The sequence below is a fragment of the Triturus cristatus genome, chromosome 6 (genome assembly GCF_964204655.1).
Source record: "Triturus cristatus chromosome 6, aTriCri1.1, whole genome shotgun sequence".
NCBI classification, from domain to species: Eukaryota; Metazoa; Chordata; class Amphibia; order Caudata; family Salamandridae; genus Triturus; species Triturus cristatus.
In genome coordinates, this window is record NC_140589.1 from 1,922,068,079 (window position 1) to 1,922,630,897 (window position 562,819).

Sequence of the window (562,819 nt, forward strand, 5' to 3'; positions counted from 1 at the left end):
ATACAGTAAAACAGTCAACACTGTATGAGGCCCAAGTGGGAGCCTTGCAAATCATTTTCAAACTGTAAAAAATGTTGCTTAGACTATTGTATTAAAATCCAGAAGATACATTGAAAAATAGATTATATTTAATTGATAATCAAAACACATCATTACAATGAATAGATTAATTAAATCATCAAAAAGAACCCCACAATCAATAACACCCAAATAGTCCATTCATTAAAACCAGGCCTAGTAGCAGCATGAGGGTCTTCAACAAACCGGAGAAAGTGTCTTTAGCATCCTTCTGCCAAGCCACTGTGGACAATAAAAATGTTTCGGTGGACATCCTCCAATTATCCGCCAATCTTCATCAGGACCAAAAGCAAATAAACATCTTAGATAATGTTTCTCATAATTAGGAATCACTAGGGTCATGTGAAGTTCGAGACATCTAACGCAACAAGACCCAATGAAGGAAGGCTCTACGAGCTTTATGAGCAGCAAGGGGGCAATTCTAGAGGCAGGAGTCTGAGCAACCTAAAGAAGAAAATGCATGATGCTTAGATGCAGGCTACACATAGAATCAGGGCTTGTAAATCCTATCTAATAAACAACCACCCAGTCTGAACTGTAGTTCAGTAAATAGCAGCCTACGGGAATGCGGTGGAAGAAGTGTGGCTGAGCAATGTACTTCGGACTCAGCAGGCAGGACATTGGGACTCCAAGCCTTGGATATATAGGCACCATCTGGTGTCTGTGTCCATCCTGCCTCTATTTACCTTCCTTGATATAAAACGAACAGCAGAGGTCAGTAAAATACTAGAATCACTTTAGCATTCTCTAGATTCCAGTCCATAGAACTTGTCTTCTACGAGCACCCGTAGACAATAATAATTTTTTCAAATCTTGTATTTTCAGTGATATGACCACCGAAGGCCCTGATTTTATATTAAAAACTGAGCTTTTGGACTATGCCATTTCCCGCTGAAAGGCAATATTTCTCTCCATGTGTTCCCATACCTGGCGTGCCACGCAGTTTGGTGCTTACTTTCCCTCTATGTTAAAGATCAGTAGATGTTTCAGCACCCAGGCTAATGTGCTGCATAGCTAAATACATATAAGGTCCCAATGGCGAGACCGATTGCATTGCAAATGCTTGTTTTTAACCCTGCTATCCAGGACCTTGTTTCTAATCCGGTGCTAGCAGCGCGCCTAGCTCTGAGTACAGTCCAAGTGTATTATTAAACAGTAACATTCCCAATCTTACATAGATGGCTATGAACAATTTAAGAAAAAAAATATCACTGTTCAGGTTGTCACTCCTTGGGAACTTGGGCTGAAATGGAAAAGTGGCCCTCAGAGCCCCCTAAGAGTGTGGGCCCGGGTATACCACGTGTTGAAGTTAGGGGCAGTGCCCCTGGATTATAATACATTGGTGTGTTTACATAGACCTTAGCTTAGAAATGCACAGCACCTATAGAAATACTGTGCAGTGAAAGTACAGTAAAAATAAAGAGCAAGGTACATTGGATTGTTTGATGTTAATCGTAAATGAAATGTTGAACAACATGGCTGTAATGTTGGGGTTGGTTTTTTTCATTAAGCATCAGAGCAGCGTTCATTTGATAATCAAGCAACTCGCGTGACTGTCAGAGTGTTTAGCACTGTAGGCTATGTGAGGCCTGAGGGTGATGGGCGACCCTACTCCCGGTCAGCGTACCTTACTCCCACTCGGAGCACATATTGGATGTACCCTACTCCCACTCGGAGCACATATTGGATGTACCCTACTCCCACTCGGAGCACATATTGGATGTACCCTACTCCCACTCGGAGCACACATTGGGTTTACCCTTCTCCCACTCGGATCACACATTGGGTGTACCCTACTCCCACTCGGATTCTTCCCCCTTCTCAGTTGCTTGACCCTCTGTTACCCGATAACTACCGCCCTATCTTTCTTTTGCCAAGCTTGGCTAAGGTCTGCGAGAAGGTGGTCATGTCTCAACTTACCATCTATGTAGAGGCTTCAGGCCTGCTTCATCCGGCGCAATCCGGTTTTCGTGCCTCGGATAGTACGGAGTCAGCATTGTTAGAGGTGACAGAGGTGATCCGGGAGTGTCTCGATGCCGGCGGGAGAGCAGCCGTGGTTATGCTAGACCTCTCGGCGGCATTCGACACTGTGCCCCACTCCCTGCTCCTTGATCGTCTATCAGAAATAGGTATTTCTGGATCGGCTCTGCAGTGGATCAGGTCCTTCTTGGAAGGCCGGTCGCAGCAGGTCTGGCTCCCCCCCTGTGCCTCCGTGCCTATGCAGGTGACAACCGGCGTTCCGCAGGGGTCATCACTTAGCCCCCTTCTTTTTAACATCTATGTGACTCCGCTGGTCTATCTCGCGGAGTCATTAGTGGCCAAAGTGATGGCATACGCTGATGATACTCTTTTGTTTTCCTGGAGTAAGGAGGATGACTCTGTCGTGGCTGCGCAACACTGTCTGTCTTCTGTCTTTCACTGGATTGCGAATGCATAGCTGCAGTGTAACGAAGGAAAATCTGAGGTGCTCTTGTATGGCTCTTTATCTGCTGATTTCAGAGAGAGGCTTTGGCCTCTCGGTTTTCCCCGGCCCATTGCGGGAAAAAGTGCCGTAAAAAATCTCGGCGTCTGTTTCGATGACAAATTTGAACTTTTCGTCACAAGTGAAGAAGTTGGCAGGGACCTGCTTTGGCACTTTGAAAATCCTGAGGAAGTTTCTTCCCCTTCTGCCTAGAAGTGCCAAAGAAACTGCGGTCCGTGCCCTGATCTTGTCCCGCTTGGACTATGCCAATGCCCTTCTGGTTGGTAGTCGGGGTTTTCTTGCCAAGAAATTGCAAGTACTCCAAAACTCGGCAGCCAGACTGCTATTGGGTCTGTCCTCTAGGCATAGTGTACGCGCGCACCTTGCATTGGCTCCCAGTTGAATCTAGTCTAAAATTCAAAATGCTGTCCATCGCTCATCAGGCCCTCTACGGCTTAGGCCCTATTTATCTTCAGAAGAGATTTGTGTTCTATAAACCAGGGAAACAGTTGCGCTCGTTCGCTCAGATGCAGATTCAGACCCCCAGGTTCAATCTCCAAAGGCTCGGTGGGAGCTCCTTTGTTCAGAAAGCTGGTCTGGCCTGGAACATGTTGCCCCTGGCCCTCCAGGGCACCCAGGATCCATTGCTTTTTAAGACAAAACTAAAAACGCTGCTCTTTAGCTTTTTATCTGTGTGCCGGGACACTCTTTGAGTAGTCGTGCGCTGTATAAATTAAATATAACATAACAAAATAAGATTTACAGTCCCTCTTTCACATAAAATAGATGTCTGCTACAGCTTCATTTTCTTTTTCTTGTGTGCGTTTGCTTGAAGGGAGGGTGGGTGTAGTTTCTCTTGCCTGTCAGTTGCATGAATTCAGAGGAGGTCGCATGCAGTCACTGCTGGCTCGGCCTTGCATGTAAAGATGGAATTCATCTCCGCGGTGCTTCCTTTTTTGGTTTATAGCTATAATGGAGGATAATTAACTAAGTATCTCTGGTCTCCAGGGTTCATCTCTGCAGTTTATTTTTCTGCTTTTATTTTCTGCGCTATTACTTGGCCCGAGGCAACAATTGTCTCATTTTTTTGTATTAACCTAATTGTAGCAGGGAGACTTATAGTGTGCACTCTGTCAACATGTGGACAGGCTACTCTCTGTGTTGCTTCTCGTTTAAATGTTATGTTTGGCTTGATGTACGTGTGGGAAACATGGCACGCATCTGACGCTTAGGGCAGTATTTTATTAAAAATCAAGTATTAAAAGAACTGGGGTGGGGATATCTTATTGGAGGTTGAGCGTCTGCTGTGGCGCATTCCTGCAGCGTCACTCAGATCTGTGTTTACGCGGAGCTTCCAGTAATGGGTTGTCTGTCTGTCTCATGTTGCGCTGCCGGTACCCTCACCTCACATTCATATGTGGGTCAGAGGGGCATCTGTTCGTTGTCATGAGACTCGTCTGTCCATGGCAGGAATTCCAAGGCACGTCACTCATTCTTCCAGACTGAGATGCTGCTTGTTGACATCATTCTCCAGCATTTCACTCCCTCGAGGGCCTTCACTGACCTTCCACATGACACATTCCAACCATGCGCAGAAATGCAAACCTGCCCTGGGTCATTTTCGGATTCCTTTTCTTTGCATAAACCAGTATATTTCAAAATCTAAGTATTTTTAGTGTGTGTGTGTTTTTATTTTTCACTTACACTGGTAGCTCCTCCCAGTGGTAGTAAACACTGACAAAACAAGACACACACCACTGTGAGGGCTGACTTTTTAGGTCGAGCTTGGGCAGTGCATGTGCTGGTCTGTGAGGCATGCTGTATTCGAGAATAGACGCGAAACCCTGCCCACTGTCTACCCATAGTTGTCATTGGCTTGTGTCAATGTTCTTCGTACATGCTGACTTATGATTTGTTAACAGGCTTGTTTGTCTCTCCTTAGTACCGCCTTGTCTTCGTTTGTAACCTCCCATGTGGACTTACTTTTACTTCTGTTGTTACATTGTATGTCTTATTTAGTCTGTAAACACTACTTTAATGAGTTGCTCATACTACAGGCACGACATGCTTTCCTGCAACATTCGCTGCACCATGCGCTCTTTCACTTTCCAAGCAGCCCGGGATAATGGTGGCCTCTTCTTTGAAATGAAATAGGTCTCACATTTACAAGAATTTGAGCTATTGGCATTTTAAATGACAGTGCCTTTTATTTATGTGTTAATTATCAAAACAGATAAATAAAAGGCACTGTCATTTACAATGCTAATAGCTTAAACTCTCGCAAATGTGTTACCTATTGCATAGGGTTGTACAACGGTACAATGCTGATAAATAGATTGCCTGCATTTTTTTTACCGCGATTATGCATTTTCATCGCATTCCAATACCCCGCATTGTTTTTATATTTAGACCGCCCACTCCCCTAACTTACCTTAAATTTGTGGTATTGGTATGCGATGTAAATGTATAATTGTGGTAAAAAATGTGCGCTAAAAAAGTGCGAGGCAAATGCATGAGATTTATTTACCTCATTGTAAAGGCGTTTTCCCATTGCATTGTAAATGCCTATTTAATTTGAGCAGCACCGCCGCTTCAGCTGGGATAACGACAGAGTTGTGCAAACCCAGTGAGAGCTACGTGTGCAGCTTCAAGGAGGAGCGTGAGTAAACATTGAATGAGTCTCGGCCAGAGAGCTACAGCAGGGCAGGAATCTTGTGAGTAAACATTGAATGAGTCTCGCCAGAGAGCTACGGCAGGGATAAACCTTGCTCCAACTCACCAGTGAGCCGGCGGCAGGTTGAAGAGATGTCTAGACATCAGCTGCTCCTGCAGGTCCGATGGACAGCAGATGAGTATACTGTGTGCGCTCGGTCTGCCTGCACTGACTTCCCACTGGGCTCGTCTGGCTGCAGTTTGGGGGCCAGGGCTCCAGGCACATGGTCCCCTCTCCATTCCAAGCCCATCAAAGGGTGGGATGTGCTCGCACCCCCCTCCCCTGATCCGTGCAGTTATCTGGAGGCTGTGAACGGCTATTAAAAGCCTGACTGGCTTGGGCAGTCAAGTGTGAAAATACCAAGCGCTGTTCCCAAAAAATGTCATTTCCCTCGTCATAAAATGCACGGGAGAAATGGCGAGATTGAACCGCAAATAAATGCAGGGTGGCATCGAAACACGATCCATGTTTTTTTGTGCTTAATTTGAAAAACCTTGGGGACTTTGTAAAAATGGTCCCCTTTTGGATGCACGTGCAGATGTGGTTTTTCTATTGCAGAAAAAAAAACTCAGCACAACATATGTTTGAATTTACAGACTGTTTTCCGCATGTTCTTACACTTTAAAAAATGTTCCATTACCTCTCGTTGTGTGATTACGCCCTTACTCATTCCTTAATCTGTCCCTCCGAGAATAAAAAACAGCCATGACGTCTTTAATTCTCAGTCATGTGATGAAAGTACATTCTCCCACAAGCATAAAAAGTCTCATAATCTTTATTTTACGGCACGGGCATCTGTAGATTTGGCTAATGTGAATTTTGGTTAGCTAAAAGAAAACAGATGCTGAGTTTAATCACATATCTATTTTGTATAATGTGCATAGAATGTAATTATCTTTTGTAAAATAAGTGTTATTCTCAAACAGTTGAATTCCTATTTTAGACTTTGAATTGACACGTTGCCCGTGCTCCAAGACTGAGGAATTCAGAATTGTGGTAAACGTGTGCTATTTATAATTTATCCCGTTCATACATCCAAATATCACTCTAGTGTTGTAATACTACATCCAATAAATATTGCACCCTGCGGTATCACATTTTTTGGGGTACGAAGGAAGCATTTCTCCTCTGCTTTTAAGATTTTTAGGAGTTCCCCATAGGGTTGTTGGAGAGAGGCATTGGCTGCACTCTTGTGACGCAGACGCTAGCTTCCTGTGCGGTTTCCCCATTACTGAATGTTGATACAGGAATGAATAGAACCAGTGGTATCACCAAGCCCAGGGGATAGTACTCCACTTGATGTGACTAAGACATTTAAAGGGGGATTAGTTTTTTTCCCCAATAAGGTCCTGACGAAAGCCATCGAACCGGCAAGGGTGCATGCAGGCTGAAACATGTTGAGAAAGTGATGTGAAGGACACCTTGCACGTCCCATATTTCACATCCACCTTTTTTAATCTTACCCTATAATTTCTGTGAATAAATTGCTCCACATGATAAAGAGGTAAATTAACATTTTCTGTTCTGCACAAACTAGATCCTAACCAGTTTTAGAGGGTCTCCTCCTGGTGGAGGCCAACAAAAGACCCGATGATGCTAACAGCCAAGATTACGCCAATGGCAACAAAAATACCAATGGCGGATAATTGCTGTTGAGGGTCTTCTACATATTGGTGCCAGATCCTTCGAAGCCTCTTGGCTCCACTCCTTTTTGATTTAGTGATATATATCCGGAAGCTGAGTGGGGCCCCCAGAACGCTTCTACTCCCTCCCCTTTTGATATATAAGCACTACTATCACAGCCAAATTTGCACGACCTTTGAAACAATGGTCTTAGTCAGCCCCACTGGTGTTCAAACCTTTTGACCTCTGAAGTATGCTCCATTCTCTGAAGTGGGCTCTTAAACCTACCTGGTTTGTTAAAAACTCAACTTTGTAAAATGAACCCTCTGTAGAGTTGTCATACGCTAAATCCCTTCCAGTTCCAGTAGTCGGGTACTTTTCTATTTGTGGCAATAATCTAGTCATTCAATACATCAATAACACATGCCTTCCTAGCTAGAGCATTTTTTTTTTTTTTATAAAAGTGAGTTTAATTTTGGATATGATTATTAGCATCAAAAAGATGCCTACTCTTCTTGTGGAAGCATAGTGTTAGAATTGGGGATCTCTGGTTGGAACAGGTAGGTACTTGTGTCAAGCAGGGACCCTCTCCTCTAGTCCGGGTAAGGGGGTACACTCCTACAATAACCCCTGCTCACCCTCTCTGTAGCTTGGCGTGAGCAGACAAGGCCTATCTCCGAGCGTTATAGGTTAAGCATTTGTGACCACATACAGTAACTCAGTGACAACCCCACAAATGGACTCCACACTGGGATTATCAAAAAATAAGTATTTTTATATCCGGTTTAGCACAAGACCAAATAATGATAAAAAGGCCCACAATACTATTAGCAATAAGCAGTTCTTGGATACAGCGTACTTTAAAAGGTCTATGCGCTTCGTTCTTCTTAGTTCGGCCCGTACGGGGATGAATTGGCCTACAGAATGAGTCTATAAGAGTTACGGATGCTTCGGTGCGGAGCGTACACCCTACAGTGAGAACATACACAGTACCTTAACTTTGAAGAGTTCGTCACGGACGCTGCGGTGAAAGCAAGCGTTACAAGAAACAAATGATGGACGGAATGCTGACGATGCAGACATTCTCCCCCAGTCAAGAGATCTGGGTTAAATCCATCGTTCTTTTGCCCACTACACCACCCCAGTTTAGACATGGCCATATGCAAATCAGTCTTGACCCTGTGCCTCATGGGAACAGTCCAGCCCGAACTGCCAAGCCATGTCTTCACTGGACCGGAATCAAGCATCCTAGGACCGGTTTCTGGCTATCAGCCGTCATCAGCCAGGATAGCTTGACTCCAGTGGCGTAGTGAGCACGGGTCCCACGTCTGGGAATACCCATCCCACTTAGGGCGAAAAGCGTTACAAGAAACAAATGATGGACGGAATGCTGACAATGCAGACATTCTCCCCCAGTCAAGAGAACTGGGTTAAATCCATCGTTCTTTTGCCCACTACACCACCCCAGTTTAGACATGGCCATATGCAAATCAGTCTTGACCCTGTGCCTCATGGGAACAGTCCAGCCCGAACTGCCAAGCCATGTCTTCACTGGACCGGAATCAAGCATCCTAGGACCGGTTTCTGGCTATCAGCCGTCATCAGCCAGGATACCTTGACTCCAGTGGCGTAGTGAGCACGGGTCCCACGTCTGGGAATACCCAACCCACTTAGGGCGAAAAGCGGTGAAAGCAAAGCGTGGTACGCTGAGATGTCCTCCTTTCACGGTGCGAGTTTACGGCTCGATGGGGGCCTGAGTTGCGTTGCTTGAGGGGACGGGACGTTGTACGGTGCTTCTGTTCATTGTGGCGTACGAGCCGTACTGCGGGAGCGGCTCTCAGTCTTTGGCTGCAATGCGGAGCGTGCGTACGGTGCGTACTCCCTCCTTCGATACGAACGGCAGCCTTGACTTCAGCGCAGGGTGCGGGTCGTACCCACCAAGATGGTTCGATGAAGCGCAGCGTTGTACGCGGCGAAGTCAGCTAGTCACTGTGCGATCTACGGATCGTAGTACACGTTGTTCGAAGCGGACCGGCGGGGTACGGTGCGTTGCTAGATGCGATTTGGCGGTACGAAGCGTACCCAGCTCCCGGCCTCGGCAAATGTTGAAAACAACGTTTCCAGCAGCGGATTGCGAGGCGGATGAAGTCCACTGGTCCTGGGACTTCGTTCAGGGGGCAAGCTCACTCACAAGCCCTTGGAGATCTTTCAGCACAAGTTGAAGCAAAGTTTCTTTGTAGTCTTTCTCCTCTCCAGCAGCAAGGTAATCACTGCAGGCCAGTCCCCCAGGTCAGGGACAGTACTCCTCCTACAGCTTTCCCAGTTCCTTCTCCTCAGGCATAGGTTCTTCTTGTCAAGCAGGATCTAATTTCTTGGGAGCAGGGTCCCAATACTTATACCCCTAATTCCTTTGTTCTTCTGGGGTAGAGGGGCCTTTGCCCAGCCAGGACCAGTTCATGAGCACTTTGTTGACATGTCTCTGACTTTCCATTCAAGGTGCAGGGCAGAGACATCAGCCGCTCCACAGGAGGTGGAGCCAGCATTGTGGTGGCAGAGCACAGTCCTATTCAGAGTCCAGGTGCACTCCTCCCACCCATCTGGATGTCAATCTCTCTATTCACCACCAGGCTACCTAGCCCTGCCCCTCTGGAATTCCCCAGTCCTGTCACTCACAGAAACCAGACAGGCAGTGTGAGAAAGTGCCATCTTTCTTGCATGGTATGCCCCCACTTTTTGCTGAATGTACTTTGACTGAGTGTGCCCTGGACTCCTGCCAATCATGTGCCCAGGGCCTATGTTCCTTCCCTAAAAACACAAAACCCAAATTGGCAAACCCTGGTCACATGTCAGCCCCTGGTAAATGGTACCCTAGGTACCCAGGGCCTTGTGACCAGGGAAGGCCTCTAAGGGTTGCAGCACTCATTGTGCCACCCTTATTGGCCCTGTACCCTTACACACACACACTGCCCTTGCAGGCTGGGTGTCTGGGTGCAGGACAAAACAAAGAGTCGACATGGCACACATCCCTGTGTGCCCTGCCCATCACCTACACTGCCATGGCATACACCAGCCACCCCTCTAGCTGGGTGCCCTATGCCAATGGTGTGGGCACAGGAGCAGGAGCCCTGTGCCCCTACAGTACCCAGGTCCATTCCTGGGCACTGTGTGCAGTGCTGCCCTTTAAGAGTACATGGTGCTGAGAGCTCGTCAAACACGAACTCCACAGCACCATAAAGGCAGCACTGAAGACTGAGAAGTTTGGTATCCAACTTCTCAGCACATTAAACCCACACTGATGCCAGTGTGGGATTTAATGTACCAAGCACCCCAGAGATGCCCCCTAAAACCTAACCTACAATCCACGTCTGTTCTGAGGCTGCCTAGGCTGCCACACAGCAGACATGTTGCTGGACCCCTGGGTAGGAGAGCCCCTGCTCTCCTGGGCCTGCAACAATGCACATCCTGGGCGAGGTGCTAAATCTCCTCCCCCAGGATGGGCAGGGGGAAGCTTCAAAGGCATGCCGCCTCTGTGAGCTTCCCCAGGCCACTGCAACCCCCCACTCTGGCGGGAAGCTTGGCCGCAAACCCCAAATAAGGACAGGGGATGTGCCAGCCTGCCAACCCCACCCCTCTCGCCATCTTGAAGATGCACAGCCCTACCCAATCAGGATTAGGCTACTGCCCCCCTCCCACAGGAGAGGGGCGGGATAGGGGGTGTACCCACCCCAGGACAGAGACCCATTCATAGCAGGCACCCAACGGAGTGTTAAAAAACAGGTAAAATTAGCACCATCATACTGCTTAACGTTATCAAATACCCACAAATAAAATAATCAGGTGACTCTTATTCTCTTGGGTTAAATATGTCCATACCCGGCATTTGCCTTTATGTAATAAAGCATTCTCGTTGTGTCCTTAATAACTGCATAGTATTCATTTTCTAAAACAAATCCAGGATTGCTTTAAACTGTATCCCTGTAAGCCCCATACACCAGAAACACAATCAATACGCTTGCTTATAAATTCATTGTAAAACACACAATTGCCTTCACATCCATTAACCACTAAATGCATAAGTAAAAAATATTTATATTTACACTAATAGCTCCAACTCTAAAAAATGCGAGACCTAGTGCATTGCAAATGCTTGTTCTTTCTTGGTGTTGTGCAGCATTGGGAAAGCCTATATGTCTAAAAGGTGAGACTTCTTGATTTTGCCAATGTGTGTTTATTGTGGTTGTAAACCTCCTGTACCTTGTGTAGATCTGGTCAGAGCCTCTGATCTCTGGAGTTACACTATGTGAAAGATGCTCAGATTATTGTCCGGGTCCTATCACGTGCTCTCTGATAGTATAAAGGACTCCCTTGCAACAATTGATTATATTTCCCGCCGTTATTGTGATGCTCTTTGTTGTGTTATATAGGAAAAACAGTGGTTCCTTTGGAATGATATAGAATGAGGTTATGATACATAGGCACAATCGTAATCTAGAGGGTTAGATAATGGCAGAGCGCGAAGGCACCACTAACACACCGATTCCAGTGTTGTATATTTTATGGACTTTTTAAACAATACAGTTAGGAGTAAACATTAAACATCAAAACAAAATTTGTGCATAGTGTCCCAAGTGACAAAGGGAACCTAAACCTAAGTGACAATGTGAATATTATATACAAGGTTTACACAGTTTGTACAAGTCGACCATTAGCAAAATAATTCCATGTGAACAGCTGCTATGTACAGTGATATGTGCTGGGAAAATGGTTCTCTTCTGTTTGTCGACGACGTTTCGACCCTCAAAACAATGTGGGGTCTCTACAGGACTACTGATGAAGGGAGATCTAAATGGGAATGAAATAAAAAGAGCATAAGGCTCATAGACCGACACAAATGCGAAAAAAGGAAAATAAAGGCGGTTGGATAAAAGGTACCTGAATTTATGATTGTGCAGCCTTGTGAAAATGATGTGCCACACGTGAAGAATAGAGGAAAAGGGTTTACTCACTTGAGGACCCATCTGGGTACTATGATTGTGAGAAAAGAAGCAAAGAAGAATGTTGCAATTACTGATAATTGGACAATGCGCTGTGTATAATCAAATACGAGTTTCACCAAGGTTCTTACCTCAATGTGAGGACAGGCTGTCAATCCAATAGGGTATGTAGATAGGCCAGAGGGGCTCAATTAATTTTACGCCACAGCCGTAGCGTTGTAGAATCCCTTTGTGGATTAACAGTGACAATGCACTGGGAGTTTCTCTGGAAATTCAAATAATAATGATCTAGGGGTCAGTATGCTAAAAAAAGAGCTGAGCGCAAGGGCTAAGTGGCCTGGATGTGCCATTTCTTACCTCAGTAGAAGATTAGAAAAGTGGGACAGCGCTCTGCGTGTAGATTCAGAACAAGCATTGAAAATGCAATAGGTCTCGCCTTTGATGAAGATAAAGCCATTTGCTTTGCTAATGGTATTGTATAGCGAAGCAAGTGGCTTTAACTTAAAAGGCAAGACCTAATGCATTTTCAATGCTTGTTTTTTGTTAGCCTTGTGTGGGAGAAGAGGGCAGGCAGAAAATTGCTTCCGGCCCTTCCGCTGTATACATAAAAGTGCTTTTGCGCTACTTCGTTTTCCCTTAAAACATCCCTCACCGTCAGCAAACTTTCCACATACACCACACACACACACCCTAATTATTAATTCAGAACAACCCTCAGACCCAGATTTTCACCGCACTGTCATTTGTAAACACCAAATGCTCTGGCTATACAAATGCGAGACTTGCTGCATTGCAAATGCTTGTTAGATTATAAGATTTTGTCGAGTTGACCACATCATAGGATTATTCATAAAATAACACCATGTATTTTGCTTTTTTTTGTAGATTTATATAGCGCGAAGACGACCCGAAGGTATTGGACCGCTTTACACAAGCACCATATTTACATTAAACTGATTTACTTACACTGCCGACTTTGGTGCAGAAAACTAGAGTTCGAGCCTCGAGGTCGCGCCCACATCCTGGGATTCTGGGCAAATCACTTAATCTCCCCGTGCCTGAATGTGTAATGTAAATACGGTGCTCATGTAAAGCACTCCAATACCTTCGGGTCGGGTTTGCGCTATATAAATATGCAAATCAACATTACACATTCAGGCATGGGGAGATTAAGTGATTTTCCCAGAATCACAGGGTGTGGACGTGACCCTGAGGCTCGAACCCTGGTTTCCAGCACCAAAGTCGGCAGTCTAGCCGACGGACCATATCCCCTCCCCAATTGAAATTGCTTTAAGTACGTTTGTCTTGGTGTGAAAAACGTAAACAACTACGATGTATTTAAAACAATAAAATGAATGGAAATGGGACATTTGGAATTTCTGGTCACCGGTAAAAGAGGCAGTTCGCCCCAGTCAAATTACTCCCACATTCTTACTGGACCATGAGACCCTAGTAATAACAACTTCCTTACCACGTGTTCGGCCTCGAGCTCTCGCTGCAGTTTTTCTCTCAATTTCTCCGCACAAAGGATCCCGGTAACCGCCACCTTTCTGCGGCAAAACCAAATGACTTTACTCACAGTCCTAACACTGTGTTAGCTCATGCGAGTCAAGCCTCGACCTTACATATGTGATGTCCTTCCATTACGACTGGTTCGCACAAGCAAAGTGATAGTGGGGGACATTTTACATTGGGAGGATTCAACAATTTAAAGGCCGAGACCATGGGCTCTCGCTAGGGAGAAGTTATTTACCCCTATAGAGTGGAGAAGAGATGGGCAGGGGCATTCCGGTAATTGTAGAATGGGTTGTTCACATACTTTCACTGAATTGAAACACCCGTATCAATAATCTTTTATGCAAATTTGTAGGATAAAATTCAGTACCTCTTTTAAAAGTCCCGTACTTGCAAGCGGCGGCCATTTATTTACAGTTTCATTTGTGGTTTTACTTTTACGAAGAGCAACAAGGGCGGCCATCGTAGAGCGTGAGTATGGTTACATTTGGCTAACATGTTCGATTTAGACAGGAGACTATATTTTTAAAGCCAGATATGGCTTTTTTGTAACTGTCTCCTGCCTAATAGTGCCCTTATTCCAATGTTAGGTAATGGGTAAAGAAAATGCATTCCCCCGATTATTATTTTTTTCCCCATTACCTCCTTTTTTGTGAACTCGACCCGGACCAGACCGTTACATTACACAAAAGGGGAGGGACAGAAGATGTGCACGCGGCGGCGGAAAAAAACAGGCCTCGCCTGTAAAAAGGTTTCTTATCTTTATGGGGCCATGTGTTTGGCCCCATAAAGATAAGAAACCTTTTACCACAAACGTAAGGAAAGCGAGCCAGTCCAACTGGGACGGCTCTAAAAGAGAAAAGTGTACGTCAGTGGAAGCTCTTTTCTAATGGCTGGCCACCATTTAGCATAAACGGTGACGCCAGCCAATGGAAAAGAGGGGCGGGGCTGCAACCCCGCTAGTGAAATCTACCCTAAATCATTAAATCTCGCCAGCGAGACTGCGCATGTCTGCGCAGCCTACGCCAGGCGAGACCTAAAAAGCAGCGTCAGTCAGCTTGATCGGGTACAATGACAGATATCCTAATCCAGAGAAGATTGTTATATACAAGGTTTCCTGCTCTTTTTGCCAAGGGAAACAGGCAGACCTAGTTAAGGAAAACCGCAGCACTGAGCAACCCGGTGCTACGGTTCCGTGATCGGTAAAGAGTGAAAAAAGACCTCAGTGGGAGGTAAAGAACTAGAAGGTGTGGCACAATGGTGGTGTTGCTGCACTAATGACAGTGGTGAATTCTCTGTTAATAGGTGGAAAATAAGGCACAATATCGGTGATGGTTACTAAATAGGGAAGAACAGGTACAATCACATATATACTTTATATATTTACAAAAATCCAAATTTCACCGGTATTTGACATATGCAATCACGCATGCTGAGCACTTCATGGAGTTTGAACATTGTATGCGTGCAGACATTTCACAGTTGTAATTCTTAGTGAACACGTATTTCATGAAAATAGATCTAATATATACAGTTCAAATGTCACAGCAAAAATGAATTAAATAAAGCTGTTGGAGCAAGCATAGTCGGGTGTCAGATGACATACAGGTGTATTCAGGCCACAATTGTTATATCACAGACAATTGATGACATCTTTCTGATGTGGACAGGAAGTGAGACAGACTTTGGCACTTTTCTCACGTACCTCAACACCATCCAGACCCATCTCACATTTACATCCTCAGTACATAAATCCACCATCGCATTCCTTGATTTAAACATCAATCATGACAAAGGGAGACTATACACTTCCCTCCATAGGAAACCCACTGAAAAGAACACCCTCCTTTCATACCAAAGTCAACATCCACCTGCACTAAGGGATGGACTGCCCTTCGGCCAATTCCTTAGGATACGCCGCAATTGTACCCTTAAAACAGACTACATGCGAGAGGCGGAGATACTAAGGACCAAACTAGTCACAAGAGGGTACCCCAATAGACTTGTTTAAAAGTCTCTCAAACGCGCCTGGCACTGCCCCAGGGAAGATCTTCTTAAGACAAATGAGAAACCCAACCTTAACAAGATTGTATGTGTCACCACCTTTGGCACACACACCAATCAAGTCTGCAACCTGATAACCAAAAATTGGAATATTAACCAGAGTATTGATCTTACAATAGACACACCTCTGTTTGCCTACAAACAAGGAAAAAATCTAAAAGATCATCTGGTCAGGTCATCAACAGAATTAATCACCAAGAGGATAAACACACTGACTACTGCATGGGGCCTACCCAAAAGGAAAGGACACCACAAATGTGGCAACTGTGTATCCTGCAATTTCATGTTCAAAACCAACACATTTGAACATGGTAGTGTAAAACACGATTTACAATCATTCTCTAACTGCAATACAAAGAATGTTGTTTATTGCATATGGTGTCCATGTGGCCTCCCCCATATTGGACAAACACAGCAACCGGTCAAGGCTCGCATTGGCCAACATCGCAGCCGTATACGCAGATCAGTGGAAAAGGCACCACTTGTGTCTCATTACAATGTAAAAGGTTGTACTGCTGATGAAATAAAGTGGCAAGTAATTGAGATCGCCACTCTTCCAGAAAGAGGAGGTGACATCCTTCAGATACTCCCAACGGAATTAATGCCGCTGGATAGACAAGGTGAATTCAATAAATGAAGGGCTTAATTCTGCTGAGGAATGAGGAGGATATGTCACTACCCTTTGCTAAACAACTGTCTGTGATATAACAATTGTGGCCTGAATACACCTGTATGTCATCTGACACCCGACTATGCTTGCTCCAACAGCTTTATTTAATTCATTTTTGCTGTGACATTTGAACTGTATATATTAGAGCTACTCTCATGAAATATGTGTTCACTAACTAAGAATTACAACTGTGAAATGTGGGCACGCATACAATGTTCAGACTCCATGAAGTGCTCAGCATGCGTGATTGCATATTACAAATACCGTCGAAATTTGGATTTCTGTAAATATATAAAGTATATATGTGATTTTACCTGTTCTTCCCTATTTAGTACCCATCACCGATATTGTGCCTTAATTTCCACCTATTAACAGAGAATTCTCCACTGTCATTAGCGCAGCAACACCACCATTGTGCCAAACCTTCTCGTTCTTCACCTCCCACTGAGGTCTTTTTTCACTCTTTACCGATCACAGAACCGGAGCACCGGATTGCTCGGTGCAGCGGTTTTTCCTAGCTAGGTCTGCCGGTTTCCCTTGGCAAAAAGAACGGGAAACCTTGAATATAACAATTCTTTCTGGATGAGGATCTCTGTGATTGTACCTGATCAAGCTGACTGACGCTGCTTTTTCTGAATCGTTTTTGCTGGCTTTAGGACTCTGCACCTGTTACCACTGCTAGTCAGTGCTAACATGTTTGTGCTCTCTCCCCTAAACATGGTAACATGGGCTCCTACTCAGTTGGTATATTTAATTTGCTTATGTCCCTAGTAAAGTGCACTACATGTGCCCAGGGCCTGCTAATTATTTGCTACTAGTGGGATGTAGCACTGACCGTGCCACCCACATATGCAGCCTGAAATCATGCCTCAGGCCTGCCACTGCAGTGCCTGTGTGTGAAGTTTACTGCCGCATCGACTTGGCATTTAAAGCTAATTGCCAAGCCTAAAACTCCCCTTTTATTACATATAAGTCGCCCCTTGGTAATCCAAAGGGCAGAACGCTATACTTCTATGTTTTACATGTCCTGGTAGTGACAAACAGCTAAAGTACTTTTTTACTGCTGTAAGGCCTACTCCTGTCATTGGCTAGAACTGGGCATTCCTTAGAATACCTTTAAGCTGTAATTCCTGATTGGAAAGGAGTATGTGTTATGTTATTTGTATTTGTAGAGCGCACGGCTACTCAAGAGTGTCCCGGCGCTGTGTGCTGCTTGGGAACCCATCCTGGCTTTCCCTGTGAGATGGTCCCTACTGGGCATCTCCAAGGTGAAGACAAGCATCCCCGGCGCGGTGGGGCCGTTTGTGGAGATTAAGCAAGCTATTGCCCAGAGTTGCTGAGCGGGATCCCTGGTTAGAGTAGGCACCGAGGCGAGAATTATCGAGTCCGCTGACCTTGGCCCAAGACCCTGCCGCGACGGGAATCGAACCCTGGTCCCGGGCCGACCTCTGCTTCCGTGTCTGCCGCCTCTAACCAGTGAGCCACACCACTCCACTTAGGAGTAGCCTTTTCATGTTTTATATCTTTGCAATGGTAATGAGAAATCCTCTTTACTGGTAAAGTCGGATTTAACATTACTATTTTAGAAAGGCTACTTTCAGAAAGTGGACTTTTTTCTGCTTGTACTGCTCTTTGTGTCTCTAGTACACGTCTGGGCTAGGTGACCGACCCCTTTTTGTATTCCTTCTGGAGAGTCACAGACACTGCAAGGGTTGGGTGTGATTTAGCACTTATCTGCATCCATCTGCATCCCGATGGGTCTTTCTGGGCAAATGGGAGGAAGGGGGCCCACTCTTACCCTTCACAGGGTAGTAGACTGACCACATACAAAGGAATGATAACTCTCTTTGGTAGTCTGGAGTGAGTGCTGGGATTGAAAGAGATACTGGTGCACTTCAAAACCACTCTTTGAAGTTTCCCTCATATCAATGGCCAATTTGGAAGTAAGTGCTGAGTCTCTAGCCCCATCAAATCCGACTCTTATGGATCTACACAGAACCGCTGTCAGAAGAACTGTGGTGCTACACAAAAGACTCAACTGGAGTCTTGGTTAATCCTTGAGTCCACACTCCGCGATAGGAGGGCGTAAAGGAAGGATCGTATGCCCTTGCTCTGCCCATTGCATCTTTACATTGAAAGTGTAATCTAGAATTTCTTCAGCACACTTGTCTATGTGGTCAATTAAATGTCTCATTAAATGCCAATAGATTTTCGTGATGGACCCACCATTTAAACTTATCCAGTGTTTTTTTATTTTTTATTTTCCAACAGGTGAAATAAATACAGTAATGAACAAAAAAGGAGAAGGCATTAAACATCTCTTGTGTAGGAAGTGATGTAAAAACAGTACACCTCGCAATTTCTTCCCTTGAAGGCTAATGCCTCGCCAAAGTCTTTTTCTACAGCAGAAAATCCAAACTTCCCGGTGTGGTCTGTACTTGGCTCTTAGGGATCACCTGATATACATTGACAAAATAACACACTGACATACTGAAACAAGTCTGATAAGGTTCTCACTACGAAGAAAGAGCTAACCTGGATCAGAAAGAACACACAGAAGAGAAACCGTATGAATATATAGAAAATGACAACACATTTATTAGGGAGAGAAATCAAGTGCAACATCAGAATATCATACTGGAGAAGAACCATATTGATGGACTGACTGTGGAAAAGTTTCTTTGCAATGAAAGACCTAATGCAGCATCAGAGTGTCCACGTAGAGGAGAAACCATATACATGCACAGAATGTGGCAAAGCATTTATAACAAATCGACAGTTGAAGCGACATCAAATGGTCCAAACTGGGGAGAAACCATATAAATGTACAGAATGTGACAAAGCATTTGTAACAAATGGAAACCTAAAGCAACATCAGAAATTCCACACTGGGGAGAAACCATACCAATGTACAGAATGTGACAAAGCATTTATAACTAATGGAGACCTAAAACGACATCAGAAAATCCACACTGGGGAGAAACCATATAAATGTACAGAATGTGACAAAGCATTTCTAACTAATGGAGACCTGCAACAACATCAGAAAATCCACACTGGGGAGAAACCATATATATGTACAGAATGTGACAAATCATTCAAAACAAGTAACGGTCTTAAACGACACTACAATATCCACACGGGGGAGAAACCATATGAATGTACAGAATGTGACAAAGCATTTGTAACAAATGGAGCGCTAAAGGGACATCAGAAAATCTACACTGGGGAGAAACCATATCAATGTACAGAATGTGACAAATCATTTAAAATAAATGGAGAGCTAAAGCGACATGAGAAAATCCACACTGGGGAGAAACTATATAAATGTACAGAATGTGACAAATCATTTAAAACAAATGGAGAGCTAAAGCGACATGAGAAAATCCACACTGGGGAGAAAGCATATCAATGTACAGAATGTGAAAAAGCATTTAAAACAAATGGAGAGCTACAACAACATCAGAAAATCCACGCTGGGGAGAAACCATATATATGTACAGAATGTGACAAAGCATTTATAACAATTCGATACCTAAAACAACATCTGAAATTCCACACTGGGGAGAAACCATATAAATGTACAGAATGTGACAAAGCATTTGTAACAAATGGAGCGCTAAAGCGACATCAGAAAATCCACACTGGGGAGAAACCATATAAATGTACAGATTGTGACAAAGCATTTATAACAATTGGAGAACTACAACAACATCAGAAAATCCACACTGGGGAGAAACCATATATATGTACAGAATGTGACAAAGCATTTATAACAATTGGACACCTAAAACAACATCTGAAATTCCACACTGGGGAGAAACCATACCAATGCACAGAATGTGGCAAAGCATTTATAACAAATCAACAGTTGAAGCGACATCAAAAGGTCCAAACTGGGGAGAAACCATATCAATGTACAGAATGTGACTGATCCTTTTTAATCAATGGAGAGCTGAAGCAACAATAGAAGATCTCCACCGGAGAGAGACCATTCAACTGGACTGAATGTGAGAAGGCATTTATTAGAAAGTAGCATCTTATGCAACATCAGATAGTCCACGTAGGAGAGAAACCCTATGAATGTACATAATGCAAAAAGACATTTATTACTAGGCAAAGATAAATACTACATCAGAAATTCCACGCTGGTGAGAAACGATATGGCTGGACTGAATGTGACTTAGCAGTTATTACAAAGCAAAGTTTAAAAATGCATCAATATTCACACATGAAAGAAACCATATAATTGTACAAAATGTGACATAGCATTTTTATTCCAAATGGAGGGTGACCATTCAACTGCACCGCACATGACAAGGTACTTATTATAAAGGGAGAGTGTTAGAAATGGGATTTCTGGTTGGCTAAGGCTTGCGCCAAAGTCAGGCAGAAACCACCACTCTAGTCAGGGCAAGGAAGTTACACGCCAAAGATAACCCCTGCTCACCCCCTTGGTAGCTTGGCACGAGCAGACAGGCTTATCCCTGAGGCGATGTGTAAAGCGTTTGCGTGCGCACCCAGCAACAACACCCAAGGCCCACCACAAAGGAAACTCCACACAAGGTATTCTATAAAAATAACCTTTGTATTATACACAACACATTAGATAAAAACACACACTCTACAATGTGCCAACAGGCACGGGCAGAATTTACAAGGGATTATATATACAGGGGACAGGGCCACCTGGACCACTGTCAGGAAGTAGCACTTTTTAGAACATAGGAATAATACTGTAGTACAAAATAACATATGTAGCACACAACCAGTAATTACTGGTATCAGGTAAGTACCACCTACGCAACCCTAACCACCTTAGGAAAATATTGCGCAGGGAATCAGGACCTCACTAGCACCACCTGTACTAGGGAGAAAACAACACCTAAGTATCACAATACCTGTAGGGGTCTAAGCACATAAACACATGATGCATAACATTCAGAGGTGTAAAGCAAAGCACATGACGCATAAACACATTCAGAGGTGCAGGAAAGGAACAATGGCGCAACAACTCACATTAGCCACTATCTGTGGCAGTCCCTAGGCCAACTGGCCGTGAAGGGGCAAAGGCGCCCTGTGTCCAGCCAAGTCAGGGTGCGCCTGTGCAGGCTGCGCAAACCAAGGTGCACAAAGCACAACCTACACGTAGCAGTTGCCCACTAAGTGCTGGGCAACTGGAGAGATGCTGGGGCACCACTGTGCCTTCCTAAATAAATATGGCAGGGGTTGGAGCCTCTCCTGGGCTCTAAGAAAACACTTGTGGCCCCCTGAGCCTCGCAGGCTCTGATCAATATTGTGGGGCAAGGTGGGAGTGGCCCGCTGCCATCTGGGGCCACTCAATCGCCAAGGAAATGCCCCCATATGCGTTTGGAGCGTGCACTGCGCTCTCCACAACCAATGCGCTGCCGTTGGAGTCCCTCTGGACTCTGAACATAAATATGCCCTCTGCGTTGGAGCCTCGTGGGCTCGACAAAACACAATCCCCACGTTGGAGCGCCTCGCGCTCAAAGACAATCGCTGCCACAGTCGGTGGAGCCTCGGGGCTCTAGTGACCCCAGAAATAATGCACCCGTTGTGGGAGGGGCCGAGCAACAGGACCAGCGCTGGGCGCTGCCGGGGAGGACCGAACCCAGGGCCCCGTCACACCCCCAGTAGCAGACACTCACCGGGTGAACGCGCAGGTCCCGGCCGGCGGCAGCGCTTCGTGGAGTCCCGCTCAGGGACTCGGGAATCCTTCGATTCCCGAGCGAATCCTCCGGCGACGCGGGACTCTCCTTTGCAGGCGGAGGCGGGGTAGGCTCCCGCCCTCGTCTTCTGGGTCTCCGTCACAGGAGCGCAGGGTAGGCTCCCGTCTGCTTCCTGTTTGAGGCGAGGCCCCGCCTACGTCCCTCACAGTTTTGCCTGACTTCCTGTGCGTCCCGAACCGGGCTGCAGCGGTGATTTTTCCCGTCACAAGAGGGGTAGGCTCCCTCGTTACAGTGGATGTACGGCGGGGTGGGCACCCGCCGTAAAATAAACAAATAAGCGGGGTGGGCACCCGCCAACGAGCACGGCAAGGTCCCTGGCAGGGTGGGCACCTGCCAGGGGATTTCAGGATTGGCACCGCACGGGGGAAATGCCGGGTGGGCACCGGCTTGCAGCAATAAAGCGCTCCTGGCGCTAGGACAAATAAAAGCGCTTCCAAGCGCTAAAGGAGAATAAAAGCGCTTCCAAGCGCTTAGGCCTAACAAGCACCACAAAGTCCAGCAAAGTTCTTCCCTGCAGGCAGCAGGGCCGGGGTGGGGGGCAAGGCTGGACCCAGAGCCAGCTCACTGGGCCTCCAGGCAGGGAGGTAGTCCAAGTGGCGGTCCTCTGGTCCAGCAGCAGCAGCAGCCCCCCTCAGGTAAGATCCTGGCAGAGAACAGATTCTGTGGGGACACAGCCCCATTTTTATACAGGCAAACCCTTTGTTCTGGGTTCAGGGTGAGGGGGAAAACCAGTCGCAGCTGGTTGGGGAGCACCCTTGATGTGCTCAGCCCCTCACTCTATTCACTGGCAGGGCTAGGGTCGTCAGTCGCACCACAGGGGGCGGGGCCAGCATTGTGTGTGGAAAACCCTGTCCTATTCAGGACCCAGGTGTACTCCTCCCACCCATCTAGCTGCTGATCTCCCCATTCACCACTGGGTGACTCATCCTGACTCTGGGGAATCCCTAGCCCGTCACATGACACGACCAGCCAATCACGCGACAGACACACTGCACACAGAAGTGCCCACTTCTAGAAGTGGCACTTCCACACTAGGTACATGCACGCCGCACACATCATCGCGCAGCATTCACTCCCACGAGTCCGCACATACCTTGGCCTTGGGCCTGCACACCCCACGCATCAGGAACTACTAGGGACACATACACTCCCCATGCATTCCTATGGGAGGGCAGGCCTATCTCACCACATGCACTCAGAGCACGCACGCACTTTACCCTGGGACACAGGGAAAGTGCGCAGAAACCAAAAAATTACCACACCAAGTCACCAGTAAAAGCAAAAAAGTTCAGGGGTGAACCTGCCAGAAGGGCCAAGTCCAACACAACCCCCTTCCAGCCAAAACGCAGGGCAGACCAATCACCACCGTGATGGACTTCCCTGCTTGGGGCGATAGAACACAGACGCGGGCCCGCAACTGCAGGGACACCCTCCGGTTCTACGCCACGGTGAACCCATGGAATTATTTCTAACACCACTGTCTGGACCAACTGGGCTACCCCACTGGTACTCCCAAGCTGTCCGCGGCCAAGACCAGACCCTAGGCCACCCAGGTGCCACTGGTCTTTGCCTAACCATAGAGTGGGGGGTAGTAACCCCTGGCACATAGCGGCCATTCTCCACTCTACCTCTCTGGAAGACAGGACTAGACTGCCACTGGTTCTCCAGCCTAGGGTCTACACCCTCAGGCGGACCAGGAGTCTCAGGGAAAGCTCTCCTCCCCCTACCTCTTCTCCTAGGGTTCCTCCTCCTCTGGCGAGGGGTACACCTAGAACGCCATTCCAACCCAGGGTTTAACCCCTCAGGTTGTACCGGGGGCAGAGGTGGGCTCTCCCACCCTCTGCACCCCCTTCCAGAGCCCTGCTCCCTACCAACTGGGGCGGTACCTCTGGAAGAAGAACTGGTCGGGACGCTGGTTACAGACGTCCCACCCTTCAGGTCAGGCTGATCCCAAACCTGGCCTTCCAACCTCCGGCCTAGAACCTTTGGTGGAATAATTGCCTGGCACTCCAGGACTTCTGGGGATTTCCACTCCATCCCCCTGAGGCTATCAAAGGACACATATGTCAAGCGACTGTCTGTCTGGCGCTGATCTCCCGTCCCCTGTCCACCTGACAGTGCGCGGAGATCCCCCAGAACAGAAGTGGTGCCACCCTGGTCACTACACGGGATCCTAGCCCAACTGGGTAGTCCCTGACCCACAGGCTCTTCCACTGGGAAACTCATCCCCCAATCACTCCTCACACTGGACTCCTGTACCCTCCCTACCGGAGCGGTACTGCCAGACTCTAGAACCACAGGAGCCCTGGTTACAGGTGCTCCAGGTCCTCTACTCACCAGGAGATCTTCCTCAAATGGGCTAACAGGACAGCCTAGGTCCCCAACTTGGTGTTCCCTCATGGAACCATCCAAGTCCTGAGGCAGGGTTTCGTACGTCCGGGGACCCTCGGGCGACGCGGGACGCCGCACACATCATCGCGCAGCATTCACTCCCACGAGTCCGCACATACCAAACTTGGGCCTGCACACCCCACGCATCAGGAACTACTAGGGACACATACACTCCCCATGCATTCCTATGGGAGGGCAGGCCTATCTCACCACATGCACTCAGAGCACGCACGCACTTTACCCTGGGACACATGGAAAGTGCGCAGAAACCAAAAAATTACCACACCAAGTCACCAGTAAAAGCAAAAAAGTTCAGGGGTGAACCTGCCAGAAGGGCCAAGTCCAACAGAGAGTTAAAGCAATATCAGCATCCACACTGGGGAGAAACCACATGTATTTATAGAATGTAACAAGGGATCTATTACAAAACAAAATGTAATACAAGATCCGGAAGTTCACACAGGGGAGAAAACATATGTATGTTCTGAATACCACAAAGCATTCATAATAAAGGGAAAACTGAAGCAACATCTGAAAATCTACATGCAGGAAATCCAATGTCTGTACAGAGTTTATTCTTCCTGTGGAAGACTTTATTAAGTTAATGCAGCATAAACAAATCCACACTAGGGAGAAACCTTATCAATGAATGGAATGTGACAAGGGATTGATCACAAAATGTAGTATATCGGAATGTTCACACAGGAGAGAAACTCTATAAATGTGTTGAATGTGACCATGAATTCATAAATGGAGAGCTAACTCGGCATCAAAAGTCAACCCTGAAGACCGCACTGAATTTAGCAAGGCATTTATTGACAAGGGAGAGTTAAACCGCATCACAAAGTCCCCACTGAGAAAAATCTATATGAATCTACAGACTCAATCAATCAATGGGTATTACGCGCGGCAAATCATCAGTGAGGTTCTCAAGGCGCTGGGTGAGGAGTTGTTGTCTGGAGGGGCCGATCAGTTGAACAGCCAGGTCTTGAGTCCTTTCCAGATTCGGTGATGAGGCAGATCTCTGGTGCAGGAGGAGTTCATTCCAGGTCTTTGCAGCCAGGTGAGAGTAAGAGCGACCTCCGTTCTTTGTGCCTTAGACTCTAGGAGTTAAAGCTAGGAAGAGGGAGGCGGAATGCATGTATCTGGCGGGGAGCCATCTAAAGATCTTGTGGCGCATGCGCATTGTGAGGAAACAGATGGCAGAGATCATGTTGATTTGCTTCTTCATCGAGAGCTTGTTGTCCAGGACAATGCTGGAGTCACGGGCATGGTCGGTTGGGAAGGGGAAGAAGCCAGGTTCTGCTGACCACCATGCGTTGCTTCAAGGAGATGCGTGGTTACTGAAGATGAGGACTTCTGTCTTGTCCATGTTCAGTTTTAGGCAGTTGTGCTTCATCCAGTCGGTGATGTTGGCCGTGCACCTATGAAAGTTGTCTCTGGGTTTAGTGAGGTGGGTCCAGTCGGTGTAGATGACCTTCAGCCCGTGTGAACTGACAATGTTGGCTCGGGGTGTCATGTAAGTGTAGGAGAAGGGGGGCTAACGAAGGATCCTTGTGAGGTGCTGCAGATGATGTCCTTGGGTTCAGGAGTAGGGCGGGAGTTTGATTGAGTAACAAGGATAACAAACATAATACTACTGAACTGTATGGGCCCATTTGGTGACCGAAGAGCCACAGTGGGAAGCATACAAAAATAAATCCTCAGTCCTTGAATGGACAGAAGGGACAATTGATAGGTCAGTGTTTCACCATCCTGAAGACATCGATACTTGGATAGAGGCTATAAAAAAACTGGTTGCTTCGCTTTACTTGTTTATGAAAGGCTAACTGTTAATTCCACAGTGATCAAGGCTTCAGTCGAGCAGGATTTATAAAGCACGGCTAATCGCCCAATAGGTTATCCAGGCGCTTGCAGGTCCTGTAGGTAGGCTTATTCGAACAGCCAGGTCTTGAGGGCTGTTGGTCGTGGTCCTTTTTGCAGGGTTATCCCCAAACATTTTGAATCTTCCTCCTATTTTTTCCTGACCTGTTGTTGTTTTTAGGACTCTGGGCACTTTACCACTGCTTATCAGTGCAAAAGTGTATATGCTCTCTTTGTAAATTATTATATCCGGCACATCGATGGGCAGCACTTTTGCGCCTTCGGTAGCAGGGCTGTATGTATTTGATTTTGAGAGTAAATTCATCCTAACGCCACAAAACCCTTTTTCGCCCAATATTTTCTTTTGGAAAAGATATATTGATGACGTCTTGATCATCTGGCAGGGATCTGAGGATTCCCTCCTTGATTTCTACAACTGGGTGAATGAATGCGATCCTCACCTCAATTTTACACATTCTCACAATAAAGACGAAATGATCTTCTTGGATGTGATAATTACCAGGGTAGGCGATATCCTTCAAACTAAAACCCACCACAAACCAACGGCAAAAAACAATTTACTGCATTTTACCAGCTACCACCCTCGTCCATTGAGGGAAAACCTGCCGTTTGGACAATACCTACGGCTCCGTCGTAACTGTAGCGAGGTCTCAATGTACAAAAAACAAGCCAATGATCTTACTGCCAAATTGAAAGATCGGGGATACCCTACCAAAATACTGGCAAAAAGTAACAAACGAGCTCGCAACCAGAACAGAGAAGCTCTTCTGGAAGTTTATGAGAAAGGTGATCAGGACACCACACCTCTCACCTGCGTCACAACTTACAACGCAGCCTCCAACGCAGTGAGCAAGTCCATAAAGAAAAATTGGCATATACTGACAAGCAATAAACATGATTGGGAGAAGCCATTATTCTCTTATAAGAGAGCAAGAAGTATTAAGGACTCCCTCGTACATACCCGTCCGAAAGTTCAAGAAAGAAACCAAGATCAGTCCATTACCAGTACGTGGGGCCTTTCGCCCATTGTGGGCCACTACCCCTGCGGGTCATGCAGTGTTTGCCATTTGACTTCCCCTTCTGAGTACCTACTACTGGAACAAGGCAAACAATGGATACAGAGAATGCACACCAATTGCAATTCCACCGATGTGGTTTACATGATCACTTGCCCATGTGGACTGAGATACGTCGGAATGACGAGTAGAAAGATAAAACAGCGAATTTGCGAACATCGCAGCACCATCCGATGTCGCAAACTGAGCACTAAATTGGCTGAACATTATCTACAGTTGAACCATACCACAAATGACATGAGATGGACGATCATCGAAAAACTCAGGCCTGGAGCAAATAACCAACAACTGCTATTTGAAAAAGAACAACGTTGGGTTTACCGTTTATCTACTCATATCCAAGGACTGAATGATAATATTCCATGGGGTTCCATATTGAAAAACTGATTCCATCATACATGACATCAACTCCTTAGTAGCCTCCGTGTAGTTCTTCTTTTAACCACACACTGCATCCTGTGTGTTGTGCCAGCATGAATTACTATATTGACACCAACTCCTCCGTTTATGCTGCCCATAGTTTTTGCTCACGATGCGATAGTTTTTCCTCACGATGCGATATATACCAACCCGGGTATATTAAAAGCAAATAAAGTGTTTAACTGCATTATACGCATATACACATAAGAATTCACAACCGGGGATCAGACATCGATATTATATACTTCCAATGGTAGCATGTGACAGACAAAACGCACCACCCCTAAAAAACCTCCTATTCTTGGGGAGAGCCAATAGGATTCCAACGCATACCCGCCCCTCCATCTGTACTAATCACGAGGACACAACCAATGGGAAGGCATTTTCCACATTCGGATTCACCCGCCCCATTGGGTTACACGTACGTAGAACCCATCACGTGATCAGAACCAGGAAGTATTTACTTCCGTGTTCCCCGCACACTTACCAAGATCCGGGCCGAGGAGGACAGATCGAGGTTGATCGCGGGAGTGTGCGAGCATGGAAGTAAGTTGACGAACCGCTAAGACACCGCATCAGGTTCCTTCCAAATTCCATTCCAAAAGCAGATGATAACAGTTACGATCTGCTTTTTTATCTCGCCAGATACTATAGCTCACTACCCCCCTCCCGGACCCATGATGTTAGTAACAACAACAGCATAAGTAAGAGGGCTATTTGGTTTTTCCATGCAGCTATTTTTAATGTTAGACATGCTTTGGAGCAACGGCGCCTGGCAAACACCACAGACGCTTGTTTTTAGCATGCCTGCCACTTCACGAGTTCGCTATATGTTTGACATTCACTCCGGCCAATCAGCCACTACGATTGCACCTTGTCAATAGTGCTGACATCACTTGAAGTAATCGTAATTAGACACAAATAGTGTTTTTTGTCTTGTGAATATCAGTCCACATTTTCACAAGTTAGAGACAACGAATAATCACTCGTACTACGGTCTTGTTAGCTAATATTGCTACCAAGACACCCACTCTCGCTTTACAGCACGGTTCCATAAAATGTTTGTTCACTCAAGCACTTTTTAACAAAACTGCAATCAAACAATGTTTTGTCTTTGTATGTTTCTTTATATGTGGTTTGTCTGTCTTATTTCTATTTCAGACATTCTGAGCCCCGGATAATTAGGAGGCTCCTGGGTAAAACCGTGAGTTTTACCATTTGATCTCCACAGGTTAGGGTGCGCCTTAGAGTGTGCATACCGCCGTGGAGACACCCTTGGTCCTGATGAAAGCTTAGCCGATTAGGCACCATAAGCAGAAACATGTCGACCTAAAAATTGGTCAAGCCCTGGTCAACATCACTGGCCAGACCTTGCCCAATTCACGTTTTTATTGGTTTTTGATTTGCCAAGAATAAACTTGTCATTGGTTAAAATCATTTACCTTTTAATCTCACTTCCCTTCACAATCAGAAACCCGCTCCGCTGTAACACAGGCGTCGCAGCACACCAGAGAGGCATTCGGCCTCTCTGGTGGGAACCCGATGATGAAGCATGTCACCAACTAGGTTGGTGAGTGAGGGTTCTTTTAACAAATATTTTTGGTTCTTGCCCGTGCCTCTCTTTTTTTGCTCCCTATCCCCTTGTCACTCTTTTGTTGTTTAATTGGCTTATTCGAACAGCCAGGTCTTGAGGGCTGTTGGACGGGGTCCTTTTTGCAGGGTTATCCCCAAACATTTTGCTTCTTCCTCCTATTTTTTCCTGACCTGTTGTTGTTTTTAGGACTCTGGGCACTTTACCACTGCAAAAGTGTATATGCTCTCTTTGTAAATTATTATGATTGGTTCTCCTTGATTGGCATATTTTGATTTACTGGTCAGTCCCTAGTAAAGTGCTCTGGGTGTGCCGGGGCTGGTGAATCAAATACTAGTGGGCATGCAGCACTGATTGTAGCACCCACATGAGTTGCCCTAAAAAGATGTCTCAGGCCTGCCACTGCATGGCTTGTGTGCAGTTTGCTAACTGCCATGTCGACTTGGCAAGTGCACCCACTTGCCAGGCCCTAACCTTCCCATTTCTTACATATAGGACACTCTTATGGTAGGCCCAAGGTACCCCCCTGCGCAGGATGCAGTGTATGTGAAAGGTAGAACATGTACTGATGTGTACAACATGTCCTGATAGTGAAATACTGCCAATTTCGTTTTTCACTATTGATAGGCTATCTTGCCCCATAGGACAGAATGGGGAATGCTCTGTAACATTTTACAAGCATATCTTCCCATAGTATAAGATGGAAAAATAAAGTTTAGGCTCTCTGAATTTAGAATTTAATAACCCATCTTTTACTAAAGATGGTATTTAGGTCGAGCCTGTAACAGCGCGCATGCGCTGTTCTGGTGAAGACTTCATGTAGGGTCTTTCGAAAACTAACCTAAGAATCGCATACACTCATGCGTGTTGTTGGAAGTGCGTTCTCCGAGAGGCTTCGGAATACGTTCCTGACCACCCTTTGACCCACCTCTTCCAGAGTTAGGCCGAGCACTGGCGGGGAGGCCCTTCTTGGAAGGGGCTCGTTCCTAGGATCGTACACGCTGCTTACATTATTCGATAGAGGGACACCACACAGTAGTTCTTAGTAAGACAGTATACTTTATCTATAAGTTCTGGAGATCTTTATGATCCGTGATACAGCTGTTGGATCACTATCACAACGTCGGTGGGGTTCGTTTGGGGGTAGCGGGACAGTCTTAAGTTTAGTGTCTCTGCAGAGTATCCTTCGCACAGCTCTTAGTCCTTGAGCTGGAGGATATGGGGTTTGCTCGGCAACTCCGTCGGTGTTCCAGGATAGGAGCGCCGCGAGTCTCTCAGCAGGCGCCGGTGGTTTCAGGTTCTCGGGAGCCGCGACGGCGTCAGCAGGGCTCAGATGGTTCAGAGTTCGGGGAGCCGCGACAGCGTCAGCAGGGTTCAGATGGTTCAGAGTTCGGGGAGCTGCGACAGCGTCAGCAGGGCTCAGATGGTTCAGAGTTCGGGGAGCCGCGTCACCGTCAGCAGGGCTCAGATGGTTCAGAGTTCGGGGAGCCGCGACAGCGCCAGCAGGGCTCAGATGGTTCCGTGGGACAGGTAGCGTTCTTGGTTTCAGGGGTCGGTCGAGCCGCGACCAGGTCAGCAGGGCTCGTCGGTCCAGGTCTTCTCTCCCACCTGTCCCTTCAGCACCCCTTGTTATACTCCCCCTCCTCTTTGAAGTCCGGAGTCCTCGCAGAGAGGGGTCTTGGTGCCTGGGGGCGGTGTGTTGGGATTTCCTGCCGCTCGGCCCTTTGATCTGTTCAGGTTGGTCTGGGAGGGACTCCAGACACCCAGCATGCGAGGCGCCCGCTCACCGGGGGCTTGGTGGCCGATCGAAACCCTCCTCGGGGAGGAGATCAGAGGTGTGAGAGAGACTGCGCCTCCCGGTCTTGCTTGGGGGGTTCCTCTCTCTCTTGGCTGGGCATGCGTGGTAGTGTCTAGGTTGTGCTGGGGCCCCGGCTGGCCATCGGGTTTATTGGGCCAGGGTGGTCGGAGTCTGTGATACCGGGGGATCAGATGTGATGGCAGGGGTTGCTTATTGGTCGGGAGGGTCCACGCCACGAGGCCGGTCTCACACGTGCACCCCCCAGCTGAAAGGCGGGGAGAACTACCCATCCACTTGGGGGTTCTCCTCGCTGAAGCGGAAGAATCGGGACAGGCCGTCAGCGTTGGCGTGTTCAGTCCCGGGGCGATGTTCCACAGTGAAGTCCATCCCCTGGAGGGAGATTGACCATCGTAGCAGCTTGGGGTTTTCTCCCCTCATTTGCATCAGCCACCGTAAGGGTTGATGGTCCGTTTGAACCCGGAAGTGGGTTCCGAACAAGTAGGGCCATAGCTTCTTGAGGGCCCAGACTACGGCGAAGGTTTCTCTTTCAATGGTGCTCCACTGTTGCTCCCGAGGTAGTAACCTTCGGCTGATGAAGGCTATGGGGTGATCTATGCCTTTGTCATTGAACTGTGAGAGGACTGCCCCGATGCCGTGCTCCGAAGCGTCCGTCTGGACCACAAATTCCTGCGAGTAGTCGGGGGCTTTGAGTACTGGAGCAGTACATATAGCGGTTTTCAAGGCGTCGAACGCTTCTTGGCACGGGGGAGTCCACTGTACTTTCTTCGGGTGCTTTTTGGAGGTCAATTCTGTGAGGGGGGCCTGCGATGCTGCCATAGTTTTTAATAAACCTCCGGTAGTAGCCGGTGAGGCCTAGGAAGGCCCGGACTTCTGTTTGGGTCGTAGGGGGTTCCCAGGATAAGATGGCGCCGATTTTCGGCTGGAGGGGGGTGACCTGCCCGCTTCCCACCTGGTGTCCCAGATAGATCACTGAGCCCTGTCCAATTTGACACTTGCTGGCTTTGATGGTTAGGCCGGCCTGGCGCAGGGCCACCAGTACTTGCCGGAGGTGCCGGAGGTGTTCGGTCCATTGGGAGCTGAATACTGCGATGTCGTCTAGGTACGCTGCGCTGAACCCCTCTAGCCCGGCCAGGACCCGGTTCACCAGCCGCTGGAAGGTGGCCGGGGCGTTTTTCATTCCAAAAGGCATGACTCTGAAGCGGTAGTGCCCATCCGGGGTGGAGAAGGCGGACCGTTCCATGGCTCCCTCGGTGAGCGCAATTTGCCAGTACCCGCAGGTCAGGTCGAAGGTGCTGAGGTAGCGAGCAGCCCCGAGGCGGTCGATGAGCTCGTCTGTGCGGGGGATAGGGTGAGCGTCAGCTCGGGTGACCGCATTGAGTCCCCGGTAGTCTACACAGAATCTTAGCTCGGGGGCGACACCAGGGGCGGCTGCTTTCGGGACCAGTACTACAGGGCTGGCCCATGGGTTGTCGGAGGGTTCAATCACCCCTAGGGCTAACATCGTGGCTACTTCAGTCTGGATGCAGGTCTGGACCCGGTCAGGGACTCGGTAGGCTCGGTGTCTTACCGGCGGGCTGTCTCCGGTGTCGACGTCGTGGACACACCAGTCGGTGACCCTCGGGGTGAGGGAGAAGAGGTCTGTGAATTGTCTCAATAGCTGGCGGCAGTCGTCGGACTGTTGGGGGGTGAGGGTGGACGACAGGCTCACTCCCTCTACGGAGCCATCCTTCCCCTTAGCACATAGGGAGTCCGGAAGGGGCTCTGTGTCTTCTTCTGACCCATCGTCGGTGGCCAGGAGCAAACTCAATTCCGTCCTCACTGTTGTAAGGAGACCTCAGCTAGGCCTACCAGTGCAAGGGGTTCGCCCTTCTCTGCACAGAGTCCTCAGACAAGTAGAAGAAGTTGGCACAGAAACTGGAATAGAAAATACAAAGTTTAATAAACCTTCATGAAGTGGAACCACATTCAAACAGCACCCTGTGGTGCTGAATGAATGTAGCACACAGAGTAGAAGAACCATGGGTCTTTTATACCCACACAGGGGCTCAAAAAGAGGGCGGTACAAGTATACATGAGAAGAGTTACATACATAGATGGTCATACAGAAATGCACAGTCAACAGTAAAGGAGGAGCTAGCAGTCGCTGACTCTGGTAGAAACAACCTGATAGTTACAGACTAAAAACAGATGTATGGACAGTTAGATTCTTCTGCGCAGGCGCAGAGTAGCAGAGTCTAAGTATAACCAGTCCTTTAAACAGAGCACAAGGGTAAACAACAGTGAAGAAGGAAACAGCTCTTGGTAAGCACATGGCAGACAAAATGGCTGCCGGAAATACAAAATGGATTCCACAAAATGTACAGGATAGCCTCTAAATACCAGATGGATTCCGCTAACGCTAATTTAATCGCAGCTAATTTACGACAGACGACCCTTTTAGCGTTAGCTGAAGACATCTCCCATAATCCAGTAGGAAAACAAAAAAAATGCACATTAATTTGTAAAAAAAAAAAAAATTCTTTCTTTTTTTTATAAATTTATCAATATCCTAATTCATTCCTAGGTGGGCATTTCTCATTCTAAATATTGTTAAGCGGGTATGTATAAGGTATAAGCAGGAGTACAAAGGGAACAGAGAATTGGGTCATACAGATAGCAGGAGAGAGTAATTACTATTATCAGAAACAGAACTATTAGCTTTCTAGTCCTAAGCAAATCCTAGAACCATCCAGTAAAAACATTTTCAAGGCTCCTATGCATTTCAGTTATCATCAATCTCAACTTCAAATTGGCCAACAGTACATATCTAATAAAAACATTTTCGCTAGACTTTTCCAGTGTTTTCTTTATGAGGGCTAGAGTATCTATTATTATTATTAAGGAAATGCACCATCTCTCTACTGCTCAGATGAACTTTTCTCTCATAGAATAAACATTATTCCTAATACAATTATGGAAGCAGTCAGACATATTATTACAAAAATGATCCTGGATCCGGAGGACTACACAGGACCATGAGAATTAAGATGAAGAGCTGCAAAGGGCTGCTCCTCCTCAAAAATGGGACGATCAATGGGGTACATTTCTAACAAAAAAGAAAAAAGTCCTTGGGAAATTAAAGCCGCTGTACAACCAACCAGAGGGGAGTCTTCTCCCTGTGTCCGTTTGAGCCTCACAGGCAGACTCTTGTTGTTCCCACGGTGGAGCTGCACAACTCGCAAATCAGGAATCATGGCCTAGTTTCAAGGGAAAAGTTTCTTCTTTCAGGATAGGGCAATCACCTACCAGGGGAAATGCGCTCAGCGATCCTGTCCAGTGTCTCAGGCAGTGCACCAGTTTTCTTCATTTCAATCTAACAGGCACTAGAGACACAGCACCTGTACCCTGAACTCAAGTCCTTCCCTAACTCCTGTATTGCTCTGCTGGCACACTGCTCTTTCGTTGGGGCCATAGATTGCATTCAGCGTGCTCAGGCATCTCTTGACCAACAAAGCTGAAAACTTTACAGCCACTTTAGGGACAGGATTCAGAGGCCTGATGCTAGGATCTCTGAAGCAACCCTTGTTTCAAAGGGGGTTACCTCAAGCAAAAACTTTCTCGCCCTCCTGGTCGGTCTGTGACTCTCGGCTGGGCATCAAAAGCTTGATCCACGATTTCTCCTTTCTGATTTGTGACCCCGTCTTTCGCCCAAGACAGTGGCAGGGGTACACACTTCACATCCCAGTGCTTCCGGCCTTCTACCTTCACTGAGGTCCTGGTTGCCAGCAATGCCTGTGCTGGTTACCTTCACTTTGACTTCAAGCTGGACTGGTGCTGACTCCTCAAGCTGGATCTGATGTCCGCGCCCCTCTGGCAATGGTTGTAAAGCAGCAAATATCTATTGGTGGAAAGAACAAAAGGTCTTTAGACAAGGCACAGAAATAATCTATCAACAGAGAGGATAGTCTCAGAATACTTCCTAGTCTAGGGACGCCCCATATATTAACAAGGCACCCTGGAACCCCTTTCATCTATGTGAGAGTAAATAAAACAACAGCCTGGACCTATTGGCAAGTATAAAAGGAACTCTTTGGTGAACTGACAAGAGTAATACGTCACCCAATCCCAAGCAGTCAAGGAAGTTTGTGTTCATTTATTAAATTCTGAGGAAAAGAGAAAAACAATACAGACATACTCCAAATCCTTACATCTGTATTTTCCTATCTTAATCATCTAAAGACCCTCAAGAAAAAGGAAATGTTATACACTTTTACTCATAGACTTTGCATTACTTGTACAGGACTGCAGACACTTCTAAAATGATTTTTCTTAATAAAAGTACCTACATTGTATACTTAGGACCATGCTCTCATGTTATAGGAGCAACAGGAAAATCTAACACTGCTAATTTATCAAGGATTCCTATTACATAAAGAACTAAAAACTTCAACATAATGGGTACATGTTCTCCAGCGGAACATCTTGTGACTAACAGACTCCTATAAAACAATATTTTCCTCAAAAATGTTTGCTAAGGATCACATGGGCATCTTCCCTGCATTCTACTTTTTCACAATCCAAACTATGCAACATCAGTTCTAGTAAGGACTGTCAGTTTATTTACACAGACTAGCTTATAAAAACTAGCAATGCCCTTGCAAAAACTGTATGTAGCATGAGAATAACAAACAATAGTGGTGTTATAACCTGAGAATTTTAGAATAAAAACCACCCACAGCTAGTTCCCCTTAAAGATCAAATAAGGAAACAGCAATCTAGACTACTCATCCTCTCATAATTCCATCAGAGAGGATGGGTAGTGTCGGGTCAGGAACTTAGATCCGGAGAAGAACCAGGTCCACAGGAGCGAGGATAAGGTCCCAACTCTCCCGTAAGGTAGGTCTCCTGGTCGGTACTAGTAAAGCCCACGACCAGAGAAGAATACCTCTAGGGAGGGAGGAGACGACCACAGGACCACGTGACCAGAACGACAGCAGTTGGCTGGTGGGACAATGCTGTAGCACACAAAATAATAAACAGGAGAGACAAACAAGAGGGGCTGGTTAGTGCAGGAGAGAGAATTGGCTTGGTGGAGATACCCCAAATAGGCTAGGACAGTTGTGCACGTTCTCATACTCACATAGCGCGCCAATGGTTAAACAAAGTCTTGGAAATCAGCATATATTCACTGAGGGGACTCCGACATAGAATGAGATAAGGTGACTATGGGCTTTGACAGAATCTCCCCCTGAGTAATGGAGTCTAGAGTTTTGGAGCCAGGTTATAATTCGTTCTTGCTCCAAAGTACTTTTCTCAAGTTCACCTGTTCTCCTCGCGAAGTCTAAAAAGAAAACAGTGTTCCTCTGACCCAGAGTTAGCAATCACTCGAGGTCTCCGGTGTGAGCTTTACAATAAACAGTCTCTTTTCATCGTGGGGAACACGGAAGGACTCGTGGCACTAATAGAACACAAAAGGGCACGTCTCCCAGGATTACGATTGTCCCAGCCACATTCAGTGCTCACGAAGAAACAGAAAAACAAAACAGCACAAAAATAATGATATCGGATTCTTCCTACCGGCAGGTGCGAAGGGTCCGTCGCATAAAAAACGGGCAAGGTTGATGTCGGGGAGTTTGTGAGAGTTAGTGAAGGGGAAGAGCGCGTTAACTCTCTGATTCGGCAACAGCTTGAGAAATCCAAGACGACGTCCCTTGGAAGTTAAACGCTGTGCTCCCCTAAGGTTTCTTTAAAGGCAGCGAGACATCTGGAAGGCAGAAGGGAGTCCGAGGGTCCAGGCGAAGACAAACGTTGGTGTCTCACAAACAGTCCCTTTCAGGCAGGATCTCAGAGGAGGAGGCGAAAGGAATACGCGCATTCCCCAGGGTCAGAAATGCGAGTAACAGGTTGCAGGGTAACAAACACAGGGCGTGGTCCAGCACAGCTGAAGGAAGCCAAGCACCATACAGAGGGAAAACGTCCAGTTTAAACAGGCAGCGCAAGGCAGCATGGGAAGGCACACAACTCCACCCCCAAACACAGGGCATTATGGGAGATGTAGTGTAGGGTGTGGGACAACCGAACAAAGACAGGAAGCTTGACGGGTAACAGGTAGTAACATAGCAAAATATATTTATTCATTTTATTAATGCTAATAATGTTTAAAACAGTATTACTGAATAGCCAATTAAATATCTCATGGCTATTTCACAGACAGTTTTGGGAAAAAGAGAGAGAACACATACATTTGCCTACCCTTAATTTGTAGAGGAGCTAGCCTCCTCCCCCACTTTTGACAGTAGGAAACCTATAATAGGTTTCATTCTGTCAACACTATCAACCCCAATGTATAGCAACTGGGCATAAACAAACTCTGAGGAGCTAAATAGCACATTGAGCTAGCTAAAGAACATATTCCCTTAGCAAATGTAGTAGTGTGACATGAGGCCGTATGAATTCAAATGAAATCCCATTGCTTCCTGAATTCAGCCCTAAAAGCATTAGTGCTATATATATGGCTGAGACATTGTCTTTTAAAGAGAGGTCACATATACCATTATACTATAGTCATTGAGTCCACAAAAACTTGCTTTTGCCAAAAAAAAAAAAGGTAAGCAAAACCTCTTTCTTTCCCTGCCCTGCCATTTCGTCTTTCAAAGGTCGAAATGTCAAAACACATATTGTGCTGAGCCCTGCCAGGCTTCTAAATGTAGGAGTTCGGCCTTTAACCTATGCAGCTGTTCCATCTTGTATACAAGGTTGTCATGCAGTCGTACAAATTCAAATTGACCATGAAGACTGAAAGCACGACAGCAAACCCACTGCAATCCTGCCTACCAGCAATTCATAGGTAAGCTTAATAACTTCTGCCAGTTTGTGTACATATGTATATTTGTAAGCAGTGTGCCGAGTGCTTGTCTAGCAGTATAGATGTCAGCTATTAAGTCTATGCTTAAATATGTGCATTTACTGGAGCCTAAGGCAGTTTAAAAGCTGCTCTGACTGGAGAAACCTCATTTAAATAATTTTACTCAATTTCGACTTTGATGTTTAGGGCACTTAAAAATGAATATCCTACAATGTTTTTGCATAATAGTCATCCCCAGAATGTCCTCTACATATCCCAGAGATGTGGCATCAGAAATATATAATGTATACCCGTATAAAAATAAGTTTTGTACGCCTGGGTAAAGTGACATTTCACATGTAAGTGACCCCCTATTGCTGTATAGCACGACTTAAATTCAGTTTGGATGCTAGGAGGTCACAGCATCATGATTAGGCATTATGAATAGAAAAAAATGAATTTAATGCACCTATGTTAAATAACATTTTTAATATAATCAAAAATATATATATATTTTTTTTAATAAATCTAATCATTTTGATGAGTCCACATATGAAAAGCAAGCTGCATCCCTTTGCCTATCATATTTAAATGCATTCATTCACAGCCCTAAGAACAGAAGCTTAATTTGAAAACATGACAACTTTTTGCGCCACCATTCACAAGAATGAGATTATAAAAAGAAAACTTCAAAAAAGATATTTTCTCATTACCCAAAATACTGAACCTCATTTGTGGAAACCCTTTACAGCATTCTAAAATGCAGAGTTTTCACTCTGAGGAAGTCTTAGCTAAGTAAACATTCCTGTTCCATTTGTGGCCTAAAAAAACAACAGCAACAACTGTTTTGCTCATCAGCAGTAAAGGCGCTTCTCAGGGTTGCAACATGATCATGGTGGCAGTCTTATTTAAAACAGACATTTCAAGTGTTAAGATGTGGGTGTAATACAGCAAAATCCAATGTATTCAGATGATGTGTTTACCCATTAATATCTATACAATGTATCTAAAGAAAAGTCTTTATAATTATCTATTTTATTATAGAACACGCAATTTCGTTTTTTAAGGCCTGTTATCCCCATATAAAGAATATGAAAAAGGAAACCTGATTTCCTTTAAGGAATCAAAGGCATACTTATACACTTCCAAGGAAACAGAACAGGATTTAGCTAGTGCGATATTTAGAAAAATTCAGGTCACCTTTTTGCAGGGGCTACAAATCATAATGGTTCCATAATATCCAATCTGGAAACATATGACCGACGGCTGCCTGTCTATAAGAGAAGGGCACTCATGGCTAACCACAGGTGACATATTTTAGTCTTGCATAACTTTTTTTTATTCATCTCCAATACCAATTAGACATACACTGATAACGTGTTGTCTGCCATTTTGACAGCATGATAATGATAATATCATATCTGTGGAATTTAGTAATTTTGAACAAGTTCCAGCCAACTGCTACGCAAAGATAGACGTCGTCACGACCATCTCCTTACCTCATAGCAGAACTTGTACTAGTATTAAAATAGAATTGTCAATTCGACACAAAAACTAAACATATATAAAATAAAAATACATATGCCAAGCCATCAGTACACCAAACACAGAAAGCATAGACAAAATACAATAGCATATATAAATGAGCAGTGATGCGCAATTACTGAACCTACAGCTCAGAGTCGAACATTCTGGCCTGCTTAATTTGTCAGGCTTAAAATCAATAACTGATTTCCTTGCTTTACTCACCCCCATCTGACAGTAGGTCATCTTTATGATGACCAGCTGTCAGCTGAACCGACTGTGTCGCTGCTGACACATAGGTCATCTTAATTTTAACTTTCTAAAAGCAAAATTACTTCACTGATATTCCATGTTAGCTTTGGGCCACAATTTCCACTGTGAAAATTAATTCTTAATTGGAAAATCGTTTTTATATAGGCATATAGCCCTTCAAATTTCAAGCAAGAGCATCATTTTACTTTTTGTCTAGGATTAATGCAACATTTAAAAAAATAAAAACAGTCTTCCATGGAAATTATTTTCCAAGGGCACTGCACCTTTTCTTATTTCGTTTTCTAACTGGTCTTGCACAAAATAGAACCAAGGAAGGCTTCTTGTGTTTCGTTTCTCAGCTGCCCTGTCTTATCAGAGAAGCTAAAAATAGCCCCTCAGTGCAGAACCAGCCACTGCGAGCACTCCTGGCCCCCACCTCTTTCCAAGGCTCTCCTGCTGCAAGCATTACACATTTTCATGTCAGAGAAGCTTTCTAAGCAGTGATTTCACCTCCTGGTTTACTCGCTCCTATTTCTAGCCCCCACCTTACAGGCTTCAAGGTCAAAATCTGCCTCGCACAGCCCTGAAGCTGTCAAAGACAAAAAGCCTTCCTAATTCTATCTAAACTGCAATAATTTGCCCTATGGAAAAATTAATTTTGATATACAATTTCTTTTCAGGGGGTCATAATTTTTATTGTCTATTCTCAGATTAGCAGGTTCAGCTTAAATTAGAACCTACAACCATCTGGACCCAGCACATTGGCTCACTGAACCACCAAGAACACAAAGCTGCATAGGAACAATTTGCAAATTCGAAATACCCACAATTTTCTCAAGCTAAACTTTTAACCGGTCCCTAATTACTTTTCATTAATACTTTTGTACATTAAGGGTGTCATCAAATCACAGGGGTTGCTCTTTCTCTAGCTACACCCCTCTCAATTTCCTTTCGCGACGCATTGATGGTGATGAGACCAAATTAAACTTACTCCTTAACAATTTCACTTCTCAGAATTCTTTCACATATTCACAGTCATTCAATCACACGCTTTTTCCAGTGCTAGCAACATCTAAAACACAATTTACCACACCACGACATTTAAACACACATTTAACCCACAGATCAACACTTAAGACAGAAACAAAAGACAGCCCACAGACTGTACTTAAACCAAACCATTTGTAAATACTAGTTGCAAGTCATATTCACTAGATTTGGCTGGCAGAACACCAGGAAAAACGCTCTGCATCTCACCACTTATGAATGTTACTAAGTGCACAGACCAGGATCCTTTCTATGTACATATTTAGTTCCTCGGGGTACTAGTCCCCAAAGAAGAAATACTTTTATATACCTAAACCTAGTTAAGTATCCCCTCTAGGGGAGCCGGCTAATTATATACAAAAGAAATGGTACATCCAAGAAAGCAACACATTCATTCATTCACGCACTTTTTCTCCCACATTCGTACACAATCAAACATCTCTTGCCTAGTCTTTCGCTTAAACATACATTGTTCCACATACTCAATCTTTCGTAAATCAAATGACCCATACATAAGCCAACGCAACTCGGGATCCTCACGAGTGTATTTATTCCATAATGCGCTGTACATTATAGAAGAAAGACCATACTTAATATACATATCCCTATTAGGCGTCCCCTCCGGGGGGGGGGGGGGGCGGTTGTGCTTCATCTTTCTCTCAAATTGGTACCACTACAAAAGCAACATGTGCTAAAAACAGGCATGCCAAAAATAGTGCAGAATATGCAGTATTATAATCAAAGTAGCACTTAAGGTACCTGTAGTACGATGTGCTGTTCAAATCAATTCAGATAGAGAAAATTCTCCTCATTACCTGCCTATATAGGTTGCAACTTATATAAATCTGATAACAAACCAAGTTGGCCAACACCAATTCTCCAAATCAAAAAGCCACAGTAAGCGTTACTAAACTACCTTACCAATCCCAGTCATCAAAACCAACAGCAAGCGCTGCAGACACTTACCAATCACTTGGTGTCCAGGTTCCAACTGCCAAGTTCTAAAATCGACCAAATGGTCACTGCACGGCGAATCAACAGAAGAGATCTCAGTCGAGGACCGGCGCCACCTGGATGGTCAGATCAGAAGGAAAGGAAAAACGCCGTGGTTGCCAAGACTCGGGTCTTATCGGGCAGCGATCGCGTCCAGAGCGAGATTAGAATCCTTTGTCGCGACCAATCCTTTGGGCATCCGAGTCACCGATGAGCCCCACGTTGGGCCGCCAATTTGTTGTAAGGAGACCTCAGCTAGGCCTACCAGTGCAAGGGGTTCGCCCTTCTCTGCACAGAGTCCTCAGACAAGTAGAAGAAGTTGGCACAGAAACTGGAATAGAAAATACAAAGTTTAATAAACCTTCATGAAGTGGAACCACATTCAAACAGCACCCTGTGGTGCTGAATGAATGTAGCACACAGAGTAGAAGAACCATGGGTCTTTTATACCCACACAGGGGCTCAAAAAGAGGGAGGTACAAGTATACATGAGAAGAGTTACATACATAGATGGTCATACAGAAATGCACATTCAACAGTAAAGGAGGAGCTAGCAGTTGCTGACTCTGGTAGAAACAACCTGATAGTTACAGACTAAAAACAGATGTATGGACAGCTAGATTCTTCTGCGCAGGCGCAGAGTAGCAGAATCTAAGTATAACTAGTCCTTTAAAGAGAGCACAAGGGTAAACAACAGTGAAGAAGGAAACAGCTCTTGATAAGCACATGGCAGACAAAATGGCTGCCGGAAATACAAAATGGATTCCACAAAATGTACAGGATAGCCTCTAAATACCAGATGGATTCCGCTAACGCTAATTTAATCGCAGCCAATTTACGACATCACGAAGTGGGGTTTGAGGCGGTTCATGTGGAGGACCCGGAGGGGGTTCCGAGGAGACTGAACGTCAACTAGATACGTGACTTGACTCTTCCGCTCGACCACTTTGAAGGGTCCAGTCCAATTATCTTGGAGGGCGCAGGGTTTCACCGGGGCCATTACCCAGACCTGTTGGCCCGGCTGAAACTCGACCAGCATGGCATTCTGGTCATACCAGCGCTTCATCTCTTCTTGGCTAGCCTCGAGGTTCGCCTCGGCGAGCTCCCGGCACTTCCGGGTCTGGTTGCGGAGCGCCAGGATATAGCGGAATACATCGGAAGGGGCTCCTCGGGGAACCGTATCCCAGCCCTCTTTGACTAGGCTCAGGGGTCCCCGGACGGGGTGTCCGTAGAGTAATTCGAATGGGCTGAACCCCAGGGTTTTTGGGGGACTTCCTGGTAGGCGAACAGGAGGCAAGGGAGGAGGACGTCCCATTTCCGGCGAAGGGGTTCTTCGAGGCCCATGATCATTCCCTTTAGAGTCCGGTTAAATCGTTCGACTAGTCCATTGCCTTGGGGGTGGTATGGGGTGGTGAATTTGTAGGACACCCCACATTGTTGCCATAAGGACCTCATGTATCTTGAGATAAAGTTCGTGCCACGATCACTCACGACTTCGCGAGGGAACCCTACGCGGGAGAAGATTCCCATCAAGGCCCGGCCCACGACGGGGGCCGTCACGGTGCGGAGAGGAATGGCCTCTGGGTAGCGGGTGGCATGGTCCACCAGGACGAGGATGAACCCGTGGCCCTGGGCGGTCCTGGGGTCCCACGATGTCGATCCCCACCCGCTCAAAGGGGGTACTAACAACGGGGAAGGGTTGTAGTGGAGCCTTGCACTTCCCACCACTTTTTCCGCTGGCCTGGCACATGAGACAGGACTTGCAGTGGGCCTCGACATTAGCCCGCATTTTGGGCCAATAGAAGTGGGTAACCAGGCGATGATAGGTTTTGTCTTGGCCTAAGTGTCCTGCCAGGGGTACATCATGGGCTAGGCCTAGGAGGAAACCTCGGAAGTGCAGGGGTACCACTAGTACCCGGGCCGATCCCAGCTCGGCCGACTTCTGTTCGCTGTACAGGAGGCCGTTTTCCCAATATACCCAGTGGGTTCCGGACTGGTCACCTGCGGCCTGGGCTTCGGCCTGCTGTCGGGGTCCAATGAGGGAAGGGCAGGTGGCTTGTTCCTTGCAGAATTCTTCTCGGGAGGGACCCCCTTCGCAGTGCCAATGGGCCATCTCGGGTAGGTCCCCTAGCTCGGTCAGTTGTTCTGGGTCTGGATGCACTGATCTGTCATTGGTAACGGGTTCTCCTTCCGGGAGAGGGTCGTCTGGCTCGGGAAGCGCGTCCCGGTCCTCGGGGACGGCGACTGGGTTCAGGGATAAGGCCTCAACTCCCTCGAGGGAAGGCGATCGGGCAGACATGGAGCGCGTGGTGGCGCATACCCATTCGGGTAGGCCCATCATCTCCAGATGGGCTCTTCGTTCCACTTGTCCCCACAGGGAGCTCTCAAGGTCGTTGCCCAGGAGGCAGTCTACTGGTTGGGAGGTTCGGATGGCCACTCTCAATTTACCGGTGACTCCCCCCCATTCGAAGGGTACCAGGGCCATCCGGCAGAGGCTCTCGGAGTTGTCCGAGGATATGACTGGACAGAAGGCGTCGGGCAGGATCTGGTCGTCGGAGACCAGGTGGCAGTGGACCGCCGTGACACTCGCCCCGGTGTCGCGGAGAGCCTCGACTCGGTGACCGTTGACCGTCACCTGTTGTCGGTATTTTTTTGTGTTGGCGGGTAGGGGGGTTCCGGGAACCATCTCTCGGTCCCCCAGGGAAACCAGGGCCATGGCTGCTAGTTCCCACTCCTTGGAGTCTTCCATCTCCTCTCCTAGGGCCACGGAAGCCATTTGACGGGCTGGAGGGGCTGTCGCTGCGGGTCGTTGGTACATGGGACACTGGGGGTCACTGGCATAGTGTCCGGTCTGTTGGCAGCGGAAACAGGTGATCTTGACTCGGGGTCCCGGCCTGGCTGGAGGTGGGGCTGGAAAGTGCGGGGGTTGGTTCCTGGGGGGACTAGGCTGGGGGCCCACCTGGGATTCTCTTTGTCTGCCTTGGTTCCCTCCGCCCCTCTGGCTGGGAGATCCCTGACTGGGGCGGCCGTAGTCTCCCACGGGGACCCGGGAGGCCCGGGTGTTCACACATCGGTCAGCCTCAACAGCCAGTTTCCGAGGATCAGTGAGCTTGCTGTCCAGGAGGTGCTGGCGTAGCTCCACAAAGCAATTTGCGGACAAGTGTTCCCATGCTATCAGGTCAAACAGTTTCTCAAAGGTGGAGACCTTGCTGCCCTTGATCCACCCGTCCAAGGCCCTGCTGTAAAAGTTCACGTATTCCACCCACGTGGTACTGGGTATCTTTTTACAGTCTCGAAACCGTTGCCGGTACATCTCGGGGGTGAGTCCATATCGGGCTAATAGGACCTCTTTCATGTGGCTGTAGGAATTCAGCACTGTGGAGGGCATGTCCAGCAGGGTATCTCTCCCCTCGCTCAGGAACCGGCCCCACAAGCCAGCCCCCCAATCCTTCTGTGGAACTCGGTGGAAGGTCATGGCGACTTCGTAGGCCTTGAACCATTGCTGGATGTTGTCGTTCTTGTAGTATTCCTTCACCACATCCTTGGGGATGTGGACCTTTGGTTCTACTGCGGGGGAGGTCGGTTGGTTTCCTGTGGTTCTGGACTCCTCACTCTTGGCCTTTAGTTCGATCTCTTTTAGGCTGCGTTCGTGTTCTAGTTGAAGTCTTCTTTCTTTGTGTTCTCGCTGGTGTTTCTTTTCCTCGAGTTCCCCTTGTAGGCGTAATTGTTCTACGGCTAACTTTTTTTCAGCTCTCCCTCTATTTTTAGTTTGGCTAGTTCTAGTTCGTGGTTGCGGCCCCTCTCTCGGTCCGCTAGCTCTTCCGGGGATAGGCCCCCCTCTGGCGCATTGCTCCTTACCGGGATGCTTCGTGGTTCGTTTGGCGGCTCTCTTTCCCGGGCGCCTCCTTCGGTTTGGGGCAGGTAAGCTCCCGCCTCGACCCAGGTCTTCAACGCTTCCTGGAAATCTTCTTTGGTGCTTAATCCGGTGGTAGCGATTCCAAGGTCTTTGCAGAGCTGTTTTAGTTCTCGATGCGTATAATCTTCCAACCGATCCTCTCGGAATGTCGGGCTTGTGTTGGTTCCTGCGGCACTCATGGCGGTTTCTCCTTCCATCTCCGTTTGGTAGTGCGTCAGCCGTTTACTGTACGATCCCTAGGTGTCGGCTCGGATCCGTCGTCTGCCACCAAATGTTGGAAGGGCGTTCTCCGGGAGGCTTCGGAATACGTTCCTGACCACCCTTTGACCCACCTCTTCCAGAGTTAGGCCGAGCACTGGCGGGGAGGCCCTTCTTGGAAGGGGCTCGTTCCTAGGATCATACACGCTGCTTACACTATTCGATAGAGGGACACCACACAGTAGTTCTTAGTAAGACAGTATACTTTATCTATAAGTTCTGGAGATCTTTATGATCCGTGATACAGCTGTTGGATCACTATCACAACGTCGGCGGGTTCGTTTGGGGGTATGGGGGTAGCGGGACAGTCTTAAGTTCAGTGTCTCTGCGGAGTATCCTTCGCACTGCTCTTAGTCCTTGAGTTGGAGGATATGGGGTTTGCTCGGCAACTCCGTCGGTCTTCCAGGATAGGAGCGCCGCAAGTCTCTCAGCAGGCGCAGGTGGTTTCAGGTTCTCGGGAGCCGCGACGGTGTCAGCAGGGCTCAGATGGATCAGAGTTCGGGGAGCCGCGACAGAGTCAGCAGGGCTCAGATGGTTCAGAGTTGGGGGAGCCGCGACAGCATCAGCAGGGCTCAGATGGTTCAGAGTTCGGGGAGCCGCGACAGCGTCAGCAGGGCTCAGATGGTTCCGTGGGACAGGTAGCGTTCTTGGTTTCAGGGGTCGGTCGAGCCGTGACCAGGTCAGCAGGGCTCTCGTCGGTCCAGGTCTTTTCTCCCGCCTGTCCCTTCAGCACCCCTTGTTATACTCCCCCTCCTCTTTGAAGTCTGGAGTCCTCGCAGAGAGGGGTCTTGGTGCCTGGGGGCGGTGTGTTGGGATTTCCTGCCGCTCGGCCCTTTGATCTGTTCAGGTTGGTCTGGGAGGGACTCCAGACACCCAGCATGCGAGGCGCCCGCTCACCGGGGGCCTGGTGGCCGATCGAAACCCTCCTCGGGGAGGAGATCAGAGGTGGGACAGAGCCGGTGCCTCCCAGTCTTGCCTGGGTTTCCTCTCTCTCTTGGCTGGGCATGCGCGGTAGTGTCTAGGTTGTGCTGGGGCCCCGGCCGGCCATCGGGTTTATTGGGCCAGGGTGGTTAGAGCCTGTGATACCTGGGGATCAGGTGTGATGGCAGGGGTTGCTTACTGGTCGGGAGAGTCCACGCCACGAGGCCGGTCTCACACGTGTGCTTTTTGTTTTGGCCCACGCTATTGGCCTTTGTGTGCGTCTATTTAACAAAGACAGCACGCAATTTGCCGAAGGCGGGCGCATTGCTCCGCCCACGGCCTATTGGTGTTGGTTACCCGCAGGCCCGACATCTGTTTGCAATTATCCTGCACAGAGGCGTGCGCGATAATAAGAAAAATATGTCTCGGTGTGGCGCACGCACCACTCGTTTCACATCCGCTGCCTTTACACGTTAACTCCTAGGCACACATGGAGGAAACACCTTGGCATAAATAGGCTACATGTACATGCAGTGAGTGAGAGGTGTAAATATACACATTTATTGCGTTTATAGGGGACCATGCTCATACTGCACTATAAAGTGACTTTTTAAACTCAGTTACGAGTGACAGCTGTCTAGTGTGCCAACTGTGTAACATGTCGTAGCAGGTGAGGCGAGATCTAAAAAGAAGGAAAATGACAAAAAAGGCTTGTAAGAGCTCTGAGGGCAAAAGGTTGGTGGTGGCAGAGAAGGGTGGATTTGCAGCATGCCATCTGCGTCCCCACTGTGCAAGCCTTACTACTGCAGTTCTCATGTACGATACCAACCTTGTTTATTTATATAATGATTGCCCTACCACTGATACAAGCTCGCCTCCCCCTTGCCACACATAAAGATGCCACCCCTATATAAACAACCACAGCCGATGACTGATAGAGACACCTAGACACACAGAGCGCGTGGCGAGAGCTGCTGATGCGTCTCAGTGATGTGTGTCTGATAGGATGTCTGCTGTGGGAGGTGGGCACTGAGCAGCACGGTCTAAACATCAGATCGAGGAATTTATGGACACCTGGCTGTGGGTGATATAAATACTACACCGCGGGGACCTCTGGGAAGAGGGCTGCTGCCAGGAATGGGTGTAACATGGTGAATTTGCACTTGTGATGGAAGCACATTGAACACACACATGCACACACATACTTGTGCAAGTAAACACACAAGCCAACATTGACACATGCAGAAGGAAACCAACACATGTATCTATGCACACACAGACAGGCGCACACACACACACTCATGCAAGAAAAGACACACACTTGTGCAAGCAAGCTAACGTGTGCGCACACACACACTCGTGCAAGCACACACACAAGAAAACACTGACGCATGTGGCAGGAAACATGCACTTATACTTCCATGCACACACTCATTCATATATATACTCACATGTGATTAGGGCCTTTAAAGCGCACACACGTGCGCACCTACCCACACAAACACACGCACCCCCACCCCCCTACACACACACACAGACCCCCTACCCACAGAAGCACACACACAGACGAGGGCAGGGTGGACGTTCACATAGAGCCCAAGAGCCAGACGAATCTGCTGAACGTGTGCGTCGGTGGGAGGGGGGCTCTCAGCAGCGTGGTGGTGCGGGGGGGATAAGCTAGGTGCACCCCTCCCCGAGTCTGCCGCCGGAGGTGCAGCAGAGGTACTGAGAGTGCAGTGAAGGGCCTCTCAGAGGAGCCATAGCAACAAGATCCGGCTGGAGAAAGGGCACGGATGAGAGGGTGGGGGTGGGGGCCCTCCTCTGCCACCACACTCTCCATCTTGAGGTGCCCCCCCTCTCAAGACTTCACCAGTGCGGCCCCAGTATGTGCGTGGAGTGTGTGGCTCCTGTGCCCGCTCCCCTGTCTGCATCTGTTTACATTTGAGGCTGTGCGTGTGTGCATGCACGTATACTCCCCTTCCTCTGTGTGTACATTTCAGACTGTTCATACGAGTATGTGCAAACTGCACAAGAGTATACACCTCCGTGTGTTTACCTTTGAGTGAGTGCACAGTGCACACGAGTATACATCTCAGTGTGTACAGGAGTGTACTTACATATCCATTTGTTTACCTGAGTGCGTGCACAGTGCACACGAGTGTACATCTCCGTGTGTGTTTACCTGAGTGTGTGCACAGTGCACATGAGTATACATCTCAGTGTGTACTTACCTTTGAGTGCGTGCACAGTGCACACAAGTATACTTACATCACCGTGTGTGTTTACCTTTGAGTGCGTGCACAGTGTAAACGAGTATACATCTCTGTGTGTGTTTACCTGAGTGCGTGCACAGTGCACACGAGTATACATCTCCGTGTGTGTTTGCCTCTGATTGCGTGCATAGTGCACACGAGTATACATCTCCGTGTGTGTTCACCTTTGAAACTAAGCTAATTATCTTTGAGACGGAGCGTGAGTGCGTGTAAGCACGTGTACTTCTCTGTCTATTTATCTTTGAGTCTAGCGTGCGAGGGCGTGCACGTGCCAGTACGTCTCGGTCTTTGATTAACTTGAGACTGTGCTGAGTGAGTGCAAGCATATGCACGTGTCGGCCGCTGTGCGTGAGTGCGTGCACCCACATGTACTTCTCTGCAGCTGCTCTGTTCAGGTCCAATTGTCTGGTTTAGTGACAACATCTTGGGGAAGTTCAAAGCTTCCCTGGGAACGCGTTCCGCCCATTGCTGACCATTGGCTTAGTGGCTTGTTTTAGAGTGCACAGGCCTTGAATACGATGTGTTCATTTCCAGGTCAGCGGTGGATACCGTACTATGATGGATTTAACTGATCATTTTATAGGCTGTAAGGTGGGACCATGAGGTTAAGCATGCCGTGAGGGGTCTTTATAGATGTGTTTAATATTTAAGCACACCAGCCCTGGTTGCTCCACTTCTCAAGGCATACAAACATGAATAACACATTAGAATGTTTATCCGCTAGGAATGTTAATTCCACTCCACCGAGAGTGCAGAACGCAGCATGCGCCACCAAATGCTAAGTAACTGGATGCCACCACAGTATCACGACAACTATGCATTTATATCTACTCAGACTGTAACACAGCCTTGTAAATATAGGTAACAACTGTGCATGCAAGGTATAACAACACAACAGGAAAAGAAAAACATTGTCAAAGCCAACAGGTCTGGGTTTGACCTGCTAAAGCATGCAACACAGGGGCGGAGCTTAGTCAGTGAAATTCTTGGGATGTGTGAATTGCAAAAGCAGTGTGCTGCAGAGTTGAGTGGTAGGATGAACTGTTTCCAAGAGGAACAGGGTCAGTACTGATTTGCAGTAGTTGGGCCTCTGTCTAGAGGGGCACAGTAAGCAAAAAAAAGCATTGGCATAGCCAATAGGTCTCGCCTTTGGGACCTTATAAGTGTTTAGCCATGCAACAGTTAATGTTGTTGCAGTGAGGATATTGTGCTACATAATTAAATACTAATAAGGTCCCAAAGGCGAGACCTATTGGCTATGCCAATGTTTGTTAAATTGTGTATTGACTGTCTGGTTTTGGAGTGACAGAGGCTGGGGAGGTGCATTCTCTGAGCCATCCACCGGGGGGGGGGGGGGGGGGTTGATGTGTGTCCTGCCTTTCCTGAATGAGTCAGGGCTGGGCTGAATAGACCTGGGCTGCATTCAGAGTAGGGGGAGGAGTTCTCACTAGCACCTAAGTAGGCCCGGTCTGCATTTAGAGTGGTGGGAGAGGATTTCCCTTGCACCTGAATAGGGCCTGTCTGCCTTACACAATGCTGTCTCCACCTCCTGCCGGGCAGCTGCACCAGCGAGGACAGAACTGGTTTGGACTGGGCTCAGAGACCTTTGCACAAAGAGGATAAAGACATTTTGGGTATAAGTATTAGACCTAAAACCCCTGAAGTTTAGACTAGTTCTAGAATCAAGAGGAACCTTTGCTAAGGAGAAGAGCTGGAGAAACTGAGGGGGAAGTACTGCCCTTGCTGTGTCTGGGGTTGGCCTGCAGCTACTGTTTTCTGCCAAGGAAAGGAGAAGGACTTTGCTGTGTGCTGTATCCCCTGCTTGAAGAAAGTCTCCAAGGGCTTGAGTAGAGCGTGCCTCCTGTTTTGAAGTCTCAGGAACACAAAGACTTCACCCCCAGCTCCCCTGAACTTCCTTGCTGGGAGTTCTGACCTGCCAAGAGGTGCCTGTGAGTCTTGGGCCTCTGGAGGTTGTTTCTGCTGTTGGGAGCTGGAAACGACAAGGAAATCGATGCATCGCTCTTTTTGCGACAGTTTTTCCAACACAACGCCGGGGTGCGAGAAGAATCTTCCCGCATCGCCGCGCCGCTCCCGAAACCAACGCAGCGCTTGTCAACGCGGCAAGAATCGATGCATCGAGGCTGAAAAGGTCAATGCAGTGCCTTGCTGCATCGTTCGCCGACGCATCCCGGATTTCCAAGCATTGCCCCTGTGTGGCAAGTTTTCCCCCACGCATCACCCGTGGATCGGAGTAGTCTCCGAATCGATGCATCGCTTCCCCCTACAGACTGGACCCGACGCATTGCTCCCCTGTGTACAGCGGAACTGTCGCATCGCATCCACGAAGGTCTCAGGAACAACGCATCTCTTTGTTTTTCGACGCTTCTCATCACTGCGGCTGTTTGGCATGGTGAATTTTGTCGCAACAACAGGTACTTTGCAAGAAATCACACATCCATAGTTTTCTATGGACTCAGTTGCTAAAACCTTTTGAAATTTATTTTTCTTAATACTTGTATGTCGGATTTTTGTCATTTTGGTCTTGTAAAGTTTAGATAAAGAAGCTTTTTTTTTTTTCTAAACCAGTCTGGTGACCATTTGTGGTGTTATCACTGTGTTACTGTGAGTGTTGGTACAAATACTTTACATATTGCCTTTGGGATAAGCTTGTCTGCTCGTGCCAAGCTACCAAGGGGGTGAGCAAGGGTTATCTGAAGTGTATATCCCCTTACCCTGACTAGAAGCAAGGGTCCCTATTTGGACAAAGGTACATACCTCTGCCAGCTAGAGACCCCCATTTCTAACAAGGGCCATTCGGAATTCCGGAGTAATAATAATAAATGTCGTTTGTAGAGCACACGGCTAATTCAACAGAGGTGCCCCACCACTAGATTGCAGATTTGCAGTGAGGGTAACAAGTGGGTCAATCTAAGGCAGGTTAAAGAGTCAAGATTTTAGTGCCTTCCTTAAGTCCTGTTCTGACTCCATCTTGCGGAGGTGAAGGGGCATAGCATTCCAGAGTTTAGCAGTTTTCACCGTGAACAGTCTGCCACCTATCCTGGCCTTAAGGAAGAGAGGAACTCTAAGCAGTTGCAGGTGGTTTGATCTCAGGGCCTGGTCATGCTGATATATTTGCAATCTCTGCCTCAGATAACCAGGGCCCTGATATCTGGTGGCTCTGTAGGCCAAAGTGAGCACCTTGAACTCAATCCTCCTAATAACAGGAAGACAAAGGAGGTGCTGCAATTGTAGGGGAAATGTGATGGCGAAGCAGCACATTCCTAATTAGTCTGGCAACGGCGTTTTGAATTATCTGCAGCCTCAGGACCAGATAAGCTGGCAGCCCTAGATAAAGACAGTTAGAATATTTCAGCTGGGAGGTCATCAGTGCATGGACTGTAGTCTTCCTGCAGTCCTCTGGCAGGAAGTGTAAGAATTTTCTCAAAGCTCTTAACTTCCAGAAGCATATAGAGTAGACACGGCACACCTGGGTCTTGAAAGAGACAACGTTGTCAAATTTAAACCCCAGAATTCTGGCCAAATCCACCGGGTTAGGTGGTGGGTTCAGCTCCAAGGGCCACCACAAATTAGAAGGTGGTGGTGCCGCCTGAGTGAAGAATAAGACCTCTGTTTTCTCAGCATTAAGCTTTAAGCAATTCTAAATCATCCAGGCCAAGATGTTTTTCAGGCATTGCTTAAAGTGGAAAAAGGCAGCCTCCAAGTGTTCTTTGAAAGAGAACACCAGCTGAGTGTCATCAGCTTAGGAGACTACTCTCACACCCCAGGTCGCTAAGGGGCCATGTATACATTAAAAAGTAGTGGGCTCAGCGCTGAACACCAGGGTATCCCACAAACAAGGGGTTTCTGGGAGGGGACATAAGGGCGTAGGAATACTTGTTGTTAGAGATTCTCCATGAACGACTGGAGCCAGGACAGAGCAGTACCCCTCACTCCCACCTGTCTCAGTCTCTCCAGTAGAATAGGCTGAGCCACTGTGTCGAAAGCCGTGGACAGGCCCAGCAACACCAGCAAAGCTAGGTGCCCTGGTCCACAGATTCACGCACAGTTTGAGAGACTTCAAGAAGTGCGGACTCCGGTCTGTACCCCGTTCTAAAACACGGTTGCAAATCATGAAAGCAGTTGTCCAATTCAAGCATTTCAGCAACTTGCTTCTGGACTTCCTTCTCCAGAATTTTCGCTGGAGCTGGCAGTAGGGAGATGGGCCTAAAATTCTTGTGTTCTGCTGGATCCACATCTGGTTTCTTAAGTAGAGGCTGCAAGAATGCTTTTTTCCAGGCATCTGGGTAAATGCCAGTTGTCAGGGAGGAGTTCCAGGCAAGAACAAAGTAAACTCTACCCTTACAGTTTAGTGATGTACAGTGTATCATATATAGAATAAACAGAGACTGACACCCACATCAGATTAGGGTAATATGGCATACAAAAACTTGAAGATACCAAACTAAATAGTACAACTCTTTGGTTTATTTCATTTGTTAGTGTCACTTTTTATAATACATAAATAAAATTTGTTGATTATACAGAAATGGTCACAATAAACAAAACACAAAGTACATTATAACAAAATATATAAGTGAATAAAGGTGTTAGACACACACAATAAATATCTAAATTTTATACAAAAAGGAATATACCACAACGATGAACACAACAAAAAACAGGTTCCCAAAAACAGGGGAAAAGGTGAAACAATATTTTTTGATCAGGACTACATACACTCAAATTCAAACAGCTCACATTCATACAAAATTGCATAATTCATCCAACATAAGACCAAAAAGATTCTTGTGGACCCAACTCAAAGCAGTAACATCGGTAATCCCACGATATTCTGATGGTTATTCAGGATAAATGTCAAAAAACACTTATCTAACGTACATAATCAATGGGAATGGAGAGGGCCCAACTAAACAACAAAAGGGAGGAGTTCCAGATCTGGTTCCGAAGAAGATTGAGCCAAGGGACCAGTAGTTTGAAGAACTGAGCCGGGAAAGGATCTCCCGGAGAGCCAGATTTACACTTGTGCAACTCCCTGCGTGACACCTCGGGCGGCAACTGGCGGAATTCAGACCAGGTGCCAGGAGGGTCTGGGGTTAGACTTGGCACATGGGAGGACGTTGACAGAGGAAAGGTGAAGTAGATCATTTGAATCTTTTCCTCAAAGTACTTTGACAGGTCAGCACAGAGGGTAGAAGATGGCGTTACTGTACTGTACAGAGCAGTGGAATTAATAAAACTTTGGACAATTTTAAATAATTCTTTGTCGGATTGTTTGATTTGGTTAGAGAAATATTCTCTCATATTACTGAGCTGAAGCCTATGGAATTTTTTCAATGCCTTTGTGTAGAGGCATTTAGCCACTGGATCATAGGATTTTCTCCAGGAACGTTCTAATTTTTTTGCAGAAACTTTTCTTTGTTCGTAATTCTGTGGAGAACCAGGTGGCTGAGGGTTTCCTTCTTGAAGACGTCAGCGACTTAAGTGGGGTGACACTGTCTAAGGTGGAGGTGACCCAGCGATTGAAGCTGGATACATCACTGTCGGATAACCCGTTCACTGGGGGAGAGCATCTTGGAGTGCCGGTCCCATAGCTTCTGGGTGACCCTCCTCCAGTTTCTCCTCCTGTCAGAAATCAACCAGGAGTTAGACCAATTGGATTCAAGCCAGAAACTGAATGATACCAGAAAATGGTTCGTCCAGGTCCGGCGTACTGGTGCCTCCACTTTAAGGTTAGAATTGTTGGAAAAAATAAGGTCAAGCATATGGCCCGCCGTATGCGTAGGGGCGGTCACCCATTGCGTGAGATTTAAACCCTCTAGAGTTTCTACCAGCAATAATGCCTAGGAAAACTTTTCATCATCCACATGGATGTTGAAGTTTCCAGCACAGTTAGATTGATGTACTTCAGAGAGAGTTGAGCGACAATGTCGTGGAGCTGTAACAGGTGGCAGGATGGGCTGTCAGGAGGTCTATATACCAACTTCCTGGCCAGCGAGGAGGAGGAGGGTGAGATTCTGACACAGGTCAGAGCCTCAATGTTCCCAATGTGCTCCATTCTCCTACTGGAGATCTCCCAAACATCCCTCAGGATAACAGCCATTCCCCCTCCTATCTTGTTGCCACCCCAATTGGCACAAGTAATCTAAAAGCCGCCGGGTATTGCCAGCATCAGGTCAGGGTTAGTACCCTCCCTCAGCCATGTTTCTGTTAGAAACATAAGATCCCAGGAGTTTGACTCCAGGGAGAGCCAACAGCCCTCTGCGTGTTTGGGTAAAGATGTACAACTGATCAAACAGGCCTTGATATTAATGCTATTGGCCAAGGGCGGCATCAGAAGGGGCTTCGATGTGGTCATACTGCCACTCGCCCTACCTCCGCTAACCACCGGCTTAAAGAGGCATGTGTTGCAGCAATACTCAAAGGCGCCTGTCCCCAGGTCTATCTTGGCCTTACCCGGAGAGGCCGCTTCGTCCATGCTTAGAAGCTGATCTCCAGACCAGGCAATATGGGTCAAGGTAGAAAATCGGGCAGCATGGCTGGTGCTGGCCACGGACGGGCGCAGACAGGCTTGCCTTTGGGGCAGCTGCATCGCGTCGCAACTCCCATTAAATAGGGGGTTGGGTCAGGTCGGCCAGTTGACAACTAGACCCTGCCCCTCAAAATGCTGCCCAACAATGTCCCCAAAGGGACATGGGAAGTGAGGTGATGGTCCGGAGGAGTGTGGGAGGCTGTTTCAGGTCTTTGCTGCAATGTGGAACGAGGGTCCTCCACTTCTGCTTGGGTGGATGCAGGGAGTATGGGTAAGTAAAAGGGAGGCAGAGCGTAGTCTTCTCGATGGTTGGTGGAAGTTCAGGCAGTGGTTAATGTATATTGGTCCTTGGTTTTGTAGAGCCTTGTGTGCGTGGATCAGCAGCTTGAATTGTCATCTCTTCCGTACAGGGAACCAGTAGAGTTGCCTGAGGTGGTTTGTGATGTGGGTTTGTCGGGAAAGGCAGAGGACGCGTCTGGCTGTGGCATTCGGTTTGGTTTGAAGTCTCTGTAGGAGGTGTGCGACAATGTAGAGGGTGTTGCCATAGTCAGTCGGCTGGTGATGAGGGCCTGTGTCACGGTGCATCTTGCGTGTAGGAGTAGCCACTTGAACATCTTCTGTATATGCATAGAGTGTGGAAGCAGGCAGAGGAGGTGGCGTTGATCTGTGATTTCATGGTGAGATTGTTGATGATTCCAAGGTTTCTGGCGTGGTCAGAAGCAGTATCCTATGTCTGATGGCCACTAGGGGTGGGTGGAATTTACGTAATCGCGTTACGCAAATCTCTGCGAAAGCGCCAAAAATCTCTGCAAACACGTGAAAATATCGCAAAGACGTGGAAGTGCTTGCCCCGCCTGTTCGCGATGTTTTTTGCGTGATCGCTTTGGAAATGTGTCGCCAACTTGCCCATGCGATCGCTAATGGGCGTGGCCATCTTGTTTTCACTTGTCCCGCCTGCTCGCAATGCTTATTTCCTGTTCCGTGTCGTGCATTGCAAGCTCCCGCCCGTTTGCGATAATTATTTCCTGTTCGGGAACGCGTATTACGTGTTTGTAACACTTTTTGTGTGCTCGGGGTGGGAAATATTGCGCGAACTTGCCCATGCGGGCGCAATGGGCGCAGCCATTTTGTTTTTCACTCTATTGCTATGGTTCTGGGGCCTGCTTTTTAATCCTCCCTCTATCTTTTCAATCCGTTGTTTCAGGAAACTTTTTTTTAATCTTTTTTATTTATTATCTATCTCTCTATTTTCCTGATTCTCTATTTTTTGTTTTTGTCTACTTTTTGTGTGTTTTTAACTACTTTTTCACTCTCTTCCTATTACCTGCTTTTTTAATTTCTTTTACTTACTTTTTTAATTTTTACCTTTTCTTTTCCGCCCCGCCTACCCAGAATCATGGCAAAGGGCCACAGGACTCGTCGTTGCCAGAGCCGCGACCGCCTTCCTTGCGGAAGGCGGCGCCCACAAGGGGTGCAGGCACGGGCCTTATTTGGGAAGGCGGAGGTTGCCGCACTGGTTTTTTTTGTGCAGCTCCACCTCCCCTTAACCCTGGCAGCAGGTGGCAGACCTGGGTCCGGGTACGGGCTCCGGGAGCATCAGCGTTGGAGAAAGGTGCGCCGGGTAGTGTTTCGCTGCTCTGGTGTCCGGCGCACCCATAACCAGTTGACGTACCGGTGGTCCGATATCCTGGACCAGGAGCAGGACCTGCTGGACCTGCTAGGAGTGGAGGTCCCGGGGCTTGGTGAGTAGCTATTTAATTATTACTACTTTGTGTCTGTTCTTCTGTTCTGTGTTATATATTGCGAATATATTTTTTTTCTGACCAGCTAGAATGCTGCTGCTTACTTTGCAGGTAAATTACGTTTAAAAGTCTTCTGTGATTGTTATGACACAGGTGCTCTGCGCTACTAATCTTACTTGTTTGCAAGTTTGCGCTCGCTTAGCGTGATTATGTAAGAGTTCCTTTTAGAGAACTTAAGTTAGGTAATGCTAGAGAGACTCTAGTCCTTCCTTTGTCCTGTCACTAAGAGATAGTGGTGGATTGATACTTAGGTTTAGTTACTTATTAGTATGAGTTGGTAAAATACTACTACTGTTGTAGGGATTCAGCACATACAGAACTTTGCACAAGAAAATAGGACGTTGGTGATGGGAGGTTGGACCTTCCTCATACCTCAATCAGAACCCACCACAAACCCCTACCCTACTAGTTATAGTAGTGTCTCATTACTATTAGCTCTCCAACCCCCCCCAAGATACCCAATGAGTAGACAACTCAGAACATAACACTCCCGACCTCTCAGTTGCGGAAGCATTGCACATGCTCACCCTTCCTTTCGCTCACTCGCTCGTGTAAGTCCACACCAAATACCACTGAGTCTATGTAAATTCTAAAGGTTTATTTTCAAGTGACACGCTCTGTACGTTGTTCTATAATGCAGCACCAACAGCAAAATGCATAAGATTAAAATAATGAACATTGTTGCACTTAGTTACACTTACAACAACTACAAGTCCATAGAACGAAGACAAAATGCTAAATCATGATAATTGAACAGTGGTGGAAGCACCACCATCCCCTTGGTAGGAACATAGTTTATATAAAATTATAAATGAAGATCTCTGAGTGAATTCTGGGGACCCCTCACCTTAGAAGAACCTAGTACTGGTTACATCATAAGCTCTGCAAAGCTCTGGTTCGTAGAATGGAATCCTCCGTCTGTGTGAGAAAAATGGTGCGCTTTAGTATATTGAAAGCATTTCTCAGTCGTGCCAAAAAGTGTAGCATTTTTATGGATAATCAATATGGACTAACACCAGAACTCCATAACAAAGTGGCTTGTTTTGTTCGACCTTGTATGCAGCGCTTAGTAGCAGAATGAGCTCATGTGGGCTCAAAGTTATAAAAACAATGGGGTGACCCTGTGTCCCTCAGAACCTGGGTATAAACGATAAGAAAGACAATGGTTCTGTCGGATATAACCAAACAATCACTTTGTTTTCAATAATTAATGAATCAAAAAGATTTTTTTAAGAATAATTGCATTCAAAGGACCACATAAAGCAAACAACAAAAATACGGCACAAATCACAAAGACCTTCGATTGGCAGGGTGGTAAAATGTTCTTTTATATATAAATTGCTTCATTTATATAAACACCCATAACAGTCTTCTTGCAAATTATGGCTGCCAAAGTTATAAACATTGAGGTGAATTGGTGAATAAGTGACAAAGTGATCAAAGTGACAGAATTGATGTGCAATATATACAAAGTGAATACAAAAAAAAAATTTTTTATGTACAAGATAAAAGTCGGCCAGTATTTGAAAGAATACAATGACGCCGTTTCCCGGGGATTTCTGATTCTATGGGAAAGCGAGTCTTGGACTGGTCGTAGGTACTGTCGACGTTTCGACCCTGTATGTGCGATCTTATATCGTCACCTGGGTCTTCATCAGGACTTAAATATTAGCAATGGAAACCTAGCCAAAAGGTCTAGGATGACCCAATATTCAAATTGTGTAGATCCGGTATATTCATCCAGCGGGGTATCTGAGAACTCACTTATGAGCGAGAATGTTTGACGGTACGTAAACCGATGATTCGGTTGGGAGCAGGAGCAGTTGAAAGACTCTGACTGCGTTTTGGAGGAGAGTCGCAGACTTCTGTCTCCAGGGCGGTGCTAGTTCCCGCGTCTCTGTCCACCTTTCGTTGCTGGTTCTATTTTCAAATAAATTTGCAGTCTGCATCAGTCAAATCTTAAAAGAAAGCCCTGAAGAAGTCTCCTTGTAAGAGACGAAACGCGTCGGCTAAGATCCTTCATGTCAAATGTGAATATGACTCTTCATTTCCTTGTGACTGCACAATAAAAAAAGAGCATCTTCTCAAGAAAATGACTGACGTCTTGAACATTTCTTTGAACACTTATTGACTATCTTTGAACGGTGCTGAACCTTTTTGAATTATATATATATATATATATATATATATATATATATATATATATATATATATATATATATATATATATATATATATATATATATAGATGTATGTATTCCGGGTCTGGTGGCTCAGTAGACGAAGGCGTCCGCTGCAGGGGCCTGTGTTCAACCTCATGGTCACAGTTTATTTTTTTTGCTGTAGCCCTGCCCCCCTCCCCCACTGCCCCTGCCCCCACCAGTGCCCGCCCTCTGCCACAAACCACACTGTAAATTTGGCCTCCGAGAGAAAGTTTGTGAGTACCCATGATATAACACTACTAGTGTCTACTCTACTACCTGATTTATAGTAGTGATGTATGTTGTATATGTATGTATTAGAACTATTTTTTCATTCTTGCTAGTGAAGAATAGGGGGAGTTGTATATGACATCTAAAAAATGTGTACTGTTTTTTCTAGGCGTACTACCGACCACCAGTGCCGGGGCCAGCGGCGAAGGCGACATGGCTGCTGAGGGAGAAAATGCAGTTGTAGGAGGAGCTGCAAGCGGTGAGCCAGCATCAGTGGCAGGCGGTGGTAAGTTATATTACTAATCCTTACTTATTGACATTACACTCACTGCAAGGGTGTACTGTATACTGTACTGTTGAGACTTACCAAGTAAGAAGTTGTTGTGAACGGTTGAAGACACCCTTTACTTAGCATTAGTAAAAGCATTAGCTGTGGGAGTGTTGAGTAACCAATGGCCTCTTCTATATGACTTCAACTCAGCTGTGAAAGTTTTATGGAGAAGACTAAAACTCAGATCAGATGTCCTTGATGGATGTGTTGAATGAAAAGGGAAAGAAGGGTGGAAGGTAGAAGGAAGAGATTTAATATTTATGACTGGCAGAGAAGGATACGTGGGTTGCATGCATGCATAGGTGGCTGATAGGAATCAGATGCATGGCTGGTTGAATGCTTGGAGCTTCCACAAATATTAAAGGCCAAGGAAGTGGGAGGATATATACATACCACAAATGTTATGTACTGTGCTTGCTAGTGCTACTATGTGTAAAATTAATTTGACTTACTGCTTTGCTAAGAGTATATTTTACAATAGTCTTGTTTTTTTCTTCTTGATATAGCTACTCCTTCCAAAAGGAAACCGGACAGGAAGGAGTTGGCAGCCAAGGCCCGGTGCCGGAAGCTGGAGGCCATACAAAGGGAATACCGTCGGCTGGTGGTTCTGGCAGAGGAGGAGTAGGCGGCAGCAGCAGCTGCAGCCTCTTCCAATGCCCCGGGCCCAAGCCACCCCCCTCCAGTGTTATGGCACCACCGTCTGGCAGCCGCCCGCCACCCCTCTTTTAATATCACTGCTGCCCCCCCGGTGGATGCAATTGCCACGCGTTGAAGCGCCGCATTGCCCGGCTATAGGAGCAAGTTCGTGTTCTCCAGGAGAGGAGAGCCCGCTGATAAGACCCTGTTAATTGCCCCTTTTTTATTTCTTCTTTTGGTGGGTGGGAATCGGGCGTTGGGGTTGACTTTCTTTGGACAATTGGACATTCATATAGGTTGGACTTTTTCGTTACGGACATTGGTTGGAGTTAGGGGGAGGGGTGGGTCAGGTGTTGTTATGGGATTTTTTACATAGTTTATTTTTGTTAGGGGATTAAATTATATATTTATACTTTACATACAATGTTGTTAATGTTTTGTGGGTGGAGTTTCTGTTTTACGTCACACTGTTTCCTTGCTGGTGCAGGGCCACAGCCAGTGTTTGATTTAAATAATTGGCGGACTTTGTAAGACACGAACAGATAGATGCGACACCCCCCATTGAGTGACTTGTCCTACTAGTACTGTCAGTCTCTCTTCCTAGTCTATGCATTCTGCAACTGGACTCAAAGGGGTGTGTGAAATTGAATTAATGAAAAAATGTCCATTATTAATTATGCCTCCCCCAAATTTCTCTTACCTTTGCTTGATGATTAACTTAGGCACAGCGATGGCTGCATGGTGATGATGGTTTTCTTTCCTAACATGCCATGGTTGTGGTGGTGGTGGTAGTAGTAGTAGTAGACACTGGCAGTAGCATTTGCAAAAAAGAAAATGAGACCGTCAGTCGCCTGAGAGAGACTGTTGGAGGAGTAGTAGAATGAAGTACAGTACAGAACTTACTGCCAAACAATAATATGTAAAAATACAACAAAACATAATGGTGCTGGGGATAGCCTAGTACATAGAGTTACAAACTCTAGTTCTGTCAAGTCACTTGACTAGGCCTACAGTACACTGGACACAAGCATAACCGTTAGTGTTGTGTAGGAGGATGACAACAAATCCAATCGATGCCGGCAATTAATGCTGATGTATTAGGTTCCTTTGGTAAAAAAATGACCTCACAAATATACTGCTCTTGGGTGGGCAAGCAGAAGAAGGTCCTCGCCCTGCCTTGAAATTGTATTACTGTTGCTTTTGCCACATCCGCCCCAGCAAGCGTGTGATAAATTATTGGTGTACATTTAATTTAGTCACACCTCAATAAGTCACACAGCCCGGGGAAAGAGGGTTAGGGTTTGTTGAATGGTTGGGAAGGGGGATTTGGGGAAAGGTTTGACAGAGAAAAATAGTACGCATGGACAAACAACAAAACACAATCTTTGTAGACTACCATATCCATATCAATCTGTTAAGGGAGAAAAAGGAAATGCATGCATGATGATAAGGAGATCCGGATTACATACAGTTTGTGTTCTGTTGTACCGGGAATACATTTAAAGATAGCAAAGAAAATTAAAAAATATCTGTAGGGATGAATTATATAATAACAACAACATACTGTAGTAATGATTGAAGACAAAAAAATGAATCAAATTATTTAAAAGATGATGAAAGTTGATACTTTTACTGTGTTATCCTGATGAAAATAGGGAGTTGCATCTCGGCATTCCTCTTGGTCCTCCCTTCCATGGATGCTCCGTCCCTCAATCTTGGGTGACGCCACTGCCTGCCTGGCAGATGTAGATTCATTGGTAAGATAAGTGTGCATTGTTTGCCCAAGTATAGCACATGGTAAGGGCCGGCCTGTAATTTTAGATGGAAAAACAAAAGGGATATTGAAAAGCCAAGTCGAAAAAAAATGCACAAGTTATGGTGTAGTGCAACAAGAACACTTTCAGAGGCGGCATGAATGCAGCATGTCTACTCTAGTCTGTTTCCAGCATTAACCTACAACAACCGGACAGAGCAGGCCCACGTTGACGGCATCCTTTGCACATCCTCCATTTAGCGTACATTTTTTGAAAGAGTTGGACAAAGCACATATCCAGCACCATAGCATTTTACAATTTAAGTGACTAAATCAATGCACCGCAGTCATACCACACTACACGCGACTCCACCGCTACACAGACATTTAGGTCTGCTGTGGTTCTTGTTGACTTGTTTACCTTTTATGCCACTCATGAAACGCCCTGACTTATTCCATCAATTATCTCTGATCCTAGTGAGTGACTGCGAAGATACTATGTCACTGTGGTCATCATGATGGTGTTGTTCAACTCAGACTGCAGTGTACCGAGTGAGTCCAGATTCCATATTAAAAAATGCAATGGATTGGCCTGCAGTAGAAGTACAATTTTGTTATTAAACGACAACAGTGGAAATATTGACTTGAGTCACTGTTAGTGTATAGATTAAATACTAGTACAATTTGACTTCACTTCATGCACAACAACAACACAAACACCAATCATTCAGAGTCGGGTGTCCAATGCATGCCATTCATTACCTGTTCCTTCTCATCTTAAGTGAAGGGGCAGTCTCTCTCTCCATTATCATCATGGTGTTGTCCAACTCAGTGTACAGTGTACAGATTGAGTCCTCTTTCTATATTCAAAATTCAATGTATCGGCCTGCAGTAGAAGTACAAATTTGTTATTAAAAATACAAGAAGGGAAAAATTGCCTTGAATTACTTTTAGTGTGTAGATTACATGTAGTACACAATGAATTAACTTCATGCACAACAAACCACAACAACACAAATCACTCGGTCAACGTCCAATGCATGGCATCATTCTTTACCGGTTCCATCTCATCTTCAGTTAAAGGGCAATCTCTCTCGGCTCAGAAAGGAGGATAGCTATAGTTGTCATCATCATGTTCCGCTTCTTTTGGAGGGACTCAACGAGGAAAGATTTTATTTTTTCTTCTATTTTGCATCATCCAATCATCATCTGGCTTGAGGGCAATGGATTTAGGGAGATTCAGGAGGATGGAGGAGCATGATTCGGAGGAGTGGACTGTGAAATGCAGACAGCTGAAACTCGTATATGGCAATAAAAAGACTAGAAGACGGTGGTGATGGATTTGTTGTGATTTGAAGTGTCTAACACACAAATGAAACAAAACAAGGGAGGAAGACAGTAAGAAGTGCAAGCCTAATTGTCAGGGAAGTATAGCTCGTCCTCAAACTCTGGGGGTTCAAACCAAAGTAGGTAATCCTCATCTAACACACTACTTCTGTCACCTGAGCCGCTGTCCTCATCTTCCTCCCTTGATTCATGTATTGTGTAATTCGGTGGTGTAAAGTGCTGATTCATTTTGATCATGGTTAACCTCTCCACGTTTTTGGGCGAGAGACTGGTCCTTCTCACTGTTACAATGGAATCAGCAGCACTGAAAACAAGTTCAGAAGAGACACTTGCGAAAGGGCAAGCCAGATAGTTTATCGCCAGCCTGCTGAGCAGTGGCCATTGGCCCCTTTTCCCATACCAATAACCAATACTGCAATGGGTTTTGATCAATGTACACCTCTGTTGGGTTGTCCAGATAGGCCCAGACCATCCGCTCAATGTTCAGGGGTGCTACACTTTGTTCGGGCTCTTTTGTCTGCATCAGCACTGGACCTACCAAGTCCTTGCTGTAAATACCAATCCCTTAATGATTTTACTGGGGCTAATGATCCGGTTCTTGCTGTTGTCGATAGTGTTGGTGAGTGTTCTGAGCCAAACGCACTGCCCTCAGGCTCCGAAGTTGAACTTTACGCCGGATGCCCTGCTGCAGTACTTGTTGTGGGTTTATCTAGCTGGCTTTTAATTAGCAGCCGTTCATTTTCCAACTTACTAGCTGACTCAGCTATCCAAGTTTTGTACCGGGTAACATCCATTTCTGAAAAAGGAATTAATGTCTTACTTTTCAGTGCCGATTTTGACCGTGGATCCAGAATTGTGGCACAAATGTAATGATCTTGTGACAAAATCTTATTTTGCACCCTTGTATTGTTCGCTCACAATTCTCACAATTCTCACAGACTGAAACACTGCACTAGCACTAGCACTGAGAAACATTAGGTTTGCCAGGCACACTGCAAGGATTGCTCCGCATGTTTTAATTTAACAAAACTTCCTTCCTTTTAACCAGGTGAGATGCTGCCATTTCCATGTAATGCTTTATATGCTAGACATAGGAACTTAAAGTCTATTCTTTTCTTCATGGGGAGCCAGTGGAGTTTTTTTCAGGCCTTCTGATATGGACTGGAGTTTGGGGATGTTCAATATTGTTCTGGCAGCGGCATTTTGTGTGCGCTGAAGCTTGGCCATGTGCTGTTTTAGGAGGCCTAAGTATAGGGCATTTCCGTAGTCTAGTTTGGCCAAGGCTAGAACTGTAACTAGAGTTTTTACTGCTTCCGGGGGGATGAAAGTGCGTATTTTGCGGATAGATTTTAAAATCAGAAATATCATCGATAGGACTTTCTTGACCTGGTGTTGAAAGGACAGTTTGTCATCAAAGATGATGCCCAAGTTCCTCACTTTTTGAACTGGGGTGGGGTACACACCCATACTAGGGGGCCACCAGTTCTGTGACCAGAAAGAGGTATCTGATCCCAGTAGGAGGACCTCTGTTTTGGTACCGTTAAGCTTCAAACAGTTCGACCCCATCCATTGATTGATGTGGTACATACATTTTTTAAAGCTATCAGCTGTATCTTCAGGGCTGCTTGAAATAGACACCATGATTTGGGTGTCATCCGCGTAAGATATTATTGTGAAGCCATATTGCCTGATGATGTTGGCTGGAGGAGTCACATTAAGGTTGAACAGGGTGGGGCTCAACGAGGAGCCCTGTGGCACCCCACATGGTAGCGTGAACTGCTCTGAACGGGAGTCACCGACCTGAACATATTGATGTCTGTTGTTCAGATAGGATTTTACCAGTTTTAGAGCAGTATTCTTGACTACTGCCTCTTGGATCCGTTTGATTAGTATATCATGGTTCACGGTGTCGAAAGCCGCCGACAGATCCAACAGGATCAAGGCAGCCTTGACTCCCGTGTCTAGTATGTATTGCCCAGATCTCCCCTGCCGCTATTATCAGGGCAGTTTCTGTGCCGTGCCCTTGTCGAGAACCATACTGGGAGGGATCCAGTAGGTCTGCCGGGGAGATGTAAGTCGTTAGGTTGGGCGTTGAGGATTTTTTCCAATATTTTGGCAGGAAAAGGAATCCTTGCTATAGGTCTGTAATTACTGTGATCGCTGGGATCTAAATTAGTTTTTTTTTTGTAAAGGCAAAATTGACACCGATTTCAAGCGTCTGGAAAGATGCCAGATGTTACAACTTCTTTGTAGAGTGTGCTAAGTTGTTTGCTGATTGTCTGGTGCCATGTGGAATATCATGGGTGGACAAGGGTCCGAGGATGTTCCAGATTTTATGGATTTGATTGCCTGTGTTATTTGTTCAATACTGGGTGGTGCAAAGGAATCTAGGACACTGGTGGGACATGGGATGTTTGTAGCAGGAGTGACTGTCATGCCATCGTCCCAATCTGTAAGGGATTCAAAAATGGTAAGCACTTTGTCCTTAAAATAACCTGCGAGTTGGTTGCAGAATGCTGCACTAGTGTCCTTTCTATGTGGTTCTGGAAGTTTGACAAGTTTCTTCAGTTTGAAAATAGTTCTTTGCTGGAGTTGCCTGCTTGTTGGATTTTATCTGAGAAGTATTTACTTTTTTTGTCCATTATCATCTTTTTATAAGTGCTCAATGATTGGGAATATATTTATTTTTCGGCTGTTGTGTAGTTACTTCTCCAGCGCCGCTCGGCTTTTCTGCAGATCTGCTTCTGTTTGTGCAGGGCATCACAGAACCAGGGTTCAGATTTCTTCGTGCGCTTGCTGGTAACGCTTTTTTCTGGTGCCAACAAGTCTACTGCGGATTTGACCCAGTTGGAGAAACTGTCTGCAGCTAGGTTTGCCTCAGGTTTTAGGTCAGGTTTGGAGGATGCTAGAGTGCATTGCAACTGTTGGGGGCTTATGTGCCTCCAGTTGCGTCTTTTGAGTGTCTTATGGGGAATGTGTGGGTTGGGAATGTGATGTGTGGTGGTTACGGTGAACAGTATGGCTCTGTGATCTGACCAGGGCACTGGCATAACCTCTATTATTTTAAGGTGGGGGTTAGATGTAAATAACCCATCCAAGGTGTGACCGGTGTCATGTGTGGGATGCATGACTTTCCTCTCCAACGAGGCATTGGCCATCATCTATATTAGCGACAAATTGTTGTGGTCTTCTGAGTTTTCGAGGTGATAGTTTAAATCACCTAGTATGCAGTAGTCCTCTGAATCAGCACTGGCTTCTAGTATTGGGCTGATGATTTCTTCAAATTTCCTTTTGCTTTTCCTCTATGGTGGTCTGTAAGATTACTCACACAATGTGGGTAGGGTTTAGTTGGGAGGGTCGTGTGGGTGACTATCATTAGAACACAGGTGACACAGGGTTTTGATGGTAGAAATACTTCTGATAAAATAATTCTGATTTGACAGAAAAGCTTAGCAGGAAGAAAGGAGGGTCGAAATTGCAGACACAACACATATGACTGGGGTAAGCTCTGGATGTAAGGCTAGGCTGCTCACCTATAATGAGAGGGGTGAATGACCACCACAAGGCCCGACTTGTGACTGCATACCTTATTAGGCCTAAGGTGTGTGTTTTCCATTAGTTCCGGAGATGCATGCTTGTTATGTGGGGGTTAATAATTTCTCCAAAATCTGTAGCTCGTACCTCCATTTCTTTTCCTCAGTCGCCACGAAAGTGTCTATATTGGTTAAACAAGGCTTATGGTTTAGGCCTGTTGACACGTTTTGTGATGAAGAGGGCCGGTGTGTGGTTGTACAGGGATTGTTGGGTTGGTACACATTACCTTGATCAGTACATATGGTCCGGACTTCGATGATCCTACTTTTTTTTTTTTTTTACTTAAGTTAGAAACTGGCTTGTGGATGCTCCCTCCGCCCCTCGCTTTGTAATATGTGGAAAATACTTTAATGCTGCAAGCTAATTTGGATAGCACCGGCAGCAGGTCCAGTTGAAGCGCAGGAAGATCTATGCCATAGGATATTATGCACCAGTGCAAACTGCTAGACTTGTACCGTGTTGAATGCCCTAATTCCAGAGTGTAAACATTCCATAGTGCATGGGATATCTTCCAGGATAGTTTTCTGGTTAGAATCTAAAGATGAGATGGGCTGGGTTGAAATTATAACACATTTACCTAGGACCCTGTCCGATCATTGTCCATTTCTGATGGTTTTGACCATTGTCAGCTATCTGGGGATGCATAGAATGTAGCAGCTGCCACCATCTGAGCTGTCAGACCCAGTCTTTGAACAGAAGGTCGCCAAGTGATTTTATTCTACACGTTGAACCAGGGCTCTGTTACCTCTGTGGCTACGCTGTGGGAAGCATTTTAAGAGTGATTAGGGGTGAATACATATCTAAAAGTCACAGGATATTTTAATTGCTGAGAGATACAATGTCACACCTAGAGCAAGTGATATCATTGGTAGAGTGAGAATATGGGAGCTCATGAACCCACTGTGTTGCTTTTAATCCTCTGTGCCCTTGACAGTTACACATTAGGTCTTGTCATTGAGTCAGCTTTCCGCTTTCCTGGGGAGGCATGTTAACGACTCCCAGGAAAGGATACAATAGGGGCCTTTACTGGAAGGAGGTGTTCTCCCTCCTGTAGGAAGTCGATGGATGTTGGCCCAAAAGGCGAGCTTCAAACCAGAAACCACCTTTGAAGGGCAAATGGGAACCACTTGGGAGAGGGGCTGCTGTATTGCCGGGATAGACAGGCTTGCACTAGGGACAGGAAAGGGGGAACCAGTTGCCCAGCCAGTTTTTCAGGGGAATTGTGAGAAGTTGGCCTGGCATATGCTGGTCACTAGTTATAGTGGCCACCTTGCACCAGTCAAATGTGACTCTTATGGTAGATAGGTTTAAGACAACCTTTTAAAGAAAACTATCCTAGTGGTAGCTGTGGAGAGCAGCCTTCAGGTTAAGTCTCTGAGGAATGTAAAGCAGCTTGTTTTACCTTATAATCTCTTGAATTACTACATGAAAGGACACCACACAGGTATATAGATGTATTTATTTCTAGACACACTCTACTAATCTCTTGATGAGATTAGTAGTCAGGAACACATTCAATTATCAATGTTTCACAATAATTTAAGCACAAATATGGCTGGGGCCCTAGGGGCGTACCAGACCATATACTAAAAAAGAGGTTTAGGAAAGTCGACTTGGAGAGGGACAAGGCCTAGGGCCTGTAGAGTCGCTGGGGCTTCACTAATGCAGCAAAAGCAGGCATGTAAAAGACCCACGGGAGACGGGTGCAGTGTGAGAACACCGCCGCGGGTTTCCTATTGATTTCAATGGAGCAAGTCGCGGTTTGATTTTTAAAGTTTAAGGGTACTTCGAGGAAGTCTACAAGCAAGCCACTTACAAGGTAAATAATTCGAGGGCCCACACACACTAGGGCACCGGAGTGCACGAGTTACCTCACCCAGGGAAGCCGGGTGCATAGGTGTCTTTTGGTGTCGGGTCGCGTCGCTGTTTTCTATGGACACCAAAGAAGATTTGCTGCTTGCGAAGACTGAAGAAGTGTCCGGTGGAATCCAAGGGTGGATTCAGGATGAAGATGACCTGAAAGCAGAAGGGACAGTGTTCAGTCACTTGCCAGTGACTCGAGGCCATGAAGATGGATGTCCACGGAAGTTGGGTGATTTCAGGTGATCAAGGGTGTTTTGACTCTTCGCTCATGAGGACCAGGAGGCATCGACGATGACCAGCAGCTGGATTCGGAGTCTCCCACGACATCTGCAGCTTACTGAGGTGTCGGCAGCCGGATTGGAGCCAACAAACCTTGGCAACAGCAAGTCTCATGAAAAGTGAATAAAGTCAGCAGTGCAGACCAGCAAGGTCTGAGGGACTCACCCAGCAAGGGTGAGTGAGGGCAGGCCTGGAGCAACCAGGGGAACCTTTTGGTTTGATAAGAAAGTCTTCGGGGGACCCACAAGCCAACAGGAAAGGGATCGCAAAGACTCCTCATGAGGAAATGCTTCACAGGAGCCCACGGTCACTCAGGACGGGGTAGGCCTCTGATTTTCGCTGCAAATCCTGCTGGAGGCTTGGGCCACAAATGGTCCAATGCACAAGTTTGTAGAACATCATGAACGGGTTGCACTCGACAATAGTGCACGGTACCCGTGTATTGCTGTTCCTCATCACTCGTGGGGTCCACTCGTCTCAGCTTTGCTGGGGACTCACAATGGCAGTCGAGAAGTCAGGAAATCTACTTCTGGGGCTGCAGGGACTTCGAACTCTGGCGGTAGCGGGAAGGTTTGCAACCGTTGATTAGAGTTTCTGGTGCCTGCCAAGCAGGGGAGTCACTCCTTGACTCCAAGGGAGATTCTTCTGCCTTTCAAAGGTAGTGGAGCGTCAAAGGGCCAGGATTCTTCTTGTAGAGCGTCGTCCAGGGATATCTGATTTGCAATGGCAAGGTTTCCCTATCTTATACTGAAGGTAGGGGAGGGACTAGCTCTATGACCACTCCGCTGGGAGGGTCAGGGTACGGGGTGGTTTACACCCACTTCCCTTTGTCCAGTTTCGCGCCAGAGCAGGGACATGTAGCCCCTGAACAGGTTTGAGCTGGCATATGCACAGAGGAGCCTACTGCTCCCCCAGTGCAGGACTTCAAAGCACTCTAGAAGTGCACCCACCCAGTCCCAATGCACTAAATCCTGTCTGGAAGGTGGTGACACCTCCCTGTGACAGGATACCTATTGTTGGGCCTCCTCCACTGCGAGTTTCAGTCAGCAGCAGGGGGGCAGCCCAGTGTCTGTGCTGGTGGCATCCATTTTGTGATGCCAGGGCTATTTCAGATTTCTACCGTATTACCACAGTAGGTACATGTCGTCCTCTCTAGAAGGGTGGGATCATACTCCCACACCAGTTACTGGTGTGGGGGTATGATTCCAAGTTGTTTGACACCAAACACAACATGTTTTGATGCAGTCATTCCAAAGTTAGCATTTACCGGTAGGTTATAATGCACTTAAGAGTATATGGTTTAACCGCATTCACAAACCGCCACAGAGAATAGACTCTGCCAGCTGCAGAGGGGTCCTGCTCATGCAGAGGCACCCCCTCACATTGTAAACCAAGCACCCTGCCCTCAGGATTGATAGGGCCTGCCTTAGGGGTGGCTGGTAGGTTTATATGTGTGTGTATGGTGAGTTATAGGGAACCTATACCTCAATGAGGAGTGCTAACACTACCTCACCCAGGCTGCAGTAGCAGGCCTGTGGTGTCAGATTTAGTCTGCTTCCCAGGGGTGGCATAATACATGCTTCAGCCCCTGGTAGGCCGGTGAAGTACCTATGCCCTAGGTATCTAGGGTACCATAAACGAGGGGCTCATAAGGTACCACAGTATCCAATCACTAGTGCATCTAGTATGCACTCCAAGTTGTTTAGAGAGAACAGAGAGACTGGGGCCCTGATTAGCAGGGACCCAGCCAGACTATAGCCAGAAACCAGTGTATACATCAGAAAAAAGTGGGGGCAACCTAAGTGCAGATCCTACTCTCCTACACAACCCCCCCAAACGCAGGGACACTAAACTAACCTTGACCAGCTGAGTCTTCGTGTTCTAAGTGGAAATACGTTGAGAGTCCATCTGCATTGGCATGCTGGGTCCCAGGTCTATGTTCCACTGTATAGTCCATCCCCTGTAGGGAAATGGACCACCTGAGCAGTTTAGGATTTTCACCTTTCATCTGTTTGAGCCATAGGAGGGGCTTGTGGTCAGTCTGAACTAGAAAGCACAGCAAAGGCCTCCCTCTCTATAGCTGACCAACGTTTTTCTCTAGGGGTCAGCCTTCTGCTTATAAAATCTACTGGCTGGTCTTGACCTTCATCATTCAGTTGAGACAGTACAGCTCCCACACCCAGCTCTGAAGCATCTGTTTGGACAATAAACTTCCTGGAGTAGTCTGGACTCTGTAAGATGGGGGCAGTGCACATGGCCTGCTTAAGGTCTTCAAATGCCTTCTGACAGCTAGCTGTCCACGGAACCTTTTTTGGCATTTTCTTAGAGGTCAGATCATTTAAGGGGGCCACTATAGATCCATATCCCTTAACAAACCTCCTATAGTACCCAGTCATGCCTAAAAAGGCTCTAACCTGTGTCTGGGTTGTTGGAGCTACCCATTCCATTATGGTTTGGATTTTGCTCTGCAACGGTTGAACCTGGCCTCCACCTACAAGGTGGCCCAGGTACACAACCTGACTCTGCCCTATCTGGCACTTAGTGGCCTTGATAGTGAGGCCTGATTTTTGCAGGGCCTCCAAAACATTTCTGAGGTGGACCAGGTGATCCTGCCAGTTGGAACTAAAGACAGCAATATCATCTAGATAAGCTGAGCAATAAATTTCCATACCAGTCAGAACTTTATTCACCAACCTCTGAAAAGTGGCAGGTGCATTTTTCAAACCAAAGGGCATCACCACAAAGTGATAGTGCCCACCAGGGGTTGAAAATGCTGTTTTGGCCTTGGCATCATCAGCTAACTTGATTTTCCAGTAGCCAGCTGTTAGGTAAAATGTACTCAGATACTTGGCTGAGGCCAAAGTATCTATCCGTTCAGCTACCCTGGGAATTGGATAGGCATCAGTCCTGGTGACTGCATTGAGGCCTCTGTAGTCAACACGAAACCTCATTACTTTCTTACCGCCCTGGGTATGAGGTTTAGGCACAAGGACTACTGGACTAGCCCAAGGGCTATCTGAAGGCTCAATTGCACCTAGTTCCAACAATTTCTGGACTTCAGTCCTGATACAGTCCCTGACATGGTCAGGTTGCCTGTAGATTTTACTCTTTTACTCTTGACAGGCAGACTGTCTCCAGTGTCCACCTCATGGGTGCACCAGGAAGTCTGACTTGGGGTCAGGCTAAACATATGTCTGAACTGTTGCAGAACTTGTCTGCATTCAGTTTGCTGATGATCAGTAAGGCTGCTTGCCAAAGCAACACCATCAACTGACCCATCATCAGGGTTCTGTGAGAGCAGGTCAGGGAGAGGGTCGCTCTCCTCCTCCTGTTCCTCATCAGTTGCCATGAGCAAGCCCATGCCAGCCCTGTGAACATATAGCTTCAATCTGTTGACATGGAGCACCCTAAGGGGGCTCCTGGGAGTTCCAAGATTCACCAAGTAGGTGTCTTCTCCCTTTTGCTGAACAATGGTATGGGGGCCACTCCACTTGTCTTGGAGAGCTGCTGGGGCCACAGGCTCCAACACCCATTCTTTATGGCCCGGCTGATAAACAGTCAGGACAGCCTTTTGGTCATGCCAAGCTTTTTGTAGTAGTTCTTGGTTAGCCTCAAGGTTTTGGTTGCCTTCTTCATGTATTGGGCCATCCGGGAGCAGAGACCAAGTACATAGTCCATCACATCCTGTTTGGGAGGTTTGAGAGGTAACTCCCATCCCTCCTTCACCAGACATAATGGTCCTCTGACCGGGTGCCCTTACAGAAGTTCAAAAGGGCTGTAGCCAACCCCCTTCTGTAGAACCTCCCTGTATGCAAACAGAAGGCAGGGAAGTAAAAGGTCCCATTTTCGCCTAAGCTTTTCTGGGAGGCATTTAATCATTCCCTTTAGGGTTTTGTTGAACCTTTCAACTAACCCATTGTATTGTGGGTGATAGGGAGTAGTGAACTTGTAGTTTACACCACACTCCTTCCACATTGCTTTTAGATACCCTGACATGAAGTTTGTCTCTCTGTCAGATATAACCTCCTTAGGGAAAAACACTCTGGAGAAAACTCCAATGAGGGCTCTTGCTACCACAGGGGCTGTGGTGGTCCTGAGGGGAATTGCTTCTGGGTACCTGGTGGCATTATCCACTACCACCAGGATAAACCTGTGCCCAGATGCTGTTGGAGGGTCAAGGGGACCAACAATGTCAATCCCTACCCTTTCAAAGGGAACCTCCACCACAGGTAGTGGTATCAGGGTGGCCTTTGTTGTGCCACCTGATTGGCACTGGCTTGGCAAGTGACACAGGAGCGACAAAACTCCTTGGTGTCCTCTGACATGTAAGGCCAATGAAAATGAGGTACAAGCCTGTCCCAGGTCTTGTTTTGGCCCAAGTGTCCTGCCAATGGGATGTCATGTGTTAGGGTCAAAAGGAACCCCCTAAATGTCTGAGGTATTACCAACCTCCTGGTGGCTCCAGGGGTATGATCTCTAGCCTCAGAATATAGGAGCCCCTCATCCCAATAAACGTTATGGGACCCACTAGCACTCCCAGCAGCCTCAGCAGCTGCTTGCTGCCTGAGGGGTTCAAGAGAGGGACATCACTGTTGCTCCTTACTCAGATCTTCCCTGGAAGGTCCTCCTGCCCCCAAGAACTCCACCTGATCAGGCTCAAGTCCCTCTGGGGCAGTTCCTTCTTCAGGATATGCTTCTCCTCCCTCAGGAGGGGAATCTGAGATATGAGACAGAGGGGAAGGCACTGCCTTAACCCTACTGCTCCTCCTCTTGGGAAGCTGCTGGTCCATAGTTTCAGGCTCCAGAGCTGGTTCAGCTTTATGCATTTTGGCCTGTGACCTGGTCACAGCAAATACCTCTGCAGGTATGCCCAACATCTCAGCATGAGTCCATAACTCTACTTCAGACCAGGCTGAAGTTTCCAGATCATTGCTCAATAGACATTCGGCAGGGAGGTCTGCACTGACTACTACCTTTTTGAGGCCAGTTATCCCGCCCCAGGAGAAATTCACAACTGCCAGACTATGGTTGGTCCTGACATTGCTTGCATTGGCAACCTGGTACATTTCACCCAGGAGGATCTGTGCAGGGTCCACTAGATCCTCTGCCACCGTGGTGACACTAGCACCTGTGTCCCTGAATGCCAAAGCCTGTTTGCCATTAATTATAGGCTGCTGTTTGTATTTGCCCAGATTACTGGGGCTCACTAGGAAGGACATATCAAGGTCTCCCTCACAAACCATCAATGCCTGTGTAGGTACTCTGACTAGGCCAGAGTCCCCATCAGAACCCAGGGTCAACCCTACTACACCCTTATTCTGATTACCACCTCCACCAGTAGCTGCACTAGGGGGAACAGTGGCCTTAGGGGCCTGAGTGGTGGTGGTTTGGTCTTTGGACTTGGTACAATCAGAAGTCCAGTGCCCTTTCTGTTTACAGAATTTGCACCAGAGCTTCCTTTGGCCTTTTCCCTTTGTAGACTGTGAATCCCCACCAGATGCAGATTTTTGGGGCCCTTGTGAAGACTTCTGGTCTTTTGACTTATCCCCACCTTTCTCTGAGCCTTTAGGATCCTGCTTCTTAGTGTCACCCCCTTGGTTCTGGGTTTTCTGCCTCACCCTGGTTCTGACCCATTTGTCTGCCTTCTTTCCCAATTCTTGGGGAGAGGTCAGATCAGAGTCCCCCAGGTACTGATGCAACAACTGGTTTTGGCAATTATTAAGGATCTGTTCTCTCATGATAAGATTATACAATCCCTTAAAAACAGTAACTCTACTACCAACCAGCCAACCCTCCAGAGCCTTTGTTGCACAATCAACACAGTCAGTCCAATCCTGAGTCTGTGCTTTCTGGGTGTCTCTGAACTTCAACCTGTACTGTTCAGTGTGTTAAGCCAAACCCATCTATTAATGCACTCTTCAGGGCTTCATAGTCATTGGCATCCTCTTCTCTAACAGTGAAGAGCTTGTCTCTACCTTTATCAGAAAAGGAGAGCCACACGATTGCTGCCCACTGCTTCTGGGGGACCTGTTGAACTTTACAGGCCCTCCCCATAGCAGTTATCCATCTGTGGCTATCTTCCCCACTCTGGAAGGGAGGAACAACCTTGGACAGGTTCCTATGGTCTGGAGTATATTCTCTACCTCTAGGGACACTGTTGCTGCCACCAGGTGGTTCTAACCCCTCTTTTCTAGAAGCTCTCTGGAGCTCAAAGGCTTCTATATCTAATGCCAATTGCTTGGTTCTGAGGGCAAGCCTAGCTTTTTCATACTGGAGCATCTTGTACCTTCTTTCAGAGGAGGTCTCTCTATTAAAGTATGAGTTCTTCTGCTGGACAGATTCTCTGCCAGACTGATATGAGTGGTCAGATTCCCTTGAAGGGGACCAAGGCCTCTCTTCCACTCTGTCAGTTCTCTTAGGGAGAATTCTTCTGTGCTGTTCAGACCCATGTGGGTCTGGCCCTTCAATCACAGAGTCCAGGTCATCTTGATTTTCATCATCTGACCCAGAGACTATGGCTGACCCACCCCTTGATTCAGACCCCTTAGCTCCTAGAGCTACCCTAAGGTCAGGTGGTCAACAGATCTATCAAGTGAAGTGTGGAGGGACTCTGTCCTAGCTTCTGGTGTCTTGCAACACACATGGCCTTCAAGTCAAAGAAGGTCATGTCATTATACTGAGGCTGGGTGGACCCACTGGCTCCATCCCTTGAGGACATTCTAGTGTTGTGCAGTGTTGTACTACCTACACTAGTTTGTGGCCTACTGATCCTAGCTTGAGCTGTAGCAAGGGTATGCTATCCCTTCACAAACAGCTCTAAATTCAGTAGAACTTATTGATACTAAGCTTGACTTTTATATGTACCTTGAGTACCTTTAGCGGTTTTCAGTTAGTAATTCAAATTGAGATTTTCTGGTAAAACAATGGCAAGCTGGAATCCCACACGCTGCCCATCAATGTGAGAAGTTGGCCTGGCATATGCTGGTCACTAGTTATAGTGGCCACCTTGCACCAGTCCAATTCGACTCTTATGGTAGATAGGTTTAAGACAACCTTTTAAAGAAAGCTATCCTAGTGGTAGCTGTGGAGAGCAGCCTTCAGGCTACGTCTCTGAGGAATGGAAAGCAGCTTGTTTTACCTTATAATCTCTTGAATTACTAAATGAAAGGACACCACACAGGTATATATATCAAATATATACGTATTTATTTCTAGACACACTCTACTAATCTCTTTATGAGATGAGAAGTCAGGAACACATTCAATTATCAACGTTTCACAATAAGTTAAGCACAAATATGGCTGGGGCCCTAGGGGCATACCAGACCATATACTAAAAAAGAGGTTTAGGAAAGTCGACTTGCAGAATGACTAGGCCTAGGGCCTGTGGAATCGCTGGGGCGTCACTAATGCAGCAAAAGCAGGTAAGTAAAAGACCCACGGGAGACGCGTGCAGTGTGAAAACACAGCCGCGGGTTCCCTATTGATTTCAATGGAGCAAGTCGCGGTTTGATTTTTAAAGTTTAAGGGTACTTCGAGGAAGTCTACAAGCAAGCCACTTACAAGGTAAGTAATTCGAGGGCCAACACACACTAGGGCACCGGATTGCATGAGTTACCTCACCCAGGGAAGCCGGGTGCATAGGTGTCTTTTGGTGTCGGGTCGCGTCGCTGTTTTCTATGGAGACCAAAGAAGATTTGCTACTTGCGAAGACTCAATATGTGGCCGGTGTAATCCAAGGGTAGATTCAGGATGAAGATGACCTGAAAGCAGGAGGGACAGTGTTCATAGTCACTTGCCAGTGACCCCGGGCCAGGAAGATGGATGCCCACGGAAGTCGGGTGATTTCAGGTGATCAAGGGTGTTTTGACTCTTTGCTCACGAGGACCAGGAAGCATCGACGATGACCAGCAGCTGGATTCGGAGTGCCCCACAAAGTCTGCAGCTTATTGAGGTGTCGGCATCCGGATTGGAGCCAACAAGCCTTGGCAACAGCAAGTCTCGTGGATAGTGAATAAAGTCAGCGGTGCAGACCAGCAATTTCTGAGGGACTCACCCAGTGAGGATGAGTGAGGACAGGCCTGGAGCAACAAGAGGAGCCCTTTGGTTTGATAAGAAAGTCTTCGGGGGACCCACAAGCCAACGGGCAAGTGATCGCAAAGATGCCTCATGAGGAAATGCTTCACAGGAGCCCACGGTCACTCGGGATGGGGTAGGCCTCTGATTTTCGCTGTCAAACCTGCTGGAGGTTTGGGCCACAAATGGTCCAATGCACAAGTTCGTAGAACGTCATGAAGGGGCTGCACTTGGAAATAGTGCACGGTACACGGGTATTGCTGTTCCTCGTCACTCGTGGGGTCCACTCGCCTCAGCTCTGCTGGGGACTCACAATGGCCGTCGAGAAGTCAGGAAATCCACTTCTGGGGCTGCAGGGACTTCGAACTCTGGCGGGAGCGGGAACGTTTGCGACCGTTGATTAGAGTTTCTGGTGCCTGCCAAGCAAGGGAGTCACTCCTTGACTCCAAGGGAGATTCTTCTGTCTTCCAAAGGTAGTGGAACATCGAAGGGCCAGGATTCTTCTTGTAGAGCGTCGTTCAGGGATATCTAGTTTGCAATGGCAAGGTTTCCCTATCTTATACTGAAGGTAGGGGAGGGACTAGCTCTATGACCACTCCTCTGGGAGGGTCAAGGTAGGGGGTGGTTACACCCACTTCCCTTTGTCCAGTTTCGGGCCAGAGCAGGGACAGGTAGCCCCTGAACCGGTTTGAGCTGGCATATACACAGAGGAGCCCACTGCTCCCCCAGTGCAGGACTTCAAAGCACTCTAGAAGTGCACCCACCCAGCCCCAATACACTAAATCCTGTCTGGAAGGTGGTGACACCTCCCTGTGACAGGATGCCTATTGTTGGGCCTCCTCCACTGCAAGTTTCAGTCAGCAGCAGGTGGGCAGCCCAGTGTCTGTGCTGGTGGCATCCATTTTGTGATGCCAGGGCTCTTTCAGATTTCTACTGTGTTACCACAGTAGGTACATGTCGTCCCCTCTAGAAGGGTGGGATCCTACTCCCATACCAGTTACTGGTGTGGGGGTATGATTCCAAGTTGTTTGACACCAAACACGAAATGCAGTCATTCCAAAGTTAACATTTACCGGTAGGTTATAATGCGCTTAAGAGTATATAGTTTAACCGCAGTCACAAACAGCCACAGAGAATAGACTCTGCCAGCTGCAGAGGGGTCCTGCTCATGCAGAGGCACCCCCTCACATTGTAAACCAAGCACCCTGCCCTCAGGATTGATAGAGCCTGCCTTAGGGGTGGCTGATAGGTTTATATGTGTGTGTATGGTGAGATATAGGGAACCTATACCTCAGTGAGGAGTGCTAACACTACCTCACCCAGGCTGCAGTAGCAGGCCTGTGGTGTCAGATTTAGTCTGCTTCCCAGGGGTGGCATAATACATGCTTCAGCCCCTGGTAGGCCTGTGAAGTACCTATGCCCTAGGTACCTAGGGTACCATATACTAGGGGCTCATAAGGTACCACAGTATCCAATCACTAGTGCATCTAGTATGCACTCCAAGTTGTTTAGAGAGAACAGAGAGACTGGGGCCCTGATTAGCGGGGACCCAGCCAGACTATAGCCAGAAACCAGTGTATACATCAGAAAAAAAGTGGGGGCAACATAAGTGCAGATCCTGCTCTCCTACAGGAATGTAGCTCCCTTGGTAGCCACACCTCTGAGTTGGGCTAAGGAGTTTTCTGCCGTATTGGGAGTGGATAGAATGGTGCAGCCTAAGGCAGCCTGCTGTCTCCTGCTTGTGGAGAGGTTGTTTTCCGGGCCCAGCCGAGACAAGAGACTTGAAGGAGCAGCTGGCACACCTCCTGTTCGCAGCATAGTGACACAACAGTTAAAGAAGTCTGCTAAGGGCGAGGGATAGCCCAGATCCCCTGATCGCTGTTCTTCATCGCTGTGCAGGACCAAGGACCAGGACCTGGCTGTCAGAAGTTGCATCTGAGTCTGCTGGACCTGGGAAGGTTGGTGGAGAAGCTACAGCCCAGGGAAGGATTTGGCTGTGACAGTGACACAGGACAGTAGGCAGTTCAGTGGAAACTGGACTTCTGCCAGGGCCGAGAAGACCTCAAGGGACATTGACCCGTGCAGCCAGGATCACCTCACCAAACCTGCAGACCAGGGAGCAGCTGCAGGAAGACCTCCTTCAACCACATTGTATCCACACCACCCTTGAGCATTTTCAGCATGCTGTATCCTTCGCATCAGAACCACTGCCTTAGGAATCCATCGCAACGAGGTTAAAGTGCCTGGGACTGTCGGAAGACTGCTTCTCCTGTGGAGGGAACGGTTTCTGAGTGCCTTGCGGGCCCCCTATCTGGCTCCCTGCTGAAATTGGTTGCACAAAGTAACTCTAACTGACCGCATTACAACTAGTTCAACTTTTTGGTGAAAATAATTCTAAGTGCCAAATTCGTTAAATTTGCCCTTGCTTATTTGCGGTTAAGTTAAATGTTCTGATTTACTATACCTTGTAAATTCCAGATCCCTCCAGTGGATCATTTTCATTGTGGTTTCTAGAAATATATAAAATCTGCTTTATTTTTATAAATTGGTATCTGATTTATTGTGTCTAAGTTATTTCTTCATCAATTGTTTTAGTGGTTTCTTAAATGCTTCACACTTGTACCTTTGTGTAAGCCTTGCTGTTAAAAGTCACAGCCACCCAGGGTTGAGCTAACGTTTAACAAACTAAACCTACTGATCCTAAAAGGGTTGGTAGGTGTATTACATGGTGAGGTCACAGTCGCACAACCATACCATAGAATATACCCCATTTCCTCACAACCACACACCAATATTCTTTTACAACCTTCGCTCACAGAATTCCAAACACCTGCTCAGACATACAGGGAAAGGGAGCACAGGATACAAGACATTTCACACACCGGTTCAGACATACTTGGTATGGGCACATAGGTTGCGCCACACATTCCAAACACTGGCTCAGACATACAGTGAATGCGAGCACAGGATACGTCACAAATTCTATATACCAGCGGAGACGTACAGGGAATGTAAGCACAGGATGCAACACACATTCCAGACACCAGCTCAGACATACAGGGAATGGGAGCACAGGATACGACACACATTCCAGACACCGGCTCAGACATACAGGGAATGCGAGCATAGGATACGACACACATTCCAGACACCAGCTCAGGCATACAGGGAATGGGAGCACACATGATGCAACACACATTCCAGACACCAGCTCAGACATACAGGGAATGGGAGCACACAGGATGCAACACACATTCCAAACACCACTTCGGACATGTAGGAAATGGGAGCACAGGATTCGACCCACATTCCAGACCACAGCTCAGACACACAGGATATGATACACATTCCAGACACCAGCTGAGACATACATAGAATGGGACAACAGGATACGACACACATTCTAGAAAACAGCTTAGACCTACACGGAATGTGAGCACAGGATACAACACACATTCCAGACACCAGCTCAGACATACAGGGAATAGTGCACAGGATACGACACACATTCATGACCCCGGATAAGACATACAGAGAATAGGAGCATACAGGATACGACACACATTCCAGACACTGGCTCAGCCATACAGGAAATGGGAGCACAGGATACAACAGGCCTCTCTTCATTACTAACCAAACAAAAACAGCTATTCCATTGCATGTAAGCAACTGGAATGATCATTTACAACCACTCCATCTCCAACTTGTCTCATTTACACATTCACCCAACACCAATCTCTAAAACTCTGCAGTACCGATGAAGACACACAATAACAATGTAGAAGCTGGAATAAAAATAGGCCAAGACTTTATCAAGAACTTTTATATACGTGTACACAGGGACCATAGGCTATGCAACCCAGTTTCCAGTTTGCAGAAGTCCAGTGCGGTCTTTTATTGTTGTAAACCACAAAGGGCATTTTAATATACATCCAATGAACATACAGTCATAAGGAGCATTTCTACATATCATGCACAATTGCATCTTATGCTGTTGATCAGGAGAATAGTTCAGCATGATTATCAAGAACATAACCAATCAGAGAAAGGCAATGGGTTGTGCCACCAGCATGCTACAAGATGGTGGCCTTCGTTATTTCCACATGCTCAATGATTCAGACATGTACTTTCCAAAGTATTTTAAAAATAGCATATTGTGCCACATTCTTTTATCCAATCAGGGAGGAATGTTAAACATAGTCTATCTATGGTGCGACACTGATAGCTGGTGCTAGGCTGTCTAAATGCTGTGTGTCATAAGTTTCATTTTCCGAACTAGCCTTGCGTAAAAGCTGTTAATAACAAAAGGGTACATGGGTTCCCTGAAGGTCACTTGCCTTTTGCACACATTCTGCATGCCCTGCCATCATTGAGTATCACGGATCAAGTCATTAGCAAAATGGACTCCTAACCAAATCAAAATGGATTCCAGAGCAACAAATGACATTTGTATAAAATGTGTGTCAGACTAAGACATGGTGCTCAACACACCTCATACCAAACAAGACAACTAGGTTGTTACTACCTGGCAGGTCCAGTTAGGGCTCCAACCCTCACCAACTGTGCCTATCCCCCCATCTGCCACTGCAGACCACACACCAACATTCCACTACGTCACTCAGTCTCAGTATTCCACTCTTAGCTTTCCAGACACCAGTTCAGACACACAGGGAAAGGCATCACACCGGATACTACAGTCTCCTAACCCAAGATACAGGGGTGGAAGCAATACACTTCTACTGTCTGGGAACAGAGACGTCACAATTCCATCTTGTGCAAGACCAGGAGCATTCAAGACGGGTACCACTGCCCTCCATTTCTCTGGCTCACTCACGCACAGCATTCATGTGCTACACTGTCCACATATACAGCACATTTAATACACTCACAATGTTAGCATGAAGGACTGGGTAACCACAAAGAAGAGGAACTTTACATGGGTGAGCTAATAGGCCTTGGAAGGCAATTTGCCTTTATTGCATGATCACTCCGGATTTGTTTTTACCTTTTGCCGAACTCTATATATTTGTTTGATTTAGAACTCTGTGCACAATACCCTTGTAACCAGTATGCTCCCCTTTAACCCTGGTTAAATTGGCTTATTCCCAATTGGCACATTTAACTTGCCTGTAAGTCACTAGTGTATGATGTAGAAAATTGCACTTGGGCCTGGAAAGTAAGTGGCATATGTGGACTGGAGCACCCATTGTGCCATCTACTAACATGGCAGTGAACATCGCTACAGGCCTACGCCATGTAACCTGACTGCCGCAGTGTAAACCTGCAGTGCCACCTGGACCTATTGACTTGACAGCTTAGTGTCAAATCCTGCTTGGCAGGTCTGTTGTACCATGAGTAACACTCGGAGTGCACTTCAAAGTGAGAGAAGTGAATGCCAAGACAATTTTTGTGGAGCCTCTGCTTTGGTTGCCAAAACCCCCTGATTTTTGTACTACCAGGCTTCTGTCTCTAGGTTTGTTGTGGGTACAGTGCCTGCTTTAAACTGGATTTTAGTGTTTACATGTGGGAAGACACTAGAATTACTACAGTAAAGTCCTTAGTCACACCCCAGCCTCACGACACTGGTGTGGCTGAAGACTTTTGGCGTCTTGAAAATACTTTGACACATGGCAATTTGTGCCGGTCTTCAGTGCGCTAACATGAAAACCTTAAAAAGTGGGTACAGTTGGCCCGGGAATGATTTCAAAGGAAATAAAAATAACATTTTAGTTTTCTTTTTCTTCGTTTATTCTAAATCTCAATTACACCCCAACAGATTGTGGACGCTGCAATTATCTTTAAGGTTGTGCCCCTGTGGAAAGTGGACTATTGTTTTACTACAGCACAGCAAAATCCAGATTCAGCAGCAACCACAGCACCGAGATCGCCCTCCTAGCTTCCACGGACGACATCCGCACCCTCTTTGACCAGGGCCACACACTGCCCTCATCCTACTAGATCTCTCAGCAGTCTCCGACACCATCTCCCACCGCACACTAACCGCCAGACTCCACGATGTCAACATCCTGGGAACAGCCCTTGACTGAATCCGCTCCTTTCTCACCAGCCGAACCCAAAGAATCAGACTCTCGCCCTTCCTCTCCGAACCCACAGTGATCCTCTGCGGAGTACGACAAGGATCCTCACTCACCCCATGCTCTTCAACATCTACATAGCCCCTCTCACCACCATCGCCAGAAGACATAGACTCCGCATAGTATCTTACACCGACGACACCCAGCTCATCCTCTCCCTCACCAACGAACACGAAAGCACAAGACACAGCTTCTCGGAAGGTATGAAAGTTGTTGCATCCTGGATGAGCAACAGCTGCCTAAAGCTCAACTCAGAGAAAACTGAAGTCCTCGTCCTCAGATCCACCCCCTCCTCATGGGACAACACCTGCTGGCCCACCGCACTTGGCAACCCCCCACACCCACAGACCACGCTTGCAACCTCGGCATTATACTCAACTCCACCCTCCCCATGAACCGACAGATCAACACCATATCTTCCGCATGCTTCAACACCCTCTGCATCCTCCGCAAGACCTTCAAATGGATCCCCCCTGAATTCAGAAAGATAGTCACCCACACACTCACAACCAGCAGACTGGACTATGGGAATAACCTCTACACCAGAATAAACAAATCTCTACTCCTCAAACTCCAGACAATCTAGAACACCGCAGCTAGACTGGTTCTCTGCATCCCACGACAACACCACATCACCCGGCACCTATGAGCACTCCACTGGCTCCCCGCCAAAAAGAGAGTAACCTTCAGGCTCCTCACTCATGCCTACAAATCCCCCCACAACATCAGACCCCATTACCTCAACAAAAGAATCTCCTTCTACACACCCAAGAGGAGCCTCTGCTCCGCCGAGCTTGCCCTGGTTGAAATCCCACACATCCGCAGAGCCAGAGCGGGGGGTGGGGGGGTTCTTCTACATCGCAGCCAAGACCTGGAACGAAGTCCCACTCAGCATCAGATGAACCCCCACACTGCAAGCCTTCAGAAAAGACCTCAAGACCTGGCTCTTCGGATGAGATGAAACTGCTTGACCCCCCCTTACTCCCCCAGTGCCTTGAGACCCTCACTGGTGATTAGTGCGCTTCAAAAACCCCATATTTATTGATTGACTGACTTCCTGGGCCCCTCTCGTCGCCATTGTGAAGTATTTCACCTCACTGACAGTCGCCTCCAACTCGATTACTCTCTTGCAAGACCTCTGCAACTATCCCTCTCATTTCTTCAAGTACAAAATGACTGCCATTTAAAGCAACTTCAACATACAACTGGACCCAAAAGAACTCACTAGATACCTCCTGATGTTAATCAAAGAACCAATGCTAACCACATTTCCCATCATCACCCAGGAAGAAACCGTTGCTACAATTAATTCAACTCAGGGATCCCATAGGCCCCCTGCCCCACAACTCCTCCTCTATAGGACTGCAACCCATCAGCACCATGCTCACTCCCGTTCTGTATGCCTCCTTGTCTTCCGTGACCTTCCCGGAGACTTGGAAACATGCAACTGTCCTCCCATTGCTCAAGTAACCCTCTGCATAGCCTTGAACTCTCCCCTTCTGTAGACCGAGCTACCTACTACCATTCCCAGTCAAGGTCTTAGAGAAAATCATCAACAGAAGTCTCAGCAAATACCTCAAAGACCAGCAACTCCTTGACACCACTCAGTCTGGCTCCAATGCTCCCAGTAAACCATTTCATGCATTTACTCCAGTTTCTTTGTGGTAGATCAAATTAAAAGGAGGTAGATGTGATCATTAAACCTGCTCCTCAACACCACTCAGTCTGGTTCCAACGTCTACACAACTTTGGAATCCAAAGACACACACTCCAATGGATGTTCTCCTTTCTGACTGGAATGAGCCAGAGTGTCAGCCTGGCACTATACATCTTGGACGCCCGCGACCTCATCTGCAGGGTTCCGCACGGATCCTCCATGAGCCAGACTCTCTTCAACGCATACATGATCGCTCTAGCCAGCATCATCTCACGACATCAACATCCTCTCCTACTTCCAACTTATTCTCTCCCTTATGGACGAGACGCCCAGTCCCTCGCTCAAGTTCAATGCCTGCATGATTGAAATTGCCCACTGGATGGAGACCATCTGTCTAAAGACGAACACTGACAAGACCGAAATTGTGATCTTCAGGGAGAGCACTTCACTGAGGGATTCCACCTAGAAGCCAACAGAGTTAGGATCGACAACGCCAAGCACCTCAGGATCGTCATCGACACCAGACTCGACATCGACACCAGACTCGACATGACTGACCAAGTCAATGCCGTCAACGCCTCATGCTTGTATACACCGAAGATGCTGGGGAAGATTTTCAAATGGCTCCTAATCAGCACATGGAAAAATATCATGCACGCCCTCGTCACAAGCAAGCTGGACTACAGAAATACCCTCTATGCCGGGGTCAACAAAAACCTCACTAGAAGACAACAGACCATTCAAAACTTTGTGGCCAAAATCATTCTCAACCTCCCACGTTGAACTCGCATCACACAGCACCTGAAGGAGTTTTACTGGGTCTCCATACACAAAACAATCACAGTTTAACCTCCTCACCCACACTTTCCAGGCACTGCATAACACTGGTCCAGCATACCTCACAAACTTTCCAGCCACCTCCGCTTGTATGGACTCCTACTCGTCCTCATCCCATGCATACAGAAAACCAGATCCGGTGGTAGAGCCTTCTCCTACATCCGTCCTGAAGAGTGGAACGACCTCCCACTGCACGTATGAGCCTCCTCGCCACTTGTATTCTGCAAGAAGCTGAGGACTCTGCCTTTTGAGTAATCCCATTACGCCATAGATTTGTCTCTCTCACACCTGCTCAGCGCCAGGATATCCTCCCGGGTGATAGTGTGCTCCACAATTCTGCATAACATAACAGGATAAGTTACCAGGTGACACAGTCACCAAGTATACAATCCCTCAGTTCTTGGCTTTTCATTTACAAATCATTTTATTTACGAGTGTGTTTAAAATAAACAGGACTAGAACTCGCAGAATGCATCCCGTTGTAAAAATAAACCCCAGAATACAGCACCTTGCAGTTGAGAAATTAAGTCCCTAGAAATCCATGCCCAATTAGCAAACATTCTTCGGGATTGGCCCACATGTTGTTATCAGATGTAAGAGCTGCAGTGCGGTTATTATTGTACTTGTGAGCTGCGGCACGCATGAGCGGGGGCACTTGTGACCATTAACATAAGTGAGCTGTTCTGCCTGTTAATGCAGGCTGCAGTTGTTTTACACTTTGTTAGTTGAATGTTAAATGTTCTATTGTATTGTATTGCAACATTTTTATTGCGGTTATTATCCAGATGTGGGGGGGTGAAACGCTTTCCTAACTGGGTACCACACTATACCAGGTAGGGTGTGTTCTCTCAAGTGTTTTGTGCTTGTTTTGATCTATGTGGGTAGAGTTTCGATGACATACATGATGACCACAAGGTGCAGTTATCATTTTATAGGACGCAGCACTTAGCAGTGTGATGGATGAAGAAGTGTGAGAGAAAGGCGCACAGTTTGTGGTTTTCATTGAGCTGGAAGCCTTGAGGAGCTCTGCAAGTCTCTTTATAGTGTTTCTTCTGATCGTTGTTTACTTAGATCGTTACTTCTGGGTTGTACATTGTGAACTATTGTCTTTAAATGTTATGGGCCTGAGCAGCTTAAGTGGGAGGGAGAAATGGTGAGAGATCTGCTGGAATAATCTTTGTTAATATCATCCCATATCTGATTGTCATTGTGAGATGTCGTGAAGTGGTCACATTATGTAGCTGGTCGGGACCTGCAGAGTTGAACGACATTAAAGACCTCCCTTGGCCAGTGGCAGATCTCTTTCGGTTATACCATGCCTGTTCGGATGGAGATGGGTGGTTTGATTGCACAGGCCAATAAGATCACAGCAACTTGCTTCGGACTTCTCAGAAGTCTATGGAAAATCATAAGCAGAATACCCACCCAGCTAAGGAAGACGGTGACCTCGCGACTGGATTATGGAAATTCACTATTCCTGGGGGCACCCAAATATGTTATTCAGAAGCTGCCGATAGCCCAGAATGCTACCGCAAGAATACTGTGCAACCCCCGGCGCGGGAATCAGTAAAAATGCACCTGCGGAAACTTCACTGGCTCCCAGTGGAGGCCAGAATAAAGTTCAAAATTTTGGTCATAACTCACAGAGCACGACACAAGAAAGGCCCCAAAAAATAAGAAATCTAATCTCCCCCTATATTCCAAAGAGACAGTTGCGCTCCAGCGCAGAAGAGAGGCTAGTACAGACCAAGGTCATTAGGGAAAAATGGGGAGGAAGATCTTTCTCCCACCTGGCTCCCAAATTATGGAACTCCCTACAACTGGAACTCAGGCGGATAGAGGGGGAGCCACAATTCTGCAAGAAAATCAAAACATGGCTGTTCATGCAATATCTGTAAGGTTTAACTTGCCCAAACTCAGTACCTGACTGCACATCGCTGGGAAGCCTGAGGGCATTCATGCGCTTTACAAATCCATCATTCATTCATTCATTCATGCTACTGACTGGTAACCTACTTCACAATGGACAACACCTGTAGCAGTTTTGTCTTATGTTGATGTGAGAGCACACAATAAAAAAGTTAAGACCAGGGTATGGCCTCACTAAGGGATAATAAATGGTGAAAAAGGGAAGGGATGGACAAGACCCTTTAGAAACTAGTGTACAATAGGACACTTAAACAATTAGGATTGGTCAGGCAGTCGCAGAAAGAGCAGACCGGGCAAGGGAAACAATGAAGAGTAGGACTTTAGATGGGGATGGGGGTTAATGTGTTTTTCTGTACACCATTACACAATGTGTCTCCAGAGGCAGGCGTATGATGGAGGGGCACCTAGCTGCCAAGATGACATTACAGACTTTGAAAGGAAAGTCAAAAGCTGTCAAGTGTCGTCGCTCAATCTACATGCAAGAAGGGGGAGCGTGGAAAGGTTCGGGTGAAGAACCGTCCCCTGCTGCAGCAACAGAAGATCCTTCCCGAAGGGGCAGCCTGATCGGAGGATTAAGGGCCATGCTCAGTAGCTCAGGATATCAAACTCTCTGTGCTCAGTTTGGAGGTACAGGGATGACTTGGGCCCGGTCATATCTGAACTTCTTGAGAACTCTGGGCAGGAGTGGTATGGGCGGAAAAGTGTACAGGAGGCCTTGCAAACTCTAGTGTGCAAAACTGCTGACATTGCACGTTCTCCGTGGAGGCAAACTGATCTAACCAAGGCTTTCCTCATTGCTGAAAGAGATCTTATTCCACCTACGGGTGGAGACGCCATTCGCGATCCGCTAGGCATAAGCGGCTGAGTTTGTCTGCCCTGGCGTTCCGATAGCCTACCAGGTGTTGAACCACCAGGGTAATGTCCAGCTGTTCCAGCCATGTCCAGGATCGACAACCCTACACCACCCAGTTTGTTGTAGTTCCACATGGTGGCATGTGTTGTCCGTGAACATCTACACCAGTAGTCCCTTGATGGAGGACCGATGGAGGTATTTCAGTGCCAGTCGGATTGCACGGAGCTCCAGCATATTGATGTGGAGTCTGGATGCCGATGGAGACCAGAGTCTTCTGATCTCCACCTCCCGAGCTGGCTTCTACATCCCAGGAGTGACGCATCTGTCACTATCACCAGATCTGGTTGGGGAAGGGAGAGTGGTCTGCCTCTAACCCAATCACGGTTCATCATTAGCCACCCCTGCAGATCTTAAGCAGTTCCGTCCCAAGATCCCATGTCAGAGAGATTCCCCTGATGCTGCGCCAACTGGAACTTCTGGTCCCACTGTAAAGCCTGCATATGCCAACGGGCACATCACAAGAAGGATGCAGGAAGCCATGAGGCACAGCAGCCTCAGAGTCAGTCTCAGCAAAACCCAGGATAGAGGCTATAACATTAGTATCATAGCCTGAATATCCTAGCCAGAACCAGCTCCACTCAGTCAATAGACTATGATGTTTCTGTAACCCATCTTCCATCGGTTTGTATACCTGATAGAGTTTCTCCTATTGATCTGGTACAATTCACAATAATATCGTAAACTCTGTCCCTGCTCTTACTGAAAACCTTTTCATAGAAGGGGCCGTCCATCTTGCTCACCTCCTTCTCATCTCTAACTATCGATCAAACTTTAGGGATGTTAAAGTCTATCAAATCTGGTGCTCCCAATGATCCTTGTCCTCCCACAATCGTGCAGTTCGTGCCTGAAACTGCTGCCATAGCTCTAACTGACATCTTTAGTAAGATGTTCAGTGCGGTCACTTTCCAATAGAGTGGAAGAAAGCATCCATTCCATCTTTGATTAAAAAAAACAATCTGGATCAAAACAGATTCAAACAACTATCGGCTGATATCACGGCTCCCATTCCCTGCAAAGACAGTTGAAAAGCCATCAAGCTAGAACTTACCTCTTTTATCAATCAAAATAACCTTATGGAAGCTACCCAGTTTGGCTTTAGAAGCCACCATAGTACAGCACTAGCCCTCATTTCTGCCTCTGAGGAAATCAGGCAGATCCTGGATGCGAGAGGAAACGAAGCCCTGATTTTATTAGACCTCTCGGCAGCCTTTGACATGGTCAACCATACTCTGCTTCTGGACCGTCCGGCTTTGTTAGAGATCAGGGACAAAGCACTCTCCCTTCTTAAATCTTTTTTACCTGCACTAGTGCAGTTTGTGGCATTAGATGGGTTTAGCTCACCCCCTTTCTCTCTGCCACGTGGTGTCCCACAGGGCTCAGCTCTAAGACCCACCTTATTTAATCGCTATGTGACTCCACTGATTGAATTGTTTGGTTTTGAGCTGGTGACCTATACAGATGACACCAAAATTGCGGTGTCGGTCACCGGCCACCCAGAGGGGGCTGCTGCCAGATTCCATGACTGTATTCTACATACAGGGACATGGATAAGCAAGAACTGTCCAGTTTTGTTTTTAAACAAACTTTATTGATTACCATAAAGCATTGTCCAATAGTTACAAAGCATTTCACTGAGGCATTTTTCGTCATTATGCAGCTAGCTTATGCTAGTAGGAGTATTACCATATGTGCACAGGTACACCAGGATAATATTATTAATACAAAGGCAGTTTGTATGATGAAAGTTTAATATAGATGCATTTGTTTGAGTTGGCTATCAACATAACTACTAATGGTTACCCAAGAGCCCTCCCTCCTCCGTCAGGTCTATACGTCTGGCATGGTAATTGCGCAGGTGAGTATTGCTTTACATTCCATTTTGCATTGTGCGGGTATATGTATCTTATCACCGACTAGTCGCGCTGCCTAGTGTAGTACAGTGTCAACTGTCCAAAGTTAAACTCATCCCACACTGAGGTCTTACTGTTCGGAAGGAACTTGTCTTTCTGGTCTCCGTGTTGGTGGCATCAGGAGCTTGGCACCCTCCCTATTTTAGGCACTAAAGTGAAACAAGCATTGGCATAGCCAATAGGTCTCGCTTTTGGGACCTTATAAGTATTTAGTTATGCAGCACAATATCCTTGGTGCAACAACATCAACTGTTGCATGGCTAAACACTTATAAGGTACAAGTTTAATCTCAAAGTATTCAAGGATGGAGCTTTGCAGTTCACTATGGAACACCTGGTCCAAGAGCGCATCGCCATGGAATCACCAGCTGTATTCAAGGATGGAGCTTTGCAGTTCACTATGGAACACCTGGTCCCAGAGCGCATCGCCATGGAATCGCCAGCTGTATTCAAGGATGGAGCTTTGCAGTTCGCTATGGAACACCTGGTCCCAGAGCGCATCGCCATGGAATCGCCAGCTGTATTCAAGGATGGAGCTTTGCAGTTCGCTATGGAACACCTGGTCCCAGAGCGCATCGCCATGGAATCACCAGCTGTATTCAAGGATGGAGCTTTGCAGTTCTCTAAGGAACACCTGGCCCCAGAGCGCATCACCATGGAATCCCCAGCTGTATTCAAGGATGGAGCTTTGCAGTTCACAAGTGAACACCTGGTCCCAGAGCGCATCGCCATGGAATCACCAGCTGTATTCAAGGATGGAGCTTTGCAGTTCGCTATGGAACACCTGGTCCCAGAGCGCATCGCCATGGAATCGCCAGCTGTATTCAAGGATGGAGCTTTGCAGTTCGCTGTGGAACACCTGGTCCCAGAGCGCATCGCCATGGAATCGCCAGCTGTATTCAAGGATGGAGCTTTGCAGTTCTCTATGGAACACCTGGCCCCAGAGCGCATCGCCATGGAATCACCAGATGTATTCAAGGATGGAGCTTTGCAGCTCTCTATGGAACACCGGGTCCCAGAGCGCATCGCCACGGCATCGCCACGGCATCGCCAGCTGTATTCAAGGATGGAGCTTTGCAGTTCACTATGGAACACCTGGTCCCAGAGCGCATCGCCATGGAATCGCCAGCTGTATTCAAGGATGGAGCTTTGCCGTTCACTATGGAACACCTGGTCCCAGAGCGCATCGCCACGGAATCACCAGCTGTATTCAAGGATGGAGCTTTGCAGTTCGCTATGGAACACCTGGCCCCAGAGCGCATCGCCACGGAATCACCAGATGTATTCAAGGATGGAGCTTTGCAGTTCTCTATGGAACACCTGGCCCCAGAGCGCATCGCCATGGAATCACCAGATGTATTCAAGGATGGAGCTTTGCAGCTTTCTATGGAACACCTGGTCCCAGAGCGCATCGCCACGGCATCGCCAGCTGTATTCAAGGATGGAGCTTTGCAGTTCACTATGGAACACCTGGTTCCAGAGGGCATCGCCATGGACTCACCAGCTGTATTCAAGGATGGAGCTTTGCAGTTCACTATGGAACACCTGGTCCCAGAGCGCATCGCCACGGAATCACCAGCTGTATTCAAGGATGGAGCTTTGCAGTTCGCTATGGAACACCTTGTCCCAGAGCGCATCGCCATGGAATCGCCAGCTGTATTCAAGGACGGAGCTTTGCAGTTCGCTATGGAACACCTGGTCCCAGAGCGCATCGCCATGGAATCACCAGCTGTATTCAAGGATGGAGCTTTGCAGTTCGCTATGGAACACCAGGTCCCAGAGCGCATCACCATGGAATCACCAGCTGTATTCAAGGATGGAGCTTTGCAGTTCACTATGGAACACCTGGTCCAAGAGCGCATCGCCATGGAATCACCAGCTGTATTCAAGGATGAAGCTTTGCAGTTCGCTATGGAACACCTTGTCCCAGAGCGCATCGCCATGGAATCGCCAGCTGTATTCAAGGATGGAGCTTTGTAGTTCACTATGGAACACCTGGTCCCAGAGCGCATCGCCATGGAATCACCAGCTGTATTCAAGGATGGAGCTTTGCAGTTCGCTATGGAACACCTGGCCCCAGAGCGCATCGCCATGGAATCGCCAGCTGTATTCAAGGATGGAGCTTTGCAGTTCCCTATTGAACACCTGGCCCCAGAGCGCATCGCCATGGAATCACCAGCTGTATTCAAGGATGGAGCTTTGCAGTTCACTATGGAACACCTGGTCCCAGAGCGCATCGCCATGGAATCGCCAGCTGTATTCAAGGATGGAGCTTTGCAGTTCTCTATGGAACACCTGGTCCCAGAGTGCATCGCCATGGAATCACCAGCTGTATTCAAGGATGGAGCTTTGCAGTTCACTATGGAACACCTGGTCCCAGAGCGCATCGCCATGGAATCGCCAGCTGTATTCAAGGATGGAGCTTTGCAGTTCGCTATGGAACACCTGGTCCCAGAGCGCATCGCCATGGAATCGCCAGCTGTATTCAAGGATGGAGCTTTGCAGTTCGCTATGGAACACCTGGTCCCAGAGCGCATCGCCATGGAATCACCAGCTGTATTCAAGGATGGAGCTTTGCAGTTCTCTAAGGAACACCTGGCCCCAGAGCGCATCACCATGGAATCCCCAGCTGTATTCAAGGATGGAGCTTTGCAGTTCACAATGGAACACCTGGTCCCAGAGCGCATCGCCATGGAATCACCAGCTGTATTCAAGGATGGAGCTTTGCAGTTCGCTATGGAACACCTGGTCCCAGAGCGCATCGCCATGGAATCGCCAGCTGTATTCAAGGATGGAGCTTTGCAGTTCGCTGTGGAACACCTGGTCCCAGAGCGCATCGCCATGGAATCGCCAGCTGTATTCAAGGATGGAGCTTTGCAGTTCTCTATGGAACACCTGGCCCCAGAGCGCATCGCCATGGAATCACCAGATGTATTCAAGGATGGAGCTTTGCAGCTCTCTATGGAACACCGGGTCCCAGAGCGCATCGCCACGGCATCGCCACGGCATCGCCAGCTGTATTCAAGGATGGAGCTTTGCAGTTCACTATGGAACACCTGGTCCCAGAGCGCATCGCCATGGAATCACCAGCTGTATTCAAGGATGGAGCTTTGCAGTTCGCTATGGAACACCTGGTCCCAGAGGGCATCACCATGGATTTACCAGCTGTATTCAAGGATGGAGCTTTGCAGTTCACTATGGAACACCTGGTCCCAGAGCGCATCGCCACGGAATCACCAGCTGTATTCAAGGATGGAGCTTTGCAGTTCGCTATGGAACACCTGGCCCCAGAGCGCATCGCCACGGAATCACCAGATGTATTCAAGGATGGAGCTTTGCAGTTCTCTATGGAACACCTGGCCCCAGAGCGCATCGCCATGGAATCACCAGATGTATTCAAGGATGGAGCTTTGCAGCTTTCTATGGAACACCTGGTCCCAGAGCGCATCGCCACGGCATCGCCAGCTGTATTCAAGGATGGAGCTTTGCAGTTCACTATGGAACACCTGGTTCCAGAGGGCATCGCCATGGACTCACCAGCTGTATTCAAGGATGGAGCTTTGCAGTTCACTATGGAACACCTGGTCCCAGAGCGCATCGCCACGGAATCACCAGCTGTATTCAAGGATGGAGCTTTGCAGTTCGCTATGGAACACCTTGTCCCAGAGCGCATCGCCATGGAATCGCCAGCTGTATTCAAGGACGGAGCTTTGCAGTTCGCTATGGAACACCTGGTCCCAGAGCGCATCGCCATGGAATCACCAGCTGTATTCAAGGATGGAGCTTTGCAGTTCGCTATGGAACACCAGGTCCCAGAGCGCATCACCATGGAATCACCAGCTGTATTCAAGGATGGAGCTTTGCAGTTCACTATGGAACACCTGGTCCAAGAGCGCATCGCCATGGAATCACCAGCTGTATTCAAGGATGGAGCTTTGCAGTTCGCTATGGAACACCTTGTCCCAGAGCGCATCGCCATGGAATCGCCAGCTGTATTCAAGGATGGAGCTTTGTAGTTCACTATGGAACACCTGGTCCCAGAGCGCATCGCCATGGAATCACCAGCTGTATTCAAGGATGGAGCTTTGCAGTTCGCTATGGAACACCTGGCCCCAGAGCGCATCGCCATGGAATCGCCAGCTGTATTCAAGGATGGAGCTTTGCAGTTCCCTATTGAACACCTGGCCCCAGAGCGCATCGCCATGGAATCACCAGCTGTATTCAAGGATGGAGCTTTGCAGTTCACTATGGAACACCTGGTCCCAGAGCGCATCGCCATGGAATCGCCAGCTGTATTCAAGGATGGAGCTTTGCAGTTCTCTATGGAACACCTGGTCCCAGAGTGCATCGCCATGGAATCACCAAGGTATTCAAGGCAACAGCCATGTGGGATCTGAAGTTTCAAAAGGGCAGGGTTGTGGTCCAAAAGTGTCCGTGGGAGCATGGTGATCTCAGACACCCACATGTGGGCAGTGGCCGACAGGAACCACTAATCTAACCGTGACCAAACCGAGCGGGCCCTGAGTAAAATGTGAAGCTGGGGGTAGTGGGGCGATGGGTTCTCCATATGTCATATAGTGCATAAGTATCAAAGACATGCCTAAATACCTCCCTAGCCTGAGGTATATCTGTTGGTTGTGTGCTAATAGTCAGTTCACAGGCGGTGTGGCATATTAAGGTCCCCGTTGTAGGAAAGTAGGATCTGCTTCTTATGATTACCCCCACTTTTTGCTGATGTTTCACTGTTTTATGGCTTAGTCTGACTGGAATCCTGCTATTCACGACTACAGTCTCTCAGCTTTCTCCCTAAATTGGCAATGTCTGTACTTTAGGTACACTCCAGATTGGATTCTGGGGTACCCTTATCAGTCCCTAGTATATGGTACAGAGGTACCAAGGGCTGGAATACCTCAGAGGCCTCTCAGGGGCTGCAGTATGTCTTGTGCCACCCCTGAGAGTCCATTCAAACTGACACCAACAGTTGGCTACTGCAAACTGTGTAAGCTAGTGCGTGCACCACTTTCTTCAATATAGTATTCCTATATTGATACATATATCACTACACCTAAAACCTATTGTCACCCCTATAGCAGGCCTTATCAATCCTGAAGGCAGGGTGCTGGGTTTTACGTGAGAGGGTGCCCCTGCATAAGTAGAGCCCCTCTGCAGCGCTCGGAGTCCATTCTCCGGTGCTGTCTGTGTTGCAGCCATACATATATGTTTAGTGCATTATAATCTCGCTGTAAAATGTAACTTTACAACGGCTGCACCGAAACATGTCGTATTTGGTGTCAAACACCTTGGAATCCTACCCAGGACTGGGGTGGGAGGTATGATTCCTCCCTGCCATGAAGACATGCGTGGGTCACCGGTCTACTCAGTACCAGCTTTCCTAAACCCGTGCGGCACAAAATGGATGCTGCCAGCCACAGACACGCGTCTGCCCTCCTGCTGCTGAGCCAAGCTCGAACAGGGGAAGGCATGACAATAGGTTTCCTGTCACAAGGAGGTGTAACCACCTCCCAGACAGGCTTTAGTGTATTGTAGCTGGATGGGGGCACTCTTAGAGTGCCAGAAAGTCTGCACTGGGGGCACATTTGGTGTCCCTGTGCATAGTCTAGCTCAAACCGGTTCAGGAGCCATTTGGCTCCTGTTCTGGTTCGAAACTGGACAAAGGACATGGGTGTAGCCACCCCTCTGTCCTTCCCCTCCCATAGGAGGGACCCCAGAATCTGTCCACTGCTTCCCATGGGTATAAAGTGGGTTACCTGGCTACAGGACTTTAGATTTTTACCTGGACAGGATTCTGCAAAGAAGAAACCAAGTACTTCGATAGTCTGCACGATGCTGGACAACTGTCTGCACCACTGGACAACTGAAGAATCTCCCTTGGAGTAAAGGAGTTACTCCCCTGCAAAAGCAGGCACCTTAACCACAACTGACTGGCTTACATCTCCTGAGCTCCTGAATACTCTGAAGATTTCTGCAACACAGGAGGTGGGTCCCTGAAGGTCTTCGCGGTCGATCTGCCCTTCCAGCTAAGCTGATGCCAGTATCCCTCTTGGGGACCATGTGACCCGTACCCCTGTGCACGGTGTTCTTTTGCTACTGCACGTACTTACCAGCATTTCCTGAAGTCGTGCTTTGGACTCTGAGTATTCCTGACACTGAGCAATATTTCCTTCAAAGATCTCCGGCCTCCTCGCACCGTGTGCTCCGTGGGCCTGTACTTTGTAATCCTGCTTGAGGTCTCCTCGCGATCCCTGGTCCGTTGGTCTGTGGATCCTGGATAGGGTCATATTTTGATTTCCTGGGCTTACCTGGTTGCTCCAGATGTGCCCAGACTCTCCTTTGCTTGGGGAGTTCCTGGACCTTGCTGCTCCACACCGGAACCTGTTTCCTCTTTCCGCGTGGGTTGCATTTGCCAAGGCTTGTTGGTGCTCCACCCGACATCCTTCATGGGACAGCTCACCTCCAGACTTTGGCTATCTTTGACGTCTCTTGGTCCCTGTGGCTGAAGAGTCAAGCAGCACCTTCTTCTGACCTGAAGCACCCGACATTGGTGGGCATTCGCCTACTGAGCCCCTGGTCACGTGAAGTGACCCAGACTCTGTCCCCTCTGCTTTCAGGTTCTTCTCACCTTGAATCCAGGCTTGGGTTCCACTGGACACTTTCCACGTCCATGGCAGCAGTACTTCTTCTCAGCACGCCATTGAAAATGACTGAGGTTTCCCGCACCAATTGACTCCTATGCACCCGGCTCCTCTGGGATAGGTAACTCGGGTACCTTGGTATCCACGGGTGGGTTGGCCTTAGAACCTCCTAGTTCTCGATTATCTTGCTTGAAGTCCTCTCTGAAGTGTCCTTAAATTGTAAAACATTGACTGCGACTTTCCCATAGAGTTGTACGGAGCCCGCGTCCGTGTTTTAACACTGCACCAGTCCTCCGTGGGGTCCCAATCTCCTCCCTGTGGATTGGTCCTTGGGGTCCCAGTGATTCTACGTGCTCTAGGCACTTTGTCTATTGAAGTCGTTTATGTTATACCCTTTTCTTAGCATATGGCTCGGTCTCCCCCTGGAGCCCGCTGTGTATTGTGCTACTTGCATTGTTCTATTGCAACGTATTGAGTGCTTTTTGTGTCTATTCTCACATTGGGAACAGTAGAGAGTGTTTTAGAAATAAATACATATTTTTATACAGACACTGTGTGGTTCTCCTTTCATTTGGTCATTCAGGAGGTGATAATCTGGTAAAACAAGCTGCTTTGCATTCCTTCAAGACTAAGCCTGAAGGCTGCTCTCCACAGATACCACTAGGATAGCTTTCAATAAAGGTTATCTTTGACCTCTACATCATAAGGGTCATTTGGACTGGTGCAAGGTGCCCACTTTAATTAGTGGACAGTATATACCAGGTCAACTTCTCACACTGGTGTGCAGCGGTGGGATTCAAGCTTGCTATTGTTTTACCTGATAAATCTCATTGATTGATTAACTGAAAACCACTAACGTATTAGGCACATATAATACTTCAAGTTTAGAATAAGTAAGTTTTTTTTTTCAAAAACCTTTATTGAGCATGAAGAAATAGTACACAGCTGTACGCCTACATCCTGAATGATCAGGCCGGCAGCGACAACATGCAGTGGAGGCATCGGTAAGCATAGTTTGAAAAGCAGCCACTGGGTTACACAGCATGTCGCCTACAACCCAGACGGGCCGGCCGAGTAGTATTGGAATTTGAGCTGTGTAAGCATGTAGTAGTGAGCAATCCTAGCTGCATGAGGTGATCAAGCATGAGGAACATGAGGTTTCTTTCAACTTTAGTAACGTAACCAAACAAGTGCTACATAAACTGTGCCCTCCCAGAAGATATCCTCCATACCCAGTATGTGGCATATATGGTAGTGCGGCGCCTGGCTGTGCGGGCCGTGCATCCCGCTATGGAGTGCAGGCAGCAAACGGGACGGTGACGTCCCACGCCCCAAGGCACCGTCAAGTGATCTGGGAGGGTATGGCAATGGCCCTAGTAGAGAACATGACATGATGCTACTTCCTGTAGTGTCGTGCATGCTATGCCGTGGTGGGGTAGACTCCGCCCACCACCGGTCCTGGGGGGAAGGGGACGAAAGGCTCGCAGCTCCCTCCACCCGTGTAGCCTGTGGATGCTGGGCGATCCCACGGGACGTGTGTAGCTCTGCCGGGTGTAGCAAGAGTGCATGCGTAGTATGTATGGGGAACTAAAGGAGTGCGAGAGGGGAGGGGGCTAAATCAGTGTCAGCTGCCAGTGGCTTAGGTGCTGGAGCCGGCGAGGTGGACCGGCCCTCCTCCGCCACATCTCCACTCGCGCCGGTCGCGGGCGTGTCTGGGAACTGCGCCCGTAGAAGATACGCAGTGAGAGGACCCCAAAGGTCCCTGGGGCGCGATTTGTGAGGTAAAAGGTCTGAATAGTTGTGCAGTTGTTCCTGCCAAGTTGTCATCGTATCCAGCCAAGTTTTGAATTTAGGCACTCGCCCTCGCCCCCACCTGCATGCGACGTGGCGTTTTGCCAACAGAAGGCCCAGTGCGAAAAAATTCCGGTGCGCCTTAACAGCGGGGTTGGAGTGGCCCAGCAGGGCAATCTTAGGACAAGGAGCAATGCTTACCCCAATCATTTCAGTGAGAGCTGCAAACACCTCCACCCAATAGGCGGCTACGGCCTGGCAAGACCACGCCAGGTGCATGAAGTCCGCCCCTGGCCTCCTGCAACGTAGGCAGCAATCATTGTCCCGGAGTCCGAAGCGGTGTAATTTGGCAGGTGTAAAGTAGAGGCGATGCAGAAATTTAAAGTGAACCAGTCGAAGGCGGGCATTACCTGTCACCGCGCTGGTATGGGAGCAACTCTCCTCCCACTGAGCATCCGACAGTGGTTCCCCCAGATCACCGTCCCAGTCAGTGCGCACTCGGAGAGGGGGGGGGATGGGGCCGCCTGCGCGTGGTTATATAACATGGAGACCACATGTGTCGGAGTCCCCTTCTGCAACAGGGCATGGAGGGGCGCCACGGTATCAGGCTCGCCCGGAAAGTCGGGCGTGACCGCCTTGATATTTTGCCGGAGCCAAATGTAGAGAAAGGTATCCATAACGGAAGGAGTAGTATCCCCGAAGAAGTGTGTCGCCGTGCGGAAACTCCCCTGGTGGTATAGATCCCCCCAGGTGTGAATCGCGAGCTTTGTGAGCATTTTACGGCCAATTTCCTCACGGGCCACACTCACCCTAGGATCATGTGCCAATGCCATGCGAGGGGAGTATAGGAATTTCACTTCCATATGTTCCGCCAATCGTTTCCAGGCACTGACAGTGCAGTCGACCGTGGTGGGGTCTCTATGTTCTATTCGGGCTGCCGTGTATAAATATCCGGAAGGTTGTTCCGGCCTCATATATCCATCTTCGACTGCCAGGTGCGCCATAAAGGGGGGGGATGGAGCCAATAGGCGGCGAAGTGACCCTGTGCGCAGTCATAGTATCGTTGGAAGTTGGGGACATCAAACCCCCCTTGGTGGTAAGGTAGCATAAGGGTCCGCAGCCCGAGTCGGGCTTGCTTTCCTCCCCAGATAAGTCGTGACAACTGGGAGTTGAGGGCACGGAAGAAATATGCGCCAGGGCTGTATGGTATGTTTGTAAAAAGATACAGCAGCTTGGGAAGGACCACCATTTTAATCAGTGAGATCCGACCCGCCATTGACAGCGGGAGGCGAATCCATTGGGTGACTTTGTCCGTGATTTTATCCACAACAGTCCCGTAGTTGGCTCTGATCAGGGCTTCCCGATTTCTGGTCACTTGAATGCCCAGGTATTTGATCTCATCTTGCTCCCATACCAGGGGGTAATCCAGGGGGAACTGCGTAGTTTTGTCAGTCAAGGGGAACAGGGCCGACTTCGTCCAGTTTATTTGAATCCCCGAGATGGCACCGAATTTAGTGACTTCCCGCAGCAGGGGGTTCAAGTTTTCACGCGGTTTATGCACATAAAGAGTCATGTCATCTGCATATAGTGCAATGAGTAGTTGGCGCTCTGGATAGATGAGAGATCGGTGTTTGTGATGCTGCCGAAGTTTGGCCGCCAAGGGCTCTATGGCGAGTGCGAACAAAACCGGGGAGAGGGGACACCCCTGTCGGGTACCCCTGTGAATCGCAAAGGGGGGGGAGCGGGCACCATTGAGCAGCACCATTGCTCGGGGCCGGCAGTACAACAGTTGGATCCAATCCAAGAAATTGAAGGGCATGCCCATCCGTTCCAGCAAGGCCAGAAGGTAATCCCACTCAAGGGAGTCGAACGCCTTAGTGGCGTCGAGAAAGACCGCAGCAGCCTCGCTCGACGGGTTAATATCCTGTATCACCGCCTGAAGTGTGCGCAAGTTATGGGAAGTTGCACGATTGGGAACAAACCCGGCCTGTTCTGGGAGTACGAGGCGCTCCATCAAGAGGTTAAGGCGTGTGGCTAGGACCTTCGCTAATATTTTAACGTCTGTATTTAACAGCGAAAGGGGCCTGTAGGAGTCGCAACATTCTGGCGGTTTACCAGGTTTTAACAAAGACGTTATGAGGGCTTCTCGCATCGTGTCTGGCAGGGAACCCTCCTCTAATGCAGAGTAGTACACCTGCTGTAGAATGGGGGCAAGCACATGCTTGAAGGCTTTGTAGAAGTCGATCGGTAACCCGTCCGACCCTGGCGCCTTTCCCGACTTCATGGACATAATTGCATCCGTTATCTCATCTAGTTCTAGTGTATGATGGAGGAACTGCTGCTGTGAGGGGCCCAACCATGCAAGCGCAGTGTCATCGAGGTATTCATTCAATACAATCGGTGCGGTCCTGTGGGAGGTGTAAAGCCTAGTGTAGTGATTTGTGAGGACTTTGAGTTGGTCAGCAAGATCCCGATGCGGTGTGCTGTGCTCATCCAGCAAGGAAGTAACGTAGTTACTATACCTAGGGGGGCGAGTTGCGGTGGCCAATGCCCTGCCAGGTCTGTCACCCTCGCCGTACACTCGAGAGACAAAGGGTCTCCCCAGAAACTTGCACTCTTTGGCTGCGGCTTCCGTGTATTCATTTAGCTTCTCTCGCATCTGCGCCGCAGTGCCAGGCTCCCCCCCATTCCGCTCCATTTCGCTCTCTAACTTACGGAGTTCAGCCTCGAGCCTGCGTAAATCTCCGCGTAGAAACTTAAGGACACCTCCTCCCTTAGCTATGCACCAACCTCTCACGGTAACTTTGAACGCCTCCCAGACTGTAGTAAGGCTGGATACGGAATCTATATTACGCTCAAAAAAGTCCTTTATGTCCTGCTCAAGTTCCGCTTGAAACACTGAATCTGTGAGGTGTGCAGGATTCAGTCCCCAACTCAGGTACGGGGAGATTGCAAGGGGAATACGCAGGGACAGCAGGACCGGAGAGTGGTCAGAGAATGTGCGAGCAAGATGAAGCGCTCCACCCAGCCATGGAGAGAGGCCCGACGACAGGAATACGTAATCAATACGTGCCCAGGTGGAATGCACTGCGGAGTAGTGGGTGCCCTGCCGGAGCGTGGGGTGGTAGTGCCTCCAAGCATCGATTAGGTGGTGCTCGTCCACTATGTTCAACAACGCGCGCTGTGTGTGCGTGTAATGCGACGCCTGCGGGTGCGATCTGTCTATCCCAGGCTTGAGTGCAGTGTTGAAATCCCCCCCCAGTATAATGTGGGAGATACCTAGGGACTGAATCTTACCCCACATAGTGAGGAGCGCGGAAGGGTCATCCGTATTGGGGCCATAGTAACATGCAAACAGTACTGTATGTGAGTGCAATGTCCCCCAAGCCATACAGTACCACCCTCCAGAGTCCACTTCAGTTCCCGCCAGTGTAAACCCCATCCCGCGTCTCACTAGAATGGTCACTCCTCTTGCGTAACTCGAGTAAGACGAGAATACCCTACTAGCAGCCCATCGTGACGCAAATGGGGGGGCCATCCCCGGTTGTAAGTGCGTCTCCTGGAGCATGGCCACGGACACTCCCTTTCGAGTCAGGTAGCTCAGGACTTGCCTCTTCTTCCTTGGGTTGTTTAACCCGCGCACGTTCCATGAGAGCAACTGAAAGTTCTGCGCAGGGCGCGTGTCAGCTAAGTCCCCCATTCCCCCGTGTAAAGGCATAAGTGGCATGTTCTCACAGCTTGTAATTGTACGTAGCACTCAGTAACGAATTCCATATCAAAACCCCAGTGAACTACCCCACCCACCCATCCTCCCGCATCTTGTACTGAGAAGACATAACACCCAGATGCAGGTCGGAGTATTCGCCCACCCACGCCGGCATCCCCAACTGGCCGGGTACACCTTGCCCACCCATCCCCTCTCCCCCTATCAAACCCAACCCAACAAACAGGAAAAATACAGTAACTACCCCTGCCTTGATGAGGAAAGGGGTGCATTGGGGTGCGCCCATTGGGGGATCGTACTCTAGGGGCGCCAGACCTGCCATCCACCTCCCTACTTACACCCACAGGAACCCAGATTTACACTAGGCCCTCAGTGTGGGACGGAGGTGGGCGACCGGGCACAAAATATAACAGCTACCAAGTCTAGTGACATTGACATGAAAAAAAGAGAGGTACCTCACCAGGAGTGACGGTGATCCATTCGGGCAAGTGCAGTCCTAACAGCAGAGTGAGTCGGGGGGGGCAGCCCCCGATATGTTCAGTCCTGTTGCTCCATCGGCGAGGGCGACCGAGAGGGCCGCGGCCCAGCAGCCCCCCCGTCCGAGTCCCCCCGATGAAGCTTGAGGAAGTCCTCCACCTGCTGCGGCTGTTGAAAAAACAATTGTTTGCCCTGGTGTGAGACCTTCAGTTTCGCAGGGTATAGCATTGCATACGGGATCTCCCGGGCCTGCAGTTTCTTTTTAACCCCAGCAAATTTCCGACGGGCTTCCTGCACAGATGCAGTGAAATCGGGGAAGAAGGACAGCGTAGTGTTGCAGTATAGCACTGTTCCCATCTCTCGCGAACGTCTGAGCACCACATCCCGGTCCCGATAGTTAAGGAAGCGCGCAATTACGGGCCGAGGCTGGGCGCCAGCGGGGGGGCGGGCAGCGAGGGACCTGTGGGCTCTCTCCACGATGAAGTGTGGGGAGAAGGATTCCCGCCCGAACAGGTCGGCCACCAGGTTCTCAATGAAGACCTCCATTTTCCCGGTGTTGGTGGTCTCCGCAAGGCCCAGGATGCGGACGTTGTTGCGACGGGACCTCGCTTCTAGGTCCTCATTCTTATCTGCAATTATCTTGAGGAGGCGGTCCATTTGGGTTACATGTCGGTCTGTAGATGTGGCGCCGTCTTCCAATGTGGAGATCCTGTCCTCAGTCTCTTTTATGCGGGTATCGTGACGCTCCAGTTTGGCCACCACGCCATCCAGCCTGGTAGTGATGGTGTCAATTTTAGAATCTATGGTCGTTAGGCTGTGTTTCAATCCCAGCAGTAGAGATTTCCAGTCCTCGTCAGGAGGGCCGGCGGCGGAAGGGCCAGGCTCGGATGCCGGCGCGGGGGCCTTCTTGGTGTCAAACGGTAACTTGGACTGTCGTGTGTCGTTGCGCCCCATGGTGTCAGAAAGTCAAACCCGCCAAGCTCACCCCGCCGGCAGCTCGGGTGGGGGGGGCCCCGTCCAGGTCCAGCCGCAGCCCGCGAGTGGATAGGGGTGGTGCGGCTCCTCAAGCACACCTCGAGGACCGTGGAACCGAGGGAGGCGGCCGGTCCAGGGGCAACCCCCACGCGGCCGGACGACCAGGGAGGGCGGGGGGGGGCGACTCTGTCATCAGCAGGCAGGCTCGGGCATGCCCCCAGAGACCCAGAGGGGGGGCGATCCGGACGAGGCAGCAGTCCCAGGGCCCCGCAGCTCACAACCAGCACTCGCAGGATAGCGGGGGGGGGCGTCCGGACCCAATCCGCCCAGCACCAGGTAGCCCCCCACAGAGGCCCACAGCAGCAGGTTGAGGCGCGGTCGGTAGTCTGCAGGTCCGGGTCAGCCACCGGTAGTACAGGGCCGGGCGAGGGGGCCCCGCGCAGACCCCGTCCCCGGAGTCGTAAACCTTCCCCACCCGCAGCTCCGGTCGCCGAGGCGGGGGGCAGCAGTCGTCCCGGCCTCCCAGTCTGTCCCGTCGGTCAATGTGGGACAGCGTGCGTTGCTGAGGCCGCACTTCCCAGTCTCTCCTGGCGAGACCCCGCAACCAGGCGCTGTGCCGCAGGCAAGTGTCTCTCCGCCCGGGGAAGCCAGAGGGGGGGAGGGGGGAGGGGGATAGGATGGCCCCCAAGCCCGTGCCCGATATCAAGGCTAGTCCAGCGGCAGCCCGTGAGCACGAGTCCCGGGTGCAGGCCTCGACCAGCGGAGGGCGAGCGGGCGAAAGGCCCCCCAGGTCGTCCCAGCCCCGGAGGTGTCTCCGCCTACCTCCCGCAGAGCTCTCAGCCCAGGCAGGGACAGCCGCTGGTCGTCCGGCGTCGAGTGCAGCCTCGCCAGTCGGAGCCGTCTAGCGTCGTGAAGGCCTCTGAGCACCGGGCTCCCGTGGAGCGCGTCTCCCACAGCGCGCCGGCAGCAGACGAGCCCTCCCCCCCGTCCGGGGGAACAACAGCGGATATCTCGGCACTCCGGCGGGCTCTAAAGACATGGCGGGCATCGGGGCGCTGCGCAGGACACAGCGGAAACAGCCATGAAGGTGAGGCGGAGGATAGCTTGGTCAGGATAGCAGAAAGGTTCTTGAAAGCGCCCGGTCTGGCGGGAGCCTCACTCATGTGCGGCCATCTTGGTTTGGCGCCCTCTAGCGCCCCTTAGAATAAGTAAGTTCTACTGAACTTGGGGTTGGGTAAGTTAAGGGTCTAGCACACCCTTTCTCCAACCTAAGAGAGTTTAATTCCCACTAGGATAGGTAGGTGCATACACCAAACCTCACAAGTATGTCTTCCAAAGGTGAGCCCATTGGCTCGCTACCAACTAGATACAATGGCTTGGGATTCAATGAATTAAAAGCCATGTGTGTGTCCAGGAAGCTGAGGACAGGGAGAAACCCCAGTACCCAACGACTCTTTGAGATACTTATCTTAGATGACCTTAGGAAGGGTCCAGGGCCAGATGAAGTAGGGAGAGGGGGTGGGACAGGGATTGAGGATGGGCTGGAAGGTATCATCTTCTTTGACCTAAACTCAAACCCTGACTCTGATGACTCTAACTTAGGTAAAGGTGCACATGAGGATGGGGCAGAAGGTCCACAGGCTCTCTCTTTTTTTCCTCCTGGTAGAGTGCAGGGTGTACCTTGGAGCAGTGGCAGCTGGTGACATTTAAAAGTGGTGAGCCGTAAAAGTTTGAAACAAGTGACCTGTGGCCAGTGTGCAAAGGGTGGGCAAATGGTGTATTTTTAAGCAAATTTGAGAAAGCAAGAAGGTTAATAAGGTAATTGTGAAAGTATAGTTATGACCTCAATAAAGGGATTTCATATGATAATGATGTAGGTAGCTGCTTAGCCAAGACATAAGGTGGAATGTGTGAAATTTGCTGTTTTTGCCACTTTGTCAGATGTGGCTAGCCTTTTTCCTGTTTATGTCGGTGCCATTGTGTGATGAGTGTTTGTGACACTATCTCTTTTCAGCCTGGGTTGTGCGTTTGCGGCCTGCTGCCGACCTTTAAAGTGGAAACTCAGTATGTGTCCTGACTCCTGGGCAAACAGTGCTAGGCACACGCCTAAGCACACCCAATCAGGGGGCAAGGATGAGAAGAGGACATGCTTGTGAGACTGTGTGTGGCTCTATCCGCTTATGTCATTTACACTCTGGGTGTGAATGCACATTGCTTGCAGACTACAGAGGCCAGCTGCCAGCCTACCGTTGGCACAGATAGTGCCAGACTCATGCCTGACCAGTGATGGCTCCACAGTGCTGTTGGTATTGATTAGGGCTCCCCCAGTGCTGCTTCATACTGACTAGGTGCCACAGTGGTGATTCGTATAGGTCACGGCCACGAAGTGCTGCTCTGTTAAACCAGAGACCTCAAACCAGTGAGAATAAAGCAAATTCCACTGTCATATCGAGACAGCCGATTTCTAGTCATAGTGGCCATTTTTTTTTAAACAGAGCCAGGATAGATGTCAGACATAGCCACGGGGCTGCGCTGCAATGCTCATGCTCTGATACTCCCCCACGTCACCCTAATCGATGTGTGCGCAAATGTATGTTGGTCTTAGCAACCAAGCCGCCAGGATCTGTGTGTTGAGCTGTGACACCCAGGGTAACATGTAGGTGGCTTCAGCAGCCCATGTGTGACTTAGATGCACCAGTGCGGACAGGCACCATGTGAGGGAGGTGACATGGTCGCAATGTGATCACCCAGTGTGCAGAGGGAGGGCAGGATTGAATGTGGCACTGCCAGGCGAATCTATTTGCGCACTTTAATCTGCCACCTGCCTTGGGTAGAGGGTGTTGGGGAGAGGATTTGGTCTAACGGGTAGGAGGTCGACCTCAAAACTAGGGAACTGGGTTCGAGTCTCAGCAACGATGCTCAACATCCTGTGATTCTGGGCAAATCACTTCATCTCCCTTCGCCGGGCGTAACTGGTGCTTGTGTAAAGCGCTCTGATGCCGGATACCTTCGGGTCAAGTTTGCGCTATATAACACTTGGAGAAAAAAAAACTATAGGCCTCTCATGATGAAAGTATGTAAAACGCAGTTTTACTCTTCTGAATTCACAGGCCAGCACATACATACCAACATTTTAAAAATGTCGGTGTGGCTCAGAGAAGCCACCCCTCGGACCTCCTTGAGGGCAGTGAATGTTCAAGAATATTTAACACACACACCATAATTTTTTATTTATTTATTTAACAGATTTATAGAGCGCATGGCTGCCCATGGGCGTCCCAGCGCTGATAGACAGGAACCTGGTGGGAGATGTTTTTATGGGAACAGCCATGTTTTAAGTGCTCTACGGAATGAAAGAAGGTTAGGCTGGGCTCTGAGATAAGGGGGGAGCGAGTTCCACAGTTTGGCAGCGTTGAGTGAGAACAGTCGGCCGCCTGAGCGGGCTTTTCTGATCCTTGGAACTGAGGCTAAATTGCAGTTAGAAGAACGGAGAGTTCTAGAAGTGGTGTAGGGTGAGATAAGGTTTTGGAGTATTGGAGGGGCCTTGCCATGCATAATCTTGTGGGTCGTGCAGAGAGCCTTGAATTGGATTCTCTCTTGTATAGGGAGCCAGTGAAGGGTCTTCAAGGACAGTTTGGCTGAGCAGCGACGATGGGTACCTGTGAGGATGCGGGCTGCCGCGTTTTGGGCCGTTTGGAGTTTTGCTAAAACTTTTTTGGGAGCCCCTAGATATAGGGCGTTGCCATAGTCTAAATGAGATAGTACAAGGCCGTGGATGAGGAGTTTGCGGGATTGAGTCGGAAGTAAGGGTAGAATTTTTCTTGCCGATCTTAGCAGACCGTGACAGGTTCCAGCAGTTTTCCGTGCTTGGGCTGAGAAGTTGAGTTTTTCATCTAACCAGATGCCCAGGCTCTTAATTTCTGGTTTGGGTACAGGGGGGGGGGGGGGGCATGGATGACGGCCATATGGAGATGGAACTGTATAAGGATTTGTTGCCTAGAAACATGATCTCAGTTTTTTCGTTGTTCAGCTTGAGATGGGAGCTACTCATCCATTTTGTTATCTCGATCAAGCAGGTATGCAGGTTGGGAATGGAGTGGTCTTGCTGGTTAAGGGAGACCACAAGTTGGGTGTCGTCGGCGTAAGTCAGGAGTTTGATGCCATAGGGGGCGACAACCTTCTCAAGGGGGGACATATAGACATTAAAAAGGGTTGGGCTCAGGGATGAGCCCTGTGGTACCCCGCAGTTGATGGCTGTGGGTCTGGAGGTGAAGGTGCCGTCTCTCACCTGGAAGAGTCGGTTGTTGAGAAAGGATTCTAACGGCCACCAGCAGTGACCGACAGAAACAGACAGACAATATCTAACACACAAACCACAATGGCCAACAGCAGTGACAGCCAGAAACAGACAGACAATATTTAACACACAAACCATAATGGCCACCAGCAGTGACAGACAGAAACAGACAGACAATATCTAACACACAAACCACAATGGCCAACAGCAGTGACAGCCAGAAACAGACAGACAATATCTAACACACAAACCATAATGGCCACCAGCAGTGACAGCTAGAAACAGACAGACGATATTTAACACACAAACCATAATGGCCACCAGCAGTGACAGCCAGAAACATACAGACAATATTTAACACACAAACCATAATGGCCACCAGCAGTGACCGCCAGAAACAGACAGACAATATTTAACACACAAACCATAATGGTCACCAGCAGTGACAGCCAGAAACAGACAGACGAGTGCGTTTCGGCGCAGGGAGTCTTCTCAGTGCGTTGCCCTCGATCAGATCCAGACACTGACCTGAATTTCATTAGCTTTAAAAGGGGGCACATTCTCTTTGTTTGCAGCATACGTGTTCACGTTCACTCACATCTTCTATTTAGGGCACATCATGATTCACATTTAATATATAAGTGCACTCATGCAATGTTGTTATAAAACTGTGCACACTGATCATAGCTATACGAGTGCATTTTAATGAGTTGAGGTTTAGTACAGTGCAAGGAACACACCGTGGTTTAACGAGGTGCTGGTATAAACTAGAACTATGAGTTCTCCCTCCACTGGGATGAGTAGCAGAGTTAAGGGCAGACTACCCGCATACCATATTGAGGTTCCGTGCGAGACGGAACAACACTTTTTGGGTGTGGTCGAATATGGATGAGTTTGGTATCTACGAACCGCAAATGACGAGTTTAGTGGGTGTACGCGGTTTCGCTACGCAACCACGCATGGTTCGTCTCATTTTTGGATTTGTCCATCCGAACCCTCGGATTCCATTTTAGATGCGGCATCCATTTTGTTTCTTGCCCTCAAGCAGCCAGCGAACGGACCTTGTCCGCTCTGTGACCCTGGGATTCCCAAGCTTACACTAAGGACACGTGTTTCTTTGAGGGTGACTTTTATGATAGGGGAAATGACACGGCAAAGGCAGATGGCGCCGCTCAAGGCTCATCTTGCCGTGCTAGTGTATTGTTTCAGTCGTGCATGCATTGGGCACGAGGTCTTTGATCCTGCAATCAAGTTCCCGGTATCACCCTCTACACTGTTTTCTAAACTGTTATGCATTCTTGTCTTTTCCTTTGCATCTGTTTCTGTCCCCTCCTCTAATTCGTTACGGTCAGAATGGAATGTGCTTAATGTGCTTTTACAGTTGGGAACCGGCAATGCTGCTGTAATTATGTTCCGGGTTTCTGAAAACATGAATGCGACCTTTTTGAACTTTACTGTGGGAACTGAGTTGTAACCTTTTGTCTGCCATGTTGTGCAATGACCAAAATGTGTATAAAAGGAGCGATCCACTTTTGCAATACGAAGCAGTCTCCTAGAACCTACACGTTGTGTACTTCTTGCGATTTCTGTATCCCTGCAGTAAATAAATGCCAATCTTTGACGTCGCCGGAAGTGTCCCGTGTCTCTGTGTTTTGTACGCCAGAACAGGTAACCCACGAAGGTTTCAGGTGTTGTCCCCTGGCACCGCTGGGTCTTAGAATAACCCAGTCCTTCAGTTGGCGCCCAACGTGGGGCGACATCAGCGGTACCGGTCCAAAGCCCAACGATCGTGAGGAACTTCGTGTGAAATCTCCGAGAGAAGGTGCACCCCGCTTCATCGATCCAGTTGTCGAAATAAGTGGCCCGAAGTCTTTTCCCGCGAAGATTCCCGCCTCCAGACGGCTGCGACGGACTGATGCCCTGACTGTCGACCTGTTTTGGGGCCTGGCGTAGTCCTTTGTACAGCGAGACGATAGACGGGCCTTCCTGGTGACGCCATTGCTCTTTCAGTTAAGTATTTGTGGGTCGCTCCCAGAGTTACCTTGTTGTTTGCATGGTTCCATTGCATTTGTGGTTTTTAGTTGTTGGTTCTTAGTTGTTGGGTTTTATTTGCAATTGCCAAAAACCGAGGGTCTTGCATTTTTGTGCAAGGACATCATAATTCGATAGCCCTTGAAGTTTGTAAACTCGGTTAGTGTGCACGATGCCTGGCCGTAGTACTTTGTTTGGTTTCCTTAAATGTTGTAGCACGGATTCCCGACTGGAGGATTCATGTCCGATACCTCCGGTTGGAACTCCAATTTATGAGCTCTATAGTCGCCATGGCGTAGGTCCTATCGTATATAATGAATATTGGGTTTGTTATACTAAAAATTATGGTGTTCTCAGTTGGCCATCACATGGTAGTTTCGAAACTGCCGTCTTAGATAATCTTGAAGCTAAACTGTTTAAAAGGAAGGCTAGGCCGGCCATGTTTGATTCCTTCCGGTTATGGCGCAAAGAGGCCAAGCAGAAAGAAATCAAACAGATTAAGAAAAATAAGAGAGAAGGTGTTATTACGGTGATGCGAAATGCAGAACAGTATCAGCGAGACAAAGATGAGAAGGAGCAGGAAGTCAGTGCTCGACTTCATCATATGGCGGTGGATAAATGTTATCCGGTGTTACCGTCTAATTCTGATAAGACGGGAGAGGAAGTGATAGAAGATTCGCTATTGTCTTATCTATTGAAATCACCGCCTCCCTATGCTCCGGATACCGTGGGTCCTGTGATTCCTCCTGTTCTTCCACCTGTTGTTCTGGCGGCTGCTGGTCAGCCCGTCGTTCCTCCTGCTCTCCCGAATCCTCTTGTGCCGCAAATTGTTCATCCTCCTTTACCAGCTCTTCTTCCTACTGCTCCTTTGCCAGTACCTTATCAGCCTATTGTTACCACTACTCTTGTTACCCCGTCCACTACTACTGTCTCTACTCCTACTGTTGTTGCTCCTGTACCTCCTTCTTCTTCTCCTTCTGTTCGTAGCCGTATCTTTAATGCTGTTGCTACTCTCTATTCTCCGCTTTTTGGGCCAATACTCGGGTCGACTCTTTCCGATGTTGCTCAGAGGCGCAGTCAGATTCCTGATGCTAGGGAACGTGAGTCGTTGGTAAAGATGGCGCGTAAATGGATTCGCCATCCTGTGAAGTACACTTCGCGTATAGTGTTTGAGACATTTTCTCAGTTTAATGCGCCCACACAGAGATTCGTGTTCGAGGAAATGTGTAAATCTTTGAGAGAAGAGTGGGATAATGATGCGGTTGATAATGTACCGCCCGAGGTCTCTGAGCTCCAGAATCAATTTACGACTGGTGTGATTGTAGGTGATAATGTTCGATGTGCTCTAGAGCGTCTGTTATCTTTTCGATGTACAGTGCAACCTCGAGCATTCTTTAAGGACGAGACTGAGGAGTGGATGGCAAAACCTGGTCAGTATCCTATGCGGGAAGTTCCCCCAGTATGGATGCCAGGTGATCCTAATGCTAATCCTGCTATTCCAGCACGTTTTCAGAGAGTTTGGATACACCTCCCTTGGAAGCGATTGGAAGTTTTGCAGGTAAAGCAAACCTTGCCCGACCCCCCGTAAAAATCCTGCAGGTTATTATAAGGAGTTGTCCCAACTAGTGGACGCTACCGTTATGAACCTTGCCGATATTGACATGTTGTTTGGTAATGTAGTGCCTCAGCCGATTTGGGCGAAAATCCGTCACGAGAATCACGCGGCTGAGTTAGGCGGTGACTGGGCTGCTCTTGCGGTGGCAGACGCCCAGCAAGTTGGTGGGGCTAAACCTGAACAGCTTATCGCGAATTTGCATCAGAGGATAATTACCCTTATGAAGACACTTATGCCAGCAATACGCGTTAATTGGGACAAGTTGTCTGCGTGCAAACAAAAGAGGGATGAGAGTGTCTCCGATTTCTTTACGAGATTTGAGGAGGCATTTATTGATCATAGTGGTCAGGACATGAGCTCTGAAGGAGGTCAGCGGTTGTTCGTTGATAAATTCGTATCGAATTTGTTGCCTGAACTCAGCAACAAGCTGAAGAATTCTGAAAGTTCGTGGGCTGTTTCTACCACTGCTCAGATATTAGCTACGGCCCAGTACTACGAAAACAGAGAGAAGGAAGAAAGCGAATGCGCAGATAAGAAAACGAAGGATCTTAAAACTAAGGTCTTATTGCAGCAAGCGTATCCTCCGCGCTCGAATCAAAATGACTCACAACAGCCAAATCGATCACAATCGCAGTTTTCTAGATCACAGTTGCGTAATGACTCTTCTGCGCCTCGCTTTGTGTTGGGGTATAATCAATGCGCATATTGTCGGGGTGAGGGCCATTTAAAGTTTAATTGTCCAGTCTTACGTGACAGGAACAATGGTGTTTCGGCTCGAGGAGGTCGTAGTGGCCCTCAACAAGCTTCACGTGGTAGAGGTCGCGGTGTTACTCAGAATCAGACAGAGCGTCTTGCCACTTCCTCAGACTCGCAGAATTGTTTTGATCGACGTGATCTCTCGTCTGGTAGATCTGCACAGTATCATGTGGATGACTATTATGTCGAGCATGATGTTGATGCGGACGGTATCTACTAGGACAGCCGTAGACAGAGCAAGGGAGAAGTATCAGTTCCGGTTGATCAGAGAGGGCCTTATGTCGCAGTTGCCACATTGGGCGTAGTTGAGCCTTTTCTGTTGGACACTGGTGCAGCGAAAAGTTCCATCATGCATTCGAAACTCCCTGGCGCGCCTTTGTCTGGCTTAACGAATGTTTCCGTTGGATTCTCTGGCGCCCCCGTTAGCAATCCAGTTTCTAGCCCTTTGCCCCTTACAATTGGGTCTCACGAGTTAGAGGCTCCGTTGATTTTGACTACTGGTTATGGTGAGAATCTTTTGGGCTTGGATTTGTTGAAACGGTTACATGCGACTTTGTATTGCTCTCCTGCGGGAGTGGAGCTTACATTGGGTCAGAGAGTGATCTCTCCTATGTATTTGTCGATTTGATAAGCTCCCACCGGAATTGAGTTCTCTTCCGGCTTCTTTGTGGGCAACGGGTCCCAATGATGTGGGCCTGCTGGATATACCACCTTATGTCGTTCAATTGAAATTCAACGCGCGACTGCCGCGCATTCCCCAGTATCGTATCTCCCTTGATGGTGAACGAGCACTATTAGCGATCATTTACGATTTGATTGATAAAGATGTCATTGAGGAAACACGAGGTAACGTGTGTAATAGTCCTGTGTTGCCTATTTTGAAGCGAACTGATCCCTCCAAGCCTCCTGTGTACCGTCTAGTTATTGATTTAAGGGAGGTATATAAAATTGTTGTTCCACAGTTTCCCGTGGTACCCGACATTACAGCTTTGCTGACTCTGATTCCAGCCTCTGCATCATGGTTCTCGGTAATCGATCTGAAGAATGCGTTCTTTAGCATTCCGATTGCTGAGGAAAGCAGAGATTTATTCGGTTTCTCATTAGGTGGTCGTAGCTTCAGGTTCAAACGTGCACCTCAGGGCTACTGTGAGAGTCCATCGATCTACAGCCAAGCTCTTAAGAGTCAACTTGATGCGTTCGTGCTGCCAACTGGTGCGGCCTTGATTCAGTACGTTGACGATCTGTTGGTAGCTGCAGACACTGAACAGATTTGCAAGACTGCTACAGTATCACTGTTACAGCATCTTTGTGACTTACATCACAAAGTGTCACCTTCTAAACTGCAATATTGTTGTCAAGAAGTAACCTATCTAGGTCACTTATTGTCAAAGGCGGGAAGAAGGTTGACCCCTGAAAGAATTGCAGCAATTGCTCGAATGACTGTGCCAACAACTCAGAGAGATGTGCGTGCCTTTCTAGGTATCACGTCATACTGCAGACAGTGGATTCCAAATTTTTCACTGTTGGCGAAGCCATTGATAGCTCTCACGTGCAAGGATGTTTCGACTCCTTTGCCATGGACGGAAGAATGTCGGAAAAGTTTTGCTGAACTGCGTGATGCGTTGTGTTCGGCTCCTGTGTTAGGTACTCCTTATTACAGTAAGCCATTTACACTATACGTCCACGAGAGGGAAGGTTGTGCGTTGAGTGTTTTGACGCAACAATTTGGTGGGAAGCAGCGTCCGTGTGCATATTTTTCTTCGACCTTAGACCCGTTAGCTAGAGCGTTGCCGAGTTGCTTGAGGGCGACGGCGGCAGCTGCGGTGTCTATTCGACAATCCGCAGGTCTGGTCATGGATAATATGCTCATAGTGATGGTTCCGCATGCAGTTGACACTCTCTTGAATCGGACAAAAACTCAACATCTGACGAGTGCAAGGTTGTCTGGGTATGATCTGACACTTTTGGCAAGTCATATACAGATCAAGCGTTGTAATGTACTGAATCCCGCGACATTGTTGCCGACTAATATGGAATCAGATGATGCACCACCACATGATTGTTATTTACGAACTGAGGAAGAAACAAAGGGTCGTGTGGACCTGAAAAACACTCCATTGACAGATCCCGATGGTATTTTGTATGTTGATGGTTCCTGTTTTAAATTGCCGAATGGCGATGTGACGACTGCGTATGCTGTAGTGACGTTGAGCACGGTTGTGGAACCTGCGAGATTGAATCAGAATTCAGCGCAAGCGGCAGGGTTGATTGCATTGACAAGAGCATGTGTTTTGTCTAAAGGAAAGCGAGTGAATGTGTTTACCGACAGTCAGTATGCATTCGGTGTTGCGCACAGTTTTGGTTGATTGTGGAGAGAAAGAGGATTTATGACATCGCATGGTACGAAGATCCAACACGGGCAGCTCGTGAATGATCTTTTGGATGCACTTACATTGCCTAAACAGGTGGCGATCGTTAAATGTAGTGCACATCGGAAAGTGACGGATGATGTTGGTCGTGGTAATGCATTTGCGGACGAGATTGCTAAGGAAACGGCTAAGAATCTTGCAACCCGAATGTATGTGACAAGTTCAGCGAGATGGTCGACGGAAACTGGTATGTGTGAAGACACTGTTGAGAGTGTGAAATCAATTCAGAATGAGGCCACTGAAGCTGAAAAGACCAAGTGGAAAGAAAGCACGGGAAAGTTGGATATGCATGGATGTTGGGTTGACTTGTCGGAACGTCAGAGGTGGATGTTACCGGATGCGTATGTATTAGCTGTTGTGACGATGGCTCATGGGTTGTCACATATTAGTGCGAAAGGCATATGCAAGTTCTTGTCCCCTGTATGGAAGAATGGTGGTATTGCTAAATGTGCTGAGAGAGTGGTTAAAAATTGTATGGTGTGTTTGATGCATAATCCTGGCAAGGGCACCCCCACTCCACCTGGTCATTTTGCTCCCCCTGTTTGTCCCTTTGAAGTTATCCAACTGGATTTCATCCATATGGAGAGATGCAATAATCTGAAGTATGTTTTAGTTGTGGTTTGTGCGTTCTCCAGATGGATTGAGGCCTATCCTCTTAAGGATAACACTGCCCTGTCCACAGCGAAAGTCCTACTGAAGGAATACTTTCCTCGGTATGGAATGCCACGGATTGTGTGGTCAGATAATGGAAGTGAGTTCGTGGGAAGTGTGATGCAGAGTGTATGTAAGGGCCTTGCAATTCGGCAGAAATTCCATAGCGCTAATCATCCTCAGGCAGCGGGTTTAGTTGAAGGGTACAATGGTACCCTGAAGCTGAAACTTGCCAAGATACAAGCTACGACTGGCCTATCATGGCCTGATGCCTTGCCTCTGGCTCTCCTATCAACCAGAGCGACTGTACACTCTCGAGTAGGGCTCAGCCCATATGAGATTGTGTTCGGCCGCCCTGCGAACATTTGGGGAGTCCCGAGACCTAAGGCCTTTGATAGTCTTGAGTATCCAATGCTAATTGATTATCTTCATGATCCGACTACTAAATTAAGGTTAATTCACCAACAGGTCTTTGAAGCTCTACCGGCACAGACAGAGGGTCCTGGACATCGGCTCCGGCCAGGTGATTGGGTCGTTACCCGAAATTTTGGCCGAAAACGTAACTTGGAGCCGAGATTTGTAGGACCCTTCCAAATGTTATTGACGACGAGGACTGCAGTTCGGTTGGAAGGCAGAAAGAATTGGGTACACGCTGGCCACACGAAAAAAGTACCAATCCCCTCACCAATAGATGGTTGGGTGAGAACTGGGATTGCGGCAACGGAAACTGAGACCCCTTTATGCTTTGTGCCGTTTAGCGATGCTCAACCTGTAGGAGACAATTCATCGCTGCCAGACACACCTGTGGAGTCATCAGTCGTAGAGAACTCAAGGTCTGAATCGTCATCCACTCCACCGAACACTGTTTCACCAGCTGAACAATTGTTTGTAGAGCAGACTCGACCTGGAAGAAATCGATACTTTCTTCGTCCACGTAGCAAGGACTAATAAAATTTTGTGTTTTATTTTCCTTTACTGGTGCTACGAACATTATGAACAATTACATCCTTTCTTTTTGAGTTTCTTTATATGTGCTTTTTGCAGCTAAGGGATTTGTATTAAAGCTGAGCGTTCAAGAAAACCTATCATCCGGGTTAACCGTAGGGCCGTGCGGGTACTCCTTTCTGTTTAGCAGGTTTCTGACACTAGGTCGGTTACTTTTGTTGACTCCTGGGAACTCCTGGGAATTGATAATCGCTACTCAGAACGAAGTGCGTCAAGTACGTCACAGACGGTTTTTAGAGGATGGCATTCTCTAAGCTGTTGGAAGTAGAAAGGATGTCGGCGCAAAGATCAAAATTGCATAAGATTGTATGAACAAAATGTTTTCTGTTTCAGGTATTCCTACTGTTTCTGACTATGTCTATGCTATTGGTGGGCGGAGTGTATTTTGGAATACAGTCGTTATTGCCTTCTGTTTCACCTACTCTCTCTCCTAAACTAAGCTCCATTACCACTGTTTCTCCCCATTCTTTTCATCCCCTGCCTCAACATGAACAGGTTAGACGTGCGGAATTCATGAATAACTCCTTCGTTCAACTCCTACATCAGCATCAGTTGGTGATGAATACTACCAACTGTTGGGTGTGTGGGTTAATGCCACATACCATGGATAGGGGTATTCCGTATCTGGTCCTTCCTTATAGCTCCCAAGGGTCAGCTCGAGCATTCCAAACTATGTTCCGTAGTGCACTAGATTCCTACCCCAGTCGAGAGCCACGCTCTGCAAGCTTTGGTCCTGGTCCGTACCACAAGCCTTTGGCGATAGCGATTGCTGATTTAGATAGAGATGTTTTTGATGCATCGCTTATTCCAGATGAAGAGGTGCGAGCCTATAAGGATCTGGGTGATGCTGAGTATAGTACGTCAGTGGGTGATAGACAGCTTAAGAGCTCGTCTCCAATATGGATCGTACCCCACCTTGGTAATTTCTGCTTGAAAGGTTTGGGTCAAAATCCGAGAGCACAACTTGGGAACAGTGCTTGTACTGATACGTATGTCCTACAGATGCTCTCTTCCCCTGTTTTTCTGACTGCCAAGGGTACTTATTTCATATGTTATGAGCGTGCATATACATGGTTGCCCCGTGACTTCTCGGGTACCTGTTATATTGCAAATCTTTTGCCACCGACGTTTACGGTTGCCTCAGACTATCACAGAACTAGAGTTGTGAGAGGCGTCGTCAGCAAAGAGGATACTGCGGGTCAAGAAGCAGGAGACTTCTTCAAGGGTTTCTTGCCGTTTTGGGGACCTATGGTTAATAGTAGGAACCTGAGACAGTTGACCCGTGTGGTAGAATTGACTGCTAACATAACTGCGAGTGCTCTTGGTAATTTGACAGCGGAACTTCAGGCGGATAGACTCATGACGTTGCAGAACCGTATGGTTCTAGACGTTGTTCTTGCAGATAGAGGTGGTGTGTGTAAAGTTATCCATTCGAGCTGTTGCATCTTCATTCCTGACAATGCTCCAACTGTTTACCAAGCCATCTCGAAGTTGCACAAGATCTCCGAGTCCATACACGTGGACGAAGGTAATTGGACACTTCTAGGATGGTTATGGGGCCTGATATCCACTTGGGGTTGGAAGATTCTGATGATCGTAGGGGTTGTTGTAACGTTTCTATTCATGTGTTGTCTTTGCGTACAGTGTGGTCCGGCCTTATGTGGCCCTTGTGCTGCAACGTGTATAAGACGGCCATCTGTTACCAAGGAGACGTTGATGGATAGAATGATGTTTCAGCAACAACTGAACGATTTGATGAATATCGAAATTGATTCCGATCTCGACTAGTGCTTGCCTACATGAGGGCAAAAGGAGCGTCTGAGGTTCCGTGCGAGATGGAACGACACTTTTTGGGTGTGGTCGAATATGGATGAGTTTGGTATCTACGAACCGCAAATGACGAGTTTAGTGGGTGTACGCGGTTTCGCTACGCAACCACGCATGGTTCGTCTCATTTTTGGATTTGTCCATCCGAACCCTCGGATTCCATTTTAGATGCGGCATCCATTTTGTTTCTTGCCCTCAAGCAGCCAGTGAACGGACCTTGTCCGCTCTGTGACCCTGGGATTCCCAAGCTTACACTAAGGACACGTGTTTCTTTGAGGGTGACTTTTATGATAGGGGAAATGACACGGCAAAGGCAGATGGCGCCGCTCAAGGCTCATCTTGCCGTGCTAGTGTATTGTTTCAGTCATGCATGCATTGGGCACGAGGTCTTTGATCCTGCAATCAAGTTCCCGGTATCACCCTCTACACTGTTTTCTAAACTGTTATGCATTCTTGTCTTTTCCTTTGCATCTGTTTCTGTCCCCTCCTCTAATTCGTTACGGTCAGAATGGAATGTGCTTAATGTGCTTTTACAGTTGGGAACCGGCAATGCTGCTGTAATTATGTTCCGGGTTTCTGAAAACATGAATGCGACCTTTTTGAACTTTACTGTGGGAACTGAGTTGTAACCTTTTGTCTGCCATGTTGTGCAATGACCAAAATGTGTATAAAAGGAGCGATCCACTTTTGCAATACGAAGCAGTCTCCTAGAACCTACACGTTGTGTACTTCTTGCGATTTCTGTATCCCTGCAGTAAATAAATGCCGATCTTTGACGTCGCCGGAAGTGTCCCTTGTCTCTGTGTTTTGTACACCAGAACAGGTAACCCACGAAGGTTTCAGGTGTTGTCCCCTGGCACCGCTGGGTCTTAGAATAACCCAGTCCTTCAATATCTAACACACAAACCATAATGGCCAACAGCAGTGACAGCCAGAAACAGACAGACAGACAATATTTAACACACAAACCACAATGGCCAACAGCAGTGACAGCCAGAAACAGACAGACAATATTTAACACACAAACCATAATAGCCACCAGCAGTGACAGCCATAAACAGACAGACAATAGTTAACACACAAACCATAATGGCCACCAGCAGTGACAGCCAGAAACAGACAGACGATATTTAACACACAAACCATAATGGCCACCAGCAGTGACAGCCAGAAACAGACAGACGATATTTAACACACAAACCATAATGGTCACCAGCAGTGACAGCCAGAAACAGACAGATGATATTTAACACACAAACCATAATGGCCAACAGCAGTGACAGCCAGAAACAGACAGACAATATTTAACACACAAACCATAATGGCCAACAGCAGTGACAGCCAGAAACAGACAGACAATATTTAACACACAAACCATAATAGCCACCAGCAGTGACAGCTAGAAACAGACAGACAATATTTAACACACAAACCACAATGGCTAACAGCAGTGACAGCCAGAAACAGACAGACAATAGTTAACACACAAACCATAATGGCCACCAGCAGTGACAGCCAGAAACAGACAGACAATATTTAACACACAAACCATAATGGCCAACAGCAGTGACAGCCAGAAACAGACAGACAATATTTAACACACAAACCATAATGGCCACCAGCAGTGACAGCCAGAAACAGACAGACAGATGATATTTAACACACAAACCATAATGGCCAACAGCAGTGACAGCCAGAAACAGACAGACAATATTTAACACACAAACCATAATGGCCAACAGCACTGACAGCCAGAAACAGACAGATGATATTTAACACACAAACCATAATGGCCAACAGCAGTGACAGCCAGAAACAGACAGACAATATTTAACACACAAACCATAATGGCCACCAGCAGTGACCGCCAGAAACAGACAGATGATATTTAACACACAAACCATAATGGCTAACAGCAGTGACAGCCAGAAACAGACAGACGATATTTAACACACAAACCATAATGGCCACCAGCAGTGACAGCCAGAAACAGACAGACCATATCTAACACACAAACCATAATGGCCAACAGCAGTGACAGCCAGAAACAGACAGATGATATTTAACACACAAACCACAATGGCCAACAGCAGTGACAGCCAGAAACAGACAGACAATATTTAACACACAAACCATAATGGTCACCAGCAGTGACAGCCAGAAACAGACAGACGAGTGCGTTTCGGCGCAGGGAGTCTTCTCAGTGCGTTGCCCTCGATCAGATCCAGACACTGACCTGAATTTCATTAGCTTTAAAAGGGGGCACATTCTCTTTGTTTGCAGCATACGTTTTCACGTTCACTCACATCTTCTATTTAGGGCACATCATGATTCACATTTAATATATAAGTGCACTCATGCAATGTTGTTATAAAACTGTGCACACTGATCATAGCTATACGAGTGCATTTTAATGAGTTGAGGTTTAGTACAGTGCAAGGAACACACCGTGGTTTAATGAGGTGCTGGTATAAACTAGAACTATGAGTTCTCCCTCCACTGGGATGAGTAGCAGAGTTAAGGGCAGACTACCCGCATCCTGTGTGTTTGGGAAAGTGTGTCGGTGTGTGAAAATAGGAACATGGTGGTCCAACATGGCTAAGGTTCAACTCCTGAGGGTCCTACCCTCTTTTAATATATACAATATGCTTTAACAGCATGTGCAGCTGTGTGAAGAACGGGAGGAGCACACTGATGAAAACACACACATTTTACACTGAAACAATTAAACGATTAACGATCTTAAAAAGAAGTTAAAAAAGAAAACTTGTGAGTTGGCGCAAGGTAGCCCTAAACTATCAGCAGGAATCTCAAGTCGTCATGGGTGTTAAAATGCCCAAGAAAAATGGAGATATCAGATTAGTCACATTATTTTAAATGAGGCTTGCTTCCAGTCTCTCTCTCGCCCGTTCACCCAAATCACAGATGAGATTATTGACGCTGGTGAGGCGGATGTCTTAGACAGCCTGATTTACCCTAAGCCTGCTGATCGAGCTGGCTGTGCATAGTTCCATTATAGGCACAAGACCCCCACCCACACCACGGCAGAATAAGCATGCATGAATAAATACACCACATAATTTCTTTGTTTTGGAGAAAGTTATTGCTGCAGGTTTATTCCATACAAAAGTATGCAACATACGGTGGGTTATCTTACGGGCGATCCAAGGGCTGGCAGCCATACTAACCTATGCTAACCTGCCCGCCTGATGAGCCAAGCACTGTGGAAAAAACCCAATCAGCACTTTACAGGGGTGGTCCCCTTACTGGATCACGTGACACATTAGTCCATTATTACTCACGCCCCTTTCAGGGCGGCGCGTAGCAAGGCAAGCCCCCGGTTGTTGAGGCCCACAACCACCCTACGGACTAACGGGGCGCCAACGTCATTGTTCCAGGACCCTCCCCTGAGGCTCCTGTGATTTGGCTCTGGCACCCTATTGTGCTCTTGCAGAGGTATCTTCCTGTACCCAGACTGCTTCTAGATCGCCCTGTAAATCCGCCACAGCTCTGGAGGCGGCCCCTGTCGCCTACCGAGCCCCCCACCATCCAACAGCACTTTCTTCACTTGCACCCGGCTCCCTCCAGTGTCTCTTGCATGTCCAAGAGGAACAGATCCATTCCAACCTGTGACAAGTGAACCTTATCGGCATCAAAATAGCCTCTCACCTTCATTTGGATCAGCTCATGTCTGATAAACCCAAAACCTCTTTGGTCTGTGAACTTGCGTATCGCACTGTTAACCCTTTTGCGGGAATGTTCAACTGCTTCGTTAGACTTGGCACCGTGCCAAGACAGGCGTGGCACGATTTCAGACCAAAAAAGTTCATATTGGCCCATGTGCTTGCTAATCTCCCCCAGGTCAGTCATCATCGCCTGTAAGAGAGCACCCCTTCCCATAGTGGTGAGATCGTTGCCTCCCAGGTTGTTGTAGTTACTTTTTTCGATATATACAAAATATCATAAAAGTATAATACAATACGTATAAAAACATTTTAAAAACCTACAACAACAAATGGCTTCAATCCGTATAAAGTTAAAAAGAGTAAAAAAAAGCAATATATATGTACATACAGCATTTACGCAGACCCCCATTAGGTAATATAATAAACAGTGATATTCGTACAGAGTCGGGAAGATGGATGGTTGGCTTATGATTGGTGCGCCTTGAGTAGCTTGCGTCTTATCCTCCAGGCCCAGCCCAGATATTTGGCAGTCCCACAGATAACACTAGGGACTGATGTTTCATAGGTCAGGATGCGCAATGCCACCCTTGCAGACCTAGTGCCCAGATTTTTACAGACCGGTATCAGCCATCTTGATCTTGGTTGCCTGTACGCCTGGCAGGCAAACATAAAATGGCCGATGGACTCTATGGGCGAGGCACAGCCTGGGCAGCCTTTTGGGTACACGATTGCCTTACTCCAGCTAGATTGGAACTCGTGAAGTGGAAGGGTACCATATCTCATTTTGAGATATAGTGACCTATCACCAGGAGATTCAATCAGGTCCATAAAGGATTCCATACTGGGAGTAGGTTTCGCATCCCAAAAATTCACAGTTAGCGCACCCCCCTGGTTTCTTAGAGTGTCAGCCGTGACCCATTCCCAATAGATCTTTTTATCATAGATTTGGGAGAAGGGAGCTGGCTCTCCCAAGCCTCTTCCAGACCTATCTTCTGCAACTGTTTTTTCAAATTCGATACCCAGGGGATCTTGTGCTCTGCTCCAAGTTTTAATAGCTCGTCCAGAGCAGAAGCGTAGTGGTGAAGTTCAGGGGACCTTCTGAGCCTTGTCCAATATAATATAGGGCGCAGCCTGGCCACATTGCTGATGTTTTGTCTACCGAGATCACTACGAAGTGGAACTAGCGGGGTAGACAGAGGAAGCGAGACTAAGTCTCTAAAGAACTTATTCTCCGATCTGAGCAACTCTGTTAGGTTTTCAAATCCCCACAGTTCCGCCCCGTAGAGGGCCGCTGACAATGCCTTCCCCTCGTAGACCTTAACTGCCGCAGCTATTGGCCTACTATATGAGAGCCTCTGATGTTTCGCTATTGCCCCTGAGACTCTTTTATGGACAAGGAGCATTTTCGACAGATGGGGGGCCCATTTAAGCTTGTTGTTGACCCTCACTCCAAGATAGTCAAAGCCTCCACTAGCTCAAGTGTGGTATCATTAAGCTTGATGTTATTCCTAAAGTTTTTTGAAGGTGATAGCGACATCAGCTTGGTCTTTGATGTATTTGTTGGACCCGGCCTCGTGGCGTGGTCCTTACCCCCGTGGATTGTGGCCATTCCCCGCCCCGGCCTTCACGGGCCACCCTTCCGAACTGCACCGAGACCCCTCATCCCGAGCCGCACGAGGTCGCATACCCCTCGTGGCTCCGCCATCTTGTTGGCATCCACGTGACTCTGTGCACCAGCCGGCGCGACCCCGCTCAACCCGGCCTCGGCCCCAGCGAAGCCCCGACATCGAGGCACCAAGAACTGGCCAGGGGGTGCCGCAGGAAGCATTCACCGCCCCCGGCGGAGGACAGTATCGATGAGACCCCCAACTGTCCTACCATCCCTAGGTGTGATCGCCCTGCAACTCTCTTTGGCCTGGCGCCTCTCCTGCTGGGCGTCTGGCCACCTCCACCCGGCCTCTCCGCCCCCCCCGGGCGCCAGGGTCCGGACATCAAAGGGCTCCAGACCTATATCTGGGGCGACCCCGCCACAGATCGGCAGTTGTATCCCGGAGTCGAGCCCTGCTGATTGAATCGCGGCTGACCCTACGGAGAAGAACTCTTGTTGGAACTATCACGAGCCCTGCAGACTGCGTCGCGGCTCCTTCTTGTGAACACTTTGAAGCCCCCCCGGAACATCGGGCCCCTGCTGACGCTGTCGCGGCCCAACCTCGCTGAAACCTCCCTCGGAGCCGTGCTGACGACGTCGCGGCTAGAGCTGAGCAGAAAACACCTTGAGAGCCCTGCTGACCTGATCGCGGCTCCCCACGAACTGAACGCCAGAGCCCTGCTGACGCCGTCGCGGCTCGACCCCTCCGGGATCCGGAGGTCCTCCAGCTTGAGGATAAGAACTGGGCCCCAGGTACCCTCGTACCGAGCTCCTGCCAAAGACTGTCCCACTACCCCTACCCTTCCAAAGAGACACTGAGACTTTTGGTGGATCCCTCGATCCCTTTCGTGTAAATATTGATCTCGTAACCTTTAAATACTGATAAAGAATTGCTCGTCTTGAGACAACCTCCTTGAGTCCTGTGTGGTGGTGTTACTGTGCTAGTACGTGATAGGAGAAGGATCTCTCAGGAGGCTTCTCGGCAGCGCTCGTCTACTTCGTACAGTGTGAGGGCCCCCCCCTTGGTGGTCTCGCCGACTCCTCGGGGTCCGCCTTCCAACATTTGGTGGCCAGCGACGGGATCCGAGCCGAACGCAGTACGTACCAGCCAGTACCCACTAGCTACCCATCCAGGCGAACAGTAATCATGAGCAGCCAGGAAAACAACGCGACCATGGAGTTCCAGCCCGAACGGTTGGAGGAATATACGCACAAAGAATTAAAACAGTTCTGGGCCTGCGCCATCACCCGGTCCATGACCGCCCGGGCCCCCCGCTCGTCCTCGGCCCCCGGTGCCGCCCAGCCCGAGGGGCTCGCACCACCCCCCGCCGGCGGCGAGGGGGAGGCGGACACCGACCCTGGACCTAGTGAATCCTCCCCCGAGGAGATTGCTTCCCCGTGCGCCCTACCAGAACTGGCACAATGGCGACACGAAGGGGGCCCCACCCGGGAGCAGTTCCAGCAAGAGCAGCAGTCCTGTCCCACTCTCGAAGGGGTCCGACAACAAGCGTCCGCACAAACCAACAGGGACCAGACCGGCACCCACTGGGTCTACTGGGCCGAGGGCCTGTTATACAGTGAGCAAAAAGTGGCAGAACTCGGGGCCAGCCGAGTGTTGGTGGTCCCCCTCCGCTTCCGGGAGTTCCTGCTCAGCCTGGTCAAGGAGGGCTGGGAGACGAAGCTCCAAGGCGCCCCTCCTGACGTCTACCGATACCTCCTGACCCTCCGAAACCAGACCCGCAAGTTCCGAGCCATGGCTGAAGCCAACCTCGAGGCCAGCCAGGAGGACATGAAGCGGTGGTATGATCGGAACTCCTCTACCATCGAATTCGAGCCTGGCCAGAGAGTCTGGGTCATGGCCCCGGTTGAACCCGGCGCCCTCCAGGACAAGTGGACCGGGCCCTTCAAGGTAGTGGAGAAGAAAAGCCCCGTCACCTACCTAGTCGACCTGGAGTCCCCCCGGAACCCCCTCCGGGTTCTACATGCTAACAGGCTCAAACCCCACTTTGCCCAGACCGAACTGAGCCTGCTACTGGCGACCGACGAGGGGGGCGAGGACGACTCCGAGCCCCTGCCCGACCTCTTGCAGTCCAACGTCCATGACGGATCCATCAAAGGTGTCCAACTCGCCTCTTCCCTGACCCCGGAACAGCGTGATGACTGTCAACAACTGCTGCAGGACTACGCAGCCCTCTTCTCCCTCACCCCGGGGGTGACCCACTGGTGCGTCCACGACGTCGACACCGGGGACAGCCCCCCCGTGCGACACAGAGCCTACAGGGTACCCGACCGAGTGCGGGCATGCATCCAGGACGAAGTAGCAAAGATGCTGGCCCTGGGGGTCATCGAACCCTCCGACAGCCCGTGGGCCAGTCCTGTCGTCCTGGTACCAAAGGCCGCAGCCCCCGGCCACCCCCCGGAGTTACGATTCTGCGTAGACTACCGAGCCCTGAATGCGGTGACCAAGACGGACGCTCATCCTATACCCCGGGCCGACGAACTCATCGACCGCTTAGGGGCCGCCCGCTACCTGAGCACGCTGGACCTCACCGCCGGGTACTGGCAGATCCAGCTCACCCCCGGCGGCCAAGAAAGATCCGCCTTTTCTACCCCGGATGGGCATTACCACTTTCGGGTGATGCCCTTCGGAATGAAGAACGCCCCGGCCACTTTCCAAAGACTTGTAAACAAGGTTTTGGCCGGGCTCGAGGCCTTCAGCGCGGCCTACCTAGATGACATTGCCGTGTACAGCAACCACTGGGCGGAGCACCTCCTTCACCTCAAAGCCGCCCTGGCCGCCCTCCAGCGGGCCGGGCTCACGATCAAGGCCAGCAAATGCCAGATCGGCCACGGATCCGTGACCTACCTGGGCCATCAAGTGGGAAGCGGGCAGGTGGCCCCTCTCCAGCCAAAAATCGATGCCATCCAGGCCTGGGAACCCCCCACTACCCAGACAGCTGTCCGGGCCTTCCTGGGTCTCACCGGATACTACCGGCGGTTCATCCGGGACTATGGGAGCATTGTTGGCCCCCTCACAGAGCTCACGTCCAAGAAGCAGCCCAAGAAGGTGCACTGGACACCCCGCTGCCAAGCAGCCTTCGAAACCCTCAAGACAGCGATGTGTACTGCCCCTGTGCTGCAGGCCCCTGACTACAATAAGGAGTTCGTGGTGCAGACGGACGCCTCCGAGTATGGGATCGGGGCCGTTCTGTCCCAGGCCGATGAAAAGGGGCTCGACCGACCAGTGGCCTTCATCAGCCGACGGCTACTGCCCCGGGAGCAGCGATGGAGCACCATCGAGCGTGAAGCCTTCGCTGTAGTGTGGGCCCTTAAGAAGCTCCGGCCCTATCTCTTCGGTACCCACTTCCGGGTCCAGACCGACCACCGGCCCCTGCGGTGGTTAATGCAAATGCGGGGCGAGAACCCCAAGCTGCTGCGGTGGTCCATCTCGCTGCAAGGGATGGACTTTGATGTTGAACACCGGCCCGGCAATCACCACGCCAACGCCGACGGCCTGTCCCGCTTCTTCCGCCTTGAAGAGGAGAATCCCCAAGGAGATGGGTGACTCTCCATGCCTTCGGCTAGCGGGGACGCCTGTTGGACCCGGCCTCTTGGCGTGGTCCTTACCCCCGTGGATTGTGGCCGTTCCCCGCCCCGGCCTTCACGGGCCACCCTTCCGAACTGCACCGAGACCCCTCATCCCGAGCCGCACGAGGTCGCATACCCCTCGTGGCTCCACCATCTTGTTGGCATCCACGTGACTCTGTGCACCAGCCGGCGCGACCCCGCTCAACCCGGCCTCGGCCCCAGCGAAGCCCCGACATCGAGGCACCAAGAACTGGCCAGGGGGTGCCGCGGGAACCATTCACCGCCCCCGGCGGAGGACAGTATCGATGAGACCCCCAACTGTCCTCCCATCCCTAGGTGTGATCGCCCTGCAACTCTCTTTGGCCTGGTGCCTCTCCTGCTGGGCGTCTGGCCACCTCCACCCGGCCTCTCCGCCCCCTTCGGGCGCCAGGGTCCGGACATCAAAGGGCTCCAGACCTATATCTGGGGCGACCCCGCCACAGATCGGCAGTTGTATCTCGGAGTCGAGAGCCCTGCTGATTGAATCGCGGCTGACCCTGCGGAGAAGAACTCTTGTTGGAACTATCACGAGCCCTGCAGACTGCGTCGCGGCTCCTTCTTGTGAACACTTTGAAGCCCCCCCGGAACATCGGGGCCCTGCTGACGCTGTCGCGGCCCAACCTCGCTGAAACCTCCCTCGGAGCCCTGCTGATGACGTCGCGGCTCGAGCTGAGCAGAAACCACCTTGAGAGCCCTGCTGACCTGATCGCGGCTCCCCACGAACTGAACGCCAGAGCCCTGCTGACGCCGTCGCGGCTCGACCCCTCCGAGATCCGGAGGTCCTCCAGCTTGAGGATAAGAACTGGGCCCCAGGTACCCTCGTACCGAGCTCCTGCCAAAGACTGTCCCGCTACCCCTACCCTTCCAAAGAGACACTGAGACTTTTGGTGGATCCCTCGATCCCTTTCGTGTAAATATTGATCTCGTAACCTTTAAATACTGATAAAGAATTGCTCGTCTTGAGACAACCTCCTTGAGTCCTGTGTGGTGGTGTTACTGTGCTAGTACGTGATAGGAGAAGGATCTCTCAGGAGGCTTCTCGGCAGCGCTCTGCTACTTCGTACAGTGTGAGGGCCCCCCCCTTGGTGGTCTCGCCGACTCCTCGGGGTCCGCCTTCCAACAGTATTTATTTTCAAGCCCCTGATGTCGCAAAACTGGGAAAAACGGGACAACAATCTTTGTAAGCCCATAGGGCTTTTTTATAGTAACAGAGTGTCGTCAGCAAAAAGCAAAGTGGCTATTTTTTCCCCGCACAGGGTTGGGGCGTCGACCATGTCATCTCTCAAATGGGCTGCCACCCCATTTATAAAAAGAGAGAACAGGGTCGGGGCAAGGACACAACCCTGGCGCACCCTTTTCTCGACAGTTATCCTCTCTGTGAGCTGACCCTGGTGTCCCGACCTGACTTTGGCAAAGTTGCCTTCATGAAGGCGTTTAAGGAGGTCCAGGATTAGGGGAGGGATGCCCAAATCGCACAGCACCTGCCACAGCTGTAATCGTGGGACCAGGTCAAAGGCTGTTTTTAAATCAATAAATGCCAAATACAGGCTGCCTTTTTCAATAACAACAGATTTCCAGTGTATGGTACAGAATCTGAAAACCTGGTCGATAGTACCGACTCCCTCCCTAAATCCTGCTTGGAAGTGACTCAAAATGCCCTCCTCATCTATCCAGGCCTTAATCCTAGTCAGGACTCTGCCAACCACTTTTTGTATTACATCGATTAAACTAATCGGTCTGTAGTTGGCAGGGTCTCCCCTGTCCCCTTTCTTGGAAATAGCCACCACCTCCGCCCCCTTCCATGAATCCGGGACTGGTATCCTAAAGCTAAATTATTTAAAGTTCGAAGAATAAATTCTGCCCAAAGGTCCTTTTCATGAAGCAAAAGATCGCCGGGGAGACTGTCGGGTCCAGCTGCCTTTCCCGGAGCAATCGTATTGATTGCGGAGAGGACCTCTGTTAGCCCAAACTCAGCCTCCATCTCCAGGGGTGCCGAGTACTCTATTGCCGGGGTCTGCTCCTCTGGAGCCACTCTTTCTCTAAGGGAGTAAAGATCAGAGAAGTGTAGATGCCATTGGCTCCCCGTAATGTGATTCGGGATTGGATCGGCCCCTCCCCTGGCGCTGATGTTGATAAGACTCCAGAACGAAGTTGAGTCTTTCAATAGGGCTGCGGCCTTTAAATCCTGCCAATGAGTTTCATCCCACAGACGCTTCGCCTTCCTTATAGCTTTGTAATAAGTTTTCCGGGCATTGACAATGGCTACCTGTTCCTTAGATTTTATGGCTCGAGATAGAGTCTGTCTTTTTTCCCTACAGTCCTGTGAAAACCAAAGGTTTTCTGATTTTGGGGGGTGGGGGCGCTTTTGATCCCCCTTTTCCTGCATCACGAAAAAATTCCCTACCCTTGCCACAGTCTATTGATAAACTTCTAAGAAGTCTTTGGGAGAGAGAGCCTGTGAGAGACAGCCCATGGGCGTGTCCAAAGCTACAATGCCTTCTTCTACTAGCCTTTTAATTTTGCGCAGGTCCATCTCTCGTTTTACTACCCTAGGCCACTTGAGGCGCCTGTTACAGTTAGTCGGGGCGACCTCTCTTGCCCCAGGCCTCTGTTTATTTGAGGGCTCGATGGAGGTGGTGTTCAATTCGCGTCTGAGTTGCATAGACAGCGGGCTGTGATCGCTCTCACACCGATAGACAACTTCCATATCGATAAGATCCGGCCAGAGCTCGGTGCCCAACAGGATGTAATCAATGCGCGAGGGGGCGCCAGTTCTCGTGAAAGTAGGGGCTCCCAGGCCATCTGAACAGGTTCGTCCATTTGTAGCCCTCAGGTTAAACTCCAGAGTTAAAGCGTTAAGTTGCACAGCTCTCTTAGACCATTTCTTTATTGGCGGAAGAGTGAGTTGGGGTATACCCTAGAATCAACGTCACCAATACCCAGGATGTCATCGCTGCTCAGGGGCTCAAAAGTACAATTGAAATCCCCGGCAACGATGACATCTCCCTCAGTAGTAATTACTGAGAGTTCGGACTCGAGAGCTGATACAGTTTGGCTTACTTGTGCACCAGGGGTCCCTCTAGCATAGATGTTAAATATTTCAAGGGGGGGTTGATGGTCATCCCCATTGACAGATATATGCAAGAGGTCATGAGATGTAGTTACATGCCTCTTGATTGCCAAGTTCAAACTGATACTAACCCAAATTAGAAGGCCCCCAGAGGGTCGTCCTCGTGTGGACCTAATTGCGGGGACAGAGAGGGTAATGAACCCTGATCTCTGCAGGGGGACCAGGCTCCAGGTTTCCTGGAAGAGGATGACATCGAACTTATCGATGAAATCACTCCAGACAGGATCTGTAAGATTCCTCCTTAGCCCCGCAATGTTCCACGATAGAACCTTAATGACTCCCGGGGGAATAGACATTGAGGAAATCCCCATATCCCCCGCCATGCTATCTTGGCACCCCTTGTCAGCTGCCATAATATCAGCAGATTCACCCAAACCATTTAGAGACAAGTTGGGAATAGGAGTGGTGTTCATATCTAACCCCTTATCAGTATAAGATGTAAGTGAATGTGAGGGGAGTCTTGTGTGAGTCTTGTGTGAGGATTGGGTAGTCAGTTGGGTAGTCAGTCTACTTGTCTTAAACCAGAGTCCTCTCCCTCCCTCAGTTGAGTCCAAGCGGGAAACCTGCAAATCTGAATTGAGGAATGAGCAGGAGGTGATGACCTAGACTCGAGCAATAGTAAGTTTTCTGCTAAGGCAGGATCCCCAAATACAATATCTACACAGTCAGTGCTAGCGTCCACCCGTGATAGCCTCCTTACCCTTGTGATGTCCTCTCTAATAATCGATCTGCACCCTCTGACATGTCTCAGCCAGTGTATAACTTTGTTATGTAAAGATACACTGTTTTCAGTGGCGCACCCTGATGGTAATTTCGGAGCGTGAGTCATGAAAACAGAGGGGTAAGCATGCGCAGGATGGGAGATGGCCAGGTAAACTGGGGTATGGAGTGTTAGATTATTATTACCCCGTCTAAGAGGTAGGAGCGAACTAGGGGGGCGCCTAGTAGGAGAATTTACATTTGGTGCACTTGCTGGCTCAGAGCATCTTGTCATATCTACATATGACTTGGTAAGGCCGTTTGTTCTGATATTATTATCCTCATTGTAAGCCCCCCCATATACAAGGTCGACATTGGTTTTCGGGGGGATTAACTTGGGTGGAGCGGACCTGTTCCTAGAAGGGGCGACCCCAGAAGGTGGTAGGAGAACAAGGGGAGTCAGGGAAGAAACTTGGCTTATAGTAAGGCTCGCCACCCTCTTGTTAAGATCCGCCACCATCTCCTCTAATCTCTTAATTCTATCATAAAGCATCGGCCCTGCTAGGGGTAACAAGATCCACAATGGGCTTTGCAGCTGGACTAGTGGGATGAAATAGATCAGGGTCGAGGGGGGCGAACCTATTAGAGCATAAGGTAGATTGAGAGGGACAATCTGGAGTAACTAAGACCACTTCTGTGACATTCATAGTGCCCGTAGACAATACAGGAATGACTTCAGGATCAGGAATTGTTATAATGGGGGCGGGGGTGGGGATAGTACTTTGTTGCTTAGTCAGACGCTGGGTATGAAACATAGATGGAATTGTACTGTTGGAGTTTAAGCCAGTTTTAACTGTCTGACCCCCCACCTGCCCGCCAGCCGGCGAATCCTCACAATCATTGACAATCTCCTCTATTCTGGTCAAAACGCAATTCATGGCAGCATGAATACTTTTCTTAGGTTTTTTACCCTTTTTGCTACTGTCCATCGGACCTCCCTCTTCGGCTATCCTTTTACCCATGATGAGAACCCAACACCGAGCGGGATAGAAACAAACTGAATAGCAACACACACAATGTTTACAGGAAACCTGCTCGTGGTTACATGACAAAGTCACAGGCCCCCACAAAATGCGTAAGAGTCCTTTTGATGGGACACAGTACCTTAGGTCTTAGTCAATTGAATAGCGTCGATATCCTTGTGTTAGGGGGGTGGCACGGCCCGGTCTCCTTCGTCCTCTGACGGCCTCAGACGGCCCGCCCTTTGCCCGGGCTTAGCCCGGCGCGTCCCGCGCGCGTCCTCGCGGGACGAGGGACCGAGCTCTCCTTTAAGCGCCTCCTGGCGCGTGGCTGTGAGGCGTCCTGCCCCTAGGGATGATGGGGATTGTGGTCCGACGGAGCCAAGCCCGGCCGACCAAGTCCGGTAGTCAAGAAAGCCCCCGGTAGGTTCTGAGCTGGAAGTAAAAGGGGCGGAGCTAAGCCCGGCCCGGGAGAGCAGGGACACCAAATTCTATCCGCCAGCAGGAAACAAACAGCACGCCCAGGTGTATTATCAAGTGTTGGGAAAGCCTTCCCGCCCTGCCAGGCCCTGTTCAGTAGGCTGGACCATCTCATGCTGGGGAAACCCCACCAGACCAAGTTAGTGTGTGGGAAACCCTGCATCCCCTTCCTGCGCGCAGCCCACTAAGCCAGTCTGGTGACGAACGAGTGGCCGATCACCCACACTTGGAATCCTGGCAAAATAATCGGATGCCATTTTCACACAATTATTTTAATACTTTTCCATGTTTGCAAAAACATTACATGTTATGCTGTTCATCTTCACTGCACACATATATACATGACGCCAAATCTGTCAATGTAATTCACTGCACACATAACTTTACAACTGCCCCTTGCCGCTGGGGGGAGGCATGACCCGCTTCCATTAACTGTCCCACTCAAGGACGAATGTAGCGCTTAAAGCAACGGGATTCCTAGCGTCCCACTTTCTTTATGCTTTCCTGCCCCATGCCCGCCTTAAACGCTGCAGTAGCCGCCCCAATCCTAAATGAGTGACTCGAATACTTCTTGCCAGGGCGGGAAAGCCCTGCACGCCCGAGGCAAGCACCCATGACCTTGTCCATTTGAAATTTAGAGAGAGGCACTTGATCCACATGTATCAGAATATAACCCGGGACCTTGGGGCAGATCGCCAAGTAATCTTTGACTCTAGCAACAGGGCAGTATCTGTGGTCGCCCAGTGGCATTAGCACTATGCCCCTCCCCATCCCAGCTTGGTCAGTTTTAGACCCCTGTGGTAAATAAAATTCCTTTACCGGGACTTAATTTGATACAGAAACATAATAAAATAGCTCAGTATAATAAGAGGCAGAATCCGTGGTATTAGAGGTTCGGAATGGGCTTTATTCCAATGATCGATTATAATCGGTTGCTCCAAGTTCCATCACCACGGGGGTTCAGGAAGTGAAGTACATACTTTATTGACAAGAAATGATTTTTATAGCACATACATTACAATGAAGCAAATGCAGTAGGCGTAACAATTGATAAGGAAAATGACGATTCATACGCGTAACCGAAAATGGGTGTAATAAGGAGTAAAAAGGAACATAATTGGTTATGATGTCACATATAGGTGGATCTATAAGATAATACTTGGCATAGATGCGCGCGCAGCAGCATGACGTGTAATTGACGTGCAACTAGGGGGTGAAGGGGACTTGACATTTAGCTCTACATGTGGAGACAAAAAGTCTGGGGGGTCAAGTCAACCTAATCCCAAATCATATCTAACATCCTATGTTTAAAGAACTATGTTATCCACAAAAGAAGGACTCTCGGACAGAATCTATTCTATACTGACTGTGCGTGCGTGTACAAGCGTCTAAGTGTCTACACTGAATGCGAGGGGGTAGGAATATTCCATGGTAACGGGGCTATGAATTACTTGCATGAGGACAGAGAAGCCGAGCCTTTGCTCAGTAGCTGGAAGAATGTTTACTTAAACTGCTAGACAGGAATGCATCGGCAAAGGAGTGAAGCAGATAATTCGAAGGTGAAATACAGTTCTTGGCAGAGAATAGGCTGATGTCAGACTTCGTGAGCCGCGCAGAGAATAAGACAAAGTTCATGGTCACAGATGCAGGCTCAGACTCGAGTTTTCAGAGGCAGAAGGCAAGAGGAGTTTGATGACAGAATCAGGGCCTACTTGCCTGGACTGTAAAATGGCATAAGTGAACCATACAAAGCCGGTGGCCTTTCATATTTAGGAATGGAGTATCCGGCCTATTCATGACGGATCTGACAGAGGACATGTTGACGGTGGACGCACATGTATTTGCGTCTTCATAACTGGAACTGGAGGGAACATACATGTACTTGTGACATGCACATAGAACCGTTGGGGTCCAAGATAGGGGACATAACTGGTCAGAAAAATCCATATTTCCACATTCCCTCCTTGTCCCCTACTTGCCCGTTAAGAGATATCAATCTTCATCAATCCATTGATCTGTTCATATAACATCATTTGTTCTTCTTTCTTCTTCCGTGACGAATGAAATCTTGGTGGTGGAATACACGATGTGGCACACAGACCACAAATCGCTGGTCCACATTGTAGACATAGACAGCAACTGAATAGTATGAGAAGGCCAATACCTAGGAAGGATAAAACTCTCCATCCCCAGGCTGATATCACACTCCAAAACCAACTGGACCAAGTCCAAGTGCCTGGGTTCTGGTGTATCTGGTTTACAATCTTATGAAGGCGAGTGATGGCTTTATATACAGATGGCGAATTTTCTGGTATGAATACGCAGCAGCTTGATCCGATGACCCTACAAGCTCCGCCCCTATCAGCTAGGATGACGTCAAGGACAAGACGATTTTGAAGCACAACAATCCGCATAGCAGACTGCTCTTCTGTTAAATTGCCTAAGGCGGAAATAGTCTCATTCACTACTGCTTCAAGGGTTCTAGTTAATCTACGTATCAGCTTACTATTAGTAACAGTACCTATATAGGGAAAGATGCCTTTATTAAAATCTACATACTTGTCCCATGCCGTCTCAGTATAATCGACAATTGGGAGATCTCTCCGCTCTCTATTGTGTACTAAATGAATATTTCTGTAATAATCAGGAGGAGCTAGGAAAACAGGTGGCAAAAAGAATGCAATGTAGCATGTACCATCCCAATCTAGAGGTAGACGCATATATGCAGTCTGACCACATATAAAGTAGGAGTGGCGATAAGCTCTAAATGAAGATTTGCCTTGATCACTGAATTCTATTATAGTAGTGCATTTACTATGGCCCATATGTATGGAACCAACCTTTCTTACACACAATTCACCCTTCGCTGGGAATACTGACATGGTGGGTAAAACTAGTTCAACTTCGGATTCGACATTTAGAATCATGAGATTAGGTGTAAAATTACCTAATCCATATACTTCATTTTCTAGATCAGTTCCTGTTCTTTTGGGGCGACCCTCCTTGTCAGGGTAACAGACCTTGAGTAAAACTAGGTTCAGGTTTCCCCATACCCAATGATCTTGGTAAACTGCTGTGTCTGAGTCTATGGAATTGATTAAACTAAACCATGCTCCACAGGAGCCATTATGTGTAAATGGATGTGGAAAGAAAGGCAGGACTCCTTCATAATTCTGATAGGGAGGGAGCCGACCACACACCCAACAATTGGTGGCATTACTAGTCTGATGGGAATGATGTAACATACTAATGAAAGTGTTATTGCGCAGCGCAAGTCTATAAGACAATTCATGCGGAGGTAAGTCACTAAAAGAATGTTCAGCAGTAACATTATAAACATGTCTAGAAATAGGGTAATATATGTGCAACAATATACTTGCAGTAATTATTAAAAGACTCAAGAAGAACAAGATTAATAATGTCACTATGCAGTGGCTACGCAGTGATTTACAATACGCCTGTCGTTTCAACATTTTCCGGGTGCTTTCTCTACTCAGGTCCAAGGGATACATGTCAGAGACAATTCAACCGCTTCACCTTGGAGAGGACTTAAACAATCAAATTGCTCGACTGGTTGGGCCTAAGCTTTAGTTTATAGTGTTCAGAGTTACTCTGTTCAACAAAAGGAAGTTTTGAGTCAATGGGTGAAGACACACGAGGTGGGCTGTTTACATCTGCAGGAAGTCCATGAAATTTCTTGATATGACTTGAATGAATCCAGCCTTTCCTGCCTTCAATCTTCACGGCTGTTCTTGTGGTCAGCAGGACCAACTTGGGTGACTTCCACCTGGGCTCCAGCTGAGTCTTTCGGTCGAAATTCCTCACAAGTACGAGGTCCCCCGGAACTACGTCATGGGGTTTCACCTCAGTGTTGTCGGGAAAGGCTGCAGCTACCTGTGAACGACAAGATTGTAGTGCAGACATCAAGGAAGCCAAGTAATCTGTCAGCATATTACAGTCAATATCAGTTATTTTGCGTGGTATGGGCGTCCCCCACATATTTGGTGGTCTGCCAAAGATCACCTCATACGGGGATAGCCCTGTTCGAGAGTGTGCTACCATTCTCATGTAAAAGAGTGCAACTGGTAACGCTACTACCCAGTCGACACCTTTCTCTCTGCATATTTTGGACAATCTGATTTTCAGTATCTGGTTATGTCTTTCTACGAGACCTGCTGCCTCGGGGTGTCGGACACAGTGGAATTTCCACTGATAACCTAACAGAAGTGAAACATGTTTCATTAATTCGGATGAGAACGGCTGGCCGTTATCTGAGTGGACAACACGTGGTAAACCGTATCGTGGGAAGAATTCTCGAACCAACTGTTTGGCAGTAGTCGGGGCAGTGTAATCTGAAACCGGGTATGCCTCTGTCCAACGGGACAGAGCGCAGACAACTACGAGAACATATTTGAATCCTCGACATCGTTCCATCTGGATATAGTCCATCTGGAGGGCTTCAAAAGGGTGATTAGGAGGATGAAATCCACCCTGTTCTACGGGAACGCTTTTTCCTGGGTTAAACTGACAACAGATCATACAGGTACGGACCTTTTGTTTGGCTGCTGCTCGTAAATGTTTATTGAACCAAATGTGTTGAATGCTGTCTAGCATAGCTTTTTCTCCGAGATGTGCTGGACTATGTATAGTGTTAATTATAACTTGGACCATTGAATCAGGAAGGAACCATACAGACTTTTCCTTCATCATCCATCCTTGGTCCGTTTGGATCCCTCCTAATTCAGTCCATTTCTTTATTTCGTCTGGTGTAGCATGTGTCTGTATGTCAATTACGTCAAGAGTAGGATCTTTAACTGTCATACAATGTGTCGGTGTCGGGACTATTGTCTTTGTCATGTCGGGGGTTTGAGTTTGAGCAGTCTGTTTTAGCTGTTCTGTCGGCTAGATCATTGCCTTGGGAAATGATATCAGTAACCTTCGTATGAGCCTTACATTTCATAATTGATATTGCAGTGGGTAGATGTATTGCATCTAATAAGGCATGAATGAGGGGTCCGTGCTGAATATGGGCACCGTGGGAAGTTAAATAACCTCTCTCTCGCCACAGCACGCCGAAGTCATGTACAACTCCGAATGCATAACGTGAATCAGTGTATATGTTGACTTTTTTATTCGTGGCTTGAATACAGGCTTGTGTCAGAGCGATGAGCTCTGCGGCTTGAGCTGACAAAGTATTTATACGATTAGTTTCAATGACTTCAGTATCTGTTGTGACTGCGTAAGCAGCCACTAACTCTCCTGTATTTGTTCTCATGCATGAACCATCTACATACAATGTCAGGTCTGGATCTGACAATGGGACATCGGTTAAGTCTTGTCTGGGTTTTGTCGTTATAGTAATAACTTCAATACAGTCATGAGCTAGTGGGTCTGTTCCGGTTACTGGCAAAAGTGTGGCAGGATTCAATGTGTTACAGCGTCTGATTTCTATATGTGGCTGAAACAATGTAAGTTCGTACCCTGTAAGTCGCGCTATAGTCAAGTGTTGTGTTTGCGTTCTATTTACAAGAACCTCTACTGCGTGTGGTACTTGAACTGTCAATGGATGTCCTAACACTATGGCATCGCTTTGTCTGATTGCTAAAGCTGTCGCTGCCACTGATTTCAGGCACGCAGGCAAAGCCTGGGCTACGGGATCTAGTGTACTAGAAAAATAAGCACATGGTTTGTGTGCTCCTGCTTGTTCCTGTGTGAGTACTGACAAGGCAGTACCTTCGCGTTCTGTAACAAAAAGTGTAAACTGTTTTCTGTAACATGGTGTTGCTAAGACAGGTGCTTGACATAAAGCTTTCTTTAGGCTTTCAAAAGCTTGTGTATGTTCCTGAGTCCAAGGGAGAACAGTCGATGTGGCTGCCTCCTGTGTTGTTAACTGAATGAGTGGTTTTGCTAGAAATGCGTACTGAGGGATCCACTGCCTGCAATATGACGTGAGGCCTATGAAAGCCCGCACCTCCTTTTGTGTCTTTGGTATTGGCATGTTAGCTATTAACTGAATGCGGTCGGGTGTGAGCTGCCTTCCCTCCTTGGACAGCGAGTGACCAAGATAAACAACTCGCTGTACACAGAATTGCAGCTTAGAAGGGGACACCTTGTGCCCCTTTTCGGCTAGAAATTGTAAAACTGTCAGTGATGCTTTTTCACATTCTGGTTCGCTTCTCGCGGTGATCAGCAGATCATCGACATATTGAAGTAGAGCAGTGTTAACTGGCATGTGGATACTGTCTAGTTCTCGTTTCAGTGCTTGGCTATAGATGCTGGGGCTTTCTGTAAATCCTTGAGGTGCGCGTGAGAATTTAAAGCTATGCCCATTTAAACTAAATCCGAACAAATATTGGCTTTCCGGATCTATTGGGACGCTGAAAAAGGTATTCTTGAGATCGATTACAGTAAAGAATGTCGCTTCGGAATCAATAGCTGTCAGTAATGACGAGATATCTGGGACCACAGGAAATTGTGGCACAATGCATTTGTTTAACTCGCGCAGATCAATAACCAATCGATATACTGGCGGGGCCTTTGGATCTGTTCGTTTAAGAATCGGAATTATCGGTGAATTACATACATTGGAGTCTGTTTCCACAAATACTCCTTGGGCAATGAGCTCGTCAATGATTTGCAGTAAAGCCACTACAGCATCTGGGGGTAACTTGTATTGTCGTATTCGTGGTAGTACCACTCCTGCCTTTAGTGTGACTCGATATGGTGTAATATTCATGCAACCAACATCAGTAGGGCCTTGTGCCCATAGATGTACAGGTAAAGTCTGCAGTCGGGGATCCATGTCTCTAGACACATAGTGCCCTTTAAAATCACGTAAAAACAACCTTACTCCTTCCGGAGAACAACATATTATGGCTCCTAGAGCTTTCAGTGTTTTTATTCCTAACAAGTTTTCTGGACATGATTTAGTAAGCAATAAATCTGTAGTTCGGGTCAGAGGTCCTATCGTAAGTGGAAGAGGCTGTGATACTTCATTAACAATAGGTTTTCCTGAAAAACCAAGGGAAATATTCTGAGAGCCTGAGAGGGGTGCCCCTGGAACTTCACTACGTTTTATAGTTGTTCGACTTGCCCCTGTATCGAGTAAAAATTTTCTATCTTGGCCTAATAATTCACTATGTACATAAGGTCCTTCTTGATCTACAGGAATCTCGATAAGGGGTAAGTCAACTTCCCTCTCTAGGCTAGTTCATGCGTATCGCTGATACTCAGGATATTCATACTGTGCGGTCTGATACATTTGTCGTGTTGTTGTCTGTGTGGCAGCAACAGGCAACGGTGGTGCAGCTGGCACAAACTGTATTGGCTGTTGTGCGGCTGGCATGGCCTGTGCATGCTGCGGAGCTCCTTGTTCATTCTGATCTTGTCTGAGTGGCCGTGGTCTTTCTTGTGTTTTACCTATGGCGATATTATGTTTTAAAACTGGACAATCGTGTACGTAATGACCTGGCTTTTTACAATAATTGCATGTCCCTTTTACAGGTCCTGCTGAATCGGAATGTGTCATACCCTTTTTATGTCCTTCAGCTGGAACTGTCTGGGAAACTAGCATTTTCATTTTCGTGTCTTTCATGCGTCTGTGTTCATGTTCTTGTTCCTCTCTAATTCTATTGTGATGGTACTGTAACATTTGTAACATTTGTGATGGAGTGTTACCTTGCCAGGTACTCTCGAATTTTAATACTCTATTCTTTACTTGGGGCAGGGCATTTTCTACTAATTTTGTTACAAACAGATGCGGGTATGAGTCGCTACTTGCTTTTATGCCACTATTTATACCAAAACATTTTTCGAATCGGGCATAGTAATCACTAGTGTCTTCATCTTGCTTCTGCTTACAGGCTGAAATTGTACCCCAATCTTCCTTTTTCGTAGTTAATAAACGTGGCAGTACCTGTACTAGTAAACCTGGTAGCGCTTTAGTTTTATCTCCAAGTCCTGCTCCTGCAGTTCGGGCCTTTTCTTCCGCTTCTAATACTGACCATTCTATCTTTTGGTCTCCTACCTCCCACTCTTTTTCCTTGAGTTTCTCATAAATGCCAGCAGGCATCAATACCTTTAATATTGTCATAATGTCGGGATAGGTATACTCTCCCATGAGTAACATGTCTTTAATTTCTCGGTGAAAACCCGCTGGATCTTTGTCATGACTGGGTACCACTTTCTTCATTTGTAACAATTCTATTTTCGATATGGGCGTATATACAAATACGCGCTTAAACTCGTTGTCCTCGCCTTTTATTGGGTGCACTTCTCGTAAGGGATTCTGTCTATCCATGTAATACGTGGTTCTTTCCTTGATGGGCAATGAGACATGCTCTGAGCATACAAAAAGAATATACTGCTTTCTTGGTTCTAGAATTTCTTTAATTAATTTAGTACCTGAACCTCTCCACTTATTCATAAGCAATTCAGTCAATATGTCAGGTAAGGGACCAGGGTCCGAATGCTGACTCCGATATAGTATAATGAGTTGTTGAATCATATAAATCCCAGCTAACCTCTGTTCATCTGGGGTGAGATTTAAAAATGTGCGTGCTACTGTATCATCACTATATTTTCCGGGACTGTCCACCCAATGGACAGCTGCCCTGGCTAAATCTTGTTCATCCATAGAATCGAGAAAATGATAACCCCTTCGTTCTCGGAGTAGTTTGTCGGCGGTTTGGAACGAATGCTCGTTAGACCTTATATTAATTATAGGTATTTGGAAATTCCTGTTATTATCTGGACATATCGGACGTATCGAGTCAGTAAGACATCTATTATTATTACAAGATCTTCCTCTACCTACATAGGCTATGGTGTCCGACTGTCTCGCGGGCAGTCCTGACCCTTCCTCCTCGCTTTGTTCGAACTCGTCTACCTCTAATCTTTCTTCGTGTAGGCGTTCTATTTCTTTACGGATCTTTCGGCACATGGCCATTATACAATTTTTCTTATCATGTCTACCTTCTGATATATTCTGGCTCCATCTGGTAAGAATTTGCATTGCTTCCGGGTCTACCCCCGGTCGATCTTGATTTCTGATCACACAATTTATGAGGAAACGTAACAGTTCCCCCTGTATCTCCACTTTCTGGTATTCCATAGCTCTGTTAATACATTCTGGATCTCGCCCTGTTTGGACAAAATGATATATTTTATCTAGATGCGCAGTCATTCCTGGTAACTTCCCTAAATACACTGCGGCTCGTCTGATACGCAATGATGCCAGGGTCATTTCGTCCTCTTTACCGGGCACAGGATCATATCTACAATCTATAAGGAGTTCCTTAAGCGTACGGGCACTTATGAGTTTGGGTGTACGTGAATGTGCTGACTCTTGAAAAGTAAGTTTATTTATTCTGGGTGGCGTAGAAAAAATATTGGTAGCACCTCCCGTAGCCCCATCTGGGGTGTCGGGTGTGAAAGGATTCGTTGAACGTGACACAGCAACTATAGGTGTGGACACAGCTATAGAAGTAGCTGTAGGAACAGATGCAGAAACAGATGTGCTTGCCGGAACTTGTGACTCGATCTGTTGCTGTAGGGATACGGGTACTGGATCTTGGCGTTGGACCTCCCTGGTATGCGGTCTATGTGGGGCGGAATTAGCATACTCGGGAGCTGCGTCATCTAAATATGAGGAAAGAAAAACATCTTCTGCGGTTCTAGGATGCCCCTTAGGATGTACCTTTATTGGAAATAATGGGGGTGGCAAGTCTTTCGGTATCTCTGGAGTAGCCTTAGGTAATCCTTCGGCTAGAAGGGGATACATACCATTCATAAGGGCATTTCTTTGTCTATCTACTTGTTCTGATTTCACTCGGATACCTTCCTCAATTAATAGATTTTCTCGAACTTTATTTAAACTCTCTTTATTCTTTTCTTCCTGTCGGAGTGCTTTTTCTGTGCGTCTATGAGATTCTTTACGCCATAACTCAACGGCGTCTTTCTGTGACTGTCTGACTTTCCTTTTCCATAACTCTTCCTCGACTTTCATGATGCACTCTGCATCCCAGGTCCCCGCTGCGGGCCACCTCTGACTTTCCGGTAATTCCTTGGTGTAGTCTACCCATAAATCAAGAAATAATATAGCGTCTAAGCCATGTTTGTGATACATGAAGTGCCCTGGAGTGTCCCTAGGAGGAATAGGGACGGCTTCTTCGAGTACCCCTTTTCTAGTAGTGATCTGTCTTAATTTCGAAAAGAGCGGCATATTGACAACTGATCCGATACTTAATCTTGAACACACTTAATACAAAAGCACAATAATGAACAACCATTCATACCACAATATGCAGGACGTTTAACACATTAAACATTAAACATTAAACATTTTTTTTTTTAACCTTTAAAATAACCAACAATGATGATCGTCTGCATAACTAATCACCAAGCATAATTCTTTGACAATAACTAGATACTTCGGAATACTTGATATACTGCTAAACAGTACATATACACTGCTAAAACAGTGCAGACCGGATTTGTGTACCCAAACCCGTCTTGACCGGCACAACCTATGTGCACGTCAGAAATGCCTCCCCAGTAATGGTACTCACCGGGTAGCTTCGGAAACGGAAGGCCTCGGCAACTGAACTTGGACCGGACTGGACTCGACTCGACTCGTCGGAAACTGGACTCGACTTCGAACTGGTGGGCCTCTGTATACCTCGGATCTTGCTCTCTCAGCTAGGCTCTGGTCGGGATACTTCGCGCTTCTCACCGCCTCGTCTGGGTGTTGATCGCAGCCTCAGTCGCCCCCGTTCGACCGGAGGGAGATACAGGAAATCCTGCTGGTACGCGTTATTGTCCGTCCAGCTGTGGCAGGAGACCGGGCCTGCAACTCACCGCCGGAGCGTGAGATGAGAAAGTGTCCCTGTTCGGGCGCCATTCTTGTGGTAAATAAAATTCCTTTACCGGGACTTAATTTGATACAGAAACATAATAAAATAGCTCAGTAAAATAAGAGGCAGAATCCGTGGTATTAGAGGTTCGGAATGGGCTTTATTCCAATGATCGATTATAATCGGTTGCTCCAAGTTCCATCACCACGGGGGTTCAGGAAGTGAAGTACATACTTTATTGACAAGAAATGATTTTTATAGCACATACATTACAATGAAGCAAATGCAGTAGGCGTAACAATTGATAAGGAAAATGACGATTCATACGCGTAACCGAAAATGGGTGTAATAAGGAGTAAAAAGGAACATAATTGGTTATGATGTCACATATAGGTGGATCTATAAGATAATACTTGGCATAGATGCGCGCGCAGCAGCATGACGTGTAATTGACGTGCAACTAGGGGGTGAAGGGGACTTGACATTTAGCTCTACATGTGGAGACAAAAAGTCTGGGGGGTCAAGTCAACCTAATCCCAAATCATATCTAACATCCTATGTTTAAAGAACTATGTTATCCACAAAAGAAGGACTCTCGGACAGAATCTATTCTATACTGACTGTGCGTGCGTGTACAAGCGTCTAAGTGTCTACACTGAATGCGAGGGGGTAGGAATATTCCATGGTAACGGGGCTATGAATTACTTGCATGAGGACAGAGAAGCCGAGCCTTTGCTCAGTAGCTGGAAGAATGTTTACTTAAACTGCTAGACAGGAATGCATCGGCTAAGGAGTGAAGCAGATAATTCGAAGGTGAAATACAGTTCTTGGCAGAGAATAGGCTGATGTCAGACTTCGTGAGCCGCGCAGAGAATAAGACAAAGTTCATGGTCACAGATGCAGGCTCAGACTCGAGTTTTCAGAGGCAGAAGGCAAGAGGAGTTTGATGACAGAATCAGGGCCTACTTGCCTGGACTGTAAAATGGCATAAGTGAACCATACAAAGCCGGTGGCCTTTCATATTTAGGAATGGAGTATCCGGCCTATTCATGGCGGATCTGACAGAGGACATGTTGACGGTGGACGCACATGTATTTGCGTCTTCATAACTGGAACTGGAGGGAACATACATGTACTTGTGACATGCACATAGAACCGTTGGGGTCCAAGATAGGGGACATAACTGGTCAGAAAAATCCATATTTCCACACCCCCTGAGGTGGATCACCAGCCTATCTGACACACTTACATCATGGCTGCCTAATGCGTCTCCTGACTGGTCGTTTTTTGCACTAGCCACCAGTTCGCTAGTTCGTAATGCCCCAAAGAACGCGAGGCAGAACGCAGGTGCGAAGAGTCGAGCCTCAAAATGCGAAATGGTAACCTGTTCTACTATGTCCAGCATAGCCTGGAATGTGTGGAACTCGATGGCGGCCCTGGTATCGGGGACTCTGACTTCTTCCCTGGCCCACCCTTTTAAAGCTGCAGAGATCAAGAAAGACTTAGTGGGATCTTGTTCTCCTCTCAATTTGGCGTCATGGGTTACAGCCGACAAATGACCCCGCACCCACGAGTGACTCTTCTCCTGCCTTTTTGCCCAGAGTACGAAGCCCTGCACCCGTTGCTCTAGGGGATGCGCAGCTTGGCCCAGTGTCAGTGAAATGTTATGAAAAGTTGATAGCTGATTTCTGTATCTTTTCCTGGTCCCTGGTGCGAGAGAATGTTCTCCCATCGTTCTTAGTTCCATTGCAGAAGTCCCCATAGCTGTGCAGGGAAAGGAGTCATCGTCGCTCTCGCTCGTTGCCAGGCCTCCCGGAAACGGAGCCACTGAAATCGAGCGAGAGCGTCAGCCCCTCAATGTGTCTTGCCCTAAACTCTACATTACAGCGCATGCAGGCCCTGATCAGCTCCCTTAACAGGCACAGAACCAGAGGGCATTTGGCTGTCTGCCCATTGATAGCTTGTACCACGCCATGTTGTCAGACCAGAATACCACCCTCCTGGCTGACAACGCCTCTGGCCACAGATGGAGTGCGATGACGATGGTAAACAGTTCTAGTACCGTTATTTTTGCTGTTATGTTCTTTCTGCGCCAAGCATTGGCCATTTTTGCGCGCACCATTCACAGTCCATTATAGCGCTAAAACCCTCCCTGCCTGATGCATCCGTGAAGAGACAAATATCTGGGCTACCAGCCCAGGGGAATCTCCAGATGACTGTACCATTGAAACTCAGCAGAAACTCATGCCACATGAGAAGGTCCTCCTTTAAACCCCTCGTTAATCTCACCATGTGATGCTTTTTTCGCACATTGGCTGTGGCCCTTGCTAGTCTCCTTGCGAAGACTCTGCCCGCTGGGACTACCCTGGCTGCAAAATTCAGCTTCCCCAAGAGGCTGTGAATGACACCCAGGGGGCTATGTCCTTGCCCAGGAGTGCCTGGATATCCAGCTGCAATGCCTGCCCCTTCTCAGCAGGGAGCCTGGACACGCCCTTGACCGTGTCCATCTCGATGCCCAGGAAAGTGAGGACCTGCGCCGGACCCTCGGTTTTTCCCGGAGCCAAAGGAACCCCCAAGCGCCCTGACAGCTCCTGAAAATGATGCAGTGCTAAGCTGCAGTCCTGGGTCCCTGCTTTCCCTATGAAGAGGAAATCGTCCAGATAATGCGTGACTCCACGTGTGTTGTAAGACCAGATGAGTGCCCACTGTAAGAAACTGCTAAACGCCTCAAAGTAAGCGCAGGAAACTGCGCAACCCATCGGCATGCACTTGTCATATTAAAATTGACTCTGCCACTTAAAGCCCAGCAGATGGTGACTCTCTGGGTGTACTGGGAGCAGGCGGAAAGCTGACTCTATGTCAGCTTTGGCAAGCCATGCCCCCTTCCCTGCTCTCCTGACCATGTCCACAGCCATGTCAAATGAACAGTTCGAAACGGAGCATGTTCCGTCCTCCAGCCAGTGATTCACTGAATTGCCTTCTGGGTAAGACAAGTGATGTATGAGGCGGAAGAAGCCGGGCTGTTTTTTGGGGACCGCCCCCAGGGGAGACACCAGGAAATTATACAGGGGGGGGAAGTAATGGCCCTGCCACCCTCCCCAAAGCCTTCTCCTTCATGATTTTTTTGTGCACCACATGCGGAAGTTCCCTGGTTGACTTCAGGTTTTCTGCGTCCCAGCCAACTAGGGGCCCCTGTTATGGAATCCTGAAACCATCTATGAAACCCTCAGCCAAAATCTTGATGTCCTTTGTGTTGGGGTACGCCCTGAGCAAGGGATGAGGGTGTCAATGCAAATTGGTGAGGGTTCCTTTACTGCGGAAACCTTAAAATGAGTAATGGCAGACGCTGGGGGGGGGGACCTGGGCCATCGGATATGAGAGGGACTGGAGGCAGTAGGGTGGGAAGGGAGGGGACTGCTCTGTCTGTCTTGCTACTTGTCTGGCTTTCTGGCAGCTGGCTTGTTGTTGCAGGACACTGCCGGATGACCGGCACCACACTTGCTGCAAATGTGTCCAAACTTGCAGGCCTTTCCCCATGAGCAAGACCCTGCGTTGTACAATCTGCAAGAGTTTGCTTGCCCCCCCTTACCTGATGGCCGCCCCCCTGGCCTCCACGAAAGGACTGTTTGAAAGGACATTTCGCCACTTGCTTCTGACCCTTGCAATTTACCTCCCCTTCTGATTCTTTGAGGTCCCCTTGATGTCCGCCATAAATTTCCCCATGTGCTCCACCCAGAGCTAGATTTCTTTTTGGTCCCAGCTCAGGTCTGGACACATCGCCATCCTCTTGCGGAATTCGCGATCGTAGTTATACCACCTGATCCCCCCTGTTTTTTCCGCCTCATCATGGATTACGCGAGAATACTGCCACATTGCGGGCGCCTGTTCTGGGAATTTCTCAGAAACCACTGCTGCCAATATCGTGAAGGCATCACCCCAGTTCTTAATTGTCTTTTCGGGCCGAGTCTGAAATTTCACCTTTTTATCTTCGTCCTTCCCCCCTATTTTCCTAGTATGTTGACCCTCTACCCCGTGCATCAGAAGGGTAAAGATGTCCACAAATTCCCTTCTCCAGATCTCTTCCTTAGCCACCAACGGTACTTCCCAAGCCAGAGAGCAGTGTCCCGATTTCAGCGGTGCTACTGTGACTAGCGGCAGAGCTGTCACTGTGTCTATCTTGTCTGCCACTGCCGGTACTGCGGGCTTGGGAGCGTCTGAGGGTTTTCCCGATGGCGGGGCAGCTTTGTCTGTCAGACTGGGGATGGGGGAGGGAGGGACTGTGAGATGGGTGTAGCCGTTGGAGGTGCGCTCGTTGTTGCATTGCCGCTCGCGGCTGCGGTCTCCCTATTGTTGCGCTCTATTGCCGTTTGCGCAGCGTAACCTTGTTGTGACCCTGCTGTCACTACGGCGGCTGCTGAGCCTGGTACTTCCTGAGCACCTGCGTGTCCAGCAACTTCTCCCCACACTCGCACAATAGATGGTGTACTCTCCCCCCTCGGACCCTCGGCCACTGGCGTGGGTGTCTGTACTGTATTCACAAAACGTAAATTAAAGTCGTCCAAGATGCTCAACATAGAGTCCATCATCTTACCGAATTAATCAGATTTCGTGTTGTTGACTGTGATCGGAGGTGGCGGGCTGGCCGGGATGACCGCTGGCACTGCTGCACGTGTGGGGGAAATCACCCTGACTCTCTGGACAGGCGGCTCTGCTGGAAAATCCTTGTTCGTCGGCCGGCGGGCACGCTTCGACCTCCCGGGTGCTGCCTCACCTGGCATTGCTGTAGCCGCAGCAGGTACACCCTCAACTACACCAGAGTCTGCTTGTTCTCGGGTGTCAAGCATCTCTTTGGCCCAGGAGACTCCTCTGGCCTTGGCCATTTCCCAAAAGTCTGCCCAGATAGCTTCCTGCGACGTGCTGGGCTGCGGCTCTTCCACTGTGGTGGTTTGGGAAAACAGGAGGGGAGGGGATCCCTGGCTATCCATGCCTCTGCTTCGTAGTGACGAAAACTCTACTCGGGTCCTGCAGAGACAAAGGATCATGAATATCTGACCCCCTGGGACTTAGTGCTGACCTGCGGGTTGAAACCTCCCCCGCCACGGCTCTGTTTATCAGAGTCCCACCCCCTCACACTCACCCTTACTTACTTCAATCTTTGACACCTGGCTCACCCTAGCCTGTCGACACGTCCACTGTAGTTTCCGTCCGTCCGTTAATGGTTGACCTTGTTGGGTGGGCGGGGTGCGATGTCCGTGTTTGCCGGCAAGTGAGGGGGGGTGGCTTCTCTATGCTGTAAATAAAACAACGGTTAAGTGCTTATCCGGTTTACCAGTCATTACCTGGAGGCAATGTGACTGTGGAGGGTCTTGGTGATCATGGGTAAAAGGGTGAGGGGGGCATTGTAAACGAGGGGTGTACACTTGTTTTACCTCAAACAATTCTGCTGTGACTTGCTCCTGGCTGGAGCGACCACCTAGCAATTGTCTGTTCTCCTTTCCTGGAAAGAACAACGATTAGTTCAAAAACCCTCAAAGCTGCTTGGTTTCACGCCAGCCCTTCCTCCCCCGCCACTGCGGAGTCCCGCCTCAACAACTTACTGATTCAGACGTTAGTGTGGCCTCCTGATCGTCCTCCTGGTTGTAGTGTGCGAACTGACAGTGAACCTTGGTGATAAAAATTGACAATCATTAAGTCACCTCTCGGTATTCGCCCCGAGTCGTTCCCACCCGGGCTTACGGGGGGGTGCTCCTTGATGTTGATAACACCACGGGTAAGCGTTTATGGCATGGTCCCTCGACCGGAGGAATTGGGAGGGGTTGCTGACAGCGGGTGAGGGGGATGGTAAGGGGCAGGAGGGGAGGTGGGTTAGTGGCGTGATAATATTTACCTCCAAGCATCTGCCGTGACTTTTCGTGCCTGAACGACCATGTAAAAAGCGGTGGTTCCACTGCCTGAAAAGAAGAACAATTAGCACGGAAGATTCCACGGTGGCTTGTTATCCCGCCACCCCCCAACCCTGCCCACCCACAGACGCAACTGGGCCCGTCCTCAACACTCACTGATTCTGCTGGTTACACAGGCCGGAGGCCTCCGGCCGTCTTCCCGCTCGTCTCTTTGGCGATTTATCCGTACCTTGGTGATAGAATGACAATGGTTATATCCCCTATAAAGGGGACACCACCCACCCAATGCATCCCCCCCTTTCTAGCGCCCCTTGGCTTAATTCTGCACCATGCCCCCGATCAATTCATGGTACCCCCCCTCCCAACAGGCACACACCACGTTGCTCGTCACCCCTGAATACCTCTGTGCATCTGCTGTCCTGTCTTGCTGCTTGCCTTGCCTTCGGCTGAGGGCCTGCACTTGCCGCCTTAACGAAATTCTGAGGGTAGCAAAGACAGTATTTGTTATTATACATTAGCAGCATCCTGGACAGCTCCCATCATCATACACCTACAAAACAGCACCACAGCAACGTGTTTGAACATACATTCAGGAGGTGGGGGCACGAGACCACCATAGGCCGCCGTGTGCACACACCTGGTTTGCAGGGGTGGGGGGAGATGATGGAGCGCTGCCTACTCAAAATATTCGCTAGAAACGTGAGGTATCGCCAATCGGCCCACCCCGCTTGTCTTGTACCAATACCACGTGTTTACTCTCCGAAATAACCCTTAACGTCGTATCCAGTATGTGTTATCATTGCTGCAGCACAAAGGCAGGCAAAATTCACTGCAATCGTTATCTGCACCCCTTTACTGAAGGCAATTTTGTTTTTTTTATATAAAAATTGCCAAGAGCGCCAAACTAGCAGGAGTGACCTAAAATGTAGTGTGGAGTGCGGGCAGTTTATTACACAGGGCCACGGTCATGGGTGTCCACAGTGATGTACCTAGTATGTAAGTACCTTGTTCTTGCGTTGCAGGGGACTACTGTTATAGTGTAAAATTACATCACTTAATCTGCAAAACTGCAGTACAGCAACTCATGATCGCCCCGCTAGTACACCAATATCGCGATTTTTTCAAGACCACCACTTGCATCACCGATGGGCACATACCTTCATTTTGTTGGGCACAGGGAGATTCAGTGATTTGCCCAATATCACGGATGTAGCACCACCTTGCCGAGACTCGAACCCTGTGCCCAACCTAGGTTTGGACCGCTCCAACCCTTCTATTCCCGTGTGGTGCGCGCCAGAGTACACAGGCCTGGGGACGACGATGGGACGACACACCACCAACGGCGTGAAGGGCTGCAAAGAGGATCCAAAACGGAGGGGAGAGGCCTAAATACCCCTCCCCATCCCCTGGCGCACCGAACATGACGTGTCTGAGCGCCATGTAAGGGGACTCCTCCTGGAGTCCCGCAGGAGAGTGGGGTGGGGTGGGGGAGAGCCCAAATGCAACTAAGGGTGGCCGCCCTCAGGGGTGGCCCCCTGCGGGGGCCGAGGGCAGCCGCAGAGCCTGGTGACGGACAAGCAGATGGCGTTACAACAAACAAATGATGGACGGAATGCTGACAATGCAGACATTCTCCCCCAGTCAAGAGATCTGGGTTAAATCCATCGTTCTTTTGCCCACTACGCCACCCCAGTTCAGACATGGCTATATGCAAATCAGTCTTGACCCTGTGCCTCATGGGAACAGTCCAGCCCGAACTGCCAAGCCATGTCTTCCCTGGACCGGAATCAAGCATCCTAGGACCGGTTTCTGGCTATCAGCCGTCATCAGCCAGGATAGCTTGACTCCAGTGGCGTAGTGAGCAAGGGACCCACGTCTGGGCATACCCATCCCACTTAGGGCGAAAAGCGTTACAACAAACAAATGATGGACGGAATGCTGACAATGCAGACATTCTCCCCCAGTCAAGAGATCTGGGTTAAATCCATCGTTCTTTTGCCCACTACGCCACCCCAGTTCAGACATGGCTATATGCAAATCAGTCTTGACCCTGTGCCTCATGGGAACAGTCCAGCCCGAACTGCCAAGCCATGTCTTCCCTGGACCGGAATCAAGCATCCTAGGACCGGTTTCTGGCTATCAGCCGTCATCAGCCAGGATAGCTTGACTCCAGTGGCGTAGTGAGCAAGGGACCCACGTCTGGGCATACCCATCCCACTTAGGGCGAAAAGCGTTACAACAAACAAATGATGGACGGAATGCTGACAATGCAGACATTCTCCCCCAGTCAAGAGATCTGGGTTAAATCCATCGTTCTTTTGCCCACTACGCCACCCCAGTTCAGACATGGCTATATGCAAATCAGTCTTGACCCTGTGCCTCATGGGAACAGTCCAGCCCGAACTGCCAAGCCATGTCTTCCCTGGACCGGAATGTATGACATTGTTCTGCATTCTGTCCATCAATTGTTGTTTTTGCATTTGTCACCCCGAGTGGGAAGGGTATGCTCAGACGTGAGTCCCTTGCTTTCCATGCCACTGGAATCAGGCTATCCTGGCTGACGAGGGCTGAAAGCCCGAAACCGGTCCTAGGATGCTTGTTTCCAGTCCAGGGAGGACCTGGCTTGGCAGTTCGGGCTGGACTGTTCCCATGGGGCACAGGGTCAAGACTGATTTGCATATGGCTGGGTTCAAACTGGAATGGCATGGTGAGCAAAAAAACGATGGATTTAGGCCCAGATCTCTGTACTGGGGTGAATGTATGACATTGTTCTGCATTCTGTCCATCAATTGTTGTTTTTGCATTTGTCACCCAGAGTGGGAAGGGTATGCTCAGACGTGAGTCCCTTGCTTTCCATGCCACTGGAATCAGGCTATCCTAGCTGACGAGGGCTGAAAGCCCGAAACCGGTCCTAGGATGCTTGTTTCCAGTCCAGGGAGGACCTGGCTTGGCAGTTCGGGCTGGACTGTTCCCATGGGGCACAGGGTCAAGACTGATTTGCATATGGCTGGGTTCAAACTGGAATGGCATGGTGAGCAAAAAAACGATGGATTTAGGCCCAGATCTCTGTACTGGGGTGAATGTATGACATTGTTCTGCATTCTGTCCATCAATTGTTGTTTTTGCATTGGACAAGCAGATGGGACACCGGGAGCAGCTTGCAAGTTAGGTTTTTTGTTCCCTCTAAAAAGATCGCCACAACCATGATGACCTCTCTCTGACTGAGCTCTGTGACCCTGAGGTGAAGACCTGAGGACAGGCACGGTTGGGAGGCCAAGACAAAACAACTGCCCACTGGCGCAACGGAGTGAGTGTTTGGCTTTTTGGAGTTGTAGGCCCTTGGAGGATGACTGCTGCCTGGCTGACTCGGCCCTAACGAGCCTCAGCGCGAAGTACGACTTGGTGAAGGGGAGGGAGGCCGAGTTATTATAAATGCTTTGGTTTATAAGAACAGCCTGCATTTCTTATTTCGGCCGTCGAAGTCCGGTATAGGGACATACCATGGCAGTAGGAGAAACCAGCGGCTGGCCACCACCAGTGGGTGTAAACACAGAGGAGGCAACACCTGCAACTTGAGCTAAGAGAGGCCGGTACCAGCTGCCACGCTACAGAAAAGGCACGCGTGACGCCATGTGCTCTGCAGAGACAGACATGGGGTGAACAACACTACAAGACACGGCATAGTATGTGCACTGTCGAAAGAGAAAAACGCAGGCTGTGCACAAGGCAAAACAGAGGTGCGAGAGAAGAAAAACAAGCATTGGTATAGCCAATAGTTCTCGCTTTTGGGACCTTATAAGTATTTAGTTATGCAGCACAATATCCTTAGTGCAACAACATCAACTGTTGCATGGCTACACACTTGTAAGGTCCCAAAAGCGAGACCTATTGGCTATGCCAATGCTTGTTTTAAAAGGGTCATAGATAGGCTATTAAATTCATGGCCTAATGCCATCCTAGCCTATGCTACTATACAATTGCTTTGCTATAATACTGTGGGACTCCCGCTTCGATGAAGGGGATGATTCAAGCATGTGAATCTATGAAAGATCCAGTACTGGAGAACGATGTTAGCAACATAGATATTTTTGTAAACGATACTAAAATATTTTTTACTTTGATATTACTTACCTTAGAAAATCAATACTTTTGCCAATGATATGCCTGCATCACAATATTAAAAACTCGATATTTATGCATCTCGGTATTTTTTACTCAATATTTAGTCCGAACACTGTGGTTCAGTGCTTGTGTGTTATGGCAATGTGGCGTTTATTTTTCATGTGCTTTGATTTCCTGATGAAATGATACCTTTGCTCATACCTCAGTAAGACTGCAGCTTCAGTAATTTAATATGCAAAAATAATGAAGAAAAACCCTTCATTTTTTGGCTGTTAGTTAGAAGACTTTCCTATTTTACTCAAGATGCTGTTTGATTCTTTCCCAATTTTACTGCCCATTTCGGATTTGGATTAATTTCTGACTTTTACATACTCTGTATAACTCTGCATTTGACAGCCTTCATGGTACCGACCCTCTAACTCTTTTTTTTTTAAATTCGGTTATTAAACCTCTTTAAATTCTCATTGATCTAGAACTCAGTTATAGGTTTGTCCCATTAAATAATAAATTATATTTCTGAAGTGTGATGCTTTAGAGATGCCTTTAAAGCAGGGACACATTGCCTCAGAAACTGAGATATAACGCCGTCTCTGATAAAGTGAAATGTGTGAAATCTGACTGAGGTCTGTCCATTTTGGGGTTCCATTTCGCTCCCATGCAAACTTTCATAATACTTGATGTAACCTTCTTGCAAAATGGCAATCATAGAAGTGCGCCATAACTTTCCTGTTGCTTGAATATTCCCCCAGTATTTAGATGACTTGAAGGCAGCTCCATTTTCTTCCAGGCCAGCTTTGGTTGTACTGTTCAGCGGATGTGGATGCTTTGTAAGGCTGCCCGGGGGGGGTTGCGCAGCGGCCCGCCCCTTGAGGGCGGCCGCCTTAGTGCCACAGGAAGGCACAGGGGTGGGAGGTCGTGTCCCTGGGCTTGACCTAGGGAGACCCCAGTCAGGTAGCTGCTTCCGGCGGGGAGGAGCCAAGGGGGGGGGTACATATTCGGTCCCCGCCCCCTCCTCGCCCTCTTGTCCGCTCGTTTGCCTTGCCGGTCGTCCGAGTCCCTCGCCGCCGTCTGCGTTGGGGACAGCGAGGTTAGTGTGAATTGTATCGCGCCAAGCGCCTGGATGACGTACTCCGGCGCTGCGCTGTGGCACCGGGTTGCACGAGTGGATGTGGCACTTCAGCTTGGCCTGCCGACTTCGGTGCGGGGACCAGTGTTAGCACATCGGTGAGTCTGTTGCGACTAGTGTAGCACCCCCTACAAATGAATTTGTCTCGCGCTGCTCGGGTCATAATGCGAATGGGGGTAGCTCAGTTGGTAGAGCTCTTCGATTGCGTGTGGAAGGCCCCGGCAGGGCCAGATTTAAGGCATCGCAGCGAGTCCTGGCTTCTTGGGGGCTCCGAGTTTGTAAGTTAGTATTCCTTTTGAAGCACCGGATGCTGCGTTTCTTTCTTTCCGCGGCAATTAGCAAGCCTCACATAATTGTCAAGATTACTGGTGTGATTAATTATCTTCCTGGAGAGCGAGCAGGATTTTGGATAGTTGGGGGGTTTGACTTCTGTGAAGTTCGGGCAGAGGGTTAATACGCCTACTGCAAAGAACGTGTGCCAAGTATATAACAGAGTGCGTATGATGTAAATAGGTCAGCTGGTTACTATTTGCAAAGGAGGCCTCTTTTTGTTACTCGCAATTTATATTAGTCCTAATACTCAACAGTGAGCTACACACGTTCGTATAGAACTGCAGATACACCGCAAGCGTACATTATTTGAACATTGATTAAGGTTGCAAATGGGTGCGCCCATTTTAAAAAAGGTGACCCCCCCCCCCCCCACGCCAAGAAGCGGCGATGGCGCAGGATTGTCAAGGGCTCTGAGCGCTGGAGGGGGAGTGTGAGTGTAGGCCCATTGAGCGCGGGTGCTACATCGGTGCAGGTTCGAGTGCTTTTGTTGTAGGCCCCTTGCGTAGTTAGCAGTGGCACCATTGGGAATAACCCGCGCTGCCCTGACGCCGTTGCTAGCAGCGGCTGTGTCTGCGCAAACATGCCTGTGAGTAACCGCGTGAGCCGGGATCTTACTGAGATGGCGCCAGAAGGGCTCCTGGGCCTTGCACTTTTATGGAAGTGACCGGGGGTCAAGTTTGAGAGTGGAAGAAGCGTTCGGAGGACTATAGGAGAGAAGGGGCAGGACTGCGGCAGTCAATGAGTAGGCCTCTATCCGCCCTGTGTTCTTTAGTTCATCTCTGGGGTGTCATTATCCTTAACGATCCGCACCGGGCTGTCCAGCAGACTGCTTTTCTTGCTGGTCTGTTTTAGATCCGGGTAGTGTGCACGGCTGTTGCAAGCTCATGTGATGGACTCCGATGTCCATCGTAGGTAGTGTTTATGAACGAGAGCGTTCACTAGTCTTGTAGAAGTGTGCCATATTGACATCGTCCCTATATCTTAAGGTGGAATATGCATGTGTCCTACATATTCGGGGGCTCTACAAATTGGTTTGCACACGGCAGGCGGAGAATGACACAGGGCCGCCCTTATAATTGTAATTGTTTGGAACGCGATAGCGTGTGGATGTTGTCACAATCCTTATGTGAATCTCCTGAAATTAGTTATTTAGGCATATTGTTTTGAGGTGGGGCGGCCTGTTGCGCACGTGGAGCGTGGTCTCTGGGTGGCGGGCCGTGAGCAGCGCTGGCGGTCCCACACATCCGGGTGCCAGGGCCCTCCCGCGCGGGGGTGGTAGTGGATAACGACCTGAACGCGGGTTACCACCCGGGGGGGGGGGGCGGCCCCCGAGGCAGGGCTCTGCTGGGTTAGCGTGGGGCTCCACTCGCACTCCACTTTTGGTTCGTATTCAGACAATCCATGCCTACCACTTACGCTGGGGTGAGTCGCATTGTATGGGGCCGGCTAGTAGTGGAGGACTTTTTGTTCCTCAGCCTATACAAGGCTAGAGTTGTAAATGCTCAAAAAACCCATAAGAAAAAGAAGACCTCTGATGTAATATACAAGATTATTCCGTATCGAAGCCCCTTTTTTGTACAGGAGGGTGTGGTGCCCCTGAAATGTGCCCTCTCGAATGATGTCTCGTCTGCACTGGAGTATGGTTAATAGTATAATTCCCTGTGTTATTAAGGTTATTGGTCCAAAGTGAAACCATATTGCTAAGCCGGAGGTTAGGAGAAGGGCTGCATTGGCTCCTGTGAGGGGTCAAGGGCTGGGGTCTACTATATGATAGGCGTGTGCTTGGTGTGCCATTAGACGTTTTCTTGTAAATAGAGGCTTAATAGAAGGACGAAGACGTAAGCCTGGATTATGGCCACTGCAATTTCTAGGAGTGTTAGCAAGAACAGGACAATTATTGTAATACAGAGATGGCTGGCATTAGGAGCATCGGGGCCAAAACGGCTGTGGAGATTAAGTGAATAAGCAATTGGCCTGCTGTTAGGTAGGGCGGTGCACCGGGGCCCAGCGCACCAAGTGCTTGTCTTGGGGGGTGCCGGGTTTGGAAGTTTATTTCGCTTCTTGAAGCACCGGATGCTCCGTTCACCCCCGCGGCGATTCCAGGCCTCACATAAATATCAGGACAAGGCGTGTGATTCTTTCTTCCTGGAGAGCGAGCAGGATTTGTATAGTTGAGGTTGACTTCGGTGAAGTTCGTGCAGAGGGTTAATTTGCCTGCTGCATAGAACGTGTGCCAAGTAGATTACAGAGTGCGTATGATGTAAATAGGTCAGCAGGTCACTGTTTTCAAAAGAGGCATCCTTTGGTTATTTGCAAAGCATACATTATTAGAACATTGATTATTGTGGCAAAACAGGTAATTGGGACAGAACGCGACTCTGAGCATGTGATTTTCTGCACTAAACATCCTTTAACTATATTGCCTACCAGTAGGGATGACATGAGACTCATACACCTTGAGTCCTTTGGCTTAGGTAACATTTGTGATACACCGATTCACACGCATATGAATTATTGGCTCTGCGTAATGTGTGTGCGATGCAAAGTGTTCGGACACTCTACAAGGGTAGGAGTGTCGCTATATACTAATTCAATGCAGCTGAGTGTGGTTAGGGAGACGTGGTCACTGTTAAAGGGGGCTAGTGAGAGAATGCGTGGTGAAGGTGGCGTTGGGGGTGCCAACAAACATGGTTGCACAAGGCGCCACCAACACCTAGGCCGGTCCCGGGTTTTACCCCCGGCACCTCCAGTTCTATCCGGTTGAGGGGGGGACCTCGCCTGGCTTGGGCGCCCCTCCTGTCCGCGTGCCTTGCAGTCCAGGTGCCGGGGCTCGCCATGAGCGCATTTCATCCATATATCCAGCAGCTTTGTGTGCGTGGATGCGTGCACCAGTTATGGATAATTTTAATCAGTCTAAGCAGCCTGGGCTGTGGAAACGTGCTAGCGCTGGACGCGGGTTTCTGAGCAGCGGCCCGTGCACAGGCACACATTCATTTACAAATTAAAAACTGGTGAATAGCGAAAACAGTCCAGGAGCTTGGCTTTTGCCTGGTCTCAGCGCGGTTTCTCCTGCGGTCGGGACTATGCAGTGATAAAGTGTAGTTTGGTAGACTGTTGTAATAGAGATGCAACTTCTAAGTGACTGATTAGGATTTACAGTCTCATATGTATGGCTAGGGGTATCATGTTTGGTATGTGCAGCAATATTAGGCAGGGGCCTGCATCTTAAGCAACAGTCAGCGCTCTAAGCTAACGTTGCAACTTTATTCACTAGCCCAGTTGCTGCTGATTTCTTAGGCAACTAACTACCAGTGACTAAGCCTACACCCCTGACGTGCCGGGGATGTCTTGCTGGATCTTATATCGGCATGCAATGACAGAAACAGCAAATCACCAGTCGAGAGGGGCGTCACCTAGGCACAGAATAGCTTCCTCAAGCACAGGGGGACCCGGGTGCAGGTACTCAGGGTGTCACCAGGGACAGGTTTACATGATGTTTTATGGTTGCAGCGACACAAGAGGGGACTCCGGGTGCATCACTCGGGTGTGGTCACGGGGTGCAAGCACGCACAAGTTGCCTCGGCCTGCAAAGCACGCTTCCGGGGTGAGGACCGGATTTGCCCTGGGGGAGGCCTTGGGTGTTCAGCACAGCTACCGACTCGGTTGGCTACACTAGTCATTAATTTGTGTTCCCGATTTCCCTTATATTGAGCATGGGGAGCGGGTGCAACATGCTCCTGTCTGGCTATGTTTCGCGGTCTTGGAACGATTTGAGGTGTGGTGTCCTCCGGGCTGCCGCATGCGTGTCTCCTCGCAGTCGGCGGTCAAAGCGACATTAGATATGGTGTTGATGTTTTCTGTCATCTTGCGGCCTATCTCAGACTATGCGTGGGGGTGTGCGTTTCATATATGTGCAGGGTCATCCGCGGGGGTAGAGCTTTAGGCGCTGGTTGTCTTTCCATCGGGTCGGTTTGATGCGGGTTGGTGGTTTTTTGGGCACAGCCACGTGGTGGTGCTTTGTGTTTGACCGGGGTTAGCCTTCCTTTAATCCCCCCGCTTGTCACGCACGGTTGTAAGACGGGGGGGGGGCAACTAGCCCTTTGCTGATTGAGTTGTTACTACGGTTATTCGTATCAGACACATCAGGCGATCGTTGCACCCTACAATAGGTACTCTAGGCCGCGGTCCTCCACGACACACATCTCCAGATAGGACGGCCCCTTCCCCCCCCTCCAATTCCTGGAGCAATAGGGGTCCGCGAGCTCCCACGTCATTTGGTAGGAGGATTTCGTAGAGTCTTGGGGTAGGTCACAGGCTGCTTCCTCTCGCTGTGTTTGTTCTGCTAGGTGTGGTCGGGCCAAGTGACGGAGGAGAGCAACCATCGCGTGGTATATCTGGGCAGGAAGGAACAGGCAAGATTGTAGCATAGGCAGATAGTGGTACTTATCGGGGACTGGATGGTGGTCTCAATGGCATGCCGCCATGCTAGGGGACCATGTACCTAGGTCACGTGCATCAGGCAGTGACAGGTGAACTGGGACCATGTGTACTAGAATATACAGGAGTGGTTCCCACCACGGTCGGTCAGATGGGAAGTTGTCATCTTGATTCTCACTGGATACCCTCACTCCATCACGCCTATTGTAAGCTGAGGATGCCTGTTGACGCTGTTAGACCTGCTATTAGTTAGTACACCCACTGTTGTGCCTTGGCCCGGTTTGTCTCGCATCAGGGCCAGTTTGGGGGTACCGGCGAGTTGTTTGCTCCACGGCTGAAGCGGGCGCTGCTAGAACAGGGCAAGATTGATGAGGCCAGGAAGCATGCCAAAGGTCTTTTCGGCACTGGCAGAATGGTGCAGGCTGCGAAGTAGTGCCATTACAGAACATGGATTTGTCAACATTCAGCTAGGAATGATTAGCAGCAGGAAGGTATTAAACCATGGTGAGCAATTGGTTTTGGGTTCGTGCTCAACAGGAGCAAGGGATTTGCTTTCTGTCCCATCAGGGTCAGGGACCGTCTATAGCACCAGGTACTGTAATGCTGACATCTTCACCCTGGGCTGGGGGGTCAATGCCTTCCAACTTTACAGCCAGACTCATAGCAGGCAAAGGCATACTTGCGATGGTGCAATAGGCACTCAGCAGTCGAGTTAGATGGGTCATCATACCCCGGTATGACGCAGTGATGAAACCTAGGTTGTGGCTACACACGACCAGGCACTCGAGGGCAGCTGGGGCGGGGGTGTGTCAGTGCCAAGAGGGTGCGGGTTGCCTGAGTAGGGCTGCCGGCTTGGCGGGAGCACTACTCGGATCGCCACAAGGGCACGTTTGTTTCATAGAAAGTTGAATTGTTACTTTTATGGCATGGTGCCAGTTGCTTTAGTTATGCGCATGTTTCTTGGCAGCGTCAGAAACATTCAGAACTCAATGCTGGTGGTTAGCTTGTTGTCAGGCTGTTCAGAGGTATTTTAGCTCGGCATGGCCAAGCATGGATTATAGGCCGGTGGTCTGCCCTGGGATTCGTGTTAACAGGCAGGTGAGGCAGCAGAACTTGGAGGGGCTTGGGTTTGGCCTCGGGGTTCTAGGGCGGAGCCTGGTTGCTCACTTAGTAGCACGCCCTTGAGTTAGACGAAACAGGTACCTTGATGCGAGCATCAGTACCGGGTAACTTCTCCCCCCTCCAGCACTGGCTGGCAGCTATGCAGGTGGCCTTCCAACAGGGCCATGGTCCATATGATTAAGGGAAGCACCAGGGTAACACTTTGGGCTACAATCTGCAGGAGAACAATTTGGCTTTCCCAGTATTCAAATAGAGAAGCATTTTACACGTGGTTCTCCTCTGTGGTCACTCTGTCCTGTCTCTCCCTGGTATAATAGCAGAATTTTGGGAGGGCAAGGCTTCACTTTGGGTGGTGACTGATGGAATACGATGGGCGTACTCCAACGGAGTGAAAGAGGAAGGAAGGTAGGCTTGTCAACCCTCACCTCCTCCCGCATGGGCTCTGCCAGGCAGGAGTGGGCGGAGCCTGGTTGCTCACTTAGTAGCCCGTCCTTGAGTTCGACGAAACAGGTACCATGGATGCGAGTATCGGTACCGGGTAACGTATCCTGCCCTCCAGCACTGGCTGGCAGCTATGCAGGTTGTGGAAGTGGCCTTCCTCGGGGGCGATATGTCCACATGATTGAGGGAAACCCCAGGGTAATGCTTTTGGGCTACCAATTAGCAGGAGAACAATTGGCGTACCCAGTATCCAAGATAGTGAAGAATTTTACACGTTGGTCCTCCTCTGTTGTCACTCAGTCCTGTCTCTCCCTGGTATACTAGCAAAAGTTTGGGAGGGCAAGGCTTCTCATTTGGTGGTGACTCTTGGAATGCGATGGACATACTCCAACTGAGTGAAGGAGGAGGTAAGGCGGGCTTGTCAACTCTTACCCCTCCCGCATTGGCACTGTCAGGCACGAGTGTCTTGTCAAGGGGATTGTGCTTCAACCATTCAAAGGCTACATTGGACCAACGCCTAGTTTTAGGTTTACGGTCATTTCAGTCAAAATCCACGGGGGAGTTAGAAAGGATGAGGGCACCTGTCCTGTGGGGCAGGCCGCCCGCCGGTCCAGCTGGGCGTAGATTGTCTTGGCTGGACCTGGGAGAAGCCCGGTATCAGTTGCTGTAGGTAAAAAGGTCCACCGGGAGCCATGCACAGTTGCGCAGAGCAAAGAGGTTTTGGGCTTCATCAGGCATGGTCTTACACACGCCAAGTCCACAGGGTGCCGGGAGGGAGATGGGGTGCACCTCTCTGGTTTAGGCACGGTTCTTTTCCTACTGGACCTAGGGGAAGCTTTGGCTGCAGCAGGTTGTAAGGAAATAGGTCTACCTTGGTGGGGGGCCCTGGTAGTGACGGTGGCCACTCCCAAGGCTGTGGAGGAGTTACAGGGCGATCCAGGGTCTGCACATACCAAGGGGTATAGCATGCAGCAGCACCGTGTGGTGCTAAGCCAGGATACCCAGGGATCTTTTAGCGTGTCCACTGGAAGACCTACGGCGCCCCGCTAACCGACAGGCGGTTGTGGGTCTGAGCAACCGGGGGCTGCCATGTATGCTCCGCCCACCCATCACGGGGGGGCGTGGTGAAGCATGTGGACTGGAGGTCCACGGATGGGAGGGGGGGGACCCTCCCAACATTTGGTAGACACCAATTGGCGTTGCCATGGTGACTCTAGGCTTATCAGACGGGCAGGCGGCATGGGGCTGGCCTGCCCTGGGATCGCCCGTAAGATAACCCACCGTGTTTGCATATTTATTATGCTAATAAACCTGCAGCAATATTTCTCCACTTCATTCAGTGTCATGTGTTTTATTATGATTATGTACTGATGTGTGCTATGATAACGGTTGCCGATATTGGCACTATGTAAGGCTGCCCGGGGGGGGGTTGCGCAGCGGCCCGCCCCTTGAGGGCGGCCGCCTTAGTGCCACAGGAAGGCACAGGGGTGGGAGGTCGTGTCCCTGGGCTTGACCTAGGGAGACCCCAGTCAGGTAGCTGCTTCCGGCGGGGAGGAGCCAAGGGGGGGGGTACATATTCGGTCCCCGCCCCCTCCTCGCCCTCTTGTCCGCTCGTTTGCCTTGCCCGCCCATCCGCTTACCCGGCATCTGGAGGGACAAGAAGGGGGGGGAGGTTTTTTCTAACAATTTTCACTTTGTGTTGCAGGAGGAGTTACAGGGCGATCCAGGGTCTGCACATACCAAGGGGTATAGCATGCAGCAGCACCGTGTGGTGCTAAGCCAGGATACCCAGGGATCTTTTAGCGTGTCCACTGGAAGACCTACGGCGCCCCGCTAACCGACAGGCGGTTGTGGGTCTGAGCAACCGGGGGCTGCCATGTATGCTCCGCCCACCCATCACGGGGGGGCGTGGTGAAGCATGTGGACTGGAGGTCCACGGATGGGAGGGGGGGGGCCCTCCCAACATTTGGTAGACACCAATTGGCGTTGCCATGGTGACTCTAGGCTTATCAGACGGGCAGGCGGCATGGGGCTGGCCTGCCCTGGGATCGCCCGTAAGATAACCCACCGTGTTTGCATATTTATTATGCTAATAAACCTGCAGCAATATTTTTCCACTTCATTCAGTGTCATGTGTTTTATTATGATTATGTACTGATGTGTGCTATGATAACGGTTGCCGATATTGGCACTATGGTGGAGGCGTCTGCATGTGCTGAAGATACGGATGCGGAGGTGCAGAACTTAGCAGAATGTAAATGGGAAGTAGCATGTGCCGCAAAAAGCTTGCAGGATGCTGGTGACTGTTTTAGAGTCTGTGCCACATAAGAGGGTGCGATGGAAAACTTGCAGTGGGCATAAGAATCTGCAGAAGGTGACGCATGCGCATTCAGCGGCATCAAGGAAGGAGACATGCTGTTGGAAAATGGACGCACAGTGGCGAGGGCTGCTGATACAGCCTGCATCTCAGACATGACAGGATTAAACATTGCTGTAGAGAGTGCAGGTTCTTCTGAAACACAGTAGGGATGCATATTTGTAGGAGTTCCTTCTTTATCCAGCGATAGAGGGTTCAGACCCACAGCAGTCCCTAATTTGTCACGGTCAGGCAGGAATCTCCCCCCTGTGATGGAGACGGTGAGAGAGCAGGCGGCAGGGGTGTGCTTTCACGCTGTGTATCGGAGGTTTCCAATGCCACACTGCTCCGAAGAGTGGGTTCGGGGTACTGCTCATGAACGGTGTCGCTACATGAGGCATTTGTACTGGGAGCCGTATTTACAAAGTGGACATTGGGGATGGCCATGTGCGTGCTGAGGTTCCTGGATGGTGATGGGCTGAAAATCTTTCTTACAGACACACGGGTGAAATCATGGTGCTGTGGCGTGCTGGCTAGAAAGCTAGCATCCGGCTCTGGCGTATAGCTCCTAATGCTTCTGTAGACTGTGATCCCTGCTTGAATTCAAGAAGGTTGCCGCTGCCTTTCCTGATCAGTTGAGGTGCTCGCAAGCACGGCTTGTTGTCCGAATCTAAGAAAGGTGAAGTATCCAAAATGTGAGACGGATTAAAAGTGTCAGGAGAAGATGTGGAGGATAAGTACAAACAGCCAGTAGTCTGAGCTTTGTTTCTGTGACTGAACGGCAACTGTCAGGAGCAGTCGTGTTTGCTTGAGACGCCAGCACATTCATAGGCCCATAGGAATGAACAGGAGATTGCATGCGCAATTTGCGAGTACCAGTAGGTACTTGCAAATTGCGCATGGAATTTCAAGGGTGCAAGGGTGTCAAAAGGACACCCTGTTGCACCCATGAAATTTAACTGTGCACACATGTTGCAAATTACCATCAAGTTCAAATTGATGGTAATTTGCGCCTCCTATTAGCAAAATCGGTATTTGCGATTTCGTCATGCATTGCATTTAAGGAATCGTAATTTAAGATTGTGATTTCTTAAATTGCGAGAGCCTTTCAGTTTCATGCAAAGCAGTGACCCTTTTTGCGGGCGCAACCTAATGATTTTTGCAAATCGCACCGTTTGCGCTCGCAAAAAAGGTTGATGCATGTGCCTGTATGGCTTTACAACCAAAGGCACCGCAGTCAGGGCATTGCCCACCTACACAATGGCATTACGGGACCGTAGTTTTATGCAGGCCACTCACAGGGTATTCCAATGGGAACATGATGATTCCGGTAACCCAAATCAACTTGATGGCCTTTGATTTATATTCACACTCAGCAGTGAAGAACCCAGCCATCCACCCCCGGCAGGCAGGCAGTTTGTCTACTCATGGCACTGACACAAGTAGGCTGGCACAGGCTGCGGTCACTGCAGGTTCTGCAGTCAGTCTTTGAGATGCGCAGGTGCCCAGTTGTACAGCTGTGGTGCTGTTGCAAATCTTTAGAACTGAGGATTGTGGAGTTCCACAGCAGTTGTGCACTTGTGTTCTTCTGGTGGTGCACCTGTTTTTTTTTACAGCAAACCAAGAGCATGCAGGACACGTGAACTATTTAAATCTCCACCATATGCCCAGGCACATGAAGCAAGAACATAGAAATAGTACTTCGTGTTCACTCGGCAGTGGTCTCAAATACCTAACTCTAGAACCGCGCATGCGCAGTTACAAGAGTCTGGCCCATAACTTCACTAAAGCACCATTGAAGACGAAATCTTAAAATGCTGGCAGCGGGGCCCAGAGCAAGGCAGCAGGATAAAGAACCGCGCATGCGCAGTTACAAGAGTCTGGCGCATAACTTCACTAAAGCACCATTGAAGACGAAATCTTAAAATTCTGGCAGCAGGGCCCAGACCAAGGCACTAGGATAGCTAAGTGGGCGGAACAGCAGTCCACGCGCCTGCATGCGACAGGTTCCATTCCTGGAAAAGCTGACTCAACCTTTCATCATTGTGGTGCCACTGAAATCAGTATAACTCAGTTGCATAGGAACAAACAGCTGCTATTAGATGGCAAGAAATACATTGGATTGTGGCAGGCACGATATAAATAGCTAATATTTTTGCTCCTCATATTTTTTGTAAAATGGCCGCCAGGACAGCGAGTATGAACAGTTCATAGTACTGCCAGGGGCACCCCTCTGTCCCCCCTCCCCCAAAATGCATACCCAAATAACACACACACAGACTGTTGAGTTGGGTAAAATTTGCTGCAGGTTTATTACATAGTCCAATATGTAATGGGTGGGTTATCTTACAGGCGATCAAAAGGCAGGCAACCAACTGGGCCGCCTGCCCGCCTGATGAGCCGGGCAGCGCGGGAGCGAACCCCGCCATTACTGCCATCCAGGTGATTCTTTCTAAGATCACGTGCCGTTGGTAACTTTTACTCATGCCCCCCCTCTCGGGGCGGAGCGTCGCATAGCAAACCCCCCGGTTGTTCATTCCCACAACCGCCCGCAGGACTAGTGGGGCACCGACACGGCTTCCGGGACCCTCCCCTGAGGTTCCTCGGTTTTGGCTCAGGCACCCACTATGGTGCCGCGCAGAGGTACCCTTTGTACCGGCCTGCTTCCAGATCGCCCTGTAACTCTGCGTGCAACGAAAAAAGAAACATTACAATGCTCTGAAACCCCCCCACCCGACCCCTGTGCCGGGTAAGCGGTAGGGAGGGATGCGGCGTGGTGGGCGACAAAGAGGTCGCCAGGAGGGTGGGGGAAGGCTAAATAGCCTCCCCTTCCCCACCGGGGCCCGGAAGTGACGCGCTTGGGTGTCACATCCGGCCAGCACGAGGAGAGGGGGACACCAGTCGGCATCCCCGCCCCTCCCATAGGGAGGGGGTGGGGAGGGGTGACCGGTGCCCCGACGGCACTAGGGCACCAACCGCTGTAGTGGCCCCCTGCGGGGGCCGCGGTCGGTGGCATAGTACCGCCAGGGGCACCCCTCTGTCCCCCCTCCCCCAAAATGCATACCCAAATAACACACACACAGACTGTTGAGTTGGGTAAAATTTGCTGCAGGTTTATTACATAGTCCAATATGTAATGGGTGGGTTATCTTACGGGCGTTCCAAGGGCAGGCAACCAACTGGGCCGCCTGCCCGCATGATGAGCCGGGCAGCGCGGGAGCGAACCCCGCCATTTCTGCCATCCAGGTGATTCTTTCTAAGATCACGTGCCTTTGGTAACTTCTACTCACGCCCCCCCTCTCAGGCGGAGCGTCGCATAGCAAACCCCCCGGTTGTTCAGGCCCACAACCGCCCGCAGGACTAGTGGGGCGCCGACACGGCTTCCGGGACCCTCCCCTGAGATTCCTCGGTTTTGGCTCAGGCACCCCCTATGGTGCCGCGCAGAGGTACCCTTTGTACCGGCCTGCTTCCAGATCGCCCTGTAACTCCGCCACAGCCCTGGAGGCGGCTCACCATCGCCGCCAGGGCCCCCCACCACAACAGCTGCAGCCTCTTCTGTCTAGAGCTTCCTGCAAATCTAGATGCAGAGAACCATCCCTACTGGTTATGGATGGCCCCATCTGTGTCCCAAAGCCCTTGACGCTAGCCTGGGTCAGATAGTGTCTGAGAAACCAAAGGCCCGTTAAGCCTGAGAAGTTGTGCCAAGAACTATTCACACTCCTGCGGGAATGTTCCACTGCATCACATGCCTCTGCCCCGTGCCCACTGTGGGCGGGGCGACTGCATACCCAAGGCTCACGTTGCCCCATCTATTTGCTGATCTCACCTGGCTGCTGTCTTTTTAGCACCGTGTGTGCCTGAACACCTGCGTGCCCCATCTATGGGACAGCAGCCCCCATGCTAGGTGACCACTCCCCCACCCGCCTGCCTTCTTTGGCTATTAAGGCGAGAAGGTTTATACTTAACCTTTGAACAAACCCTTTGTCTGCTAAATCCTGACGCATAGGAGTGCTCATAACCGGACGTGCGTGACTGTCTGCAGTATGGTCCAAACATTAAGGATTGACTACGTCCTACTTCCCCCATCCTAGAATACTCCCCGATATGGGGGCGGCAGGGGGGGGTACCTCCTGCCAACCCGGGGCATCCCTAGCGGTGACAAATTGCCTGCTCCATTGAAGTTTGGCTGTGGTTACACACTAGACGTGCCAAATGTTCTATTGCAATGGTGTCCCATTGTGTTTGAAACATCTTGCTACCCCAGTTATTGGGACGGCAGCACACTATGCTGGCTGACCGCATCCCCCCTAAGCGTGGCACAAGTGTCGGGGTCCCAGGTTCCCAGTTTACTGCTGGCTGCAGTACACTCCCAGTGGATCCGCTGGGAGATACCACAAACCGCAATGGTCCTCCGAACATTAAGAAGCGCCCTAATCTCACCTGGGCGTGCCTCTAAATGATGGTGGTTTCACACCGCTGTGAGGCCAGAGACGCAACCCTTGAGCCTGTTTACTGGTTTTTGCTACTCGGCACCCTTCAGGTCAGAGCTCTGTGTTTGCACAGCGCGCGTGCTCCCAGGGTACGGTGTCGCTGAAGGGGCGGAGACTGTTACCCACTTGCTGTTACTTATCTATCAGCGTTTCCCAGCGCCTCTCTTTGGGTTGTAACTACCAGGGTGAGAATGCAATTATACTTCCCACTGAAGGGCTGTTGACCAGTGGCAATGCAGGCAGGCCCTGGGCATGAAGACTGATCTTGAGTATGTCCCTTACCCAGCCTATGTGTCCCATAACCCTCTTGCTCCAGTATCCCAATGTGCCAAGAAGTTAGCCCGTACTTGGATGAGAGGACAGGGCGTAACATACTCAGCCCTTGTTCTGAAATAGCGAAGCTAACCTCCTAGCCTAGCGAATGACGGCACCCCTGCATAAAAGCTCCTGTGCTAGTGGGAACAAAACCTTCACCTATCCACTTCTGACTAATTGAATACCTTTCCCCGGTGGTATCTGGAGCTGACTAACATGAGGTGCTTTCTTACCTGCCTCCGCATAATCTGCGGTCATGTGACCGGCTGGTGGAGAGCTATCTCTGAACCTACAGAAATTGAAAACCCTGGAGCTGCAGCCATGAAAGCTTATTAACCGAAGACCAGTGGACCGGGGCAGCTCCGGGCGTTCGTACTCGCAAAGCTGGGTCCTGGGAACACCGACGCCTTTAGGGTATCGGGGTGTTCAAATTGGTCCCTCAATCCTTCGTGAATGCCTTAACCTATGATGCCTGGGTCTGCTTGGACCACCCTTTGCACTACCCCCTTCGTGGATGGCCCCTAATTGTATGTGGCAACCCGCTGGTTATCCCACTCCGGTTGCTCGCAAAGGACACCGTCCTTTGTCCACTGGTGCTAACCGAGAGCTGGTTTCAGTTCGATCCTCTCCCTGTGAGAGCAAACGAACGTCAAAGGTCACGATACCGACCCACAGCGCTTCACTTAACGACCCTGCCTACCTGCCCAGCTTCCCCTTGCGCTGCTTAGGCCATGTGTTCCCCACTTACCATCACTAGCCGGTTTCACTGGTAAACTGAACCTCCTGTATGCTAAGAGGGAGGGTACCTGTTATTTCCGTCCTACTAGTGAACTGCTGCTGTGTAACCATGTTGCCAATGCGCCACGCCCGTGTACTGTCAGTACCTTCCCTTGAGTGGGCATGAAACGGGGGTGCTGGGCTTTATCAAAACCCACGCTGCTCCAGCCGCTAATACTACCGCCTGTGCTGTAGTACGCAGGTGGCATTCCTCCTCTAACCTTAAAATGCCATGGAAAGCGCACCTGAGCCAGAGTAGCTGCTTTTAGTCCCCCGTTGCAACTGGCCAATGCAAAATTGCAGCGTGCGTTAGGGTCCCTGACAAGAACCATAAAAGCCCTTGCCTTTTATCGGTTGCATGCGTCCACTGTGTGCTGGCACTGCCTTTTCTGTGGGCAGCTGTGTTACTGGCTCTTAGTATGCCCGCAGGGCTGGACTACGACTATTTGTTTATTTAAATTCTTTATAGAGTTTTTATATGGCGCGAGCTGCGACCCGAGACGTCGGGACACCGAGCACTTTACCTGAGCACCCATTCCGTAACCCGGGGACCCTACATGTTGTAAGGTGCAAGTAGCCGGCAGCCAAGGAAGACGTAACCAGGGCGAAGGTCCCAGATTACTAGAGCCGGACCATTGTCCTATGCCCTGTCAGGGATAGGCCCTGGAATACCTCAGGTACGCTTCAATTCTGGACTTGTGGGCTGGGCAAGAACTGTGTTGACCCTTCGCCTGCCTGAGTCAACCAACCGCCAGTTGGCCCTGACTAACCTGGTGTCATAACCTACTCCCCTTTTTTAAAAACTAGTGCCAATGGTCATGACTAGGGGGCCCATAAGACCTGGCCGCGACTGGGAGATGGTGGCTACCTCACTGTGAGGGCCTTGCTTCCAGAGAGGTTGGACACATGGCCTGCCGCCCGGGGGTGTTCTGAGCTTAAAGAGCTGACCCTTGGTCCCTAAGGAATTGCCCCTGGGCTCTGTCATTGTGCTGGCCCTAATTCCGACCCAGCCTAAATCTTGAACCAATTGGTCAGAGACCCCCATGCATCCTGAAGGATGCAGCGCTTTACAGTTGCCTGATATTTGCCGCATGTTAGATGCATCCCAACATATGTTACCAAAGGAGCACTGCACCAACGCAATCCCTTCTATTGGCTTTGTCAATGCTTGTAGTTGCATGCGATACCGGGCAGTACTTATGGCTGTGGTGCGTTGTGTATAGAAAGTGCATCCATTTGGAAAGGTGAAAGTGGCGCATATGCTTAGTAACCTTTGGGACTTCACCCTACTAAACACATACAGCAGGGCGCCTGCCCTAATTTCCACCTGCCCCACGTGGGCATGGGGAAGGGGGACATGACATGCAAAGCGCGGTCGACCTCGCCCTCTAGTGCCCCCGCAGTGATGTGCAAGTGACAACACTGTGGGCATAGTGCTGGGGACTACCTCCCCGAATGCTGGGACCGCCAAGAGCGTCAAATAAGAGGAGACTATCTTTCTACGCACAACCATGTCCTACCTTTGCTCTGGCAAACAACTCAATTGGCGACCGTGGATTGTGCCTTGGGCGGCAATCGTGCGGTGTCCTTCTCCTGGACTATGCACCGTAACTGCCCCTGCTAAAAGCACCTGGCGTGCCGGCGCTTTGTCTTTCCCAGACAGGATGCCTCGAAACCGCAGGTGCACACAAGTTGCCCCGTTGTCTCCCCCACCGCGCGACTCCTAGTAGCCCCGGACGCATGTTTATATAGCACAAACACGGACCGAAGGTAGTGGCCCGCTTAACGAGGCTCTTGCAAGACCTATTCGCCGCTCTCCCTCCTGTGTTGCGAAAAGAAATCCGTATCCTCTACCACCGCCAAAACATCCCGTTATGTTCACTTGATCCGCACTTACCAGCGCTACCCTTTCCCAGCGGTGGGACGAGACGGTGCACATGGAAGTGTCGCACATCGCAATCTGAAACCTGGCGGCTATGCACCGTGTTGGTCTCAATAGGGTGATCTAAAAGCTCCCGGAAGATTAGCCCGCTGTCCCTGTGCGTCCGGCGACGCCCCATAAATGCAATGGAGGGAGAGCGTTCCTCGCTAGGCGAGGGGGTGGAGAGGACGTTGTATGATCTCTAGCAAAGCCCGCAGAAACCGGGTGAGACGTGTTGCGAGGCCCCATTGTACCAAAACTCATGGGAGCATTGTCCGTGACCCGTTACGGAACCCCGCAAATGTTGTTGGGCACGGGAAATATTAGGTAATCTGTCCATAATCACGGAGCCCTTCCGCACGCAAACCCTGTTCCACCTGCATGGCAGCATTATTCCCCTGCGTGGCATCGTGTGACCAGGCCGTGCTGTGCCTCGAAACCGGTTTCCCCCGCATGACCTCCCGTGGCTCCAATATGCGTGACCCGTTGCGGGATCCATTGAATTCTGTTGGCACAAGGGAGGTTGGGTAATCTGCCAACCGTCACGGAGCCTCCTCCCTCGGTGCGTCGCCCGGAGACGTCCTCCGTCCTGCCCCTCGCACTGGCCGACTTGGAGGAAAAGTCAATGGGGTTTTCGCAGCTTCTCTTTGACTTCGCAATTAATGTTTGTCACCAATGGGAATTTACATTATCTGAGAGCAGCCATTGTAAAGTGCCCTGTCCAGATCTCAAGTTTAGAGAAAAGGATTTCGGGCGCACAGTGCACCGCGCGGTGAAATGTAAGGTGCACAAAGGCAACACACGGAGCTCCAAGGAGCGCTGTGATGTCCGCGTTTCCACCCCATGGACAGCATTTCTCCTCTTTGTCGGCCGGAGTAGCGGAGACCTGTCTGTGCACATAAATGCCCGTCGCAAGGGCCGCAGACACTAAATCCGCGTGGTGGCAGACATTATCATGACGCTACATGACTCACTGGAGTATCGATAGCGCCAATTCGACCCAAAAGTATTGGAGCACTTTGCATGGCACCTTATTTACATTACACATTCCGGTACGGGGAGCTTAAATCATTTGCTCCGCATCACAGGATGTGGACGCGACCTCGAGACTCAAACCGTGGTTTCCTGCACTCGACCCGAAAGTATTGGAGCGCTTTGCCTATCGCCGTATTCACATTGCACATTCAGGTACGGGGAGCTTAAATCATTTGCTCCGCATCACAGGATGTGGACGCGTCCTCGAGACTCAAACCGTGGTTTCCTGCACTCGACCCGAAAGTATTGAAGCGCTTTGCCTAGCGCCGTATTTACATTGCACATTCAGGTATGGGGGTTTAAATCATTTGCTCCGCATCACAGGATGTGGACGCGACCTCGAGACTCGAACCGTGGTTTCCTGCACTCGACCCGAAAGTATTGGAGCGCTTTGTCTAGCGCCGTATTTACATTGCACATTCAGGTACGGGGAGCTTAAATCATTTGCTCCGCATCACAGGATGTGGACGCGACCCCCCAGCTTGAGGCCGCAGCGCAAACTCGCCCGAAGAGTATTGGGGCCCGTGCCTAGGCGCCGTATTCCCATACATGTTCCGGCTCGGGGAGATTAAATTGCCTCACCCAGCGAGCCATTTATACCTCAATTCCGGGCACAGGGAGGCTAAGTGCTTTGCCCGGAATCACAGCACGAGCTCCCCGAGGGTATTATGGCGCTGTGCATGAGCCCCGTTTCTACCTATATGGTCAGGCACCGAGCGAAAATCGGGTCTCAGGGCGCTTTACGTTGCCCCGTTGTGGACACCATATCTTGTTTGTTCGGCACAGGGATATTAAGTGATTTGCCCAGAATCACAGGATGCTCAGCGTCGTTGCCGAGACTCAAACCCAGGTCCCACGCAGGCTCGCGCACCCCTTCGCCCCACCTCCCCGCTAACCGCTACTCGGCTGCCGAGGTCTAGACCTGTACCCAGAGGCGCGGGGCCCCAAAACTAATCTTAATTGTTTTTTGTTGCATATTTATATAGCGCGAATTTGCCCGAAGCTATTGGAGCGCCTTAAATAGCACCGTATTTACATTACACATTCGGGCACGGGGAGATTAAGTGATTTGCCCAGGATCACAGGATGTGGACGCGACCTTGAGGCTCGAAACCTGCTTTCCCGCACCAGAGGCGGCAGCGCAGCCGACGGACCACATCCTCGTCAAGGAGATGACGTGATTTTAAAATTTATGCAAATTTTAGAATGGAGTGTGCAGGCATCGATCCCGCTACCTCTCACGTGCTAAGCAAGTGCTCTACCATTCGGGCTACTTCCCCAGCGTCGAAGCCACACCCGGACCCCACTCGAGGCACGGGGTGATTAAGTGATTTGCCCAGGATACCAGGATGTGGACGCGACCTCGAGGCTCGAAACCTGCTTTTCCGCACCAGAGGCGGCAGCGCAGCCGACGGACCACATCCTCGTCATGGAGGGTACGTGATTTTAAAATTTATGCAAATTTTGAATGGAGAGTGCGGGCATCGATCCCGCTACCTCTCGCGTGCTAAGCAAGTGCTCTACCATTCGGGCTACTTCTCCTGCGGTACTGACCAGCGCAACCGGGTCACAGCGCGAACTCGACCTGAAGGCCTCGGAGCGCTGAGTGTAAGCCAAATGTACATCCAAGCACAGGGAGATAGAGATAAGTTGCGTGGGCTTGACCCAAAGTAATAGGAGCACGAGACTCAAAACCTAGTTTCTCTCCCGCAATTCGGCAGCGCCGCCGACGGACCGCCTCAACCGCCCTCTAAAATCGCCACCCGTGCATCGATCTTGCGCCCCCTCCGCCCGTGGCAATCCATGCCACAGGGCCCCGTCGACCTGGTACTGCCCAGGGACAGGGCCGGGGCGGAGTGGGTGCAGCAAGACTCACCGTCAATAAAGAAGCACGACGACTAAGCGACGACCTGTGGCGACGATGCGGCATCTGCGGCGTGGTGGGCGACAAAGAGGTCGCCAGGAGGGTGGGGGAAGGCTAAATAGCCTCCCCTTCCCCACCGGGGCCCGGAAGTGACGCGCTTGGGCGTCACATCCGGCCAGCACGAGGAGAGGGGGACACCGGTCGGAGTCCCCGCCCCCTCCCCTAGGGAGGGGGTGGGGCGGAGTGACCGGTGCCCCGACGGCACTAGGGCGCCGGCAAAATTCTAATAACTGATTGTGTATTTAAAGAATGCACTGCTTTGAAAGGGTAGTTGGAGATATTAAAACAAGAAGTGTGCGTTCCTTGCTGGAAATGTCTGTACTTGGAGCCACGTTGGTGCTTTACAGGATGGTGAAACTGCCCATATGCGATCACCAGGCGGTATGGGCACTTGTGCTTGAATAGACATGAGGGGTTTGCATTTTACTTCTGCTTTCTTCAGTAGATGATTTTTTACTGTACTGAGGAGCAGATGTACTAATGGACAGGTTTGACGCTGATGCGGTGTTTGCATCATCTGTGTGCGACACACTCATGTGTAGGTGACCTAGTGGATGTCACAAAGAGCCAGTCACAAAGATTTGCAGATGTCAGGCTTCATTGCTATCAGTGAGGTAGCCTTTCCTTTGCAAAACCTTGCACAGACCAGAAAATGCATTCACAGAGTGTTGGTACGCAGGCCCTGTGCCTCCGAGCTTTGCTGCTGGCAAGTTCAGTAGAGTCGTGTTTGGTTGAGACGCCAGCACATCCCCAGAATATACAGAGTATGTACTCTGTGGATAATATAAACGAGGAAGGAGGCCAGATTCCATGTCCCTTAAAGTCTGCAAATCACTATAGGAAGGACAAATGTTACACGCTGTGCCTGGGGAGTCTAACACAGCACCATGTGTTGGTTTGGGAGAGTTTCTTAATACCATCAAAGCCTCGGCCGCCTCCCGATGTAGCTGCTCCTCTACAAATGGAGAAAAGATGGGATGTCTCTGAGCCCATGGCGGGGGACTGGGTGATGACTAGAAAAGAAAACACTCACATCATGCACAGTTTTGAAATTGCATCTTTCTGGAGAAATCAAGACGTAATCTAAAAAACATAAGGAAAACAAGCGGCCGCAAGACGCGATATGTGGTGGGGGAGAAACGGGAGTTGTGTGCGCGCACGGCCACACGAAAGTCCTCGCGATCACGATCGCTGTGAAAGCGAAAATGATCGAGATGACGCGCTAAAGGCGTTCCTGAGTGCTGCTGGCTGGCCTAGCGCAAGGCGGCTGCCTCCAGCCAGTAGCACTTAAAAAACTCACATACAAAATGTCTCTCCGAGACAGCGCATGCGCTGGCCTCCGCGAGACCTAAAAAGCACTACGCGCTGTTCGAGTCTCGGCACCGACTCTATATCCTGTAATGTGATTTTGAGCAAATCGCTTAACCTGGTGCCTAAAAATAGCAGAACTCTCTAATGTAGCCAGTGGGGCTCATGTAATCGAAGCTTAAAGAGAACATAGGTGCGTGCCAACCTGTATTCTTTTTGGGCCTGTGTTGCAACCAACAAGATGCAAGAGTTGTTCACAGAGAAAGGGCACAGCTTCCACTTCTTAAGTAACGTTTCCAAAAGTGAAAGCACACGAGGAATGAAGGGAGAATCCACCTGCACCCCTCCTACAGCCCGCCCCCTCTCGTGATGAGTTTAAATTGTTACCACCCATCACCTAGTTCTCCTTCTCAGTCTGCCCCGCCTCCTGCCATTGAAATGAATGGAGCTCTGTGAACTCCTTCCAGGTTAATTGTGGAAGCGCCCGAAATCCAAAAGTATTCACGGCATTCAAAGTCAGCACTCCCTCTGCACTGATGTCACAGCTGTAGCTTGTGCCTGCAGGTCGAAGAATACCTCGCCCAGCAGGAGCAGGACATCTGCAAAGTTCTTCAGTTGCCCATAACAAAATAAGAGAGCAGCAAGTAGTAATTTCTTTCCTTCTGCGTGGCGATTTTCTAAATTCTCTTTTTGCCTCTCCCCTCAGAGTGGTAGGGGCAGGGCGACGCCCATTTTTCCCATTAGCACCAGCCGCCCCTGCCTTGGAGAACTAGACTAGGTCTCCCTCTGCAGAATCTACACATCCTGTTACTTCTGTGGGGACTTCTGTTTCTCGTAAGAGGCCTAGCTCTTATGAGAGGAAGTGTCAATCTCTGGAGCTTGAGAAGGGAAAGCTCAGGATCCAGAGGGAACAATTGGCCCAAGACAGGGAATCCCTAGAACTACAGAAAGCTAGGAAGAAATTGGGACTAGAGTCCCATGCTGGCAGCTACAGTGTCCCTAGGATTAAGGAATTCACCCATGATCACAGGAACCTGAACAAGATAGTCCCTCCCTACAAAAGTGGGGATGACTTCCACAAATGGATAACTGCACTAGAGAGGGCCTGTAAAGTACAGAGGGCCCCTCGGGAGCAGTGGGCAGCTATCTTGTGGCTCTACTTTGCTGACAAAGGTAGAGATAAGCTCCTCACTGTTAGAGAAGAGGATGCTGACGATTATTCTGTCCTGAAGCCTGCACTCATTGATGGGTTTGGCCTAACCACTGAACAATACAGGATTACGTTCAGAGACGCCCAGAAGACTCAGACTCAGGACTGGGTAGACTTTGTTGATTGTGCTACCAAGGCTTTGGGAGGCTGGTTACTTGGCAGTGCACAACTTTGAGGGATTGTACAATTTACTTATGAGGGAGCAGATCCTTAATAGTTGCCAAAATGAGTTGTTGCATCAGTACCTGGTGGACTCTGATCTGACCTCTCCCCAAGAATTAAGAAAGAAGGCAGACAAATGGGTCAGAACCAGGGTGAAGCAGAAAGCCCAGAACCAAGGTGGTGACTCTAAGATGCAGGATTTGAAATCCTTAGATAAGGGTGGGGAGAAGGGTAAAGACCAGAAGTCTTCTCAAGGGCTCCAAAAACCTGCATCTTGGGGGGGGGGTCACAATCCAACAAGGGAAAAGGCAAAAAAAACATTGGTGTCATATCTGTAAAGAGAACACCCATTGGACAAAAGATGCCAATTATCCAAGGGCCAAGGAATCTACTCCTGCCACGACTTCCCCTCAGGCATCTGCTCCCCCTAGCACAGTTCCACGTGGTGGTCTCAGAGACCCCTACTCATAATACTCCAATTGACGTCTGGAGTGGGTAGGGACAATAGCCGCCATAGCTGAGTAGGACGAAAAATCCTATGTATTAGCTTTTTGGTTTGTTCAACGTTGAAGGATACAGTGTTCCAAAATATTGTGCACCTTATCTTTGTTCCCTTGAAACCTGCTCTGCAACTTTCATTAAAATGGCTGACGAGGATAACACCTCAACTGGAGCTGCAGGCGAAAACGCCGTACCAGCTTTTAACCTAACAGGTATCCAGGAAACCGATGCGAATGCTATAATCATTGCTCCAAATTTAAGGAAAGCCATCACTAAAACTTATAAAACATGGCCTAACATCAAGAGGTGGTAGGGCAGTTTTCGTGATAGAGGCATATGAATCTCACCAGACAGAGGTATTCTATTCATGGATAGTATTCCCAGTATCAAATCCAGTAACACATATGTTTCACTTCTACAAAGAAGATGATCCACCTGAGGAATATATTCCTTTCGAGGATATTGAAATTCCACTCACATACCAGGCGCATGAGCTCTGGTTTAAAGGCGCCCTAAAACATTCAAATCACATTACCAGGCTCGGTCCACTAGGTAGACCAGGAGCGACATGGCCGATTGTAGCCGGCTATTCACCTCATCCTGACATAGAAGAAATGTCAAATGATTAATTACTCACTCAGCTCAAAGAGGTAATCAGGATATATAGACAATTAGTTCAATATATCATGTGGACTTTCACAGTCCAACCAGCAGTAGTTATTCCACAACAAACCTCTCACCAGGGGAATACACTAAAAATTACACCACAGACTTTACACGCAGTCATGGGCAAATTACAGTGAACAAATTCCATTCTGCATAGCTCAGAATATTACTCAAATCGAAGCAGTATTTCCTAATACTAGCCCTTATGAGAAACACAGAATTCTAACAATCTTCCTACCAATGGGGATCACACCACATCTGGAGGTCTACACCACTTGGGGTACAGTCTTCGCTGCAATCTACACTAAAACACATGGTGCTCCGTCCATGGCGGTAATACCTGATGTCCTGAAACAGATTGAAAACGAATACATGGCAGAGCCTGCTCTGAATTTAGGTATGAAACTACTGAAAGATTTCGACCGGGTTTCAACAATAATATTATCTAATATTAAAGGTGAAGCAGCATCAGTGGCGATCCGCCAGAAATTAAGGGAATTTGATGTAACTGAGCAACCACAAGAACTAGCCAGAATAATTGAAAAATCCTATGAAGAATTAGGCAGAGACAGTTTGGGAGGGAAACAAGTTAAACCACAACTGTCTGAAAGTCCTGAAAAGGTCTTTAACAAAAGCACTCCTACCTCTTCTAAAAAGAAGTGGGAAAATAGCAAACAACCTTCCAAAGAGAAGCGTTCTCATTCCCGAGGCAGGTCTCCTCAAAAGGAGCCCTCTGAAATGAGGTACAACCTCAGGAATTGGGATAATTTGAGAAAACCTGACAGGTATCAAGATACTGATACACGTTCCTCTCGTACCTTTCAGATATCGTCACAGAAATCCGAAAGAAGAGGACGGTCAGAAAACAAAGAAGAACGCCTGAAGTCCAAAGACGATCAACACGTTCAGAAAAACAAAAAATCTCAATTCACCAAAAAGAAGGTAGCAGGTCTGAAGATCCGACATGCCGAGGATTCTGAGAACACAACTCAAGAACGGAGAATGGGCTCAGACAATGCTGGACAGCGCAGCAGATGATACAGTAGCTCGCCAGAACCTGAAGGGACTTCTGGAGACAATGGACTTGAATGAGGACATTCAAGTTGAGACTGCAGACACAAGGGTTAGCTCTCCGCAAAGGTTATATGAAATAACACTCCGGATGGAGGGAGACAAACCAAGAAAAGTGAAAGCACTCTTTTGGGAGCACCTTTCGAGGGGTTATGACATACTTCTAGCTGAAAAAGACTGGCCACCACAATTTGTCAAAGTGTGCCCACATGGTGAAGACATCATTATGTCAGCCTTCTCCAACCATGTTCCAGTACATTTAAAATATACTTATGCCAGGAAATGGGCAGTTACCCAAGCCCCAGCATTAATCCAAAAATCATGTCGGATGGGATGAGGACTCACCTCACCACAAGATCCAGTTAAAACATCAACCAACTGCACAAAGGCAGTACCCAAATAAGCAAGAAGCTACAAAACAGGACAGGGAGATATTAGATCAACTTGAATATCATGGGGTGATTGAAACCTGCACCTCCTCAATGAACAATCCTTTGTTTCCTGTCTCCAAACCAGACAATACATATCGTCTAGTTTTGGATTACAGACATCTAAATTCTTGTTGCAAAATATTTGCAGTGCAAAATGCACACAGTACAGCATTAATGAATAACATTGTGCGTAAAAAATATAAAACCACATTAGATATTTCTAACGGTTTCTTTTGTCAAAACATAGCACCTGAAAGTAGGTATTTGACAGCTTTCTCAATAATGGGGACACAGCGTCACTTCTGTCGTCACCCGCAAGGATTCAAGAATAGTCCAGGGTTATTCTCAGCAAAGGTAACAGAGTTACTACAAACTTATGATGACGAAGCATTGTCATATGTCGATGATATCTATCTGACAGACGATGACTTGGACAGGCACTTGAACAGGGTGAACACCATTATACTGGGCTTCGCCTCTGAAGGGTACAAATTCAATTTAAAAAAACCAAGAATTGCCCACCTCAACGTCCTTTTCCTAGGATATGAGTTATCGAGTGAAGGCAAGAGCCTGGCAGCCAACTTTTTAGAAAAGTGTGCGCTGCTCCAACCTCCAAAAACACTGAAAACTTACAGTCAATTCTAGGTTTCCTGAATTTTGGAAGAACTTACATTCTAAATTACGCAGAAAGGGTTAAACCTCTCTATGAATTAATCAAACCTGATTTTAAAACAGTAAATTGGACACAAAAACACTCAGAAATTTTGCGTTCACTCCAAACAGACATGTTAGCAACAAAGCATTTGCAAATACGCGTAAACTTACGCAACTTAGTGATCCGAATCATTCCGGGTCAATGCGGATTCACCTACTTAACTTTTAACGAAGGTGAAAAAGTACCAATTGCATACAAATCACATTTGAACATACAAGCAGAAATTAAATTCACATCGACAGAAAAAATTCTGACAGCTGTTCAAACCGCTGTAGCAAAAGAAAGAGCCCTAGCGCAGGGAAAACACATTATGGTTGAGACACCTGTACCTGCCTTAGAAGCAGAGACAAAAGCGAACATTCCAAATGCTAAAGCTTTACATCCAAGATGGATACAATGGGTTAATTCTCTTGCTGCAACTGATATTGAATACATTTTTGATCCATATTTAAAAACACAAACATTCCTGCAATATGAACACGAATGTCTTTTGCCTACTGAAATTCTCCCTCTGGACCAGTACGAATTTATAATTTATACTGACGGATCTGCACACCCCTGTGGACGTCGTTCGCCTGCCTCAGGTAAGCGCCGGAAGAAGGCACAGAGGTCGTTGACCTCGTACAAGCGTGACATCGAGGGCCGCAACTCCCGGTGTTCACCGGAGATGAGCCCTCAGGAGTCGACCACTGCCTATTCACCATTTCCTGGTGTGTAAAAAAAAAGCAGGATGGGCAATCAGCGAACAACATAACCTTAAGTATTGCCCGGCGGTAATCGCCTCTTATACCATTCGATGATTAACCAACAAAAGAGGCAGGCGCTGGAGACTTGAAGGCAGGAAACAAAGTTTTATTCTCTCCGGAGGAGAACACATCAGATCAGACCAACAGGGAATCTTCTCGAGGTGCTCTAACCACGTCTCTGAGGCCTGGCCTCTTAGACACAGGTTTATTGCTTTATTACACATGACACATTCTTGTTAAGACTTTGAGGTACGGAAAGACATCCTTGGAATCCCCATATTAAGCTCGTTCCCACACATATCTACAGTAGAAGTCCCCACCCCACTCATAGTAAGAGATGGCTATCACACAGCTGGACATTCCGCCAATTCCCGGGGGGTGTGTGCGACGGGTCGGGTCTCAGGGGGTGGGGGCCTTGGTCTACTGTAATCCCTTTGATGTGAGGTGTTTTCCTTACAATAGGGGCAATAAACTGCATCAGCAGGGCTAGGTGATGGCCTGGGATCGGTTCGGGCAGTCGTGCGCAGAGGAAGGGGGTTATCAAAAGGGCGTATGACCATGTATGGGATGAAAAGGAGGTGTTGGTCAGGTGCGGGATGTGGTTCCATGGCAGGGTCGCGCAGAAGGAGAGGGTTTATGGCCCATGTATGAGAGAGCGGGGGTGGCCGGCGGGGGGGGGGGGGTGTTTGCAGCACCAAGGGAACGCGCTGGTGATCAGCGAAGGGGCAGAGGGGCCATGGCGCTTTCAAAATGGTTACTGCTTAAGAGAGCGTACGGGCCTGAGAGGGGACAAGGTGGCGCCGATTATGTTGACATCGCAAACGAAATTTTAACAGGTGCTGGGACGACTCGGTCCCAGATGGAGGCCTATTCCAGGGCTTTGCAGGCCTTCTTTCGGTCACCTCCTCTCCCTGGTGTGCCTTCGGGCCCCACTGTGGGAGTAGGGATTCAGGTCGGGGGTTCGCCCTCGGCGCCGATCGAATGCCTGGACTCAGATTCAGGGGTCGCTGCGATGTCGGGACATGGCCCGGCTGGGCATCCCGCTCTGACGTCCAGCCCTCCTGCCGCGTCTCCGCACGGTCCTGCGGGACTCCCTGCGTCATCGCTGGATGTGACTGCAGCACGGAGTTCGACTCCAGTTCAACTTCGTTCCTCCCCACAGACTCCTGTCTCGGCAGAAGTCGAGTCTACGGAGGTTTTCGGCACCGATCCGACGTCGGGCAATGCTGGTTCTGTCGCCGGCTGTTCCTCTGCTGGTTTTTTCCCTGTTCCACGGAGCAGGGGCCCATGGGGCTCTGGCCGGCTAATTTTTCTGCAGGGCCTTTGTCATTGACTGGACGGCTTAGTCTGCAACCGTCCCCAACGGATGACTTGCTGTCTCCCCCTCGGATGGCCACGGAGGCTAGCGTAGACTTTGCACGGGCAGTTCATAGGGCTGCACATATCTTAGGAATGCAGCCGCCCTCTGTCTCCCTGCCTTCGGATCCTTTGTTGGACCTCCTTCACCAGGGCACGGTGGATGTGGAGCCTCTGCTACCTTTTGGCAGGTCGTTGTATGCTGTCCTTCTGGGGACTTGGATCAGACCCTCATCTGGTGACCCTGTGACCCGTTATGTGGCGCACCGCTACCGGTCAGCTCCAGATGACCCTGCCTGTTTGTCCCTTCATCCTAGGGCTCAGGGACTGGTAGTCCAGGCTACGTTTCCTTCCTCACCTCCAACCGTTGTTTCCCCCCACTCGGGAGTCTAGGTGGTTGGAGTGTGTGGCCGCAATGTTTTTGCATCCACTAGCACCGGCCTTCGGTCCCTAAACATGACTTGCGTGTTTGCTCGGGATACTTCTGCCCTTTGGGACTCCGTCAAACTGCTCCTTCCCTCCTTACCGGAGGGTCCTCGTGCTGACCTGCTCCAGCTTGTTCGGGATGGCTGCGACATGGCGCAGTTTTCCATCCGCTCGACAATGGACACCATTGACTCCATGGGCAGGCTATGGCCAGCTCAGTTGCCCTGCGTCTCATGCGATGCTACGCGATGGCAGTTTTCCCGAGAATGTTCGGGAGTATCTCAGGGATTTGCCCTTTGACGGGACCCTTCTGTTGGATGAACATGCTGACTCGGCGGTTCGGCGTCTCTTCTCCGGCTTTCTGTGACTGCCTGGTTTTTAGTCCCCTATGGCGGATTTGTTTTTCGTGTGACGGTGTTGTCACTTTGTTTTACTGATTTCCGTTTCTTGGTTCAAGTTTCCCCAGACCGACTGTATGATGGTTCAGCCACGTTTTTCCTTCCTTTGCGACAGCTGGGTTATTTGGTTCTGTTTGGCCTCTGCATATGAGCTTGCCTCAAGAGGTGACCCTTGTTCTTGTCCAGATGGACTGTGTGGCTTTTTGCCGTCTTGCCCTTTTCTTGTTGCAGCTGGTCAGCAGTTTTTGCATTGCTTTTTAGCCCTCTGTCTAAGAGCTCGGCTGAAAGAGGTATCCCTTGCTTTTATAGGGCTGTTGCATACCCTATGTAGGGTACTTGTTGTCTATTGTGTAGCTGCTCTTCTTGGCACGGGAAGTTTCAACGGCTCCTGCAGAGTCTTCTTTGGCTACTTCTCTTTAGTCAATGTCCTTCCTGCTGTTGTAGGATGTCCCCTCTAGTGAGACCCGCTGGGTTGCTGCGGTTCTCTCCTGGGGGTTTTGTGCTGTGGTCTACGATTGGTCCGTAGCTCTTTCCTGTCTCTGTGGAGACACTCTGTGTTTTCACACAGGTTATGTTCGCAGTCGCAGGGTGCAGGCGTTGTACCTTCTGTCCCTGTCCAGACTGCGTTCTACTCTTCCTTCTTAGTGTTGGGAAGGGCTTACATCTTCTCTCATGGTTCAGGCCCTTTAGGGCTTTTGCCTATGGTCAGTGGCGTTTCCACCAGCTGCGTTTCTGCTTCGTGTTACCTTGTGATCTATTTCTTTGTGGACTTTCCTGGCTGGGACTTCGGTCCCTTTGCTTCTTACGCGCAGGAGTTCAGGTCCTTCCACACCTGGCCTCTGCGGATTTTTTCTGGTTCACTTTGGCCTAGTGGTTCAGGGCTGTCACTCTTTTTCCACGGCTTCAGGCATTTCTCTAGTTGTGAGTTACCACTCATCACTAAAGGCACTGTTGCTTTCTTTTATGTATGTTACGGTGCAAGTATTCTCCTCAGGATACTCGTCATTATACAGTGTCTGTATGGGAATGTCCCTCTTTGTGAGTGTGGTGATCAGTGTCCCCGCCTGTCTCGCAGGGGGCCACAGTTCCGTCCCCGTCAGGGTGGATGTTGTCGCTGTTCAGGGTTTTTGACACTGTTTTCTTCTGCTATGCTTCATGCCGGTGCCGTTGGTACCTGTTGTGCGGCTCCCCTTTATCTAGGGCATGTTCTTCTAATTTACCCTTGTTTTTTATTCTCCTTCATGGTTTTTTATGTATATATATATCTATATATATATATATATATATATATATATATATATTACCTACTGGCGGTCGCCAGTAGGTAGTTATAGTTAGGACCCTGTTTCCATAGGAAATCCGCAACATTCTATTTGGAATAACTTTGGCGCCGGTCGACGAATCCTCGCGAAATTTTCAAAATAGGTGGGGCGCTACGCTCCGCTCCTACCCTGAAAGTCTCGGGGGGATTCGTCAAGCAGGGGCCAAGAAAAAAGGGGGGTCCCAAAACACGTTTTCCCCATGCATTTTTCCATAGGACCTTTAGACACAGCTACAGCCCGAACGGCTGAACAGAATTACTTGAAATTTGGCAGAGAGGTAGCCATAAGGTCAAGGAAGTGCCTCTGGTGTAAATCTGTTCAGTATTTCCTGAGAAAATAGCATTTAAAAGCATATATATATGTGGGCGGAGCCTAACCACACATCTCATCCTGAGATCTGATTGGCTGTCAGCACTTCATCCAAGAAGTGTTGGCAGCCATCTTGGGACCAATATACATGATAGCACCTCATTAAAAAGCATTGCAGTTAATAGAAGGTTTTAAGACTTTAGTTACATTATAAATCATTTGTTGATGGTACCATACTCATTTTAGGAATTGTGGTATGTTCTAAGATGATTTCACCATGTGAAAAAGCCTTCTGCTGGGATATCATGATTGAGAGAAAAATATTTTCTCATGCTTTTACCACAGAGGTTTGGAAGGTGATCTATAGGCTAAACTGAGAGCTTATTTTCTGTAAATTCACATTATCTTTCTCAGTCATGTGAGAATGAAGTCTGACATTCTCAGTAAAACATGTACATCCAACAAGGGCAGAGACTGTCAGTTGATTCCTTTGTGTTCTACTGCAGCTTCCCAGAGTGTTCCAAAGAACTACTAGAGCGCTAACAGTCCTACTTATGATAAACGTATGGCACACCTGAAGCCATCTTGCTTGGATTAAAGTGGTAACTCTTAAAACATTTAATTTAAAAAGGAACAAAATGAGGGGGTTCATTTTTCCATAAAAAGTATGATTAGTGCTGCAGAAAGAAAAATTAGGGCACATTTTGAGTGACTTCTCAAATCCTCTTCTATTTCATTAAAAAATTCTGACATGCAGACTGAAACATGCACTTTCAATACCAGCAGCAGTTTTCCCTGGTGAGCAGTAGCTTTACTACAGTGATCTAATGAGCAAAAAGAGTGCTAACATTCTGAATTTATGGCAAATGTGTGACACATCTGAATGCCTTCTTGATGGAATCAAAGTAAAAAACTGAAAGTATTTCCTACTGAGGAGACTGCAGTAAATGAGGAAATTAGGAAACTTCATAACAAATAAGTCTCCCAAGATGGCCACCAGAGACAAAAGAGCCCAAATGTAGCCCAAATATCACCCAGATGTAGCCCAAGTATAGCCCAATGACAGAATGTCCCAGAATGTTCTTAAAAACAACTAGAGCGCTTACTGTCTTCATTATGACAAAAGTATGGCACACCTGAAGCCATCTTGATTGGAATAAACTGGTAACACTTAAAACATTTAATTTAAAAAGGAACACAATGAGGAGGTTCATTTTGCCATAGAAATTATGATTAATGCTGAAGAAAGAAAATGAGGGCACATTTTGAGTGACTTCTCAAATCCTCTTCTATTTCATTAAAAAATTCTGACATGCAGACTGAAACATGCACTTTTAATACCAGGAGCAGACTTCCATGGTGCAGTAGTTTTACTACAGTGATCTAATGAGCAACTAGAGTGCTAACATTCAGAATTTATGGCAAATGTGTGACATATCTGAATACCTTCATGATGGAATCAAAGTAAAAAACTGAAAGCATTTCCTACTGAGGAGACTGCAGTACATGAGGAAATTAGGAAACTTCATAACAAATAAATCTCCCAAGATGGCCACCGGAGACAAAAGAGCCCAAATGTAGCCCAAAATCACCCAGATGTAGCCCAAATATAGCCCAATGACAGAAGTGTGCAAAACACTTATTATTTTGTGTTTTTGCAGTGTTATATAGTGCAGACTTGTCAGGTATTGGAGTGCTTTACATGAGCATTGGTTACATCACACAAGAACAAATTCATTTTGGTTGTAGACATGGGGAGACTAAGTGATTTGACCAGAATCACAGAATGTCGAGCTGAAGCAGAAACTTCAACCTGGTTCCCCAGTTGCAAAGTCTGCAGTTCTGGAAGTAACACCACATCCTCTCCCCTAAGTGCAACATTTAATCAAGTGGTCAACTGGATAAAAAAACATAAAGATAACAAATAATTTAAAAGTGCTTTGTCGCTATTTGAAAACTCAGAAAATATGTCCTTATTTTAGTCTTTTAGAGCACTAACCATAATTTTGATGCCAATAAGACCCTCTCATATATGTAATTTCTAAAGGAAATGCTCTAGGTATTACAGTTTTGATTACATCAAGATGATGTCAGGCGTTCCACACTTTTGTAATAAATATAGAATGTTAGCAATCTAGTTGTTCATTAGGATACTGTTGAGAGGCAGAGGCCAGGGGCACGGACTCTGAAAATTGAAGGCAGGTAGGAGGGTGCAAAGGCAACAATTTAACCACACTGAGCAGGCAGGAAGGGCCATGGAAGCATAACAGACTATGGAGGGCAGTGGAAAGGGGGGCAGGGGCAACAAACCAACAATACAGGACTTGCAAGAGAGGCTGTTGGAGGGAAGATCTATTACGGGTCAAGGAAGCTAGGGGCGGTCCCCAGATCCCCGGGAGCCACCACAGAACTGAGCAGGAGAGTGAGTCAGGGACAAAAGGGGCACCTTAATTTGAGCCGGGGTGCCTAGGAACGCTTGCTCCAAAAATGAAGAAAACAGACATATGAGACATGGAATTGGAGGCAGAATACAATGGCAGTTTAATGAGAAGATGCAACTTCAAAGAAACCGCAGAATAGAGACATAAAGTACAAAATACAGAATCCAGATAATCATACAGCTGTCATAATATTCTCTGTATCTCAATTAATGTACTGACAGAGAGAGAGAGAAAACACATCTATAAATGCATCATGAGAAACAAGTTACACCAAGGAAAATGTTACCTAGGAACACTCACGTTTACTCTTAGAGCAAGCATTCCTGCAATTACAATACAAAATCTTTTAAATGCAAAAGTAAAGAGAACAATGGTTAAACATAACATGACATTTCATATAGGTAAAATAGAATAATATACTTCAAGCAAAGCAGAGCAAGACATTTTAAGCAAAGGAAGACAAGAGCTCCCAGCTCTTGGGGAAAACCTGCACTGCCTGTTAACCTACATACAGACGGCGAGGTAGTCCGTCGATATCTGTGGGTGCTCCCTTTTTATATCATTTTGTGGGCTCCTTTGCACGCTACATCTACCTACGTATGCTACCCAAAAGCTTCGTCTGCAGATTTTACCAGACATTTCGTCATTTACCCACTTAATGCTGACAATGGACTGGGTGAAAAGGTCAGTCTCTCAGGCCAATCGCTTATCGTAAGTTCCATAGAGCAAGCAGAAAATAATGGGTATTGTACGGGAATTCAATATATTCATGTATAAAATCTCCTCAGTTCTCCTAACTTGACGCTCTGCGGTTGCCACTTCCTTAAAAACGGGAAACCTGCCCAGGAAGCAAGTACCAGTCCAGGATGCAGCCTACTGTATGTCGACAGCTTCAGGGGGATGTTGAACTTTGATACCGAGCACGGAGCACTCGGGTAGGGTGGGGGCTACTAGTTTGGATCAGAAGGCCTCGCAGACCTGCCTTCAGACTGCTATACACTAAAATTGCAGAGCTATGGTCAATTTAACAAAGAGGCCTACATATTGAACAGAAGGGCCTACACAGGGGTTTTATGCTGGCTGAGTGGTAAGTATGTCTCAGGATAATTATATAGCAACACAGGACCCGCTGGTCAATTTAATACGGCCTACAAATGCAGCTGGCAGGGCAAGGACAAGGGTCTCATACTTCAGGTGTGGACAGAACGGGTCAGGGGCCCCCTGTGATACAAAATCTACCCTCCTTCAAGGCTGTGGCAATGTAATAGACCATTGTGGGCAGAAGGAAGAGGCAATGGTAGTACAACCATACATGCCAACAGACCCGATTCAGCCAGGAAACGTCCAATGTTTTTAAGCTCAAATGGGCTTTATTTGATCTGTCTCCTGTCTACAATATCCTCTTTTTCAATGTAACTCAAAGGGGAAAATCAATACCCCAGTTTTTTTTCAAAATCTCCCTCTTACCAAGTTCAAAATGTTCGCAAGTATGGTACATTGGATCATGGAAGGAAATGGGATAGGGACATGGACTTGGATAACAGAGGACAGGAGGGACATGGAGAGGTGCACCAAACTGACCCTGCAGGGCAGGCATCAGGGTTTGCAGCAGCACAATACACCACACAGGGCATGCAGGACGGGAGTGCAGCACAATAATCCATAGAAAGCAAGAGGGAGGGGACAGGACCATGCACATGGACAACAGAGAACAGAGGGGCAAGAGGCAATGGTAGCTAGCTGACCATAATAGACAGACAGGAGAGAAAGCTGCAGCATAACAGACCATAAAGGGCAGGAGGGACGGATCAGGGGCATTACAATGGAACAGACAAGCCAGGAGGGAGGGAGTAGGGCTGGGGGCAAGGGGGCAGGGCAGGAGCAGCAAGATAGCCATGGAGGTCAGGCAGGATGGGCACTAGAAGCAAGACACACCATGAAGAGCAACAGTGAGAGTGTGATGGCATACACACAGACCATGGAGGGAAGGTGGGAGGGGGTCAGGGGCAGCTAACTGACCACACAGGGAAGGTGGGAGGGGCCATGGCAGCACAGAAGACCATGCATGGCAAGTGGGAGGGTTAGTGGCAGCACAATGGCTATGATGGGCAAGAAGGAGGGTGGAGGGGCATGCACAAAGGACGATGGAGGATAGAAGGGAGGGTCAGGACCTGTGCACAGACAAGAAAGTTCAGGGGAAGGGACCTCACAACAGACCACACGGGGCAGGCAGGAGGAGCAGTTGCAGCACAACAGACCAGGGAGGGCAGAAGGGTGTGGCAGTACAATGGACCATGTAGGACAGGAGGAAGAGGATAGGGGCATGGCATGTGGACAGGCAGGGTGGAGGTGGCAGGGACAGGTTACAGTCATCTGACAATGCGAGGCAGGTGGGAGGGGAGTGGCAGCTCAACAGAACACTCAGAGTAGATAGGAGTGGCAGGTCCATGGGACATGGTGGGCAAAAAGGATGGAGCAGGGGCATAAACAAAGACATCGGAGGGCAGGGGGAAGGAGAATAGGGGCAGCAAGCTAAGCACAGAGTTTAAGCAGGAGGTCAATGATGGGGCATAGAATTGGGCAATGGAGGGCAGGAGGAGTGGACTGGTACATCATACTAAATTGAGGGCAGTGGCAGCACATCAGACCATGCATGGCAGGAGGGAGGAGGCTAGTCCATGGATTCACACAACAGAGGATAGGGAGGAAGGGGATGGGGCAGCAAGCTAACTGTTCAGAGAAGGCGGGTATTAGGAACTTTATTGTTTTTAAAACATTGTGTCTGTGCGAACTACTTAAAATATGAACACGTATGCAGCATAATCTCACTTTTATTCAGGAAGAAGAGGACGTTTGTGACTGTGACTCCGGGCTCACTTGGCAGAAACACCCCCTCACCCTCCACCCCCTATCGCAAAATGTAATGCCCGTGAAAAGGGTAGGTGAACACAGTGTTATATAGAACATAGTCCTGAGAGCACGATTGAAAATGAAAACTAGATATAGTGTATGGTATAAACTATGCACCAAAAAGTGTGATATAAGATGAACCGGGCGTGAAATATAATATGCAATACATTGTGCGCAATGACAGATTCATTGGAGAGCGCGAGATAGCACAGGCACTAGCGCGTGCTATGCGATATGCGCCTTGGAGTGTAATATGCACAGGGCAGTGTTGTGTAACCTAACTAGTCTCTAAAGTTGTAATATAAAATATGTGCTGGGGAGTGTAACGTTGCATATGCACTGTGACAAAGATATGGATCCCAGATTGTAATATGTATGGCATAGCACTGTGCGTTATAACATAGGCATCGAGAAAGGCACGTTAGATGGGGCAATATAACCCGTGCGAAGACAAGTGTGGCATGACATATTCACGGGGTGGTGTTACAGTGCACATGGGCTAGAGAGTGTCATAGCATATGCACTAGCTAGTGGAATACAACACAGAGGTGTGTGGCACTCGGCAGGCAATGGTGGGTGTAACACAGCATTGGGCTCTGTCAGGAGCACGCTGTGACTCTCAAGTGATGTTCGTCCCCTTTCCAGAGAGTAAAATAAAAAGTATTACACATCCGGCAGTGGATGTGTGTTTTATTAACCGTGAGGGGGGTTTCTTGCATAGTTTTGGTCGAATTTTTGTCGAATCCCCTTTGAATGGCTTGGTGTGCATGTGTATTAAATGTGCCCGTCAATAGCTACCCATGTTTGTATAAATAAACGACAAGGGTGTCTACCAGGATTAGGCACGGTAGGGCATCAGACATGTCAGAGCTTCACTAGTGGTGTAAATACATTCCACGTGGATTCATTGCATGCATAGTCGCCTTTTAATGAATATCACGCAAATCGTCATGGTGATAGGTACGTACGGTTTGTCCAGCATGTCCTAGGTGTGTCTATAAATATATATTTTTTGAAAATAATAAAAAACAGTGGCCGGCCCTGGGGATTGGGGTCAAAAAAATATAATTAGGAGACTGGCCCTGGGGGATGGGGTCATCAGGGCCAATAAATTAGAATAAGAAGGGGAACCAAACAGCCCCCCTTCTTAAAAAACTAAAATAAATAAAAGACTGGCATCGTGCCGGAGGCCATGCCCCCTCCGTGCAGCACTCTGCAAATGCGCCCCCAACAGGCATCTCCAGTATGCGCCAGGGAGCTGCGCTGCAGCCAGGTGTTCTGAGGCCAAGCCCCTTTTTACACCTCTCTGCAACGCAGCTCTGTGGCGCTTACTGGAGGTACCTAGTGGTCTAGTTTGACCCTAGGGACCCTTAGGATTCAGGGGGACTTAATCTCTCAACTTAGAACAGCCGCAGGGCGCGTTTACACAGTGGTGAAGGAAGGGGACGGGGCCTGAGATGACGTGTGCAAACACGCACTATGGCACGTTTTAAATTGGGGATATAATTTCCCTTCAATACTGAGGGCCCCTGGGGGCTAACTAGCCCACCAAGTGCTTCCAGTAAGCGCCACTGAGCTGCATTGCAGAGAGGTGGTCCAGGCCGTGCCACTTTTTACACCTCTCTGCAACGCAGCTCTGTGGCACTTACTGGAGGTACCTAGTGGGCTAGTTGGACCCTAGGGACCCTCAGGATTCAAATGAACTTAATCTCCCAACTAAAAATGGACACAGGGCGTGTTTACACAGTGGTGAAGGGAGGGGACGGGGCCTGAGTTAACGTGTGCAAAAACGCCCTGTGGCCTGTTTTAAGAGGTAGTTTTAATCCCCATGCCCTATTATACACTAGGGGCTTACAGAGGAGGTCATGCTAATCACAGGGGGACCCCAACGCATAATGTTCCCTAGTGTATGTAGGTGTTTTCACTGTATTCTAAGTGTCTTTTAACATAGCACTGGCTCTAGGACTGGTTAGTCAGACTCAGTTACCACCAGTATCCGTCTGAAAAAGTTGAGGGTACAGGATGATTTTGCAACAAGGCTTCTTTCTGCTCTTCTTTTTGTTCTTTCTGCACGTTATCCTTCTTCCTGCACTTATCTTCGTATTTGAGGACTTCTGTTGCTTCTTTCTGCACTTCTTTTGTTTCTTTCTGTGCATTTTTTCTTCTTTCTTCACATGTCCTATCTCTGTAGGTATAGTTAGAAATTAGCATTTAAAAAACCTTTGAAATTCACAGAAAAAACCATAGGTTTCACACACGTTATAGTTAGAAATTAGCATTTAAAAAACCTTTGAAATTCACAGAAAAAACCATAGGTTTCAGGCACGTTATAGTTAGGAATTAGCATTTAAAAAACCTCAGAAATTCACTGAAAAAACCATAGGTTTCAGGGGTGTTATAGTTAGCTGGACTTTTCACTTGTACAAAACCATTGAAATTCCCCCGTTATAGTTAGTTCAGATAACTATAACTCGCGCGCCCGCAATGCACTGCTGATGACGTCACATATTACATCACTCATGACATGGTCAGTGACATCACTCATGACATCACTGATGACATCTCAAATGACATCACTGATGACATCACTGATGACATCATCCTTGTGATAGAGTGGCAGACCTCCTCTCACCCTAATATAACCTTTGATACACACATTCAAAAATAGAGACTAAAATTTTCAAAACAATGAACATACCAATACCAGTTACAACAACCTCTTCAGTAATTCTAAGATCCACATACACATCCACTCATTCACCAACAGTCCTATACAGTCACTCATACATGTACTCACTCATCATATGTACTCATACACCTATACATCCTGTTACACAATGCCACTCATCCATAGAGTTACTCACACACATAGTCACTCATGCTAATAAAGAATCAAACATACATTTACTTGCATATACAGTTATACACACACCACCATACTTACTTCTACGGAAACTTACACATACTTAGTCTTTTAAACAATCACTTATAGAAACACATACTTATTCATACAGGAACTCTTTCAATCTCTCACTCTCACATATACTCACATATATACACCAATAGTCACATATACTAGTTTAAAACATATGTAGTTACTCATAAAGACACTATTGAGACAGTCATTCACTCACTAACACACCCATACACACACTCATCCACCCATACAGTCCTGCACACATGCTGTGTTCAACACATACAAACAGTGAGTCACTCATTCATGCACCTATGCACTACGTAATACCCCCACCGAACCATGCAGACACTCAGACTGATACTCAAAAAACCAACTAATAACCTATATAGACACCCATGTAGCTACTCACCAACCCATGCAGCCACTTATACACAAAGTGAGAGACTGATACAGATATTTACATATTTAAACATTACTCACTAAGCCATGTATTCACTATGATACACTTAATCAGTCAGTTACACAATCAATTTTTCAAAAACAAATCATCCATTTAGACAGTAATATACCCATTTATTCTTCCATCGACCTTGAGATATACATATATAAAACATATTTAATTTTCAGAAAAACACACATTCACTGGATGATGTCATCAGTGAGGTCATCAGTGATGTCATTTGAGATGTCATCAGTGATGTCATGAGTGATGTCACTGACCATGTCATGAGTGATGTAATATGTGACGTCATCAGCAGTGCATTGCGGGCCCGCGAGTTATAGTTAGCTGAACTAACTATAACGGGGGAATTTCAATGGTTTTGTACAAGTGAAAAGTCCAGCTAACTATAACACCCCTGAAACCTATGGTTTTTTCAGTGAATATATATATATATACGTCTTTGTCTTAGGTATATAAACATCATGATTTATACACACAGTGAGTGAGTGTGCGTACTAGGTTTTCCTAGTCCTAGTATCGAGGGGTTTCGCCCCGATCTCTCTCTCTCTCTCTCTCATATGGAAAAGAGCAGTCTGTGTGTCCCCGGCTTGCTGGTTTCACTTCGCCGTTCATACCTCTGGGTACGGTTGGCAGGTAGGCTACCTGGTGATGTGCCGCCTCTCTTTGACGCCGCACGTGTGCTGTTGGTACTCCCATTCTTTGTGCTTTTCTTTAGCTGTGGTGTGGTTCTCACGGTACACTCTTGTCTCCTTGTGGGTCTCCTTCATCCACATACCTGTATCTTCATTTAGTCATGACTCAGTATATCTATTCATGGTCCCTTCTATTTCATTTTTTGACATCCTCCGTGGTGGATGTTCTGTGGGTATGCTCTGACGATGGCATACTATTTTGTCCCTTTTTTCTGGGACTCGGTCTCTGGTGGATCCATGGGATCCGGTGCTCAGTTTGCCGTCTTTTTGTAGAGGTTTCTGAACTTTCTTCCATTCTGCACTTCCTTTTCTGATGTCTCTTTTCGTCCCTGTCTGGACGAGGGAGTTCTCGGACCGTCCTCTGATGGGTTGTGGTGCTTTTGCCTCTCCTTGTTCGTGCTCCCTTACAGGGCTTCATAGGTCTGGTGTCAGCCGCACTGGCACTGCTGTTCCCACCATGCTTCGTCACTGTTATTGACGGTTAAGTTCTCTTGCAACTTGGTGGCTTTCAGTCGCAGACCCTCCTCCAATGGGGTATGGCTTTGGTATCTATTCTAAGTTAAGGAATCTGCGGCTAGATGTCTCTATCAGATGAATGAGTTACTTACCTTCGGTAATGATGTATCTGGTAGAGACACAGTCTAGCCCGGATTCCTTAATGCCCTCCCATCCTCCCCGTTCTGCGAGACCTTTCCAGGTGGGGTTCTCACCACCTCGCCTCCTTACAAGTGGCCTTGGTGTTCCTCAGGGATGCTCTCGTCACCTCCCTCTGGGGCAGGGTGTGTCATTCTGTTTTGTGCAATTGGCCTTCCACCCATTCTCGTTTTTGTGTGGCTAGGTTCTGTGCTTTTCAGTGCTGCTCCACCTGGGTTCCTCCAGCGTGGAGATTCTCTTGTTTTTCTACCCTCCCTCCGCCCTCGTCTGTTTCTCCCCATTTCTTTGGGGTCTCCTTGTCTATGCTACAGTCGATTGGATTGAAATTCTATTGACTATGGTACAGTTAATACGTCACTGTGGGGTGGGATATGGTGTTCATTTTAGGTGGTTGTACACATCTGATCACTTGCCGTGAGACATGTCGTTCCTGTCTTGGAGTCCTTTACAGTTCCATCCCGTTGTCTCTTAGGGGAGTGGCACTGCTCTTAGATTTGATGGGGCGAGTGCTCTGTTTGCCTACTTCAGTCCCTACATGTCTTGACTACTCTTTCAACATGGTGTTTCTCATTCTATGATTTTTTTATCATTATTGTTTTCAAAGGTTTTTGCTCTTTTTCGACACACTGTTCCTATACTCTCTCAGTTTTTGTCGTGGCTCCGTGTTGTGGCGTGGAAATGTTTCACAGTAGAAAACTGACGTCAGCACGCCCATGGGGTCTCATATGGCTCCATTGACGTCAGGACGGAGCAGGGCAACGCCACCCCCCCGGCGTCCAGAGGTACTGCTGGGGAATTTTTTTTCCGGATCCAGTCTGATGCCTGGGGATATTCTAAGTTAAGGAATCTGCAGCTAGACTGTGTCTCTACCAGATTCATCATTACCGAAGGTAAGTAACTCGTTCATCACAACAAATGTGTCCAGGCATTTGTCAAAAAAAAAACTAACACTACATCAAAAAGCCCACGTTAGGGAGAAACAATATAAACATACTGAATGCGACAATTCATTTTTTGGCAGGGCGCAGCTAATACAAAAACAGTAAGTCAATACAGAGGAGAAGTTATGACGTGGAGAATGTATATCACTGCGCTCAATGTGGCAAGACATCCTTTACAAAGGCAAATCTAATGCAGCATCAGAAAGTCATTACTAGTGGACACCTCTCCTTCACATAGGAGCAACATCTTAGGAATATACTGAATGTGTTAAAGGGCTGTGTGATGGAACCACACATGCTATTACAATGCATGCCTTTACAACGCATCCTTAACAATTTATATGCCTTTACATCGCTTGTCTTTACCATGCAAAATATTACCACGTATATGCCTTTACCACACATGCCTTTACGACAAAAATGTATGTATTTCGCAGGTAAGTATAAAGCCTTAAATATATATATATATCTCCTTATCGACCTTAAACCCTACCAACTCCAAAAATAGCCTAGCCACCCAAATACCCCTACCCAAAGCCCTAAAAATAGCCTTGTCACCCAAATACCCCTACCCACCCTAAACCCTAAAAATTCCTTTGTCATTGAAATTCCCTCACCCACCCTAAACCCTAAAAATACCCTTTCCCCCAATACCCTCACCCACTCCTAAACGCGTCCAACTCACCTGCAAAATACTTACATTTTCGCTGTAAAGGCATGCGTGGTAAAGGCATATGCATGTAAAGACATGCATTGTAAAGGCGTATGTGTTGTTAAGGATGCGTGTTAACGGTATTGCGTGGTAACGGACACGTTGTAAAGGCTGTTTCCCATGATGAAGCAATCACTACAAAAGGGCTATTAATGCAAAATCTGGAAAATCCACACTTAGTTGTAAATGAAGCAATAAATGTGATCAGGTGCTGATCTGATAGTTCAAATTTGCAGAAACAACTTTTTCTTGCAAAGCGTTTTTTCACAGGAAACTGAATCTGTCTTCACTGTGACAAGACATTCATTGCAAAGAAATAGCTGACGCTTGATCAGAAATTATATATCGGGAAGAAGCCATTTGAATATTATAAATGTGAAAGAACATTTCCTACCGAGTGCTCTCTGATGAGGCATTAAAAAGGCCAACTGAATTTAAAATGTACTGACTGTGAAGTCTTTCATTTGAAACAGTCATCATTTTCTGCGTCAAAACTTCCACACCTGCTCACAGAAATAGGGCATGAATGCCTGAACAAAATGTGGAACAAAGGAACAGAAATACTGGCAGACATCATAGGTGTCGAAGGATTACTCAAGAAAAGGTTCCAGGACAACTTGCCCATTTCCCACAGAGGTGCCAATGTGCAAACTCCAGAGAGCATCAAACGTTCACAGAACTCAAACGTTACACAAAGCAACAGCTAGATTTATTTCCCTGTTCCCGGCTTTCTGTGGTATAAGGACTGTTTTTGGCTAAATAATTATTATCAAGGTTTTATTCCTTTATTGTGAAGTTCCGGTTACGTGTCATATACAATATAGAAATAGGAGAAAATAGTTAGTCGTCATATCGGAACAATGGAATGGTAAATAAAGGCCATAAGCATATACATGGTAAACAAACAAAAATTATTAGACTGTGCCTCTCAAATACAGTCCAAAAAGCAGGGAAGCATCTGGAATCAAGCCATATGCCCAATGACGCACATCCATATGGAGTTAAGTAGTGTAAGATCTAAACTGAAGCATCTTGAGCACTCCATAGGAGCGGACGCAATATAAAAGGGTGATAGAAAAGAGATCTCTATCGTAAACAGGGGGAACCAAAAAATGGAAGAGAAACTTGTAATATGAGAGATAACAAGGGATAAGTGGCACGAGCGTGAGAGAAAAGTGGCCATCCAGGAGAAAGAAGGAGAGCATGGGCTGGGGACACGGAGTATGGGGGGATCGAGTTGAGGCCTACAGGAGCACTCGGGCCCCCTTTCTTGACCACATGGGGAGGTGGGGGGGAGAACGGCTGTGAGCTGGTACTGGGGCTTGTGAGCAGAACAGTGAACTGGGGGGCTCTTTAATCTGTGGTAGCATGCACCTTCTATGGGGGTCTGCAGTCGTCAGGCTTCCTCTCAATGTAATGCAGTGCTTTCTGCTCACCCAACAGATTAGCGCCCTCTGCCATTGGGAATGCATCAGAGGCAGGTGGGCCCCCAGTGTATGGTGAAAAGTCGCTTAGCCAGCAGGAGACCAAGATTGGCGAAGCGTGATCTCACTTTCTGATTCTTCCCCCCCCAGGAAGGATACCTAAGGCTGTGGCCTCCCAAGAATTCAATGTCACAAGTTCTTTAACGGTTCCCAGTGTGGCGTGTATTCTATGCCAGTAGTTGGCTATACTGGGGCAGGACCAGAGCATATGCTGGTGGTCAGACCCAGAGGCCTGGCACTTAGAGCAGGTGACTCTGGCCCGGGGAACATGCAGTTCAGCCGAGACGCTGTGAGATACTCTCTGTGTAACACTATGTATTGAATATTTTTGAAGAGTGCATTTCATTAAATGCCTGGATGGACTCCAGGGCTCTGGCCAATTCGGTGTCATGTAAGGGTCGCGCCAAATCCTCTTCTCAGATCTGACGAAGAGGTGTCAAGGGGCTTCTTGTATCCTTCCTAAGTGCTCATAGAGCCATGTTACTAGGTGACGCCCTTCCCCATAGAGGAAGAGGTGTGTACGACGGCATGAGTGGAGGGGGGGTTCCTCCACTGTGCCCCACAGAGTCCAAATCATTGCTAGGAGCTGCCCATGTAATAGTAATTGGCTTCGGCGGGTGGCATAATCCAGTCGTAGCTGATCCAACGTGAGGAGATGGACGTCTTTGAAGAGGCCACCCACAGTATCGCGAGAGCGATCATGCCATGCTATCAGTTGCTCAGCTGTAAAGTTTCCCCGGGGATCCTGAGAGATCCTGGATGGTGATAGCGATGGAGTAGGGGAGTACTCCTCTGATGAGACCCTTCCGGGCCATCCAAACATGAAGGCACCAGGAGCTGTGGAACTTAATGGTAAGGAAGAGTAGTTGGCAGAGAATATGCGGGGGAAGAGGTCTGTCTTCAGCACTGATCTCATAAACATTCACATCCACCAGCCACTGGGATACCCACTGAAGCTGTGCTGCAAGATGGTAGTACTCAAAAGATGGATACCCAAGTCCACCCTGTCCCACAGGTAGCTGAAGTTTATTAAGGGCCACCCTGTGAAGTACTGGGTATTTTAGTCCCAGCGGTGCAGGGGCACACACCCTAAGACTTCGGGGTTTCACCCTGTTCCGGACCTACAGAAACACAGAGTCTTCTGGGTGAAGTCAAAGAATCGTTTATTGGCTGCAGACCAATGACAGGTATCCTAGAAGTACACCAGCGTGTATGTTCTCAGGAGACTGCTGAAAATCATAGGAACGGACTTCTCCTTAAGTACAAAATATCATGCTCCAGGCACACATTCCTTGGTTTACGATATGGTCATATAAAAGCATACATTACAAACGAAAAAGCAGAGTCATGATGACCATCCCACATTCCAGTTCGGCCAGCCCACAATGATTTACACCGGAAGGTTCAGATCCCATGTTTGAAGTAAATAGACCCCCCAATAAACATGAGCATCTCCTGTTTTGGGAAACAAGTCATAAAGTAGGAACAAGCAGGTGTGGAAGAGATTAGCCGGGGGATTGTGTAGAATGAAAGGGTTTTATGACGGGTCAAGCCCTGATACGAATCACAGGTGGAGAGAGGAAGGGGAGCTCGTGAGACCAGTTTGACCCGGGGCAGCAGAGCCAGCTGCCCAGGTCACGGAGAAGTCAGAGGGAAAGCCCGTGTACTGTTAGGCCCGTATTAACTCCATCATAGCCTATGTGAGGGCAATGACAAGATGGCCACTGCTTCCAAAATGGAACCCGCGTAGTTGAGCAGAATAACGTGTACACAGTGCATTCATAGCTAGAATGACACATAAAGCACTCGTACGTGCCGCATTTACCATTTGCGGTTCGCTAATACCAAAATAGACAGGGGTAGGGCCCTGTTCCCTACGCGGTCCCGAAGAGCAAAGTACGACAGACCCTCCTTTTGCCCTTACATAGGCAATCACTATACTCATCTTAATCCGAGTCTAGGTCGATGTTCACGAAGTCATGGAGATGTTGCTGTAGCATCATCCTATTGCTTAGCTCGTCCCTCGATACAGGCTTCCTTACACATAAGGTAGTACAGAGGCCACATATCGCAGGAGCACACTGTATGCATAGACAGAACAGGAAAAGAATGGCTAAGATCATTCCAATGACCATCAGAACTTTCCAACCCCAGGCAGATATCAATTCCCAGAACCATCCCATCAGTGACCAATCTCCCTTATCCACGTGTATGGCTTCAGATATTTTATGGAGTTTGGAGATGGCTTGATACACTGTTGGAGCATTATCTGGTATGAAAATGCAGCAACTGGATTGGATAACCTTGCATACCCCACCGCGGTCTGCAAGAATAACGTCTAGGACCATGCGGTTCTGCAAAGTCATAAGGCGATCCGCTTGGAGCTCAGCTGTCAGATTACTAAGGGCACCAGCCGTTACATTGACGGTGGATTCAACCACACGAGTCAGCTGTCTCAGGTTCCTACTATTGACCATAGGTCCCCAAAACGGCAGGAAACCCAAGAAGAAGTCTCCTGCTTCCTGACCGGCAGTGTCCTCCTTGCTAATCACACCTCTCACAACTCTGGTCTTGTGATAGTCAGAGGCGGCAGTAAATGTCGGCGGTAGCAAGTTCGCAATATAACATGTGCCCGAGAAATCAGGGGGCAACCATGTATATGCTCGGTCATGACAGATGAAATATGTGCCCTTAGCAGCCAAAAACGCAGGGGAAAACTGTGACGGGAAAGTGTACGTTTCAGTACAGTCACTTCTTCCCAGTTGAGCCCTAGGGTTCTGACCATTACCCTGTAAGCAGAACCGACCCATGTGGGGTACGACCCAGATTGGAGATGAGATTTTTCGCTGTCTTTCACCCAGACTAATACTATACCCCGTCGCGTTCCATCCTACATAAGGTCTCAACTCTTCTTTGGGAATGGATGAGTATGCATCAATATCTCTACTCATATCGGCAACTCCTTTCATCAAAGCCTTATTATTGGTGATGGGTCTGATGGAACGCGGTGGGCGAGGGGAGTACGTATCTAGAGCATAGAGAAACATGGTCTGGAATGCCCATGACGATCCATTGTAACTGTACGGTAGCACCAGGTAGGGAATACCCTTGTTAGTGGTATGTGGCATTAACCCACAGACCCAGCAATTGGTCGTATTCATTACCAGTTGGTGGTGGTGCAAGAGTTGGATAAACGAGTTATTTACGAACTCTGATCGTCTGGTCTGTTCGTGCTCAGGCAAAGGGTGAAAAGAGTGAGAGGAGGCAGTAGAAAGAAGTATAGGCTGTTGAGTGGGTGCAATAGGCTTTGGAGCAGAGAAAAACACACATCCTACAATAAACATCATGATACTACACAGTGTAAAAAGGCACAAAAAGACAAAACATTTACTTTTTACAATTCAATACATTCTGGCTTGAAAGTTCATTTCCTCAATCGGTCTCTCCATCTTACAAAACTCCATCCTCTACTCGGGCCGCTCGCGGTGGATGAGTTTCTTCTGCTAAGGAGTACGCCTGTCAGTCCAGGGAAACGCCCTAGACCAACCAGAACCGTTGACCTAGCGTCTTCGGCCTGTACCCCAAAGTCTTGGCACCGCGACCCTGCGGCAGAACCCGGATGGTGGTTCGAAAAACAAAAATCAAGAAAGTCCTTCAGATGGGAGAGCAAAAAATGTCAAAAGGGAAATAATGAGGAAATCTTTATTTGTCCATGGGCCTAGGTCTCAAGTTATAGCGGAGACGGCCAGGTGCCGTTTGGTCTTGAAAAAGAAGTTCAGGCTCAGTGGTGTCCAGTCGATTCGATGGCGGCACAGCTTCCTGCAGAATATTGTCACTCTCTTGGACTGAAGCTGTGTCTCTTAAGCGGGCGTCACTGAATGGTACAAAGCGAGGTACAATGTCTGTCTCTGAGTCGGCGATACTCTCTTTGACCCACTGGTCATATGGCAGAGGCAAGGGAACTACCTTGCAGTGAGTACCATGAATCCAGTGCTTCTTCCCTTTCACTCGCACTGCTGATCTTGTCGAAAGAAGAACAAGATGAGGGCCAATCCAGCGAGGTTCGTCGTTGCCCTTACGCTGGAAATTCCGAACTAGGACCCACGAGCCAGGGTTGATGGGGTGTCCAGGAGGTTCAGAGGCTTGGGGAAGAGTATCATGTACCTGTTGGTGCAAAACACGCAGTTTAACAGTCAAATCATACAGGTAATCGAGCAGTACTGGATGCTCTATTTCACTGAACTTCGTAGGCCTTGGCACACCCCATACGTTGGCCGGGCGGCCAAAGACTACTTCATAAGGACTAAGTCCCACTCGTGAGTGTATGGTCATTCTGGTGGACAAGAGTGCTAGGGGCAGAGCGTCAGGCCATTTAAGACCAGTGCTCGCTTGGATTTTGGCCAACTTGAGCTTTAAGGCTCCATTGTAGCGTTCAACCAGTCCAGCTGATTGGGGGTGATTTGCAGCGTGAAATTTCTGCCTTATGCCTAAACCTTCACATACATTCTTCATCACTTTACCCACAAACTCACTCCCGTTATCACACCATACCATTCTCGGCATTCCAAACCTGGGGAAAAACTCCTTCACAAGGGCTTTGGCTGTGGATAGGGCAGTGTTATCTTTCAGAGGATAAGCCTCTACCCATTTGGAGAAAGCACAAACAACCACCAATACATATTTCAGGTTGTTGCATCTTTCCATGTGAATAAAGTCCAGCTGCAAAACTTCGAATGGACATGATGGGGGTGCAAAGTGACCGGCCGGAGTTGGGGTTCCCCTACCAGGGTTGTACTTCAAACATACCATACAATTCTTGACCACATTCTCTGCACACTTGGGAATCCCAACATTCTGCCATACTGGAGCCAACAACTTACAGATACCTTTCGTACTGATATGTGCCATTCCATGCGCCATAGTAACCACTGGAAGCACATAAGCATCAGGCAACAACCATCGTCTATGTTCTGTCAGGTCAATCCAACAACCATTCTCATCCAACTTACCCATACTCTCTCTCCACTTGCTTAACTCTTTTTCTGTAGCTTCAGCCTGAAGCGACTTCACACTCTCTATTGTGTTCTCGCACATTCCCACATCATTAACCCATCTTGCGGGGCCTGCAACATACATACTAGTCTTCACATTCTGTGCGGTTTCTTTCGCGGTCTCATCAGCAAACGCATTCCCACGTCCAACATCATCTGTGACTTTCCTGTGCGCACTACATTTCATGATCGCAACTTGCAAAGGTAGGGTCAGTGACTCAAGGAGATCATTCACCAACTTGCCATTCTGAATTTTAGCTCCATGCGACGTCAGGAACCCACGCTCTTTCCACAAACGCCCAAAATTATGAGCCACGCCAAAGGCGTACTGGCTATCTGTATATATGTTCACTCTCATTCCTTCAGACAACACACATGCTCTCGTGAGGGCGATCAATTCCGCTGCTTGGGCCGAATTATGTGGCACTCGTGCAGTTTCCACGACCGTGTGTAAAGTCGTGATAGCATATGCAGCAGTCGTGTCACCATTAGGGAGCTTGAAACATGACCCATCTACCCATAAAGTGCCATCACATTCAGTCAGGGGAGTATCTTTGAGATCTACTCTCCCTTTCGTCTCTTCTTCTGTCCTGAACAGACAGTCATGTTGCTCAATCTCATCTGAGTCTGCTGGAATCGGCAATAATGTGGCTGGATTCAGCGTATTGCATCTTTTTATGTGTATGTGATTCGCTAGCAGTGTGAGCTCATACCCTGATAATCGCGCACTAGTCAGGTGTTGTGTCTTGGTTCTATTCAATAATGTGTCTACAGCATGTGGAACCATGACAATCAATGTGTTGTCCATTACCAGACCAGCAGATTGTCGGATAGACATCGCTGCAGCAGCTGTCGCTCTCAGACAGCTTGGCAATGCCCTCGCTACAGGGTCCAAGGTGGATGAGAAATATGCGCATGGGCGCGGTCTGTCGCCAAAGGGCTGTGTTAACACTGACAACGCACATCCATCTTTCTCGTGAACATACAATGTAAAAGGCTTGCTATAGTCAGGAGTGCCCAACACAGGTGCTGAACACAACGCATTACGCAATTCCACAAAACTTTTCTGGCACTCTTCAGACCATGGGATAGGATTCGGTGTGTCTTTGCATGTTAATGCTAACAAAGGTTTCGCCAACAAGGAAAAACTAGGGATCCAATGCCTACAGTATGAGGTAATGCCCAAGAAAGCACGCACTTCTCTCTGTGTCTTTGGCACACTCAACTGTGCAATAGCTTGAATTCTTTCTGGGGTCAGTTTCCTTCCCTCCTTCGATAAGAGATGACCTAAGTAGGTCACTTCTTGTCGACAATATTGCAGCTTAGAGAGAGACACTTTGTGATGGTAAGCGGATAAATGGCGCAACAGTGACAATGTGGCTTCTTTACAGATCTTCTCAGTATCCGCAGCGATCAGTAAATCATCCACGTACTGGATCAGGATAGCGCCACTAGGTAAAACAAGTGCATCAAGCTGCGCTTTCAAAGCTTGACTGTATATAGATGGACTCTCGCAGTAGCCCTGGGGAGCGCGTTTGAAGCGGAAGCTTCGGCCTCCCAGACTAAAACCAAAAATATCTCTGCTCTCTTCTGCAATTGGGATACTAAAGAAAGCATTCTTTAAATCGATCACTGAAAACCATGCAGCAGAGGCTGGAATCATCGTTAACAAGGCAGTTATATCGGGGACAACCGGAAACTGAGGCACAACAATCTTATTAACCTCTCTAAGATCAATCACAAATCTGTAAACAGGTAGCTGTGAAGGGTCCGTTCGCTTTAAGACAGGTAAAATCGGGCTATTGCAAACGTTGCCTCTTGTCTCTTCAATCACACCCTTATTAATCAAGTCGCTGACAATGTCTAACAATGCTTTCTGCCCTTCATTAGAGATCTTGTACTGGGGAATACGTGGCAGTCTGACATTAGCCTTTAAAGTCACCACATATGGTGGTATTTCCAAGAGGCCCACATCATTGGGACCAGTAGCCCAAAGGGCATCCGGAAGGGATGACAATTCAGGTGGCATCGTGTTTTTAGACAAATACATTGGGGAAACCACTTTCCTACCTAATGTAAGTTGTACTCCTGAAGGAGAACAATACAGTGTAGCGTGCAATCTTTTCAACAAATCTAATCCCAGCAAATTCTCACCACAACCTGTTGTCAGGATCAGGGGCGCTTTCAGCTCGCAAGGTCCAACAGAAAGTGACATGGGACTGGAGATCGGGTTCCTAACTGGGGCGCCAGAAAAACCTACTGAAACATTTATATCGCCAGACAAAGATGCGCCAGGGAGTTTTGAATGCATGATTGAACTCTTTGCAGCACCAGTGTCTAGCAGAAAAGGCTCCGTTACATTTGCTGTAGTCACCTCAACATACGGTCCACTCTGATCCACTGGCACTGAAACAACTCCCTCTCTCTGTCTATGGCTGTCCTAGTAACCATTATTTTCTGCATCACCATCCTCCACATAATAATCATTATTGTAATACTGTGCCGTATTACCAGTCGCGTTAGCTTGCTGATCAAAGCTATTAATTGCGCTTTGGGGCGGAAGAGGACGCGCGTTTTGGGGAACACTTCCACGCCCTCTGCCTCTAGGAGCTTGCTGACCACCTCTACCTCTGGCGCCATGCGTATTACCGTTCCGTTGCATTAATTTAGGGCAACTATATTTAAAATGACCTTCCTCTTTGCAGTATGAACATTGGTTGGGGCCTACAAGGACACGTGGTTGATAATACCCATTCATTTGCTGATTAGTCTGAAATTGTTGGGGTTGGTGATAAACACCTTGGGGTTGTCTATAATTATTACCACCTCCACGTGGTGGATAGGCCTGCTGTAAAAGGACCTTTGTCTTTAGTTCCTTCGTTTTCTTTTCCGTTCTATCTTTCTCGTCTTTATCTCTATTTTCATAATACTGTGCAGTAGCCAGTATTTGCGCTGAAGAGGAAACGGCCCAAGAACTCTCTGAATCTTTCAACTTTTTACACAGGTCAGGGAGTAAATTCTGCACAAACTTATCCACAAACAACCGTTGACCACCCTCAGTACTCATATCTTGCCCACTGTGGTCAATAAACGTTTCCTCAAACCTAGTAAAGAAGTCTGACACTGTCTCATCTTTCTTCTGCTTGCATGCAGATAACTTGTCCCAATTTACGCGCATCGCAGGCATTAGTGTCTTCATATACGTGATGATTCTACCAGGCAATTCAGCTACTAAAGGTTCTGGTTTCGCACCACCCGTTTGTCTAGCATCAGCAGCAACAATGTTAGTCCATGTATCCCCTAGTTCTGCATTGTGATCTACATTACAAATTGATCCCCATAGTGGCTGTGGAACAACATTACCAAACAACATGTCTATATCGGCCAGATTCATAATGCATGACCCTGCCGTCTGTGACAACTCTTTATAATAACCTGCTGGGTTTTTACGGGGATCAGGCAATGTCTGCTTAAGTGCTAACACCTCAGAGCGCTTCCATGGAACATGCACCCAAACACGTTGGAAATGCGCTGGCACAGCGGGGTTATTGCCGACAGCTGCAACTGCTTCTTTCCATACCGGGGGAACTTCTCTCATAGGGTATTGTCGCGCTTTTGCCTTTTTCCCCACAAGGACCTCTTGTTCAAACAATGACTGTTGGCAATCGTCATTCCTTAAGGACAATACAATCGCAACTGCTTTATCTACTTCGCGGTCCACAATTATACCAGTTCCAAAATCGCACCTCACTCTACACAATTCCTGCGGGTTCGGATTTCTACCACTATCCTCCAATTCTTCACAGAGAATTTCGCACATTTTCTCAAATACATATCTCTGTTTCGGGGCATCCCATTGATGGAAAGTGTTAACAACCGATTCCACATCATACAGTGAAGGAAAAACGATCCATCTACGCGCCATGTGATCTATTACCTTTTTCTCATCGGGGTTAGGCAATTGGCTGCGCAACTGCTTACGCTGTACACCAGGAGTTGCACCAGATGACCCAAAGAGTAGCGACATTAATGTAGTAACCACATTAGCTAAACGCTGTCGCGCTGAAGGAGAAGCTGAGGCGAGAACAGGGGGAAAAACAGAGGGAAGAAAAGAGGATGTAGAGACAGGTACTGGAGTGGTGGAAGGAAGAGTATTAGGGGAGGCAGTTACTGGATTAGGCAAAGTCGCAGAAAGTGCGGGGGTAGTTGGAAGCACAACTGGAGGCGCTTGAGAAGACTGCGCTACAGGAATAGGAACTGGTTGCAAAGCAACTGGCGGTTGTGGCAAGGCTTGCAGTATATGCACTGGAGGCGGCATATTTACAAGCTGGGGAGGCGCCGTGGCAGTTTGAGCGTACGGAGGTGGCGAACTCAACAAATGTGACATCAGGGGATCTTTCTCCTTTTCTTCTGACTCATCCTGCTTAGAATATGGCAAAGCTGGGTAACATTTGTCAATCCCTAACTTACGCTGCCTGTGCAATTGCTCATTCATTTGCTCCTCTTCATTGTCTTTAAATTGTACAGCTGCTTGCATTACTGACATACCTCTCTCTCTCTTATTCTTTTTCGCTAGCTTAATTTCCTTCTGTTTGGCTTCCTTTCGCCATAAGCGGAAAGAGTCAAACATCGCCGGCCGGGCTTTCTTCTTAAACAATTTAATTTCCAGATTATCTAAAATATCAGTATCAAAACTACCATTTTGGGGCCATTTTAAAACACCGTCTTTCCTGGTGTAGTGGATCCACACTTCGTTATATGCAATGGGGCCTACGCCATGTTTCACATAGAGCTCATAAGTTGGAGTTCCAACCGGAGGAACCGGACATGATTCCTCTAGCTGGAAATCTTTTCCACAACCCAAACAGAATAATCTACCAAATAGTCTAGAACCAGGCATCTTCGCTCACTAGTCTAGATCCAAACGTCAAAGGATTATCGATTACGATAGCCTCGTGAATACACGAGTCCTCTGGCTTTGGGGTTTGCAAACACCAAATCACCAATTACCAAATCAAACCAAACGATCCCGAGGGATACCAAAACAAATGGGAGACGCTCCACTTATACTTAACTGAATATTGCTGATCGATGACGTCACCAGAAGACTCTCTCGATTGTTTCGCTCTCTCAAACTCGTCAAGGGTCCAAAACAGGTCGATTAATCAGGGCAGCAGTCCTTCGTAGCCGTCGGGACACGGAGAACCTCGCAGAAAAGACTTTCGGACCACGTCGACATGCAGGGGTCGATGAAGTGGCGGCCTTCCTCCGGAATTTCCACACGAAGCTCCTCACGAACCTCTGGCTTGGACTGGTACCGCTGAAATCGGCCCGAGTTGGGCGCCAAACTGAAGTACTGGGTATTTTAGTCCCAGCGGTGCAGGGGCACACACCCTAAGACTTCGGGGTTTCACCCTGTTCCGGACCTACAGAAACACAGAGTCTTCTGGGTGAAGTCAAAGAATCGTTTATTGGCTGCAGACCAATGACAGGTATCCTAGAAGTACACCAGCGTGTATGTTCTCAGGAGACTGCTGAAAATCATAGGAACGGACTTCTCCTTAAGTACAAAATATCATGCTCCAGGCACACATTCCTTGGTTTACGATATGGTCATATAAAAGCATACATTACAAACGAAAAAGCAGAGTCATGATGACCATCCCACATTCCAGTTCGGCCAGCCCACAATGATTTACACCGGAAGGTTCAGATCCCATGTTTGAAGTAAATAGACCCCCCAATAAACATGAGCATCTCCTGTTTTGGGAAACAAGTCATAAAGTAGGAACAAGCAGGTGTGGAAGAGATTAGCCGGGGGATTGTGTAGAATGAAAAGGTTTTATGACGGGTCAAGCCCTGATACGAATCACAGGTGGAGAGAGGAAGGGGAGCTCGTGAGACCAGTTTGACCCGGGGCAGCAGAGCCAGCTGCCCAGGTCACGGAGAAGTCAGAGGGAAAGCCCGTGTACTGTTAGGCCCGTATTAACTCCATCATAGCCTATGTGAGGGCAATGACAAGATGGCCACTGCTTCCAAAATGGAACCCGCGTAGTTGAGCAGAATAACGTGTACACAGTGCATTCATAGCTAGAATGACACATAAAGCACTCGTACGTGCCGCATTTACCATTTGCGGTTCGCTAATACCAAAATAGACAGGGGTAGGGCCCTGTTCCCTACGCGGTCCCGAAGAGCAAAGTACGACACCTGTGTCGTTTACTATCACAATTGTCTTGGAAGGAACACCGGTACCTTGATGAAATAATAGAGGTGCTAATAAAGAATTTATAATTGAGTGTATCACTCTGGTCCTGAAAAGCAATATGTTCTTGTTCAAGGATGATCTTTACTTTCAATGCAAGGGAACCAGCATGGGGGCCACTTGTGCCCTCAGTCTGGCCTGCTTATAAGTAGGAAACTTTGAGAACAAACATATCTTCAATGAGGTGGCCCCCTATTTTGAAAACATTGTGGTGTGGTACCGCTCCATTGATGATATCTTTTTTATACGGGATGGACAAGAGGAAGACAATGCAGTTTTTGGAGTGGCTCACCCTGGGGGATCTAAATCTAAAATACACCACCTTTTATAACAATAATTTGGTTAATTTTCTGAACATTTCTATCACCAATGTGAATGGATCCCTGAATGTTGAGTTGTTCACAAAACCGACTGATAAGAACACTCTTCTGCATTATGCAGGTTACCACCCCAAGGCGCAGAAGGACAATATTCCTCTTGGACAGTTCCTCCATCTGCGGAGGAATTGTTCCTCATTGGAAGACTTTTATAAACATTCTGATATTCTCCAAGAGAAGCTTTCAGATAGAGGTTGCCCTAGAAAACTGATCAAACATTCGTTAAAAAGGGCACGCTTCTATAATCGAGAAAGTATGTGGAATACCAATGATAGAGTAGTATTTGTGACAGGCCCATTTCTAGTGGATGGGCTGGGTGTGCCAGGCCCACCCAAACGTGAACCCCTGCCCTTGCAGCGACGTCAAGAAGGCCAACAGAAAATGGGAATTATCATTTAAAACGTTCCTCTGAACGTTATTTTTCTTCTTCTATGAGTTTCGTGATTGGGCCCGGCTCTTTCTCACAGACACCCCCAATCACGCATCTCCTTTTAGAGAGGTGAACTGTGTCCCCGCCCACTCGTGCAGGTACAACAGGGGCATGGCAAAGGGGACAAATCCTTTCTTTGGCTCCCGGTAACCTGTGCATGCTACGTGGATATTTCCTTCTCTATTCAGCGCTAGAGAAAAGGAGTTTGTTCATGCTGATTCACCGTTCGTGAACCTTTCAGCTGCTTATCGGATTGGGCCGTGAGACAGAGTTCCAACGGAGCAGGTAAGAGAATGTGTGGCTATTCCGTTTTTGTTTTTTAAATCTGCAAAGGCCCTGCCAGATACATACTTCATGTATGCTTTGAGAATGTGTGGCTATTTGTTCATATTTTTAAAATCTGTGAGTGCCCAGCAAGACGCATGCTTTATGTATGTCGTGTATATTTCATTTAAATCATTTATTTTGTTTTCATGACTGGCTCTGCCACAAATGCAAGACAACAGTAAAAATGTCCAGGGCAGGGGAGGAGTGATGTGCCCACTTCTGAGTGCGCAAAGACTGTTTGGCCACATAAGCCCCTAACTGGGCGGTGTCCTGACCAATTACATTAAGGGAGGGCTGCCTGCTTTCTGTTCCGTTTAAAAAAAAATTATTATTATTAAATTAAACCCCTCCCCGTGTGACCCCCCCACCAAACGCACCACTCCCCCCACGAGTCATGCCGGACGCGACTGCCGAAGTGGCCCACCCGAATGCACCCTTGGGCCACCCAAATAAAAATTCCTGGAGCCGTGCCTGATTTGTGTGTCAATTTTTGAGTATCCGCAACAAAACTTAAAAAAACATAGTCAATTCCAACTTTAAGATCCTAAATGATGAGATTAAACTAGAAAAAAACCTTTTTGCCTTTAAACGTAAACACAATCTGTGTAAGTCACTAGTTCACACATACAGAGAAGCAAAACCCTTACAACAAAGCACCCTTCAAAAGGGTAGAGCTGTGTGTAATAATAAATGTGGGAGTTGCTCAATATGCGATCATTGCATAGTTGGAAAAACTCTCGTACATAATGGACACAATTTGACATCAAAAAGTCTGAATAACTGCAGAAGTTCAAATGTTGTATATTTTTTACGCTGTCCGTGTGGATTGGCATATGTGAGCGAAACTGGCAGAGACTTGAGACTTAAACAACTCGAACATAGGTCAGCACTTAAAACGAACAAACTGGTTGACCACTATTCAATTTTCAAACAAAAAAATACTGAATTCAAATTGTTTATTCTGGAAAAAATAACAGGGAACAGAAGAGGCGGTAATGTGGAAATGAAACGTAAAGATTGAGAACAGTGGTACATCTCAATATTAGGCTATTCAAAAGGAAGTCAACACGAGAGAAGATTGGATGAGGTTAATTAAGTAGCTTTCCTCTTTTCCTTTTGAGTTTGATTTTCAATACTGTACTGTCTAAGTTTATAACAAAGGGGTGGATCAATGTTGTCTTACTAGTTTTTATAGAGTTTAATTTTTAATAAAAGAAACCCCCTATTTATATGAAAAATATCTGTGCATGATTCCCATTATGTGCGATACTGTACTTTCAGCGTAAGTTAATATGTAGTTATGTACCATGCGTTACAAGACTGATTGTTATATATTACTCCTAGTGGGTACGCGGTACATGGGATATTATTAATCACTTATTGATAATGGATTTTGATCTAATAGCAAGAACATGATCCCCTGTTTCACTCCGTAGCCATTAATGTTGCCAAGAAAATGAATAAGCTTTTAAGATGAAGTATACCCCTTCAAGATGGCGGTCGGATGTAGGCCAAGTTTTTACATATCCGCAGGACAGCTGCCGAATAAAAAGAGAGATTGTGGCCAGCAATAGTTTCCGAGACGCTGGATCGTACAACCGCATGTGGACACAAGGACCCTAAATAGAAGAGCCTTGGCTGTATGGAGGGTAAGGAGTATAAGTATGAGGGCGAATGGTTTTAGGATGCCGTAGAATAGCATGTTTGTCGTTTACTCAGCATTATTCTGTTTTCCTTATAGTGAAGGGAACGGTGGGAAAATTACAAGTCCCAGCGTAACGGGAAGTTTATTCGACCCTCCACGTAGATCATTGTGGTTTTAACTGACAGTAGGTATTTAGTCTGGATATTTCCTCTAGACTTTTTGGGCAATCACTGGTATTGGTGATATGTTTAAGTTTGTTTAAAGTATCATTTTAGGGATTCCAACCACTAACCATTGAGGAGTGGACGACCAATGGTGGAGTGTAATCCACCCACTAAGTAACCATAGGAGAGATCAAATGAATCTCCGAATTTGTGATGGTATGTTGAATATGAATAATGGTAATGAAGACGTGGGTGAACGGGCTTATAACTCTATAATTCTACCTGTTCTTAGCTGGCGGTTATATATAGATATTTACACATTTTTAGGTCTCGCCTAGGCAGCGCATGCGCTGTCTCTCCGAGACTTCAAGTAATCTATATGTTGGGTGAAACTCCGCCCATTGCCGGGAAAATTGTCCTGCCGCTTGCAATTAGTTTAACAGTGGCATTGCTCTTCAAAGCTGCCTTTTTATTGGCTGTTGATTTGATATGTACTTCTGTTTATTCCAGAAGCAGCACTGCCTAACTACAGTTAAGTTCTGCTGCAGGGCTGTATCTTTTAATGTATAGACTACTTCCTTGTTTTTTGCTATAGCGCATGGTTCACTGGACCCATAGATTTAATGTGCATGGCCGCTTTTTCTCTCCCCACTCCCAGATGCTCGCGAGCCAGCCTCGTGTTTCATGGAAGCCTTAAGCGGGCTCACGGTTAGGCTGCTGTACTTTATACACCTCATAAGAGGCTGCGGAGGAGAAATGCCGGGTAACATGCCGGCCGCTTCAGCAGGCTCGTGCCGAATTCTCTTTAATCAACACAGCGCCCACCACGCTTCTTTTCCATCAGCACAGCTCCTATTTTGTCTGCTGTAACTTTCCTTCTGCAGCAGGCGACCGTCTCAAACGTCCTGCTGTTTTTAGCAATCTTCCTCTTGGTTGGCGATTAGGTTAAAAGGAGGCCACCAAAGAATTTCCCCCCTGGACCCTTCTCCTGGCCTTTTATTGGATCTTTGCTGAGCGACGACGTAATGGGCAAGGTAAAGCTGTGAAAACTCAAAAGAAGAATCTTTGTAGTGATCAGTGTGTGAAGTGTTCGCACGTCCTTGTTTTGTTAATTTAAATTATGGTACTTGTAGTATTGCCATTTAAAGGCGAAAGTGATATCATGAAAATAAAAAAATCAATGACGTGACTGCATGGTCTGCTTGCGTGAGTCGGGGTAACTCGAGATGTCTGGAGGTATGCTGCTTTGTGAATACTAATGGGGCTTCGATAATGCAAAAGTTTATTTTACAACCCCCCCTTACAGGAAAGTTGTGGACTGACAGCCTTGATAATGATCAGACCCGTAGTTTCAGGAAGGTGTTAGGGGTTTGTCACCCCCCCCCCCCCAAATAAATGCATACTTGGCTTTTTAGTTAGGGCTGGGGGTGCTGAGTAGGGTCTGCTTTGATTGTTGCTAAGCTAAAATCGTGACCTTTCATGTAATACAGGAGAGAGACAGACAGAGATAAACAAAACATTTGGAGACTGAATTTCCAAATGAAATGTGATAACCTGTATCAATACCAGCTTTCCAGGTTATCCAAATTGTGTGTTCCTAAGAAAACATATTTTGCTGAGTCTGTTTAAGTTTGTGTTCAGACGTCTCAAACACCGATCTGTCCTCTGTCCGTTCAGACACTGAAGGTTTCACAAACCAACACTTAAGCCTAACATAACACCGTACATTGAATTTTTAAGTCAAAAATGTGTTCGCTTGTTGATCCGTGACACCTTTAACGACTGCCTCTGTTGTGTTACAAATATATATTATATATGCGGCACTAACATAAAAAACGGACAAGTACAGCAAATGTAAAGCGGTATCAGCACCGCAGTTTGAGGTTAGCGGGCGCAGAAAATGACCCACTGTATATTTGTGCTCTGCGGGCAGAGCCGGGCTGCTGGGCACAGTCGGACCCTCCTCCCCCTGAGCAGCTCCCACCGGTACATGCTAGTATGGCAGCAGAGCCTTTAGGTAGAGAGAGGGGATCCCCAACCCCTGCGGAAATGGAAAATAATTTGAAAGTGAAGCTGATGGCGGAGTGCGAGCGGGTAGCAAGCTCAAAACTATTTCATGGACTCTCTTTTTACAAGTATCATAAAGCCCTGATAATATGGATGTGCTAGTGACGTGATGTTTCAGGCACAGGCTATCTTAACCATATAAAATTACTACGGCTGGTATACACAAGCACGTTCAGCAAGCATATGACTAACCGTGCCCCAACCCTTCAAAGGCATTTGTAACTTTTCCTGTTTTCTGCAGATGCCAACAAGTCTCTGTTTAACAGTTGCGCTCTAGTGAGTGAGTTGGGGACCCAGCTTTCATAAACAGTGCTCCCCACTTGACCTCGTTGTGTGAAGATCACTTTCCATGCCTGCAACTCACTGTCAATAGTAATCTCCTTCCCTGCTTTGGGCAGAGTTTTTTTTAATTTCATTTTCACAAAGCAAACAAATACCTGATTAAATTCTACCCCTACAAGTGCTTGATCTGTTCTTTGGTGCTGCATCTCCCTTTTCCTCTCCATCGCTAGCGTCACGTCACAGCAGTCTGTGAGCCCCACAATAACCATGGTGTTCCTGCTTACATTTCACATGCTTTACTTCAACTTACATTCCCTACCAAGGTTTTTCTTTTTAGAATCTTAATACTTTTGCTTTCTTTACAGGCAGCATAGTTAGTCTTCTCTCCTCTCCCTCATAACCTATTTCCTATTCATTCGTTCACCAGCGCCGCAAGGTCATACCAATGGTAATGGCTCTATGCAAATATGATCGCGCCACTGCAAACCCCCAAAAAAACAAAAAAGTAAAAAACATTGTCATTTTGAATGCCAATAGCTCTAACAAATGCGAGACCCATTGCATTGCAAATGCTTGTTCTATGTGCAGATATATGGTGGTTTCTTTGATAAGTGTCCCAAAGTAATCACGACATCTCATTGAGTTTTCTCTACCAGTGCGTTAATCATGATAGGCACAGAGGTGCAAATAAGTATGAATGAGATGTAATAAGTTATAATTAGTAGATATGGGGTCCGGATGTATGTTGTGGGATCTCCCTGTATGCGGGCGAGGCACGTGTATGTGGATGCTGGAGCACTTATTGGCATTGTTTTAAACATAAATACATGACATCAATTATACTGTTTAAGCGATCAAGATTGTATAGACTTAAGTTTACAATTGTGTATAGTGACCAAGGCGGCAAGACCGTCGAAACGCGTTTGGCCATTCAGCTGTGAATAAATATTTTTCTTTGACGGAATTTCCCACGGAGTCAGCGCCTCTTCAATTATAGTTGAACTGGATTGTCGAATATATATATATATATATATATATATTAAACACCAGACAGAGGCCCAATACTGGATTTGCAGGCACTTTATTCACAGGCACAGCAGCGCAAAAGGTTCCCCATGTCCTTACGCGTTTCGGCGTCGTTCTGCCTTGTTCACAGGTGGGGGTCATTAATTGCAAGTGCGTTTGTGCGCGCCTTTTAAGCTTTAAGAAATCACATGACTTGACATTAAAATACAGTTCCCAGGGTGCAGTTCACTGGTAATGAGAATGTATTTCCCAGAGTCTTAGTGAATCCGAGTTCTTTTACGATAAATTCGTTTTCCTCGTTAATGGATTATTTGACGGGCTGCTCCGTGCCCGTTGTGAGAGGCCGCTCTGTAGGGTCGGAGGCTCCATGCTCGGAGGCTGTTTGTTGAATTCTATTTGGAGCATGACCCACTCGCCATTCCAAGCCTAAGCAGGAGCGCTACTATAGTGAAAAGGAGTTGGCTGAGGAAGAGATTCAGAGTAGGATGACCTTTCACTCTGATCGTGCTGGAGCTGGGGCTTTTTCCACGAGGCAGCTATGAAATCTGAGCACAGGCCATCAATCAACATTACAACATGACGGCGTGAGTAAACTTTAGCCACTTGAATTTTGGGTGCTTGAACTGAACGAGGAAAACGAATTTATCGTAAAAGAACTCGGATTCACTAAGACTCTGGGAAATACATTCTCATTACCAGTGAACTGCACCCTGGGAACTGTATTTTAATGTCAAGTCATGTGATTTCTTAAAGCTTAAAAGGCGCGCACAAACGCACTTGCAATTAATGACCCCCACCTGTGAACAAGGCAGAACGACGCCGAAACGCGTAAGGACATGGGGAACCTTTTGCGCTGCTGTGCCTGTGAATAAAGTGCCTGCAAATCCAGTATTGGGCCTCTGTCTGGTGTTTAATGGATTATTTGACGGGCTGCTCCGTGCCCGTTGTGAGAGGCCGCTCTGTAGGGTCGGAGGCTCCATGCTCGGAGGCTGTTTGTTGGATATATATATATATATATATATATATATATATATATATATCCATATGAAGCTTTGACGAATTGGAAGCCCTTCCTAGCGGGTCGGGGCTTGCTGGCGACGTCACCGCCTAAATATTCCACACGAAGATTCACGCTACCAACCAGCATGAAATACAAGCCCATCCAGTCGAGAGGTCAGTTAAATGAGATTTTATTCAGCAGACAGCGTGAAAGTAAAAGCATAACGCGTTTCAACACAATGGTGTCTTAATCATATGCAGCTGTGGGGAACAAGTGACTCGGAGTTTAAATACACTCTGTTGGTAAACAGTGAAGAGGGATTCTAGTATGCACAATTTAAAGCGCTGGTCACAGTTTGTTTTTTCGTTTTTTCTTCTTTTTCACTTTGGGACTACATGGTACCATTGTAACATAATATTCAGATTGTTATCTTTGTTTAGTACATTTCTTTTCAAACTGTGACCATTGTGTTGAAACGCGTTATGCTTTTACTTTCACGCTGTCTGCTGAATAAAATCTCATTTAACTGACCTCTCGACTGGATGGGCTTGTATTTCATGCTGGTTGGTAGCGTGAATCTTCGTGTGGAATATATATATATATATATATATTCACTGAAAAAACCATAGGTTTCACACATGTTATAGTTAGCTGGACATTTTACTGATAAAAAACCAATGAAATTCCCCCGTTATAGTTACTGCAGGCAACTATAACTCACGCGACCGCAATCCTCTGCTGATGCTAATACTGTATTTAGACACTTATTTGCCCATGTCTTCTTCCATTAAATTTTAGCTTTACATATATTACAAATATTTTTTTTTCATAAAGACACATATGTCATCAGCAGAAGATTGCGGTCGCGTGAGTTATAGTTGCCTGCAGTAACTATAACGGGGGAATTTCATTGGTTGTGTGAAACCTATGGTTTTTTCAGTGAATTTGCAAGGTTTTTTAAATGCTAAGTTACTTTACGCCATTCGTGGCGTGCGCGCCCAGTTAACGCAGTTCGTTCCGTGCGCGCACGGTGCGCACCGCGCGCCCACTTCACGCAGTTAGTGCCATGCACGCACAGTGGTCACGCGGTGCGCTGTGCGCACCGCGTGCCCACGTTAAGCGGGATGGGCCATGTACGCACGATGCGCTTCGCGCACCGTGCGCACATGGGGGACATATTTTGCGCATCTTTGTGAAATGTATTCTTTGTTAACTTCGTAGATTTTATATGCCATCCACAAATGGTGCCCTTCGGGCACCATTTGCACACGGGGTGGGGAGAATGTGGATAATTTTTTTTTTTTTACAATTTTTTACCGTACACGTACGGTAAGCGTAATCGGCGATTTTCCGAAAAAAAAATAATATTTTTTTTTGGGCTTGGGGGTGGTTTGGGGACGCCTGTATCAATGCTGGGTGGTTAGGATCTCATGAAACTGCCTCTTTACACATTTTTGGGGTTCGTTTTTGCTGCCCAACTCAGGAAGCGAGAGAGAAAATGGCGGCCGTCGCTTCCTGGTTTCGACCGATTCGAATGTTTACTAAGATCTAAGAGCCAACCAGAATCGCGCTCGCGCACGCCACCGTACGCGTACGGTAAGCTTACGGTAAGCGCACGGTAAGCGCACCGTAAGCTGCCACAGATATATATATTGATTTAAAGGCTATTTTCTCACAATCTACTGAACAGATTTACACCAAACCTACAAAAGGCACTTCCTTGACCTGGGGACTACCTCTCTGCCAAATTTCATTAAATTCTGTTCAGCCGTTCGGGCTGTAGCCCTGTCTAAAGGTCCTATGGAAAAATGCATGGGAAAAACGCGTTTTGGGACCCCCCTTTTATCTCAGCCCCCGCTTGACGAATCCCCCCGAGACTTTTAGGGTAGGAGCGGAGCGTAGCGCCCCACCTATTTTGAAAAATTTGCGAGGATTCGTCGACCGGCGCCAAAGTTATTCAAAATAGAATGTTGCGGATTTCCTATGGAAACGTGGTCCTAACTATAACTACCTACTGGCGACCGCCAGTAGGTAATATATATATATATATATATATATATATATATATATATATATATATATATATATATATATATATATATATTCTTTTAAATAGGATCGTTGTTTAACATAAAAAGAAAGGAGAAGATATATGTTTAATGTCCTGAAGAAGGTGGTTTCATCACTTTTATCCCACCGAAACGCGTAAACGCTGTTTTTTGTTAAATTTGTGCAATACAGAATTACTTCTTGACAGAGAAGTTGTATCTTTGCTGTGTGTTCTCCATGTATTTTCTCCAATTAACGCCATGTTGACAAATGAGATTGTCTTTTTGAAAGTCTTTTCCGTTTTCCATATGATCCAAAGTGTAGGGTATGATTTTTCAATGTGTGTTATGATGTATATTTAATTGAAAGTTTTTATAAACTATTTTACAAAATGTATTAAACTGAACATAAGTGTTCCCTGTGTAGTTGTGCTCTCTTTGGGTTATGTATAATTGTATGTGAGTGGCAGTTGAGGCGGAGAAGTGTCCCCAAATGGAATTAAATACTTGACATTTAAGTTGTTAGAAGGTCACTATAGAGATTGCAGCATTGGTTGTACCACCCTGGGTGTGACACAAGTAAAACGAGTCTCCCAGTCCACCAATGCAGACTGGAGGAGCAGTTTTAAACTGCTGACACGACTTAACCAGTTAAAGCAATGGTAAAACCAAACCTCCCCTGTACTATGTTTTAGTCACCACTATGGCAGGCCAAGTGAGCCCTGTGCCAGGATGCAGCATATTTCATGGGTAGAGCACGTTTTTTTCATGTTTTGATAGTAAAAATGAAAAGCTGTTGTTCTTACTGTGGAAAGTATTAGTCACCCAATTGGCGAGTGCACAATTACACGCTGACCCCTCTGCTGTGCTATCTCCGGAATGGTGCGACCAACGTAGATATCCAAGGTATCAAACAATCATTAGATTGAGCTCAACTGTGCTATCTCTAGAACGCCGCGACCAACGTAGATATCCAAGGTATCAAACAATCATTGGATTGAGCCCAACTGCGCTATTTCTGGAACGCCGCGACCAACGTAGATATCCAAGGGATCAAACAATCATTAGATTGAGCTCAACTGCGCTATCTCTAGAATGCCGCGACCAACGTAGATATCCAGGGTATCAAACAATCATTAGATTCAGATCAACTGCACTCTCTCTGGAACGCTGCGACCAAAGTAGATATCCAAGGTATCAAACAATCATTGGATTGAGCTCAACTGCGCTATCTTTGGAACGCCGCGACCAACGTAGATATTCCAAGGTATCGAACAATCATTAGATTGAGCTCAACTGCGCTATCTCTGGAACGCCACAACCAACTTAGATATCCAAGGTATCAAACAATCATTAGATTGAGCTCAACTGCGCTATCTCTGGAATGCCGCGATCAACGTAGATATCCAAGGTATCAAACAATCATTAGATTGAGCTCAACTGCGCTATCCCTGGAATGCCGCGACCAACGTAGATATCCAGGGTATCAAACAATCATTAGATTGAGCTCAACTGCACTTTCTCTGGAACGCTGCGACCAAAGTAGATATCCAAGGTATCAAACAATCATTGGATTGAGCTCAACTGCGCTATCTTTGGAACGCCGCAACCAACGTAGATATTCCAAGGGATCAAACAATCATTGAAATGAGCTCAACTGCGCTATCTCTGGAACGCCACGACCAACTTAGATATCCAAGGTATCAAACAATCATTAGATTGAGCTCAACTGCGCTATCTCTGGAATGCCGCGACCAACGTAGATATCCAAGGTATCAAACACTCATTAGATTGAGCTCAACTGCGCTATCTCTGGAATGCCGCGACCAACGTAGATATCCAGGGTATCAAACAATCATTAGATTGAGCTCAACTGCACTCTCTCTGGAACACTGCGACCAAAGTAGATATCCAAGGTATCAAACAATCCTTGGATTGAGCTCAACTGCGCTATCTCTGGACGCTGCGACCAACGTAGATATCCAAGGTATCAAACAATCATTACAATGAGCTCAACTGTGCTCTCTCTGGAACGCTGCGACCAACGTAGATGTCCAAGGTATCAAACAATCATTAGATTGAGCTCAACTGCGCTATCTCTGGAACTCCGCGACCAACGTAGATATCCAAGGTATCAAACAATCATTAGATTAAGCTCAATCTGATTCTCAGGTGGAAATTGATGTAACCAGTTGCGGTGTGCCACTTTTACAAAGTTGCTGCTGTGTTGCTTTTAATCCCATGTGCTCTTAATAGTTTCACATGAGGTCTTGTTGCTGCGATAGCTTTCTGCCCTCCTGGTGAGACGTGCTAACACACCCCAGGGAATAATACAATAGGTGCCTTCACTGGAAGGAATTGTTATCTCCCTCCTGCGGGAAGCCACAAGGGTATTGTCCCAAAATGTGAGCTTCAAAGAAAGCTCTGCCTTTGAAAGGCAAATGGGAAACACTTTGAGAGGGGTTGCTGTAATGTCTGCGTAGACCAGCTGGTACGAGGGACAAAACAGAGGAACACCGTTGCCAAACTGGTTTTCCAGGGGCATGTAGCCCCCTTGGTACCCACACCTCTGGGTTTGGTTAGGAAGCTCTTGACGCCATGTTGGGAATGTTGCATCCTAGAAAAGACAGATATCCCACTCCACAGGAAGTGGTAATCATGTGGGAGGGAATCTGGTAGCCCATTCGCTACAAACCGCATTCTACCCTGAGGGCATTTTCTGAAGATAAATAGGGAACCCCTGGCACCCTGAACCTCGATCTTGACTGGACTGGACGAAGGATTACACTGCTGCAGCAAGTTTCCGGCAAAGAGAGGCTGCACCGACATACGCAGCATCTCTTGGCTAGAAAAGGAGAAGGGACTTTGCCTGCTGTGTCCAGCTAACAGATAAGTTATTTCCCAAGCCCAGCCGAAGCAAGAGATTCCAAGGGTCACCTGGCTGACCTGCTGTTAGTAGCACCGGGCCACTACAGCTGAAGGGGTCTGCTAAGGGCAAATGATATTCCAAACCACCAGATCGTCGCTCGTCATGCAGCAGGACCCTACTCTCAGAAGTTACACCCAAGTCAGCTGGACCCGGGATGGTTGCCGTAGTGTAGCTTGTTTGCTGAGAAGGCAAGCTGCAATCCAGAGAAGGATTTGTCTCTGACCAGAACATCGGACGACTGGTAGTCCAGTGACAACTGGACTTCTGCCAGGCCCGAGAAGACATAGAGAGACGTAGACCCCTGTGTCCAGGATCACCTCGTCAAGACCGTGGACTGAGAAGCAGCTGCAGGAAGACCTCAGTCGGCCATGTCACATCCACAGGTGAGCAGTCTATATATCGACTTTTTAATATCGAGGGACATAAATATCGAGTCAAAAATATCGAATGTCCAAAATATCGAAATAGCTAATATCGATGTGAAAAATATCGTTTTTTTTTTTTTACTTATATGTCGATGTAAGTAATATCGTTCGTAATAATATCGACATGTGAAAATATCGTTATTGTGTAATATGAGAAATATTTATATTGTTTTAGGGGCGGGATGTTGGGTTATAGGGGATAAGGGTGGGGAGTGTTTTAAAAAAGTTAATTTATTTTTGTAATATATTGTAAAATTTAATTATTAAATTTAATTTAAAATGTGAAATGTATATTTAATTTTAGGAGCGGGATGTTGGTTTATAGGGGATAAGGGTGGGAAGTGTTTTAATTTTTTTTATATATTTGTAAATTTTTTAAAATAATTTTCTAGAAATTCTAAATTAAATTTAGATTTTTATAAAAAAATTTAGGAGCGGGATGTTGGTTTATAGGGGATAAGGGTGGGAAGTGTATTAAAAATGTTTATATATTGTTAGAATTTTTTTGAAATTTATTTAGAAATTGTAAATTTAATTTAGAATTTTAGAAATCATTTTAGGAGCGGGATGTTGGTTTATAGGGGATAAGGGTGGGAAGTGTTTTAAAAATGTTTATATATTATTTAATTAAAAAAAAAAAAAAAATTTGAAATTGTAATTTAAAATTTGCATTTTAAATAAAATTTTAGGAGCGGGATGTTGGTTTATAGGGGATAAGGGTGGGAAGTGTTTTAAAAATGTTTATATATTATTTAATTAAAAAAAAAAAAAATTTGAAATTGTAATTTAAAATTTGCATTTTAAATAAAATTTTAGGAGCGGGATGTTGGTTTATAGGGGATAAGGGTGGGAAGTTTTTTAAAAATTTGTATATATTATTTAATTTAAAAAAAAAAAAAAATTTAGAAATTGTAAATAAAAATTTGCATTTTAAATAAAATTTTAGGAGCGGGATGTTGGTTTATAGGGGATAAGGGTGGGAAGTGTTTTAAAGATGTTTATATATTATTTAATTTTAAAATAAAAAAAAATTTAGAAATTGTAAATTAAAATTTGCATTTTAAATAAAATTTTAGGAGCGGGATGTTGGTTTATAGGGGATAAGGGTGGGAAGTTTATAAATATTTGTTAATTTTTTATTAAAAATATTTATAAATAGGAAATAAATTTTCGATTTTTACAAATATATTTCGGAGTGGGATGTTGGTTGATAGGGGATAAGGGTGGGAAGTGTTGTAAAAATGTTTATATATCTGTTAATTTTTTAACAAATTAATTTAGAATTTTTTTTTTTTTTTTAGAATGTTACAAATAATTCTAGGAGCGGAATGTTGGGTTATAGGGGATAAGGGTGGGAAGTTAATTTAACATGTTTATATATTGTTACTTTAAAAAATATTAATATTTAGAAAATGTAAATTTATTTTTAAATTTAACTAATCCCATAATTTAATATAGATTTCAGTCAGAGTATTAAATTAATTAAGTTCACTGTCCAGCACTTATTTTAATTTAATATAGAATGGAGTGGGAATAGTAAATTAATTTAGTTCAGTGTCCAGCACCTACCCTAATTTAATATAGGTTGGAGTGAGAATAGTAAATTAATTAAGTTCATTGTCCAGCACTTATCTTAATTAAATATAGAGTGGAGTGGGAATATTAAATTAATTAAGTTCATTGTCCAGCACTTACTGTAATTTAATATAGTTTGGATTGAGAATAGTAAATTAATAAGTTCAGTGTCCAGCACTTATCTTAATTAAATATAGATTGGAGTGAGAATAGTAAATTAATTAAGTTCAGTGTCCAGCACTTATTTTAATTTAATATAGACTGGAGTGGGAATAGTAAATTAATTTAGTTCAGTGTCCAGCACCTACCCTAATTTAATATAGGTTGGAGTGAGAATAGTAAATTAATTAAGTTCAGTGTCCAGCACTTATCTTAATTAAATATAGAGTGGAGTGGGAATAGTAAATTAATTTAGTTCATTGTCCAGCACCTACTGTAATTTAATATAGTTTGGAGTGAGAATAGTAAATTAATTAAGTTCAGTGTCCAGCACTTATCTTAATTAAATATAGATTGGAGTGGGAATAGTAAATTAATAAAGTTCAGTGTCCAGCACTTATTTTAATTTAATATAGACTGGAGTGGGAATAGTAAATTAATTTAGTTCAGTGTCCAGCACCTACCCTAATTTAATATAGGTTGGAGTGAGAATAGTAAATTAATTAAGTTCAGTGTCCAGCACTTATCTTAATTAAATATAGAGTGGAGTGGGAATAGTAAATTAATTTAGTTCATTGTCCAGCACCTACTGTAATTTAATATAGTTTGGAGTGAGAATAGTAAATTAATTAAGTTCAGTGTCCAGCACTTATCTTAATTAAATATAGATTGGAGTGGGAATAGTAAATGAATTCAGTTCAGTGTCCAGCACATACTCTAATTAAATATAGGTTGGAGTGAGAATAGTAAATTAATTAAGTTCAGTGTCCAGCACTTATTTTAATTTAATATAGACTGGAGTGGGAATAGTAAATTAATGTAGTTCAGTGTCCAGCACCTACCCTAATTTAATATAGGTTGGAGTGAGAATAGTAAATTAATTAAGTTCAGTGTCCAGCACTTATCTTAATTAAATATAGAGTGGAGTGGGAATTGTAAATTAATTAAGTTCATTGTCCAGCACCTACTGTAATTTAATATAGTTTGGAGTGAGAATAGTAAATTCATTAAGTTCAGTGTCCAGCACTTATCTTAATTAAATATAGATTGGAGTGGGAATAGTAAATGAATTCAGTTCAGTGTCCAGCACATACTCTAATTAAATATAGGTTGGAGTGAGAATAGTAAATTAATTAAGTTCAGTGTCCAGCACTTATTTTAATTTAATATAGACTGGAGTGGGAATAGTAAATTAATTTAGTTCAGTGTCCAGCACCTACCCTAATTTAATATAGGTTGGAGTGAGAATAGTAAATTAATTAAGTTCAGTGTCCAGCACTTATCTTAATTAAATATAGAGTGGAGTGGGAATAGTAAATTAATTAAGTTCATTGTCCAGCACCTACTGTAATTTAATATAGTTTGGAGTGAGAATAGTAAATTAATTAAGTTCAGTGTCCAGCACTTATCTTAATTAAATATAGGTTGGAGTGGGAATAGTAAATGAATTCAGTTCAGTGTCCAGCACATACTCTAATTAAATATAGGTTGGAGTGAGAATAGTAAATTAATTAAGTTCAGTGTCCAGCACTTATTTTAATTTAATATAGACTGGAGTGGGAATAGTAAATTAATTTAGTTCAGTGTCCAGCACCTACCCTAATTTAATATAGGTTGGAGTGAGAATAGTAAATTAATTAAGTTCAGTGTCCAGCACTTATCTTAATTAAATATAGAGTGGAGTGGGAATAGTAAATTAATTTAGTTCAGTGTCCAGCACCTACCCTAATTAAATATAGGTTGGAGTGAGAATAGTAAATTAATTAAGTTCAGTGTCCAGCACTTATCTTAATTAAATATAGAGTGGAGTGGGAATAGTAAATTAATTTAGTTCAGTGTCCAGCACCTACCCTAATTAAATATAGGTTGGAGTGAGAATAGTAAATTAATTAAGTTCTGTATGTAGTGGGAGTAGTATGTTAATTAAGTTTGGTAAATAGCAAATATTAGAATTAATTATAGAGTTGAATAAGAATAGTTAAATTTATTGGATTTAATTGACAAAAAATCTGTAGATTTTAGTTTGGGTTGGATAAAACATAGAAGTTATATCAGAATGCAAATTCCAAATTATTTTTAAATTAAATAGTAGATAGGAAAATAATATTTATTTTATAGTTGTTGGAATGTATATTCATTCGAGAGAAAATTTTGTTTATTATTACGCATATTTTAATAATTACATCATTGCAATAAACATGTCTGATATATACCATACGAACTGTCTAAAGCTATCGACCTATTACCTAGATTGAACTCTGGGTCCTGCCGATTTCGTCATACTACCCCCCGTTTTGACGTGTAAATATTTCTTATTGTTGAAACTCGCCTTGAAAATCCCATGTTTGTCCGAAATGCATTGGCTGCGGATCTGGTCTCACTAAATCTTGGAATAAAGGAATTCAAGGAAATACTCAACTACTGTGTGGATTCGAAACACAAAAGTTTATTTTGACATTAATTTACATTTCTTCCAATATGTTGCCTCTCATACTTGTGGATAATTGTTGTCTTGGTGGTCATTTGAGCAGCTGACCATTTGAGGTGGGCAATATTATCGTTACTGATAAAGTGAGAAGTCCAGGCTGAGCATTCACCTAAAACCGTGCTGTTTAATTTTCAAACTTCCTATGTTTGTTTGGTTCTTTTATTTTGTAACCGCTCTCTGTTGTTTTGGGTTATTTTGGTCCAATCCAGGTCGCGGTTCGGAGCTGTTTCGCGTTTGAGAAGGTAAGAGTTATTTGCTTTATTATTAAATAGTTTTAAGTGTTTTGTGGAAGTAGTTATGTTGTAATAAGTGTGTATTGATTGATGTTTCAGAAGTTAGGGTGTTAGTAATAGTTTGTATACGGTTTTATAATTAACGTTGTGTTCCGTGTTTGTGGCTTTGTTAGTGTTTTGGTATTTCGGTGTGTTAAAGTTTTATAGTGTTTGAATAACGTTTGTAGTGAGGTTTGTACATGCGTTTTGTGTGTTTGTAGGTGGGTGGGAATGTTTGTTTCTGTTTTGTAGGTTTTACGGAGAAGATATTTTCGTCGGTTTCAAACACCTTATTTTTTAAAGGAAGTGTGTATTAGTTGTGTTTACTAATGTTTATTTAACACTTCCTTTATTGTTCGGGTTTCCAGGAGCGGTTATTTACCTTTTTTATATTTTTCGGGATTTTTATGGTTAATGGATAGTCATTTTTTGGATAATTATGGATTTTGAACTCCCTGGATTTATTTGGAAGGAATGTTATTATCCCATTGGAGATACTACACAGGTAAGTTCATTTAAATATTTTTATTGTTGGTGGCGAAACCTTATATATTTAATATTGTTGTTGTGTACTTGGTTTGTTTAATTATGTTGTCTAAATATATGTCCATATAATTCATGTATATATTTTAGACCACATAATTAAATATGTGATATAATAAAGTGGATTATTTATGTTGTGATAGTTGTTTTAGTAGAATTGTGGGTTAATATTTAGAAAAGGGTTTAGAAGAGAGTTTGAGCTATTATATTTAAGTACTCAAGTCCTCTTGTGGATGGGTATAGCTGTACCTGTTGTTGTAGGTAATTATACATTTGAGTAGTTTGTCTAGACTGTTTTGGTTTTAATTGTAGGACAGATTGTTGCATTCTTAATTCTTGGAAACTTTGTTCCTTTTGTATGGCAATTAGTAGTTTTTGTAGTGTTGGAGTTGTTCTCCCAGTAGAAGTTAGGAATGCATTATGCCAGCCCTCGACGGCGTTGTTAGTTTTGGCTTGTTGGTTGAGTGTACTTACATATACATTCCACCAAGGTATTTGGAACTTGGGCTGACGTCTATGGCCTGATCTGTGCAGTCTCCCCACCCAGGTATCCTCAAAATAATCTAACAGGGGAGATAACTTTACTTCATTTTGTTTGTAGAATGGACTTTCTAATAAAAGATTGTAATGTTCTGCAACATCTGTGGTTGGTACATAAGCTAGGGCTGTTAGAAGTTTTATTTGATGTGCAAAACTTATGTTAGTGGCGTATTCTACACTTAGTGAAGATTTTTGTAAATGTCTCCATATACATTGGTTAAGATGGAAGTAACATCCTTGGATAGCTGTATGGGGGTACAGTTTTAGAATGGAATTTATCATGGCTTGCTCAAAGTCTATGATAATTGTTTGAGGGTAAAAATCATTAGATTCTTGTTTTACTTTTCCTAGCATTTCATTATATGTTGTGTTTTGTTTGTTAGGTAATAGTGCATAAATTAAAGGTATGGAAGTGTTGTGATATTGACCGTGTATTGTGTAAAGCTGATAGAATGGTTTTGGGCATATTGTAAAGGTGCCATCCATCATCCATGTTTGGCATTGTTGCAGTTTAGTTATATTGTTTGCAGTAGCAAACATTATGATTCTTTTTTCTGGGCTTTTGTTATCAAAAAAAATAAAAGGTTCATTATTGTGGGTGATACTTAATTCTGTTGGAATGATGATCTCTTGAAAAGTTTTAGGGGATGGTATAGTTGTCGTGGTTGCTTTTTTGGTCCTAGCAATAGTTCTTTTTATAGAAGCAATTGATGGTAATTGGCCTCTTGCTTCTTTGGGCACTCTAGGTAATAGTTCTTTTAGGATTACACTTGTAGCAGTTTGTGAACCTGTGCTTAATTCTTTGATATTTTCAAGAGTTGATCTGACTTCTATTTCAGAGAGATTGGGTGGATGGTTATGCTCTCTTGTATATAGTACAGTTGTTTCTCTTGTTGTTGCTCGGCCGTAGCATTTGTTAGAATAATATTTAGTACACTTCCAGTTCACTTTTCGGTCCGTCTGCTTTTCTTGGGTGTATGTGTAACCCATGTGACACAATAGGAATTTTCCTTTCTGCGAAGTTATAAATTGGGCTTCTTCTGTCATCGTGATGTGTTACAATTCTGGAAAAAATGTATATGAAAATATATGCTATAGTACTTTATATCTTTATATGAAATTAGCAAAAAAGCATTTTTTTTATATATACTTACCAAGTCTTTTTTGTTGTATTTGAATGAAGATGTTGTTTGTCGCAAAAATGTTGTTTAGTTGATTTAGTCTCTGAAAGTTAAAGAACATTTATTGTTGTGGTTGGTTTAGTTTTTTAAGTGGGGTGGTATTGCTGTTTGGTATAGACTATATTTTTATTGAAGAAACTTATTTTATTGTTTTACAAATTAACAATTCAAAAAACATTCTCCCACCTTCATCTGTCCCGGAAGTACCACACATTTATCATCAAGACCAATTATTCAGGAGAATGAACAACCTTTCCACCCAGTTCTCTACCCCCCCTCCCCCACCACATGTCAATGTACCCCCGTCTCCTACCCCTCTTACTATGTGCCCCTCCTGCCTAATAAATAAGATGCAGTAGCCTAACCTCTCACTAAGCAAACAGAGCCTACCCTCATGCCCAGTGGTATAGACTATAGGTGTTAATTTATACAGGTTTTTTACAATTTAAAAAAGAGAACATGGATTTGTTTAGGGGTTTAGGATGTTTTGGGGTTTGAGTAGGATTTAATTAATATTTTATAAAGTATTTTGATAGTATACTTACTTTTTAGTGAGTCTTTTCTGGCAATCTTCAATATTTTCTTTAGCTGTTTGGAGTAATATCTGTAGTGGAAACATAAAGAGATGGAATATATAAGTTAGTTATTTATTTGAGTAAAGATAAATTAGTGTTTTAGTTTAATTTGGCAGTTTAGTTAGAAAAGAATATTTACTTACGTTTTTAGAATAGTAATAGGATGTAGGTTTCTTCTGTTTAGTAGAGCTTCTTCTTCGTTCAATGCTTTGGTTTAAGGCACCGTGGAACACTTGTTTTAATTGGTTTATATAGTGGTTTCAAATTGTTTCTTGAATGTTATTGGTTGTTTTCTGTATGTGGCCTTTCTATTGGATGGTTTGAATTTTTTTTAGTTAATTGGTTTCCTTTTATGGAAAATGCTAAGTAAGAGTATATTTAGTTTTAAAGGAGGAGAGTTTTAAATTTTTATATATAAAAAGATTGTTTATAATGTGTACTAATTTTATTTAAATGTGTTCGAAATGCCAATGTGATAATTATTTTAGTTTTTTTTTATTATGTTGTTAAATATAGAGATCGCTATAAATGTTATGTTTATGTTTAAGTAGAATCTCATTTGAAAATGTATGTTTTGGTAAAATATTGTCTTTATGTTGTTGAAAGTATTGGTTTTATTAGTATTAGAATTGTCGATATATTTAAAAAAACGATATTATTGATGTCTATATTTTGGTTATCGATATTTGTGACATGTGTCATATTTATTAACTTATGTCGATATTTAGTATTTCGATATTAATGTGTGCGATATTTGTGTGATCGATATAATTGTATTACGATATTGTAGTGTCGATATTAGTGTAGTTTTTTAAATAAGTATACAATGTCGATATTTTTGATGTCGATATATTTGTTGCGATATTTGTGTAGTTCGATAATGTGTCTGTCGATAATATGTCAGAGATCCACATCCACAGCATCTTTCAATCAATCAACTCAGATTTTTAGAGCGTGGCTAACAGAGGTCAGTGAGGTTCTAGGTTCTTGATAGGATCAGTTGTAAAGCCAGTTCTTGAGTCCCTTTCTGAAATCCAGGCGAGAGGGTGATGTTCGGAGGTAAAGGAGAAGGTTGTTCCAGGACTTGTCGGCGAGGTTGGAGAAGGATCGTCCTCCACTGTAGCTTTGGCGGGTGCAGGGAGTGTGTGTGAGTGAGGGAGGCAGAGTACAGGTATCTGAAGGTTTGGTGGAAGTTCAGGTGGAGGCTGATGTAGGCTGGTCCTTGGTCATGTAGAATCCCACATGAAATAAATACAAACTCCGTCAGCACATACGATGAAAGAGAAAATGTTATAATAATACGTGCAGCACAGGGACAGGCAGCCAGCAGCCAAGTGTCTGAAAAGGAGAAGTCTCACTTAATCGTTTATTGCCTAAAATCACAAAAAGGCATTGCAATACATGTCCAATAAAATCACAAGAATAAAACAGTTTCTCAGAAATGATGGACCGAGGTGTCACCTGCCAATCATCAGACTCGGCAGGTTACACATTTATTGAACAGCAGGCCAATCCGGAGAGGTCAACACTGCGTGACTCCTGCTTAGTGAAGATGGTGGGGATCTTTCTTCCCATGTGTCCTTTTATTGTGACATTTGGGACTTTCCAAACTAATGCAATGCACTAGAAACGGTAAATGCTGTCTGCAATATTTGTACAATCAGGGACACATACGCTTTGCCTCTTCTACATATGGTTTGGCAATAATGCCTGTTTCTAAGCTAGAATTGGTTGTATGACATAATTTCGAAAGACAAAAATTCGACCTACAAAAATATCGCAACAAAAATATCGTGGTCAAGAATATCGACATCCTATCTACAACATGGTAAGTACAAAAATATCGATAATTTAATATCGATGTCAAAAATATCGTAATTCAAAAATATCGTTTTTTTTTTTAGTTTAAAAATATATGTAAAATAAACCAAATAATACTTATAAATCAAAGAAACATAATTAAATATATTTTATAATATGTAAAATGTATAATAAATATATATAATTAAATGAAACTTTAATTAAACATATATATATAATATATAATATATACACTTACTTAATAATTACTTTTAATAATAATTTCTGTAACATATAAATTATTAAATATTTATTTAAATTACCAATACATCTATACACATAAAACAATAACATTAATAAATATTAAACAATTACATATAGCAAATAATAATCAATATTTTTCATTTGAATTATTTTTATTATTAATTATATATTACAATAGCTAAAATATTACAAAACATATTAAATATCAGACACAATAAAACTACTAGTCCAACTTCAACAAAAACAACTGTAAGGAAAATGTTGGATAGCGTAGGGGTAAAAATAACTATTCCAACTCCCGAGAGTGCAACAGTAGGGAAAACATTGGATAGCGTAGGGGTAAAAATTACTATTCCAACTCCAAAGAGTGCAACAGTAGGGAAAGCGTTGGATAGCGTAGGGGTAAAAATTACTATTCCAACTCCAGAGAGTGCAATAGTAGGGAAAGTGTTGGTTAGCGTAATGGTAAAAATTACTATTCCCACTCCAGAGAGTGCAATAGTAGGGAAAGTGTTGGATAGCGTAAGGGTAAAAATTACTATTCCCACTCCAGACAGTGCAACAGTAGGGAAAACGTTGGATAGCGTAGGGGTACAAATAACTATTCCAACTCCAAAGAGTGCAACAGTAGGGAAAACGTTGGATAGCGTAGGGGTAAAAATTACTATTCCAACTCCAGAGAGTGCAATAGTAGGGAAAGTGTTGGATAGCGTAAGGGTAAAATTTACTATTCCCACTCCAGAGAGTGCAATAGTAGGGAAAGTGTTGGATAGCGTAAGGGTAAAATTTACTATTCCCACTCCAGAGAGTGCAACAGTAGAGAAAACGTTGGATAGCGTAGGGGTAAAAATAACTATTCCAACTCCAAAGAGTGCAACAGTAGGGAAAACGTTGGATAGCGTAGCGGTAAAAATTACTATTCCAACTCCAGAGAGTGCAATAGTAGGGAAAGTGTTGGATAGCGTAAGGGTAAAATTTACTATTCCCACTCCAGAGAATGCAATAGTAGGGAAAGTGTTGGATTGCGTAAGGGTAAAAATTACTATTCCAACTCCAGAGAGTGCAATAGTAGGGAAAGTGTTGGATAGCGTAAGGGTAAAATTCACTATTGCCACTCCAGACAGTGCAACAGTAGAGAAAAGGTTGGATAGCGTAGGGGTAAAAATTACTATTCCAACTCCAAAGAGTGCAACAGTAGGGAAAGCGCTGGATAGCGTAGGGGTAAAAATTACTATTCCAACTCCAGAGAGTGCAACAGTAGGGAAAGCGCTGGATAGCGTAGGGGTAAAAATTACTATTCCCACTCCAGATAGTAAAACAGTTGGGAAAGCACTAGATAGCATAGTGATTCTATGAACATTATAACCAATTCAATAATTTCTTATAAAAAAATTGCATGTTAACAATGTTTTAAAAAAAATATTATTATTAAATACCAATTATGTAAAATAAATATTTAAATAAATAAATTTAAATTACATCCCACACTATTCCCCCTTTAACACACAACACACTACACATACAAAATACACAATAGATTTAAATATCAATTTATCTCTTATTTACAATTAATAATACATTCTTTATAATTAATATAGTTATTAATTCACTAATTAATACATATTAACTACGAAATTACAAATATTCACCTATTAATTATTAATTAACAATACATTAATTAGCAATAACAACAAATAAAATACAATAGTCAATTATTTATATTTACTATATTTAACTAACTAATCACAATTAATTAATAATAATTACAAATAAATAAAATATATCATTATTTATTTCATTTTAATTACATCCAACCCTATTCCCCTATAAACCCACAACCCACTACACATAAAAATTCACATAATTAATTTAATTATGAATTAATCACTTAATAAAATTAAATCACCAATTAATTACTAATTAACAATTAATTAATTAACTATAACAATAAAGAAATATTATTAATAAACTAATTATAATTTATATAATTAACCAAATGATAAAATAATTTTACAATTAATAATTAATTAAAAATTAATTAATCTATTAATCAAATTAATTACCAATTATTAATTAATTACCAATTAATTAATCATAAATACCAATTAAACAATACATATTAATTCATTAATTATAATTACATTACTTCCCACCATATTCCCCTATAAACCCACAACCCACTACACATAAAAATTCACATAATTAATTTAATTATCAATTAATCACTTAATAAAATTAAATCACCAATTAATTACTAATTAACAATTAATTAATTAACAATAACAATAAATAAATATTAATAATAAAAACTAATTATAATGTATATAATTAACTAATTAATAAAATAATTTTACAATTAATAATTAATTAACAATTAATTAATCAATTAATTACCAATTATTAATTAATTACCAATTAATTAATCATAAATACCAATTAAACAATACATATTAATTCATTAATTATGATAAATTACTTCCCACCCTATTCCCCTATAAACCCACAACCCGCTCTGATACTAAAACGCTAAATTAAATGTAAAATAATTATAAATCTCTAAACATTTATTTTTAAATGTATTAAAATACATTACAATAATCTTTAATATACAAATAAAATACATATTAAATGACATTACACTAAATAAATATCGATATTATTGACATCGAAATTTTTACTTACGATATTACTTACATCGATATTAATTACTTCGATATTATTAACTTCGATATTACTTACCTTGGGATCGATATTCTGTCCATCGATATTCTTGACTTCGATATTCTGTACCTACGATATTAAAAACACGATATTATTGTAGGTCGAAATTTAAAACTCGATATTTTGGCTAAACACCGCTAGAATTATGTGCCATGTGGACGGTGTCCTTGAGCAAGCCTTGCTGTTGGTATTAGGGAGCAGAAGGAAAATAGCTTCCACAGCCGGGTATGCCCAGACGTGTGTCCCGGGCTCACTGTGCCACTGGATTCAGACTAGCTTGGCTGATATGGGGTGATGCTCCGAAACCGGTCCCGGGATGCTTGCTTCCGGTCCAGGGAGGACCTGGCTTGGCAGTTCGGTCTGGACTGTTCCCATGAGGCACAGGGTCAAGACTGATTTGCATATGGCTGGGTCTGAACTGGGGTGGCATGGTGAGCAAAAGAACGATGGATTTAACCCAGATCTGTTGACTGGGGGCGAATGTTTGATTTGCTCTACATTCTGTCTTTTGCTTCTACAGTTTGCGCTGCGTAGTCGAGACCCAAAAACGGCTAGTCAATTGCATATAAACAACTGGAATTATCATTCACAATCACAAAGACACTCAATGGCAACAAATGGGATTCACAGAAAATATGTGACAGGCCAAGACATGAGGTTTAACACACCTCATACCAAACAAAGAAACAAGACAACAAATAGGTTGTGACTGCCTGGTACGTCCAGTTATGGCTCCATTCTCAACTGTGCCTATCTCCGAGCTACCACTGCAGACCACACACCAACATTCTACTACATTATTCATCTCAGTATTCCAGTCTTAGCTTTCCAGACGCCAGTTCAGGCACACAGGGAAAGGCAGCACACAGGATGCTACAGTCTCCTCACTCCGGACCCAGGAATATGAGCAATACACTTCTGCTCTCTGGAAACAAAGACCCCGCAATTCCATCTTGTGCAAAGCCAGGAGCATTCAAGATGGATACCACTGGCCTCCATTTCTCAGGCTCATGTGCTACATGTTAGCAGGAAGGACTGGGTAAGCACACAGAAGAGAAACTTTACATGGGTGAGCCAATAGGCCTTTGAAGGGAATCTTACTTTTCTGCATGAGTGCCCTGGACGTTTCACCTTTTGCTGGACTCTATATCTTTGCTGGCTTTAGAACTCTGTGCACAAAACCTTTGCTAACCAGTATGCTCCTCCTTTAACCCTGGTTAAATTGGCTTATCTCTGATTGGCACATTCAACCTGCCTGTAAGTCGCTAGTGTATGGTGTAGAAAGTAACACCCTGGGTCTGGAAGTTAAATGCGATATTGGACGGCAGCACCCAATCTACTAAAGTGGCAGTAAACATGGGTACAAGCCTATGCCATTTACCCTGACTGCTGCAATGTAAACCTCCAGTGTGACCTGTTGTGCACAGTGTCAAATCCTGGTTGGCAGGTCTGTTGTGCCATGTGTAACACTTGGAGTGCACTTCAGTGTGAAAGAATATTTTTGTGGAGCCCCTGCTTGGTTGCTGATGAACCCTGCTTTTGTCCTACCGGACTTCTGTCTCTTGGTTTGTTGTGGGTTCAGTGTCTGCTTCAGACTGTATTTTAGTGGTAGATGTGGGACGACACTAGAATTACCACAGTGCATTCCCCAGTCACACCGCCGGCCTCAGGGCCCAGCTTTGGTCTGAAGACTATCGGCATCTTGAAAATGCCCTGACACATGGCAGTTTGAGCCAAATTATAGTAAGGCATACATGAGACACTTAACGTGGATAGAATTCACCTGAGAATGATTTCAGGACAACTAACAGATTTTAGTTTTCTTGTTCTTTGTTTGTTGTGAATCTCAATAACACCCCAACACACTGTGGACACTGCAATTCACTTTCAGGTTGTCACCCCCGTGAAAAGTGGACTATGTTTCAGTACACCACAGCAAACGTGTGCAGCACACGCACTGTCACTTGGCAGCAACCTATTTTAGATCAAGCCTGCTCACGTGCGCTGTTGCTTGGCAATGACCTATTGCATCAAACATGGAAAAAGATCTTTAAAAAGGGGCTTTAAGCCCGCCCATTACTTACCATTGTTGGCATCCTTATCACTCTTCTTTGCTGCCTTCTAATTCTGCGTTACAACAAACAAACGATGGACGGAATGCTGACAATGCAGACATTCTCCCCCAGTCAAGAGATCTGGGTTAAATCCATCGTTCTTTTGCCCACTACGCCACCCCAGTTCAGACATGGCCATATGCAAATCAGTCTTGACCCTGTGCCTCATGGGAACAGTCCAGCCCGAACTGCCAAGCCATGTCTTCCCTGGACCGGAATCAAGCATCCTAGGACCGGTTTCTGGCTATCAGCCGTCATCAGCCAGGATAGCTTGACTCCAGTGGCGTAGTGAGCACGGGTCCCACGTCTGGGAATACCCATCCCACTTAGGGCGAAAAGCGTTACAACAAACAAATGATGGACGGAATGCTGACAATGCAGACATTCTCCCCCAGTCAAGAGATCTGGGTTAAATCCATCGTTCTTTTGCCCACTACGCCACCCCAGTTCAGACATGGCCATATGCAAATCAGTCTTGACCCTGTGCCTCATGGGAACAGTCCAGCCCGAACTGCCAAGCCATGTCTTCCCTGGACCGGAATCAAGCATCCTAGGACCGGTTTGTGGCTATCAGCCGTCATCAGCCAGGATAGCTTGACTCCAGTTTCGTAGTGAGCACGGGTCCCACGTCTGGGAATACCCATCCCACTTAGGGCGAAAAGCGTTACAACAAACAAATGATGGACAGAATGCTGACAATGCAGACATTCTCCCCCAGTCAAGAGATCTGGGTTAAATCCATCGTTCTTTTGCCCACTACGCCACCCCAGTTCAGACATGGCCATATGCAAATCAGTCTTGACCCTGTGCCTCATGGGAACAGTCCAGCCCGAACTGCCAAGCCATGTCTTCCCTGGACCGGAATCAAGCATCCTAGGACCGGTTTCTGGCTATCAGCCGTCATCAGCCAGGATAGCTTGACTCCAGTGGCGTAGTGAGCACGGGTCCCACGTCTGGGAATACCCATCCCACTTAGGGCGAAAAGCGTTACAACAAACAAATGATGGACGGAATGCTGACAATGCAGACATTCTCCCCCAGTCAAGAGATCTGGGTTAAATCCATCGTTCTTTTGCCCACTACGCCACCCCAGTTCAGACATGGCCATATGCAAATCAGTCTTGACCCTGTGCCTCATGGGAACAGTCCAGCCCGAACTGCCAAGCCATGTCTTCCCTGGACCGGAATCAAGCATCCTAGGACCGGTTTCTGGCTATCAGCCGTCATCAGCCAGGATAGCTTGACTCCAGTGGCGTAGTGAGCACGGGTCCCACGTCTGGGAATACCCATCCCACTTAGGGCGAAAAGCGTTACAACAAACAAATGATGGACGGAATGCAGACAATGCAGACATTCTCCCCCAGTCAAGAGATCTGGGTTAAATCCATCGTTCTTTTGCCCACTACGCCACCCCAGTTCAGACATGGCCATATGCAAATCAGTCTTGACCCTGTGCCTCATGGGAACAGTCCAGCCCGAACTGCCAAGCCATGTCTTCCCTGGACCGGAATCAAGCATCCTAGGACCGGTTTCTGGCTATCAGCCGTCATCAGCCAGGATAGCTTGACTCCAGTGGCGTAGTGAGCACGGGTCCCACGTCTGGGAATACCCATCCCACTTAGGGCGAAAAGCGTTACAACAAACAAATGATGGACGGAATGCTGACAGTGCAGACATTCTCCCCCAGTCAAGAGATCTGGGTTAAATCCATCGTTATTTTGCCCACTACGCCACCCCAGTTCAGACATGGCCATATGCAAATCAGTCTTGACCCTGTGCCTCATGGGAACAGTCCAGCCCGAACTGCCAAGCCATGTCTTCCCTGGACCGGAATCAAGCAGCCCTTGCATGACTTCCTTGTGTTTTTACAGCGCATGAACGAAGTACAAATTGATATTATTTAATTAGTGTCTGTCCACTGTTTCCGCTGCAATTTGAGGTACTCATTTTTTGGTTGCATTTTTATATACTGCGGTCTGACCAGATAGTTTGGGGCACTTTACACAACCACCAGTATGCCGGGAGACTAAGTGATTTGCTCAGAATCATAGGATGTAGAGGCAACACCACTTGTTTGTTTCAACCGAAGTCCTCCACCATTGCAACTGTTGAGACCATTAATGCACCACTGTGGGTGGGCTTCAGGTAGGGCTGTTTATAGCCAGCAGCAGTAAACAACACTACCTGTGTACTTTCACTGTTTTTATTACCAGGATCGGACGAGGACAAAAAATAGACCAGCTGCAAAAATAAAAGTGGCCCTGATTAGTGATCCAGGTGCTAAAAAATTGACCCACATGTGCAATGTAGGCCAGTTTTGAACAAGTAAAGACACCTTGTGTGGATATTTTGCAAAGTATGAGAGACAGCATGCATTTGTTTTTGTTGCAGGCAATGCTTGTGGTAATATCAGGGAAGTCATCAGTAGAAACCAGCCCACCTGGCCCTAAAACAGGTCCACAATTAGCCAAAAAGCACCCCGTCACTCACCAATAACACCAGCATCGGGGACTGCCTGACTGCCCTGCAGACCAGTCCAGCCCTGCCCATTTCAAATCCCATCATAGAGACTGAGTTGCACTGGCTGGAAAACAACAGGGCTGTTGGAAGGTGCCCTGTTGTAGGACCAGCTGCATCTTTGTGACCTGGACATTGCATGTGGTTAAAACTATAATAAAGAATGCCGCCAGGGTGCATGTTCTGGAGGGACTGTTGCTGCTTAGTAATCTATCCTGATCCAATCAACCCCGCTTCCCTACAATCTACCCAAATCCACTCCTCTCCAGCCTACCCTAATCTACTCCATTCCACTCTACCCAATCTACCCCACCCCTCTCTACCCCAATTAATCCCACTCTGGTCTACCCCACTCTACCCCACTCTTCTACAATCTACCCCACTTTAGTTCAATCCAGCCCACTTCAATCTACCCCTCTCCACGCTACCCCAATCTACCACACCCCAATCTATCCCCCTCTCCCCCACTCCACCTTACCAGAATCAACCCCACTCCACCCAAATCTCCCCTGCTGTAATACACCCCAATTCAATTTACCCCACTCCAATCTACTCGATGTCAGTCTACCCAATTTACCCCACTTCACTCTACCCCACTCTATCCCAATCTACCCCACACCACTCCACTCCACTCTATCTCAAAACACCACACTCCCCAATAGTCTACCCCACTCCAGTCCATGCCACGCTACCACAATTTATCCTACTTCACTCTACCCCACTCTATCCCAGTCTACCCCACACCACTCCACTCCACTCTATCTCAAAACACCACACTCCCCAATAGTCTACCCCACTCCAGTACATGCCATGCTACCACAATTTATCCTACTTCCATCTACCCAACCCCACTCCAGTTTACCACACTCTACCCCACTCAACTGTACCATAACACACCCACTCAGCTCTATTCCACCCCATCATCCCCCACTCTATCTCATTCCACTCTACCTCAATCAACCCATCCCAATCTACCCCACAGTACCACACACCAATCCACCCCCCTCTACCCCAATCTGCCACACTCCAATCTACCCCACTCTAACTGACTCATCTCTACCCCAACCTACCCCACTTCACTCTACCCCTCTCCGCTCTAGCCCAATCTATCCCAGCCCACACTACCCTAATGTACCCCACTCTACTGTATCCTAATCTACCCCACTCCAATCTACCCTACTAAACACTAATCTACCCCACTCTGCCCCACTCGAACTTCCAACTCAGCATCCTTAGGAAGCTCAAACCTTATCTCCCTGCTCATGACCTAAAGGTTGCAGTGCAAGCATTGGCAAAGCTGGACTATGGCAGGGCTACACTGTGTGGCCTGCCCAGAGTGATAACGGTTCCCCTTAGGGTGATCCTCAATGCCTCAGGGTTGTTACGAACACAAATTCAACCACATCTGTCCGGACCTGCTAGCTCTGAAATGGCTCCCCTATGAAGCTCGGATACAGCTGAAAATTGCATGCATGACCCACAAAGCCATCTACCTCAAGACCCCGATGTACCTCGCTCAGAAACTGGAGCTCTCATGTGGTTCAAGAGCCTCTAGAAGTGCCAGCACCCTATTACTCAAACCACAAATATTCAAGAAAAAAAAGACCTATAATCGATCATTTTCAGGTATGGCGCTGTAGGAGAGTAGGATCTGCACTTATGTTGCCCCCAATTTTTTTCTGATGTATACACTGGTTTCTGGCTATAGTCTGGCTGGGTCCCTGCTAATCAGGGCCCCAGTCTCTCTGTTCTCTCTAAACAACTTGGAGTGCATATTAGATGCACTAGTGATTGGATACTGTGGTACCTTATGAGCCCCTAGTATATGGTACCTTAGGTACCAAGGGCATAGGTACTTCACAGGCCTACCAGGGGCTGAAGCATGTATTATGCCACCCCTGGGAAGCAGACTAAATCTGACACCACAGGCCTGCTACTGCAGCCTGGGTGAGGTAGTGCTAGCAGTCCTCACTGAGGTATAGGTTCCCTATGTCTCACCTTACACACACATATAAACCTAGCAGTCACCCCTAAGGCAGGCCCTGTCAATCCTGAGGGCAGGGTGCTTGGTTTACAATGTGAGGGGGTGCCTCTGCATGAGCAGGGCCCCTCTGCAGGTGGCAGAGTCTGTTCTCTGGCTGTTTGTGGATGCGGTTAAACCATATACTCTTAAGTGCATTATAAACTAGCGGTAAATGCTAACTTTGGGATGGCTGCATCAAAACATGTCGTGTTTGGTGTCAAACGCCTTGGAATCATACCCCCACACCACACCTTCTAGAGGGATAGACGTGTACCTACTGTGGAAACACGGTAGAAATCTGAAAGAGCCTGGCATCACAAAATGGATGCCACCAGCACAGACACTGGGCTGCCCTCCTGCTGCTGACTGAAACTCACAGTGGAGGAGGCCCAACAATAGGCATCATGTCACAGGGAGGTGTCGCCACCTTCCAGACAGGATTTAGTGTATTGGGGCTGGGTGGGTGCACTCCTAGAGTGCTTTGAAGTCCTGCACTGGGGGAGCAGTAGGCTCCTCTGTGCATATGCCAGCTCAAACCGGTTCAGGGGCTACATGTCCCTGCTCTGGTGCAAATCTGGACAAAGGGAAGTGGGTGTAACCACCCACTCCCCTGACCCTCCCAGAGGAGTGGTCATAGAGCTAGTCCCTCACTTTCCTTTAGTATAAGATAGGGAAACCTTGCCATTGCAAACTAGATATCCCTGGACGACGCTCTACAAGAAGAATCCTGGACCTTCGACATTCCACTACCTTTGGAAGACTGAAGAATCTCCCTTGGAGTCAAGGAGTGACTTCCCTGCTTGGCAGGCACCAAAACTTTGAATCAACAGTCGCAAACTTTCCCACTCCCGCCGGAGTCTGAAGTCCCTGCAGCCCCGGAAGTGGATTTCCTGACTTCTCGACGGCCATTGTGAGTCCCCAGCAAAGCTGAGGTGAGTGGACCCCACGAGTGATGAGGAACAGCAATACCCGGGTACCGTGCACTATTGTCGAGTGCAACCCCTTCACGACATTCTATGAACTTGTGCATTGGACCACGTGTGGTCAAAGACTCCAGCAGGATTTTCACCAAAGATCAGTGGCCTACCTCATCCCGAGTGACCGTGGGCTCCTGTAAAGTGACTCCTCACGAGGTGTCTTCGCGATCCCTTGCCGGTTGGCCTGTGGGTACCCTGAAGACTTTCTCATCAAACCAAAGAGCTCCCCTGGTTGCTCCAGGCCTGCCCTGACGTGTCCTTGCTGGGTGAGTCCCTCAGACCTTGCTGGTCTGCACTGACTTTCTTCACATTCCACAAGACTTGCTGTTGCCAAGGATTGTTGGCTCCAATCCGGTTGCCGACACCTCAGTAAGCTGCAGACTTCGTGGGACACTCCGAATCCAGCTCCTGGTCATTGTTGACGCCTCCTGGACCTCGTGGCTGAAGAGTCAAGACACCCATGAATCACCTGAAATCACCCGACTACCGTGGGCATCCATCTTCCTGGCCCCGGGTCACTGGCAAGTGGCTGTGAACACTGTCCCTTCTGCTTTCAGGTCTTCCTTCTTCAGAATCCAGCCTTGTATTCCACCGGACACTTATCCAGTCTTCACAAGCAGCAAATCTTCTTTGGCTTCCATTGAAAACGACGCCGCGACCCGACACCAAAAGACACCTATGCACCCGGCTTCCCTGGGTGAGGTAACTCGTGCACTCCGGTGCTCCTGTGTGTGTTGGCCCTCAAATTACTTACCTTGTAAGTAGCTTGCTTGTAGACTCTCCCGAAGTACCCTGCAACTTTAAAATTCGAACCGCGACTTGCTCCATTGAAATCAATAGGGAACCCGCGGCTGTGTTCTCACACTGCACGCGTCTCTTGTGGGTCCTTTACTTACCTGCCTTGGGTGGATTAGTGACGCCCCAGCAATTCTTAAGGCCCTAGGCCTTGCCCCTTGCAAGTCGACATTCTTATACCTCTTTGTTAGTATATGGTCTGGTACGCCCCTAGGGCCCCAGCCATATAAATTCTTAATTTGTTGTGAAACATTGATTTGTGCATATTTTCCTGACATCTAATCTCAAAAAGAGATTAGTAGAGTGTGTCTAGAAATAAATACATATATATTTGATATATATACCTGTATGGTGTCCTTTCATTTGGAAATTCAAGAGATTATAAGGTAAAACAAGCTGCTTTACATTCCTCAGAGACGTAGCCTGAAGACTGCTCTCCACAGCTACCACTAGGATAGCTTTCTTTAAAAGGTTGTCTTAAACCTATCTACCATAAGAGTCGAATTGGACTGGTGCAAGGTGGCCACTATAACTAGTGACCAGCATATGCCAGGCCAACTTCTCACATTGGTGGGCAGCGTGTGGGATTCCAGCTTGCCATTGTTTTACCAGAAAATCTCTATTTGAATGACTAACTGAAAACCACTAAAGGTACTCAAGTTACATATAAAAGTCAAGCTTAGTATCAATAAGTTCTACTGAACTTAGAACTGTTTGTGAAGGGATAGCACACCCTTGCTACAGCTCAAGCTAGGATCAGTAGGCCACAAACTAGTGTAGGTAGTACAACACTGCACAACACTAGAATGTCCTTAAGGGATGGAACCAGTGGGTCCACCCAGCCTCAGTATAAGGACATGACCTCCTTTGACTTGAAGGCCATGTGTGTTGCAAGACACCTGAAGCTAGGACAGAGTCCCTCCACACTTCACTTGATAGATCTGTTGACCACAGATGACCTTAGGCTAGCTCTAGGAGCTAAGGGGTCTGAATCAAGGGGTGGGTCAGCCATAGTCTCTGGGTCAGATGATGAAAATCAAGATGACCTGGACTCTGTGATTGAAGGGCCAGACCCACATGGGTCTGAACAGCACAGAGGAATTCTCCCTAAGTGAACTGACAGAGTGGAAGAGAGGCCTTGGTCCCCTTCAAGGGAATCTGACCACTCATATCACTCTGGCAGAGAATCTGTCCAGCAGAGGAACTCATACTTTAATAGAGAGACCTTCTCTGAAAGAAGGTACAAGATGCTCCAGTATAAGGAAGCTGGGCTTGCCCTCAGAACCAAGCAATTGGCCTTAGATAGAGAAGCCTTTGAGCTCCAGAGAGCTTCTAGAAAAGAGGGGTTAGAACCCCCTGGTGGCAGCAACAGTGTCCCTAGAGGTAGAGAATATACTCCAGACCATAGGAACCTGTCCAAGGTTGTTTCTCCCTACCAGAGTGGGGATGATAGCCACAGATGGATAACTGCTATGGAGAGGGCCTGTAAAGTTCAACAGGTTCCCCAGAAGCAGTGGGCAGCAATCTTGTGGCTCTCCTTTTCTGATAAAGGTAGAGACAAGCTCCTCACTGTTAGAGAAGAGGATGCTAATGACTATGAAGCCCTGAAGAGTGCATTAATAGATGGGTTTGGCTTAACCACTGAACAGTACAGGTTGAAGTTCAGAGACACCCAGAAAGCACAGACTCAGGACTGGACTGACTCTGTTGATTGTGCAACCAAGGCTCTGGAGGGTTGGCTGGTTGGTAGTAGAGTTACTGATTTTAAGGTATTGTATAATCTTATCATGAGAGAACAGATCCTTAATAATTGCCAAAACCAGTTGTTGCATCAATACTTGGTGGATTCTGATCTGACCTCTCCCCAAGAATTGGGAAAGAAGGCAGACAAATGGGTCAGAAGAACCAGTGTGAGGCAGAAAACCCAGAACCAAGGGGGTGACACCAAGAAGCAAGATCCTAAAGGATCTGAGAGAGGTGGGGATAAGTCAAAAGACAAGAAGTCTTCACAAGGGCCCCAAAAATCTGCATCTGGTGGAGATTCACAGTCTAACAAGGGAAAAGGCCAAAAGAAGCCCTGGTGCAAATTCTGTCAACAGAAAGGACACTGCACTTCTGATTGTAACAAGTCCAAAGACCAAACCACCACCACTCCTGCCCCTAAGGCAACTGCTCCCCCTAGTACAGCTACTGGTGGAGGTGGTACTCAGAATAAGGGTGTAGTAGGGTTGACCCTGGGTTCTGAAGTGGACTCTGGCCTAGTCAGAGTACCCACTCAGGCATTGCTGATTTGTGATGAAGACATTGATATGTCCATCCTAGTGAGCCCCAGTAATCTGGGCAAATACAAACAGCAGCCTGTAATAAATGGCAAACAGGCTTTGGCATTCAGGGACACAGGTGCTAGTGTCACCATGGTGGCAGAGGATCTTGTGGACCCTGGGCAGATCATCCTGGGTGAAATGTACCAGGTTACCAATGCAAGCAATGTCAGGACCAACCATAGTCTGGCAGTAGTGAAGTTCTCCTGGGGAGGGGTAACTGGCCTCAAAAAAGTAGTAGTCAGTGCAGACCTCCCTGTCGAATGTCTATTGGGCAATGATCTAGAGACTTCAGCCTGGTCTGAAGTAGAGTTATGGACTCCTGCTGAGATGTTGGGCATACCTGCAGAGGTTTTTGCTGTGACCAGGTCACAGGCTAAAATGCATAAAGCTGAACCAGCTCTGGATCCTGAAACTAAGGACCAGATGCTACCCAAGAGGAGGAGCAGTAGGGTTAAGGCAGTGCCTTCCCTTCTGTCTCAGATCACATATTCCCCTGCTGAGGGAGGAGAAGCAGATCCTGAAGAAGTAACTGCCCCAGAGGGACTTGAGCCTGATCAGGTTGAGTTCTTGGGGGCAGGGGGACCTCCCAGGGAAGATCTGAGCAAAGAGCAGCAGTGCTGCCCGTCTCTTGAACCCCTCAGACAGCAGGCTGCTGCTGAGGCTGCTGGGAGTGCTAGTGGGTCCCATAAAGTTTATTGGGATGAGGGACTCCTATATTCTGAGGATAGAGATCCTACCCCTGGAGCCACCAGGAGGTTGGTAATACCTCAGAAGTTTAGGGGGTTCTTCTTGACCCTAGTACATGACATCCCTTTGGCAGGACACTTGGGCCAAAACAAGACCTGGGACAGGCTTGTTCCACATTTTCATTGGCCACATATGTCAGAGGACACCAAGGAGTTTTGTCGCTCCTGTGTCACTTGCCAAGCCAGTGGCAAGTCAGGTGGCACAACAAAGGCCCCCCTGATACCACTACCTGTGGTGGGGGTACCCTTTGAAAGGGTAGGGGTTGACATTGTTGGTCCCCTTGACCCTCCAACAGCATCTGGGCACAGGTTTATCCTGGTGGTAGTGGATCATGCCACCAGGTACCCAGGAGCAATTCCCCTTAGGACCACCACAGCCCCTGTGGTGGCAAGAGCCCTCATTAGAGTCTTCTCCAGAGTGGGTTTCCCTAAGGAGGTTATATCTGACAGAGATACCAACTTCATGTCAGGGAATCTAAAAGCAATGTGGAAGGAGTGTGGTGTAAACTACAAAGTCACTAGTCCCTATCACCCACAATGCAATGGGTTAGTTGAAAGGTTCAACAAAACCCTAAAGGGAATGAGTTAAGGCCTTCCAGAAAAGCTTAGGCGAAAATGAGACCTTTTACTTCCCTGCCTTCTGTTTGCATACAGAGAGGTCCCACAGAAGGGGGTTGGCTACAGCCCATTTGAACTTCTGTTTGGGCACCCTGTCAGAGGACCATTATGTCTGGTGAAGGAGGGCTGGGAGTTAACTCTCAAACCTCCCAAACAGGATGTGATGGACTATGTCCAGGATGGCCGAATACATGAAGAAGGCAGCTAAAAACCTGGAGGCAAACCAAGAACTACAGAAAACTTGGCACGACCAAACGGCTGTGCTGACTGTATACCAGCTAGGACATAAAGTGTGGGTGTTGGAGCCTGTGGCCCCAGCAGCTCTCCAAGACAAGTGGAGTGGCCCCCATAAACTTGTTGAACAAAAGGAAGAAGTCACCTACGTGGTGAATCTTGGAACTCCCAGGAGCCCCCTTAGGGTGCTCCATGTCAACAGATTGAAACCATATGTTGACAGGGCTGACATGGGCTTGCTCATGGCAACTGATGAGGAAAAGGAGGAGGAGAGTGACCCTCTCCCTGACCTGCTTTCACAGAACCCTGATGATGGGTCAGTAGATGGTGTTGCTTTGGCAAGCAGCCTCACTGATCATCAGCAAACTGAATACAGACACGTTTTGCAACAGTTTAGTCATATGTTTAGCCTGACCCCTAGTCAGACTTCCTGGTGCATCCATGAGGTGGACACTGGAGACAGTCTGCCTGTCAAGAGTAAAATCTACAGGCAACCTGACCATGTCAGGGACTGTATCAGGACTGAAGTCCAGAAAATGTTGGAACTAGGTTTGATTGAGCCTTCAGATAGCCCTTGGGCTAGTCCAGTAGTCCTAATGCCTAAACTTCATACCCAGGGTGGTAAGAAAGAAATGAGGTTTTGTGTAGACTACAGAGACCTCAATGCAGTCACCAGGACTGATGCCTATCCAATTCCCAGGGCAGATGAACTGATTGATACTTTGGCCTCTGCCAAGTATCTGAGTACATTTGACCTACCAGCTGGCTACTGGCAAATCAAGTTAGCTGATGATGCCAAGGCCAAAACAGCATTTTCAACCCCTGGTGGGCACTACCACTTTGTGGTGACGCCCTTTGGTTTGAAAAATGCACCTGCTACTTTTCAGAGGTTGGTGAAAAAAGTTCTGACAGGTATGGAAACTTATTGCTCAGCTTATCCAGATGATATTGCTGTCTTTAGTTCCTCCTGACAGGATCACCTGGTCCACCTCAGAAATGTTTTGGAGGGCCTGCAAAAAGGAGGCCTCACTATCAAGGCCACTATGTGCCAGATAGGGCAGAGTCAGGTTGTGTACCTGGGCCACCTTGTAGGTGGAGGCCGGTTCAGCCATTACAGAGCAAAATCCAAACCATATTGGAATGGGTAGCTCCAACCACCCAGACTCAGGTGAGAGCCTATTTGGGCCTGACTGAGTACTATAGGAGGTTTGTTAAGGGATGTGGATCTATAGTGACCCCCCTTAAATGATCTTACCTCAAAGAAAATGCCAAAAAAGGTTCAGTGGACAGCTAGCTGTCAAAAGGCTTTTGAAGACCTAAAGCAGGCCATGTGCACTGCCCCCATCTTACAGAGTCCAGACTACACCAAAAAGTTCATTGTCCAAACAGATGCTTCTGAGCTGGGTGTGGGAGCTGTACTGTCTCAACTGAATGATGAAGGTCAAGACCAGCCAGTAGCTTTTATAAGCAGAAGGCTGACCCCTAGAGAGAAACGTTGGTCAGCTATAGAGAGGGAGGCCTTTGCTGTGGTGTGGGCTCGGAAGAAGCTGAGGCCATACTTGTTTGGCACTCACTTCATAGTTCAGACTGACCACAAGCCCCTCCTATGGCTGAAACAGATGAAAGGTGAAAACCCGAAACTGCTAAGGTGGTCCATTTCCCTATAGGGGATGGACTATACAGTGGAGCATAGACCTGGGACCCAACATGCCAATGCAGATGGACTCTCATGGTATTTCCACTTAGAACACGAAGACTCAACTGGTCAAGGTTAGTTTAGTGTCCCTGCGTTGGGGGGGGGTTGTGTAGGAGAGTAGGATCTGCACTTATGTTGCCCCCACTTTTTTTCTGATGTTAACACTGGTTTCTGGCTATAGTCTGGCTGGGTCTCTGCTAATCAGGGCCCCAGTCTCTCTGTTCTCTCTAAACAACTTGGAGTGCATATTAGCTGCACTAGTGATTGGATACTGTGGTACCTTATGAGCCCCTAGTATATGGTACCTTAGGTACCAAGGGCATAGGTACTTCACAGGCCTACCAGGGGCTGAAGCATGTATTATGCCACCTCTGGGAAGCAGACTAAATTTGACACCACAGGCCTGCTCCTGCAGCCTGGGTGAGGTAGTGTTAGCAGTCCTCACTGAGGTATAGGTTCCCTATGTCTCACCTTACACACACATATAAACCTATCAGTCACCCCTAAGGCAGGCCCTGTCAATCCTGAGGGTAGGCTGCTTGGTTTACAATATGAGGGGGTGCCTCTGCATGAGCAGGGCCCCTCTGCAGCTGGCAGAGTCTATTCTCTGTGGCTGTTTGTGGATGCGGTTAAACCATATACTCTTAAGTGCATTATAACCTAGTGGTAAATGCTAACTTTGGGATGGCTGCATCCAAACATGTCGTGTTTGGTGTCAAACGCCTTGGAATCATACCCCCACACCAGTAACTGGTGTGGGAGTATGATCCCACCCTTCTAGAGGGATAGACATGTACCTACTGTGGAAATACGGTAGAAATCTGAAAGAGCCTGGCATCCCAAAATGGATGCCACCAGCACAGACACCGGGCTGCCCTCCTGCTGCTGACTGAAACTCGCAGTGGAGGAGGCCCAACAATATGCATCCTGTCACAGGGAGGTGTCACCACCTTCCAGACAGGATTTAGTGTAATGGGGCTGGGTGGGTGCACTCCTAGAGTGCTTTGAAGTCCTGCAATGGGGGAGCAGTAGGCTCCTCTGTGCATATGCCAGCTCAAACTGGTTCAGGGACTACCTGCCCTTGCTCTGGACAAAGGGAAGTGGGTGTAACCACCCACTCCCCTGACCCTCCCAGAGGAGTGGTCATAGAGCTAGTCCCTCCCTTTCCTTTAGTATAAGATAGGGAAACCTTGCCATTGCAAACTAGATATCCCTGGACAACGCTCTACAAGAAGAATCCTGGACCTTCGACATTCCACTACCTTTGGAAGACTGAAGAATCTCCCTTGGAGTCAAGGAGTGACTCCCCTGCTTGGCAGGCACCAAAACCTTGAATCAACGGTCGCACATTTTCCCGCTCCCGCCGGAGTCCGAAGTCCCTGCAGCCCCAGAAGTGGATTTCCTGACTTCTCAATGGCCATTGTGAGTCCTTAGCAAAGCTGAGGCGAGTGGACCCCACGAGTGATGAGGAACAGCAATACCTGGGTACTGTGCACTATTGTCAAGTGCAACCCCTTCACGACATTCTACGAACTTGTGCATTGGACCACGCGTGGTCCAAGCCTCCAGCAGAATTTTCACCAGAGATCAGTGGCCTACCTCATCCCGAGTGACCGTGGGCCCCTGTAAAGTGAATCCTCACAAGGCGTCTTCGTGATCCCTTGCCAGTTGGCTTGTGGGTCCCCTGAAGACTTTCTCATCAAACCAAAAGACTCCCCTGGTTGCTCCAGGCCTGCCCTGACTTACCCTCCCTGAGTGAGTCCCTCAAACCTTGCTGGTCTGCACTGCTGACTTTCTTCACATTCCATGAGACTTGCTGTTGCCAAGGCTTGTTGGCTCCAATCTGGTTGCCGACACCTCAGTAAGCTGCAGTCTTCGTGGGACACTCCGAATCCAGCTCCTGGTCATCGTTGACGCCTCCTGGACCTCGTGGCTGAAGAGTCAAGACACCCGTGAATCACCTGAAATCTCCCGACTACCGTGGGCATCCATCTCCCTGGCCCCCGGTCACTGGCAAGTGGCTGTGAACACTGTCCCTTCTGCTTTCAGGTCTTCCTTCTTCTGAATCCAGCCTTGGATTCCACCGGACACTTCTCCAGTCTTCATAAGCAGCAAATCTTCTTCGGCTTCCATTGAAAACGACGCCGCAATCCGACACCAAAAGACACCTATGCACCCGGCTTCCCTGAGTGAGGCAACTCGTGCACTCCGGTGCTCCTGTGTGTGTTGGCCCTCGAAGTACTTACCTTGTAAGTGGCTTGTCGTAGACTCTGCTGAAGTACCCTAAAACTTTAAAAATCCAACCGCGACTTGCTCCTTTGAAATCAATAGGGAACCCGCGGCTGTGTTCTTACACTGCACGCGTCTCTTGTGGGTCCTTTACTTACCTGCCTTGGGCAGATTAGTGAGGCCCCAGCAATTCTAAAGGCCCTAGGCCTTGTCCCCTTGCAAGTCGACATTCATATACCTCTTTTTTAGTATATGGTCTGGTACGCCCCTAGGGCCCCAGCCATATAAGTGCTTAATTTGTTGTCAAACGTTGATTTGTGCATATGTTCCTGACTCCTAATCTCTTAAAGAGATTAGTAGAGTGTGTCTAGAAATAAAAACATATACATTTTATATATATACCTGTGTGGTGTCCTTTCATTTGGTAATTCAAGAGATAATAAGGTCAAACCAGCTGCTTTACATTCCTCAGAGACTTAGCCTGAAGACTGCTCTCCACAGCTACCACTAGGATAGCTTTCTTTAAAAGGTTGTCTTAAACTTTAGAGTCTAAAACATAAGAGACAAATTGGACTGGTGCAAGGTGGCCACTAAAACTAGTGACCAGCATATGCCAGGCCAACTTCTCACAGGCGCCAAGGACCTGGAACTCCCTTCCCCCCCGAAGTCAGGGTGATCCCTTCCTCTGCCCTCTTCAAATCAGAAGTTAAAGAGCTCTTGATGAAGAAATAGCTGTCTCGGTCTTCCTTCCCCACTTGACTCCCGGGCCTTTTGACGCTGCTCTGTTCCCTAGATGCTAGGTTCTTGAGAATGTTGGACATTCTAAATATATGTACCTGTTGATAAGCTGATTATTTGTGTTACATGTACTTTTCCTACGGCATAATCTGTAAAGCGCTCTGATACCCTATGTGGTCATGTTGGCGCTATATAAAACCTTCAAAATAAATAAATAAATACCAGCACACTTGAAACTCGTAAGTCACCCCTCTCGCAGGCCTTCTCAATCCTGAAGGCAGGGTGCACTGTTTTTGTGTCAGAGGGTGCTCCTGCATGAGCAGGGTCCCTCTGCAGCCTTCGGAACCAATTCTCCCAGGCTATACATGGTACCACCAGACATACAGGTTAAGTGGCATTATAACCAATCGGTAAATGCTAACTTTGTAACTACTGTTTAGAAACATGTTGTGTTTGGTGTCAAACACCTTGGAATCATACCTCCACGCCAGTAACTGGCATGGGAGGTATGATTCCTCCCTCAGAACCGAGGTTCTGGGGGTACAGAGGTCTACCGGTACAAACTGTCTATAGCCGCACAGCTCAAAATGGATGCTGCCAGCCACAGACACCGGGCTGCCCTCCTGCTGCTGACCGAAACTCGCAGAGGAGGAAGCCCATCAAAAGGTATCCTGTCACAGGGAGGTGTTACCACCTCCCAGACAGGAGTTTGTGTATTGGGGCTCGGTGGGAGCACTGTTCGTGCCAGAGAGACTGCACGTAGGCCACACTTGGTGTTCTCATTCGTAGTCCAGTTCAAACCAGTTCTGGGAGCACCCTGCTCCCGCTCTGGCGTGAAACTGGACAAAGGACATGGGTGCAGCCGCCCCTCTGTCCTGACCCTCCCAGAGGAGGGTCCCTAGAATCTGTGCCTCCCTCTCCCGTGGGTATAAAATGGGATACCTGGCTACAGGACTTTGGATATTACCTGGACAAGATTCTGAAACTGAAGATTCTGAGGAAACCAGTAAGCTGATCGTCTGGACATCGCTGGACCTTGCTGGACCTCCCGTGGGCTCGACTTCGTCTTCCCTCACTGTCCTCGACTGCTCCAAGTCCCAAATCCACTCAGGCTCCGTTTAGGACCCCGTGGGACTTCAAGGACCTCCTCAGCATCTCCCTTGGAGTAAAGGAGTTACTCCCCTGCAGAAACAGGCATTGCAACGCAATTCTCCAGTCGCTGACCCTGAGCTCCTGTGGACTCCGACGATGTCAGCAGCACCAGAGGAGGGTCACTGAACGTCTCAAGGTTGTGCCTGCCATCTCACAAAGTTTCAGGGCACCAACTGTCGAGGGTACAGCGTAACCCGCACCTCGGTGCACTGCGTGTAATTGCAGCAGCCAAGGCTTGTTTACAGGCAACAAACTTGTGCTTCGGGCTAAGTGTATTACTGACGCCAGTGCATCTTTTCCTTGAAGGATTCCTGCATCCTTGCATTCTGTGCCCTGCCAGCTGGTCTCCTGTGAATCCGCCTGTGGTCCCATCACGACTCCTGTGCCTCCGGCTTGTGAGTCCACCTGAGGGTCAATCTTGATTTCCGTGGGCTCCCCTGGTTGCTCCAGGCTTGCCGTGACTCTCCTTGCTTTGGTGAGTCTCCTGGGCCGAACCGACACCGATATGCATCTTCCTGTTTGGCGCTGTCAAGGCTTGGTTGGCGCTCCAGCCGGACACCGACCCCTCACCACTCGACATCCGACGTGGGACAGCTCGCCTTCGGCTCCTGGTCTTCCAAGATGTCTCTGGGTCCTCACAGCTGAAGAGACAAGATCACTGTCAACCATTCTGAAGCACCCGACATCGGTGGGCATTCGCCTTCTGAGCCCCTGGTCACTCCTGAAGTGACGTAGACTCTGTCCCCTCTGCTTTCAGGTACCACACATCACAAATCCAGGCTTGGGTTCTTCCGGACACTCTTCGCAGCAGTTCTTCTTCACGGCGCTTCATAGAAAACGATGGTGGTTTCCGACACCATTTGACACCTATGCACTCGGCTCCTCTGGGTTAGGTAAAGTGGGTGCTTCTGTATCCACGGGTGGGTTGGCTCTAGAACCTTCCAAGGGAATTCCTCAAAGTCCTGCTAGAAGTGTCCTTTTTCTTTAAAATTGCAACCGCGACTTTCCCTATTGAATTGCACGTAGTCCGCGGCTGTGTAGTCACACTGCACCCGTTCTCCGTGGGGTCCCTAACTATTTACCGTGGGTGGTTCTTTGGGGTCCTAGCAATTCTACACCTCTCAGACTAGGTCTGAGTCAGAGTCGTGGTTCTTATTCCACTTTCTTAGTATATGGTTTGGTCTCCCCCTGGAGCCCACTGTGTATTGTGCCAGTTACGTTTGATTCTTTGCAACTGTATTATTTGAATTGTGTTCAACTGTGTTCTATCCTCGTGTCGAGGGTACTAGAGAGTGTTATTAATAAATACATATTTTTATAACGACTGTGTGGTTCCCTTTTCAGTCCACCAACACTATAAGATTGTCTCTGGTAAAACAAGATGCTTTACATTCCTTCAAGACTTAGCCTGAAGGCTGCTCGCCACAGCTACCACTAGGATAGCTTTCAGTAAAGGTTGTCTTTAACCTATCATCAATAAGGGTTGTTTGGACTGGTGCAAGGTGCCCACTTTAATTAGTGGACAGCATATACCAGGCCAATTTCTCACAATGCCCCACTCTCCCCACCTTCACTACACCATACCTTGGTTACCTCAGATCTTTCATTGGTCATCTACACCACTGTTCATCGTCTACAAGGAAGATTAAATTCCTCTATTTATTGTTATTATGGACTCTTGTCTACTCCTCATGAGTCCTTTCTTTTCGCTGCTGGTTTAATTCTGTCTAGTGATTTACATATATGTACCTTACTTATCTCCAAGAAGTGTCATCAACGTACCCTCATGTCTACTGTGCACGCCCTTTACGTATTGTCACTGTGTCTTTATCTACACCTAATGCAGCTCACGTCATGGATTCTATGCCAGTTCTATGAAGCCCTCTAATGCCTTCAGCTCAAGTCAGGATGTGACCTTACAGCTAGAGCGGTCGACCTCGAAGTTGGGGAACCGGGTTCGAGTCTCGGCAACAACGCTCAACATCCTGTGATTCTGGGCAAATTACTTAATCTCCCTGTGCCTAAAACAAATGAATGAGTCCATCCGTAATGAAACTGGTGCTCATGTAAAGCGCTCTGACACCTGATATCTTCGGGTCGAGATCGAGCTATATTAAAAAAAAGTCTACAAAATAATTTTTACAAAGTTGACGCAAACACTCCACAGAACCACGCCATCGATGCGTCCCACTCCCGGGGAAGTCACCATGAGCCTTGCATCTCAACCCCACTGCACCAAGCGCTCTGCAGGCTGCCCGGGGTCCACGGGAAGGAGACCCACTAAAAGAGCGGCCTATTTAGTGCCACAAGAGGCACAGGAGGCAGCCACCCAGTGTTTGGGATCCTCTGTAGTGAAGGTAGCTGCATACATTGCTATGTTAGCATAAGCGCGTTAGCTTTTAGAAAGCCATCTTGCCACTTTTGCTGCTTTTGCACGCGACACTGCAGATACATGTTATTATTTGAGAACTGCTTGCTCGCCTTTGCTTCCCATGAGAACTGTCTGTTGTTCACCTCCCTAGACGTGCGCTGCGACCTTGGTCTGAATATTGTGTGCAAAACACTTTGAGGAGCCAGACAAAGTATGTTTTTGAATCCAGGTTGATCGGCCCACTGTCTAGTCATAATATGCACACAGCTGCAAATACCTGAATTTCGAGAGCCTTTAATATTACAGTTTGCATGCGTTTGAAACACATTCTGAAGAATAACATTTCCAGGCGCAGAGCAAAGCTGATCCTGTGATGTGATCCACATAAAGCTGATCGTTACGGTATGGGGTTCCCCATTCAAGCCTAGAGACATTCTACTAGTCTAATAATACTAGTTTACTAGCGAAAGGAAGGTGGCTGTATTCCACTGTCATTTATACTATGATTTCTCCTTTCATTTTCTATGGTATTGTAACAATGCTGATGGTTTTAATTATAATCATTTGTCTGCTTATGTTAGCCAAAGTACTGCATCTTAGGACACGTAGTTTATAAAATAAACCTTTTAAACTGTACCGTGTCTCTGATTACTTTGTTGTGGATTGATATTTGTATAATAGCGAACAGGTATTTCTGATTCCCACCATTTCTGAGAATACTCTAAGTCGCTTGTTCTGGGTAGTCTATACATTGGGACCTCCGAGATAATACGGATAACGAATGGGACACTGATGCTGGTCGGATAGGGGTTCTGGGTACTGAGGTGAGTTTTTGGTACACCACAATTCACTGAGGTCCTAGTTTCCTGCGCATAGTTCTGTGCATGAGCAGAATCCCTGCAACACCTCAGGGGTCCAGGTGTGGCACGTCACTTCCGGGGAGAGGGGGGGGCGGGGGATGAGGTACATATACCTCTCCACGCCCTCTGGGCGCCCTCTTTGCCCACTACCCTGACGCCGTTTGGACGTGCCCCATTTTTGCACGGTGAGTGCATTTGTTCGGGTCCCCCCTCGCCCGGTTTTCCCAGCAGGATTGCACACAGGGCAGGGCGGCCCGGGCATACCTGCGAGCCGCCTTAAGGGGGGGCGGGTCTGGTCAGTTCCCTCGGGTTGTACACAGGAACTCCCCCGGGCTCTTCCCCCCCCAACTGCCCCCAGCTGATTCAGGGGGTCGGAATATGGCGGTGCCTGCTGTTGATCAGCGATCCTGCGCTCCCACTTAGGGGTAGTGTGTCAATTACCTCTCCTCACCCCGTGCGGGGGGCAGTCGGGGCCTACTGGGCCCTGTCCGTGTGGTCTGGCCTACACAGCAGGCTACAGGGATGAGATAAGTCCGGTTGCGATTGTGAGAAGAAGGGGGTCACGCAACTCTGCCGGGCTTCCGCCTTGCTACCACCCCAGGACCGTTGCGACATGTGGGGAGTTGCTTCTCTCCAGGGTCGCTGGTGGCGTCGGACGAGGCCGAGGTGCACACCCTCTGCTGAATGCTGCCAAGGCGGGGAGCAGACACCGAACGGGTTTAGGGCCTGTCCTGTGTGGGGTATGTAGGTTCGGGGGGTGATTCGGGTCCGGAGGCGTGGGAACAGGCCCTGGGTCGTGGTCTCCCAGGCGCGTTGCGGCCTCCTCGCCTTAAGTGCCTGACTCCCCAGGCTGGTTCGCGCACCCGCTGCTGTGGACATCCAAGTACTGTACTGGGCCCTGAGTACTCACGTTGCCCCTTCTGCGGGGGACTGATCGAAGCCTCGCCCCTCAACCTCGGAAGTTTTCGAGGGCTCCTGCCGTGGCCCTCCCCTCCTCCCACGCATGCGGGCACGAAGCGGCATATTGTCGGCCCCGGCACGGAGGCAGGGGCTTTAAATGTTAAGGGAGCGAGTGCATCAGGGCGCTTGCGCACCTTCCCAGGCTGGGACGGGGGTTCGGAGCTGGCGGGTCAGGTTCAGACACAGGCTCAGTGAGTTATGTACAGGGTGAAAATTCAAGGAACAGCGCTTTACATGTCTAGCCTCTGACAGGGGAAAGTGTTCGGGTGCAGGGTGAGAGGATACTGCCCTTCGGGGGTTGTCTGCTACCACAAATGGATCTTGCATGGGGCAGGCCAGGAGGTAAGCCAGAGGGCATGATAGATCTTCAGTAGAGCGTGGTAGGTGTCGGGCAGTATTTGGTACCAACAAGTAATTGGAAAGACAACAGACCACACTCAAGGCGGCAACTAAGTTATTGATGGTCAAATAATTGGTCCCCTATAAACTTACAGGAAGTAAGGTCAAGGTCCTATCTAGGGGTGCAGGCGCAGTAGGGGCTTGCGGCGCATAGAATTAGACTCGGACAGCAGTGGGTACCACAGGACGCTTCCGCTTCCTCCTGGTTATAGACTGCCTGCCCCATTGCTGGCCCAGCCAGATGGGTAGGAGTGGTTACCCGTAGAGGATGGTAGGGACCTCTGGTGTGGGGTACATTTGTTGGGGGACTCTGGTTGAGAAAGTGTATTAGAGCTCCTACATATCCTCTCCTGCTGCCAGCAACATCCCAATCCGGGGGCTGGGTATTCCACTCCAGGGTGGCTACACCGGGACGGCTACACAACTCCATAAAAGTCTGCAGTCAGACTGTGGGGGTGGGGATTTGTCGCTAGCTGTCCTCCCGTTCTCACCATCCTCATGTCTGCTTCCGAGTTACAATAGGAGACATTTGGCACTGGGTCACTCGCGCCAGGGTGGGGACAATAGCAGGGTGACTCAGCATCTTTGATCGCTTGCAGACGGTTGGACGTGCGGGCAATAGGAAAAGAAAGGGCAGGCAAGTTATGCATATGACTTTCCAAAGGGCTCCACTAGCCAAGAACGGTGGCCCTGTGTACTCACTTGTCTCTCTTGGGGACGAGGGATCTGTTGCAAGTGATGAAGTCCTCCAGGTGTAAGTTAGGCAACAAGTGGGGGCATGTGCGTTAGGCATTTGCTTGCCTAGGCAACAGGGTGTTTTGAAGAAGATGGGGCTTCACCTGCTAAAAGTGGCCTTGGATTTGTTTGCTGGGCCGGGGAGAGGCTTGTGTATCAGCTGAATGAAGGTGTGCAGTGCTCAATTAATGGTGTTAAGCAACCCATATGGCCTTTTGTGCGTCTTCAGGGTGGCGCGAGGGGCGGAATGCAGGCATCTGAGACAGGTGTTGTTTCCACCACTGAGTTAATTCGGTTTGGGGGCCTAGGCTGGCGCTTGAACAGCTTGCTGAAGATAGCTGCGGCACAGACCCGGGGGGTGGGGGGTGTCTCCCCTCCTACAGTGGGACATACAGTTAAGAGGCAATGAGTTGTCTTCCCTGGGTAGGAAGGCACTGATGTAAGAAATTAAGTCCTCCATGCGTAAGATGGCAACTATTGAGGGACATGCGAGTTATAGGGGTCAAGGATAACCACTTGCTTAGTGAAGCAAGGAGCCCGGTCAAGGGAGGCCTGGTGTCAGGTACCTTAGCAGATCTTGCCGATTCCACAGGAGCAGATGCTTGATCTCCACTCCACCACTCCGCTACTGCGAGCCAGGCTCACAAGCAGCAAAGCGGGGGAAAGGGGAATTGGACAGAAAAGAGAGACAACACTGCGTCTTCTTCTTGGACTGGATTCGTAAACTTCTTCCTCACGATTCCTGCAATGAGAGTTATTCAGAAACAATCCTACACTTGACTACACTAAAAGGGGTATGGTACTTATTCACACACTATACCTGTCCTGACACAGTGGGTAGCTGCTCTCTGACTCATTGGGCTGTTGCCTTTTAAGGAGTTGAGGGGTTGATCTGTTGACGTGTAATGACTCCTGCAAAATGAAGAACATGTAAACCTTGTTACCTTTTCCCTCACTCCCAACCCTTCACCTTGTCTACCGTTACCTGTCTAGCCCCCTCAGTAGTGTCTTGTCCTTTCATAGGTTTGTGAATATTCTCTTACTTGGTTGACTTCTCTCCGTCTCATTGGATTCTGAGTGTGCAGATGAGCTCGTTGTCTACTGCCTATTTCTATATATATATATATATATATACAAATACCAATGCGTTTGCTTGGGTTGAAATTAAAGTCTTTCTCAAGAAAAAGAAACTCTTCTGTCTTCTTCTCTCACTTGTAGCTGAATTTCAGAACTTGCGGCTGATACTGCTATTGAAGCGAAATCATATTGTTCTGTGAACTCTCTCTCTCTCTATTCACGATGCTCTCTCTCTCTCTCTCTCAAGCTAAAGTCTGTGAGTTCTTTAGTCTCTTTACAACTGTTACTGGTTACCCTCCATGAAGCGCTGGCAAATCCACGAAAATTAGAAGAAAATGGGACTTACTTTACTTCTGCAAGTTCACAGGACAGCCTCTACCTTACTCGCTGTAGATGCGCTGAAAGTCTTCGTTGAATTCGGAATGCTTGCCAATCTCCAGAAGTCTCTGCAAGCCTTGTCTTTTACAAGGAGCTGGAATACACCACTAGGAAATACCCTGACTCAGAATTGCATGCGGGACAATGGTAACGGAACATGAAAAGACTACTCTATCTTCAGGGAGTGTCTTTGACTGGAATTCTTCGACGAGAAGCGCGGAGCTCAGGAGAACGCCGCCTTCACAGAAATTCCGACGGTTGAAGTGCGCCACGCTCTGGAAGCGCGCGCGCCTCATCAACCAGAAAAGCTGTACCGCTGCCAGCGCAAGTCAGGGAAACCAATTGCTAACCTGCCAGCGGCCATCTTGGGGGGGGAAGGGGGAAACAGAACTACACTCTCAAGGAACGTAGGAAAGCGGAGAGTGATCTGACTGAAACACTTCTTCGCCTACCCACCAAACGCATAAACTGGCTCCTGGGTAGTATGCTCAGCTTTGGGAACCTAACCTTCCCTACCCCAGACCTGACAGTACCTCCCACCAAAACCCCCCTCCTCTCCTCCTTGGGTTTAGTGGGGTGAGTGCAATGAAACTCCCGGAGCAAACGTGAAGCATGAATATTGGATTGTGGCTCCCAGGATCTCTCTTCCGGCCCATAACCCTTCCAGTCAACTAGATAGTAGATCTTCCCTCTTTGAAACCTGGAATCTAGAATTCTTTTTACCTCAAATTCCTCCCTTCCCTGTACAAAAACAGAGGAGGGAGAATTACCAGCCCTCAATCCCTCCGGACTACGCTGGAGCAGGGAAACATGGAAAACTGGATGTATCTTCAATCGGGGAGGAAGTCTAACCTTTACACTGACGGGATTCACCATTCGGTCTACCTGAAAGGGACCCACAAATCTAGGCTGAAACTTCCGATTCCCCTTCAATCGTAAATTCCTAGTGGAAACCCAGACCTGATCTCCCTTTTCAAAAACTGGATTTGGGCGTCTCTTCTTGTCTGCCTGCTTCTTGTAGGAATCCTTTGCCTTAGATAAATTTCTAGAAGCTAATCGAAAGGCTTCATGTAAATCTTGTACTACCGTTTCCACGGCAGGAACATTACTGATTTCTTTATCTACCAGAGTGTTTGGATGTCGACCTGAATTTAAATAGAACGGGGAGTAACCTGTGGAAGCATGCTCAGCATTATTATAAGCGAATTCTGCCGCCCAAATCAAATCCGGCCACTCTCCCTCCTGGTCCATCAAGAACAAGCGCAAGTACTGCTCCAATTCCTGATTAACTCTCTCCGTCTGTCCGTCCGTCTCCGGATGGAAACTGGAAGACAGACGGGAGTCTACACCCAACCTCTTCAAGAAGGATCTCCAAAAACGAGAGACAAACTGCGAGCCTCTATCTGAGATGACAATCTTTGGGATTCCATGGGCCCTTACTATGTGTTGCATGAATAACTTGGACAACTGTGTAGCATTTGGGAGGGCCTTTAGAGGAACAAAATGGCTCATCTTGGAGAAATGATCCACCACCACCCAAATGACTGATAGACCACCACTTGACGGGAGTTCCACAATGAAATCCATGGAAATGGTATGCCAAGGGTACGGGGCCTGGGGCATGGGCTGTAAAAGACCTTGAGGGGCCCTTCTAGGAGTTTTTCCCTTAATACATGACTCACAAGTGGCTACATACTGCCGCACCTGAGCTTCCATGGCTGGCCACCAAAACTCTCTTCGGATAAGCTCCAATGTCTTCTTCACCCCCTTGTGCCCGGCCAATGGTTCGTCATGGAAATGTTCAATGATTTGTGTTTGCAGTTCCAGATTTGGCACAAACAACTTGCCTTGGTAGATGGGCCTTCCATTCTTGACTTGGAATTCTTTTCCCTTAGCCATCCAACCCCTCACTTCTTCTGGGGACGACAAATTTGGTAGCATCTTTTCAATGTCTGTGTAAGTGAGTGTTCCGATGATTCGATCCACTGGAATAATTACTCCTTTTTCGGCAGCTTGGACCTCAGTGCTCACATTCAAACGAGATAGGGCATCCGCCTTTCCATTTGCCGATCCAGGCTTGTAAGTTAAGACAAAGTCATAGTCTGCAAAGAAAAGGGACCATCTCAATTGACGTGGGGTAAGAGTACGGGCGGATTTCAAAAACTGGAGATTCCGATGGTCCGTAAAAACAGTAACTACATGCTTGGCACCCAGCAAATAATGTCTCCATTCCGAGAAAGCGTCTTTGACTGCCAACAGCTCCTTATCTGCAATGGGATAATTAATTTCTGCCACAGTTAATTTCCTCGAACGGAAAGCCACTGGATGTAACTGGCCAGTCTGCTTATGGCGCTGAGACAAGATCCCTCCGATGGCCAAATTAGAGGCGTCTGCTTCCACAAAAAATGGTTCTCCCGGGTCTGGATGGAGCAGCACCGGGGAAGATACAAAAATTCTCTTGAGCTCATTAAATGCTGATTCCGTTTCCGCATTCCACTCAAACTTAGTCTTCTTCCTCAACAATCTTGTGAGTGGACAAACTCGCTCAGAGAAGTTGACTATGAAGCGCCTATAAAAATTGGCGAAGCCAAGGAAACTCTGAACTTCCTTCACTGAGCGTGGAGAGGGCCACTCCTTGATTGCCTGTACCTTAGATTCATCCATAGACACACCATTCGGGGACAGAACAAACCCCAAGAACTCAACTTGCGTGGAATGAAAGACACACTTCTCCAATTTTACAAAAAGTTGATTCTCAAGTAATTTCTTTAAGATGGATCTGACATGCTGGATATGCTCCTCTAAGTTGGCCGAAAAAATGAGGATGTCGTCGATGTACACTACTGCGAATCGATCCAGAAACTCCCGCACTACATCATTAACAAAGTGTTGGAAGGCTGCTGGAGCGTTGCATAATCCAAAAGGCATGACCTGATATTCGAATAACCCAAAACGAGTACGGAAAGCCGTCTTCCACTCTTCTCCCTCGGCCATGCGTACCAAATGATACGCGCCCCTCAAATCCAGTTTTGTGTATACCCTCGCTCCCTTAACCTGGTCCAAGAGCTCCGAAATCAAGGGTAGCGGATATCGATTCTTCTTAGTAACTAGATTGAGAGCACGGTAGTCGATGCAAGTTCTCAATTGGCCATCCTTCTTCGGAATGAAAAAGAGTGGAGACGAAACTGGTGACTGTGAAGGGCGTATGAAGCCATTAGCCAAATATCTGCTCAAGTATTCTTTGAGATGGACATTTTCCGCTTCCGACAGCGCGTAGATGCGGCTACAGGGCAGGGAGGCTCCAGGCTCCAACTCAATTCGGCAGTCATACTCACGATGGGGAGGTAAACGTTCCGCTTCTTTTTCATCAAACACCGCGGCGAGATCTTCATATTCAGGTGGAATTTCCTGGGTGTCAACTGCACAAATGGTCTTTGGAAAGCTAGCTAAAAGCTGTGATTGCGAAACTCCTGGTGGTTCTGGATTCACATGGAAACAATGATGCATACAATATTCTGAGTTCATACAAATTGATCGTCTGGCCCAATCAATTTGAGGGTTATGCTCGGTGAGCCAAGGCAAACCCAGGATCAATTGAAATTGCGGAGCGTCGATCAAACTGAATTGCAAAGAACTGAAATGCTGACCGGGTCCACACAGCAAGATCTCCTCGGAATCAAAAACAATCGGCCCAGAGGACAAGCTTGTTCCATCCACCGCACGTACTGGCTCTGGCCGTTCTTTCCTCAAAAAGGTGATTCCGAGAGCCTTAGCAAACCCAATATCGCAAAAATTTCCCGTGGCCCCAGAATCGATCATGACCGAAATTCCTTCCTTGATCCTACCACTAAATCTAATTTGGACAGTTAAAATTAAATGTGGAGCCGATGATTGCAAGGTATTTGCCACCAATTTTGGATCTGGAGTTGACTGTTCCTTCGCTTCCACCAGGGCAACCCCTTCTACTGGTGGAGCCGATCTTTTACCCAGGAATTGCTCTTGGGCTTCTTTGGACATTCCTTCACAAAATGACCAGCGTTCCCACAGTACATGCACAACTTGCCCAGACGCCGCTTCTCTCTTTCTTCCTTAGACAAAGGACCTCTTACTGAACCTATCTGCATAGGCTCTTCTTCCGACCCCGAATCCTTGGGCTTGGATCCCTCTGATTTCATCCTGTCAAAACGGGGTGGAATGTACCTTGTTTCCTTTCGCCTCTCGTTCCTTCTCTCACTTTGACGTTGATCAATCTGGAGAACTAAATCAATTAATTCTGAAACCTCTGTGGGACGTTTTGGGATCTGTGATAGTCCATCCTTCAGTTCATCCCTGAGACCGCGATAGAAGATTGCAGCTCGTTTAGCTTCAGGCCAACTTGTTTCCACTATTAGCTTGTTAAATTGAGCCAGGTATGCCACTAGTTCTCGATTTCCCTGCTTAAGATCTAATAGCTCATTGTCCGTGGATTGAGAGATGGAACGTCTGTCAAAAATCCGCAAGAATTCTCTCTTGAAACCTTCAAATTCATACAGAATGGGATCATTGTTGTTCACCAAAGGCATGGACCAAGCGGCAGCATCTCCACTCAGGTACGACAGCATGAAAGCCACCTTAGACTGGTCTTCCTTAAAAATGATGGGCCGACAGAGGTAGTGCAAAGAACATTGTGTGACAAAAATTTGAGCCTTGTTTGGGTCCCCACTATATCTTTCGGGAGCGGCCAATGGAATAGTAGGGGAGATTGCGTGAATTACCTGCGTAGTGAGTTCTGCCGCAGATGGAGCTGGGGCAAAAGAGGACGGCTTATCTTCTTTAACCATAGGACGTGAACCCCCAGAAAACTCTTCAAATTGTTGATGCAAATAACTAGCATCTTGGGCAGACTTCCTGACCTCCTCTCTAAGGGTCTTATTTTCCTCCATGGTGTCACTTAACTGCTTCTGTATACTATCTAGCACCGTGGCCAGAGCCTTTATATCAATTCCCTCAGCCATCGTGCTCAGGTGGAAATAAAGTTTGGCACTTCAATCTGTCAGGTACCTTAGCAGATCTTGCCGATTCCACAGGAGCAGATGCTTGATCTCCACTCCACCACTCCGCTACTGCGAGCCAGACTCACAAGCAGCAAAGCGGGGGAAAGGGGAATTGGACAGAAAAGAGAGACAACACTGCGTCTTCTTCTTGGACTGGATTCGTAAACTTCTTCCTCACGATTCCTGCAATGAGAGTTATTCAGAAACAATCCTACACTTGACTACACTAAAAGGGGTATGGTACTTATTCACACACTATACCTGTCCTGACACAGTGGGTAGCTGCTCTCTGACTCATTGGGCTGTTGCCTTTTAAGGAGTTGAGGGGTTGATCTGTTGACGTGTAATGACTCCTGCAAAATGAAGAACATGTAAACCTTGTTACCTTTTCCCTCACTCCCAACCCTTCACCTTGTCTACCGTTACCTGTCTAGCCCCCTCAGTAGTGTCTTGTCCTTTCATAGGTTTGTGAATATTCTCTTACTTGGTTGACTTCTCTCCGTCTCATTGGATTCTGAGTGTGCAGATGAGCTCGTTGTCTACTGCCTATTTCTATATATATATATATATATATACAAATACCAATGCGTTTGCTTGGGTTGAAATTAAAGTCTTTCTCAAGAAAAAGAAACTCTTCTGTCTTCTTCTCTCACTTGTAGCTTAATTTCAGAACTTGCGGCTGATACTGCTATTGAAGCGAAATCATATTGTTCTGTGAACTCTCTCTCTCTCTATTCACGATGCTCTCTCTCTCTCTCTCTCAAGCTAAAGTCTGTGAGTTCTTTAGTCTCTTTACAACTGTTACTGGTTACCCTCTATGAAGCGCTGGCAAATCCACGAAAATTAGAAGAAAATGGGACTTACTTTACTTCTGCAAGTTCACAGGACAGCCTCTACCTTACTCGCTGTAGATGCGCTGAAAGTCTTCGTTGAATTCGGAATGCTTGCCAATCTCCAGAAGTCTCTGCAAGCCTTGTCTTTTACAAGGAGCTGGAATACACCACTAGGAAATACCCTGACTCAGAATTGCATGCGGGACAATGGTAACGGAACATGAAAAGACTACTCTATCTTCAGGGAGTGTCTTTGACTGGAATTCTTCGACGAGAAGCGCGGAGCTCAGGAGAACGCCGCCTTCACAGAAATTCCGACGGTTGAAGTGCGCCACGCTCTGGAAGCGCGCGCGCCTCATCAACCAGAAAAGCTGTACCGCTGCCAGTGCAAGTCAGGGAAACCAATTGCTAACCTGCCAGCGGCCATCTTGGGGGGGGAAGGGGGAAACAGAACTACACTCTCAAGGAACGTAGGAAAGCGGAGAGTGATCTGACTGAAACACTTCTTCGCCTACCCACCAAACGCATAAACTGGCTCCTGGGTAGTATGCTCAGCTTTGGGAACCTAACCTTCCCTACCCCAGACCTGACACCTGGAAGCCTCGCGCAAAAGAGTTAACCGCGCCAAGCGTAAATTCACTGAACAGAGTAGACATTATTTGGCTAGGATACCCGGGCATGCGCTGGACCTGCTTGCTGAAATAGCTACAGCAGAGTCTTGGGGGGGATTCGTCCTCCTAATGTGCTGGTCGTACACCTGGGAGGGAATAATCTGGCATCTCTGGGGAGAAGGGCACTGCTTCAAGCACTGACGGGCACCATGTGTAAGGAGCAACCAGCTGGGGACCTGTGAGATATGGTGGTCTGGGATAACGCCCCGGCGAGTGTGGCAGAGCGCACAATGAAGGGAAGCCATGGAGGTCTGTCGCAGGAAGGTTGACAGCGCTATGAGGAAATTCACTGAGCAAAGGGGGTTTGGCTTCATCCGTCATGGGTTACTGCACACTAAGGCCACAGGGTGTTTTGATGAAGATGGGGTACACCTGTCCAGAGTGGGTATGGACATGTTCTTACTTGATCTGGGGGAGGCCTTAGAGACAGCAGGGTGTAAGTAATGAAGGCGATCTTGGTGGGGGCTCTGGGGTGAAGGTGGCCACACCCAGAGCTGTGGCGGAGTTACAGGGCGATCCAGAGGCTGTAAGGTACATATAGGTACCCTCTGCAGGAGCACATCAAGGGTGCAAAGGCCAAATATCCCCAGGGAGGTCCTCGCATTGGACCCTGGAGGAGCGACGACGCCCCGTTAGTACTACGGGCGGTTGAGCAACCGGGGGTTGCCTGGCAGGTTCCGCCCCCTTATGGGGTGTGAGCAAAGGGGTGGGCAGTTGGCCCACAGGTGGGAGGGGTCTCCAGTCCCCAAAAATATGGCAAACACTGTTAGGCAGGGCCACGGTGTCATTTGGCTCATCAGGTGGCAGGCGGCGAGGGGCTGCCTGTCTTGGGATCGCCCGTAAACTAACCCACCAATCTTGTCATATTTGTAATGCTAATAAACCTGCAGCAGTTTACTCCACGAAGAAGGTGTCTTGTCTGGTTATTGCTCTAGGAGAATGCTGTATGGGGCAGGGTGAGTGTTTGCCGATATTGGCACTAAGTGCCGCAGCCTGCAACCTCTGAGCGCTACAAAACCCCACCTTCTAGCACTATATTGAGCCTGTATCCACACACACACTAAGTCGACAGAAGAATGGGTGCAGGGGCTGGGAGGGGGCCCTTCCCACGGGGCCCGCGGATGGAGAGCCAGCCCCACAGGTGGGGTGACCAGGCGTCCCGGATTTGCCCAGACAGTCCCGGCTTTTAACCAGCTGTCCTGGCAGATTTTTGCAGTTTAGGCTCATGTTCTGCTTTTTAGAGGCGGTTGCCTGAAACCAGTGAGAATGCCGCTGCCCGCGTCCCACGCAGAGGGACATCAGCAGGGCAGCCTACTAGTGGCCGCCCGTCGGAGTCTCCCCCCCCCCCTGCTCCGCCTCGCTAGCGAGGCCGCGCCTGGGGAGGGGAGGCCCCCCCCAATGGGTTTGCCTTAGGGAGGCGTGCCAACAGGGTGGGCGAGGCTTGACCCCCCTTTTAGGCGCCTCACCCCCTCAGTCCTTCCTCTGCTTCCTGCGCCGCTCCACGCTCCGCCCCCGTCAAAAGGGGCGGGAGTAGTAAACAGATCACGTGATCCAGTGGATGATCTGAAAATATGTGCCGCACTGCCGGGCATCGACCCACCGTGCGTGCTGGCTCGCCAGGCGGGCGGAGCAGCGAGGGGCTGCTTGCCCTGGATCGCCCGTAAGATAACCCACTTATCGTCATACTTATGTTGTATGAAATAAACCTGCAGCAGTTCTTCACCCACAGTGAAAGTGTCAGTGTAATCCTTGGGTGACGTCTGTGCATGCGTGTTGAGTGGAGCGGATGACGGTGTGGTCACTAGTGAGATTAAGTGTTCTAAAGTTGTGCTAGTTAGCAGCTGTTAAAAGGAAGCAATTTAATGAACAGGTATGCTGCTGGTTTTAGAAATTACATTTTATTTATTTTCTTAGCGCTTCTTCTGGGTTCCAATGTTGATAAGAGATGTCATTCTGCGCAGCATTGTTGATGTAAAATTGTAGTCCTTCTTCTATTTTTGCAAAAGGTCCCGGTTTTCGCTTCTCAAGATCTGGTCACCCCACCCACAGGACTTCCCTGGTGGGGGAGCACCAGTCCTAGGGCTGGCACAGTCCAGGTGCTGATGCATGGGGGAGCCATGGAATCTCCTTTTATACCTCCCGCCCCAGCACCTCCTGCATCCCTAGCCCTCCAACTCCCCCCTCCTTCCTCTCTGTAGAAGAGGGGGGCCGGTCCAGACACATCCCCTCCCTTGGGGGATGGGCGACGAACGAAGGGGCATAACAGACAGGGTGTTTTGGGACTGCCCCCCATCTGACCACTCCCCCTGGATGATGCACTTCTAACGTCACTGGCAATGGCAGGCCGACCACATAAGTCCTGCATGCCAGACTCCGGCAGGCGAGTTATTTTCATACGGAGGTGCTGGGTGAGGTGAGCGCGCCGTGTGATCTGCTGCAGGTGAGTTGTGGTGCTGTGTGAGTTGAGCGCGCCGTGTGATCGGATGCAGGTGAGTTGTGGTGTTGTGTGAGGTGAGCGCGCCGTATGATCTGCTGCAGGTGAGTTGTGGGGTGGCAGACACACACCCTCGGATTATTTTCATCCGAAGGTGCTGTGTGAGTTGAGCGCGCCGTGTGATCGGATGCAGGTGAGTTGTGGTGTTGTGTGAGTTGAGCGCGCCGTGTGATCTGCGGCAGGTGAGTTGTGGTGCTGTGTGAGGTGAGCGCGCCGTGTGATCTGCTGCAGGTGAGTTGTGGTGTTGTGTGAGTTGAGCGCGCCGTGTGATCTGCGGCAGGTAAGTTGTGGTGCTGTGTGAGGTGAGCGCGCCGTGTGATCTGCTGCAGGTGAGTTGTGGGGTGGCAGACACACCCCCTTGGATTACTTTCACCCTGTGCTGCACTGGTTGTGCTTCATGCAGTTTGCCGCTGTTTGTTCCAAGCCGAAGTGTAATGTTTTCATTTATGGATGCGGGCACTGGGTACACAACAACTGACCCCTTGTGACTGCCCCCCCCCTCACAGGTGCGCCAGGATCATTCCTCGCACTCTCTCTTGCATTCAATCTGACCGCGGCATCACGCCCTATTCACGTGCTCCCCCCCCCCCTTTCATTGGTCTGGCATGAGAGCGCGCGGGGGGGGGCGTGCTCTCATGCCAGACCAATGAAAGGGGGGGGCGCATTGGTCTGGCATGAGAGCACGCCCCCCCTTCATTTGTCTGGCATGAGAGCACCCCCCCCTCTCATTGGTCTGGCATGAGAGCACGCCCCCCCCTCTTCATTGTTCTGGCATGAGAGCACGCCCCCCCTCTTCATTGGTCTGGCATGAGGGCACAAGTGACGTATGCATCCATGGGCACTGAGTGTATAAAGTATACCAGCTGTGCCCGCGAGCATGGCAGTGCCACCCCTTCTATCACTCTTCCACCCCCATCATGGAGTACTTTCATTTCAATGTATGAGGGACTCTTTCACACTTAAAAAGTGCCCCCACTAACACAAAAGCAGTTTGAGGGGCCCGTTCACAGGCAGGCTTTACAAACCAGGGTCTGTGCAGATTTCGGGGCCTCGAGTCTGATTGCTGTGCTGAGGAGGGGGCGGTTTTAGTTGGTTGTTAATCACTAGGGGCACTTTTTCCAAGTCTTGCATGCTCGCACACACACATTATTTGCTGCTCTTGTGTCTTTGGCACAATTGTGCTCCATTTGTTAATGGTGTGTCTTATTTCCATGCTCACATGCCTCCACTCTCTCTTCACCTCTGGGGCTCGCCTTGGCACTTTGTCCATCACCTTTGTTCCTGCGTGTGGGGCATTGGTTCAATCCTTGTGCCTCTCACTTAGTGACAGGTCTCTAGAGTGACCCCCAACATTTGGCTGTATATCTGCGGCTGCCCCCTCCCTGCATTGCAATCCTTCCTGGCACTGCCAGTGTCACACACTTTGTCTCTTTGTCTCAGTCTTATTCTCAGGGCTCAATTCTTAACCCTTTGACTTCTGTGGCCCCCGCTGAATCACTGCTGAAAACCGGGGCCCCCACCGCAGCTATTTCTATGCTTTGAACCTCAAAACTATGCGCAAAATACATCGAGAAATACACAAAAAACAATGCAAAATTATGAAATGTTTGACTTAATAAACACACCAAAAATATATAAAAATCACATTTTTAATGGGAAGGTGGGAACTTTTCAACATCTGTTTTTATTTCTAAAAGGCAAAGCTATATGCTGGACTAGCATACCACTCTGTTTCCTTGCTCTTAATTAGGGCTCCCGGTTTTATGGTATTTATCTTTTCGTCATTTCCGTCTGTATTTATGGATTATGTGGAAAAATGAAGCTGAAGTTAGTATTTTTCCACATTTATTTAACCTATAAATATGCACTCTTGCTTGCATGTTTGCCAGGTTTCAGTGCTGTGAACACCCGCAGAAGATACCTCAGTGCACCTATAGAAAAATATGCGGTGGACGTTCTACAGGGATAATCTGGTGCGGCGCCCCCTGGCTCGGAGTGCGGCGCCCCTGGCTCAGAGTGCGGCGCCCCTGGCTCGGAGTGCGGCGCCCCTGGCTCGGAGTGCGGCGCCCCTGGCTCGGAGTGCGGCGCCCCTGGCTCGGAGTGCGGCGCCTCTGGCTCGGAGTGCGGCGCCCCTGGCTCGGAGTGCGGCGCCCCTGGCTCAGAGTGCGGCGCCCCTGGCTCAGAGTGCGGCGCCCCTGGCTCAGAGTGCAGCGCCCCTGGCTCAGTTATAAGAATAGATGGTAGCAACTGGGAGCCAGAGAGAGGAAGCATTCGCATACCTTGGAAGAGATCAAACGACTGTGGCTGTGAAGTTCTGCAACATTCAAAGCCTGCGGACATTGAACTTCAAGGCACATGCTAATAAAGCATTCTTACCGTCTAATGTGGATCCAGCGACCCTCCTTGAAATGGTCACTCTGTATTAAGACAGTCATTTGTGTAACTTATGTTAATGCGTTCAGTGCTGATTAGAAGTCTGAAAAGTATGATTCAGCCACGGGCTCAAACAAAAGAAATAACCCCTAAGCTCTACACTTTATTAGGTGTAGTTTGACAGCGTGGCTGTCACTAAATCTTGTGTGATCAACAGGAAACAAGCTTCAGAGTACTCTTGAGAGATCGACCTTGGCTCCACCTGCTTTTCGATAAAGGAGTACAGCATCGAGTTGGGCAAATGTGTGGTTTCACTGAAAAAGAGCGCTTGTGTTGCCCTTTCTTGGACATGTAGGGGGTCTCTGAAACAATTGTGTACTGCTAACTCCTCGTCGCTGTTGTGACCATATGGGAATTTTGTACTGAGTTCAATAATGGAATGGAATTCAAGGAGTTGCAGTTGTTTCTCATGATCCCCCCCCCCCCCCCCCATCTCAACTTTTTTACAACTCGGTCTATTATTTTTGTGTAAACTGTTTTTATTATTTTCACAAACCAAAAGGCAAACATTACATCTTAATGAATTCTCAATGTACCCCATCACTTATGCTTGCCGGCTCAGTTGCCTCGGGTACCTTCTCATTGCAACAACACCTTTATACTTGTTCATACTATTAAAGCTATTCCCATCTGTACCGTATCCTTATTTTATAACCGTGTTCCATGATAGTCTGGTCCTATTAACAAATACCGAGTAAAATTGCTATCTGACCATTGTACTATAACAAACAACAAGCCATTCCCACCCCCCCATCCCCCCTCCCTACCCCCTCGTTCCACCGGCGTGCGCTGTCTCCTAGGAGCTGAAAAACGAAGAGATAACTCTTTCTGGAATATGTATCACTGTAGTTGCGGGACAAAACAATCTCACCTTCATTTGTGTCATTTTCACTGGTGCATTACAGGGTTATGTCTAGGGATTTCAGGTTGTTCCAGAGGTTTGCGGTACTTCAGTCTGCACTTCTAGGATCGAACTAGTATCACAGTCTGCCTCGGGTACTTGCAGTGCCGCTACTATGGCCTCCCATGCCCTAGCTGTCTCCAATGCCTTATCATTATTAGCCCGCTTAGCATGTTGTAGCCGGGCTATACTTTCACTCGTTGCCCACTTAATCAATTCTGCTTTCCAACGCTCAAAGTTAGGTCCCCGCCTCGACTTCCAATGTGCTGTAATATCCCTCTTGGCTAACAACAAACCTAGGTCCAAGAACTTACTTGTTACCTTCATTCTAGTTGTATGGGGAAACCAATGCAATAAGCAAGTGCCTATTTCACATTGCACTTGTCGGTCGGTTACTCCGCAAAGCAGGCCAACCACCTCTTCCCAGTACATTCCCAGTTGCGGACATTCCCATAACATGTGGTGTAACTCCGCCCCTACCAGATTGCAAGGCGGGCATTGGGCCGAGTCTGTCTTGAAGTATTGATTAATCTTAGCAGGGGTTAAATACGCGCTGTGTAATATAAAAAAATGGACCAACTGGAATCTAACATTCCTGGTACAATTCCACGCCCTCCTAATCAACTGAGCCCATGTTTTCTCAGGTATCTCCGTACCTAGGTCCACTTCCCACTTTCTCTGTAGTTCTCTCAGCGGTTCCATTCCCTCGTTCACCATGCGCCAATAGAGACACGTAATGGCCTTAAAGGTCTCCGCCGCCATCACTACATACTGGCATGCCATGGTCGTTTGCGGTTCCATCAAACCTTCTCTCCAGTAATGTTGGATTGCCGCCACCAGGGCAGTGTGCAGCAAATAGTCCCCCTGAGGGAGGCCATATCTGTCCTGAAGTGCCTGATATGGTAACAGGGCCCCATCTTCGTATAAATCTCCCAATACTTGTACACCCATCCTCTCCCACTCGGCCAACGCGTTCCAGTCCCCTCCATGCAGGAGGGCGGTACACATGCCCAAAGGTATCTCCGGGGCGTAAGGGCGGGCAATGCCAGCCCTGCGCTGGCTCCGATTCCAACACAGTTTCAGAGTCCGCTCCTCAATAGATAGGGGCAGATCTATATTGGAGATGCGCCACTTTTACGCCGCCGTTGCGTCACTTTTGTGACACAGCGGCGGTGTAAACCCTGCGCCATATTTACATCGTGACGCATCTATGGAGATGCGTCACGATGTAAAGCCCTGCGCCATGTAAAACCTGCGTCAGGTTTCACGTGGGCGTGTCGACAGAGGGGGGGGGGCGTTCCGTCGCAGGAACGCCCCTGAAAAGTGACTCAGTCAAATCTATAAGATTTGACTGAGTCAATTTCCCAACGCTGATGCGCCAAAACCCTGCGCCTGCTTGAAGCAGGCGTACGGCTTGACGCACCATGTTAGGGATAGGGTAGGTTGGAAAAGTGCTGGAGTTGCGTCGCGCTTGCGACGCAACTTAAGCACTGCGCCAACCTTACGCCATCGGATGCGTCACGCATCTGTTTATTCCTGCGCCATGATGCGCCGCATTGTAAATGCGGCGTATCATGTGTGGCGCAAGGGTAAACTTGCGTGACGCATCTTTCCTGGCGCATCCTTGCTGATTTGCAGGGATGCACCAGGAAACATAAATCTGCCCCATAGTGTCCCGAGGTGCAGCCGCTGCTGAAGTACCACAAAGAACAATACATGGCGTGGTATCCATTGACCCTCAGGACCATCTGGACTCCTGAGCCACCGCCTGAGTAAGCCATTGCAGTTGGGCTGCCAAATAGTATAATTCGAAATCGGGCACAGTCAAGCCCCCATCAGCTCTCGGGTGCATCAATGTAGCCAATGCTACCCGCCGTCGACCAGAGCCCCACAAAAAATCCACTGATCATCATCCGGAGCGGTCTGAAAATTGATCCCGGGACCCAAATCAGCAACGTCCGAAAATAGTACAGCAATCGAGGAAGCGCCACCATCTTCAGTAGTGCCACCCGCCCAGCTAGCGAAAGTGGCAGATTACCCCAAAATGCTAGACTGCCCGAAGTCCCCGCACAGCTCTGCCTATATTACCCTCCAACAAATCATCAGATGTATGATAAATATTAGTTCCAAGATAAGGCAGACATCGAGGCTCCCACCTAATACCTGCCACCTGAGCCGGACCCACCTCCGATGGATTCACCGCACACAAACAAGTCTTCTTCCAGCTCACCCCGAGACCCTACCAAATGCACAGAGCAATGTTGTTGCTCCGTCCAATGCATCTGCCGTATTGGCCAAAAACATAAGTAAATCGTCCGCATATAATGATATATTTTGCATATCCCCTCGCAAATCTCAACCAAGGTAGTGTTGTCCCAATCTGGCATGTGCCGCCAAGGGCTCAATGGCCAATGCGAACAGTAACGGAGAAAGTGGGCATCCCTGTCACGTTCCCCATCCCACTAAGCAGGAGGAAGAGACCATCATCCCCGTCTGTACCCGAGCCGTTGCCGATCTATAAAGAATCTCTGTCCACCCCACGTATGCCTCCCCAAAACCAAAAGCGCGCATAATTTGGAACAGGTAGGGCCATTCCAGGCTGTCAAACGCCTTTTCAATATCTATCGAAAGGACTGCCGCGGCAGGGGTCATGCCGTGACCTACCCCCAGTATGCGGAGTAAACGTCTCACATTAGTGGATGTATTTCGAGTAGGGATGAATCCGGCCTGATCACAGTGGACCAGCTGCACCATGTGCGGGAGAAGCCGAGTTGTGAGGATCCTGCTCAATATTTTATAATCAATAGTCAACATGGATAATGGTCTGTAGGCCGACCTACCCATTGGGTCCTTCCCTGACTTCAATAGAGGGATAATAACTGCCTCTCTAGTGGAGGCTGGCAGCTTACCCATCTTCTGTGCTTCCCTAAAAACAGCCAACAGCTTAGGGGGCCAATAAATCAATATATTGCGCATAAAACTCGATAGGCAGCCCATCCGCACCCGGCGTTTTATTATGTGCCATGTGTTTAACCGCCGATCTTATTTCCCCCAAGGAGATCTCCTGTCCTAACACATCTGCCTGCTCCTCTTCTATTCGTGGCAACTCTATATCTTCCAAGAAATCCCCCATACCCTCTCCAGAGACCTGCAATTTGCTCCGGTATAAATCCGTATAGTACTTCATGAACAACCCGTTTATCCCTTGCTGGGTATACACAGATGTTCCCGTCGCTGTGGCCAACTCCAATATGGGTGTGCCCCTAGGGGCCGGGTTGGCCAACCATGCCAGCACCGTACTCGCTTTATCCCATTCCGCATGTGCCCTCGCCAGGTATGATCTATGATCAAAGCCGCGCAACCACTCTATTTGCGCTGCCAGTGCCTATCTAGCGTCGGAGGCTTCGCCTTGCACTCCATGGTTCTCAGGGCGGGCCCTCTCTGCCCTTCACAAATGTTTCTCCACCATCTCTAGATCCTGTAATAATGTCTTCCGCACTCCCACCATTTTAGTAATGCACAATCCCCGCGCCACTACATTAAAAGCATCCCACTCCATTGCCAACGTCGACGCAGTACCCTCATTCTCGAGGAAGTAGTGAGTGATGCCCATCTCAACCTCGGCATGGAAGACCAGATCTTCCAGTACCTCTGGCCTCAGCCACCAGATCGGGATCACAGGTCTCTCCTGGACCCAGTGTTTTTTCAGCAATAACGGGTTATGATCTGAATGTGTTCTCGCAAGACATTCACTGTGCCCCTCTTTTACATGAATGTCTGGGGTGCACAATATCGCGTCAAGCCGTACATGCAGGTCATGTAATGCCGAGAAGATAGAATAGTCGCGGTCCCCTGGGTACTGCGCACGCCACGTGTCTACCAGTCCCCATCTATCCTGCCAATCCCGTCTGACTTTAGAAAGTCTATGTATGGGTGCTTCTGGCAAAGGGGGATGGGACCTGTTCATATTGGTGTCTGCTATAGAGTTAAAGTCACCACCCATCATTACCGAACCGATCAAATAGGGCGCCAACCTCACAGACAAGTGAGCAAAGAATGCCGCCTGGTCCACATTGGGGGCATATACACTGCACAACATCACTTCCACCCCATTCAGACGTCCAACCACCACCACAAACCTCCCATCTGGATCCACTAACTGCTGTGTCATCTACTAATCCATATTAGCGTCCCTCTAGCAAAAGCTGAGTATGTTGTATAATAAAGCTGCCCGCTCCACCTACACTGCAACGCCAACCCTTCTGTGCAGTTAATGTGGGTTTCCTGGAGGAAAGCTATTTGTGCTCCCCTATGCATCAAAAAAGCATGTACCTTATGGCGCCTCATCGTATGTATCTCCCGTACATTCCATGCAATGCATTTCAAGTCCGATACCGTCCCCATGTTGTGTTCCAAGCTGCATAAATGTCTGTTAGCTCCTTGTAGACACACCGGTGGCCCTTACATCCCTGAACAAACTCCCACCTCAAAAAACCCCAACCTCCTCCCCTCCCCCCCCAGAACAGGTCCTAAGATTCTAGCACCCATCCAAACTAACAAATTAATGGCCCCTCTGGTAGCTGCCAGGGAACCACCCGACTAACAAAAATGTGGGAGGCGACCAAGAGCTGAGAGGTTCTTGTCCACAATACGTCCAGTATCCAGTGCCATACCCCATTAGAAAAGAACCCCTAGCCTCTCAAGAGGTGGTCCGGTTTGAGGGAGCCACACTTTCCAAAAGCCCTCTAGTCCTTGTCATCACTACTGACCTCCACACCCATGGGTCAAGAGAGGACCAACCATGTACTGTTCCTCCCAAGAGATCTCTCTGAAAAGTCTTACAACTTTACGCATCGACTAGCCCATCCGCTGTCCCATGTGGCAATTGAACACTTCCCGTGTCCGTGTCATCTGAGTCAGACCCCGACAAGACCATTTCTGATTCCGTCGCCATCATCGATGCTGCTCCTCTGTCCTGCGATATTTCTGTGACAGCCTGCAACACCACCGATCTTTCCCTCTCTGTTTGAGTCACCGTGGGTCTCTGCGCACCCTGATGGCATCGGCCATCATGCCGCGACCTGCGTGAACGCGGTGCCTCTGCCAGCGACTCTGTGCCGCACCCTGCAGCGCCCGATCCTGCTCTATAAGACTCCAACCATGTCCAAGCTTCCTCAGGATTATCATGCAAAAATGCTTTACCGTCCATGGTCACCCTTAGGCATGCAGGGAACATCAGAGAGTACTGAATGCCTTCATCACGGAGTGCTTTCTTGACCTCCATAAACGAAGCCCGTCGGCGTTGCACGTCGTACGTATAATCCGGGAGCAGTGTCAAGTTATTATCTACCCTATAGGGGCCCGAGGAGCAAGCCCTGTTCAGTAACAGGTCCTGTCCTTGTAGTGGAGCAGTCGCGCCACCACTGGTCTGGGCGGTTGACCGGGCGCTGACAGGTGAGCCGGTACTCTGTGTGCTCTTTACAAGGTGTAGAATGGTGACAGACCCTCGGGGGCAACTTCAGTCCGCAACCAATTTTCCAGATATTCTAACATATTAGCCCCTTCCACTCCTTCCGGCAGCCCCTTCACCCTCACATTATTCCTTCTGTTCCACCCGTCAGCATCCTCAGCTCTCCGCTCCAGAACCTGTAACTGGTGATCGACGTCCCCCATCCGTGCCTCCAGCGCTATTTGGGCAGGTTCCAGGACCTCCAATGTGGTTTCGGTCTGCTTCACATGGTCAGTCAGATTTGCGTGGTCCGCTCTAAGGAGGTCCAACCCCTGTGCCACATGAGCTATGTCCTGCTGGAGGGCGTCCCTAGTTTTAGTGATGGCTTTGAGTATTTGATCGACCTGCTGCTGCATCATCCCTTCGGATTGCGGCTCCACACCACCTTGCTTCCGTTGTTCCGCTACCTCCTCCCCTAGCTCCTGGGGTGCTCCCCCCCCCCTGCTTCCCTCATGGTTTCACCATTGGTCACGGCGCTGCAGGTCTCCGACTGCTGCTCAGTCCCCTGAGGTTCCCGTCACTGCATAGGGGCTGGGCATAGGCACCTGTCAACACCTGCTGTAATAGTGGTCCCCACTCTCCAGCGACTTCCTGACCGCTCCCCCGCTCTCTTGTCTGTCCAGTAGCCCCCGTCCACAATTTCAGCTTCCCAAGCAGAAAAAAATGCTTCCCCCCAGCCTTCCACTCCTCATCTCCAGACACTCAGAGTAGGAAGGTCTCCGCTCAGCAGGCACTAGTCCTGTACCAGGTCTCCGTTCTGCAGCACCGGTCGGTTCCAGGCTTGCAAGCTCCAATTAATACTTCTATCAACTGTCTACAGAGCGCTCGCCATTAGCGCTTTAATGCTGTCAGCAGCCCCAGAGAACCGCCCCAGCCACCTTCAAGAATCCTCCTCAACGTGCCCCCAGCAGCGATAGCCAGCGCCCCAAACGCTGTGGGAACAGCAGCCAGGATCCTCCACAGCGCTCCTAGCAAAGACGATGCCCTGAACTTCCTAGGGGAGAGGCGCCAGTCCCCTCTTCACATCGCCATCCCTGGCCGCATCACCGCCCACATGTCTCCTCACCAACCTTCTCATGTTCTGGGGGCTCCTCTACCGCTGGGTCAGTCCTCACAACTGGTTTGCCACTGCCGTCGGGGCCCGTCCGGTCCCCCTGGGGCACCCACTGTCAGCTGGTACCGCAACTGCTGCACTCCCACATCCGTGTTTCATTGGCTTTAATGCCACCAGGGGAGCCCTCTTCCTTGTTCCCAGTCAAGGACCTGCCACTCACAGAGTGCACTGAATGGCGTCCTCGTCCGTGGGCCACATGCCCTGCATAAAGCACGGATGTGTATCTCGGGTCCTTTGCAACGCTCCCAGCCAGGGCGACCCCCTGCTCTCCTAGGGGGAGACACTCCAATACTCTCTTCACTTCGCCATTCCTCACATCTCTGCACACATGACCACCCGCTGTCCTTCTCATGCACAAGGGGCTCCTCCCCCACGAGGCCAGTCCTCACGGCCACTGCAGTACTACTGTCAGGCCCCTACCCCATCCCCCAGGCACCCTCCGCCAGCTGGAGCCGTCGGTACTGCACTCGCTCCACTGTCTTCAGTGCTGCCAAGGTGCCTTCACATGTGCTCCCACTCGCGGGTGGGCCACTCACCGGAGTTCCCAAGATAGAGATCCCGCTCGTGGGTCTCTCCCTCCAGCAGAAAGCACCGCTTTAGAGGAGATGTGTGATCCCCCTCGCGCCTCTGGAAATTGGATCCGTAATCGGCCAATCAGTCACTTCCAGCGGCGGAGCGCTGCACTGCCGTGCACCCCCAGCACCAGGCAGGAGACGCCAGTCCCGCACCACCGCGGGTCCCGCACCAGCCATCCCTCAGAAGATCACACCTGGGCCAGTGCCGCGGAGTTCCCACCTCCCGTGGCCAAGACTCTTCAAGCGCTGCGGCCGCCGTGCAAAGCCGTCTTCCAGCCTCTTCGATTGGCCATCAGCAGCGCCATCTTGATTCACTCCAACAGGTCTTGTTTCCCCGATTGAACACCCGGTCAGCAATGGAGGTCCAATCACGGCAAATATCTCTGTGGGCAGCTCTCGACTCCGGTGGGAGCTATGTACGGTCTGTTGTCCTCTACCGGCTCCCAAGTCATGATAATCGATGGGGCGGCACGGAGCTCCCAACTCACGCGTCCGTCCTCATCAGCTTCTTGGCCACGCCCCCTTTACAACTCGTCTATGCCAGTATATTTCAAAAGGGTATTTTCCCCATTGTGCTTCAGATGAAAATGTCTGGCCACGAGGTAGCTCAAGTCGTTGTGCTAGAATGAATTGAATGGACCGGGTTACAAAGGTGTCGAAATGCAGCCAGTATTATGTCTTCTATGTCTATGCCTGGTACCTATAATTGTGCAAATTAGGCATTCCATTAAATCCACTCTTTGGGGAAAGTCAAAAAGTTTAAAGGAAAGAAGTAAATAAAATATAGATATTGTTTCAAAATGAAATTTGAAATTACAACTTCTTTGTTCATGAACTTTACCCTTTATGTCTGCACAATGGGAGCTTGTTTGCCAACTTGACAAAGCCTACGGCACTAGCCGAAATACATAGTCTTTGAATAAACAAACGGGATTCTAATGAGTTGGTGTGCCGCTGTGTTCTATTCCCGCTGGAAGGGACGTTTCACTTCAAGGGTATTGTAGACTGGTCCAAGCTGTCGCTGGCACCGGCACTGCCAGGCGGCGAGCTGCAATCTTGGGACACACTCTCTCTCACACACTCTCTCACACACTCTCTCACATACACACTTGCTCGCCATTTTATAGTTGGGTCAGAGTAAGTTTCCATATAAAGCGTACTTTTTATTTATTTATTTTTAATTTGTTTTAATAATGCAGTTTGAGTCTGCACAATACAAAAATAACTATCATCCACCTCACCGTCAGGGCCACAAAACATCAATTTCCCATGTTACTTCAAATTATAACTTCTGGATATATGGTTTGTTTTAATATTAGCAAGGTATCGATGGACCATTCAAATAACCTGAAGATAATTCCTGAATATCCACCAGATTGTTCCAACTGTGACGCTGGTGGCGCGGGCGTTGGCCCCATATTATATTCCACTCTCCTAGATTAAATCTCCTCTGGAATACAGTTTTTGAATACTGTGTAAACAAACTGAATATTAAATTACTGCAAGATCCCAACATGGTTTTACTTGTATATTTATCCTCATTGGGATTATCAGTTGAGTTTTGTAAATTAATACCTGTTTTTATGCTCATTGCCAGATCATTAATATTACAAAATGATCAACTAAATTCAAACTTTTTTGCAATGCCTGGTCAAAATGTATACAGTAAAACAGTCAACACTGTATGAGGCCCAAGTGGGAGCCTTGCAAATCATTTTCAAACTGTAAAAAATGTTGCTTAGACTATTGTATTAAAATCCAGAAGATACATTGAAAAATAGATTATATTTAATTGATAATCAAAACACATCATTACAATGAATAGATTAATTAAATCATCAAAAAGAACCCCACAATCAATAACACCCAAATAGTCCATTCATTAAAACCAGGCCTAGTAGCAGCATGAGGGTCTTCAACAAACCGGAGAAAGTGTCTTTAGCATCCTTCTGCCAAGCCACTGTGGACAATAAAAATGTTTCGGTGGACATCCTCCAATTATCCGCCAATCTTCATCAGGACCAAAAGCAAATAAACATCTTAGATAATGTTTCTCATAATTAGGAATCACTAGGGTCATGTGAAGTTCGAGACATCTAACGCAACAAGACCCAATGAAGGAAGGCTCTACGAGCTTTATGAGCAGCAAGGGGGCAATTCTAGAGGCAGGAGTCTGAGCAACCTAAAGAAGAAAATGCATGATGCTTAGATGCAGGCTACACATAGAATCAGGGCTTGTAAATCCTATCTAATAAACAACCACCCAGTCTGAACTGTAGTTCAGTAAATAGCAGCCTACGGGAATGCGGTGGAAGAAGTGTGGCTGAGCAATGTACTTCGGACTCAGCAGGCAGGACATTGGGACTCCAAGCCTTGGATATATAGGCACCATCTGGTGTCTGTGTCCATCCTGCCTCTATTTACCTTCCTTGATATAAAACGAACAGCAGAGGTCAGTAAAATACTAGAATCACTTTAGCATTCTCTAGATTCCAGTCCATAGAACTTGTCTTCTACGAGCACCCGTAGACAATAATAATTTTTTCAAATCTTGTATTTTCAGTGATATGACCACCGAAGGCCCTGATTTTATATTAAAAACTGAGCTTTTGGACTATGCCATTTCCCGCTGAAAGGCAATATTTCTCTCCATGTGTTCCCATACCTGGCGTGCCACGCAGTTTGGTGCTTACTTTCCCTCTATGTTAAAGATCAGTAGATGTTTCAGCACCCAGGCTAATGTGCTGCATAGCTAAATACATATAAGGTCCCAATGGCGAGACCGATTGCATTGCAAATGCTTGTTTTTAACCCTGCTATCCAGGACCTTGTTTCTAATCCGGTGCTAGCAGCGCGCCTAGCTCTGAGTACAGTCCAAGTGTATTATTAAACAGTAACATTCCCAATCTTACATAGATGGCTATGAACAATTTAAGAAAAAAAATATCACTGTTCAGGTTGTCACTCCTTGGGAACTTGGGCTGAAATGGAAAAGTGGCCCTCAGAGCCCCCTAAGAGTGTGGGCCCGGGTATACCACGTGTTGAAGTTAGGGGCAGTGCCCCTGGATTATAATACATTGGTGTGTTTACATAGACCTTAGCTTAGAAATGCACAGCACCTATAGAAATACTGTGCAGTGAAAGTACAGTAAAAATAAAGAGCAAGGTACATTGGATTGTTTGATGTTAATCGTAAATGAAATGTTGAACAACATGGCTGTAATGTTGGGGTTGGTTTTTTTCATTAAGCATCAGAGCAGCGTTCATTTGATAATCAAGCAACTCGCGTGACTGTCAGAGTGTTTAGCACTGTAGGCTATGTGAGGCCTGAGGGTGATGGGCGACCCTACTCCCGGTCAGCGTACCTTACTCCCACTCGGAGCACATATTGGATGTACCCTACTCCCACTCGGAGCACATATTGGATGTACCCTACTCCCACTCGGAGCACATATTGGATGTACCCTACTCCCACTCGGAGCACACATTGGGTTTACCCTTCTCCCACTCGGATCACACATTGGGTGTACCCTACTCCCACTCGGATTCTTCCCCCTTCTCAGTTGCTTGACCCTCTGTTACCCGATAACTACCGCCCTATCTTTCTTTTGCCAAGCTTGGCTAAGGTCTGCGAGAAGGTGGTCATGTCTCAACTTACCATCTATGTAGAGGCTTCAGGCCTGCTTCATCCGGCGCAATCCGGTTTTCGTGCCTCGGATAGTACGGAGTCAGCATTGTTAGAGGTGACAGAGGTGATCCGGGAGTGTCTCGATGCCGGCGGGAGAGCAGCCGTGGTTATGCTAGACCTCTCGGCGGCATTCGACACTGTGCCCCACTCCCTGCTCCTTGATCGTCTATCAGAAATAGGTATTTCTGGATCGGCTCTGCAGTGGATCAGGTCCTTCTTGGAAGGCCGGTCGCAGCAGGTCTGGCTCCCCCCCTGTGCCTCCGTGCCTATGCAGGTGACAACCGGCGTTCCGCAGGGGTCATCACTTAGCCCCCTTCTTTTTAACATCTATGTGACTCCGCTGGTCTATCTCGCGGAGTCATTAGTGGCCAAAGTGATGGCATACGCTGATGATACTCTTTTGTTTTCCTGGAGTAAGGAGGATGACTCTGTCGTGGCTGCGCAACACTGTCTGTCTTCTGTCTTTCACTGGATTGCGAATGCATAGCTGCAGTGTAACGAAGGAAAATCTGAGGTGCTCTTGTATGGCTCTTTATCTGCTGATTTCAGAGAGAGGCTTTGGCCTCTCGGTTTTCCCCGGCCCATTGCGGGAAAAAGTGCCGTAAAAAATCTCGGCGTCTGTTTCGATGACAAATTTGAACTTTTCGTCACAAGTGAAGAAGTTGGCAGGGACCTGCTTTGGCACTTTGAAAATCCTGAGGAAGTTTCTTCCCCTTCTGCCTAGAAGTGCCAAAGAAACTGCGGTCCGTGCCCTGATCTTGTCCCGCTTGGACTATGCCAATGCCCTTCTGGTTGGTAGTCGGGGTTTTCTTGCCAAGAAATTGCAAGTACTCCAAAACTCGGCAGCCAGACTGCTATTGGGTCTGTCCTCTAGGCATAGTGTACGCGCGCACCTTGCATTGGCTCCCAGTTGAATCTAGTCTAAAATTCAAAATGCTGTCCATCGCTCATCAGGCCCTCTACGGCTTAGGCCCTATTTATCTTCAGAAGAGATTTGTGTTCTATAAACCAGGGAAACAGTTGCGCTCGTTCGCTCAGATGCAGATTCAGACCCCCAGGTTCAATCTCCAAAGGCTCGGTGGGAGCTCCTTTGTTCAGAAAGCTGGTCTGGCCTGGAACATGTTGCCCCTGGCCCTCCAGGGCACCCAGGATCCATTGCTTTTTAAGACAAAACTAAAAACGCTGCTCTTTAGCTTTTTATCTGTGTGCCGGGACACTCTTTGAGTAGTCGTGCGCTGTATAAATTAAATATAACATAACAAAATAAGATTTACAGTCCCTCTTTCACATAAAATAGATGTCTGCTACAGCTTCATTTTCTTTTTCTTGTGTGCGTTTGCTTGAAGGGAGGGTGGGTGTAGTTTCTCTTGCCTGTCAGTTGCATGAATTCAGAGGAGGTCGCATGCAGTCACTGCTGGCTCGGCCTTGCATGTAAAGATGGAATTCATCTCCGCGGTGCTTCCTTTTTTGGTTTATAGCTATAATGGAGGATAATTAACTAAGTATCTCTGGTCTCCAGGGTTCATCTCTGCAGTTTATTTTTCTGCTTTTATTTTCTGCGCTATTACTTGGCCCGAGGCAACAATTGTCTCATTTTTTTGTATTAACCTAATTGTAGCAGGGAGACTTATAGTGTGCACTCTGTCAACATGTGGACAGGCTACTCTCTGTGTTGCTTCTCGTTTAAATGTTATGTTTGGCTTGATGTACGTGTGGGAAACATGGCACGCATCTGACGCTTAGGGCAGTATTTTATTAAAAATCAAGTATTAAAAGAACTGGGGTGGGGATATCTTATTGGAGGTTGAGCGTCTGCTGTGGCGCATTCCTGCAGCGTCACTCAGATCTGTGTTTACGCGGAGCTTCCAGTAATGGGTTGTCTGTCTGTCTCATGTTGCGCTGCTGGTACCCTCACCTCACATTCATATGTGGGTCAGAGGGGCATCTGTTCGTTGTCATGAGACTCGTCTGTCCATGGCAGGAATTCCAAGGCACGTCACTCATTCTTCCAGACTGAGATGCTGCTTGTTGACATCATTCTCCAGCATTTCACTCCCTCGAGGGCCTTCACTGACCTTCCACATGACACATTCCAACCATGCGCAGAAATGCAAACCTGCCCTGGGTCATTTTCGGATTCCTTTTCTTTGCATAAACCAGTATATTTCAAAATCTAAGTATTTTTAGTGTGTGTGTGTTTTTATTTTTCACTTACACTGGTAGCTCCTCCCAGTGGTAGTAAACACTGACAAAACAAGACACACACCACTGTGAGGGCTGACTTTTTAGGTCGAGCTTGGGCAGTGCATGTGCTGGTCTGTGAGGCATGCTGTATTCGAGAATAGACGCGAAACCCTGCCCACTGTCTACCCATAGTTGTCATTGGCTTGTGTCAATGTTCTTCGTACATGCTGACTTATGATTTGTTAACAGGCTTGTTTGTCTCTCCTTAGTACCGCCTTGTCTTCGTTTGTAACCTCCCATGTGGACTTACTTTTACTTCTGTTGTTACATTGTATGTCTTATTTAGTCTGTAAACACTACTTTAATGAGTTGCTCATACTACAGGCACGACATGCTTTCCTGCAACATTCGCTGCACCATGCGCTCTTTCACTTTCCAAGCAGCCCGGGATAATGGTGGCCTCTTCTTTGAAATGAAATAGGTCTCACATTTACAAGAATTTGAGCTATTGGCATTTTAAATGACAGTGCCTTTTATTTATGTGTTAATTATCAAAACAGATAAATAAAAGGCACTGTCATTTACAATGCTAATAGCTTAAACTCTCGCAAATGTGTTACCTATTGCATAGGGTTGTACAACGGTACAATGCTGATAAATAGATTGCCTGCATTTTTTTTACCGCGATTATGCATTTTCATCGCATTCCAATACCCCGCATTGTTTTTATATTTAGACCGCCCACTCCCCTAACTTACCTTAAATTTGTGGTATTGGTATGCGATGTAAATGTATAATTGTGGTAAAAAATGTGCGCTAAAAAAGTGCGAGGCAAATGCATGAGATTTATTTACCTCATTGTAAAGGCGTTTTCCCATTGCATTGTAAATGCCTATTTAATTTGAGCAGCACCGCCGCTTCAGCTGGGATAACGACAGAGTTGTGCAAACCCAGTGAGAGCTACGTGTGCAGCTTCAAGGAGGAGCGTGAGTAAACATTGAATGAGTCTCGGCCAGAGAGCTACAGCAGGGCAGGAATCTTGTGAGTAAACATTGAATGAGTCTCGCCAGAGAGCTACGGCAGGGATAAACCTTGCTCCAACTCACCAGTGAGCCGGCGGCAGGTTGAAGAGATGTCTAGACATCAGCTGCTCCTGCAGGTCCGATGGACAGCAGATGAGTATACTGTGTGCGCTCGGTCTGCCTGCACTGACTTCCCACTGGGCTCGTCTGGCTGCAGTTTGGGGGCCAGGGCTCCAGGCACATGGTCCCCTCTCCATTCCAAGCCCATCAAAGGGTGGGATGTGCTCGCACCCCCCTCCCCTGATCCGTGCAGTTATCTGGAGGCTGTGAACGGCTATTAAAAGCCTGACTGGCTTGGGCAGTCAAGTGTGAAAATACCAAGCGCTGTTCCCAAAAAATGTCATTTCCCTCGTCATAAAATGCACGGGAGAAATGGCGAGATTGAACCGCAAATAAATGCAGGGTGGCATCGAAACACGATCCATGTTTTTTTGTGCTTAATTTGAAAAACCTTGGGGACTTTGTAAAAATGGTCCCCTTTTGGATGCACGTGCAGATGTGGTTTTTCTATTGCAGAAAAAAAAACTCAGCACAACATATGTTTGAATTTACAGACTGTTTTCCGCATGTTCTTACACTTTAAAAAATGTTCCATTACCTCTCGTTGTGTGATTACGCCCTTACTCATTCCTTAATCTGTCCCTCCGAGAATAAAAAACAGCCATGACGTCTTTAATTCTCAGTCATGTGATGAAAGTACATTCTCCCACAAGCATAAAAAGTCTCATAATCTTTATTTTACGGCACGGGCATCTGTAGATTTGGCTAATGTGAATTTTGGTTAGCTAAAAGAAAACAGATGCTGAGTTTAATCACATATCTATTTTGTATAATGTGCATAGAATGTAATTATCTTTTGTAAAATAAGTGTTATTCTCAAACAGTTGAATTCCTATTTTAGACTTTGAATTGACACGTTGCCCGTGCTCCAAGACTGAGGAATTCAGAATTGTGGTAAACGTGTGCTATTTATAATTTATCCCGTTCATACATCCAAATATCACTCTAGTGTTGTAATACTACATCCAATAAATATTGCACCCTGCGGTATCACATTTTTTGGGGTACGAAGGAAGCATTTCTCCTCTGCTTTTAAGATTTTTAGGAGTTCCCCATAGGGTTGTTGGAGAGAGGCATTGGCTGCACTCTTGTGACGCAGACGCTAGCTTCCTGTGCGGTTTCCCCATTACTGAATGTTGATACAGGAATGAATAGAACCAGTGGTATCACCAAGCCCAGGGGATAGTACTCCACTTGATGTGACTAAGACATTTAAAGGGGGATTAGTTTTTTTCCCCAATAAGGTCCTGACGAAAGCCATCGAACCGGCAAGGGTGCATGCAGGCTGAAACATGTTGAGAAAGTGATGTGAAGGACACCTTGCACGTCCCATATTTCACATCCACCTTTTTTAATCTTACCCTATAATTTCTGTGAATAAATTGCTCCACATGATAAAGAGGTAAATTAACATTTTCTGTTCTGCACAAACTAGATCCTAACCAGTTTTAGAGGGTCTCCTCCTGGTGGAGGCCAACAAAAGACCCGATGATGCTAACAGCCAAGATTACGCCAATGGCAACAAAAATACCAATGGCGGATAATTGCTGTTGAGGGTCTTCTACATATTGGTGCCAGATCCTTCGAAGCCTCTTGGCTCCACTCCTTTTTGATTTAGTGATATATATCCGGAAGCTGAGTGGGGCCCCCAGAACGCTTCTACTCCCTCCCCTTTTGATATATAAGCACTACTATCACAGCCAAATTTGCACGACCTTTGAAACAATGGTCTTAGTCAGCCCCACTGGTGTTCAAACCTTTTGACCTCTGAAGTATGCTCCATTCTCTGAAGTGGGCTCTTAAACCTACCTGGTTTGTTAAAAACTCAACTTTGTAAAATGAACCCTCTGTAGAGTTGTCATACGCTAAATCCCTTCCAGTTCCAGTAGTCGGGTACTTTTCTATTTGTGGCAATAATCTAGTCATTCAATACATCAATAACACATGCCTTCCTAGCTAGAGCATTTTTTTTTTTTTTATAAAAGTGAGTTTAATTTTGGATATGATTATTAGCATCAAAAAGATGCCTACTCTTCTTGTGGAAGCATAGTGTTAGAATTGGGGATCTCTGGTTGGAACAGGTAGGTACTTGTGTCAAGCAGGGACCCTCTCCTCTAGTCCGGGTAAGGGGGTACACTCCTACAATAACCCCTGCTCACCCTCTCTGTAGCTTGGCGTGAGCAGACAAGGCCTATCTCCGAGCGTTATAGGTTAAGCATTTGTGACCACATACAGTAACTCAGTGACAACCCCACAAATGGACTCCACACTGGGATTATCAAAAAATAAGTATTTTTATATCCGGTTTAGCACAAGACCAAATAATGATAAAAAGGCCCACAATACTATTAGCAATAAGCAGTTCTTGGATACAGCGTACTTTAAAAGGTCTATGCGCTTCGTTCTTCTTAGTTCGGCCCGTACGGGGATGAATTGGCCTACAGAATGAGTCTATAAGAGTTACGGATGCTTCGGTGCGGAGCGTACACCCTACAGTGAGAACATACACAGTACCTTAACTTTGAAGAGTTCGTCACGGACGCTGCGGTGAAAGCAAGCGTTACAAGAAACAAATGATGGACGGAATGCTGACGATGCAGACATTCTCCCCCAGTCAAGAGATCTGGGTTAAATCCATCGTTCTTTTGCCCACTACACCACCCCAGTTTAGACATGGCCATATGCAAATCAGTCTTGACCCTGTGCCTCATGGGAACAGTCCAGCCCGAACTGCCAAGCCATGTCTTCACTGGACCGGAATCAAGCATCCTAGGACCGGTTTCTGGCTATCAGCCGTCATCAGCCAGGATAGCTTGACTCCAGTGGCGTAGTGAGCACGGGTCCCACGTCTGGGAATACCCATCCCACTTAGGGCGAAAAGCGTTACAAGAAACAAATGATGGACGGAATGCTGACAATGCAGACATTCTCCCCCAGTCAAGAGAACTGGGTTAAATCCATCGTTCTTTTGCCCACTACACCACCCCAGTTTAGACATGGCCATATGCAAATCAGTCTTGACCCTGTGCCTCATGGGAACAGTCCAGCCCGAACTGCCAAGCCATGTCTTCACTGGACCGGAATCAAGCATCCTAGGACCGGTTTCTGGCTATCAGCCGTCATCAGCCAGGATACCTTGACTCCAGTGGCGTAGTGAGCACGGGTCCCACGTCTGGGAATACCCAACCCACTTAGGGCGAAAAGCGGTGAAAGCAAAGCGTGGTACGCTGAGATGTCCTCCTTTCACGGTGCGAGTTTACGGCTCGATGGGGGCCTGAGTTGCGTTGCTTGAGGGGACGGGACGTTGTACGGTGCTTCTGTTCATTGTGGCGTACGAGCCGTACTGCGGGAGCGGCTCTCAGTCTTTGGCTGCAATGCGGAGCGTGCGTACGGTGCGTACTCCCTCCTTCGATACGAACGGCAGCCTTGACTTCAGCGCAGGGTGCGGGTCGTACCCACCAAGATGGTTCGATGAAGCGCAGCGTTGTACGCGGCGAAGTCAGCTAGTCACTGTGCGATCTACGGATCGTAGTACACGTTGTTCGAAGCGGACCGGCGGGGTACGGTGCGTTGCTAGATGCGATTTGGCGGTACGAAGCGTACCCAGCTCCCGGCCTCGGCAAATGTTGAAAACAACGTTTCCAGCAGCGGATTGCGAGGCGGATGAAGTCCACTGGTCCTGGGACTTCGTTCAGGGGGCAAGCTCACTCACAAGCCCTTGGAGATCTTTCAGCACAAGTTGAAGCAAAGTTTCTTTGTAGTCTTTCTCCTCTCCAGCAGCAAGGTAATCACTGCAGGCCAGTCCCCCAGGTCAGGGACAGTACTCCTCCTACAGCTTTCCCAGTTCCTTCTCCTCAGGCATAGGTTCTTCTTGTCAAGCAGGATCTAATTTCTTGGGAGCAGGGTCCCAATACTTATACCCCTAATTCCTTTGTTCTTCTGGGGTAGAGGGGCCTTTGCCCAGCCAGGACCAGTTCATGAGCACTTTGTTGACATGTCTCTGACTTTCCATTCAAGGTGCAGGGCAGAGACATCAGCCGCTCCACAGGAGGTGGAGCCAGCATTGTGGTGGCAGAGCACAGTCCTATTCAGAGTCCAGGTGCACTCCTCCCACCCATCTGGATGTCAATCTCTCTATTCACCACCAGGCTACCTAGCCCTGCCCCTCTGGAATTCCCCAGTCCTGTCACTCACAGAAACCAGACAGGCAGTGTGAGAAAGTGCCATCTTTCTTGCATGGTATGCCCCCACTTTTTGCTGAATGTACTTTGACTGAGTGTGCCCTGGACTCCTGCCAATCATGTGCCCAGGGCCTATGTTCCTTCCCTAAAAACACAAAACCCAAATTGGCAAACCCTGGTCACATGTCAGCCCCTGGTAAATGGTACCCTAGGTACCCAGGGCCTTGTGACCAGGGAAGGCCTCTAAGGGTTGCAGCACTCATTGTGCCACCCTTATTGGCCCTGTACCCTTACACACACACACTGCCCTTGCAGGCTGGGTGTCTGGGTGCAGGACAAAACAAAGAGTCGACATGGCACACATCCCTGTGTGCCCTGCCCATCACCTACACTGCCATGGCATACACCAGCCACCCCTCTAGCTGGGTGCCCTATGCCAATGGTGTGGGCACAGGAGCAGGAGCCCTGTGCCCCTACAGTACCCAGGTCCATTCCTGGGCACTGTGTGCAGTGCTGCCCTTTAAGAGTACATGGTGCTGAGAGCTCGTCAAACACGAACTCCACAGCACCATAAAGGCAGCACTGAAGACTGAGAAGTTTGGTATCCAACTTCTCAGCACATTAAACCCACACTGATGCCAGTGTGGGATTTAATGTACCAAGCACCCCAGAGATGCCCCCTAAAACCTAACCTACAATCCACGTCTGTTCTGAGGCTGCCTAGGCTGCCACACAGCAGACATGTTGCTGGACCCCTGGGTAGGAGAGCCCCTGCTCTCCTGGGCCTGCAACAATGCACATCCTGGGCGAGGTGCTAAATCTCCTCCCCCAGGATGGGCAGGGGGAAGCTTCAAAGGCATGCCGCCTCTGTGAGCTTCCCCAGGCCACTGCAACCCCCCACTCTGGCGGGAAGCTTGGCCGCAAACCCCAAATAAGGACAGGGGATGTGCCAGCCTGCCAACCCCACCCCTCTCGCCATCTTGAAGATGCACAGCCCTACCCAATCAGGATTAGGCTACTGCCCCCCTCCCACAGGAGAGGGGCGGGATAGGGGGTGTACCCACCCCAGGACAGAGACCCATTCATAGCAGGCACCCAACGGAGTGTTAAAAAACAGGTAAAATTAGCACCATCATACTGCTTAACGTTATCAAATACCCACAAATAAAATAATCAGGTGACTCTTATTCTCTTGGGTTAAATATGTCCATACCCGGCATTTGCCTTTATGTAATAAAGCATTCTCGTTGTGTCCTTAATAACTGCATAGTATTCATTTTCTAAAACAAATCCAGGATTGCTTTAAACTGTATCCCTGTAAGCCCCATACACCAGAAACACAATCAATACGCTTGCTTATAAATTCATTGTAAAACACACAATTGCCTTCACATCCATTAACCACTAAATGCATAAGTAAAAAATATTTATATTTACACTAATAGCTCCAACTCTAAAAAATGCGAGACCTAGTGCATTGCAAATGCTTGTTCTTTCTTGGTGTTGTGCAGCATTGGGAAAGCCTATATGTCTAAAAGGTGAGACTTCTTGATTTTGCCAATGTGTGTTTATTGTGGTTGTAAACCTCCTGTACCTTGTGTAGATCTGGTCAGAGCCTCTGATCTCTGGAGTTACACTATGTGAAAGATGCTCAGATTATTGTCCGGGTCCTATCACGTGCTCTCTGATAGTATAAAGGACTCCCTTGCAACAATTGATTATATTTCCCGCCGTTATTGTGATGCTCTTTGTTGTGTTATATAGGAAAAACAGTGGTTCCTTTGGAATGATATAGAATGAGGTTATGATACATAGGCACAATCGTAATCTAGAGGGTTAGATAATGGCAGAGCGCGAAGGCACCACTAACACACCGATTCCAGTGTTGTATATTTTATGGACTTTTTAAACAATACAGTTAGGAGTAAACATTAAACATCAAAACAAAATTTGTGCATAGTGTCCCAAGTGACAAAGGGAACCTAAACCTAAGTGACAATGTGAATATTATATACAAGGTTTACACAGTTTGTACAAGTCGACCATTAGCAAAATAATTCCATGTGAACAGCTGCTATGTACAGTGATATGTGCTGGGAAAATGGTTCTCTTCTGTTTGTCGACGACGTTTCGACCCTCAAAACAATGTGGGGTCTCTACAGGACTACTGATGAAGGGAGATCTAAATGGGAATGAAATAAAAAGAGCATAAGGCTCATAGACCGACACAAATGCGAAAAAAGGAAAATAAAGGCGGTTGGATAAAAGGTACCTGAATTTATGATTGTGCAGCCTTGTGAAAATGATGTGCCACACGTGAAGAATAGAGGAAAAGGGTTTACTCACTTGAGGACCCATCTGGGTACTATGATTGTGAGAAAAGAAGCAAAGAAGAATGTTGCAATTACTGATAATTGGACAATGCGCTGTGTATAATCAAATACGAGTTTCACCAAGGTTCTTACCTCAATGTGAGGACAGGCTGTCAATCCAATAGGGTATGTAGATAGGCCAGAGGGGCTCAATTAATTTTACGCCACAGCCGTAGCGTTGTAGAATCCCTTTGTGGATTAACAGTGACAATGCACTGGGAGTTTCTCTGGAAATTCAAATAATAATGATCTAGGGGTCAGTATGCTAAAAAAAGAGCTGAGCGCAAGGGCTAAGTGGCCTGGATGTGCCATTTCTTACCTCAGTAGAAGATTAGAAAAGTGGGACAGCGCTCTGCGTGTAGATTCAGAACAAGCATTGAAAATGCAATAGGTCTCGCCTTTGATGAAGATAAAGCCATTTGCTTTGCTAATGGTATTGTATAGCGAAGCAAGTGGCTTTAACTTAAAAGGCAAGACCTAATGCATTTTCAATGCTTGTTTTTTGTTAGCCTTGTGTGGGAGAAGAGGGCAGGCAGAAAATTGCTTCCGGCCCTTCCGCTGTATACATAAAAGTGCTTTTGCGCTACTTCGTTTTCCCTTAAAACATCCCTCACCGTCAGCAAACTTTCCACATACACCACACACACACACCCTAATTATTAATTCAGAACAACCCTCAGACCCAGATTTTCACCGCACTGTCATTTGTAAACACCAAATGCTCTGGCTATACAAATGCGAGACTTGCTGCATTGCAAATGCTTGTTAGATTATAAGATTTTGTCGAGTTGACCACATCATAGGATTATTCATAAAATAACACCATGTATTTTGCTTTTTTTTGTAGATTTATATAGCGCGAAGACGACCCGAAGGTATTGGACCGCTTTACACAAGCACCATATTTACATTAAACTGATTTACTTACACTGCCGACTTTGGTGCAGAAAACTAGAGTTCGAGCCTCGAGGTCGCGCCCACATCCTGGGATTCTGGGCAAATCACTTAATCTCCCCGTGCCTGAATGTGTAATGTAAATACGGTGCTCATGTAAAGCACTCCAATACCTTCGGGTCGGGTTTGCGCTATATAAATATGCAAATCAACATTACACATTCAGGCATGGGGAGATTAAGTGATTTTCCCAGAATCACAGGGTGTGGACGTGACCCTGAGGCTCGAACCCTGGTTTCCAGCACCAAAGTCGGCAGTCTAGCCGACGGACCATATCCCCTCCCCAATTGAAATTGCTTTAAGTACGTTTGTCTTGGTGTGAAAAACGTAAACAACTACGATGTATTTAAAACAATAAAATGAATGGAAATGGGACATTTGGAATTTCTGGTCACCGGTAAAAGAGGCAGTTCGCCCCAGTCAAATTACTCCCACATTCTTACTGGACCATGAGACCCTAGTAATAACAACTTCCTTACCACGTGTTCGGCCTCGAGCTCTCGCTGCAGTTTTTCTCTCAATTTCTCCGCACAAAGGATCCCGGTAACCGCCACCTTTCTGCGGCAAAACCAAATGACTTTACTCACAGTCCTAACACTGTGTTAGCTCATGCGAGTCAAGCCTCGACCTTACATATGTGATGTCCTTCCATTACGACTGGTTCGCACAAGCAAAGTGATAGTGGGGGACATTTTACATTGGGAGGATTCAACAATTTAAAGGCCGAGACCATGGGCTCTCGCTAGGGAGAAGTTATTTACCCCTATAGAGTGGAGAAGAGATGGGCAGGGGCATTCCGGTAATTGTAGAATGGGTTGTTCACATACTTTCACTGAATTGAAACACCCGTATCAATAATCTTTTATGCAAATTTGTAGGATAAAATTCAGTACCTCTTTTAAAAGTCCCGTACTTGCAAGCGGCGGCCATTTATTTACAGTTTCATTTGTGGTTTTACTTTTACGAAGAGCAACAAGGGCGGCCATCGTAGAGCGTGAGTATGGTTACATTTGGCTAACATGTTCGATTTAGACAGGAGACTATATTTTTAAAGCCAGATATGGCTTTTTTGTAACTGTCTCCTGCCTAATAGTGCCCTTATTCCAATGTTAGGTAATGGGTAAAGAAAATGCATTCCCCCGATTATTATTTTTTTCCCCATTACCTCCTTTTTTGTGAACTCGACCCGGACCAGACCGTTACATTACACAAAAGGGGAGGGACAGAAGATGTGCACGCGGCGGCGGAAAAAAACAGGCCTCGCCTGTAAAAAGGTTTCTTATCTTTATGGGGCCATGTGTTTGGCCCCATAAAGATAAGAAACCTTTTACCACAAACGTAAGGAAAGCGAGCCAGTCCAACTGGGACGGCTCTAAAAGAGAAAAGTGTACGTCAGTGGAAGCTCTTTTCTAATGGCTGGCCACCATTTAGCATAAACGGTGACGCCAGCCAATGGAAAAGAGGGGCGGGGCTGCAACCCCGCTAGTGAAATCTACCCTAAATCATTAAATCTCGCCAGCGAGACTGCGCATGTCTGCGCAGCCTACGCCAGGCGAGACCTAAAAAGCAGCGTCAGTCAGCTTGATCGGGTACAATGACAGATATCCTAATCCAGAGAAGATTGTTATATACAAGGTTTCCTGCTCTTTTTGCCAAGGGAAACAGGCAGACCTAGTTAAGGAAAACCGCAGCACTGAGCAACCCGGTGCTACGGTTCCGTGATCGGTAAAGAGTGAAAAAAGACCTCAGTGGGAGGTAAAGAACTAGAAGGTGTGGCACAATGGTGGTGTTGCTGCACTAATGACAGTGGTGAATTCTCTGTTAATAGGTGGAAAATAAGGCACAATATCGGTGATGGTTACTAAATAGGGAAGAACAGGTACAATCACATATATACTTTATATATTTACAAAAATCCAAATTTCACCGGTATTTGACATATGCAATCACGCATGCTGAGCACTTCATGGAGTTTGAACATTGTATGCGTGCAGACATTTCACAGTTGTAATTCTTAGTGAACACGTATTTCATGAAAATAGATCTAATATATACAGTTCAAATGTCACAGCAAAAATGAATTAAATAAAGCTGTTGGAGCAAGCATAGTCGGGTGTCAGATGACATACAGGTGTATTCAGGCCACAATTGTTATATCACAGACAATTGATGACATCTTTCTGATGTGGACAGGAAGTGAGACAGACTTTGGCACTTTTCTCACGTACCTCAACACCATCCAGACCCATCTCACATTTACATCCTCAGTACATAAATCCACCATCGCATTCCTTGATTTAAACATCAATCATGACAAAGGGAGACTATACACTTCCCTCCATAGGAAACCCACTGAAAAGAACACCCTCCTTTCATACCAAAGTCAACATCCACCTGCACTAAGGGATGGACTGCCCTTCGGCCAATTCCTTAGGATACGCCGCAATTGTACCCTTAAAACAGACTACATGCGAGAGGCGGAGATACTAAGGACCAAACTAGTCACAAGAGGGTACCCCAATAGACTTGTATAAAAGTCTCTCAAACGCGCCTGGCACTGCCCCAGGGAAGATCTTCTTAAGACAAATGAGAAACCCAACCTTAACAAGATTGTATGTGTCACCACCTTTGGCACACACACCAATCAAGTCTGCAACCTGATAACCAAAAATTGGAATATTAACCAGAGTATTGATCTTACAATAGACACACCTCTGTTTGCCTACAAACAAGGAAAAAATCTAAAAGATCATCTGGTCAGGTCATCAACAGAATTAATCACCAAGAGGATAAACACACTGACTACTGCATGGGGCCTACCCAAAAGGAAAGGACACCACAAATGTGGCAACTGTGTATCCTGCAATTTCATGTTCAAAACCAACACATTTGAACATGGTAGTGTAAAACACGATTTACAATCATTCTCTAACTGCAATACAAAGAATGTTGTTTATTGCATATGGTGTCCATGTGGCCTCCCCCATATTGGACAAACACAGCAACCGGTCAAGGCTCGCATTGGCCAACATCGCAGCCGTATACGCAGATCAGTGGAAAAGGCACCACTTGTGTCTCATTACAATGTAAAAGGTTGTACTGCTGATGAAATAAAGTGGCAAGTAATTGAGATCGCCACTCTTCCAGAAAGAGGAGGTGACATCCTTCAGATACTCCCAACGGAATTAATGCCGCTGGATAGACAAGGTGAATTCAATAAATGAAGGGCTTAATTCTGCTGAGGAATGAGGAGGATATGTCACTACCCTTTGCTAAACAACTGTCTGTGATATAACAATTGTGGCCTGAATACACCTGTATGTCATCTGACACCCGACTATGCTTGCTCCAACAGCTTTATTTAATTCATTTTTGCTGTGACATTTGAACTGTATATATTAGAGCTACTCTCATGAAATATGTGTTCACTAACTAAGAATTACAACTGTGAAATGTGGGCACGCATACAATGTTCAGACTCCATGAAGTGCTCAGCATGCGTGATTGCATATTACAAATACCGTCGAAATTTGGATTTCTGTAAATATATAAAGTATATATGTGATTTTACCTGTTCTTCCCTATTTAGTACCCATCACCGATATTGTGCCTTAATTTCCACCTATTAACAGAGAATTCTCCACTGTCATTAGCGCAGCAACACCACCATTGTGCCAAACCTTCTCGTTCTTCACCTCCCACTGAGGTCTTTTTTCACTCTTTACCGATCACAGAACCGGAGCACCGGATTGCTCGGTGCAGCGGTTTTTCCTAGCTAGGTCTGCCGGTTTCCCTTGGCAAAAAGAACGGGAAACCTTGAATATAACAATTCTTTCTGGATGAGGATCTCTGTGATTGTACCTGATCAAGCTGACTGACGCTGCTTTTTCTGAATCGTTTTTGCTGGCTTTAGGACTCTGCACCTGTTACCACTGCTAGTCAGTGCTAACATGTTTGTGCTCTCTCCCCTAAACATGGTAACATGGGCTCCTACTCAGTTGGTATATTTAATTTGCTTATGTCCCTAGTAAAGTGCACTACATGTGCCCAGGGCCTGCTAATTATTTGCTACTAGTGGGATGTAGCACTGACCGTGCCACCCACATATGCAGCCTGAAATCATGCCTCAGGCCTGCCACTGCAGTGCCTGTGTGTGAAGTTTACTGCCGCATCGACTTGGCATTTAAAGCTAATTGCCAAGCCTAAAACTCCCCTTTTATTACATATAAGTCGCCCCTTGGTAACCCAAAGGGCAGAACGCTATACTTCTATGTTTTACATGTCCTGGTAGTGACAAACAGCTAAAGTACTTTTTTACTGCTGTAAGGCCTACTCCTGTCATTGGCTAGAACTGGGCATTCCTTAGAATACCTTTAAGCTGTAATTCCTGATTGGAAAGGAGTATGTGTTATGTTATTTGTATTTGTAGAGCGCACGGCTACTCAAGAGTGTCCCGGCGCTGTGTGCTGCTTGGGAACCCATCCTGGCTTTCCCTGTGAGATGGTCCCTACTGGGCATCTCCAAGGTGAAGACAAGCATCCCCGGCGCGGTGGGGCCGTTTGTGGAGATTAAGCAAGCTATTGCCCAGAGTTGCTGAGCGGGATCCCTGGTTAGAGTAGGCACCGAGGCGAGAATTATCGAGTCCGCTGACCTTGGCCCAAGACCCTGCCGCGACGGGAATCGAACCCTGGTCCCGGGCCGACCTCTGCTTCCGTGTCTGCCGCCTCTAACCAGTGAGCCACACCACTCCACTTAGGAGTAGCCTTTTCATGTTTTATATCTTTGCAATGGTAATGAGAAATCCTCTTTACTGGTAAAGTCGGATTTAACATTACTATTTTAGAAAGGCTACTTTCAGAAAGTGGACTTTTTTCTGCTTGTACTGCTCTTTGTGTCTCTAGTACACGTCTGGGCTAGGTGACCGACCCCTTTTTGTATTCCTTCTGGAGAGTCACAGACACTGCAAGGGTTGGGTGTGATTTAGCACTTATCTGCATCCATCTGCATCCCGATGGGTCTTTCTGGGCAAATGGGAGGAAGGGGGCCCACTCTTACCCTTCACAGGGTAGTAGACTGACCACATACAAAGGAATGATAACTCTCTTTGGTAGTCTGGAGTGAGTGCTGGGATTGAAAGAGATACTGGTGCACTTCAAAACCACTCTTTGAAGTTTCCCTCATATCAATGGCCAATTTGGAAGTAAGTGCTGAGTCTCTAGCCCCATCAAATCCGACTCTTATGGATCTACACAGAACCGCTGTCAGAAGAACTGTGGTGCTACACAAAAGACTCAACTGGAGTCTTGGTTAATCCTTGAGTCCACACTCCGCGATAGGAGGGCGTAAAGGAAGGATCGTATGCCCTTGCTCTGCCCATTGCATCTTTACATTGAAAGTGTAATCTAGAATTTCTTCAGCACACTTGTCTATGTGGTCAATTAAATGTCTCATTAAATGCCAATAGATTTTCGTGATGGACCCACCATTTAAACTTATCCAGTGTTTTTTTATTTTTTATTTTCCAACAGGTGAAATAAATACAGTAATGAACAAAAAAGGAGAAGGCATTAAACATCTCTTGTGTAGGAAGTGATGTAAAAACAGTACACCTCGCAATTTCTTCCCTTGAAGGCTAATGCCTCGCCAAAGTCTTTTTCTACAGCAGAAAATCCAAACTTCCCGGTGTGGTCTGTACTTGGCTCTTAGGGATCACCTGATATACATTGACAAAATAACACACTGACATACTGAAACAAGTCTGATAAGGTTCTCACTACGAAGAAAGAGCTAACCTGGATCAGAAAGAACACACAGAAGAGAAACCGTATGAATATATAGAAAATGACAACACATTTATTAGGGAGAGAAATCAAGTGCAACATCAGAATATCATACTGGAGAAGAACCATATTGATGGACTGACTGTGGAAAAGTTTCTTTGCAATGAAAGACCTAATGCAGCATCAGAGTGTCCACGTAGAGGAGAAACCATATACATGCACAGAATGTGGCAAAGCATTTATAACAAATCGACAGTTGAAGCGACATCAAATGGTCCAAACTGGGGAGAAACCATATAAATGTACAGAATGTGACAAAGCATTTGTAACAAATGGAAACCTAAAGCAACATCAGAAATTCCACACTGGGGAGAAACCATACCAATGTACAGAATGTGACAAAGCATTTATAACTAATGGAGACCTAAAACGACATCAGAAAATCCACACTGGGGAGAAACCATATAAATGTACAGAATGTGACAAAGCATTTCTAACTAATGGAGACCTGCAACAACATCAGAAAATCCACACTGGGGAGAAACCATATATATGTACAGAATGTGACAAATCATTCAAAACAAGTAACGGTCTTAAACGACACTACAATATCCACACGGGGGAGAAACCATATGAATGTACAGAATGTGACAAAGCATTTGTAACAAATGGAGCGCTAAAGGGACATCAGAAAATCTACACTGGGGAGAAACCATATCAATGTACAGAATGTGACAAATCATTTAAAATAAATGGAGAGCTAAAGCGACATGAGAAAATCCACACTGGGGAGAAACTATATAAATGTACAGAATGTGACAAATCATTTAAAACAAATGGAGAGCTAAAGCGACATGAGAAAATCCACACTGGGGAGAAAGCATATCAATGTACAGAATGTGAAAAAGCATTTAAAACAAATGGAGAGCTACAACAACATCAGAAAATCCACGCTGGGGAGAAACCATATATATGTACAGAATGTGACAAAGCATTTATAACAATTCGATACCTAAAACAACATCTGAAATTCCACACTGGGGAGAAACCATATAAATGTACAGAATGTGACAAAGCATTTGTAACAAATGGAGCGCTAAAGCGACATCAGAAAATCCACACTGGGGAGAAACCATATAAATGTACAGATTGTGACAAAGCATTTATAACAATTGGAGAACTACAACAACATCAGAAAATCCACACTGGGGAGAAACCATATATATGTACAGAATGTGACAAAGCATTTATAACAATTGGACACCTAAAACAACATCTGAAATTCCACACTGGGGAGAAACCATACCAATGCACAGAATGTGGCAAAGCATTTATAACAAATCAACAGTTGAAGCGACATCAAAAGGTCCAAACTGGGGAGAAACCATATCAATGTACAGAATGTGACTGATCCTTTTTAATCAATGGAGAGCTGAAGCAACAATAGAAGATCTCCACCGGAGAGAGACCATTCAACTGGACTGAATGTGAGAAGGCATTTATTAGAAAGTAGCATCTTATGCAACATCAGATAGTCCACGTAGGAGAGAAACCCTATGAATGTACATAATGCAAAAAGACATTTATTACTAGGCAAAGATAAATACTACATCAGAAATTCCACGCTGGTGAGAAACGATATGGCTGGACTGAATGTGACTTAGCAGTTATTACAAAGCAAAGTTTAAAAATGCATCAATATTCACACATGAAAGAAACCATATAATTGTACAAAATGTGACATAGCATTTTTATTCCAAATGGAGGGTGACCATTCAACTGCACCGCACGTGACAAGGTACTTATTATAAAGGGAGAGTGTTAGAAATGGGATTTCTGGTTGGCTAAGGCTTGCGCCAAAGTCAGGCAGAAACCACCACTCTAGTCAGGGCAAGGAAGTTACACGCCAAAGATAACCCCTGCTCACCCCCTTGGTAGCTTGGCACGAGCAGACAGGCTTATCCCTGAGGCGATGTGTAAAGCGTTTGCGTGCGCACCCAGCAACAACACCCAAGGCCCACCACAAAGGAAACTCCACACAAGGTATTCTATAAAAATAACCTTTGTATTATACACAACACATTAGATAAAAACACACACTCTACAATGTGCCAACAGGCACGGGCAGAATTTACAAGGGATTATATATACAGGGGACAGGGCCACCTGGACCACTGTCAGGAAGTAGCACTTTTTAGAACATAGGAATAATACTGTAGTACAAAATAACATATGTAGCACACAACCAGTAATTACTGGTATCAGGTAAGTACCACCTACGCAACCCTAACCACCTTAGGAAAATATTGCGCAGGGAATCAGGACCTCACTAGCACCACCTGTACTAGGGAGAAAACAACACCTAAGTATCACAATACCTGTAGGGGTCTAAGCACATAAACACATGATGCATAACATTCAGAGGTGTAAAGCAAAGCACATGACGCATAAACACATTCAGAGGTGCAGGAAAGGAACAATGGCGCAACAACTCACATTAGCCACTATCTGTGGCAGTCCCTAGGCCAACTGGCCGTGAAGGGGCAAAGGCGCCCTGTGTCCAGCCAAGTCAGGGTGCGCCTGTGCAGGCTGCGCAAACCAAGGTGCACAAAGCACAACCTACACGTAGCAGTTGCCCACTAAGTGCTGGGCAACTGGAGAGATGCTGGGGCACCACTGTGCCTTCCTAAATAAATATGGCAGGGGTTGGAGCCTCTCCTGGGCTCTAAGAAAACACTTGTGGCCCCCTGAGCCTCGCAGGCTCTGATCAATATTGTGGGGCAAGGTGGGAGTGGCCCGCTGCCATCTGGGGCCACTCAATCGCCAAGGAAATGCCCCCATATGCGTTTGGAGCGTGCACTGCGCTCTCCACAACCAATGCGCTGCCGTTGGAGTCCCTCTGGACTCTGAACATAAATATGCCCTCTGCGTTGGAGCCTCGTGGGCTCGACAAAACACAATCCCCACGTTGGAGCGCCTCGCGCTCAAAGACAATCGCTGCCACAGTCGGTGGAGCCTCGGGGCTCTAGTGACCCCAGAAATAATGCACCCGTTGTGGGAGGGGCCGAGCAACAGGACCAGCGCTGGGCGCTGCCGGGGAGGACCGAACCCAGGGCCCCGTCACACCCCCAGTAGCAGACACTCACCGGGTGAACGCGCAGGTCCCGGCCGACGGCAGCGCTTCGTGGAGTCCCGCTCAGGGACTCGGGAATCCTTCGCCAGCACCGATCCCCGGATCCGCTGGCTTCCTCCGGCGACGCGGGACTCTCCTTTGCAGGCGGAGGCGGGGTAGGCTCCCGCCCTCGTCTTCTGGGTCTCCGTCACAGGAGCGCAGGGTAGGCTCCCGTCTGCTTCCTGTTTGAGGCGAGGCCCCGCCTACGTCCCTCACAGTTTTGCCTGACTTCCTGTGCGTCCCGAACCGGGCTGCAGCGGTGATTTTTCCCGTCACAAGAGGGGTAGGCTCCCTCGTTACAGTGGATGTACGGCGGGGTGGGCACCCGCCGTAAAATAAACAAATAAGCGGGGTGGGCACCCGCCAACGAGCACGGCAAGGTCCCTGGCAGGGTGGGCACCTGCCAGGGGATTTCAGGATTGGCACCGCACGGGGGAAATGCCGGGTGGGCACCGGCTTGCAGCAATAAAGCGCTCCTGGCGCTAGGACAAATAAAAGCGCTTCCAAGCGCTAAAGGAGAATAAAAGCGCTTCCAAGCGCTTAGGCCTAACAAGCACCACAAAGTCCAGCAAAGTTCTTCCCTGCAGGCAGCAGGGCCGGGGTGGGGGGCAAGGCTGGACCCAGAGCCAGCTCACTGGGCCTCCAGGCAGGGAGGTAGTCCAAGTGGCGGTCCTCTGGTCCAGCAGCAGCAGCAGCCCCCCTCAGGTAAGATCCTGGCAGAGAACAGATTCTGTGGGGACACAGCCCCATTTTTATACAGGCAAACCCTTTGTTCTGGGTTCAGGGTGAGGGGGAAAACCAGTCGCAGCTGGTTGGGGAGCACCCTTGATGTGCTCAGCCCCTCACTCTATTCACTGGCAGGGCTAGGGTCGTCAGTCGCACCACAGGGGGCGGGGCCAGCATTGTGTGTGGAAAACCCTGTCCTATTCAGGACCCAGGTGTACTCCTCCCACCCATCTAGCTGCTGATCTCCCCATTCACCACTGGGTGACTCATCCTGACTCTGGGGAATCCCTAGCCCGTCACATGACACGACCAGCCAATCACGCGACAGACACACTGCACACAGAAGTGCCCACTTCTAGAAGTGGCACTTCCACACTAGGTACATGCACGCCGCACACATCATCGCGCAGCATTCACTCCCACGAGTCCGCACATACCAAACTTGGGCCTGCACACCCCACGCATCAGGAACTACTAGGGACACATACACTCCCCATGCATTCCTATGGGAGGGCAGGCCTATCTCACCACATGCACTCAGAGCACGCACGCACTTTACCCTGGGACACAGGGAAAGTGCGCAGAAACCAAAAAATTACCACACCAAGTCACCAGTAAAAGCAAAAAAGTTCAGGGGTGAACCTGCCAGAAGGGCCAAGTCCAACACAACCCCCTTCCAGCCAAAACGCAGGGCAGACCAATCACCACCGTGATGGACTTCCCTGCTTGGGGCGATAGAACACAGACGCGGGCCCGCAACTGCAGGGACACCCTCCGGTTCTACGCCACGGTGAACCCATGGAATTATTTCTAACACCACTGTCTGGACCAACTGGGCTACCCCACTGGTACTCCCAAGCTGTCCGCGGCCAAGACCAGACCCTAGGCCACCCAGGTGCCACTGGTCTTTGCCTAACCATAGAGTGGGGGGTAGTAACCCCTGGCACATAGCGGCCATTCTCCACTCTACCTCTCTGGAAGACAGGACTAGACTGCCACTGGTTCTCCAGCCTAGGGTCTACACCCTCAGGCGGACCAGGAGTCTCAGGGAAAGCTCTCCTCCCCCTACCTCTTCTCCTAGGGTTCCTCCTCCTCTGGCGAGGGGTACACCTAGAACGCCATTCCAACCCAGGGTTTAACCCCTCAGGTTGTACCGGGGGCAGAGGTGGGCTCTCCCACCCTCTGCACCCCCTTCCAGAGCCCTGCTCCCTACCAACTGGGGCGGTACCTCTGGAAGAAGAACTGGTCGGGACGCTGGTTACAGACGTCCCACCCTTCAGGTCAGGCTGATCCCAAACCTGGCCTTCCAACCTCCGGCCTAGAACCTTTGGTGGAATAATTGCCTGGCACTCCAGGACTTCTGGGGATTTCCACTCCATCCCCCTGAGGCTATCAAAGGACACATATGTCAAGCGACTGTCTGTCTGGCGCTGATCTCCCGTCCCCTGTCCACCTGACAGTGCGCGGAGATCCCCCAGAACAGAAGTGGTGCCACCCTGGTCACTACACGGGATCCTAGCCCAACTGGGTAGTCCCTGACCCACAGGCTCTTCCACTGGGAAACTCATCCCCCAATCACTCCTCACACTGGACTCCTGTACCCTCCCTACCGGAGCGGTACTGCCAGACTCTAGAACCACAGGAGCCCTGGTTACAGGTGCTCCAGGTCCTCTACTCACCAGGAGATCTTCCTCAAATGGGCTAACAGGACAGCCTAGGTCCCCAACTTGGTGTTCCCTCATGGAACCATCCAAGTCCTGAGGCAGGGTTTCGTACGTCCGGGGACCCTCGGGTCACCCTCTCACTCCTGCTCCACTGAGCCAGGCAGTGAGCCCCTACACCCTCCTCGCTATCCTGGGACCTAGCTGGGCTACACTGAGCCTCTTCCACCACGCTGGGCTGGAAGATACCTGACCCACTACTTTTGGAGTCACTCCCTAATGACTCTAGAGAACCTCTAGCCCTTTCCCAGCGCTCTGCTTCCTCCGCCAGCTCAAGGGGCTCAGACAATCCACACCCCAACAGGTGTTGGCGCAACCCTGGCACACAACAACTGAGCAGGTGTTCTTTGAGAACCAGATTACACAGTATATCAAAATCACTTGCTGTGGAAATCCAATCAAACATTGCATCCTCACATCCATCCACAAACTCCTCCCAAGTCTGGTGAGACAGTTTCCTACTGCCCCTGAATTTCAACCTTAACTCCTCCTCCTGGGGAACAGGTACCAGACTGGGGGAACTGGGACTGGGATTTCCTACACTGGAATCTACATCGCTACTACCACTGGACTCAACCCTCCCTGGGGAGCCCAGAAAAGTAAAACTGCGCGCAGGGGATAGTCTACCCTCCAGAGCTACTTTGCCTCTGGTGGAGGCCCTCTCAGCCTCCTCTACCCTCTCCCGCGCCAAGACCCACTCAGTCTCTCGCTGTTGCTTCCTGGCCTCCAGCTGCGCCATAGCCTGGGCATGCTCTAACCTGAGCTTCTCTAACGCCAGCTGGTGCTCCCTTTCTTTCCTCCTATCTTCCCACTCCTCTGGGGACAGGGAAAGTGATGAGGCGCTGCTTCCTACGCTGGACCCAGCAAGGGACGCCCTACCTATGGGGTCCTCACTCTCTACTGGCGTCCAGGTATTGTCATCCTCTACCTCCTCGTCTGAATCTTCAGGGCTCCCCACAGACCCACCATCCTCCAGGTGTGAGGCCTGGGCCCTTTCCGTACTGCGCTCAAGATCCCATGGACCCTTTTGCCATAGGACCAGGTGGTCCTGAAGTCCGTACAGGGTGTCGGACTCTCCCTCTGTACAGTACCTTTCTAACTCCTGCCTCTGGCGCCAAGCTAGCTCATAGGGATCACAAGCAGGCTCCATTCTGGCGGACGTTATGGTAAAAATTATACAGGGAACCTAGGGGTCTGAGTTTCACACAGGAGCACACAATTCACAAAAAGATTCAGCAAGCTCTCTATCCCAGAGAACTCACACTCACTTGCCTAGTGCCACACACCACTCATCCACACCCAACCCTCCCCTCGGACTGGTAAGGCAGTTTCTACCACCCCTGATTCCTCAACCTGACCACCACGTGACACAGGTACCAACTCTGGGCGCAGGGCGGGGGACAAATGTACTGGACACTATTACGCTGCCACCACTGGATCCCACCCTCTGGTGAATCCAGAAACACAATGCACTAAGGGGGATGATCTACCCTCCCGAGCTAGGGACACCTAACTCACAGTGCACAAAACCACATTTCCAAAGAAATGACAATTAAAAACAAACTTAGAACAATAATCCCTATACCATGTGATTTATCTAAATGCAGAGTTTTGTAGTGCGGCCAGTTGCCGCTGCGGTACAGCGCAAACGCAAGTCCAAATCCCACCGCTGATCACCAATGTTAGAACTGGCGATTTCTGGTTGGCTAAGGCTTGCGCCAAAGTCAGGCAGAAACCACCACTCTAGTCAGGGCAAGGAAGTTACACGCCAAAGATAACCCCTGCTCACCCCCTTGGTAGCTTGGCACGAGCAGACAGGCTTATCCCTGAGGCGATGTGTAAAGCGTTTGCGCGCACCCAGCAACAACACCCAAGGCCCACCACAAAGGAAACTCCACACAAGGTATTCTATAAAAATAACCTTTGTATTATACACAACACATTAGATAAAAACACACACTCTAAAATGTGCCAACAGGCACGGGCAGAATTTACAAGGGATTATATATACAGGGGACAGGGCCACCTGGACCACTGTCAGGAAGTAGCACTTTTTAGAACATAGGAATAATACTGTAGTACAAAATAACATATGTAGCACACAACCAGTAATTACTGGTATCAGGTAAGTACCACCTACGCAACCCTAACCACCTTAGGAAAATATTGCGCAGGGAATCAGGACCTCACTAGCACCACCTGTACTAGGGAGAAAACAACACCTAAGTATCACAATACCTGTAGGGGTCTAAGCACACAAACACATGATGCATAACATTCAGAGGTGTAAAGCAAAGCACATGACGCATAAACACATTCAGAGGTGCAGGAAAGAAACAATGGCGCAACAACTCACATTAGCCACTATCTGTGGCAGTCCCTAGGCCAACTGGCCGTGAAGGGGCAAAGGCGCCCTGTGTCCAGCCAAGTCAGGGTGCGCCTGCGCAGGCTGCGCAAACCAAGGTGCACAAAGCACAACCTACACGTAGCAGTTGCCCACTAAGTGCTGGGCAACTGGAGAGATGCTGGGGCACCACTGTGCCTTCCTAAATAAATATGGCAGGGGTTGGAGCCTCTCCTGGGCTCTAAGAAAACACTTGTGGCCCCCTGAGCCTCGCAGGCTCTGATCAATATTGTGGGGCAAGGTGGGAGTGGCCCGCTGCCATCTGGGGCCACTCAATCGCCAAGGAAATGCCCCCGTATGCGTTTGGAGCGTGCACTGCGCTCTCCACAACCAATGCGCTGCCGTTGGAGTCCCTCTGGACTCTGAACATAAATATGCCCTCTGCGTTGGAGCCTCGTGGGCTCGACAAAACACAATCCCCACGTTGGAGCGCCTCGCGCTCAAAGACAATCGCTGCCACAGTCGGTGGAGCCTCGGGGCTCTAGTGACCCCAGAAATAATGCCCCCGTTGTGGGAGGGGCCGAGCAACAGGACCAGCGCTGGGCGCTGCCGGGGAGGACCGAACCCAGGGCCCCGTCACACCCCCAGTAGCAGACACTCACCGGGTGAACGCGCAGGTCCCGGCCGACGGCAGCGCTTCGTGGAGTCCCGCTCAGGGACTCGGGAATCCTTCGCCAGCACCGATCCCCGGATCCGCTGGCTTCCTCCGGCGACGCGGGACTCTCCTTTGCAGGCGGAGGCGGGGTAGGCTCCCGCCCTCGTCTTCTGGGTCTCCGTCACAGGAGCGCGGGGTAGGCTCCCGTCTGCTTCCTGTTTGAGGCGAGGCCCCGCCTACGTCCCTCACAGTTTTGCCTGACTTCCTGTGCGTCCCGAACCGGGCTGCAGCGGTGATTTTTCCCGTCACAAGAGGGGTAGGCTCCCTCGTTACAGTGGATGTACGGCGGGGTGGGCACCCGCCGTAAAATAAACAAATAAGCGGGGTGGGCACCCGCCAACGAGCACGGCAAGGTCCCTGGCAGGGTGGGCACCTGCCAGGGGATTTCAGGATTGGCACCGCACGGGGGAAATGCCGGGTGGGCACCGGCTTGCAGCAATAAAGCGCTCCTGGCGCTAGGACAAATAAAAGCGCTTCCAAGCGCTAAAGGAGAATAAAAGCGCTTCCAAGCGCTTAGGCCTAACAAGCACCACAAAGTCCAGCAAAGTTCTTCCCTGCAGGCAGCAGGGCCGGGGTGGGGGGCAAGGCTGGACCCAGAGCCAGCTCACTGGGCCTCCAGGCAGGGAGGTAGTCCAAGTGGCGGTCCTCTGGTCCAGCAGCAGCAGCAGCCCCCCTCAGGTAAGATCCTGGCAGAGAACAGATTCTGTGGGGACACAGCCCCATTTTTATACAGGCAAACCCTTTGTTCTGGGTTCAGGGTGAGGGGGAAAACCAGTCGCAGCTGGTTGGGGAGCACCCTTGATGTGCTCAGCCCCTCACTCTATTCACTGGCAGGGCTAGGGTCGTCAGTCGCACCACAGGGGGCGGGGCCAGCATTGTGTGTGGAAAACCCTGTCCTATTCAGGACCCAGGTGTACTCCTCCCACCCATCTAGCTGCTGATCTCCCCATTCACCACTGGGTGACTCATCCTGACTCTGGGGAATCCCTAGCCCGTCACATGACACGACCAGCCAATCACGCGACAGACACACTGCACACAGAAGTGCCCACTTCTTGAAGTGGCACTTCCACACTAGGTACATGCACGCCGCACACATCATCGCGCAGCATTCACTCCCACGAGTCCGCACATACCAAACTTGGGCCTGCACACCCCACGCATCAGGAACTACTAGGGACACATACACTCCCCATGCATTCCTATGGGAGGGCAGGCCTATCTCACCACATGCACTCAGAGCACGCACGCACTTTACCCTGGGACACATGGAAAGTGCGCAGAAACCAAAAAATTACCACACCAAGTCACCAGTAAAAGCAAAAAAGTTCAGGGGTGAACCTGCCAGAAGGGCCAAGTCCAACAGAGAGTTAAAGCAATATCAGCATCCACACTGGGGAGAAACCACATGTATTTATAGAATGTAACAAGGGATCTATTACAAAACAAAATGTAATACAAGATCCGGAAGTTCACACAGGGGAGAAAACATATGTATGTTCTGAATACCACAAAGCATTCATAATAAAGGGAAAACTGAAGCAACATCTGAAAATCTACATGCAGGAAATCCAATGTCTGTACAGAGTTTATTCTTCCTGTGGAAGACTTTATTAAGTTAATGCAGCATAAACAAATCCACACTAGGGAGAAACCTTATCAATGAATGGAATGTGACAAGGGATTGATCACAAAATGTAGTATATCGGAATGTTCACACAGGAGAGAAACTCTATAAATGTGTTGAATGTGACCATGAATTCATAAATGGAGAGCTAACTCGGCATCAAAAGTCAACCCTGAAGACCGCACTGAATTTAGCAAGGCATTTATTGACAAGGGAGAGTTAAACCGCATCACAAAGTCCCCACTGAGAAAAATCTATATGAATCTACAGACTCAATCAATCAATGGGTATTACGCGCGGCAAATCATCAGTGAGGTTCTCAAGGCGCTGGGTGAGGAGTTGTTGTCTGGAGGGGCCGATCAGTTGAACAGCCAGGTCTTGAGTCCTTTCCAGATTCGGTGATGAGGCAGATCTCTGGTGCAGGAGGAGTTCATTCCAGGTCTTTGCAGCCAGGTGAGAGTAAGAGCGACCTCCGTTCTTTGTGCCTTAGACTCTAGGAGTTAAAGCTAGGAAGAGGGAGGCGGAATGCATGTATCTGGCGGGGAGCCATCTAAAGATCTTGTGGCGCATGCGCATTGTGAGGAAACAGATGGCAGAGATCATGTTGATTTGCTTCTTCATCGAGAGCTTGTTGTCCAGGACAATGCTGGAGTCACGGGCATGGTCGGTTGGGAAGGGGAAGAAGCCAGGTTCTGCTGACCACCATGCGTTGCTTCAAGGAGATGCGTGGTTACTGAAGATGAGGACTTCTGTCTTGTCCATGTTCAGTTTTAGGCAGTTGTGCTTCATCCAGTCGGTGATGTTGGCCGTGCACCTATGAAAGTTGTCTCTGGGTTTAGTGAGGTGGGTCCAGTCGGTGTAGATGACCTTCAGCCCGTGTGAACTGACAATGTTGGCTCGGGGTGTCATGTAAGTGTAGGAGAAGGGGGGCTAACGAAGGATCCTTGTGAGGTGCTGCAGATGATGTCCTTGGGTTCAGGAGTAGGGCGGGAGTTTGATTGAGTAACAAGGATAACAAACATAATACTACTGAACTGTATGGGCCCATTTGGTGACCGAAGAGCCACAGTGGGAAGCATACAAAAATAAATCCTCAGTCCTTGAATGGACAGAAGGGACAATTGATAGGTCAGTGTTTCACCATCCTGAAGACATCGATACTTGGATAGAGGCTATAAAAAAACTGGTTGCTTCGCTTTACTTGTTTATGAAAGGCTAACTGTTAATTCCACAGTGATCAAGGCTTCAGTCGAGCAGGATTTATAAAGCACGGCTAATCGCCCAATAGGTTATCCAGGCGCTTGCAGGTCCTGTAGGTAGGCTTATTCGAACAGCCAGGTCTTGAGGGCTGTTGGTCGTGGTCCTTTTTGCAGGGTTATCCCCAAACATTTTGAATCTTCCTCCTATTTTTTCCTGACCTGTTGTTGTTTTTAGGACTCTGGGCACTTTACCACTGCTTATCAGTGCAAAAGTGTATATGCTCTCTTTGTAAATTATTATATCCGGCACATCGATGGGCAGCACTTTTGCGCCTTCGGTAGCAGGGCTGTATGTATTTGATTTTGAGAGTAAATTCATCCTAACGCCACAAAACCCTTTTTCGCCCAATATTTTCTTTTGGAAAAGATATATTGATGACGTCTTGATCATCTGGCAGGGATCTGAGGATTCCCTCCTTGATTTCTACAACTGGGTGAATGAATGCGATCCTCACCTCAATTTTACACATTCTCACAATAAAGACGAAATGATCTTCTTGGATGTGATAATTACCAGGGTAGGCGATATCCTTCAAACTAAAACCCACCACAAACCAACGGCAAAAAACAATTTACTGCATTTTACCAGCTACCACCCTCGTCCATTGAGGGAAAACCTGCCGTTTGGACAATACCTACGGCTCCGTCGTAACTGTAGCGAGGTCTCAATGTACAAAAAACAAGCCAATGATCTTACTGCCAAATTGAAAGATCGGGGATACCCTACCAAAATACTGGCAAAAAGTAACAAACGAGCTCGCAACCAGAACAGAGAAGCTCTTCTGGAAGTTTATGAGAAAGGTGATCAGGACACCACACCTCTCACCTGCGTCACAACTTACAACGCAGCCTCCAACGCAGTGAGCAAGTCCATAAAGAAAAATTGGCATATACTGACAAGCAATAAACATGATTGGGAGAAGCCATTATTCTCTTATAAGAGAGCAAGAAGTATTAAGGACTCCCTCGTACATACCCGTCCGAAAGTTCAAGAAAGAAACCAAGATCAGTCCATTACCAGTACGTGGGGCCTTTCGCCCATTGTGGGCCACTACCCCTGCGGGTCATGCAGTGTTTGCCATTTGACTTCCCCTTCTGAGTACCTACTACTGGAACAAGGCAAACAATGGATACAGAGAATGCACACCAATTGCAATTCCACCGATGTGGTTTACATGATCACTTGCCCATGTGGACTGAGATACGTCGGAATGACGAGTAGAAAGATAAAACAGCGAATTTGCGAACATCGCAGCACCATCCGATGTCGCAAACTGAGCACTAAATTGGCTGAACATTATCTACAGTTGAACCATACCACAAATGACATGAGATGGACGATCATCGAAAAACTCAGGCCTGGAGCAAATAACCAACAACTGCTATTTGAAAAAGAACAACGTTGGGTTTACCGTTTATCTACTCATATCCAAGGACTGAATGATAATATTCCATGGGGTTCCATATTGAAAAACTGATTCCATCATACATGACATCAACTCCTTAGTAGCCTCCGTGTAGTTCTTCTTTTAACCACACACTGCATCCTGTGTGTTGTGCCAGCATGAATTACTATATTGACACCAACTCCTCCGTTTATGCTGCCCATAGTTTTTGCTCACGATGCGATAGTTTTTCCTCACGATGCGATATATACCAACCCGGGTATATTAAAAGCAAATAAAGTGTTTAACTGCATTATACGCATATACACATAAGAATTCACAACCGGGGATCAGACATCGATATTATATACTTCCAATGGTAGCATGTGACAGACAAAACGCACCACCCCTAAAAAACCTCCTATTCTTGGGGAGAGCCAATAGGATTCCAACGCATACCCGCCCCTCCATCTGTACTAATCACGAGGACACAACCAATGGGAAGGCATTTTCCACATTCGGATTCACCCGCCCCATTGGGTTACACGTACGTAGAACCCATCACGTGATCAGAACCAGGAAGTATTTACTTCCGTGTTCCCCGCACACTTACCAAGATCCGGGCCGAGGAGGACAGATCGAGGTTGATCGCGGGAGTGTGCGAGCATGGAAGTAAGTTGACGAACCGCTAAGACACCGCATCAGGTTCCTTCCAAATTCCATTCCAAAAGCAGATGATAACAGTTACGATCTGCTTTTTTATCTCGCCAGATACTATAGCTCACTACCCCCCTCCCGGACCCATGATGTTAGTAACAACAACAGCATAAGTAAGAGGGCTATTTGGTTTTTCCATGCAGCTATTTTTAATGTTAGACATGCTTTGGAGCAACGGCGCCTGGCAAACACCACAGACGCTTGTTTTTAGCATGCCTGCCACTTCACGAGTTCGCTATATGTTTGACATTCACTCCGGCCAATCAGCCACTACGATTGCACCTTGTCAATAGTGCTGACATCACTTGAAGTAATCGTAATTAGACACAAATAGTGTTTTTTGTCTTGTGAATATCAGTCCACATTTTCACAAGTTAGAGACAACGAATAATCACTCGTACTACGGTCTTGTTAGCTAATATTGCTACCAAGACACCCACTCTCGCTTTACAGCACGGTTCCATAAAATGTTTGTTCACTCAAGCACTTTTTAACAAAACTGCAATCAAACAATGTTTTGTCTTTGTATGTTTCTTTATATGTGGTTTGTCTGTCTTATTTCTATTTCAGACATTCTGAGCCCCGGATAATTAGGAGGCTCCTGGGTAAAACCGTGAGTTTTACCATTTGATCTCCACAGGTTAGGGTGCGCCTTAGAGTGTGCATACCGCCGTGGAGACACCCTTGGTCCTGATGAAAGCTTAGCCGATTAGGCACCATAAGCAGAAACATGTCGACCTAAAAATTGGTCAAGCCCTGGTCAACATCACTGGCCAGACCTTGCCCAATTCACGTTTTTATTGGTTTTTGATTTGCCAAGAATAAACTTGTCATTGGTTAAAATCATTTACCTTTTAATCTCACTTCCCTTCACAATCAGAAACCCGCTCCGCTGTAACACAGGCGTCGCAGCACACCAGAGAGGCATTCGGCCTCTCTGGTGGGAACCCGATGATGAAGCATGTCACCAACTAGGTTGGTGAGTGAGGGTTCTTTTAACAAATATTTTTGGTTCTTGCCCGTGCCTCTCTTTTTTTGCTCCCTATCCCCTTGTCACTCTTTTGTTGTTTAATTGGCTTATTCGAACAGCCAGGTCTTGAGGGCTGTTGGACGGGGTCCTTTTTGCAGGGTTATCCCCAAACATTTTGCTTCTTCCTCCTATTTTTTCCTGACCTGTTGTTGTTTTTAGGACTCTGGGCACTTTACCACTGCAAAAGTGTATATGCTCTCTTTGTAAATTATTATGATTGGTTCTCCTTGATTGGCATATTTTGATTTACTGGTCAGTCCCTAGTAAAGTGCTCTGGGTGTGCCGGGGCTGGTGAATCAAATACTAGTGGGCATGCAGCACTGATTGTAGCACCCACATGAGTTGCCCTAAAAAGATGTCTCAGGCCTGCCACTGCATGGCTTGTGTGCAGTTTGCTAACTGCCATGTCGACTTGGCAAGTGCACCCACTTGCCAGGCCCTAACCTTCCCATTTCTTACATATAGGACACTCTTATGGTAGGCCCAAGGTACCCCCCTGCGCAGGATGCAGTGTATGTGAAAGGTAGAACATGTACTGATGTGTACAACATGTCCTGATAGTGAAATACTGCCAATTTCGTTTTTCACTATTGATAGGCTATCTTGCCCCATAGGACAGAATGGGGAATGCTCTGTAACATTTTACAAGCATATCTTCCCATAGTATAAGATGGAAAAATAAAGTTTAGGCTCTCTGAATTTAGAATTTAATAACCCATCTTTTACTAAAGATGGTATTTAGGTCGAGCCTGTAACAGCGCGCATGCGCTGTTCTGGTGAAGACTTCATGTAGGGTCTTTCGAAAACTAACCTAAGAATCGCATACACTCATGCGTGTTGTTGGAAGTGCGTTCTCCGAGAGGCTTCGGAATACGTTCCTGACCACCCTTTGACCCACCTCTTCCAGAGTTAGGCCGAGCACTGGCGGGGAGGCCCTTCTTGGAAGGGGCTCGTTCCTAGGATCGTACACGCTGCTTACATTATTCGATAGAGGGACACCACACAGTAGTTCTTAGTAAGACAGTATACTTTATCTATAAGTTCTGGAGATCTTTATGATCCGTGATACAGCTGTTGGATCACTATCACAACGTCGGTGGGGTTCGTTTGGGGGTAGCGGGACAGTCTTAAGTTTAGTGTCTCTGCAGAGTATCCTTCGCACAGCTCTTAGTCCTTGAGCTGGAGGATATGGGGTTTGCTCGGCAACTCCGTCGGTGTTCCAGGATAGGAGCGCCGCGAGTCTCTCAGCAGGCGCCGGTGGTTTCAGGTTCTCGGGAGCCGCGACGGCGTCAGCAGGGCTCAGATGGTTCAGAGTTCGGGGAGCCGCGACAGCGTCAGCAGGGTTCAGATGGTTCAGAGTTCGGGGAGCTGCGACAGCGTCAGCAGGGCTCAGATGGTTCAGAGTTCGGGGAGCCGCGTCACCGTCAGCAGGGCTCAGATGGTTCAGAGTTCGGGGAGCCGCGACAGCGCCAGCAGGGCTCAGATGGTTCCGTGGGACAGGTAGCGTTCTTGGTTTCAGGGGTCGGTCGAGCCGCGACCAGGTCAGCAGGGCTCGTCGGTCCAGGTCTTCTCTCCCGCCTGTCCCTTCAGCACCCCTTGTTATACTCCCCCTCCTCTTTGAAGTCCGGAGTCCTCGCAGAGAGGGGTCTTGGTGCCTGGGGGCGGTGTGTTGGGATTTCCTGCCGCTCGGCCCTTTGATCTGTTCAGGTTGGTCTGGGAGGGACTCCAGACACCCAGCATGCGAGGCGCCCGCTCACCGGGGGCTTGGTGGCCGATCGAAACCCTCCTCGGGGAGGAGATCAGAGGTGTGAGAGAGACTGCGCCTCCCGGTCTTGCTTGGGGGGTTCCTCTCTCTCTTGGCTGGGCATGCGTGGTAGTGTCTAGGTTGTGCTGGGGCCCCGGCTGGCCATCGGGTTTATTGGGCCAGGGTGGTCGGAGTCTGTGATACCGGGGGATCAGATGTGATGGCAGGGGTTGCTTATTGGTCGGGAGGGTCCACGCCACGAGGCCGGTCTCACACGTGCACCCCCCAGCTGAAAGGCGGGGAGAACTACCCATCCACTTGGGGGTTCTCCTCGCTGAAGCGGAAGAATCGGGACAGGCCGTCAGCGTTGGCGTGTTCAGTCCCGGGGCGATGTTCCACAGTGAAGTCCATCCCCTGGAGGGAGATTGACCATCGTAGCAGCTTGGGGTTTTCTCCCCTCATTTGCATCAGCCACCGTAAGGGTTGATGGTCCGTTTGAACCCGGAAGTGGGTTCCGAACAAGTAGGGCCATAGCTTCTTGAGGGCCCAGACTACGGCGAAGGTTTCTCTTTCAATGGTGCTCCACTGTTGCTCCCGAGGTAGTAACCTTCGGCTGATGAAGGCTATGGGGTGATCTATGCCTTTGTCATTGAACTGTGAGAGGACTGCCCCGATGCCGTGCTCCGAAGCGTCCGTCTGGACCACAAATTCCTGCGAGTAGTCGGGGGCTTTGAGTACTGGAGCAGTACATATAGCGGTTTTCAAGGCGTCGAACGCTTCTTGGCACGGGGGAGTCCACTGTACTTTCTTCGGGTGCTTTTTGGAGGTCAATTCTGTGAGGGGGGCCTGCGATGCTGCCATAGTTTTTAATAAACCTCCGGTAGTAGCCGGTGAGGCCTAGGAAGGCCCGGACTTCTGTTTGGGTCGTAGGGGGTTCCCAGGATAAGATGGCGCCGATTTTCGGCTGGAGGGGGGTGACCTGCCCGCTTCCCACCTGGTGTCCCAGATAGATCACTGAGCCCTGTCCAATTTGACACTTGCTGGCTTTGATGGTTAGGCCGGCCTGGCGCAGGGCCACCAGTACTTGCCGGAGGTGCCGGAGGTGTTCGGTCCATTGGGAGCTGAATACTGCGATGTCGTCTAGGTACGCTGCGCTGAACCCCTCTAGCCCGGCCAGGACCCGGTTCACCAGCCGCTGGAAGGTGGCCGGGGCGTTTTTCATGCCAAAAGGCATGACTCTGAAGCGGTAGTGCCCATCCGGGGTGGAGAAGGCGGACCGTTCCATGGCTCCCTCGGTGAGCGCAATTTGCCAGTACCCGCAGGTCAGGTCGAAGGTGCTGAGGTAGCGAGCAGCCCCGAGGCGGTCGATGAGCTCGTCTGTGCGGGGGATAGGGTGAGCGTCAGCTCGGGTGACCGCATTGAGTCCCCGGTAGTCTACACAGAATCTTAGCTCGGGGGCGACACCAGGGGCGGCTGCTTTCGGGACCAGTACTACAGGGCTGGCCCATGGGTTGTCGGAGGGTTCAATCACCCCTAGGGCTAACATCGTGGCTACTTCAGTCTGGATGCAGGTCTGGACCCGGTCAGGGACTCGGTAGGCTCGGTGTCTTACCGGCGGGCTGTCTCCGGTGTCGACGTCGTGGACACACCAGTCGGTGACCCTCGGGGTGAGGGAGAAGAGGTCTGTGAATTGTCTCAATAGCTGGCGGCAGTCGTCGGACTGTTGGGGGGTGAGGGTGGACGACAGGCTCACTCCCTCTACGGAGCCATCCTTCCCCTTAGCACATAGGGAGTCCGGAAGGGGCTCTGTGTCTTCTTCTGACCCATCGTCGGTGGCCAGGAGCAAACTCAATTCCGTCCTCACTGTTGTAAGGAGACCTCAGCTAGGCCTACCAGTGCAAGGGGTTCGCCCTTCTCTGCACAGAGTCCTCAGACAAGTAGAAGAAGTTGGCACAGAAACTGGAATAGAAAATACAAAGTTTAATAAACCTTCATGAAGTGGAACCACATTCAAACAGCACCCTGTGGTGCTGAATGAATGTAGCACACAGAGTAGAAGAACCATGGGTCTTTTATACCCACACAGGGGCTCAAAAAGAGGGCGGTACAAGTATACATGAGAAGAGTTACATACATAGATGGTCATACAGAAATGCACAGTCAACAGTAAAGGAGGAGCTAGCAGTCGCTGACTCTGGTAGAAACAACCTGATAGTTACAGACTAAAAACAGATGTATGGACAGTTAGATTCTTCTGCGCAGGCGCAGAGTAGCAGAGTCTAAGTATAACCAGTCCTTTAAACAGAGCACAAGGGTAAACAACAGTGAAGAAGGAAACAGCTCTTGGTAAGCACATGGCAGACAAAATGGCTGCCGGAAATACAAAATGGATTCCACAAAATGTACAGGATAGCCTCTAAATACCAGATGGATTCCGCTAACGCTAATTTAATCGCAGCTAATTTACGACAGACGACCCTTTTAGCGTTAGCTGAAGACATCTCCCATAATCCAGTAGGAAAACAAAAAAATATGCACATTAATTTGTAAAAAAAAAAAAAATTCTTTCTTTTTTTTATAAATTTATCAATATCCTAATTCATTCCTAGGTGGGCATTTCTCATTCTAAATATTGTTAAGCGGGTATGTATAAGGTATAAGCAGGAGTACAAAGGGAACAGAGAATTGGGTCATACAGATAGCAGGAGAGAGTAATTACTATTATCAGAAACAGAACTATTAGCTTTCTAGTCCTAAGCAAATCCTAGAACCATCCAGTAAAAACATTTTCAAGGCTCCTATGCATTTCAGTTATCATCAATCTCAACTTCAAATTGGCCAACAGTACATATCTAATAAAAACATTTTCGCTAGACTTTTCCAGTGTTTTCTTTATGAGGGCTAGAGTATCTATTATTATTATTAAGGAAATGCACCATCTCTCTACTGCTCAGATGAACTTTTCTCTCATAGAATAAACATTATTCCTAATACAATTATGGAAGCAGTCAGACATATTATTACAAAAATGATCCTGGATCCGGAGGACTACACAGGACCATGAGAATTAAGATGAAGAGCTGCAAAGGGCTGCTCCTCCTCAAAAATGGGACGATCAATGGGGTACATTTCTAACAAAAAAGAAAAAAGTCCTTGGGAAATTAAAGCCGCTGTACAACCAACCAGAGGGGAGTCTTCTCCCTGTGTCCGTTTGAGCCTCACAGGCAGACTCTTGTTGTTCCCACGGTGGAGCTGCACAACTCGCAAATCAGGAATCATGGCCTAGTTTCAAGGGAAAAGTTTCTTCTTTCAGGATAGGGCAATCACCTACCAGGGGAAATGCGCTCAGCGATCCTGTCCAGTGTCTCAGGCAGTGCACCAGTTTTCTTCATTTCAATCTAACAGGCACTAGAGACACAGCACCTGTACCCTGAACTCAAGTCCTTCCCTAACTCCTGTATTGCTCTGCTGGCACACTGCTCTTTCGTTGGGGCCATAGATTGCATTCAGCGTGCTCAGGCATCTCTTGACCAACAAAGCTGAAAACTTTACAGCCACTTTAGGGACAGGATTCAGAGGCCTGATGCTAGGATCTCTGAAGCAACCCTTGTTTCAAAGGGGGTTACCTCAAGCAAAAACTTTCTCGCCCTCCTGGTCGGTCTGTGACTCTCGGCTGGGCATCAAAAGCTTGATCCACGATTTCTCCTTTCTGATTTGTGACCCCGTCTTTCGCCCAAGACAGTGGCAGGGGTACACACTTCACATCCCAGTGCTTCCGGCCTTCTACCTTCACTGAGGTCCTGGTTGCCAGCAATGCCTGTGCTGGTTACCTTCACTTTGACTTCAAGCTGGACTGGTGCTGACTCCTCAAGCTGGATCTGATGTCCGCGCCCCTCTGGCAATGGTTGTAAAGCAGCAAATATCTATTGGTGGAAAGAACAAAAGGTCTTTAGACAAGGCACAGAAATAATCTATCAACAGAGAGGATAGTCTCAGAATACTTCCTAGTCTAGGGACGCCCCATATATTAACAAGGCACCCTGGAACCCCTTTCATCTATGTGAGAGTAAATAAAACAACAGCCTGGACCTATTGGCAAGTATAAAAGGAACTCTTTGGTGAACTGACAAGAGTAATACGTCACCCAATCCCAAGCAGTCAAGGAAGTTTGTGTTCATTTATTAAATTCTGAGGAAAAGAGAAAAACAATACAGACATACTCCAAATCCTTACATCTGTATTTTCCTATCTTAATCATCTAAAGACCCTCAAGAAAAAGGAAATGTTATACACTTTTACTCATAGACTTTGCATTACTTGTACAGGACTGCAGACACTTCTAAAATGATTTTTCTTAATAAAAGTACCTACATTGTATACTTAGGACCATGCTCTCATGTTATAGGAGCAACAGGAAAATCTAACACTGCTAATTTATCAAGGATTCCTATTACATAAAGAACTAAAAACTTCAACATAATGGGTACATGTTCTCCAGCGGAACATCTTGTGACTAACAGACTCCTATAAAACAATATTTTCCTCAAAAATGTTTGCTAAGGATCACATGGGCATCTTCCCTGCATTCTACTTTTTCACAATCCAAACTATGCAACATCAGTTCTAGTAAGGACTGTCAGTTTATTTACACAGACTAGCTTATAAAAACTAGCAATGCCCTTGCAAAAACTGTATGTAGCATGAGAATAACAAACAATAGTGGTGTTATAACCTGAGAATTTTAGAATAAAAACCACCCACAGCTAGTTCCCCTTAAAGATCAAATAAGGAAACAGCAATCTAGACTACTCATCCTCTCATAATTCCATCAGAGAGGATGGGTAGTGTCGGGTCAGGAACTTAGATCCGGAGAAGAACCAGGTCCACAGGAGCGAGGATAAGGTCCCAACTCTCTCGTAAGGTAGGTCTACTGGTCGGTACTAGTAAAGCCCACGACCATAGAAGAATACCTCTAGGGAGTGAGGAGACGACCACAGGACCACGTGACCAGAACGACAGCAGTGGGCTGGTGGGACAATGCTGTAGCACACAAAATAATAAACAGGAGAGACAAAGAAGAGGGGCTGGTTAGTGCAGGAGAGAGAATTGGCTTGGTGGAGATACCCCAAATAGGCTAGGACAGTTGTGCACGTTCTCATACTCACATAGCACGCCAATGGTTAAACAAGGTCTTGGAAATCAGCATATATTCACTGAGGGGACTCCGTCATAGAATGAGATAAGGTGACTATGGGCTTTGACAGAATCTCCCCCTGAGTAATGGAGTCTAGAGTTTTGGAGCCAGGTTATAATTTGTTCTTGCTCCAAAGTACTTTTCTCAAGTTCACCTGTTCTCCTCGCGAAGTCTAAAAAGAAAACAGTGTTCCTCTGACCCAGAGTTAGCAATCACTCGAGGTCTCCGGTGTGAGCTTTACAATAAACAGTCTCTCTTCATCGTGGGGAACACGGAAGGACTCGTGGCACTAATAGAACACAAAAGGGCACGTCTCCCAGGATTACGATTGTCCCAGCCACATTCAGTGCTCACGAAGAAACAGAAAAACAAAACAGCACAAAAATAATGATATCGGATTCTTCCTACCGGCAGGTGCGAAGGGTCCGTCGCATAAAAAACGGGTAAGGTTGATGTTGGGGAGTTTGTGAGAGTTAGTGAAGGGGAAGAGCGTGTTAACTCTCTGATTCGGCAACAGCTTGAGAAATCCAAGACGACGTCCCTTGGAAGTTAAACGCGGTGCTCCCCTAAGGTTTCTTTAAAGGCAGCGAGACATCTGGAAGGCAGGAGGGAGTCCGAGGGTCCAGGCGAAGAAAAACGTTGGTGTCTCACAAACAGTCCCTTTCAGGCAGGATCTCAGAGGAGGAGGCAAAAGGAATACGCGCATTCCCCAGGGTCAGAAATGCGAGTAACAGGTTGCAGGGTAACAAACACAGGGCGTGGTCCAGCACAGCTGAAGGAAGCCAAGCGCCGTACAGAGGGAAAACGCCAGTTTAAACAGGCAGCGCAAGGCAGCATGGGAAGGCACACAACTCCACCCCCAGACACAGGGCATTATGGGAGATGTAGTGTAGGGTGTGGGACAACCGAACAAAGACAGGAAGCTTGACGGGTAACAGTTCTCCCCCTAAGGGTCTACCCACCGGTCGGGGCTTCGTGGGATGTAAAGCATGGAATCTCCTAACCAATATAGGGGCATGTATATTTTCAGCAGGTTCCCACGATCTGTCCTCAGGGGCATATCCCACCCAATCTACCAGATACTGCAATTTCCCCCTCTGTCTGCGGGAATCCATTATTCTTTTCACTTTGAATTCTTGTTCTCCATTAATGATAATAGGGGGTGGAGGAGGCTCGGGATGGGAAGGAGGTTCGTATCGTTTAAGTAAGGAGGTGTGAAAAACTGGATGTATCTGGTTTTCAGGAGGTAGATCCAACTTAATAGCTAAGGGATTGACAAGATTTTTAACTGGAAAAGGACCTATAAAACGTGGTTGTAGTTTTCTCGGGCTTTCTAATCGTAGTGTCTTGGTGGATAGCCATACCATGTCTCCCACCGTATATGTAGGGGCAGGACGTCTATGCTTGTCTGCTTGTTCTTTCATGTGTTTCTTGGCCTCGTGTAAATGAAAAGTAGCCGTATCCCAAATAGTATGGAGCTTTGTATGATGCTCCGCCACAGCGGGGATTTGCGTCAGTAAGTGAGGTAAGTGCACAGGCAACCACTGAGGGTGATAACCATAAGAAAAGAAAAAGGGAGAAACCTGTGTAGAGGAGTGTTGGGAGGTATTATACGCAAATTCGGCCAAGGGAAGGGCTTGTACCCAATCACTAGTAACAGTAGATAACAGACAGCGTAGATACGTTTCCAATGTTGGTTAGTTCTTTCTGTTTGCCCATCGGTTTGGGGGTGATATGATGAAGAAAGACGGTGGTCTATTTTCAATATTTGACACATTCTCTGCCAAAACTTGGAAATGAATTGAGGGCCTCTGTCAGACACAATGGTAGCGGGTAAGCCATGTGGCATGGACTATGTGTGTTATAAACACATCTATGAGTTCCTTAGCAGTCGGCAGTTTCTTTAAAGGGATAAAATGAGCCATTTTAGAAAGCATGTCCACAACCACTAGTATGGTGTTAAATCCCTTGGTGTTTGGTAACTCAGTTACAAAATCCATACTGATGGAATACCATGGTGAGGGAGGGATGGGCAAAGGGTGTAGCAGGCCCGCAGGAGCGCAATGTTGGGATTTCTGTCTGGCACAGGTAGGACAGGCCTTAACGTAGTCGCTTATGTCCTGAGTCATTCCCTTCCACCAGAACCACTGTTGACATAGTTGTATAGATTTTTCGCTACCAGGATGAGCGGCCATAGGCAGGGCATGACACCACTTGATGATCACAGAACGCAGTTCTAGAGAGGGGAGATACAATTTATCCTTATGATAAAACAGGTGGTCAACTATCTTGTTCAGTGGATTAGCCGCCCATTCCTCCATAGGGAGCAAGGCATAGGCAGCGAGTAGTTTATCTAAGAAAGAGTCCCCTGCCGTCCCGTCTCCCACTGATGCAATCTTATGTTGTGGAATGATGTGAGGGGGGTTTTCTTGTATGTGTTTGTCATCTTTCCCTATACGAGAAAGAGCGTCAGCCTTGCCTTGTTTCACTCTTGGGCGGAATGTAATTACAAAGTTGTATTCGCTGAAGAAGGACAGCCACCTCATCTGTCTGGGGGTAAGGGCCTTAGCAGACTTAAAGAACTGGAGATTTCTGTGATCAGAAAAAATAGTAACGACATGAGGAGTACCCAAGAGATAATGTCTCCAGTCCTGAAAGGCTCTTTTTATGGCCAGTAACTCTCTTTCACCAATGGTGTAGTTTTGTTCAGCCGTGGATAGAGTCTTTGAAAAATAGGCCACAGGATGCAGAACGCCTGTTGTCTTGTCTCTTTGGGATAATACACCACCCACCGCGTATTATGAGGCGTCAGCTTCGACATAAAATGGTTGGAAACTATCTGCATGACGTACAATGGGGGCAGACACAAATTTCTCCTTCAAAGCTATGAAGGCCTGTTCTGCTGCCGCGTCCCACTCGAAAGCAATTCCCTTTTTCAATAATCTGGTGATGGGAGTAATCAAGTCGGAGAAGTGATCTATAAACCTTCGATAGAAGTTGGAGAACCCCAGGAATGATTGCACCTCACGCACCGTAGTGGGACTAGGCCAAGACGTTATTGCAGAAACTTTAGCAGGATCCATATGAATCCCCTCAGGAGAAATCACAAACCCTAAGAAGGCCACTGTGGTGACATGGAAGAGACATTTGTCTAGTTTTGCGAAAAGATGATTGTCTTGCAGACGTTGGAGAATCTTTGTCACGTGACGCTCATGATCTTCTTCGTTCTGGGAATATATCAGAATATCGTCTATATAGACAATAACAAACACATCGAGATAGTCTCTTAAGATAGCATTAACAAAAAACTGGAAAGCCGCAGGGGCATTGCATAGCCCGAAAGGCATTACACAGTACTCATAGAGGCCAAACTTTGTGCGAAAGGCCATCTTCCACTCATCTCCCTCCCTTACACGAATCAGGTGATAAGCTCCACGAAGGTCTAATTTCGTGAATATGGTGGCCTTTCTCACCTGATCCAGAAGGGAAGAGATGAGCGGAAGAGGGTACTGATTTTTGATAGTAACCTTGTTGAGGGCGCGATAGTCCAGACAGGCACGTAGTCCGCCTTCTCGTTACGGTATAAAAAAAATAGGAGATGAGACTGGGGAAGTGGAATGACGTATGAATCCTTTTTTGAGCATGTCTTGTAAGTATTCATATAAATACTTAGTTTCTGGCTCAGTGAGAGCATAAGCTTTACTAACCGGAAGATCCGCCCCAGGAACCAGGTCAATCCTGCAATCATATGTTCGGTGAGGTGGTAACATCACCGCCTTGACTTCATCAAACACATCTCTAAAAGAGTTGTATTTTGGAGGTAACACGGACGATGGAAGCATCTCAGTGGCACAACAAAGCGACGAGAGCTCCTTTGATGTGTCTTTATAACAATGTAAGACACAGAAATGAGAATGCAATGTCACCCTCCGTGATACCCAATCGATGTGGGGGTTGTGTACCTGTAACCAGGGTACTCCTAGGATGGCACCGAAAGTGGGGGTGTCAATTAAATCGAATGTTATTGTTTCTGAATGGCCATTATCGCATACCATCGTGATCGCTGGGGTTTGGTAGGCAAGCAAGCCTGACGACAGTTCTGTCCCATCGACTGCACGTACTTGTTCGGGCTGAGTTTTAGGGAGGAAGGCTATCCCTAGTGCTCTGGCCAATGAAATATCCAAAAAATTACCCGTGGCTCCGGAGTCTAAGAGTATGGGTAGTGTTTTTCTGTGTTGTGAAGGCATGATCAATACCACATTTAGAGTAAAATGCTTAGGCACTAGACCCACTGTATGAGCTACCATGGGTGAGATCTGTGTTGCCAGAGGACTCGGAAAAGCGATCTCTTTATCTTCCAAGTCTGTTAGTTTTCCGGCAGTGTAGCATATCCGGTCTTTCCTGAAGGAGTCTTAACAGGCGCTTTGGGTTTAACAACGCACTCTCTGGCGAAGTGTCCCCCTTTTCCGCAATACAAACAAAGGTTGAGTCTTCGTCTGCGTTCCCGTTCCTCGGGCGACAAAGGGCCTCTTATTCCCCCTATCTGCATGGGTTCGCTAACATCCTTCACCTCTTTCGTCTCCCCTTTAGGCAACAGAAACCGAGGGTATTCTACCTTGGTCTTTTCCCCTTTTCTTTCACTGAGGCGATGATCTAGTTTTACCACTAAGTCAATGAAAGAAGCACAATCTTCAGGGGGGTTCACAATTTGGGACAGAATGTCTTTCAAGTCCTCCCTGAGACCTCTATAGAAGAGAGAGGTTCTCTTGTCTTCGGGCCATTGGGTCTCAGCTATCAGGCTATTAAATGTATTATATATGTCAAAAGGTCTTTGGTACCTTGTTTGAGACTCAATAGCTCGTTATCACTAGCTTGCATATACTGATGTCTAGCGAAGAGACTTTTCATTCTTTCCTTGAAACTTGATAAGTCGTATAGCACAGGATCATCGTTTTCCACTAACGGCACAGCTCATTGTGCAGCGTTGCCTGTTAGGTAAGAGATGATAAAAGCCACTTTGGCGGCGGCGTCTGGAAAGGATGCAGCTCTACACAGAAATTGCAAATGACATTGGTTCATGAAAATACCAAATTTACTGCTATCTCCACTAAATCTTTCTGGCATGGCTAACGGAGTAGGGGTTGGAGATACCACAGTTACATTAACAGGAAGAGCCCCACTCCCCATGGAAGAAGGAACAGAAGAAGAGGGCGTAGGGACCTGAAAATGTGCAGGCTGTATATAACTTCTCTTGAATTGGGGGGTGCTTTCTACCTGTTGTTGTGTTTTCAGAATGTCTAATTCTGTGACTAACCTTTGGTTTTCATTTCTGAGTAATCTAATCTCGGACTGCAAGGAGACAACTGCGGACGTCAGTTCATTCATAGTTGTTTCTGTTGTGTCTAAAGGCAGGGACCCAGCTATAAGCGGATCAAAGGCTGCTGCCTTATCCATCCTCGCTCGGGGGATTAATAAAAACGTGGGCTTGGCTTTCTGTCGGGTCAGGAACTTAGATCCGGAGAAGAACCAGGTCCACAGGAGCGAGGATAAGGTCCCAACTCTCCCGTAAGGTAGGTCTCCTGGTCGGTACTAGTAAAGCCCACGACCAGAGAAGAATACCTCTAGGGAGGGAGGAGACGACCACAGGACCACGTGACCAGAACGACAGCAGTTGGCTGGTGGGACAATGCTGTAGCACACAAAATAATAAACAGGAGAGACAAACAAGAGGGGCTGGTTAGTGCAGGAGAGAGAATTGGCTTGGTGGAGATACCCCAAATAGGCTAGGACAGTTGTGCACGTTCTCATACTCACATAGCGCGCCAATGGTTAAACAAAGTCTTGGAAATCAGCATATATTCACTGAGGGGACTCCGACATAGAATGAGATAAGGTGACTATGGGCTTTGACAGAATCTCCCCCTGAGTAATGGAGTCTAGAGTTTTGGAGCCAGGTTATAATTCGTTCTTGCTCCAAAGTACTTTTCTCAAGTTCACCTGTTCTCCTCGCGAAGTCTAAAAAGAAAACAGTGTTCCTCTGACCCAGAGTTAGCAATCACTCGAGGTCTCCGGTGTGAGCTTTACAATAAACAGTCTCTTTTCATCGTGGGGAACACGGAAGGACTCGTGGCACTAATAGAACACAAAAGGGCACGTCTCCCAGGATTACGATTGTCCCAGCCACATTCAGTGCTCACGAAGAAACAGAAAAACAAAACAGCACAAAAATAATGATATCGGATTCTTCCTACCGGCAGGTGCGAAGGGTCCGTCGCATAAAAAACGGGCAAGGTTGATGTCGGGGAGTTTGTGAGAGTTAGTGAAGGGGAAGAGCGCGTTAACTCTCTGATTCGGCAACAGCTTGAGAAATCCAAGACGACGTCCCTTGGAAGTTAAACGCTGTGCTCCCCTAAGGTTTCTTTAAAGGCAGCGAGACATCTGGAAGGCAGAAGGGAGTCCGAGGGTCCAGGCGAAGACAAACGTTGGTGTCTCACAAACAGTCCCTTTCAGGCAGGATCTCAGAGGAGGAGGCGAAAGGAATACGCGCATTCCCCAGGGTCAGAAATGCGAGTAACAGGTTGCAGGGTAACAAACACAGGGCGTGGTCCAGCACAGCTGAAGGAAGCCAAGCACCATACAGAGGGAAAACGTCCAGTTTAAACAGGCAGCGCAAGGCAGCATGGGAAGGCACACAACTCCACCCCCAAACACAGGGCATTATGGGAGATGTAGTGTAGGGTGTGGGACAACCGAACAAAGACAGGAAGCTTGACGGGTAACAGGTAGTAACATAGCAAAATATATTTATTCATTTTATTAATGCTAATAATGTTTAAAACAGTATTACTGAATAGCCAATTAAATATCTCATGGCTATTTCACAGACAGTTTTGGGAAAAAGAGAGAGAACACATACATTTGCCTACCCTTAATTTGTAGAGGAGCTAGCCTCCTCCCCCACTTTTGACAGTAGGAAACCTATAATAGGTTTCATTCTGTCAACACTATCAACCCCAATGTATAGCAACTGGGCATAAACAAACTCTGAGGAGCTAAATAGCACATTGAGCTAGCTAAAGAACATATTCCCTTAGCAAATGTAGTAGTGTGACATGAGGCCGTATGAATTCAAATGAAATCCCATTGCTTCCTGAATTCAGCCCTAAAAGCATTAGTGCTATATATATGGCTGAGACATTGTCTTTTAAAGAGAGGTCACATATACCATTATACTATAGTCATTGAGTCCACAAAAACTTGCTTTTGCCAAAAAAAAAAAAGGTAAGCAAAACCTCTTTCTTTCCCTGCCCTGCCATTTCGTCTTTCAAAGGTCGAAATGTCAAAACACATATTGTGCTGAGCCCTGCCAGGCTTCTAAATGTAGGAGTTCGGCCTTTAACCTATGCAGCTGTTCCATCTTGTATACAAGGTTGTCATGCAGTCGTACAAATTCAAATTGACCATGAAGACTGAAAGCACGACAGCAAACCCACTGCAATCCTGCCTACCAGCAATTCATAGGTAAGCTTAATAACTTCTGCCAGTTTGTGTACATATGTATATTTGTAAGCAGTGTGCCGAGTGCTTGTCTAGCAGTATAGATGTCAGCTATTAAGTCTATGCTTAAATATGTGCATTTACTGGAGCCTAAGGCAGTTTAAAAGCTGCTCTGACTGGAGAAACCTCATTTAAATAATTTTACTCAATTTCGACTTTGATGTTTAGGGCACTTAAAAATGAATATCCTACAATGTTTTTGCATAATAGTCATCCCCAGAATGTCCTCTACATATCCCAGAGATGTGGCATCAGAAATATATAATGTATACCCGTATAAAAATAAGTTTTGTACGCCTGGGTAAAGTGACATTTCACATGTAAGTGACCCCCTATTGCTGTATAGCACGACTTAAATTCAGTTTGGATGCTAGGAGGTCACAGCATCATGATTAGGCATTATGAATAGAAAAAAATGAATTTAATGCACCTATGTTAAATAACATTTTTAATATAATCAAAAATATATATATATTTTTTTTAATAAATCTAATCATTTTGATGAGTCCACATATGAAAAGCAAGCTGCATCCCTTTGCCTATCATATTTAAATGCATTCATTCACAGCCCTAAGAACAGAAGCTTAATTTGAAAACATGACAACTTTTTGCGCCACCATTCACAAGAATGAGATTATAAAAAGAAAACTTCAAAAAAGATATTTTCTCATTACCCAAAATACTGAACCTCATTTGTGGAAACCCTTTACAGCATTCTAAAATGCAGAGTTTTCACTCTGAGGAAGTCTTAGCTAAGTAAACATTCCTGTTCCATTTGTGGCCTAAAAAAACAACAGCAACAACTGTTTTGCTCATCAGCAGTAAAGGCGCTTCTCAGGGTTGCAACATGATCATGGTGGCAGTCTTATTTAAAACAGACATTTCAAGTGTTAAGATGTGGGTGTAATACAGCAAAATCCAATGTATTCAGATGATGTGTTTACCCATTAATATCTATACAATGTATCTAAAGAAAAGTCTTTATAATTATCTATTTTATTATAGAACACGCAATTTCGTTTTTTAAGGCCTGTTATCCCCATATAAAGAATATGAAAAAGGAAACCTGATTTCCTTTAAGGAATCAAAGGCATACTTATACACTTCCAAGGAAACAGAACAGGATTTAGCTAGTGCGATATTTAGAAAAATTCAGGTCACCTTTTTGCAGGGGCTACAAATCATAATGGTTCCATAATATCCAATCTGGAAACATATGACCGACGGCTGCCTGTCTATAAGAGAAGGGCACTCATGGCTAACCACAGGTGACATATTTTAGTCTTGCATAACTTTTTTTTATTCATCTCCAATACCAATTAGACATACACTGATAACGTGTTGTCTGCCATTTTGACAGCATGATAATGATAATATCATATCTGTGGAATTTAGTAATTTTGAACAAGTTCCAGCCAACTGCTACGCAAAGATAGACGTCGTCACGACCATCTCCTTACCTCATAGCAGAACTTGTACTAGTATTAAAATAGAATTGTCAATTCGACACAAAAACTAAACATATATAAAATAAAAATACATATGCCAAGCCATCAGTACACCAAACACAGAAAGCATAGACAAAATACAATAGCATATATAAATGAGCAGTGATGCGCAATTACTGAACCTACAGCTCAGAGTCGAACATTCTGGCCTGCTTAATTTGTCAGGCTTAAAATCAATAACTGATTTCCTTGCTTTACTCACCCCCATCTGACAGTAGGTCATCTTTATGATGACCAGCTGTCAGCTGAACCGACTGTGTCGCTGCTGACACATAGGTCATCTTAATTTTAACTTTCTAAAAGCAAAATTACTTCACTGATATTCCATGTTAGCTTTGGGCCACAATTTCCACTGTGAAAATTAATTCTTAATTGGAAAATCGTTTTTATATAGGCATATAGCCCTTCAAATTTCAAGCAAGAGCATCATTTTACTTTTTGTCTAGGATTAATGCAACATTTAAAAAAATAAAAACAGTCTTCCATGGAAATTATTTTCCAAGGGCACTGCACCTTTTCTTATTTCGTTTTCTAACTGGTCTTGCACAAAATAGAACCAAGGAAGGCTTCTTGTGTTTCGTTTCTCAGCTGCCCTGTCTTATCAGAGAAGCTAAAAATAGCCCCTCAGTGCAGAACCAGCCACTGCGAGCACTCCTGGCCCCCACCTCTTTCCAAGGCTCTCCTGCTGCAAGCATTACACATTTTCATGTCAGAGAAGCTTTCTAAGCAGTGATTTCACCTCCTGGTTTACTCGCTCCTATTTCTAGCCCCACCTTACAGGCTTCAAGGTCAAAATCTGCCTCGCACAGCCCTGAAGCTGTCAAAGACAAAAAGCCTTCCTAATTCTATCTAAACTGCAATAATTTGCCCTATGGAAAAATTAATTTTGATATACAATTTCTTTTCAGGGGGTCATAATTTTTATTGTCTATTCTCAGATTAGCAGGTTCAGCTTAAATTAGAACCTACAACCATCTGGACCCAGCACATTGGCTCACTGAACCACCAAGAACACAAAGCTGCATAGGAACAATTTGCAAATTCGAAATACCCACAATTTTCTCAAGCTAAACTTTTAACCGGTCCCTAATTACTTTTCATTAATACTTTTGTACATTAAGGGTGTCATCAAATCACAGGGGTTGCTCTTTCTCTAGCTACACCCCTCTCAATTTCCTTTCGCGACGCATTGATGGTGATGAGACCAAATTAAACTTACTCCTTAACAATTTCACTTCTCAGAATTCTTTCACATATTCACAGTCATTCAATCACACGCTTTTTCCAGTGCTAGCAACATCTAAAACACAATTTACCACACCACGACATTTAAACACACATTTAACCCACAGATCAACACTTAAGACAGAAACAAAAGACAGCCCACAGACTGTACTTAAACCAAACCATTTGTAAATACTAGTTGCAAGTCATATTCACTAGATTTGGCTGGCAGAACACCAGGAAAAACGCTCTGCATCTCACCACTTATGAATGTTACTAAGTGCACAGACCAGGATCCTTTCTATGTACATATTTAGTTCCTCGGGGTACTAGTCCCCAAAGAAGAAATACTTTTATATACCTAAACCTAGTTAAGTATCCCCTCTAGGGGAGCCGGCTAATTATATACAAAAGAAATGGTACATCCAAGAAAGCAACACATTCATTCATTCACGCACTTTTTCTCCCACATTCGTACACAATCAAACATCTCTTGCCTAGTCTTTCGCTTAAACATACATTGTTCCACATACTCAATCTTTCGTAAATCAAATGACCCATACATAAGCCAACGCAACTCGGGATCCTCACGAGTGTATTTATTCCATAATGCGCTGTACATTATAGAAGAAAGACCATACTTAATATACATATCCCTATTAGGCGTCCCCTCCGGGGGGGGGGGGGGGCGGTTGTGCTTCATCTTTCTCTCAAATTGGTACCACTACAAAAGCAACATGTGCTAAAAACAGGCATGCCAAAAATAGTGCAGAATATGCAGTATTATAATCAAAGTAGCACTTAAGGTACCTGTAGTACGATGTGCTGTTCAAATCAATTCAGATAGAGAAAATTCTCCTCATTACCTGCCTATATAGGTTGCAACTTATATAAATCTGATAACAAACCAAGTTGGCCAACACCAATTCTCCAAATCAAAAAGCCACAGTAAGCGTTACTAAACTACCTTACCAATCCCAGTCATCAAAACCAACAGCAAGCGCTGCAGACACTTACCAATCACTTGGTGTCCAGGTTCCAACTGCCAAGTTCTAAAATCGACCAAATGGTCACTGCACGGCGAATCAACAGAAGAGATCTCAGTCGAGGACCGGCGCCACCTGGATGGTCAGATCAGAAGGAAAGGAAAAACGCCGTGGTTGCCAAGACTCGGGTCTTATCGGGCAGCGATCGCGTCCAGAGCGAGATTAGAATCCTTTGTCGCGACCAATCCTTTGGGCATCCGAGTCACCGATGAGCCCCACGTTGGGCCGCCAATTTGTTGTAAGGAGACCTCAGCTAGGCCTACCAGTGCAAGGGGTTCGCCCTTCTCTGCACAGAGTCCTCAGACAAGTAGAAGAAGTTGGCACAGAAACTGGAATAGAAAATACAAAGTTTAATAAACCTTCATGAAGTGGAACCACATTCAAACAGCACCCTGTGGTGCTGAATGAATGTAGCACACAGAGTAGAAGAACCATGGGTCTTTTATACCCACACAGGGGCTCAAAAAGAGGGAGGTACAAGTATACATGAGAAGAGTTACATACATAGATGGTCATACAGAAATGCACATTCAACAGTAAAGGAGGAGCTAGCAGTTGCTGACTCTGGTAGAAACAACCTGATAGTTACAGACTAAAAACAGATGTATGGACAGCTAGATTCTTCTGCGCAGGCGCAGAGTAGCAGAATCTAAGTATAACTAGTCCTTTAAAGAGAGCACAAGGGTAAACAACAGTGAAGAAGGAAACAGCTCTTGATAAGCACATGGCAGACAAAATGGCTGCCGGAAATACAAAATGGATTCCACAAAATGTACAGGATAGCCTCTAAATACCAGATGGATTCCGCTAACGCTAATTTAATCGCAGCCAATTTACGACATCACGAAGTGGGGTTTGAGGCGGTTCATGTGGAGGACCCGGAGGGGGTTCCGAGGAGACTGAACGTCAACTAGATACGTGACTTGACTCTTCCGCTCGACCACTTTGAAGGGTCCAGTCCAATTATCTTGGAGGGCGCAGGGTTTCACCGGGGCCATTACCCAGACCTGTTGGCCCGGCTGAAACTCGACCAGCATGGCATTCTGGTCATACCAGCGCTTCATCTCTTCTTGGCTAGCCTCGAGGTTCGCCTCGGCGAGCTCCCGGCACTTCCGGGTCTGGTTGCGGAGCGCCAGGATATAGCGGAATACATCGGAAGGGGCTCCTCGGGGAACCGTATCCCAGCCCTCTTTGACTAGGCTCAGGGGTCCCCGGACGGGGTGTCCGTAGAGTAATTCGAATGGGCTGAACCCCAGGGTTTTTGGGGGACTTCCTGGTAGGCGAACAGGAGGCAAGGGAGGAGGACGTCCCATTTCCGGCGAAGGGGTTCTTCGAGGCCCATGATCATTCCCTTTAGAGTCCGGTTAAATCGTTCGACTAGTCCATTGCCTTGGGGGTGGTATGGGGTGGTGAATTTGTAGGACACCCCACATTGTTGCCATAAGGACCTCATGTATCTTGAGATAAAGTTCGTGCCACGATCACTCACGACTTCGCGAGGGAACCCTACGCGGGAGAAGATTCCCATCAAGGCCCGGCCCACGACGGGGGCCGTCACGGTGCGGAGAGGAATGGCCTCTGGGTAGCGGGTGGCATGGTCCACCAGGACGAGGATGAACCCGTGGCCCTGGGCGGTCCTGGGGTCCCACGATGTCGATCCCCACCCGCTCAAAGGGGGTACTAACAACGGGGAAGGGTTGTAGTGGAGCCTTGCACTTCCCACCACTTTTTCCGCTGGCCTGGCACATGAGACAGGACTTGCAGTGGGCCTCGACATTAGCCCGCATTTTGGGCCAATAGAAGTGGGTAACCAGGCGATGATAGGTTTTGTCTTGGCCTAAGTGTCCTGCCAGGGGTACATCATGGGCTAGGCCTAGGAGGAAACCTCGGAAGTGCAGGGGTACCACTAGTACCCGGGCCGATCCCAGCTCGGCCGACTTCTGTTCGCTGTACAGGAGGCCGTTTTCCCAATATACCCAGTGGGTTCCGGACTGGTCACCTGCGGCCTGGGCTTCGGCCTGCTGTCGGGGTCCAATGAGGGAAGGGCAGGTGGCTTGTTCCTTGCAGAATTCTTCTCGGGAGGGACCCCCTTCGCAGTGCCAATGGGCCATCTCGGGTAGGTCCCCTAGCTCGGTCAGTTGTTCTGGGTCTGGATGCACTGATCTGTCATTGGTAACGGGTTCTCCTTCCGGGAGAGGGTCGTCTGGCTCGGGAAGCGCGTCCCGGTCCTCGGGGACGGCGACTGGGTTCAGGGATAAGGCCTCAACTCCCTCGAGGGAAGGCGATCGGGCAGACATGGAGCGCGTGGTGGCGCATACCCATTCGGGTAGGCCCATCATCTCCAGATGGGCTCTTCGTTCCACTTGTCCCCACAGGGAGCTCTCAAGGTCGTTGCCCAGGAGGCAGTCTACTGGTTGGGAGGTTCGGATGGCCACTCTCAATTTACCGGTGACTCCCCCCCATTCGAAGGGTACCAGGGCCATCCGGCAGAGGCTCTCGGAGTTGTCCGAGGATATGACTGGACAGAAGGCGTCGGGCAGGATCTGGTCGTCGGAGACCAGGTGGCAGTGGACCGCCGTGACACTCGCCCCGGTGTCGCGGAGAGCCTCGACTCGGTGACCGTTGACCGTCACCTGTTGTCGGTATTTTTTTGTGTTGGCGGGTAGGGGGGTTCCGGGAACCATCTCTCGGTCCCCCAGGGAAACCAGGGCCATGGCTGCTAGTTCCCACTCCTTGGAGTCTTCCATCTCCTCTCCTAGGGCCACGGAAGCCATTTGACGGGCTGGAGGGGCTGTCGCTGCGGGTCGTTGGTACATGGGACACTGGGGGTCACTGGCATAGTGTCCGGTCTGTTGGCAGCGGAAACAGGTGATCTTGACTCGGGGTCCCGGCCTGGCTGGAGGTGGGGCTGGAAAGTGCGGGGGTTGGTTCCTGGGGGGACTAGGCTGGGGGCCCACCTGGGATTCTCTTTGTCTGCCTTGGTTCCCTCCGCCCCTCTGGCTGGGAGATCCCTGACTGGGGCGGCCGTAGTCTCCCACGGGGACCCGGGAGGCCCGGGTGTTCACACATCGGTCAGCCTCAACAGCCAGTTTCCGAGGATCAGTGAGCTTGCTGTCCAGGAGGTGCTGGCGTAGCTCCACAAAGCAATTTGCGGACAAGTGTTCCCATGCTATCAGGTCAAACAGTTTCTCAAAGGTGGAGACCTTGCTGCCCTTGATCCACCCGTCCAAGGCCCTGCTGTAAAAGTTCACGTATTCCACCCACGTGGTACTGGGTATCTTTTTACAGTCTCGAAACCGTTGCCGGTACATCTCGGGGGTGAGTCCATATCGGGCTAATAGGACCTCTTTCATGTGGCTGTAGGAATTCAGCACTGTGGAGGGCATGTCCAGCAGGGTATCTCTCCCCTCGCTCAGGAACCGGCCCCACAAGCCAGCCCCCCAATCCTTCTGTGGAACTCGGTGGAAGGTCATGGCGACTTCGTAGGCCTTGAACCATTGCTGGATGTTGTCGTTCTTGTAGTATTCCTTCACCACATCCTTGGGGATGTGGACCTTTGGTTCTACTGCGGGGGAGGTCGGTTGGTTTCCTGTGGTTCTGGACTCCTCACTCTTGGCCTTTAGTTCGATCTCTTTTAGGCTGCGTTCGTGTTCTAGTTGAAGTCTTCTTTCTTTGTGTTCTCGCTGGTGTTTCTTTTCCTCGAGTTCCCCTTGTAGGCGTAATTGTTCTACGGCTAACTTTTTTTCAGCTCTCCCTCTATTTTTAGTTTGGCTAGTTCTAGTTCGTGGTTGCGGCCCCTCTCTCGGTCCGCTAGCTCTTCCGGGGATAGGCCCCCCTCTGGCGCATTGCTCCTTACCGGGATGCTTCGTGGTTCGTTTGGCGGCTCTCTTTCCCGGGCGCCTCCTTCGGTTTGGGGCAGGTAAGCTCCCGCCTCGACCCAGGTCTTCAACGCTTCCTGGAAATCTTCTTTGGTGCTTAATCCGGTGGTAGCGATTCCAAGGTCTTTGCAGAGCTGTTTTAGTTCTCGATGCGTATAATCTTCCAACCGATCCTCTCGGAATGTCGGGCTTGTGTTGGTTCCTGCGGCACTCATGGCGGTTTCTCCTTCCATCTCCGTTTGGTAGTGCGTCAGCCGTTTACTGTACGATCCCTAGGTGTCGGCTCGGATCCGTCGTCTGCCACCAAATGTTGGAAGGGCGTTCTCCGGGAGGCTTCGGAATACGTTCCTGACCACCCTTTGACCCACCTCTTCCAGAGTTAGGCCGAGCACTGGCGGGGAGGCCCTTCTTGGAAGGGGCTCGTTCCTAGGATCATACACGCTGCTTACACTATTCGATAGAGGGACACCACACAGTAGTTCTTAGTAAGACAGTATACTTTATCTATAAGTTCTGGAGATCTTTATGATCCGTGATACAGCTGTTGGATCACTATCACAACGTCGGCGGGTTCGTTTGGGGGTATGGGGGTAGCGGGACAGTCTTAAGTTCAGTGTCTCTGCGGAGTATCCTTCGCACTGCTCTTAGTCCTTGAGTTGGAGGATATGGGGTTTGCTCGGCAACTCCGTCGGTCTTCCAGGATAGGAGCGCCGCAAGTCTCTCAGCAGGCGCAGGTGGTTTCAGGTTCTCGGGAGCCGCGACGGTGTCAGCAGGGCTCAGATGGATCAGAGTTCGGGGAGCCGCGACAGAGTCAGCAGGGCTCAGATGGTTCAGAGTTGGGGGAGCCGCGACAGCATCAGCAGGGCTCAGATGGTTCAGAGTTCGGGGAGCCGCGACAGCGTCAGCAGGGCTCAGATGGTTCCGTGGGACAGGTAGCGTTCTTGGTTTCAGGGGTCGGTCGAGCCGTGACCAGGTCAGCAGGGCTCTCGTCGGTCCAGGTCTTTTCTCCCGCCTGTCCCTTCAGCACCCCTTGTTATACTCCCCCTCCTCTTTGAAGTCTGGAGTCCTCGCAGAGAGGGGTCTTGGTGCCTGGGGGCGGTGTGTTGGGATTTCCTGCCGCTCGGCCCTTTGATCTGTTCAGGTTGGTCTGGGAGGGACTCCAGACACCCAGCATGCGAGGCGCCCGCTCACCGGGGGCCTGGTGGCCGATCGAAACCCTCCTCGGGGAGGAGATCAGAGGTGGGACAGAGCCGGTGCCTCCCAGTCTTGCCTGGGTTTCCTCTCTCTCTTGGCTGGGCATGCGCGGTAGTGTCTAGGTTGTGCTGGGGCCCCGGCCGGCCATCGGGTTTATTGGGCCAGGGTGGTTAGAGCCTGTGATACCTGGGGATCAGGTGTGATGGCAGGGGTTGCTTACTGGTCGGGAGAGTCCACGCCACGAGGCCGGTCTCACACGTGTGCTTTTTGTTTTGGCCCACGCTATTGGCCTTTGTGTGCGTCTATTTAACAAAGACAGCACGCAATTTGCCGAAGGCGGGCGCATTGCTCCGCCCACGGCCTATTGGTGTTGGTTACCCGCAGGCCCGACATCTGTTTGCAATTATCCTGCACAGAGGCGTGCGCGATAATAGGAAACATATGTCTCGGTGTGGCGCACGCACCACTCGTTTCACATCCGCTGCCTTTACACGTTAACTCCTAGGCACACATGGAGGAAACACCTTGGCATAAATAGGCTACATGTACATGCAGTGAGTGAGAGGTGTAAATATACACATTTATTGCGTTTATAGGGGACCATGCTCATACTGCACTATAAAGTGACTTTTTAAACTCAGTTACGAGTGACAGCTGTCTAGTGTGCCAACTGTGTAACATGTCGTAGCAGGTGAGGCGAGATCTAAAAAGAAGGAAAATGACAAAAAAGGCTTGTAAGAGCTCTGAGGGCAAAAGGTTGGTGGTGGCAGAGAAGGGTGGATTTGCAGCATGCCATCTGCGTCCCCACTGTGCAAGCCTTACTACTGCAGTTCTCATGTACGATACCAACCTTGTTTATTTATATAATGATTGCCCTACCACTGATACAAGCTCGCCTCCCCCTTGCCACACATAAAGATGCCACCCCTATAAAAACAACCACAGCCGATGACTGATAGAGACACCTAGACACACAGAGCGCGTGGCGAGAGCTGCTGATGCGTCTCAGTGATGTGTGTCTGATAGGATGTCTGCTGTGGGAGGTGGGCACTGAGCAGCACGGTCTAAACATCAGATCGAGGAATTTATGGACACCTGGCTGTGGGTGATATAAATACTACACCGCGGGGACCTCTGGGAAGAGGGCTGCTGCCAGGAATGGGTGTAACATGGTGAATTTGCACTTGTGATGGAAGCACATTGAACACACACATGCACACACATACTTGTGCAAGTAAACACACAAGCCAACATTGACACATGCAGAAGGAAACCAACACATGTATCTATGCACACACAGACAGGCGCACACACACACACTCATGCAAGAAAAGACACACACTTGTGCAAGCAAGCTAACGTGTGCGCACACACACACTCGTGCAAGCACACACACAAGAAAACACTGACGCATGTGGCAGGAAACATGCACTTATACTTCCATGCACACACTCATTCATATATATACTCACATGTGATTAGGGCCTTTAAAGCGCACACACGTGCGCACCTACCCACACAAACACACGCACCCCCACCCCCCTACACACACACACAGACCCCCTACCCACAGAAGCACACACACAGACGAGGGCAGGGTGGACGTTCACATAGAGCCCAAGAGCCAGACGAATCTGCTGAACGTGTGCGTCGGTGGGAGGGGGGCTCTCAGCAGCGTGGTGGTGCGGGGGGGATAAGCTAGGTGCACCCCTCCCCGAGTCTGCCGCCGGAGGTGCAGCAGAGGTACTGAGAGTGCAGTGAAGGGCCTCTCAGAGGAGCCATAGCAACAAGATCCGGCTGGAGAAAGGGCACGGATGAGAGGGTGGGGGTGGGGGCCCTCCTCTGCCACCACACTCTCCATCTTGAGGTGCCCCCCCTCTCAAGACTTCACCAGTGCGGCCCCAGTATGTGCGTGGAGTGTGTGGCTCCTGTGCCCGCTCCCCTGTCTGCATCTGTTTACATTTGAGGCTGTGCGTGTGTGCATGCACGTATACTCCCCTTCCTCTGTGTGTACATTTCAGACTGTTCATACGAGTATGTGCAAACTGCACAAGAGTATACACCTCCGTGTGTTTACCTTTGAGTGAGTGCACAGTGCACACGAGTATACATCTCAGTGTGTACAGGAGTGTACTTACATATCCATTTGTTTACCTGAGTGCGTGCACAGTGCACACGAGTGTACATCTCCGTGTGTGTTTACCTGAGTGTGTGCACAGTGCACATGAGTATACATCTCAGTGTGTACTTACCTTTGAGTGCGTGCACAGTGCACACAAGTATACTTACATCACCGTGTGTGTTTACCTTTGAGTGCGTGCACAGTGTAAACGAGTATACATCTCTGTGTGTGTTTACCTGAGTGCGTGCACAGTGCACACGAGTATACATCTCCGTGTGTGTTTGCCTCTGATTGCGTGCATAGTGCACACGAGTATACATCTCCGTGTGTGTTCACCTTTGAAACTAAGCTAATTATCTTTGAGACGGAGCGTGAGTGCGTGTAAGCACGTGTACTTCTCTGTCTATTTATCTTTGAGTCTAGCGTGCGAGGGCGTGCACGTGCCAGTACGTCTCGGTCTTTGATTAACTTGAGACTGTGCTGAGTGAGTGCAAGCATATGCACGTGTCGGCCGCTGTGCGTGAGTGCGTGCACCCACATGTACTTCTCTGCAGCTGCTCTGTTCAGGTCCAATTGTCTGGTTTAGTGACAACATCTTGGGGAAGTTCAAAGCTTCCCTGGGAACGCGTTCCGCCCATTGCTGACCATTGGCTTAGTGGCTTGTTTTAGAGTGCACAGGCCTTGAATACGATGTGTTCATTTCCAGGTCAGCGGTGGATACCGTACTATGATGGATTTAACTGATCATTTTATAGGCTGTAAGGTGGGACCATGAGGTTAAGCATGCCGTGAGGGGTCTTTATAGATGTGTTTAATATTTAAGCACACCAGCCCTGGTTGCTCCACTTCTCAAGGCATACAAACATGAATAACACATTAGAATGTTTATCCGCTAGGAATGTTAATTCCACTCCACCGAGAGTGCAGAACGCAGCATGCGCCACCAAATGCTAAGTAACTGGATGCCACCACAGTATCACGACAACTATGCATTTATATCTACTCAGACTGTAACACAGCCTTGTAAATATAGGTAACAACTGTGCATGCAAGGTATAACAACACAACAGGAAAAGAAAAACATTGTCAAAGCCAACAGGTCTGGGTTTGACCTGCTAAAGCATGCAACACAGGGGCGGAGCTTAGTCAGTGAAATTCTTGGGATGTGTGAATTGCAAAAGCAGTGTGCTGCAGAGTTGAGTGGTAGGATGAACTGTTTCCAAGAGGAACAGGGTCAGTACTGATTTGCAGTAGTTGGGCCTCTGTCTAGAGGGGCACAGTAAGCAAAAAAAAGCATTGGCATAGCCAATAGGTCTCGCCTTTGGGACCTTATAAGTGTTTAGCCATGCAACAGTTAATGTTGTTGCAGTGAGGATATTGTGCTACATAATAAATACTAATAAGGTCCCAAAGGCGAGACCTATTGGCTATGCCAATGTTTGTTAAATTGTGTATTGACTGTCTGGTTTTGGAGTGACAGAGGCTGGGGAGGTGCATTCTCTGAGCCATCCACCGGGGGGGGGGGGGGGGGGTTGATGTGTGTCCTGCCTTTCCTGAATGAGTCAGGGCTGGGCTGAATAGACCTGGGCTGCATTCAGAGTAGGGGGAGGAGTTCTCACTAGCACCTAAGTAGGCCCGGTCTGCATTTAGAGTGGTGGGAGAGGATTTCCCTTGCACCTGAATAGGGCCTGTCTGCCTTACACAATGCTGTCTCCACCTCCTGCCGGGCAGCTGCACCAGCGAGGACAGAACTGGTTTGGACTGGGCTCAGAGACCTTTGCACAAAGAGGATAAAGACATTTTGGGTATAAGTATTAGACCTAAAACCCCTGAAGTTTAGACTAGTTCTAGAATCAAGAGGAACCTTTGCTAAGGAGAAGAGCTGGAGAAACTGAGGGGGAAGTACTGCCCTTGCTGTGTCTGGGGTTGGCCTGCAGCTACTGTTTTCTGCCAAGGAAAGGAGAAGGACTTTGCTGTGTGCTGTATCCCCTGCTTGAAGAAAGTCTCCAAGGGCTTGAGTAGAGCGTGCCTCCTGTTTTGAAGTCTCAGGAACACAAAGACTTCACCCCCAGCTCCCCTGAACTTCCTTGCTGGGAGTTCTGACCTGCCAAGAGGTGCCTGTGAGTCTTGGGCCTCTGGAGGTTGTTTCTGCTGTTGGGAGCTGGAAACGACAAGGAAATCGATGCATCGCTCTTTTTGCGACAGTTTTTCCAACACAACGCCGGGGTGCGAGAAGAATCTTCCCGCATCGCCGCGCCGCTCCCGAAACCAACGCAGCGCTTGTCAACGCGGCAAGAATCGATGCATCGAGGCTGAAAAGGTCAATGCAGTGCCTTGCTGCATCGTTCGCCGACGCATCCCGGATTTCCAAGCATTGCCCCTGTGTGGCAAGTTTTCCCCCACGCATCACCCGTGGATCGGAGTAGTCTCCGAATCGATGCATCGCTTCCCCCTACAGACTGGACCCGACGCATTGCTCCCCTGTGTACAGCGGAACTGTCGCATCGCATCCACGAAGGTCTCAGGAACAACGCATCTCTTTGTTTTTCGACGCTTCTCATCACTGCGGCTGTTTGGCATGGTGAATTTTGTCGCAACAACAGGTACTTTGCAAGAAATCACACATCCATAGTTTTCTATGGACTCAGTTGCTAAAACCTTTTGAAATTTATTTTTCTTAATACTTGTATGTCGGATTTTTGTCATTTTGGTCTTGTAAAGTTTAGATAAAGAAGCTTTTTTTTTTTTCTAAACCAGTCTGGTGACCATTTGTGGTGTTATCACTGTGTTACTGTGAGTGTTGGTACAAATACTTTACATATTGCCTTTGGGATAAGCTTGTCTGCTCGTGCCAAGCTACCAAGGGGGTGAGCAAGGGTTATCTGAAGTGTATATCCCCTTACCCTGACTAGAAGCAAGGGTCCCTATTTGGACAAAGGTACATACCTCTGCCAGCTAGAGACCCCCATTTCTAACAAGGGCCATTCGGAATTCCGGAGTAATAATAATAAATGTCGTTTGTAGAGCACACGGCTAATTCAACAGAGGTGCCCCACCACTAGATTGCAGATTTGCAGTGAGGGTAACAAGTGGGTCAATCTAAGGCAGGTTAAAGAGTCAAGATTTTAGTGCCTTCCTTAAGTCCTGTTCTGACTCCATCTTGCGGAGGTGAAGGGGCATAGCATTCCAGAGTTTAGCAGTTTTCACCGTGAACAGTCTGCCACCTATCCTGGCCTTAAGGAAGAGAGGAACTCTAAGCAGTTGCAGGTGGTTTGATCTCAGGGCCTGGTCATGCTGATATATTTGCAATCTCTGCCTCAGATAACCAGGGCCCTGATATCTGGTGGCTCTGTAGGCCAAAGTGAGCACCTTGAACTCAATCCTCCTAATAACAGGAAGACAAAGGAGGTGCTGCAATTGTAGGGGAAATGTGATGGCGAAGCAGCACATTCCTAATTAGTCTGGCAACGGCGTTTTGAATTATCTGCAGCCTCAGGACCAGATAAGCTGGCAGCCCTAGATAAAGACAGTTAGAATATTTCAGCTGGGAGGTCATCAGTGCATGGACTGTAGTCTTCCTGCAGTCCTCTGGCAGGAAGTGTAAGAATTTTCTCAAAGCTCTTAACTTCCAGAAGCATATAGAGTAGACACGGCACACCTGGGTCTTGAAAGAGACAACGTTGTCAAATTTAAACCCCAGAATTCTGGCCAAATCCACCGGGTTAGGTGGTGGGTTCAGCTCCAAGGGCCACCACAAATTAGAAGGTGGTGGTGCCGCCTGAGTGAAGAATAAGACCTCTGTTTTCTCAGCATTAAGCTTTAAGCAATTCTAAATCATCCAGGCCAAGATGTTTTTCAGGCATTGCTTAAAGTGGAAAAAGGCAGCCTCCAAGTGTTCTTTGAAAGAGAACACCAGCTGAGTGTCATCAGCTTAGGAGACTACTCTCACACCCCAGGTCGCTAAGGGGCCATGTATACATTAAAAAGTAGTGGGCTCAGCGCTGAACACCAGGGTATCCCACAAACAAGGGGTTTCTGGGAGGGGACATAAGGGCGTAGGAATACTTGTTGTTAGAGATTCTCCATGAACGACTGGAGCCAGGACAGAGCAGTACCCCTCACTCCCACCTGTCTCAGTCTCTCCAGTAGAATAGGCTGAGCCACTGTGTCGAAAGCCGTGGACAGGCCCAGCAACACCAGCAAAGCTAGGTGCCCTGGTCCACAGATTCACGCACAGTTTGAGAGACTTCAAGAAGTGCGGACTCCGGTCTGTACCCCGTTCTAAAACACGGTTGCAAATCATGAAAGCAGTTGTCCAATTCAAGCATTTCAGCAACTTGCTTCTGGACTTCCTTCTCCAGAATTTTCGCTGGAGCTGGCAGTAGGGAGATGGGCCTAAAATTCTTGTGTTCTGCTGGATCCACATCTGGTTTCTTAAGTAGAGGCTGCAAGAATGCTTTTTTCCAGGCATCTGGGTAAATGCCAGTTGTCAGGGAGGAGTTCCAGGCAAGAACAAAGTAAACTCTACCCTTACAGTTTAGTGATGTACAGTGTATCATATATAGAATAAACAGAGACTGACACCCACATCAGATTAGGGTAATATGGCATACAAAAACTTGAAGATACCAAACTAAATAGTACAACTCTTTGGTTTATTTCATTTGTTAGTGTCACTTTTTATAATACATAAATAAAATTTGTTGATTATACAGAAATGGTCACAATAAACAAAACACAAAGTACATTATAACAAAATATATAAGTGAATAAAGGTGTTAGACACACACAATAAATATCTAAATTTTATACAAAAAGGAATATACCACAACGATGAACACAACAAAAAACAGGTTCCCAAAAACAGGGGAAAAGGTGAAACAATATTTTTTGATCAGGACTACATACACTCAAATTCAAACAGCTCACATTCATACAAAATTGCATAATTCATCCAACATAAGACCAAAAAGATTCTTGTGGACCCAACTCAAAGCAGTAACATCGGTAATCCCACGATATTCTGATGGTTATTCAGGATAAATGTCAAAAAACACTTATCTAACGTACATAATCAATGGGAATGGAGAGGGCCCAACTAAACAACAAAAGGGAGGAGTTCCAGATCTGGTTCCGAAGAAGATTGAGCCAAGGGACCAGTAGTTTGAAGAACTGAGCCGGGAAAGGATCTCCCGGAGAGCCAGATTTACACTTGTGCAACTCCCTGCGTGACACCTCGGGCGGCAACTGGCGGAATTCAGACCAGGTGCCAGGAGGGTCTGGGGTTAGACTTGGCACATGGGAGGACGTTGACAGAGGAAAGGTGAAGTAGATCATTTGAATCTTTTCCTCAAAGTACTTTGACAGGTCAGCACAGAGGGTAGAAGATGGCGTTACTGTACTGTACAGAGCAGTGGAATTAATAAAACTTTGGACAATTTTAAATAATTCTTTGTCGGATTGTTTGATTTGGTTAGAGAAATATTCTCTCATATTACTGAGCTGAAGCCTATGGAATTTTTTCAATGCCTTTGTGTAGAGGCATTTAGCCACTGGATCATAGGATTTTCTCCAGGAACGTTCTAATTTTTTTGCAGAAACTTTTCTTTGTTCGTAATTCTGTGGAGAACCAGGTGGCTGAGGGTTTCCTTCTTGAAGACGTCAGCGACTTAAGTGGGGTGACACTGTCTAAGGTGGAGGTGACCCAGCGATTGAAGCTGGATACATCACTGTCGGATAACCCGTTCACTGGGGGAGAGCATCTTGGAGTGCCGGTCCCATAGCTTCTGGGTGACCCTCCTCCAGTTTCTCCTCCTGTCAGAAATCAACCAGGAGTTAGACCAATTGGATTCAAGCCAGAAACTGAATGATACCAGAAAATGGTTCGTCCAGGTCCGGCGTACTGGTGCCTCCACTTTAAGGTTAGAATTGTTGGAAAAAATAAGGTCAAGCATATGGCCCGCCGTATGCGTAGGGGCGGTCACCCATTGCGTGAGATTTAAACCCTCTAGAGTTTCTACCAGCAATAATGCCTAGGAAAACTTTTCATCATCCACATGGATGTTGAAGTTTCCAGCACAGTTAGATTGATGTACTTCAGAGAGAGTTGAGCGACAATGTCGTGGAGCTGTAACAGGTGGCAGGATGGGCTGTCAGGAGGTCTATATACCAACTTCCTGGCCAGCGAGGAGGAGGAGGGTGAGATTCTGACACAGGTCAGAGCCTCAATGTTCCCAATGTGCTCCATTCTCCTACTGGAGATCTCCCAAACATCCCTCAGGATAACAGCCATTCCCCCTCCTATCTTGTTGCCACCCCAATTGGCACAAGTAATCTAAAAGCCGCCGGGTATTGCCAGCATCAGGTCAGGGTTAGTACCCTCCCTCAGCCATGTTTCTGTTAGAAACATAAGATCCCAGGAGTTTGACTCCAGGGAGAGCCAACAGCCCTCTGCGTGTTTGGGTAAAGATGTACAATTGATCAAACAGGCCTTGATATTAATGCTATTGGCCAAGGGCGGCATCAGAAGGGGCTTCGATGTGGTCATACTGCCACTCGCCCTACCTCCGCTAACCACCGGCTTAAAGAGGCATGTGTTGCAGCAATACTCAAAGGCGCCTGTCCCCAGGTCTATCTTGGCCTTACCCGGAGAGGCCGCTTCGTCCATGCTTAGAAGCTGATCTCCAGACCAGGCAATATGGGTCAAGGTAGAAAATCGGGCAGCATGGCTGGTGCTGGCCACGGACGGGCGCAGACAGGCTTGCCTTTGGGGCAGCTGCATCGCGTCGCAACTCCCATTAAATAGGGGGTTGGGTCAGGTCGGCCAGTTGACAACTAGACCCTGCCCCTCAAAATGCTGCCCAACAATGTCCCCAAAGGGACATGGGAAGTGAGGTGATGGTCCGGAGGAGTGTGGGAGGCTGTTTCAGGTCTTTGCTGCAATGTGGGACGAGGGTCCTCCACTTCTGCTTGGGTGGATGCAGGGAGTATGGGTAAGTAAAAGGGAGGCAGAGCGTAGTCTTCTCGATGGTTGGTGGAAGTTCAGGCAGTGGTTAATGTATATTGGTCCTTGGTTTTGTAGAGCCTTGTGTGCGTGGATCAGCAGCTTGAATTGTCATCTCTTCCGTACAGGGAACCAGTAGAGTTGCCTGAGGTGGTTTGTGATGTGGGTTTGTCGGGAAAGGCAGAGGACGCGTCTGGCTGTGGCATTCGGTTTGGTTTGAAGTCTCTGTAGGAGGTGTGCGACAATGTAGAGGGTGTTGCCATAGTCAGTCGGCTGGTGATGAGGGCCTGTGTCACGGTGCATCTTGCGTGTAGGAGTAGCCACTTGAACATCTTCTGTATATGCATAGAGTGTGGAAGCAGGCAGAGGAGGTGGCGTTGATCTGTGATTTCATGGTGAGATTGTTGATGATTCCAAGGTTTCTGGCGTGGTCAGAAGCAGTATCCTATGTCTGATGGCCACTAGGGGTGGGTGGAATTTACGTAATCGCGTTACGCAAATCTCTGCGAAAGCGCCAAAAATCTCTGCAAACACGTGAAAATATCGCAAAGACGTGGAAGTGCTTGCCCCGCCTGTTCGCGATGTTTTTTGCGTGATCGCTTTGGAAATGTGTCGCCAACTTGCCCATGCGATCGCTAATGGGCGTGGCCATCTTGTTTTCACTTGTCCCGCCTGCTCGCAATGCTTATTTCCTGTTCCGTGTCGTGCATTGCAAGCTCCCGCCCGTTTGCGATAATTATTTCCTGTTCGGGAACGCGTATTACGTGTTTGTAACACTTTTTGTGTGCTCGGGGTGGGAAATATTGCGCGAACTTGCCCATGCGGGCGCAATGGGCGCAGCCATTTTGTTTTTCACTCTATTGCTATGGTTCTGGGGCCTGCTTTTTAATCCTCCCTCTATCTTTTCAATCCGTTGTTTCAGGAAACTTTTTTTTAATCTTTTTTATTTATTATCTATCTCTCTATTTTCCTGATTCTCTATTTTTTGTTTTTGTCTACTTTTTGTGTGTTTTTAACTACTTTTTCACTCTCTTCCTATTACCTGCTTTTTTAATTTCTTTTACTTACTTTTTTAATTTTTACCTTTTCTTTTCCGCCCCGCCTACCCAGAATCATGGCAAAGGGCCACAGGACTCGTCGTTGCCAGAGCCGCGACCGCCTTCCTTGCGGAAGGCGGCGCCCACAAGGGGTGCAGGCACGGGCCTTATTTGGGAAGGCGGAGGTTGCCGCACTGGTTTTTTTTGTGCAGCTCCACCTCCCCTTAACCCTGGCAGCAGGTGGCAGACCTGGGTCCGGGTACGGGCTCCGGGAGCATCAGCGTTGGAGAAAGGTGCGCCGGGTAGTGTTTCGCTGCTCTGGTGTCCGGCGCACCCATAACCAGTTGACGTACCGGTGGTCCGATATCCTGGACCAGGAGCAGGACCTGCTGGACCTGCTAGGAGTGGAGGTCCCGGGGCTTGGTGAGTAGCTATTTAATTATTACTACTTTGTGTCTGTTCTTCTGTTCTGTGTTATATATTGCGAATATATTTTTTTTCTGACCAGCTAGAATGCTGCTGCTTACTTTGCAGGTAAATTACGTTTAAAAGTCTTCTGTGATTGTTATGACACAGGTGCTCTGCGCTACTAATCTTACTTGTTTGCAAGTTTGCGCTCGCTTAGCGTGATTATGTAAGAGTTCCTTTTAGAGAACTTAAGTTAGGTAATGCTAGAGAGACTCTAGTCCTTCCTTTGTCCTGTCACTAAGAGATAGTGGTGGATTGATACTTAGGTTTAGTTACTTATTAGTATGAGTTGGTAAAATACTACTACTGTTGTAGGGATTCAGCACATACAGAACTTTGCACAAGAAAATAGGACGTTGGTGATGGGAGGTTGGACCTTCCTCATACCTCAATCAGAACCCACCACAAACCCCTACCCTACTAGTTATAGTAGTGTCTCATTACTATTAGCTCTCCAACCCCCCCCAAGATACCCAATGAGTAGACAACTCAGAACATAACACTCCCGACCTCTCAGTTGCGGAAGCATTGCACATGCTCACCCTTCCTTTCGCTCACTCGCTCGTGTAAGTCCACACCAAATACCACTGAGTCTATGTAAATTCTAAAGGTTTATTTTCAAGTGACACGCTCTGTACGTTGTTCTATAATGCAGCACCAACAGCAAAATGCATAAGATTAAAATAATGAACATTGTTGCACTTAGTTACACTTACAACAACTACAAGTCCATAGAACGAAGACAAAATGCTAAATCATGATAATTGAACAGTGGTGGAAGCACCACCATCCCCTTGGTAGGAACATAGTTTATATAAAATTATAAATGAAGATCTCTGAGTGAATTCTGGGGACCCCTCACCTTAGAAGAACCTAGTACTGGTTACATCATAAGCTCTGCAAAGCTCTGGTTCGTAGAATGGAATCCTCCGTCTGTGTGAGAAAAATGGTGCGCTTTAGTATATTGAAAGCATTTCTCAGTCGTGCCAAAAAGTGTAGCATTTTTATGGATAATCAATATGGACTAACACCAGAACTCCATAACAAAGTGGCTTGTTTTGTTCGACCTTGTATGCAGCGCTTAGTAGCAGAATGAGCTCATGTGGGCTCAAAGTTATAAAAACAATGGGGTGACCCTGTGTCCCTCAGAACCTGGGTATAAACGATAAGAAAGACAATGGTTCTGTCGGATATAACCAAACAATCACTTTGTTTTCAATAATTAATGAATCAAAAAGATTTTTTTAAGAATAATTGCATTCAAAGGACCACATAAAGCAAACAACAAAAATACGGCACAAATCACAAAGACCTTCGATTGGCAGGGTGGTAAAATGTTCTTTTATATATAAATTGCTTCATTTATATAAACACCCATAACAGTCTTCTTGCAAATTATGGCTGCCAAAGTTATAAACATTGAGGTGAATTGGTGAATAAGTGACAAAGTGATCAAAGTGACAGAATTGATGTGCAATATATACAAAGTGAATACAAAAAAAAAAATTTTTATGTACAAGATAAAAGTCGGCCAGTATTTGAAAGAATACAATGACGCCGTTTCCCGGGGATTTCTGATTCTATGGGAAAGCGAGTCTTGGACTGGTCGTAGGTACTGTCGACGTTTCGACCCTGTATGTGCGATCTTATATCGTCACCTGGGTCTTCATCAGGACTTAAATATTAGCAATGGAAACCTAGCCAAAAGGTCTAGGATGACCCAATATTCAAATTGTGTAGATCCGGTATATTCATCCAGCGGGGTATCTGAGAACTCACTTATGAGCGAGAATGTTTGACGGTACGTAAACCGATGATTCGGTTGGGAGCAGGAGCAGTTGAAAGACTCTGACTGCGTTTTGGAGGAGAGTCGCAGACTTCTGTCTCCAGGGCGGTGCTAGTTCCCGCGTCTCTGTCCACCTTTCGTTGCTGGTTCTATTTTCAAATAAATTTGCAGTCTGCATCAGTCAAATCTTAAAAGAAAGCCCTGAAGAAGTCTCCTTGTAAGAGACGAAACGCGTCGGCTAAGATCCTTCATGTCAAATGTGAATATGACTCTTCATTTCCTTGTGACTGCACAATAAAAAAAGAGCATCTTCTCAAGAAAATGACTGACGTCTTGAACATTTCTTTGAACACTTATTGACTATCTTTGAACGGTGCTGAACCTTTTTGAATTATATATATATATATATATATATATATATATATATATATATATATATATATATATATATATATATATATATATATATATATATATATATATATATATATATATATATATAGATGTATGTATTCCGGGTCTGGTGGCTCAGTAGACGAAGGCGTCCGCTGCAGGGGCCTGTGTTCAACCTCATGGTCACAGTTTATTTTTTTTGCTGTAGCCCTGCCCCCCTCCCCCACTGCCCCTGCCCCCACCAGTGCCCGCCCTCTGCCACAAACCACACTGTAAATTTGGCCTCCGAGAGAAAGTTTGTGAGTACCCATGATATAACACTACTAGTGTCTACTCTACTACCTGATTTATAGTAGTGATGTATGTTGTATATGTATGTATTAGAACTATTTTTTCATTCTTGCTAGTGAAGAATAGGGGGAGTTGTATATGACATCTAAAAAATGTGTACTGTTTTTTCTAGGCGTACTACCGACCACCAGTGCCGGGGCCAGCGGCGAAGGCGACATGGCTGCTGAGGGAGAAAATGCAGTTGTAGGAGGAGCTGCAAGCGGTGAGCCAGCATCAGTGGCAGGCGGTGGTAAGTTATATTACTAATCCTTACTTATTGACATTACACTCACTGCAAGGGTGTACTGTATACTGTACTGTTGAGACTTACCAAGTAAGAAGTTGTTGTGAACGGTTGAAGACACCCTTTACTTAGCATTAGTAAAAGCATTAGCTGTGGGAGTGTTGAGTAACCAATGGCCTCTTCTATATGACTTCAACTCAGCTGTGAAAGTTTTATGGAGAAGACTAAAACTCAGATCAGATGTCCTTGATGGATGTGTTGAATGAAAAGGGAAAGAAGGGTGGAAGGTAGAAGGAAGAGATTTAATATTTATGACTGGCAGAGAAGGATACGTGGGTTGCATGCATGCATAGGTGGCTGATAGGAATCAGATGCATGGCTGGTTGAATGCTTGGAGCTTCCACAAATGTTAAAGGCCAAGGAAGTGGGAGGATATATACATACCACAAATGTTATGTACTGTGCTTGCTAGTGCTACTATGTGTAAAATTAATTTGACTTACTGCTTTGCTAAGAGTATATTTTACAATAGTCTTGTTTTTTTCTTCTTGATATAGCTACTCCTTCCAAAAGGAAACCGGACAGGAAGGAGTTGGCAGCCAAGGCCCGGTGCCGGAAGCTGGAGGCCATACAAAGGGAATACCGTCGGCTGGTGGTTCTGGCAGAGGAGGAGTAGGCGGCAGCAGCAGCTGCAGCCTCTTCCAATGCCCCGGGCCCAAGCCACCCCCCTCCAGTGTTATGGCACCACCGTCTGGCAGCCGCCCGCCACCCCTCTTTTAATATCACTGCTGCCCCCCCGGTGGATGCAATTGCCACGCGTTGAAGCGCCGCATTGCCCGGCTATAGGAGCAAGTTCGTGTTCTCCAGGAGAGGAGAGCCCGCTGATAAGACCCTGTTAATTGCCCCTTTTTTATTTCTTCTTTTGGTGGGTGGGAATCGGGCGTTGGGGTTGACTTTCTTTGGACAATTGGACATTCATATAGGTTGGACTTTTTCGTTACGGACATTGGTTGGAGTTAGGGGGAGGGGTGGGTCAGGTGTTGTTGTGGGATTTTTTACATAGTTTATTTTTGTTAGGGGATTAAATTATATATTTATACTTTACATACAATGTTGTTAATGTTTTGTGGGTGGAGTTTCTGTTTTACGTCACACTGTTTCCTTGCTGGTGCAGGGCCACAGCCAGTGTTTGATTTAAATAATTGGCGGACTTTGTAAGACACGAACAGATAGATGCGACACCCCCCATTGAGTGACTTGTCCTACTAGTACTGTCAGTCTCTCTTCCTAGTCTATGCATTCTGCAACTGGACTCAAAGGGGTGTGTGAAATTGAATTAATGAAAAAATGTCCATTATTAATTATGCCTCCCCCAAATTTCTCTTACCTTTGCTTGATGATTAACTTAGGCACAGCGATGGCTGCATGGTGATGATGGTTTTCTTTCCTAACATGCCATGGTTGTGGTGGTGGTGGTAGTAGTAGTAGTAGACACTGGCAGTAGCATTTGCAAAAAAGAAAATGAGACCGTCAGTCGCCTGAGAGAGACTGTTGGAGGAGTAGTAGAATGAAGTACAGTACAGAACTTACTGCCAAACAATAATATGTAAAAATACAACAAAACATAATGGTGCTGGGGATAGCCTAGTACATAGAGTTACAAACTCTAGTTCTGTCAAGTCACTTGACTAGGCCTACAGTACACTGGACACAAGCATAACCGTTAGTGTTGTGTAGGAGGATGACAACAAATCCAATCGATGCCGGCAATTAATGCTGATGTATTAGGTTCCTTTGGTAAAAAAATGACCTCACAAATATACTGCTCTTGGGTGGGCAAGCAGAAGAAGGTCCTCGCCCTGCCTTGAAATTGTATTACTGTTGCTTTTGCCACATCCGCCCCAGCAAGCGTGTGATAAATTATTGGTGTACATTTAATTTAGTCACACCTCAATAAGTCACACAGCCCGGGGAAAGAGGGTTAGGGTTTGTTGAATGGTTGGGAAGGGGGATTTGGGGAAAGGTTTGACAGAGAAAAATAGTACGCATGGACAAACAACAAAACACAATCTTTGTAGACTACCATATCCATATCAATCTGTTAAGGGAGAAAAAGGAAATGCATGCATGATGATAAGGAGATCCGGATTACATACAGTTTGTGTTCTGTTGTACCGGGAATACATTTAAAGATAGCAAAGAAAATTAAAAAATATCTGTAGGGATGAATTATATAATAACAACAACATACTGTAGTAATGATTGAAGACAAAAAAATGAATCAAATTATTTAAAAGATGATGAAAGTTGATACTTTTACTGTGTTATCCTGATGAAAATAGGGAGTTGCATCTCGGCATTCCTCTTGGTCCTCCCTTCCATGGATGCTCCGTCCCTCAATCTTGGGTGACGCCACTGCCTGCCTGGCAGATGTAGATTCATTGGTAAGATAAGTGTGCATTGTTTGCCCAAGTATAGCACATGGTAAGGGCCGGCCTGTAATTTTAGATGGAAAAACAAAAGGGATATTGAAAAGCCAAGTCGAAAAAAAATGCACAAGTTATGGTGTAGTGCAACAAGAACACTTTCAGAGGCGGCATGAATGCAGCATGTCTACTCTAGTCTGTTTCCAGCATTAACCTACAACAACCGGACAGAGCAGGCCCACGTTGACGGCATCCTTTGCACATCCTCCATTTAGCGTACATTTTTTGAAAGAGTTGGACAAAGCACATATCCAGCACCATAGCATTTTACAATTTAAGTGACTAAATCAATGCACCGCAGTCATACCACACTACACGCGACTCCACCGCTACACAGACATTTAGGTCTGCTGTGGTTCTTGTTGACTTGTTTACCTTTTATGCCACTCATGAAACGCCCTGACTTATTCCATCAATTATCTCTGATCCTAGTGAGTGACTGCGAAGATACTATGTCACTGTGGTCATCATGATGGTGTTGTTCAACTCAGACTGCAGTGTACCGAGTGAGTCCAGATTCCATATTAAAAAATGCAATGGATTGGCCTGCAGTAGAAGTACAATTTTGTTATTAAACGACAACAGTGGAAATATTGACTTGAGTCACTGTTAGTGTATAGATTAAATACTAGTACAATTTGACTTCACTTCATGCACAACAACAACACAAACACCAATCATTCAGAGTCGGGTGTCCAATGCATGCCATTCATTACCTGTTCCTTCTCATCTTAAGTGAAGGGGCAGTCTCTCTCTCCATTATCATCATGGTGTTGTCCAACTCAGTGTACAGTGTACAGATTGAGTCCTCTTTCTATATTCAAAATTCAATGTATCGGCCTGCAGTAGAAGTACAAATTTGTTATTAAAAATACAAGAAGGGAAAAATTGCCTTGAATTACTTTTAGTGTGTAGATTACATGTAGTACACAATGAATTAACTTCATGCACAACAAACCACAACAACACAAATCACTCGGTCAACGTCCAATGCATGGCATCATTCTTTACCGGTTCCATCTCATCTTCAGTTAAAGGGCAATCTCTCTCGGCTCAGAAAGGAGGATAGCTATAGTTGTCATCATCATGTTCCGCTTCTTTTGGAGGGACTCAACGAGGAAAGATTTTATTTTTTCTTCTATTTTGCATCATCCAATCATCATCTGGCTTGAGGGCAATGGATTTAGGGAGATTCAGGAGGATGGAGGAGCATGATTCGGAGGAGTGGACTGTGAAATGCAGACAGCTGAAACTCGTATATGGCAATAAAAAGACTAGAAGACGGTGGTGATGGATTTGTTGTGATTTGAAGTGTCTAACACACAAATGAAACAAAACAAGGGAGGAAGACAGTAAGAAGTGCAAGCCTAATTGTCAGGGAAGTATAGCTCGTCCTCAAACTCTGGGGGTTCAAACCAAAGTAGGTAATCCTCATCTAACACACTACTTCTGTCACCTGAGCCGCTGTCCTCATCTTCCTCCCTTGATTCATGTATTGTGTAATTCGGTGGTGTAAAGTGCTGATTCATTTTGATCATGGTTAACCTCTCCACGTTTTTGGGCGAGAGACTGGTCCTTCTCACTGTTACAATGGAATCAGCAGCACTGAAAACAAGTTCAGAAGAGACACTTGCGAAAGGGCAAGCCAGATAGTTTATCGCCAGCCTGCTGAGCAGTGGCCATTGGCCCCTTTTCCCATACCAATAACCAATACTGCAATGGGTTTTGATCAATGTACACCTCTGTTGGGTTGTCCAGATAGGCCCAGACCATCCGCTCAATGTTCAGGGGTGCTACACTTTGTTCGGGCTCTTTTGTCTGCATCAGCACTGGACCTACCAAGTCCTTGCTGTAAATACCAATCCCTTAATGATTTTACTGGGGCTAATGATCCGGTTCTTGCTGTTGTCGATAGTGTTGGTGAGTGTTCTGAGCCAAACGCACTGCCCTCAGGCTCCGAAGTTGAACTTTACGCCGGATGCCCTGCTGCAGTACTTGTTGTGGGTTTATCTAGCTGGCTTTTAATTAGCAGCCGTTCATTTTCCAACTTACTAGCTGACTCAGCTATCCAAGTTTTGTACCGGGTAACATCCATTTCTGAAAAAGGAATTAATGTCTTACTTTTCAGTGCCGATTTTGACCGTGGATCCAGAATTGTGGCACAAATGTAATGATCTTGTGACAAAATCTTATTTTGCACCCTTGTATTGTTCGCTCACAATTCTCACAATTCTCACAGACTGAAACACTGCACTAGCACTAGCACTGAGAAACATTAGGTTTGCCAGGCACACTGCAAGGATTGCTCCGCATGTTTTAATTTAACAAAACTTCCTTCCTTTTAACCAGGTGAGATGCTGCCATTTCCATGTAATGCTTTATATGCTAGACATAGGAACTTAAAGTCTATTCTTTTCTTCATGGGGAGCCAGTGGAGTTTTTTTCAGGCCTTCTGATATGGACTGGAGTTTGGGGATGTTCAATATTGTTCTGGCAGCGGCATTTTGTGTGCGCTGAAGCTTGGCCATGTGCTGTTTTAGGAGGCCTAAGTATAGGGCATTTCCGTAGTCTAGTTTGGCCAAGGCTAGAACTGTAACTAGAGTTTTTACTGCTTCCGGGGGGATGAAAGTGCGTATTTTGCGGATAGATTTTAAAATCAGAAATATCATCGATAGGACTTTCTTGACCTGGTGTTGAAAGGACAGTTTGTCATCAAAGATGATGCCCAAGTTCCTCACTTTTTGAACTGGGGTGGGGTACACACCCATACTAGGGGGCCACCAGTTCTGTGACCAGAAAGAGGTATCTGATCCCAGTAGGAGGACCTCTGTTTTGGTACCGTTAAGCTTCAAACAGTTCGACCCCATCCATTGATTGATGTGGTACATACATTTTTTAAAGCTATCAGCTGTATCTTCAGGGCTGCTTGAAATAGACACCATGATTTGGGTGTCATCCGCGTAAGATATTATTGTGAAGCCATATTGCCTGATGATGTTGGCTGGAGGAGTCACATTAAGGTTGAACAGGGTGGGGCTCAACGAGGAGCCCTGTGGCACCCCACATGGTAGCGTGAACTGCTCTGAACGGGAGTCACCGACCTGAACATATTGATGTCTGTTGTTCAGATAGGATTTTACCAGTTTTAGAGCAGTATTCTTGACTACTGCCTCTTGGATCCGTTTGATTAGTATATCATGGTTCACGGTGTCGAAAGCCGCCGACAGATCCAACAGGATCAAGGCAGCCTTGACTCCCGTGTCTAGTATGTATTGCCCAGATCTCCCCTGCCGCTATTATCAGGGCAGTTTCTGTGCCGTGCCCTTGTCGAGAACCATACTGGGAGGGATCCAGTAGGTCTGCCGGGGAGATGTAAGTCGTTAGGTTGGGCGTTGAGGATTTTTTCCAATATTTTGGCAGGAAAAGGAATCCTTGCTATAGGTCTGTAATTACTGTGATCGCTGGGATCTAAATTAGTTTTTTTTTTGTAAAGGCAAAATTGACACCGATTTCAAGCGTCTGGAAAGATGCCAGATGTTACAACTTCTTTGTAGAGTGTGCTAAGTTGTTTGCTGATTGTCTGGTGCCATGTGGAATATCATGGGTGGACAAGGGTCCGAGGATGTTCCAGATTTTATGGATTTGATTGCCTGTGTTATTTGTTCAATACTGGGTGGTGCAAAGGAATCTAGGACACTGGTGGGACATGGGATGTTTGTAGCAGGAGTGACTGTCATGCCATCGTCCCAATCTGTAAGGGATTCAAAAATGGTAAGCACTTTGTCCTTAAAATAACCTGCGAGTTGGTTGCAGAATGCTGCACTAGTGTCCTTTCTATGTGGTTCTGGAAGTTTGACAAGTTTCTTCAGTTTGAAAATAGTTCTTTGCTGGAGTTGCCTGCTTGTTGGATTTTATCTGAGAAGTATTTACTTTTTTTGTCCATTATCATCTTTTTATAAGTGCTCAATGATTGGGAATATATTTATTTTTCGGCTGTTGTGTAGTTACTTCTCCAGCGCCGCTCGGCTTTTCTGCAGATCTGCTTCTGTTTGTGCAGGGCATCACAGAACCAGGGTTCAGATTTCTTCGTGCGCTTGCTGGTAACGCTTTTTTCTGGTGCCAACAAGTCTACTGCGGATTTGACCCAGTTGGAGAAACTGTCTGCAGCTAGGTTTGCCTCAGGTTTTAGGTCAGGTTTGGAGGATGCTAGAGTGCATTGCAACTGTTGGGGGCTTATGTGCCTCCAGTTGCGTCTTTTGAGTGTCTTATGGGGAATGTGTGGGTTGGGAATGTGATGTGTGGTGGTTACGGTGAACAGTATGGCTCTGTGATCTGACCAGGGCACTGGCATAACCTCTATTATTTTAAGGTGGGGGTTAGATGTAAATAACCCATCCAAGGTGTGACCGGTGTCATGTGTGGGATGCATGACTTTCCTCTCCAACGAGGCATTGGCCATCATCTATATTAGCGACAAATTGTTGTGGTCTTCTGAGTTTTCGAGGTGATAGTTTAAATCACCTAGTATGCAGTAGTCCTCTGAATCAGCACTGGCTTCTAGTATTGGGCTGATGATTTCTTCAAATTTCCTTTTGCTTTTCCTCTATGGTGGTCTGTAAGATTACTCACACAATGTGGGTAGGGTTTAGTTGGGAGGGTCGTGTGGGTGACTATCATTAGAACACAGGTGACACAGGGTTTTGATGGTAGAAATACTTCTGATAAAATAATTCTGATTTGACAGAAAAGCTTAGCAGGAAGAAAGGAGGGTCGAAATTGCAGACACAACACATATGACTGGGGTAAGCTCTGGATGTAAGGCTAGGCTGCTCACCTATAATGAGAGGGGTGAATGACCACCACAAGGCCCGACTTGTGACTGCATACCTTATTAGGCCTAAGGTGTGTGTTTTCCATTAGTTCCGGAGATGCATGCTTGTTATGTGGGGGTTAATAATTTCTCCAAAATCTGTAGCTCGTACCTCCATTTCTTTTCCTCAGTCGCCACGAAAGTGTCTATATTGGTTAAACAAGGCTTATGGTTTAGGCCTGTTGACACGTTTTGTGATGAAGAGGGCCGGTGTGTGGTTGTACAGGGATTGTTGGGTTGGTACACATTACCTTGATCAGTACATATGGTCCGGACTTCGATGATCCTACTTTTTTTTTTTTTTTACTTAAGTTAGAAACTGGCTTGTGGATGCTCCCTCCGCCCCTCGCTTTGTAATATGTGGAAAATACTTTAATGCTGCAAGCTAATTTGGATAGCACCGGCAGCAGGTCCAGTTGAAGCGCAGGAAGATCTATGCCATAGGATATTATGCACCAGTGCAAACTGCTAGACTTGTACCGTGTTGAATGCCCTAATTCCAGAGTGTAAACATTCCATAGTGCATGGGATATCTTCCAGGATAGTTTTCTGGTTAGAATCTAAAGATGAGATGGGCTGGGTTGAAATTATAACACATTTACCTAGGACCCTGTCCGATCATTGTCCATTTCTGATGGTTTTGACCATTGTCAGCTATCTGGGGATGCATAGAATGTAGCAGCTGCCACCATCTGAGCTGTCAGACCCAGTCTTTGAACAGAAGGTCGCCAAGTGATTTTATTCTACACGTTGAACCAGGGCTCTGTTACCTCTGTGGCTACGCTGTGGGAAGCATTTTAAGAGTGATTAGGGGTGAATACATATCTAAAAGTCACAGGATATTTTAATTGCTGAGAGATACAATGTCACACCTAGAGCAAGTGATATCATTGGTAGAGTGAGAATATGGGAGCTCATGAACCCACTGTGTTGCTTTTAATCCTCTGTGCCCTTGACAGTTACACATTAGGTCTTGTCATTGAGTCAGCTTTCCGCTTTCCTGGGGAGGCATGTTAACGACTCCCAGGAAAGGATACAATAGGGGCCTTTACTGGAAGGAGGTGTTCTCCCTCCTGTAGGAAGTCGATGGATGTTGGCCCAAAAGGCGAGCTTCAAACCAGAAACCACCTTTGAAGGGCAAATGGGAACCACTTGGGAGAGGGGCTGCTGTATTGCCGGGATAGACAGGCTTGCACTAGGGACAGGAAAGGGGGAACCAGTTGCCCAGCCAGTTTTTCAGGGGAATTGTGAGAAGTTGGCCTGGCATATGCTGGTCACTAGTTATAGTGGCCACCTTGCACCAGTCAAATGTGACTCTTATGGTAGATAGGTTTAAGACAACCTTTTAAAGAAAACTATCCTAGTGGTAGCTGTGGAGAGCAGCCTTCAGGTTAAGTCTCTGAGGAATGTAAAGCAGCTTGTTTTACCTTATAATCTCTTGAATTACTACATGAAAGGACACCACACAGGTATATAGATGTATTTATTTCTAGACACACTCTACTAATCTCTTGATGAGATTAGTAGTCAGGAACACATTCAATTATCAATGTTTCACAATAATTTAAGCACAAATATGGCTGGGGCCCTAGGGGCGTACCAGACCATATACTAAAAAAGAGGTTTAGGAAAGTCGACTTGGAGAGGGACAAGGCCTAGGGCCTGTAGAGTCGCTGGGGCTTCACTAATGCAGCAAAAGCAGGCATGTAAAAGACCCACGGGAGACGGGTGCAGTGTGAGAACACCGCCGCGGGTTTCCTATTGATTTCAATGGAGCAAGTCGCGGTTTGATTTTTAAAGTTTAAGGGTACTTCGAGGAAGTCTACAAGCAAGCCACTTACAAGGTAAATAATTCGAGGGCCCACACACACTAGGGCACCGGAGTGCACGAGTTACCTCACCCAGGGAAGCCGGGTGCATAGGTGTCTTTTGGTGTCGGGTCGCGTCGCTGTTTTCTATGGACACCAAAGAAGATTTGCTGCTTGCGAAGACTGAAGAAGTGTCCGGTGGAATCCAAGGGTGGATTCAGGATGAAGATGACCTGAAAGCAGAAGGGACAGTGTTCAGTCACTTGCCAGTGACTCGAGGCCATGAAGATGGATGTCCACGGAAGTTGGGTGATTTCAGGTGATCAAGGGTGTTTTGACTCTTCGCTCATGAGGACCAGGAGGCATCGACGATGACCAGCAGCTGGATTCGGAGTCTCCCACGACATCTGCAGCTTACTGAGGTGTCGGCAGCCGGATTGGAGCCAACAAACCTTGGCAACAGCAAGTCTCATGAAAAGTGAATAAAGTCAGCAGTGCAGACCAGCAAGGTCTGAGGGACTCACCCAGCAAGGGTGAGTGAGGGCAGGCCTGGAGCAACCAGGGGAACCTTTTGGTTTGATAAGAAAGTCTTCGGGGGACCCACAAGCCAACAGGAAAGGGATCGCAAAGACTCCTCATGAGGAAATGCTTCACAGGAGCCCACGGTCACTCAGGACGGGGTAGGCCTCTGATTTTCGCTGCACATCCTGCTGGAGGCTTGGGCCACAAATGGTCCAATGCACAAGTTTGTAGAACATCATGAACGGGTTGCACTCGACAATAGTGCACGGTACCCGTGTATTGCTGTTCCTCATCACTCGTGGGGTCCACTCGTCTCAGCTTTGCTGGGGACTCACAATGGCAGTCGAGAAGTCAGGAAATCCACTTCTGGGGCTGCAGGGACTTCGAACTCTGGCGGTAGCGGGAAGGTTTGCAACCGTTGATTAGAGTTTCTGGTGCCTGCCAAGCAGGGGAGTCACTCCTTGACTCCAAGGGAGATTCTTCTGCCTTTCAAAGGTAGTGGAGCGTCAAAGGGCCAGGATTCTTCTTGTAGAGCGTCGTCCAGGGATATCTGATTTGCAATGGCAAGGTTTCCCTATCTTATACTGAAGGTAGGGGAGGGACTAGCTCTATGACCACTCCGCTGGGAGGGTCAGGGTACGGGGTGGTTTACACCCACTTCCCTTTGTCCAGTTTCGCGCCAGAGCAGGGACATGTAGCCCCTGAACAGGTTTGAGCTGGCATATGCACAGAGGAGCCTACTGCTCCCCCAGTGCAGGACTTCAAAGCACTCTAGAAGTGCACCCACCCAGTCCCAATGCACTAAATCCTGTCTGGAAGGTGGTGACACCTCCCTGTGACAGGATACCTATTGTTGGGCCTCCTCCACTGCGAGTTTCAGTCAGCAGCAGGGGGGCAGCCCAGTGTCTGTGCTGGTGGCATCCATTTTGTGATGCCAGGGCTATTTCAGATTTCTACCGTATTACCACAGTAGGTACATGTCGTCCTCTCTAGAAGGGTGGGATCATACTCCCACACCAGTTACTGGTGTGGGGGTATGATTCCAAGTTGTTTGACACCAAACACAACATGTTTTGATGCAGTCATTCCAAAGTTAGCATTTACCGGTAGGTTATAATGCACTTAAGAGTATATGGTTTAACCGCATTCACAAACCGCCACAGAGAATAGACTCTGCCAGCTGCAGAGGGGTCCTGCTCATGCAGAGGCACCCCCTCACATTGTAAACCAAGCACCCTGCCCTCAGGATTGATAGGGCCTGCCTTAGGGGTGGCTGGTAGGTTTATATGTGTGTGTATGGTGAGTTATAGGGAACCTATACCTCAATGAGGAGTGCTAACACTACCTCACCCAGGCTGCAGTAGCAGGCCTGTGGTGTCAGATTTAGTCTGCTTCCCAGGGGTGGCATAATACATGCTTCAGCCCCTGGTAGGCCGGTGAAGTACCTATGCCCTAGGTATCTAGGGTACCATAAACGAGGGGCTCATAAGGTACCACAGTATCCAATCACTAGTGCATCTAGTATGCACTCCAAGTTGTTTAGAGAGAACAGAGAGACTGGGGCCCTGATTAGCAGGGACCCAGCCAGACTATAGCCAGAAACCAGTGTATACATCAGAAAAAAGTGGGGGCAACCTAAGTGCAGATCCTACTCTCCTACACAACCCCCCCAAACGCAGGGACACTAAACTAACCTTGACCAGCTGAGTCTTCGTGTTCTAAGTGGAAATACGTTGAGAGTCCATCTGCATTGGCATGCTGGGTCCCAGGTCTATGTTCCACTGTATAGTCCATCCCCTGTAGGGAAATGGACCACCTGAGCAGTTTAGGATTTTCACCTTTCATCTGTTTGAGCCATAGGAGGGGCTTGTGGTCAGTCTGAACTAGAAAGCACAGCAAAGGCCTCCCTCTCTATAGCTGACCAACGTTTTTCTCTAGGGGTCAGCCTTCTGCTTATAAAATCTACTGGCTGGTCTTGACCTTCATCATTCAGTTGAGACAGTACAGCTCCCACACCCAGCTCTGAAGCATCTGTTTGGACAATAAACTTCCTGGAGTAGTCTGGACTCTGTAAGATGGGGGCAGTGCACATGGCCTGCTTAAGGTCTTCAAATGCCTTCTGACAGCTAGCTGTCCACGGAACCTTTTTTGGCATTTTCTTAGAGGTCAGATCATTTAAGGGGGCCACTATAGATCCATATCCCTTAACAAACCTCCTATAGTACCCAGTCATGCCTAAAAAGGCTCTAACCTGTGTCTGGGTTGTTGGAGCTACCCATTCCATTATGGTTTGGATTTTGCTCTGCAACGGTTGAACCTGGCCTCCACCTACAAGGTGGCCCAGGTACACAACCTGACTCTGCCCTATCTGGCACTTAGTGGCCTTGATAGTGAGGCCTGATTTTTGCAGGGCCTCCAAAACATTTCTGAGGTGGACCAGGTGATCCTGCCAGTTGGAACTAAAGACAGCAATATCATCTAGATAAGCTGAGCAATAAATTTCCATACCAGTCAGAACTTTATTCACCAACCTCTGAAAAGTGGCAGGTGCATTTTTCAAACCAAAGGGCATCACCACAAAGTGATAGTGCCCACCAGGGGTTGAAAATGCTGTTTTGGCCTTGGCATCATCAGCTAACTTGATTTGCCAGTAGCCAGCTGTTAGGTAAAATGTACTCAGATACTTGGCTGAGGCCAAAGTATCTATCCGTTCAGCTACCCTGGGAATTGGATAGGCATCAGTCCTGGTGACTGCATTGAGGCCTCTGTAGTCAACACGAAACCTCATTACTTTCTTACCGCCCTGGGTATGAGGTTTAGGCACAAGGACTACTGGACTAGCCCAAGGGCTATCTGAAGGCTCAATTGCACCTAGTTCCAACAATTTCTGGACTTCAGTCCTGATACAGTCCCTGACATGGTCAGGTTGCCTGTAGATTTTACTCTTTTACTCTTGACAGGCAGACTGTCTCCAGTGTCCACCTCATGGGTGCACCAGGAAGTCTGACTTGGGGTCAGGCTAAACATATGTCTGAACTGTTGCAGAACTTGTCTGCATTCAGTTTGCTGATGATCAGTAAGGCTGCTTGCCAAAGCAACACCATCAACTGACCCATCATCAGGGTTCTGTGAGAGCAGGTCAGGGAGAGGGTCGCTCTCCTCCTCCTGTTCCTCATCAGTTGCCATGAGCAAGCCCATGCCAGCCCTGTGAACATATAGCTTCAATCTGTTGACATGGAGCACCCTAAGGGGGCTCCTGGGAGTTCCAAGATTCACCAAGTAGGTGTCTTCTCCCTTTTGCTGAACAATGGTATGGGGGCCACTCCACTTGTCTTGGAGAGCTGCTGGGGCCACAGGCTCCAACACCCATTCTTTATGGCCCGGCTGATAAACAGTCAGGACAGCCTTTTGGTCATGCCAAGCTTTTTGTAGTAGTTCTTGGTTAGCCTCAAGGTTTTGGTTGCCTTCTTCATGTATTGGGCCATCCGGGAGCAGAGACCAAGTACATAGTCCATCACATCCTGTTTGGGAGGTTTGAGAGGTAACTCCCATCCCTCCTTCACCAGACATAATGGTCCTCTGACCGGGTGCCCTTACAGAAGTTCAAAAGGGCTGTAGCCAACCCCCTTCTGTAGAACCTCCCTGTATGCAAACAGAAGGCAGGGAAGTAAAAGGTCCCATTTTCGCCTAAGCTTTTCTGGGAGGCATTTAATCATTCCCTTTAGGGTTTTGTTGAACCTTTCAACTAACCCATTGTATTGTGGGTGATAGGGAGTAGTGAACTTGTAGTTTACACCACACTCCTTCCACATTGCTTTTAGATACCCTGACATGAAGTTTGTCTCTCTGTCAGATATAACCTCCTTAGGGAAAAACACTCTGGAGAAAACTCCAATGAGGGCTCTTGCTACCACAGGGGCTGTGGTGGTCCTGAGGGGAATTGCTTCTGGGTACCTGGTGGCATTATCCACTACCACCAGGATAAACCTGTGCCCAGATGCTGTTGGAGGGTCAAGGGGACCAACAATGTCAATCCCTACCCTTTCAAAGGGAACCTCCACCACAGGTAGTGGTATCAGGGTGGCCTTTGTTGTGCCACCTGATTGGCACTGGCTTGGCAAGTGACACAGGAGCGACAAAACTCCTTGGTGTCCTCTGACATGTAAGGCCAATGAAAATGAGGTACAAGCCTGTCCCAGGTCTTGTTTTGGCCCAAGTGTCCTGCCAATGGGATGTCATGTGTTAGGGTCAAAAGGAACCCCCTAAATGTCTGAGGTATTACCAACCTCCTGGTGGCTCCAGGGGTATGATCTCTAGCCTCAGAATATAGGAGCCCCTCATCCCAATAAACGTTATGGGACCCACTAGCACTCCCAGCAGCCTCAGCAGCTGCTTGCTGCCTGAGGGGTTCAAGAGAGGGACATCACTGTTGCTCCTTACTCAGATCTTCCCTGGAAGGTCCTCCTGCCCCCAAGAACTCCACCTGATCAGGCTCAAGTCCCTCTGGGGCAGTTCCTTCTTCAGGATATGCTTCTCCTCCCTCAGGAGGGGAATCTGAGATATGAGACAGAGGGGAAGGCACTGCCTTAACCCTACTGCTCCTCCTCTTGGGAAGCTGCTGGTCCATAGTTTCAGGCTCCAGAGCTGGTTCAGCTTTATGCATTTTGGCCTGTGACCTGGTCACAGCAAATACCTCTGCAGGTATGCCCAACATCTCAGCATGAGTCCATAACTCTACTTCAGACCAGGCTGAAGTTTCCAGATCATTGCTCAATAGACATTCGGCAGGGAGGTCTGCACTGACTACTACCTTTTTGAGGCCAGTTATCCCGCCCCAGGAGAAATTCACAACTGCCAGACTATGGTTGGTCCTGACATTGCTTGCATTGGCAACCTGGTACATTTCACCCAGGAGGATCTGTGCAGGGTCCACTAGATCCTCTGCCACCGTGGTGACACTAGCACCTGTGTCCCTGAATGCCAAAGCCTGTTTGCCATTAATTATAGGCTGCTGTTTGTATTTGCCCAGATTACTGGGGCTCACTAGGAAGGACATATCAAGGTCTCCCTCACAAACCATCAATGCCTGTGTAGGTACTCTGACTAGGCCAGAGTCCCCATCAGAACCCAGGGTCAACCCTACTACACCCTTATTCTGATTACCACCTCCACCAGTAGCTGCACTAGGGGGAACAGTGGCCTTAGGGGCCTGAGTGGTGGTGGTTTGGTCTTTGGACTTGGTACAATCAGAAGTCCAGTGCCCTTTCTGTTTACAGAATTTGCACCAGAGCTTCCTTTGGCCTTTTCCCTTTGTAGACTGTGAATCCCCACCAGATGCAGATTTTTGGGGCCCTTGTGAAGACTTCTGGTCTTTTGACTTATCCCCACCTTTCTCTGAGCCTTTAGGATCCTGCTTCTTAGTGTCACCCCCTTGGTTCTGGGTTTTCTGCCTCACCCTGGTTCTGACCCATTTGTCTGCCTTCTTTCCCAATTCTTGGGGAGAGGTCAGATCAGAGTCCCCCAGGTACTGATGCAACAACTGGTTTTGGCAATTATTAAGGATCTGTTCTCTCATGATAAGATTATACAATCCCTTAAAAACAGTAACTCTACTACCAACCAGCCAACCCTCCAGAGCCTTTGTTGCACAATCAACACAGTCAGTCCAATCCTGAGTCTGTGCTTTCTGGGTGTCTCTGAACTTCAACCTGTACTGTTCAGTGTGTTAAGCCAAACCCATCTATTAATGCACTCTTCAGGGCTTCATAGTCATTGGCATCCTCTTCTCTAACAGTGAAGAGCTTGTCTCTACCTTTATCAGAAAAGGAGAGCCACACGATTGCTGCCCACTGCTTCTGGGGGACCTGTTGAACTTTACAGGCCCTCCCCATAGCAGTTATCCATCTGTGGCTATCTTCCCCACTCTGGAAGGGAGGAACAACCTTGGACAGGTTCCTATGGTCTGGAGTATATTCTCTACCTCTAGGGACACTGTTGCTGCCACCAGGTGGTTCTAACCCCTCTTTTCTAGAAGCTCTCTGGAGCTCAAAGGCTTCTATATCTAATGCCAATTGCTTGGTTCTGAGGGCAAGCCTAGCTTTTTCATACTGGAGCATCTTGTACCTTCTTTCAGAGGAGGTCTCTCTATTAAAGTATGAGTTCTTCTGCTGGACAGATTCTCTGCCAGACTGATATGAGTGGTCAGATTCCCTTGAAGGGGACCAAGGCCTCTCTTCCACTCTGTCAGTTCTCTTAGGGAGAATTCTTCTGTGCTGTTCAGACCCATGTGGGTCTGGCCCTTCAATCACAGAGTCCAGGTCATCTTGATTTTCATCATCTGACCCAGAGACTATGGCTGACCCACCCCTTGATTCAGACCCCTTAGCTCCTAGAGCTACCCTAAGGTCAGGTGGTCAACAGATCTATCAAGTGAAGTGTGGAGGGACTCTGTCCTAGCTTCTGGTGTCTTGCAACACACATGGCCTTCAAGTCAAAGAAGGTCATGTCATTATACTGAGGCTGGGTGGACCCACTGGCTCCATCCCTTGAGGACATTCTAGTGTTGTGCAGTGTTGTACTACCTACACTAGTTTGTGGCCTACTGATCCTAGCTTGAGCTGTAGCAAGGGTATGCTATCCCTTCACAAACAGCTCTAAATTCAGTAGAACTTATTGATACTAAGCTTGACTTTTATATGTACCTTGAGTACCTTTAGCGGTTTTCAGTTAGTAATTCAAATTGAGATTTTCTGGTAAAACAATGGCAAGCTGGAATCCCACACGCTGCCCATCAATGTGAGAAGTTGGCCTGGCATATGCTGGTCACTAGTTATAGTGGCCACCTTGCACCAGTCCAATTCGACTCTTATGGTAGATAGGTTTAAGACAACCTTTTAAAGAAAGCTATCCTAGTGGTAGCTGTGGAGAGCAGCCTTCAGGCTACGTCTCTGAGGAATGGAAAGCAGCTTGTTTTACCTTATAATCTCTTGAATTACTAAATGAAAGGACACCACACAGGTATATATATCAAATATATACGTATTTATTTCTAGACACACTCTACTAATCTCTTTATGAGATGAGAAGTCAGGAACACATTCAATTATCAACGTTTCACAATAAGTTAAGCACAAATATGGCTGGGGCCCTAGGGGCATACCAGACCATATACTAAAAAAGAGGTTTAGGAAAGTCGACTTGCAGAATGACTAGGCCTAGGGCCTGTGGAATCGCTGGGGCGTCACTAATGCAGCAAAAGCAGGTAAGTAAAAGACCCACGGGAGACGCGTGCAGTGTGAAAACACAGCCGCGGGTTCCCTATTGATTTCAATGGAGCAAGTCGCGGTTTGATTTTTAAAGTTTAAGGGTACTTCGAGGAAGTCTACAAGCAAGCCACTTACAAGGTAAGTAATTCGAGGGCCAACACACACTAGGGCACCGGATTGCATGAGTTACCTCACCCAGGGAAGCCGGGTGCATAGGTGTCTTTTGGTGTCGGGTCGCGTCGCTGTTTTCTATGGAGACCAAAGAAGATTTGCTACTTGCGAAGACTCAATATGTGGCCGGTGTAATCCAAGGGTAGATTCAGGATGAAGATGACCTGAAAGCAGGAGGGACAGTGTTCATAGTCACTTGCCAGTGACCCCGGGCCAGGAAGATGGATGCCCACGGAAGTCGGGTGATTTCAGGTGATCAAGGGTGTTTTGACTCTTTGCTCACGAGGACCAGGAAGCATCGACGATGACCAGCAGCTGGATTCGGAGTGCCCCACAAAGTCTGCAGCTTATTGAGGTGTCGGCATCCGGATTGGAGCCAACAAGCCTTGGCAACAGCAAGTCTCGTGGATAGTGAATAAAGTCAGCGGTGCAGACCAGCAATTTCTGAGGGACTCACCCAGTGAGGATGAGTGAGGACAGGCCTGGAGCAACAAGAGGAGCCCTTTGGTTTGATAAGAAAGTCTTCGGGGGACTCACAAGCCAACGGGCAAGTGATCGCAAAGATGCCTCATGAGGAAATGCTTCACAGGAGCCCACGGTCACTCGGGATGGGGTAGGCCTCTGATTTTCGCTGTCAAACCTGCTGGAGGTTTGGGCCACAAATGGTCCAATGCACAAGTTCGTAGAACGTCATGAAGGGGCTGCACTTGGAAATAGTGCACGGTACACGGGTATTGCTGTTCCTCGTCACTCGTGGGGTCCACTCGCCTCAGCTCTGCTGGGGACTCACAATGGCCGTCGAGAAGTCAGGAAATCTACTTCTGGGGCTGCAGGGACTTCGAACTCTGGCGGGAGCGGGAACGTTTGCGACCGTTGATTAGAGTTTCTGGTGCCTGCCAAGCAAGGGAGTCACTCCTTGACTCCAAGGGAGATTCTTCTGTCTTCCAAAGGTAGTGGAACATCGAAGGGCCAGGATTCTTCTTGTAGAGCGTCGTTCAGGGATATCTAGTTTGCAATGGCAAGGTTTCCCTATCTTATACTGAAGGTAGGGGAGGGACTAGCTCTATGACCACTCCTCTGGGAGGGTCAAGGTAGGGGGTGGTTACACCCACTTCCCTTTGTCCAGTTTCGTGCCAGAGCAGGGACAGGTAGCCCCTGAACCGGTTTGAGCTGGCATATACACAGAGGAGCCCACTGCTCCCCCAGTGCAGGACTTCAAAGCACTCTAGAAGTGCACCCACCCAGCCCCAATACACTAAATCCTGTCTGGAAGGTGGTGACACCTCCCTGTGACAGGATGCCTATTGTTGGGCCTCCTCCACTGCAAGTTTCAGTCAGCAGCAGGTGGGCAGCCCAGTGTCTGTGCTGGTGGCATCCATTTTGTGATGCCAGGGCTCTTTCAGATTTCTACTGTGTTACCACAGTAGGTACATGTCGTCCCCTCTAGAAGGGTGGGATCCTACTCCCATACCAGTTACTGGTGTGGGGGTATGATTCCAAGTTGTTTGACACCAAACACGAAATGCAGTCATTCCAAAGTTAACATTTACCGGTAGGTTATAATGCGCTTAAGAGTATATAGTTTAACCGCAGTCACAAACAGCCACAGAGAATAGACTCTGCCAGCTGCAGAGGGGTCCTGCTCATGCAGAGGCACCCCCTCACATTGTAAACCAAGCACCCTGCCCTCAGGATTGATAGAGCCTGCCTTAGGGGTGGCTGATAGGTTTATATGTGTGTGTATGGTGAGATATAGGGAACCTATACCTCAGTGAGGAGTGCTAACACTACCTCACCCAGGCTGCAGTAGCAGGCCTGTGGTGTCAGATTTAGTCTGCTTCCCAGGGGTGGCATAATACATGCTTCAGCCCCTGGTAGGCCTGTGAAGTACCTATGCCCTAGGTACCTAGGGTACCATATACTAGGGGCTCATAAGGTACCACAGTATCCAATCACTAGTGCATCTAGTATGCACTCCAAGTTGTTTAGAGAGAACAGAGAGACTGGGGCCCTGATTAGCGGGGACCCAGCCAGACTATAGCCAGAAACCAGTGTATACATCAGAAAAAAAGTGGGGGCAACATAAGTGCAGATCCTGCTCTCCTACAGGAATGTAGCTCCCTTGGTAGCCACACCTCTGAGTTGGGCTAAGGAGTTTTCTGCCGTATTGGGAGTGGATAGAATGGTGCAGCCTAAGGCAGCCTGCTGTCTCCTGCTTGTGGAGAGGTTGTTTTCCGGGCCCAGCCGAGACAAGAGACTTGAAGGAGCAGCTGGCACACCTCCTGTTCGCAGCATAGTGACACAACAGTTAAAGAAGTCTGCTAAGGGCGAGGGATAGCCCAGATCCCCTGATCGCTGTTCTTCATCGCTGTGCAGGACCAAGGACCAGGACCTGGCTGTCAGAAGTTGCATCTGAGTCTGCTGGACCTGGGAAGGTTGGTGGAGAAGCTACAGCCCAGGGAAGGATTTGGCTGTGACAGTGACACAGGACAGTAGGCAGTTCAGTGGAAACTGGACTTCTGCCAGGGCCGAGAAGACCTCAAGGGACATTGACCCGTGCAGCCAGGATCACCTCACCAAACCTGCAGACCAGGGAGCAGCTGCAGGAAGACCTCCTTCAACCACATTGTATCCACACCACCCTTGAGCATTTTCAGCATGCTGTATCCTTCGCATCAGAACCACTGCCTTAGGAATCCATCGCAACGAGGTTAAAGTGCCTGGGACTGTCGGAAGACTGCTTCTCCTGTGGAGGGAACGGTTTCTGAGTGCCTTGCGGGCCCCCTATCTGGCTCCCTGCTGAAATTGGTTGCACAAAGTAACTCTAACTGACCGCATTACAACTAGTTCAACTTTTTGGTGAAAATAATTCTAAGTGCCAAATTCGTTAAATTTGCCCTTGCTTATTTGCGGTTAAGTTAAATGTTCTGATTTACTATACCTTGTAAATTCCAGATCCCTCCAGTGGATCATTTTCATTGTGGTTTCTAGAAATATATAAAATCTGCTTTATTTTTATAAATTGGTATCTGATTTATTGTGTCTAAGTTATTTCTTCATCAATTGTTTTAGTGGTTTCTTAAATGCTTCACACTTGTACCTTTGTGTAAGCCTTGCTGTTAAAAGTCACAGCCACCCAGGGTTGAGCTAACGTTTAACAAACTAAACCTACTGATCCTAAAAGGGTTGGTAGGTGTATTACATGGTGAGGTCACAGTCGCACAACCATACCATAGAATATACCCCATTTCCTCACAACCACACACCAATATTCTTTTACAACCTTCGCTCACAGAATTCCAAACACCTGCTCAGACATACAGGGAAAGGGAGCACAGGATACAAGACATTTCACACACCGGTTCAGACATACTTGGTATGGGCACATAGGTTGCGCCACACATTCCAAACACTGGCTCAGACATACAGTGAATGCGAGCACAGGATACGTCACAAATTCTATATACCAGCGGAGACGTACAGGGAATGTAAGCACAGGATGCAACACACATTCCAGACACCAGCTCAGACATACAGGGAATGGGAGCACAGGATACGACACACATTCCAGACACCGGCTCAGACATACAGGGAATGCGAGCATAGGATACGACACACATTCCAGACACCAGCTCAGGCATACAGGGAATGGGAGCACACATGATGCAACACACATTCCAGACACCAGCTCAGACATACAGGGAATGGGAGCACACAGGATGCAACACACATTCCAAACACCACTTCGGACATGTAGGAAATGGGAGCACAGGATTCGACCCACATTCCAGACCACAGCTCAGACACACAGGATATGATACACATTCCAGACACCAGCTGAGACATACATAGAATGGGACAACAGGATACGACACACATTCTAGAAAACAGCTTAGACCTACACGGAATGTGAGCACAGGATACAACACACATTCCAGACACCAGCTCAGACATACAGGGAATAGTGCACAGGATACGACACATATTCATGACCCCGGATAAGACATACAGAGAATAGGAGCATACAGGATACGACACACATTCCAGACACTGGCTCAGCCATACAGGAAATGGGAGCACAGGATACAACAGGCCTCTCTTCATTACTAACCAAACAAAAACAGCTATTCCATTGCATGTAAGCAACTGGAATGATCATTTACAACCACTCCATCTCCAACTTGTCTCATTTACACATTCACCCAACACCAATCTCTAAAACTCTGCAGTACCGATGAAGACACACAATAACAATGTAGAAGCTGGAATAAAAATAGGCCAAGACTTTATCAAGAACTTTTATATACGTGTACACAGGGACCATAGGCTATGCAACCCAGTTTCCAGTTTGCAGAAGTCCAGTGCGGTCTTTTATTGTTGTAAACCACAAAGGGCATTTTAATATACATCCAATGAACATACAGTCATAAGGAGCATTTCTACATATCATGCACAATTGCATCTTATGCTGTTGATCAGGAGAATAGTTCAGCATGATTATCAAGAACATAACCAATCAGAGAAAGGCAATGGGTTGTGCCACCAGCATGCTACAAGATGGTGGCCTTCGTTATTTCCACATGCTCAATGATTCAGACATGTACTTTCCAAAGTATTTTAAAAATAGCATATTGTGCCACATTCTTTTATCCAATCAGGGAGGAATGTTAAACATAGTCTATCTATGGTGCGACACTGATAGCTGGTGCTAGGCTGTCTAAATGCTGTGTGTCATAAGTTTCATTTTCCGAACTAGCCTTGCGTAAAAGCTGTTAATAACAAAAGGGTACATGGGTTCCCTGAAGGTCACTTGCCTTTTGCACACATTCTGCATGCCCTGCCATCATTGAGTATCACGGATCAAGTCATTAGCAAAATGGACTCCTAACCAAATCAAAATGGATTCCAGAGCAACAAATGACATTTGTATAAAATGTGTGTCAGACTAAGACATGGTGCTCAACACACCTCATACCAAACAAGACAACTAGGTTGTTACTACCTGGCAGGTCCAGTTAGGGCTCCAACCCTCACCAACTGTGCCTATCCCCCCATCTGCCACTGCAGACCACACACCAACATTCCACTACGTCACTCAGTCTCAGTATTCCACTCTTAGCTTTCCAGACACCAGTTCAGACACACAGGGAAAGGCATCACACCGGATACTACAGTCTCCTAACCCAAGATACAGGGGTGGAAGCAATACACTTCTACTGTCTGGGAACAGAGACGTCACAATTCCATCTTGTGCAAGACCAGGAGCATTCAAGACGGGTACCACTGCCCTCCATTTCTCTGGCTCACTCACGCACAGCATTCATGTGCTACACTGTCCACATATACAGCACATTTAATACACTCACAATGTTAGCATGAAGGACTGGGTAACCACAAAGAAGAGGAACTTTACATGGGTGAGCTAATAGGCCTTGGAAGGCAATTTGCCTTTATTGCATGATCACTCCGGATTTGTTTTTACCTTTTGCCGAACTCTATATATTTGTTTGATTTAGAACTCTGTGCACAATACCCTTGTAACCAGTATGCTCCCCTTTAACCCTGGTTAAATTGGCTTATTCCCAATTGGCACATTTAACTTGCCTGTAAGTCACTAGTGTATGATGTAGAAAATTGCACTTGGGCCTGGAAAGTAAGTGGCATATGTGGACTGGAGCACCCATTGTGCCATCTACTAACATGGCAGTGAACATCGCTACAGGCCTACGCCATGTAACCTGACTGCCGCAGTGTAAACCTGCAGTGCCACCTGGACCTATTGACTTGACAGCTTAGTGTCAAATCCTGCTTGGCAGGTCTGTTGTACTATGAGTAACACTCGGAGTGCACTTCAAAGTGAGAGAAGTGAATGCCAAGACAATTTTTGTGGAGCCTCTGCTTTGGTTGCCAAAACCCCCTGATTTTTGTACTACCAGGCTTCTGTCTCTAGGTTTGTTGTGGGTACAGTGCCTGCTTTAAACTGGATTTTAGTGTTTACATGTGGGAAGACACTAGAATTACTACAGTAAAGTCCTTAGTCACACCCCAGCCTCACGACACTGGTGTGGCTGAAGACTTTTGGCGTCTTGAAAATACTTTGACACATGGCAATTTGTGCCGGTCTTCAGTGCGCTAACATGAAAACCTTAAAAAGTGGGTACAGTTGGCCCGGGAATGATTTCAAAGGAAATAAAAATAACATTTTAGTTTTCTTTTTCTTCGTTTATTCTAAATCTCAATTACACCCCAACAGATTGTGGACGCTGCAATTATCTTTAAGGTTGTGCCCCTGTGGAAAGTGGACTATTGTTTTACTACAGCACAGCAAAATCCAGATTCAGCAGCAACCACAGCACCGAGATCGCCCTCCTAGCTTCCACGGACGACATCCGCACCCTCTTTGACCAGGGCCACACACTGCCCTCATCCTACTAGATCTCTCAGCAGTCTCCGACACCATCTCCCACCGCACACTAACCGCCAGACTCCACGATGTCAGCATCCTGGGAACAGCCCTTGACTGAATCCGCTCCTTTCTCACCAGCCGAACCCAAAGAATCAGACTCTCGCCCTTCCTCTCCGAACCCACAGTGATCCTCTGCGGAGTACGACAAGGATCCTCACTCACCCCATGCTCTTCAACATCTACATAGCCCCTCTCACCACCATCGCCAGAAGACATAGACTCCGCATAGTATCTTACACCGACGACACCCAGCTCATCCTCTCCCTCACCAACGAACACGAAAGCACAAGACACAGCTTCTCGGAAGGTATGAAAGTTGTTGCATCCTGGATGAGCAACAGCTGCCTAAAGCTCAACTCAGAGAAAACTGAAGTCCTCGTCCTCAGATCCACCCCCTCCTCATGGGACAACACCTGCTGGCCCACCGCACTTGGCAACCCCCCACACCCACAGACCACGCTTGCAACCTCGGCATTATACTCAACTCCACCCTCCCCATGAACCGACAGATCAACACCATATCTTCCGCATGCTTCAACACCCTCTGCATCCTCCGCAAGACCTTCAAATGGATCCCCCCTGAATTCAGAAAGATAGTCACCCACACACTCACAACCAGCAGACTGGACTATGGGAATAACCTCTACACCAGAATAAACAAATCTCTACTCCTCAAACTCCAGACAATCTAGAACACCGCAGCTAGACTGGTTCTCTGCATCCCACGACAACACCACATCACCCGGCACCTACGAGCACTCCACTGGCTCCCCGCCGAAAAGAGAGTAACCTTCAGGCTCCTCACTCATGCCTACAAATCCCCCCACAACATCAGACCCCATTACCTCAACAAAAGAATCTCCTTCTACACACCCAAGAGGAGCCTCTGCTCCGCCGAGCTTGCCCTGGTTGAAATCCCACACATCCGCAGAGCCAGAGCGGGGGGTGGGGGGGTTCTTCTACATCGCAGCCAAGACCTGGAACGAAGTCCCACTCAGCATCAGATGAACCCCCACACTGCAAGCCTTCAGAAAAGACCTCAAGACCTGGCTCTTCGGATGAGATGAAACTGCTTGACCCCCCCTCACTCCCCAGTGCCTTGAGACCCTCACTGGTGATTAGTGCGCTTCAAAAACCCCATATTTATTGATTGACTGACTTCCTGGGCCCCTCTCGTCGCCTTTGTGAAGTATTTCACCTCACTGACAGTCGCCTCCAACTCGATTACTCTCTTGCAAGACCTCTGCAACTATCCCTCTCATTTCTTCAAGTACAAAATGACTGCCATTTAAAGCAACTTCAACATACAACTGGACCCAAAAGAACTCACTAGATACCTCCTGATGTTAATCAAAGAACCAATGCTAACCACATTTCCCATCATCACCCAGGAAGAAACCGTTGCTACAATTAATTCAACTCAGGGATCCCATAGGCCCCCTGCCCCACAACTCCTCCTCTATAGGACTGCAACCCATCAGCACCATGCTCACTCCCGTTCTGTATGCCTCCTTGTCTTCCGTGACCTTCCCGGAGACTTGGAAACATGCAACTGTCCTCCCATTGCTCAAGTAACCCTCTGCATAGCCTTGAACTCTCCCCTTCTGTAGACCGAGCTACCTACTACCATTCCCAGTCAAGGTCTTAGAGAAAATCATCAACAGAAGTCTCAGCAAATACCTCAAAGACCAGCAACTCCTTGACACCACTCAGTCTGGCTCCAATGCTCCCAGTAAACCATTTCATGCATTTACTCCAGTTTCTTTGTGGTAGATCAAATTAAAAGGAGGTAGATGTGATCATTAAACCTGCTCCTCAACACCACTCAGTCTGGTTCCAACGTCTACACAACTTTGGAATCCAAAGACACACACTCCAATGGATGTTCTCCTTTCTGACTGGAATGAGCCAGAGTGTCAGCCTGGCACTATACATCTTGGACGCCCGCGACCTCATCTGCAGGGTTCCGCACGGATCCTCCATGAGCCAGACTCTCTTCAACGCATACATGATCGCTCTAGCCAGCATCATCTCACGACATCAACATCCTCTCCTACTTCCAACTTATTCTCTCCCTTATGGACGAGACGCCCAGTCCCTCGCTCAAGTTCAATGCCTGCATGATTGAAATTGCCCACTGGATGGAGACCATCTGTCTAAAGACGAACACTGACAAGACCGAAATTGTGATCTTCAGGGAGAGCACTTCACTGAGGGATTCCACCTAGAAGCCAACAGAGTTAGGATCGACAACGCCAAGCACCTCAGGATCGTCATCGACACCAGACTCGACATCGACACCAGACTCGACATGACTGACCAAGTCAATGCCGTCAACGCCTCATGCTTGTATACACCGAAGATGCTGGGGAAGATTTTCAAATGGCTCCTAATCAGCACATGGAAAAATATCATGCACGCCCTCGTCACAAGCAAGCTGGACTACGGAAATACCCTCTATGCCGGGGTCAACAAAAACCTCACTAGAAGACAACAGACCATTCAAAACTTTGTGGCCAAAATCATTCTCAACCTCCCACGTTGAACTCGCATCACACAGCACCTGAAGGAGTTTTACTGGGTCTCCATACACAAAACAATCACAGTTTAACCTCCTCACCCACACTTTCCAGGCACTGCATAACACTGGTCCAGCATACCTCACAAACTTTCCAGCCACCTCCGCTTGTATGGACTCCTACTCGTCCTCATCCCATGCATACAGAAAACCAGATCCGGTGGTAGAGCCTTCTCCTACATCCGTCCTGAAGAGTGGAACGACCTCCCACTGCACGTATGAGCCTCCTCGCCACTTGTATTCTGCAAGAAGCTGAGGACTCTGCCTTTTGAGTAATCCCATTACGCCATAGATTTGTCTCTCTCACACCTGCTCAGCGCCAGGATATCCTCCCGGGTGATAGTGTGCTCCACAATTCTGCATAACATAACAGGATAAGTTACCAGGTGACACAGTCACCAAGTATACAATCCCTCAGTTCTTGGCTTTTCATTTACAAATCATTTTATTTACGAGTGTGTTTAAAATAAACAGGACTAGAACTCGCAGAATGCATCCCGTTGTAAAAATAAACCCCAGAATACAGCACCTTGCAGTTGAGAAATTAAGTCCCTAGAAATCCATGCCCAATTAGCAAACATTCTTCGGGATTGGCCCACATGTTGTTATCAGATGTAAGAGCTGCAGTGCGGTTATTATTGTACTTGTGAGCTGCGGCACGCATGAGCGGGGGCACTTGTGACCATTAACATAAGTGAGCTGTTCTGCCTGTTAATGCAGGCTGCAGTTGTTTTACACTTTGTTAGTTGAATGTTAAATGTTCTATTGTATTGTATTGCAACATTTTTATTGCGGTTATTATCCAGATGTGGGGGGGTGAAACGCTTTCCTAACTGGGTACCACACTATACCAGGTAGGGTGTGTTCTCTCAAGTGTTTTGTGCTTGTTTTGATCTATGTGGGTAGAGTTTCGATGACATACATGATGACCACAAGGTGCAGTTATCATTTTATAGGACGCAGCACTTAGCAGTGTGATGGATGAAGAAGTGTGAGAGAAAGGCGCACAGTTTGTGGTTTTCATTGAGCTGGAAGCCTTGAGGAGCTCTGCAAGTCTCTTTATAGTGTTTCTTCTGATCGTTGTTTACTTAGATCGTTACTTCTGGGTTGTACATTGTGAACTATTGTCTTTAAATGTTATGGGCCTGAGCAGCTTAAGTGGGAGGGAGAAATGGTGAGAGATCTGCTGGAATAATCTTTGTTAATATCATCCCATATCTGATTGTCATTGTGAGATGTCGTGAAGTGGTCACATTATGTAGCTGGTCGGGACCTGCAGAGTTGAACGACATTAAAGACCTCCCTTGGCCAGTGGCAGATCTCTTTCGGTTATACCATGCCTGTTCGGATGGAGATGGGTGGTTTGATTGCACAGGCCAATAAGATCACAGCAACTTGCTTCGGACTTCTCAGAAGTCTATGGAAAATCATAAGCAGAATACCCACCCAGCTAAGGAAGACGGTGACCTCGCGACTGGATTATGGAAATTCACTATTCCTGGGGGCACCCAAATATGTTATTCAGAAGCTGCCGATAGCCCAGAATGCTACCGCAAGAATACTGTGCAACCCCCGGCGCGGGAATCAGTAAAAATGCACCTGCGGAAACTTCACTGGCTCCCAGTGGAGGCCAGAATAAAGTTCAAAATTTTGGTCATAACTCACAGAGCACGACACAAGAAAGGCCCCAAAAAATAAGAAATCTAATCTCCCCCTATATTCCAAAGAGACAGTTGCGCTCCAGCGCAGAAGAGAGGCTAGTACAGACCAAGGTCATTAGGGAAAAATGGGGAGGAAGATCTTTCTCCCACCTGGCTCCCAAATTATGGAACTCCCTACAACTGGAACTCAGGCGGATAGAGGGGGAGCCACAATTCTGCAAGAAAATCAAAACATGGCTGTTCATGCAATATCTGTAAGGTTTAACTTGCCCAAACTCAGTACCTGACTGCACATCGCTGGGAAGCCTGAGGGCATTCATGCGCTTTACAAATCCATCATTCATTCATTCATTCATGCTACTGACTGGTAACCTACTTCACAATGGACAACACCTGTAGCAGTTTTGTCTTATGTTGATGTGAGAGCACACAATAAAAAAGTTAAGACCAGGGTATGGCCTCACTAAGGGATAATAAATGGTGAAAAAGGGAAGGGATGGACAAGACCCTTTAGAAACTAGTGTACAATAGGACACTTAAACAATTAGGATTGGTCAGGCAGTCGCAGAAAGAGCAGACCGGGCAAGGGAAACAATGAAGAGTAGGACTTTAGATGGGGATGGGGGTTAATGTGTTTTTCTGTACACCATTACACAATGTGTCTCCAGAGGCAGGCGTATGATGGAGGGGCACCTAGCTGCCAAGATGACATTACAGACTTTGAAAGGAAAGTCAAAAGCTGTCAACTGTCGTCGCTCAATCTACATGCAAGAAGGGGGAGCGTGGAAAGGTTCGGGTGAAGAACCGTCCCCTGCTGCAGCAACAGAAGATCCTTCCCGAAGGGGCAGCCTGATCGGAGGATTAAGGGCCATGCTCAGTAGCTCAGGATATCAAACTCTCTGTGCTCAGTTTGGAGGTACAGGGATGACTTGGGCCCGGTCATATCTGAACTTCTTGAGAACTCTGGGCAGGAGTGGTATGGGCGGAAAAGTGTACAGGAGGCCTTGCAAACTCTAGTGTGCAAAACTGCTGACATTGCACGTTCTCCGTGGAGGCAAACTGATCTAACCAAGGCTTTCCTCATTGCTGAAAGAGATCTTATTCCACCTACGGGTGGAGACGCCATTCGCGATCCGCTAGGCATAAGCGGCTGAGTTTGTCTGCCCTGGCGTTCCGATAGCCTACCAGGTGTTGAACCACCAGGGTAATGTCCAGCTGTTCCAGCCATGTCCAGGATCGACAACCCTACACCACCCAGTTTGTTGTAGTTCCACATGGTGGCATGTGTTGTCCGTGAACATCTACACCAGTAGTCCCTTGATGGAGGACCGATGGAGGTATTTCAGTGCCAGTCGGATTGCACGGAGCTCCAGCATATTGATGTGGAGTCTGGATGCCGATGGAGACCAGAGTCTTCTGATCTCCACCTCCCGAGCTGGCTTCTACATCCCAGGAGTGACGCATCTGTCACTATCACCAGATCTGGTTGGGGAAGGGAGAGTGGTCTGCCTCTAACCCAATCACGGTTCATCATTAGCCACCCCTGCAGATCTTAAGCAGTTCCGTCCCAAGATCCCATGTCAGAGAGATTCCCCTGATGCTGCGCCAACTGGAACTTCTGGTCCCACTGTAAAGCCTGCATATGCCAACGGGCACATCACAAGAAGGATGCAGGAAGCCATGAGGCACAGCAGCCTCAGAGTCAGTCTCAGCAAAACCCAGGATAGAGGCTATAACATTAGTATCATAGCCTGAATATCCTAGCCAGAACCAGCTCCACTCAGTCAATAGACTATGATGTTTCTGTAACCCATCTTCCATCGGTTTGTATACCTGATAGAGTTTCTCCTATTGATCTGGTACAATTCACAATAATATCGTAAACTCTGTCCCTGCTCTTACTGAAAACCTTTTCATAGAAGGGGCCGTCCATCTTGCTCACCTCCTTCTCATCTCTAACTATCGATCAAACTTTAGGGATGTTAAAGTCTATCAAATCTGGTGCTCCCAATGATCCTTGTCCTCCCACAATCGTGCAGTTCGTGCCTGAAACTGCTGCCATAGCTCTAACTGACATCTTTAGTAAGATGTTCAGTGCGGTCACTTTCCAATAGAGTGGAAGAAAGCATCCATTCCATCTTTGATTAAAAAAAACAATCTGGATCAAAACAGATTCAAACAACTATCGGCTGATATCACGGCTCCCATTCCCTGCAAAGACAGTTGAAAAGCCATCAAGCTAGAACTTACCTCTTTTATCAATCAAAATAACCTTATGGAAGCTACCCAGTTTGGCTTTAGAAGCCACCATAGTACAGCACTAGCCCTCATTTCTGCCTCTGAGGAAATCAGGCAGATCCTGGATGCGAGAGGAAACGAAGCCCTGATTTTATTAGACCTCTCGGCAGCCTTTGACATGGTCAACCATACTCTGCTTCTGGACCGTCCGGCTTTGTTAGAGATCAGGGACAAAGCACTCTCCCTTCTTAAATCTTTTTTACCTGCACTAGTGCAGTTTGTGGCATTAGATGGGTTTAGCTCACCCCCTTTCTCTCTGCCACGTGGTGTCCCACAGGGCTCAGCTCTAAGACCCACCTTATTTAATCGCTATGTGACTCCACTGATTGAATTGTTTGGTTTTGAGCTGGTGACCTATACAGATGACACCAAAATTGCGGTGTCGGTCACCGGCCACCCAGAGGGGGCTGCTGCCAGATTCCATGACTGTATTCTACATACAGGGACATGGATAAGCAAGAACTGTCCAGTTTTGTTTTTAAACAAACTTTATTGATTACCATAAAGCATTGTCCAATAGTTACAAAGCATTTCACTGAGGCATTTTTCGTCATTATGCAGCTAGCTTATGCTAGTAGGAGTATTACCATATGTGCACAGGTACACCAGGATAATATTATTAATACAAAGGCAGTTTGTATGATGAAAGTTTAATATAGATGCATTTGTTTGAGTTGGCTATCAACATAACTACTAATGGTTACCCAAGAGCCCTCCCTCCTCCGTCAGGTCTATACGTCTGGCATGGTAATTGCGCAGGTGAGTATTGCTTTACATTCCATTTTGCATTGTGCGGGTATATGTATCTTATCACCGACTAGTCGCGCTGCCTAGTGTAGTACAGTGTCAACTGTCCAAAGTTAAACTCATCCCACACTGAGGTCTTACTGTTCGGAAGGAACTTGTCTTTCTGGTCTCCGTGTTGGTGGCATCAGGAGCTTGGCACCCTCCCTATTTTAGGCACTAAAGTGAAACAAGCATTGGCATAGCCAATAGGTCTCGCTTTTGGGACCTTATAAGTATTTAGTTATGCAGCACAATATCCTTGGTGCAACAACATCAACTGTTGCATGGCTAAACACTTATAAGGTACAAGTTTAATCTCAAAGTATTCAAGGATGGAGCTTTGCAGTTCACTATGGAACACCTGGTCCAAGAGCGCATCGCCATGGAATCACCAGCTGTATTCAAGGATGGAGCTTTGCAGTTCACTATGGAACACCTGGTCCCAGAGCGCATCGCCATGGAATCGCCAGCTGTATTCAAGGATGGAGCTTTGCAGTTCGCTATGGAACACCTGGTCCCAGAGCGCATCGCCATGGAATCGCCAGCTGTATTCAAGGATGGAGCTTTGCAGTTCGCTATGGAACACCTGGTCCCAGAGCGCATCGCCATGGAATCACCAGCTGTATTCAAGGATGGAGCTTTGCAGTTCTCTAAGGAACACCTGGCCCCAGAGCGCATCACCATGGAATCCCCAGCTGTATTCAAGGATGGAGCTTTGCAGTTCACAATGGAACACCTGGTCCCAGAGCGCATCGCCATGGAATCACCAGCTGTATTCAAGGATGGAGCTTTGCAGTTCGCTATGGAACACCTGGTCCCAGAGCGCATCGCCATGGAATCGCCAGCTGTATTCAAGGATGGAGCTTTGCAGTTCGCTGTGGAACACCTGGTCCCAGAGCGCATCGCCATGGAATCGCCAGCTGTATTCAAGGATGGAGCTTTGCAGTTCTCTATGGAACACCTGGCCCCAGAGCGCATCGCCATGGAATCACCAGATGTATTCAAGGATGGAGCTTTGCAGCTCTCTATGGAACACCGGGTCCCAGAGCGCATCGCCACGGCATCGCCACGGCATCGCCAGCTGTATTCAAGGATGGAGCTTTGCAGTTCACTATGGAACACCTGGTCCCAGAGCGCATCGCCATGGAATCGCCAGCTGTATTCAAGGATGGAGCTTTGCCGTTCACTATGGAACACCTGGTCCCAGAGCGCATCGCCACGGAATCACCAGCTGTATTCAAGGATGGAGCTTTGCAGTTCGCTATGGAACACCTGGCCCCAGAGCGCATCGCCATGGAATCACCAGATGTATTCAAGGATGGAGCTTTGCAGCTTTCTATGGAACACCTGGTCCCAGAGCGCATCGCCACGGCATCGCCAGCTGTATTCAAGGATGGAGCTTTGCAGTTCACTATGGAACACCTGGTTCCAGAGGGCATCGCCATGGACTCACCAGCTGTATTCAAGGATGGAGCTTTGCAGTTCACTATGGAACACCTGGTCCCAGAGCGCATCGCCATGGAATCACCAGCTGTATTCAAGGATGGAGCTTTGCAGTTCGCTATGGAACACCTGGTCCCAGAGCGCATCGCCATGGAATCGCCAGCTGTATTCAAGGATGGAGCTTTGCAGTTCGCTGTGGAACACCTGGTCCCAGAGCGCATCGCCATGGAATCGCCAGCTGTATTCAAGGATGGAGCTTTGCAGTTCTCTATGGAACACCTGGCCCCAGAGCGCATCGCCATGGAATCACCAGATGTATTCAAGGATGGAGCTTTGCAGCTCTCTATGGAACACCGGGTCCCAGAGCGCATCGCCACGGCATCGCCACGGCATCGCCAGCTGTATTCAAGGATGGAGCTTTGCAGTTCACTATGGAACACCTGGTCCCAGAGCGCATCGCCATGGAATCGCCAGCTGTATTCAAGGATGGAGCTTTGCCGTTCACTATGGAACACCTGGTCCCAGAGCGCATCGCCACGGAATCACCAGCTGTATTCAAGGATGGAGCTTTGCAGTTCGCTATGGAACACCTGGCCCCAGAGCGCATCGCCATGGAATCACCAGATGTATTCAAGGATGGAGCTTTGCAGCTTTCTATGGAACACCTGGTCCCAGAGCGCATCGCCACGGCATCGCCAGCTGTATTCAAGGATGGAGCTTTGCAGTTCACTATGGAACACCTGGTTCCAGAGGGCATCGCCATGGACTCACCAGCTGTATTCAAGGATGGAGCTTTGCAGTTCACTATGGAACACCTGGTCCCAGAGCGCATCGCCACGGAATCACCAGCTGTATTCAAGGATGGAGCTTTGCAGTTCGCTATGGAACACCTTGTCCCAGAGCGCATCGCCATGGAATCGCCAGCTGTATTCAAGGACGGAGCTTTGCAGTTCGCTATGGAACACCTGGTCCCAGAGCGCATCGCCATGGAATCACCAGCTGTATTCAAGGATGGAGCTTTGCAGTTCGCTATGGAACACCAGGTCCCAGAGCGCATCACCATGGAATCACCAGCTGTATTCAAGGATGGAGCTTTGCAGTTCACTATGGAACACCTGGTCCAAGAGCGCATCGCCATGGAATCACCAGCTGTATTCAAGGATGAAGCTTTGCAGTTCGCTATGGAACACCTTGTCCCAGAGCGCATCGCCATGGAATCGCCAGCTGTATTCAAGGATGGAGCTTTGTAGTTCACTATGGAACACCTGGTCCCAGAGCGCATCGCCATGGAATCACCAGCTGTATTCAAGGATGGAGCTTTGCAGTTCGCTATGGAACACCTGGCCCCAGAGCGCATCGCCATGGAATCGCCAGCTGTATTCAAGGATGGAGCTTTGCAGTTCCCTATTGAACACCTGGCCCCAGAGCGCATCGCCATGGAATCACCAGCTGTATTCAAGGATGGAGCTTTGCAGTTCACTATGGAACACCTGGTCCCAGAGCGCATCGCCATGGAATCGCCAGCTGTATTCAAGGATGGAGCTTTGCAGTTCTCTATGGAACACCTGGTCCCAGAGTGCATCGCCATGGAATCACCAGCTGTATTCAAGGATGGAGCTTTGCAGTTCACTATGGAACACCTGGTCCCAGAGCGCATCGCCATGGAATCGCCAGCTGTATTCAAGGATGGAGCTTTGCAGTTCGCTATGGAACACCTGGTCCCAGAGCGCATCGCCATGGAATCGCCAGCTGTATTCAAGGATGGAGCTTTGCAGTTCGCTATGGAACACCTGGTCCCAGAGCGCATCGCCATGGAATCACCAGCTGTATTCAAGGATGGAGCTTTGCAGTTCTCTAAGGAACACCTGGCCCCAGAGCGCATCACCATGGAATCCCCAGCTGTATTCAAGGATGGAGCTTTGCAGTTCACAATGGAACACCTGGTCCCAGAGCGCATCGCCATGGAATCACCAGCTGTATTCAAGGATGGAGCTTTGCAGTTCGCTATGGAACACCTGGTCCCAGAGCGCATCGCCATGGAATCGCCAGCTGTATTCAAGGATGGAGCTTTGCAGTTCGCTGTGGAACACCTGGTCCCAGAGCGCATCGCCATGGAATCGCCAGCTGTATTCAAGGATGGAGCTTTGCAGTTCTCTATGGAACACCTGGCCCCAGAGCGCATCGCCATGGAATCACCAGATGTATTCAAGGATGGAGCTTTGCAGCTCTCTATGGAACACCGGGTCCCAGAGCGCATCGCCACGGCATCGCCACGGCATCGCCAGCTGTATTCAAGGATGGAGCTTTGCAGTTCACTATGGAACACCTGGTCCCAGAGCGCATCGCCATGGAATCACCAGCTGTATTCAAGGATGGAGCTTTGCAGTTCGCTATGGAACACCTGGTCCCAGAGGGCATCACCATGGATTTACCAGCTGTATTCAAGGATGGAGCTTTGCAGTTCACTATGGAACACCTGGTCCCAGAGCGCATCGCCACGGAATCACCAGCTGTATTCAAGGATGGAGCTTTGCAGTTCGCTATGGAACACCTGGCCCCAGAGCGCATCGCCACGGAATCACCAGATGTATTCAAGGATGGAGCTTTGCAGTTCTCTATGGAACACCTGGCCCCAGAGCGCATCGCCATGGAATCACCAGATGTATTCAAGGATGGAGCTTTGCAGCTTTCTATGGAACACCTGGTCCCAGAGCGCATCGCCACGGCATCGCCAGCTGTATTCAAGGATGGAGCTTTGCAGTTCACTATGGAACACCTGGTTCCAGAGGGCATCGCCATGGACTCACCAGCTGTATTCAAGGATGGAGCTTTGCAGTTCACTATGGAACACCTGGTCCCAGAGCGCATCGCCACGGAATCACCAGCTGTATTCAAGGATGGAGCTTTGCAGTTCGCTATGGAACACCTTGTCCCAGAGCGCATCGCCATGGAATCGCCAGCTGTATTCAAGGACGGAGCTTTGCAGTTCGCTATGGAACACCTGGTCCCAGAGCGCATCGCCATGGAATCACCAGCTGTATTCAAGGATGGAGCTTTGCAGTTCGCTATGGAACACCAGGTCCCAGAGCGCATCACCATGGAATCACCAGCTGTATTCAAGGATGGAGCTTTGCAGTTCACTATGGAACACCTGGTCCAAGAGCGCATCGCCATGGAATCACCAGCTGTATTCAAGGATGGAGCTTTGCAGTTCGCTATGGAACACCTTGTCCCAGAGCGCATCGCCATGGAATCGCCAGCTGTATTCAAGGATGGAGCTTTGTAGTTCACTATGGAACACCTGGTCCCAGAGCGCATCGCCATGGAATCACCAGCTGTATTCAAGGATGGAGCTTTGCAGTTCGCTATGGAACACCTGGCCCCAGAGCGCATCGCCATGGAATCGCCAGCTGTATTCAAGGATGGAGCTTTGCAGTTCCCTATTGAACACCTGGCCCCAGAGCGCATCGCCATGGAATCACCAGCTGTATTCAAGGATGGAGCTTTGCAGTTCACTATGGAACACCTGGTCCCAGAGCGCATCGCCATGGAATCGCCAGCTGTATTCAAGGATGGAGCTTTGCAGTTCTCTATGGAACACCTGGTCCCAGAGTGCATCGCCATGGAATCACCAAGGTATTCAAGGCAACAGCCATGTGGGATCTGAAGTTTCAAAAGGGCAGGGTTGTGGTCCAAAAGTGTCCGTGGGAGCATGGTGATCTCAGACACCCACATGTGGGCAGTGGCCGACAGGAACCACTAATCTAACCGTGACCAAACCGAGCGGGCCCTGAGTAAAATGTGAAGCTGGGGGTAGTGGGGCGATGGGTTCTCCATATGTCATATAGTGCATAAGTATCAAAGACATGCCTAAATACCTCCCTAGCCTGAGGTATATCTGTTGGTTGTGTGCTAATAGTCAGTTCACAGGCGGTGTGGCATATTAAGGTCCCCGTTGTAGGAAAGTAGGATCTGCTTCTTATGATTACCCCCACTTTTTGCTGATGTTTCACTGTTTTATGGCTTAGTCTGACTGGAATCCTGCTATTCACGACTACAGTCTCTCAGCTTTCTCCCTAAATTGGCAATGTCTGTACTTTAGGTACACTCCAGATTGGATTCTGGGGTACCCTTATCAGTCCCTAGTATATGGTACAGAGGTACCAAGGGCTGGAATACCTCAGAGGCCTCTCAGGGGCTGCAGTATGTCTTGTGCCACCCCTGAGAGTCCATTCAAACTGACACCAACAGTTGGCTACTGCAAACTGTGTAAGCTAGTGCGTGCACCACTTTCTTCAATATAGTATTCCTATATTGATACATATATCACTACACCTAAAACCTATTGTCACCCCTATAGCAGGCCTTATCAATCCTGAAGGCAGGGTGCTGGGTTTTACGTGAGAGGGTGCCCCTGCATAAGTAGAGCCCCTCTGCAGCGCTCGGAGTCCATTCTCCGGTGCTGTCTGTGTTGCAGCCATACATATATGTTTAGTGCATTATAATCTCGCTGTAAAATGTAACTTTACAACGGCTGCACCGAAACATGTCGTATTTGGTGTCAAACACCTTGGAATCCTATCCAGGACTGGGGTGGGAGGTATGATTCCTCCCTGCCATGAAGACATGCATGGGTCACCGGTCTACTCAGTACCAGCTTTCCTAAACCCGTGCGGCACAAAATGGATGCTGCCAGCCACAGACACGCGTCTGCCCTCCTGCTGCTGAGCCAAGCTCGAACAGGGGAAGGCATGACAATAGGTTTCCTGTCACAAGGAGGTGTAACCACCTCCCAGACAGGCTTTAGTGTATTGTAGCTGGATGGGGGCACTCTTAGAGTGCCAGAAAGTCTGCACTGGGGGCACATTTGGTGTCCCTGTGCATAGTCTAGCTCAAACCGGTTCAGGAGCCATTTGGCTCCTGTTCTGGTTCGAAACTGGACAAAGGACATGGGTGTAGCCACCCCTCTGTCCTTCCCCTCCCATAGGAGGGACCCCAGAATCTGTCCACTGCTTCCCATGGGTATAAAGTGGGTTACCTGGCTACAGGACTTTAGATTTTTACCTGGACAGGATTCTGCAAAGAAGAAACCAAGTACTTCGATAGTCTGCACGATGCTGGACAACTGTCTGCACCACTGGACAACTGAAGAATCTCCCTTGGAGTAAAGGAGTTACTCCCCTGCAAAAGCAGGCACCTTAACCACAACTGACTGGCTTACATCTCCTGAGCTCCTGAATACTCTGAAGATTTCTGCAACACAGGAGGTGGGTCCCTGAAGGTCTTCGCGGTCGATCTGCCCTTCCAGCTAAGCTGATGCCAGTATCCCTCTTGGGGACCATGTGACCCGTACCCCTGTGCACGGTGTTCTTTTGCTACTGCACGTACTTACCAGCATTTCCTGAAGTCGTGCTTTGGACTCTGAGTATTCCTGACACTGAGCAATATTTCCTTCAAAGATCTCCGGCCTCCTCGCACCGTGTGCTCCGTGGGCCTGTACTTTGTAATCCTGCTTGAGGTCTCCTCGCGATCCCTGGTCCGTTGGTCTGTGGATCCTGGATAGGGTCATATTTTGATTTCCTGGGCTTACCTGGTTGCTCCAGATGTGCCCAGACTCTCCTTTGCTTGGGGAGTTCCTGGACCTTGCTGCTCCACACCGGAACCTGTTTCCTCTTTCCGCGTGGGTTGCATTTGCCAAGGCTTGTTGGTGCTCCACCCGACATCCTTCATGGGACAGCTCACCTCCAGACTTTGGCTATCTTTGACGTCTCTTGGTCCCTGTGGCTGAAGAGTCAAGCAGCACCTTCTTCTGACCTGAAGCACCCGACATTGGTGGGCATTCGCCTACTGAGCCCCTGGTCACGTGAAGTGACCCAGACTCTGTCCCCTCTGCTTTCAGGTTCTTCTCACCTTGAATCCAGGCTTGGGTTCCACTGGACACTTTCCACGTCCATGGCAGCAGTACTTCTTCTCAGCACGCCATTGAAAATGACTGAGGTTTCCCGCACCAATTGACTCCTATGCACCCGGCTCCTCTGGGATAGGTAACTCGGGTACCTTGGTATCCACGGGTGGGTTGGCCTTAGAACCTCCTAGTTCTCGATTATCTTGCTTGAAGTCCTCTCTGAAGTGTCCTTAAATTGTAAAACATTGACTGCGACTTTCCCATAGAGTTGTACGGAGCCCGCGTCCGTGTTTTAACACTGCACCAGTCCTCCGTGGGGTCCCAATCTCCTCCCTGTGGATTGGTCCTTGGGGTCCCAGTGATTCTACGTGCTCTAGGCACTTTGTCTATTGAAGTCGTTTATGTTATACCCTTTTCTTAGCATATGGCTCGGTCTCCCCCTGGAGCCCGCTGTGTATTGTGCTACTTGCATTGTTCTATTGCAACGTATTGAGTGCTTTTTGTGTCTATTCTCACATTGGGAACAGTAGAGAGTGTTTTAGAAATAAATACATATTTTTATACAGACACTGTGTGGTTCTCCTTTCATTTGGTCATTCAGGAGGTGATAATCTGGTAAAACAAGCTGCTTTGCATTCCTTCAAGACTAAGCCTGAAGGCTGCTCTCCACAGATACCACTAGGATAGCTTTCAATAAAGGTTATCTTTGACCTCTACATCATAAGGGTCATTTGGACTGGTGCAAGGTGCCCACTTTAATTAGTGGACAGTATATACCAGGTCAACTTCTCACACTGGTGTGCAGCGGTGGGATTCAAGCTTGCTATTGTTTTACCTGATAAATCTCATTGATTGATTAACTGAAAACCACTAACGTATTAGGCACATATAATACTTCAAGTTTAGAATAAGTAAGTTTTTTTTTTCAAAAACCTTTATTGAGCATGAAGAAATAGTACACAGCTGTACGCCTACATCCTGAATGATCAGGCCGGCAGCGACAACATGCAGTGGAGGCATCGGTAAGCATAGTTTGAAAAGCAGCCACTGGGTTACACAGCATGTCGCCTACAACCCAGACGGGCCGGCCGAGTAGTATTGGAATTTGAGCTGTGTAAGCATGTAGTAGTGAGCAATCCTAGCTGCATGAGGTGATCAAGCATGAGGAACATGAGGTTTCTTTCAACTTTAGTAACGTAACCAAACAAGTGCTACATAAACTGTGCCCTCCCAGAAGATATCCTCCATACCCAGTATGTGGCATATATGGTAGTGCGGCGCCTGGCTGTGCGGGCCGTGCATCCCGCTATGGAGTGCAGGCAGCAAACGGGACGGTGACGTCCCACGCCCCAAGGCACCGTCAAGTGATCTGGGAGGGTATGGCAATGGCCCTAGTAGAGAACATGACATGATGCTACTTCCTGTAGTGTCGTGCATGCTATGCCGTGGTGGGGTAGACTCCGCCCACCACCGGTCCTGGGGGGAAGGGGACGAAAGGCTCGCAGCTCCCTCCACCCGTGTAGCCTGTGGATGCTGGGCGATCCCACGGGACGTGTGTAGCTCTGCCGGGTGTAGCAAGAGTGCATGCGTAGTATGTATGGGGAACTAAAGGAGTGCGAGAGGGGAGGGGGCTAAATCAGTGTCAGCTGCCAGTGGCTTAGGTGCTGGAGCCGGCGAGGTGGACCGGCCCTCCTCCGCCACATCTCCACTCGCGCCGGTCGCGGGCGTGTCTGGGAACTGCGCCCGTAGAAGATACGCAGTGAGAGGACCCCAAAGGTCCCTGGGGCGCGATTTGTGAGGTAAAAGGTCCGAATAGTTGTGCAGTTGTTCCTGCCAAGTTGTCATCGTATCCAGCCAAGTTTTGAATTTAGGCACTCGCCCTCGCCCCCACCTGCATGCGACGTGGCATTTTGCCAACAGAAGGCCCAGTGCGAAAAAATTCCGGTGCGCCTTAACAGCGGGGTTGGAGTGGCCCAGCAGGGCAATCTTAGGACAAGGAGCAATGCTTACCCCAATCATTTCAGTGAGAGCTGCAAACACCTCCACCCAATAGGCGGCTACGGCCTGGCAAGACCACGCCAGGTGCATGAAGTCCGCCCCTGGCCTCCTGCAACGTAGGCAGCAATCATTGTCCCGGAGTCCGAAGCGGTGTAATTTGGCAGGTGTAAAGTAGAGGCGATGCAGAAATTTAAAGTGAACCAGTCGAAGGCGGGCATTACCTGTCACCGCGCTGGTATGGGAGCAACTCTCCTCCCACTGAGCATCCGACAGTGGTTCCCCCAGATCACCGTCCCAGTCAGTGCGCACTCGGAGAGGGGGGGGGATGGGGCCGCCTGCGCGTGGTTATATAACATGGAGACCACATGTGTCGGAGTCCCCTTCTGCAACAGGGCATGGAGGGGCGCCACGGTATCAGGCTCGCCCGGAAAGTCGGGCGTGACCGCCTTGATATTTTGCCGGAGCCAAATGTAGAGAAAGGTATCCATAACGGAAGGAGTAGTATCCCCGAAGAAGTGTGTCGCCGTGCGGAAACTCCCCTGGTGGTATAGATCCCCCCAGGTGTGAATCGCGAGCTTTGTGAGCATTTTACGGCCAATTTCCTCACGGGCCACACTCACCCTAGGATCATGTGCCAATGCCATGCGAGGGGAGTATAGGAATTTCACTTCCATATGTTCCGCCAATCGTTTCCAGGCACTGACAGTGCAGTCGACCGTGGTGGGGTCTCTATGTTCTATTCGGGCTGCCGTGTATAAATATCCGGAAGGTTGTTCCGGCCTCATATATCCATCTTCGACTGCCAGGTGCGCCATAAAGGGGGGGGATGGAGCCAATAGGCGGCGAAGTGACCCTGTGCGCAGTCATAGTATCGTTGGAAGTTGGGGACATCAAACCCCCCTTGGTGGTAAGGTAGCATAAGGGTCCGCAGCCCGAGTCGGGCTTGCTTTCCTCCCCAGATAAGTCGTGACAACTGGGAGTTGAGGGCACGGAAGAAATATGCGCCAGGGCTGTATGGTATGTTTGTAAAAAGATACAGCAGCTTGGGAAGGACCACCATTTTAATCAGTGAGATCCGACCCGCCATTGACAGCGGGAGGCGAATCCATTGGGTGACTTTGTCCGTGATTTTATCCACAACAGTCCCGTAGTTGGCTCTGATCAGGGCTTCCCGATTTCTGGTCACTTGAATGCCCAGGTATTTGATCTCATCTTGCTCCCATACCAGGGGGTAATCCAGGGGGAACTGCGTAGTTTTGTCAGTCAAGGGGAACAGGGCCGACTTCGTCCAGTTTATTTGAATCCCCGAGATGGCACCGAATTTAGTGACTTCCCGCAGCAGGGGGTTCAAGTTTTCACGCGGTTTATGCACATAAAGAGTCATGTCATCTGCATATAGTGCAATGAGTAGTTGGCGCTCTGGATAGATGAGAGATCGGTGTTTGTGATGCTGCCGAAGTTTGGCCGCCAAGGGCTCTATGGCGAGTGCGAACAAAACCGGGGAGAGGGGACACCCCTGTCGGGTACCCCTGTGAATCGCAAAGGGGGGGGAGCGGGCACCATTGAGCAGCACCATTGCTCGGGGCCGGCAGTACAACAGTTGGATCCAATCCAAGAAATTGAAGGGCATGCCCATCCGTTCCAGCAAGGCCAGAAGGTAATCCCACTCAAGGGAGTCGAACGCCTTAGTGGCGTCGAGAAAGACCGCAGCAGCCTCGCTCGACGGGTTAATATCCTGTATCACCGCCTGAAGTGTGCGCAAGTTATGGGAAGTTGCACGATTGGGAACAAACCCGGCCTGTTCTGGGAGTACGAGGCGCTCCATCAAGAGGTTAAGGCGTGTGGCTAGGACCTTCGCTAATATTTTAACGTCTGTATTTAACAGCGAAAGGGGCCTGTAGGAGTCGCAACATTCTGGCGGTTTACCAGGTTTTAACAAAGACGTTATGAGGGCTTCTCGCATCGTGTCTGGCAGGGAACCCTCCTCTAATGCAGAGTAGTACACCTGCTGTAGAATGGGGGCAAGCACATGCTTGAAGGCTTTGTAGAAGTCGATCGGTAACCCGTCCGACCCTGGCGCCTTTCCCGACTTCATGGACATAATTGCATCCGTTATCTCATCTAGTTCTAGTGTATGATGGAGGAACTGCTGCTGTGAGGGGCCCAACCATGCAAGCGCAGTGTCATCGAGGTATTCATTCAATACAATCGGTGCGGTCCTGTGGGAGGTGTAAAGCCTAGTGTAGTGATTTGTGAGGACTTTGAGTTGGTCAGCAAGATCCCGATGCGGTGTGCTGTGCTCATCCAGCAAGGAAGTAACGTAGTTACTATACCTAGGGGGGCGAGTTGCGGTGGCCAATGCCCTGCCAGGTCTGTCACCCTCGCCGTACACTCGAGAGACAAAGGGTCTCCCCAGAAACTTGCACTCTTTGGCTGCGGCTTCCGTGTATTCATTTAGCTTCTCTCGCATCTGCGCCGCAGTGCCAGGCTCCCCCCCATTCCGCTCCATTTCGCTCTCTAACTTACGGAGTTCAGCCTCGAGCCTGCGTAAATCTCCGCGTAGAAACTTAAGGACACCTCCTCCCTTAGCTATGCACCAACCTCTCACGGTAACTTTGAACGCCTCCCAGACTGTAGTAAGGCTGGATACGGAATCTATATTACGCTCAAAAAAGTCCTTTATGTCCTGCTCAAGTTCCGCTTGAAACACTGAATCTGTGAGGTGTGCAGGATTCAGTCCCCAACTCAGGTACGGGGAGATTGCAAGGGGAATACGCAGGGACAGCAGGACCGGAGAGTGGTCAGAGAATGTGCGAGCAAGATGAAGCGCTCCACCCAGCCATGGAGAGAGGCCCGACGACAGGAATACGTAATCAATACGTGCCCAGGTGGAATGCACTGCGGAGTAGTGGGTGCCCTGCCGGAGCGTGGGGTGGTAGTGCCTCCAAGCATCGATTAGGTGGTGCTCGTCCACTATGTTCAACAACGCGCGCTGTGTGTGCGTGTAATGCGACGCCTGCGGGTGCGATCTGTCTATCCCAGGCTTGAGTGCAGTGTTGAAATCCCCCCCCAGTATAATGTGGGAGATACCTAGGGACTGAATCTTACCCCACATAGTGAGGAGCGCGGAAGGGTCATCCGTATTGGGGCCATAGTAACATGCAAACAGTACTGTATGTGAGTGCAATGTCCCCCAAGCCATACAGTACCACCCTCCAGAGTCCACTTCAGTTCCCGCCAGTGTAAACCCCATCCCGCGTCTCACTAGAATGGTCACTCCTCTTGCGTAACTCGAGTAAGACGAGAATACCCTACTAGCAGCCCATCGTGACGCAAATGGGGGGGCCATCCCCGGTTGTAAGTGCGTCTCCTGGAGCATGGCCACGGACACTCCCTTTCGAGTCAGGTAGCTCAGGACTTGCCTCTTCTTCCTTGGGTTGTTTAACCCGCGCACGTTCCATGAGAGCAACTGAAAGTTCTGCGCAGGGCGCGTGTCAGCTAAGTCCCCCATTCCCCCGTGTAAAGGCATAAGTGGCATGTTCTCACAGCTTGTAATTGTACGTAGCACTCAGTAACGAATTCCATATCAAAACCCCAGTGAACTACCCCACCCACCCGTCCTCCCGCATCTTGTACTGAGAAGACATAACACCCAGATGCAGGTCGGAGTATTCGCCCACCCACGCCGGCATCCCCAACTGGCCGGGTACACCTTGCCCACCCATCCCCTCCCCCCCTATCAAACCCAACCCAACAAACAGGAAAAATACAGTAACTACCCCTGCCTTGATGAGGAAAGGGGTGCATTGGGGTGCGCCCATTGGGGGATCGTACTCTAGGGGCGCCAGACCTGCCATCCACCTCCCTACTTACACCCACAGGAACCCAGATTTACACTAGGCCCTCAGTGTGGGACGGAGGTGGGCGACCGGGCACAAAATATAACAGCTACCAAGTCTAGTGACATTGACATGAAAAAAAGAGAGGTACCTCACCAGGAGTGACGGTGATCCATTCGGGCAAGTGCAGTCCTAACAGCAGAGTGAGTCGGGGGGGGCAGCCCCCGATATGTTCAGTCCTGTTGCTCCATCGGCGAGGGCGACCGAGAGGGCCGCGGCCCAGCAGCCCCCCCGTCCGAGTCCCCCCGATGAAGCTTGAGGAAGTCCTCCACCTGCTGCGGCTGTTGAAAAAACAATTGTTTGCCCTGGTGTGAGACCTTCAGTTTCGCAGGGTATAGCATTGCATACGGGATCTCCCGGGCCTGCAGTTTCTTTTTAACCCCAGCAAATTTCCGACGGGCTTCCTGCACAGATGCAGTGAAATCGGGGAAGAAGGACAGCGTAGTGTTGCAGTATAGCACTGTTCCCATCTCTCGCGAACGTCTGAGCACCACATCCCGGTCCCGATAGTTAAGGAAGCGCGCAATTACGGGCCGAGGCTGGGCGCCAGCGGGGGGGCGGGCAGCGAGGGACCTGTGGGCTCTCTCCACGATGAAGTGTGGGGAGAAGGATTCCCGCCCGAACAGGTCGGCCACCAGGTTCTCAATGAAGACCTCCATTTTCCCGGTGTTGGTGGTCTCCGCAAGGCCCAGGATGCGGACGTTGTTGCGACGGGACCTCGCTTCTAGGTCCTCATTCTTATCTGCAATTATCTTGAGGAGGCGGTCCATTTGGGTTACATGTCGGTCTGTAGATGTGGCGCCGTCTTCCAATGTGGAGATCCTGTCCTCAGTCTCTTTTATGCGGGTATCGTGACGCTCCAGTTTGGCCACCACGCCATCCAGCCTGGTAGTGATGGTGTCAATTTTAGAATCTATGGTCGTTAGGCTGTGTTTCAATCCCAGCAGTAGAGATTTCCAGTCCTCGTCAGGAGGGCCGGCGGCGGAAGGGCCAGGCTCGGATGCCGGCGCGGGGGCCTTCTTGGTGTCAAACGGTAACTTGGACTGTCGTGTGTCGTTGCGCCCCATGGTGTCAGAAAGTCAAACCCGCCAAGCTCACCCCGCCGGCAGCTCGGGTGGGGGGGCCCCGTCCAGGTCCAGCCGCAGCCCGCGAGTGGATAGGGGTGGTGCGGCTCCTCAAGCACACCTCGAGGACCGTGGAACCGAGGGAGGCGGCCGGTCCAGGGGCAACCCCCACGCGGCCGGACGACCAGGGAGGGCGGGGGGGGGCGACTCTGTCATCAGCAGGCAGGCTCGGGCATGCCCCCAGAGACCCAGAGGGGGGGCGATCCGGACGAGGCAGCAGTCCCAGGGCCCCGCAGCTCACAACCAGCACTCGCAGGATAGCGGGGGGGGGCGTCCGGACCCAATCCGCCCAGCACCAGGTAGCCCCCCACAGAGGCCCACAGCAGCAGGTTGAGGCGCGGTCGGTAGTCTGCAGGTCCGGGTCAGCCACCGGTAGTACAGGGCCGGGCGAGGGGGCCCCGCGCAGACCCCGTCCCCGGAGTCGTAAACCTTCCCCACCCGCAGCTCCGGTCGCCGAGGCGGGGGGCAGCAGTCGTCCCGGCCTCCCAGTCTGTCCCGTCGGTCAATGTGGGACAGCGTGCGTTGCTGAGGCCGCACTTCCCAGTCTCTCCTGGCGAGACCCCGCAACCAGGCGCTGTGCCGCAGGCAAGTGTCTCTCCGCCCGGGGAAGCCAGAGGGGGGGAGGGGGGAGGGGGATAGGATGGCCCCCAAGCCCGTGCCCGATATCAAGGCTAGTCCAGCGGCAGCCCGTGAGCACGAGTCCCGGGTGCAGGCCTCGACCAGCGGAGGGCGAGCGGGCGAAAGGCCCCCCAGGTCGTCCCAGCCCCGGAGGTGTCTCCGCCTACCTCCCGCAGAGCTCTCAGCCCAGGCAGGGACAGCCGCTGGTCGTCCGGCGTCGAGTGCAGCCTCGCCAGTCGGAGCCGTCTAGCGTCGTGAAGGCCTCTGAGCACCGGGCTCCCGTGGAGCGCGTCTCCCACAGCGCGCCGGCAGCAGACGAGCCCTCCCCCCCGTCCGGGGGAACAACAGCGGATATCTCGGCACTCCGGCGGGCTCTAAAGACGTGGCGGGCATCGGGGCGCTGCGCAGGACACAGCGGAAACAGCCATGAAGGTGAGGCGGAGGATAGCTTGGTCAGGATAGCAGAAAGGTTCTTGAAAGCGCCCGGTCTGGCGGGAGCCTCACTCATGTGCGGCCATCTTGGTTTGGCGCCCTCTAGCGCCCCTTAGAATAAGTAAGTTCTACTGAACTTGGGGTTGGGTAAGTTAAGGGTCTAGCACACCCTTTCTCCAACCTAAGAGAGTTTAATTCCCACTAGGATAGGTAGGTGCATACACCAAACCTCACAAGTATGTCTTCCAAAGGTGAGCCCATTGGCTCGCTACCAACTAGATACAATGGCTTGGGATTCAATGAATTAAAAGCCATGTGTGTGTCCAGGAAGCTGAGGACAGGGAGAAACCCCAGTACCCAACGACTCTTTGAGATACTTATCTTAGATGACCTTAGGAAGGGTCCAGGGCCAGATGAAGTAGGGAGAGGGGGTGGGACAGGGATTGAGGATGGGCTGGAAGGTATCATCTTCTTTGACCTAAACTCAAACCCTGACTCTGATGACTCTAACTTAGGTAAAGGTGCACATGAGGATGGGGCAGAAGGTCCACAGGCTCTCTCTTTTTTTCCTCCTGGTAGAGTGCAGGGTGTACCTTGGAGCAGTGGCAGCTGGTGACATTTAAAAGTGGTGAGCCGTAAAAGTTTGAAACAAGTGACCTGTGGCCAGTGTGCAAAGGGTGGGCAAATGGTGTATTTTTAAGCAAATTTGAGAAAGCAAGAAGGTTAATAAGGTAATTGTGAAAGTATAGTTATGACCTCAATAAAGGGATTTCATATGATAATGATGTAGGTAGCTGCTTAGCCAAGACATAAGGTGGAATGTGTGAAATTTGCTGTTTTTGCCACTTTGTCAGATGTGGCTAGCCTTTTTCCTGTTTATGTCGGTGCCATTGTGTGATGAGTGTTTGTGACACTATCTCTTTTCAGCCTGGGTTGTGCGTTTGCGGCCTGCTGCCGACCTTTAAAGTGGAAACTCAGTATGTGTCCTGACTCCTGGGCAAACAGTGCTAGGCACACGCCTAAGCACACCCAATCAGGGGGCAAGGATGAGAAGAGGACATGCTTGTGAGACTGTGTGTGGCTCTATCCGCTTATGTCATTTACACTCTGGGTGTGAATGCACATTGCTTGCAGACTACAGAGGCCTGCTGCCAGCCTACCGTTGGCACAGATAGTGCCAGACTCATGCCTGACCAGTGATGGCTCCACAGTGCTGTTGGTATTGATTAGGGCTCCCCCAGTGCTGCTTCATACTGACTAGGTGCCACAGTGGTGATTCGTATAGGTCACGGCCACGAAGTGCTGCTCTGTTAAACCAGAGACCTCAAACCAGTGAGAATAAAGCAAATTCCACTGTCATATCGAGACAGCCGATTTCTAGTCATAGTGGCCATTTTTTTTTAAACAGAGCCAGGATAGATGTCAGACATAGCCACGGGGCTGCGCTGCAATGCTCATGCTCTGATACTCCCCCACGTCACCCTAATCGATGTGTGCGCAAATGTATGTTGGTCTTAGCAACCAAGCCGCCAGGATCTGTGTGTTGAGCTGTGACACCCAGGGTAACATGTAGGTGGCTTCAGCAGCCCATGTGTGACTTAGATGCACCAGTGCGGACAGGCACCATGTGAGGGAGGTGACATGGTCGCAATGTGATCACCCAGTGTGCAGAGGGAGGGCAGGATTGAATGTGGCACTGCCAGGCGAATCTATTTGCGCACTTTAATCTGCCACCTGCCTTGGGTAGAGGGTGTTGGGGAGAGGATTTGGTCTAACGGGTAGGAGGTCGACCTCAAAACTAGGGAACTGGGTTCGAGTCTCAGCAACGATGCTCAACATCCTGTGATTCTGGGCAAATCACTTCATCTCCCTTCGCCGGGCGTAACTGGTGCTTGTGTAAAGCGCTCTGATGCCGGATACCTTCGGGTCAAGTTTGCGCTATATAACACTTGGAGAAAAAAAAACTATAGGCCTCTCATGATGAAAGTATGTAAAACGCAGTTTTACTCTTCTGAATTCACAGGCCAGCACATACATACCAACATTTTAAAAATGTCGGTGTGGCTCAGAGAAGCCACCCCTCGGACCTCCTTGAGGGCAGTGAATGTTCAAGAATATTTAACACACACACCATAATTTTTTATTTATTTATTTAACAGATTTATAGAGCGCATGGCTGCCCATGGGCGTCCCAGCGCTGATAGACAGGAACCTGGTGGGAGATGTTTTTATGGGAACAGCCATGTTTTAAGTGCTCTACGGAATGAAAGAAGGTTAGGCTGGGCTCTGAGATAAGGGGGGAGCGAGTTCCACAGTTTGGCAGCGTTGAGTGAGAACAGTCGGCCGCCTGAGCGGGCTTTTCTGATCCTTGGAACTGAGGCTAAATTGCAGTTAGAAGAACGGAGAGTTCTAGAAGTGGTGTAGGGTGAGATAAGGTTTTGGAGTATTGGAGGGGCCTTGCCATGCATAATCTTGTGGGTCGTGCAGAGAGCCTTGAATTGGATTCTCTCTTGTATAGGGAGCCAGTGAAGGGTCTTCAAGGACAGTTTGGCTGAGCAGCGACGATGGGTACCTGTGAGGATGCGGGCTGCCGCGTTTTGGGCCGTTTGGAGTTTTGCTAAAACTTTTTTGGGAGCCCCTAGATATAGGGCGTTGCCATAGTCTAAATGAGATAGTACAAGGCCGTGGATGAGGAGTTTGCGGGATTGAGTCGGAAGTAAGGGTAGAATTTTTCTTGCCGATCTTAGCAGACCGTGACAGGTTCCAGCAGTTTTCCGTGCTTGGGCTGAGAAGTTGAGTTTTTCATCTAACCAGATGCCCAGGCTCTTAATTTCTGGTTTGGGTACAGGGGGGGGGGGGGGCATGGATGACGGCCATATGGAGATGGAACTGTATAAGGATTTGTTGCCTAGAAACATGATCTCAGTTTTTTCGTTGTTCAGCTTGAGATGGGAGCTACTCATCCATTTTGTTATCTCGATCAAGCAGGTATGCAGGTTGGGAATGGAGTGGTCTTGCTGGTTAAGGGAGACCACAAGTTGGGTGTCGTCGGCGTAAGTCAGGAGTTTGATGCCATAGGGGGCGACAACCTTCTCAAGGGGGGACATATAGACATTAAAAAGGGTTGGGCTCAGGGATGAGCCCTGTGGTACCCCGCAGTTGATGGCTGTGGGTCTGGAGGTGAAGGTGCCGTCTCTCACCTGGAAGAGTCGGTTGTTGAGAAAGGATTCTAACGGCCACCAGCAGTGACCGACAGAAACAGACAGACAATATCTAACACACAAACCACAATGGCCAACAGCAGTGACAGCCAGAAACAGACAGACAATATTTAACACACAAACCATAATGGCCACCAGCAGTGACAGACAGAAACAGACAGACAATATCTAACACACAAACCACAATGGCCAACAGCAGTGACAGCCAGAAACAGACAGACAATATCTAACACACAAACCATAATGGCCACCAGCAGTGACAGCTAGAAACAGACAGACGATATTTAACACACAAACCATAATGGCCACCAGCAGTGACAGCCAGAAACATACAGACAATATTTAACACACAAACCATAATGGCCACCAGCAGTGACCGCCAGAAACAGACAGACAATATTTAACACACAAACCATAATGGTCACCAGCAGTGACAGCCAGAAACAGACAGACGAGTGCGTTTCGGCGCAGGGAGTCTTCTCAGTGCGTTGCCCTCGATCAGATCCAGACACTGACCTGAATTTCATTAGCTTTAAAAGGGGGCACATTCTCTTTGTTTGCAGCATACGTGTTCACGTTCACTCACATCTTCTATTTAGGGCACATCATGATTCACATTTAATATATAAGTGCACTCATGCAATGTTGTTATAAAACTGTGCACACTGATCATAGCTATACGAGTGCATTTTAATGAGTTGAGGTTTAGTACAGTGCAAGGAACACACCGTGGTTTAACGAGGTGCTGGTATAAACTAGAACTATGAGTTCTCCCTCCACTGGGATGAGTAGCAGAGTTAAGGGCAGACTACCCGCATACCATATTGAGGTTCCGTGCGAGACGGAACAACACTTTTTGGGTGTGGTCGAATATGGATGAGTTTGGTATCTACGAACCGCAAATGACGAGTTTAGTGGGTGTACGCGGTTTCGCTACGCAACCACGCATGGTTCGTCTCATTTTTGGATTTGTCCATCCGAACCCTCGGATTCCATTTTAGATGCGGCATCCATTTTGTTTCTTGCCCTCAAGCAGCCAGCGAACGGACCTTGTCCGCTCTGTGACCCTGGGATTCCCAAGCTTACACTAAGGACACGTGTTTCTTTGAGGGTGACTTTTATGATAGGGGAAATGACACGGCAAAGGCAGATGGCGCCGCTCAAGGCTCATCTTGCCGTGCTAGTGTATTGTTTCAGTCGTGCATGCATTGGGCACGAGGTCTTTGATCCTGCAATCAAGTTCCCGGTATCACCCTCTACACTGTTTTCTAAACTGTTATGCATTCTTGTCTTTTCCTTTGCATCTGTTTCTGTCCCCTCCTCTAATTCGTTACGGTCAGAATGGAATGTGCTTAATGTGCTTTTACAGTTGGGAACCGGCAATGCTGCTGTAATTATGTTCCGGGTTTCTGAAAACATGAATGCGACCTTTTTGAACTTTACTGTGGGAACTGAGTTGTAACCTTTTGTCTGCCATGTTGTGCAATGACCAAAATGTGTATAAAAGGAGCGATCCACTTTTGCAATACGAAGCAGTCTCCTAGAACCTACACGTTGTGTACTTCTTGCGATTTCTGTATCCCTGCAGTAAATAAATGCCAATCTTTGACGTCGCCGGAAGTGTCCCGTGTCTCTGTGTTTTGTACGCCAGAACAGGTAACCCACGAAGGTTTCAGGTGTTGTCCCCTGGCACCGCTGGGTCTTAGAATAACCCAGTCCTTCAGTTGGCGCCCAACGTGGGGCGACATCAGCGGTACCGGTCCAAAGCCCAACGATCGTGAGGAACTTCGTGTGAAATCTCCGAGAGAAGGTGCACCCCGCTTCATCGATCCAGTTGTCGAAATAAGTGGCCCGAAGTCTTTTCCCGCGAAGATTCCCGCCTCCAGACGGCTGCGACGGACTGATGCCCTGACTGTCGACCTGTTTTGGGGCCTGGCGTAGTCCTTTGTACAGCGAGACGATAGACGGGCCTTCCTGGTGACGCCATTGCTCTTTCAGTTAAGTATTTGTGGGTCGCTCCCAGAGTTACCTTGTTGTTTGCATGGTTCCATTGCATTTGTGGTTTTTAGTTGTTGGTTCTTAGTTGTTGGGTTTTATTTGCAATTGCCAAAAACCGAGGGTCTTGCATTTTTGTGCAAGGACATCATAATTCGATAGCCCTTGAAGTTTGTAAACTCGGTTAGTGTGCACGATGCCTGGCCGTAGTACTTTGTTTGGTTTCCTTAAATGTTGTAGCACGGATTCCCGACTGGAGGATTCATGTCCGATACCTCCGGTTGGAACTCCAATTTATGAGCTCTATAGTCGCCATGGCGTAGGTCCTATCGTATATAATGAATATTGGGTTTGTTATACTAAAAATTATGGTGTTCTCAGTTGGCCATCACATGGTAGTTTCGAAACTGCCGTCTTAGATAATCTTGAAGCTAAACTGTTTAAAAGGAAGGCTAGGCCGGCCATGTTTGATTCCTTCCGGTTATGGCGCAAAGAGGCCAAGCAGAAAGAAATCAAACAGATTAAGAAAAATAAGAGAGAAGGTGTTATTACGGTGATGCGAAATGCAGAACAGTATCAGCGAGACAAAGATGAGAAGGAGCAGGAAGTCAGTGCTCGACTTCATCATATGGCGGTGGATAAATGTTATCCGGTGTTACCGTCTAATTCTGATAAGACGGGAGAGGAAGTGATAGAAGATTCGCTATTGTCTTATCTATTGAAATCACCGCCTCCCTATGCTCCGGATACCGTGGGTCCTGTGATTCCTCCTGTTCTTCCACCTGTTGTTCTGGCGGCTGCTGGTCAGCCCGTCGTTCCTCCTGCTCTCCCGAATCCTCTTGTGCCGCAAATTGTTCATCCTCCTTTACCAGCTCTTCTTCCTACTGCTCCTTTGCCAGTACCTTATCAGCCTATTGTTACCACTACTCTTGTTACCCCGTCCACTACTACTGTCTCTACTCCTACTGTTGTTGCTCCTGTACCTCCTTCTTCTTCTCCTTCTGTTCGTAGCCGTATCTTTAATGCTGTTGCTACTCTCTATTCTCCGCTTTTTGGGCCAATACTCAGGTCGACTCTTTCCGATGTTGCTCAGAGGCGCAGTCAGATTCCTGATGCTAGGGAACGTGAGTCGTTGGTAAAGATGGCGCGTAAATGGATTCGCCATCCTGTGAAGTACACTTCGCGTATAGTGTTTGAGACATTTTCTCAGTTTAATGCGCCCACACAGAGATTCGTGTTCGAGGAAATGTGTAAATCTTTGAGAGAAGAGTGGGATAATGATGCGGTTGATAATGTACCGCCCGAGGTCTCTGAGCTCCAGAATCAATTTACGACTGGTGTGATTGTAGGTGATAATGTTCGATGTGCTCTAGAGCGTCTGTTATCTTTTCGATGTACAGTGCAACCTCGAGCATTCTTTAAGGACGAGACTGAGGAGTGGATGGCAAAACCTGGTCAGTATCCTATGCGGGAAGTTCCCCCAGTATGGATGCCAGGTGATCCTAATGCTAATCCTGCTATTCCAGCACGTTTTCAGAGAGTTTGGATACACCTCCCTTGGAAGCGATTGGAAGTTTTGCAGGTAAAGCAAACCTTGCCCGACCCCCCGTAAAAATCCTGCAGGTTATTATAAGGAGTTGTCCCAACTAGTGGACGCTACCGTTATGAACCTTGCCGATATTGACATGTTGTTTGGTAATGTAGTGCCTCAGCCGATTTGGGCGAAAATCCGTCACGAGAATCACGCGGCTGAGTTAGGCGGTGACTGGGCTGCTCTTGCGGTGGCAGACGCCCAGCAAGTTGGTGGGGCTAAACCTGAACAGCTTATCGCGAATTTGCATCAGAGGATAATTACCCTTATGAAGACACTTATGCCAGCAATACGCGTTAATTGGGACAAGTTGTCTGCGTGCAAACAAAAGAGGGATCAGAGTGTCTCCGATTTCTTTACGAGATTTGAGGAGGCATTTATTGATCATAGTGGTCAGGACATGAGCTCTGAAGGAGGTCAGCGGTTGTTCGTTGATAAATTCGTATCGAATTTGTTGCCTGAACTCAGCAACAAGCTGAAGAATTCTGAAAGTTCGTGGGCTGTTTCTACCACTGCTCAGATATTAGCTACGGCCCAGTACTACGAAAACAGAGAGAAGGAAGAAAGCGAATGCGCAGATAAGAAAACGAAGGATCTTAAAACTAAGGTCTTATTGCAGCAAGCGTATCCTCCGCGCTCGAATCAAAATGACTCACAACAGCCAAATCGATCACAATCGCAGTTTTCTAGATCACAGTTGCGTAATGACTCTTCTGCGCCTCGCTTTGTGTTGGGGTATAATCAATGCGCATATTGTCGGGGTGAGGGCCATTTAAAGTTTAATTGTCCAGTCTTACGTGACAGGAACAATGGTGTTTCGGCTCGAGGAGGTCGTAGTGGCCCTCAACAAGCTTCACGTGGTAGAGGTCGCGGTGTTACTCAGAATCAGACAGAGCGTCTTGCCACTTCCTCAGACTCGCAGAATTGTTTTGATCGACGTGATCTCTCGTCTGGTAGATCTGCACAGTATCATGTGGATGACTATTATGTCGAGCATGATGTTGATGCGGACGGTATCTACTAGGACAGCCGTAGACAGAGCAAGGGAGAAGTATCAGTTCCGGTTGATCAGAGAGGGCCTTATGTCGCAGTTGCCACATTGGGCGTAGTTGAGCCTTTTCTGTTGGACACTGGTGCAGCGAAAAGTTCCATCATGCATTCGAAACTCCCTGGCGCGCCTTTGTCTGGCTTAACGAATGTTTCCGTTGGATTCTCTGGCGCCCCCGTTAGCAATCCAGTTTCTAGCCCTTTGCCCCTTACAATTGGGTCTCACGAGTTAGAGGCTCCGTTGATTTTGACTACTGGTTATGGTGAGAATCTTTTGGGCTTGGATTTGTTGAAACGGTTACATGCGACTTTGTATTGCTCTCCTGCGGGAGTGGAGCTTACATTGGGTCAGAGAGTGATCTCTCCTATGTATTTGTCGATTTGATAAGCTCCCACCGGAATTGAGTTCTCTTCCGGCTTCTTTGTGGGCAACGGGTCCCAATGATGTGGGCCTGCTGGATATACCACCTTATGTCGTTCAATTGAAATTCAACGCGCGACTGCCGCGCATTCCCCAGTATCGTATCTCCCTTGATGGTGAACGAGCACTATTAGCGATCATTTACGATTTGATTGATAAAGATGTCATTGAGGAAACACGAGGTAACGTGTGTAATAGTCCTGTGTTGCCTATTTTGAAGCGAACTGATCCCTCCAAGCCTCCTGTGTACCGTCTAGTTATTGATTTAAGGGAGGTATATAAAATTGTTGTTCCACAGTTTCCCGTGGTACCCGACATTACAGCTTTGCTGACTCTGATTCCAGCCTCTGCATCATGGTTCTCGGTAATCGATCTGAAGAATGCGTTCTTTAGCATTCCGATTGCTGAGGAAAGCAGAGATTTATTCGGTTTCTCATTAGGTGGTCGTAGCTTCAGGTTCAAACGTGCACCTCAGGGCTACTGTGAGAGTCCATCGATCTACAGCCAAGCTCTTAAGAGTCAACTTGATGCGTTCGTGCTGCCAACTGGTGCGGCCTTGATTCAGTACGTTGACGATCTGTTGGTAGCTGCAGACACTGAACAGATTTGCAAGACTGCTACAGTATCACTGTTACAGCATCTTTGTGACTTACATCACAAAGTGTCACCTTCTAAACTGCAATATTGTTGTCAAGAAGTAACCTATCTAGGTCACTTATTGTCAAAGGCGGGAAGAAGGTTGACCCCTGAAAGAATTGCAGCAATTGCTCGAATGACTGTGCCAACAACTCAGAGAGATGTGCGTGCCTTTCTAGGTATCACGTCATACTGCAGACAGTGGATTCCAAATTTTTCACTGTTGGCGAAGCCATTGATAGCTCTCACGTGCAAGGATGTTTCGACTCCTTTGCCATGGACGGAAGAATGTCGGAAAAGTTTTGCTGAACTGCGTGATGCGTTGTGTTCGGCTCCTGTGTTAGGTACTCCTTATTACAGTAAGCCATTTACACTATACGTCCACGAGAGGGAAGGTTGTGCGTTGAGTGTTTTGACGCAACAATTTGGTGGGAAGCAGCGTCCGTGTGCATATTTTTCTTCGACCTTAGACCCGTTAGCTAGAGCGTTGCCGAGTTGCTTGAGGGCGACGGCGGCAGCTGCGGTGTCTATTCGACAATCCGCAGGTCTGGTCATGGATAATATGCTCATAGTGATGGTTCCGCATGCAGTTGACACTCTCTTGAATCGGACAAAAACTCAACATCTGACGAGTGCAAGGTTGTCTGGGTATGATCTGACACTTTTGGCAAGTCATATACAGATCAAGCGTTGTAATGTACTGAATCCCGCGACATTGTTGCCGACTAATATGGAATCAGATGATGCACCACCACATGATTGTTATTTACGAACTGAGGAAGAAACAAAGGGTCGTGTGGACCTGAAAAACACTCCATTGACAGATCCCGATGGTATTTTGTATGTTGATGGTTCCTGTTTTAAATTGCCGAATGGCGATGTGACGACTGCGTATGCTGTAGTGACGTTGAGCACGGTTGTGGAACCTGCGAGATTGAATCAGAATTCAGCGCAAGCGGCAGGGTTGATTGCATTGACAAGAGCATGTGTTTTGTCTAAAGGAAAGCGAGTGAATGTGTTTACCGACAGTCAGTATGCATTCGGTGTTGCGCACAGTTTTGGTTGATTGTGGAGAGAAAGAGGATTTATGACATCGCATGGTACGAAGATCCAACACGGGCAGCTCGTGAATGATCTTTTGGATGCACTTACATTGCCTAAACAGGTGGCGATCGTTAAATGTAGTGCACATCGGAAAGTGACGGATGATGTTGGTCGTGGTAATGCATTTGCGGACGAGATTGCTAAGGAAACGGCTAAGAATCTTGCAACCCGAATGTATGTGACAAGTTCAGCGAGATGGTCGACGGAAACTGGTATGTGTGAAGACACTGTTGAGAGTGTGAAATCAATTCAGAATGAGGCCACTGAAGCTGAAAAGACCAAGTGGAAAGAAAGCACGGGAAAGTTGGATATGCATGGATGTTGGGTTGACTTGTCGGAACGTCAGAGGTGGATGTTACCGGATGCGTATGTATTAGCTGTTGTGACGATGGCTCATGGGTTGTCACATATTAGTGCGAAAGGCATATGCAAGTTCTTGTCCCCTGTATGGAAGAATGGTGGTATTGCTAAATGTGCTGAGAGAGTGGTTAAAAATTGTATGGTGTGTTTGATGCATAATCCTGGCAAGGGCACCCCCACTCCACCTGGTCATTTTGCTCCCCCTGTTTGTCCCTTTGAAGTTATCCAACTGGATTTCATCCATATGGAGAGATGCAATAATCTGAAGTATGTTTTAGTTGTGGTTTGTGCGTTCTCCAGATGGATTGAGGCCTATCCTCTTAAGGATAACACTGCCCTGTCCACAGCGAAAGTCCTACTGAAGGAATACTTTCCTCGGTATGGAATGCCACGGATTGTGTGGTCAGATAATGGAAGTGAGTTCGTGGGAAGTGTGATGCAGAGTGTATGTAAGGGCCTTGCAATTCGGCAGAAATTCCATAGCGCTAATCATCCTCAGGCAGCGGGTTTAGTTGAAGGGTACAATGGTACCCTGAAGCTGAAACTTGCCAAGATACAAGCTACGACTGGCCTATCATGGCCTGATGCCTTGCCTCTGGCTCTCCTATCAACCAGAGCGACTGTACACTCTCGAGTAGGGCTCAGCCCATATGAGATTGTGTTCGGCCGCCCTGCGAACATTTGGGGAGTCCCGAGACCTAAGGCCTTTGATAGTCTTGAGTATCCAATGCTAATTGATTATCTTCATGATCCGACTACTAAATTAAGGTTAATTCACCAACAGGTCTTTGAAGCTCTACCGGCACAGACAGAGGGTCCTGGACATCGGCTCCGGCCAGGTGATTGGGTCGTTACCCGAAATTTTGGCCGAAAACGTAACTTGGAGCCGAGATTTGTAGGACCCTTCCAAATGTTATTGACGACGAGGACTGCAGTTCGGTTGGAAGGCAGAAAGAATTGGGTACACGCTGGCCACACGAAAAAAGTACCAATCCCCTCACCAATAGATGGTTGGGTGAGAACTGGGATTGCGGCAACGGAAACTGAGACCCCTTTATGCTTTGTGCCGTTTAGCGATGCTCAACCTGTAGGAGACAATTCATCGCTGCCAGACACACCTGTGGAGTCATCAGTCGTAGAGAACTCAAGGTCTGAATCGTCATCCACTCCACCGAACACTGTTTCACCAGCTGAACAATTGTTTGTAGAGCAGACTCGACCTGGAAGAAATCGATACTTTCTTCGTCCACGTAGCAAGGACTAATAAAATTTTGTGTTTTATTTTCCTTTACTGGTGCTACGAACATTATGAACAATTACATCCTTTCTTTTTGAGTTTCTTTATATGTGCTTTTTGCAGCTAAGGGATTTGTATTAAAGCTGAGCGTTCAAGAAAACCTATCATCCGGGTTAACCGTAGGGCCGTGCGGGTACTCCTTTCTGTTTAGCAGGTTTCTGACACTAGGTCGGTTACTTTTGTTGACTCCTGGGAACTCCTGGGAATTGATAATCGCTACTCAGAACGAAGTGCGTCAAGTACGTCACAGACGGTTTTTAGAGGATGGCATTCTCTAAGCTGTTGGAAGTAGAAAGGATGTCGGCGCAAAGATCAAAATTGCATAAGATTGTATGAACAAAATGTTTTCTGTTTCAGGTATTCCTACTGTTTCTGACTATGTCTATGCTATTGGTGGGCGGAGTGTATTTTGGAATACAGTCGTTATTGCCTTCTGTTTCACCTACTCTCTCTCCTAAACTAAGCTCCATTACCACTGTTTCTCCCCATTCTTTTCATCCCCTGCCTCAACATGAACAGGTTAGACGTGCGGAATTCATGAATAACTCCTTCGTTCAACTCCTACATCAGCATCAGTTGGTGATGAATACTACCAACTGTTGGGTGTGTGGGTTAATGCCACATACCATGGATAGGGGTATTCCGTATCTGGTCCTTCCTTATAGCTCCCAAGGGTCAGCTCGAGCATTCCAAACTATGTTCCGTAGTGCACTAGATTCCTACCCCAGTCGAGAGCCACGCTCTGCAAGCTTTGGTCCTGGTCCGTACCACAAGCCTTTGGCGATAGCGATTGCTGATTTAGATAGAGATGTTTTTGATGCATCGCTTATTCCAGATGAAGAGGTGCGAGCCTATAAGGATCTGGGTGATGCTGAGTATAGTACGTCAGTGGGTGATAGACAGCTTAAGAGCTCGTCTCCAATATGGATCGTACCCCACCTTGGTAATTTCTGCTTGAAAGGTTTGGGTCAAAATCCGAGAGCACAACTTGGGAACAGTGCTTGTACTGATACGTATGTCCTACAGATGCTCTCTTCCCCTGTTTTTCTGACTGCCAAGGGTACTTATTTCATATGTTATGAGCGTGCATATACATGGTTGCCCCGTGACTTCTCGGGTACCTGTTATATTGCAAATCTTTTGCCACCGACGTTTACGGTTGCCTCAGACTATCACAGAACTAGAGTTGTGAGAGGCGTCGTCAGCAAAGAGGATACTGCGGGTCAAGAAGCAGGAGACTTCTTCAAGGGTTTCTTGCCGTTTTGGGGACCTATGGTTAATAGTAGGAACCTGAGACAGTTGACCCGTGTGGTAGAATTGACTGCTAACATAACTGCGAGTGCTCTTGGTAATTTGACAGCGGAACTTCAGGCGGATAGACTCATGACGTTGCAGAACCGTATGGTTCTAGACGTTGTTCTTGCAGATAGAGGTGGTGTGTGTAAAGTTATCCATTCGAGCTGTTGCATCTTCATTCCTGACAATGCTCCAACTGTTTACCAAGCCATCTCGAAGTTGCACAAGATCTCCGAGTCCATACACGTGGACGAAGGTAATTGGACACTTCTAGGATGGTTATGGGGCCTGATATCCACTTGGGGTTGGAAGATTCTGATGATCGTAGGGGTTGTTGTAACGTTTCTATTCATGTGTTGTCTTTGCGTACAGTGTGGTCCGGCCTTATGTGGCCCTTGTGCTGCAACGTGTATAAGACGGCCATCTGTTACCAAGGAGACGTTGATGGATAGAATGATGTTTCAGCAACAACTGAACGATTTGATGAATATCGAAATTGATTCCGATCTCGACTAGTGCTTGCCTACATGAGGGCAAAAGGAGCGTCTGAGGTTCCGTGCGAGATGGAACGACACTTTTTGGGTGTGGTCGAATATGGATGAGTTTGGTATCTACGAACCGCAAATGACGAGTTTAGTGGGTGTACGCGGTTTCGCTACGCAACCACGCATGGTTCGTCTCATTTTTGGATTTGTCCATCCGAACCCTCGGATTCCATTTTAGATGCGGCATCCATTTTGTTTCTTGCCCTCAAGCAGCCAGTGAACGGACCTTGTCCGCTCTGTGACCCTGGGATTCCCAAGCTTACACTAAGGACACGTGTTTCTTTGAGGGTGACTTTTATGATAGGGGAAATGACACGGCAAAGGCAGATGGCGCCGCTCAAGGCTCATCTTGCCGTGCTAGTGTATTGTTTCAGTCATGCATGCATTGGGCACGAGGTCTTTGATCCTGCAATCAAGTTCCCGGTATCACCCTCTACACTGTTTTCTAAACTGTTATGCATTCTTGTCTTTTCCTTTGCATCTGTTTCTGTCCCCTCCTCTAATTCGTTACGGTCAGAATGGAATGTGCTTAATGTGCTTTTACAGTTGGGAACCGGCAATGCTGCTGTAATTATGTTCCGGGTTTCTGAAAACATGAATGCGACCTTTTTGAACTTTACTGTGGGAACTGAGTTGTAACCTTTTGTCTGCCATGTTGTGCAATGACCAAAATGTGTATAAAAGGAGCGATCCACTTTTGCAATACGAAGCAGTCTCCTAGAACCTACACGTTGTGTACTTCTTGCGATTTCTGTATCCCTGCAGTAAATAAATGCCGATCTTTGACGTCGCCGGAAGTGTCCCTTGTCTCTGTGTTTTGTACGCCAGAACAGGTAACCCACGAAGGTTTCAGGTGTTGTCCCCTGGCACCGCTGGGTCTTAGAATAACCCAGTCCTTCAATATCTAACACACAAACCATAATGGCCAACAGCAGTGACAGCCAGAAACAGACAGACAGACAATATTTAACACACAAACCACAATGGCCAACAGCAGTGACAGCCAGAAACAGACAGACAATATTTAACACACAAACCATAATAGCCACCAGCAGTGACAGCCATAAACAGACAGACAATAGTTAACACACAAACCATAATGGCCACCAGCAGTGACAGCCAGAAACAGACAGACGATATTTAACACACAAACCATAATGGCCACCAGCAGTGACAGCCAGAAACAGACAGACGATATTTAACACACAAACCATAATGGTCACCAGCAGTGACAGCCAGAAACAGACAGATGATATTTAACACACAAACCATAATGGCCAACAGCAGTGACAGCCAGAAACAGACAGACAATATTTAACACACAAACCATAATGGCCAACAGCAGTGACAGCCAGAAACAGACAGACAATATTTAACACACAAACCATAATAGCCACCAGCAGTGACAGCTAGAAACAGACAGACAATATTTAACACACAAACCACAATGGCTAACAGCAGTGACAGCCAGAAACAGACAGACAATAGTTAACACACAAACCATAATGGCCACCAGCAGTGACAGCCAGAAACAGACAGACAATATTTAACACACAAACCATAATGGCCAACAGCAGTGACAGCCAGAAACAGACAGACAATATTTAACACACAAACCATAATGGCCACCAGCAGTGACAGCCAGAAACAGACAGACAGATGATATTTAACACACAAACCATAATGGCCAACAGCAGTGACAGCCAGAAACAGACAGACAATATTTAACACACAAACCATAATGGCCAACAGCACTGACAGCCAGAAACAGACAGATGATATTTAACACACAAACCATAATGGCCAACAGCAGTGACAGCCAGAAACAGACAGACAATATTTAACACACAAACCATAATGGCCACCAGCAGTGACCGCCAGAAACAGACAGATGATATTTAACACACAAACCATAATGGCTAACAGCAGTGACAGCCAGAAACAGACAGACGATATTTAACACACAAACCATAATGGCCACCAGCAGTGACAGCCAGAAACAGACAGACCATATCTAACACACAAACCATAATGGCCAACAGCAGTGACAGCCAGAAACAGACAGATGATATTTAACACACAAACCACAATGGCCAACAGCAGTGACAGCCAGAAACAGACAGACAATATTTAACACACAAACCATAATGGTCACCAGCAGTGACAGCCAGAAACAGACAGACGAGTGCGTTTCGGCGCAGGGAGTCTTCTCAGTGCGTTGCCCTCGATCAGATCCAGACACTGACCTGAATTTCATTAGCTTTAAAAGGGGGCACATTCTCTTTGTTTGCAGCATACGTTTTCACGTTCACTCACATCTTCTATTTAGGGCACATCATGATTCACATTTAATATATAAGTGCACTCATGCAATGTTGTTATAAAACTGTGCACACTGATCATAGCTATACGAGTGCATTTTAATGAGTTGAGGTTTAGTACAGTGCAAGGAACACACCGTGGTTTAATGAGGTGCTGGTATAAACTAGAACTATGAGTTCTCCCTCCACTGGGATGAGTAGCAGAGTTAAGGGCAGACTACCCGCATCCTGTGTGTTTGGGAAAGAGTGTCGGTGTGTGAAAATAGGAACATGGTGGTCCAACATGGCTAAGGTTCAACTCCTGAGGGTCCTACCCTCTTTTAATATATACAATATGCTTTAACAGCATGTGCAGCTGTGTGAAGAACGGGAGGAGCACACTGATGAAAACACACACATTTTACACTGAAACAATTAAACGATTAACGATCTTAAAAAGAAGTTAAAAAAGAAAACTTGTGAGTTGGCGCAAGGTAGCCCTAAACTATCAGCAGGAATCTCAAGTCGTCATGGGTGTTAAAATGCCCAAGAAAAATGGAGATATCAGATTAGTCACATTATTTTAAATGAGGCTTGCTTCCAGTCTCTCTCTCGCCCGTTCACCCAAATCACAGATGAGATTATTGACGCTGGTGAGGCGGATGTCTTAGACAGCCTGATTTACCCTAAGCCTGCTGATCGAGCTGGCTGTGCATAGTTCCATTATAGGCACAAGACCCCCACCCACACCACGGCAGAATAAGCATGCATGAATAAATACACCACATAATTTCTTTGTTTTGGAGAAAGTTATTGCTGCAGGTTTATTCCATACAAAAGTATGCAACATACGGTGGGTTATCTTACGGGCGATCCAAGGGCTGGCAGCCATACTAACCTATGCTAACCTGCCCGCCTGATGAGCCAAGCACTGTGGAAAAAACCCAATCAGCACTTTACAGGGGTGGTCCCCTTACTGGATCACGTGACACATTAGTCCATTATTACTCACGCCCCTTTCAGGGCGGCGCGTAGCAAGGCAAGCCCCCGGTTGTTGAGGCCCACAACCACCCTACGGACTAACGGGGCGCCAACGTCATTGTTCCAGGACCCTCCCCTGAGGCTCCTGTGATTTGGCTCTGGCACCCTATTGTGCTCTTGCAGAGGTATCTTCCTGTACCCAGACTGCTTCTAGATCGCCCTGTAAATCCGCCACAGCTCTGGAGGCGGCCCCTGTCGCCTACCGAGCCCCCCACCATCCAACAGCACTTTCTTCACTTGCACCCGGCTCCCTCCAGTGTCTCTTGCATGTCCAAGAGGAACAGATCCATTCCAACCTGTGACAAGTGAACCTTATCGGCATCAAAATAGCCTCTCACCTTCATTTGGATCAGCTCATGTCTGATAAACCCAAAACCTCTTTGGTCTGTGAACTTGCGTATCGCACTGTTAACCCTTTTGCGGGAATGTTCAACTGCTTCGTTAGACTTGGCACCGTGCCAAGACAGGCGTGGCACGATTTCAGACCAAAAAAGTTCATATTGGCCCATGTGCTTGCTAATCTCCCCCAGGTCAGTCATCATCGCCTGTAAGAGAGCACCCCTTCCCATAGTGGTGAGATCGTTGCCTCCCAGGTTGTTGTAGTTACTTTTTTCGATATATACAAAATATCATAAAAGTATAATACAATACGTATAAAAACATTTTAAAAACCTACAACAACAAATGGCTTCAATCCGTATAAAGTTAAAAAGAGTAAAAAAAAGCAATATATATGTACATACAGCATTTACGCAGACCCCCATTAGGTAATATAATAAACAGTGATATTCGTACAGAGTCGGGAAGATGGATGGTTGGCTTATGATTGGTGCGCCTTGAGTAGCTTGCGTCTTATCCTCCAGGCCCAGCCCAGATATTTGGCAGTCCCACAGATAACACTAGGGACTGATGTTTCATAGGTCAGGATGCGCAATGCCACCCTTGCAGACCTAGTGCCCAGATTTTTACAGACCGGTATCAGCCATCTTGATCTTGGTTGCCTGTACGCCTGGCAGGCAAACATAAAATGGCCGATGGACTCTATGGGCGAGGCACAGCCTGGGCAGCCTTTTGGGTACACGATTGCCTTACTCCAGCTAGATTGGAACTCGTGAAGTGGAAGGGTACCATATCTCATTTTGAGATATAGTGACCTATCACCAGGAGATTCAATCAGGTCCATAAAGGATTCCATACTGGGAGTAGGTTTCGCATCCCAAAAATTCACAGTTAGCGCACCCCCCTGGTTTCTTAGAGTGTCAGCCGTGACCCATTCCCAATAGATCTTTTTATCATAGATTTGGGAGAAGGGAGCTGGCTCTCCCAAGCCTCTTCCAGACCTATCTTCTGCAACTGTTTTTTCAAATTCGATACCCAGGGGATCTTGTGCTCTGCTCCAAGTTTTAATAGCTCGTCCAGAGCAGAAGCGTAGTGGTGAAGTTCAGGGGACCTTCTGAGCCTTGTCCAATATAATATAGGGCGCAGCCTGGCCACATTGCTGATGTTTTGTCTACCGAGATCACTACGAAGTGGAACTAGCGGGGTAGACAGAGGAAGCGAGACTAAGTCTCTAAAGAACTTATTCTCCGATCTGAGCAACTCTGTTAGGTTTTCAAATCCCCACAGTTCCGCCCCGTAGAGGGCCGCTGACAATGCCTTCCCCTCGTAGACCTTAACTGCCGCAGCTATTGGCCTACTATATGAGAGCCTCTGATGTTTCGCTATTGCCCCTGAGACTCTTTTATGGACAAGGAGCATTTTCGACAGATGGGGGGCCCATTTAAGCTTGTTGTTGACCCTCACTCCAAGATAGTCAAAGCCTCCACTAGCTCAAGTGTGGTATCATTAAGCTTGATGTTATTCCTAAAGTTTTTTGAAGGTGATAGCGACATCAGCTTGGTTTTTGATGTATTTGTTGGACCCGGCCTCGTGGCGTGGTCCTTACCCCCGTGGATTGTGGCCATTCCCCGCCCCGGCCTTCACGGGCCACCCTTCCGAACTGCACCGAGACCCCTCATCCCGAGCCGCACGAGGTCGCATACCCCTCGTGGCTCCGCCATCTTGTTGGCATCCACGTGACTCTGTGCACCAGCCGGCGCGACCCCGCTCAACCCGGCCTCGGCCCCAGCGAAGCCCCGACATCGAGGCACCAAGAACTGGCCAGGGGGTGCCGCAGGAAGCATTCACCGCCCCCGGCGGAGGACAGTATCGATGAGACCCCCAACTGTCCTACCATCCCTAGGTGTGATCGCCCTGCAACTCTCTTTGGCCTGGCGCCTCTCCTGCTGGGCGTCTGGCCACCTCCACCCGGCCTCTCCGCCCCCCCCGGGCGCCAGGGTCCGGACATCAAAGGGCTCCAGACCTATATCTGGGGCGACCCCGCCACAGATCGGCAGTTGTATCCCGGAGTCGAGCCCTGCTGATTGAATCGCGGCTGACCCTACGGAGAAGAACTCTTGTTGGAACTATCACGAGCCCTGCAGACTGCGTCGCGGCTCCTTCTTGTGAACACTTTGAAGCCCCCCCGGAACATCGGGCCCCTGCTGACGCTGTCGCGGCCCAACCTCGCTGAAACCTCCCTCGGAGCCGTGCTGACGACGTCGCGGCTAGAGCTGAGCAGAAAACACCTTGAGAGCCCTGCTGACCTGATCGCGGCTCCCCACGAACTGAACGCCAGAGCCCTGCTGACGCCGTCGCGGCTCGACCCCTCCGGGATCCGGAGGTCCTCCAGCTTGAGGATAAGAACTGGGCCCCAGGTACCCTCGTACCGAGCTCCTGCCAAAGACTGTCCCACTACCCCTACCCTTCCAAAGAGACACTGAGACTTTTGGTGGATCCCTCGATCCCTTTCGTGTAAATATTGATCTCGTAACCTTTAAATACTGATAAAGAATTGCTCGTCTTGAGACAACCTCCTTGAGTCCTGTGTGGTGGTGTTACTGTGCTAGTACGTGATAGGAGAAGGATCTCTCAGGAGGCTTCTCGGCAGCGCTCGTCTACTTCGTACAGTGTGAGGGCCCCCCCCTTGGTGGTCTCGCCGACTCCTCGGGGTCCGCCTTCCAACATTTGGTGGCCAGCGACGGGATCCGAGCCGAACGCAGTACGTACCAGCCAGTACCCACTAGCTACCCATCCAGGCGAACAGTAATCATGAGCAGCCAGGAAAACAACGCGACCATGGAGTTCCAGCCCGAACGGTTGGAGGAATATACGCACAAAGAATTAAAACAGTTCTGGGCCTGCGCCATCACCCGGTCCATGACCGCCCGGGCCCCCCGCTCGTCCTCGGCCCCCGGTGCCGCCCAGCCCGAGGGGCTCGCACCACCCCCCGCCGGCGGCGAGGGGGAGGCGGACACCGACCCTGGACCTAGTGAATCCTCCCCCGAGGAGATTGCTTCCCCGTGCGCCCTACCAGAACTGGCACAATGGCGACACGAAGGGGGCCCCACCCGGGAGCAGTTCCAGCAAGAGCAGCAGTCCTGTCCCACTCTCGAAGGGGTCCGACAACAAGCGTCCGCACAAACCAACAGGGACCAGACCGGCACCCACTGGGTCTACTGGGCCGAGGGCCTGTTATACAGTGAGCAAAAAGTGGCAGAACTCGGGGCCAGCCGAGTGTTGGTGGTCCCCCTCCGCTTCCGGGAGTTCCTGCTCAGCCTGGTCAAGGAGGGCTGGGAGACGAAGCTCCAAGGCGCCCCTCCTGACGTCTACCGATACCTCCTGACCCTCCGAAACCAGACCCGCAAGTTCCGAGCCATGGCTGAAGCCAACCTCGAGGCCAGCCAGGAGGACATGAAGCGGTGGTATGATCGGAACTCCTCTACCATCGAATTCGAGCCTGGCCAGAGAGTCTGGGTCATGGCCCCGGTTGAACCCGGCGCCCTCCAGGACAAGTGGACCGGGCCCTTCAAGGTAGTGGAGAAGAAAAGCCCCGTCACCTACCTAGTCGACCTGGAGTCCCCCCGGAACCCCCTCCGGGTTCTACATGCTAACAGGCTCAAACCCCACTTTGCCCAGACCGAACTGAGCCTGCTACTGGCGACCGACGAGGGGGGCGAGGACGACTCCGAGCCCCTGCCCGACCTCTTGCAGTCCAACGTCCATGACGGATCCATCAAAGGTGTCCAACTCGCCTCTTCCCTGACCCCGGAACAGCGTGATGACTGTCAACAACTGCTGCAGGACTACGCAGCCCTCTTCTCCCTCACCCCGGGGGTGACCCACTGGTGCGTCCACGACGTCGACACCGGGGACAGCCCCCCCGTGCGACACAGAGCCTACAGGGTACCCGACCGAGTGCGGGCATGCATCCAGGACGAAGTAGCAAAGATGCTGGCCCTGGGGGTCATCGAACCCTCCGACAGCCCGTGGGCCAGTCCTGTCGTCCTGGTACCAAAGGCCGCAGCCCCCGGCCACCCCCCGGAGTTACGATTCTGCGTAGACTACCGAGCCCTGAATGCGGTGACCAAGACGGACGCTCATCCTATACCCCGGGCCGACGAACTCATCGACCGCTTAGGGGCCGCCCGCTACCTGAGCACGCTGGACCTCACCGCCGGGTACTGGCAGATCCAGCTCACCCCCGGCGGCCAAGAAAGATCCGCCTTTTCTACCCCGGATGGGCATTACCACTTTCGGGTGATGCCCTTCGGAATGAAGAACGCCCCGGCCACTTTCCAAAGACTTGTAAACAAGGTTTTGGCCGGGCTCGAGGCCTTCAGCGCGGCCTACCTAGATGACATTGCCGTGTACAGCAACCACTGGGCGGAGCACCTCCTTCACCTCAAAGCCGCCCTGGCCGCCCTCCAGCGGGCCGGGCTCACGATCAAGGCCAGCAAATGCCAGATCGGCCACGGATCCGTGACCTACCTGGGCCATCAAGTGGGAAGCGGGCAGGTGGCCCCTCTCCAGCCAAAAATCGATGCCATCCAGGCCTGGGAACCCCCCACTACCCAGACAGCTGTCCGGGCCTTCCTGGGTCTCACCGGATACTACCGGCGGTTCATCCGGGACTATGGGAGCATTGTTGGCCCCCTCACAGAGCTCACGTCCAAGAAGCAGCCCAAGAAGGTGCACTGGACACCCCGCTGCCAAGCAGCCTTCGAAACCCTCAAGACAGCGATGTGTACTGCCCCTGTGCTGCAGGCCCCTGACTACAATAAGGAGTTCGTGGTGCAGACGGACGCCTCCGAGTATGGGATCGGGGCCGTTCTGTCCCAGGCCGATGAAAAGGGGCTCGACCGACCAGTGGCCTTCATCAGCCGACGGCTACTGCCCCGGGAGCAGCGATGGAGCACCATCGAGCGTGAAGCCTTCGCTGTAGTGTGGGCCCTTAAGAAGCTCCGGCCCTATCTCTTCGGTACCCACTTCCGGGTCCAGACCGACCACCGGCCCCTGCGGTGGTTAATGCAAATGCGGGGCGAGAACCCCAAGCTGCTGCGGTGGTCCATCTCGCTGCAAGGGATGGACTTTGATGTTGAACACCGGCCCGGCAATCACCACGCCAACGCCGACGGCCTGTCCCGCTTCTTCCGCCTTGAAGAGGAGAATCCCCAAGGAGATGGGTGACTCTCCATGCCTTCGGCTAGGGGGGACGCCTGTTGGACCCGGCCTCTTGGCGTGGTCCTTACCCCCGTGGATTGTGGCCGTTCCCCGCCCCGGCCTTCACGGGCCACCCTTCCGAACTGCACCGAGACCCCTCATCCCGAGCCGCACGAGGTCGCATACCCCTCGTGGCTCCACCATCTTGTTGGCATCCACGTGACTCTGTGCACCAGCCGGCGCGACCCCGCTCAACCCGGCCTCGGCCCCAGCGAAGCCCCGACATCGAGGCACCAAGAACTGGCCAGGGGGTGCCGCGGGAACCATTCACCGCCCCCGGCGGAGGACAGTATCGATGAGACCCCCAACTGTCCTCCCATCCCTAGGTGTGATCGCCCTGCAACTCTCTTTGGCCTGGTGCCTCTCCTGCTGGGCGTCTGGCCACCTCCACCCGGCCTCTCCGCCCCCTTCGGGCGCCAGGGTCCGGACATCAAAGGGCTCCAGACCTATATCTGGGGCGACCCCGCCACAGATCGGCAGTTGTATCTCGGAGTCGAGAGCCCTGCTGATTGAATCGCGGCTGACCCTGCGGAGAAGAACTCTTGTTGGAACTATCACGAGCCCTGCAGACTGCGTCGCGGCTCCTTCTTGTGAACACTTTGAAGCCCCCCCGGAACATCGGGGCCCTGCTGACGCTGTCGCGGCCCAACCTCGCTGAAACCTCCCTCGGAGCCCTGCTGATGACGTCGCGGCTCGAGCTGAGCAGAAACCACCTTGAGAGCCCTGCTGACCTGATCGCGGCTCCCCACGAACTGAACGCCAGAGCCCTGCTGACGCCGTCGCGGCTCGACCCCTCCGAGATCCGGAGGTCCTCCAGCTTGAGGATAAGAACTGGGCCCCAGGTACCCTCGTACCGAGCTCCTGCCAAAGACTGTCCCGCTACCCCTACCCTTCCAAAGAGACACTGAGACTTTTGGTGGATCCCTCGATCCCTTTCGTGTAAATATTGATCTCGTAACCTTTAAATACTGATAAAGAATTGCTCGTCTTGAGACAACCTCCTTGAGTCCTGTGTGGTGGTGTTACTGTGCTAGTACGTGATAGGAGAAGGATCTCTCAGGAGGCTTCTCGGCAGCGCTCTGCTACTTCGTACAGTGTGAGGGCCCCCCCCTTGGTGGTCTCGCCGACTCCTCGGGGTCCGCCTTCCAACAGTATTTATTTTCAAGCCCCTGATGTCGCAAAACTGGGAAAAACGGGACAACAATCTTTGTAAGCCCATAGGGCTTTTTTATAGTAACAGAGTGTCGTCAGCAAAAAGCAAAGTGGCTATTTTTTCCCCGCACAGGGTTGGGGCGTCGACCATGTCATCTCTCAAATGGGCTGCCACCCCATTTATAAAAAGAGAGAACAGGGTCGGGGCAAGGACACAACCCTGGCGCACCCTTTTCTCGACAGTTATCCTCTCTGTGAGCTGACCCTGGTGTCCCGACCTGACTTTGGCAAAGTTGCCTTCATGAAGGCGTTTAAGGAGGTCCAGGATTAGGGGAGGGATGCCCAAATCGCACAGCACCTGCCACAGCTGTAATCGTGGGACCAGGTCAAAGGCTGTTTTTAAATCAATAAATGCCAAATACAGGCTGCCTTTTTCAATAACAACAGATTTCCAGTGTATGGTACAGAATCTGAAAACCTGGTCGATAGTACCGACTCCCTCCCTAAATCCTGCTTGGAAGTGACTCAAAATGCCCTCCTCATCTATCCAGGCCTTAATCCTAGTCAGGACTCTGCCAACCACTTTTTGTATTACATCGATTAAACTAATCGGTCTGTAGTTGGCAGGGTCTCCCCTGTCCCCTTTCTTGGAAATAGCCACCACCTCCGCCCCCTTCCATGAATCCGGGACTGGTATCCTAAAGCTAAATTATTTAAAGTTCGAAGAATAAATTCTGCCCAAAGGTCCTTTTCATGAAGCAAAAGATCGCCGGGGAGACTGTCGGGTCCAGCTGCCTTTCCCGGAGCAATCGTATTGATTGCGGAGAGGACCTCTGTTAGCCCAAACTCAGCCTCCATCTCCAGGGGTGCCGAGTACTCTATTGCCGGGGTCTGCTCCTCTGGAGCCACTCTTTCTCTAAGGGAGTAAAGATCAGAGAAGTGTAGATGCCATTGGCTCCCCGTAATGTGATTCGGGATTGGATCGGCCCCTCCCCTGGCGCTGATGTTGATAAGACTCCAGAACGAAGTTGAGTCTTTCAATAGGGCTGCGGCCTTTAAATCCTGCCAATGAGTTTCATCCCACAGACGCTTCGCCTTCCTTATAGCTTTGTAATAAGTTTTCCGGGCATTGACAATGGCTACCTGTTCCTTAGATTTTATGGCTCGAGATAGAGTCTGTCTTTTTTCCCTACAGTCCTGTGAAAACCAAAGGTTTTCTGATTTTGGGGGGTGGGGGCGCTTTTGATCCCCCTTTTCCTGCATCACGAAAAAATTCCCTACCCTTGCCACAGTCTATTGATAAACTTCTAAGAAGTCTTTGGGAGAGAGAGCCTGTGAGAGACAGCCCATGGGCGTGTCCAAAGCTACAATGCCTTCTTCTACTAGCCTTTTAATTTTGCGCAGGTCCATCTCTCGTTTTACTACCCTAGGCCACTTGAGGCGCCTGTTACAGTTAGTCGGGGCGACCTCTCTTGCCCCAGGCCTCTGTTTATTTGAGGGCTCGATGGAGGTGGTGTTCAATTCGCGTCTGAGTTGCATAGACAGCGGGCTGTGATCGCTCTCACACCGATAGACAACTTCCATATCGATAAGATCCGGCCAGAGCTCGGTGCCCAACAGGATGTAATCAATGCGCGAGGGGGCGCCAGTTCTCGTGAAAGTAGGGGCTCCCAGGCCATCTGAACAGGTTCGTCCATTTGTAGCCCTCAGGTTAAACTCCAGAGTTAAAGCGTTAAGTTGCACAGCTCTCTTAGACCATTTCTTTATTGGCGGAAGAGTGAGTTGGGGTATACCCTAGAATCAACGTCACCAATACCCAGGATGTCATCGCTGCTCAGGGGCTCAAAAGTACAATTGAAATCCCCGGCAACGATGACATCTCCCTCAGTAGTAATTACTGAGAGTTCGGACTCGAGAGCTGATACAGTTTGGCTTACTTGTGCACCAGGGGTCCCTCTAGCATAGATGTTAAATATTTCAAGGGGGGGTTGATGGTCATCCCCATTGACAGATATATGCAAGAGGTCATGAGATGTAGTTACATGCCTCTTGATTGCCAAGTTCAAACTGATACTAACCCAAATTAGAAGGCCCCCAGAGGGTCGTCCTCGTGTGGACCTAATTGCGGGGACAGAGAGGGTAATGAACCCTGATCTCTGCAGGGGGACCAGGCTCCAGGTTTCCTGGAAGAGGATGACATCGAACTTATCGATGAAATCACTCCAGACAGGATCTGTAAGATTCCTCCTTAGCCCCGCAATGTTCCACGATAGAACCTTAATGACTCCCGGGGGAATAGACATTGAGGAAATCCCCATATCCCCCGCCATGCTATCTTGGCACCCCTTGTCAGCTGCCATAATATCAGCAGATTCACCCAAACCATTTAGAGACAAGTTGGGAATAGGAGTGGTGTTCATATCTAACCCCTTATCAGTATAAGATGTAAGTGAATGTGAGGGGAGTCTTGTGTGAGTCTTGTGTGAGGATTGGGTAGTCAGTTGGGTAGTCAGTCTACTTGTCTTAAACCAGAGTCCTCTCCCTCCCTCAGTTGAGTCCAAGCGGGAAACCTGCAAATCTGAATTGAGGAATGAGCAGGAGGTGATGACCTAGACTCGAGCAATAGTAAGTTTTCTGCTAAGGCAGGATCCCCAAATACAATATCTACACAGTCAGTGCTAGCGTCCACCCGTGATAGCCTCCTTACCCTTGTGATGTCCTCTCTAATAATCGATCTGCACCCTCTGACATGTCTCAGCCAGTGTATAACTTTGTTATGTAAAGATACACTGTTTTCAGTGGCGCACCCTGATGGTAATTTCGGAGCGTGAGTCATGAAAACAGAGGGGTAAGCATGCGCAGGATGGGAGATGGCCAGGTAAACTGGGGTATGGAGTGTTAGATTATTATTACCCCGTCTAAGAGGTAGGAGCGAACTAGGGGGGCGCCTAGTAGGAGAATTTACATTTGGTGCACTTGCTGGCTCAGAGCATCTTGTCATATCTACATATGACTTGGTAAGGCCGTTTGTTCTGATATTATTATCCTCATTGTAAGCCCCCCCATATACAAGGTCGACATTGGTTTTCGGGGGGATTAACTTGGGTGGAGCGGACCTGTTCCTAGAAGGGGCGACCCCAGAAGGTGGTAGGAGAACAAGGGGAGTCAGGGAAGAAACTTGGCTTATAGTAAGGCTCGCCACCCTCTTGTTAAGATCCGCCACCATCTCCTCTAATCTCTTAATTCTATCATAAAGCATCGGCCCTGCTAGGGGTAACAAGATCCACAATGGGCTTTGCAGCTGGACTAGTGGGATGAAATAGATCAGGGTCGAGGGGGGCGAACCTATTAGAGCATAAGGTAGATTGAGAGGGACAATCTGGAGTAACTAAGACCACTTCTGTGACATTCATAGTGCCCGTAGACAATACAGGAATGACTTCAGGATCAGGAATTGTTATAATGGGGGCGGGGGTGGGGATAGTACTTTGTTGCTTAGTCAGACGCTGGGTATGAAACATAGATGGAATTGTACTGTTGGAGTTTAAGCCAGTTTTAACTGTCTGACCCCCCACCTGCCCGCCAGCCGGCGAATCCTCACAATCATTGACAATCTCCTCTATTCTGGTCAAAACGCAATTCATGGCAGCATGAATACTTTTCTTAGGTTTTTTACCCTTTTTGCTACTGTCCATCGGACCTCCCTCTTCGGCTATCCTTTTACCCATGATGAGAACCCAACACCGAGCGGGATAGAAACAAACTGAATAGCAACACACACAATGTTTACAGGAAACCTGCTCGTGGTTACATGACAAAGTCACAGGCCCCCACAAAATGCGTAAGAGTCCTTTTGATGGGACACAGTACCTTAGGTCTTAGTCAATTGAATAGCGTCGATATCCTTGTGTTAGGGGGGTGGCACGGCCCGGTCTCCTTCGTCCTCTGACGGCCTCAGACGGCCCGCCCTTTGCCCGGGCTTAGCCCGGCGCGTCCCGCGCGCGTCCTCGCGGGACGAGGGACCGAGCTCTCCTTTAAGCGCCTCCTGGCGCGTGGCTGTGAGGCGTCCTGCCCCTAGGGATGATGGGGATTGTGGTCCGACGGAGCCAAGCCCGGCCGACCAAGTCCGGTAGTCAAGAAAGCCCCCGGTAGGTTCTGAGCTGGAAGTAAAAGGGGCGGAGCTAAGCCCGGCCCGGGAGAGCAGGGACACCAAATTCTATCCGCCAGCAGGAAACAAACAGCACGCCCAGGTGTATTATCAAGTGTTGGGAAAGCCTTCCCGCCCTGCCAGGCCCTGTTCAGTAGGCTGGACCATCTCATGCTGGGGAAACCCCACCAGACCAAGTTAGTGTGTGGGAAACCCTGCATCCCCTTCCTGCGCGCAGCCCACTAAGCCAGTCTGGTGACGAACGAGTGGCCGATCACCCACACTTGGAATCCTGGCAAAATAATCGGATGCCATTTTCACACAATTATTTTAATACTTTTCCATGTTTGCAAAAACATTACATGTTATGCTGTTCATCTTCACTGCACACATATATATACATGACGCCAAATCTGTCAATGTAATTCACTGCACACATAACTTTACAACTGCCCCTTGCCGCTGGGGGGAGGCATGACCCGCTTCCATTAACTGTCCCACTCAAGGACGAATGTAGCGCTTAAAGCAACGGGATTCCTAGCGTCCCACTTTCTTTATGCTTTCCTGCCCCATGCCCGCCTTAAACGCTGCAGTAGCCGCCCCAATCCTAAATGAGTGACTCGAATACTTCTTGCCAGGGCGGGAAAGCCCTGCACGCCCGAGGCAAGCACCCATGACCTTGTCCATTTGAAATTTAGAGAGAGGCACTTGATCCACATGTATCAGAATATAACCCGGGACCTTGGGGCAGATCGCCAAGTAATCTTTGACTCTAGCAACAGGGCAGTATCTGTGGTCGCCCAGTGGCATTAGCACTATGCCCCTCCCCATCCCAGCTTGGTCAGTTTTAGACCCCTGTGGTAAATAAAATTCCTTTACCGGGACTTAATTTGATACAGAAACATAATAAAATAGCTCAGTATAATAAGAGGCAGAATCCGTGGTATTAGAGGTTCGGAATGGGCTTTATTCCAATGATCGATTATAATCGGTTGCTCCAAGTTCCATCACCACGGGGGTTCAGGAAGTGAAGTACATACTTTATTGACAAGAAATGATTTTTATAGCACATACATTACAATGAAGCAAATGCAGTAGGCGTAACAATTGATAAGGAAAATGACGATTCATACGCGTAACCGAAAATGGGTGTAATAAGGAGTAAAAAGGAACATAATTGGTTATGATGTCACATATAGGTGGATCTATAAGATAATACTTGGCATAGATGCGCGCGCAGCAGCATGACGTGTAATTGACGTGCAACTAGGGGGTGAAGGGGACTTGACATTTAGCTCTACATGTGGAGACAAAAAGTCTGGGGGGTCAAGTCAACCTAATCCCAAATCATATCTAACATCCTATGTTTAAAGAACTATGTTATCCACAAAAGAAGGACTCTCGGACAGAATCTATTCTATACTGACTGTGCGTGCGTGTACAAGCGTCTAAGTGTCTACACTGAATGCGAGGGGGTAGGAATATTCCATGGTAACGGGGCTATGAATTACTTGCATGAGGACAGAGAAGCCGAGCCTTTGCTCAGTAGCTGGAAGAATGTTTACTTAAACTGCTAGACAGGAATGCATCGGCAAAGGAGTGAAGCAGATAATTCGAAGGTGAAATACAGTTCTTGGCAGAGAATAGGCTGATGTCAGACTTCGTGAGCCGCGCAGAGAATAAGACAAAGTTCATGGTCACAGATGCAGGCTCAGACTCGAGTTTTCAGAGGCAGAAGGCAAGAGGAGTTTGATGACAGAATCAGGGCCTACTTGCCTGGACTGTAAAATGGCATAAGTGAACCATACAAAGCCGGTGGCCTTTCATATTTAGGAATGGAGTATCCGGCCTATTCATGACGGATCTGACAGAGGACATGTTGACGGTGGACGCACATGTATTTGCGTCTTCATAACTGGAACTGGAGGGAACATACATGTACTTGTGACATGCACATAGAACCGTTGGGGTCCAAGATAGGGGACATAACTGGTCAGAAAAATCCATATTTCCACATTCCCTCCTTGTCCCCTACTTGCCCGTTAAGAGATATCAATCTTCATCAATCCATTGATCTGTTCATATAACATCATTTGTTCTTCTTTCTTCTTCCGTGACGAATGAAATCTTGGTGGTGGAATACACGATGTGGCACACAGACCACAAATCGCTGGTCCACATTGTAGACATAGACAGCAACTGAATAGTATGAGAAGGCCAATACCTAGGAAGGATAAAACTCTCCATCCCCAGGCTGATATCACACTCCAAAACCAACTGGACCAAGTCCAAGTGCCTGGGTTCTGGTGTATCTGGTTTACAATCTTATGAAGGCGAGTGATGGCTTTATATACAGATGGCGAATTTTCTGGTATGAATACGCAGCAGCTTGATCCGATGACCCTACAAGCTCCGCCCCTATCAGCTAGGATGACGTCAAGGACAAGACGATTTTGAAGCACAACAATCCGCATAGCAGACTGCTCTTCTGTTAAATTGCCTAAGGCGGAAATAGTCTCATTCACTACTGCTTCAAGGGTTCTAGTTAATCTACGTATCAGCTTACTATTAGTAACAGTACCTATATAGGGAAAGATGCCTTTATTAAAATCTACATACTTGTCCCATGCCGTCTCAGTATAATCGACAATTGGGAGATCTCTCCGCTCTCTATTGTGTACTAAATGAATATTTCTGTAATAATCAGGAGGAGCTAGGAAAACAGGTGGCAAAAAGAATGCAATGTAGCATGTACCATCCCAATCTAGAGGTAGACGCATATATGCAGTCTGACCACATATAAAGTAGGAGTGGCGATAAGCTCTAAATGAAGATTTGCCTTGATCACTGAATTCTATTATAGTAGTGCATTTACTATGGCCCATATGTATGGAACCAACCTTTCTTACACACAATTCACCCTTCGCTGGGAATACTGACATGGTGGGTAAAACTAGTTCAACTTCGGATTCGACATTTAGAATCATGAGATTAGGTGTAAAATTACCTAATCCATATACTTCATTTTCTAGATCAGTTCCTGTTCTTTTGGGGCGACCCTCCTTGTCAGGGTAACAGACCTTGAGTAAAACTAGGTTCAGGTTTCCCCATACCCAATGATCTTGGTAAACTGCTGTGTCTGAGTCTATGGAATTGATTAAACTAAACCATGCTCCACAGGAGCCATTATGTGTAAATGGATGTGGAAAGAAAGGCAGGACTCCTTCATAATTCTGATAGGGAGGGAGCCGACCACACACCCAACAATTGGTGGCATTACTAGTCTGATGGGAATGATGTAACATACTAATGAAAGTGTTATTGCGCAGCGCAAGTCTATAAGACAATTCATGCGGAGGTAAGTCACTAAAAGAATGTTCAGCAGTAACATTATAAACATGTCTAGAAATAGGGTAATATATGTGCAACAATATACTTGCAGTAATTATTAAAAGACTCAAGAAGAACAAGATTAATAATGTCACTATGCAGTGGCTACGCAGTGATTTACAATACGCCTGTCGTTTCAACATTTTCCGGGTGCTTTCTCTACTCAGGTCCAAGGGATACATGTCAGAGACAATTCAACCGCTTCACCTTGGAGAGGACTTAAACAATCAAATTGCTCGACTGGTTGGGCCTAAGCTTTAGTTTATAGTGTTCAGAGTTACTCTGTTCAACAAAAGGAAGTTTTGAGTCAATGGGTGAAGACACACGAGGTGGGCTGTTTACATCTGCAGGAAGTCCATGAAATTTCTTGATATGACTTGAATGAATCCAGCCTTTCCTGCCTTCAATCTTCACGGCTGTTCTTGTGGTCAGCAGGACCAACTTGGGTGACTTCCACCTGGGCTCCAGCTGAGTCTTTCGGTCGAAATTCCTCACAAGTACGAGGTCCCCCGGAACTACGTCATGGGGTTTCACCTCAGTGTTGTCGGGAAAGGCTGCAGCTACCTGTGAACGACAAGATTGTAGTGCAGACATCAAGGAAGCCAAGTAATCTGTCAGCATATTACAGTCAATATCAGTTATTTTGCGTGGTATGGGCGTCCCCCACATATTTGGTGGTCTGCCAAAGATCACCTCATACGGGGATAGCCCTGTTCGAGAGTGTGCTACCATTCTCATGTAAAAGAGTGCAACTGGTAACGCTACTACCCAGTCGACACCTTTCTCTCTGCATATTTTGGACAATCTGATTTTCAGTATCTGGTTATGTCTTTCTACGAGACCTGCTGCCTCGGGGTGTCGGACACAGTGGAATTTCCACTGATAACCTAACAGAAGTGAAACATGTTTCATTAATTCGGATGAGAACGGCTGGCCGTTATCTGAGTGGACAACACGTGGTAAACCGTATCGTGGGAAGAATTCTCGAACCAACTGTTTGGCAGTAGTCGGGGCAGTGTAATCTGAAACCGGGTATGCCTCTGTCCAACGGGACAGAGCGCAGACAACTACGAGAACATATTTGAATCCTCAACATCGTTCCATCTGGATATAGTCCATCTGGAGGGCTTCAAAAGGGTGATTAGGAGGATGAAATCCACCCTGTTCTACGGGAACGCTTTTTCCTGGGTTAAACTGACAACAGATCATACAGGTACGGACCTTTTGTTTGGCTGCTGCTCGTAAATGTTTATTGAACCAAATGTGTTGAATGCTGTCTAGCATAGCTTTTTCTCCGAGATGTGCTGGACTATGTATAGTGTTAATTATAACTTGGACCATTGAATCAGGAAGGAACCATACAGACTTTTCCTTCATCATCCATCCTTGGTCCGTTTGGATCCCTCCTAATTCAGTCCATTTCTTTATTTCGTCTGGTGTAGCATGTGTCTGTATGTCAATTACGTCAAGAGTAGGATCTTTAACTGTCATACAATGTGTCGGTGTCGGGACTATTGTCTTTGTCATGTCGGGGGTTTGAGTTTGAGCAGTCTGTTTTAGCTGTTCTGTCGGCTAGATCATTGCCTTGGGAAATGATATCAGTAACCTTCGTATGAGCCTTACATTTCATAATTGATATTGCAGTGGGTAGATGTATTGCATCTAATAAGGCATGAATGAGGGGTCCGTGCTGAATATGGGCACCGTGGGAAGTTAAATAACCTCTCTCTCGCCACAGCACGCCGAAGTCATGTACAACTCCGAATGCATAACGTGAATCAGTGTATATGTTGACTTTTTTATTCGTGGCTTGAATACAGGCTTGTGTCAGAGCGATGAGCTCTGCGGCTTGAGCTGACAAAGTATTTATACGATTAGTTTCAATGACTTCAGTATCTGTTGTGACTGCGTAAGCAGCCACTAACTCTCCTGTATTTGTTCTCATGCATGAACCATCTACATACAATGTCAGGTCTGGATCTGACAATGGGACATCGGTTAAGTCTTGTCTGGGTTTTGTCGTTATAGTAATAACTTCAATACAGTCATGAGCTAGTGGGTCTGTTCCGGTTACTGGCAAAAGTGTGGCAGGATTCAATGTGTTACAGCGTCTGATTTCTATATGTGGCTGAAACAATGTAAGTTCGTACCCTGTAAGTCGCGCTATAGTCAAGTGTTGTGTTTGCGTTCTATTTACAAGAACCTCTACTGCGTGTGGTACTTGAACTGTCAATGGATGTCCTAACACTATGGCATCGCTTTGTCTGATTGCTAAAGCTGTCGCTGCCACTGATTTCAGGCACGCAGGCAAAGCCTGGGCTACGGGATCTAGTGTACTAGAAAAATAAGCACATGGTTTGTGTGCTCCTGCTTGTTCCTGTGTGAGTACTGACAAGGCAGTACCTTCGCGTTCTGTAACAAAAAGTGTAAACTGTTTTCTGTAACATGGTGTTGCTAAGACAGGTGCTTGACATAAAGCTTTCTTTAGGCTTTCAAAAGCTTGTGTATGTTCCTGAGTCCAAGGGAGAACAGTCGATGTGGCTGCCTCCTGTGTTGTTAACTGAATGAGTGGTTTTGCTAGAAATGCGTACTGAGGGATCCACTGCCTGCAATATGACGTGAGGCCTATGAAAGCCCGCACCTCCTTTTGTGTCTTTGGTATTGGCATGTTAGCTATTAACTGAATGCGGTCGGGTGTGAGCTGCCTTCCCTCCTTGGACAGCGAGTGACCAAGATAAACAACTCGCTGTACACAGAATTGCAGCTTAGAAGGGGACACCTTGTGCCCCTTTTCGGCTAGAAATTGTAAAACTGTCAGTGATGCTTTTTCACATTCTGGTTCGCTTCTCGCGGTGATCAGCAGATCATCGACATATTGAAGTAGAGCAGTGTTAACTGGCATGTGGATACTGTCTAGTTCTCGTTTCAGTGCTTGGCTATAGATGCTGGGGCTTTCTGTAAATCCTTGAGGTGCGCGTGAGAATTTAAAGCTATGCCCATTTAAACTAAATCCGAACAAATATTGGCTTTCCGGATCTATTGGGACGCTGAAAAAGGTATTCTTGAGATCGATTACAGTAAAGAATGTCGCTTCGGAATCAATAGCTGTCAGTAATGACGAGATATCTGGGACCACAGGAAATTGTGGCACAATGCATTTGTTTAACTCGCGCAGATCAATAACCAATCGATATACTGGCGGGGCCTTTGGATCTGTTCGTTTAAGAATCGGAATTATCGGTGAATTACATACATTGGAGTCTGTTTCCACAAATACTCCTTGGGCAATGAGCTCGTCAATGATTTGTAGTAAAGCCACTACAGCATCTGGTGGTAACTTGTATTGTCGCATTCGTGGTAGCACCACTCCTGCCTTTAATGTGACTCGATATGGTGTAATATTCATGCAACCAACATCAGTAGGGCCTTGTGCCCATAGATGTACAGGTAAAGTCTGCAGTCGGGGATCCATGTCTCTAGACACATAGTGCCCTTTAAAATCACGTAAAAACAACCTTACTCCTTCCGGAGAACAACATATTATGGCTCCTAGAGCTTTCAGTGTTTTTATTCCTAACAAGTTTTCTGGACATGATTTAGTAAGCAATAAATCTGTAGTTCGGGTCAGAGGTCCTATCGTAAGTGGAAGAGGCTGTGATACTTCATTAACAATAGGTTTTCCTGAAAAACCAAGGGAAATATTCTGAGAGCCTGAGAGGGGTGCCCCTGGAACTTCACTACGTTTTATAGTTGTTCGACTTGCCCCTGTATCGAGTAAAAATTTTCTATCTTGGCCTAATAATTCACTATGTACATAAGGTCCTTCTTGATCTACAGGAATCTCGATAAGGGGTAAGTCAACTTCCCTCTCTAGGCTAGTTCATGCGTATCGCTGATACTCAGGATATTCATACTGTGCGGTCTGATACATTTGTCGTGTTGTTGTCTGTGTGGCAGCAACAGGCAACGGTGGTGCAGCTGGCACAAACTGTATTGGCTGTTGTGCGGCTGGCATGGCCTGTGCATGCTGCGGAGCTCCTTGTTCATTCTGATCTTGTCTGAGTGGCCGTGGTCTTTCTTGTGTTTTACCTATGGCGATATTATGTTTTAAAACTGGACAATCGTGTACGTAATGACCTGGCTTTTTACAATAATTGCATGTCCCTTTTACAGGTCCTGCTGAATCGGAATGTGTCATACCCTTTTTATGTCCTTCAGCTGGAACTGTCTGGGAAACTAGCATTTTCATTTTCGTGTGTTTCATGCGTCTGTGTTCATGTTCTTGTTCCTCTCTAATTCTATTGTGATGGTACTGTAACATTTGTAACATTTGTGATGGAGTGTTACCTTGCCAGGTACTCTCGAATTTTAATACTCTATTCTTTACTTGGGGCAGGGCATTTTCTACTAATTTTGTTACAAACAGATGCGGGTATGAGTCGCTACTTGCTTTTTTGCCACTATTTATACCAAAACATTTTTCGAATCGGGCATAGTAATCACTAGTGTCTTCATCTTGCTTCTGCTTACAGGCTGAAATTGTACCCCAATCTTCCTTTTTCGTAGTTAATAAACGTGGCAGTACCTGTACTAGTAAACCTGGTAGCGCTTTAGTTTTATCTCCAAGTCCTGCTCCTGCAGTTCGGGCCTTTTCTTCCGCTTCTAATACTGACCATTCTATCTTTTGGTCTCCTACCTCCCACTCTTTTTCCTTGAGTTTCTCATAAATGCCAGCAGGCATCAATACCTTTAATATTGTCATAATGTCGGGATAGGTATACTCTCCCATGAGTAACATGTCTTTAATTTCTCGGTGAAAACCCGCTGGATCTTTGTCATGACTGGGTACCACTTTCTTCATTTGTAACAATTCTATTTTCGATATGGGCGTATATACAAATACGCGCTTAAACTCGTTGTCCTCGCCTTTTATTGGGTGCACTTCTCGTAAGGGATTCTGTCTATCCATGTAATACGTGGTTCTTTCCTTGATGGGCAATGAGACATGCTCTGAGCATACAAAAAGAATATACTGCTTTCTTGATTCTAGAATTTCTTTAATTAATTTAGTACCTGAACCTCTCCACTTATTCATAAGCAATTCAGTCAATATGTCAGGTAAGGGACCAGGGTCCGAATGCTGACTCCGATATAGTATAATGAGTTGTTGAATCATATAAATCCCAGCTAACCTCTGTTCATCTGGGGTGAGATTTAAAAATGTGCGTGCTACTGTATCATCACTATATTTTCCGGGACTGTCCACCCAATGGACAGCTGCCCTGGCTAAATCTTGTTCATCCATAGAATCGAGAAAATGATAACCCCTTCGTTCTCGGAGTAGTTTGTCGGCGGTTTGGAACGAATGCTCGTTAGACCTTAAATTAATTATAGGTATTTGGAAATTCCTGTTATTATCTGGACATATCGGACGTATCGAGTCAGTAAGACATCTATTATTATTACAAGATCTTCCTCTACCTACATAGGCTATGGTGTCCGACTGTCTCGCGGGCAGTCCTGACCCTTCCTCCTCGCTTTGTTCGAACTCGTCTACCTCTAATCTTTCTTCGTGTAGGCGTTCTATTTCTTTACGGATCTTTCGGCACATGGCCATTATACAATTTTTCTTATCATGTCTACCTTCTGATATATTCTGGCTCCATCTGGTAAGAATTTGCATTGCTTCCGGGTCTACCCCCGGTCGATCTTGATTTCTGATCACACAATTTATGAGGAAACGTAACAGTTCCCCCTGTATCTCCACTTTCTGGTATTCCATAGCTCTGTTAATACATTCTGGATCTCGCCCTGTTTGGACAAAATGATATATTTTATCTAGATGCGCAGTCATTCCTGGTAACTTCCCTAAATACACTGCGGCTCGTCTGATACGCAATGATGCCAGGGTCATTTCGTCCTCTTTACCGGGCACAGGATCATATCTACAATCTATAAGGAGTTCCTTAAGCGTACGGGCACTTATGAGTTTGGGTGTACGTGAATGTGCTGACTCTTGAAAAGTAAGTTTATTTATTCTGGGTGGCGTAGAAAAAATATTGGTAGCACCTCCCGTAGCCCCATCTGGGGTGTCGGGTGTGAAAGGATTCGTTGAACGTGACACAGCAACTATAGGTGTGGACACAGCTATAGAAGTAGCTGTAGGAACAGATGCAGAAACAGATGTGCTTGCCGGAACTTGTGACTCGATCTGTTGCTGTAGGGATACGGGTACTGGATCTTGGCGTTGGACCTCCCTGGTATGCGGTCTATGTGGGGCGGAATTAGCATACTCGGGAGCTGCGTCATCTAAATATGAGGAAAGAAAAACATCTTCTGCGGTTCTAGGATGCCCCTTAGGATGTACCTTTATTGGAAATAATGGGGGTGGCAAGTCTTTCGGTATCTCTGGAGTAGCCTTAGGTAATCCTTCGGCTAGAAGGGGATACATACCATTCATAAGGGCATTTCTTTGTCTATCTACTTGTTCTGATTTCACTCGGATACCTTCCTCAATTAATAGATTTTCTCGAACTTTATTTAAACTCTCTTTATTCTTTTCTTCCTGTCGGAGTGCTTTTTCTGTGCGTCTATGAGATTCTTTACGCCATAACTCAACGGCGTCTTTCTGTGACTGTCTGACTTTCCTTTTCCATAACTCTTCCTCGACTTTCATGATGCACTCTGCATCCCAGGTCCCCGCTGCGGGCCACCTCTGACTTTCCGGTAATTCCTTGGTGTAGTCTACCCATAAATCAAGAAATAATATAGCGTCTAAGCCATGTTTGTGATACATGAAGTGCCCTGGAGTGTCCCTAGGAGGAATAGGGACGGCTTCTTCGAGTACCCCTTTTCTAGTAGTGATCTGTCTTAATTTCGAAAAGAGCGGCATATTGACAACTGATCCGATACTTAATCTTGAACACACTTAATACAAAAGCACAATAATGAACAACCATTCATACCACAATATGCAGGACGTTTAACACATTAAACATTAAACATTAAACATTTTTTTTTTTAACCTTTAAAATAACCAACAATGATGATCGTCTGCATAACTAATCACCAAGCATAATTCTTTGACAATAACTAGATACTTCGGAATACTTGATATACTGCTAAACAGTACATATACACTGCTAAAACAGTGCAGACCGGATTTGTGTACCCAAACCCGTCTTGACCGGCACAACCTATGTGCACGTCAGAAATGCCTCCCCAGTAATGGTACTCACCGGGTAGCTTCGGAAACGGAAGGCCTCGGCAACTGAACTTGGACCGGACTGGACTCGACTCGACTCGTCGGAAACTGGACTCGACTTCGAACTGGTGGGCCTCTGTATACCTCGGATCTTGCTCTCTCAGCTAGGCTCTGGTCGGGATACTTCGCGCTTCTCACCGCCTCGTCTGGGTGTTGATCGCAGCCTCAGTCGCCCCCGTTCGACCGGAGGGAGATACAGGAAATCCTGCTGGTACGCGTTATTGTCCGTCCAGCTGTGGCAGGAGACCGGGCCTGCAACTCACCGCCGGAGCGTGAGATGAGAAAGTGTCCCAGTTCGGGCGCCATTCTTGTGGTAAATAAAATTCCTTTACCGGGACTTAATTTGATACAGAAACATAATAAAATAGCTCAGTAAAATAAGAGGCAGAATCCGTGGTATTAGAGGTTCGGAATGGGCTTTATTCCAATGATCGATTATAATCGGTTGCTCCAAGTTCCATCACCACGGGGGTTCAGGAAGTGAAGTACATACTTTATTGACAAGAAATGATTTTTATAGCACATACATTACAATGAAGCAAATGCAGTAGGCGTAACAATTGATAAGGAAAATGACGATTCATACGCGTAACCGAAAATGGGTGTAATAAGGAGTAAAAAGGAACATAATTGGTTATGATGTCACATATAGGTGGATCTATAAGATAATACTTGGCATAGATGCGCGCGCAGCAGCATGACGTGTAATTGACGTGCAACTAGGGGGTGAAGGGGACTTGACATTTAGCTCTACATGTGGAGACAAAAAGTCTGGGGGGTCAAGTCAACCTAATCCCAAATCATATCTAACATCCTATGTTTAAAGAACTATGTTATCCACAAAAGAAGGACTCTCGGACAGAATCTATTCTATACTGACTGTGCGTGCGTGTACAAGCGTCTAAGTGTCTACACTGAATGCGAGGGGGTAGGAATATTCCATGGTAACGGGGCTATGAATTACTTGCATGAGGACAGAGAAGCCGAGCCTTTGCTCAGTAGCTGGAAGAATGTTTACTTAAACTGCTAGACAGGAATGCATCGGCTAAGGAGTGAAGCAGATAATTCGAAGGTGAAATACAGTTCTTGGCAGAGAATAGGCTGATGTCAGACTTCGTGAGCCGCGCAGAGAATAAGACAAAGTTCATGGTCACAGATGCAGGCTCAGACTCGAGTTTTCAGAGGCAGAAGGCAAGAGGAGTTTGATGACAGAATCAGGGCCTACTTGCCTGGACTGTAAAATGGCATAAGTGAACCATACAAAGCCGGTGGCCTTTCATATTTAGGAATGGAGTATCCGGCCTATTCATGGCGGATCTGACAGAGGACATGTTGACGGTGGACGCACATGTATTTGCGTCTTCATAACTGGAACTGGAGGGAACATACATGTACTTGTGACATGCACATAGAACCGTTGGGGTCCAAGATAGGGGACATAACTGGTCAGAAAAATCCATATTTCCACACCCCCTGAGGTGGATCACCAGCCTATCTGACACACTTACATCATGGCTGCCTAATGCGTCTCCTGACTGGTCGTTTTTTGCACTAGCCACCAGTTCGCTAGTTCGTAATGCCCCAAAGAACGCGAGGCAGAACGCAGGTGCGAAGAGTCGAGCCTCAAAATGCGAAATGGTAACCTGTTCTACTATGTCCAGCATAGCCTGGAATGTGTGGAACTCGATGGCGGCCCTGGTATCGGGGACTCTGACTTCTTCCCTGGCCCACCCTTTTAAAGCTGCAGAGATCAAGAAAGACTTAGTGGGATCTTGTTCTCCTCTCAATTTGGCGTCATGGGTTACAGCCGACAAATGACCCCGCACCCACGAGTGACTCTTCTCCTGCCTTTTTGCCCAGAGTACGAAGCCCTGCACCCGTTGCTCTAGGGGATGCGCAGCTTGGCCCAGTGTCAGTGAAATGTTATGAAAAGTTGATAGCTGATTTCTGTATCTTTTCCTGGTCCCTGGTGCGAGAGAATGTTCTCCCATCGTTCTTAGTTCCATTGCAGAAGTCCCCATAGCTGTGCAGGGAAAGGAGTCATCGTCGCTCTCGCTCGTTGCCAGGCCTCCCGGAAACGGAGCCACTGAAATCGAGCGAGAGCGTCAGCCCCTCAATGTGTCTTGCCCTAAACTCTACATTACAGCGCATGCAGGCCCTGATCAGCTCCCTTAACAGGCACAGAACCAGAGGGCATTTGGCTGTCTGCCCATTGATAGCTTGTACCACGCCATGTTGTCAGACCAGAATACCACCCTCCTGGCTGACAACGCCTCTGGCCACAGATGGAGTGCGATGACGATGGTAAACAGTTCTAGTACCGTTATTTTTGCTGTTATGTTCTTTCTGCGCCAAGCATTGGCCATTTTTGCGCGCACCATTCACAGTCCATTATAGCGCTAAAACCCTCCCTGCCTGATGCATCCGTGAAGAGACAAATATCTGGGCTACCAGCCCAGGGGAATCTCCAGATGACTGTACCATTGAAACTCAGCAGAAACTCATGCCACATGAGAAGGTCCTCCTTTAAACCCCTCGTTAATCTCACCATGTGATGCTTTTTTCGCACATTGGCTGTGGCCCTTGCTAGTCTCCTTGCGAAGACTCTGCCCGCTGGGACTACCCTGGCTGCAAAATTCAGCTTCCCCAAGAGGCTGTGAATGACACCCAGGGGGCTATGTCCTTGCCCAGGAGTGCCTGGATATCCAGCTGCAATGCCTGCCCCTTCTCAGCAGGGAGCCTGGACACGCCCTTGACCGTGTCCATCTCGATGCCCAGGAAAGTGAGGACCTGCGCCGGACCCTCGGTTTTTCCCGGAGCCAAAGGAACCCCCAAGCGCCCTGACAGCTCCTGAAAATGATGCAGTGCTAAGCTGCAGTCCTGGGTCCCTGCTTTCCCTATGAAGAGGAAATCGTCCAGATAATGCGTGACTCCACGTGTGTTGTAAGACCAGATGAGTGCCCACTGTAAGAAACTGCTAAACGCCTCAAAGTAAGCGCAGGAAACTGCGCAACCCATCGGCATGCACTTGTCATATTAAAATTGACTCTGCCACTTAAAGCCCAGCAGATGGTGACTCTCTGGGTGTACTGGGAGCAGGCGGAAAGCTGACTCTATGTCAGCTTTGGCAAGCCATGCCCCCTTCCCTGCTCTCCTGACCATGTCCACAGCCATGTCAAATGAACAGTTCGAAACGGAGCATGTTCCGTCCTCCAGCCAGTGATTCACTGAATTGCCTTCTGGGTAAGACAAGTGATGTATGAGGCGGAAGAAGCCGGGCTGTTTTTTGGGGACCGCCCCCAGGGGAGACACCAGGAAATTATACAGGGGGGGGAAGTAATGGCCCTGCCACCCTCCCCAAAGCCTTCTCCTTCATGATTTTTTTGTGCACCACATGCGGAAGTTCCCTGGTTGACTTCAGGTTTTCTGCGTCCCAGCCAACTAGGGGCCCCTGTTATGGAATCCTGAAACCATCTATGAAACCCTCAGCCAAAATCTTGATGTCCTTTGTGTTGGGGTACGCCCTGAGCAAGGGATGAGGGTGTCAATGCAAATTGGTGAGGGTTCCTTTACTGCGGAAACCTTAAAATGAGTAATGGCAGACGCTGGGGGGGGGGACCTGGGCCATCGGATATGAGAGGGACTGGAGGCAGTAGGGTGGGAAGGGAGGGGACTGCTCTGTCTGTCTTGCTACTTGTCTGGCTTTCTGGCAGCTGGCTTGTTGTTGCAGGACACTGCCGGATGACCGGCACCACACTTGCTGCAAATGTGTCCAAACTTGCAGGCCTTTCCCCATGAGCAAGACCCTGCGTTGTACAATCTGCAAGAGTTTGCTTGCCCCCCCTTACCTGATGGCCGCCCCCCTGGCCTCCACGAAAGGACTGTTTGAAAGGACATTTCGCCACTTGCTTCTGACCCTTGCAATTTACCTCCCCTTCTGATTCTTTGAGGTCCCCTTGATGTCCGCCATAAATTTCCCCATGTGCTCCACCCAGAGCTAGATTTCTTTTTGGTCCCAGCTCAGGTCTGGACACATCGCCATCCTCTTGCGGAATTCGCGATCGTAGTTATACCACCTGATCCCCCCTGTTTTTTCCGCCTCATCATGGATTACGCGAGAATACTGCCACATTGCGGGCGCCTGTTCTGGGAATTTCTCAGAAACCACTGCTGCCAATATCGTGAAGGCATCACCCCAGTTCTTAATTGTCTTTTCGGGCCGAGTCTGAAATTTCACCTTTTTATCTTCGTCCTTCCCCCCTATTTTCCTAGTATGTTGACCCTCTACCCCGTGCATCAGAAGGGTAAAGATGTCCACAAATTCCCTTCTCCAGATCTCTTCCTTAGCCACCAACGGTACTTCCCAAGCCAGAGAGCAGTGTCCCGATTTCAGCGGTGCTACTGTGACTAGCGGCAGAGCTGTCACTGTGTCTATCTTGTCTGCCACTGCCGGTACTGCGGGCTTGGGAGCGTCTGAGGGTTTTCCCGATGGCGGGGCAGCTTTGTCTGTCAGACTGGGGATGGGGGAGGGAGGGACTGTGAGATGGGTGTAGCCGTTGGAGGTGCGCTCGTTGTTGCATTGCCGCTCGCGGCTGCGGTCTCCCTATTGTTGCGCTCTATTGCCGTTTGCGCAGCGTAACCTTGTTGTGACCCTGCTGTCACTACGGCGGCTGCTGAGCCTGGTACTTCCTGAGCACCTGCGTGTCCAGCAACTTCTCCCCACACTCGCACAATAGATGGTGTACTCTCCCCCCTCGGACCCTCGGCCACTGGCGTGGGTGTCTGTACTGTATTCACAAAACGTAAATTAAAGTCGTCCAAGATGCTCAACATAGAGTCCATCATCTTACCGAATTAATCAGATTTCGTGTTGTTGACTGTGATCGGAGGTGGCGGGCTGGCCGGGATGACCGCTGGCACTGCTGCACGTGTGGGGGAAATCACCCTGACTCTCTGGACAGGCGGCTCTGCTGGAAAATCCTTGTTCGTCGGCCGGCGGGCACGCTTCGACCTCCCGGGTGCTGCCTCACCTGGCATTGCTGTAGCCGCAGCAGGTACACCCTCAACTACACCAGAGTCTGCTTGTTCTCGGGTGTCAAGCATCTCTTTGGCCCAGGAGACTCCTCTGGCCTTGGCCATTTCCCAAAAGTCTGCCCAGATAGCTTCCTGCGACGTGCCGGGCTGCGGCTCTTCCACTGTGGTGGTTTGGGAAAACAGGAGGGGAGGGGATCCCTGGCTATCCATGCCTCTGCTTCGTAGTGACGAAAACTCTACTCGGGTCCTGCAGAGACAAAGGATCATGAATATCTGACCCCCTGGGACTTAGTGCTGACCTGCGGGTTGAAACCTCCCCCGCCACGGCTCTGTTTATCAGAGTCCCACCCCCTCACACTCACCCTTACTTACTTCAATCTTTGACACCTGGCTCACCCTAGCCTGTCGACACGTCCACTGTAGTTTCCGTCCGTCCGTTAATGGTTGACCTTGTTGGGTGGGCGGGGTGCGATGTCCGTGTTTGCCGGCAAGTGAGGGGGGGTGGCTTCTCTATGCTGTAAATAAAACAACGGTTAAGTGCTTATCCGGTTTACCAGTCATTACCTGGAGGCAATGTGACTGTGGAGGGTCTTGGTGATCATGGGTAAAAGGGTGAGGGGGGCATTGTAAACGAGGGGTGTACACTTGTTTTACCTCAAACAATTCTGCTGTGACTTGCTCCTGGCTGGAGCGACCACCTAGCAATTGTCTGTTCTCCTTTCCTGGAAAGAACAACGATTAGTTCAAAAACCCTCAAAGCTGCTTGGTTTCACGCCAGCCCTTCCTCCCCCGCCACTGCGGAGTCCCGCCTCAACAACTTACTGATTCAGACGTTAGTGTGGCCTCCTGATCGTCCTCCTGGTTGTAGTGTGCGAACTGACAGTGAACCTTGGTGATAAAAATTGACAATCATTAAGTCACCTCTCGGTATTCGCCCCGAGTCGTTCCCACCCGGGCTTACGGGGGGGTGCTCCTTGATGTTGATAACACCACGGGTAAGCGTTTATGGCATGGTCCCTCGACCGGAGGAATTGGGAGGGGTTGCTGACAGCGGGTGAGGGGGATGGTAAGGGGCAGGAGGGGAGGTGGGTTAGTGGCGTGATAATATTTACCTCCAAGCATCTGCCGTGACTTTTCGTGCCTGAACGACCATGTAAATAGCGGTGGTTCCACTGCCTGAAAAGAAGAACAATTAGCACGGAAGATTCCACGGTGGCTTGTTATCCCGCCACCCCCCAACCCTGCCCACCCACAGACGCAACTGGGCCCGTCCTCAACACTCACTGATTCTGCTGGTTACACAGGCCGGAGGCCTCCGGCCGTCTTCCCGCTCGTCTCTTTGGCGATTTATCCGTACCTTGGTGATAGAATGACAATGGTTATATCCCCTATAAAGGGGACACCACCCACCCAATGCATCCCCCCCTTTCTAGCGCCCCTTGGCTTAATTCTGCACCATGCCCCCGATCAATTCATGGTACCCCCCCTCCCAACAGGCACACACCACGTTGCTCGTCACCCCTGAATACCTCTGTGCATCTGCTGTCCTGTCTTGCTGCTTGCCTTGCCTTCGGCTGAGGGCCTGCACTTGCCGCCTTAACGAAATTCTGAGGGTAGCAAAGACAGTATTTGTTATTATACATTAGCAGCATCCTGGACAGCTCCCATCATCATACACCTACAAAACAGCACCACAGCAACGTGTTTGAACATACATTCAGGAGGTGGGGGCACGAGACCACCATAGGCCGCCGTGTGCACACACCTGGTTTGCAGGGGTGGGGGGAGATGATGGAGCGCTGCCTACTCAAAATATTCGCTAGAAACGTGAGGTATCGCCAATCGGCCCACCCCGCTTGTCTTGTACCAATACCACGTGTTTACTCTCCGAAATAACCCTTAACGTCGTATCCAGTATGTGTTATCATTGCTGCAGCACAAAGGCAGGCAAAATTCACTGCAATCGTTATCTGCACCCCTTTACTGAAGGCAATTTTGTTTTTTTTATATAAAAATTGCCAAGAGCGCCAAACTAGCAGGAGTGACCTAAAATGTAGTGTGGAGTGCGGGCAGTTTATTACACAGGGCCACGGTCATGGGTGTCCACAGTGATGTACCTAGTATGTAAGTACCTTGTTCTTGCGTTGCAGGGGACTACTGTTATAGTGTAAAATTACATCACTTAATCTGCAAAACTGCAGTACAGCAACTCATGATCGCCCCGCTAGTACACCAATATCGCGATTTTTTCAAGACCACCACTTGCATCACCGATGGGCACATACCTTCATTTTGTTGGGCACAGGGAGATTCAGTGATTTGCCCAATATCACGGATGTAGCACCACCTTGCCGAGACTCGAACCCTGTGCCCAACCTAGGTTTGGACCGCTCCAACCCTTCTATTCCCGTGTGGTGCGCGCCAGAGTACACAGGCCTGGGGACGACGATGGGACGACACACCACCAACGGCGTGAAGGGCTGCAAAGAGGATCCAAAACGGAGGGGAGAGGCCTAAATACCCCTCCCCATCCCCTGGCGCACCGAACATGACGTGTCTGAGCGCCATGTAAGGGGACTCCTCCTGGAGTCCCGCAGGAGAGTGGGGTGGGGTGGGGGAGAGCCCAAATGCAACTAAGGGTGGCCGCCCACAGGGGTGGCCCCCTGCGGGGGCCGAGGGCAGCCGCAGAGCCTGGTGACGGACAAGCAGATGGCGTTACAACAAACAAATGATGGACGGAATGCTGACAATGCAGACATTCTCCCCCAGTCAAGAGATCTGGGTTAAATCCATTGTTCTTTTGCCCACTACGCCACCCCAGTTCAGACATGGCTATATGCAAATCAGTCTTGACCCTGTGCCTCATGGGAACAGTCCAGCCCGAACTGCCAAGCCATGTCTTCCCTGGACCGGAATCAAGCATCCTAGGACCGGTTTCTGGCTATCAGCCGTCATCAGCCAGGATAGCTTGACTCCAGTGGCGTAGTGAGCAAGGGACCCACGTCTGGGCATACCCATCCCACTTAGGGCGAAAAGCGTTACAACAAACAAATGATGGACGGAATGCTGACAATGCAGACATTCTCCCCCAGTCAAGAGATCTGGGTTAAATCCATCGTTCTTTTGCCCACTACGCCACCCCAGTTCAGACATGGCTATATGCAAATCAGTCTTGACCCTGTGCCTCATGGGAACAGTCCAGCCCGAACTGCCAAGCCATGTCTTCCCTGGACCGGAATCAAGCATCCTAGGACCGGTTTCTGGCTATCAGCCGTCATCAGCCAGGATAGCTTGACTCCAGTGGCGTAGTGAGCAAGGGACCCACGTCTGGGCATACCCATCCCACTTAGGGCGAAAAGCGTTACAACAAACAAATGATGGACGGAATGCTGACAATGCAGACATTCTCCCCCAGTCAAGAGATCTGGGTTAAATCCATCGTTCTTTTGCCCACTACGCCACCCCAGTTCAGACATGGCTATATGCAAATCAGTCTTGACCCTGTGCCTCATGGGAACAGTCCAGCCCGAACTGCCAAGCCATGTCTTCCCTGGACCGGAATGTATGACATTGTTCTGCATTCTGTCCATCAATTGTTGTTTTTGCATTTGTCACCCCGAGTGGGAAGGGTATGCTCAGACGTGAGTCCCTTGCTTTCCATGCCACTGGAATCAGGCTATCCTGGCTGACGAGGGCTGAAAGCCCGAAACCGGTCCTAGGATGCTTGTTTCCAGTCCAGGGAGGACCTGGCTTGGCAGTTCGGGCTGGACTGTTCCCATGGGGCACAGGGTCAAGACTGATTTGCATATGGCTGGGTTCAAACTGGAATGGCATGGTGAGCAAAAAAACGATGGATTTAGGCCCAGATCTCTGTACTGGGGTGAATGTATGACATTGTTCTGCATTCTGTCCATCAATTGTTGTTTTTGCATTTGTCACCCAGAGTGGGAAGGGTATGCTCAGACGTGAGTCCCTTGCTTTCCATGCCACTGGAATCAGGCTATCCTAGCTGACGAGGGCTGAAAGCCCGAAACCGGTCCTAGGATGCTTGTTTCCAGTCCAGGGAGGACCTGGCTTGGCAGTTCGGGCTGGACTGTTCCCATGGGGCACAGGGTCAAGACTGATTTGCATATGGCTGGGTTCAAACTGGAATGGCATGGTGAGCAAAAAAACGATGGATTTAGGCCCAGATCTCTGTACTGGGGTGAATGTATGACATTGTTCTGCATTCTGTCCATCAATTGTTGTTTTTGCATTGGACAAGCAGATGGGACACCGGGAGCAGCTTGCAAGTTAGGTTTTTTGTTCCCTCTAAAAAGATCGCCACAACCATGATGACCTCTCTCTGACTGAGCTCTGTGACCCTGAGGTGAAGACCTGAGGACAGGCACGGTTGGGAGGCCAAGACAAAACAACTGCCCACTGGCGCAACGGAGTGAGTGTTTGGCTTTTTGGAGTTGTAGGCCCTTGGAGGATGACTGCTGCCTGGCTGACTCGGCCCTAACGAGCCTCAGCGCGAAGTACGACTTGGTGAAGGGGAGGGAGGCCGAGTTATTATAAATGCTTTGGTTTATAAGAACAGCCTGCATTTCTTATTTCGGCCGTCGAAGTCCGGTATAGGGACATACCATGGCAGTAGGAGAAACCAGCGGCTGGCCACCACCAGTGGGTGTAAACACAGAGGAGGCAACACCTGCAACTTGAGCTAAGAGAGGCCGGTACCAGCTGCCACGCTACAGAAAAGGCACGCGTGACGCCATGTGCTCTGCAGAGACAGACATGGGGTGAACAACACTACAAGACACGGCATAGTATGTGCACTGTCGAAAGAGAAAAACGCAGGCTGTGCACAAGGCAAAACAGAGGTGCGAGAGAAGAAAAACAAGCATTGGTATAGCCAATAGTTCTCGCTTTTGGGACCTTATAAGTATTTAGTTATGCAGCACAATATCCTTAGTGCAACAACATCAACTGTTGCATGGCTACACACTTGTAAGGTCCCAAAAGCGAGACCTATTGGCTATGCCAATGCTTGTTTTAAAAGGGTCATAGATAGGCTATTAAATTCATGGCCTAATGCCATCCTAGCCTATGCTACTATACAATTGCTTTGCTATAATACTGTGGGACTCCCGCTTCGATGAAGGGGATGATTCAAGCATGTGAATCTATGAAAGATCCAGTACTGGAGAACGATGTTAGCAACATAGATATTTTTGTAAACGATACTAAAATATTTTTTACTTTGATATTACTTACCTTAGAAAATCAATACTTTTGCCAATGATATGCCTGCATCACAATATTAAAAACTCGATATTTATGCATCTCGGTATTTTTTACTCAATATTTAGTCCGAACACTGTGGTTCAGTGCTTGTGTGTTATGGCAATGTGGCGTTTATTTTTCATGTGCTTTGATTTCCTGATGAAATGATACCTTTGCTCATACCTCAGTAAGACTGCAGCTTCAGTAATTTAATATGCAAAAATAATGAAGAAAAACCCTTCATTTTTTGGCTGTTAGTTAGAAGACTTTCCTATTTTACTCAAGATGCTGTTTGATTCTTTCCCAATTTTACTGCCCATTTCGGATTTGGATTAATTTCTGACTTTTACATACTCTGTATAACTCTGCATTTGACAGCCTTCATGGTACCGACCCTCTAACTCTTTTTTTTTTAAATTCGGTTATTAAACCTCTTTAAATTCTCATTGATCTAGAACTCAGTTATAGGTTTGTCCCATTAAATAATAAATTATATTTCTGAAGTGTGATGCTTTAGAGATGCCTTTAAAGCAGGGACACATTGCCTCAGAAACTGAGATATAACGCCGTCTCTGATAAAGTGAAATGTGTGAAATCTGACTGAGGTCTGTCCATTTTGGGGTTCCATTTCGCTCCCATGCAAACTTTCATAATACTTGATGTAACCTTCTTGCAAAATGGCAATCATAGAAGTGCGCCATAACTTTCCTGTTGCTTGAATATTCCCCCAGTATTTAGATGACTTGAAGGCAGCTCCATTTTCTTCCAGGCCAGCTTTGGTTGTACTGTTCAGCGGATGTGGATGCTTTGTAAGGCTGCCCGGGGGGGGTTGCGCAGCGGCCCGCCCCTTGAGGGCGGCCGCCTTAGTGCCACAGGAAGGCACAGGGGTGGGAGGTCGTGTCCCTGGGCTTGACCTAGGGAGACCCCAGTCAGGTAGCTGCTTCCGGCGGGGAGGAGCCAAGGGGGGGGGTACATATTCGGTCCCCGCCCCCTCCTCGCCCTCTTGTCCGCTCGTTTGCCTTGCCGGTCGTCCGAGTCCCTCGCCGCCGTCTGCGTTGGGGACAGCGAGGTTAGTGTGAATTGTATCGCGCCAAGCGCCTGGATGACGTACTCCGGCGCTGCGCTGTGGCACCGGGTTGCACGAGTGGATGTGGCACTTCAGCTTGGCCTGCCGACTTCGGTGCGGGGACCAGTGTTAGCACATCGGTGAGTCTGTTGCGACTAGTGTAGCACCCCCTACAAATGAATTTGTCTCGCGCTGCTCGGGTCATAATGCGAATGGGGGTAGCTCAGTTGGTAGAGCTCTTCGATTGCGTGTGGAAGGCCCCGGCAGGGCCAGATTTAAGGCATCGCAGCGAGTCCTGGCTTCTTGGGGGCTCCGAGTTTGTAAGTTAGTATTCCTTTTGAAGCACCGGATGCTGCGTTTCTTTCTTTCCGCGGCAATTAGCAAGCCTCACATAATTGTCAAGATTACTGGTGTGATTAATTATCTTCCTGGAGAGCGAGCAGGATTTTGGATAGTTGGGGGGTTTGACTTCTGTGAAGTTCGGGCAGAGGGTTAATACGCCTACTGCAAAGAACGTGTGCCAAGTATATAACAGAGTGCGTATGATGTAAATAGGTCAGCTGGTTACTATTTGCAAAGGAGGCCTCTTTTTGTTACTCGCAATTTATATTAGTCCTAATACTCAACAGTGAGCTACACACGTTCGTATAGAACTGCAGATACACCGCAAGCGTACATTATTTGAACATTGATTAAGGTTGCAAATGGGTGCGCCCATTTTAAAAAAGGTGACCCCCCCCCCCCCCACGCCAAGAAGCGGCGATGGCGCAGGATTGTCAAGGGCTCTGAGCGCTGGAGGGGGAGTGTGAGTGTAGGCCCATTGAGCGCGGGTGCTACATCGGTGCAGGTTCGAGTGCTTTTGTTGTAGGCCCCTTGCGTAGTTAGCAGTGGCACCATTGGGAATAACCCGCGCTGCCCTGACGCCGTTGCTAGCAGCGGCTGTGTCTGCGCAAACATGCCTGTGAGTAACCGCGTGAGCCGGGATCTTACTGAGATGGCGCCAGAAGGGCTCCTGGGCCTTGCACTTTTATGGAAGTGACCGGGGGTCAAGTTTGAGAGTGGAAGAAGCGTTCGGAGGACTATAGGAGAGAAGGGGCAGGACTGCGGCAGTCAATGAGTAGGCCTCTATCCGCCCTGTGTTCTTTAGTTCATCTCTGGGGTGTCATTATCCTTAACGATCCGCACCGGGCTGTCCAGCAGACTGCTTTTCTTGCTGGTCTGTTTTAGATCCGGGTAGTGTGCACGGCTGTTGCAAGCTCATGTGATGGACTCCGATGTCCATCGTAGGTAGTGTTTATGAACGAGAGCGTTCACTAGTCTTGTAGAAGTGTGCCATATTGACATCGTCCCTATATCTTAAGGTGGAATATGCATGTGTCCTACATATTCGGGGGCTCTACAAATTGGTTTGCACACGGCAGGCGGAGAATGACACAGGGCCGCCCTTATAATTGTAATTGTTTGGAACGCGATAGCGTGTGGATGTTGTCACAATCCTTATGTGAATCTCCTGAAATTAGTTATTTAGGCATATTGTTTTGAGGTGGGGCGGCCTGTTGCGCACGTGGAGCGTGGTCTCTGGGTGGCGGGCCGTGAGCAGCGCTGGCGGTCCCACACATCCGGGTGCCAGGGCCCTCCCGCGCGGGGGTGGTAGTGGATAACGACCTGAACGCGGGTTACCACCCGGGGGGGGGGGCGGCCCCCGAGGCAGGGCTCTGCTGGGTTAGCGTGGGGCTCCACTCGCACTCCACTTTTGGTTCGTATTCAGACAATCCATGCCTACCACTTACGCTGGGGTGAGTCGCATTGTATGGGGCCGGCTAGTAGTGGAGGACTTTTTGTTCCTCAGCCTATACAAGGCTAGAGTTGTAAATGCTCAAAAAACCCATAAGAAAAAGAAGACCTCTGATGTAATATACAAGATTATTCCGTATCGAAGCCCCTTTTTTGTACAGGAGGGTGTGGTGCCCCTGAAATGTGCCCTCTCGAATGATGTCTCGTCTGCACTGGAGTATGGTTAATAGTATAATTCCCTGTGTTATTAAGGTTATTGGTCCAAAGTGAAACCATATTGCTAAGCCGGAGGTTAGGAGAAGGGCTGCATTGGCTCCTGTGAGGGGTCAAGGGCTGGGGTCTACTATATGATAGGCGTGTGCTTGGTGTGCCATTAGACGTTTTCTTGTAAATAGAGGCTTAATAGAAGGACGAAGACGTAAGCCTGGATTATGGCCACTGCAATTTCTAGGAGTGTTAGCAAGAACAGGACAATTATTGTAATACAGAGATGGCTGGCATTAGGAGCATCGGGGCCAAAACGGCTGTGGAGATTAAGTGAATAAGCAATTGGCCTGCTGTTAGGTAGGGCGGTGCACCGGGGCCCAGCGCACCAAGTGCTTGTCTTGGGGGGTGCCGGGTTTGGAAGTTTATTTCGCTTCTTGAAGCACCGGATGCTCCGTTCACCCCCGCGGCGATTCCAGGCCTCACATAAATATCAGGACAAGGCGTGTGATTCTTTCTTCCTGGAGAGCGAGCAGGATTTGTATAGTTGAGGTTGACTTCGGTGAAGTTCGTGCAGAGGGTTAATTTGCCTGCTGCATAGAACGTGTGCCAAGTAGATTACAGAGTGCGTATGATGTAAATAGGTCAGCAGGTCACTGTTTTCAAAAGAGGCATCCTTTGGTTATTTGCAAAGCATACATTATTAGAACATTGATTATTGTGGCAAAACAGGTAATTGGGACAGAACGCGACTCTGAGCATGTGATTTTCTGCACTAAACATCCTTTAACTATATTGCCTACCAGTAGGGATGACATGAGACTCATACACCTTGAGTCCTTTGGCTTAGGTAACATTTGTGATACACCGATTCACACGCATATGAATTATTGGCTCTGCGTAATGTGTGTGCGATGCAAAGTGTTCGGACACTCTACAAGGGTAGGAGTGTCGCTATATACTAATTCAATGCAGCTGAGTGTGGTTAGGGAGACGTGGTCACTGTTAAAGGGGGCTAGTGAGAGAATGCGTGGTGAAGGTGGCGTTGGGGGTGCCAACAAACATGGTTGCACAAGGCGCCACCAACACCTAGGCCGGTCCCGGGTTTTACCCCCGGCACCTCCAGTTCTATCCGGTTGAGGGGGGGACCTCGCCTGGCTTGGGCGCCCCTCCTGTCCGCGTGCCTTGCAGTCCAGGTGCCGGGGCTCGCCATGAGCGCATTTCATCCATATATCCAGCAGCTTTGTGTGCGTGGATGCGTGCACCAGTTATGGATAATTTTAATCAGTCTAAGCAGCCTGGGCTGTGGAAACGTGCTAGCGCTGGACGCGGGTTTCTGAGCAGCGGCCCGTGCACAGGCACACATTCATTTACAAATTAAAAACTGGTGAATAGCGAAAACAGTCCAGGAGCTTGGCTTTTGCCTGGTCTCAGCGCGGTTTCTCCTGCGGTCGGGACTATGCAGTGATAAAGTGTAGTTTGGTAGACTGTTGTAATAGAGATGCAACTTCTAAGTGACTGATTAGGATTTACAGTCTCATATGTATGGCTAGGGGTATCATGTTTGGTATGTGCAGCAATATTAGGCAGGGGCCTGCATCTTAAGCAACAGTCAGCGCTCTAAGCTAACGTTGCAACTTTATTCACTAGCCCAGTTGCTGCTGATTTCTTAGGCAACTAACTACCAGTGACTAAGCCTACACCCCTGACGTGCCGGGGATGTCTTGCTGGATCTTATATCGGCATGCAATGACAGAAACAGCAAATCACCAGTCGAGAGGGGCGTCACCTAGGCACAGAATAGCTTCCTCAAGCACAGGGGGACCCGGGTGCAGGTACTCAGGGTGTCACCAGGGACAGGTTTACATGATGTTTTATGGTTGCAGCGACACAAGAGGGGACTCCGGGTGCATCACTCGGGTGTGGTCACGGGGTGCAAGCACGCACAAGTTGCCTCGGCCTGCAAAGCACGCTTCCGGGGTGAGGACCGGATTTGCCCTGGGGGAGGCCTTGGGTGTTCAGCACAGCTACCGACTCGGTTGGCTACACTAGTCATTAATTTGTGTTCCCGATTTCCCTTATATTGAGCATGGGGAGCGGGTGCAACATGCTCCTGTCTGGCTATGTTTCGCGGTCTTGGAACGATTTGAGGTGTGGTGTCCTCCGGGCTGCCGCATGCGTGTCTCCTCGCAGTCGGCGGTCAAAGCGACATTAGATATGGTGTTGATGTTTTCTGTCATCTTGCGGCCTATCTCAGACTATGCGTGGGGGTGTGCGTTTCATATATGTGCAGGGTCATCCGCGGGGGTAGAGCTTTAGGCGCTGGTTGTCTTTCCATCGGGTCGGTTTGATGCGGGTTGGTGGTTTTTTGGGCACAGCCACGTGGTGGTGCTTTGTGTTTGACCGGGGTTAGCCTTCCTTTAATCCCCCCGCTTGTCACGCACGGTTGTAAGACGGGGGGGGGCAACTAGCCCTTTGCTGATTGAGTTGTTACTACGGTTATTCGTATCAGACACATCAGGCGATCGTTGCACCCTACAATAGGTACTCTAGGCCGCGGTCCTCCACGACACACATCTCCAGATAGGACGGCCCCTTCCCCCCCCTCCAATTCCTGGAGCAATAGGGGTCCGCGAGCTCCCACGTCATTTGGTAGGAGGATTTCGTAGAGTCTTGGGGTAGGTCACAGGCTGCTTCCTCTCGCTGTGTTTGTTCTGCTAGGTGTGGTCGGGCCAAGTGACGGAGGAGAGCAACCATCGCGTGGTATATCTGGGCAGGAAGGAACAGGCAAGATTGTAGCATAGGCAGATAGTGGTACTTATCGGGGACTGGATGGTGGTCTCAATGGCATGCCGCCATGCTAGGGGACCATGTACCTAGGTCACGTGCATCAGGCAGTGACAGGTGAACTGGGACCATGTGTACTAGAATATACAGGAGTGGTTCCCACCACGGTCGGTCAGATGGGAAGTTGTCATCTTGATTCTCACTGGATACCCTCACTCCATCACGCCTATTGTAAGCTGAGGATGCCTGTTGACGCTGTTAGACCTGCTATTAGTTAGTACACCCACTGTTGTGCCTTGGCCCGGTTTGTCTCGCATCAGGGCCAGTTTGGGGGTACCGGCGAGTTGTTTGCTCCACGGCTGAAGCGGGCGCTGCTAGAACAGGGCAAGATTGATGAGGCCAGGAAGCATGCCAAAGGTCTTTTCGGCACTGGCAGAATGGTGCAGGCTGCGAAGTAGTGCCATTACAGAACATGGATTTGTCAACATTCAGCTAGGAATGATTAGCAGCAGGAAGGTATTAAACCATGGTGAGCAATTGGTTTTGGGTTCGTGCTCAACAGGAGCAAGGGATTTGCTTTCTGTCCCATCAGGGTCAGGGACCGTCTATAGCACCAGGTACTGTAATGCTGACATCTTCACCCTGGGCTGGGGGGTCAATGCCTTCCAACTTTACAGCCAGACTCATAGCAGGCAAAGGCATACTTGCGATGGTGCAATAGGCACTCAGCAGTCGAGTTAGATGGGTCATCATACCCCGGTATGACGCAGTGATGAAACCTAGGTTGTGGCTACACACGACCAGGCACTCGAGGGCAGCTGGGGCGGGGGTGTGTCAGTGCCAAGAGGGTGCGGGTTGCCTGAGTAGGGCTGCCGGCTTGGCGGGAGCACTACTCGGATCGCCACAAGGGCACGTTTGTTTCATAGAAAGTTGAATTGTTACTTTTATGGCATGGTGCCAGTTGCTTTAGTTATGCGCATGTTTCTTGGCAGCGTCAGAAACATTCAGAACTCAATGCTGGTGGTTAGCTTGTTGTCAGGCTGTTCAGAGGTATTTTAGCTCGGCATGGCCAAGCATGGATTATAGGCCGGTGGTCTGCCCTGGGATTCGTGTTAACAGGCAGGTGAGGCAGCAGAACTTGGAGGGGCTTGGGTTTGGCCTCGGGGTTCTAGGGCGGAGCCTGGTTGCTCACTTAGTAGCACGCCCTTGAGTTAGACGAAACAGGTACCTTGATGCGAGCATCAGTACCGGGTAACTTCTCCCCCCTCCAGCACTGGCTGGCAGCTATGCAGGTGGCCTTCCAACAGGGCCATGGTCCATATGATTAAGGGAAGCACCAGGGTAACACTTTGGGCTACAATCTGCAGGAGAACAATTTGGCTTTCCCAGTATTCAAATAGAGAAGCATTTTACACGTGGTTCTCCTCTGTGGTCACTCTGTCCTGTCTCTCCCTGGTATAATAGCAGAATTTTGGGAGGGCAAGGCTTCACTTTGGGTGGTGACTGATGGAATACGATGGGCGTACTCCAACGGAGTGAAAGAGGAAGGAAGGTAGGCTTGTCAACCCTCACCTCCTCCCGCATGGGCTCTGCCAGGCAGGAGTGGGCGGAGCCTGGTTGCTCACTTAGTAGCCCGTCCTTGAGTTCGACGAAACAGGTACCATGGATGCGAGTATCGGTACCGGGTAACGTATCCTGCCCTCCAGCACTGGCTGGCAGCTATGCAGGTTGTGGAAGTGGCCTTCCTCGGGGGCGATATGTCCACATGATTGAGGGAAACCCCAGGGTAATGCTTTTGGGCTACCAATTAGCAGGAGAACAATTGGCGTACCCAGTATCCAAGATAGTGAAGAATTTTACACGTTGGTCCTCCTCTGTTGTCACTCAGTCCTGTCTCTCCCTGGTATACTAGCAAAAGTTTGGGAGGGCAAGGCTTCTCATTTGGTGGTGACTCTTGGAATGCGATGGACATACTCCAACTGAGTGAAGGAGGAGGTAAGGCGGGCTTGTCAACTCTTACCCCTCCCGCATTGGCACTGTCAGGCACGAGTGTCTTGTCAAGGGGATTGTGCTTCAACCATTCAAAGGCTACATTGGACCAACGCCTAGTTTTAGGTTTACGGTCATTTCAGTCAAAATCCACGGGGGAGTTAGAAAGGATGAGGGCACCTGTCCTGTGGGGCAGGCCGCCCGCCGGTCCAGCTGGGCGTAGATTGTCTTGGCTGGACCTGGGAGAAGCCCGGTATCAGTTGCTGTAGGTAAAAAGGTCCACCGGGAGCCATGCACAGTTGCGCAGAGCAAAGAGGTTTTGGGCTTCATCAGGCATGGTCTTACACACGCCAAGTCCACAGGGTGCCGGGAGGGAGATGGGGTGCACCTCTCTGGTTTAGGCACGGTTCTTTTCCTACTGGACCTAGGGGAAGCTTTGGCTGCAGCAGGTTGTAAGGAAATAGGTCTACCTTGGTGGGGGGCCCTGGTAGTGACGGTGGCCACTCCCAAGGCTGTGGAGGAGTTACAGGGCGATCCAGGGTCTGCACATACCAAGGGGTATAGCATGCAGCAGCACCGTGTGGTGCTAAGCCAGGATACCCAGGGATCTTTTAGCGTGTCCACTGGAAGACCTACGGCGCCCCGCTAACCGACAGGCGGTTGTGGGTCTGAGCAACCGGGGGCTGCCATGTATGCTCCGCCCACCCATCACGGGGGGGCGTGGTGAAGCATGTGGACTGGAGGTCCACGGATGGGAGGAGGGGGACCCTCCCAACATTTGGTAGACACCAATTGGCGTTGCCATGGTGACTCTAGGCTTATCAGACGGGCAGGCGGCATGGGGCTGGCCTGCCCTGGGATCGCCCGTAAGATAACCCACCGTGTTTGCATATTTATTATGCTAATAAACCTGCAGCAATATTTCTCCACTTCATTCAGTGTCATGTGTTTTATTATGATTATGTACTGATGTGTGCTATGATAACGGTTGCCGATATTGGCACTATGTAAGGCTGCCCGGGGGGGGGTTGCGCAGCGGCCCGCCCCTTGAGGGCGGCCGCCTTAGTGCCACAGGAAGGCACAGGGGTGGGAGGTCGTGTCCCTGGGCTTGACCTAGGGAGACCCCAGTCAGGTAGCTGCTTCCGGCGGGGAGGAGCCAAGGGGGGGGGTACATATTCGGTCCCCGCCCCCTCCTCGCCCTCTTGTCCGCTCGTTTGCCTTGCCCGCCCATCCGCTTACCCGGCATCTGGAGGGACAAGAAGGGGGGGGAGGTTTTTTCTAACAATTTTCACTTTGTGTTGCAGGAGGAGTTACAGGGCGATCCAGGGTCTGCACATACCAAGGGGTATAGCATGCAGCAGCACCGTGTGGTGCTAAGCCAGGATACCCAGGGATCTTTTAGCGTGTCCACTGGAAGACCTACGGCGCCCCGCTAACCGACAGGCGGTTGTGGGTCTGAGCAACCGGGGGCTGCCATGTATGCTCCGCCCACCCATCACGGGGGGGCGTGGTGAAGCATGTGGACTGGAGGTCCACGGATGGGAGGGGGGGGGCCCTCCCAACATTTGGTAGACACCAATTGGCGTTGCCATGGTGACTCTAGGCTTATCAGACGGGCAGGCGGCATGGGGCTGGCCTGCCCTGGGATCGCCCGTAAGATAACCCACCGTGTTTGCATATTTATTATGCTAATAAACCTGCAGCAATATTTTTCCACTTCATTCAGTGTCATGTGTTTTATTATGATTATGTACTGATGTGTGCTATGATAACGGTTGCCGATATTGGCACTATGGTGGAGGCGTCTGCATGTGCTGAAGATACGGATGCGGAGGTGCAGAACTTAGCAGAATGTAAATGGGAAGTAGCATGTGCCGCAAAAAGCTTGCAGGATGCTGGTGACTGTTTTAGAGTCTGTGCCACATAAGAGGGTGCGATGGAAAACTTGCAGTGGGCATAAGAATCTGCAGAAGGTGACGCATGCGCATTCAGCGGCATCAAGGAAGGAGACATGCTGTTGGAAAATGGACGCACAGTGGCGAGGGCTGCTGATACAGCCTGCATCTCAGACATGACAGGATTAAACATTGCTGTAGAGAGTGCAGGTTCTTCTGAAACACAGTAGGGATGCATATTTGTAGGAGTTCCTTCTTTATCCAGCGATAGAGGGTTCAGACCCACAGCAGTCCCTAATTTGTCACGGTCAGGCAGGAATCTCCCCCCTGTGATGGAGACGGTGAGAGAGCAGGCGGCAGGGGTGTGCTTTCACGCTGTGTATCGGAGGTTTCCAATGCCACACTGCTCCGAAGAGTGGGTTCGGGGTACTGCTCATGAACGGTGTCGCTACATGAGGCATTTGTACTGGGAGCCGTATTTACAAAGTGGACATTGGGGATGGCCATGTGCGTGCTGTGGTTCCTGGATGGTGATGGGCTGAAAATCTTTCTTACAGACACACGGGTGAAATCATGGTGCTGTGGCGTGCTGGCTAGAAAGCTAGCATCCGGCTCTGGCGTATAGCTCCTAATGCTTCTGTAGACTGTGATCCCTGCTTGAATTCAAGAAGGTTGCCGCTGCCTTTCCTGATCAGTTGAGGTGCTCGCAAGCACGGCTTGTTGTCCGAATCTAAGAAAGGTGAAGTATCCAAAATGTGAGACGGATTAAAAGTGTCAGGAGAAGATGTGGAGGATAAGTACAAACAGCCAGTAGTCTGAGCTTTGTTTCTGTGACTGAACGGCAACTGTCAGGAGCAGTCGTGTTTGCTTGAGACGCCAGCACATTCATAGGCCCATAGGAATGAACAGGAGATTGCATGCGCAATTTGCGAGTACCAGTAGGTACTTGCAAATTGCGCATGGAATTTCAAGGGTGCAAGGGTGTCAAAAGGACACCCTGTTGCACCCATGAAATTTAACTGTGCACACATGTTGCAAATTACCATCAAGTTCAAATTGATGGTAATTTGCGCCTCCTATTAGCAAAATCGGTATTTGCGATTTCGTCATGCATTGCATTTAAGGAATCGTAATTTAAGATTGTGATTTCTTAAATTGCGAGAGCCTTTCAGTTTCATGCAAAGCAGTGACCCTTTTTGCGGGCGCAACCTAATGATTTTTGCAAATCGCACCGTTTGCGCTCGCAAAAAAGGTTGATGCATGTGCCTGTATGGCTTTACAACCAAAGGCACCGCAGTCAGGGCATTGCCCACCTACACAATGGCATTACGGGACCGTAGTTTTATGCAGGCCACTCACAGGGTATTCCAATGGGAACATGATGATTCCGGTAACCCAAATCAACTTGATGGCCTTTGATTTATATTCACACTCAGCAGTGAAGAACCCAGCCATCCACCCCCGGCAGGCAGGCAGTTTGTCTACTCATGGCACTGACACAAGTAGGCTGGCACAGGCTGCGGTCACTGCAGGTTCTGCAGTCAGTCTTTGAGATGCGCAGGTGCCCAGTTGTACAGCTGTGGTGCTGTTGCAAATCTTTAGAACTGAGGATTGTGGAGTTCCACAGCAGTTGTGCACTTGTGTTCTTCTGGTGGTGCACCTGTTTTTTTTTACAGCAAACCAAGAGCATGCAGGACACGTGAACTATTTAAATCTCCACCATATGCCCAGGCACATGAAGCAAGAACATAGAAATAGTACTTCGTGTTCACTCGGCAGTGGTCTCAAATACCTAACTCTAGAACCGCGCATGCGCAGTTACAAGAGTCTGGCCCATAACTTCACTAAAGCACCATTGAAGACGAAATCTTAAAATGCTGGCAGCGGGGCCCAGAGCAAGGCAGCAGGATAAAGAACCGCGCATGCGCAGTTACAAGAGTCTGGCGCATAACTTCACTAAAGCACCATTGAAGACGAAATCTTAAAATTCTGGCAGCAGGGCCCAGACCAAGGCACTAGGATAGCTAAGTGGGCGGAACAGCAGTCCACGCGCCTGCATGCGACAGGTTCCATTCCTGGAAAAGCTGACTCAACCTTTCATCATTGTGGTGCCACTGAAATCAGTATAACTCAGTTGCATAGGAACAAACAGCTGCTATTAGATGGCAAGAAATACATTGGATTGTGGCAGGCACGATATAAATAGCTAATATTTTTGCTCCTCATATTTTTTGTAAAATGGCCGCCAGGACAGCGAGTATGAACAGTTCATAGTACTGCCAGGGGCACCCCTCTGTCCCCCCTCCCCCAAAATGCATACCCAAATAACACACACACAGACTGTTGAGTTGGGTAAAATTTGCTGCAGGTTTATTACATAGTCCAATATGTAATGGGTGGGTTATCTTACAGGCGATCAAAAGGCAGGCAACCAACTGGGCCGCCTGCCCGCCTGATGAGCCGGGCAGCGCGGGAGCGAACCCCGCCATTACTGCCATCCAGGTGATTCTTTCTAAGATCACGTGCCGTTGGTAACTTTTACTCATGCCCCCCCTCTCGGGGCGGAGCGTCGCATAGCAAACCCCCCGGTTGTTCATTCCCACAACCGCCCGCAGGACTAGTGGGGCACCGACACGGCTTCCGGGACCCTCCCCTGAGGTTCCTCGGTTTTGGCTCAGGCACCCACTATGGTGCCGCGCAGAGGTACCCTTTGTACCGGCCTGCTTCCAGATCGCCCTGTAACTCTGCGTGCAACGAAAAAAGAAACATTACAATGCTCTGAAACCCCCCCACCCGACCCCTGTGCCGGGTAAGCGGTAGGGAGGGATGCGGCGTGGTGGGCGACAAAGAGGTCGCCAGGAGGGTGGGGGAAGGCTAAATAGCCTCCCCTTCCCCACCGGGGCCCGGAAGTGACGCGCTTGGGTGTCACATCCGGCCAGCACGAGGAGAGGGGGACACCAGTCGGCATCCCCGCCCCTCCCATAGGGAGGGGGTGGGGAGGGGTGACCGGTGCCCCGACGGCACTAGGGCACCAACCGCTGTAGTGGCCCCCTGCGGGGGCCGCGGTCGGTGGCATAGTACCGCCAGGGGCACCCCTCTGTCCCCCCTCCCCCAAAATGCATACCCAAATAACACACACACAGACTGTTGAGTTGGGTAAAATTTGCTGCAGGTTTATTACATAGTCCAATATGTAATGGGTGGGTTATCTTACGGGCGTTCCAAGGGCAGGCAACCAACTGGGCCGCCTGCCCGCATGATGAGCCGGGCAGCGCGGGAGCGAACCCCGCCATTTCTGCCATCCAGGTGATTCTTTCTAAGATCACGTGCCTTTGGTAACTTCTACTCACGCCCCCCCTCTCAGGCGGAGCGTCGCATAGCAAACCCCCCGGTTGTTCAGGCCCACAACCGCCCGCAGGACTAGTGGGGCGCCGACACGGCTTCCGGGACCCTCCCCTGAGATTCCTCGGTTTTGGCTCAGGCACCCCCTATGGTGCCGCGCAGAGGTACCCTTTGTACCGGCCTGCTTCCAGATCGCCCTGTAACTCCGCCACAGCCCTGGAGGCGGCTCACCATCGCCGCCAGGGCCCCCCACCACAACAGCTGCAGCCTCTTCTGTCTAGAGCTTCCTGCAAATCTAGATGCAGAGAACCATCCCTACTGGTTATGGATGGCCCCATCTGTGTCCCAAAGCCCTTGACGCTAGCCTGGGTCAGATAGTGTCTGAGAAACCAAAGGCCCGTTAAGCCTGAGAAGTTGTGCCAAGAACTATTCACACTCCTGCGGGAATGTTCCACTGCATCACATGCCTCTGCCCCGTGCCCACTGTGGGCGGGGCGACTGCATACCCAAGGCTCACGTTGCCCCATCTATTTGCTGATCTCACCTGGCTGCTGTCTTTTTAGCACCGTGTGTGCCTGAACACCTGCGTGCCCCATCTATGGGACAGCAGCCCCCATGCTAGGTGACCACTCCCCCACCCGCCTGCCTTCTTTGGCTATTAAGGCGAGAAGGTTTATACTTAACCTTTGAACAAACCCTTTGTCTGCTAAATCCTGACGCATAGGAGTGCTCATAACCGGACGTGCGTGACTGTCTGCAGTATGGTCCAAACATTAAGGATTGACTACGTCCTACTTCCCCCATCCTAGAATACTCCCCGATATGGGGGCGGCAGGGGGGGGTACCTCCTGCCAACCCGGGGCATCCCTAGCGGTGACAAATTGCCTGCTCCATTGAAGTTTGGCTGTGGTTACACACTAGACGTGCCAAATGTTCTATTGCAATGGTGTCCCATTGTGTTTGAAACATCTTGCTACCCCAGTTATTGGGACGGCAGCACACTATGCTGGCTGACCGCATCCCCCCTAAGCGTGGCACAAGTGTCGGGGTCCCAGGTTCCCAGTTTACTGCTGGCTGCAGTACACTCCCAGTGGATCCGCTGGGAGATACCACAAACCGCAATGGTCCTCCGAACATTAAGAAGCGCCCTAATCTCACCTGGGCGTGCCTCTAAATGATGGTGGTTTCACACCGCTGTGAGGCCAGAGACGCAACCCTTGAGCCTGTTTACTGGTTTTTGCTACTCGGCACCCTTCAGGTCAGAGCTCTGTGTTTGCACAGCGCGCGTGCTCCCAGGGTACGGTGTCGCTGAAGGGGCGGAGACTGTTACCCACTTGCTGTTACTTATCTATCAGCGTTTCCCAGCGCCTCTCTTTGGGTTGTAACTACCAGGGTGAGAATGCAATTATACTTCCCACTGAAGGGCTGTTGACCAGTGGCAATGCAGGCAGGCCCTGGGCATGAAGACTGATCTTGAGTATGTCCCTTACCCAGCCTATGTGTCCCATAACCCTCTTGCTCCAGTATCCCAATGTGCCAAGAAGTTAGCCCGTACTTGGATGAGAGGACAGGGCGTAACATACTCAGCCCTTGTTCTGAAATAGCGAAGCTAACCTCCTAGCCTAGCGAATGACGGCACCCCTGCATAAAAGCTCCTGTGCTAGTGGGAACAAAACCTTCACCTATCCACTTCTGACTAATTGAATACCTTTCCCCGGTGGTATCTGGAGCTGACTAACATGAGGTGCTTTCTTACCTGCCTCCGCATAATCTGCGGTCATGTGACCGGCTGGTGGAGAGCTATCTCTGAACCTACAGAAATTGAAAACCCTGGAGCTGCAGCCATGAAAGCTTATTAACCGAAGACCAGTGGACCGGGGCAGCTCCGGGCGTTCGTACTCGCAAAGCTGGGTCCTGGGAACACCGACGCCTTTAGGGTATCGGGGTGTTCAAATTGGTCCCTCAATCCTTCGTGAATGCCTTAACCTATGATGCCTGGGTCTGCTTGGACCACCCTTTGCACTACCCCCTTCGTGGATGGCCCCTAATTGTATGTGGCAACCCGCTGGTTATCCCACTCCGGTTGCTCGCAAAGGACACCGTCCTTTGTCCACTGGTGCTAACCGAGAGCTGGTTTCAGTTCGATCCTCTCCCTGTGAGAGCAAACGAACGTCAAAGGTCACGATACCGACCCACAGCGCTTCACTTAACGACCCTGCCTACCTGCCCAGCTTCCCCTTGCGCTGCTTAGGCCATGTGTTCCCCACTTACCATCACTAGCCGGTTTCACTGGTAAACTGAACCTCCTGTATGCTAAGAGGGAGGGTACCTGTTATTTCCGTCCTACTAGTGAACTGCTGCTGTGTAACCATGTTGCCAATGCGCCACGCCCGTGTACTGTCAGTACCTTCCCTTGAGTGGGCATGAAACGGGGGTGCTGGGCTTTATCAAAACCCACGCTGCTCCAGCCGCTAATACTACCGCCTGTGCTGTAGTACGCAGGTGGCATTCCTCCTCTAACCTTAAAATGCCATGGAAAGCGCACCTGAGCCAGAGTAGCTGCTTTTAGTCCCCCGTTGCAACTGGCCAATGCAAAATTGCAGCGTGCGTTAGGGTCCCTGACAAGAACCATAAAAGCCCTTGCCTTTTATCGGTTGCATGCGTCCACTGTGTGCTGGCACTGCCTTTTCTGTGGGCAGCTGTGTTACTGGCTCTTAGTATGCCCGCAGGGCTGGACTACGACTATTTGTTTATTTAAATTCTTTATAGAGTTTTTATATGGCGCGAGCTGCGACCCGAGACGTCGGGACACCGAGCACTTTACCTGAGCACCCATTCCGTAACCCGGGGACCCTACATGTTGTAAGGTGCAAGTAGCCGGCAGCCAAGGAAGACGTAACCAGGGCGAAGGTCCCAGATTACTAGAGCCGGACCATTGTCCTATGCCCTGTCAGGGATAGGCCCTGGAATACCTCAGGTACGCTTCAATTCTGGACTTGTGGGCTGGGCAAGAACTGTGTTGACCCTTCGCCTGCCTGAGTCAACCAACCGCCAGTTGGCCCTGACTAACCTGGTGTCATAACCTACTCCCCTTTTTTAAAAACTAGTGCCAATGGTCATGACTAGGGGGCCCATAAGACCTGGCCGCGACTGGGAGATGGTGGCTACCTCACTGTGAGGGCCTTGCTTCCAGAGAGGTTGGACACATGGCCTGCCGCCCGGGGGTGTTCTGAGCTTAAAGAGCTGACCCTTGGTCCCTAAGGAATTGCCCCTGGGCTCTGTCATTGTGCTGGCCCTAATTCCGACCCAGCCTAAATCTTGAACCAATTGGTCAGAGACCCCCATGCATCCTGAAGGATGCAGCGCTTTACAGTTGCCTGATATTTGCCGCATGTTAGATGCATCCCAACATATGTTACCAAAGGAGCACTGCACCAACGCAATCCCTTCTATTGGCTTTGTCAATGCTTGTAGTTGCATGCGATACCGGGCAGTACTTATGGCTGTGGTGCGTTGTGTATAGAAAGTGCATCCATTTGGAAAGGTGAAAGTGGCGCATATGCTTAGTAACCTTTGGGACTTCACCCTACTAAACACATACAGCAGGGCGCCTGCCCTAATTTCCACCTGCCCCACGTGGGCATGGGGAAGGGGGACATGACATGCAAAGCGCGGTCGACCTCGCCCTCTAGTGCCCCCGCAGTGATGTGCAAGTGACAACACTGTGGGCATAGTGCTGGGGACTACCTCCCCGAATGCTGGGACCGCCAAGAGCGTCAAATAAGAGGAGACTATCTTTCTACGCACAACCATGTCCTACCTTTGCTCTGGCAAACAACTCAATTGGCGACCGTGGATTGTGCCTTGGGCGGCAATCGTGCGGTGTCCTTCTCCTGGACTATGCACCGTAACTGCCCCTGCTAAAAGCACCTGGCGTGCCGGCGCTTTGTCTTTCCCAGACAGGATGCCTCGAAACCGCAGGTGCACACAAGTTGCCCCGTTGTCTCCCCCACCGCGCGACTCCTAGTAGCCCCGGACGCATGTTTATATAGCACAAACACGGACCGAAGGTAGTGGCCCGCTTAACGAGGCTCTTGCAAGACCTATTCGCCGCTCTCCCTCCTGTGTTGCGAAAAGAAATCCGTATCCTCTACCACCGCCAAAACATCCCGTTATGTTCACTTGATCCGCACTTACCAGCGCTACCCTTTCCCAGCGGTGGGACGAGACGGTGCACATGGAAGTGTCGCACATCGCAATCTGAAACCTGGCGGCTATGCACCGTGTTGGTCTCAATAGGGTGATCTAAAAGCTCCCGGAAGATTAGCCCGCTGTCCCTGTGCGTCCGGCGACGCCCCATAAATGCAATGGAGGGAGAGCGTTCCTCGCTAGGCGAGGGGGTGGAGAGGACGTTGTATGATCTCTAGCAAAGCCCGCAGAAACCGGGTGAGACGTGTTGCGAGGCCCCATTGTACCAAAACTCATGGGAGCATTGTCCGTGACCCGTTACGGAACCCCGCAAATGTTGTTGGGCACGGGAAATATTAGGTAATCTGTCCATAATCACGGAGCCCTTCCGCACGCAAACCCTGTTCCACCTGCATGGCAGCATTATTCCCCTGCGTGGCATCGTGTGACCAGGCCGTGCTGTGCCTCGAAACCGGTTTCCCCCGCATGACCTCCCGTGGCTCCAATATGCGTGACCCGTTGCGGGATCCATTGAATTCTGTTGGCACAAGGGAGGTTGGGTAATCTGCCAACCGTCACGGAGCCTCCTCCCTCGGTGCGTCGCCCGGAGACGTCCTCCGTCCTGCCCCTCGCACTGGCCGACTTGGAGGAAAAGTCAATGGGGTTTTCGCAGCTTCTCTTTGACTTCGCAATTAATGTTTGTCACCAATGGGAATTTACATTATCTGAGAGCAGCCATTGTAAAGTGCCCTGTCCAGATCTCAAGTTTAGAGAAAAGGATTTCGGGCGCACAGTGCACCGCGCGGTGAAATGTAAGGTGCACAAAGGCAACACACGGAGCTCCAAGGAGCGCTGTGATGTCCGCGTTTCCACCCCATGGACAGCATTTCTCCTCTTTGTCGGCCGGAGTAGCGGAGACCTGTCTGTGCACATAAATGCCCGTCGCAAGGGCCGCAGACACTAAATCCGCGTGGTGGCAGACATTATCATGACGCTACATGACTCACTGGAGTATCGATAGCGCCAATTCGACCCAAAAGTATTGGAGCACTTTGCATGGCACCTTATTTACATTACACATTCCGGTACGGGGAGCTTAAATCATTTGCTCCGCATCACAGGATGTGGACGCGACCTCGAGACTCAAACCGTGGTTTCCTGCACTCGACCCGAAAGTATTGGAGCGCTTTGCCTATCGCCGTATTCACATTGCACATTCAGGTACGGGGAGCTTAAATCATTTGCTCCGCATCACAGGATGTGGACGCGTCCTCGAGACTCAAACCGTGGTTTCCTGCACTCGACCCGAAAGTATTGAAGCGCTTTGCCTAGCGCCGTATTTACATTGCACATTCAGGTATGGGGGTTTAAATCATTTGCTCCGCATCACAGGATGTGGACGCGACCTCGAGACTCGAACCGTGGTTTCCTGCACTCGACCCGAAAGTATTGGAGCGCTTTGTCTAGCGCCGTATTTACATTGCACATTCAGGTACGGGGAGCTTAAATCATTTGCTCCGCATCACAGGATGTGGACGCGACCCCCCAGCTTGAGGCCGCAGCGCAAACTCGCCCGAAGAGTATTGGGGCCCGTGCCTAGGCGCCGTATTCCCATACATGTTCCGGCTCGGGGAGATTAAATTGCCTCACCCAGCGAGCCATTTATACCTCAATTCCGGGCACAGGGAGGCTAAGTGCTTTGCCCGGAATCACAGCACGAGCTCCCCGAGGGTATTATGGCGCTGTGCATGAGCCCCGTTTCTACCTATATGGTCAGGCACCGAGCGAAAATCGGGTCTCAGGGCGCTTTACGTTGCCCCGTTGTGGACACCATATCTTGTTTGTTCGGCACAGGGATATTAAGTGATTTGCCCAGAATCACAGGATGCTCAGCGTCGTTGCCGAGACTCAAACCCAGGTCCCACGCAGGCTCGCGCACCCCTTCGCCCCACCTCCCCGCTAACCGCTACTCGGCTGCCGAGGTCTAGACCTGTACCCAGAGGCGCGGGGCCCCAAAACTAATCTTAATTGTTTTTTGTTGCATATTTATATAGCGCGAATTTGCCCGAAGCTATTGGAGCGCCTTAAATAGCACCGTATTTACATTACACATTCGGGCACGGGGAGATTAAGTGATTTGCCCAGGATCACAGGATGTGGACGCGACCTTGAGGCTCGAAACCTGCTTTCCCGCACCAGAGGCGGCAGCGCAGCCGACGGACCACATCCTCGTCAAGGAGATGACGTGATTTTAAAATTTATGCAAATTTTAGAATGGAGTGTGCAGGCATCGATCCCGCTACCTCTCACGTGCTAAGCAAGTGCTCTACCATTCGGGCTACTTCCCCAGCGTCGAAGCCACACCCGGACCCCACTCGAGGCACGGGGTGATTAAGTGATTTGCCCAGGATACCAGGATGTGGACGCGACCTCGAGGCTCGAAACCTGCTTTTCCGCACCAGAGGCGGCAGCGCAGCCGACGGACCACATCCTCGTCATGGAGGGTACGTGATTTTAAAATTTATGCAAATTTTGAATGGAGAGTGCGGGCATCGATCCCGCTACCTCTCGCGTGCTAAGCAAGTGCTCTACCATTCGGGCTACTTCTCCTGCGGTACTGACCAGCGCAACCGGGTCACAGCGCGAACTCGACCTGAAGGCCTCGGAGCGCTGAGTGTAAGCCAAATGTACATCCAAGCACAGGGAGATAGAGATAAGTTGCGTGGGCTTGACCCAAAGTAATAGGAGCACGAGACTCAAAACCTAGTTTCTCTCCCGCAATTCGGCAGCGCCGCCGACGGACCGCCTCAACCGCCCTCTAAAATCGCCACCCGTGCATCGATCTTGCGCCCCCTCCGCCCGTGGCAATCCATGCCACAGGGCCCCGTCGACCTGGTACTGCCCAGGGACAGGGCCGGGGCGGAGTGGGTGCAGCAAGACTCACCGTCAATAAAGAAGCACGACGACTAAGCGACGACCTGTGGCGACGATGCGGCATCTGCGGCGTGGTGGGCGACAAAGAGGTCGCCAGGAGGGTGGGGGAAGGCTAAATAGCCTCCCCTTCCCCACCGGGGCCCGGAAGTGACGCGCTTGGGCGTCACATCCGGCCAGCACGAGGAGAGGGGGACACCGGTCGGAGTCCCCGCCCCCTCCCCTAGGGAGGGGGTGGGGCGGAGTGACCGGTGCCCCGACGGCACTAGGGCGCCGGCAAAATTCTAATAACTGATTGTGTATTTAAAGAATGCACTGCTTTGAAAGGGTAGTTGGAGATATTAAAACAAGAAGTGTGCGTTCCTTGCTGGAAATGTCTGTACTTGGAGCCACGTTGGTGCTTTACAGGATGGTGAAACTGCCCATATGCGATCACCAGGCGGTATGGGCACTTGTGCTTGAATAGACATGAGGGGTTTGCATTTTACTTCTGCTTTCTTCAGTAGATGATTTTTTACTGTACTGAGGAGCAGATGTACTAATGGACAGGTTTGACGCTGATGCGGTGTTTGCATCATCTGTGTGCGACACACTCATGTGTAGGTGACCTAGTGGATGTCACAAAGAGCCAGTCACAAAGATTTGCAGATGTCAGGCTTCATTGCTATCAGTGAGGTAGCCTTTCCTTTGCAAAACCTTGCACAGACCTGCAAATGCATTCACAGAGTGTTGGTACGCAGGCCCTGTGCCTCCGAGCTTTGCTGCTGGCAAGTTCAGTAGAGTCGTGTTTGGTTGAGACGCCAGCACATCCCCAGAATATACAGAGTATGTACTCTGTGGATAATATAAACGAGGAAGGAGGCCAGATTCCATGTCCCTTAAAGTCTGCAAATCACTATAGGAAGGACAAATGTTACACGCTGTGCCTGGGGAGTCTAACACAGCACCATGTGTTGGTTTGGGAGAGTTTCTTAATACCATCAAAGCCTCGGCCGCCTCCCGATGTAGCTGCTCCTCTACAAATGGAGAAAAGATGGGATGTCTCTGAGCCCATGGCGGGGGACTGGGTGATGACTAGAAAAGAAAACACTCACATCATGCACAGTTTTGAAATTGCATCTTTCTGGAGAAATCAAGACGTAATCTAAAAAACATAAGGAAAACAAGCGGCCGCAAGACGCGATATGTGGTGGGGGAGAAACGGGAGTTGTGTGCGCGCACGGCCACACGAAAGTCCTCGCGATCACGATCGCTGTGAAAGCGAAAATGATCGAGATGACGCGCTAAAGGCGTTCCTGAGTGCTGCTGGCTGGCCTAGCGCAAGGCGGCTGCCTCCAGCCAGTAGCACTTAAAAAACTCACATACAAAATGTCTCTCCGAGACAGCGCATGCGCTGGCCTCCGCGAGACCTAAAAAGCACTACGCGCTGTTCGAGTCTCGGCACCGACTCTATATCCTGTAATGTGATTTTGAGCAAATCGCTTAACCTGGTGCCTAAAAATAGCAGAACTCTCTAATGTAGCCAGTGGGGCTCATGTAATCGAAGCTTAAAGAGAACATAGGTGCGTGCCAACCTGTATTCTTTTTGGGCCTGTGTTGCAACCAACAAGATGCAAGAGTTGTTCACAGAGAAAGGGCACAGCTTCCACTTCTTAAGTAACGTTTCCAAAAGTGAAAGCACACGAGGAATGAAGGGAGAATCCACCTGCACCCCTCCTACAGCCCGCCCCCTCTCGTGATGAGTTTAAATTGTTACCACCCATCACCTAGTTCTCCTTCTCAGTCTGCCCCGCCTCCTGCCATTGAAATGAATGGAGCTCTGTGAACTCCTTCCAGGTTAATTGTGGAAGCGCCCGAAATCCAAAAGTATTCACGGCATTCAAAGTCAGCACTCCCTCTGCACTGATGTCACAGCTGTAGCTTGTGCCTGCAGGTCGAAGAATACCTCGCCCAGCAGGAGCAGGACATCTGCAAAGTTCTTCAGTTGCCCATAACAAAATAAGAGAGCAGCAAGTAGTAATTTCTTTCCTTCTGCGTGGCGATTTTCTAAATTCTCTTTTTGCCTCTCCCCTCAGAGTGGTAGGGGCAGGGCGACGCCCATTTTTCCCATTAGCACCAGCCGCCCCTGCCTTGGAGAACTAGACTAGGTCTCCCTCTGCAGAATCTACACATCCTGTTACTTCTGTGGGGACTTCTGTTTCTCGTAAGAGGCCTAGCTCTTATGAGAGGAAGTGTCAATCTCTGGAGCTTGAGAAGGGAAAGCTCAGGATCCAGAGGGAACAATTGGCCCAAGACAGGGAATCCCTAGAACTACAGAAAGCTAGGAAGAAATTGGGACTAGAGTCCCATGCTGGCAGCTACAGTGTCCCTAGGATTAAGGAATTCACCCATGATCACAGGAACCTGAACAAGATAGTCCCTCCCTACAAAAGTGGGGATGACTTCCACAAATGGATAACTGCACTAGAGAGGGCCTGTAAAGTACAGAGGGCCCCTCGGGAGCAGTGGGCAGCTATCTTGTGGCTCTACTTTGCTGACAAAGGTAGAGATAAGCTCCTCACTGTTAGAGAAGAGGATGCTGACGATTATTCTGTCCTGAAGCCTGCACTCATTGATGGGTTTGGCCTAACCACTGAACAATACAGGATTACGTTCAGAGACGCCCAGAAGACTCAGACTCAGGACTGGGTAGACTTTGTTGATTGTGCTACCAAGGCTTTGGGAGGCTGGTTACTTGGCAGTGCACAACTTTGAGGGATTGTACAATTTACTTATGAGGGAGCAGATCCTTAATAGTTGCCAAAATGAGTTGTTGCATCAGTACCTGGTGGACTCTGATCTGACCTCTCCCCAAGAATTAAGAAAGAAGGCAGACAAATGGGTCAGAACCAGGGTGAAGCAGAAAGCCCAGAACCAAGGTGGTGACTCTAAGATGCAGGATTTGAAATCCTTAGATAAGGGTGGGGAGAAGGGTAAAGACCAGAAGTCTTCTCAAGGGCTCCAAAAACCTGCATCTTGGGGGGGGGGTCACAATCCAACAAGGGAAAAGGCAAAAAAAACATTGGTGTCATATCTGTAAAGAGAACACCCATTGGACAAAAGATGCCAATTATCCAAGGGCCAAGGAATCTACTCCTGCCACGACTTCCCCTCAGGCATCTGCTCCCCCTAGCACAGTTCCACGTGGTGGTCTCAGAGACCCCTACTCATAATACTCCAATTGACGTCTGGAGTGGGTAGGGACAATAGCCGCCATAGCTGAGTAGGACGAAAAATCCTATGTATTAGCTTTTTGGTTTGTTCAACGTTGAAGGATACAGTGTTCCAAAATATTGTGCACCTTATCTTTGTTCCCTTGAAACCTGCTCTGCAACTTTCATTAAAATGGCTGACGAGGATAACACCTCAACTGGAGCTGCAGGCGAAAACGCCGTACCAGCTTTTAACCTAACAGGTATCCAGGAAACCGATGCGAATGCTATAATCATTGCTCCAAATTTAAGGAAAGCCATCACTAAAACTTATAAAACATGGCCTAACATCAAGAGGTGGTAGGGCAGTTTTCGTGATAGAGGCATATGAATCTCACCAGACAGAGGTATTCTATTCATGGATAGTATTCCCAGTATCAAATCCAGTAACACATATGTTTCACTTCTACAAAGAAGATGATCCACCTGAGGAATATATTCCTTTCGAGGATATTGAAATTCCACTCACATACCAGGCGCATGAGCTCTGGTTTAAAGGCGCCCTAAAACATTCAAATCACATTACCAGGCTCGGTCCACTAGGTAGACCAGGAGCGACATGGCCGATTGTAGCCGGCTATACACCTCATCCTGACATAGAAGAAATGTCAAATGATTAATTACTCACTCAGCTCAAAGAGGTAATCAGGATATATAGACAATTAGTTCAATATATCATGTGGACTTTCACAGTCCAACCAGCAGTAGTTATTCCACAACAAACCTCTCACCAGGGGAATACACTAAAAATTACACCACAGACTTTACACGCAGTCATGGGCAAATTACAGTGAACAAATTCCATTCTGCATAGCTCAGAATATTACTCAAATCGAAGCAGTATTTCCTAATACTAGCCCTTATGAGAAACACAGAATTCTAACAATCTTCCTACCAATGGGGATCACACCACATCTGGAGGTCTACACCACTTGGGGTACAGTCTTCGCTGCAATCTACACTAAAACACATGGTGCTCCGTCCATGGCGGTAATACCTGATGTCCTGAAACAGATTGAAAACGAATACATGGCAGAGCCTGCTCTGAATTTAGGTATGAAACTACTGAAAGATTTCGACCGGGTTTCAACAATAATATTATCTAATATTAAAGGTGAAGCAGCATCAGTGGCGATCCGCCAGAAATTAAGGGAATTTGATGTAACTGAGCAACCACAAGAACTAGCCAGAATAATTGAAAAATCCTATGAAGAATTAGGCAGAGACAGTTTGGGAGGGAAACAAGTTAAACCACAACTGTCTGAAAGTCCTGAAAAGGTCTTTAACAAAAGCACTCCTACCTCTTCTAAAAAGAAGTGGGAAAATAGCAAACAACCTTCCAAAGAGAAGCGTTCTCATTCCCGAGGCAGGTCTCCTCAAAAGGAGCCCTCTGAAATGAGGTACAACCTCAGGAATTGGGATAATTTGAGAAAACCTGACAGGTATCAAGATACTGATACACGTTCCTCTCGTACCTTTCAGATATCGTCACAGAAATCCGAAAGAAGAGGACGGTCAGAAAACAAAGAAGAACGCCTGAAGTCCAAAGACGATCAACACGTTCAGAAAAACAAAAAATCTCAATTCACCAAAAAGAAGGTAGCAGGTCTGAAGATCCGACATGCCGAGGATTCTGAGAACACAACTCAAGAACGGAGAATGGGCTCAGACAATGCTGGACAGCGCAGCAGATGATACAGTAGCTCGCCAGAACCTGAAGGGACTTCTGGAGACAATGGACTTGAATGAGGACATTCAAGTTGAGACTGCAGACACAAGGGTTAGCTCTCCGCAAAGGTTATATGAAATAACACTCCGGATGGAGGGAGACAAACCAAGAAAAGTGAAAGCACGCTTTTGGGAGCACCTTTCGAGGGGTTATGACATACTTCTAGCTGAAAAAGACTGGCCACCACAATTTGTCAAAGTGTGCCCACATGGTGAAGACATCATTATGTCAGCCTTCTCCAACCATGTTCCAGTACATTTAAAATATACTTATGCCAGGAAATGGGCAGTTACCCAAGCCCCAGCATTAATCCAAAAATCATGTCGGATGGGATGAGGACTCACCTCACCACAAGATCCAGTTAAAACATCAACCAACTGCACAAAGGCAGTACCCAAATAAGCAAGAAGCTACAAAACAGGACAGGGAGATATTAGATCAACTTGAATATCATGGGGTGATTGAAACCTGCACCTCCTCAATGAACAATCCTTTGTTTCCTGTCTCCAAACCAGACAATACATATCGTCTAGTTTTGGATTACAGACATCTAAATTCTTGTTGCAAAATATTTGCAGTGCAAAATGCACACAGTACAGCATTAATGAATAACATTGTGCGTAAAAAATATAAAACCACATTAGATATTTCTAACGGTTTCTTTTGTCAAAACATAGCACCTGAAAGTAGGTATTTGACAGCTTTCTCAATAATGGGGACACAGCGTCACTTCTGTCGTCACCCGCAAGGATTCAAGAATAGTCCAGGGTTATTCTCAGCAAAGGTAACAGAGTTACTACAAACTTATGATGACGAAGCATTGTCATATGTCGATGATATCTATCTGACAGACGATGACTTGGACAGGCTCTTGAACAGGGTGAACACCATTATACTGGGCTTCGCCTCTGAAGGGTACAAATTCAATTTAAAAAAACCAAGAATTGCCCACCTCAACGTCCTTTTCCTAGGATATGAGTTATCGAGTGAAGGCAAGAGCCTGGCAGCCAACTTTTTAGAAAAGTGTGCGCTGCTCCAACCTCCAAAAACACTGAAAACTTACAGTCAATTCTAGGTTTCCTGAATTTTGGAAGAACTTACATTCTAAATTACGCAGAAAGGGTTAAACCTCTCTATGAATTAATCAAACCTGATTTTAAAACAGTAAATTGGACACAAAAACACTCAGAAATTTTGCGTTCACTCCAAACAGACATGTTAGCAACAAAGCATTTGCAAATACGCGTAAACTTACGCAACTTAGTGATCCGAATCATTCCGGGTCAATGCGGATTCACCTACTTAACTTTTAACGAAGGTGAAAAAGTACCAATTGCATACAAATCACATTTGAACATACAAGCAGAAATTAAATTCACATCGACAGAAAAAATTCTGACAGCTGTTCAAACCGCTGTAGCAAAAGAAAGAGCCCTAGCGCAGGGAAAACACATTATGGTTGAGACACCTGTACCTGCCTTAGAAGCAGAGACAAAAGCGAACATTCCAAATGCTAAAGCTTTACATCCAAGATGGATACAATGGGTTAATTCTCTTGCTGCAACTGATATTGAATACATTTTTGATCCATATTTAAAAACACAAACATTCCTGCAATATGAACACGAATGTCTTTTGCCTACTGAAATTCTCCCTCTGGACCAGTACGAATTTATAATTTATACTGACGGATCTGCACACCCCTGTGGACGTCGTTCGCCTGCCTCAGGTAAGCGCCGGAAGAAGGCACAGAGGTCGTTGACCTCGTACAAGCGTGACATCGAGGGCCGCAACTCCCGGTGTTCACCGGAGATGAGCCCTCAGGAGTCGACCACTGCCTATTCACCATTTCCTGGTGTGTAAAAAAAAAGCAGGATGGGCAATCAGCGAACAACATAACCTTAAGTATTGCCCGGCGGTAATCGCCTCTTATACCATTCGATGATTAACCAACAAAAGAGGCAGGCGCTGGAGACTTGAAGGCAGGAAACAAAGTTTTATTCTCTCCGGAGGAGAACACATCAGATCAGACCAACAGGGAATCTTCTCGAGGTGCTCTAACCACGTCTCTGAGGCCTGGCCTCTTAGACACAGGTTTATTGCTTTATTACACATGACACATTCTTGTTAAGACTTTGAGGTACGGAAAGACATCCTTGGAATCCCCATTTCAAGCTCGTTCCCACACATATCTACAGTAGAAGTCCCCACCCCACTCATAGTAAGAGATGGCTATCACACAGCTGGACATTCCGCCAATTCCCGGGGGGTGTGTGCGACGGGTCGGGTCTCAGGGGGTGGGGGCCTTGGTCTACTGTAATCCCTTTGATGTGAGGTGTTTTCCTTACAATAGGGGCAATAAACTGCATCAGCAGGGCTAGGTGATGGCCTGGGATCGGTTCGGGCAGTCGTGCGCAGAGGAAGGGGGTTATCAAAAGGGCGTATGACCATGTATGGGATGAAAAGGAGGTGTTGGTCAGGTGCGGGATGTGGTTCCATGGCAGGGTCGCGCAGAAGGAGAGGGTTTATGGCCCATGTATGAGAGAGCGGGGGTGGCCGGCGGGGGGGGGGGGGTGTTTGCAGCACCAAGGGAACGCGCTGGTGATCAGCGAAGGGGCAGAGGGGCCATGGCGCTTTCAAAATGGTTACTGCTTAAGAGAGCGTACGGGCCTGAGAGGGGACAAGGTGGCGCCGATTATGTTGACATCGCAAACGAAATTTTAACAGGTGCTGGGACGACTCGGTCCCAGATGGAGGCCTATTCCAGGGCTTTGCAGGCCTTCTTTCGGTCACCTCCTCTCCCTGGTGTGCCTTCGGGCCCCACTGTGGGAGTAGGGATTCAGGTCGGGGGTTCGCCCTCGGCGCCGATCGAATGCCTGGACTCAGATTCAGGGGTCGCTGCGATGTCGGGACATGGCCCGGCTGGGCATCCCGCTCTGACGTCCAGCCCTCCTGCCGCGTCTCCGCACGGTCCTGCGGGACTCCCTGCGTCATCGCTGGATGTGACTGCAGCACGGAGTTCGACTCCAGTTCAACTTCGTTCCTCCCCACAGACTCCTGTCTCGGCAGAAGTCGAGTCTACGGAGGTTTTCGGCACCGATCCGACGTCGGGCAATGCTGGTTCTGTCGCCGGCTGTTCCTCTGCTGGTTTTTTCCCTGTTCCACGGAGCAGGGGCCCATGGGGCTCTGGCCGGCTAATTTTTCTGCAGGGCCTTTGTCATTGACTGGACGGCTTAGTCTGCAACCGTCCCCAACGGATGACTTGCTGTCTCCCCCTCGGATGGCCACGGAGGCTAGCGTAGACTTTGCACGGGCAGTTCATAGGGCTGCACATATCTTAGGAATGCAGCCGCCCTCTGTCTCCCTGCCTTCGGATCCTTTGTTGGACCTCCTTCACCAGGGCACGGTGGATGTGGAGCCTCTGCTACCTTTTGGCAGGTCGTTGTATGCTGTCCTTCTGGGGACTTGGATCAGACCCTCATCTGGTGACCCTGTGACCCGTTATGTGGCGCACCGCTACCGGTCAGCTCCAGATGACCCTGCCTGTTTGTCCCTTCATCCTAGGGCTCAGGGACTGGTAGTCCAGGCTACGTTTCCTTCCTCACCTCCAACCGTTGTTTCCCCCCACTCGGGAGTCTAGGTGGTTGGAGTGTGTGGCCGCAATGTTTTTGCATCCACTAGCACCGGCCTTCGGTCCCTAAACATGACTTGCGTGTTTGCTCGGGATACTTCTGCCCTTTGGGACTCCGTCAAACTGCTCCTTCCCTCCTTACCGGAGGGTCCTCGTGCTGACCTGCTCCAGCTTGTTCGGGATGGCTGCGACATGGCGCAGTTTTCCATCCGCTCGACAATGGACACCATTGACTCCATGGGCAGGCTATGGCCAGCTCAGTTGCCCTGCGTCTCATGCGATGCTACGCGATGGCAGTTTTCCCGAGAATGTTCGGGAGTATCTCAGGGATTTGCCCTTTGACGGGACCCTTCTGTTGGATGAACATGCTGACTCGGCGGTTCGGCGTCTCTTCTCCGGCTTTCTGTGACTGCCTGGTTTTTAGTCCCCTATGGCGGATTTGTTTTTCGTGTGACGGTGTTGTCACTTTGTTTTACTGATTTCCGTTTCTTGGTTCAAGTTTCCCCAGACAGACTGTATGATGGTTCAGCCACGTTTTTCCTTCCTTTGCGACAGCTGGGTTATTTGGTTCTGTTTGGCCTCTGCATATGAGCTTGCCTCAAGAGGTGACCCTTGTTCTTGTCCAGATGGACTGTGTGGCTTTTTGCCGTCTTGCCCTTTTCTTGTTGCAGCTGGTCAGCAGTTTTTGCATTGCTTTTTAGCCCTCTGTCTAAGAGCTCGGCTGAAAGAGGTATCCCTTGCTTTTATAGGGCTGTTGCATACCCTATGTAGGGTACTTGTTGTCTATTGTGTAGCTGCTCTTCTTGGCACGGGAAGTTTCAACGGCTCCTGCAGAGTCTTCTTTGGCTACTTCTCTTTAGTCAATGTCCTTCCTGCTGTTGTAGGATGTCCCCTCTAGTGAGACCCGCTGGGTTGCTGCGGTTCTCTCCTGGGGGTTTTGTGCTGTGGTCTACGATTGGTCCGTAGCTCTTTCCTGTCTCTGTGGAGACACTCTGTGTTTTCACACAGGTTATGTTCGCAGTCGCAGGGTGCAGGCGTTGTACCTTCTGTCCCTGTCCAGACTGCGTTCTACTCTTCCTTCTTAGTGTTGGGAAGGGCTTACATCTTCTCTCATGGTTCAGGCCCTTTAGGGCTTTTGCCTATGGTCAGTGGCGTTTCCACCAGCTGCGTTTCTGCTTCGTGTTACCTTGTGATCTATTTCTTTGTGGACTTTCCTGGCTGGGACTTCGGTCCCTTTGCTTCTTACGCGCAGGAGTTCAGGTCCTTCCACACCTGGCCTCTGCGGATTTTTTCTGGTTCACTTTGGCCTAGTGGTTCAGGGCTGTCACTCTTTTTCCACGGCTTCAGGCATTTCTCTAGTTGTGAGTTACCACTCATCACTAAAGGCACTGTTGCTTTCTTTTATGTATGTTACGGTGCAAGTATTCTCCTCAGGATACTCGTCATTATACAGTGTCTGTATGGGAATGTCCCTCTTTGTGAGTGTGGTGATCAGTGTCCCCACCTGTCTCGCAGGGGGCCACAGTTCCGTCCCCGTCAGGGTGGATGTTGTCGCTGTTCAGGGTTTTTGACACTGTTTTCTTCTGCTATGCTTCATGCCGGTGCCGTTGGTACCTGTTGTGCGGCTCCCCTTTATCTAGGGCATGTTCTTCTAATTTACCCTTGTTTTTTATTCTCCTTCATGGTTTTTTATGTATATATATATCTATATATATATATATATATATATATATATATATATTACCTACTGGCGGTCGCCAGTAGGTAGTTATAGTTAGGACCCTGTTTCCATAGGAAATCCGCAACATTCTATTTGGAATAACTTTGGCGCCGGTCGACGAATCCTCGCGAAATTTTCAAAATAGGTGGGGCGCTACGCTCCGCTCCTACCCTGAAAGTCTCGGGGGGATTCGTCAAGCAGGGGCCGAGAAAAAAGGGGGGTCCCAAAACACGTTTTCCCCATGCATTTTTCCATAGGACCTTTAGACACAGCTACAGCCCGAACGGCTGAACAGAATTACTTGAAATTTGGCAGAGAGGTAGCCATAAGGTCAAGGAAGTGCCTTTTGCAGGTCTGGTGTAAATCTGTTCAGTATTTCCTGAGAAAATAGCATTTAAAAGCATATATATATGTGGGCGGAGCCTAACCACACATCTCATCCTGAGATCTGATTGGCTGTCAGCACTTCATCCAAGAAGTGTTGGCAGCCATCTTGGGACCAATATACATGATAGCACCTCATTAAAAAGCATTGCAGTTAATAGAAGGTTTTAAGACTTTAGTTACATTATAAATCATTTGTTGATGGTACCATACTCATTTTAGGAATTGTGGTATGTTCTAAGATGATTTCACCATGTGAAAAAGCCTTCTGCTGGGATATCATGATTGAGAGAAAAATATTTTCTCATGCTTTTACCACAGAGGTTTGGAAGGTGATCTATAGGCTAAACTGAGAGCTTATTTTCTGTAAATTCACATTATCTTTCTCAGTCATGTGAGAATGAAGTCTGACATTCTCAGTAAAACATGTACATCCAACAAGGGCAGAGACTGTCAGTTGATTCCTTTGTGTTCTACTGCAGCTTCCCAGAGTGTTCCAAAGAACTACTAGAGCGCTAACAGTCCTACTTATGATAAACGTATGGCACACCTGAAGCCATCTTGCTTGGATTAAAGTGGTAACTCTTAAAACATTTAATTTAAAAAGGAACAAAATGAGGGGGTTCATTTTTCCATAAAAAGTATGATTAGTGCTGCAGAAAGAAAAATTAGGGCACATTTTGAGTGACTTCTCAAATCCTCTTCTATTTCATTAAAAAATTCTGACATGCAGACTGAAACATGCACTTTCAATACCAGCAGCAGTTTTCCCTGGTGAGCAGTAGCTTTACTACAGTGATCTAATGAGCAAAAAGAGTGCTAACATTCTGAATTTATGGCAAATGTGTGACACATCTGAATGCCTTCTTGATGGAATCAAAGTAAAAAACTGAAAGTATTTCCTACTGAGGAGACTGCAGTAAATGAGGAAATTAGGAAACTTCATAACAAATAAGTCTCCCAAGATGGCCACCAGAGACAAAAGAGCCCAAATGTAGCCCAAATATCACCCAGATGTAGCCCAAGTATAGCCCAATGACAGAATGTCCCAGAATGTTCTTAAAAACAACTAGAGCGCTTACTGTCTTCATTATGACAAAAGTATGGCACACCTGAAGCCATCTTGATTGGAATAAACTGGTAACACTTAAAACATTTAATTTAAAAAGGAACACAATGAGGAGGTTCATTTTGCCATAGAAATTATGATTAATGCTGAAGAAAGAAAATGAGGGCACATTTTGAGTGACTTCTCAAATCCTCTTCTATTTCATTAAAAAATTCTGACATGCAGACTGAAACATGCACTTTTAATACCAGGAGCAGACTTCCATGGTGCAGTAGTTTTACTACAGTGATCTAATGAGCAACTAGAGTGCTAACATTCAGAATTTATGGCAAATGTGTGACATATCTGAATACCTTCATGATGGAATCAAAGTAAAAAACTGAAAGCATTTCCTACTGAGGAGACTGCAGTACATGAGGAAATTAGGAAACTTCATAACAAATAAATCTCCCAAGATGGCCACCGGAGACAAAAGAGCCCAAATGTAGCCCAAAATCACCCAGATGTAGCCCAAATATAGCCCAATGACAGAAGTGTGCAAAACACTTATTATTTTGTGTTTTTGCAGTGTTATATAGTGCAGACTTGTCAGGTATTGGAGTGCTTTACATGAGCATTGGTTACATCACACAAGAACAAATTCATTTTGGTTGTAGACATGGGGAGACTAAGTGATTTGACCAGAATCACAGAATGTCGAGCTGAAGCAGAAACTTCAACCTGGTTCCCCAGTTGCAAAGTCTGCAGTTCTGGAAGTAACACCACATCCTCTCCCCTAAGTGCAACATTTAATCAAGTGGTCAACTGGATAAAAAAACATAAAGATAACAAATAATTTAAAAGTGCTTTGTCGCTATTTGAAAACTCAGAAAATATGTCCTTATTTTAGTCTTTTAGAGCACTAACCATAATTTTGATGCCAATAAGACCCTCTCATATATGTAATTTCTAAAGGAAATGCTCTAGGTATTACAGTTTTGATTACATCAAGATGATGTCAGGCGTTCCACACTTTTGTAATAAATATAGAATGTTAGCAATCTAGTTGTTCATTAGGATACTGTTGAGAGGCAGAGGCCAGGGGCACGGACTCTGAAAATTGAAGGCAGGTAGGAGGGTGCAAAGGCAACAATTTAACCACACTGAGCAGGCAGGAAGGGCCATGGAAGCACAACAGACTATGGAGGGCAGTGGAAAGGGGGGCAGGGGCAACAAACCAACAATACAGGACTTGCAAGAGAGGCTGTTGGAGGGAAGATCTATTACGGGTCAAGGAAGCTAGGGGCGGTCCCCAGATCCCCGGGAGCCACCACAGAACTGAGCAGGAGAGTGAGTCAGGGACAAAAGGGGCACCTTAATTTGAGCCGGGGTGCCTAGGAACGCTTGCTCCAAAAATGAAGAAAACAGACATATGAGACATGGAATTGGAGGCAGAATACAATGGCAGTTTAATGAGAAGATGCAACTTCAAAGAAACCGCAGAATAGAGACATAAAGTACAAAATACAGAATCCAGATAATCATACAGCTGTCATAATATTCTCTGTATCTCAATTAATGTACTGACAGAGAGAGAGAGAAAACACATCTATAAATGCATCATGAGAAACAAGTTACACCAAGGAAAATGTTACCTAGGAACACTCACGTTTACTCTTAGAGCAAGCATTCCTGCAATTACAATACAAAATCTTTTAAATGCAAAAGTAAAGAGAACAATGGTTAAACATAACATGACATTTCATATAGGTAAAATAGAATAATATACTTCAAGCAAAGCAGAGCAAGACATTTTAAGCAAAGGAAGACAAGAGCTCCCAGCTCTTGGGGAAAACCTGCACTGCCTGTTAACCTACATACAGACGGCGAGGTAGTCCGTCGATATCTGTGGGTGCTCCCTTTTTATATCATTTTGTGGGCTCCTTTGCACGCTACATCTACCTACGTATGCTACCCAAAAGCTTCGTCTGCAGATTTTACCAGACATTTCGTCATTTACCCACTTAATGCTGACAATGGACTGGGTGAAAAGGTCAGTCTCTCAGGCCAATCGCTTATCGTAAGTTCCATAGAGCAAGCAGAAAATAATGGGTATTGTACGGGAATTCAATATATTCATGTATAAAATCTCCTCAGTTCTCCTAACTTGACGCTCTGCGGTTGCCACTTCCTTAAAAACGGGAAACCTGCCCAGGAAGCAAGTACCAGTCCAGGATGCAGCCTACTGTATGTCGACAGCTTCAGGGGGATGTTGAACTTTGATACCGAGCACGGAGCACTCGGGTAGGGTGGGGGCTACTAGTTTGGATCAGAAGGCCTCGCAGACCTGCCTTCAGACTGCTATACACTAAAATTGCAGAGCTATGGTCAATTTAACAAAGAGGCCTACATATTGAACAGAAGGGCCTACACAGGGGTTTTATGCTGGCTGAGTGGTAAGTATGTCTCAGGATAATTATATAGCAACACAGGACCCGCTGGTCAATTTAATACGGCCTACAAATGCAGCTGGCAGGGCAAGGACAAGGGTCTCATACTTCAGGTGTGGACAGAACGGGTCAGGGGCCCCCTGTGATACAAAATCTACCCTCCTTCAAGGCTGTGGCAATGTAATAGACCATTGTGGGCAGAAGGAAGAGGCAATGGTAGTACAACCATACATGCCAACAGACCCGATTCAGCCAGGAAACGTCCAATGTTTTTAAGCTCAAATGGGCTTTATTTGATCTGTCTCCTGTCTACAATATCCTCTTTTTCAATGTAACTCAAAGGGGAAAATCAATACCCCAGTTTTTTTTCAAAATCTCCCTCTTACCAAGTTCAAAATGTTCGCAAGTATGGTACATTGGATCATGGAAGGAAATGGGATAGGGACATGGACTTGGATAACAGAGGACAGGAGGGACATGGAGAGGTGCACCAAACTGACCCTGCAGGGCAGGCATCAGGGTTTGCAGCAGCACAATACACCACACAGGGCATGCAGGACGGGAGTGCAGCACAATAATCCATAGAAAGCAAGAGGGAGGGGACAGGACCATGCACATGGACAACAGAGAACAGAGGGGCAAGAGGCAATGGTAGCTAGCTGACCATAATAGACAGACAGGAGAGAAAGCTGCAGCATAACAGACCATAAAGGGCAGGAGGGACGGATCAGGGGCATTACAATGGAACAGACAAGCCAGGAGGGAGGGAGTAGGGCTGGGGGCAAGGGGGCAGGGCAGGAGCAGCAAGATAGCCATGGAGGTCAGGCAGGATGGGCACTAGAAGCAAGACACACCATGAAGAGCAACAGTGAGAGTGTGATGGCATACACACAGACCATGGAGGGAAGGTGGGAGGGGGTCAGGGGCAGCTAACTGACCACACAGGGAAGGTGGGAGGGGCCATGGCAGCACAGAAGACCATGCATGGCAAGTGGGAGGGTTAGTGGCAGCACAATGGCTATGATGGGCAAGAAGGAGGGTGGAGGGGCATGCACAAAGGACGATGGAGGATAGAAGGGAGGGTCAGGACCTGTGCACAGACAAGAAAGTTCAGGGGAAGGGACCTCACAACAGACCACACGGGGCAGGCAGGAGGAGCAGTTGCAGCACAACAGACCAGGGAGGGCAGAAGGGTGTGGCAGTACAATGGACCATGTAGGACAGGAGGAAGAGGATAGGGGCATGGCATGTGGACAGGCAGGGTGGAGGTGGCAGGGACAGGTTACAGTCATCTGACAATGCTAGGCAGGTGGGAGGGGAGTGGCAGCTCAACAGAACACTCAGAGTAGATAGGAGTGGCAGGTCCATGGGACATGGTGGGCAAAAAGGATGGAGCAGGGGCATAAACAAAGACATCGGAGGGCAGGGGGAAGGAGAATAGGGGCAGCAAGCTAAGCACAGAGTTTAAGCAGGAGGTCAATGATGGGGCATAGAATTGGGCAATGGAGGGCAGGAGGAGTGGACTGGTACATCATACTAAATTGAGGGCAGTGGCAGCACATCAGACCATGCATGGCAGGAGGGAGGAGGCTAGTCCATGGATTCACACAACAGAGGATAGGGAGGAAGGGGATGGGGCAGCAAGCTAACTGTTCAGAGAAGGCGGGTATTAGGAACTTTATTGTTTTTAAAACATTGTGTCTGTGCGAACTACTTAAAATATGAACACGTATGCAGCATAATCTCACTTTTATTCAGGAAGAAGAGGACGTTTGTGACTGTGACTCCGGGCTCACTTGGCAGAAACACCCCCTCACCCTCCACCCCCTATCGCAAAATGTAATGCCCGTGAAAAGGGTAGGTGAACACAGTGTTATATAGAACATAGTCCTGAGAGCACGATTGAAAATGAAAACTAGATATAGTGTATGGTATAAACTATGCACCAAAAAGTGTGATATAAGATGAACCGGGCGTGAAATATAATATGCAATACATTGTGCGCAATGACAGATTCATTGGAGAGCGCGAGATAGCACAGGCACTAGCGCGTGCTATGCGATATGCGCCTTGGAGTGTAATATGCACAGGGCAGTGTTGTGTAACCTAACTAGTCTCTAAAGTTGTAATATAAAATATGTGCTGGGGAGTGTAACGTTGCATATGCACTGTGACAAAGATATGGATCCCAGATTGTAATATGTATGGCATAGCACTGTGCGTTATAACATAGGCATCGAGAAAGGCACGTTAGATGGGGCAATATAACCCGTGCGAAGACAAGTGTGGCATGACATATTCACGGGGTGGTGTTACAGTGCACATGGGCTAGAGAGTGTCATAGCATATGCACTAGCTAGTGGAATACAACACAGAGGTGTGTGGCACTCGGCAGGCAATGGTGGGTGTAACACAGCATTGGGCTCTGTCAGGAGCACGCTGTGACTCTCAAGTGATGTTCGTCCCCTTTCCAGAGAGTAAAATAAAAAGTATTACACATCCGGCAGTGGATGTGTGTTTTATTAACCGTGAGGGGGGTTTCTTGCATAGTTTTGGTCGAATTTTTGTCGAATCCCCTTTGAATGGCTTGGTGTGCATGTGTATTAAATGTGCCCGTCAATAGCTACCCATGTTTGTATAAATAAACGACAAGGGTGTCTACCAGGATTAGGCACGGTAGGGCATCAGACATGTCAGAGCTTCACTAGTGGTGTAAATACATTCCACGTGGATTCATTGCATGCATAGTCGCCTTTTAATGAATATCACGCAAATCGTCATGGTGATAGGTACGTACGGTTTGTCCAGCATGTCCTAGGTGTGTCTATAAATATATATTTTTTGAAAATAATAAAAAACAGTGGCCGGCCCTGGGGATTGGGGTCAAAAAAATATAATTAGGAGACTGGCCCTGGGGGATGGGGTCATCAGGGCCAATAAATTAGAATAAGAAGGGGAACCAAACAGCCCCCCTTCTTAAAAAACTAAAATAAATAAAAGACTGGCATCGTGCCGGAGGCCATGCCCCCTCCGTGCAGCACTCTGCAAATGCGCCCCCAACAGGCATCTCCAGTATGCGCCAGGGAGCTGCGCTGCAGCCAGGTGTTCTGAGGCCAAGCCCCTTTTTACACCTCTCTGCAACGCAGCTCTGTGGCGCTTACTGGAGGTACCTAGTGGTCTAGTTTGACCCTAGGGACCCTTAGGATTCAGGGGGACTTAATCTCTCAACTTAGAACAGCCGCAGGGCGCGTTTACACAGTGGTGAAGGGAGGGGACGGGGCCTGAGGTGACGTGTGCAAACACGCACTATGGCACGTTTTAAATTGGGGATATAATTTCCCTTCAATACTGAGGGCCCCTGGGGGCTAACTAGCCCACCAAGTGCTTCCAGTAAGCGCCACTGAGCTGCATTGCAGAGAGGTGGTCCAGGCCGTGCCACTTTTTACACCTCTCTGCAACGCAGCTCTGTGGCACTTACTGGAGGTACCTAGTGGGCTAGTTGGACCCTAGGGACCCTCAGGATTCAAATGAACTTAATCTCCCAACTAAAAATGGACACAGGGCGTGTTTACACAGTGGTGAAGGGAGGGGACGGGGCCTGAGTTAACGTGTGCAAAAACGCCCTGTGGCCTGTTTTAAGAGGTAGTTTTAATCCCCATGCCCTATTATACACTAGGGGCTTACAGAGGAGGTCATGCTAATCACAGGGGGACCCCAACGCATAATGTTCCCTAGTGTATGTAGGTGTTTTCACTGTATTCTAAGTGTCTTTTAACATAGCACTGGCTCTAGGACTGGTTAGTCAGACTCAGTTACCACCAGTATCCGTCTGAAAAAGTTGAGGGTACAGGATGATTTTGCAACAAGGCTTCTTTCTGCTCTTCTTTTTGTTCTTTCTGCACGTTATCCTTCTTCCTGCACTTATCTTCGTATTTGAGGACTTCTGTTGCTTCTTTCTGCACTTCTTTTGTTTCTTTCTGTGCATTTTTTCTTCTTTCTTCACATGTCCTATCTCTGTAGGTATAGTTAGAAATTAGCATTTAAAAAACCTTTGAAATTCACAGAAAAAACCATAGGTTTCACACACGTTATAGTTAGAAATTAGCATTTAAAAAACCTTTGAAATTCACAGAAAAAACCATAGGTTTCAGGCACGTTATAGTTAGGAATTAGCATTTAAAAAACCTCAGAAATTCACTGAAAAAACCATAGGTTTCAGGGGTGTTATAGTTAGCTGGACTTTTCACTTGTACAAAACCATTGAAATTCCCCCGTTATAGTTAGTTCAGATAACTATAACTCGCGCGCCCGCAATGCACTGCTGATGACGTCACATATTACATCACTCATGACATGGTCAGTGACATCACTCATGACATCACTGATGACATCTCAAATGACATCACTGATGACATCACTGATGACATCATCCTTGTGATAGAGTGGCAGACCTCCTCTCACCCTAATATAACCTTTGATACACACATTCAAAAATAGAGACAAAAATTTTCAAAACAATGAACATACCAATACCAGTTACAACAACCTCTTCAGTAATTCTAAGATCCACATACACATCCACTCATTCACCAACAGTCCTATACAGTCACTCATACATGTACTCACTCATCATATGTACTCATACACCTATACATCCTGTTACACAATGCCACTCATCCATAGAGTTACTCACACACATAGTCACTCATGCTAATAAAGAATCAAACATACATTTACTTGCATATACAGTTATACACACACCACCATACTTACTTCTACGGAAACTTACACATACTTAGTCTTTTAAACAATCACTTATAGAAACACATACTTATTCATACAGGAACTCTTTCAATCTCTCACTCTCACATATACTCACATATATACACCAATAGTCACATATACTAGTTTAAAACATATGTAGTTACTCATAAAGACACTATTGAGACAGTCATTCACTCACTAACACACCCATACACACACTCATCCACCCATACAGTCCTGCACACATGCTGTGTTCAACACATACAAACAGTGAGTCACTCATTCATGCACCTATGCACTACGTAATACCCCCACCGAACCATGCAGACACTCAGACTGATACTCAAAAAACCAACTAATAACCTATATAGACACCCATGTAGCTACTCACCAACCCATGCAGCCACTTATACACAAAGTGAGAGACTGATACAGATATTTACATATTTAAACATTACTCACTAAGCCATGTATTCACTATGATACACTTAATCAGTCAGTTACACAATCAATTTTTCAAAAACAAATCATCCATTTAGACAGTAATATACCCATTTATTCTTCCATCGACCTTGAGATATACATATATAAAACATATTTAATTTTCAGAAAAACACACATTCACTGGATGATGTCATCAGTGAGGTCATCAGTGATGTCATTTGAGATGTCATCAGTGATGTCATGAGTGATGTCACTGACCATGTCATGAGTGATGTAATATGTGACGTCATCAGCAGTGCATTGCGGGCGCGCGAGTTATAGTTAGCTGAACTAACTATAACGGGGGAATTTCAATGGTTTTGTACAAGTGAAAAGTCCAGCTAACTATAACACCCCTGAAACCTATGGTTTTTTCAGTGAATATATATATATATACGTCTTTGTCTTAGGTATATAAACATCATGATTTATACACACAGTGAGTGAGTGTGCGTACTAGGTTTTCCTAGTCCTAGTATCGAGGGGTTTCGCCCCGATCTCTCTCTCTCTCTCTCTCATATGGAAAAGAGCAGTCTGTGTGTCCCCGGCTTGCTGGTTTCACTTCGCCGTTCATACCTCTGGGTACGGTTGGCAGGTAGGCTACCTGGTGATGTGCCGCCTCTCTTTGACGCCGCACGTGTGCTGTTGGTACTCCCATTCTTTGTGCTTTTCTTTAGCTGTGGTGTGGTTCTCACGGTACACTCTTGTCTCCTTGTGGGTCTCCTTCATCCACATACCTGTATCTTCATTTAGTCATGACTCAGTATATCTATTCATGGTCCCTTCTATTTCATTTTTTGACATCCTCCGTGGTGGATGTTCTGTGGGTATGCTCTGACGATGGCATACTATTTTGTCCCTTTTTTCTGGGACTCGGTCTCTGGTGGATCCATGGGATCCGGTGCTCAGTTTGCCGTCTTTTTGTAGAGGTTTCTGAACTTTCTTCCATTCTGCACTTCCTTTTCTGATGTCTCTTTTCGTCCCTGTCTGGACGAGGGAGTTCTCGGACCGTCCTCTGATGGGTTGTGGTGCTTTTGCCTCTCCTTGTTCGTGCTCCCTTACAGGGCTTCATAGGTCTGGTGTCAGCCGCACTGGCACTGCTGTTCCCACCATGCTTCGTCACTGTTATTGACGGTTAAGTTCTCTTGCAACTTGGTGGCTTTCAGTCGCAGACCCTCCTCCAATGGGGTATGGCTTTGGTATCTATTCTAAGTTAAGGAATCTGCGGCTAGATGTCTCTATCAGATGAATGAGTTACTTACCTTCGGTAATGATGTATCTGGTAGAGACACAGTCTAGCCCGGATTCCTTAATGCCCTCCCATCCTCCCCGTTCTGCGAGACCTTTCCAGGTGGGGTTCTCACCACCTCGCCTCCTTACAAGTGGCCTTGGTGTTCCTCAGGGATGCTCTCGTCACCTCCCTCTGGGGCAGGGTGTGTCATTCTGTTTTGTGCAATTGGCCTTCCACCCATTCTCGTTTTTGTGTGGCTAGGTTCTGTGCTTTTCAGTGCTGCTCCACCTGGGTTCCTCCAGCGTGGAGATTCTCTTGTTTTTCTACCCTCCCTCCGCCCTCGTCTGTTTCTCCCCATTTCTTTGGGGTCTCCTTGTCTATGCTACAGTCGATTGGATTGAAATTCTATTGACTATGGTACAGTTAATACGTCACTGTGGGGTGGGATATGGTGTTCATTTTAGGTGGTTGTACACATCTGATCACTTGCCGTGAGACATGTCGTTCCTGTCTTGGAGTCCTTTACAGTTCCATCCCGTTGTCTCTTAGGGGAGTGGCACTGCTCTTAGATTTGATGGGGCGAGTGCTCTGTTTGCCTACTTCAGTCCCTACATGTCTTGACTACTCTTTCAACATGGTGTTTCTCATTCTATGATTTTTTTATCATTATTGTTTTCAAAGGTTTTTGCTCTTTTTCGACACACTGTTCCTATACTCTCTCAGTTTTTGTCGTGGCTCCGTGTTGTGGCGTGGAAATGTTTCACAGTAGAAAACTGACGTCAGCACGCCCATGGGGTCTCATATGGCTCCATTGACGTCAGGACGGAGCAGGGCAACGCCACCCCCCCGGCGTCCAGAGGTACTGCTGGGGAATTTTTTTTCCGGATCCAGTCTGATGCCTGGGGATATTCTAAGTTAAGGAATCTGCAGCTAGACTGTGTCTCTACCAGATTCATCATTACCGAAGGTAAGTAACTCGTTCATCACAACAAATGTGTCCAGGCATTTGTCAAAAAAAAAACTAACACTACATCAAAAAGCCCACGTTAGGGAGAAACAATATAAACATACTGAATGCGACAATTCATTTTTTGGCAGGGCGCAGCTAATACAAAAACAGTAAGTCAATACAGAGGAGAAGTTATGACGTGGAGAATGTATATCACTGCGCTCAATGTGGCAAGACATCCTTTACAAAGGCAAATCTAATGCAGCATCAGAAAGTCATTACTAGTGGACACCTCTCCTTCACATAGGAGCAACATCTTAGGAATATACTGAATGTGTTAAAGGGCTGTGTGATGGAACCACACATGCTATTACAATGCATGCCTTTACAACGCATCCTTAACAATTTATATGCCTTTACATCGCTTGTCTTTACCATGCAAAATATTACCACGTATATGCCTTTACCACACATGCCTTTACGACAAAAATGTATGTATTTCGCAGGTAAGTATAAAGCCTTAAATATATATATATATCTCCTTATCGACCTTAAACCCTACCAACTCCAAAAATAGCCTAGCCACCCAAATACCCCTACCCAAAGCCCTAAAAATAGCCTTGTCACCCAAATACCCCTACCCACCCTAAACCCTAAAAATTCCTTTGTCATTGAAATTCCCTCACCCACCCTAAACCCTAAAAATACCCTTTCCCCCAATACCCTCACCCACTCCTAAACGCGTCCAACTCACCTGCAAAATACTTACATTTTCGCTGTAAAGGCATGCGTGGTAAAGGCATATGCATGTAAAGACATGCATTGTAAAGGCGTATGTGTTGTTAAGGATGCGTGTTAACGGTATTGCGTGGTAACGGACACGTTGTAAAGGCTGTTTCCCATGATGAAGCAATCACTACAAAAGGGCTATTAATGCAAAATCTGGAAAATCCACACTTAGTTGTAAATGAAGCAATAAATGTGATCAGGTGCTGATCTGATAGTTCAAATTTGCAGAAACAACTTTTTCTTGCAAAGCGTTTTTTCACAGGAAACTGAATCTGTCTTCACTGTGACAAGACATTCATTGCAAAGAAATAGCTGACGCTTGATCAGAAATTATATATCGGGAAGAAGCCATTTGAATATTATAAATGTGAAAGAACATTTCCTACCGAGTGCTCTCTGATGAGGCATTAAAAAGGCCAACTGAATTTAAAATGTACTGACTGTGAAGTCTTTCATTTGAAACAGTCATCATTTTCTGCGTCAAAACTTCCACACCTGCTCACAGAAATAGGGCATGAATGCCTGAACAAAATGTGGAACAAAGGAACAGAAATACTGGCAGACATCATAGGTGTCGAAGGATTACTCAAGAAAAGGTTCCAGGACAACTTGCCCATTTCCCACAGAGGTGCCAATGTGCAAACTCCAGAGAGCATCAAACGTTCACAGAACTCAAACGTTACACAAAGCAACAGCTAGATTTATTTCCCTGTTCCCGGCTTTCTGTGGTATAAGGACTGTTTTTGGCTAAATAATTATTATCAAGGTTTTATTCCTTTATTGTGAAGTTCCGGTTACGTGTCATATACAATATAGAAATAGGAGAAAATAGTTAGTCGTCATATCGGAACAATGGAATGGTAAATAAAGGCCATAAGCATATACATGGTAAACAAACAAAAATTATTAGACTGTGCCTCTCAAATACAGTCCAAAAAGCAGGGAAGCATCTGGAATCAAGCCATATGCCCAATGACGCACATCCATATGGAGTTAAGTAGTGTAAGATCTAAACTGAAGCATCTTGAGCACTCCATAGGAGCGGACGCAATATAAAAGGGTGATAGAAAAGAGATCTCTATCGTAAACAGGGGGAACCAAAAAATGGAAGAGAAACTTGTAATATGAGAGATAACAAGGGATAAGTGGCACGAGCGTGAGAGAAAAGTGGCCATCCAGGAGAAAGAAGGAGAGCATGGGCTGGGGACACGGAGTATGGGGGGATCGAGTTGAGGCCTACAGGAGCACTCGGGCCCCCTTTCTTGACCACATGGGGAGGTGGGGGGGAGAACGGCTGTGAGCTGGTACTGGGGCTTGTGAGCAGAACAGTGAACTGGGGGGCTCTTTAATCTGTGGTAGCATGCACCTTCTATGGGGGTCTGCAGTCGTCAGGCTTCCTCTCAATGTAATGCAGTGCTTTCTGCTCACCCAACAGATTAGCGCCCTCTGCCATTGGGAATGCATCAGAGGCAGGTGGGCCCCCAGTGTATGGTGAAAAGTCGCTTAGCCAGCAGGAGACCAAGATTGGCGAAGCGTGATCTCACTTTCTGATTCTTCCCCCCCCAGGAAGGATACCTAAGGCTGTGGCCTCCCAAGAATTCAATGTCACAAGTTCTTTAACGGTTCCCAGTGTGGCGTGTATTCTATGCCAGTAGTTGGCTATACTGGGGCAGGACCAGAGCATATGCTGGTGGTCAGACCCAGAGGCCTGGCACTTAGAGCAGGTGACTCTGGCCCGGGGAACATGCAGTTCAGCCGAGACGCTGTGAGATACTCTCTGTGTAACACTATGTATTGAATATTTTTGAAGAGTGCATTTCATTAAATGCCTGGATGGACTCCAGGGCTCTGGCCAATTCGGTGTCATGTAAGGGTCGCGCCAAATCCTCTTCTCAGATCTGACGAAGAGGTGTCAAGGGGCTTCTTGTATCCTTCCTAAGTGCTCATAGAGCCATGTTACTAGGTGACGCCCTTCCCCATAGAGGAAGAGGTGTGTACGACGGCATGAGTGGAGGGGGGGTTCCTCCACTGTGCCCCACAGAGTCCAAATCATTGCTAGGAGCTGCCCATGTAATAGTAATTGGCTTCGGCGGGTGGCATAATCCAGTCGTAGCTGATCCAACGTGAGGAGATGGACGTCTTTGAAGAGGCCACCCACAGTATCGCGAGAGCGATCATGCCATGCTATCAGTTGCTCAGCTGTAAAGTTTCCCCGGGGATCCTGAGAGATCCTGGATGGTGATAGCGATGGAGTAGGGGAGTACTCCTCTGATGAGACCCTTCCGGGCCATCCAAACATGAAGGCACCAGGAGCTGTGGAACTTAATGGTAAGGAAGAGTAGTTGGCAGAGAATATGCGGGGGAAGAGGTCTGTCTTCAGCACTGATCTCATAAACATTCACATCCACCAGCCACTGGGATACCCACTGAAGCTGTGCTGCAAGATGGTAGTACTCAAAAGATGGATACCCAAGTCCACCCTGTCCCACAGGTAGCTGAAGTTTATTAAGGGCCACCCTGTGAAGTACTGGGTATTTTAGTCCCAGCGGTGCAGGGGCACACACCCTAAGACTTCGGGGTTTCACCCTGTTCCGGACCTACAGAAACACAGAGTCTTCTGGGTGAAGTCAAAGAATCGTTTATTGGCTGCAGACCAATGACAGGTATCCTAGAAGTACACCAGCGTGTATGTTCTCAGGAGACTGCTGAAAATCATAGGAACGGACTTCTCCTTAAGTACAAAATATCATGCTCCAGGCACACATTCCTTGGTTTACGATATGGTCATATAAAAGCATACATTACAAACGAAAAAGCAGAGTCATGATGACCATCCCACATTCCAGTTCGGCCAGCCCACAATGATTTACACCGGAAGGTTCAGATCCCATGTTTGAAGTAAATAGACCCCCCAATAAACATGAGCATCTCCTGTTTTGGGAAACAAGTCATAAAGTAGGAACAAGCAGGTGTGGAAGAGATTAGCCGGGGGATTGTGTAGAATGAAAGGGTTTTATGACGGGTCAAGCCCTGATACGAATCACAGGTGGAGAGAGGAAGGGGAGCTCGTGAGACCAGTTTGACCCGGGGCAGCAGAGCCAGCTGCCCAGGTCACGGAGAAGTCAGAGGGAAAGCCCGTGTACTGTTAGGCCCGTATTAACTCCATCATAGCCTATGTGAGGGCAATGACAAGATGGCCACTGCTTCCAAAATGGAACCCGCGTAGTTGAGCAGAATAACGTGTACACAGTGCATTCATAGCTAGAATGACACATAAAGCACTCGTACGTGCCGCATTTACCATTTGCGGTTCGCTAATACCAAAATAGACAGGGGTAGGGCCCTGTTCCCTACGCGGTCCCGAAGAGCAAAGTACGACAGACCCTCCTTTTGCCCTTACATAGGCAATCACTATACTCATCTTAATCCGAGTCTAGGTCGATGTTCACGAAGTCATGGAGATGTTGCTGTAGCATCATCCTATTGCTTAGCTCGTCCCTCGATACAGGCTTCCTTACACATAAGGTAGTACAGAGGCCACATATCGCAGGAGCACACTGTATGCATAGACAGAACAGGAAAAGAATGGCTAAGATCATTCCAATGACCATCAGAACTTTCCAACCCCAGGCAGATATCAATTCCCAGAACCATCCCATCAGTGACCAATCTCCCTTATCCACGTGTATGGCTTCAGATATTTTATGGAGTTTGGAGATGGCTTGATACACTGTTGGAGCATTATCTGGTATGAAAATGCAGCAACTGGATTGGATAACCTTGCATACCCCACCGCGGTCTGCAAGAATAACGTCTAGGACCATGCGGTTCTGCAAAGTCATAAGGCGATCCGCTTGGAGCTCAGCTGTCAGATTACTAAGGGCACCAGCCGTTACATTGACGGTGGATTCAACCACACGAGTCAGCTGTCTCAGGTTCCTACTATTGACCATAGGTCCCCAAAACGGCAGGAAACCCAAGAAGAAGTCTCCTGCTTCCTGACCGGCAGTGTCCTCCTTGCTAATCACACCTCTCACAACTCTGGTCTTGTGATAGTCAGAGGCGGCAGTAAATGTCGGCGGTAGCAAGTTCGCAATATAACATGTGCCCGAGAAATCAGGGGGCAACCATGTATATGCTCGGTCATGACAGATGAAATATGTGCCCTTAGCAGCCAAAAACGCAGGGGAAAACTGTGACGGGAAAGTGTACGTTTCAGTACAGTCACTTCTTCCCAGTTGAGCCCTAGGGTTCTGACCATTACCCTGTAAGCAGAACCGACCCATGTGGGGTACGACCCAGATTGGAGATGAGATTTTTCGCTGTCTTTCACCCAGACTAATACTATACCCCGTCGCGTTCCATCCTACATAAGGTCTCAACTCTTCTTTGGGAATGGATGAGTATGCATCAATATCTCTACTCATATCGGCAACTCCTTTCATCAAAGCCTTATTATTGGTGATGGGTCTGATGGAACGCGGTGGGCGAGGGGAGTACGTATCTAGAGCATAGAGAAACATGGTCTGGAATGCCCATGACGATCCATTGTAACTGTACGGTAGCACCAGGTAGGGAATACCCTTGTTAGTGGTATGTGGCATTAACCCACAGACCCAGCAATTGGTCGTATTCATTACCAGTTGGTGCTGGTGCAAGAGTTGGATAAACGAGTTATTTACGAACTCTGATCGTCTGGTCTGTTCGTGCTCAGGCAAAGGGTGAAAAGAGTGAGAGGAGGCAGTAGAAAGAAGTATAGGCTGTTGAGTGGGTGCAATAGGCTTTGGAGCAGAGAAAAACACACATCCTACAATAAACATCATGATACTACACAGTGTAAAAAGGCACAAAAAGACAAAACATTTACTTTTTACAATTCTATACATTCTGGCTTGAAAGTTCATTTCCTCAATCGGTCTCTCCATCTTACAAAACTCCATCCTCTACTCGGGCCGCTCGCGGTGGATGAGTTTCTTCTGCTAAGGAGTACGCCTGTCAGTCCAGGGAAACGCCCTAGACCAACCAGAACCGTTGACCTAGCGTCTTCGGCCTGTACCCCAAAGTCTTGGCACCGCGACCCTGCGGCAGAACCCGGATGGTGGTTCGAAAAACAAAAATCAAGAAAGTCCTTCAGATGGGAGAGCAAAAAATGTCAAAAGGGAAATAATGAGGAAATCTTTATTTGTCCATGGGCCTAGGTCTCAAGTTATAGCGGAGACGGCCAGGTGCCGTTTGGTCTTGAAAAAGAAGTTCAGGCTCAGTGGTGTCCAGTCGATTCGATGGCGGCACAGCTTCCTGCAGAATATTGTCACTCTCTTGGACTGAAGCTGTGTCTCTTAAGCGGGCGTCACTGAATGGTACAAAGCGAGGTACAATGTCTGTCTCTGAGTCGGCGATACTCTCTTTGACCCACTGGTCATATGGCAGAGGCAAGGGAACTACCTTGCAGTGAGTACCATGAATCCAGTGCTTCTTCCCTTTCACTCGCACTGCTGATCTTGTCGAAAGAAGAACAAGATGAGGGCCAATCCAGCGAGGTTCGTCGTTGCCCTTACGCTGGAAATTCCGAACTAGGACCCACGAGCCAGGGTTGATGGGGTGTCCAGGAGGTTCAGAGGCTTGGGGAAGAGTATCATGTACCTGTTGGTGCAAAACACGCAGTTTAACAGTCAAATCATACAGGTAATCGAGCAGTACTGGATGCTCTATTTCACTGAACTTCGTAGGCCTTGGCACACCCCATACGTTGGCCGGGCGGCCAAAGACTACTTCATAAGGACTAAGTCCCACTCGTGAGTGTATGGTCATTCTGGTGGACAAGAGTGCTAGGGGCAGAGCGTCAGGCCATTTAAGACCAGTGCTCGCTTGGATTTTGGCCAACTTGAGCTTTAAGGCTCCATTGTAGCGTTCAACCAGTCCAGCTGATTGGGGGTGATTTGCAGCGTGAAATTTCTGCCTTATGCCTAAACCTTCACATACATTCTTCATCACTTTACCCACAAACTCACTCCCGTTATCACACCATACCATTCTCGGCATTCCAAACCTGGGGAAAAACTCCTTCACAAGGGCTTTGGCTGTGGATAGGGCAGTGTTATCTTTCAGAGGATAAGCCTCTACCCATTTGGAGAAAGCACAAACAACCACCAATACATATTTCAGGTTGTTGCATCTTTCCATGTGAATAAAGTCCAGCTGCAAAACTTCGAATGGACATGATGGGGGTGCAAAGTGACCGGCCGGAGTTGGGGTTCCCCTACCAGGGTTGTACTTCAAACATACCATACAATTCTTGACCACATTCTCTGCACACTTGGGAATCCCAACATTCTGCCATACTGGAGCCAACAACTTACAGATACCTTTCGTACTGATATGTGCCATTCCATGCGCCATAGTAACCACTGGAAGCACATAAGCATCAGGCAACAACCATCGTCTATGTTCTGTCAGGTCAATCCAACAACCATTCTCATCCAACTTACCCATACTCTCTCTCCACTTGCTTAACTCTTTTTCTGTAGCTTCAGCCTGAAGCGACTTCACACTCTCTATTGTGTTCTCGCACATTCCCACATCATTAACCCATCTTGCGGGGCCTGCAACATACATACTAGTCTTCACATTCTGTGCGGTTTCTTTCGCGGTCTCATCAGCAAACGCATTCCCACGTCCAACATCATCTGTGACTTTCCTGTGCGCACTACATTTCATGATCGCAACTTGCAAAGGTAGGGTCAGTGACTCAAGGAGATCATTCACCAACTTGCCATTCTGAATTTTAGCTCCATGCGACGTCAGGAACCCACGCTCTTTCCACAAACGCCCAAAATTATGAGCCACGCCAAAGGCGTACTGGCTATCTGTATATATGTTCACTCTCATTCCTTCAGACAACACACATGCTCTCGTGAGGGCGATCAATTCCGCTGCTTGGGCCGAATTATGTGGCACTCGTGCAGTTTCCACGACCGTGTGTAAAGTCGTGATAGCATATGCAGCAGTCGTGTCACCATTAGGGAGCTTGAAACATGACCCATCTACCCATAAAGTGCCATCACATTCAGTCAGGGGAGTATCTTTGAGATCTACTCTCCCTTTCGTCTCTTCTTCTGTCCTGAACAGACAGTCATGTTGCTCAATCTCATCTGAGTCTGCTGGAATCGGCAATAATGTGGCTGGATTCAGCGTATTGCATCTTTTTATGTGTATGTGATTCGCTAGCAGTGTGAGCTCATACCCTGATAATCGCGCACTAGTCAGGTGTTGTGTCTTGGTTCTATTCAATAATGTGTCTACAGCATGTGGAACCATGACAATCAATGTGTTGTCCATTACCAGACCAGCAGATTGTCGGATAGACATCGCTGCAGCAGCTGTCGCTCTCAGACAGCTTGGCAATGCCCTCGCTACAGGGTCCAAGGTGGATGAGAAATATGCGCATGGGCGCGGTCTGTCGCCAAAGGGCTGTGTTAACACTGACAACGCACATCCATCTTTCTCGTGAACATACAATGTAAAAGGCTTGCTATAGTCAGGAGTGCCCAACACAGGTGCTGAACACAACGCATTACGCAATTCCACAAAACTTTTCTGGCACTCTTCAGACCATGGGATAGGATTCGGTGTGTCTTTGCATGTTAATGCTAACAAAGGTTTCGCCAACAAGGAAAAACTAGGGATCCAATGCCTACAGTATGAGGTAATGCCCAAGAAAGCACGCACTTCTCTCTGTGTCTTTGGCACACTCAACTGTGCAATAGCTTGAATTCTTTCTGGGGTCAGTTTCCTTCCCTCCTTCGATAAGAGATGACCTAAGTAGGTCACTTCTTGTCGACAATATTGCAGCTTAGAGAGAGACACTTTGTGATGGTAAGCGGATAAATGGCGCAACAGTGACAATGTGGCTTCTTTACAGATCTTCTCAGTATCCGCAGCGATCAGTAAATCATCCACGTACTGGATCAGGATAGCGCCACTAGGTAAAACAAGTGCATCAAGCTGCGCTTTCAAAGCTTGACTGTATATAGATGGACTCTCGCAGTAGCCCTGGGGAGCGCGTTTGAAGCGGAAGCTTCGGCCTCCCAGACTAAAACCAAAAATATCTCTGCTCTCTTCTGCAATTGGGATACTAAAGAAAGCATTCTTTAAATCGATCACTGAAAACCATGCAGCAGAGGCTGGAATCATCGTTAACAAGGCAGTTATATCGGGGACAACCGGAAACTGAGGCACAACAATCTTATTAACCTCTCTAAGATCAATCACAAATCTGTAAACAGGTAGCTGTGAAGGGTCCGTTCGCTTTAAGACAGGTAAAATCGGGCTATTGCAAACGTTGCCTCTTGTCTCTTCAATCACACCCTTATTAATCAAGTCGCTGACAATGTCTAACAATGCTTTCTGCCCTTCATTAGAGATCTTGTACTGGGGAATACGTGGCAGTCTGACATTAGCCTTTAAAGTCACCACATATGGTGGTATTTCCAAGAGGCCCACATCATTGGGACCAGTAGCCCAAAGGGCATCCGGAAGGGATGACAATTCAGGTGGCATCGTGTTTTTAGACAAATACATTGGGGAAACCACTTTCCTACCTAATGTAAGTTGTACTCCTGAAGGAGAACAATACAGTGTAGCGTGCAATCTTTTCAACAAATCTAATCCCAGCAAATTCTCACCACAACCTGTTGTCAGGATCAGGGGCGCTTTCAGCTCGCAAGGTCCAACAGAAAGTGACATGGGACTGGAGATCGGGTTCCTAACTGGGGCGCCAGAAAAACCTACTGAAACATTTATATCGCCAGACAAAGATGCGCCAGGGAGTTTTGAATGCATGATTGAACTCTTTGCAGCACCAGTGTCTAGCAGAAAAGGCTCCGTTACATTTGCTGTAGTCACCTCAACATACGGTCCACTCTGATCCACTGGCACTGAAACAACTCCCTCTCTCTGTCTATGGCTGTCCTAGTAACCATTATTTTCTGCATCACCATCCTCCACATAATAATCATTATTGTAATACTGTGCCGTATTACCAGTCGCGTTAGCTTGCTGATCAAAGCTATTAATTGCGCTTTGGGGCGGAAGAGGACGCGCGTTTTGGGGAACACTTCCACGCCCTCTGCCTCTAGGAGCTTGCTGACCACCTCTACCTCTGGCGCCATGCGTATTACCGTTCCGTTGCATTAATTTAGGGCAACTATATTTAAAATGACCTTCCTCTTTGCAGTATGAACATTGGTTGGGGCCTACAAGGACACGTGGTTGATAATACCCATTCATTTGCTGATTAGTCTGAAATTGTTGGGGTTGGTGATAAACACCTTGGGGTTGTCTATAATTATTACCACCTCCACGTGGTGGATAGGCCTGCTGTAAAAGGACCTTTGTCTTTAGTTCCTTCGTTTTCTTTTCCGTTCTATCTTTCTCGTCTTTATCTCTATTTTCATAATACTGTGCAGTAGCCAGTATTTGCGCTGAAGAGGAAACGGCCCAAGAACTCTCTGAATCTTTCAACTTTTTACACAGGTCAGGGAGTAAATTCTGCACAAACTTATCCACAAACAACCGTTGACCACCCTCAGTACTCATATCTTGCCCACTGTGGTCAATAAACGTTTCCTCAAACCTAGTAAAGAAGTCTGACACTGTCTCATCTTTCTTCTGCTTGCATGCAGATAACTTGTCCCAATTTACGCGCATCGCAGGCATTAGTGTCTTCATATACGTGATGATTCTACCAGGCAATTCAGCTACTAAAGGTTCTGGTTTCGCACCACCCGTTTGTCTAGCATCAGCAGCAACAATGTTAGTCCATGTATCCCCTAGTTCTGCATTGTGATCTACATTACAAATTGATCCCCATAGTGGCTGTGGAACAACATTACCAAACAACATGTCTATATCGGCCAGATTCATAATGCATGACCCTGCCGTCTGTGACAACTCTTTATAATAACCTGCTGGGTTTTTACGGGGATCAGGCAATGTCTGCTTAAGTGCTAACACCTCAGAGCGCTTCCATGGAACATGCACCCAAACACGTTGGAAATGCGCTGGCACAGCGGGGTTATTGCCGACAGCTGCAACTGCTTCTTTCCATACCGGGGGAACTTCTCTCATAGGGTATTGTCGCGCTTTTGCCTTTTTCCCCACAAGGACCTCTTGTTCAAACAATGACTGTTGGCAATCGTCATTCCTTAAGGACAATACAATCGCAACTGCTTTATCTACTTCGCGGTCCACAATTATACCAGTTCCAAAATCGCACCTCACTCTACACAATTCCTGCGGGTTCGGATTTCTACCACTATCCTCCAATTCTTCACAGAGAATTTCGCACATTTTCTCAAATACATATCTCTGTTTCGGGGCATCCCATTGATGGAAAGTGTTAACAACCGATTCCACATCATACAGTGAAGGAAAAACGATCCATCTACGCGCCATGTGATCTATTACCTTTTTCTCATCGGGGTTAGGCAATTGGCTGCGCAACTGCTTACGCTGTACACCAGGAGTTGCACCAGATGACCCAAAGAGTAGCGACATTAATGTAGTAACCACATTAGCTAAACGCTGTCGCGCTGAAGGAGAAGCTGAGGCGAGAACAGGGGGAAAAACAGAGGGAAGAAAAGAGGATGTAGAGACAGGTACTGGAGTGGTGGAAGGAAGAGTATTAGGGGAGGCAGTTACTGGATTAGGCAAAGTCGCAGAAAGTGCGGGGGTAGTTGGAAGCACAACTGGAGGCGCTTGAGAAGACTGCGCTACAGGAATAGGAACTGGTTGCAAAGCAACTGGCGGTTGTGGCAAGGCTTGCAGTATATGCACTGGAGGCGGCATATTTACAAGCTGGGGAGGCGCCGTGGCAGTTTGAGCGTACGGAGGTGGCGAACTCAACAAATGTGACATCAGGGGATCTTTCTCCTTTTCTTCTGACTCATCCTGCTTAGAATATGGCAAAGCTGGGTAACATTTGTCAATCCCTAACTTACGCTGCCTGTGCAATTGCTCATTCATTTGCTCCTCTTCATTGTCTTTAAATTGTACAGCTGCTTGCATTACTGACATACCTCTCTCTCTCTTATTCTTTTTCGCTAGCTTAATTTCCTTCTGTTTGGCTTCCTTTCGCCATAAGCGGAAAGAGTCAAACATCGCCGGCCGGGCTTTCTTCTTAAACAATTTAATTTCCAGATTATCTAAAATATCAGTATCAAAACTACCATTTTGGGGCCATTTTAAAACACCGTCTTTCCTGGTGTAGTGGATCCACACTTCGTTATATGCAATGGGGCCTACGCCATGTTTCACATAGAGCTCATAAGTTGGAGTTCCAACCGGAGGAACCGGACATGATTCCTCTAGCTGGAAATCTTTTCCACAACCCAAACAGAATAATCTACCAAATAGTCTAGAACCAGGCATCTTCGCTCACTAGTCTAGATCCAAACGTCAAAGGATTATCGATTACGATAGCCTCGTGAATACACGAGTCCTCTGGCTTTGGGGTTTGCAAACACCAAATCACCAATTACCAAATCAAACCAAACGATCCCGAGGGATACCAAAACAAATGGGAGACGCTCCACTTATACTTAACTGAATATTGCTGATCGATGACGTCACCAGAAGACTCTCTCGATTGTTTTGCTCTCTCAAACTCGTCAAGGGTCCAAAACAGGTCGATTAATCAGGGCAGCAGTCCTTCGTAGCCGTCGGGACACGGAGAACCTCGCAGAAAAGACTTTCGGACCACGTCGACATGCAGGGGTCGATGAAGTGGCGGCCTTCCTCCGGAATTTCCACACGAAGCTCCTCACGAACCTCTGGCTTGGACTGGTACCGCTGAAATCGGCCCGAGTTGGGCGCCAAACTGAAGTACTGGGTATTTTAGTCCCAGCGGTGCAGGGGCACACACCCTAAGACTTCGGGGTTTCACCCTGTTCCGGACCTACAGAAACACAGAGTCTTCTGGGTGAAGTCAAAGAATCGTTTATTGGCTGCAGACCAATGACAGGTATCCTAGAAGTACACCAGCGTGTATGTTCTCAGGAGACTGCTGAAAATCATAGGAACGGACTTCTCCTTAAGTACAAAATATCATGCTCCAGGCACACATTCCTTGGTTTACGATATGGTCATATAAAAGCATACATTACAAACGAAAAAGCAGAGTCATGATGACCATCCCACATTCCAGTTCGGCCAGCCCACAATGATTTACACCGGAAGGTTCAGATCCCATGTTTGAAGTAAATAGACCCCCCAATAAACATGAGCATCTCCTGTTTTGGGAAACAAGTCATAAAGTAGGAACAAGCAGGTGTGGAAGAGATTAGCCGGGGGATTGTGTAGAATGAAAGGGTTTTATGACGGGTCAAGCCCTGATACGAATCACAGGTGGAGAGAGGAAGGGGAGCTCGTGAGACCAGTTTGACCCGGGGCAGCAGAGCCAGCTGCCCAGGTCACGGAGAAGTCAGAGGGAAAGCCCGTGTACTGTTAGGCCCGTATTAACTCCATCATAGCCTATGTGAGGGCAATGACAAGATGGCCACTGCTTCCAAAATGGAACCCGCGTAGTTGAGCAGAATAACGTGTACACAGTGCATTCATAGCTAGAATGACACATAAAGCACTCGTACGTGCCGCATTTACCATTTGCGGTTCGCTAATACCAAAATAGACAGGGGTAGGGCCCTGTTCCCTACGCGGTCCCGAAGAGCAAAGTACGACACCTGTGTCGTTTACTATCACAATTGTCTTGGAAGGAACACCGGTACCTTGATGAAATAATAGAGGTGCTAATAAAGAATTTATAATTGAGTGTATCACTCTGGTCCTGAAAAGCAATATGTTCTTGTTCAAGGATGATCTTTACTTTCAATGCAAGGGAACCAGCATGGGGGCCACTTGTGCCCTCAGTCTGGCCTGCTTATAAGTAGGAAACTTTGAGAACAAACATATCTTCAATGAGGTGGCCCCCTATTTTGAAAACATTGTGGTGTGGTACCGCTCCATTGATGATATCTTTTTTATACGGGATGGACAAGAGGAAGACAATGCAGTTTTTGGAGTGGCTCACCCTGGGGGATCTAAATCTAAAATACACCACCTTTTATAACAATAATTTGGTTAATTTTCTGAACATTTCTATCACCAATGTGAATGGATCCCTGAATGTTGAGTTGTTCACAAAACCGACTGATAAGAACACTCTTCTGCATTATGCAGGTTACCACCCCAAGGCGCAGAAGGACAATATTCCTCTTGGACAGTTCCTCCATCTGCGGAGGAATTGTTCCTCATTGGAAGACTTTTATAAACATTCTGATATTCTCCAAGAGAAGCTTTCAGATAGAGGTTGCCCTAGAAAACTGATCAAACATTCGTTAAAAAGGGCACGCTTCTATAATCGAGAAAGTATGTGGAATACCAATGATAGAGTAGTATTTGTGACAGGCCCATTTCTAGTGGATGGGCTGGGTGTGCCAGGCCCACCCAAACGTGAACCCCTGCCCTTGCAGCGACGTCAAGAAGGCCAACAGAAAATGGGAATTATCATTTAAAACGTTCCTCTGAACGTTATTTTTCTTCTTCTATGAGTTTCGTGATTGGGCCCGGCTCTTTCTCACAGACACCCCCAATCACGCATCTCCTTTTAGAGAGGTGAACTGTGTCCCCGCCCACTCGTGCAGGTACAACAGGGGCATGGCAAAGGGGACAAATCCTTTCTTTGGCTCCCGGTAACCTGTGCATGCTACGTGGATATTTCCTTCTCTATTCAGCGCTAGAGAAAAGGAGTTTGTTCATGCTGATTCACCGTTCGTGAACCTTTCAGCTGCTTATCGGATTGGGCCGTGAGACAGAGTTCCAACGGAGCAGGTAAGAGAATGTGTGGCTATTCCGTTTTTGTTTTTTAAATCTGCAAAGGCCCTGCCAGATACATACTTCATGTATGCTTTGAGAATGTGTGGCTATTTGTTCATATTTTTAAAATCTGTGAGTGCCCAGCAAGACGCATGCTTTATGTATGTCGTGTATATTTCATTTAAATCATTTATTTTGTTTTCATGACTGGCTCTGCCACAAATGCAAGACAACAGTAAAAATGTCCAGGGCAGGGGAGGAGTGATGTGCCCACTCCTGAGTGCGCAAAGACTGTTTGGCCACATAAGCCCCTAACTGGGCGGTGTCCTGACCAATTACATTAAGGGAGGGCTGCCTGCTTTCTGTTCCGTTTAAAAAAAAATTATTATTATTAAATTAAACCCCTCCCCGTGTGACCCCCCCACCAAACGCACCACTCCCCCCACGAGTCATGCCGGACGCGACTGCCGAAGTGGCCCACCCGAATGCACCCTTGGGCCACCCAAATAAAAATTCCTGGAGCCGTGCCTGATTTGTGTGTCAATTTTTGAGTATCCGCAACAAAACTTAAAAAAACATAGTCAATTCCAACTTTAAGATCCTAAATGATGAGATTAAACTAGAAAAAAACCTTTTTGCCTTTAAACGTAAACACAATCTGTGTAAGTCACTAGTTCACACATACAGAGAAGCAAAACCCTTACAACAAAGCACCCTTCAAAAGGTTAGAGCTGTGTGTAATAATAAATGTGGGAGTTGCTCAATATGCGATCATTGCATAGTTGGAAAAACTCTCGTACATAATGGACACAATTTGACATCAAAAAGTCTGAATAACTGCAGAAGTTCAAATGTTGTATATTTTTTACGCTGTCCGTGTGGATTGGCATATGTGAGCGAAACTGGCAGAGACTTGAGACTTAAACAACTCGAACATAGGTCAGCACTTAAAACGAACAAACTGGTTGACCACTATTCAATTTTCAAACACAAACATACTGAATTCAAATTGTTTATTCTGGAAAAAATAACAGGGAACAGAAGAGGCGGTAATGTGGAAATGAAACGTAAAGATTGAGAACAGTGGTACATCTCAATATTAGGCTATTCAAAAGGGACTCAACACGAGAGAAGATTGGATGAGGTTAATTAAGTAGCTTTCCTCTTTTCCTTTTGAGTTTGATTTTCAATACTGTACTGTCTAAGTTTATAACAAAGGGGTGGATCAATGTTGTCTTACTAGTTTTTATAGAGTTTAATTTTTAATAAAAGAAACCCCCTATTTATATGAAAAATATCTGTGCATGATTCCCATTATGTGCGATACTGTACTTTCAGCGTAAGTTAATATGTAGTTATGTACCATGCGTTACAAGAGTGATTGTTATATATTACTCCTAGTGGGTACGCGGTACATGGGATATTATTAATCACTTATTGATAATGGATTTTGATCTAATAGCGAGAACATGATCCCCTGTTTCACTCCGTAGCCATTAATGTTGCCATGAAAATGAATAAGCTTTTAAGATGAAGTATACCCCTTCAAGATGGCGGTCGGATGTAGGCCAAGTTTTTACACATCCGCAGGACAGCTGCCGAATAAAAAGAGAGATTGTGGCCAGCAATAGTTTCCGAGACGCTGGATCGTACAACCGCATGTGGACACAAGGACCCTAAATAGAAGAGCCTTGGCTGTATGGAGGGTAAGGAGTATAAGTATGAGGGCGAATGGTTTTAGGATGCCGTAGAATAGCATGTTTGTCGTTTACTCAGCATTATTCTGTTTTCCTTATAGTGAAGGGAACGGTGGGAAAATTACAAGTCCCAGCGTAACGGGAAGTTTATTCGACCCTCCACGTAGATCATTGTGGTTTTAACTGACAGTAGGTATTTAGTCTGGATATTTCCTCTAGACTTTTGGTGATATGTTTAAGTTTGTTTAAAGTATCATTTTAGGGATTCCAACCACTAACCATTGAGGAGTGGACGACCAATGGTGGAGTGTAATCCACCCACTAAGTAACCATAGGAGAGATCAAATGAATCTCCGAATTTGTGATGGTATGTTGAATATGAATAATGGAAATGAAGACGTGGGTGAACGGGCTTATAACTCTATAATTCTACCTGTCCTTAGCTGGCGGTTATATATAGATATTTACACATTTTTAGGTCTCGCCTAGGCAGCGCATGCGCTGTCTCTCCGAGACTTCAAGTAATCTATATGTTGTGTGAAACTCCGCCCATTGGCGGGAAAATTGTCCTGCCGCTTGCAATTAGTTTAACAGTGGCATTGCTCTTCAAAGCTGCCTTTTTATTGGCTGTTGATTTGATATGTACTTCTGTTTATTCCAGAAGCAGCACCGCCTAACTACAGTTAAGTTCTGCTGCAGGGCTGTATCTTTTAATGTATAGACTACTTCCTTGTTTTTTGCTATAGCGCATGGTTCACTGGACCCATAGATTTAATGTGCATGGCCGCTTTTTCTCTCCCCACTCCCAGATGCTCGCGAGCCAGCCTCGTGTTTCATGGAAGCCTTAAGTGGGCTCACGGTTAGGCTTCTGTACTTTATACACCTCATAAGAGGCTGCGGAGGAGAAATGCCGGGTAACATGCCGGCCGCTTCAGCAGGCTCGTGCCGAATTCTCTTTAATCAACACGGCGCCCACCACGCTTCTTTTTCATCAGCACAGCTCCTATTTTGTCTGCTGTAACTTTCCTTCTGCAGCAGGCGACCGTCTCAAACGTCCTGCTGTTTTTAGCAATCTTCCTCTTGGTTGGCGATTATGTTAAAAGGAGGCCACCAAAGAATTTCCCCCTGGACCCTTCTCCTGGCCTTTTATTGGATCTTTGCTGAGCGACGACGTAATGAGCAAGGTAAAGCTGTGAAAACTCAAAAGAAGAATCTTTGTAGTGATCAGTGTGTGAAGTGTTCGCATGTCCTTGTTTTGTTAATTTAAATTATGGTACTTGTAGTTTTGCCATTTAAAGGCGAAAGTGATATCATGAAAATAAAACAATCAATGACGTGGCTGCATGGTCTGCTTGCGTGAGTCGTGGTAACTCGAGATGTCTGGAGGTATGCTGCTTTGTGAATACTAATGGGGCTTCGATAATGCAAAAGTTTATTTTACAACCCCCCCCTTACAGGAAAGTTGTGGACTGGAAGCCTTGATAATGATCAGACCCGTAGTTTCAGGAAGGTGTTAGGGGTTTGTCACCCCCCCCCCCAAATAAATGCATACTTGGCTTTTTAGTTAGGGCTGGGGGTGCTGAGTAGGGTCTGCTTTGATTGTTGCTGTTTACCGTTCGTGGGTCAAGAATAAAAGCTAAAATCGTGACCTTTCATGTAATACAGGAGAGAGACAGACAGAGATAAACAAAACATTTGGAGACTGAATTTCCAAATGAAATGTGATAACCTGTATCAATACCAGCTTTCCAGGTTATCCAAATTGTGTGTTCCTAAGAAAACATATTTTGCTGAGTCTGTTTAAGTTTGTGTTCAGACGTCTCTAACACCGATCTGTCCTCTGTCCGTTCAGACACTGAAGGTTTCACAAACCAACACTTAAGCCTAACATAACACCGTACATTGAATTTTTAAGTCAAAAATGTGTTCGCTTGTTGATCCGTGACACCTTTAATGACTGCCTCTGTTGTGTTACAAATATATATTATATATGCGGCACTAACATAAAAAACGGACATGTACAGCAAACGTAAAGCGGTATCAACACCGCAGTTTGAGGTCACCGGGGCGCAGAAAATGACCCACTGTACATTTGTGCTCTGCGGGCAGAGCCGGGCTGCTGGGCACAGTCGGACCCTCATCTCCCTGAGCAGTTCCCACCGGTACATGCTAGTATGGCATCAGAGCCTCTAGGTAGAGAGAGGGGGTCCCCAACCCCTGCAGAAATGGAAAATAATTTGAAAGTGAAGCTGATGGCGGAGTGCGAGCGGGTAGCAAGCTCAAAAGTATTTCATGGACTCTCTTTTTACAAGTATCATAAAGCCCTGATAATATGGATGTGCTAGTGACGTGATGTTTCAGGCACAGGCTATCTTAACCATATAAAATTACTAGGGCTGGTATACACAAGCACGTTCAGCAAGCAGATGACTAACCGTGCCCCAACCCTTCAAAGGCATTTGTAACTTTTCCTGTTTTCTGCAGATGCTAACAAGTCTCTGTTTAACAGTTGCGCTCTAGTGAGTGAGTTGGGGACCCAGCTTTTATAAACAGTGCTCCCCACTTGACCTCGTTGTGTGAAGATCACTTTCCATGCCTGCAACTCACTTGCTGTAATAACATATCCATAGACACCCCTGCACCCATGTTTCTCTCTCTCCTTGACCTCTTTGCATTGTCAATAGTAATCTCCTTCCCTGCTTTGAGCAGAGTTTTTTTTCATTTCACTTTCACAAAGTAAACTAATACCTGATTAAATTCTACCCCTACAAGTGCTTGATCTGTTCTTTGGTGCTGCATCTCCCTTTTCCTCTCCATCGCTAGCGTCACGTCACAGCAGTCTGTGAGCCCCACAATAACCATGGTGTTCCTGCTTACATTTCACATGCTTTACTTCAACTTACATTCCCTACCAATGTTTTTCTTTTTAGAATCTTAATACTTTTGTTTTCTTTACAGGCAGCATAGTTAGTCTTCTCTCCTCTCCCTCATAACCTATTTCCTATTCATTCGTTCACCAGCGCCGCAAGGTCATACCAATGGTAACAGCTCTATGCAAATATGATCACTCCACTGCAAACCCCCAAAAAAACAAAAAAGTAAAAAACATTGTCATTTTGAATGCCAATAGCTCTAACAAATGCGAGACCCATTGCATTGCAAATGCTTGTTCTATGTGCAGATATATGGTGGTGTCTTTGATAAGTGTCCCAAAGTAATCACGGCATCTCATTGAGTGTTCTCTACCAGTGAGTTAATCATGATAGGCACAGGGGTGCAAATAAGTATGAATGAGATGTAATAAGTTATAATTGTGGAGAAGTGTGGCTCAGGGGTTAGAGGCGGCAGACCCGGAAGCTGAGATCGGTCCTGGACCAGGGTTCAATTCCCCGCCTCGGCGGGTCTTGGGCTAAAAATTCCACGGACTCGATAATTCTCGCCCCGGTGCCTCCTCGACTCACGGGTTCACACTCTGTGACTCTGGGCAATAGCTTGCTTAATCTCCACAACAGCCCCTCGCGGCGGGATGCCTGACTTTCACCTTGTGGATACCCTGCTATCTCACAGGGGAATACCAGGACGGGTTCCCTAAGCAAGTGCTGGGAAACCCACAGCGGGTAGCTGTGCGCTATATAAGCTCAACTACATTTACATTTACATTAGATATGGGGGCAGGATGTATGTTGTGGGATCTCCCTGTATGCGGGGCAGGCATGTGTATGTGGCATTGTTTTAAACATAAATACATGACATCAATTATACTGTATAAGAGATCAAGATTGTATAGACTAAGGTATACAATTGTGTGTGTATATACATATATATATATATATATATATATATATATATATATAATCTACTGGCGGTCGCCAGTAGATAGTTATAGTTAGGACCGTGTTTCCATAGGAAATCCGCAACATTCTATTTGGAATAACTTTGGTGCCGATTGACGAATCCTCGCGAAATTTTCAAAATAGGTGGGGCGCTCCGCTCCGCTCGTACCCTGAAAGTCTCGGGGGATTCGTCAAGCGGGGGCTGAGAAAAAAGGGGGTCCCAAAACGCGTTTTTCCCATGCAATTTTCCATAGGGACCTTTAGTCCAAGGTACAGCCCAAACGGCTGAACAGAATTACTTGAAATTTGGCAAAGAGGTAGTCCTCAGGTCAGGGATGTGCCTTTTGCATATCTGGAGTCAATCTGTTCATTAGTTCCTGAGAAAATTGCAGTTAAAAGTACATACATATCTATAGCCGCGCACCGTGCGCGTACGGTACGCATACCGTACGCGCACGCTGCCGTGCGCGAGCGTAATTCTGATTGGTGGTTACATGACAGTAAACATTCCAGTCGGTCGAAATCAGGAAGTGTTGGCCGCCATTTTGTGTGTCTCGCACTAAAAAACAAAGGTGGAGAACGTGAAAAGGGGGCAAGGTAGAGAGTTGCAGACCCCCTAGCCTTTGTCAGGGGGTCCAAGAAGGACCCAGTAGTGTGAAAAATACTTTTTTTTTTTTTTTAATCGCGGCGTTAAAAAATCATTAAAAAAAATAGTATTAAAAATCAAATTTAAGTGTTTAGATGTTAGGTGGCTCTAAAAAGAGCCGTTGTGTTTATGAAGTGTTCTTTTTGGTACCTACAAGTAAGTACCGATGCAGAGTCTAAAGTTCAAGAGGAAGACTCTGTTGCCTTCATCTGTGAAATGTACACAGTCTCCTCTATAAATGCCTTCCATGTTGTAACGCAAGTTGTTGTGGTATATAGAACCCATACCATAGTCTCTGAGGAAAGCAGAAACAGATTTATCGACGTGCTTTCTTGCTTTGTCAATCTGTGGACAAAATTGGTTGGACCAGTTCCACTTTTGCCTTTGGCATATATTAGAATATACAAAGGTAGTTTGTGGAAAAAGCGACATCAATTGCACAAAGGTGTCCTTAACAAGCATTTCCAGACCTACCCCAGTTAAAATGCCTAGGTCATTTCCACCACAGTGCACAATAATAAGGTTAGGCTGTGGGAGATGTAGAAAGGATTTCACCAAGGGCATTAATTGGTGCCACTTTAACCCTCTCTGACCAATCCATTTAATGTCTACATTTGGCAAAGCAAGGTCTTTGAAAATATCTCTTTTTTCTGCATACTTTTCACTCCAGAAGACATAGCTGTGACCTATAATCCACACTGTGAACATCTTTCAAGGAGATCTGGATGCACTCAGAAGGTGTCTTTCAGTAGCATGGCAATATGAAAAGAAAGATAGTTGTAAAATGGAGGTTTACATACTTTTTTGTTTTTTAAAAGAACTCATTGGCTGATTCAAACCATTTTACAGTTAAAACTAGGCTGTATGTTTACATTTTCACAAGCATGTTTTGTATTGGTTCAGAAAAATGTGTTCCCACAGAAGATTAATTTGGATTTGCTGTTAGGTTTGAAAGGTCAAGCACTCTTGCTCTTTGGATTAGAAACATTGTGTGCTGAACTTCTGACCTCTCTGCTCACACCAGTGTTCCATGACCTGTTGCTATGGTAGGAGGCAGAAGTCATGTTGGGGGAAGGGATCATTTGGAAAAGGGTTGAAATTTGCAACCAATAGAAATGTGTGATTCAATTTGAAAAAATGTGGGAAGCACTGTGATTTGGAGTTAACATGTATATGTGTGAAAAAAGAGAGGTAAACATTGCCATTTACTGGTTCTGGTGAGAGGAGAGAGGTGTACAGCTCAGAGATTCTGGCTCTGATAATCTGCTGTTTGAGTGCCACATTTCTTTCTCAACTAACTAATTTTAAAGGTGAGTTATGAGTTTGAGAGGGGATGTATGTGGTGAATTTTGATATAAATAATAGAATTGTGATTCTTCTTTTAAAGTTGTGTTTTACATTTTGTGTTTTGGGAGATATTTAACTGTCTTGAACTTGTAAGATATTATGGAGTATGTCTTCACCATAAGTTAAGGTGTACTGGTATCACTGAGGAATACTGTTTTGTGCCTAGAATCAAACCATGAGTTTGTGTGCACACAGGAATTGTTGTCAGAGATTTAATTTGTGTTGGTCTGGTTCTGTAAGAATGGCATTCGTAGGAAAGGGGCAGCTTGTTTTTTTGAACTGTGATGGTTTGCATTCAGCATAAAACAGTATCTCACAAATGGGAGGCAAATGCTAACACATTTGAAATTGATATGGTAGATTTTACTTCCAATCATGCAATGGGTGGAGGTTGTTCCTACATGTACAAAACTCCAATTAACCCTTACCACACATGTACTTTTACATACATCACTCCAATGTTTATGCTGTTGTGGAAGCGTCCATGCACATGTCTCTTGTAACTGAAAATACACAGTCTGCAGAAGCAGACTCTTAGCACACACCCAGCTGCTTATCCTGTACTATCATGCTTAGTATTCACAACTGTGTGGTGTTTCAGATAGCAGTGAGTAACGCTAATACATTCAACATCACCAAGGCTCATTTCCTTTGCTGGAGTGTAGTCAGTCACCCAGTTTACACATGTTCATGGTCTCAAAAAGCTGTTTGGACATGTGCTCTTTTCTGTTTCTGAAAACTATAATGAAAATGTGTCAGACTGTTAGAGTAATTATCACTTGCTCTACCACAGTAGTAAGTGTGCTTTCAAATTGCAAATCAAATTTCGTTTTCTGCCTAGAATCACACCATGAGTCTGTGTGCACACAGGAATTGTTGTCAGAGATTTAATTCATGTTACTATGGTTCTTTTAGAATTGCATTCGTAGGAAAGGGGAAGCTTGTTTTCATGAACTGTGTTGGTTAGGATTCAGCCCAAATTAATATGTCACAAATGAGAGGGCAATGCTAACACATTTGAAATCAACATGGTAGATTTTCCTTCCACTCGTGCAATGGGTCATGTAGTTCCTACATGTTCAAAACTCCTATTAACCCTTACCACACATGTACTCTTACATACATGTCTCCAGTGTTTATGCAGTTGTGCAAGCATCCATGCAGATCTCTCTTGCACCTGACAGTAGACAGTCTCCAGAAGCACACTCTTAGCAGAGAGCAAGCTGTTTCTCCTGTACAGTCATGCTTACTATTCAGCACTGTGTGGTGTTTCAGATAGCAGTGAGTAACGCTAATACATTCAACATCACCAAGGCTCATTTCCTTTGCTGGAGTGTAGTCAGTCACCCAGGTTACACATGTTAATGCTCTGAAAAAGCTGTTTGGACATGTGCTCTTTTCTGTTTCTGAAAACTATAATGAAAATGTGTCAGACTGTTAGAGTAATTATCACTTGCTCTACCACAGTAGTAAGTGTGCTTTCAAATTGCAAATCAAATTTCGTTTTCTGCCTAGAATCACACCATGAGTCTGTGTGCACACAGGAATTGTTGTCAGAGATTTAATTCGTGTTACTCGGGTTCTTTTAGAATTGCATTCGCAGGAAAGGGGAAGCTTGTTTTCATGAACTGTGTTGGTTAGGATTCAGCCCAAATTAATATGTCACAAATGAAAGGCCAATGCTAACACATTTGAAATCAACATGGTAGATTTTCCTTCCACTCGTGCAATGGGTCATGTAGTTCCTACATTTTCAAAACTCCTATTAACCCTTACCACACATGTACTCTTACATACATGTCTCCAGTGTTTATGCAGTTGTGCAAGCGTCCATGCAGATGTCTCTTGCACCTGACAGTAGACAGTCTCCAGAAGCACACTCTTAGCAGAGAGCAAGCTGTGTCTCCTGTACAGTCATGCTTACTATTCAGCACTGTGTGGTGTTTCAGATAGCAGTGAGTAACGCTAATACATTCAACATCACCAAGGCTCATTTCCTTTACTGGAGTGTAGTCAGTCACCCAGATTACATATGTTCATGGTCTCAAAAAGCTGTTTGGACATGTGCTCTTTTCTGTTTCTGAAAACTATAATGAAAATGTGTCAGACTGTTAGAGTAATTATCACTTGCTCTACCACAGTAGTAAGTGTGCTTTCAAATTGCAAATCAAATTTTGTTTTCTGCGTAGAATCACACCATGAGTCTGTGTGCACACAGGAATTTTTGTCAGAGATTTAATTTGTGTTACTCGGGTTTTTTTAGAATTGCATTCGTAGGAAAGGGGAAGCTTGTTTTCATGAACTGTGTTGGTTAGGATTCAGCCCAAATCAATATCTCACAAATAAGAGGCCATTGCTAACATATTTGAAATCAACATGGTAGATTTTCCTTCCACTCTTGCAATGGGTGAGGTAGTTCCTACATGTTCAAAACTCCTATTAACCCTTACCACACATGTACTCTTACATACATGTCTCCAGTGTTTATGCAGTTGTGCAAGTGTCCATGCAGATCTCTCTTGCACCTGACAGTAGACAGTCTCCAGAAGCACACTCTTAGCAGAGAGCAAGCTGTGTCTCCTGTACAGTCATGCTTACTATTCAGCACTGTGTGGTGTTTCAGATAGTAGTGAGTAACGCTAATACATTCAACATCACCAAGGCTCATTTCCTTTGCTGGAGTGTAGTCAGTCACCCAGGTTACACATGTTCATGGTCTCAAAAAGCTGTTTGGACATGTGCTCTTTTCTGTTTCTGAAAACTATAATGAAAATGTGTCAGACTGTTAGAGTAATTATCACTTGCTCTACCACAGTAGTAAGTGTGCTTTCAAATTGCAAATCAAATTTCGTTTTCTGCCTAGAATCACACCATGAGTCTGTGTGCACACAGAAATTGTTGTCAGAGATTTAATTCGTGTTTCTCTGGTTCTTTTAGAATTGCATTCATAGGAAAGGGGAAGCTTGTTTTCATGAACTGTGTTGGTTAGCATTGAGCCCAAATTAATATGTCACAAATGAGAGGGCAATGCTAACACATTTAAAATCAACATGGTAGATTTTCCTTCCACTCGTGCAATGGGTCATGCAGTTCCCACATGTTCAAAACTCCAATTAACCCTTACCACACATGTACTCTTACATACATCTATCCAGTGATCAGGCAGTTGTGCAAGCGTCAATGCAGATGTCTCTTGCACCTGATAATAAACAGTCTCCAGAAGTACACTCTTAGCACAGAGCCAGCAGCTTCTCCTGCACAGTCATGCTTACTTATCAGCACTGTGTGGTGTTTCAGATAGGAGTGAGTAACGCTAATACATTCAACATCACCAAGGCTCATTTCCTTTGCTGTAGTGTAGTCACTCACCCAGGTTACACATGGTCATAGTCTCAACTAGCTGTTAGGACATGTGCTCTTTTCTGCTTCTGAAAACTATAAGGAAAATGTGTCAGACTGTTACAGTAATTATCACTTGCAAAAAAACAGTAGTAAATGTGCTTTCAAATTGCAAATCAAATTTCGTTTTCTACCTAGAATTACACAATGAGTCTCTGTGCACACAGGAAATGTTCTCAGAGATTTAATTTGTGTTGGTTTTATTGTGTTTTTCACTCGTAGGAAAGTGGTAGATAGTATTATAAGATTTGAAAAGCTCAAAAAAATGTAGTAATATATTTAAATTACATAACTGTATTTTTGTTTGGTTTCTTTCAGGTATTGCTGAACAACAGTGAAATAAATTAAAGATGCCTATAAAATCAAGAAAGAGAAAAGAACAGAAAAAACATCTGTATTTGAAGACAACTGGAGGACCCAAATTAGTTGAAGATCCTCATGTTGGAAAAAAGAAAAAGTCTTCTGGTAAGCAGACTAAGGATTTTTAAAAAAATATCTTCAAAAAAATAAATTTTTTAATGTCCTCACTGCAAATAGTGTTTCAAGTAGAAAACAACAGGACAAAACTGAGAAATTACTAAATGCTAATGTACAATCAGAAGCAATAAAGATTTACTTAAAAAGAAAAACAGCATATAAAGACATTCGTAGAAAAATGTTTCAGAGAAGAGTGATGTCCAATTTGCTAAAGGATGTGAAAAAATATAAGAAGAAAGCGAAATTTTATAAGAGAAAAAAAGATATTGAATCAATTGTAGCTAAGGCTTTAGAATTAAAAAGAAAACTATTCATTTTAATTTTGAACAGGATCCGTACATTAGATAAAATGGTCAATGTAATGAAGTCACAAAGCAAAACGAAAAGAGTAGTGAAAAGAAATAACTTTTGTAAAGTGTTTTTAGGAGAATGGATGCATAGTTCAAGTACTGAACCATTTTTAATGAAGAGAGTTATCTTCAAAGTAATAGTTTGCTGCATGCAGTTGACACCCGAGGTCGTGCTTATGAAGTGAAAGATGGTTGTGTAATGGAAAAGGAGAAAATGGTTCCAAGAAATGAGGAAGAAGTGATAGCTGATGAGGTTATGGGGAGACGTCCTAAAGCCCCAGTGTACACTTGGAATTGTAGTAGTATTTGTACTGTACGACAAGAATCTATTGATAAATTACGTGAGTTTCTAAGAGAATATAGTAAAAAAAAGTGTTAAACAGAAGATTAAGGTGCTTCAAAGACTAGATCCATGCAGAGTGAGAGAGAATACTGGTTTGCAAGGACATTCTCTGGCTTGTCTTTCTAGGAAAGTTTGTCAAAGTGTTTTTCACCATTTTAGGATGCTGGCAGTACATCATACTGAAATAAGAAAATTTGTGAGAAGATTGCATTCTGCTAAAAGTCCAGCACTAAAATTAAATGAGTTGAATAGGGCTCTGTTCCATGGATCTGTGTCAGATGTAGAGAAGGTTACTGATGAAATTCAGGTTTGTTACTTTGGTCCGGAACAAGAAAGTGCAGGTAATGACACCGTTATTGAAGAAAATGTGGAGGAGAATGTAGAACCCACTGTTAGTAAAAAGTTTGAAGATCAAATGACAAAATTTACTATCATCTCTAATGAAAGACCAAATATTACTTGTATTTGTTGCCGGAGAAGCCATTATAAAAGTCAAACAAGGAATGTTGATATCTAAAAAAAAAGTGAAAATGAAGATAATTAAAAGTTTAAGGATTTTGCAACATATATTTCTGGAAAATTGTTTTGATTTGGGTAGAGATCAGCGTATTTGTAAATACTGTTATAACAAGTTAGAAGAAAATAGAATGCCAGCTAGAGCTGTACATAATAATTTAGAATTGGTTGATATTCCTGCAGAACTTTCTGATTTAAATACGCATGAGTCTATACTCATTCAATGTGTTCATCCGTTCCAAACTATAGTACGTATGGAGCCCAAAACCGGTAAATTACCTCCTTCAGATTTACAGAGAGGTTTAAAAGGAAGAGTTGTCTATTTGCCGTTAGATTTGAAAAAAAATATTGAAACGATTGATGCAGATAGTTTGGAATCTGAACCATTAGTTATTCTGGTTAATGGTGTACCTACAAAGAATACGAAAATTTGGCAGGAGCTAGTAGATGTACGAAAAGTACAAAGAGCAAATTTATATTTGAAAGGAATAATAAATGGTATGATTCAATTTATATGGATGAAGATGAAGAAGTTTTACTAGGAGACACAGAAATACCAACTGGGCAAATTGAAAAAGTGGACAAGTCAAAAGAAGAAGAAATTTATCAACATTTCAGCATACATCCTCTTCATTCAAAAGAAGTTATGGCAAACACTATTGATCTGTTTCAGATGAAAAAAGCAAAAGGAACTCCTGTGAGTGTATGGGAAGAGAGCTTGGAAGCTCGATGTTTTCCCCAGCTGTTTCCTACAGGAAAAGGTGGACGATATGATGAACGCCCAGTACAGATTCCTGCTTCTGAGTATCGGACTACAAGATTATATGCAGAAGATCCAAGATTTCGTCAAAGTATTCCTTATTTGTTCCATCTTTTATTTGAAAGTGACTTGTCTGCACTTTCTTATGCAGTAAATCACATTTTAAAAAGTGGAGTACATCTACATAATGTGTCTGCAAAGGATTTTATGAACAAAGTGCAACAGCGAGATGATCATTTGGAATCACAATTGATGAATCTGATGGCTTGTCAGCGTGGAACTAATGAATATTGGTACCGACGCCATGGAGAATTGAAATGTATGTTACGGAATTTAGGAACTCCTACATGGTTTCTCACCCTAAGCTGTGCTGAGTACGCTTGGGATGATCTTCTGGATTTTCTTCGAGAGGCAATTTCAAATATTGAAAACATCCAATACAAGACAGCAGGAGAATTGTGCTCATTGGATCCGGTTAATGTTTGCAGATATTTCAATCATAGATTTGAGTCTATGATGTCCTTCATCTGCAATAAAGAAAATCCACCTCTTGGAGAAGTTGTGGATTTCTTTTGGAGAAAAGAGTACCAAGCAAGAGGTGCTCCTCATATTCATATGCTGTTGTGGATCAAGGATGCCCCAACATTTGGAACAGATTCTGATGATGCACTTTTAAGTTTCATTGAAGAATATGCAACATGTGCTATACCTAAAAGCACAGAAGAGAAAAACTTAAAAGAGCAAGTTTTACGTTTCCAAAGTCATCGGTGTGGAAAATACTGTCGGCGAAAGTACAAGAGTAAAGATAAATTCTACACAAAATGTCGATTTGGATTTCCACGACCTGTTCTTTCAAAAGGAAGAGTCAATAGTTTTATGTCAGCTGTGCGACATACTATTACAAGAAAATCTCCCATATATACGTACAACCTAAGAAGAAAAGAAGAGTCAAAATATATAAATGACTACAACCCAGTCATTTTATCCATGTGGAATGCTAACATGGATATTCAGTATGTGGCTGACAATTCTGTTGCTGTTGCTCGGTATGTCTATCACTAAATCTGAGAAAACAGAATTGAAGGAAATGTGGGAAGAGATTTCTCACGAGAAGACTGTCAGTAAGAAGCTATACAGTTTCAGTTTAAAGATGTTATCGCATCGAGAAATTGGATTCTACGAATGCTCAGATAGGTCATCATCTGCAAGTCTGTACTCGAAATCAAGAAGAATAATTTGGGTAAGTTTAGGCCTTGCAGGAATGCAAAATCGGGTACTGAAATCTGTTTGAGAAATTGAATATTTGGCAGAGAACGACCCGGAAAGTACAGATATTTTGAAATCAAACATGTTGGACACATATTACCCAAAAAGAAGTCGTCATCTTGAGAACATGTGTCTCTATGAAGTGCTGCAGAACTACATTTTTACACGGAAAGCCACAGAAGACATCAACAATGGAAAATATAATGTCATTGGTGAGGAAGGATGTTTGGTGCAGCAAACAAAAGGACGTTTGATTAATCACAGGAAGCTGAGTTGCGACACTACTGACAAAAAGGAATTTTACTACTTAGCACTTTTACAGCTGTTTAAACCATGGTATTCAGAGGATGAATTACTTGGAGATTTTCAGAGCTATGAAGATTCCTTTAATACATGTAAAGATACGATTGAATGCAGTACTTTCACAAATTATGTACAAATGTTAAATGAAGAAATTGAACAGGAAGCTACAATTGCAGCTGAAGTAGCTAGAGACAGTTCTCAAGACAGCCAAAGTTCTGGAACGCTGAGTCAAGATCCCCTAGGACAACCAATCGTACAAAATGAAGCTGCAATAGCCATGACTGAAGTGGAAACGGCTATGAATCAAGCTCAGGAAGATTTAATAGACTTACCAAATTTGGAACAACAACTGAATGAAGAACAACAACAAATTTATGAAGAAGTCACAAAAAAAAATGATCATGGATTACTACATGAAAATAAAGAGTGCTCATGCACATCATTTGAACCAATCAGGATGTATGTGAGTGGACAAGTTGGAACTGGAAAAAGTTTCTTAATTAAAGTCATCAGAAGCTACCTACAGCAAAAAACAGATTCAACTTTGTCTTGTGTTGTTACTGCTCCAACTGGGTTAGCAGCGTATAACATAAAAGGAGTTACCTTACATCACTTGCTAATGTTACCAGTGGAGCATGAGAACAAAATACAATATCACAAGCTAACAGGAGAAACATGATTCGAAGTTTCAAGAGTGTTGAAGAAGATGCAAGTTCTCATTATTGATTAGGTAAGCATGGTATCAAACTTAATGCTTGCTTTTGTGCATTTAAGAATGCAGCAAATTCTAAAGAGAGACTATGACGTGTTGTTTGGTGGAAAACATGTTATAGTTTTTGGGGATCTTCTGCAGCTCATTCCAGTTAAAGGACAACCAGTGTTTAATACTGTGACACATGAAGACACGAAGAAGTCATTAGGAATATTGGTAATGCGAATATTTGGTCATTTTTTGAGTACAAAGAACTCACTACCAATATGAGGCAAGCAAATGATGAAGATTATGCAAGTATTCTGAAAGATATAAGAATTGGACTACTCACAGAAGTTGGCAGAAAAGCATTACAGAGTCAGTTGCTACATAATTTATTTCCAAATGAAGAAATAGTTGCAGAGAAAATATACAAGAACATTGCAGAAAAAAATACTGTAATCTGCTTAATGCCAACACTACGTGAATGCTCGATATTCAATGAGGAACTTTTGAAATTGGAAAAGGAAGAGATTAAGAAAATGGAAGCAGTTGACAAAATTCAGCATGAAGGAATTACTATTACATTAACAGGCAAATTGAAAAATAAATTGGATTCTCTAGAGAAGAACATTTCGAAAACAGCTGGATTAGAAAAAAATCTTTATGTTTGTATGAACTGTCGAGTATTTTTAAGAAGAAATTTGGATGTAGAAAAAGGTTTAGTGAATGGAGCTATGGGTAAAGTTGTGGGTTTTGTGAAGTACCAGAAAAAAGATGGGATTGAATTTTTAAAAATAAAATTTGATCAGATTGAAGAGGTTAAAGAGATTAGTCGTTGTTCAGTCCGTTTTTTGCTTGTAAAAGACTTATATGTTCGTAGGAAGCAGTTTCAGTTTTCTCTAGCATATGCAGTAACTATTCACAAATCTCAAGGATTAACTGTAGATAGTGCTTTTGTAAACATTGGTTCTAATGTGTTCAAAGAAGGTATGGCATATGTTGCTTTGTCACGAGTGAAAACATTATCTGGTTTATTCATGATAGACTTTGATGACTCAAAAGTTAGTGCTGATGCAAATTGTGTAAAGGAGTATAATAGATTAAGAAGAACCTATGCTCCTCATTTAGGTCAGTATCCTGTGTTTGAAAAACGTGTTGTTTCTCGGAAAAGGAGAATTGAGAATATCTGTAATGAGTATGTACAGAAGAGAAAACAAAAGGAGAGTGATGTGATTGCAAGCAAAAAGAAAAAGGACAATGTTGAAGAGGTTGTTGGTTGTCATTTTGAAAATAGCTCTGGTGTCAACTGCTACGCTAATGTAGTGCTGAATGTTGTATTTTATCTTGAAAGTTTGCAAGAGCAGATAATAGTAAATCATGAAAAAAGATTCTGTTCTCTGCTGAGTTTTCTTTTTGAGAAGCTGAGTAATGATAAAACTAAAATCGAACGTGCTTCTGATGTTAGAAAACTTTTAGATGTATGTTCAGGATGTACACAGTTTACTCAAAATGTCCAGCAAGATGCACAGGAATTCTTGATGTATATCCTTATGGTACTGGAAGATGAAGGGATAGAAATAGAAAATATGTTTGGTCTCTCTTATAAATGGGAACATAGTTGTGAAAACTGTTTCAACACATGCAGCTCTAATGTTGATTCAGAAAGGTTTATATATTTAACATTACCAGAGAGTAAATCATTGACTTTTAGTAAATTAGTTAAAGATGCCAATTACAACATGGAATGTTCTAAATGTAAATCAGACATGTTTTCAACGTTATTTTTAAAGAAATATGGACAGTATGTAATTTTAATGATACAACGTTGTGGAGCTGATGGTTCAAAATTGGACACTTTAATAAAGAAGTTTACAGGACATCAATTATCAATATCTGGAAAAACTTTTGTTGCAGTTGCAATAATTTTCCATGATGGACCTTCTATAACTTCTGGTCATTACACAGTTTATCTTAAATGTGAAAAGGGCTGGACACAGTGTAATGATTCTCAATTGATTTTCAAGCAACGTTTGCCTGCAGAATTACCAAATTCCTATTTAATTTTTCTGAAATTGCAACATCTGAACAAATTATTTTTGCGATTTTATTGGATTACCATTGGATATTTCTTCAAAAAAGAATTTAAAAATTACCATTTGGCCTCATGGAAAGGTACAAATTTCTATTGTGGACTTCTTTGACAGAAAATATTTTGGTGTATGTGCTTAAGCAACAAGATTTACAGACAATATTTATTGCAAATAGTTATTGTTCTTAGATGATATTATTATTTTTATTAAATATGTTACATTTCTATAAAGGTATGTTTTACTGAGAAGAGATTCAGGGCTTTTTTTAAACAATCTTTCAGATTGTTAATTTTTTTGCCCGCCGTTAAGTGATGAATGCAATTGGTTTCACGATTTACAGTGAAATGCAATATATTCTGAAAACAGCAAAAAAAGGGCAAAATATTGTTTTTTTAAATATGAAAATATGTGTACTGTATTCTAAAATGTATTGTTAAATATTAATACTTTTTTTTCAGATTGAGAAAGAAAATTTAGGAAAATGAATCCTTTTTTCTAGCAATTAAAAAAAACCATTTATTGATAATTAAGTTATTTTGTTGGTCAGGTAAGTTTGAAATATCTGTATTTATCACACATTTACTTTCATGCTCCCTATTTTTCACTTCTCCTCACTCTGCTTTTCTCATTTCAGTTGTGGTCCCTCAAGGACCTTGAAGGGTGAAAAAAACATTTTATTTAAAAAAAAAAAAAATGGGTGCGCGCACGGCGGGAATTTTTTTTAAAAAAGTGATTAAAAAAAAAAAAGTTGTGAGGTAAGGTTGGCTCTTCAAAGAGCCATTGTGTTAATACAGGGACAGAGGAAGGAAAGAATGGCAATATTATAAGGTACCGCACTTGTGCTGCTCTATCTTATTATCTATTAGAGGAATACTGGACTCCCCAAAAGCAATAAGAGCATAGCAAGTATTGGACCGTATATGTACCCTCTGAAATCGAGGGTAAATGTCCAGAGGAGCAGAAGAGGGTTACGCTCCCACCGCAGAGGAAGGGCTCGGCTGAGCTGCCGATGATGTACTCGGCTGAGCTTCTGCGGATGGGCTCGGCTGAGCTGCTGGAGGGGTTGCACCAGTAGCTCGAGCAAAAGTTGCAGGATGTACATCCCTAATGTGCCTGAACATAGTGAAGATTCCAAAAGAGTACTTCTTCTTAGGATCTCCTCTAGACAAGACACGCCCACAAAGTTTGCAGGTGACTTTTGGAGCATTGACTTTCTTCTGCCCCTCTGGAAATGTAAAATATTGACAGACAAAAGAATCCTTCTGTTTCCTCTTTCTCTGTCTGATAATGCTGTCCTGCTCACTCCCAGAAGAGGACTGCTGCTCTGCCATTGTATCACAAAAGCAGTTCAGCTCCTTCTCCTAGGGAATCACAAGCAATAATGAGGGGAATGGGTGTGGTGTTTGAAGTTTCTGGAAATGAAAGAAGTTTAAACCAATGAAAAGTGTTGTTTCTGGATCACATGACCTACCGTGCGCGCTCCGTAAGCTTCCCGTACGCGCACAGAAAAAGTACGCATGCGTGTACGTAAGACGCGCACATACGCGTAAGGAGCACGCGCGTACGACGTGCGCGCATGCGCATTAGAGGCACGCGCGCATGCGCGTACGGCGGCTCTGCGTAAGGAGCACGCGCACATGCGCAAAAATAAAACGCGCGCATGCGCGTAGGAAGCCAGCGCGTACGCGTCGCAGACGAAGTACGCATGCGTACGTAAATTGCGTACGCATTCGCACACGGAGCATACATATTACGTACGCGCACCGTACTTATAGCGTACCGAGCGCGTACCGTAAGCTTATCGTACGCGCACGGTAAAAATTCCTTAAAAGAAAAAAAAAAGTTTCAAGGTTTGTAGAAGATATTAACTATGTTGCTCAACTATATCTAAACATTTATTTAAAAAAGGTGAAACAATCCATATTGCAGGATACAGTAAATCTATGATTATATACATAGGTAGCATATTGTTTAAAAAAAAAATCTAAAAAAAATAAATAAATACAAAAATTTGCATTTAAAAAACCCTGCAAATTCACTGAAAAAACCATAGGTTTCACACACGTTATAGTTAGGAATTAGCATTTAAAAAACCTTACAAATTCACTGAAAAAACCATAGGTTTCACACACGTTATAGTTAGCTGGACATTTCACTCGTACAAAACCATTGAAATTCCACCGTTATAGTTAGTTCAGCTAACAATAACTCGCGCGCCCGCAATCCACTGCTGATGACGTCACATATTACATCACTCATGACATGGTCAGTAACATTACTGATGACATCACTGATGACATCTCAAATGACATCACTGATGACATCACTGATGATGTCATCTATGTGATAAAATAGTACATCTTCTCCCACCCTAATATAAATTTAGAAACACCAACTCAAAATTTCAGACGGCCAATTTGAAAACCATAGAAACTCCAATACTAATAACTACATACCCACTCATTGACTCTTAGATCTACATGCACCTCCACTCACTCACCTGTACAGTCATTTATACTTACAGTCAATCCGTACAAGACTATCATATGCATTTATACACATATATAGACACTCACACACTACCAATCATCCATTGAGGTACTGACACACTTAGTCAGTTGTGCAAATAAATAAACACAGTCCAATTAACTCACCTATACTGTTAAACACATTCAAGTTCACTTACTCATAAAAATAATAAAAAATGTTGACACTCTTACTCAATTTGTAGTACAAGCACACACTCATCCAAACAGCCAGTCCCGCAATCACACACTCTCAAATATAGATAGTTATATACTCTTACACACATATTCACTGTGTTTCATATATGTAGTTACTGTCACATGTACAACTGAGATATACATTCAATCACTAACACACCCTTACATACACTCACCCAATCATACAGTCCATCACAGTTGCACTCTTAAAACCATGCACCCATAGAATCACCCACTCATACATCTATGCACAGAGTCACACACACATCACCCACTAATACACTCAGGCACCCATACAGATACTTAGACAACCAATAAAAAATAACCCATATAAATACTCATATAGCTATTCACAAAACCATGCAGCCATTTATACACAAACACACAGACACATACAGAGATTCACACAGTTTAGTCACTAGTATGCAGTAAGATACATTTAATGACTCACATATAGACTTAGTTACACACCTAGAAAATCATCCATTCACACACTTGTACATCCACTCATTCTTCAACATGCCTTTCCCTATATATATTAAACATATTAAAACTGTTCAGAAACACATAGTCAATGGATGATGTCATCAGTGATGTCATCAGTGATGTCATTTGAGATGTCATCAGTGATGTCACTGACCATGTCATGAGTGATGTAATATGTGACGTAATCAGCAGTGGATTGCGGGCGCGCGAGTTATAGTTAGCTGAACTAACTATAACAGTGGAATTTCAATGGTTTTGTACGAGTGAAATGTCCAGCTAAATATAACGTGTGTGAAACCTATGGTTTTTTCAGTGAATTATATATATATATATATATATATCATGCTCCGTGGGGTGTCCGACAAGCGAGCAGCACTCGAAACCACAGACCGCTTTTTCCCCAATAAAAAGCCTTTATTGGTATGAGCAGTACACATTACAGTCCATTAAAAGCAGCCGACCGCTGCCTGACGCGTTTCGAGATCAACTCTTCCTCATAGGCAATGGCGGTCGAAAGAAGGCATGGAGGGCTGCAACTTCCTACTTATGCTCTATCGTGGGACCTGATTGGTCCGCTCTGGATGAGCAACACGTTGCAGTCTGGGATATGCAGTCCTCAATATGTCCTCTGATGGATGCCCTCTTATTAAATGCTCGATAAAGCCCTCAGTGAGCCCTGGAATGCATCACTGCTCTAGATCCAATGGGGAAAAAGCGGTTTGTGGTTTCGAGTGCTGCTCGCTTGTCGGACACCCCACGGAGCATGATATATATATATATATATATATATATATATATATATATATATTCTTTTAAATAGGATTGTTGTTTAACATAAAAAGAAAGGACAAGATATATGTTTAATGTCCTGAAGAAGGTGGTTTCATCACTTTTATCCCACCGAAACGTGTCAACGCTGTTTTTTGTTAAATTTGTGCAATACAGAATTACATCTTGACAGAGAAGTTGTATCTTTGCTGTGTGTTCTCCATGTATTTTCTCCAATTAACGCCATGATGACAAATGAGATTGTCTTTTTTAAAGTCTTTTCCGTTTTCCATATGATCCAATGTGTATGTTATGATTTTTCAATGTATGTTATGATGTATATTTAATTGAAAGTTTTTATAAACTATTTTACAAAATGTATTAAACTGAACATAAGTGTTCCCTGTGTAGTTGTGCTCTCTTTGGGTTATGTATAATTGTATGTGAGTGGCAGTTGAGGCAGAGAAGTGTCCCCAAATGGAATTAAATACTTAACATTTAAGTTAGAAGGTCACTATAGAGATTGCAGCATTGGTTGTTCCTCCCTGGGTGTGACACAAGTAAAACGAGTCTCCCAGTCCACCAATGCAGACTGGAGGAGCAGTTTTAAACTGCTGACACGACTTAACCAGTTAAAGCAATGGTAAAACCAAACCTCCCCTGTACTATGTTGTAGTCACCCCTATGGCAGGCCAAGTGAGCCCTGTGCCAGGATGCAACATATTTTATGGGTAGAGCACGTTTTTTTCATGTTTTGATAGTAAAATGAAAAGCTGTTCTTACTGTGGAAAGTATTAGTCACCCAAATGGTGAGTGCACAATTACACGCTGACCCCTCGGCTGTGCTATGTCTGGAACGGTGCTACCAAAGTTGATACTCCAAGGTATCAAACAATCATTAGATTGAGCTCAACTGCGCTATCTCTGGAACACTGCGACCAACGTAGATATCCAAGGTATCAAACATTCATTAGATTGAGCTCAGCTGTGCTATCTCTGGAATGCTGCGACCAACGTAGATATCCAAGGTATCAAACAATCATTAGATTGAGCTCAACGGCGCTCTCTCTGGAATGCTGCGACCAACGTAGATATCCAAGGTATCAAACAATCATTAGATTGAGCTCAACTGCGCTCTCTCTGGAATGCTGCAACCAACGTAGATATCCAAGGTATCAAACAATCATTAGATTGAGCTCAACTGCGCTCTCTCTGGAATGCTGCGACCAACGTAGATATCCAAGGTATCAAACAATCATTAGATTGAGCTCAACTGCGCTCTCTCTGGAATGCTGCGACCAACGTAGATATCCAAGGTATCAAACAATCATTAGATTGAGCTCAACTGCGCTCTCTCTGGAATGCTGCGACCAACTTAGATATCCAAGGTATCAAACAATCATTAGATTGAGCTCAACTGCGCTATCTCTGGAACGCTGCGACCAACGTAGATATCCAAGGTATCAAACAATCATTAGATTGAGCTCAACTGCGCTCTCTCTGGAATGCTGTGACCAACTTTGATATCCAAGGTATCAAACAATCATTAGATTGAGCTCAACTGTGCTATCTCTGGAACGCTGCGACCAACGTAGATATCCAAGGTATCAAACAATCATTAGATTGAGCTCAACTGTGCTCTCTCTGGAACGCTGCGACCAACGTAGATATCCAAGGAATCAAACAATCATTAGATTGAGCTCAATCTGATTCTCAAGTGGAAATTGATGCAACCTGTTGCGGTGTGCCACTTTTACAAAGTTGCTGCTGTGTTGCTTTTAATCCCATGTGCTCTTAATAGTTTCACATGAGGTCTTGTTGCTGCGATAGCTTTCTGCCCTCCTGGTGAGACGTGCTAACACACCCCAGGGAATAATACAATAGGTGCCTTCACTGGAAGGAATTGTTATCTCCCTCCTGCGGGAAGCCACAAGGGTATTGTCCCAAAATGTACGCTTCAAAGGAGGCCCTGCCTTTGAAAGGCAAATGGGAAACACTTGGGAGAGGGGCTGCTGTAATGTCTGCGTAGACATGCTGGTACAAGGGACAAAACAGAGGAACACAGTTGCCAAATTGGTTTTCCAGGGGCATGTAGCCCCCTTGGTACCCACACCTCTGGGTTGGGTTAGGAAGCTCTTGACACCATGTTGGGAGTGGGCAGAATGTTGCATCCTAGGAAAGACAGATATCCCACTCCACAGGAAGTGGTAATCATGTGGGAGGGAATCTGGTAGCCCATTTGCTACAAACCGCATTCTATCCTGAGGGCATTTTATGAAGATAAATAGGGAACCCCTGGCACCCTGAACCTCGATCTTGACTGCACTGGACAAAGGATTACACTGCTGCAGCAAGAGTCCGGCAAAGAGAGGCTGCACCGACATACGCAGCATCTCTTGGCTAGAAAAGGAGAAGGGACTTTGCCTGCTGTGTCCTGCTAACATAAAAGTTATTTCCGAAGCCCAGCCGAAGCAAGAGATTCCAAGGGTCAGCTGGCTGACCTGCTGTTAGTAGCACAGGGCCACCACAGCTGAAGGGGTCTGCTAAGGGCAACTGATAGCCCAAACCACCAGATCGCCGCTCGTCATGCAGCAGGACCCTACTCTCAGAAGTTACACCCAAGTCAGCTGGACCCGGGATGGTTGCCGTAGTGTAGCTTGTTTGCTGAGAAGGCAAGCTGCAATCCAGAGAAGAATTTGTCTCTGACCAGAACATCGGACAACTGGTAGTCCAGTGAAAACTGGACTTCTGCCAGGCCCGAGAAGACATAGAGAGACGTAGACCCCTGTGGCCAGGATCACCTCGTCAAGCCCGTGGACTGAGAAGCAGCTGCAGGGAGACCTCAGTCTCCCATGTCGCATCCACAGCATATTTCAATTAATCAACTCTGATTTTTAGAGCGTGGCTAATAGAGGTCCTTGAGGTTCTAGGTTCTTGATGGGATCAGTTGTAAAGCCAGTTCTTGAGTCCCTTTCTGAAATCCAGGCGAGAGGGATGTTTAGAGGTGAAGGAGAAGGTCGTTCCAGGACTTGGCGGCGAGGTAGGAGAAGGATCGTCCTCCACTGTAGCTTTGGCGGGTGCAGGGAGTGTGTGTGAGTGAGGGAGGCAGAGTGCAGGTATCTGAAGCTTTGGTGGAAGTTTAGGTGGAGGCTGATGTAGGCTGGTCCTTGGTCATGTAGAATCCCACATGAAATAAATACAAACTCCTTCAGCACGTATGATGAAAGAGAACATTTATTATAAAACATGCAGCACAGGGACAGGCAGCCAAGTGTCTGAAAAGGAGAAGTCTCACATAATCGTTTATTGCCTAAAATCACAAAAAGGCATTGCAATACATGTCCAATAAAATCACAAGAATAAAACAGTTTCTCAGAAATGATTGACCGAGGTGTCACCTGCCCATCATCAGACTCAGCAGGTTACACATTTATTGAACAGCAGGCCAATCCGGAGAGGTCAACACTGCGTGACTCCTGCTTAGTGAAGATGGTGGGGATCTTTCTTCCCATGTGTCTTTTGATTGAGACATTTGGGGCTTTCCAAACTAATGCAATGCACTAGAAATGGTAAATGCTGTCTGTAATATTTGTACAATCAGGGACACATAAGCTTTGCCTCTTCTAAATATGGTTTGGCAATAATGCCTGTTTCTAAGCTAGAATTATGTGCCATGTGGACGGTGTCCTTGAGCAAGCCTTGCATTGCAATGCCAGCTTACTTACGGTAAAAGTAGATCGGTTCACCCAGGGTAATTTCTTTACTGAACATGTTCTGCAGGCTGTTGGTATTAGGGAGCAGAAGGAAAATAGCTTCCACAGTCGGGTCTTTGGATGTCTTGCCCTAAGTGCGCTGGGTATGCCCAGACGTGTGTCCCGGGCTCACTGTGCCACTGGATTCAGACTAGCCTGGCTGATATGGGGTGATGCCCCGAAACCGGTCCCGGGATGCTTGTTTCCGGTCCAGGGAGGACCTGGCTTGGCAGTTCGGTCTGGACTGTTCCCATGAGGCACAGGGTCAAGACTGATTTGCATATGGCTGGGTCTGAACTGGGGTGGCATGGTGAGCAAAAGAACGATGGATTTTACCCACATCTATTGGCTGGGGGAGAATGTTCGATTTGCTGTACATTCCGTCCATCATCTGTGTGTCTTTTGCTTCTACAGTCGTGTAGGCGTGTATCATCATCTTGAATTAGCATCTTTTCTGGGTGGGGAGCCAGTGGAGGTTCCTGAGGTGGGGGTGATGTGGATCCATTTGGGGAGGTCGAGGATGAGTCTTGCCGCTGAGTTCTGTATCGTTAGAAGTTGGGTGGTTATTCCTGCATAGAGTGCATTGCCGTAGTCTAGCCAGCTGATGACTAGGGCTTGAGGGACAGTTTTCCTGGTGATGACGGGGAGCCATCTGAAGAGCTTCCAGATCATGCGGAGGGTGTGGCAGCAGCCGGAGGAGACTACGTTGAGCATCTTCAGCATCTTGTAACCTCAGCATCTGGACCACTCTCATAGTGATCTATTGCAATGAGGGTAAAGTGCCTGACCTGTCTGGAGATCGTTTCATCTGTGGAGGTAACTGTTTCTGAGGGTCCTGCTGGTCCCCTTGACTGGCTCCCTGCTGGAGTTGGTCGCACAAAGTAACTCTAACCAACCGCATTACAACTAGTCCAACTTTTTGGTTAAAGTTTCTAAGTGGCATTTGTTAAATTTGCCAGTGCTTGTTTGCGTTAGAGTGAAACGTTCTGATTTACTATACCTCGTAAATTCCAGATCTCAGAAACCCTGTGGTGGGTCTTTTTCATTGTGGTGTCTAAAAACATAAAAAATATGCTTTACGTTTATAAATTGGTGTCAGATTTCTTGAGTGTCTCAGTTATTTCTTCAATTGTTTTGGTGCTTTTTAAATGCTTTACACGTGTTCTTTTGTGTAAGCCTTGCTGCTCAGAGCCACAGCTGCCCAGGCTTGAGCTAACATTTAAGAAACGGAACCTACTGGTCCTGAAGGGTTGGTAAATGTATTACATGGTGAAGTCGCACAGCCATACCTTGTAATACACCTCATTTCCTCACAACCACACACCAACATTCTATTACATTCTACACTCTCCACATTCCAGAACCAGTTCAGACAGACAGGGAATGGGAGAACAGGATACCGCACAAATTGTATACACTGGCTGAGACACACAGGCAATAGGAGCACAGGATACAACATACATTCCAGACACCAGCTCAGATATACTGGGAATGGGAGCACAGGATGCAACACACATTCCAGACACCAGCTCAGATATACACGGAAAGGAATCACACAGGATACAACATACATTCCAGACACCAGCTCAGATATACTGGGAATGGGAGCACAGGATGCAACACACATTTACAGACACCAGTTCAGACATAGAGGTAATGGGAGCACAGGACACTACACACATTCCTGACACCAGCTCAGACATACAGGGAATGGGAGCACAATATACGACACACATTCCAGACACCAGCTCAGGCATACAGGGAATGGGAGGACAATATACGACACACATTCCAGACACCAGCCCAGATATACAGGGAATGGGAGCACCCAGGATACGACACATTCCAGACACCGGCTGAGACATACAGGGAATGGGAGCACACAGGATAATGCACACATTCCAGACACCAGCTCAGACATACAGGGACTGGGAGCACAGGATACGACACACATTACAGTCTCTGGCTCAGACATACAGGGAATGGGAGCACAGGATACAACACACATGCCAGACACTGGCTGAGACATACAGGGAATGGGAGCACAGAATACGACACATTCCAGACACTGGCTCAGACATACAGGGAATGGGAGCACAGGATACAACACACATGCCAGACACTGGCTCAGGCATACAGGGAATGGGAGCAGAGAATACAACACACATTCCAGACACTGCCTCAGACATACAGGGAAGGGGGCACCTGATGCAACACACATTCAAGACACCGGTTTAGAACTAGAGGGAATGGGAGCACATGATACGACACACCTCTCTTCATTACAAACAAAACAAACAAGCATTGGCATAGTCAATAGGTCTCGCCTTTGGGATCTTATAAGTGTTTAGCCATGCAACTGTTTGTGTTGTTGCACCAAGAAAATTGTGCTGCTTAACTAAATACTTATAAGGTCCCAAAAGCGAGACCTATTGGCTATGCCTATGCTTGGATGCAAGGCGGAGGGGAGAAGGGGGCAAGGCGGAGGGGGAGGGGGAGAAGAGTGCAAGGGGGAGGGGGAGAAGGGGGCAAGGCGGAGGGTGAGACGGGTGCAAGGTGGAGAAGGGTGCAAGGTGGAAGGGGAGAAGGGTGCAAGGCGGAGGGGGAGAAGGGTGCAAGTCAGATGTAGAGAAGGGTGCAAGGCAGAGGGGGAAATGGGTTCAAGTTGGAGAAGGCTGGAAGGGGAGAAGGGTGCAAGGTGGAAGGGGAGAAGGATGCAAGACGGAGGAGGAGAAGAGTGCAAGGTGGGGAAGTGTGCAGGGTGGAGGCGGAGAAGGGTGCAAGGCGGAGGGGAGAAGGGTGAAAGGCGGAGGGCGAGAAGGGTGCAAGGCGGAGGGGGAGAAGGGTGCAAGGCGGAGGGGGAGAAGGGTGCAAGTCAGATGTAGAGAAGGGTGCAAGGCAGAGGGGGAAATGGGTTCAAGTTGGAGAAGGCTGGAAGGGGAGAAGGGTGCAAGGTGGAAGGGGAGAAGGATGCAAGACGGAGGAGGAGAAGAGTGCAAGGTGGGGAAGTGTGCAGGGTGGAGGCGGAGAAGGGTGCAAGGCGGAGGGGAGAAGGGTGAAAGGCGGAGGGCGAGAAGGGTGCAAGGTGGGGGGGTAGAAGGATGCAAGGTGGTGGGGAGAAGGGTGCAAGGCAGAGGGGGAGAAGGGTGCAAGGCAGAGGGGGTGAAGGGTGGAAAGTGGAAGGGGAGAAGGGTGCAAGGCAGATGTGGAGAAGGGTGGAAGGGGAGAAGGGTGCATGGTGGAGGTGGTGAAGGGTGCAAGTCAGATGTGGAGAAGGGTGCAAGGCAGAGGGGTAGAAGGGTGCAAGGCAGAGCATGAGGAGCGTCTAGAAGCACCAGGCCTGTCAGCATGTTTTACAGACCCCTATACAAACAACTCTGCTGGGCCCCAAGTCACAAGCACCTGTTTCGAAGTTTAAAAATAAAGTGTTATGGGAAAGAGAAAACACAGTAGCTCCAGTCTCCGCCACCAACTAATGATTTCAAATGCGTCAACTGACATGAAAAAAACACAAAATGCTAGCTTCGGAACCTATGCCTAGATTTTATAGCACAATCACCGGTGCTGTCAAAGCGCAGGGTCTGAGGAAAAGAGTCCCTTTGGCAGTCCTAAGCATTAGTGCTTTCAGTGGGATGACAATGGTAAGGGTTATCTTTAAAAGGGGCATGGTTAATGAAGCTTTATCTCGAAATCCTTTACAAGAGACGTGGTCTTAGATGAACAAAACAAATCAAAAGAAAATTGGCAATATCTATGTATGTGAGTCACACAGTGCACAGACAGAAGTGTCAAAGGCATTTCAAAAATGCCACAAAGTACCAATAATCAGAGTTCTCAAGCTCAGAATCCTCTCCCAACTTGGTAGGTCTGGTCTAGAATAAGATAACCTGGAGCGGATATCTGAGTAGAAAAAAATAAGATGGTCACTTAAATTTTGCTAACATACAACATGGCATTGGAAGCCAGAGATAACAAGATACTGAGACTCGGGCCTTTGTAAGAGTCTCATTGCTGTTAATTGTGGATATAACATCACACATATAACAAAGTGTCAAGATCAAGGTACTGCAAGCAAAAGTGACGGGGTTACCTTTCTAGAACTACGGTCTCGTGAGACCACAGCAGCAAGAATGAGGATTGTTGGCAGGCATTAGAAGGCTTCTAGCACCAAACAAGATACTCGGATGCTGAAGGAGAGTTTAAAACAAGGAGTGTCAAAGATGAAGAGGTAGATGACCAAGGAGGGAAGAGTGGCCCTATTTGGAATAAGGAGGGACAATTGCGAGGAATGGATGGGATTTGTTGGGGCATGGGGAGATTGAGGCGGTACTGGAGCCAATGATAGGAACGAGCGGTGAGGAGTATGAATAAATGGGAAAGAAGCACAAGCTTGAAATATGGGAACAAAGGGGCGATTATCTATAATGAGGACTGGTAGTTAGAATGGGGAGTGTGAATGAAGGGGGAGTAAATAAGCAACACAGAAGACTAGAGGAGCAATTATTACTTGAATGCCTGTGGGGAGAGACAGGGATTGGGGGATGGGACTGGCGCGTTAATGGAGAGGCAAAAAGGATACGGAGAGGGTGGAGCGAGTGAGTGGGCGAGGAGAGAGGTGCGCACATGTGTTTGCTGGCCCGGGAGTGGTGCGTGCGTGTGTGCGTGCACGCACAGTCTGCTCTTTTTCGAAGCACATACTCGTGCTTGTGGCACGCCCCTGCGCGCTCCCGCAAGGTGTATGCCGCCACAAGCACGAGTATGTGCTTCGAAAAAGAGCTGAACAACGGCTAAAGGTCGCCTATGCAGCGCGTGCGCGCTGCGTAGTCGAGACCAAAAAATGGCTAGTCAATTGTATATAAACAACTGGAATTATCATTCACAATCACGAAGACACTCAATGGCAACAAATGGGATTCACAGAAAATATATGACAGGCCAAGACATGAGGCTCAACACACCTCATACCAAACAAATAAACAAGACAACAAATAGGTTGTGACTGCCTGGTACGTCCAGTTACGGATCCATTCTCCCTCCAACTGTGCCTATCTCCGAGCTACCACTGCAGATCACACATCAACATTCTACTACATTATTCATTTCAGTATTCCAGTCTTAGCTTTCCTGATGCCAGTTCAGGCACACAGGGAAAGGCAGCACACAGGATGCTACAGTCTCCTCACTCCAGACCCAGGAATATGAGCAATACACTTCTACTCTCTGGAAACAAAGACCCCGCAATTCCATCTTGTGCAAAGCCAGATGCATTCAAGATGGATACCACTGGCCTCCATTTCTCAGGCTCACGCACAGCATTCATGTGCTACATGTTAGCAGGAAGGACTGGGTAAGCACACAGAAGAGAAACTTTACATAGGTGAGCCAATAGGCCTTTGAAGGGAATCTGACTTTTCTGCATAAGTACCCTGGACGTTTCACCTTTTGCTGGACTCTATATCTTAGCTGGCTTTAGAACTCTGTGCACAAAACCTTTGCTAACCAGTATGCTCCTTCTTTAACCCTGGTTAAATTGGCATTAGCTCTGATTGGCACATTCAACCTGCCTGTAAGTCGCTAGTGTATGGTGTAGAAAGTAACACCCTGGGTCTGGAAGTTAAATGCGATATTGGACTCCAGCACCCAATTTGCCATCTACTAAAGTGGCAGGAAACATGACTACAGGCCTACACCGTTTACCCTGACTGCTGCAATATAAACCTCCAGTGTGACCTGTTGTGCACAGTGTCAAATCCTGGTTGGCAGGTCTGTTGTGCCATGTGTAACACTTGGAATGCACTTCAGTGTGAAAAAACTGCATACAAAGAATATTTTTGTGGAGCCCCTGCTTGGTTGCTGGTGAACCCTGCTTTTGTCCTACCGGACTTCTGTCTCTTGGTTTGTTGTGGGTTCAGTGTCTGCTTCAGACTGTATTTTAGTGTTAGATGTGGGACAACACTAGAATTACCACAGTGCATTCCCCAGTCACACCGCCGGCCTCAGGGCCCAGCTTTGGTCTGAAGACTATCGGCATCTTGAAAATGCCCTGACACATGGCATTTTGAGCCAAATTATAGTAAGGCATACATGAGACACTTAACGTGGATAGGGTTGACCCGAGAATGATTTCAGGACAAATAACACTAACAGATTTTAGTTTTCTTGTTCTTTGTTTGTTGTGAATCTCAATAACACCCCAACACACCGTGGACACTGCAATTCACTTTCAGGTTGTCACCCCCGTGAAAAGTGGACTATGTTTCAGTACACCACAGCAAACGTGTGCAGCACACGCACTGTCGCTTGGCAGCAACCTATTTTAGATTGAGCCTGCTCGCATGCGCTGTTGCTTGGCAATGACCTATTGCATCAAATATGGAAAAAGATCTTTAAAAAGGGGCTTTAAGCCCGCCCATTACTTACCATTGTTGGCATCCTTATCACTCTTCTTTGCTGCCTTCTAATTCTGCAGCCCTTGCATGACTTCCTTGTGTTTTTACAGCGCATGAACGAAGTACAAATTGATATTATTTAATTAGTGTCTGTCCACTGTTTCCGCTGTCATTTGAGGTACTCATTTTTTTGTTTTTGTTTCATTTTTATATACTGAGGTCTGACCAGATAGTTTGGGACACTTTACTTAACCACCAGTATGCCGGGAGATAAAGTGATTTGCTCAGAATCATAGGATGTAGAGGCAACACCACTTGTTTGTTTCAACCGAAGTCCTCCACCATTGCAACTGTTGAGACCATTAATGCACCATTGTGGGTGGGCTTCAGGTAGGACTGTTAATAGCCAGCAGCAGTAAACAACACTACCTGTGTACTTTCACTGTTTTTATTACCAGGATCGGATGAGGACAAAAAATAGACCAGCTGCAAAAATAAAAGTGGCCCTGATTAGTGATCCAGGTGCTAAACAATTGACCCACATTTGCAATTTAGGTCAGTTTTGAACAAGTAAAGACACCTTGTGTGGATATTTTGCAAAGTATGAGAGACAGCATGCATTTGTTTTTGTTGCAGGCAATGCTTGTGGTAATATCAGGGAAGTCATCAGTAGAAACCGGCCCACCTGGCCCTAAAACAGGTCCACAATTAGTCAAAAAGCACCCCGTCACTCACCAATAACACCAGCATCGGGTACTGCCTGACTGCCCTGCAGACCAGTCCGGCCCTGCCCATTTCAAATCCCATCATAGAGACTGAGTTGCACTGGCTGGAAAACAACAGGGCTGTTGGAAGGTGCCCTGTTGTAGGACCAGCTGCATCTTTGTGACCTGGACATTGCATGTGGTTAAAACTATAATAAAGAATGCCGCCAGGGTGCATGTTCTGGAGGGACCGTTGCTGCTTAGTAATCTATCCTGATCCAATCAACCCCGCTTCCCTACAATCTACCCAAATCCACTCCTCTCCAGCCTACCCTAATCTACTCCATTCCACTCTACCCAATCTACCCCACCCCACTCTACCCCAATTAATCCCACTCCGGTCTACCCCACTCTTCTACAATCTACCTCACTTTAGTTCAATCCAGCCCACTCCAATCTACCCCTCTCCACGCTACCCCAATCTACCACACCCCAATCCATCCCACTCTCCCCCACTCCACTTTACCAGAATCTACCCCACTCCACCCAAATCTCCACTGCTCCAATACACCCCAATTCAATTTACCCCACTCCAATCTACTCAATGTCAGTTTACCGAATTTACCCCACTTCACTCTACCCCACTATATCCCAATCTACCACACCACTCCACTCCACTCTATCTCAAAATACCACACTCCCCAATAGTCTACCCCACTCCAGTCCATGCCACGCTACCACAATTTATCCTACTTCACTCTACTCCACTCTATCCCAATCTACCCCACACCACTCCACTCCACTCTATCTCAAAACACCACACTCCCCAATAGTCTACCCCACTCCAGTCCATGCCACGCTACCACAATTTATCCTACTTCCATCTACCCAACCCCACTCCAATTTACCACACTCTACCCCACTCAACTGTACCGTAATAAACCCACTCCACTCTATTCCACCCCATCATACCCCACTCTATCCCATTCCACTCTACCTCAATCAACCCATCCCAATCTACCCCACAGTACCACACGCCAATCCACCCCCCTCTACCCCAATCTGCCACACTCCAATCTACCCCACTCTAACTGACTCATCTCTACCCCAACCTACCCCACTTCACTCTACCCCTCTCCGCTCTAGCCCAATCTATCCCAGCCCACACTACCCTAATGTACCCCACTCTACTCTATCCTGATCTACCCCACTCCAATCTACCCTACTAAACACTAATCTACCCCACTCTGCCCCACGCTACTCCAATCCACCCCACTCTATACAATTCTACTCCACTCCAATCTTCCCCACCCTCCCCAATCTACCTCAGTCAAATGTACCCCAATATGCCCCAGTCCACTCTACCCCGAAATACCCCAGCCCCATCTACCCCACTCTACCCTACCCCAATCTACCGCACTTCAATCTACCCCACTCCTACCCCTCCACTCTACCCGACTCTACTCAATCCCAATCTACCCCACTCCAATCCACCCCACTCCACTACAGTCTACCCCACTCTTCCCTACCCTATCTCACTCCAGTCTTTCCCACTGTACCCCACCCCACACCACTGCACTCTACACCACTCTACCCAACTCTACACCAATCTGTCCACTCCACACCAATGTGTGTGTGAACACACACAAAACACATCAGTTTCCCTCACCAAAGGAGCAAACTTCCAACTCAGCATCCTTAGGAAGCTCAACCCTTATCTCCCTGCTCATGACCTAAAGGTTGCAGTGCAAGCATTGGCAAAGCTGGACTATGGCAGTGCTACGCTGCGTGGCCTGCCCAGAGTGATAACGACTCCCCTTAGGGCAGAGGTCTTCAAACTTTTGGGTGCAGAGACCCCCCTGTCAACATTTTCAGTCGTAAGGACCCCCTCCTGACAAACATTACTAAACCTGTAGGCAGGGCTTCTGGAATTACGAGGCAGGTGAGGACCAAATTACACGACAGGCTTGACTAAATTGTGTGGGAAGAAAATTTAAATAATATGTGATGCCGCGTTATTTTGGGATAGAATTGCTTCATTATTTTGACATTTTTTGCACACAGTAACACTGAGGAAAGATTTCACCCCATCAGTACCAGTTTATAACCAAAATACAGCAATTAACATCAGAAAGATGTCTAGTCAACCTTTGTGATGGGCCTTCCACTCCGCAGGAATACGTGCTGCCACATGAGAAGCTCACCTGGCCCTGGCCGGGAGCAGCAGGGATCCCTTAAAACCCTGGCGGTCTTGTGCAGAGTTAAGCAATTTACCCATGCCGCTTACCTCTCACCCCTCCCTTCCATCCCTCTCTCCTCTCCTCTCCCTATCCCGGATCCCTCTCTCACGTTGCAGGCCATTTTCTTTCACCCCTTTTTACAACTTTGAACTCTCCCCATTCAAGTTCTCACTTCACCCTTAATCACTTCTTGCCATTCTGTCTTTTCACTGCCCTCATCTCTATCAGTTTCTTGCATTTATCTCATGGCCTCTCTGGCCCCGTCACCTCCCGTGCCCATCTGCACTTCTCATTCACCTCAAGTCTCTCCATTCAAATTGTTGTCTATTTATATCTTACACCTCTCCAGTCCCCCCATTCATCTTTCACATCTCTCCTTTGTTCTTCCACACCTTCTTGAACCAATGTCCCTCTCCCCTGTTACCTCAGCACCAGTGCTTAATTTGAGCAGGTGGTTTCTGGTGCTCCGCACTGGCACCTAATTGTGTATACTGGCACTATGACCATCTGCCACATGGTGGCTCTGTCTGTGTAATTTAGAGATGAGCAGAACAGCTGTTTATTAATTCAATATACATTAAAAACGATAAACTCCTGACATCCATGTCATTCTTATAGCTTTGGGGGCTTGAAACAGTCACACTTGTACAGTGTTCTGGTTGGTAGTTGCATAGGTATTGTCATTGGCTGCACATGCAAGGCAATGGGTGGGTGGTTATAGTTAAGTACTGGTGAGGTCCCTGGCACATGTGTTATTGCAAATTAATCACTGCTCAGCACCCACCCCAGTACTCCCTCTCTTCCCCTATTGCTGCTGTCCCTCACCCCTGTCGCATCAAATTACTTTTTAGGTCACAGATAATCTCTCAGCTATCATCTCTCACAGTTTGACAGTAGCCCTCCTCTGTGCCCTCAACTTTCCCTCACACTCACTTCTTGCGTGTCCGCACTTCCCATCGGCACTTCACATTTCTTCTCATCCCTGACCTCTTCAATCAAATTCTCTCACTCCCTTGCTGTCCTTTCTCATCCTCTCATCTCTCCTCACCGAGCACACGGGTTGGACCCGTATGCTCCTCTTGGCCTGTGCCACTCTGCTTATTGTTCCCTAATTCAGGAAGGCACGAATTGTCTGTCTTGCTGTTTTGGTGCAGGTCACACAGTTATGGAACGTGCACCCTCCTTTGCTTTGCTCCACCAAGAATCTACTATCCTTTAGGAAGATCTAAAAACCTGGCTCTATGCTCTGTAGGTCACCCCATTTGACTAGTTCTCCTTCCCCTTCTGTATGTTTCTCATTTGCCTTCAGGCAGCAGATGGCTATTAGTCCCAGGACACCTTTTGGTGACAGTAGCGCACTACAAATGTAAATAATAGTAATAGGCAGAAGCATGGGAGCCATTAGACCCAACCTTCGTGGGGGGGGGGGGGGCATAGCACTGGTCACACACGGCACAACAGTCTTCTTTGGTGCCCCATCCCCAGTTTCCTCCTTCTCCATAAATTCCCTAACTACCACTCACCAACAAAGCACCTCATCTCTCTGTAGCACCTTTCTGACAAACATTTTTTTTATAGTGCTACTCATAGTTTACTCACACTCAGTTCTGTGATCTGCATAGTACATGTTCTTTGTAGCAGGCACATTAACCCTCTGCACTCTGTGGATGAGAAGAGTGCCCAAGTGAGTGCACGGTGAGCGATGCAACAGTGTGAGAGTAGGGAAAGAGGAGTGACTGCAGAGTGAGTGAGGTGACCATATGAATTTGGGTGCGGATGTAAGTGCAAAGTGGGACAATGGATGCATGGTTAATTATGGGCTTGTTTGAGCGAGTTGCAAATTGAGCAGTGAGGGGGCAGGTGAATGAGGTGTCACATGAGTGCAGGATGAGTGCAGGTGAGTAGTGTGACTGCAGGGTGAGGTACAGGGTGAACAACGCAAGTGCATTGTGATTGCAGAGTGATCACTGTGAGTGCAGGGTGAGAGGGTGAATGATGTGAGTGCATGGTGATCAGTGTGAGTGCATTGTGATCACTGTGAGTGCAGGGTGAGCGTGAAAGTGAAGTGCAAGAATGAGAAGTGAGTTCTCTGAATGCAGGGTGCATTCCCAGACACTTGAAGTAACTCAGCATATTATATGATATGACGATATAAGTTAAACTATTGCCATTATGACATTAATCAGGGATTGAGGGTGGAGGAAATAAATAATATGCTGATCCTGCAACACACTTCCAGTCCTATGGTTAGGATTGCCTGCTCATTAGTTTGATGTCCCAGACGGTACAAAAATAAGCAGTCACCTAAAGCTGTATATTTCAGCACTCATCTGTGCGTACTTGGAACAGCAAATATAAATAGAAAGCACTTTTAATTGTGTTCTAGGGCTGCCTCAATGATCCATGACTGATAATTAAAGGGAACAAAGACAGAAAAGTCACATTACGAATGAATGCATATGATTTTATTTACAATCCCATTTAGTGTCAAGAGGAGACCTTTGCAGGCTCTTTAAACATCAAATGGCTGGTATTTTCCTTCTTGCAACCCTACTTTATATTTCTTTTCATGAAATGTATTCTAACACACTACTGCAGTAAATGTAAAATACAAATGTAAGTAAAAGGCAGAGTTGGAACTAGAAAAAAAAACTAAGCCTCAGTAACCAGTTTACAAAAGGTATGTAAACATGCAAATGGTCTTTAACGACCTGTGAAAAACTCAGGCGTCCCGGGCTGTGCTGGAGATAAGACAGCGGAGCCCACAGCAGCTCGAGCTGAGACACACTACGGGGGAGGAGGGGGGCTGAATCCCTTGTTGTCCGATGGGTCTGGAAATGCGCGACCCCCTTTCCATCACTTCACGGCCCCCCTGGGGGTCGCACCCCACACTTTGAAGACCCCTGCCTTAGGGTGACCCTCAATGCTGCGGCCAGGGTTGTTACGGGCACAAATTCAACCACATCTGTCCGGACCTGCTAGCTCTGAAAGGGCTCCCCTATGGAGCTCGGATACAGCTGAAAATTGCATGCATGACCCACAAAGCCATCTACCTCAAGACCCCGATGTACCTCACTCAGAAACTGGAGCACTCATGTGGTTCAAGAGCCTCTAGAAGTGCCAGCACCCTATTACTCAAACCACAAACATTCAAGAAATAAAAGACCTATAATCGATCATTTTCAGGTATGGCGCTGTAGGAGAGTAGGATCTGCACTTATGTTGCCCCCACTTTTTTTCTGATGTTAACACTGGTTTCTGGCTATAGTCTGGTTGGGTCCCTGCTAATCAGGGCCCCAGTCTCTCTGTTCTCTCTAAACAACTTGGAGAGCATATTAGCTGCACTAGTGATTGGATACTGTGGTACCTTATGAGCCCCTAGTATATGGTACCTTAGGTACCAAGGGCGTAAGTACTTCACAGGCCTACCAGGGGCTGAAGCATGTATTATGCCACCCCTGGGAAGCAGACTAAATCTGACACCACAGGCCTGCTACTGCAGCCTGGGTGAAGTAGTGTTAGCAGTCCTCACTGAGGTATAGGTTCCCTATGTCTCACCTTACACACACATTTAAACCTATCAGTCACCCCTAAGGCAGGCCCTGTCAATCCTGAGGGCAGGGTGCTTGGTTTACAATGTAAGGGGGTGTCTCTGCATGAGCAGGGCCCCTCTGCAGCTGGCAGAGTCTATTCTCTGTGGCTGTTTGTGGATGCGGTTAAACCATATACTCTTAAATGCATTATAACCTAGCGGTAAATGCTAACTTTCGGATGGCTGCATCAAAACATGTCGTGTTTGGTGTCAAACACCTTGGAATCATACCCCCACACCAGTAACTGGTGTGGGAGTATGATCCCACCCTTCTAGAGGGATAGACATGTACCTACTGTGGAAACACGGTAGAAATCTGAAAGAGCCTGGCATCACAAAATGGATGCCACCAGCACAGACAATGGGCTGCCCTCCTGCCGCTGACTGAAACTCGCAGTGGAGGAGGCCCAACAATAGGCATCCTGTCACAGGGAGGTGTCACCACCTTCCATACAGGATTTAGTGTATTGGGGCTGGGTGGGTGCACTCCTAGAGTGCTTTGAAGTCCTGCACTGGGGGAGGAGTAGGCTCCTCTGTGCATATGCCAGCTCAAACCGGTTCAGGGGCTACCTGCCCTTGCTCTGGCGTGAAACTTGACAAAGGGAAGTGGGTGTAACCACCCACTCCCCTGACCCTACCAGAGGAGTGATCATAGAGCTAGTCCCTCCATTTCCTTTAGTATAAGATAGGGAAACCTTGCCATTGCAAACTAGATATCCCTGGACGACGCACTACAAGAAGAATCCTGGACCTTCGACGTTCCACTACCTTTGGAAGACTGAAGAATCTCCCTTGGAGTCAAGGAGTGACTCCCCTGCTTGGCAGGCACCAAAACCTTGAATCAACGGTCGCAAACTTTCCCGCTCCCGCCAGAGTCCGAAGTCCCTGCAGCCCCGGAAGTAGATTTCCTGACTTCTCGATGGCCATTGTGAGTCTCCAGCAAAGCTGAGGCGAGTGGACCCCAAGAGTGACGAGGAACAGCAATATCTGGGTACCGTGCACTATTGTCGATTGCAACCCCTTCACGACATTCTACGAACTTGTGCATTGGACCACGTGTGGTCCAAGCCTCCAGCAGGATTTCCACCAAAGATCAGTGGCCTACCTCATCCCGAGTGACCGTGGGCTCCTGTAAAGTGAATCCTCACGTGGCGTCTTCGTGATCCCTTGCCCGTTGGCTTGTGGGTCCCCTGAAGACTTTCTCTTCAAACCAAAGGGCTCCCCTGGTTGCTCCAGGCCTGCCCTGACTTACCTTCACTGGGTGAGTCCCTCAAACCTTGCTGGTCTGCACTGCTGACTTTCTTCCCATTCCATGAGACTTGCTGTCGCCAAGGCTTGTTGGCTCCAATCTGGTTGCCGACCCCTCAATAAGCTGCAGACTTCGTGGGAGACTCTAAATCCAGCTCCTGGTCATCGTCGATGCCTCCTGGATCTCGTGGCTGAAGAGTTAAGACACCCGTGAATCACCTGAAATCACCAGACTACCGTGGGCATCCATCTTCCTGGCCCCGGGTCACTGGCAAGTGCCTTTGAACACTGTCCCTTCTGCTTTCAGGTCTTCCTTCTTCAGAATCCATCCTTGGATTCCACCGGACACTTCTTCAGTCGCCGCAAGCAGCAAATCTTCTTCGGCTTCCATTGAAAACGGCGCCGCGACCCGACACCAAAAGACACCTATGCACCCGGCTTCCCTGGGTGAGGCAACTCGTGCACTCCGGTGCTCCTGTGTGTGTTGGCCCTCGAAGTACTAACCTTGTAAGTGGCTTGCTCGTAGACTCTGCTGAAGTACCCTAAAACTTTAAAAATCCAACCGCGACTTGCTCCATTGAAATCAATAGGGAACCCGCGGCTGTGTTCTCACACTGCACGCGTCTCTCGTGGGTCCTTTACTTACCTGCCTTGGGCGGATTAGTGAGGCTACAGCGATTCTAAAGGCCCTAGGCCTTGTCCCCTTGCAAGTCGACATTCATACACCTCTTTTTTAGTATATGGTCTGGTACGCCCCTAGGGCCCCAGCCATATAAGTGCTTAATTTGTTGTCAAACGTTGATTTGTGCATATGTTCCTGACTCCTAATCTTTTAAAGAGATTAGTAGAGTGTGTCTAGAAATAAAAACATATATATTTTATATATATACCTGTGTGGTGTCCTTTCATTTGGTAATTCAAGAGATTATAAGGTAAAACAAGCTGCTTTACATTCCTCTGAGACTTAGCCTGAAGACTGCTCTCCACAGCTACCACTAGGATAGCTTTCTTTAAAAGGTTGTCTTAAACTTTAGAGTCTAAAACATAAAAGTCGAATTGGACTGGTGTAAGGTGGCCATTAAAACTAGTGACCAGCATATGCCAGGCCAACTTCTCACAGGTGCCAAGGACCTGGAACTCCCTTCCCCCCCGAAGTCAGGGTGATCCCTTCCTCTGCCCTCTTCAAATCAGAAGTTAAAGAGCTCTTGATGAAGAAATAGCTGCCTCAGTCTCCCTTCCCCACTTGACTCCCGGGCCTTTTGACGCTGGTCTGTGCCCTAGATGCTAGGTTCTTGAGAATGTTGGACATTCTAAATATATGTACCTGTTGATATGCTGATTATTTGTGTTTCCATGTACTTTTCCTACGGCATAATCCGTAAAGCGCTCTGATACACTCTGTGGTCATGTTGGCGCTATATAAAACTTTCAAAATAAATAAATAAATACCAGCACACATAAAACTCGTAAGTCACCCCTCTCGCAGGCCTTATCAATCCTGAATGCAGGGTGCACTGTTTTTGTGTGAGAGGGTGCTCCTGCATGAGCCGGGCCCCTCTGCAGCCTTCGGAACCAATTCTCCCGAGCTATGCATGGTACCACCAGACATACAGGTTAAGTGGCATTATAACCAATCGGTAAATGCTAACTTTGTAACTACTGTTTAGAAACATGTTGTGTTTGGTGTCAAACACCTTGGGATCATACCTCCATGCCAGTAACTGGCGTGGGAGGTATGATTCCTCCCCTCAGAACCGAGGTTCGGGGAGTTTCTAAGTCTACCGGTACCAACTCTCTTTAGCCTTACAGCTCAAAATGGATGCTGCCAGCCACAGACACCGGGCTGCCCTCCTGCTGCTGATCAAAACTCGCAGAGGAGGAAGCCCAACAAAAGGTATCCTGTCACAGGGAGGTGTTACCACCTCCCAGACAGGAGTTTGTGTATTGGGTCTGAGTGGGGGCACTGTTCGTGCCAGAGAGACTGCACGTAGGCCACACTTGGTGTTCTCGTGCGTAGTCCAGTTCAAACCAGTTCTGGGAGCACCCTGCTCCCGCTCTGCCGTGAAACTGGACAAAGGACATGGGTGCAGCCGCCCCTCTGTCCTGACCCTCCCAGAGGAGGGTCCCTAGAATCTGTCCCTCCCTCTCCCATGGGTATAACATGGGATACCTGGCTACAGGACTTTGGATATTACCTGGACAAGATTCTGAAACTGAAGATTCTGAGGAAACCAGTAAGCTGATCGTCTGGACATCGCTGGACCTTGCTGGACCTCCCGTGGGCTCGACTTCGTCTTCCCTCACTGTCCTCGACTGCTCCAAGTCCGAAATCCACTCAGGCTCCGTTTAGGACCCCGTGGGACTTCAAGGACCTCCTCAGCATCTCCCTTGGAGTAAAGGAGTTATTCCCCTGCAGAAACAGGCATTGCAACGCAATTCTCCAGTCGCTGACCCTGAGCTCCTGTGGACTCCGACGATGTCAGCAGCACCAGAGGAGGGTCACAGAACGTCTCAAGGTTGTGCCTGCCATCTCACAAAGTTTCAGGGCACCAACTGTCGAGGGTACCGCGTAACCCGCACCTCGGTGCACTGCGTGTAATTGCAGCAGCCAAGGCTTGTTTACAGGCAACAAACTTGTGCTTCGGGCTAAGTGTAGTACTGACGCCAGTGCATCTTTTCCTTGAAGGAGTCCCGCATCCTTGCATTCTGTGCCGTGCCAGCTGGTCTCCTGTGAATCTGCCTGTGGTCCCATCACGACTCCTGTGCCTCCGGCCTGTGGGTCCACCTGAGGGTCAATCTTGATTTCCGTGGGCTCCCCTGGTTGCTCCAGGCTTGCCGTGACTCTCCTTGCTTTGGTGAGTCTCCTGGGCCGAACCGACACCGATATGCATCTTCCTGTTTGGTGCTGTCAAGGCTTGGTTGGTGCTCCAGCCGGACACCGACCCCTCACCACTCGACATCCAACGTGGGACAGCTCGCCTTCGGCTCCTGGTCATCCAAGATGTCTCTGGGTCCTCACAGCTGAAGAGACAAGATCATCGTCAACCATCCTGAAACACCCGACATGCGTGGGCATTCGTCTTCCGAGCCCCTGGTCACTCCTGAAGTGACCTAGACTCTGTCCCCTCTGCTTTCATGTTCTACACATCACGAATCCCGGCTTGAGTTCTTCCGGACACTCTTCACCTTCATGGCAGCAGTTCTTCTTCACGGCGCTCCATAGAAAACGACGGCGGTTTCCGATGCCATTTGACACCTATGCACTCGGCTCCTCTGGGTTAGGTAAAGTGGGTGCTTCTGTATCCATGGGTGGGTTGGCTCTAGAACCTCCTATGTTCCGAGGGAATTCCTCAAAGTCCTGCTAGAAGTGTCCTTTTTCTTTACAATTGCAACCGCGACTTTCCCTATTGAATTGCACCTAGTCCGCGGCAGTGTAGTCTCACTGCATCCGTTCTCCGTGGGGTCCCTAACTACTTACCTTGGGTGGTTCTTTGGGGTCCTAGCAATTCTACACCTCTCAGACTAGGTCTGAGTCAAAGTTGTGGTTCTTATTCCACTTTCTTAGTATATGGTTTGGTCTCCCCCTGGAGCCCACTGTGTATTGTGCTAGTTACGTTTGATTCTTTGCAACTGTATTATTTGAATTGTGTTCAACTGTGTTCTATCCTCGTGTCGAGGGTACTAGAGAGTGTTATTAATAAATACATATTTTTATAACGACTGTGTGGTTCCCTTTTCAGTCCACCAACACTATAAGATTGTCTCTGGTCAAACAAGGTGCTTTACATTCCTTCAAGACTTAGCCTGAAGGCTGCTCGCCACAGCTACCACTAGGATAGCTTTCAGTAAAGGTTGTCTTTAACCTATCATCAATAAGGGTTGTTTGGACTGGTGCAAGGTGCCCACTTTAATTAGTGGACAGCATATACGAGGATAACTTCTCACAATGCCCCACTCTCCCCACCTTCACTACACCATACCTTAGTTAGCTCAGACCTTACATTGGTCATCTACACTACTGCTCGTCGTTTACAAGGGAGATTAGATTCCTCTATTTATTGTTATTATGGACTCTTGTCTACTCCTCATGTAACCTTTGTTATCGCTGCTGGTCTAATTCTGTCCAGCGATTTACATATATATACCTTACTTATCTCCAAGGAGTATCATCAACATACCCTCATGTCTACTGTGCACGCCCTTTACGTATTGTCACTGTGTCTTTATCTACACCTAATACAGCTCACGTCATGGATTCTATGCCAATTCTATCAAGCCCTCTAATGCCTTCAGCTCAAGTCAGGATGTGACCTTAAAGCTAGAGCGGTCGACCTCGAAGTTGGGGAACCGGGTTCGAGTCTCGGCAACAACGCTCAACATCCTGTGATTCTGGGCAAATTACTTAATCTCCCTGTGCCTTAAACAAATGAATGAGTCCATCCGTAATGAAACTGGTGCTCATGTAAAGCGCTCTGACACCTGATATCTTCGGGTCGAGATCGAGCTATATTAAAAAAAGTCTACAAAATAATGTTTACAAAGTTGACGCAAACACTCCACAGAACCACGCCGTTGACGCGTCCCACTCCCGGGGAAGTCAGAGTCCGCCATGAGCCTTGCATCTCAATCCCACTGCACCAAGCACTCTGCAGGCTGCCCGGGGTCCACGGGAAGGAGACCCACTAAAAGTGCGGCCTATTTAGTGCCACAAGAGGCACAGGAGGCAGCCTCCCAGTGTTTGGGATCCTCTGTAGTGAAGGTAGCTGCATACATTGCTATGTTAGCATAAGCGCGTTAGCTTTTAGAAAGCCATCTTGCCACTTTTGCTGCTTTTGCACGCGACACTGCAGATACATGTTATTATTTGAGAACTGCTTACTCGCCTTTGCTTCCCATGAGAACTGTCTGTTGTTCACCTCCCTAGACGTGCGCTGCGACCTTGGTCTGAACATTGTGTGCAAAACACTTTGAGGAGCCAAACAAAGTATGTTTTTGAATCCAGGTTGATCGGCCCACTCTCTAGTCATAATATGCACACAGCTGCAAATACCTGAATGTCGAGAGCCTTTAATATTACAGTTTGCATGCGTTTGAAACACATTCTGAAGAAGAACATTTCCAGGCGCAGAGCAAAGCTGATCCTGTGATGTGATCCACATAAAGCTGATCGTTAAGGTATGGGGTTCCCCATTCAAGCCTAGAGACCTTCTACTAGTCTAATAATACTAGTTTACTAACGAAAGGAAGGTGGCTGTATTCCACTGTCATTTATACTATGATTTCTCCTTTCATATTCTATGGTATTGTAACAATGCTGATGGTTTTAATTATAATCATTTGTCTGCTTATGTTAGCCAAAGTACTGCATCTTAGGACACGTAGTTTATAAAATAAACCTTGTCAACTTTACCGTGTCTCTGATTACTTTATTGTGGATTGATATATGTATAATAGCGAACAGGTATTTCTGATTCCCACCATTTCTGAGAATACTCTAAGTCGCTTGTTCTGGGTTGTCTATACATTGGGACCTCCGAGATAATACGGATAACGAATGGGACACTGATGCTGGTCGGATAGGGGTTCTGGGTACTGAAGTGAGTTTTTGGTACACCACAATTCACTGAGGTCCTGGTTTCCTGTGCATAGTTCTGTGCATGAGCAGAATCCCTGCAACACCTCAGGGGTCCAGGTGTGGCACGTCACTTCCGGGGAGAGGGGGGGTGGGGGATGAGGTACATATACCTCTCCGCGCCCTCTGGGCGCCCTCTTTTCCCACTACCCTGACACCGTTTGGACGTGCCCCTTGGGAGCTGCCAGCAATTTTTGCACGGTGAGTGCATTTGTTCGGGTCCCCCCTCGCCCAGTTTCCCCAGCAGGATTGCACACAGGGCAGGGCGGCCCAGGCATACCTGCGAGCCGCCTTAAGGGGTGGCGGGTCTGGTCAGTTCCCTCGGGTTGTACACAGGAACTCCCCCGGGCCCTTCCCCCCCCATCTGCCCCCAGCTGATTCAGGGGGTCGGAATATGGCGGTGCCTGCTGTTGATCAGCGAACCTGCGCTCCCACTTAGGGGTAGTGTGTCAATTACCTCTCCCCACCCGGTGCGGGGGGGCAGTCGGGGCCTACTGGGCCCTGTCCGTGTGGTCTGGCCTACACAGCAGGCTACAGGGATGAGATAAGTCTGGTTGCGATTGTGAGAAGAAGGGGGTCACGCAACTCTGCCGGGCTTCCGCCTTGCTACCACTCCAGGACTGTTGCGGCATGTGGGGAGTTGCTTCTCTCCAGGGTCGCTGGTGGCGTCGGACGAGGCCGAGGTGCACACCCTTCGCTGAATGCTGCCAAGGCGGGGAGCAGACACCGAACGGGTTTAGGGCCTGTCCTGTGTGGGGTATGTAGGTTCGGGGGGTGATTCAGGTCTGGAGGCGTGGGAACAGGCCCTGGGTTGCGGTCTCCCAGGCGCGTTGCGGCCTCCTCGCCTTAAGTGCCTGACTCCCCAGGCTGGTTCACGCACCCGCTGCTGTGGACATCCAAGTACTGTACTGGGCCCTAAGTACTTACGTTGCCCCTTCTGCGGGGGACTGATCGAAGCCTCGCCCCTCAACCTCGGAAGTTTTCGAGGGCTCCTGCTGTGGCCCTCCCCTCCTCCCACGCATGCGGGCACGAAGCGGCATATTGTCGGCCCGGGACGGAGGCAGGGGCCTTAAATGTTAAGGGAGCGAGTGCATCAGGGCGCTTGCCCACCTTCCCAGGCTGGGACGGGGGTCCGGAGCTGGCGGGTCAGGTTCAGACACAGGCCACAAGTGCCGGTTGGGAAGACGGCCGCGAGGTTAGACAAGCATGCACAGAACTTATTTGTTGGGATTGGGCATGGCGTCGAGAGTAGCAATCCAGGGCAGTCGATGACTTGCATTATATGCTACGTAACGGGCCCCTTAGGAAGCAGGCGGTGTTGCAGTGATTCACATACTCTGACTTGCTTCTGAAGTTCATATTCCTTGGAGAGCATGTGCCCTAGTGGGCAGAGCTGCTCACTCAAGAGCTGGGCATCCCAGTTCGAGTCCCTGCAGCGCCACGCAAAATCACGTACTGCTACTGTCCGATACCCAATCCCGGGGGCTGCCTGAGTGCTGGTAATCTGGGGGCAGACTGCGCTCCCCGGCCTGCGAAGGCTCCAGTTTAAGCCAAGGCCATTTGTGTGGAACGGTGGGCTGCGGCGGTGCTGGGAATGTTGGGAGCTATGGGAGGCAGGATGGGCCTGGGCGCAGCACCACAGTGATGTTATTAGACTTCGAGGGCATTGACTCGCCCAACCCCTGCCGTCCGGTGTGCATTACTGGCCATCTTTGCAAAGGCACACGGCGGGGACATTGCCTACGGTACCTCCGCCCTGGACAGTCAAGTTTCTTTTGTGGCAGGATGCTGGTGCTGCAGCTCAGCATACTGCGCGCCCCTCTAGGAAGTGCATCCAGCTAGGCCTGGAGCCTTGAGCGTGGCGCTTCTGGGGGCAGCGTGGGTGCAACATTAGTAAGGAGGCAAGGGGATGGCCATCATCAGTTCTGGTTCAATTAACAGGCGCGGGGGGTCTGTGCTAATGCTTGCTGGTTTTCCCTTCCACACTTATTGGTGACTGTGTGGTAAATAATTTAATTACCGGTACTATTTTTGATGCGGAAAATTATTAAGAATAACTCAGTAAAATAAGAGGCAGAATCCGTGGTATTAGAGGTTCGGAACGGGCTTTATTCCTTATACAATTCGAATTGTAGGCATCAGATTCCATCACCACGGAGGTTCAGGAAGTGAAGGGCAATGGCAAAGGCAATGGCAATACATTATTGACAAGTAATCATTTTTATAGAAAAGGCATTACAGTGAAACAGATGCAGGAGGCGTAACAGCTGATAAAATAGATAAGGACATACATGCGTAACTAAAATAGGCGTAACTAGGCGTAACTAGAAAACGTCATTATTCATGATATCATAAATGGGTGGATCCATGAAAGAATTTCGCAATGTCAGCAGAAATACTTGGCAGAGATGCGCGTGCAGCAGCATGACGTGTGATTGACGTGCAACTAGGGGGTGAAGGGGACTTGACATTTAGCTCTACATGTGGAGACAAAAGTCTGGGGGGTCAAGTCAACCTAATCCCAAATCATATCTAACATCCTATGTTTAAAGAACTATGTTATCCAAAAGGAAAGGTCTCTCGAACAAAATCTATTCTATACTGACTGTGAGTGCGTGTACAAGCGTCTAAGTGTCTACATGAGATGCGAGGGGCAGAAATCTTCCACAGTAACAGGGCCATGAATTACTTGCATGAAGACAGAGAAGCCGGGCCCTTAGCTCGGTAGCTGGAAGGATGTTTACTTAAACTACTAGACAGGAATGCATTGGATGAGGAGCGGAGCAGATAGTCTTGAAGGTGAAATACAGTTTTTGGCAGGCAGACAGGCCGAGTCAGGCACCGTTAGCCGCGCAGGGAGTAGGACAAAGTTCATGGATACAGATGCGAGCTCAGACTGGAGCTGTCAGAGGTAGAAAGCAGGGAAAGGCTTGATGGCAGCATTCAGGGCCTACTCGCCTGAACTGCAAAATGGAGTAGATGAACCATATAAAGTCGGTGGCCTTTCATACTTAGGAATGGAATATCCGGCCCATTCATGGCGGATCTGAAAGAGGACATGTTGACGGTGGACGCACATGTGTTTGCGTCTTCATAACTGGAACTGGAGGGAACATACATGTACTTGTAACATATACATGGAGCCGTTGGGGTCTAAGATAGGGGACATAACTGATCACAAAAATCCATATTTCCACATTCCCTCCTTGTCCCCTACTGACCCTTAGGAGATATCAATCTTCATCAATCCATCGATCTGTTCATATAGCATCATTTGTTCTTCTTTCTTCTTCCGGGATCTTGAGCGAAAACTTTGATGTGGAATACACGATGTGGCGCACAGACCACAAATCGCTGGTCCACATTGTAGGCATAAGCAGCAACTGAATAGTATGAGAAAGCCAATACCTAGGAAGGATAGGACCCTCCATCCCCAGGCTGACAATACACTCCAAAACCAACCGGACCAAGTCCAGGTGCCTGGATTCTGGTGTATCTGGTTTACAATCTTATGAAGGCGGGTTATAGCTTTATATACAGATGGCGAATTTTCTGGGATGAATACGCAGCAACTTGATCCGATGACCCTACAAGCTCCGCCCCTATCGGCCAGGATGACGTCAAGGACAAGACGATTTTGAAGAACAACAATCCGCATCGCAGACTGCTCCTCTGTTAAGTTGCCTAAGGCGGAAATAGTTTCATTTACTACGGCTTCAAGGGTCCTAGTCAATCTACGTATCAGCTTACTATTGGTGACTGTACCTATATAGGGAAAGAGACCTTTATTGAAGTCTGTATATTTTTCCCATGCCGTCTCAGTGTAATCGACAATTGGGAGATCTCTCCGTTCTCTATTGTGTACTAAATGAGTATTTCTGTGATAATCAGGAGGGGCTAGGAAAACAGGTGGCAGAAGGAATGCGATGTAACAGGTACCATCCCAATCTAGAGGCAGACGTATATATGCGGTCTGACCACATACGAAGTAGGAATGGCGGGAACCTCTAAATGTAGACTTGCCTTGATCACTGAATTCTATCACAGTGGTGCATTTACTATGGCCCATATGTATTGAACCATTTTTTCTTACACACAATTCACCTTTAACTGGAAATACTGACATAGCGGGCAAAATTGGTGCAGCTTCGGATTCAACATTTAGGATCATAAGATTAAGCGTAAAATTCCCTAATCCATATACTTCATTTTCGAGAGCAGTTCCTGTTCTTTTGGGAAGTCCCTCCTTGTTAGGGTAGCAGACCTTGAGTAAAACTAGGTTCAGGTTTCCCCATACCCAATTGTCTTGATAAACTACTGAGTTTGAATCTAAGGAATTAATTAAACTAAACCATGCTCCACTGGAGCCATTGTGTGTGAACGGATATGGAAAGAGAGGCAGAATTCCCTTATAGTTCTGATAGGGAGGGAGTCGGCCACATATCCAACAATTGGTAGCATTGCTTGTCTGATGGGAATGATGTAACATACTAATGAAAGTGTTATTGCGCAGCGCAAATCTATAGGACAACTCATGCGGGGGTAATTCACTAAAGGAATGTTCAGCAGTAACATTGTAAGCATGTTTAGAAATAGGATAATATATGTGCAACAGTATACTTGTAGCGATGATCAGAAGACTTAAGAAAAACAAAATTAATAATGTCACTGTGCAATGACTACGCAGTGATTTACAGTACGCATGCTTTTTCAACTGCATCTTTCGATTTCTTTCTCTATTCAGGTCTAGGGGATTGTACTGCTCGATTTTCCCGGCCTTCCGGTGTTGCAGGGCAATCCATATGACTTCAGTCTCTTTCCATCCGAGTCTAAGGACTGGAGTAGTGAGTAGGGCCTATCTATTAGACACTTGTGACACCATCCCGTGCTCCTACCCTTAGCTCAGGGCCTACACACATAGCCTAGGGGATAGATTCGTTAGCCTTGAGGATAATTTGCCCTATAGTGAGGTTGTTTCATGGAGCTGTGTTGAATTCAGGCCTGGTAGGCCTCAAACGGGAGAGACTCCATCTTTCTTTCTGCTCCGGCAGCCCGGGACCTTTCCAGAGGGAGGGGGATGTTTTAGTTATGAGGTGTTATTCGCTCGGAGAGAACCGGTTCAGGCCGGCCCTTATCGAAGGATTGTATTTTTCTTCATGCCGAAGACACTACATCAGGCCGGCCGGCTGGGAAAGTGTCCTTGGTACGGGGAGGTACAGGAATTTGGTGGGCGGCAGGTTTCGAGCTGGAAATTTCCATGAGGGAATGCACTTCTATATTAGTGAAAGTCTGAGTGAGATAAGGGCACTTGCTTCTAGACCATAGGCGGCATCTGGCCGTTAGCAGAAGAGCTATTACTTATTCCAGGGAAGACTGATGACGAACTTGAATCCAAAGAGGAGAGAGTAGCCGATAAGGACGAGGTTCCAGTGACTCGGAGAGGGAGAAGGGAGCAGACCCACAACTGCAGAGGGGTGACTTCCAGGCTAAGCCGAGGCATAGACGAGAAGGGAACCTAGATGACCATTGAGTACAGGCGACATACCCTCAAGGTGAAGTCGATCCCTTTTTCTTTGAAGTGTATAACTTAATCTTTTACTTTCCTTGCAGGTTATATATGTATGATGTGTTCCGTAAATGTGCATGTGGCATTTAAATAAAGTATTTAGCTTGTTGTAAGTTAGCATGTGTTATGTGTCTTTACGTAGAAGGATAGCCTAGCCTCTCTGTCAGAGCTAATGCGACATGAACCGGGGTTAATCCGGGTCAGGTAAGTGATAACTGGATGAGGAGGAAATGAGCCTCTCAAACTGGAGAACAGGTTGTGCTCCGCTAATGGTCTTTGTGTGATCTGATATATAGTCCCAATTCCCCTGTCGTGTATTAATAGGATGAGCTCGTGCTAAGGCTGCCGTGTAGGTAGGAGATTCTGGGTCTGACTGAGGCCGCGAGATCGTGTGTGTGTCGCTGCCGAATGGGTAGGAGATTCTGGACCTGACTGAGGTCGCGAGACTTTGTGTGTTGCTACCGGATGGGTAGGAGATTCTGGGTCTGACTGAGGCCGCGAGATCGTGTGTGTCGCTGCCGAATGGGTAGGAGATTCTGGACCTGACTGAGGTCGCGAGACTTTGTGTGTTGCTGCCGAATGGGTAGGAGATTCTGGACCTGACTGAGGTCGCGAGACTTTGTGTGTTGCTACCGGATGGGTAGGAGATTCTGGGTCTGACTGAGGCCGCGAGATCGTGTGTGTGTCGCTGCCGAATGGGTAGGAGATTCTGGACCTGACTGAGGTCGCAAGACTTTGTGTGTCGCTGCCGAATGGGTAGGAGATTCTGGACCTGACTGAGGTCGCGAGATCGTGTGTGTGTCGCTGCCGAATGGGTAGGAGATTCTGGACCTGACTGAGGTCGCGAGATCGTGTGTGTGTCGCTGCCGAATGGGTAGGAGATTCTGGACCTGACTGAGGTCGCGAGATCGTGTGTGTGTCGCTGCCGAATGGGTAGGAGATTCTGGGTCTGCCTAAGGCTGCGAGACTGTGGTTGCTGAGATTGCGAGGCTGTGAGGTCTTGATATATATATATATAATAGGAATTCCCTGTCCTTAGGTGGTACGTATATATGTGGTTATTTGGGTGTAAAAAGACCCTAGGGAGGGGGTAACGTTCTGTTTTGGGTCAGAAGGGCTCTGTAGAGCGGGTTCCATCCGATCCGAAAACCCAAGCAGAACATTTGGCGTCACGAACTGTTTACGTAGCCTGTGTGCGTTGTGCTTGTCTTGTGTTTGCTTTTGGCGTGTGCGTGGTTTTCTTTTTTGTGTGTTTGCGTGTATACTTTTTCTCTTTCTTTCTTTTCTCTGTGTTTCTTTTTCTTTCTTTTTCGCGATGTTTTCTAGGAAATCTAAATCTACTCTTAAATTGTCCGTTGATATTCCCGGATGGGATTCAACGCCTTATGGTGCCTTGGCCCGAGAGTGGGCTGACTCTACTGGTTTGAGTGAAAATTGGAACTCTTCTTTGGAGTCGGCGGAACCGGCGGACGTGATTACTTGTTTACAGACGGCACCTGTCTTGAAGGGTGAGGAAGTTCCCGCTTTGGGGCGCAGAGGTTGGGTTGTTCTATCTGCGTATCGGATTTTGCATGAGAGGTTGCTGAAATTGCAGATCTCTCTTAAGGATGCGGAATCGCACTTTGTTGAGGTTCAGAATTCCAATACTTTATTGCGCTGTCAAAACAAGTTGCTTTCCGACAAACTTGACACTTACCAAACGGTTGCTGAAAGGGCGGCTGTGCGGATTGCTCGTTACAAGTACAAGAACAGGCGTGGTCGGGTTTCGTCGCGTAAGGTGCGCCTGGCCGTGGCGAAGGCTGGACTGGATTGGAATCCTGATGAATGGGATGGTAATATCTGGGACTCGACTACGTCTTGTTCCTCGGGTGAGGAATGTGCTATGCATGAGTTTTCTCGTTCCCGTCATGGAAGTAAGTCTACTTCTCGCACCTCTGATGGTGCACCCCGTGATTGCGCTCGTTCTTCGGGCGGGATCGATACTTCTTACACTGATTGTCCCTCTACTAGTACTGCTCGGGCTCCTTGTGATGCTCGTCCCGTGGTTTCTGCGCATCCGGTTTTTCGTCGGAAGTTGCAGCAGTCTCCCAATGCTCCGCAGGGTGTTTCTTTGGACTGTTTGGAAGATTTTACCCAACAAGAAATTAGTGATATTTTGCAGCGCTTTCGGCAGCGGACTGGTGAGGCTTTGCTCACATGGATGGTGCGCCTTTATGAACTAGGCGCTGCTGGTATTATGTTGGACACTGGCGATTGTTTGAAGTTTTGTTCTTTGAGTTTGGATTCTACTGTACAAGATCATTTTCGTAACTATAATGGTGGTGGTCAGATTTCTTTGCTCCAATTGGCGACTGAGGGTTGTAATTTGAAGTATCCTACTGAATCTGACTGGCCTGTCAATGACAAGCCGTGGTATACCTTGCGTGATGCTGCGCAACGTCTTAAGGAGGAAGTGATGAAAACGGCTATTTTTCTGGGCCCTGCTGACAGATTGCTTGATGGGATGTTGACTTCTTCTGTGCGGAATCGTATCATTCGCTCTTCTCCTGTTGCCTACAAGCAGGTCATGATGACTTTGTTGATTAACCAGACTGGTAATGTTCTATCTACGGTGTTGGAATCGGTACGCCAACTCGGTGAGTTGGGTGAGTGGTTTAAACCTGAACGTCAGTCCCGGCCTGACACTCGTACTCCTGGTGAATATAAATTTACTAGACGTGATATCTTTACTGGTCTTTTGGCTGATGGTGTGCGTCGGGAGGACATTGATGGTGAGACTACTGCTCGTTTGTGGGAGATGTTTCGCAAACGGGGCTTAGATCGGAAGGAGGGTGCCCGGCGTGTTCGAACGACTGAGTGTGATCGTGGTTGTTCTGATGATAGCGGTGATGATGATCGCCGTCGGCGCTCTGATCGTCGTGATGATCGGCGTTCTGTACGTGATCTGTCCCCCCGTCGTGAGCGGGACAGGGAGAGAGAGGGGGAAAAGGAAAGGGGGAGAAATGATCATGCTTACAGCGGACGTAGAGATGATAGGGATCAATCCCCTGAGCTGAGAAGGAGGGAGGATAGATATAGTTTGGCCGATCGAAACTCGCAGTGCAATGCAGAGGACAGGAATCCATTTCGTAATAGAGATGGATATGAACAGGAAGTACCGATACCTAAAAAACGTGAGAGTCTTTATCCTGATTTGTCCTGGTACACAGAATGCAGTAAGAATGACTAGGAAATAGGTCAAGCTCCGGTACACAGATGGGCTCACAGAGATAATAGACCCTATGTAGATATTGATATTTATTGGAGACATCGTAATATCCAAAGGGCCCGAGCATTAGATGATACAGGAGCGGAGGCCACTCTTATTCAAGGAAAATCAAAGAAATTTACAGGGCAGCCTTTTACTATTACCGGATTAGGAGGAAAAGAAACCCCCGCAGTTCAAACTTTGCTTGAAATGAGAATAGGTAGAATCCCTAGAAAGGAATATTCTGTATTAGTGGTGCCACTTCTAGAATTCATAATTGGAATCGATATTTTGAAGGGAATGACGTTGCATCTCGATGATGGGTGTTACCAATTTGGAACGACGCATTATATCTCGTCCAGACCTATACGGGTTGGTCGTTTAAGGATGCCCCCCATACAAGTTCCCCAGGCGACCAAAGTGGTTTGTCAGAAGCAGTATCGTATTCCGGGTGGCCATGCAGAGATTAGTACCACCATTCAGGAGTTGGTTGATGCAGGCGTTATAACTCCAATTACTTCCGCTTGGAATAATCCTGTTTGGCCGGTGCGTAAAAGTGATAACTCTTGGCGCATGACTGTTGATTATCGAGAATTGAACAAACACACGCCCTCTTTGACGGCTGCAGTACCGGATGTTCTTACCCTGATTGAAAGAATCCAAACACATCCAGGTACATGGTATGCGTCCGTCGATATTGCTAATGCTTTCTTTTCTATTCCACTTGCCCCTGAGTGTCAGGAACAGTTCAGTTTTACGTGGAACGGGCGTCAGATGACGTTCAGAAGTCTTCCTCAGGGCTATGTGCATAGCCCTACGATCTGTCACCGGCTGGTGGCAGAACACTTGACTGAGGTACCAGTTCATCCCAAAATTCAGATATGTCATTATATTGATGATGTTTTGATCCAAGGCGAAACACAAGAGGATGTTCAGACACAATTAGATAGAGTCATTGAGTGTCTGCGTGGGAAAGGTTGGGAGATCAATCCGGACAAATTACAAGGTCCGTCCCAAGCTGTAAAATTTTTAGGTATTAATTGGCATGAGGGACACCGCGAGGTGATCCCTCAAGTTAAACAGAAGATTCTTGATTTTTCGGTTCCGAGGAATAGGAAGGAAGCCCAAAGCTTCATTGGTTTATTTGGTTTTTGGCGCCAGCATATTCCTCATTTGAGTCAAATATTGGCCCCGTTGTACCGTGTTACACGTAAAAAGAATGCATTTGAATGGGGTAAGCAACAACAAGATGCATTTAGTCTAGCGAAAGAGGCGATTCAACATGCTATGGATCTTTGGCCTGTACGTGATGGTGATGTGGATTTGAATGTGTCTGTGCAAGGCCCTTATGCAAACTGGAGTCTGTGGCAGAAACAAGGCAGGTGCAAAGTACCATTAGGGTTTTGGACCAAAAAGCTACCTGATGCTGGTGAGCGTTATACACCCTTTGAGAAACAGCTACTTGCTTGTTATTGGGCTTTGGTGGATACCGAGCAATTAACATTGGGACATGACATATTCTTGCGTCCTGAAATTCCTATTATGCAGTGGGTTTTGAGTTCACCAAAAACTCATCGAATTGGGCATGCTCAGGAGGCGAGTGTGATTAAATGGAAATGGTACATACAAGACAGGGCACGTGTGGGTCCGAAAGGAGTTGCGTCTTTACATGAGCAAGTGGCGCAAGCACCATCGACTGAGAGTGAGTGTTCTGTACCTTTAGAACAGGTGAGCAGTCTATATATCGACTTTTTAATATCGAGGGACATAAATATCGAGTCAAAAATATCGAATGTCCAAAATATCGAAATAGCTAATATCGATGTGAAAAATATCGTTTTTTTTTTTTTACTTATATGTCGATGTAAGTAATATCGTTCGTAATAATATCGACATGTGAAAATATCGTTATTGTGTAATATGAGAAATATTTATATTGTTTTAGGGGCGGGATGTTGGGTTATAGGGGATAAGGGTGGGGAGTGTTTTAAAAAAGTTAATTTATTTTTGTAATATATTGTAAAATTTAATTATTAAATTTAATTTAAAATGTGAAATGTATATTTAATTTTAGGAGCGGGATGTTGGTTTATAGGGGATAAGGGTGGGAAGTGTTTTAATTTTTTTATATATTTGTAAATTTTTTAAAATAATTTTCTAGAAATTCTAAATTAAATTTAGATTTTTATAAAAAAATTTAGGAGCGGGATGTTGGTTTATAGGGGATAAGGGTGGGAAGTGTATTAAAAATGTTTATATATTGTTAGAATTTTTTTGAAATTTATTTAGAAATTGTAAATTTAATTTAGAATTTTAGAAATCATTTTAGGAGCGGGATGTTGGTTTATAGGGGATAAGGGTGGGAAGTGTTTTAAAAATGTTTATATATTATTTAATTAAAAAAAAATAAAAAATTTGAAATTATAATTTAAAATTTGCATTTTAAATAAAATTTTAGGAGCGGGATGTTGGTTTATAGGGGATAAGGGTGGGAAGTGTTTTAAAAATGTTTATATATTATTTAATAAAAAAAAAAAAAAAATTGAAATTGTAATTTAAAATTTGCATTTTAAATAAAATTTTAGGAGCGGGATGTTGGTTTATAGGGGATAAGGGTGGGAAGTTTTTTAAAAATTTGTATATATTATTTAATTTAAAAAAAAAAAAAAATTTAGAAATTGTAAATAAAAATTTGCATTTTAAATAAAATTTTAGGAGCGGGATGTTGGTTTATAGGGGATAAGGGTGGGAAGTGTTTTAAAGATGTTTATATATTATTTAATTTTAAAATAAAAAAAAATTTAGAAATTGTAAATTAAAATTTGCATTTTAAATAAAATTTTAGGAGCGGGATGTTGGTTTATAGGGGATAAGGGTGGGAAGTTTATAAATATTTGTTAATTTTTTATTAAAAATATTTATAAATAGGAAATAAATTTTCGATTTTTACAAATATATTTCGGAGTGGGATGTTGGTTGATAGGGGATAAGGGTGGGAAGTGTTGTAAAAATGTTTATATATCTGTTAATTTTTTAACAAATTAATTTAGAATTTTTTTTTTTTTTTTAGAATGTTACAAATAATTCTAGGAGCGGAATGTTGGGTTATAGGGGATAAGGGTGGGAAGTTAATTTAACATGTTTATATATTGTTACTTTAAAAAATATTAATATTTAGAAAATGTAAATTTATTTTTAAATTTAACTAATCCCATAATTTAATATAGATTTCAGTCAGAGTATTAAATTAATTAAGTTCACTGTCCAGCACTTATTTTAATTTAATATAGAATGGAGTGGGAATAGTAAATTAATTTAGTTCAGTGTCCAGCACCTACCCTAATTTAATATAGGTTGGAGTGAGAATAGTAAATTAATTAAGTTCATTGTCCAGCACTTATCTTAATTAAATATAGAGTGGAGTGGGAATATTAAATTAATTAAGTTCATTGTCCAGCACTTACTGTAATTTAATATAGTTTGGATTGAGAATAGTAAATTAATAAGTTCAGTGTCCAGCACTTATCTTAATTAAATATAGATTGGAGTGAGAATAGTAAATTAATTAAGTTCAGTGTCCAGCACTTATTTTAATTTAATATAGACTGGAGTGGGAATAGTAAATTAATTTAGTTCAGTGTCCAGCACCTACCCTAATTTAATATAGGTTGGAGTGAGAATAGTAAATTAATTAAGTTCAGTGTCCAGCACTTATCTTAATTAAATATAGAGTGGAGTGGGAATAGTAAATTAATTTAGTTCATTGTCCAGCACCTACTGTAATTTAATATAGTTTGGAGTGAGAATAGTAAATTAATTAAGTTCAGTGTCCAGCACTTATCTTAATTAAATATAGATTGGAGTGGGAATAGTAAATTAATAAAGTTCAGTGTCCAGCACTTATTTTAATTTAATATAGACTGGAGTGGGAATAGTAAATTAATTTAGTTCAGTGTCCAGCACCTACCCTAATTTAATATAGGTTGGAGTGAGAATAGTAAATTAATTAAGTTCAGTGTCCAGCACTTATCTTAATTAAATATAGAGTGGAGTGGGAATAGTAAATTAATTTAGTTCATTGTCCAGCACCTACTGTAATTTAATATAGTTTGGAGTGAGAATAGTAAATTAATTAAGTTCAGTGTCCAGCACTTATCTTAATTAAATATAGATTGGAGTGGGAATAGTAAATGAATTCAGTTCAGTGTCCAGCACATACTCTAATTAAATATAGGTTGGAGTGAGAATAGTAAATTAATTAAGTTCAGTGTCCAGCACTTATTTTAATTTAATATAGACTGGAGTGGGAATAGTAAATTAATTTAGTTCAGTGTCCAGCACCTACCCTAATTTAATATAGGTTGGAGTGAGAATAGTAAATTAATTAAGTTCAGTGTCCAGCACTTATCTTAATTAAATATAGAGTGGAGTGGGAATTGTAAATTAATTAAGTTCATTGTCCAGCACCTACTGTAATTTAATATAGTTTGGAGTGAGAATAGTAAATTCATTAAGTTCAGTGTCCAGCACTTATCTTAATTAAATATAGATTGGAGTGGGAATAGTAAATGAATTCAGTTCAGTGTCCAGCACATACTCTAATTAAATATAGGTTGGAGTGAGAATAGTAAATTAATTAAGTTCAGTGTCCAGCACTTATTTTAATTTAATATAGACTGGAGGGGGAATAGTAAATTAATTTAGTTCAGTGTCCAGCACCTACCCTAATTTAATATAGGTTGGAGTGAGAATAGTAAATTAATTAAGTTCAGTGTCCAGCACTTATCTTAATTAAATATAGAGTGGAGTGGGAATAGTAAATTAATTAAGTTCATTGTCCAGCACCTACTGTAATTTAATATAGTTTGGAGTGAGAATAGTAAATTAATTAAGTTCAGTGTCCAGCACTTATCTTAATTAAATATAGGTTGGAGTGGGAATAGTAAATGAATTCAGTTCAGTGTCCAGCACATACTCTAATTAAATATAGGTTGGAGTGAGAATAGTAAATTAATTAAGTTCAGTGTCCAGCACTTATTTTAATTTAATATAGACTGGAGTGGGAATAGTAAATTAATTTAGTTCAGTGTCCAGCACCTACCCTAATTTAATATAGGTTGGAGTGAGAATAGTAAATTAATTAAGTTCAGTGTCCAGCACTTATCTTAATTAAATATAGAGTGGAGTGGGAATAGTAAATTAATTTAGTTCAGTGTCCAGCACCTACCCTAATTAAATATAGGTTGGAGTGAGAATAGTAAATTAATTAAGTTCAGTGTCCAGCACTTATCTTAATTAAATATAGAGTGGAGTGGGAATAGTAAATTAATTTAGTTCAGTGTCCAGCACCTACCCTAATTAAATATAGGTTGGAGTGAGAATAGTAAATTAATTAAGTTCTGTATGTAGTGGGAGTAGTATGTTAATTAAGTTTGGTAAATAGCAAATATTAGAATTAATTATAGAGTTGAATAAGAATAGTTAAATTTATTGGATTTAATTGACAAAAAATCTGTAGATTTTAGTTTGGGTTGGATAAAACATAGAAGTTATATCAGAATGCAAATTCCAAATTATTTTTAAATTAAATAGTAGATAGGAAAATAATATTTATTTTATAGTTGTTGGAATGTATATTCATTCGAGAGAAAATTTTGTTTATTATTACGCATATTTTAATAATTACATCATTGCAATAAACATGTCTGATATATACCATACGAACTGTCTAAAGCTATCGACCTATTACCTAGATTGAACTCTGGGTCCTGCCGATTTCGTCATACTACCCCCCGTTTTGACGTGTAAATATTTCTTATTGTTGAAACTCGCCTTGAAAATCCCATGTTTGTCCGAAATGCATTGGCTGCGGATCTGGTCTCACTAAATCTTGGAATAAAGGAATTCAAGGAAATACTCAACTACTGTGTGGATTCGAAACACAAAAGTTTATTTTGACATTAATTTACATTTCTTCCAATATGTTGCCTCTCATACTTGTGGATAATTGTTGTCTTGGTGGTCATTTGAGCAGCTGACCATTTGAGGTGGGCAATATTATCGTTACTGATAAAGTGAGAAGTCCAGGCTGAGCATTCACCTAAAACCGTGCTGTTTAATTTTCAAACTTCCTATGTTTGTTTGGTTCTTTTATTTTGTAACCGCTCTCTGTTGTTTTGGGTTATTTTGGTCCAATCCAGGTCGCGGTTCAGAGCTGTTTCGCGTTTGAGAAGGTAAGAGTTATTTGCTTTATTATTAAATAG

General features: G+C 47.4%; 1 long non-coding RNA gene and 1 pseudogene across 1 annotated transcript; one reads left to right on the forward strand and one right to left on the reverse strand.

Annotated features, from left to right (window-relative positions):
- Positions 1-18,432: 18,432 nt before the first annotated feature.
- On the forward strand, positions 18,433-301,100 carry LOC146822479 (uncharacterized; annotated as a pseudogene).
- Positions 229,197-229,969, reverse strand: LOC146822480 (uncharacterized). Its single transcript, XR_014963317.1, has 3 exons — positions 229,909-229,969; positions 229,337-229,406; positions 229,197-229,246 (listed from the first exon to the last, which is right to left on the reverse strand). It is a non-coding gene; the product is annotated as an uncharacterized LOC146822480 (long non-coding RNA).
- Positions 301,101-562,819: the final 261,719 nt, after the last annotated feature.